Source organism: Thamnophis sirtalis, unplaced genomic scaffold, assembly GCF_051295495.1.
Source record: "Thamnophis sirtalis isolate CommonGarterSnake01/CBP01778 unplaced genomic scaffold, rThaSir2_p1.2 scaffold_9, whole genome shotgun sequence".
Classification (NCBI taxonomy): Eukaryota; Metazoa; Chordata; class Lepidosauria; order Squamata; family Natricidae; genus Thamnophis; species Thamnophis sirtalis.
In genome coordinates, this window is record NW_028261389.1 from 15,699,715 (window position 1) to 16,222,560 (window position 522,846).

The window sequence follows — 522,846 nt, forward strand, 5'->3', positions numbered from 1 at the left end:
GGTTAGACTAGAAGACCTCCAAGGTCCCTTACAACTCTGCTATTCTATTCTATTCTCCTTAGGGTTAGCCTAAGTGCTTATAACTTGGTTGTTTGCTTGCTTATGTTTACTTACCCGACTAGCTAACATAATCAGTACTAATCAGTAATTAAAAGTCTGCCAGCAACCAAACAAGCTCTCAGAGCATCAAGGACTCCACAAATTCCACAGACCCAAAGTAACTGGAATGGTAATTGCAACTGAAATGGTTTCGTGGTGTGCAAGTAAACTCGGTTTGAAACGGCCACTCGCAGAAGTCGTTATCTTCGCTTTTTCCTAAATCAAGTTATGGTAACTTCAAAGATTTAGTAAATGGGATGCACCAAACCTCACAGTACTGCCTGGCATGTCATTTATACTGCTTCCTGTTTAAAACAACAGGGAAGCGCCTCATCCAGGAGGGTTATAATTAAGGTGATATTTTCTTGGAAGCAAAAGGACAAACCTGAAAAAGGAGCAAGTCTGAAAAAGGTTGAATGAGGATAAAAACATGTAATTATGTTCATAACTTTACAAAGAAAAATTCAAGAGCAAAACCCAAGAAGAACTTTACAAAAACATTCCAAAAATATATTAAAAGCAATAAAGGAAGTATTCAAAGTATTATGTATTCAAAAGGATAATGTGTAAATAGTTAAAAGTATTAAATATTAAGGCAATATATATGGTTTAAAATAAACAAAATAAAGAACAAAAGTGTGTGGTGTCGGGGTTTGGGGGGGGGAATCTAAAGACAGTTTTCTGAAACAAAACATGGCACTGAAATTATAGCCCTCATCTTCAGTGACAAGCAACAGAGAGGACAAGCTCTTTAAGAATTAGCCATGGCCTTTAGAAAAATATATATTCCTATAATCAAAAACTTCAAGCCTATCTTATGATTGTAATTATGAGAAAAGCAAAAGAAAAATGCTGATATTCATAGAGTAATATAGACAACACAAGGAATCTTGTGTCAGTTGATCACAATAATAGTTTTCATTATTGATGGAGAAAGAGCCATCTGATAGTCAGGTGTTGGATTACAATTGCAATGTCTCTCATCAATGGCCATACTGAGCAATGCTGTTGGGAGTTTTAGATCTGCCTTATTTGGAAGATCACTATCTCCTCATCCCTCTTAAAGGCGTAGGCTCTGATCTTATTAAGGTTATTATTAAGGAATGCTAAGTATAATAAAGGCTATGGTGGTTCTTAACAACTTGCTGCGTCTTGGTGCATTTTGTTTCTCACAGCGTGCTTTAAGTAGAGATGGAGACAAACATCAAAATTGTTTGTTCCTTTCGGAATGGTCTCTAACAAGACATTTCAATATTTTATTTATTTTTTACACAGTTGACATCATCCTCATTACAATCCCAAAATCTTTCCCTTGGTCACAAAGCTGTTCAGTTAATAACCAGTAGAATTAGTCATTTTTCTTTATTACATCAGGGGTTCTTTTAAAAAAAAGATCCCGTTCAAGACCTTTCCACTGCTGAAGTTTTTTTTTTTTTTGTTAAGCAGTACAAATAGATTCATGTTGCTATATAACATTCAAAATGAAAATGAAGTAAACATGCATTTGGGGCTGAATGCTATTGCTCAAAGACCTCAAGTCATTAGTAAAAGCAGCAATAGTGTAGCAGCATAAGATCCAAGGTTTCCATCTTATTATCTAGAACATTCGTTGATAACCTGGCGTTGCCCAGGTATTTATTTATAGGGGGGAAATGTCTGGACCAAATGTAATTGCTAATGTTGGATTTTCCACCTTACCAAGGGACCCCGCTTGTGGAGTACTGTGAAGCCATTACCATGGCAACTCCACTGCGCTGTACAGTGGAATCCATTTTACAGTAGTACAATAGAAGCCATTTTAAGGCACAAAAGGCTGTATCTTAACAGAACACACACCCCAAGGGATGTTAGGGGTGTTTTATCCCCAAAGTATTTGTTTCCAGAAAGTAAGTCATATATGTATCAAGTTTGGTTGAAATTGTTTGAGGCATTCCAGAGTTATGCTGGAACACACACGCACACACACACACACACACACACACACACACACACACACACACACACACACATGTTTTTATAGATATAGATTTCAGATTCTTGAGAATGCTAGCTGCTTGGAACATCACCATGTTATAAGCCAATTCTGAACACATTTGTTATAGTGATTAAGGCAGACTTCCTAATCTGGGGGTCCTCCAGTTATGTGAACTTCAATTCCCAGTATTCGCTATGGTGCCTGGAAAGGCTGAGATAGCAATTGCTGCTTCAGGAATAAAACTTGTCACAACCATGGTTATATGTAGAATAAAACAGAAGCAGAAACAAGCATCCTTATTCTCAAAGCAGTATATGGAATGGCATAAAGAAGTTAAACTGTTTATGTATACTGGCAGAGCAGGTTCATGAAACAGCTGAATGCATTGATTTGCAATCAGGAATAATTATACCTGTGGAGCTGTAGTTGAAAATTCACAACTCTCTGCCAAATTTTGGAAATTGACACTACTTTAAGCTAAGGATTTCCTGCTGTTTTTAGCAGTTTTCCCCTCCATCATATTCCAGTAACAAACTCACTTTCATTGTAAATAAACAAAGAGCCAGACAATTGGCATAAGAATCCCACTCAAATACTTTTCATTTTGTAATATTTATTAATATTAAGAAATCATATCTTAATATTTAAGTAGAAAGAAACATATGGCTTCACAGGAGCCTTTCATCTTTATGACATCTGTTCAGTTGGTTCTACGGTCAATTTTTATTGTATGCAACTGAGAATAATACTTGTGAGATAATCAGCTTCTGTATATAAAGGTGATGAATAAATAAAATGTATCTTTTGTGACCTTGTTTGGATCATCATACTTTTTTATAATTGCCTTCTCATCTATGAAATGTTTTCTTATAATGCCAGTATCACCCATACTTTCCTGCCTGTTAAAATGTCATTTGATATAGTACATTTATTAACTCTTTAACAGAAACTACAAATTAAACTGAATAAAAAGGAAGGAAGGAAGGAAGGAAGGAAGGAAGGAAGGAAGGAAGGAAGGAAGGAAGGAAGGAAGGAAGGAAGGAAGGAGGATTAAAAAATCACTTCAATCTCTTATAAAACATTTATAATACCAAATTTAAATTTACCTCTTACACCAGTGATGGCAAACCTTTTTGGCACCGAGTGCCCAAACTGGACTGCATGTGCATGATTTTACATGTGCGTGTGCCGGGGCACCAGAAACCAGAAGACCAGCTGGCTGGTGTGCACATACCTGTTTTTTGGGCCTTTTTGGTCGTTATTTGGGAGGTTTTCAGGACATAGATTTGGCCATTTTTGTGCCGTTGCCAGCTGCTCTTCTTGTTTCCAGCACATCAGCTGGTGTTTGTGGCCCCCCAGAAAAGCCCGGAAAACGGCCTGCAAAACAGCCTGGAAAATGGGCCAGGAACTGACCTGCTTTTTGGCTGTTTTGGGGGCAGTTTTCAAGCCGTTTTCTGGTGCTCGAAGACCAGCTGACGTGCTGGAAACAAGAAGAGCAACTGGCAATGGTGTGCATCAGGAGTGGGTTCCTGCCAGTTCTAACCTCTTCTATAGAAGAGGTTCCACAAATCTAATGTGCCATTTAGAACCGGTTCCAGCTCCCTCCCCCTGCCTGTGTGCACATCATCAAGATGAAGAGCGAGAGGAGGAATTCTGGGAGTTGAAATCCACAAGTCTTAAAGCTGTTAAAAAAAACTTTTTTTTTCCCTAAAGGGTTAGGGTGCAAGGGTCTTGTAACTTGACAGCTTTAAGACTTGCCTGCTTCGAATGCCAGAGTTTCTGAGCCAACATTTTGGTTGCTAAGCAAGAGCGTTGTTAAGTGAGTTTCACCACATTTTACAAGTTGGCCATGCCCACCCAGTCACATGGCTGGCAAGCCACTCCCACCCAGTCACATGGCTGGCAAGCCACTCCCACAAAGCAGGCCACATCTACAGAAGAGGTTCTAAAATTTTTTGAAACCCACCACTGGTGTGCATGCACAGAAAGTGTTCTGCATGTCACTTCTGGCACACGTGCCATAGGTTTGCCATCAAGGTCTTACACCATTATAATATAACGTTCTTTTTTTTTCTATCGTCTGCAGCACTATTTTTTCTAATCAACTCGTATATCATAATTTCATTTTTTTTTTCTATTTCACTCCAAAATTGGAAAAGGGATTTCCAGTTGGCATTAAAATTAAACTTTTCTGTACCCGATTTAGCCATTTCAGGAAGCTCCGTCACCTTCACCATCCACTCTTCCATTGTGGGTAATATCAAATCTTCCCATCATTGTGCATATAAAAGTCTTGTTGCTTCCTGCTAAAATTTCAGTACATCCTACCTTCTTGCTTTTTACCATTATTACTTTAATTATAGATTTGCAGGAGGTTTCATGGATTGATTAAATCTTGTACATTTCTACGCCACTCAAAAGGAAGTGTCAACTGGTTCAGTGCTGCAACTCTCAGGAAAGTGTCAATCAAATTGCAATCTGTAAATTCAGTATCTAGAATATCTGGAAAATGTGGATGCCAATCTTTGCCCAGTTCTGTCTCACTGGATGATTTGGTAGCTTACCTCATCAAATTGCTTTAATGTTTCTCATTTCTTATAGGGAAGGATAAAAAAATATAAGTACATTTCAAAGGAAAATGATATTTTTGAAGGATTGTTGGCCGAGGATCTTTAAAATCATGGAATGTTTCCATGTTTTCTATTAAGAATGACACGATTTGACTTTATATAAATCTCCCTATTTTTTATTGACTGCAGTAAGACTTCCTTTCCCAAGGAAAAATTCTCTAATCCATGAAATATCCCTCCTTAGTAATTATTTCAACCAGAGGCCATATTCTGCCGGTTCTAATGAGGACCCAGATTGTTGGGGGCAATATGCTGACTCTCTGTAAACCGCTTAGAGAGGCCTGAAAGGCCTATGAAGCGGTATATAAGTCTACTGCTATTGCTATTGCTAATGGGTATGCCAAACCAGTAGTGGAAATTGCGGGTGGCCCCACGCACCCGGGCTCTACGGCATCCCATTAAGGCCATTTTTAAGGTAAAGTGCACGCATGGAAGGAGTGCATGCACGGACATGGTGCTTGCGAGTGGCGCACATGCTCAGGTAAATGAATAGCACCCCTGATTTCGACTTTTTTTTTTAAATTCTAACACTTGTTTTTAGTAAAACAAATGCTCTATGTGTGAGAGAGATGGGAGAATAGTGAGAGAAATGTGATCGTTTGATTACAAAATTATAAATACAAATGATTTTCTGTTGTTTACAAAGCAGCATTCCAGTCTTGTGTAGCTCACATCCTTTATGGGATTTTGGGATGATTCAAATTCATGTTGAATTTTTCAGGGAGCTGTATTGTCTTCTCAATTTTTCCATGGGTGGAAAAGTTTTCATTGCTCTGAATTACGTGCATAATACGTAATTCAGTGATCAATATTGTCTTGGGATTTTATCTAAAGCATCATAAATCTTGTTTATGTGGTGCATTCCAATAACTTCCTTTCTGAAGTTCCCATGAAATGCACTAATAATTTATTTAAAATATTGGCAAAAAACCTAAACTATAAAGCATATTCCCATGTCCTTTCTCTTATATATTCTGTATCTGCCAAGCCTTCCAGAAAGTATTATTGAGATTTTTGATAGCAGACATTCAAAGAAATTATAAAAGTGCAGGGCACAAAAATAATTTGTTAAATCCAGCAGTGAGATATTATTTCCTTACATCAATTTTAATTTATATGAAGGTGATTCTTTTCTAAACTTTCCAGATAATAAAAATATGGTCAATAAACATTTATAGTTTTTTATTTTCTTATTCCTGCAGTTAGAAATTGTCTTTGTCGATACTGAAAAAAATTCCATCCATAATTCACAAGAAAGAAAGAAAGAAAGAAAGAAAGAAAGAAGAAAGAAAGAAAAGAGAGAGAGAGAGAAAAAGAAAATTGTCATTACAATATTCATGAACTTGCATTCAGTATAAGGTAACTTTGAGAAAAAAGTAGATCTGTGTGCATTTGTATATCTATTTTTTACCTGTATTTATAGGCATATTTGTGCATTACACAACAATGTAGACATAACATGTGAGGTTATTCTACTATCTTGCAAGTCAACACGATTAAAGGTGGGACAAGGTGTGTGTTTGTGTGTGTGGGGGACATTGCCATTCCACCTATTTCTGCTGTGGTGATTTCTTAATTCACCTTTGGTCCAGTTTAGTTGCAACTCCTGTGACCTTTTTTTGACAGTGGAGACTACGGCACTGAGAAGGCCACATTGAGACTGATAGGAGGGGGGATTTTCGGTGGGGTTTTCAAGGCCGGATTCCCACCTCCTATTTCAGAGCTCTCTCTGATTAGTTCTATGGCCTCCACTGTTGAAATCTCAAGGGAGCTCCAGGACAATTTCATGCATAATACCCTGTTTCCCCGAAAATAAGACCTCCTCGGATAAGAAGCCCAATTGGGCATTTGAGCGCATGCATTAAAATAAGCCCTCCCCTAAAATATTTAACCGCATGCTCAGGTGGTCCCCGCCATTTCCTGGGGGGAAAGGGGGGAACATGCCCCCCATGCACCTGCCATCCAGGCGGAATGCTCTCACGGAAGCCGCTCCTACAAACCCTAGCTACAGCGCCCCTTCTTTTAATGGCACTCGCAAAAAGAGTGGCAGAGCCAGGGATGCTAGGACAAGAGTGTGCCAGAAACAGAACTTCTGGCCCTCTCTGGATCAGCTGATCCACGGGCCAAGGGACCTCCTGCACCTCAAAAATAAGACCTCCCTGAAAATAAGGCCAAGCGCTTATTTCAGGGGTCAAAAGAAAACAAATCCCTATCTTATTTTGGGGAAAACATGGTACCATCAGCGTGTGTTTGGTTAAGTGCAAGGGTCTCCAAACTTGGCAACTTCTAAGACCTCAGTTTCCAGAATTCCTCGGCCAACAAATGCTGGGGAATTTTGGGAGTTGAAGTCCACAAGTCTTAAAAAGTTTTCAAGTTTGGAAGCCCGATCTAGTAGTTAAGGCACCAGGCTAGAAACCAGGAGACTGTGAGTTCTAGTCCTTTCTTTAGGCATGAAAGCCAGCTGGGTGACTTTGGGCCGATCATTCTCTGTCAGCCCAATCTATTTCACAGGGTTATTGCTATAGAGAAAATAGGAGGAGGAAGTAGTTTTAGGTATGCTTGCCACAGTGGTGGGATTCAGCCAGTTCGCACCTATTCGGGAGAACCGGGTTGGTAACTTTCTAAGTAGTTTAGAGAACTGGTTGTTGGAAGAAATCTCCTTTCGTTTTTTCCCCACTTTACAGGGCTAATCCTGTAAGGAAGGCAGGAAGGAAATATTCTAGTGTTGTTTCTAGCCTAATCTTTATTGACCTGCTTACAGAAACTGCCTCTCCGGTTAACCTTTATTGCATTGTAACAGCTAAGGCGAAGCGCCCATCGACCTGAGTAACCTTGAGTTGGCCACGCCCACCCAGTCACATGACCACAGAGCCCCACCTACCCAGATGGTCATTAGGGCAAAGAACCGGTTGTTAAATTATTTGAATCCCACCACTGGCTTGCCATCTTGAATTATTTAAAAAATAACAAAGGTAGGATCCATCAATCAATCAATCATGGTCACCTACATGGACCATAGAAGGCTACCTTATACAGCAGACTATTTGTCCATCAAGTTGATCCTTTCCCCTGACTTTCTAGCCAATCGGTAGGTCTGAGAAAATGGAGTCATCTTCAGACTTCTCTCTGAAATTCCTATTTCTGTGTCACAGAATAAGTAACCATTATTTATTTATCATTTAATTTCATTTGAAATGTGAAGGCAGAGTACATTTTCCCATCTTATTTTTTCCCCACAATAATGCCGAGAGGTAGGTTATTATTATTATTTTTTGTGCCAGATTATTTCTATAGGCATGAATATTTCAAATGAAATAAATTTCACTCTGTATCAACAGATATGTGATGGCCTTATGCCATAATAAGCTGACACTCATAATTTGCATTGTGAAAACGATTTGAATAGTTTCACACTAACAGGTTTGGCAAATAGGAAATGGACTGCAATACTGGAATATTCCACTCACCCAGGATTCAGGAAGCACGGAATATTTTAATGGCATTATTATTCATTAACAGAAATGATTAAAATTTCTTTTACAAAAAAAAAATCCCCTTTCTGGCTTTAGTTGGAAAGTGTGTGTGTGTGTGTGTGTTTTTGTGTGTGTGTGTAAAATACATTAAAATGACAAAAGCCAAGTCAGTCAGTCAGTCAGTCAGTCAGTCAGTCAGTCAGTCAGTCAGTCAGTCCGTCAGTCTGTCTGTCTGTCTGTCTATCTATCTATCTATCTATCTATCTATCTATCTATCTATCTATCTATCTATCTATCTATCTATCTATCTACCTACCTACCTACCTACCTACCTACCTACCTACCTACCTTATCTAACCTACCTACCTCTATATGTATCTATGTATCTATGTATCTATGATATATCTATCTATCTTATCTATCTATCTATCTATCTATCTATCTATCTATCTATCTATCTATCTATCTATCTATCTATCATCTATCTATATCTATCATCTATCTATGTATTATCTATTATCTATCTATCTATCTATCTATCATCTATCTATCTATCATCTATCTATCTATCGTCTATCTATCTATCTATCTATCTATCTAAATCTATCATCTATCTATCATCTATCATCTATCTATCATCTATCTATCTATCATCTATCTATCTATCGTCTATCTATCTATCTATCTATCTATCTATCTATCTATCTATCTATCTAAATCTATCATCTATCTATCATCTATCATCTATCTATCATCTATCTATCTATCTATCTATCTATCTATCTATCTATCTATCTATCTATCTATCTATCTATCTATCATCTATCTACCTACCTACCTACCTACCTACCTACCTACCTACCTACCTACCTACCCACCTACCTATCACCGTGTAAGGAATTTTAACTTAAAAAAATATTTCTGGTGATTTTACCATCTCAAAACAGAACATGAGAATCAGGTTGGAAATTAATAAAGTTTTAATTCAGGAAGAAGTTTAGCTTGGCAGAAAGCCCTTTGGTATGAAATGCATTAGCAGCAACAGGTAATAAATATACTCACAAAAACAAGGGAGAGGGCAAAAACAAGGGATTATTTAATATTAAAAAGTAACTGTACATCTTGGATACCGGGAAACAAAAGAACTGCTCCCCACCCCCCCACCCTCCATGGCTATTCAAATTCACATCCATGTAGCGCTTGGCGTACTTGTAGAATCTTGCATACGTATATCTGTCTTTTTAAAAAAAAAGTTCAAAGGCACTTGGGCAGAATAACGTCTCTTCTCCATCCACAAGAAGCAACCTGGCAGGTGTTTTCTCTACAAGCAAAAACCAGATCAACCAACTGAAGAAAAAGATTCTACTGTGACAGCATGGATTTTTTTTCAGAGCTTTATAGAATTCTATATTCAAACCTCTTTCCCACCCGCCCGATTCCACAAAAGGTAGAAAAACCAGATGCAAGGGGGTTTCTCTCCCACCCCCCCATGAGACAAGGACACAGCAGCACATTTTAGGACAAAGGTAAAGGTTTTGTTTCAAATCTTTGCTGTAGAACCCAGGTTCTTAGGCGACAGTCTTGCATGGATTCTTACTTGGAAATTGGTCTTCGGTATTAAAAATTGACTTTTGGCGGGAGGAAAGTCTGGTGTGTTGTTAAGCAAAGAGAACTGTTTCCCGTCCTTTTGGAAATCCATCTGAGCTTCCAAAGCGCTTTCTTTGGCTGTGCCCTCAAGACACATGTAGCTTCTTTGAATTTCAGCCATCAGTTAGCAGAAGGAACATCTCCGCCATTAGTACCATCCCCGTTCTCACTGCTTCTGTGGCAAAGAATCTGGAGCCAGCCCCATTCCTCATGTTTCTCATTTATTCTGGCTGAGTCGTTTGAAGAGAACAAGTACAGAAATCCCATCCCTGGTCTTTTTTCCTTCCTTTTCCTTGCTCCATGACTAAATAATTTAAAAAGGAGCACTGTGACCCATCGGTTGTCTTAGTGGAAGCATTTCAGTCTCTTAAATAAGCTTCTTTAATTATAATTATTACATCGCCATCATCAACAACATCAACATCTTCCTCTATTTATTTATACAAATATATATAAAATAGATTTATATAGATTTATTATCATATAGATTTGTAGGTCTCGTGGGCCTTTCATTTACAGACATACTGGTCGACAATCTCTGTGCACTTTTTACACTTGACGTAACAGCACCAATGGAACTTGCAGTGGCAACGCTCAACTTGCACACTCTTGAACTGGTCATAGCCCCGGCCGCAACACATCAGCTCGCATCCATCCATGCCCTCCGAAGTCTTATTACACAACCGCCCTTTTGTGCCCAGGGAGCCAGTCGTCTCATTACGCAGGCAATAATCCGGACTGGAGTCAATGTAGACCAGGTCCTCAGGGGTGGGTGAATTGAAGCGGTTGTTCACTAGCTCCAGCTTGCCTTTGCGGCCGATTCTCATGGCGGCAGCGCTGTCGTATTTCTCCTTCAGAAACTCCCCCACTTTGCGGAAGTCGGCCAGCTGCAGCCAGCACGTCTTGAGGCTGCAGGACCCTGAGACTCCGTGACACTTGCAAGCCACATCAGCCAGCTTGTACACCGCCTGCGGAAGAGAAAACCCATTGGGTCAATGAAACACCTAAAAGCGGGACGACCTAACGACATAGTACACTTGCTGATCAAAGGTGGTGTCCAGCCAGTTCTGACAGGTTCTGGAGAACCAGTAGCAGAAACTTTGAATAGTTTGGAGAACCGACGCAGGCTGGCCCCGCCCACTGCCTCCCAGCCTCCCAGCTGATCTTCCTTTGTTGCCCTGAACAGGAGAAGGAGCTGAAAAACAGGTTAGGGGAGGGAATGAGAATTTTGCAGTATCCTTCCCCTGCCACACCCACAAAGCCACACCATGCCCACAAAGCCACGCCCACAGAACTGGTAGTAAAAATGTTTGAATCCCACCACTGTTACTGATGTGGAAGACACTTCCATTGTGCTGAGTGGGTGAGTGTAGAAAATACTGCAGGCTTTCCATAATATTTGTTTTATGATATTTAGAGCTCATCCTTTATTTTCCTCTAAACCACTAAAAGATGTATATGCAGCTTCTCCTGTCTAATTTATGCATTTCTCTACTTCATTTTTACAGGATCGTGTTTTTAACAGAGTACAGGATGGGATGTTCCCATTTTCTTCAATAAGTGTATGCTTACAGAGTTGTTTTTTTTAATGGCCATTGAAACCCACAGAGCAAGCCAAAGGCCAAATGTGTCTCTAAAGCTGCAAATTGCTTGCTTTGATATACAGGATGCTCTCTGGGTAGTTGTGCCGAGAGGGAGTACAGATATCCTTGATTTATGTCCGGTCGCTTAGCTACCAGTCAAAGTTACAATAGATCTACAGGAGGGAGGCTAATTACATGCAGGATTCAAAGGTCTGAAGATCAGGTGGAAACTTGCCCCCCCTTCCCCCGTGATTTGCAGTATCCTGTGGTCACGTGGCCATGTTTTATGATAGTTTTGCCCAAAACTGGCATTTATTTGCAGTTTTTGGCAAAACCACATCCATAGTGAACTTAATGACTATGGCAGCCACTTTACAACCACATCTGTTTAATGACTGCTGCAAAAGAAAGGTTGTAAATTAAGGTCAGTCACATAATAGTGACTTACCAAAGATGGCCAGACTTCATCATTATGGTCATAAGTCAAGGACCACCTATATCTGATCCAGGACTACCTTTTGATATGTGTTGCCAACTGAAGACTTGAATCTGCATTTTTCAATTCTCGTCTAAGTATTTCACAGTACGCTAAATCTCTACCCAACTTTTGTATTCTGGTAGATTTTTGTCTTGGAGATCAATTTTATCTCCATAAATCTCCCTGAGATACTCAGATCCTTTGATAATTATAGAAGATTTTGTATTTATTGAACAGTTCTTTATAAAGGTAAAGGTACCCCTTGCACATATGTGCTAGTCATTCCCAACACTAGGGGGCGGTGCTTATCTCCGTTTCAAAGCCGAAGAGCCACCGCTGTCCGAAGACGTCTCCGTGGTCATCTGGCCAGCATGACTAAATGCCAAAGGTGCACGAAACGCTGTTACCTTCCCACCAAAGGTGGTTCCTATTTTTCTACTTGCATTTTTACATGCTTTCGAACTGCTAGGTTGGCAGAAGCTGGGACAAGTAATGGGAGCTCACTCCATTATGCAGCACTAGGGATTTGAATCACCGAACTGCCGATCTTTCTGATTGACAAGCTCAGCATCTTAGCCACTGAGCCATCACATCCCTCAGTCCTTTAGTGCAAAACTCTAAATTGCCTTTCAGTACCTATGCTCCAGTGAAGAGAGTGCTAAGCACCAGTTTTTTGGGCTCAGAGTAATTTGGAGGCAATCAGTTCCAGGACAGAATTGTTCTAGAAACAGGAGAGATAGGGCTTCCGCTTCTCAAGAAAGGGGTCTCTTTTTGTCCTTAATTCAGTGTTTCTCTAGCAAGAAATGTCAGCTGCAGAGTTTTATGAGAGGAGTACTGAGATGACCTTGGAAAGGTTCACTGAGGCTATTAGCAAAATATGAGCTCAGCCCTGGAAAACAAGAAAGCATAACACTGCCCCTCCTTGACTCTCTCTGATATAAGGTAAAATGACCTCGGAAGACAGGAGAAGAGTCACAGGCAACTCTCCTGCAAAAGGTATGTCAGCCATAGAAAAAGGCAGTACAAGAACCATGTCAGAAGGGACCTCCTTAGTTTTCTGGAAAATAAAAGTAAGGGAGGGGAAAGGCTGAGCGCCAAAGAATTGAAGCCTTTGAATTGTGGTGCTGGAGAAGACTCCTGCAAGTCCCTTGGACTGCAAGGCCATCCAACCGGTCAGTCCTAAAGGAGATCAACGCTGACTGCTCTTTAGAATGCCAGATCCTGAAGATGAAACTCAAATACTTTGGCCACCTAATGAGAAGGAAGGACTTACTGGAGAAGAGCCTAATGCTGGGAAAGATTGATGGCAAAAGAAGGGGACGACAGAGAATGAGATGGATGGATGGAGTCACCGGAGCAGTAGGCGTGATCTTAAATGGACTCCAGAGGATGATAGAGGACAGTAAGGCCTGGAGGAACATTGTCCATGGGGTCGCGATGGGTCAGACACAACTTCGCAACTAACAACAACAAACTGTTACTTAACCTTAGAATAAAAGTCATGTCAGTACTCATGGTTTGGATTTCTTGTGTGGACTGCTTTAAAGGGATGAACCAGTGGTGGGCTGCTGTCGGTTAAGACTGGTTCAGGCGAACCGGTAGTTGCGACCTGTGGGTAGGCCTGCCCCAGTGCTGTGCTATTTAGCCCTGTTTTTGATGCCGTGCGCACACACACTCATGTGCGGATGGCGTGGGCATGCAACCAGCCAACCAACCGGTTGGGCTGACTGTTTCTTATGATATCTGTTCCTGATCTCAGAGGGTTGACAGTTTTTGAGACTCTTGATCAAGACCATGCAACCCAGTCACAAAGAATCCTTTTTATTGTTTTTACTATCTGTTTCTAGGTGCTCTGTCTTTAGGCCCAAACCTCACCACTGTCCAAACTGATCAGCCAACCGACATGAAACTCTGTGAGGAATTTCAACATTGTTTTTGTACTTCGGGTTCGCCCTTCCATGTGCATTTTTTAGGAAGTAGGCGGAATTCAGGCTGAGTCATCCTGCCTTCATATCAAGTCCCGAGTTTCAAATATACAATTGTAATCAACATTATTGTAGAGAAGGCAATTTGCATCTTGTTCGCCACCTGGTGGCCAATCAATTCCTTTTCCCATTATTACATTATAACAGGGCTGTCCAACCTTGGCAACTTTTAAGACTTGTGGACTTCAATTCCCAGAACTCCTCAGCCAGCATGTATTCCACACAGGAATTCTGGGAGTTGAAGTCCACAAGTCTTAAAGTTGCCACGGTTGAACACCCCTACTTTATTACCTAATAATACATTTTAAAAAATTAGAAAAAAATATTTCTAATAAAAGTTCTAATAAAATATTTCTAATAAAAGTGCATCTAAAAATGTTGTGTATCAATCAGATGAATACTTATTTGGAAATATAGGTATAGACATTCACAGGCATGGTCATCAAAGCTGAAGCTACCTATAGCTTATTAACAAATAATAGGTTTGTTGCTGTAGATTTTATTTATTTATTGCTGCGCATCATTTCAATGCTTGGGCATTCTAAAATGTATGGGATGGTTGTGACTTGCATGTATATATTGAAAGTTAACCTGATAATAAGCAATTCAACATCTACGGAAAAGCCTTGATGAACATTTTGTATGTAAATATGAATGCACAATAATTATACATCCTGTCTTGAAATGCCCTCTTCCTATGTTGTGCACGGCAAATTAAAAACTACCATATATACTCGAGTATAGGTCGACCCGAATATAAGCCGAGGCACCTAATTTTACCACAAAAAACTGGAAAAGTTATTGACTCGAGTATAAGCCTAGGGTGGGAAATGCAGCAGCTACCGGTAAATTTCAAAAATAAAAATAGATACCAATAATGTTTTTGAATATTTATTTCAAAGAAAAACAGTAAACTAGCTCTGTAAGTGGAAAAGAGGGTCAATAAAAACAATATGGTATCAACAATAACTTTAAAAGTACAAAAACCTTAGCTCATTCAGCAACCAAGCTAAAACACAAGAGTTAAAATCCTTCAAAACTCATACAAAGCGCTGTCTTCACTGCCATCAGCCTGTGTTAGGGCTCATAATATACATTCTACCAGTGTCCTGCCTGTGACCATTGAATATACAACCTGCCCTGTGTCCATTAATTACAGCCTGCCATTGCCCATTGAATAACATATACAGCCTGCCCTGTGCCCATTAAATATACAGCCTGCCCTGTGTCCATTAATTACAGCCTGCCATTGCCCGTATATTAAGACTGAAAATGTTTTGATAGTGACATCTTTACAGAGGATGTAATCATGCTCGAATTTTTTTAAGTTCTTTACATAGAAGATGTGGGGAATGCATAGATAAGTTGTCAGAGAGTGTGGCATCAAAATTCTATTGAAGCTAAGCAGAAATGAATCTGATTAATGTCCCAAAGGTGCTTTTTCAGGAGGCAACTGGACATTCTTGTTTTTTTCTTTTGAAGACGTTTTGCTTCTCATCCAAGAAGCTTCTTCAGCTCTGACAGGATAGTGGGGAAGAGCTGAAGAAGCTTCTTGGATGAGAAGCAAAACATCTTCAAAAGGAAAAAAAAAACAAGAAAGTCCAGTTGCCTCCTGAAAAAGCACCTTTGGGACAACCAGGACCTGGATGACTGAGAATCTCTACAGATCTGATTAATTTTCCGTGCACAAAATCCCCAGGGAATCTCACAAATGTATGAGAGACTCCTCAGGACTTCTTCTTAAGAGCCGAGGTGGCGCAGTGGTTAGAGTGCAGTACTGCAGGCCACTTCAGCTGACTGCTATCTGCAGTTTGGCGGTTCAAATCTCACGGGCTCAAGGTTGACTCAGCCTTCCATCCTTCCGAGGTGGGTGAAATGAGGACCCAGACTGTGGGGGTGATATGCTGACTCTGTAAACCGCTTAGAGAGGGCTGAAAGCCCTATGAAGCGGTATATAAGTCTATTGCTATTGCTAAGACCTGATTCCAAACTTCCAACAGCTGTTTCTCTCTTTTAGTCACATGACCACATGTTGTGTGCATGACAACCAGCTCACATTCAGAGCCATTTGCAGTGTCCTGCAGACAGGTGACCATGTCTTATGACATTTGTACTAAAAACCAAAAGCATTTACTTTTGGTTTCTGGCACACACACAAAAAAGACCCATAGTGAACAATGGATTCACTTAACGACTGCCACACTCACTTAATGACCACCACCGAAAGGTTGTAAAATCAGGTCGGTCGTGTGGGTGACCTGGTTTACAACTATTACAACTTAACACTGTAATGGGCGGTTCCACCACAAAATCGCGGAGGACAAAATCGCGCTCGACGAAAGCGCGCATTTGACGTCATCACAGCGATCGAAAAATGTAAAAATAAAGCTAAAACCTTACCCTAACCCCCCCAAACCTAACCCTAAACCTAACTCTAAACCTAACCCTTAACCTAACCATAAATCTAACCCTAAACCTAACCGTTAACGTAACGCTAAACCTAACGCTAACACTTAACCTAACGCTAAACCTAACGCTAACGCTCTAAACCTAACCCTAACCCTTAACCTAACCCTAACCCTAACCCTAAACCTAACCCTTACCTTTATGTGAATCGGCTTGCTTTAATTTTAATTTTATTTTAATTTTTAATTTTTTTCGTCGCGCTGTGATGACGTCACATGCGCGCTTTCGTCGAGCCCGATTTTGTCCTCCGCGATTTTGACGGGTCACGTAATGGGCAGGCTCTATTACAGTCCTAAGCCAAAAACTACACATGGGTACATTGTCCTAAGTATATCAGGAAAGGTAAGACTTATTATTTCATTACACTGATAATGTAGCAGACAAATGCCAAACAATATTCTGAAATATTATGAACAGGATTCATTCAAGAACCTTGTTCCCTCTTTCAAAATCCTCAATTGCTAGGAATCAGATTACTGATACAAAAAAAAAAGTCTTCTGACTTGGGGCTTTTCCAGATCCATATCAGCCAAAATTCTTCGCCAGCGGAAAAGTCCCAATTCACAAAACATGCCTATCACTCCCAGGTTTAATAGGTGTAGTTAAAAATCATACATTTTCAGCTGCAGTTTAACTCCTTAACAATGTCTTTCCAAGAAAAATTCACACAACAGTCCTCCTCTTCTTTCCTTAATCCAGATGCCTCTTTTTAGGTGTTTTAAGAGACTTATGAGAGGCTGATAATTATTAGGGATTGTTATTTTTACAAACTCTAAGCTGATGCATTTCCTACTTGGATTTATATATTGATTTTAATTCAGTGCTGTTTGCAGCCTTGGTCTTTTAACTTTGTTTGCTTTCAGACCTTTAAGCATGTACAATACATCATACCCTTGCCATTTTACAATCAGCAACTCTTGTACATACAACAATATTAGTATACAGCAGTGTTTCTCAAGTGTAATATGGTTCTTATTCTATTCCCCCCACCAAAAAATCCCTCTTTGCTATATAGATTAAAAGGATGGATATGATCCACCCATTACCGTATTTTTCAGGATATAAGATGCACCTGTTTCCCTCAAAAAAGAGGGCAAAAATCTGGGTGCGTCTTATACACTGAATACAGCATTTTTTGCCTCTGAAACTCCGCCCCTTTGCAAAAATGGCCATGCATAGCCTTTAGGAGGCTTTCAGAGTGCTCCTGGGGGTTGGGGAGGGCAAAAATAAACAAAAAAAAAAGATTTTATGCTCGTTTTTGCCCACCCCCACCCCCCAGGAGCACTCTGAAAGCCTCCTAAAGGCTATGCATGCCCTTTTGGGGGGGGGGTAGGTCTGCAGATTGCAAAAACGTTTTTCTTCAAAATCTTGGTGCGTCTTATACTCTGAAAAATACGGTAATTATTTTTCCCTGCTTTTCCTGTTAGGTCCAGCAAATTATTAATTCTTTGTTACACTGACATGAGCATGATACACAAAACTTTCAAGTAGGCAAAGCAAGTTTACTTATCTCAGCTACTGTGCTCTTGTGGTGTCCAAAGAACAAAAGAATAATTTAGCATCAAACTACAAGTAAGATTCATGGTGATTTACTCTAGCATCCATTGGATCTTCTGACAACTGAAGGTGAAAACTAAACTAGATTTATTTATTTTGATTTTGATTTATTAACCTGCCTTCATTATTATTTTTAAAAAAATAAATAACTCAAGGTGGTGAACATATATAAACGTCCTCCCTCCTCCTCGTATTTTCCCCACAATACCAACCCTGTAAGGCAGAGAGATGGGGACCGAGAGCCTCTTTATGACTTGTGGACTTCCACTCTGGCTAAGGGTGGCTGGCTCAGGAATTCTGGGAGTTGAAGTCCACAAGTCACAAAAGGGACATCCTTCCCCACCTCTTTTGTAAGGTGAGTTAAGCAGAGAGAACTTGACTGGCTCACAATCACCCAGCTACCTTTCATGCCTAAGGCAGAACTAAAATTCAGTCTCTGAGTTTCTAGCTTAGTACTTGAATCTCTAGACCAGGGGTGTCAAACTCAAGGCCCGGGGGGGGGGGGCAGATCTCCAGGCTGAGGTCCTGGAAACAGCAAAGGACCAGCCCGTGGTGTCTCTGACAGCGAAAACAGAGTTTGTTTCACTGGCAGGAAGCTGTTACAGCTGAAAACGGAGCTCGGAAGCCCATTTTTGTTGGCAGAGCGCTTGGTCCACCACAGCAGAGGTGAGTTGCTCCCGGTTCAGCCCAGTTCAGCTGAACTGGTAGTGGTGATTTGGCCTGGGTTGCAGAACTGGCAGCAACCCAGATTGTCCACGCTCCCAAACTGGTTCCCCGTCTCTTTTGCCATTGCCGGCATATTTCTGCGCATGCGCAGAACAAATTATAGTCAACTGCGTATGCACGAGCAACGCAAAGCACATGTGAAGCAAACCGGTACCAACCGGTACAGGAACCCACCCTTGCACCACAGGTGCCCGCAACATGAGTGACCCTGAGCTGGCCATGACCCCTAGCCACGCCCTCCTGTGGCCTAATACAAACCTGATGCGGCCCTCAATGAAATTGAGTTTGACATCCCTGCACTAGACTAAACAGTCTCTTAGTTCTTATGGTGGCATATCTTCCCCTAAAATGACTCTGTGTTGTATGAAGGAGAGCCAAGAGCATTATGTTAAGACTAAGGAGCATTGTAATGGGAAGAAGGAGTGACCTTGAGGAACAGAAGGAAGATCTACTATCAAGAAAATAGTCAGATAAAGGAAACCTAAGTCTGGGACCAAACTGTACCCTGAGGAAAGCCTCAAACAATACTCTCCTTAAGTTTCACGAAAATAAAGGGAGTAGGAAAGGCACTCCGAGTTGCAAGATCCTGTTACTCTAACTTTATAATAAAAGTGATATTAACCTGGATGACTTTGATTTTCTAGTCTGGTCTGCCTTGAAGGTTGATATGAATCCTACTCCTCTTCTAAGGTTGGAGAAAGAATAATCTGCTAGCAATTCAAAGAACTGCACACCAAATTTACTGTCAAGAAGCTATTTAAGTGACCAAGATCAACCTCTTGATGCGTGCAAGAATGTAAAATAAAGCATCTCTGATAGATGGCTGTCTAACCCTTACTCGAACATATATAGTGGGAACCCAACACCTCTCTGGGTAATTGGTTCTACACTTACAATTTCCTCTTCCTCTTCCGAAAATCTTGACACCCAATTGAAATCTGCCTTCCCGCTCAATCTTTTCTTTTCAAAGCTAAAGAAATCCAGTGCCTTCCATTTCTCTCCACTGAACTTTGTCTCTAGTTCTCCAATTGTCCTTACAGCTTTTTTTTCCTAAACGTCTTTCAATTTACCCGAATCATTTTTTAAGTGTCCAGTTTAAACACAAGATTCAAGGTGGGGACCAGACTATTGCAGACCAAAGTGGAACTAGTAACTTCCTATGATTTTTGAAATTATGGATGAATTGACACTGTTTAAAAACTGCATGTATTATTTTTTTTTGCAGCCTTAAGTGGTACAGGGAAGCATGTCAGAGGTGATATCCAGCCAGTTCTCTCCGGTTCGGGAGGCTCTGCCTACGTGCCCCGACATAATGCGCGAGCACTGCATATGCGCAGAAGACAGGCATGCGCAGACAAGGCGCATGCGAGCAAAGCAAGCACGAGCGTGCTCACATTTGCGAACCAGTAGGGAAGGTATGTGAATCCCACCTCTGGAGCATGTGCAACAGAGACGTGGTTTGCTATGGAAGCCTCTGGAATTTCGGCAGCATCTATCCTTCCAGAAACACCATGGTTATTTGCAAAAAAAATAAAGGGATTGCCCCACAATCTTAAATTCATTTCAGATCACAACCTGAATGCAATCAATATGGCTTACTTCAGAACAGTATGTTTACTAGATACTCAGCTCTATGTGTCTGACTTAAAAGAGATGTTCAGTGAATAAATAGCTAAATGGTTTCCTCCTCTATCATAGTTTCTTTCCAAAAAATGGGAGTAAAGATATTTGAGCTATAGATCAAGAGCCGAGGCGCCAGAGGCAGCTACGACATTTGCACTCAAAAAGCCAACCCTTTGTATCAAGTTGCAAGGTTCTGGCAAAGGGATTTGCTTATGTCAGCCCTTCTGTTCCTCCCCACCTCAAATTCCTTTTGGGTTCTTGTCTCGTAAGAGATGCAATCTCAAGCGAATTTGTAAAGAATTACTATACAGTTTATCAATCAAACTTCTCCTCTGCTTCAATGGGGTTTGAGTGACTGATGCTGGAGGCCTGTTATATGTTGTGTAGATAAATAATGCAGCATGTCTGCCAGGGCCTAAGAGTCCCTTGGAACAATAAGGCTCGGGCTAATGGGAAAGAAGGAAAAAAAACGGAAATCAAGAGGAGAAAGAGACAGAGGGAAGGAAAAGACAAGTGGAGATAACCGTCAAAGATAAACAAACAGGGCAATAAAGCTAGAAGTTGAATCTCTGAGTGCAGTGGAGCAGGGATGGGGTCAGGACGGTGTCTATAACTGAGACAACCCTTTCTCCAATCCCTGATGGATGACCTTCCTTGAAAGCAGAATGGGACAGTGTGTCTTGTATGTCCATCATCCCAGAAACTATTGTTTCTAGGAAGATCGTGTTGGGGATCAAAAATGCTGCTAAAGGGTTGAAGACGCTCCGTGTTAGTAAATCCTAGCCTAGCATTCTCAAATGAGATTTTTATTTATTTAAAGAATAGTGCTGGGAGGAACCTTGGAGGTCTTCTAGTCCAACCCTCTGCTCAAGCAGGAGACCCTATTCCATTTTAGACAGGTGGCTGTCTAGTCTCGTCTTAAAAACCTCCAGTGATGAAGCACCTACAACTTCTGAAGTCAAGCTTTTCCACTGGTCAATTGTTCTCACAGTTAGGAAGATTCTCCTTCATTCCAGGTTGCTTCTCTCCTTGATTACACTGCAGTGCAGTGCAGTGCAGTGCAATTCAATGCAATGCAATGCAATGCAATGCAATGCAATGCAATGCAATGCAATGCAATGCAATGCAATGCAATGCAATACAATACAATAGCAGAGTTGGAAGGGACCTTGGAGGTCTTCTAGTCCAACCCCCTGCCTAGGCAGGAAACCCTATACCATTTAATACAAATGGCTATCCAACATCTTCTTAAAGATTACCAGTGTTGGGGCATTCACAACTTCTGGAGGCAATTTCTGTTCCACTGATTAATTGTTCTCACTGTCAGGAAATTTCTCCTTAGTTCTAAGTTGCTTCTCTCCTTGATTAGTTTCCACCCGTTACTTCTTGTCCTACCCTCAGGTGCTTTGGAGAATAGTTTGACTCCCTCTTCTTTGTGGCAACCCCTGAGATATTGGAACCCTGCTATCGTGTCTCCCCTAGTCCTCCTTTTCATTAAACTAGACATACCCAGTTCCTGCAACTGTTCTTCATATGTTTTAGCCTCCAGTCCCCTAATCATCTTTGTTGCTCTTCTCTGCACTCTTTCCAGAGTCTCCGCATCTTTTCTACATCATGGCGACCAAAACTGGATGCAGTATTCCAAGTGTGGCCTTTCCAAGGCATTATAAACTGGTTTAGTTTCCATCCATTGTTTCTTGCCCTACCTTCTGGTGCTTTGGAAAATAAGTTGACTCCCTATTCGTTGTGGCAACCCCTCAAATATTGGAAAATTGCTATAATGTCGTCCCTAGTCCTTTTTTTCTCTAGACTAAGCCATACACAATTCCTGCAACTGTTCTTCATATGTTTTAGTCTCCAGGCCCTTAAAATTTAAATGCAGAACTTTCCCTCCATGGGCTGGGATGAGGGGAAGTGGAACAACATCTTTTTCTTTTCTCTCCTAAAATAACCAATGGAAAGATAACAATGGAACAAGCAATGCCATTCAGTGGCCCTACTGCAGGGGTGTCAAACTGGCAGCTTATGGGCCGGATGAGTCACGCACAGGCCACGCCCACCCCAGCTCCACAAATAGGGAAAACATTGTGAAATGTCATGTGACGACGACAGGACGCAGCGAGTTTGACACCTGTGCCCTACTGGATGTGCCAAAGCAGTGATGAGTTCCTACCAGTTCAGCCCGGTTCGGCCAAACTGATAGTGGTTTCGGTGGCCTGGGTCACTGGAACCGGCAGCGATCCAGGCCTGGCACGCCCCTGAAATGGTTCTCTAGGAGGCACCATAGGGACCACCATCTTGTTTTTCAGTTCTGCGCATGCACAGGATAACTTAAATTGTACTGCGCATGTGTGCACAGCGCACATTAAGTGCATGTGGCACACACACAAGCAAATTGGCAGTAGTGCCAGCCAGAACCCACCCCTGGGCCAATTCCAGTAAAATAGAATTCCAGGGAATTCCAGTAAAATACATCTAGGATCGCAGAGATGGGAAAGCTAATCTATAGAGAAATAGAAGAGAATTAAAGTTATCTTACCCTGCGCCCTGCCTCGTTGTTCTGTAGGTTCATGAGTATCCGGGCCTGCTCTTCCGATCCCTTGGCATAGTTCCTCTCCCTTTCTCTGGCATCCACAAACTCTTTGGCAAACCGGTAGCCATATTCCACATTGTCCCCACACCCACCCCAAAGCCAGTCCCGGGGCAGGTCCTTGGGTCGGGCTGTCCGGCTGCAACCACAAGTCGAGAGCTCTCCTTCGCGGCAGGCGCGGCTGATGGCGTTCACAACTCCTGCAGCGCTGACAGCGTAGGCGAAGGCAGTTTCTCGGCTACCTGAGGGGAAGCGAAGAGATCACCAAAGTCACAAGAGTTAACCGATAGGGACCCAGAGGTCCTTTTGGTCTCTACTGGAAACACAGCTTTGCCTAGTGTGGGTCCCTCCAGGACTATACTGGGAATTCCAAATTCAGAACAGTGCTGTACCAAATCCCACCTTCTGTTATAGCTCAAACGTATTTCATCTCCCCTCCCATAATTTCTTCAGTTTCTTCCAATACAGAAATATCCTTCAGTTCTCCTTGGTTTAGTGTTCCTGAATAAATATCAGCTAACAACAGACAGAGTGATAATCTCAAAAGAAAGGCACCATCTGTTACATCCACCGATCCTCGGTGTATTATCACGGCACCATTCCTCTCTCAAAAGATATTCATACACAGACTTTTGGGTATTGGGACTACCAAGGTGATAAATGAATTTGGATGACCTCTCCCTTGAATAAAACAAATTGCTGAATTGAGGTTCAATATTCTACATTCAATACACTTTAATCCATATATTCTAATAGACTAATGATAAAAATACTGTAGGCAACCATATAAGAGAAAAACATTTTTGTTAGTATTTAAAGAGATTAGAAAGAAGATACATGAGTGAGAAACAAGACTGATGATGGGCATATTTCAGCCAAAGCAGTACAATTGTTGCACACTAAGATAAAGGTAAAGGCTCCCCACACACATATGTGCTAGTTGTTCCTGACTCTAGGAGGCGATGCTCATCTCTGTTTCAAAGCCGAAGAGCCAGCGCTGTCCGAAGACGTCTCCATGGTCATAGGGCCGGCATGACTAAACGCCAAAGGCGCACAGAATGCTGTTACCTTCCTACCAAAGTTGTTCCCTGTTTTTCTACTTGCATTTTTACATGCTTTCAAACCGCTATGTTGGCAGAAGCTGGGATAAGTAACGGGAGCTCACTCCGTTGTGCGGGATTCAAACCGCCGAACTGCTGACCTTTCTGATCCACAAGCTCAGTGATCACTGTAGGAATAGGCCCAATACTATCTATGGAATTTCCTCCCAAACAGTAAGTATATAGAATTGCACTAATGAAAACAGTATGATATGGTAGTGAAAAGGTTGCACTTAATTGTGAAGCACTAGATAAAAAAACCTGGCTCAGCAGCAACATTCATAGATAATAATTGGCAAATTTGTCAGAAATGGTGTAGGGTCCTGCTTGGAGAGACGGGCAGACTAAATGACCTACAAGGTCCCTTCCAACTCTGTTAATCTGTTAAAATTATTCACAATTTAACCTGCCTTGCAGGAATGCTGAATGGATAAAAATATCTTTCTGATTCCTGTGTGTTTTGTGTGTGTGTGTGTGAGAGAGAGAGAGAGAGAGAAAAGAAGAAGAAGAAAAAGAAAAAAAAGAAGAAGATTAGATTAGATTAGATTAGATTTAATGAATTTATAGGACGCCCAATCCCGAAGGACTCCGGGTGGCTTACAACAAATACATTTAAAAGGTAAAAAGTTAAAAAACAAGGAAAGACAGATTAAAAAACCACATCATACACGCAGTCTAATCGGGGCTGGAGCTCAGTCATGAGGTCAACAGCCCGAGGCCTGTCGGAATAGCCAGGTTTTAATAGCCTTTCGGAAGGCCATGAGAGTGGGTAGGGTCCGGATCTCTGGGGGTAGTTCGTTCCATAGGGTCAGAGTGGCTACAGAGAAGGCCCTCCCCCGGGTAGTTGCCAGCCGACATTGTCTGGCTGACGGCACCCGGAGAAGGCCCACCCTGTGTGATCTTATCGATCATTGGGAGGTATGTGGCAGAAGATGGTCTCGCAGATATCCGGGTCCTAGGCCATGTAGGGCTTTAAAAGAAGAAGAGGAAGAGGAGGAGGAAGAAGAAGAAGAAGAAGAAGAAGAAGAAGAAGAAGAAGAAGAAGAAGAAGAGGAGGAGGAGGAGGAGGAGGAGGAGGAGGAGGAGGAGGAGGAGGAGGAGGAGGAGGAGGAGGAGGAAGAGGAAGAGGAAGAGGAAGAGGAAGAGGAAGAGGAAGAGGAAGAGGAAGAGGAGGAGGAGGAGGAGGAAGAGGAGGAGGAGGAGGAGAAGAAAAAGAAGGAGGAGGAGAAGGAGAACGTGTTATAATATTCCAACTCACATTTATATCTTGATGAGTGTGACTACAGAATTAATAACGATCTAGAATAATCTCCACTATTTAATGTTAATAGCTGAATAAATGTTGCTTTCCACTTTAAATTTTTTTTTCACGATTATAGAGTTGGTGTGTATAAATACAAGGGAAAATTAGAAATTAGAAGAGAAAGCAGGAGTCCTGTCCCATTAGAACATAGGTGCTTTCTTTCTAAATAGCTGTTGTTGGAAGTCAAAACTGAACCAGCTACAGACATGAAGCAGTTATCAATAGATTTCGGTGAGCCAAAATATTTCCAAGATGGCAAAGAGGTATGATAAACACACCCTCTCTAGCATCCAAGGAAGCTCTGACAGATTGTTCTCAGGAATAACAGTTCCTCCTGCCAATTTATTTTGCTTATAGAATGTTCGATATGGGAGGAGGATGTTAGAACAGGGACAGAATTTTAACTTTAACTTTGTTACATGATGCAGATGGAATAGGCAGGAACTGGAAACTGCCAGTAGCTATAGCAAGGGTCATGACCGATCCAAGGTTGGAAGCTCCGAGTGATGAATGATATATTTTTTTGTTTAAAATGGAAAAGATACCCTCAAGTTGTGTTTGACTCTTAGTGACTGCAGCAATTCTTGGCAGTATTACAGATACAGATATATCTAAGATATTTATTTTACTTCTGGTTCTGAGGTTCGACTCTGTAATTCCAGTCCAAGTGCTATATTATGGTAGACCAACTTAGTTTCTGAGATCACCCAAAGTTGACTAGCATTGTAATCTTCTGAATCCATACGCCCTGTTTCCCTGAAAATAAGACCTCCCCGGATAACAAGCCCAATTGGGCTTTGGAGCGCATGTGCTAAAATTAAGCCCTCCCCCCAAAATAAGCCCTCCCTGAAAACATTGCAACACAGCAGCAGCCATGAGGTGCCCACGCTCCCCCCTCCTGTACCTCAAAAATAATAAGACATCCCTGAAAATAAGGCCGAGCGCTTATTTCGGGAGTCAAAAGAAAATAAGACACTGTTTACGGGGAAACATGGGTAGAAGAAATATCTCAGTATCTGCCTACCCCTTGTAAATAATTTAGAGAGTTGCTCCAAATTGGTTTACATATCATTCTAATTTATTCAGCTTTGGTTTATTATCATGTGTAGATTTACTCAACCGTAGTTTACAATACAGCCAATTGTGCTTTATACAATAAACTGATTTGGCAAACTATTTTTGATATATGAATTCCAGTCACTGGGTTGATATAATTACATTAGGACGAGGTTGTTGACTGTGTGGACAAAATAACTGATGATTGTCTTTAACAAGTATAACAAATTGGCAACAATCTCAACTAAGTTCCAGATGCACTGCAAGAATGTGAACGGTGGTGCTGGAACTTCTATCAAATTCCACATTAGCGGTGCTAGTTAGGATAGCTAGAACTCAGAAAATCCATATACTGCCAACAAACGTAGCTAGGGTTCAGTGATTAAAGCAAGACTAAGAGAGTCCTAACCAGCCTCATGAAGGCACAAAGACAACTATACAATAGTAGAAAAAAAGCTCTACTTACTTGACGAATGGCCCGGATGACTGGGGAAAAAATTGGAAAGCCTTTTTTCATGGCCCTTCTGAATAATCTTACAAAGCTAGTCCTTTACACAGAATAAATATATATTATATTCAGTACTATTTCATTGATATATTTTATTATGTGCAATGTTTTCTCCTTTATATTTTATCCTCACTCACAGGAACTCTGAGAGGTTACCGTGTTTCCCCCCAAATAAGACAGGATCCAAAATAAGTGCTTGGCCATATTTTGGGGGAGGTCTTATTATTTTTGAGGTGCAGGAGGCGGCGAGCGTGGTCACCTCATGGCTGCTGCTGTATTGCAATATTTTGAGGGAGGGCTTATTTTTGGAGGAGGGCTTATTTTAGTGCATGCACTCAAAAGCCCAATTGGGCTTATTATCCGGGGAGGTCTTAAACAGAGAAACCTTGTTAAGTTTCAGGCTGGGTAACCAAATCTGTCTCTCTCTGTTAAACAACAGTGAAACATGGATGAAGGAGAAAATATCAATGCATTCAATTCCACTGTGGATCATCTCTTCATGGTTTCTGCCTCCAGCTTACAGAGATCAGTTTCTTAAATCAGATGCCTCACTTCAGTTTTCCTCATAATTTGTAACCTATCTGATCTCAGCATGCTCAGCCCTTATAAATCTTATCTATTCCCATCTTGCCCAGATCCACCACATTTCACTCCCAATAATTGCAATGAATAAGCATCTTACAAGAACTTTGAATCAGCACATACAGCTAACTCTAAATGGATCTCAGAATTTGTTCCTTTAATGCACGGGGAGGCCTCCACAATGATGTATTGAAATAGTCACAATTAGCCAAGATTTTTATTATGTACAGGTAGTCCTTGACGCACAACAGTTCTTTTAGTGATTGTTCAAAATTACAATGGCAGTGGAAAAAGTGACTTATGGCTGTTTTTCACACTTATGATCATTGCTGCATCCTCGTGGTAATGTGATCAAAATTTATGCAGCCGAGCATAACATAGATTGGAGTTTGCTCAGAAGCGGAAATACACCAATGAGAGGAAGAGTGGGAAACAGAAGGGAGATGGGAAGAGAGGGAGAGGAGAGGGTAAGGGGGGAAGATGAGGAGGATGAGGATAAGGAGGAGTGGAATGTAGAGAGAAAGATGGGAAGAGAGGGATAGGAGAGAGGATAAGGGGGGAAGATGAGGAGGATGAGGATAAGGAGGAGTGGAATGTAGAGAGAAGAGAAGAAGAAGGGAAGGGGAAGTAGAGTAGGAAAGGATGATGGAGGGGAGATAGGAAGTAGGAGAGAGGTAGAAGAAAGAGGTGTATGGAGAGCAGAAAAGCTAATAATGGGTTTTTATTTTTTGGGGCGTTGATGACAAAAGGAACTGATGTAATCATTATTTATTACTATATGATACTGGCTATGTATAGTATACATGTGATTGTATGTTATGAAAATGGAAATAAAGAATATGTTTTTTTTTTAAATTATGCAGCCGAGGTGGTGCAGTGGTTAGGGTGCAGTACTGTAGGCCACTTCAGCTGACTGTTATCTGCAGTTCAGCGGTTCTAATCTCACCGGCTCAAGGTTGACTCAGCCTTCCATCCTTCCGAGGTGGGTGAAATGAGGACCCAGACTGTGGGGGCAATATATTCTGACTCTGTAAACTGCTTAGAGAGGGCTGAAAGCCCTATGAAGTGGTATATAAGTCTAACTGCTATTGCTATTGCTAAAATTGGGACCGCTTGTCCACTGACATATTTATGATGGCTTCAGTGTCTCAGGGTCAGGTGATCACCTATTGTGACCTTTTGACAAACAAGGTCAATGGAGAAGCCAGATCCACTTAACAACTATGATACCCACTTAACTACCGTATAGTGATTCATTTAACAACTTTGGCAAAAAAGGTCGTAAAATGGAGCAAAATTCACTTAACAAATGTTTCACTTAGCAGCAGAAATGTTGGGCTCAATGTTGGTCGTAAGTCAAGGACTACCCGTACTCTAAACTTTCAGGGTACCTACTATAGCAGTGGTTCTCAACCTTCCCAATGCCGCGACCCTTTAATACAGTTCCTCTTGTTGTGGTGACCCCCAACCATAGAGGAGCGGTGTCTCGGTTCCTAAGACCATCAAAAATATGTGTTTTCCGATGGTCTTAGGGGACCCCTGTGAAAGGGGTCTCGACCCACAGGTTGAGAACTGCTGTACTATAGGATCCTATCTCTCACTTAACTAACTTATAGAACCGTAAGAAGACAGCCTCCCAAATTTTCCTCCAGAGAAGTCAAGATTTTCAAACCTATGGGAGGAATTGGCAATAAAGAGACTGGCAGCTTCTTGATTCTATTAGTCCCGTGATGGCGAACCTCTGGCACCCATGCCAGAGGTGGCATGCAACGCTCTCTCTGTGGGCATGTGAGCATCGCCCATTTCAGCTCCGCCATGCATGCATGTGCCCCTCCCGCTGGCCAGCTGGTCTTCGGATCTCTGCCACATGCGCGCAGGGCGTGTGCGCATGCATGGGGGCGGGGTCGTGAGGGGGGGCAGGGCGCATATGGGGGGACCACACACGCATTGCATTTTGGGGGTTTTATGCATGCACACGCATTCGTGCACATGCACCCATGCTTTGGGCACTCGGTCCAGAAAAGGTTAGCCATCACTGCATTAGTCCATCAGCTGCTCCCTTATATTCTCTCTCTCTTTTTTTTAATTTGATTTGACTTACAGGAATTCTGACTGGATTTGTTTTACAAAGGAAGGCATGAGCACTATTTAAAACAGCGTTGCATGCATCTGTCCAGCTATTGGCATCATTACACAATTCTGGTCAAACAAGAACAGCTAAAACACATAAAACTACCTGCTTCCATCTTGTGGTTTTATTGTGGCTGCTGTTGCGTCATCTAATTCCTCGCCGAGATGTCGAGTAAAAAAGAAATCTATTCCAAAGAACATTCAGAGGAACGAGTGATCCCTGAAACATCAGTTTGGAGATTCCGATCGAGCGATTGCTCCTGAAGTGACCATAACCCTCAAAATAGCTGACTCTGAGGAATCATCAACTAGGAAGGCGATGCACCATCCGTGTCCCAGATGGCCACTGCTAGGAGGAGAACACAGACAAAAGCAACCGGGCCAACAATTTGATGCAGCGAAGTTCTCCTAAGGAAGATTTATGTCCTTATAGCAATTAAGCAGGTAGAACAGCCAAATAGAGCAAGAGTGGGCAACCGGTCTAATTTCATCCTCAAACCAATTTCCAAAGCCCTCTGCAAACAATTAGTAGGGATCTCTGGCAAGAGCAATTTGTCTCTTCTGCAGCATCGTGCTGGGTGGGAAGGAAGTGAAAAAAGAACAATGGGGATGGGGTGGAAGGGGGGAACGGGTATGTCCAAAAGAGAAAAGCCGAGTTCACATATCACACCAGGGCAGGGATTGTTCCAACGTGGTTCATAAACCATAACAGCTGGGTTTACACAATGCTTTACACACACACACACACACAAAAGCGAACCAAGCCACAATAAAGCTAAGTGCGATGTGCATACGAGTTCAGAGAGAAAGAATGGCAGTGAGTGTAAAGAAGAAAGAGGGAAAACGGGGGGTCCCTGCCAACTTGGGGCTCTAAGAGCATGAAACTCCCAACTGATCTCCCCCAAAGAACTCGGCAGGAGGAAAGCTTGCAACCTTTACGGTAGAGAACATCCAACTGTGGGAAAGCTCTTGAAGAAAACTGTTAATGAGATCAACTATACCCAATTTTATGTAACACTTCTACAAGGGAAGCAATGGCTCAGTGGCTAAGACACTGAGCTTGTCGATTAGAAAGGTCAGCAGTTCAGCGGTTCAAATCCCTAGCGCCGTGTAACGGAGTGAGCGCCCGTTACTTGTCCCAGCTCCTGCCAACCTAGCAGTTCGAAAGCACATTAAAATGCAAGTAGAAAAATAGGGACCACCTTTGGTGGGAAGGTAACAGTGTTCCGTGTGCCTTTGGTGCTTAGTCATGCTGGCCACATGACCACGGAGACATCTTCGGACAGCGTTGGCTCCTCGGCTTTGAAATGGAGATGAGCACCGCCCCCTAGAGTCGGGAACGACTAGGACATATGTGCAAGGGGAACATTTACCTTTTAATGCTTCTAGAATAAATCTATAGTCCGTTACGAAACATGGAACATGGACAGGATTTGAAACAAGCTTCTTTTGACTTTATTTGCCTTCGCCCTCTGAATTAATCCTTGAGGACAAGCACTGATTTTTTTAAAAAATGGTGAAAATCATGGCTTTGACAATCCCCCCCCCCCCCCGTTAAAAACTCTGTCGAACCAACATCAGGCTGTAGCATCAGGGTCATTATGAAGTATTTGCACTATAAGGGACATATTTCGACCCTAAAGTACAATACAAAATTGTCTCATCAATCAACCATCAGAGAAAGAAGTAAATAAGGGAACAAAAACAGTCTTAGCATGGGATATGCATATACCACCAATAGTGACAAAAAGGGAGGGGTGGACCGCACATTTTAACAGAAAAGCAGTATACAAATAAAATGGTAAAGCCATGTTTTTCCCATTATTTGTAAATGTTCATTGAGAGAAAATATAATACTATTGCATAATAGCTGTCTCCTTCTAGTTAACCTCAAGTCTACATAGCTTTATGGACATTTCTGTTTAGTTTTACTAGAAATAATGTAGAAGAGTTTTGCCATTTTCTGGATTTTTTTGTTAACTTTCTGGTATATTCCACTCCAGTACATTCTGCTAACTTTGTTTGGGCTCAGAGACTAAGCAGGATGGCTTGAATGGTGGTGAATAAGCCAATTTTTTTTGAGGGGGAAGGAGATTTTGCTTTTAACAGTAATTGTCAATATATGCAATTTCTGGTTTTGATTTTCTACCTAAGATAGTAGAGACTTCAACCTATATCTGCCTGTTTTAGTTCAACCCGCTGCACACTACACACGTCAGCCTAATTTTTCATGGACTTCAGCCCAGGTTCTAAACCAGGATGCTCCAGAGTAGTCAATATTAATCTCCAATGGGGGTTATCCATTGTTGTTGCTGTAGAAAAACAAACTTAGTGCTATTAAAGCAGTATTAAATTACAAGGAAAGAAAGAAGGAAGGGAAAAAGGAGAAAGAAAAGAAAGAGACAGAGAGAAAAGAAAGAGAAAAGAAAAAAAGAAGAATGAAAGGAAGGAAGGAAGAAAAGAGAAGGAAGAAAGAAGAAAGGAAGAAAGGAAAAAAAGAAAAGAGAGAGAGGGAAAGGAAAGAAAAAGAGAAAAGAAAGAAAAAAGAAAAAAGAGAGAGACGGAGAGACATAGAGGAAGGAGAAAGAAGAGAAAGAAAAAAGACAGACAGAAAGAAAGAGACAGAGACATAGAGGAAGGAAGGAAAGAAAGAAGGAAGGAAGGAGAAAGAAAAGAAAGGGAGAAAAAAGAAAAAGAAAGAAAGACAGATGAAAGAAAGGAAGGAAGGAAGGAAGGAAGGAAGGAAGGAAGGAAGAAAGAAAGAAAGAAAAAGAAATTTGAAAGTTTGGGGGCCCCTACTAAACTGTGTGGTCCACAGAGTTCAGCCCTGCACCAAGAGCCATCTGATCCCTTCTTAGCAGCATGATGAGCAGGGAAAGAACAAAAAAAAAGGCATATGGTGGGCTCATCTTCTGGCTCTGGCTCCACCTGCTACTGGTGTTAACTCTGCCCAACATCACTCTACAGCCCCTAATAGACCCTAAGGAGATGCCGCATTTTTACCACTCCATCTTTTAGGTTGCACTTACTCAGGGCAATGGAATTTACTCCCAAATAAACACACATAACATTCACTTGTGAATGTTTTTATGGCAGGATAGGCCACGGAAAAGGGTCATTTTTCAGTGTTATCTACATTCTACACAGAGGTTTTTTTGTTTTTTTGTTTTTAAAGAAAATTAAAATTACCCCTCTGGGAAGGATGCATTTAATGTCCCTGGTTAAGTTCTAAATTTGCCTAATCCAATGCGAATCTCTCCGTGTTTACTTAAGTTTGCTTCTTCATAGCTATACTTTTAGCATTGTAACTTTATCCATTGTGCCACAGCTCTAATCATTTACAACTCACAATATAAACAACATTGCAATTGTCTGACGATACCCTGCCTACACCCACACACACACAAAGTCAAAGGGCAGGCTGGATACCCAAAGTTGTATTCCTCCTCCTTGGGACAATAATGCAAAAAATAGCAGATGTGAAAATACAGTATATCCATTTGCTGATCTCTTTGTTAAACTCCAACTCAGCTGCTTTGGGGAGTTACTTTTTTTCTGCCTAACGTTAGTGCCAGTCTGGATTGAGTAATGCCTTACAATTAATCAAACCGAAATACAATAGCCCTGAATAACGAAAGAGTGGATTTCTAAGGGAAATCCATTAACGGGGGCTTCTACTTTTTGAGAAGCTGGGGGGGGGGGGAGAGAGGGAGCTGCATTTTAACACCTTGCTTTTTATTATCCTTACACATCAAACCTCAGCCCGGATTTCTCCATTTCTGACCAGGAGAGAGTTGCATTTCAAAAGGACTGAGAACAATATAGCCAGCTCACACCTCAATTCAAATTCTGCAATGATCTGTCAATGAGTGCCTTTTGCCACTTAGCAGTTGGCACCCTGGGGAAGTCTCAAGGTGGTGGATAGGGGCTGGGCTTCCTGCTGCCTTTCCTGGAGGTGCACCAGCATGGAGAAAGCAAATAGCAAAGCGGTTATCAGGGCTCCCTCCCACCCCCACCTCCTTCCTGCCAAGGGCCGCAAGCCAGGATATCTTCCATTTGGGAAAGGGAAGAAGACAAGGCAGGTTAATCAGAGAAGGAGAATATGTGCAGCTCAGGGTTGAAAGGAGAAGTCCTTGGTGCTCTCTGAGCCTCTGGTTGTTCTCTTGCAGACGTTTCATCAACCCAAACCAGGTAACATCATCAGGACTGATGATGTTATCTAGTTCAGATAATGAATAGAATAGAATTAAATTGAATTGATTCTTTATTGGCCAAGTGGGATTGGACACACAAGGAATTTGTCTTTGGTGCATGTGCTTTCAGTGTATATAAAGAAAAATAAAATAGAATACATTCATCAAGAATCATAAGATACACCACATAGGTTACGAAGAAGCAATCAAATTATACTAGGAAACAAATAGCAGTTAGACTTATATACCGCTTCATAGGGCTTTCAGCCCTCTCTAAGCGGTTTACAGAGTCAGCATATTGCCCCCAACAACAATCCGGGTCCTCATTTTACCCACCTCGGAAGGATGGAAGGCTGAGTCAACCTTGAGCCGGTGGGATTAGAACCGCTGAACTGCAGATAACAGTCAGCTGAAGTGGCTGAATTTACATATACTGCAACATGGTTATAGTCATGTGGAGAGAGATAGGTACTAGGAAAGAGATAGGTACTAGGAAGGAAGAGAAGAATAATAGTAATTCAATCTTAGTAGATAATTTGAGTGTTGTGGGGTTTAGTTGTTTAGCAGAGTGATGGCATTTGGGGAAAAACTGTTCTTGTGTCTAGTTGTCTTGGTGTGCAGTGCCCTATAGCATCGTTTTGAGGGTAAAAGTTGAAACAATTTACGTCCAGGATGTGAGGGGTCTGTAGATATTTTCACAGCCCTCTTTTTGACTTGTGCACTATACAGGTCCTTGATGGAAGGCAGGTTAATTCAGGTAATGAAACATCTGCGGGGAAAACAATGAGGCTCAGAGAGCACCCAAGGCCCCTCAATCAGAAAGCTTTTTAAAAAGGTATTTTTCAACAAAGCAGGTTCTCAGGTGATATTGCGATTGGCTTTTTTGGCTAGATCAGTGTTTTTCAAACTTGGCTACTTGAAGATGTCTGGACTTTAACTCCCAGAATTCCCCAGCCAGCGAATGCTGGCTGGGGAATTCTGGGAGTTGAAATCCAGACGTCTTCAAGTTGCAAAGATTGAGAAACACTGGCTAGATTAACCATTCCAGCGGCAGAGAGGAAGAAAGTAGGGAGTTCAGAAAAAGCTAAGGGTTGCTAGTTTCATTCCTGGGCATTGTACTTTGTTACCCTTTTAAAAAAATCTTCTAGCTCCAATTTTGCCCAAGCAGGACTTCTCAGAGCTAAGCCTTTTTCCTTCTGATGCAAGGACAACGCCCAAGATGCTCAACAATGGCCGTGCTAGTTGGAAATCCTGGTAGTTGAGGTTTACTCATCTGAAGGGGGTTATAGATTGAGAGAAAGTGACTCAGCTACTCAGAATACACTACGATACCAACCTTTCTTTCATAGTCTGATGACTCCACCTGAGGCACACCAGAGACAATGCCAAGAATCAGGAGATTCCGCAGTGTCAGTTTTTGTTATGGAAAAAATGGAGTGAAACCTACATACCGTATGTAAGCTTAATGCTTTATCCCCACATGTGGCTTTCCCACAGCAACTTTTCCCCTTCTTTCAACCTCTTGCCCCCAGGTGTTTATCCTTAAGGCAGAATCACAGTATAAGAAAGAGAAGGAATTTCCGAAGCTGCCTTTCCAGGTGCTTTTTAAATTTAGGGTGAATTAAAACGAATTAGATAGAGCCTGATCCTACCGGTGAAAACAAAATTGAATACTGCGGCTGAGCTTTGGAATACTCAGAAGTGTGCACCTAAATTGAGTGCAAAGTGCGTTTTTGCTACACATCTAGAAATCTGATCAATCAGTATTATCGTCATCAGTATTTTCTCCAACGCATCTCATTTTAAAAGGCAGTAATAATTACTCAGTGATTAATGCTTTCTAAGAGCTCTTCAAGTTGGCAATATAGAGGTGACTGATAAGAACATTGCCCAGATTGGGAAGATTATAATCCTGGCAAGTGATTTAGATAGTATGCAAACAAATAAATGCACCCATGCTGATAAAGATAAAAAGATGCCCTCAAGTTGCCCCCAAGAGACAATCATGCATTTTTCTTAGGAATATGTATGTTATCATTACACGACCACTCTTACTACAGCTTTTCCTTCCATCCTTTTGACTTTTACAAGACTCTTGACAGAAAGCAAAAGTAGCTCTTCTAATCTACACAACTGAAAGAAGTGAAAAACCAAGTGTTTTAAGCCCTTTCAAACAAAATAGTTCCCTATTTAAAACAAAGAAACAAACAAAATCTTCATCGACTCATAGAGTTTATCATGCCGGCCGGCAAGAGATCAGCACACTTCCATTAATTCTTGCACCTAACAAAGTTGTTGACCAATCATTTCTTAATACTGCATCTTTTATACATATTTTACAGCAACACAGACCTGCTCGGGGTTGCAATTCCTCACATCTGGACAACATCAAGCCTGAGACTCTGATGAAACAACAGTTCAATTTGGCATTGCAGAATTTAATTAGGGATTAAATTAGGGATTTAACTGTCCCCACTAGTGCTCATTTTGAGGAGTCTAATGCATTCAAGCTCTGCATGAAAATGTAGCCTCTTACTCTTAGGCAGGTTTTCTGTCTCTACCCTATTTATTCTATCTCTATCTTGACAGCTGTTCTATTTTTACAGCAATGCCACCCAAATTGCTCTACTTTTCATCCCTGTCCTGGGTCTATTTCCCTGTTCCCTGCTCCAGAAACCACTTTCATTCCAACTGGTTTCACTCGACTTTTGAATCTCCATGCTCTTATGCAACATTCGTACTACTAACAATCCACTCCTCAGCTGTGTACAATTTATTTTTCTGAGAGTCTCTTCTCATCAGGGTTAAGTATCTACCACTTTCCATCTAGCTTTGCTGCTTCCCTCTTAAAACAGAGGTCTTCAAACTTGGCAACTTTAAGACTTGTGGACTTCAACTCCCAGAAGTCCACAAGTCCACAAGTCTTAAAATTGCCACGTTTGGGGACTTCTGCAAATACTTCCCAACCAGAATTTGTTCTGACCCTTTTTGTCCTTACAGTTTCCATCCTTCCGGCTTTGTTCTCTATGCCTTTAAGCCATCCCATCCCAGATGCCTTCAGGCAAACCATCCATGAACCTCTGATTGGCCACCAGTGTCCTTTGCCTTCTCACTTTCTCCTTCACTTACCAATGCTCATAACTCTGCCAAAAACAGATGTGTTGTCCACTGTGCTGCAGTTCCATCGCCTCTGCCTGAATTGGAATTGGCATTCTTTGATGGCGTTCTTAGCCCCCTCACCGATATACATCATGTGTTCCTGATATAGTTGGCACAACTTCCTCTGGCCTGGGGACAGCCCTGGTAGTTGGCTACACACTGGTTGGGCTCCAATGATGTACATCTCGGGTCTCTGGATTGGATTCATCGCTAATGACCTGAAATGAGGAGAACATTGTCAAGAAATACATCCTTCCATTCCCCACCATCCAGTCCAGTGGTGAAATTCATTTTTTTTACTGTCGGTTCTGTGGGTGTGGCTTGGTGAGCGTGGCAGGGGAAGGATACTGCAAAATTCCATTTCCATCCCAATCCAGGGAAAGGATAGTGCAAAATCTGTGACCCGTCAAAACCGCGTTCCACAAAAGCGCGGTCGACGAAATCGCGTATGTGACGTCATCACAACGTGACGAAAAAGATCGAAAAATTGAAATAAAAATTAAATTACAGCAAGCCGATTCACATAAAGGTAAGGGTTAGGTTAAGGGTTAGGGTTAGGGTTAGTTTAAGGGTTAGGGTTACGTTTAGAGCGTTAGCGTTACGTTTAGCGTTAGGTTAAGGGTTAGCGTTAGGTTTTTCGTCACGTTAAGGGTTAGGTTTAGGGTTAGGTTTAGGGTTAGGTTAAGGGTTAGGTTTAGGGTTAGGTTTAGGGTTAGGTTTGGGGGGGTTAGGGTAAGGTTTTCACTTTATTTTTACATTTTTCTATCTTTTTCGTCGCGTTGTGATGACGTCACATACGCGCTTTCGTCGACCGCGATTTTGTCGTCCGCGGTTTTGTGGTGGAACCGCAAAATCCCCATTCCCACCCAGACTCTGGGGCCAGCCAGAATTGGTATTTGCCAGTTCTCCGAACTACTCAAAATTTCCACTATCGGTTCTTCAGAACCTGTTGAATTTCATCCCTGATCCAGTCAGAGCTGAAGAAGCTTCTTGGATGAGAAGCGAAACGTCTTCAAAGAAAAACCAGTTGCCTCTTGGGGGGGAAAAAAAGCACCTTTGGGATTGTCAAGAAATGGCTTTTTTGGGGTGTTAAGGCTTTGTCTCTCAGCAGAACCAGTACATAAAAAGCCACAGACCTTTCCAAACACAAAGAGAATAGTTTGGAATGAGGAAGCTAAGGATTCTTTATTTAAGGACAACCACGTAAGCGTCCAACTGGTTCATGTTTATTGAATCCCACCAGCTTCACCCTGAGATGGATAATTAAATAGAGCTTTGTCCTGGAACTAAGGAGCTGAATTAACTATCAACCAAGGACCTTTCCCACAAGTTAAGGGTCCGGTCATACTCTTCAAGGAAAGCCTCTTTTAACTGTGAGCTTTGGGAAAACACTTTCCAGGTAGGATGGCTTTGGGGCAAGTGGTCCTGAAGATGACCTTCTTCCCAAGCTTCAGTCCAGCAGCCGTTGAATCTGCTCCAAAGCAAAGTTACCTGCAAACTCTTGCCTTGTACTGTATACTGGGGGCATGTAAGAGATTCCCTACCTCAATAGGAAGGGTTGAGGAAGTGATGGCAGGGGGCTCCAAGTGTGTGTGTGTGTGTGTGTGTGTGTGTGTGTGTGTGTGTGTGTGTAGGGGGTGTGGAGGGAGGAACAAGGTTTTGGGAGCGTCTCATTCTCCAGAGGGAAAGAAAGGCGCAATCAGTTATCTTATTTCATTTTATAAACGGCAGGGCTTCCAAAGGGCAAGGCACTGATTGGACCCTGTGAGAAGCTCAGATTTCTTTCAACCGAGGCGACTGAGAAAAGTTAAGAGAAAAAAGCACTTTTTAGAAGCACTTTTTAGAAAGCCGTTCAAAGGGACCCCCGCTTTCTCTCATTCTGCTCCCCACCCACCCAAGGATGTCGGCATCCCTTTACGGGCACTTGGGTCTTTTCTCCACCATCGCCTCCTCCTCCACCACCAAGAAAAAAGGAAGGAAGGGAGAGAAAAAAGAAAGAGAATGAGAGAGAGAAAAGGAAGGAAGGAAGGAAGGGAGAGAAAAAACAAAAAAAGGAAAGAAAGAAAAAGAAAGAGAGAGAGAGAAGAAAGAAACGAAAAAGAGGAAGGAAGAGAGAAAGAAAAAAGAAAAGAAAAAAGAAAGAGAAGAAAGAAAGGAAAAAGGAGGAAGGAAGAGAGAAAAAAGAGAGAAGAAAAAAGAAAAAAGAGAGAGAAAGGAAAAAGAAAGGAAGGAAAGAAAGAGAGAGAAGAAAGAAAGGAAAAAGAAGGAAGAGAGAAAAAAGAGAGAAAAAAGAAAAAAGAAAGAAAAAAGAGAGAGAAAGGAAAAAGAAAGGAAAGAAAGAGAGAGAGAGAAGAAAGGAAAAAAGAAAGGAGAGAGAGAGAAAGGAAAAAGAAGGAAGTAAAGAAAGAAAGAAAGAAAAAGAGAGAGAGAAGAAAGAAAGGAATAAGAAGGAAGGAAAGAAAGAGAGAAGAAAGGAAAAAGAAGGAAGGAAAGAAAGAGTAGAAAGAAAGGTAAAAGAAGGAAGGAAGGAAGGAAGGAAGGAAGGAAGGAAGGAAGGAAGGAAGGAAGGAAATCCGACCACACTCACCACCAAGAGCTGGCTTCGGCCAGGAGCTGCGTGTAGCCGCAGAGGAGAGCCAGGCGGAGGAGCAGTCGCGTCCCGGGCATGGTGCGCTTCCCGCGGCTCCCGCGCCTTTGCCCGGTTAGGCTGAAACTCAGCTGGGATCCCTGCAGGACAAGAAAGGCAGGAGGGAGGGTGAGCGTCAGCCGAAGAGGGGCAGGGGCGGCGGCGGCGGGGGTGGGGGGTAAGCTTGAGTCCGGCGAGGGGGAAGGATCTGACTGAGGACGCTGGTGGCGCGCCCCCCTCCTCCCTCGCCTTCCTCCGGCCAAGGACTCCCCCCCCCCCTCCCACTCCCCGCACCCGGCCCGCTCTCGTCTCCCCCACAGCCAAACCCCAACCAGGTTGGGCGGAAAATCCGTAGTTTTCCCGCCCGGAGAGGGAAGGAAGAGGCCAGTACCAGTGAGGGAAAAGTTGCGCTTTCCCCCTCACAGGACAGGTCAAGCCCTCAAAAGGAGCACATTGCACATGCTCAGAGGCCCTGGGTCCCCCTTGCCACCAAGGTTAGAGAAGAGGGAGAGTCAGGGGGGGGAGGGAGGGAGGGAGGGAGCGCCCCATCTTCTGGGTCCAGGAACTGGTGAGATCATTCATAAAGTATGACATGGCATAGATCAAAGGGGGCTGGCGGTGGGGGTAAGTGCTGACAAGGGAGAGATGGATCTGGTCTGAGTTAAAGCCAGCGAAACAAGAAAGGTAAAGGGAGGGGGGGGATTTCCAGTATGATCGATGCTCTGATGATTTTTTGGAAGCCGTTTTCAAGGTGCAGGACCCTCTTTCAGGCAAGGGGGACGCTAGGTTTTTTTGAGTTAACGCACCAACCATTAAAGCAACCATTAAAAAAAACAGCGGATACCACCCGTTTTCAGACTCTTGCTGGCACGCCAATGAACAAATTGTTATGACCAATAACATCCAAACGTGAAGAGACTGGAAATGTCTAGTATGCCAGACTTAAAAATAATAATAATAAGTGTAGCAAACTTCTAGCTTTCTCTTCTGCACTTCAGTCTGCATTTTCCTTCCCTGAAGCTCAAGACTCTTTTTTCCCCCTCCCATAATTATCCCCAAGAAGAAGGTCTAGGTCCTGTTTTTTCTGACACCCACACCAACTGTTGTGCAATCAGCACAGATCCTTCCAGAAATCAACAATTACTGGCTACTCCTTCCCGAAACTAGGGAGAAAAGCTCAGACAGATATACGGCCACCTGACAATTCAAAATTCTCTCTCTAGCTGGGCATTTCAATAATTGTTATGATTACAGTGCATATCTCTAACCAGAGCGGGGGAAAGAGCGAAATAAGCAAACATCCTGCTGGCACCTTTATTAGGCTCTGTGGATTAGCGTGCACTTGCATCAGAATCGAATGGATACCTGCGGCTAGTCCTGACTTTAAATCAAGTTCTATCAAAGTTGCCGGCTTGCGTGCACAAACAGTTGCTTGGCCTGGAAATACACAATATTGATCGTAAGGTTTCAGTCTAGAAACTGTTCCTCAGCCTTCCTCTGGAGATGCCAAATTATCATACTGCATATTGTGAGCAGTCAAATATTCTAAAGACCAGCATTTCCTTAGCCGGCTTGCATGCACAAACAGTTGCTTGGCCTGGAAATACACAATATTGATCGTAGGGTCTCAGTCTAGAAACTGTTCCTCAGCCTTCCTCTGGAGATGCCAAATTATCATACTGCATATTGTGAGCAGTCAAATATTCTAAAGACCAGCATTTCCTTAGATCAGCTCTGACCACAGAGGGGAGAGGAGGAAGAAGAGAGGGAGGGAGGGAGAAGGAAAACTATTCTTATTCCTTTCGTAGCTAATCATCAACTCCATCCCTAAAACACAAGAATGGGAAGCTGGAAGGAGATCAGCTTCCCACACCACGTTTCTGCAGTTTACTCACTCCCATTCATACTGCCAGGACTTCATTTGCATCCCGAGCCAGGAAGCTATGTTAATGCCAGGTCTCCCAATCCTAGACATGTGGATTCATAACACAGACTAGAGGCTATCTAATCTGAATAACCAGCGGTGTTTTGCCTTGTTCCACTACACACCGCCAGATCAGCCAGAAAGTAAGGGGAGGAATTCTCAATTCAAAGGCAAGATTTTTAGGAAAGTGTGAACCCTTGCCCCGTTTAAAAATTAACCAGGAAGTGGGAACAACGTGGCTTTCATGATTTATTTTTGTTTGGTTCCATACCAAAGAGCATCCCTTTGTCAAGAAGAATGCTGAAGAAATATTTGCTTATGAAGCGGTGTTAGCCTTTATTATCTGTGTTGGAGGATAACACTGTTTCATACTAAAAACAGATTACCTAGCCATGTTGGCAAAGGGTCAACTCTGAAAGTTTAGTAAATTGGGTCTTTTTGACTAGTGGAAGAGTTTAATGGCATCTGAAAAACAGATTTCTTGCAACTTCAGCTTAGATTTATGCTTTCATGGGCCCAAGTTCAGTTTGCCACTAATCAGGTTTATGCAATAAGTATGCAATTCTGGAAAATGCTAAAGCTTCCCTGTTGCTTTGCTGTGGCTGGATTTATATTCAGAATTATGGGTTATTGAATAAGCCTCAGTGTCCAGCTTTCCACAGAAGGCTAAACCATAAATGGTTATTTTACAAATCACAGTGATAGATTAGGCAACAAGAAAAGCCAATAATACATCACAACACCCCATTGTGATATTACCCAACCTCTGTCAAAAAACAGTATAAAAAAAGGGCAGAAAAACACTTTCCTATTAGCAATCAATACTTCTAATCTCTATCTTTTAGTCTAGCAAAAACCCCAGAAACTGCAGATTTAAGGTACTTCCTAATAAGGCTTTTATTAGCAATTGTCCAGCCTTTTCCATACCAGCTAGGAAAGGGGATAGGCTTGTTAGTTTCTGTTTGCAACCCTCATTTTTTTTCTACATTTTTTTTCTTTTGACGAAGAAGAAAAGAATGTCACCCTCACCTCACAATGGCTTTTGACTGGCTAGGAGCTAGCAATCTTCTGTGCTTGGAAGTGTCCCTAATCTACAGTAAGAGATGTAAAGTGCAAAAAAGTCAACATTTAATTTCTCTAATTTTGCTTAGACCCAGCAAACTTTTATAGGTCAAACTGTCAATAAGCATCTGTCTCTCAATAGCTCTCATTCTCATGTATTCCACATATTTTACTTAGGTGGTATTACAAGACTTCTGTGTAATTTTTATTCTCATTCATTTGCTGGATTTTTAGCCTGCTTTTATTTTTGGTGAATCAATCCTGTATATACTGGGCAAAAGACATTTATCCGACCTTTGGCTCTAGGTTTCTTCTAGGTTTCAAAGTGCAAATTCACACAGGTTTATATTTTGCTCATTTAGAGCAACTGCACCCACTGGAGATGGGTTTGTGCAACCACTTGTTGATTGGACTTTCATATCCCCCAAAACCTGACAACTACTTCACGTACTGTATTTGGCATGCAAATCATCAATCAAGAAATCCATGAAAGATGAATTTCTGGCACTCAAATCATGATCCCTGCTGATGCTGACATTTGGGTTCATATCCTGTTTTGATGGTAGGGACATGACACCTGCCACCCCCACTTCCCCTGCCCTGTCTCCATTGTATCCTCTCCACCACCCTGGGAAGTAGATTGGCTGAAGAAATAGGGGCTGTGTTTTTGCATAATATGCTAATCAAAAATAAACAAAACACGACTGAAAGCATAACGTAGCTGGTTTGATTTATGAACCACTGTTTAGCATGTTATGCAAGCATATACACAAACTGATTTCAAATCATCCATTGGGCTTCACGGTTGAATAAGGATTTGAACATGAATGCTCTCTGCCTGGCACATTAACCCATACACCACACTGGCTTTACAAAGATGAGGCATCTATTCTACATCTCTTATGCCTTCTTTCATACAACCACTTTTTTGGGGGGAAAGTCATCCTAAGTAAGAGTTTGGGAGGGTAAATAATGGAACTTTTGCATACTCTTTTAGCATCTTCTGCCAGAATCATCTTTAGAGCTATGGGGCTTGTAGAAACCACTGTCAGGGAAAGACCAGTAGGTCTTAACTCCAAATGCACTTATAATCAGCTGTTGTTAGTTGCAAAGTCATGTCCGACTCATCGTGATCCCATAGACAACATTCCTCCAGGCCTTCCTGTCCTCTACCATCCTCTGGAGTCCATTTAAGATCACACCTACTGCTTCGGTGACGCCATCCAGCCACCTCATTCTCTGTCGTCCGCTTCTTCTTTTGCCCTCAATCTTTCCCAGCATTAGGCTCTTCTCCAATGAGTCCTTCCTTCTCATTAGGTGGCCAAAGTATTTGAGTTTCATCTTCAGGATCTGGCCTACTAAAGAGCAGTCAGGGTTGATCTCCTTTGGGACTGACCGGTTTGATCGCCTTGCAGTCCAAGGGACTTGAAGGAGTAATCAGTAGTTAAAGTTAAGTTTATGGACTATTTAATCCAGGCCAAACTAATTTTAGCCTTTTGGGGAGGAAGGGTGTTGGGGAAAAAAAAGACAACCTTAACTCAAACTCAACCGAAATAAAGATTCCTAGCCATGGCATTGCCCATCAGGGGGTACCCTGAGACGCTTCTGTTCCACTTCCTGTTCCAGGTGGAGTTAGTGGTTATACTACTATAAATGCACAGCCTAGGCTCCAAGGAAGGCAGATCAAACAGAGAAACCCTTTGTCATGCAGAGCCTTCCTAGGAATGACCTGGTCTCTATGGCATGGGAATAAAAGCTCTCCCTATAACTCCTCCCCAAAATAAACCTTCTCTTCAAAAGGACTCCTTACAATACGCCTTCACACTCCCAATTCCGTCCCCCCACCCCAACCCCCACATATACACCCACCCCGACCCCTTAGGGCAGGAGGTCCATGGACGTAAAGTAGCAGTAGAGAAAAGCAACCAAGATGGAACAGATAGGACTGGCACCAGCAGAGCTGAGTTTAATGGCTTTCTGGGAGGGTTTGCTGGCTGGGAAAGAGGCAAACTTCAAAGGCTTCGCTAGTCCAAACAGCAGATCAAGTAAGCTTGGCTAGAGATTATTGCACACCACTTCCTAATGTCATCTCCACTCTATGTTGGGAGAAAAAATTTCCTTGCAGTTTGTAAAACAGCCTTTTCCCAACCACAAAAAAAGGGGGGGGCTCGCGACAATTTTCCCCTCACTTTTTCCCAGGCTACCATTCACCTTGCCGATTAAAACACAGAAACTGGGTTTCATGCCATTGGGAGAAATGTCCTTGCTAACTTCCTACAATGCTAAATAAAAAAATAACAAGTGGCATATCAGGATACCTGTTGTTGAGTTCTCAGCATTCTTAAAAACTGTAGCCAACAAGGAGAGAAAACTCTGTTTCCCCAATGCTACTGGGACATGTAGTTTAGCAACATCTGAAGTGCCACCAGTTGCCAATCCCTGCACTAAATCATGTCTTGCTTAAACGGCATTTAACAAACCATATCATAACTTAACATGGCATAGTAGTACAGCCACAGATACCCTACCTGCTTTGGACTGGGGTGAGAGTCAACTGGAAACTAGCATAATCCTCGGTTCAACATCGAAATCAATCTCTCTTACACACACACACACACACACACACACACACACACACACACACACACACACAGGCTGCCTGCCTAACCTTGTTTAAAACAGCAGGAGATCATATTCAGGAGTTGTTCGTGTCAAGCTTATCTTTTATCTGTAAGGCTCACCAACACTATGCCTTCTAGAAAAGTGGCAGCACCAACACCCATAATTCCCAAGAGAGGGTTGATGGGAAGGAATATAGACCTAGCCTTGAGGGATGGGAAAGGAATGGAACAAACCATTAAAGGGGAAGAGGTCTCAGAAAAGATTATCCCCCAGTTCTGAGAAAGAAAAAAGTGGGAGAAAAACACTCAAAATATCTCCTATTAATTTTGATTGGTATAAGATGTGGGTCAAATACTTTGGCCATCTAATGAGAAGGAAGGACTCACTGGAGAAGAGCCTAATGCTGGGAAAGATTGAGGGCAAAAGAAGAAGGGGACGACAGAGAATGAGATGGATGGATGGAGTCACCGAAGCAGTCGGCGTGAGCTTAAATGGACTCCAGAGGATGGTAGAGGACAGGAAGGCCTGGAGGAACGTTGTCCACGGGGTCGCGAAGGGTCGAACACAACCGCAACTAACAACGACACAACAACATTTCCTATCTGCCAACTGAAAGTGTCTCTAATGAGGGTTTCTAACAATACAATTGGAGCCATACAATTGGAGCATGTGCTATTGCATCAGGCTTAGTTCTTTGACCATTCCCTGCGCGAGTAGTTTTCTAAACTACGGAGAGGTAAGTATGGATATGCTGTCTATCCATGCATAAATTACCTTTTTGTATATATATTTCATAATTATGGTGCTGGAAAAGACTCCTGCGAGTCCCTTGGACTGCAAGACGATCAAACCGGTCAGTCCTAGAGGAGATCAACCTTGACTGCTCTTTAGAAGGCCAGATCCTGAAGATGAAACTCAAATACTTTGGCCACCTAATGAGAAGGAAGGACTCCCTGGAGAAGAGCCTCATGCTGGGAAAGATTGAGGGCAAAAGAAGAAGGGGACGACAGAAAATGAGATGGCTGGATGGAGTCACCGAAGCAGTTGGCGTGAGCTTAAATGGACTCCAGAGGATGGTAGAGGACAGGAAGGCCTGGAGGAGCGTTGTCCATGACTTCGCGACTAACAATAACAAATTAGATTTTTTTGGCGAGGAGAGAGAAAATCCGACAGGCTTTCAAGATTCTGATATCCCACTCTATAACATTTATGGAATCCTATTGTTCTATTTTTTTGAGCTGGTCTACCTCAAAAAACTGACACCAAATACATAAGTCAATGTGGACTAAACGTTTCTGCGTTCCTGCAGAATAGCAGCTTATGGTTGGACGGCCAGGAAGAATAGATCCAATTCCTGTTCCTCCTCTCCCTAAGTGCCCTCCCTGTTCCTCTGATACCAGACAGAGACCTGGAGACCACAGAAACATCTCCACTTAGGCCAGGATACCCATCTTCCTCAATTGGCCCTGTGTCTATTTCTTTTTTTCTTTTCTCAGCACCGGTTTTTTTCCAGTCGGACATTTTCCCAGACCAGCCCTCTGGCCAAGGATCTGTGGAAGGTGACCTGAGCTTTAGCCAACAGGTTCAAACCTGTTGCCTCCCCCTTTCGCCCCCATCCCAACTTTCCCCTTCAGTGATTCTTGGTCTGCAACCCGCATGTTTATGCTCAAGGTATGCAACCTTCCTAAACAGCAGCAGCAGCAGCGATCATCAATCACCCAGCTCAGCAGTTCAGGGGCCGCTGAAGCAATTCCTTTTTCCAATCCTCTGCTACAGTAAAGCTGTTGTTTGTTTGCACCCGGGCTTTGCTTGCCGGTTGTTGCCTCTGCGGGGCTGTACCTGCTGCTCCTGGTGGCCTGCTCCACCTGGCAAGCAGATGTGAAACTTTCCAGCCCCAGAATGAGTCTCAGGACAAAAAATGCCTTGTATGGCCCAGCTCCCCAAAGGAAGGCAAGACAGGCTACCCAGATCCAGCAGGATCCATACGTGAAATAAGAAAATAGGGTCATGTTATTCACATCTTCTATATACTGTGGCGCTTTCATGCTCTTCTCTCATTTGTTGGGGGGGGGGGGGTTGGAGGAGCAGGGAGGACAACGTGTGTGTGTGTGTGTGTGTAAAGGTTCCCCTTGCACATATGTGCTAGTCTTTCCTGACTCTAGGGGGCGGTGCTCATTTCCATTTCAAAGCCGAAGAGCCAGTGCTGTCCGAAGACGTCTCCGTGGTCATGTGGCCACCATGACTAAATGCCAAAAGCACACAGAACGCTGTTACCGTCACACCAAAGGTGGTTACTATTTTTCTACTTGCATTTTTATGTGTTTTCGAACTGCTAGGTTGGCAGAAGCTGGGACAAGTAACGGGAGTTCACTCCATTACGCAGCACTAGGGATTCGAACTGCTGAACTGATCTTCTGATCAACAAGCTCAGATATGTATGTGTGTGCGTGTGTGTGCGTGCGTGCGTATGTATGTATGTATGTATGTATCAGGGGTGGGTTCCTGCCAGTTCTAACCTCTTCTATAGAAGAGGTTCCACAAATCTAATGTGCCATTTAGAACCGGTTCCAGCTCCCTCCCCCCATCCGTCCACATGTCATCAAGATGAAGAGTGAGAGGAGGAATTCTGGGAGTTGAAGTCCACAAGTCTTAAAGCTGTCAAGTTTGAACACCCCTGGGTTTTTTTTTCTAAAGAGTTAGGGGTGCGAGGGTCTTGTAACTTGATAGCTTTAAGATGCTTCAAATGCCAGAGTTTCTGAGTCAACATTTTGGTTGCTAAGCAACCAAAGCGTTGTTAAGTGAGTTTCACAACATTTTACAAGTTGGCCATGCCCACCCTGTCACATGACTGCCAAGCCACTTTCACTCGGTCACATAGTTGGCAAGCCACTCCCACCCAGTCACATGGCTGACAAGCCACTCCCACAAAGCAGGCTATATATATATAGCAATTGGATTTTTTTACTTAAAAAAACAAGGGATGGGTAGAATGGAAAAATCTGTCTGCCTGTCACACAGCAAAGGAGGCTGTGCATTGACTGATGGTTTTTCCATGCTGAGCTTGCACAGAAGAGATGGTATAATGTCACTGAAAAAGACTGCAAGTCCTTCCAGGTAAAAGCATGCATATGCTTTTATCTGTTTATAGATGTAGCAGCTGAGATTGGCTGTTATATTCAAAGTCTTCAGTCGCTTAAGGGAAGCTGGGAGAGCCTTCCGCTCACAAGCCATTAAAGTTCATGGAACTGCTTAATACTAACTTGGCACACCAAACGCCAATTCACGAGTTGAAAGACAACTTCTCCAATTGGATGTCTTTCACACACTACAGTTCCCAGAATTCTCAACTGTGCTGAACCAAGACTTTGTTGGGCATGCTTTAAGGAAATGACTTTGGCCATGTTGAAGGCATTGGACTGAGGAAGACTGAACCTGGGGAAAATATGTATTTGCCTTATTTCTTAACTGCTCAAATCCTGGGACTTTGGGCAATGTACAACAGAGGACAAACCAACCAAAGACATAGAAATAGTAAATTAATAAATTAATGATATAAGAAGAATATTCAGGTAGAGAGGAGTCATGTTTATCTATCAGCTGAAATCAAAAGCTCATTGAAAGGTTACACAAAGTTTTCACAAACCTTCTTGAAGACAAGTAGAAAATATGCCTTCCAAGACTTTAGGGCAAGAGTCAGCAACCTTAAACACTTAAAGAGCCACAAAGGTCTTAACCGGAAGGCCTCCCCCCCATTCAATTCTGGTGCCAACTGGAAGCCCGGTTCCCCCACCATAGAGTCTTTTCCTAAGGTGATGTCCTTTTTCCTCTACCTGTCCTAACTGAAAGCCCTATCAATTGTGGAGCCGACCGACGACAGGGAGCGGCAGCAGAAGTATGAAAGAGCCACATGCGGCTCCAGAGCTGCAGGTTGCCCACTCTTGCTTTAGGGCAGGGGTGTCCAAACTTGGGAACTTTAAGACTTATGGACTTCAACTCCCAGAATTCCCCAGCCAGCATGCATTGGCTGGCTGGCTGGGGAATTCTGCGAGTTGAAGTCCACAGGTCTTAAAGTTCCCAAGTTTGGACACCCCTGCTTTCGACTAACACATTCCCACACACCACAATATGGGGGCACCCCAGAGAAGATCGGCCAGCTCATCCAAGTCCCAGAATCCTTGCAATGAGAAGGAACTCTTAGCAGGCCTCCTCAAAACAGCTAATCTGTATTAGTGAAGTTAATTAGTGAAGACCATGCCTGATACAAGACTCATCCTGATACAACATACATTCTGGTTTAAAGCCCACATTATTTTTATTCTTGACTATCTGCTTACCCCCCACCCCCCCCATCATCCACAGCCACCACTATTTTTCACCTCCTGCAGTCAAAGTAGATCCCGATCAGACCTGGAATATGCCACCAAGAAAGTTTCACATCCCATGCTATTTTCTTGCATGGATTGCGTGTGCAATGGAATTTCCCTGGAAGCTATTGTTTGAATTCTTGTTTTGGAATAGGACTTTCATTGCTACTTGTTTGTCTTCAAAGTCTCAATATTATCCCTCAAACTTCTACCAGACAAGACAGATTATATGGTAGTATCCCATTTTGACATCACTGAAGATTTTGGTGGTGATACCAATGACAACATAGAGATGAAGTGATTAAATGAATTGCACAATAGCTCGTCATCAGGGAGAATGTGTTGGTCATTTCTGCCTCCAGCAGAATGTTTTTAGACCCAAATGAGCTGTATTTGAATCCTGTTTTTTTAAAAACTTCAAGCATTACAGTAACCAAGCACACGACAATGGAATCTTTCACTCCATATTTTATCTTTTAGATAACATGGATTTAGCAGTTATTCCCATAAAAGAAATTCATGTAGATCAGGATTCAACTGTGTGGTCTTTGGTGTTCTCTGAGCTTCTTTTCTTGTCAATGTTTCATTATCCAACTAGGTAGCATAAACCCCACTTCCTTCTAGCCTTGATGATGTTATCTAGTTGGGTAATGAAACATCTGTAAGAATACAGCCAAGCCAGGGGTAGGTTGCTCCTGGTTCGGTCCGGTTCAGCTGAACTGGTAGTGGTGATTTGGTCTGGGTCGCAGAACCCGCAGCGAGTCAGGCCAGCCACGCCCCCAAACCAGTTCCAGGTCTCTTCTGCCGTTGCTGACATGTTTCTGGGCATGTGCAGAACAATTTTTAGTCAACTGTGCATTCGCAGGAACCCACCCCTGAACCAAGATCAGAAAGCACCAAGGACCCAACAGTAGATATTGGCAGGACTTTTCTGGAGCAAAGGTTTAATTTAGTATCTTCTTGATCCTTATTCTGTATCTCTTATTCTGCTTGTTAAGTTAGTGATTTTTTTAATAGATTTGAAACCTGAGATATTTTTGTTGGGCATGCTTTAAGGAAACTATAATAAGGGTAACACATATTTGGTTTTACATATCCTAACAGCAGCTAGGATTGTATATGCACAATGTTGGAAAAACTCAGAAACTCCTGCAGATGATATTATACTCAAAAAAAATTCTGGAATGTGCAGAGATGGATAGGTTAACCCTAAAAATTAAAGGAAAAGAAGATTCGGATTATTTTACAGCATGGGAATTATTCTACAATTGGTTAAATGACTGATATAGAAGAGTGGAATTAAATCAAATAGGGTCTACATGAGAAAGAAAAACAGATGAGTAAATATATTAGTGGTTGTATAATCGATACTATAATGGAAGATAGTATACATTGTAAAGATGATCGATATCGCATATTGGTATATACTGTATATATATGAATGTGTGTATATATGTATGTGTGTGTGTATGTATGTATGTATATACGTATGTATGTATGTATGTATGTATGTATGTATGTATGTATGTACATACTGTGTGTGTGTGTGTGTGTGTGTGTGTGTGTGTGTGTGTATGTTGTATTTGTGCTGATAAATAAATAAAGGGAGACTAGTATAGATCTATTTCAAGCTATTTAGCTCTCATCAGCTAGCCATACCCTTCCTGGGATTAGAACCTGTGCTGTAAAAAAAAAAATTTGGGTTTCTGTCTGGATGGTCTCTTATGATGAGCCGATGGACAGAGAATGGAGGCAGTGAACTTCCTCCCATATTTGGGCATACCAGGGGTTGTGACTTATATATATATATATATATATATATATATATATATATATATATATATATGTATGTATGTATGTATGTATGTATGTATGTATGTATGTATGTATGTATGTATGTATGTATATATATGTGTATATATACATACATACATATACACATACATATTATAAAACAATAAAAATATTTTTTAAAAGGATAGTAATTTTTCACATGCATTGCTCATATAAAAGATAATTCTGTCCTTTCTCTCAGGACACTTATTGTTGTTACTGCATTTTAATTGGCATAATTAGTATCTTGTTTTTTTAAAAATATCGTATCTGATTAAGATTTCAAACACATTCTAAAAAGCAGGATGGTCTCATACTCTTTACCTAGGGATAAAAAACTGAATCTGTGTTAGACTTTTCCTCCTTAAAACATGATGCTCCAGTTTTTCAACTATTAGCATGAATGGAAGATAGTAATGCAAACTTTACATACATGTGTGGATGAGTATTCTGTTTCCAATTAATTTCAAATCAAGTTTTTAAAATCATGACACAGTACAGAGAGTACTCTAATCAAGAGGAAGGAGGATGTAGAATAGTGTTTTATATGCTGGCTGGGGAATTCTGGGAGTTCCACGCACCTTCAGCTGCCAAGTCTGAAAACTGCTGGTGCAGGATATATAGCATTACTATATTTATGTATATGCAATTTATATAGGACAAACAGATATAATTAGGTCTCTGCCCTAAAGTTGCTTACAGAACTGAAGAAGCCTCTTGGATGAGAAGCAAAACATCTTCAAGGAAAAAAACAAAATGCTTTTTAAAAAAGCACCTTTGGGACAACCATGACCTGGATGACTGAGAATCTCCAAAGATAGTTTAAAGCACTCTTCCAATGTGACACCTTTTGTCATTGCAACATGAGATCTAGCTAGCTGAAGTGTAAGCAGAAATGCTTCAGGGAAGAGAGGGAAAAAACACAATAAAGAATGTTAATTAATAAATGCTCGCAAATGTTACTATAAACACTTCACTGTAATTGAGATGAAGCCAAATGGATTTTAGCAAGGATTCATAGATCATGAAAAACAACAACAGATTTGTGTTTTACTAACTGTAACTTCATGTTCAGTAAAACTAACTTATACTCCCACGATGTGCGTCCTGTGAGTATATCAACATTCAGCAGACATACATAAATTACATGCAGACGTATTTCTGAAAACTGATGTTTCAGTATAAAACCTTAATGTTTGGGCAATTAGTAGAATAAGCTGCTTAAATTAGTTTCTGCACTGATGAGCTCTATTTTCAAAATAGGACTCCAAGTGATGTATGGTTCCAGCTTTAATTCAACAAAGCCTTTTTTAAAAAAAAGAATGATGTATCACCTAAAATGATCCATTAAGCCTCCAACAGATTTCTTCAAATTATTTTATTTAACTCTCAAACCCGGAAAGAAAGAAAAAAAGGCGCAAAGATTTCAAGCTCGTCCCCAAATGTAGCATCCCTGCACCAGTCCTACATCTTTCCTGAATTATTATTTTTTTCCTTAGCATAATTGGAGAACTCCTCCATTATGGTCTGGAAGCTGTGGTTTACATTAATAACGTGGTATGGCCAAAACTATTTTTGGATCGCATGACGAAGTGGTTAAAACAAACCAAAAGTTAGCATTAACATATACTAGCTAGTATAAGCAGTGGAATTCAATCTCCCTATTTGGGTGTCCAGGATTAAAATCTTAAACACACAACAGCTTCTTTGAAAAAGCTTGATTGCACCTTCTCCTTTCCTTTCTACCTGCCAGTTGCATTTTCATAATAGTCTTTCCCAGTTATCTCCGGTCCTTGTTATTGCCTGGGATTCCCGTAAACCACAGCTGTTTTGCAACAGTTCATCGGATAAACAATTTCTGAGTTCACCCCTCAAGCCACAAACCATAGCTGATAGCCTACAATGGTTGTTTATTTATAACATACCAAGCCACAAATAAATCAGCCACATTATGGCTAAGGGCAATTGGCAAAACAGCCTCGGCGGTGTCACTTTTTCAGGCTTCCTGAAGCTATCAAAAATGTCACTGCTTTCATCTCAAGATTCCCAGCAGTTTTATACTAGACAGCGCAAATTCCAGAAAGCAGTATGAACCGCATTAAGATCCGTGTGGGTTAGATCAGTTTTAAAAAATACAAATTAAAACAGCAGAGAAAAAGGTGTGAGTGAATGAATTCGATAGAAAAGGGAAAATCCGAGAGAAGCAGCCAGTAGCGTCAGATGTCCTGGGGCTAGAGAAGATGAGCTGCAGAAAACAGCCATAAAAATACCTACCGCTTATATAAGGTCTTGCATACATGAGTGAACAATACTTTATAAACCATGAGCAAAGAATCCGTTAAAAAAAAGAAAGAAACATAAAAGTTAAAGGCAAGTTGTTTAAAGTGTCTCAAAGACCACCATGGGTGGTGGGAGAAAACTCTGGGATCAGTTATGTCATAGGACCTGAATACCCTCAGAAATAATACAAAAAGCTTTTCCTAACTTAGTGCCTTCCAGATGTATGGAAATTGCAATTCCCAGATTTCCCAGGCTACACTCACTGGAAACTTTGAGTGTTGTGATCTTAAACACATCTGGAAGGACACTGGATTGGAGATGGCTGGCCTCAGGACACGTAGGCAAAACTTCATGAAGCTGAAGGTTAGGTCAATTTCTCCTGAACTCCAATTACAATGAAAGTGATTTTCATCTCTCTAAATCATAAATTAAGGATTATAAAGCAATAATGACTGGATTGGGACAGGACGGTAAATCTACCACAAATATCACTTCCTGATATTCCTAACCACTGGGTTCACACATACTGTATTAATATAGAGCTATGTTTTATCTGTCTGAGTTGGAATTGGCTGCATTCATACAACAGGTTACACTATAATCCATGGCTATTAAACCACAATGGCTGGAGTCATACAATGGATGGATTGAGTTATAATCTAGTTTGATTCATCTTGGCTTAGTGTGTTGTTTGACTTTACACAACTGTAGCTTAGTCAACAAACCATAAATAAAAGCAAGCAGTTATGGCCTTAAGACAGGGCACCATAGTTAAACCATAACTTAGTGCTGGGTTCTAATGGCTTCTTTAACATTATTTGTTTAACAGAACATATTTGGCTAGGATTAACTATTACTCCAAGCCAGAAACCATAATTTATAAGTTGTAACAGATGGAAGTCTAAGAGCATACTACCTCAAAAAAACAGCCAAATCACAGAAACTTTGATCCAGGTTGTTGAGCCATAGAAATATTTGGCCTTGCATAAACACCAGCTATTTCACCGTGTCTGCCACATTCACTAAATAAAGGCTTACAGGCAATATGGCATTTTCTGGACACCTTCTTGGCATCCATCTGCTCAACTGTTCCCACACCTGAAGGCCAGAGAGTCAGGTTTTCCAATAAAAAGATTTTCATAAATGGGCAGAAGCCTTTTGAAGAGTTAGAGTTTTTGTGTTACTACTAAAAGCTGTGCAATATATCCCTATTATCAATACAGGCAGTCCTCGACTTACAAACGCAGTGGGGCTAAAAATTTCTGTCGCTGAGCAAGACATTGGTTAAGCGAATTTTGCTCTGTTTTACGATCTTTCCCACCATGGTTGTTCGGTGAATCACTGCCATTGTGAACTTAGTAACACAGCTGTTAAGGGAATCTGGCTTCTCCATTGACTTTGCTTGTCAGAAGGTCGCAAAAGAGGATCACATGATCCCTGAACACTGCAACCGTCATAAATATGAGTCAGTTGCCATGAGGATCATTCGAAACGATCGAACAGATTTGAATATTTTAAAGCAGGTAACAAACAAATCAATTAAAAGCAAACAATTATTTCTCTATTTCGGGTCTCCACATGAGCTCCTAGTTACTGGACTATTGACATCAGTGAACTAAAAAAACTTTCCTCTTGTATCTTCTACTGAGGTAAGTTGTAGCAAGAAGAAAGAGATATTCTACTGAAAATTTTGCTCCCCAGGCCTAGTTCTGTTATCAGACAGGGATGCTATCTTTGTTTATTCCCCACTGTTATTCATACCATCGTGAATAATGACGCATGTCCCCGAATAGAAAATTGCATTTCTGCTGAATCATTTAGAATTAACCTCAAAGATATATTTCAGTGTGATTTTTACCATTCTTGCCATCTTGAAGATCTCACTAGACAGCCTTCCCCAACCTGGCACCCTCTAGATGTATTGTATTACAATTACCATCAGTCACAGCCAACATGACGTAAAGGTAAAGGTTCCCCTCATACATATGTGCTAGTCATTCCCAATTCTAGGGGGCGGTGCTCATCTCCGTTTCAAAGCTGAAGAGCCAGCGCTGTCCGAAGACATCTCCGTGGTCATGTGGCCGGCATGACTAAAAGCCGAAGGCGCACGGAACGCTGTTACCTTCCCACCAAAGGTGGTTCCTACAGTATTTTTCTACTTGCATTTTTACATGCTTTCGAAATGCTAGGTTGGCAGAAGCTGGGACAAGTAACGGGAGCTCACTCTGTTACGTGCCACCAGGGATTCTAACTACCGACCTTTCAGATTGACATCTTAGCCACTAAGCCATTGTGTCCCTAATATGACATACATACATATACATACATGCATGGATGCACATATATAAGCAGTAGCTGCAAAAAACTCTGCTTGGTGAAATAGGAACAGTATGGAAAGCATCACTTATTATGTTAAGATGGCAAAAAATAAAACAGGTGCCATGAGTCTTGAATGCAGTTCACAGTATATAATAATTTTTAAAGAGCTGAGGTGGCGCAGTGGTTAAATGCAGCACTGCAGACTACTTCAGTTGACTGCAGTTCTGCAGTTCGGCTGTTCAAATCTCACCGGCTCAGGGTTGACTCAGCCTTCCATCCTTCCGAGGTGGGTAAAATGAGGACCCGGATTGTTGTTGGGGGCAATATGCTGACTCTGTAAACCGCTTAGAGAGGGCTGAAAGCCCTATGAAGCGGTATATAAGTCTAACTGCTATTGCTATTGCTATTAAAATATTAATTTTACTGAAAGAATGTTAGCCATTTTCTTATGTTCCTGGCATCCTTCTGTAATCCCTGAATGAGGTTTAAAGGGCAACCTGAACAATGTGTTAAAGAGGACTATAGACTAGACCAGTACCTTGAATGAGAAGTCATTAGAAGCAATGAATAAGAATAGCATGGCAACGAATATATTTTCAAAATGCCTAATCAGCAAGATCAAATGGTATAACTTAACTTTCTATTGTGTCATTTGACGCCCGAGATTGAATGGCCTCACAGTTTTTTCTCTGCATGTAGAAAAGATCAGTTCAGCATGAAAAGTGTACAATAGCTTTCTACAAGAGGGACTGTATTCTTTATGAAGAGTACATGGAAAGGCAAATTTCAAACAATACAAAAAATTCTTTAGTTACAGCATAATATACAGCCAACAAACAAAACAATTTTGCAATGTGAATAGATGATTATGTAAAGTGATCCTGAATCAAATGGTGGAAATAGATGGAAGGATGGATAGAGATAGCTAGCTAGCTAGATAGATAGCTAGGCAGTTCTCTGTTCTACCAGATCTATGCTGCATTATTCAATAATTTCCTTGATTTTCTTAAAAACTACTAAAATAATAAGTTGAAAATACAATTTGAACAATTCAAACAAGTTATGTATAAAAAAACAAATAATGAGTAAAAGAGATGGTGGGAAAAATATGGCATGCAACAGAATTATCCTGCTATTTCTATGAAAAAAGAACAGTACTTACATTTTTGTGCTTATTACTAGAACAAATACAATGTAGGCCATACAGAATCATGTTGCCTGATCTTTTAAGTCAGTAGTTCCCAAACTTGGCAACTTTAAGACTTGTGGACTTCAACTCCCAGAATTCTCCAGCCAGCAGAGTTCTACTGGCTGGAGAATTCTGGGAGTTAAAGTCCACAAGTCTTAAAGTTGCCAAGTTTGGGAACCACTGTTTTAAGTAATAAAGAGCTAGTTCAAAGGCTGAGGGTTGACAAATTTCATTAATATTAGAGTCTGATTCAGCCAGTAGAGGGCAACAAAGAGTTAAGAGTTTTCTCTATCTCTGTGCTGTCATCTCCTGGTTGATCAAATTCTTGCAACTTTATATGGATCATTTGAATTGGATTAGTCAGCATGGTTCAAGCACAACATAGAACAGGGGTATCAAAACACAAGGCCCGCAGGCCGCATGCGGGCCGTGATGTGGTTGGATCTGGCTTACGGGGCCATCCTGGAAAATGTAAGGGGCCAGCCTGTGTCGCTTTGGCCCAGTCTACCCAATGCAAAGAGGAAACAAGCCAGCAGATTGGGGAGTGGCGTCAAACTGGCCACGCCCACCCAGTCAGCCATGCCCAGTGTGTGGTGTCAAATTGGCCACACCCACCCTGTCGGTCATGAACACCCAGCTCCCCGAGGTCAACCACAGCCCTCAATGAAATTTGAGTTTGACACCCCTGAGACAGAAGCTAGAATGTGCAAAAGAAAAAACCTCTACTTTGCATATTTTCAACTTTATTTTTTCACCTCCCACATAATCATAAGGATTCCTGTCAAATTTAGTTTTTCTTTACACGAGAGAAGTGATTTGTCATTGCATTTGAATCAAGGATTTTAAATTAAAATAATCTCTGGTCAGTTTTGAAAGAAAATGTCAGGCCTGAGATGTTTTGCTGGTTTAGCCAACCAAATATTGCTTTAAACCACAATGGCTATTTTCACATGTTGGGGTCAAGGCATAATGGATTCTTTTGATTTCAACTGAGTGCAATAAGTGAATAAGGCCATTATGAATAGCTTAACGAACTAGGAGATGCTTCATGTGATGCTCAAGGCTACAAATTTAACAGAAAATCTCTTTCTAGTTGTGTTGGATAAAATGGGCTTGACTAAAATCATGATTTAGCACAGCAGTGACAAATTGGTTAGTTCAAACCAGGAAATAAATGCTTCTGCAAGTGAAGGGAAACAGGTAAGGGGGATGCTTAATTCAGAAGCCCAAGCAGTATCTTTCCCATAAACTGTGATTTAGTATGAGGCCTAAACAAAGCCAGATTGTGTTGCAACATTTACATCTGTCTATTCCATACTGCAGAACCCAGTCAAGGAAGCAAGAATCACGAATTTCAAGAAGGAGCGTTATTTTTTTTTTTTTTTTAAATGGCATTAAGGTAACCACTTCCAGCCCTCTGTTATTAATGGATTCATTAAGGTGGAATCTCTCTGTTTTGAGTCTCTTCTTCCTAGACCTTTTTTGCAGCTTGGATTGAATGATTGTTTATACAAAAAGCAACTAATGGAACTCCTCTCCCATTGTTGATTGTTTATATTAGGAGTTCATCCCATTTTTTTTCCTTTAGCTTTCTCACAATTCTTCTGTAGGCATTTGTTGAATGGGAAGATACCAGGATGCTTGGAAACAGATGTACCAGGAAAAAAGCAGACCCAGCTGTCCTGAGTTGGGCTTGGAAGGCTAGGAGAGTAGACCCTGGGCTGTAATAGTATGCAGATACAGTGGGTTGCTGCAGAACGATTTAAAGGAGTATTTCTCAACCTTGGCAGCTTTAAGATGTGTGGGCTTCAACTCCCAGAATTCCCTAACCAGCATACTGATGGGAAATTCTGGGAGTTGAAGCCCACGCATCTTAAAAGTTGCCAAGTTTTGAAAGGCACTGATTTAAGCCATATTGACAAAAGGCAAGGTTAATACAATTTTTTAAAATGAATAAATCAACTCCAGCTGGGAAAGAGTGACTACAACTGATTGATTTTCAATACAGGGTTAGCACTTCATCTTCAAGACAAAATGGGGGTATCCTATCCTTTCGCCTTATTGTATTTTTTCCTAGGTTGGGCCTTAGAGAGTAACTCTAGAGTACTATAGAGAGTAAGTAGATATAAAAATGGTATTTCCAAACAACCTATTCAAACGCCATTCCACTAATACCAATAGTTGATTTCTAACAGTAGATCTCAATGAAATATATATCTTGTTACCTCATCATGGCCACACAAATAGTATAATATATAGAGTATGAGTGGAAACACTGTTTAGTCCATTTGAATTACACGTAAAATAATCCATTCTCTCAAGTACCTAATAAATAAAGTTCAGCTCCCTTTGAAGATTAGTGTAGTTTGGATTGGGGTTAAAATGTAAATTATAAACTTTTTAAATAGCAACTTTATCTTTTGGAAAGTTTTCAAAGTAGTTAAACTGGAATGTGTGTGGTCATATTTGGGAGCTTGGCTCTTGAAAGGTGAAAACTGTGTATTTGTGATAAATGCAATTTGACATTTAAGATCTTCAGACTCCACAGGGCTGTTGATACCCCGATTTGTGTGCCATAAATATTATTATTAAATGAAGTCATGCTCTGAGAAGGGGGCCAAGGATAAAATGTTTGTATGCAAGACTCAATATTAAAAACAACTACAGCTCTCCTTTGGCTGGGGTTTGGGGAAAAAATCCCCCAATTTGCAAGATTTGAATATTCACATATTTTCATGTAACTTCAGTTGGGATGTGTCTAGTAAACCTCTGATCAGGGAAGGAGGAATCTTAAGAGTTGTGTTTATGCAGTGTGATACAATCCATTTATCGTGTCTACAACCATAGTGATTAATCCCACAACATTCAAAGGAGTGTGTGTGTGTGTGTGTGTGTGTGTGTGTGTGTGGTGGGTTCTGGATCCCGTTGCAACTGGTATGGTGTAACGGGGCTTGGCGTCCACCACATGAACGCATATACACGTGCTCAGCGCGCGCATTCATCCTTGCCTCCGCGACACTCCAGCTGCTTGACGAAGTGTTGCGCAGGCACTGTACGCTCTGTGCGTGTGCGCAGAAGTGCCGAAGAGCTCAAATACAGGTAAGGGCCCTCTGGAGCACCATATCGGAACAGTACCTGGTGCTCCCGGCAGGCACCAGTACGCCCATAACGGGGCATACGGCCTGCAACCCACCACTGATAGATATATACGTGTGTGTATGTGTGTGTGTGTTTCAGCATAACTCTGGAATGCCTCGGCTGTTGAAATGAAAAGGAATGAATTATATCTATAGTGTCAAACCACAGTACTTTTGACAGTGATAGTGTGCATTTTGGATTCAGAGGTGTGTGTGTGTGTGTGTGTGTGTGTGTGTGTGTGTGTTCCAGCATTACTTTGACTTGAAACTATAGACATAATTCATTCCTTTTCCTGTCTAATACAGGATTACCATAAATAAATACCCGGGGAAACACAGGGTTATCAGCTAATTTGGAATAAAGTTTTATCTTTATAAATTTTGTAATATTTTTATTTTAGGAGTGAAACTGCAGTTTTTCTTGCAAGAAACTGTCCGGTCAGTTTTTTGCAATCATGTTCAAAGGGAAGCCTCCAAAAAGACTACCGAAAGGCGATTTGGAGTTTACATACAGCCCTGGAGCTATGCTATTCGGTTTAAATGTTTTTGGCTTGTTTGATTCTGGCATAGTCAATATGGCTTGTTAGATGTTTATAACCCAACCGAAACCCAGAGCTAATATTAGAACAAAACTGGCCTTTGAAAAAAAAAATCTACAAGTACAGTATTTGTTGACTAGAAATATAATTAGGGCAAGATGCAGAAAAAAACTTAAATTATACTCCTCAACTGAAAACCATAAGTAACAGACAACGTTTCATAAACATGGTCCCATAGTGTTTTGTAGACTAATGTGCAAGTCACAGCAAAGAGGAAAAAAAAAAGTTATAAAATAATATAAACTGAACTCACGCATTATGGTAAGCCATGTTCTGACCATGGTTTGTTAAATAGCCCATCTTCCTAGGATCACACAATATACCCAGTCATAAACTATGATTCACAAACTGCAGAGGTTGATTTCATAGAACTTAATACTCCAAAATGAAGACAACAAACTGAAGAAGGATATAAGAAAAAATTACCTGGATTTTGGTAGCTAAGATCATCAGGGGAGAGAGCCACAAACTAACTCCTTTTAAGGGCCTGTGTGATCAGCTGTGCGGAGTGAAAACATCACCTCCTGAATTACTACTAATTGCAAGGGATACGTCTTAAGAGTTGTTGATTTCTTATTACGGGTTTTGGAGTTACTGCTTTCTGCTGAGTAAGCACAGGCTGACGCAGAGGCCAAAGGAATAAAAGGCAGCTAGTTTCCAAGGCACAAATTAACAAGAAGTTTGACGTAGAAATTCAAGCACAGCAAAACGAAAGTCAACATAGTGTACTTGACTGTTCTAAGAGGCTAAGGAAGGAACAAATAACAGATGTTTGATAGCACTGGTATCATACAGGAAGACGAATGAAACAGGATGCTTGCAGTACTTGTAGCATCTTCTTACCTGGGGGGAAAAAAATTAACATATTTGTAGGAACTGAAAATCTGCGGTGATCCTCAGAGAAAAAGAGGGTTGCAGCAGCAAGCAGCCATGCCTAAGATGCATTAAAAATTGATCAGATTAAAACAAAACAAATGCTACTGTGGGAACTGAGGGAGAAAGCTCATTATGAGGAAAATGAAACAAAGGAGCAAGCCTCATGAGCAACGCTTACATCCAAAAGTAAGAAACACAGAATATGTTTTGTACCTCACAAATTTAAAAGCAGTCGCCAGGAACCTTGAAAAACTGATAATCTATGAGTTTTCTGGGAAGGAAAAAGATACTGTTGAAGAGGAGAGGAGTTCTCTGAAGGTCACAAGGCAAGGGGGGGTGGGAAAAGGCATGGTAACTCACTATCAAAAGGACTCTAAAGAAAACTATACTGGTCCATCAGCTAGGAAGGGGATACATCAAGAAAGAACAATTTCCTACATCTATCAGTTATTCTGATGCTATGATGACGTTCGTCCATCGTGTTCAAAGAGGACCTTGACATCTAACAGGTTGTGGGCTGCCCACGATGTGCCCGCAGGTGGATGGTAAGGCCTATACGGGCACAAAATGTTCTGCCACATGTCGGGCAGACGTGGGTGGGTACCATTCTTGCAGCATTTGCGGCTCTGGCTTTGCGGAGTGCCCACTTCTCTTGTGCTATGCTTGTTCTTCTGTTCCCAGATGTCTGGCAGTTTTGGTCGATCATCGTTCGCCAGGTCGATCGAACTTGTGCCAGGGTTTGTCAATATCTAGGGACTTGAAGGAGGCTTTCAATGTGTCTATTCTAATGCTAATCAACTGGGGACAAATGAGACTGTCGTGACCATTTTTGTGCACTCTGTACGTTGAAAACCTAGAAAGGAACCTGAAAGCTCAGTTGGTGTTTTCAACTGTCTCTTGAGTTCATGGAAGAGAAGTGGAAAGATAAGGAATACTGCAGGTGAATGGCTGCCCGTATGGTGTCCATTATCTGAATGATAAACAGCTGGCAAAATGTGGGTTGCACTCCAAGATCTAACAAACAAATGTGTGACTTCATATTATTATGAAAAAGTAAGAAGTTGAGGGTAGATGCCTTATTTTCAGTGGTGGGCTACTGCTGGTTTAACAACCGGTTTGGTGAGTGCATGCTTTGCGCGCATGTGTGCTTTGCACAAAGCACAGGCACAGTGCTGAAAATGGAGAATTTAGAAGCTCAGCTGCTTACCTTCCAAGTCAACAACAGTAAGTAAAACCGCTGGGGGTGGGGGAAATCAGCTGTGCTGCACGATTGAGAAGAGCTAGAAAGCAAGAAATAAAGGACAGGATAGAGCAGGGATGGGTGGGCGGACCCAGCTGATCGTCGAAGCTACCAGTTCGCCTGAACTGGTCCGAACCGGTAGAATCCAACCCGTGCTTATTTTACTGCACCAAGGGAGTCAGAAGTCAATGCCTTTTTTTCCTTTCCCCCCTGCTTTCCCTCACTATCCACTTCCCCTTTTTCCTCCCCTACTTCCCCTAATATTTATTTTTGCATTCGCTTTGTATGTCATGTTATAAATTAATAAAAACTGTCAATACGGAAAAGAAATGTTTGACTGAAGGATGACAAACTTCATGAGGATAGGTTTTTAAATGGAATCTTGAGGAATTTGGAGTCAAAATGGTATAGACCTCAGTTAAAATGTATTACACTATAGTTAATGACCATGTGTTGTGTGATTTGACTGTAAAAAAAGACAAATGCAATTTTGGGTGGCATCAACAAAAATATTGTTTCCAGGTCCTAAGAAAAAATCGTTGCATTTTTTCCCCCTTTGGTTGTACTTGAGTACTATATCCAGTTTTGGCCACCACACTTAGAGGATTCAGAAAAACTGGAACTGGTTCAGAGAATGTCTGTAAAGACGATCAAGTGACTAGACAACAAGTTCTATTTAGACTTGAGAAGAGAAGGCTGAGATAGGGTATGACAGCACTCTTCAAGTGGCTGAAAATATGTCACATGGAACAAGGACGGGTCATGGAACATTGGATTTAACTAAAGGACAGATATTCTGACTAAACGTCAAACAAACAAACAAACAAACAAACAAAGAACAGCAATTTGATAGCAGGACCACATACTTACTGTGAAAACAGGTGCTCCTGTATAGAAGCCTTCACACAAATTTAGACCTTTAGGTGAAATTACTTTGCTTTTTCCAATGAACAAGGATCTGGAGTTGATAGTCCTTTCATGTCTATGATTTTGTGATGTGTGATTTGTGAAGCCGATCGATGATTGGTGAATACCAAGAAGGACATATGGATCTCTACAAAGATGTTTGATGTCCAAGATCTCAAAGAGCAAGCTGTAACACAGTGGTACCTATTAAAGTCTATCAAAAATCCTATCAGAACTAAAGAGATGGGGGCACTTGCAAAGGTCATGCTGAGCAAGGCGGTCAAAATGAACATCTCCTTGATAAATTAGCCTCTTAATGTATATTTCGATTCCCCCATCTGTCTTAATGACTTTCTGGAAGCTCAGGAAAATTGTAAACAGCTGCTATTTGGATAAAGCAAAATTCTGTTGCAGAGAATTTTTCCTTATTCTTATCAAACATATGCCAAGTAGAAGACAAAAATATATTAATTCATGTACTAGAACTTGACTTCTAAGTCATAAATACATGTCTTATCTTATTTGTGTATTGTTAATTAACAGCAATCTTTATGGATGCTAAATTTTAATTAAAAAGGGGGCAAATAGGGATGATTTCAAAGTACTTTTTCTACAAGCCTGCTTTCTGATAAAAATATCCCCAACCCCAAAGAGATTTTGAACACAAAAAGACTCAAACAGCAAAAAGTGGGTAGGTGAATTCATACATTATGCTAGTTCCTGGCTTGAGTAAACATGCTTTATTCAGGAACCATGATTTGTGAAATCTACAATCAACATCATTAAGACAAAAATAGGTTTATACATCACACATGCACACATTTTGTTCAAAACTCTCACTTTTTTTTTTAATGCAGCAAGTTTTCATTGAAAAAAATAAATACTGATAGGAAAAAAATACACTAACCCACAAAGAACATGCAATTATCGGTCTGTTGGTCAAGAAGTTTGTGCTTGGTGTCCTTGTCTTCTTAAAAAACAAAATTCCTTTACTTGGAGCCAATGTTGCTGACTTGAGGAAGTGAAATTCATTGGGCTCATCTAACATGCTAAATAATAAACCAGATTTCGCAAACCAGAATGCCTGCGTTTTTTTAAAAAATGCACACAAAACTTAAAACCAAATAAGCCACATTATGGTATGCATGTTGTATAAAACAGCCATTTACACAGCGGTCAATTTTTATAAACAGTTCCTTCGTATTACAAAAAATTAATGTCTACAACTTATGGATCGGCCCTAGTCACAGGAAATGTGCTAAAATCCTGTCCTCTGGTTTCATAAAATGCTGTTAAGTAGCTTGCCAAGGGCTTACATTTGCACCAAGTAATCACTTGGTCTCTTGGTCACAGTCTCTTGAAAGACCTTGCTCAAATTAGCTTTCACTGAGTTAAGGATTCTGGGCATCAGTGAAGGAAATATCCTTACAATATAAGTACTCTTCATGGTGGAAAGATATTAAGAGAGCATTTTAAAAAAGGCTATTTTAAGACACTATAAAGAATCTTAATATCAGTCCAATTACTCTCAGCAAGGAAGCTTCAGTTGGACATGAAAAAAAAGTTTTTTAAGAGTATGGCAGGAAATGCATGCAGATCATTTATAAGGAAGCAACATTTTTGGTTGGCCCTTGTTCAGCCTCACTTTATTTAATTTCCTTGATCGTTTGCCAGTTATGAGTAATGTTAATGCAATGTCAATCCTAGTGCAAAGATAGCCCGTTGCTACCTTTTTTGTACTACACTATAGTTGCAAGCAAATGGATCAGATCCCTCTAAAGCATTTATTTTAAACCCTCGTTCTGTAAATCATCTTGTCTACCCTCCTAAATATGGATAGCGCTGCTTTAAATCCAAGAGTTAAAATCGCAGCCCAACAGTGTGTTAGTGTTTAAATCAGTTTAATCCTGCTGATTTGATATCAATACCACTAACATAAAGGTTCCCCTCACACATAGGTGCTAGTTGTTCCCGACTCTAGGGGGCAGTGCTCATCTCTGTTTCAAAGCCAAAGAGCCAGCGCTATCCGAAGACATCTCCACGGTCATGTGGCCGGCATGACTACCGCTGAAGGCGCATGGAACGCTGTTACCTTTCCACCAAAGGTAGTTCCTATTTTTCTACTTGCATTTTTACAGGCTTCCGAACTGCTAGGTTGGCAGAAGCTGGGACAAATAACAGGAGCTCACTCCATTACGTAGCGCTAGGGATTCGAACCACCGAACTGCCGACCTTTCTGATCGACAAGCTCAGCATCTCAGACATTGAGCCACCGTTTCCCCCACCAACAGACAATTGGCATAATTTAGAAAGATTCCTTTTCTAAAAAAAAAAAAAGTGTACTCGTTTAACCCTAATGAGACTCACTGTGATTAGCTATGATGCTGGTCCAATTCTTCTGGCTACATATTTAAGAATAGGAAAAGGAAGAAGGTAGGACAGAGGGAGATCCAACCTGGAAATAAGGAGGAATTTCCTGACAATGAGATTATGACTGATCAATGGAAAAGCTTGCCTTACGCAGTTCTGGGTGCACCATCGCTAGACATTATCAAGAAAATATTTAACAGCCATTTCTCCAAATTCTTATAAGGACTCCTGTCTTGTGCAAGGTATTGGATTAGGTAGAACGCCTCAAAGGTCCCTTCCAGCCTTATTTACAAACAGAGAGATTTGCTAAAATGAAAATACTAGAGAGGATTGCTTAATAAACTTAAGAGTTAAATCATTCAGAGAAGTTGAATATTGAATTCCTTCCCAAGAAAGAAATGAGAAATATTCACTGAAAGCAATTGTGCAATTTTTGTGTGTGGATTTCATCTATTTTCTGAGGCCTTGTTCAAAGACCAAACTTCACTAATCAATTATCAATTTTCACAGGGCTTTTTCATTCATTAGCTAATATTTAAAACAACTCATTAAGTGTGATTCCCAAAAAAACTTTATGATTTATTCAGACTGCTTGTTATATTGAAGGCATAACAAACCACAGTTTACAAGATATAATGGTTGAATACACAAAAGCCACACGTCAAGCCCAAAGAAAGAACAGTTTGGCTTAACACAATATGTGATTTCAGCTTGTAAAACATAATCACGGCCTACATTACAGTCCAATTCTCGACAAACTGGGAGAATTGGGGAGAATTTTTCTCATGTTTCTTATGATGCAGAAACAAAAATTGGTCTGTACATACAGATTATGTTCACACAAATGCTTAGCCATATCATTGAAAAATACAGCACATGCATTTGTACATGTTTTTGTAAATCATAGTGTCAGTGGTAGTGTAGAAATTAAATAACTACACACATATATATCCAGATGTGTGTGTATGTGTGTACATGTATGTATATATGCATGTATGCCCGCCTGCCTGCCTGCGCACGCACGCACACACACACACACACACACACACACACACACACACAGAGGAAGAGAGAGAGGGAGAGAGGGGCAGGCAGGCAGGCAGGCAGACAGGAAGGAAGGAAGGAAGGAAGGAAGGAAGGAAGGAAGGAAGGAAGGAAGGAAGGAAGGAAGGAAGGAAGGAAGAGCATGTCTGTGTATGTAGATATTGCTACTATGAGATTCAAGGATTAAGCAAATGCATTGTTTTTCCCTTTTATTATATAGTTATAAGTCTTGATACATATTATTTCTGTGTAATATATAATATAAAATTAATAAAAATTAATATATTTCTTTAAAAGATTAAGGTGTTGAAAATGGAGAAATGTAAATGAATATTAATTATGATTTAGGATGTCAATATTTCAACCATAAATTATTTAGCTTCTTATACAAAATTAAGCATAACTTTAGAGAAAGGAGAAAACCCACTTCAGCTTATATTATGTGATAATAGTTTCAATTTTAAGCTAGTTATTTAGTATTAAAATATCTACATTATACTATAATTTATACACCTACAGCCACACAAAGCAAAAGTGTTCAAGTTCAAATATCAGAAAATTTTAAAAGGAAATAGTCGGTATATGCATTATTTTAGACAAGTCGCCAGGTAAAGAAATCATAAGTTCTAGTGTGCAGTTGTGTTGAAACAAATCAACTAATAAAACTCTTCAAAAGTACTAGGACTTCTGAGTTGTCCTTCGTGTCTGGATTCATGCACCATTTGACTGAACCATAATGTGAATTGTTTTGGTTTAAGCCTGTTGCATGAACAACAGCATGATATGGAATCATTGCTTCCATATCATGAGATATTAAGTGAGCTAGCCCATAGAATTGCCAAGAGTCAGACACAACTGAATGGATATCATCATCATCATCATCATCATCATCACTTACAGGTTAGTGCTTATTCAGTAAACTATGGTTTAGGAAAAGAATTGTGGTAAAAGAAACACAACTTCATAGCTTAATGATGTTTCTCTCCACATACTCCATAGCTGCAAAACATAATGGCATTGCAGCCTATATGTGTCTGGCTTACTTGAGGTTATAAAGTTGTGTGATTTTAGATGGTATTATTTGGGTTGTGTAATGTCAGACAATGACATTTAATAAAGAATGGGAAACGTGATGTGAACAGTTTGTGGATCAGAACAAGGATATTTTGGAGATGGAAGTAGCAAGTTGTCTGGTTAAACAGGTTTCGGTTTTCCTTTGAAAACATTTCCCTTGAGAAAATGAAAAGATATATTTTGCTATAGCGACAGCACTTAAGATGTATATGGTGCTCTACAGCAGTGATCTCCAACCTTGGCCACTTTAAGACTTGTGGACTTCAACTCCCAGAGTTCCTCAGCCAGCAAAGCTGGCTGAGGAACTCTGGGAGTTGAAGTCCACAAGTCTTAAAGTGGCCAAGGTTGGTGACCACTGCTCTGAGTCTACAGGACTTTACAGCACTCTCTGAGCGGGTTGCAATATCAACATATTGCCCCCAGCAATTTGCGTTCTCATTTTACCGACCTCGGAAGGATGGAAGGCTGAGTTAACTTTGAGCCTGTCAGGATCTAATTGCAGACTATGAGCAAATACTGCATTCTAACCACTGCGCCACCAGGGTTATCGCTTCCCAATTCATTTCCCAATACTTTATCAGAGAGTAGCGGGAGAAAACCATTCCTGTCTCAACCCCCACCCCCGTTTTCTTGAAATGATAGAGAACAGCTAGCATTATTAACATTTTGTTTTCAGTATCACCTAATGGAGGTATATATCTGAAACTACTTTATCAACAGAGCTTTGTCCAACTTCATCTCTCAAGGGAAAGGAGTGTAACATGAAAAGTGAAGGGCAGACAAATTTTCATGCATAGGGTGTAGAACAATAACAGCTTCATTCACCATCATACCTCAAAATGGATTTGACAATTAACTTTAATTTGGCCCACTCATCTGCTGCTAAGCCTTCTCGGGCTGACTAAAAGTATATAGGACCGTGATGGCAAACTTATGCCACGCGTGCCCGAAGTGGTACGCAGAGCCATGTCGCCTGGCATGTGTTGGCGTCGCCTGTCCTTCTCCCAGATTTCTGGTGTGTATGTGCACACGACAATCAGCTGGCCTTTGTGTATGCGGCAGTGCCAGAAATCAGGAGAGCTGGTCTTCCATTTTCTGGTGTGAGCATGCATGCTGGCCAGCTGATTGGCACATGCACATGTGCAGCAGTAACCAGGAGACTTTCTGCTCTGAGCACATGTCAAAAAGCGGATGTTCATTTCCTGGTGCGCGCCTGCTCTCTGGGCAGTTCCTCTTCCTGGTCATGGCCCAGATGAGCGTGCATGATGCGAAGTGTGCGCATCAGAGGTGGGTTGTTCCCAGTTCGGCCCGGATTCTCTACATGCACAGAAGCATCACGCGCAAAAGCAAACTGGTAGTAGAAAAAATTGGAAACCCACCACTGGTGCGCAGGCACTAAAAGTGTTCCCTTTTTGCACTTGGTGCCACACGTTCATGCGCATGCTCTCTTTTCGGCACTCAGTGCCGAAAAGGTTCGCCATCACTGGTATAGGGGTTTGGTTCTAGAATGATATTTCTCAACTTTGGCATCTTTAAGATATTTGGACTTCGTCTCCCAGAATTCCCCAGCAACACTATACTAAGAGTGCAGAAAATCAATAATCAGGACAGTCCCTGGAAATGTGTTGGACTCCATCTCCCCCTGTGGCCAATTGGTGCAGAGACTGGCTGAACACAGACATGTCCCAAAACCAATTCATTTTCAAAAACAACCTTGCACCCAACAAGTTGCATTTGCTTGCATTGGCCCTGCTTTCTGCATTTTATTCCTAATCATTTGGAATAAATTCCTAATTTATTCACTAAAGCCTCCATTTTCGGGAAACCCCACATTTTTGGTTTATTTCATGGCCCTGGCTGTTTCTCTTCGGCTGTGCTTTTGCAAAGTTTTGTCTGGTCGGCGGTTCGAATCCCTAGTAAAGGTCTTCTGGGTAAGCAGGGGGTTGGACTACATGACCTCCAAGGTCCCTTCCATCTGCTACTGTTACCTTTTGACTCTTGTTTTTTCAAACTTGGCAACTTTTTGTGGACTTCACCTCCCACCAATCCCCTGGGAAGTGGGTGTCCACAAACTTCAAAGTTGCCAGGTCTGTTGGTTTATCCTCCCGTGACACATGCCTTCCCCCTCAAATGCAACCGTCCAACGTCAATTTAAATTAATCAAGGCAGAGCCATCCTTCCCGCACCATCGATGGCCGACAGTCTTTTTTTTTTTAGCCCGACTAAAAATAATGTCTCTCTACCAGGCAAATCCACTGAGGATTCTTGAGGGGGGGGAGGAAGGGAAGCAATGGGGGGGGTTCCAGTTCCCCCTCCTTCCCGGGGTGCTTTTGGCACCGTCCTTCCTTGAAATATCCCCCTAGCAACGCCGATGCTTCTCGTCCTAACGTGACACGTCACAGCGCGTTGGTGGGGGGCAGTTAAAACACGTCTCCAGATCGGGCGGGATAACCCTCTGGCCAACCGCGGAGACGGGGGGTGGTGGGGGGAGACGACACTCTATAGCCTTCCTGCCATGCGTCCCGCACAGGAATCCGTCCCCTCGAGGCTTTGCGCGGGCGTCGCAAGGGTTAAGCCGAAAGGGAGGGGAAGGGGGAGGAGGGAAAGCGAAGGGGCTGCTGTTGTCAAGGCGACGGCTCGGAGTGTTCCGGATCGTACCATTGCGCAGGCGGCGCGGGGGGTGGGTGGCGCAGACCAACCAGGCCCAGCCCAGCCTCCTCCTCCTTCTCCTCCTCCTCCTTTCCCCCTCCGGCTCGAACGCGGCGCCGGGGCCCGGCAGGCAGCGAGCGAGTCGGAACCTGCCGACCGGAGGAAGAGGGCGAGAGGCGGGTCCCGTGAACGGCGGCAGCAGCAGCGGCGGCGGCGGCAAGAGTCGCAACTCGGCGGCGGGCCGCCCCGGCTGGGAGACAAAGGAGGGGAAAGGCGGCAGGCAGCCGAGTTCCGAGGACGGAGCCGCCCGCGGGGCTGAGCACGATGCGGCGCGGGGCCGCCCGAGGCCGGGATCGAGGCGGCTGCGCGGCCTGCCTGGCGTGGCGCGGCTAAAGGAGGCGGCGGCGGCGAGGGCGGCGCGGCCGAGGCCCGACGGACTTCCCTTCGGCCAAGCCCGCCCTGGCGGCGGCGGCGGCGATGTGAAGGCCGGGCCCGGGCGAGCGCGCCGAGGCTGGGCGGAGCGGCGCAAGGACGCCGGGCCCGAGGCGCCGCGCGGCGGAGGCGATCCGGGCCCGGGCGATGGAGACGCACGTCTCGTGTCTGTTCCCGGAGCTGCTGGCCATGATCTTCGGCTACCTGGAGGTGCGCGACAAGGGCCGGGTGGCGCAGGTGTGCGCGGCCTGGCGGGACGCCGCCTACCACCGCTCGGTCTGGCGGGGCGTGGAGGCCAAGCTGCACCTGCGCCGCGCCAACCCGTCCCTTTTCCCCAGCCTGGCGGCGCGGGGCATCCGGCGGGTGCAAATCCTGTCGCTGCGGCGCAGCCTGAGCTACGTGATCCAGGGCATGGCGGAGATCGAGAGCCTCAACCTGAGCGGCTGCTACAATCTCACCGACAACGGGCTGGGCCACGCCTTCGTGGCCGAGATCGGCTCCCTGCGCGCCCTCAACCTCAGCCTCTGCAAGCAGATCACCGACAGCAGCTTGGGCCGCATCGCCCAGTACCTCAAGGGCCTGGAGGTGCTGGAGCTGGGCGGCTGCAGCAACATCACCAACACGGGCCTCTTGCTCATCGCCTGGGGCCTCCAACGCCTCAAGAGCCTCAACCTGCGATCCTGTCGCCACCTGTCCGATGTGGGCATCGGGCACTTGGCCGGCATGACCCGGAGCGCGGCTGAGGGCTGCCTGGGGCTGGAACAGCTGACGCTGCAGGACTGCCAGAAGCTCAGCGACCTCTCCCTCAAGCATCTGGCCCGGGGTCTCACTCGCCTGCGCCAGCTCAACCTCAGCTTCTGCGGGGGGATCTCGGATGCCGGGCTGCTGCACCTGTCACACATGAGCAGCTTGCGCACGTTGAACCTACGCTCCTGTGACAACATTAGCGACACCGGTATCATGCACCTGGCCATGGGCAGCTTGCGCCTTTCGGGCTTGGACGTCTCCTTCTGTGACAAAGTCGGAGACCAAAGCTTGGCCTACATTGCACAGGGCCTGGACGGCTTGCGCTCTCTCTCCCTTTGCTCTTGCCACATCAGCGACGAGGGCATCAACCGCATGGTGCGCCAGATGCATGGACTGCGCACCCTCAACATTGGCCAGTGCGTCCGCATCACTGACAAAGGCCTGGAGCTTATCGCCGAGCACCTTAGTCAGCTCACCGGCATTGACCTTTATGGCTGCACCCGCATCACTAAAAGAGGCCTGGAGCGCATCACTCAGTTGCCCTGCCTCAAGGTGCTCAATCTGGGACTCTGGCAAATGACTGAGAGTGAAAAAGTAAGGTGAGAGGAGGGGACACCCGGAAAGCCCCATCCCACCGGAAGGATTCACCAACTGACTACTGCAGTAGAGAAAAGTGGAGGGGGAGGGAGGCGGTAGTCCTCCAAAGGGGTTTGGGGAAGGAAGAGAAAGCATCTTCCATCCTTCTGAGGTCGGTAAACTGAGGAGCCAGATTGTTGGGGGTAATATGCTGACTCTGTAACCCGCTTAGAGGGGGCTGGAAAGCACTGTGAAGTGGTATATAAGTCTAAGTGCTATTGCTATCTTGGCTATTTGCCTGCCTCTGGTGCCCGCACAATGGAGGTGAGAGAAAGGGGGACCATACAGGTAGTTCTCAAGTTAGGACCATAATGGAGCCTGCCCATTGTAATCGTAACTCCATGATGGGTTATAAAGTGAATCCCCTGATTTGACAGCGGTTTTTTTGCAGCAGCGGTCATGCAAATCTGTTGTCATTAAGCAAGTCAGCGGTCCTCCGTGGGTTCAGTTTTTCCGAAAACTGGAAGCAAATGTTGGTTTTCAGCAAAACTCTTAAAAGGCTCATGTGAACTGTGGCCCCTTGCCAATCCGCCATAAATGCGGCCGGTTGCTGAGCTGGGTACCATCACATGATTCAGGGTACCATCACATGCCCACGGGGGGTGGGGGGTGGCAGCAGCCAGAATTTCGAACGTGGGTCTTAAGTATACCCCAGCTAGTCCATTGGAACTTCGAACAGTCTCTAAGCAACTGGTCATAAGTTGAGGACTACCTGTATTTCTTTTCCTAATTCCTTCCTCTGCATTAGAGGGAGACAACTGCACTCTACAGCAGCCTTCCGTGTGGGTGGATACAGTATCGTGTTTTTTTTTTAATTGGAAATGCAGCTTCTCAATCATTTATGCACTGGGGATGGACGCAGCCCCCTTTACCCCAATCTGATTCCACTTACTTCTGCACTAGGGATAAAAGAAATCCTACCCTGTTCCCTTTCTAATTTCATGAGAACCTGCTCCTTTATTGGGCAAATAGTCTCGTCTTTTACTAGTCCCTTTCACTCATGCTTGTCCATCAACCCCCTCATCGTGCTTTTTGTAGCCTGTCGCCCTTTTCTTAATAACGTAGGCAACTTATAGATATCCAATTGACTTGGGCATTGCCTTATACCAACTCAAGCCATTGGCCTTTTCTAGCTCAACTGACCGGCGGAACATTTCCTGTCTGAGAAAGACAAGTCTTTCCTGGCCCTTTCGTTCTACCTCTCCTAAAGCCTAGAACCCTTCCCCCTCCCTTTTCTGCTCCCCCCCCAGTTTGAGATTAGAAACATTAAGCCTTTTACTGAGAAGAGGGGCTTTTTTAAAAAAAATGCCATTAGTTGGAGTGTCAACGAGAGCATGTGTTTCATTTTGCTCATTGTTGCTTAGAGGGCCACCACATTTTCCTCCGAAACTCATTTTATGCTGTATCCAACCCACCTCATCACCATCTTTTCCTTTGCTGCTGGAACCATTACAAAGTTGAATCATCTTTTTATTTTTATTTTTTTTTTGTTTCTGTGGCTTCCCCTCCTACTTATTTCATCTTTTGGGGAAACAGATCTTTTTTTAAAAAAAAATCAGCCAGAGTTTCATTTTTGGGGGGGGAGTATTAGAGGCAGAGTGATGGAATTAATCATCACCAGAAATGCAACGAAATGCCTTCAACAACCCTGCAGCCCTCCCTCCCTTTATACATTAGCTGTTTTTATTTGTTCTCTTATCCTCTTCATCCGTGGAATAAGTTTGAAAGACAGCTGAAGTGGCTACCCTTGTGAATTTTAACTCAAGTATACTATGGCTATATAAACATTTGGCTACCTCGGGTTTGGGTTGTTGTTTTTTTCTCCTTCCCTCAACCTTGGAATGTTTATGAGAAAGTTGAAACTGAAATATGTTGTGCCTAGACTGGTAAGATTTCCCCTGGGGTTTATGATTTAGAGGTGGGGGGGGAGAGGAAGAGGAGAAGGAAAAGTGACTAGGAAATTTTGCCCCCTGTCTGTCACCTATAAACGTGATGCCTCTTCCTTTTTGACTAAAGTTTCGGAAACCCACCAGTGCTTTTGTGTTCTCACTCTTATAGCACAAAGACATGGAAACACGGGGATGTCCAAAATTAGTGATTGGGCAACGATGAAAGAAATGTGAAAGTAGGAACTCTTGTTTCTTTAAATATATGCAAACTCATGCCTTCCCTTCTCAAATTACTTAGATCAAAGTAGGTAACTTCCAATAAGGAAGTGCCCAAAGAGGAGCAAGCAGAACAGACTGACTTGCAGTTGCCACAGGAATGGGGGGGAAAAAGTCAACTTCAAGTCAATTTCTATTCTGCCTTTAAAATAAAAGCCACTTCTTGATGCTTGTCTTTAAAGGAGGATCAAGACAACTTTGAAGAAAGCAAAATTGATGGGGGGAGGAAGGGCCAGTGTAGATTCTTCCAGTTCTCCACAGTTCTAGGAAATGTGAAATTTGGATAAGCCCAGAAACTACAGCACCCACCCCCATCATGGAATAAATGTACTGTTTATGAATTTGTATAAAATTAAAGATCCTCTTAAAACATTTTATATTCTTACAGTAAAAGGCTAAACTGATATTTATATAATAAAAAAGGAAATATGAAGTATGTTTTTTAAAAAAAATAATGTTGCATGTGTGTCTTTGTCCTTTAAAAGGTAGGAATCTCCAAAGTTGTGAGGAGAGTTGTGGTCCCCTCCTTTTGTGGTTAATGAGCAATTTGGTCCGGGTGAATCAAAGCCACTGGAACGCTTTTGTCCTTTGAGCATAAAAGGTTAAGTAACTCCCAAATTAGAAGTTTTCTGTTCAGCAAATGGTTGTTTGAAAAGATCTTTAGAACTTCTAGATTATGCTACCTGTACATAAGTGTTTGTACCTGCGCCTGCCGACTTGATATGGGCAAATGCCTCCTAGCATAACAATGAAACACACTGTCTCAGTGACTTACGTTTTTCCTTTTGGTTTGTTACACAAGAAGTTGAGTGACTTTGGAGAAAGGGGGGGTGGAATTTGGAATATTTGTAATCCAGGCTTTCAAATAAAAATAAATGCCAAATCTGGATGTTAAAATAGCCTAAATTAGATAGGGAAGGTCCCTTGGTGCTCCTCTCTAACTTTTCCTCTTGATAGCAATCTTTTTTTTTTCTAAACTTCTCCACCGAAGGTTTTTAAAACAACTGGGAGGAAGGTTAAGTAGTATTTCTAGAATATAATACAAAATACTAACACCCCCCCCCCAAATGCAGTGTTTTTCTCTCCCCTTTATTAATAAACTAGGGATAGCGGTTAGAGGGGGGGGTAGAGAATTTGAAATGGTGGAAAGAGGCAAATCCATTGTTCAGTAAAGTTTAAAAAAAAGGAGCTGTCCTTGCTTGCTTGCTTGTTCAGTCATGCAGACTGAATCGTGCTGTGCGAGGGTCCCTATGGAAGAGAGGAGGGGTGGCTATTTTCCTTTTTTTAAAAAAAACATTCCTCTCCAGGCCTGGCTGTCTTTAAGCTGCTTTTCCTCTGGGGGAGGGGGAGGGGGGGAGGGCCTGGAGTTCCTGTACATTTGCATTTCAAGGACTGTCTCAGCCTCGGTCTGTGATGCATTGAAGTAGCTCTTCACTCATCCATGTCACTCCGGGTAAGTCCCTGTCACAGGTGTGTGTTTGGGGAAACCAATGGTGCTTCAACATAAACCCTCAGTGGCAGTGTCCCCCCCTTAATACCTGGACTTCCAGTGTTTCAATACCGGAGAAAAGAAGACAACCATTTTTTTCATCTTTAAAAGAAGACAAAGGAGAGGAGACATTTGCGCAGGAATTATGTCCTTGCCTTAAAGCGAAAGTGAGAACTGCAGCAGTCTTTTTCCAATGTTCTCCAATCTAGTATCTTCCCAAATGCAGAAGTGGTGCTTCAACTTAAAAAAAAAAAAAAGATGTCAGGGTGGTGATGGTGGATAGGAATTATGGGAGTTGAAGTCCCAACATAAGAGGGTGCCAGGTTGAGGGAAGGCTGGCCTAGACTGCTGCTTTTATTTAAAACCTTCCATGCTTTCTGTGGGGAGCTGGTCACAAAAGCTGCATTGTTCTCATTGGCAAAAGGCAGCACAATTGGATCTAATTGAGCCTGACACTACATCCATCTTCTTTTACTTGGAGGGAAGTGCGAGGGCTGCTTCTATCCCACCCCCTTGGCCTCTGGGTGGGAGTTTTTAAATTTATAATACATCTGTGGCTGAAGAAAATATGAAGCTTATTAAAATAAGAAGGCTTGACCTTAGCCACAGTCTGTCAATGGTAGACAATGCAGGACTGAGTGTTGTTTTTTTTAAAACAAGAGAAACAGTTCAGGCTTTTGTATGAAGTATGTTTAGCTTGGCAGATTGGTTATATTTTAAAATAAATTGTACTGAATCTTAAAAAGTGATTTGGACTCGGCAAGCTAGGAAGTTGTGGGAAGTTAATTATACATACAGCACTTTTCATGAAACGGTTCCATTCCCCATTCATTCTGTGAAACGGTCACTGTTGGCAACAGCAATTCTAACTTGAACAATGTTTTTTACACCACCACCCCCAGCAAAATTTTGTAATTTCAAATGTTGCACTTTTGGAGATAATGTGGTTGCTTAGTTATTTTGTGGCTCAGTGTGTCATGTGTACCAGCTATCAAAAACTATCATTATGAATTAGGACCTGCAAACTCAAGTCAACTGTGGCTTGGATTTACTTATCAGATCAAAGTTAAATTAACCAGTTTATTAATCACATTTATAGACTGCTGCAGTCCCAAACTACTCTTCACAGTTCATCAAGATAAAAATGCAACACCAAGCATCCACAATATGATTAAAATACATACATCTTACATACATACATACATACATACATACATACATACATACATACATACATACATACATACAACAAATCATGGCTTGCTTAGACACTGAGATTGTCAATCAGAAAGGTGAGAAGTTTGGCGGTTTGAATCCCCAGTGCCGCTTAATGGAGTGAGCTCCTGTTACTTGTCCCACCTTCTGACAACCTAGCAGTTCGAAAGCACGTAAAAATGCAAGTAGAAAAATTGGAACCACCTTTGGTAGGAAAGTAACAGCGCTCCGTGCGCCTTTGGCGTTTAGTCATGCCGGCCACGGAGACGTCTTCGGACAGCATTGGCTCTTCTGCTTTGAAATGGAGATGAGCCCAGTCCCCTAGAGTCAGGAATGACTAGCGTTCCTATGTGCGGGGGAAACTTTACCTTATAACAAAATTAATCTATAAACTCAACCAAGATGGTATTGTCCAAATGCCCTCCCAAAGCGGGGGTTCTACAAAGACCACCTAGAACAGGGGTCCCCAGTCCATGGACCGGCCCCACTCTGTGGCATGCCCGAAACTAGCCTCGCAAACAAGGGAAGCCCCCTCCATGGGTTGCAGGCAGCATGAGAAACCACGTCCCTTCTTCTGGACAGAGAGCTCTGACGTTGCTCCTGGAGCCTGTTGGAGCCACTCTCCCAGCTTAAGAGTCACAGCTTCAAATGTTCCAACACCCCTAGGAGCATTTGGCTTTTACTTTCCACATCTTCTCTATCAGATGAACTGGTCTTTCCCCAGTTTCTCACACAATCCTGATTGCTGTCTTCTGCTCCTTGGCCCCTAGAACAGAGGTCTCCAACCTTGGCCACTTTATGACTTGTGGACTTCAACTCCCAGAATTCCTCAGACAGTCCACAAGTCATAAAGTGGCCAAGGTTGGAGACCCCCTGCACTAGAACGATGTCTGGATGATTGGCCAATAGTTGCCTCTCCATCTGGATCAGGAAGTCCCACAGGGTCTTAGCTCTGTTGTCCTCCACAATTTTCTGTGGAATCTCCCAATCTGGACTTGGGAGGCTCTAGCTCAGATAATCTGCAGATGTTTCTGTACGCAATGCAAGCTACTAGGTTGTGCCATTCAGTGCATGCTGTTCCTTTCTGCATCTTACACCCTGCCACAAGCTTATGCATTGTTCTTTTATTGACATATTCTGTGCAAAAACAAAATGCCCACACAGACATTTAAAAAAAGAAATGCTGCAATATGGGGCTGAAAAATGGGAGAACAGGCAAGGTTGCTGCATAGAATCTCAATTTACTTGGGATTGAAATATCCCCTTGAAAATGCAAGATATAATAATGAAATAAACGAAGAAGTAGCTGTGGATCTGACAGTACCAGAAAGAGTGCAGAGAAGAGCAACAAGAGATTAGGGGACTGGAGGCTAAAACATATGAAGAACAGTTGCAGGAACTGGGTATGTCTAGTTTAATGAAAAGAAGGACTAGGGGAGACATGATAGCAGTGTTCCAATATCTCAGGGGCTGCCACAAAGAAGGAGTCAAACTATTCTCTAAGGCATCTGAGGATAGAACAAGAAGCAATGGGTAGAAATTACCGTAATCAAGAAGAGAAGCAACTTAGAACTGAGGAGGAATTTCCTGACAGTTAGAACAATGAATCAGTGGAACAGCTTGCCTCCAGAAGTTGTGAAAGCCCCAACACTGGAAGTCTTTAAGAAGATGTTGGATAGCCATTTGTCTGAAACGGTATAGGGTTTCCTGCATAGGCAGGGGGTTGGATTAGAAGACCTCCAAGGTCCCTTCCAACTCTGCTATTGTATGGTATTGTATAGTACCAGAATCGGGTGGGTTTCTATCGGTTCAGACTGGTTCAGCCAAACCACTAATGGTTTGCTAGCCTAGGTCACTGGAACCAGCAACGACCCATGCCCCCGAACCGGTTCCCCAGTCAGGGCCGTCAGTACCACCATATTGTTTTTCAGTTTTAATTGCACTGTGCATGTGCGCGCACGAGCAAATCGGCAGAAATGCCAGCCGGAACCCACCCTTGACCAGAATGTGTGATATTACTGAATCTGGTAAGAGGCCATGTGGTGTAGCTACTAAGTTGAGAAATCCTCAGTTGAAATCTTTAGATAGCCAGTGGTACTTTCTCAGCTGCAATAAGTTAATCAACCTGGTCTGAAAACACACTGAAATTAGGAGGCCTATTGGTTATGCAAGGGTTTACCAACATTGGAAACTTAAAGAAACATAGACTTCAACTCCTAGAACTCCTCAGCCAGCATGCTGGCTGGGGAATTCTGGGAGTTGAAGTCCATGTGTCTTAAAGTAGCTGAGGCTGTGAAACCCTGAGTTAATGGAGATTCTCAGTCATCCAGGTCATGGTTGTCCCAAAGGTACTTTTTCAAAAGGCAACTGGACTTTCTTTGTTTTTCCTTGAAGATGTTTCGCTTCTCATCCAAGAAGCTTCTTCAGTTCTAACTGAATGATGGAGCAGGGAAGGATTTATATTCCTTGCAGTCATCTGATTTGCACACATTTGCAACCCGAGGGCACAGATAAACCTCTATGTGGCCTCAACTACTCCCCCCCCCAAAAGTGCTAACAACCAGATGACTGCAAGGAATATAAATTCTTCCTTTCTCCACCGTTCAGTCAGAACTGAAGAAACCTCTCCGATGAGAAGCAAAACGTCTTCAAGGAAAACCAAGGGAACTCCAGTTGCCTTCTGAAAAAGCACCTTTGAGAAACCCTGGATTATATAAATGTTGCGTGCCTGTCATTTTACACAGCCTAACCCTAACATGCAGTTACACCCAGGGGTGGCTTCAAAAGTTTTAGCAAGGGGTTCTCTGCCCAGTTGCTGGGTGGGCGTGGCCTTGGTGAATGTGGCCTAGTCAGCATCCTGCACCACGGGGGGGGGAGGGGGGCGTTTTTGCCTTCCCTGGGCTCCGGAGGCTTTCCTCGAGCTTTCGCTTTGGAGGCTAGAAGCAAGCCCGTTTCCGGCCTTCCCCAACGTCCAGTAGGCCCGTTTTTTGCCCTCCCTGAGCCTCTGCACGCACCTTGCACTTATCTGCATCCAAAACGGGCCGCGTGGTGACTCCTGGGAGGGGCGGGATGGGCAGGGCCAGCCAGTAGGAGGATTTGGAGGTTCTCCAAACTGCACAATCTTAGCTAGAGGTTCTCCCGAACCCCTGCACACCCCCAGCAGCCCACCCCTGCTTACACCTCAGAACCAGACCGGCACTGAGGAGTTAATGCGGCATGGATCTGCCTCTACTTGAAGGCCGTTGGGAGAGGAAGCATACAAAGAATCGAAAATAGAAACTTCTGCACCTCAGTGCTAGCATTACAAAGGAGTGCGTTCTGCGCGAGCTGCTGGGCCGGAGCAGAGGGGCGGTCTAGTTCCAGCAAAGTGAAATCTTTGTTTCTTCCCCCTCCCTCCGTGAAGCCCACTTCTATAGGCAGCTGCTCTTTCATGCCGCTGTCTGCGAAGAAAAGATAATCAATAAACTCCACTGGAAGAGCTGATGCTAGATTTGAAGACCCCTAAGGATGTCTTCCAGGCAGTCTGCCAAGCCTGCTGGCAGGATTGCATAATACTTTTTTTTTCTCCTGCAGTATCCAGTCAGAGTCTTTCTGTCAAAAACCTCTTGCCTTAAAGCTGCATGGAGAATCGGAGAGAAGGGGGTCAGGAAGGGAAGGGCGAGAACAGAGGGCAGAAGTGGAGTCCAGCTTTCCTGGCACGGAAGTTAAGACTTCTGTGCTATTTCTCTTTGCAAAGCAGCTAATGAATTTCCTCCCCCATTCCTCTTTCTCCTCCTCCTCCTCTTCCCCCCTTCCCCTCCTCCTCTTCCTCCAGTCTAATTGTTGAAAACAGACTCTAATGCAAAGCGAGCTAAAATTAGCATTAAGCTTTCACACAAATTTAGAGCAAATTCTGTCTTTTCCTCCCCCACCCCCAGCCAGAGAAGAGTAAGAATTGGGAAGCATGGTTGCCTTAAAATCAGCATTTATCAATATGAATCTCTAACGTTGGTGGCTGGACTGAAAGGACCGGCTGGCTCTAGCTCAGCGGGAAAACACGTGCCTCACATACAAAAGCTTTGAGGTTCAGCGCCTGGTCAGAAAAACAAAACAAAAGGATTCCTGGCTAAAACCCTAAAGTGCTATTTACGGAGTGGAGACAATATTGATCTAGAGGAATATTAGTCTGACTTGGTAGAAAGCCTGGTTTCCTAAAAGAGATTCATCAGAGGTGCATTGTTATCATTTTCCAACACAAGCATTGAAGGCATTTTCAAGATCTTACTCCTGACCTCTGTCTTAAAAGCAGAATAAACCTCATTGGGGACGTAGGCGACATATCATACCTTTGAGGATTCTGGAAATTAGTCTAATTAAAGATGCCCCTAACTCTAGTTTCCATTTTTCTAAGCTAAATATTTCAACATGCAGATAGTCCTCGACTTACGATCATATCTGAGCCCAAAATTTCTGTTGCTGTTGTGGGTCCGCGGCTGCCTGCGGAGCTGGCAGTAGAGTCGGACAGTGAGGAGGTTGGGGAGGAACATGGGCCAGTCCTGGAGTCCAGGGAAGGCTCGGACGACGGTTTCGCGTCAGAGGCAGAGAGGGGACCAAGGCCATCTGGGAGTTATGTGCTGCCTCTGGAGCCTCTGGAGTCTTACATCAGCGAGGCAGAGGAACAGGGGGAGCCTGTTCCCACTATGTGCATGTGCGGAGCTGCCAGAAGGCAAGAACAGTTAAGAAAAAAGGGACGACTCGGGAATAAGGCTTGGAGATGATTGACCCCTCCCATAAGACATAAAAGAGGAGCAAGCAGACGTGAGTCTTTGCAGGAAGCAACTTTGTTCGTTCTGGTCAGTTTAAACTCTGAAGCTCCATTTGACTCTCTGTTCCGTTCGGCCTTGCAACACTAATTGGCAATTAGATCTCTGGCAGTGTTTCAAGGGAGATAAAGGTGGTTGCTTATCAGCTTTACCCTGAAAGACTGTGGCAAACCTCTGCTGGACTCTTAACAGACTGGTGGTGAATCATTACGGGCTGTGAATGAACATAATTCACAGCCATTTAAATAAAAAAAGGGGTTTTTGGGACTAAGCATGTGATTTTTACTGTCTCGGGAAGCCTAGGTCAGAACAGTTGCTGAGTGAGATAGTAAAATGAGTTTTGACCCATTTTACAACCTTTCTTGCAGCAGATGTTAAATGAATCACTTCAGTTGTTCAGTTAGTCACATGCTTGCTTAAGTGAATCTGGCTTCCCCATTGATTTTGTTGTCCAAAAGTCACAAAAGTTAATTTGGGGCGCCCTAACTGTCATAAATACGAGGCAGATATCAAGTGTCCAAATTTTTTATCACGTGACCGTGTGGGGATACTGCAATGGTCGTAAGTGTGAAATATGGTCAAAGTCACTTTTTTCAGTGTCATTGTAACTAAATGAATGGTTGTAAGTCGAGAACTACCGATAATCGCGAGCCTTGAGTTAATCTACCACACAGTGGTGCCATTGGGCCGATTTCAATCAAGTCCCTCCCAGAATACTAAAAATACGATCCCAGACTCAGTAATTGGCCCTAAATCCTCTTTAAACATTTACAGGAGCCACCATCATTCTAAGAGGTGATATTTTGCTAACCAAATAACAGGCCCTCATTTTTCAATTAATATTTCAGATCTCATTCTCTGGGTGGCCACCGGCCAGGAAAACAAGACATACAGGTAATGCTCAGTTGGGACCAGAAATTTCCATCATTATGAAAGGCGATTGATGGTTAAGTAAGTCACGTCTAATTTCACAGCTTTTCTGCCTTGGTTATTAACCGAATCACTGCAGTTATTAAGTAAATCATGCAATCGTTAAGTGAATCTGGCTTCCCGTATAGAGTTTGATTGTTGGAAGCTTTCCGGGAAGGTCACAAATGCTGATCACATGACCCTGGCACAGTGGTGGGATTCCAAATCTTTTCCTACTGGTTCTATGAGAACACGCTGTGCATGCGCACACACATTTTGCATGCACAGCACTCAAAGACCGTCCTCGGTGTCAGCGCTGGTGAGCTGAGCTGTTTTTTTAGCTCAGCTGAGGCGCAGCAATCCACACTGCCTTGTGAATCAGCTGAGCCTAAAAAACAAGGGAATATAGGGCATGGAACGATGGGGACAGGAGGGAAGGCCAGCCAGAGGTGGTATTTGCCGGTTCTCCAAACTACTCAAAATTTCCGCTACTGGTATACCAGAACCGGTCCAAACGGGCTGAGTACCTCTGCCCGCAACACCACAAATTGTCGTAAATACATGCCGGTTGCCATGCAACCAGATTTGATCATGTGGCTGTGGGTTCCACCACAAAACCGTGTTCGACTAAAGCGCGCTCGACGAAACCGCGTAGCTGACGTCATCACAGCGCGACGAAAAAAGCACGCTGTGAACGCTAAAGCTAAAAATAACCCCTAAACCTAAACCTAACCCCCCTAAACCTAATCCTAAACCTAACCCTAAACCTAACCCTAAACCTAACCCTTAACCTAACGCTAAACCTAACCCTAACCCTAACCCTTAACCTAACCTAACCCTAACCCTAAACCTAACCCTTACCTTAACTTGAATCGGCTTGCTTTCAAAGCGCTATTTAAAGCGTCCTTTTTTCTCCGCAGTCGCTGTTGTCGCCCTGCTGATGATGTCAGCGACACGGTTTAATCGGGCGCGCTTTAGTGGAGTGCGGTTTTGTCGTGCCACGGTGGCTGTGGGGATGTTATGGCAGTCGTAAATGAGAAAACCAGTCATGAGTCACTAAACAAATGGTTTGTAAGTTGAGGACTACCTGTATTGTCATCATCCAAGGATTATAATTCCAAATATGAAAAGAACAAAAACGGGGGCAATATACAAGAAAATATAAAGGCGCCTCTGTTGAAGAGAAAAACGGGCCTGGAAAGATACAGATCCTAAAACAACTCTAGAGTGTTCCTAGCAGTTAAAAGGAAGGCCGGACATGGGGGCAGGATAACAACAGAAGGCAGAGACCACAAAGGATAGCAGGTGGCCCTCATGAGTAATGGATACTGACAGGAAGGATGCAGCTGAGAAATGGGCTGTGTGATTTATGGCTATAGTCCCTGAGCCACTCATTCAAAAGCTGGAGCCTAATTGTGGTGGGGCTGTTATAATTGCACATGCGCACCGAGTATCAGCTGGCCTCCCATGATAAATGGAAAGAAAGTATTTCCAGGCCCGGCAATCCAGACTCGGGGAATGACATCTCTTCATTCTCTATTATTTCTACAATTAGCTGTACAAGAGGCCAGCCGGTCAGCAAGGCAGATGGGCACCTCCGTCCCCATCATCCTGCTCTGGCAGAAATGCAGAAACATCCCACTTTTTGACCTAAAAGAGGCTTGACCTTTTGACTAACTGAGCATTTCCACAGGGACCAAAGATTCTAGAACAATGGTTCTGGGGCGGGGGTGGGGGGGGAAAGAGCTGGAAAGAATATTGGTATAAAAACCAAGGGTTTTGCTACACATTAAATACTAATACTTGCAATTAACACTATTAGCTAGCGTTGATTTACTTTATTTGTAAAGCTGAGTTGATTTACTTTATTTGTGGGGTTAACGCTATTAGCTAGTGTTGATTTACTTTATTTGTAAAGCTGAGTTGGTTTATTTTATTTGTGGGGTTGACCATGCCAGTCATTTTGGTAATTAAACCTGCTCATGACTTCCTTCGGAGGAGGAAAAATGCTGGAAATCATTTATGTAGGACTGTAGAAAGCAAAAGCATTCTAGATAAAACACCCAGTAAACTTGTCACCCTGGAGTTATTATCATTGAAGGATGGCTGTAAAGTACTCGTCTCCCCTCCATCTTCTAAAATGAACTTAAAGCTTTATAGAGTACTTTCCAAGGTGTCCTTTTCTCTAGTTGCAGGTAAGCAATTCCAGAATCCGTCCAGGAAGTGACACACAACTTTTACCACTACATACAGCTTTAGTAAGACCATACTTGGAATACTGCATTCACTTTTGGATCACCGCTATATTAAAAAAAAATATATCGAGACTCCAGAAACAGTACAGAAAAGGTCAACAAAGATTATTAGAGAGTTAGAGGCAAAAATATATGATGAATGGTTGCAAGTATTGGGTATGTTTAATCTAACAAAGGACTGAGGTGAAACAACAGCAGGCTTCCAATATTTGAGGGGCTAGCACAAAAAGAGGGATCAATCTATTCTCCAAAGCACCTGAGGGCAAGACAAAAAGGAATAGATAGAAAGTTAATCAAAGAGAGATCCAACCTAGAAATAAGGAGAAATGTCCTGGCTGACAGTGAGAACAATTAATCAGTGGAACAGGTTGCCTTCAAAAGTTGTGAATGCTTCGACACTGGGAGATTTTACGAAGAGATTAGAGAGCCGCTTGCCTGATATGGTATGGTCTCCTGCTCTTGCTTGAACCAAAGGACCTCCAAGGTCCCTTCCAACTTTGCTAGTATATCCCAGCACATGATGATTCCAAGTAGCCATGTGCCTTGTCTCCATTGTCCCCTTCTCCTAAGACAGAGTCACAGGTTCCCAACAAGCAGAGGCCTCCTCATGGCGCCCCCTTGTCTCTACTAACATTGATGGGTAGCAGGGTTGTTGCTAGGATCGGTCCCAAAGAATATGATATAAAAAATATGTATGGAGCATACAATTAAAAAATTAATTGAAATGCTCCTATCACCCACCAGCCAACCTTGCCTCTTCTATAATAGTCTGCAGGGGTTCCTTATTTAACAACTGTTGTTCAGCTGTGACCATGACCACTGTAACAACATTGCCAAAAAGGCATTAAGAGTTGTTAACCTAATTTTGCAAAGCTTCTTCTCTGATAACATTGTACTGCTAACCAGGACATACAAAACCTTTGCCAGACCAATTCTCGAATACAGCTCATCTGCCTGGAATCCACACTGTATATTGGACATTAATACAATTGAGCAGATCCAGAAGTATTTCACGAGAAGAGTACTCCACTCCTCTGCTTGCAATAGAATCTCTTATGCCACCAGGCTTGAAATTTTGGGCTTGGACAACCTGGAGCTACGCCGCCTACGGTCTGACCTAAGCGTTAGTACACAAAATTATCTGCTACAATGTCCTACCTGTCAATAACTACTTCAGCTTCAACTTCAATAATACTCCGGAAAACAATAGATACAAACTCAAGGTAAACCGCTCCAAACTTGATTGCAGAAAATACAACTTCAGCAACAAAGTGGTCAACACCTGGAATGCTCTTCTAGACTCCATTGTTACATCTTCTAACCCCCACAGCTTCAACCTTAAATTGTCTACCGTGGACCTCACTCGATTCCTAAGAGGTCTGTAAAGGGGGCGTGCATAAGCGCACTAGTGTGCCTTCCATCCCTGTCCTACTGTCCCCATTTATTTGTACTCATTTCCTTTCTTCATGCCCATGTTTTAGACTTAGAACTCTTATCTTGTACATGTTTGACAAACTAAATAAAATAAAAATAAATAAAATGATGAGAAAGTAACTTTATTTCCAACCCTAAATGGAACAACCCTAAATGAACAATAACAATGGAGGGAAGGATTGGTCCATCATGCATGAATGTAAAAGAAATGTTAAAAAATAATTTCTAATTTTTTAAATGGTGCTTATTAATTTAATTCAAAGAGGAAGTTCAGGGTATTTCTGTGGAATTAGGTATCACAACTCCCATTAGCCAACCATTTCATTTCCAGAGATTTGAAATGTTGAAACTTATCCTAAGCCTTGTTTTGACTGCTTAGGCTGTCCCCAGAAAACTAAATGAAATATATTTCGGGAATTGATTTATGCACAATCTCTTCTGTATCTACAATGACCTGATTCTTAGACTGTAGCATATAAGTTAAACATAATTACTGGTTTACAAAAAATATCTTACAATGGTATATTGTAATCAAATACAAAAAATTATCTGTTACCAACATATTATTGTAAAATATCATAAAATCTATACCAAAGAGAACATATTGATTCATTATTTCACTTATTGATAATATTGCTTTCAACACAACAGATAAGAAAAACCAGTTCTTTGTCACACACACACCCAATGCCTAGTGCAATATAATTCCTTATAGGCATAATATTTTGGTATGTAATCCAGCGACACAAAAGCATCTTTAACATTTAGGGATTTTCCCATGAATCCAGTTATGTACATTAAAACACTACGGGAGGAAAGCATCAAAAATTCACATGGTCACAAGTACCATGTGGCTCAGTTAGCGCTATAATTTTTTTTGCATCTTTAAAAGAAATGTCCATATTCTTTACATCCATTCTATGGGGAGTCTGATACATTCTAAATATTTTTTTTTTGATGAATCAACTTTAATCCCAAGACTGTTGACACCATTTTAACGTTTTTAAAGTTATGCAGTCTTTCATAGAGCATTATCAGAGGTAAAATTCAAGAGCTTTTATTTCTATTGTGTAGGACAGTGTTTTTCAATATTAATAAATTTTAAGATATACAGACTTCAACTCCCAAAATTCCCCAGGCAGCATGTCCACATATCTTAAAGTTGCCAAGGTTGAAAAACACTGGTGTTTTGTCTAACATTTGTCTATCTCTACTTCAGAATATATTTGAAGAACAAGAAAAAAGATATCTTTCTCTGCCTGCTATATCTCCTTCTATTTGTATACCCCGACTAGTTGTATGACTTAGCAGCCACCATGCCATCAATATTTCAAATTATTTCTTTAGCAAAGCTATTCTTTTCAAGTGTTACACAGTATAAACGTCACAGATCCAAATATCTGTCCTACTAGTACTTACACTGTTTCAGCAGCCTGCTTCTAAATTGCTTGCACTATCATAAGTTCCATTTTGTGCCACAAGTTTACACTTCTAGAACTGTCTTCCAGAATCTCCTGCTCGAACAGAGGGTTGGACTAGAAAACCTCCAAGGTCCCTTTCCAACTCTGTTAATTCTCCTAAACCCTGTGTGGCAGTGCCAAGCCTTTCAAATGGGTTCAGATAAGCCCCCAAGCACATTGTTAACACAAACAAATTTCATATAGGGGTAACAGTACCAAAGCTAACTGCTCACACTCACTAATGTGGACTCACGGAGTTAAAGTATCAGAGTTCCCTCAGCTTATTTCTTTTTAAAATTTTATTTAGTTTTGTCAAACATGTAAAAGATAACAGGCATAAGTATAAACATAAATATGAACACATTAAATGGGTACGAATAAATGGAGACAGTAAGACAGGGATGGTAGGCATGCTGGTGCACTTATGCACACCCCCACTGACCTCTTAGCAATGGGGGGAGGTCAACAAGACAGCTTAAGGTTAAAGTTTTGGGGATTTGAGGATGTAACAACAGAATCAGTAGTGCATTCCAGGCGTTGACCCCTCTGTTGCTAAAGTTGTATTTTCTGCAATCGAGTTTGGAGCGGTTCACCTTGAGTTTGTATCTATTGTTTTTTGGAGTATTATTGTGGTTGAAGCTGAAGTAGTCATTGACAGGTAGGACGTTGTAGCAGATAATTTTGTGTACTACGCAGCCTAGTTCCAGGTTGTCTAAGCCCAACATCTCAAGCCTGGTGGCATAAGGTTTTCTATTGTGAGCAAAGGAGTGGGAGGACTCTTCTCCTGAAATGAACTTGATTTATTTCCTCACACACACACTGATGCTAAAGTTGAGAAATCTTAATTACTAAATTGTAGTCTAGGAAACCCCCGTTTGGAGAAGACCGAATACAGACTGTGCCTTGTGCCCTGGGACAATTACCTCTAGGGTCGCCCCCTTGGTCGTGTCCCCCATCCCCGCCAAGGCAAAAGCAGCACATGGAACATCTTCGTCTCTTGCCCAGGAGGAGCCACGGTATTCCAAGACGCATCCCCGCACTGAGCAACCCCCCCTGGCGGCTACAGTCATTGTCGAATGAAACACTATGATTGAGATTGAGCGGCGGGAGGGAGGGAGGAGGAGAGGGTTGGACTAGAAGACCTCCAGGGTCCCTTCCGACTCTTGTTATTCTGCATTCTGACACATTTAAAGAGAAGCGCGGGGCGCGGGAGGCTTCGCGGCGGTCATTCTGCCGCAGGGAGCCCCACCGCTTTTCCTCCCCCGCTCACAGGCGAGAGAAGCCTCCGCGCAGCCCAGCAGGCAGATTTGGGGGGGGGGGGGGGGCTCGTCGTTTGCTTGTCCGAGTCTCCTGATTGGAAGCGAAAAGCGAGCGGAGGAAGCGGAGGAGGAGCCTCGAGGCAGCCTATCGCGCGCTTTCTGGTCTGCAGAGGTCGGGCTTGGACGGCAGGGGGCAGCATTGCCTTCCAGTTTGAGGGGAGGAGCTGCGTACCATGTGGGCTGGGGGTTTACACAAGGGACCCTTCAATTCGGATTCTCTTCCCCAGAAGCGCTGTAGTAGAGCGCGCGGGCGCTCGTTTCCCCCCTGCGGTTACACGTGTTTCGGGTGGCTGGAAATAAGGAAGTCCAGACGACTTTATCGCTCAGGGAACCCATCCAGACGTCCAAGAAATAGAATAGAATTCTTTATTGGACAAGTGTGATTGGACACACAAGGAATTTGTCTTTGGTGCAGATTCTCTCAATGTACATAAGGAGAAAAAATACATTCGTCAAGAATGATAAGGTACCCCACTTAATGATAGTCATAGGGTACAAATAAGCAATCAGGAAACAATCAATCAATTCCTGCTTCTTGGTGATTTATATCCTACCAGGGTAGGATAGTTCCCACATGTGTTTATTTTAAAAAAGAAACTAAGCAAAAAAAGACAATTCTGGTTTGCAAAGCAAATAAGCCACCTTCACATTTCAGGTGATTCAGATGGTAAATCAGTAAATCAGCATCAAGTGTGTGGAAGGCAGCTTTCTCCAGGCTGGGACTTCTAGATATAACAGAGTTGAAAGGAGCCTTAGAGGTCTTCTAGTCCAACCTCCTGCTCAGGCAGGAAATTCTATACTATTTGAGGCAAATTATTGTTCAATCTCTTCTTTAAAACTTCCGGTGTTGGAGCATTCACAACTTCTAGAGACAAATCATTCCACTGATTAATTGTTCTAACTGCCATGAAATTTCTCCTTAGGTCTAGGTTGCTTCTCTCCTTGATTAGTTTCCACCCATAGCTTCTTGTTCTACCCTCAGGTGCTTTGGAGAATAGTTTGACTCCCTCTTCTTTGTGGCAAGCCCTGAGATATTGGAAGACTGCTATCATGTCTCCCCTAGTTTTTTTTTTTTCATTAAACTCGACATAACCAGTTCCTGCAACCGTTCTTCATATGTTTTAGCCTCCAGTCCCCTAATCATCTTCGTTGCTCTTCTCTGCACTCTTTCTAGAGTCTCCATATCTTTTTTATGTTGTGGCAACAAGTAATATGAATGCAGTATTCCAAGGCGTGATAAAGTGGTATTAACACTTCACGTGATCTTCATTCTTTCTCTCTGTTTACGCAGCCTAGAACTGTGTTGGCTTTTTTGGCAGCTACTGCACACTGCTGGCTCATATTGAAAGGATTGTTCACTAGGACTCCAATATCCCTACTACTATTGAGCCAGGTACCACCTATAGTATACCTGTGCATTTGACTTTTCTTGCCTAAATGGAGAACCTTGCTTTTTGAATTTCACCATTGAATTTCACATGTCTGAGTTCAACTCTTAAGATGTAACAATTTACAGAGCTGACTGATTTGCTACCACTGGCACAGACAGCCTGAACTTCTATATGGTCTCCATTGTAAACCACAGGGATGTGAAAATGATGGTGTGTCAAGAGGCCATCAAGCAAAGGATGCAATTTACCACTACAGCTATAGGCAGTCCTCCACATATAACCAGTTGCTTACTGACTGATCAAAGGTAAGGCAGACCTTCCTGGGGATACTTACAATCTATATTTGAAGTTGGGATGGTCAGGACCTCCCCTGAAGTCATGTGACTGTATTTCACAACAGTTTTGCCCAAAGCCAGCATTTTAATTCCAGTTTCCAGCAACACCAGCCCACAGTAAACATGGTTGTTGTAAAATCAGGTCAGTAATATGGGTGACCCAATCTATGATCATTAATTATCACAAGTTATGACAATGAGGAAGCAGGAGTCATTATGGTCATAACAGGAGGACTACCTATATGCAAGCTTTCAGTTTTTGCATTATACTCATATGTTACCATTTGCTTTCTTTTCTTCCTTGCAGAGCCAGGGAGATTCATACAGTATGCTAAGCCATGGTTTGCTGAATAAGGTACAGCTGATTGCATTTGCACAACATGCTCAGTTATCAATCACTTCTTTGCAGATCACAGTGGTTGATTTCATATCCTTGTTTTAAGTGTGCTTATTTTAATAAACCACCATAACTGGAATCATACAATACGCTAAATTCAGAAATCAGTTTGCAAACCAAAATCAACTCAGTATTGCATTAAGCCCGTGATGGCGAACCTATGTCACCCAGCACGCACGGCCTTGCCTGTTTGTGTTCTGGGTTTCTGGCGTGCATGCGTGTACGATGATCAGCTGTCCTTTGCGTACACAGCAGTGGCGAAAACTGGTGAGCACCTGGGCGCCAGTCAGCTGATTGTCGGGCGTGCCAGAAAGTTCAGCTTTTCTGGAACACGATCCCTTCGCGCACGTGTCCGTGCCGAACACCGGTCTTCGCATGCATACCAGACAGCTGTTCATCGGGCGCGCATGTGGACTAGAACCCAGAAGTTTGGTTTTTCTAGAGCGCAGCCCCGATGAGAGCGCACATGACGTTTTCGTGTGACCTTTTTGGCACTCAGTGCCGAAAAGGTTTGCCATTACTGTATTAAGCCATTCTTGGCTGACCGCCTGACACAGTAACTGTGATAACAACTACAGCAAAAAACTGCAAAAATATGTACTAAGGCCTACGTGTATATGAATTCTTTTTTCCAGCATTAAAAAAAAAGGACTGGTTTTTCACTTGCAATATTTTTTCAACAAATCTTTACTTTCAAGAACATATGCAAGCAATAATGTAGAATTGATGGTGACTTGCTTTTCAAATTTCACCCCCCTCCCCACATGATGAGTCATGTTATCTACAGAACTAGAGCGATCATACAGTTGTAGATGCTGGATTGAAGCCAATTTGCTGGAATCAGAAAATAAATTACATAACATAAATCTAGGCTGTTGAGTCCATCTACAGAGGAGGGAAAGAAAGGAGCAATTTACAAGGTCAAGATACACAAAAGTTGGAATGACTACTGTTGTGAAACCCTCCCCTCTCCAAGTCCCCAAGATGCTGAAAAAGCCAGACAATGTTTGATTTTAAAGCTGTGCCAGCTGGATGGAGGCCATGAGTACAGAGAGGAGGACATGTCCTTTTGCAATATGTCTGGTAACCCTAGGCTGGGAAGAGTGGAGTAGAGAAAGATATATATATATATATATATATATATATATATATATATATATATATATATATATATATATGCCTCAAATGATAGCCAAATTTAACAGACTGGGTTTTTTTGGGAGGGAGGGCATGATATTTCTGAAAAGTCAGAAAGGTAGGTACTAAAAAATCTGGGGATTCCTCTACTAAGAAGTGAGTTTACATATTGTAATATTGACCAGGAGCATAGCTTGCCCTTGGGGAGAAAAGCTATGGCAAATGTAGACAGCATACTAAAAAGCAGAGATCTCACCCTGCCAACAAAAGTGTGTCTAGTCAAGGCTATGGTTTTCCCAGTTGCAATGTATGGCTCTGAAAGTTGGACCATAAGAAAGGCTGAGCACCAAAGAATTGAGGCCTTTGAACTCTGGTGCTGGAGAAGACTCCTGCGAGTCCCTTGGACCGCAAGGCAATCAAACCAGTCCTAGAGATCAACCCTGACTGCTCTTTAGAAGGCCACATCCTGAAGATGAAACTCAAATACTTTGGCCAAGGAAGGACTAATTGGAGAAGAACCTAATGCTGGGAAAGATTGAGGGCAAAAGAAGAAAAGGATGGCAGAGAATGAGATGGCTGGATGGAGTCACTGACGCAGTCGGCATGAGCTTAAATGGACTCCAGAGGATGGTAGAGGACAGGAAGGCCTGGAGGAACGTTGTCCATGGGGTTGCGATGGGTCAGACACGACTTCACATCTAACAACAATATTGAAACTTCAAATATGGCATTAAGCCAAAATCATATCAAACATCTTATTTTCAGTTCTAATTTTAAGTCTTTAGAAGCAATTGAGAGGATAAAATAAAACAGAACAGAACAGAATTCTATATTGGCCAAATTTAATTGGAAACACAAGGAATTTGACTCTGGTGCATAAGCTCTTAGTGTACCTACAAGCAACAAATGATAAATCATGATCATAATCATAAATCATAAAATACAACACTTAGTGATAGTCATAGGATACTAAATAAGCAATCAAAATAAATAATACTAGGATACTAAATAAAACAATATAAGTCATAAGGAAGTGAACATACTAAAGCAGTGTTTTTTTTAATCTTGGCAACTTTGAAATGTGTGGACTTCAATTCACAGAATTCCCCAACCAGCCCTATAATGAAATATGGGATTTATTTATACAAAGTACAGTAGATTAAAAAAAACATAGTAGTTATATAAGCATATCACAAATGAATATATCTTGTTTGCATTAGATAACTATATATAGAATTGTAACTGTTTTCAAGTAGTTCTTGACTTATGACCATTCATTTAGTGACTTTTCAAAGTGACAACAGTGTTGAAAAAAGTGACTTATGACCTACTTGCACTTAGACACAAATACCACTTCACAATGCTTTACAACCCTCTCTAAGCTGTTTCCCAGCATATTGCCTTCCAACAATCTGGGTCCTCATTTTACTGACCTTGGAAGGATGCCAAGGCTTGAGCTCGTGAGAATTGAATTGCTAAACTACTGGAAGTCCAGATATCAGCAGAATGAGCCTGCAATACTCCATTCTAACTACTGCACCACCACAGCTTGTAATTCTCTTTTGTTCTTGCTATTCTTAATAATATAGTCAAGATCTGGCTGCATTACAGCCTTCTGTTAATTGATTTGATTATGTGCCATCAGGTTGGTGCTGACTTCTAATGGTCACATAAATCGGGGGTCCGCAAACTCTTCAGCTTTTCAACTCCTTCACGAAATGTTAGATTCTTCATCGACGTTCAAACACGATATGAAAATAACTTAATAAATATTACTCCAGTACTACAAATAATAATAACAAAAAGCAAAGGTAGTACTAATAATGGGATGTGGTGGCTCAGTGGCTAAGACGCTGAGCTTGTCGATCAGAAAGGTCGGCGGTTTGAATTTCTAGCGCTGCGGAGTGAGCTCCCGTTTCTTTTCTCAGGTTCTGCCAACCTAGCAGTTCGAAAGCACGTCAAAAATGCAAGAAGAAAAACAGGGATCACCTTTGGTGGGAAGTTAATAAGGTTCTGTTCGCCTTCAGTGTTTAGTCATGCCAGCCACATGACCACGGAGATGTCTTAGGACACTGCTGGCTCTTCGGCTTTGAAAAGGAGATGAGCACCGCCCCCTAGAGTCGGGAACGACTAGCACATATGTGCGAGGGGAACCTATACCAGTATTAATAGTAATAGGTGTACAATCCCAAAGCAATTAGAGCATCACTTGGACACCTCGGCACTGACAAAGTCACCATGAGTAAATTGCAAAAGGCAGCCTTACTCGGAACAATTTACCTCCTGCGATGATTCCTTTAACACCATGTGACAATACCTTTAACACCCTCAAGCATCAACATCTGCCTATCCCTGGTTCTTGACAATGACAAATCCAATGCGAACGCCTGGTTGACTCTGACGAAACCTAACAACCTCTTGGACAGTCCCGTTATCCCTTAGGGTTTGATACCAATCCCTTTGGAAACACCTGACAGTTTTTCTCCATAAGCAGACCATTTATACCTCCAGATTTATAAATAGGATTAAAAGAATTTGTTCCAATAAAATTCAGAGTACTTTGAGATTGAATTCCTTCACTTCTAGGCTGCATAAACAGAGGGATAGAATCAAGCTCACGTGAAGTGTTAATACCACTTTATAATGCCCTGGTAAGGCCACACTTGGAATACTGCATTCAGTTTTGGTCGCCACGATGTAGAAAAGATATTGAGACTCTAGAAAGAGTGCAGAGAGGATTAGGAGACTGGAGGCTAAAACATATGAAGAACGGTTGCAGGAACTGGGTATGTCTAGTTTAATGAAAAGAAGGACTAGGGGAGACATGTTAGCAGTCTTCCAATATCTCAGGGGCTGCCACAAAGAAGAGGGAGTCAAACTACTCTCCAAAGCACCTGAGGGTAGAACAAGAAGCAATGGGTGGAAACTAATCAAGGAAAGAAGCAACTTAGAACTAAGGAGGAATTTCCTGTCAGTTAGAACAATTAATCAGTGGAACAGCTTGCCTCCAGAAAGTGTGAATGCCCCAACACTGGAAGTCTTTAAGAAGATGTTGGATAGCCATTTGTCTGAAATGGTATAGAGTTTCCTGCCTAGGCATGGGGTTGGACTAGAAGACCTCCAAGATCCCTTCCAACTCTGCTATTGTATTGTATTATATTACTTATGAGAGCCTCTCCATTTATTCTAAACAGCTTCTGCCTCCCTTAACCATAAAGAACATCTGTTTTCATATTGACTGATAAATATATTCAACAGCCTTGAGATGGCTATTACCTCACACTGCGGCACACTGTACTAAGCCAAATGTGGTCAGTTTTAGGTTTGCTACACTGAGTGAACCCCATCATTATCACCTGTAAATACAGTTAATGTCAGCGTGTTATGATTTCCTCTAAAAAATGATGTTAAGCATATACAGACTTAATGCGCTATATCATGTAAGGAGGCGCGTGCATGCGCAGTGGGGCTGAGCTGGGCGACGGCACGAGTTCCTGCAGAGAGGGCTCCACATGCCACCTGTGGCACGCGTGCCATAGGTTCGCCATCACGGAAATAGATTGTTCTTGATGTTCTCCGGCTTCTTCCCCTGATTGGCTTGAGGTAGAATAAAACAGCCTTTAGCAATTCAATATTGACTTTCTCTTTTCTTGATAGGTTTTTAAGACGTGATAGCAGAATGATAGGAAGATCCATGGCTGTGGGGCGTGCTTATGATCACCGTGGAAGTTTCCAGCAGTGCCTGTAACAGAATCCAAATCACCTTCACAACCCCCAAGATTGCATGTTATCCTTCCATATTGTCTGTAAACCACACCTGCAAGAGATTAAGGGCTGAAGAGGGGGTGGGTGGGTGGGGAGAACCCTGGCTCTTTCAGCCTCAGCCTCTGCCAGAAGTCATTATAATCAGGGACAAAGGCATTGCAAATTGCTTTTCCCAAAAACAAGAATGTAGATTCTCCGGCATTCAGACAGAATACTTTTTATTTCATGCAATGAATGAAAATAGCATTATCCGTACTATCAGTCTGTCTGATAAGTTTTTAAAAAATCTTTAAAAAAAAATAAAATAAAACCTTCTTTTGGGATTTCAAGCATTACATCTATTTCAGACCAGCTAGTTTTCTTGATACTACAAAGCCTTGTATGCCCCATTCATGTTTAATATGCTCAGTAAAACCCAAATTTTTTTTGGACTGATATGAATAACATGCCCACATGCAGCACAACATCTGGCAGATTAATCTTTTGTTCCTATTAAATATAAAATATGTTCACATGTTATTTTTAAAGCAACACTGTGGTTTCTCAACAACACTTCACTACTGGAGCTCGCTGAACTGTGGAAGTTTTCGTGGTAGTAGCTGAACTTTAAGTCTAATTTAGTTTCTTCCATTCACAAACCTAGCATAGAACTATAGCTCGAAAGACTCCGAATGAAAGGAAATCTCCAGGGAGTTCCTGAGTTGTTCTGAATGTCTACAGCTGTTTAGAATATCTGGCAAAAATATGTATTTCCTAGTCCTCATTCACCAGCAACACACAGCATATAGCTTACGAAAAGAGCCACTTAGATGCAACTATGGAACTGTTGCAATGGATGGATAGAATCACAGCAAAACAAATTACCCCATAATATAAAGTTACTTTGGGTTGGAAGGGCCCATAAATGTCTCCTAGTCCAGTGATGGCTAATCTTTTTGTCGCTGTGTGCTGAAAGTGCGTGCGCATGCACCCATAGTGCAGTGCACGTGCCCCCACATGTCCCTCGCCCCCACACATGTGCGTGCGATCCCCCTTTGCTCCCCTGCCCCATGCATGCATGTGCAAACCCCGTGCATGCAATCCTCCACATTCCCCCTGCGCATGCACACATAACCCCCTTGAATGCGCCCTGTCCCCTGTGCATGCACGGCAGACACTCGAAAACCAGCTGGCCGATGGGAGGCGCACGTGCATGTGCGGTGGAGCTAAGCTGGGGCGACGGCTCAAGTCCCCGCAGAGAGGGCTCTGCGTGCCACCTGCAGCACTCGTGCCATAGGTTCCCCATCATGGTTCTAGTCCAAACTGCTGCTCAGGAAGGAGCAGTGGTGGGTTCCTATCGGTTCGGACCAGTTTGGCTGAACCAGTCGTGGTTTGGCGGTCTGGGTCACTGGAACTGGCAGCAACCCAGGCCTGCCACGCCCTTGAACTGGTCCTCCTGGTGATCTTGTTTTTTGCTTCTGCACTTGCGCAGAGCAATTTTTATTGCACTGCCCCTGTGCGCAAAGTGCATGTGCGTGTGGTGTGGCCACGAGCGAACCGGCAGTAGTGACTGCCAGTACCCATCCCTGGGCAGGAGGCTATATACCACTCCAGACAAATAGCTGTCCAGTCTCTTCTTTAAAACCTCCAGTGATAAAGCACCCACAACTTCTGGAGGCAAGCCGTTCCACTGATTAATTGTTCTCATTGTCAGGAAATTTGTTCTTAGTTCTAGGTTGGATCTCACCTTCATAAATTTCCATCCGTTGCTTCTTGTTCTGCCCTCAGGTGCTTTGTAGAATAGGTTGACCCCCATCTTCCCTGTGACAGCCCCTATTAGAAGACTTCTATTTAGGAAGAGGGGTAGAGAGGGTGGGAGAGAGGATGGGAGGGAGGGTGAGAAGGAAGGGAGGGAGTGGATTGGGAGAGAGGAGTGGTAGAGGGGGAGGGGAAGTAGGATAGAGGGGAATGACGGAGGGAAGATAGTAAGTTGGAGGGGGGCGGAAGAAAGAGGTGTATGGAGAGCGGAAGAGGTATATTGGGTTTCTATTTGAGTTTGAGTTTTATTTTATTTATATTTCTGGGGGTATTGCTGACAAGAGGAACTGCTGTGATTATTGTTTAATGTTGTATGGCCCTGGTTATGCACAGTATATATGTGACTGTATGAAAATGAAAAATGGAAAATAAAAACATTTTAACAATATTAGAAGACTTCCATTTGAAGACTTCTATCATGTCACCCCTGGCCTTTCTCTTTCTTAGACTAGACATATCCAGAAAGAAGAAAACTACACTCCCACTAACAATAACAGGGAAAGCCTGTATACAGAGAGCAAATCCCACTCCCTTTAGCACTGAAGATGTTACTTGGTTGGGTAATGAAACGTCTGCAAGAAACAACCAAGCTCAGAGACCACCAAGGATTCCATAGAGGCAAGTAACAAATAGGACTCTTACTGTAGTCGTCCCCAACTTGTCATTCTCAGATGCATTGGCTGGCCATCCTCCAGAGGATTATGTTGACTGGGAAGTATGGAAGCTGCATTCTCGACTAATCTGTGAATGCTAAGTTGGGAAAAACTATTAGCAAAAACTAACTTAAAATGTATATTTGGATCCCATGCAAAGTGTGATAATAATTATATTTAAAAAGCCACACAGTGCAAAGAAATTCCTCTAAGTATGATTTTTGCAGCACGCTCTACGCTCTTGAGAAGCTTCTGAATCAGTGCTGGTATTCAGCAGGTTCTGTCCAGTTCTGGAGAACCGGTAATGGAGATGTTGAGTAGTTCAAAAAACCGATAAATACCACCTCTGACTGGCCCCGCCCCATCTATTCTCTGCCCCACCCCCCGAGTCCCAGCTGATTGGAAGGAAATTGGGATTTTACAGTATCCTTTCCCTGGAGAGGGGAGGGAATGTAGATTTTACAGTACCCTTCCCCCGCCATGCCCATCAAGGCACGCCCACCAACCCATGCCACACCCACCAAACCAAGATAACTTAAGAAAGAGCATTGGGTGTTTTCAGTGAAAATCTGGAGATTCTATGGATGGTTTAAACTAAGTTTTCTCTCCATGATTTGGGTAAATGCTCAAACTGCCAGCAAAGTATACATGCTATTTAGAGCTTTGGTGGCGGAGCGGTTATAATGAAGTACTGCAGGACTAACTCACTGCTCACTCCAGGAGTTCAATTCTGACTGGCTCAAGGTTGATTTCAGCCTTCCGAGGTCAGTAAAATGAGGACCCAGATTGTTGGGGGCAATGTGCTGACTCAGTAAACTGTTCAGAGAGGGCTGTAAAGCACTATGAAGCGGTGTATAAGTCTAAGTGCTATTTGAAATATATTATCTTTTAGGATTGTAAAAGAGAATTCAGAACGTGATGACTTCAGTTGAATGACTTAATTAATTAATGTACTAGAAATTGCCAGCTATTCCTTGAAGCTTAACAACCCTTCCAAAGAGCATCTATGTGTTAATATTTGTGCAACTAATCGTACGTGCAACCACTCATCTACAGTGCCAAAGATTAAAACAAGTAGATGAATTTGTGTACCTCGGTTGAATTTTGACTAAATATGGGAGACTGTGTGGTGGTTGTTTTTGAAAGGAAAATGGAAGGAACAATTGTAAATTAAGCATCAATGCGGGGGAAAAACCCCAGAGCAAATAAATGAATGTGTCTTCCTTGGTAGAATGTTTACTTAAAATGGCAAAATAGATGGAGACATTTTAAGATATATAAACACCCGTTAAAAAGGTAATGGGTAGTAGCACTGTATGTGGTCTGTTGTGAGAAATTAGTTTGTGGAAAGAAACAAAACCAGCTGTGTATAAGAGTTTCTGCCTACGTAGTTTTATGAAGTGAGATCTGGACATGTCAAGTAAGTAAACCTAAAAGTAAGTTGAATTCAGCAGGAGGGGGGGGTCTTAAGAAGCATCTGGCGCTAAAAAAGAAGATAAAAGGTCAAGAATTAATGGATGCTTAATGAATGTGGACCGCATATAAAAGTGTCTGGTACAGTTCATGAATGATGGAAACAAGGATGACTTGCAACACAGCAGCGTGAGAGATGCACAGATACAGTATATGCCAAAATCAAGGCTGCTGATGCTAATCTAACCCTTTCTCGCAGCTGAGATGCGTTTCTGTGGCTAAGCCCATTATAATGGCTGCACTCAAATCCTGTTTTGTAGGGAAAGAATCCCAGCTGGAAATATCAGGGAACACCACAATGTGAAAGTCTGTGGGTGTCTTTTGCCAGTCTCACAAAAGCCTCTAATCAAGTGGAAAATTTGCTGGAGACCAGAAGTTTGGGGCTGCAATTATTTTAAGGGATTAGTTGGAGAGAATTGGAGGCGCTTAGCATTTATCCCCTAATTTTCTGTCTCTCTTTATGCTTTGTTCGGTGCCGCTTTGGATAGATTCAGCAAGAACCTTCCACAGCTGCAGCTGGAGAATCAAGTGTCCTAGTAATTATTTCACTTCTCTTTCACAGAAGAACAGAAATCATAAACTCCGGTTTGAATAGGACGCTAGCTGAAAAGACAGCTGCCAGATTTGTAAGCGATCTGTTCCTTCGCCTTGGCCAGCATCCTGGGATATCAACATTTCACAGGTAAAAACTGTTTTGGGCAAGGAGAACAAAAGTAATCAGGTACAGAAAAAGGGTTCGGGAACTTCTCTGGTTCAAGGCTGAGATTGCAAGTGAGACAAACAACGTTAATCAAATTGATATTAAGTTCACCGCCTTTTCAAACCCCGATGTCGCTTTCTCAGCCGGTTACCCTTGTACTGGTCTGTCTAATGATGTAATAACGGCTCTTTGTAATCTGAATAGGAACAATTACATGAGCAAGTACTCCTTAACTTACACACATAATTGAGCCTGGCAATTATAGTCACAAGTTGTGAGGCCTTTAAAGTAGGTCACCGTGTGACTGAATCGGCTTTTATGACCTTGTTTGCAACAGTTGTTAAGCCAATGCTGTGGACATTAAATGAATCCATTGTTTACTATAGACCAGAGGTGTCAAACTTGCGACATGTTGTCATTATGCAACTTTCCCCCCATTATGCAACTTTTTCAGCCTACGGCCCGCGAGTTTGACACTCCTGCTATAGACCTTTTTTTGGTCAGAAACCAAAAATAAATGCTGGTTTCAGAGGTGGTATTCAGATGGTTGGGATCAGTTTGCCCGAAACGGTAGTGGAAATCGCAGGTGGGCCCACCCACCTGCCCCGGCTCTGTGCCGTTCCTATATAGGCACATTTTCAAGCCAAAGCGCATTGGCAGAGGCATTTGCGAACCAGTAGGAAAAGTAAATGGATACCACCCCTGGCTGGTTTTGTCCATAAATCACAGTCATGTGATCATGCAATTCTGAAAGCAATTGTAAATGCAGGCTGGTTGCCAAGCGCTCAACAGGCAGTCGCGTTATCAGGAGGTGGGGCATCAGAATTTTGAAACTGGTTCATAAATCACTTTTGGGAGCCTATTGTAACTTTAACCAGTCACAAGTCAAGATCTATTTGTACACTGATGTAAAGGTTATATGGATAAAAATACATACTGACATATTTTGGGATAAAGTCATTTGGGCGTTAAGCGATATTATGCAATAATATACAGAAAAGGATCAATAGGTAGTGGGAAATCTAAATTAACTGAGTTTGTGACAACAATATCCATATATCTTTCCTGCCCTTGCAAGCCATCCTTGCTTCCCCTATGTTGACAAACTAAACCACACATTATTTATTCTTTAAAATTCCTGGATCATCAATTCTATCCAACCACTATCTGCTCAGTAATTTCCTTCCTCTTAAGCCATTCATTCTTTTTTCATGTTAGTCATTCATTCTCTCTTTATTACCAAGCCACTTCAAAATACTACTTTCCGTACTAGTCACTCGTTTTTGTAACGAATCCATGCTCGTGCATCACCCATTCATTCTTGATCCTATGTCTTGTTTTAAGTAAGCTGTTCTTACCATGTCCCATTTACTCTGATGTTCCTGCTGACATACTGAACTTCTGCCTAATGAAGTGAGAGAAACACCCTCTTGTTACACAGCCAATTTTGAGAATCATGAATTATTCACTACATATTTCATATGCCTTAAAATTTCTCCATTTCCTTCTTTCATTAAACTTTTTATCAAGCTATACAAAATCATCTGCATGTTCTAGTTTTTTTACATTTATGAATAATTGTCATTAACACCATTTTGCTGTCAAACACAACAACCATGATTTTCAATACATTCTTTTCCAATATTAAAGATAAAGGTAACGGTTCCCCTCGCACATATTTGCTAGCTGTTCCCGACTCTAGAGGGCGGTGCTTATCTCTGTTTCAAAGCCAAAGAGCCAGCGCTGTCCGAAGACGTCTCTGTGGTCATGTGGCTGGCATGACTAAGCGCCAAAGGCACATGGAACACTGTTACCTTCCCACCAAAGGTGGTCCCTATTTTTCTACTTGCATTTTAATGTGCTTTTGAACTGCTAGGTTGGCAGGAGCTGGGACAAGTAACGGGAGCTCACTCCGCTATGTGGCACTAGGGATTCGAACTGCCAATCTGCCGACCTTTCTGATCGCCAAGCTCAGCGTCTTAGCCACTGAGCCACCACATCTCTTTTCCGATATTACTCCTTGTTAAATTCTACAGTCTATTTGTTGCAAATCACTAAGATTCTCAACTAATAGCATAGCATCATCTGCATTGAAAAGTAATATTACCTTCCTTACATATCCCTCCACAAACATATTAATAAACCAAGGGGACCTCATAAATTCTTGCTCAACGTTGAATTGTTAGCTAAGGATGCCAATTATTCTCAGCCATGCTTCACTACCTTTATGTATCATTCTTATCTCATTCAAAAAACAAGCTTCAACCCAACAGTCACAGAAAAATTGCACAATGCCAACTACTCACTTTATCATATGGTTTTTTTTTAATATCAACAAACATGCCTTAAGTTCTCCTCTTTATCTTTATAAATTTGTCATTAGCCTGCTGATCTGGTAAGCACGTCCACCACCCAATGCTTCCTAAATCTTACTTACTTGTAATCTTTTACCTGCATTCAATCAGACTTTTATCTAATCAATAAATTGTAATTTTTGCATTCAGTGTTGTAAACTACTCCTTTGTATAAAGCAGGGGTTCCCAAACTTGGCTCCAGAGCTGGCTGGAGAATTCTGGGAGTTGAAGTCCACAAGTCTTAAAGTTGCCAAGTTTGGGAACCACTGGTATAAAGGAACAATGACAACACTGTTTCAATTATTATAGGGATCAATCCTCACACACAAATTGAACATGAGCCCTCCATAAACAATCTATCCATTCTACATGCAGTTCTACATTTTTGCAACATTTTCCCAGCATGGATGAGATCTTTTTTTTTTTCTTGAGTCCTATTTAGAGCATTCATTTCAATCCTGTTCTTCAACCTATTAAAATGATTAAAAAACAAATGTCTTAAATACACTTTCTAGCATTTTGGTCACTTCAGTTTTGTCCTAAATTTTCATCACTTTCACTTTTAATTCCATTCACTCTGCTGCAAGTTGTTTTTTCCCCCCATGTGTAAAACACTTCGATTTCCATCAAAAGCTCTGTGTAGTTTCTCTAACTTTTTTCAGCGTAAGTATTCCTTGCTTTCTAACTGCAGTTGTAGCAATTATCTTTTTACACTAGACAATTATACCATGTTTCTTGACTTCTTTTTTTCCCTTCAACCTTATATGCATTTTTCCATTTATTTTTTTAATAATAGATGGAAACGTTATGGCTACGTTATGGCTTTAGTTTATACTCCTGTCAAATGCAGCACTTCTTGCTCTCATTCGTCAATTTTGGTACATTTGAGCTACTATGTTCAAATGGCAAAAAAAAATAATCCCAATTTTACCTCCAAAATGCTTACATTATTGACTACAAGCTAGAATCTTGTAGTGAATGTGGAAAAATTCCTTTTTGGGGGGGAGGGGGGGGTTAAAATTTTATTTTTCCATTTTCACAACATATAATCACATGTATACTATTACATAACCAACATCGTTTTGCATTATTAAGTGTTTACATCAATTCATCTTACCATCCCAAAACACAATTGTTTAGCTCTTCTGCTCTCCATACACCATATCTATCCTTATCCATCACTTTCTTCTCCCTCTCTCTCCTCCCATTCCCTACCTCCTTTCTTCTCTCTGTCATCCTTCCCTACTCTACTTTCCCTTCCTCTCTCCTTCTCCTCTCCCCCCTCTCCACTCCTCATTTCTCTCCTCCTCTTGCCCTCTCTCCTATCCCGTTCTCCTTCCCCTGCCTCCCTTCTTTTCTTCCGACTCTTATCATTTACTTGGTCTATTTCAGCTTCTGAGCAAGCTCCGTTTTATGTTGATGGTATTTATAGTTCCTTTTCAATATACATATTTCATTTTAACATCCTTTCTTGGGGGAAAAAAGAAGAAAGAAGTATACATATATAGTCATTGTACTATATATGTTGGAAAATATATAGTACAATGACTATATATGTATACAGTGGAAAATGTCCTTGAAGGACACAGGAAATTAACACAGAAATTAACAAGCCAGATAAATGAGGCTTGAACCCAGTCCAATAAATGGTTCATGGAAACATCTCTAAAAACTTCCCACTCCTCCAAATTCTCATTTAGATAAACTAGGGAAGAAGAGAAGCACATTCAAATCGATAAGATTCTGTCACTATTGCTGTTCTATTAAAAATAGCCTTAGGTCTACACAGTGTCTGTTTCTTAGTCCAAGCTATCTAATATGGCTGACAGTTCTCTAATTTAGAGATGATTTTGAAAGTCAAGATTTTTTCACGGCCCCTTCCTAACTGTACAGGCTTTGGGCATTTTACACTAATCAGCTGGCTGAAATCCTGTAGTTCTGCAGATGAAAATCATTTCAGCATATTTGATCCCTCTGTTTAAAGAACTTCTCTCCAATCTAATATGGGTCAAGACCACTGGCATTACAGCTCTCCAAATTCCTCAGCTGCTGCCCAGGAATTCTGGAAGTTTGTTTGTTTGTTTTTTAAATTTCTAGACTGCCCATCTTGAAAAAAAAAGTCTCCAGGTGGCATCACAAGATTAAAAAGGAAGAAAACTATTATAGAAGAAAAGAATAGAGGAGCAAGTAATTGTAGGATACCATCGAGGGTGGATTTCAAAAATTGCAGCAGCAGGTTCACTACCCAGTTGCTGGGGGGCATGGCCACGGTGGGCGTGGCCTAGTCGGCCTCCTGCACCACTGGGGTGGGGTTTTACCCTCCTGGAGGCTTGAGGAAAGCCTCCAAAAACTGCTTCCCCTGGGCTCCAGAGGCCGGAAACAGGCCCATTTCCAGACTTCCGGAACCTCCGGTAGGCCCATTCCCCGCCCCCAAGCCTCCGTGTGGGCCCAACACTTACCTGATGATGAACGGGCCGCATGGAGACTCCTAGGACAAGCAGTGTGGGAGGGGCATGGCCAGCCAGGGGTGGCATTTGGGGGTTCACGAAACTTGGCAGAATCCTAGGTAGAGGATCACCCGAACCCATGCGAACTCCCAGCAGCCCACCCCTGGATTCCATCCCATATCACTCCCAACTTAAAATGATGCAAGAAACCCTCTAACCCAATGGTAGTCAACCTGGTCCCTACCGCCCACTAGTGGGCGTTCCAGCTTTCATGGTGGACGGTAGGGGTTTGCTGTAACTCTGCGTTATACATTTTATAAAGTAAAGTTACTTCCCTACTTTATAAATCACCATTACTGTGGAACCGGTGGGCGGTTAGAAAATTTTACTACTAACAAAGATACAAAAGTGGGCGGTAGGTATAAAAAGGTTGACTACCCCTGCTCTAACCCAACTGAGAAAGAGCTAAGTTTTTAGACAAAGGCAAGTAGGGTGAAAAGCATTTGAATTTCTGGAGGAATGCTCCTTTCAGAGACAGGTCTTGCAAGTTGTAGCTCAACACCATCTTGAATCACCCTCTCCCCCTAGTTAAGGAAAACTATAGGTATGATATAAGTCCCATGATGATGTAAGTCCCTCGATGTACAACTGTTCATTTAGTGACCGTTCAAAGTTGCATCATCACTGAAAAAAGTCACTTAGTACTGTTTTTCAAACTTATGACCATTGCAGCATCCCCAGGGTAACATGATCAAAATTCAGACTCTTGGCAACTGACTCATATTTATGACAGTTGTAGTGTCCTGGGGGTCATGTGATCACCTTTTGCGGCCTTCTGACAAAGCAAAGTGGACGGGGAAATCAGATTCATTTAACAACTGTGTTACTAACTTAACAATTGCAGCGATTCGCTGAACAACGGTGGCAAAAAAAAAGTTGTAAAATGGGGCGAAACTCAACAAACACAACAGAAATATTCAGCTCAATTGTGGTCATAAGTTGAGGACTACCTTGTTTGTTTGTTTGTTTGTTTGTTTATTGGATTTATATGCCACCCTTCTCCCAAAGGACTCAAGGCGGCGTACAACATTAAAAAAAACACACATTACAAAAGTTAAAAAGGAGATTAGATAGAGTATCCAAAAACAAACCCAATTAATATTAACAATAACATTTTAAACATTTTTTACCTGTACTTTATTTATCTCAGGGTAAGATTACAGCTGTTGTACTCATTGTATCAGGTTGGATTTTGTACATATATGCAGGGATGGGGGGGGGGATTCAGCTGGTTCAGGTGAACAGGTAGTTCTGGCGAGCATTTGGCCCCATCTGCTCCTGCGCTTTCTTGTCCTATATCTCCCTGTTTTTAGTTTAGTTTAGTTTATTTGTCTTGTATGCCGCCCACTCCCGAAGGACTCCGGGCGGCTCATAATAAACAAGGGAAGAGGGATAAATAGACAAAACAACACTTTAAAATACGCAACATTCACAGTTTCCGTGGGGCTGGATATTTCACAAGCCCCCCGGCCTGCTGGAGCAGCCAGGACTTGGTGGCTTTGCGGAAGGCCGGGAGGGTAGTAAGGGTCCGGATCTCCATGGGGAGGTCATTCCAGAGGGCTGGAGCTGCAACAGAGAAGGCTCTCCCCTGGGGAGTCGCCAGCCGACATTGGCTGGCAGATGGAATCCGGAGGAGACCTAACCTGTGTGATCTAATCGGCCTATGGGAGGTAATCCCCAAATAATACATGAAAAAATCAGAGAGTTTTTTAGCTCAGCTGATTCGTGTGGCCCAGCGGATTGCCACACGTCAGCAGTTTTACTCACGGGCGCTGACATAGAAGGTAAATTTTGAAGCTTAGAAAGCTTGTTGTTTGAATGCAAAGCACAAGCGCACGAGCAAAGCATGCAGTTCCCGAACCGATTGTTCAACCAGTTGCATCCCACCACTGCATGTATATATATGCTTAACCTTTGCCTATAATCATGGCAAGACAGGATATAAACGTTTTAGATAAACAGGCCCAGAAGTTGTAATGTAGGTAATATGCAACCTCGCTCAGGTCTCGAGATCCCCGAGGCAGCATTCCTGCGCCTTGAAGAAACACAAGAAGCTGAAGAACATGTTAAAAAATACCGGTAACATACATTTCTTTTCCCCTGGAAATCCAAAGTCTTCATCAACAAGCACAGAATTTTTAACCCTCACTAAAGGATTTCTGGCATGCTGCATATTTTCTCTCTGATTTTTTCATGTATTATTTGGGGCTTACATGTCATACGACAACTTTGCCACAAAATGTACGCCTGCCTCTTCAAAACCTCACTGAGATTTTTCTCTGGATTTTCAGGTTTCAGCAGATCTTACTCAATCTCATCTCTAAAGACTTTTCTGATTTTCAACATCCTCAGGCAGAACTACAACATGAAAAGGACGGAGGATTTAATGTAGGGCCCAAGTGACACAAACCTTTTGATTTATCAGCAAGGATCACTAGAACTATTGCCAAAAATGATTTTCCACCTGTAATCAGAGCTGTTGCAGTGGTGGGAAAAAACAGCAATCCACGTCAGCAAAAAATCTTAATGCAAATATCAATATGCTCGTATTAATTAATCACTCTATTACTAATACAGAAATAAGTTAAAATAATGCAAGCTACCCTATTTCCCTGAGAATAAGACCTCCCTGGATAATAAGCCCAATCGGGTTTTTGAGCGCATGTGCTAAAATAAGCCTTTCCCTAAAATATTTAAATGCAGGCGCAGCTGATCTTCCTGGGGGGAAAAGGGGAAACATGCGCCACATACCCCACAAGTACCTGCCATCCATGTGGAATGGCCTTGTGGAGGCCGTTCCTGCAAACCCTAGCCACCACGCCCCTTCTCTTAGTGGTGCCCGCTAAAAGAGTGGCAGGCCCAGCGACGCTAGGGCTGGCAAGAATGTGCCAGAAACAGAGACAGAACATCTGGCCCTCTATGGATCAGCTGATCCGCTGGCAGCGGGCTGAGGTTAAGGGGCCTCCTGCACCTCAAAAATAATAAGACCTCCCCCAAAATAAGGCAAAGCGCTTATTCCGGGAGTCAAAAGAAATAAGACGCTGTCTTATTTTCGGGGACACACAGTACCCAATTCATTGTTATTTGTTACATTATTATTTGTCCCATGGCCTTGCGTGGGTTGTGTGCATAATAGATTTATGCCTTTCTGAGAACCGAGTACAAAATGTTCCCAAATCCCTATTAACAGCAAAAACACATACAGTTTTTGGCTTTAGAAGAAGGGAGAAAGCTTCATTATCCTTACTTTTTCTTGTCCTGACTGTGTGCTAGTTTTTATAACCTGTGGCCATAACAGACATTCCTGAGGGAAGCACCATAATAGCACAGAGAGGGGAAGAATCCAAGTACTAGAGTACTAGATCCATCTGTGGGAAAACGCACAGCCCTCAGGTGCTGCTCCTTGAGGCACATAACCTAGGCTTGTATTCAAAGTACCCCTCCCAAAATATGGGAGCTGCAGATAGGACAACATGCTGCTCTCTATGTTAGCATGGGGTGTTAAGCTACACGCCTCTTTCAAGCTCTGAGACACTTTAAACAAAGGGCTCCTATGCTGACCAAATATTGCACAAAAGGTTTATATCAAGGGTGTCAAACTCAAGGCCTGTGGGTCGGATGCAGCTCACAGGTGCTTAGATCTGGCCCGCAGGGACACCTGGAAACAGTGAAGGACCAGCCCGTGGTGCCTCTGCCAGCAAAAACGGGCTCCCAAGCTATATATTTGGAAAAACCATTAAGCATTCAAAAATATATATTTCTTATGGATCTAATCTAACATTTAGGTTTTTTAAAAGGTTGGGTTTTGGTTTGTTCTAGTTAATTTTTTTTCCTGTGCAAACCACACCATTAATACAACTTGAGTAAACTTTGTGTGCCATTTACTTGATTAGGTAATTGATTCCATAGATCCAATCAGATTTTCATTACAGATATTTTGTATTGCAAACATATTTTCTCAGTCAGCTTCAATCAACATCACATTTATTTCACACGGAAGCAAGCATTACGGAGGATACAAAACTGGGACTGGCAGGGAGCTGATGCTAGCTAACATCAAGACTTAAATATTTTCTCAATTTAATATGTTTATAGCTGATGCTACTTCGTTGGCCATTGGAGGAGAGGTGTGTATGCACCATTGTAGATAATTATAGTTATGCATAATTTAAGTTTTCCAAAGGACACTGACTCTTTTACACTTAAAGAAATGCTCGGTAAAACCCTAATTTTGAACGCTTTGCACAGCCTTACAATTTAGCATATTATGATATTCAACCACTCATGCTAAGTAAACCATGTCTTAATAAGATCTAAGGATCAAGTGATTGTTAAATCATCAAACGGCTTGTGATTAACTGCAATTTTACATCTAAGTTGATAGGCCCGTATTGCCACAATTTGAGTTGTCTTGTCTATATCCATAACTTCATTGGATTTTAATTCATGTGAAATATCAATGGGCATGAAATCTGAATTACCAGGGGTGAAATGCTACCAGTTCAACCGAACCTGTAGCAAAGATGCCAGCTGTTCGCCCAAACTGTTAGTAAAAAAATGCTGCTGGTTGGGGCGAACCGTTTTTTCCAGCAATCAGTTGTGCCACACATTTTATATTAGCTAGAAAGCAGGATTTCCTGCTTTCTAGCTAATCTAAATCGCGTGGCACAGTGGATTCTTCCCCACTCGCTTACCTTGCTGTTCACTTACTCGCTTGCCAGATGCACTCTGCCCACCCGGATGTCACCCGGGCCTTCTCAGTAGTAGCCCCGACCCTTTGGAACGAACTCCCCGTGGAGATTCGTACCCTCACCACCGTCCAGGCCTTCCGCACAGCCCTCAAGAACTGGCTAGCCCGTCAGGCCTGGGGACAAGGATAGTTGCCCCTCCCGAATGATGAATGCATGTTGCTTATTACTTTTATTATATGTGTCTATGTCACTGTTTGTACTTCCCCTCCCTGATTTTATGTGAGCCGCCCTGAGTCCCCTCAGGGAAAAGGGCGGCCTACAAATGTTAATAAAATCAAAAATCAAATCAAATGTCATTTTGATGGTGTGCGCACACATGGAAGATCCTTCGACACGTTCATATTGCTACCGAACCGATAGCAAAGGTAGGTGGATTTCACCCCTGCTTATTACCGATATGTTCTTAGGATGTTTGAAGTTAATAGATGCTATGTTTAACTGAACACTTTTCATATTGTTGGGAGGAAAATCCTTTTCTTTTTTACCTATTAGAACAAGTTTGCCATTGCTAATATTGGGTTTCAGACAGAGGCCAAGTGAGATTCAACAAATCCAGGCCCAGGAGTTTATTTCTGCAGATAAGCAGGGCTGCAGGGAGAAAACCTATGTCAACATGAGTCCTATGGAAAATATTGCTGTTGTAACTAGAAGAGAGGCTGGAGATGTTTGTGTATTCAGCCACTGTATATATGAAGATATTTTAGAAGCCTCTATACTTAGCCATTGTGGTTTTAGATCTTTTTCCAGGCCAGGGATAATTGTGTAAGCATGTAGTCAACTCAGGCCAATATGGTCTTTTAAACTGTGCCATCCCTGCCAATTTTATGTTGTTGAGGGTGATGATTTTATCTCTGATAAATGTGCACACTGAAACCAAATTGCTAAAAAAATGAAAACCAATAAGAAAACGTAACCAGGTTCACCATGGTCATCTGTTGTTTTTTGATACCAAGCTTTCTTTAAGCGATTAAAGGTCTCAAGTCAAGATTTTGCGTGTGCGCCAAGGTAAACTTGGGAGGGGGGGGGGCACAGGAAGTGATGACGTAGGTGACTTAACTAGGGCCTCTGCTTCCTTTCTGAGTCAGACCTGAATCAGTGCCACAGTGCGAGGACGCTAGGAAGTGGTCTTTCTTTACTATAAGAGAAATAGGGATATTTGGCCATTTGTGGTCATCAGAGCTAGAGTCAGTTTTCATAGCTGGGAAGGGTAGAGAGCACTGATCATTAATAAAGCCAAATTCCTGGAGCGATAATTATATTTCCCTTGCAAATTTTTTCCTGATCCTGCATTGTGGAGAGAATTATACTTCACTTACTTTTCAGAACGTGGGTATTTGCTATGGTTTAGCAACAAATCAAGGCAGTATCCATTTATGTTGCCTGGAACCATCAATACCTTAGAGCAGTGTTTCTCAACCTTGGAAACTTGAAGATGTCCGGACTTCAACTCCCAGAAAACCCCAGCCAGCATTTGCTGGCTGGGGAATTCTGGGAGTTGAAGTCCAGACATCTTCAAGTTGCTAAGGTTGAGAAACACTGCCTTAGAGATCTGTTATCAAATTGTCATCTACGTGCATAATGAAGTATTGGGGGATGTTTTAACATGAAAAATCCAAATTCTGGATTTTTGGCTCCATTCTGGAGTTGGGATCATTTTGAGATATCAGTTCTATGAAAAATTACTTGAACTGGGATCTCAATTATGGCTACAGCTGGTACTATGTTTCCAATTTGTTGGAGAGTGGGATTAAGACAATTTTCTACCAGAAAAAAATGATAAAAATAAGATTAAAATTATCACTATAACTTCAGATATCTGAGATGTTTAATAACCTCTACTGGAATGTATGTTGTAAAACTTTCTAGAAATCCCTAGGCAAAATGCCATTACATCAAACGGTGTGCAGGCTATATGATATGACTGTTGTACATAACATAGAAATCTATATAATTTCATTTTTCAATCGTCCACAAGAACATTACAAAACTAGTGATATGACTTCATTGGAATTTGAAGGTTAACCAAAACTGGCAAGGGTAGTTCAGAAACGCTTATGAATTATTTTTATCACTATGGCAGAAATGTAATCGTGCAAAATTTCATTTCAGAGCCACAATAGTAAGGTTTCTTTGCCTGCCTGTGTAGGCAAAGTTCTTCTTTTCTAAGATATAATCTGCTGTGGCTAGCAAATTCTAACCTGCTGTGTTTTGTATCCTCCTGAATATCCTTCTGGAATACGCAAAGTACATTTCTTTATTATTCGTTAATAAAGAACTTCATTAATTATGAATTCGTTTTTCCAAGTCTTTCCAGAGCGTTGATAAGAAAGAAATTGGTCTGTGACCTATATCAATTACATCATGTGTTCTGACTGCCAAACGGAAACTTAAGAATATTAAAAACCAAAACATAAATATACCTTGATCTCTTGCTAGTACATACCATGTTAAAATCTGCAATCAACCAAGGTCAAATTGATCTCATAGCACAGAATACACTTTTATTCATGGCTTCTTTTCTATGGCATCAGCTGTGTTGTAACGCAAGGCAATGTAAAAAAAAAAAAAATCCTACCCCTGAACAATCCTCTTGTTAAAGGCTTTAAAATGCATTTAGAGCTATAACTCATCTTGAAATCTAGCAAGGTCGCAAAACACTCTTGGAATTTTTATTGCACAGGTTTCTGTTTTATTTACTGTTTGAAAGAGAAGGGTTTTCCAACAAGCAAAAGACGATAGTACAAAAGGAGGCTAAATCAGAAAAATATGAGGGAGAGGAATAAAACTCACCGCATCCAAGCCAGTTCCTACAACCTTGCGTGGACAATCCTTTCAAATGTCTTAGAGAGACTTAGCAACTTTATTCACCCTAACGTAGCTACAGAAATATGATGACTCAAGCAGAAGACATCTAGAATTTGGGCAGAGGGGAAGAAAGAACATTGAATATTGAAAGAACATTGAAAGAACATTTATTCACCCTAACGTAGCTACAGAAATATGATGACTCAAGCAGAAGACATCTTGAATTTGGGCAGAGGGGAAGAAAGAACATTGAATAAAGTTCAATCCCAACTATGATTCTCAACCCTGACAATTAGCTGCACCAGTGATGGGTTCCTACCGGTTCAAACTGGTTCGGCTGAACCAGTAGTGGTTTGGCGGCCTGGTACACTGGAACCGGCAGTGACCCAAGCCTGCCACACCTCCAAACCGGTTCTCCGAGTGGCGCCATAGGCACTGCCATATTGTTTTTCACTTCAGAACAATTTTTATTGCACTGTGCATGCATGCGCACAGTGCGCCCATGAGCGAAACAGCAGTAGGGCCTGCTGGAAACCACCCCTGAGCTGCACTCATGGGCATACACAGCAGTGAGATTCTGCTGGTTTAACAACCAGTTCAGTGATTGCGTGTTTTACGCGTGCGTGCGCAGTTTTTACAAAATTTACCTTCCACATTACTTCTGGGGAATAACACAGCTGAGGCGCAACAATCTGCTCTGCCGCGCGAATCAGCTGACAGCTTACTTATAAGTAAGTAAAGCACAGGGGTAGGTGGGTGGGCCCAATGGATCATCGGAACTACCGGTTCACCTGAACCAACTGAATCCCACTCCTGGCCATACACGTATAGACATCCCCATGAGGAATGAAGGCACCTTTTAGTAACCTACGAATCGCAGAAAAAATATATTTTGTTTAAAAAAGAAGAAGAAGATAAATATTTGTGCTAGCTGAAGAAGTAAAGGCAAGTATGGTTTGTGTAGAGACTTGTTTCTGATACCCTGTCAAGTTCATTGGTGAATAACTCATTGGTTGTAACTACACGTTTTAAAATACCACATGATAAAATTACTCCAACGATGGCTGAGCAAATCCCACCAATTACAAGACATTGTTAGCAAGCAACCCAGCTAAAGTGCATCACAAGCACAGGAAACTGAGGTCTACCACAAACAGGGGATCCTCGGCTTCTTCATTCCTGTTCTTTGCAAACGAGATGTTTCTGTCTTTTGGCCTCAGGAGGAGCATAGGCTATCGTAAGTCTTTCCCATCCTTTGAGTATTTAACTCGATCATAGCTATGGACCCTGCCGCCCAGCCTACAGATTGCAACAACTGAGAGCCACACATAAGAATAGCAGGTTGGCTTTACCTTCCTTTGAGGAAGGTGGTGTTCTTCCGCTGTGCTATGAGAGTGTAGGACCGTGATGGCGAACCTATGGCCACAAGTAGCATGTGGAGCCATATCAGTGGACACACGAGCTCAGCTGATTTTCAGGCCTTCTGGGCCCACCAGAAGTTGGGAAACAGGCTGTTTTCAGCCTCCAGGGGGGGTGGAGAAAGCTGTTTTTGCCCACCCCAGGCTCCTACAAAGGCTCTGGAGATTGGGAAGAGAGAAAAGCAGGCCTTCCAATCCAACCGGAAGTTGGCAAACAGGCCATTTCCAACCTCCAGAAGGCCTCCGGTGGGGTGGGAGATTGTTTTTGCCCTCCGCAAGCTCCTAGAAAGGGTCTGGAGCCTGGGGAGGGCGAAAAACGGGTCCACCGTTTAATCGTGTGCCAAAAGCGGGGGTAGCGCAGAGAGGTTGCTTGCACATGGAATTATGGGTATGGGCAGGCACGCACGTGCATCACCCCCCATGCTCCCTCCGCTTTTGGTACACAATGGTAAAAATGTTAGCCGTCACTAGTGTAGGAGATGACCAGCCAAAGCCCAAAATTTGTCATCAGTCATGAGTCCCTTCGCGCCCATAAGAAATCTAAGTCCAGCCCACCCTGAATTCCATTGATACTTATCTCCTACCAATCAGCTTGGACTGTTAGTAGCTCAGATTTTTATAGATTCTTCCAATAAATATATTGGAATAAATATATAAATGTAAACATATGAAGAGCGGTTGCTGGAACTGGATCCGTCTAGTTTAATGAAAAGAAGGTCTAGGGGAGATATGATAGCAGTGTTCCAATATCCCAGGGGCTGCCCCAAAGAAGAGGGAGTCAAGCTATTCCACAAAGCACCTGAGGACAGAACAAGAAGCAACGGGTGGAAACTCATCAAGGAGAGAAGGAACTTAGAACTAAGGAGAAATTTCCTGACAGTTAGAACAATTAATCAGTGGAACAACTTGCCTCCAGAAGTTGTGAATGCCCCAACACTGGAAGGCTTTAAGAAGATGTTGGATAACTATTTGTCTGAAGTGGTATAGGGTTTCCTGCCTAAGCAGGGTGTTGGACTAGAAGACCTCCAAGGTCCCTCCCAACTCTGTTATTCTATTCTGTTCTAAATCCTTACACCCATTTGAATTGCCTGGATCTTCTCATTTCCCTGGTGCTTGACAGCCAAGGCATTTAAGTGTACTAGCTATGTCATCACTTTCTGGTTCATATTTCTCAGCCTGACCTGGGGAGAAAAGTCAGAGTAGCTAGTTAGACTGCTACCTTACCACGGATGGCACCCTGCTTTGCACATCTGGCTTGCAGCAAAGTGGAAGGTAAATTTTAGTGGCATGCCTGCAAACCTCCCCATTGTTGCCTCCCATCCCATCTGCCAAACAACCCATTCAGTTCACAATTCATGAGGCTAAGTGGAAGAATGATGGCTCGTACATGGTGTACTGGGAATAATTTGCAGGCAAATACATTGCAGTGTGGCAAAACAAGCTAATATTTTCCATATGTGTTGGGAGATAAAGCCTAATACAGCTGAATGACAGCAGATTGTGGAGGCAAGTGATGCAAGATCTGCTTTGCCAGATGAGATTACAGTTCTGCCTGTGACTGGAAGCGAAGTCTAAAAGGAATTGTTATTCCATGTGGATTTTCCCCGGGAACTAACGTTCCTAGCTACACAGCTTTTGTGGGTAATAGAACCCAGGCTAATTCATCCTTTATGAACCTGTCTTCATGAAAATAAGAATATATAAAAGAACATAGAAAATTGGACATGTGGAAATGATAGAGTTCCCTTCTTGCTTGCAAATCTCATAAAAAGTCATAATTGGCAGAAAGGCCCTACTCTTGCATTGTTCCTAGGCTACACAATGCATTATGTTGAAGTAGCGTTTGGTCCTTATTTCCTTGGCATTTGGAAAAAAATCTGAAACGGCTCTTCTGATTCACCAAGCTTTCTATTAGTTCAAACGTTTTGCTTTTTAATTTATTGATGGCCACTTTGAATGCTCAACTGAGGAGAAAGATGGGATAAAAATGAATAAATGTCAGTGCAATGCATTGCATCTTGAAGCATTAAGGACCAGGCTCTAATTATTATAATTTAGATCAGGGGTGACAAACAGGGGCCAGATCCTGCCCATGGGGTGCATCTGGCCCATGGGGCTGCCTTGGAAACAGCGAAGGAAAGGCCCATGGTGCCTCTGCCAATGAAAATGGCCTCCCGAGCTCCGTTTTCACTGGCAGAGGGTTGCAGAAGGCTGTCGCAGCCGAAAACAGAGCTCAGGAGCCCATTTTCGCTGGCAGAGCTCTCGGGCCACCACATGTGCCCCCAACATGAGTAATGTTGAGCTAGTCATGCCCATCCTAGCCCCCCCCCCCGAAGTCAAAAACAACCCAGATGTAGCCCTCAATGAAATTAAGTTTGACACCCCTGATTCAGATGCATCATGCAGAGATCCAGTTTCCTTGGGAAATCCATAGTTGTTGGAAGAAGAGAACAGCCAGCCACAAGGTGGATAGACTCAATGAGACTCCAAAGCACCTGGGGACTAGACAAAAAGTAACGGAAGGAAACTAAGGGAAGATCCAATCTATAACTAAGGAGGATTTTCCTGATAGTTAGAACAATTATAGAATGACTTGTCTCCAGATGTTGTGCGGGCTCCAACACTGGACGTTTTTAAGAAGAGATGGGATAACCATTTTTCTGGAAAGGTACAGGGCCTCTGATGGCGAACCTATGGCAAGTGTGCCACAGTTGGCATGCGGAGCCATATATGCTGAGTCAACACTGATTTGATGGCACTTAATCAAATCAATCACCTGAAACCTGAAATACAAGCACACAAAGATGCCAATGTGTCTGGGGAACTCAAACAAGGTCACAAGGGAATAGCTTTCCTCTCTACCGATGCTCAGCAGCTGATACTCAAGGTGTACGGCCTATGGAGTATGGCGTATGGAGAAGACAGTGGACAGTGAGAAACAGATAATAGACAATGAGAAACACTAGCAGTCACCGAGAGCCATGCTTTCTTCCATCCTGCCCGTGCTGCTATTGCAATAAGGTAAAGGTAAAGGTTCTCCTTGCATATATGTGCTAGTTGTTCCCAACTCTAGGGGGCGGTGCTCATCTCCGTTTCAGAGCCAAAGAGCCAGTGCTGTCTGAAGACACCTCCATGGTCATGTGGCCGGCATGACTAAACGCCGAAGGCACACGGAACACTGTTACCTTCCCACCAAAGATGCTTCCTATTTTTCTACTTGCAGTTTTACGTCCTTTCGAACTGCTAGGTTGGCAGAAGCTGAGACAAGTAACAGGAGCTCACTTCGTTATGCGCCACAAGGGATTCAAACTGCCAACCTTTCTGATCAACAAGCTCACTGTCTTAGCCACTGAGCCACCACATCCCTGTATTGCTATTGCAATACAGAACTATATAATCAATCTACCTTCAGAAAAGAGAAACAGATTCTGCTGTTCTGTTCTGCTTGTACAACTTTGAAAGGCAAGAGGAATTTATATTTATTTATTTGAAAATAATTTATCGTGCTGTTCAACTCCAGATGACGTTGGACGGCAAACATGAATAAAAAGCCAAGGATGAAAGAGTTGCTCAGATAAAACACAGTGGTTAGCCTGGAGGGAACATCTGGCAGCTAACCAGTTCATCCTTGACATAGATGTCCATCCCTAACCACAGTGACACAGCATCTTGTGTCACTTCTTGAAGGAGAGACGGGTGGGGCTCATTCGAATCTCTGGGGAGATGCTCTTCAAAAGGGCAAGCACTGCAAGGGAGAAGGTTATATTCCTGAGATCCTATTAGATAACATTAATCAATGAATGGGACCTGGAGTATGCGCCCTCCCTTTAGTTCCGATAGGGCAGGGGTGTCACACTCAAGGCCTGCAGGCCGGATGTGGCCAGAAGGGTGCTTAAATCTGGCTTAGATCCAGCAAAAATGGGGCTCAGAAGGGCCATACGCAGGCCTGATGGACTGTTTTCAGCTGCAACGTCCTCCTGCAGCCTTCTGCCAATGAAAAAGGATCTCGGGAGGGCTGCATGTGGGATGTAGGAGGGCATCGCGGCCGAAAACGGAGTCTCTATGAGTGATGTTGAGCTGGCCACGCCCATCCTGGCCACTCCCCCTGCCCTGCCCCCCCAAGGTCAACACAACCCTGATGCGGCCCTCAATGAAATCGAGTTTGACACCCCTGCGATAGGGCAAAGAAAGACAATCTTGAGATGGACAGTATCACAACTAGCTTAGCCATAAATATCATTGACGGGTTTTACTGATGGTAGCCAACAGCCGGAGCTGGGACTTCTCTGTTGCAGCAACTGCTCTGGGGAACAAGATGCCTTCAGAGATGCCCTCAACTTTACTAGCCTTCTGTAAAACTTTAAAAGATGTTGCTGCTCCCCAAAGTTGACAAGATTTGCTGCCGGGTTTTTATTAACATTTTCTCCATTTTAATGGTACGTTTTCTTTGCAACCTCAGCCATTTTGTGCTTTGGACTGTTGATTTTTTGGTATGAAATCTCGTTTATGTCCAGAGTCAGTGCCATATAATAGGTGGCTGTATAAAATAAACAAACAAACAAGCATTCTATTTCATTCTGTTATGATCAATCTCACATTTAACTTACAACTAAGTTGCAAGTTATGCCACACTTTTTCATAACGGAGGGAGGAACTTATTAATCTATCATCTGTGTCCTCAGTTTACAACAGTTCATTTAGTGTCCGTTCAAAGTTACAATGACATTGCAAACTGTGACTTATGACTGTTTTTCACAGTTACAACCTTTGCAGCATCCCCATGAACACGTGATCAAAATTCAGATGTTTGGCAACTGGTTCATACTTATAACCGTTGCTGTGGGTCACGTGATCCCCTTTTGCAACCTTCTGACAAACAAGTCAATGGGGAAGCCAGATCCACTTAACAACCAGGTTATTAACTTATCAGCTACAGGGATTCACTTAACAACCGTGGCAAGAAAGATTGTAAAATGGGGCAAAACTCACTTAACAAATGCTTCACTTAATAACAGAAATATTGGGCTCAATTGCGGTCATAAGTCGAAGAAGTTTTAAACCAGAAGGACTCTAATAGCCTCTTTTCAGACTAACAAATGTTATTAAACCAGAGGTGGTATTCAGCAGGTTCTGAACAGTTCTGGAGAACCGGTAGCGGAAATTTTGAGTAGTTCGGAAAACAGGTAAACACCACCTCTGACTTGCCCCGCCCCCATCTATTCTCTGCCTCCGAGTCCCAGCTGATCAGGAGGAAATGGGGATTTTGCAGAAACCTTCCCCTGGAGTGGGGTGGGAATGGAGATTTTACAGTCTCCTTCCCCTGTCGCGCCCACCAAGCCACGCCACGCCACGCCCACAGAATCGGTAGTAAACATTTTTGAATCCAACTACTGTATTAAATGTTATTAAACAAATGTTATTAAATGTTATTAAATGTTGTTAAGCACACAAATGTTATTACAGTTTTATGAATTATAGCTCTTTCATCAAATATGTGGAGAGATTCAACTGACAGAGCATTTGAAGAAATATCCGATTAAGAAGTATCAGAGTTTTGTAAGCTCTCAGGATACTCAATTACAGATCCCCAGGTAGCTGTTTTGCAACAATGAAGTTAAAACAGAGCGAGAGACTTAAACATACATCAAAGGTCTTAACAAACAAAATGAAGGGGTTTTTTTTGGAAAAGGAAATCTCTTTTCTTTTCTTTTTTCTTTTTGCATTTTTATTCTTTCTCTTTGTCTGAGTTTAATTCGTATTTCCTTTTACTACTTCTGTATTTAAAATATTTAATAATAAATTAAAAAAATAAATGAGGTGGAAAGCCCATTTTTGTTACATGCACTTTTGTTTTAATAGCAAAATAAAACAAAACAGCAAATTAAAAATTCCTGGTAATTCTATGGACACACCCATGTTTTGTTTGCGATAAAATTGAAAGTTTGCCCTACGTCAACCTTGTAATCTAGCCTATAGTTCACGATTTACTGGTGAACTTCCCACCCAGATAGCAGCTTCATTTTACCTTGCTTCATTTTACAAAATTACTCAAAATTAGCCGACAACAATTTTTATCCATGGCATATTCTGTTTATTTTCCAAATATGAATAATAAAAAGAAAATAAGTTCAAACTTTGTATGTTTGAAATCAATAACAGTAAATATTGGGTGTGTGTACTACTAGAGAATATAAAAATGGCATTAGGCTAACTAGATAAGGTAAAGGTTGCTCTTGCACACATGTGCTACTCGTTCCCGACTCTAGGGGGCAGTGCTCATCTCCGTTTCAAAGCTGAAGAGTCTGAAGACGTCTCCGTGGTCATGTGGCCGGCATGACTAAACACCAAAGGTGCATGAAATGCTGTTACCTTCCCTCCAAAGGTGGTCCCTATTTTTCTACTTGCATTTTTACATGCTTTCGAACTGCTAGGTTGGCAGAAGCCGGGACAAGTAACGGGAGCTCACTCCGTTACACGGCACTAGGGATTATAACTGCCGACCTCTCTGATCGACAAGCTCAGCATCTTAGCCACTGAGCCACCGCAACTAACTAGATACAAGAATATTAAATAAAATAAAAGTAAGTTTGTGACACTTAGGAGGGCCCTTAAAATCTAGCGGTCAGTAGAAAAATCTGTTACTTCTGGTTATAACCTGATTTTCATTTTAGAAACTATGACAGAATTATATTTGAATATTCTTTGGAATAAAAGATTTGGTTCTTTTGTATTAGGATTTCTTCACTTTTCTGGTGGGATACCATATTTTGTTCAATGTTTTATGATTTGCAGCTGCAAAAGAAATATTGATTATTTTCCTATCATCATCTTCTAATTGGGACAGCCGCTAGGCAACGTACAAATATTATTATTTCTGTGACAATATACATTCAGGACTCAGAGATTCCCCCTTAAAGGCAAACCTACTGATTTAAATTTGACATTTTAGAAGGGCAGTTCTCTTAGTAGCAGAGATTGAAAAGAAAAGCGGATCTGTTCGCCAATTCTGCAAGCTTGATAATACTGCAGTATATTTAGCTCTGCGTGTAGCCATGCCAGAATACAACAAATGGCAATGCAGCCAGCCTAATTCAATTGGCTAATCATCTGGTTTTAGATGCTGATGAAATTACAACATTGTTTTTAACTGCCTCCTCCTTTTGATTGTGTTTTAAAATGTCAATTCATCATTTTACTTCGCACTGTAGTTTCTAACGTGCCATAAATTGTTCAGCACACAGACCATTGGAAGGATGAGATGGGATGCTGTAAAACAGGGCTGACAAAATCAATTTCATTGAGGGCCACATCAGGGTTGTATTTGACCTCAGGGGAGGGCAACGGGGGGCATGGCCAGTTTGACATCACTCGTGTGTGGTGGCCCAAGCACTCTGCCAGTGAAAACAGGCTCCTGAACTCCATTTTTGGCTGGAACGGCCTCCCTTAAACCTCTGCCAGTGAAAACAGAGCTTGTGAGGGCTGTGTCTGCCTCCCCCTGAGCTCCATTTCTGGCTGAGACAGCCTCCTGAGACCCTCTGCCAGCGAAAACGGAGCTCAGGAGGGCTGCATGTGGCCCTCCTGAGCTCCATTTTCGGCTGGGACAGCCTCCTGTGACCCTCTGCCAGCAAAAACGGAGCTCAGGAGGGTCACATGTGGCCCAATCCTTTGCTTTTCCAGAGCGCCCCTGCAGGCCAGATCTAAACACTCTATGGTCCGGATTCAGCCCATGAGCCTTGAGTTTGATACCCCTGCTGTAAAGGAAGATTCTTCAACTATTTTTCATGCACTTTTCTGATATTTTAAGAGCCGAGGTGGCGCAGTGGTTAGGGTGCAGTACTGCAGGCCACTTCAGCTGACTGTTATCTGCAGTTCAGCGGTTCTAATCTCACCGGCTCAAGGTTGACTCAGCCTTCCATCCTTCCGAGGTGGGTGAAATGAGGACCCAGACTGTGGGGGTGATATGTTGACTCTGTAAACCGCTTAGAGAGGGCTGAAAGCCCTATGAAGCGGTATATAAGTCTAACTGCTATTGCTATATGCTGGGCACCTCATCCAAAAGGAATAAAGAACAAAGAAGCTAGTGGATCTCATATAAAAACTCTGTAGAATTCTACAGATTTCAATAAAAACACTAACTATTAGCAGTTTTATTTTTAATTCCGGATTAAGGTATCCAGGGGTAACAACCATGTAATTATTAGCCTTGCTATTCCATGGAGATTGCTCTGGTTCTTCTGGTTGTCTAGATTAATTTAGCACTTCTTTTAATAGCCTCTTTGCTTCAAACATTTTGGAAAAGCCCTCCCAGTTATAAACTGATTCAAAGCACCCTTTTTTTCATGGAGCTTACTTTCAGATAGTGGGTTTGCAATTTTAAGCCATGTTCTGGCTGCAGAAGAACAATCAGGCTAAGGCCAGTCTATTGATGTGTCAGTTTAACACGAGCACAAAATACAGGCCAGCCTTCCCCCACCAGTTGCCTAGACCTCAGCAAGAGTTAACAGATTAACAGAGTTGGAAGGGACCATGTAGGTCATCTAGTCCAACCCCCCCCCCCGCTCAAGCAGGAGACCCTACCCCATTTCTGACAATGGAAGTCCAGTCTCTTCTTGAAAGCTTCCAGTGATGAAGCTCCCACAAATTCCGAAGGCAAAAACTGTTCCATTGGTTGATCGTTCTCACTGTCAGAAAATTTCTCCTTATTTCTAAGTTGAATCTCTCCTTGATCAGTTTCCATCCATTATTCCTTGTCTGAGTTCTAGGACACTCCAATCATCATAAATAGATACCAAATGTCAAGCATCAAAATTTTCATTCCATGACTGCATGTGTACCAGTGGTGGGTTTCAAAAATTGTTCGAACCTACTCTGTGGGTGTGGCCTCCTTTGTGGGAGTGGCTTGCCACCCATGTGACCGGATATGAAGATGCCGACGACACTAGACCGAACCACCTTAAATTACCTCACACACAGCACTGGCATGCATAAGAATATGATGTAAACTTGTTTTTTAAAAGGCATCTTTGGTTTGCGTTAAAACAACTTCAACACACGCAATGTTCTGATTGCACCACAAACGCAGTAGTCATCCTTACCTTTCACAGAGGCACTGAGTTTTATAAATATGAGCATGATAGTCAGTGGTGGGTTTCAAAATTTTTTGGAACCTCTTCTGTAGGTGTGGCCTGCTTTCCGGGTCCACTGGTGGAACCTCTTCTAACCGGTTCGGTAGAGTTGACGAACCGGTTCTACCGAATAGGTGCGAACTGGTAGGAACCCACCTCTGATGTGTACCCTGTGACATTCACAAGTGTGAGCACAGGTCACTTTTTTCAACACTGCCTAAACTTCAAACAGCCATTGAATGAATGGCAGCAAGCTAAGGCTTTTGGCTTGATCCAGAAAGATTTATCCTGCTCTTAATTTGGAATTGCCAGAATGTCTTCAAAGGGATTTCTTTTTAATTTAATTTTCTTTATAAAATTAGAAAATATTCACCTTCAGAAATATAGCATACACAGAAGTATTTTTCGGAATCAAACATTGCTTTCATTGCATTGAATTGACAGCATACACCACAATGTCACAAAATAGAATCATGGAACATGACAGTTATCAAACAAATTAGCCCATGTGGCAAACCACAGCATTAACCATGCCACTGATGTCCCAAAAGTGCTTTTTTTCAAGAGGCAACTGGACTTTCTGGTTTTTCTTTGAAGACGTTTCGTTTCTCATCCAAGAAGCTTCTTCAACTCTGACTGGATGGTAGGGAATGGAAGGGTTTATACTCCTTACAGACAGATTGAGAATCTCCACAGCCAGGAAGCTGACGGATATTTTAGGGCGCAGCAGATTAAACGCAGATATTTTCCTAGATGGCACTGTAAAAGTTTATCCGTGAAACTCCAAAGCTACCATTGCCAAACAGAAAGAGAATACCAAGTTATAAACTAATAGGCATAAAATTTAGCAGTTGCAAATCTAGTCCAAGGCTGTACATCACGAAAAGAAGATATTATTCCCATTGTGGAATCATTAGCCTTGGATCGCAAGTTGCTGTAGACTTCATATGGTATGTGGGAGGATTCCAGTTCCCACTGTGATAAATTTATTCAGCAGGAGGTAGCAAATTGAAGGCAGAAAACAGTCCAGTTTTTCTTTAAAGGAAAATCAAACTCAACAAACAGTGGGAGAACTGGCATCTCAAAGCCCACAACGGAACCAAAACCTAAGATCTCCTAGAGAAAAGTTTGTAGCAACAGCCAAACACGGTCAACCTAAAACAGACCAGAGAATGCTGCAACAGCAGCCAGAACCACAACTCAAACCTCACAATGTGTCAACCAAGGGATGCATAAAACTGCCTGGAGAGTTTAAATTTAGATAGGTAAACATGCAAGTTGGAGGAATTGGCACTTATTCAAGTTTACTCAGGTAAGCTGTTAAGCAGAAACAATTAGGCTATTTACAGGAAAAACACATTCAGTCTCCCACCCCAGGGTTCAAATGGAAAGAACATTAAGATCAAGGCTCTAACTTTCAGAGAAAGTGCACACACACACAAATGTGGTTGCGACAACTGTTGATTCTAGGTTTCCCCATCTATAGCACGTAGCATCCAAAACCTGGGCACAGGACATCTTAATGTCAACTCATACCGCTTTTTTTAAATTAAAAATTATTTCTATTCAATTCCAACTTTTCATCTACAAATGCCACTCAGTCTGATTAACAACAATGCAAAAGATGATACAAAATTATACAGAAGATATAAAAAAACCCCAATTTGATCCAATCTTTGGAAGCCACTGATTTATTTCACTAACTACAGCAGTGATGGCTAACTGTTTTGTCGTTGCGTGCTGAATGCAATGTGCGTGTGAACCCCTCTGCACGCCTCACCACCCTGCACATGCACATGTGACCCCCTGCAGTACCTCTGCTCCACTCTCTGCAGCCTCCTAGGAGCAAAAATGGGCCACAGGGGGTGTACTGTCCCCTGTGCATGTGCGTGCAGCCTCCACACATGCATGTCTCCTGCATGCACCCTGCCCCCCTCCCGTGCATATGTGGCAGAGACCGAAAAATCAGCTGGCCGAGGCGTGCACACATGCACGGTAGAGCTGAGCTGGGGGGACAGCACAAGTGCCCGCAGAGAGGGTTCTGCGCACCACAGGTTCACCATCACAGAACTACAGAAATATCTCGGTATTCATCATTAATTGGTTCCTGGAAGCGCGATCAGTACTAAAAATAATGAGTATTTTTTTTCCATAAGGAATAATGTAGTGAGTTACAAGTCAGCCAACAATGACAAGTTCTAGTTTGTACATCGAGTACTGAACAAACAATGAATACTGGGATTTTTTTTTAAAAAAAAAATTGTGTCAAAAGGTGTTGAGTACCAAATTTGATGAGTTTCAAAGCACCACTGTAGATGTTTAGGACAGCTGTTGGAGAATGAGATCGACACAGCTGGAATTGGTGCAGTTTTGTGTTCAATAAATAGCCGCTCAGTGAAGCAAAATATCACATCCTTACTTACGGCCGTCATGATTGTCCACTTAGAAAATTCCTTGAAACTGCAATTTGAATGGAATTCTCAATGTAAGGATGGAACTATCCATGAACATTAGTAAATCAGGACCTGACCTCAGAATCTTTTTACGTGGTTGTGGGAAATGTGCAATAGACCTTCCATTTAAATAATGCCCTGCAAGGTAGCATGCTAGCGAGGCACATGCTAAATGTGAAACAGAACTGTGTGCTGCAGAAAAATGTCCCTGGGGAAAGGACTTGATTTGGCCTAATGCAGTGTTTCTCAACCTTGGCAACTTGAAGATGTCCGGACTTCAACTCCCAGAATTCCCCAGCCAGCAAATGCTGGCTGGGGAATTCTGGGAATTGAAGTCCGGACATCTTCAAGTTGCCAAGGTTGAGAAACACTGGCCTAATGGGAAGTGAATAGTATTTGCATGTTGCATATTTAAAGGACAGAATATGCAAAGAATATATTTTTAAAAATGAGAACTAGAAGCTTTTCACAAAACCTCCACAACTGTGTACTCTGCAGTTAAGAGTTAATCTAAAAATAAAATATATGAATTGAGCAAGTATAAAACAGCCAAAGGAATGTGCTATATAGTATTACATGAACTAGATGAACTGGAAGGTACCCCTTTCTAAGAGAAGGGGGATCACTTTTTGGCCCCCTTGGGCACCGAAACATGAGATACGAAGCCTAGAAAGGCAGGAAATCTAGGTCTGGAATGAAGCCAGTCTGCCTGTCCAATTTTGCCTCCTCTTCTGAATTGGCACTTGGATCTCTTCAGATTTTTTTCCCCTTCACTTTTGCTATAGAAGTAATGAAAACCTGCTTTCATTAATAATTGGCACATTTATTGTTCCATGTTGTTTCATGTGTGAAATATGGATTGGCTGCATTGATTCTATGGGTACCAAAAGCTTAAATGTTTGCACGCACAGCTTTGCTTCTCATCTTTACTTCCATAAGCACCTCTGTAAAATCTCAGTTTGAGTGACTCATATCAACTGATAGATATATCAGTTTTCCCCATTGGATACATCCAGGGGTGGGCTGCTACGGGTTCACCCAGGTAGAACCCGTAGCTAATGTTATGGCCGGTTTGGAGAACCTCCAAATCCTACTCCTGGCTGGCCGCGCCCACCATTCCCACCCCGCCCCAGCCCTCCCACCCCGCCCCTCCAAGAAGCCTATTTTGGATGCAAGGTAAGTGCAGAGCCCAGGCAAAGGCTCGGGGAGGGGGGAAAATGGGCCTTCCATTTCTGGCCTCCAGAGGGCCTGGGGGAAACAGTTTTTGCCCTCCCAGAGGCTCAATGAAAGCCTCCGGAGCCCGGGGAAGGTGACAATGAACCCCCCTTCACCTTGGTGCAGGAGGCCGACTAGCCCATGCCCACTCAGCAACCGAGCAGAGAACCTGTTGCTGAAATTTTTGAAGCCCACCCCTGGGTGTCCATGTGGCTGGGTTAGGTAAGAATTCTCTACCTAACCGACCAGAAGAGTACCCACATACTAGAGTTACTAAGCAGATATTGCATATAGAGAGGCTATGAGTAAAATGGACAGACCAAAAATTAGTTATGGAATCTGGATAAGAATATTTATGGTTTATATGATATTCATAAGGGAGATGGCAACTTGACACCAAGTGAACTTGACCGGGTTCATGTTGAAGTTTGAGGTGGTCTCTGAAAATTATAACAGAATAGCTTTCTTCAAGTGCCTTCATTATCAGTGCTAGAAGAACGTGATACATTATCAGTGGTAGTGCAGTGGTTGGAATGCCATATTGAAGGCTAATTCTGCTGACTGCCAGCAGTTGGATTCTCACTGGCTCAAGGTTGACTCAGCCTTCCATCCTACCCAGGTTGGTAAAATGAGGACCCAGATTGTTGGGGGCAATATGCTGTCTCTGTAAACCGCTTAGAGACAGCTGTAAAGCACTATGAAGCGGTATATAAGTCTAAGTGCTATTGCTATATTAGGAAGACCAAACCATCCAAAACATTTTCCTCCCTCCATCTGCATCCCTCTGAAACTTAGTAACCGGAGTAAATTTCTAAAATGGGTCAAAATATATCATTTTGGAGCAACAGGGTTCTAGGTTACTCAAGAATTCTATCCTTTCCATGGATCACCTGCTGTTACATTTGTTCTCTTCTGCTATCCATGATGATGTTGAGGAAAGTAGTTGCTTAGATATAGGACTAGTCAGAGTTCCCCCTGTGCTCACATAACGCCTGATTATGATTATCTGTGGGGTTTTTTTACCCTTTAGCTCTGCTACTTCACAAAGAACCAATGGCTAGATCAAGCCTTTGTATCCAAAGCAAAAATGGAAACAAACACCAGTTTATTTCCAACACTCTGATTTAACACAGTTATCTGGTTGAATATGATCAAAATATTTTCCCTCAGTGATGGCACTAAACCAGGGGTGTCGTGTCAAACTCGATTTCATCGAGGGCCACATCAGGGTTCTGTTTGACCACAGGGAGCCGGGGGGTGGGTATGGCCAGCTTGCCATCACTTGCGTTGTGGGTCCCTGTGGTGGCCTGAACACTCTGCCAGTGAAAACAGAGCACCATTTTTGCTGGCAGAGGGTTGCAGTAGGTCATCACACCTGAAAATGGAGCCCAGAAGGGCCGTGTGTGGCTTTCCCAAGCTCCATTTTTGCTGTCAGAGGGACTGCGGGCTGATCCTTCGCGGTTTCCAGGACAGCTCTGCAGACCGAATATAAGCACCTCACGGGAGAGATGTGGGATGTGGGATAAATATTTATCTAATACTAGCTGATAACCTGGCATTTTCTGGGTTTATAGAGCCAAGGTGGCGCAGTGGTTAAAAGCAGCACTGCAGGCTACTGCTAGATCAGCAGGTCAGCGGTTCAAATCTCACCGGCTCAGGGTTGACTCAGCCTTCCATCCTTCCGAGGTGGGTAAAATGAGGACCCAGATTGTTGGGGGCAATATGCTGACTCTCTGTAAACCGCTTAGAGAGGCCTGAAAGGCCTATGAAGCGGTATATAAGTCTACTGCTATAGGGGGGAAATTTATAGGGGGAAAATGTCCAGACAAAACATAATTTCTAATGTTGGATTTCCCCCCTTATCAGAGGGAGCCCCCTTGTGGAGTACTGTGAAGCCATTACCATGGCAACTTCACTGTGCTGTACAGTAGAAGCCATTTTACGGCAGTACAATAGAAGCCATTTAAAGGCACAACGGGCTGCATCTTAACAGAACACAAACCCCGAGGGGTGTTAGGGATGTCTTGCCCCTACAGTATTTTTCTCCAGAGAGTAAATCATCTGTGTAACAAGTTTGGTTAAAATTGCTCAAGACATTCCAGAGTTATGCTGGAACATACACACACACACACAGCCATTTATATATATATATAGACTAGTTTATTTAATTCTTTGAATAGAATAGAAGTCATCTAACTTCCTTTTCTGCCTGATTTTTCAAGACGTACAGCCAGGTACAGTATTTAATCAATAACATCTTCGCAATGGAAACTGGGACATACTAAAGTTCTTCAATTTCTCCAGAACCGGGACAATGGGAGAAATTCACTATCACATTTTTATTTTAGAAGTTCTTTGGAATATCATAGAACAAATGTATATAAAAAGGATAGGATAACAACTTACACTTTATTCCATAACAAATGTCAAGTCATTTTAGGTCAGTTTTGGCAAGTGAAGATATATATTATCATTGGTGGAAAAAAATATTTTGAAGTATTGAGGTTTTTCTACAGCACGTAAGTTAAAGCTAATGGAGGAAAATCAAGGCAATGTTAGCCAAAGACGGGGCAAGTCTACACCATCTGTGTGTCCAGCCGATGTATCTGTTGAAATGTTTGGCTTGTCCAATATAGAAAAGGAAACTATATGACCTCACCAAACACCAAACACATCCTCAGCAAACCAGAAATTATAGCTGTTATGTATATAGTGCTCAGAGATAAAAATCATTGTGCAAGTATATAATTGGTTTGTCAAAACTTAAGGTGTGGGTAAGAATGCCCACGTTACTAAAGGTGAGCTTGTTTTTTATACTTTATATGATCACTCTTAGACTGAGTCAGTCATCCATATCTCTCTCCCCCCCTCTCTCTGTAGAGTGTATTTTTATGGAAACGTTTTAACAAGGTAAACTAAAACAAATCAAAATAGAACAAAGAAGAAATGAAAAAAGCAAAAAGTGCAAAAAGTATATAAAAATTAACAATATATAAAGAAACATATAAAGAAGTGGCTTTTGAACTTCTCCACAGCAGTTATCCAAAGTTTCATCGTGACTTCTTTTTTCTATAACCTATCCTAACTAACAAAACCAAAAATCACAAGTTCATATATTTTTTTCTTTTTGACATAAAATGTCCACAAAGGTTTTCCAGTGACTGATAAACATAGGTATTACCTTTTCTCTAATTCAGTGGTTCCCAAACTTGGCAACTTTAAGACTTGTGGACTTCAACTCCCAGAATTCTCCAGCCAGCAGAGCCAAGTTTGGGAACCACTGCTCTAATTGAACAAATCAATTTAGCCATTTCAGCAGGCTCTGCCACCTTCACAACTATCGCAAAGGTGCTTTTCAAAAGGCAACTGGACTTTCTTGGTATTTTTTCCCCTTGAAAATGTTTCACTTCTAATCCAAGAAGCTTCTTCAGTTCAGCTTCTTGAATGAGAAGCAAAATGCTTTTAAGGGGGGGGGGGGGAACCAAGGAGGTCCAATTGTCTTTTGAAAACCACCTTTGGGAGAACTGTGACCTGGATGACTGAGAATCTCCATAGACATCTTCGCAAGTAATTCTTTTATTGTACGTTATTGTTACTGCTGCATTGCTGCAGTGGCTGCTTTCATACACCACCTAGAGCAGTAGCCCCCAATCCTTTGGGTACCAAGGACCACATCCATGGAGAGAAGTGATGGGCTTCAGCCAGTTCGGGCAAACTGATTGTTAAATTGCTGGCTGGCCCTGCCCCTTCTTGAACCGCCCCTTCCAGGAGTCCCTGCATGCCCCGTTTTGGGTCCCAGGTAAGTGCAGGGAGACCTACTAGGCCCAAAACAGGGCTTGGGAGTGGCGCGCTCCGTTTTTGCTCCCAGGGGAGTGCTGGAGGCTGAGTGCTGCCTGTCACACCCATGGCCACACCCACTATGGCCACACCCACCCATCCGGTCATTAGGGCAGAGAACCGGTTGTTAAATTTGAATCCCACCAGAGCCGAGGTGGTGCAGTGGTTAAATGCAGCACTGCAGGCTACTTCAGCTGACTGCAGTTCTGCAGTTCAGCTGTTCAAATCTCACCGGCTCAGGGTTGACTCAGCCTTCCATCCTTCCGAGGTGGGTAAAATGAGGACCCGGATTGTTGTTGGGGGCAATATGCTGACTCTGTAAAATGCTTAGAGAGGGCTGAAAGCCCTATCAAGCGGTATGTAAGTCTAACTGCTATTGCTATTGGTGGAGAGATGCTTTTCCATGGTCCGGAGGGGGCGTGGCTTTGCATGCTGCCTGCATCCCATGGATGAGGTCTTGCTTGTTTACACGGCCTGGTTTCTGGCATGCTGCAACCCGGTGCCAGTCCATGGGCCAGGGGTTGGGGACCTCTGACCTAGAGTGACCTTGCTCAAAATATTCCTACAGAGAAGAGAATTTCTGGTTTTTCACTGACTCTCCAATACATTAATATACAGAGTTTGGGGAGTGGGGGTGTCACTCAGAGAGTGTCAGTAATACAGTATCACTAAATGAAGTTTCCTTCAAGTGATCTCTCTTCTTCTTTGATCCAATCATCCCAGGTTTTCACCCAAGAAGTCATATTCTGGGTTTCAATCTATTGCTCGCTATGTTTTGCTTTTTATCCCACGCCTCTTTCGAACTTTCTAAGCAGGGGTGAAATCCAGCAGATTCTGACAGGTTCTGGAGAACCACTAGAGGAAATTTTGAGTAGTTTGGAGAACCAGCAAATGCCACCTCTGGCTGGACTGAGTGGGGTGGGAATGGAGATTTTGCAGTATCCTTCCCCTGCCACGCCCACAAAGCCATGCCCACAAAGCCACACCCACAGAACTGATAGTAAAAAAATTGAATTTCACCACTGTTTCTAAGCATCTGTTGTTGTTGTTGTTGTTAGTTGCAAAGTCGTGTCTGACCAGTGGTGGGATTCAAATAATTTAACAACCGGTTCTCTGCCTTAATGATTTCTTCCAACAACCAGTTCACCAAACTGCTCTGAAAGTTAACAACCGGTTCTCCCAAAGTAGTGCGAACTGGCTGAATCCAGCCACTGTGTCTGACCCATCGTGACCCCATGGATCCTCCAGGCCTTCCTGTCCTCTACCATCCTCTGGAGTCCAGTCTAAGTTTCTACTAGCCTTATTTAACTCAAGAGCCATTGAACATCCTCTCATACCCAGACGCTCGAATGAGCGATAGAGTGGTGGCTTTAAAAGCTGCAGGCAAACCCAGAATGGAAACAAAGACTTCTATAAATCAGACTAAATAATCCTGCAGCTCTGTACACACACACACACACACACACACACACACACACACACACACACACACACACACACGGTTCTCTCCAAAGACTTAAACTGTTCCACTTCAAATTGCAGGTCTCGGCTGATATAACAAAATGCCCCTCCATATAAAACATTCCTTCATAAAGAAAACAAGGGATCAAGACAACCGTAAACCTTCGTTTTACATTCTGAATTTTTCTGTGCAGGCAGTGTTTTCTGTATACTGTAGAGAAGATTCCCAGACTGACATATTATAGCCCAAAGACAGTTTTACTGCTCCGAAAAAGTATGTCTAAGTCATTATAATACCAGTAAGAGGCCATATGCAGCTTCAAAGACCACAGCAATCTAAACTACCCTAATTCAATAACTTAATCTGAAACGAGAAGTAAATTCCACTTCAGTGCAAGGGGGAAGTTGGTTGTGCACACCACGAATGCCATCTGTTGTGACACTATCACAAGCAGCATCAATCATACTGTTTACAACTGGGTCAACAAAGCTGAGAAGGCAAATACAGCTGCTTGTTGCATATATACGAGAAGAAGTACTATCTATATAAAGTACAGATAAGGGGGAAGAGCAGAAGTTGTACTTAAGTCTAGTAGCCAAAAGCCTGTCATAATGTGTATACACACTGCTGTACAAGCAGGGCAATAATATGGCATATATCAAGCCCAGCTCAGCTGTATATTTAAAAGCCACCCCAATTCATTTAACCAAATATGGTTGGGTTGAATGGGGCCTATTTTATCTTTGACCAGCACTGCTACAACACAGAGATAATTTTGACTTTCTCAGCACAATAGCCATTAGCAATGGATACCCTCCAGAAGTTACAGCTCACATAATTGCTGTCTTTGTTGTATGGAAATTATAGAAATGGAAAGACCATTCTTTGGAAAGCCTCTGGAAGTAGATGGTTTTTTAAAAGTGGGATATAAAGTTGACAAATATATATATAAATATATGCATATGTACCTGCAAGATTTATACATACAAGATGCATACATGGCAAATCTAGAAGCCTACTAAAAAGCAGAGACCTCACCCTGCCAACAAAAGTGTTTATAGCCAAGGCTATGGTTTTCCCAGTTGCAATGTATGGCTGTGAAAGTTGGACCATAAGAAAGGCTGAGCGCCAAAGAATTGAGGCCTTTGAACTAGGGTGCTGGAGAAGACTCCTGAGAGTCCCTTGGACTGCAAGGTGATCAAACCGGTTAGTCCTAGAGGAGATCAACCCTGACTGCTCTTTAGAAGGCCAGATCCTGAAGATGAAACTCAAATACTTCGCCCACCTAATGAGAAGGAAGGACTCACTGGAGAAGAGCCTAATGCTGGGAACTATAAAGGTAAAAGAAGAAGGGGACAACAGAGAATGAGGTAGCTGGAGGGAGTCACTGAAGCAGTAGGCGTGAGCTTAAATGGACTCCAGAGGATGGTAGAGGATAGGAAGGCCTGGAGGAACGTTGTCCATGCAGTCGTGATAGGTCAGACACAACTTTGCAACTAACAACAACAACATACATACAATCCATAGCTGGATTTTTAATCATACATTTTTATAGCAGCTACAAGAGATAAGTTAGGACAGTAGCATTGGGCGCTTGACCTATTGACTTTCTTCAACTCAACTCCTTATCAAAGACAATCAGATCTGAATTGTCATATGCCATCATACTTTAGGGCACTTAACTCTATTTCCCCAATACCATTTCATTGCTTATACACACACTAATACTAGCATATAAAGAAAGGTTATTGACCTCTAGAATGGATACTTATTAAGAAAATAGAAAGGAAAACAGTCAACTATTTGCAATTACAAAATTGCAATTACAAAAATTTAGAATCTAAGTAGTCCCAAACCAGGCCACAGAATTCTATATTTTTGTCTTGCTGGCTAGGGAATTATATGACTGAGGTCCAAGCAGCATCAGATCTGGCTTGATTTATGCCATCTGAATAGTATTTAGATATCTCCCCATGCTTGTAGGCTGGGTGTTACCTGCTCCTGAACTGAGTAACAGGTAAGATCCCTCCCTCCCATTGTTTTTGCACAGGGCTCTTTCAGTAATTAAATTAACCTGAGGTCTCTACCCTGCTAACCTTGTTCTCACTGTAAAAGGAGAAAGGACTAGTCCCTAAGGACCTAATAAATTGCTTTGCTTCAATCCAGGATTGGCTCCTTCTAGGCTAGCATCCTTCTGTTGCCAAAGGCCAAATGGGGTGCCTAGAAACCCACAAACATTGTACGCACCTCTGTGATTCTACCGGAAGCCTGAAATGGGAGAAATAGCTCTAGAAGCTGAACAACAATCTCCTTTGCTCTACCTTGATGTCATGATCAGAGCCACAAGCATCCTTGCAGCGTTGTTCCAAAAACAGCTGCACTGTATCAAAGGTTACGTCACTGCTTTTATTCATCTGTCAAGACATCATCCTGTTGGAAATTCTGGACGTCACCCAAAATGGGATGAGAAGGACCACCCAAAATGAAAAGAGGCCAAGCAGAGCAAAGTGTCCTTTAGGAGTCTCAATGCTGGAGACCACTTCCATCACCCAGACAAGAAGGGAAGCAGACAGGAGTTCAGCCCAGCCGTCTTACCAGCTGTCTCAAGGCTCCTCATTTTAACATTAGCACATGATACTGGTTGTCAATCCCTAATGCGCATCGAAATGTGAAACAGAGGAATCGGATTTCAATCAGGAAACCAAACAAGGACCTAAAGTTTATTATAATCCTGCACCTAAGGACAAAGCTCTCAGTCTCTCCTCTATATTCAAAATATTGTCCCATTTCTACCTGTTGGGTGAACTAATTATAATTACTTTAATTCTTTAAAATAAAAAAGGCTGCAGATTCTTCGTACCTTGGGGCTGGGTGAATGACAGCAAATGATGTTTGCTAACTCTGCTTCTGTTTCAGACAAATCCTGCACCTGCTCTCCACTGGATTACCTGTCAGGATCCCTTTCAAGCACAAAACTGGAAGAACTCAAGGCGGATAGATTACAATGGCTTCAGGTGGGTGCTGAGGCTGTTTTTTCCAAGGTCCTCCACTGAATGTAAGAAGTTCACTTCCCGGATCCCGTGAAATCCATTTGGTTTGCCTCCCACATCCTGGAAAAGCCTCGGCAGTTCAAATCCTTAGTATAGGTCTCCTGCGTGAGCAGGGGGTAGGACTAGATGACCTTCAAGGTCCCTTCCAATTCTGTTACTGTTTAAAAAAAAAGCCCTACTTGTCTGGTCCCTTTCTCTGCCCCGAACTCACTGGCCCAGCCCCCTCCCAGTGACTCCAGCGGGCGCTCAAACAAAGGTGCAGAGATTTAGCCTCGCTGGCGAAAGTGAGAACAGCAGCAGGATTTTTTTGCAAACACACCGAAGTTTTCCGCTTCAGGAGCAAGTTCCCTCCATCCCCCCCATGCAACAGTTCCTTTGGGGAACCCAATGGTGCTTTTATTTCAAGAGGCAACTGGTTTTTCTTTGAAGAGGTTTCACTTCTCATTGCAGAAGCTTCTTCAGCTTCTGAAGAAAGGTCCAGTTGCCTCTTGGAAAAAAACAAAAAAAAGCACCTTTGGAATAAGCACGACCTGGATGACTGAGAATCTCCACAGACCATTCCTTACGGGAATTTACTCCCCCCCCCCAGCCCCGTAACGGAAAGACGCTCCCACTCCGCGCACCTTCCAGAGAATCCCAACTCGCGCGTTCCTACAGAGAGATGCGCCCCGAAGAAAGCAAGATCCAGAGCTCGATCCGGAATAAACCCCGGCCCGGAGAACCTCTTCCCTCACGCCTGCCCTGCCTGCTTTGCAGCGCCCGGGAGGACGCCGACACGTGTTGCATTCCCGGGAAGAGTGTAACGTGTGAACGCGGGCACGGGGGTGGAAACAGCTTCATCTCGGCTAAATTTGGTTCCAGAAACCGCCGCAGACACCCCGCGAAGAGCCCGTCCGTGAGAGTCCGGCACCCGCTTGGAGCCGCCTTGCTCGGAAAGGACGCCCTTACCTGCATCTGGCGACGCCCAGCCGGCGAGGCGATGCGCGGCTGCCCGCTTCGGCCGCCTCTCTCGAATTAGTCCCGGCGGCGCAGCAGGTGAGTCGTTGGCTGGGCGGGCGAGGAGGAGGAGGAGGAGGGCGCCCGGCCAGGCGAGGCAAGGTCAAGGCGGGAGGCCGCGGAGCCGGGCCGCCTCTGTCTGAGCTGTCCTCCGCCCGATCCCCTCGCTTCGGCCGCCGGATTAGCTTCTCCCGGGGCTGCCCGTGAAGGGATTCCCGGCTCGACCCGCGCAGCTCAGACGTCCCGCTGAAGTTTTCGTCCGCTGCTGCAGCCGCGACGGAGCGCGCGGAGTTGTGGCAGGCAGGCGTGGCGATGCCGGGGGCTCCGAAAGAGGCTCTGGCCCGCCTCCCCTCACGCCCCGCGCCCGCCTCTCCTCCCTTCCCACAGGCTTCCCCCAACACCACCACCACACGCCCGCCCCGCAGCCTCGCCAGCGATGGGCACCGCCCGGGCAGTCCTTCCCCCCACCTACCCTCCCTCCCTCAGGCACCTTCGCCCTCCCTCAGGCACCTTCGCCCTCCCTCTGCCCTGCCCGATCCTGAGGTCCTCCCAGCGCAACCTGAAATCGCTCTTCCTCCCCCCCGCCCCGCTACCCCGCTTGTGCCGGTTCTTCTCGAACAGGGGTCTCCAACTTGGGCAACTTTAAGCTCGGAGGACTTCAACTCCCAGAATTCCCCAGCCAGCTGGCTGGGGAATTCTGGAAGTTGAAGTCCTCCAATGCTTAAAGTTGCCCAAGTTGGAGACCACTGCTCCAGAATGCGGCCGCAGCTGTCCGGGAACCAAACTGCGACCCCCTCCGCTCCCCTTCTCCCCACTCATTCGCCTCTTGCAACGGCCCCGTTTCTTCCCAAGCCTTGGAGCGTTTGTTGCCTCAGGCCTGAGGGGAGCTTTGGTGGCTGGGGAATTCTGGGAGTTGAAGTCCTCCAGGACTTAAAATTGGCCAAGTTTGAGACCCCTGCTCCAGAATGCGGCCGCAGCTGTCTCGTGGGAGGGGGCAAACTGCGACCCCTTCCCTCGCCTCCCCCTCACTCATTCGCCTCTTGCAACGGGGCCTTTTCTTCCCAACCCTCGGAGCTTTTGTTGCCTGCTGTCCTCAGGCCTGAGGAGAGGGGGGTGGGTGCAGCCGGTACATTGTTCCAGGGGCCCATGGAGTTTAAACGGCGCCCATTAAAGGGGAATCTTTAAAAAAATATATGTACAAAACCAAATTTTTAAAAAAGAAAAACAATATTGGATATAGATGATAGATAGATAGATAGATAGATAGATAGATAGATAGATAGATAGATAGATAGATAGATAGATAGATAGATAGATAGATAGATAGATAGATAGATAGATAGATAGATAGATAGATAGATAGATAGAGATATGATATAGATGGATGGATGGATTGGTGGATGGATGGATGGATAAATGGATAGATAAATAGATATAGATAGATAGATAGATATAGATTAGATATAGATAGATAGATATAGATAGATGATAGATATAGATAAATGATAGATAGATAGATAGATGATAGATAGATAGATAGATAGATAGATAGATAGATAGATATGGATGGATGGATGGATGGATGGATATAGATAGATATAGATTAGATATAGATTAGATATAGATATAGATAAATAGATAGATAGATATAGATAGATATAGATAGATGATAGATAGATAGATAGATAGATAGATAGATAGATAGATAGATAGATAGATAGAGATAGATAGATAGATAGATAGATAGATAGATAGATAGATAGATAGATAGATAGATAGATATTTCATACCTGGGGTGTCCCCTCTCCATGTTTTGCCCCTGATACCCCCTGGCTCTCTACTCCGCTCTTTCTGAGAGCACAAGGTGGCAGAGAGACATTTTTTTGCAATCACACCTTAATGATGAGAGCTGCAGAAATTGCAGCTTAAAAAAATAGTTGTTGTTTTTCTTCTCCTTCTCCCTCCCTCCCCAACCCTCTCCTTCTTCTTCCTCCTCCTCCTCTTCTCCTTTTCCTTCCTCCTCCCCATCCCTCTCCCTTCTTCCTCTTCCTCCTCTTCTCATCCTCCCTGCTCCTCTTCTCCCTCTCCCCTCCTTTCTTCTCCTCCTTCTCCTCCTTCTCCTCTCCCTTCTTCCTCCTCCTCTTCTTCTTATCTCCTCCTCCTTTCTTCTCCTCCTCCACCCTGCTCCTCTTCTCCCTCTCCCCTCCTTTCTTCTTCTCCTTCTCCCTTCTTCTCCTCCTCCTTCCCCCATCCCTCTCCCTTCTTCCTCTTTCCTCTTCTTCTCTCCTCCTTTCTTTTTCTCCTCCTTTTCTTCTCCTCCCTGCTCATCTTCTCTCCCTCCCCTCCTTTCTTCTTCTCCTCCCATCCCTCTCCTTTCTCCTCCTCTTCCTCTTCCTCTTCCCCTTCTTCCTCTTCTCTTTATTCCTCTTCTTCTTCCTTTTTCTCTTTCTTTTCCAGTGGAGAAGATAACTTGCTTAAATGTTGGTTGGTTACAATGATTTTTATTAGGAATAGAGAGCACGTAGTGATGTCCTCTCAGCAGCCATTCTCCTGCCAGCAACAATAGAAATAATGATTTATAAAATAGTAAATAAAGAATTTATTTGGAAATTAGAATGATACTGCTACTGCTTGCAGTTAGAACCAAATGTAACTCCCAGGCTCCAGCTGCCCTAAACAACGAACTCGAGACTATCCTGGCAATCTTAGGCAATGTTCAATCTTGGAGATATCCTAAATAAGCATCTCTAACTTTAACTGGAGTCACTTTTTCATGGGCATATTAGCATGCTGGATAATACTGAGTGTTTAAACCTGTTCTGATTTCACTTGTCAATCTTTAAGGAACTCTTTTGGTCCAGAATCCATTACTGTTGTCAAAGAAGCCTATAAATTATAAGCAGAGAACATCTTCTTACCACATGTTTGTGTTTCCAGCGGTGGGATTCAAAAATTTTTACTACCTGGGCTGTGGTGGGCTTGGGGGGCATGGCAGGGGAAGGATACTGCAAAATCTCCATTCCCTCCCAATCAGCTGGGACTCAGGAGGCAGAGAATAGATGGGGGTGAGGCCAGTCAGAGGTGGTATTTACCAGTTGTCTGAACTACTCAAAATTTCCACTACTGGTTCTCCAGAACTGGTCAGAACCTGCTGAACACCTCTGTGTGTTTCACACCTTATGTTCCTGCAACAACTTTGGTAGCACTATGTCACTTTACGTCCAGGTACTTGGCCTCAGCTTGGTAACATATGACAGTATTCTGTTTACTTGTTGCAAAAGAAAGCATTATTGATTTTGCAGGATGCTGGTCGTTTCCAAGCAGCTGGCTAGGAAGGGAAAGTCTACATTGCTTCCAGCAATCTGCTCAGGACAGTATGGAGGGATGTATGTGTGAAAGAGAGCTGGGGAGAATAACGTGGTTTGTTATTTTGAAACATATTTAAATGTATATAGCAAAAATTACCTTGAATGGAATGGAAGTACATTCTACACCATGACAGCATACTATCCGCTCTTACTTTTACAATATAGAATTGATATACTGTGTTAGTAACTACTTGCACATAGCAACTTACAACATCAGCCTTTCCTTTTTTTTTCCAGGTGAACTTTGTACAGTGAATGTGTTTACTTTTTGTCATTTACTTTGTGATTCTATAAGCAACAACAGAAGATGTACGATTGCATCTCATCCTCATACTGATAAACAAGTTGTCCTTCAATAAATTTATTTTTATATCCTTAATTCTTCTGTGATGACACATATATTTTGTAATTAAAGTTGTTGTTATCATCTGAGAAAATAATAGGCAAATGATGTGGCGCTTGGAATTTTTAAAAAAAAGCATAGTCATAAATTGTATTGTATTGTATTTGGTTTATTTGTATGCCGCCCTTCTCCAGGAGGGACTCAGGGTGGCGAACAACTCAGGGGGGAAAGGGAACATAAACAACAGTACACATAATTAAAATACACGAAAATCACACAGCCATACCAGTCGAGAGGGGAGGGGAACTCATCAACCCCAGGCCTGCCGGCACAGCCAGGTTTTGACGGCTTTCCGGAAGGCCTGGAGAGAGGTGAGGGTCCGGATCTCCGCGGGGAGTTCATTCCAAAGGGCCGGAGCTGCTACAGAGAAGGCCCTCCCCCGGGTAGTAGCCAGATGGCATTGGCTGGTGGACGGAACCCGGAGGAGGCCGACCCTGTGAGATCTGACGGGTCTTTGGGAGGTAATTGGCAGCAGGCAGTCTCTCATAAATAATTTTCTCCACAATTATTTCTAAATTTAATCTCTCCCTCCCTCCCTCCCTCTCTCTTTCTCTCTCTCTCCCTCCCTCTCTCTTTCTCTCTCTCTCTCCCTCCCTCCCTCTCCCTCTTCTCCCCCCTCCCTCCCTCTTTCTCTCTCACATTTTTAAGAACCAGGAACTTCTGTGAATTCTGGAGTACAGAAATAATGCAAGGTGAGTAAAATAGGTCTTACAGGGGACCAGTAATTTTAGAGTTTTTCCTACTTTGGGGAAGAGAGCTTTTTGTTTTTATCCTATAGCTGTATGTTTCCTAATTCAAAGAGATGAAAAACTGAAAAGACAGTGGGGGATGGATGTGATCCTGGACCATCGATTTGCCACACCTGCAACAGGAGAAGAGCAGGCCATCAGTTGAAAACCACTGGTGGGTTGGATCTTGTGGCAGGGATGCTGGGAGTTCTAGCACACAGGAAAAAGCCACTTCAGTGTCTAATTCATGTTAACTTATACAGCATCCGTCTGTAATGCATTGTATGTGCCAACAATCTGGATATGTCTGCCTTCAGATTTCTGTCCTTATTCAATTTGTGCAAGCTAGAAACAGACACTCTGACTTCAAGCCAATCCATTCTAGCATGGAAAGTATGCTAAGTAATCTCAGATTCCTGAGACTAAGAGATTTTGCTAACTGTTACTGGCAAATTTTTATGCCATTGCTATTAATACTATTAACTCTGCCAATTTTAAACAACCGGACTTCTAATTAGAGATAGGTTTAACTAGTTTTTAAAGATAAAATTGGTTAGCAAGCCCTATCAATCAAACAAATTTTTGGTTCTAATTATGTTGAAAGGGGAAACATTATATTTGCTTGTGGACCTTGATATTTGTATACACATTACCATTGTGTACTGATTAGAGTTATATTCCACCAATATTTTTCACAACTGAAGATTATACATCATGTTCCCATCTCCTATTTACCTGCAACCTGCAACCTTGTAAGGCGTGTTGGGTTGAGAGAGAAGAACTATCTCCAATGGTCGAATAGAATTCAATATATCTTGATTTCAGCTCCAGAACCTGAAACACTACAGGATCGCCTACTGGCTGATATTTAAAATCCTTGAGGCACCTGAGGATATCACGTAGTATACTGGATAGGGAACATTTGATTTGATTATATTTATATGCCGCCCTTTTCCTCCGAAGGGGACTCAGGGCGGCTCACAATTCAAATCAGGGAAGGGGGGTACAGACAGAAAATAAAAGACGAAACATAACAATACATAATTTAAAAACACACAACAGTCATACCATTCGAGACGGGGGCAACAGCTCTTTAGCCCCAGGCCTGTCGGAACAGCCAGGTTTTAAGGGCTTTGCGGAAGGCCTGGAGGGTGGTGAGGGTTCGAATCCCCACGGGGAGCTCGTTCCAGAGGGTCGGAGCCACCACAGAGAAGGCTCTCCTCCGGGTAGTCGCCAGTCGGCACTGGCCAGCGGATGGAATTCGGAGGAGGCCTAATCTGTGGGATCTAATCGGTCTAGTGGAGGTGATTGGCAGCAGGCGGTCTCTCAAGTACCCAGGTCCAATACCATGAAGGGCTTTATAAGTGATGACTAGCGCCTTGAAGCGTATCCGGAGACCAATAGGCAGCCAGTGCAGCTCGCGGAGGATAGGTGTTACGTGGGTGAACCGAGGTGCACCCACGATCGCTCGCGCGGCTGCATTCTGGACAAGCTGAAGTCTCCGAATGCTCTTCAAGGGCTGCCCCATGTAGAGCACAAAAGGGACAAGCTGCTAAAACCTGTGGTTGCAAATAAATTAATCTCAATCTCTCTCTCTCTCTCTCTCCCTCCCCCCCTCCCTCCCTCCCTCCCCCCCACTCTCTTTTCTTAGTTCTAGGTTGCTTCTCCCCAGGGAAACTAATCAAGGAGAGAAGCAACCTAGAACTAAGGAGATATTTCCTGACAATTAACAGTGGAACAACTTGCCTCCAGAAGTTGTGAATGCTCCAACACTGGAAGTTTTTAAGAAGAGATTGGACAACCATTTGTCTGAAATGGTATAGGGTTTCCTACCTAAAAGGGGGTTGGACTAGAAGAACTCTAAGGCCCCTTCCAAATCTGTTATATCTAGAACAGAGATGGGTTGCTCCCGGTTTCGCCCGGATCGGGCAAACCGGTAGTAGTGGCAGCAAGAGGCTCCGCCCACCTGCCCAGACGCTTCTGCACATGCGCAGAAGCGTTGCGCGTGTGCGCGAGCCAGTAGTAAAAAAAATGGAAACCCACCATTGAATTAGAAGTCCCAGCCTGGAGAAAGCTGCCTCCCACACAGCTGATGCTGATTTACTGAAAGCCACCATCACCTGAAATGTGATGATGGCAGGGGGTTGGACTAGAAGACCTCCAAGGTCCTTTCCAACTCTGTTATTCTATTCTATTCTATTCGAAGTGGATTATCAGAATAAAAATAATGGCAACTTTTGTCCAACTTTTTAGAGCTACGTTGCTCTTCGCTTCTTGCCCTCTTCAGCTGGACTTCTTTTTCATACAGTGAAGGAAAGAAATGGGTTTACCTGACAGGGAAAACCAGTATTTTACTTCACCACGCTTGAGCAAGAAAGAAGGAACCATTGTCTTCAGAACTTTATAACAGCAACAACAACGCAACAGCTTTCAAGCAAATACCAGCTAATTAAAGGGAAACTGTTGCCTCAGCTTTGCCCTGGCTGGAGCAAATGCTTGGTGCCAGGATTTCTCACCCCAAGGTAAATGTGTTTATGAGATGGGATGTTTGGCCTCCCTGCATGTCTGCAAAAACTTTAACACTTCAGCTCCCAGATATCTAGGGGAACCAGAATATTATCATTCCTTGGTATGTGCAGCTTGGCTACCCATAGCTAAAGACGCATAAGGATGAGGCCTCTGTGTTTAGGAGGCTTCAAGCAAAAGCCTCTTGCACAGCTCAAACCACCCCATCCTGCTGGAATTCTTCTAGACAGGTAGTCCAATTGTGTGGGTAATTTAAGACTTAAATATTTACTATCTGATTGTCTTAGGGCAATTACAGGTTACTTCACTGAGTAGCGGAAGAGCAAACAGAATAATGTGCATCTGTTTCTTTCGTAGACTATTTTGATGAGACGTGAAGAGCTCAGAGTCTCTTACTCAGTTTCAAAATTGTGCTCTCTTATTCTATAGCACATCTGCGCTTTCTCCGTTGCCCATATAATATTAGACACATGTGGTTATTACTAAGGCTTCCAGCATTGCTCCAAAAGGAAATTTACTCCAGTATTTTTCTCCTGTCCAAGCAATTACTCTAGAAACCCACTTTTTTGTGTGAGATTCTACTCGTACACCATCTAGAGTTCCTTTGTGAGGGAGATTAGAAGTTTCTAAATTAGATGAAAGATAGATAGATGATAGATTTATAGATAGATGATAGATAGATGATAGATAGATGATAGGTAGATGATAGATAGATAGATTTATAGATAGATGTTAGATAGATTTATAGATAGATGATAGATAGATAAATAGATAGATAGATAGATTTATAGATAGATGATAGATAGATAGATAGATAGATAGATAGATAGATAGATAGGTAGGTAGGTAGGTAGGTAGGTAGGTAGGTAGGTAGGTAGGTAGGCAGGCAGGCAGGCAGGCAGGCAGGCAGGCAGGCAGGCAGGCAGGCAGGCAGGCAGGCAGGCAGGCAGGCAGGCAGGCAGGCAGGCAGGCAGGCAGGCCACATGGAATAACAGAATTGGAAGGGACGTTGGAGGTCTTTGAGTCCAACCTCCTGCTTAGGCAGGAATCCCTATACCATTTCAGATAAATGGTTGTCCAATCTCTTCTTAAAAACTTCCAGTGTTGGAGCATTTACAACTTCTGGAACAAGTTGTTCCACACTGATTGATTGTTCTATATGTCAGGAAATTTCTTCTTAGTTCTAGGTTGTTTTTTTCCTTGCTTAGTTTTCCTGGAGAGAAGCAACCTAGAACTAAGAAAGAAAGTGTGTGTGTGTGTGTGTGTGTGTGTGTGTGTGTGTGTGTGTGTGTGAGAGAGAGAGAGAGAGAGAGAGAGAGAGAGAGAGAGAGAGAGAGAGAGAGAGAGAGAGAGAGAGAGAGAGAGAGAGAGAGAGAGAGAGAGAGAGAGAGAGAATGATTTGTAACCACAGATTTTACCAGCTTGTCCTTTTTGTTCCCTATCCTGTATGAGACACTGCTGGGATGCCCAGAAAGCCAGATTGAGCACCGTACAGGTGAAGGATAGGGATGGAAGTATGTGAGAGAGAAGCAGAGGTAGGTTCTCCAATGAACTTTAGAAGCTTCTTCCTAAAACTGCAGAAAGCTCAAAATACACTTTGTGCTTCCTTCAACAACAGAATCATTCTTTAAGCCTGCGTTGCAAGTAAAGGAATCTAGGTGTACTTCAGTCAGGAATCAAATAGATTAAAGAGAATGGAATGTAGTACGCTGAGCATCTATAAATATTTTCACAGAAAGAAGAGTGAGAACAATAGTTGGATGCATGTGCCAAAAAGAAGTCAAGAAGCATTGTGTGCGGATGTAAATAGGGAAGGTATGTAAAAGTTAAACATTAAGTAGAATGCTTTAACCATGAGAGCTGTGCCTCAAGGTAGTCTGGGAAATTTCCAAGCAAAAAGTAAAAGCTGATACAGGAAAAAAAATTATAATAAGTGTAATAGGTGACCAGAGTCAGTACTGTATTTGGGTTATAATCCAGGATTATTCCATTAAGACAGGACTCAAAATTTTTGCGCGCGCGCAAAATGCCCTCTCTCAGCGAACTAGTAGTAAACCCATTAGGAACCCACCACTGAGTATGTTGGATTCCTCTCTGTTTTCTAGCAACTTAAGAGTTATGTCTCTACCATGATTGAACCTTGCAGTCTAGAAATCTATCAGCTCAAAATCAGGTATGTCAGGTATGCATTGTGCTCTCTGTCCTGAGATGGTCTCAATTACCATATTGCAACAACTTGAGAGTTCTAGAGTTGGAAAGAGCCTTGTAGGGCATTGGAGTCTTTCCCTACCGTTCGTTGCAGGAATACAAAGCATTCATGACAGATGGCTATCTGGATTCATCCATTGATATGGAGTCCACCCCTTGTCTAGGTAATTGCCTCTATTGTTATATCCAGTATTTCTTTAAAAAAAATGAATTCTATTTCTTTTGAGTCATTTATATTAAGACAGATATATATAAAGCTGATAAAGGAGGAGAACCTTGTGGCTTAGTGGTTAACACAACTGCTTAATATGTAATACAGCACAGGTTCAAATCCCAGTAAGGGTATGGCTAGGTGATGAGAGCTAAATAGCTTGAAATAGATCTATACTAGTCTCCCTTTATTTATTTATCAGCTCAAATACAACACACACACACACACACACACACACACACACACATTGCTTTTCAAACTGGGCTTCCAGTTATGACCAAATATTTTAAAAATGACAAAAAGATCTATGCAGAAATCTGAATCCACAGCAGTATAAAAACTTGGGAAGAATAACTTTTAAAAAGTTACACATAAAAGCTTCTGTAGGAAGTTAGCACCTACCCCTCTCCTAGGAAAATGAGATATTCTACATAACAAAGATCTACCTCCTTCAGGCAGAGCCATAGTAGGAATTGCCCATCTCACCACAGGGCACCTGGGAAGATTACATCATCCAGAAAGTCTCAACCAAGCCTGGGACTCAGGACAAGCTACAGAGTTGCCCCTGCATGGCCCCATGGGAGTCTGACAACCAATCAGAATACAAGCTCAAATTTAAAAGCCCAGAGAGGGTATAAAACTCAGGGACTCTCAGTATTTCTGGCCTTTTTCTTCAAGATCTTCAAGGCATGTGATCGCCTCCACACACACACACACGCCCCACCCCAGGACCTCAAACCATGTGGTCCTGTCTACCATTAAAACCATCTTTCCAAGCAGCCACCATGTTTCCAGTGTCTTTCTCCCCACTTGGAACTGAACCCAGAAGGACATTTCTTCTAACACTTCAAAGCAGGATGCTCCTCAAAGTGATAAAATCTTATAGCCATCTTATACTAAAAAATGAAAACCCAAAAGGCTTTAGAGAAAGGAAGGGCCTTTGCCGGAAACCTAAAGGATCATAAAATAGGTGTGAAATATCTACTTTGAGGAAGAAGAATTCCACAGCTAGGGGAGTGGGGGGGCAGCCCTTTACAAGGACTGTCCTCAAGTGGGCACATACCACATCTTTGTGGAGAAGGGTCTTTGAGAAGGCCCTCTAAAGTCCACCGGTAGCTCAGATAGGCAGAGAGATTGCTTCAAGTACCATGGAAAGTATTTAAACATACATTTTACTCTGTGCCATCCTCCTCATTCTTGTTTTTTTTTTTCAAAAGGCAATAGCAGGCTGGGAAAAAGATAAGGAATCACTTAATTTTTTTTCCTCCAAAACTGGAAGACTTCCAACAGGATAGAAACTGGGGAACAGAGGAAGCCCTTACATTCTCTATCAGGAAGACAAACAAAAAAGAAGGACCTTTTTTTAAAATCACTTCCCTGTTGTTGATTTTATCCTCTTTTCCTTTTTTAATTTTTTTTTCTTTTTAAAGAAATCCTTCAGCAATTAGCATCCCCCTCTTATCTGGCCTTGCAAACAGCCTGTTTTCAACTCTTTCTGTGTGGGAATCAGCACCCCCCTCTCCAGATCTCTACTCTGGTAAAAGCCTGTGTGACCTGGGAATGATTGGCAGACCCCCAAAAGGGTAATTCTGAGTGACACCTCCTAACCCGAATGCTTTTAAAGTGCCAAAGTGGTTTGTCTACCGGTGTGATAAAACCGATGGGCTCTTTTTTTTTTTTTTTTTTTTTGGAATCAGGACCCAACATGCCTCTCCTGTCTACAATTTTTTTCCACGCTGACCTGCGGAGTCATGGAAAAAGATGTTCCGGTTTAGCCAAGTTTAATAGTTTGGCATGATGTGGCTCGTGGGAATTTCCAGAGCACCGACACGGTAGAAAAGTTTCTCATCTGCTCTCAGTTAAAAAACATTTCTTAGATTATACTGGATCACGAAAGGCAAACCGTCTGGTCCGATTTCTGGGAAACACCAATGATGAGACACTCATGTTTCCTGGGAGAGCAACATTCCTTTTTAATCAATAACAAAGCCCAACACACTTCCTGATGACTATAAATGGAATAAACTGGCCTTCTACAACATCTTGCCCCCCAGGCCTTTGTAACGGCAGCTCCCATCCCTCTCAGACAACAGAGGTAGGGCCTGAAATTCTAAAGTAGAGTCACACATATTGTCAGGCCTGGAAGCCATCTTTTGCATTGGGCCTTTAGGCTTGGCACATTTATTGCTGTGGTAACTGGGATGGGGGGATTGTATGGAGCTGGGGAGACATATAGTCAGAATCACATTCCTTTCTCAGAGAGTCAAGGACATCTTGCCCTAGAGTAGCGTGACTGGAAAGCATCTCCAGTTGGGATGGTGCTTGATTGGACCAGGGGTGGGTTTCAACCAGTTCGCGGCGGTCCCTGCGAACCGGTTGGTCGGCGAACCTGGAAGTAAGTAACTTCCGGGAACGGCAAAGGGCCCAGCCGCCCGCCCACGCTCCTTACCTGGTTTTGACGAGTTCTGCGCTTCCACGCATGCGCAGGACGCATACAGCGCCTGCGCGATCCTCCAGGAGCAGCTGGAGCATCGCACAGACGCTAGTACGCATCCGTGCGCGAGGACGCCGCCGGCCCCATTCCAACCGAACCGGTTGGAACGGGGCGAGAAACCCACCCCTGGATTCAACCATGTGATGGATGTGTGGGTGCTGGGCAGGGACATGGACTTTCACTTGGGTGGGGAAAACCTGGAAACTCTCAGATTCAGGTTTTCCCAATTGTGCCAATATGACATCTCTAATAAAATGGAACTTTGAGAAAACTCAGGCCCCAGAGTCTTCTTTCGTTCAGGGCGTTACTTGGAATCCTGACACATATATTGGTGGGAACCAGATCATTTCAACAGGAAATAGCAAAGATTGATTGGCACTTTCGGCATTCAGATCTATCATTGAACTGCAGCTTCTTCTCAGTTGGGCAACTTTTTACTTCCCTTTCTTGACTTGTAAGTTCTCGGTACAAACTTCATCTTTACAATGTGCATTTGGAAAACTAGCCGGAGATTTACCCGTGCCCATATGTACTAAATTATACTCTAAAATGCAATAGCTACATGGCGCATTCTGAGAGTGGAAGTCTACACAACTTAAAGTTGCCAAGGTTGAGAAAGCAACCTTGAAAAAGGTTGCTTTAATGTAATTGGCTCTTTCCATTTTCCAATGGAAATGTTATCATTTCTCCAATTGCATCTTATTCCTCTATATCCGAAACATGTGCCTTTCTTTCATTGGGGAAAAATCCAGGCCTCCACTCAACAGAACCAACAAAACCATCCAGGCTGGCTACATCAGAGCTTGTTTAAGTTCTGGAATGAAGCATTTTGGAGTAAACAAATACATTGCTGATCTCTAAAAAAAGACTTTGCCTTAAAGATAATGTACGATTACTTAAAGCAGTGTTTCTCAACCTTGGCAACTTGAAGATGTCTGGACTTCAACGCCCAGAATTCCCCAGCCAGCGAATGCAGTTGTTTTTGCAGTCATTTCATTACCAAACTAGTAATGTCATCTCAGTTAGGTAACATCATCAACAACAATCACTTCGTTCAGTGGTGGGATTCAAAAAATATTACTACTGGTTCTGGGCATGGCTTGGTGGGCGTGGCAGGGGAAGGATACTGTAAAATCCCCATTCCCACCCCATTCCAGGGGGAGGTTACTGCAAAATCAGCATTCCCACCCCACCCCACTAACCTGCTTTCCAGCTCCATTCTCCTGTGCATGGCAACAAAAGAAGACCTAGCCGATCAGCTGGGACTTGGGAGGCAGAGAATAGATGAGGGTGGGGCCATCCAGAGGTGGTATTTTCCATTTCTCCGAACTACTCAAAATTTCCGCTACCGGTTCGTCAGAACCAGTCAGAACCGGCTGAATATTAACTCTGACTTCATTATTAAAATTGTCTTGGGCCATTTAGATACACCAACTCAACACCCATTCAAATATTCTAAAATGTGGGACTCAACATGCTTCTTTCATTAGTAGAAATAGTCCTTGGCTTGTATTAGACATGTTAAGTAGGGTGAGTGTTAAGACCTGAGTCAGGCTTGACTGTGATTGTTAAGTGAATCACTGCAACGAAGTGAATCACATGGTGGTTAAATGAATCTGGCTTCCCTTATTAACTTTGCTGGTCAGAAGCTGGCGGGGAAGATTGCAACTGGCGATCACAACATCCCAGGCGCTACAACCATCATGAATATATGAGGGTTGCCAAGCACCTGAATTTGATTCCATGAATATAGGGATGCTGCAACAGGCACAAAGGTGAGGTCATAAGTCACTTTTCCAATGCTATTATAACTATGAAATGGTCACTTGACTTACAAACATTTGTAAGTTTGATGTTTGTTTGACTTACCAACATTTTAACTTAACAAACATTTTGTTTGTAAGTCAGGTTTGTAAGTTTGTTCGACTTATAAAAATATTTGACTTACAAACATTTGTAAGACCATTGTAAAATCAAAATGGTCCCTTGATAAGTGATTAATTCCTACTAGTGTTTCCTTCATCCTGGCAATGAACAATATTGCTGTTGTTATCCTTAAGTACAAGTTTACCTTTTCCTGATGTTTTCCAGATTTCTCGGTTCACACATCTGGAGGGCACCAGGTTGGAGAAGGCTCTCAGCACTCTTGCAGGACTTTCGACATCGAGTTGATGTAGACTATTCTGAAATCTCAGTTTAAAGTGGTTGCATGTGAGTACAAAGGGCGTTATAAATATTATTTTACATTAAATTATTATGTACTTTACTACAACCAGCCAAACGTGTAATTACCTAGTTCAGATTAAAAAGTTGTCCAGTTGAGAATGATTGGCTGTATGACAACTGGAGTCTTATTTTTCTCAAAAATAATACAAAAAAAAACCCCTTTTAAGTATAGATAAGAAGCTAAACTTGGCATCAAAAGGCAGCTGTTGCTGTATTGTGGAAGTATCTGCCCACTTCCTCTTGATAAAATGCTGGTTTATTGAGGGGTTATGATCAGAACCACATCAAACAGTCTTTGGTCTATTTTTTCTCCCAATCCCAACATTTTCTTCGATGCTTGCCATCTCACAACAAATCTAAATCTTTCATGTGTGTTACTTGAGAAGCTGGATTCACGCATTGTGGTAAGCCATCATGGGGTTTTTCTGGTTTGGGCTGAGTGTGTTGTATGAATTCAGCCATTGTGGTTAATGGTGGGGATGGCTAGTTTGAGATTTGCAGGGATGCGTGTTCACCAAACCTCTTCTTTTTTATACCTGAGGGCAGGTGAAATCAACTTACCTTTGCTACCGGTTTGCAAATGTGAGCACACGCATGCGCAGGATTTACCATGCATGCACAGAGCATAAAAAACCAGGATGTGATGACATCCGGGCGGGTGGGTGGAGCCTCCCGCCGCTACTGGTTCAGCCGAACCAGATAGAACTGGCTGAATTGCACCTCTGCCTGAGGATTTTCCTTCAACGTCACTTGTTGAAAATAAATGATAGAATTCCACAGCATTCTGACGTGATGTGAATAAGACAAAAGCGAGCAGTCCATTTATTGTCATTTAAAGCAGTAAAGAAATCTCCCCAAACATCCCAATGTAAAATAGAAGCAAACCCGACTAATCCTGACCTTGACAACATACACACTTGCATACCAGGACTATAAAAATCTGGATGATCACTAGATGGTGAAAAATGGAGTGTCCTTATCCATTCAGTACCACCTCATGGTTGTCTGAATTTTGCAGCCTAGATGCTGTATCAGAGGTGGGTTGCTAATTTTTTTACTACCGATTCGGGCGCGTTCCCCTGCGACGTTTCTGCGCATGTGCAGAAGCGTCTGGCCGGAGCCTCCCGCCACCGCTACTACCGGTTTGGCCGATCCGGGCTGAACTGGCAGCAACCCACCTTTATGTTGTATGCTTTCGACTTATTTTACATCCAACCTTTTTTTTAGAAGCTGAAGGAACAGTACACAATACTCCCTCCTCCACTCTGTCACAATCACCACAACAAAAGAAGGTGGAGCGGAGAGTTTAATGGTGTGTGAGAATGACCTTGGGAGAAAGGGGGAATAGCAACAGCCGGAGAATGGTCAGATAAGATGTAGCTTAGCCCCTGGAAGGAATGTGGGCATCGCAAACATCTCAGAAGAAACCTTCCCTAGTTTCTTGAGTTGTAAAGATGACGGGGAAGGGAGGTACTTTCAGACTTGCAAAGCTATGTTAATGTAACTTAACAATAAAGTAGAATTAGTTTATCTAGGCATGCTTCCAAACTGGATTACTTTCAAAAGGAGAGAGGGGGGGGAGGGAGAATGTGAGTAACTGGCTCAAAGTACTCAATGAACTTCCATGGCAGGCCTAACCACTGTACCATATTGGCTCTGAAACATGTATATCTTAAATGCACACACCAGCATCCAAAATATCAGGCATCTCTGATCTGCAACTTAATTTGCAGCTTTTTCCAGGCAAACCTGCTCTAGTGCCATGTGCAAATCTATAGCTACTTACTGGGAAATACAAAACACACTATGTCCTGTGTGTGTTGTATGTAATATATGTAGGTACTCATTTGTATCTAAGTGTTTACAGGACTATTTCATGGACTTAATGAATTATCTGTCCAATAAAGTTTGTGCGGTTATGAGTGTGTTAAACTATAAGATGCCACAAGATGATTGAATTGAATTGAATTTATTGCATTTATATGCTGCCCTTTTCCCCGAAGGGGACTCAGGGCGGCTCACAATCCAAGTCAGGGAAGGGGGTACAGATAAGGGATAAAAAAGACAAACAGAACAATACACAATTTAAAAGCACACAACAACCATACCATTCGAGGGAGGGGGGGATTCTGGGTCCTGTTCTCAAAAAAGATACTCGGGTTTTGTCAAAGGATTATGTGTCTATGGAGATTCTCAGTCATCCAGGGGTTAAACTTTCGGTGTGTTATTGACTGGGTCAACTGACTCCATTTTAGTATTTTCATAACACACAATCCTTTGTCCCAATGGGGCTTTTTTTCAAGAGGCAACTGGACTTTTTTTGCTTTCTGGTTTTTGTTTGAAGATGTTTCGCTTCTCATCCAAGAAGCTTCTTCAACCCCCCAGAAAGTCCATTTGCCTCTTGAAAAAAAGCACCATTGGGACAAAGGATTGTGCGTTATGAAAATACTAAAATGGAGTCAGTTGACCCAGTCAATAACACACCGAAAATCAGGTTTAACCCAAAACAGATGCTGTAAAGCCCAAGTCAAGCTAACCACATGCAGTCAAATCTATTATGGGAATACCATAACATCCAACCTCCATCCTACTTCAGGTTGTATACAAGATCGGCAGAAAGAATTGCTACGAAAGGCAACCTGATCCTTCCATTTTGAGATCTGGGAGCCACAAAGCATCCCTGATGTGTGTGGAAGATACCCTTCGTAATTCAGGAGTTACCGAGTCCTTATTCAAAGTGCACTTCAAAGCAAAGCCAGATATATTCGTTCATAATATTTACCTTCTCTCATTTCCCCTGGGAGATAAATTGATGTTTACATCCTCTCCCCAGGTGTATATGCTGTAGTTCAACTGCATCACACAACCACACCCAAGGAGTACGCAATCCACTCTGCTTGGTGGGGGCTGTCTGAAGTCCCAAATTAGGAGCCTTTTAGAATTGGAGAACCGATGGGAAGAAAAAACACGATCGTCTACTGAAGCAGGGTCTCTTCGCCTGACCATTCTGCTTTACAGAATACTATGATTATAGGGCAGTGTTGGCGAATCTTTTCAGCAACAAGTGCCAAAATGGGAGCATGTGTGTATTGGAAACAAGAAGAGCAGCCACCCGGCGCACATGTGCGTGCCAGGAAGATAATCTTCTGGTTTCCGGCACACACATGCGCACCAGCCATCTGGTGTTTCTGGTGTCTGGCATGCATGTGAATGTAAAGACCAGCTGGCCGGAGCACATGCACGCCCTGGAAACCAGAAGAGCAGCCACCCGGTGTGCATGCGCATGCCGGAAACATAATCTTCCGGTTTCTGGCATCCTCATGTGCACCGGCCACATGGTCTTCCAGTTTCAGATGCACATGTCCATGCAAAGACCAGCTGTCCAGAGCGCAGGCACGCACTGGAAACAGGAAGAGCAGCCACCTGGTCCACATATGCATACTGGGAAGATGATCTTCCAGTTTCCAGTGGGCGCATGTGCACCGGCCTCCTGATCTCCTGGTTCTAGCATCCATGTGCATGTGAAGACCATCAGGCTGGTGCAGGTGCACATGCCGGAAACCGGAAGATCATGTTCTGGCACACACATGTGTACTGGGCAGCTGTTCTTCCAGTTTCCGGCACTCCTGCGCATGTGAAAACCAGCTGGCCAGTGCGCTGGAACCTGGAAGAGCAATGGATGACGGCTCACGTACCCGAGACATGGCTGTGCGTGCCACTTCCGGCACACGTGCCATATGTTCGCCAGCATGGTTACAGGGAATGGCCTTTTGGTGAGGTCTTTTCCCCATCGATCCCAAACCTATACGAGGCAGCATTGCCAAGAATGCAAAGCTTTTGTAGAATCCATAGATCTCCCTAGGGCCGGGGTTTCTATTTTCTTTGGGTTTAATCTTCATTGTGCAATTTGCAAAGACAGAGAGAGGCCGTATCATTCATCCAAATCGCACTTGGGGAATGTTGCAAATATTTAGAGAACGAATGTTTGAGTAAAACGGAACTTTGTTCATTTAACTAGACAATTAGCATGATGCTAAGCAGGGAACAGACACACACACATACACACACACGGTTTTCTGGAAGCAGTTTCTTATAAGACAGCAGAAGCTTTTAGCCATAAAGAAAGAATGTTGAAATGTTCTTCAATCTTGCTTAACTTGTTAGATGTGTGTTTGTATGATACATCGTATATTTGTCTTCTTTTAGCTCAGTATTCAACCTCAAAAGCTTTCTTGAGACAAATTTAGGTTGAACTAAAGTGGTTTATCACAATCATTCAGTGAGCATCAGGATTGAACACACTTCATAGTTGGGTCTAACAGCCAGACTGGTGTAGTGATTAGAACAGCCTTTCCTGAAATATGTGCTTCCTCGATGTCTGCATTTCATCTTTCAGAATTCTCCAGCCAAGATAGCCATTGCTAAGAATCTTAAAAACTAACATCCAAATGTCTGAATCCTGGGCTAGAGCACTGAATTAGGACCGTGAAGTTCCTGGCGACCAAACTTTTGGGTAATCTTATCTTTTTCAGCATGACTAACTTGATTTTAAATGCTACCTCAAATTACATCTGAGTCCACTATACAAATGCCAGTAAGATCTGCTTGTGACCACGTGGCTTTTCCTCTTGTAATTTAGCCTTTGGGGAAAATATTATGAACTGCGGTGGCGCAGTGGTTAGAGTGCGGTATTGCAGGCTACTTCTGCTGATTGCCAGCTGCCTGCAATTTGGCAGAGCGAAACTCCCCAGGCTCAAGGCTGACTCAGCCTTCCATCCTTCCGAGGTGGGTAAAATGAGGGTTGTTGGGGGCAATAGGCTGACTTTGTAAACCGCTTAGAGAGGGCTGTAAAAGCAGTGTGAAGCGGTATATAAGTCTAAGTGTTATTGCTAGTATTGGATCGTCTCCGATATTAATTCATCTATTGTCATTTTTCTAGCTGAGGATTAACCCAACTCTCATAGGAACAGGTTTCTGTTCTGAAAACTCCTTTGTCTTCAGATAGGTTCAAAAGTGTTAAGACCTTGTTATGGTATAAAGTCCCAAAGTACCTACAGGCTTGCTTTGGTGAGTTACTACATGTTTTAGTTCAGTGCTGGCACACCTTTTCAGCACCGGGAAGATGATCTTCCAGTTTCTGGCACACATGTACGTGTGAAGACCAGCTGGCTAGTGTGCATGCGCCTGCTGGAAACTGGAGGATCATCTTCCTAGCGTGCACATGCGCACCGGGTGGATGCTCTTCCAGTTTTGGTGCTCCTGCGTGCGTGAAGACCAGCTGGCTGACACACTGGAACGTTGAAGAGCAACGGGCGATGGCTTGTGTGCCCAGAGTGATGGCTCTGCATGGCACTTCCAGTACACATGCCATAGGTTTACCATCACAGTACTCAAGGGTGGGTTCCTGCCAGTTCTAGCCTCTTCTATAGAAGAGGTTCCACAAATCTACAGTGCCATTTAGAACCGGTTCCAGCTGCCTCCCCCTGCCCGTCCGCACATCATCAAGATGAAGAGCGAGAAGAGGAATTCTGGGAGTTGAAGTCCACAAGTTTTAAAACTGTCAAGTTTGAACAGTGTGTGTGTGTGTGTGTGTTTCTAAAGGATTAGGGGCGCAAGGGTCTTGTAACTTGACAGCTTTAAGACTTGCGTGCTTCAAATGCCAGAGTTTCTGAGCCAACATTTTAGTTGCTAGGCAAGAGCGTTGTTAAGTGAGTTTCACCACATTTTACAAGTTGGCCATGCCCACTCAGTCACATGACTGCCAAGCCACTCCCACCCAGTCACATGGCTGGCAAGCCACTCCCACAAAGCAGGCCGCACCTATAGAAGAGGTTCTAAAAATTTTTTGAAACCCACCACTGGTATAACTACACTAAACTTTTAAAACTGTTTTCCCCTGAATTTCCGTAAACTGCATTCTTCAATAGATATACTTAATGAGAAACATGTAGTGATTTAAACATTTTACATCCTGAAATTGGCCCAACCTTTTAAATTGGTCTTCCCTGCTTGGTGATCATAACTAATGGTTGTTGACAGTAACTGTATTAGGTGAACCCTCTTTAAGGCCTTGTGAGCTAAATACAAGGGGTATTGCGTGGGTATTAACAAAATATCTCAGTGGCTGAAAGTATGTGTCAGTGTATACAGTATAAGTTGTGGTTCCTATGCAAGGCTTGGTAAAGACGGATGAGCAATCAGGATGTACTAAGTGACCAGGGCCTTTGTGAATTTGGTGGTTAGATGAACACAGTGTCTTGTGGCACCTTAAAGTCTGATTTCGTATTGCATAAACGGTGAACTTTGGTTCAGAAAAACACAGAAGATCATGAATGGGTTAACCTTCAAGGCATCATAAGGCAGGGTTGTTTTTTTTTGCTGTTGTTCCAGTAGACCAATGCAGGTGTCCTTTGAACCAGAGGTGGTATACCGGTACCGGGAGAACTAATAGCAGCGATGGCAGCAGGCTCCGCCCACCCACCCAGACATCATCACAGATGCTCTGCGCGTGCGCAGAAGCGCCGCGTGTGAGCGCTCCCCGTTTCGAACCGGTAGGGAAGATAAGAGAAAACCATTACTGCTTTGAACCCTGCACATGAAAGAAGACAAGAGAACAAAGCATCCGTTTTCAGCTTCTGAATTCTGAATTTAATTCGTTTTTTGGTGATGATCTTTCAACTCTTAGGTGGCTTGAGTCAAGCATAAATAAGCGATTGCCTGTATCTTAATATTCCACTACAATCTATAACCCTAGCGATGCTCTGTTAAAAGGTATATCACAGTGATGGTTAACCTTTTTGGTGACGAGTGTCCAAAGCGCACACCCCAAACCCCAAAATGCAATGTGAGCGCCCACCCTGCCCATGCACCCCCCTCGCCCAGTTTTGGCTTCCAGGTTGGTGCAGGAAGCTTTCCAGGCCCAAAACGGGAGGGACATGCATGCATACGAACCCCCCAAATGCAATGCAAATGCCCCCTATGCATGCATCCCCCACATGCGCCCTGCCCCTTGCGCATGTGTGATAGAGACCCAAAGACCAGCTCGCTGACGGGAGGCATACCCGCATGTGCAGTGGAGCTGGGCTGGGGTGACGGCTGGGGTGCCCGCAGAGAGGGCTCTACATGCCCCATGTGGCATGCGTGCCATAGATTCGCCATCACGCCATCAGACTGAAAACTAAAAGTATGGATAGAAAAACATGTTTAACAGCGGAACAAGATGCTGAAAAAATTGCTATGCAAGGTATATTTTTTCCAAGTCTAGGGTGAAATATATGTAACTAGTAATTCAAGTATTCGTGCCATTTTGAGCAGGGGAGCGTCATTGGAAAAATGCAAGATAGAAGATAGAATTCTTTATTGGCCAAATGTGATTGGACACACAAGGAATTTGTCTTTGGTGCATGTGCTCTCAGTGTACATTAAAAGCCAAGATACATTCGCCAAGAATCAAAAGGTACAATGATAGTCATAGGATACAAATAAGGAATCAGGAAACAATCAATATCAATATAAATCGTAAGGATACAAGCAACAAAGTTACAGTCCTGCAGTCATAAGTGGGAGGAGATGGGTGATAGGAACGATGAGAAGACCAATAGTAATAGTAATGCAGCCTTAGTGAATAGTTTGACAGTGGTGAGGGAAATATACATATTGTATGCAGAGTATCCAACTACAACTTCTAGAACTTAAAAAGAATTGACATAATGGAGTTGTTATTGAGTTCCACTAAAGGCTCACTGCCATGGAGAAAACCAGTCCAGTTACATCAAAGCTCCAGCTCAACAGAAGGAGCTAAATACCGTCATCTGAGGCCTTATGACAGACACTAAAACAAGAGTATCTGGTTTCTGTTTGTTTAGTTGAGGGGGGGCGGTATGTGTGGACCCACAAATAGTTTTGAAATCTTTGTTTTAGGTTTTTATCAGCTTTTTAACCAACATTATATGGCTGGAGGGTGCCCATCCTCGGTCCTTACTTTTATTGCTATCATTAAGGCAGAGATGCTGGGAGGTCTTGTAAAGTTAAACAGTACATAGAAGAGATCTGGGCTCTTCTTCCTCTGATTCATATCCTCTTCCTTTCTGTTTTATTCCTTTGGTTCAATACTCAGAAATTGTTGGCAATAAACCACTTTTCAAATTGACCTTTGACATCCCTCCTCCCTGAGCTTGAGAGCCTTCTGGTCAGATTAGGTCTGTGCTCCCATGTGTCCATATGCTTATGAAGGGTTCCCAACACTCTTCTAGATCAGAGGTCTTCAAATTTGGCAACTTTTAAGACTTGTGGACTTCAACTTCCAGAATTCCCCAGCCAGCTATGCTGGGAATATGCTGGGAGTTGAAATCCACAAATGTTAAAGTTGCCAAGTTTGAAGACCTCTGTTCTAGATGATCATTGTTCTCTCTTGCACCCCCCCCTCTTTCAGCAACTTCCTCTGCCTATTCCAGTCCGGAGCATCCTAGAACAGCAACTTGGATGGTAAAAGAGATCCCCACATCAAAAGGACAGAGTTAAAGAATGCCGGCTGTGAGTTATGAGAGACGAAGCTCAACCCTCTGGCAGATTCTCACTTGTAAAATCTATTAAGTCAAGATTTAAATCCCATAGGCCAGCATGGTAAGCAGCTATTCACTTAACATCTAGCTAGGTTAACACCAAGAGTGCCTGGAGAGAGGGATGGTGCAAGGCAGGGGTCTCCAGCCTTGGCAACTTTAAGACTTGTAGATGTCAACTCCCAGAATTCCTCAGCCAGCAAAGCTTAGTGAGTTGTATTGTGTTGGGGGGGAGGGTGCACGAAGGGAGGCTCAGCCAATCTCATTGTACACATGTTGTTGTACTCTGACAATAAAGGTTTGAATTGAATTGCAGCCTTTTCGGATGCTTACTGACAACGGTAAGTAACAAGAAACTTGACTACAAAGGCCCTTGGTCTTATCCAATGAAATATTGTAAAGGTCTATTGTGCCGTTGCACAGTACAGTATTAATAATGAATGATTACTTCCAGTCATAGACAGGAGGCTTCCCAGACAATTGGTCCACTTTTGGATGTAGTGATCCAGTGGCACAGACTTCGTAGTCGCAAGGCTGAAACTGGAACCAGCGTGCAAGGCAAATAAACCAAAATAGAGAATGGAGGAGAAGATATCAAAGCAAATGCATGTTGCCTAGTTCTCTCTCTATGAAAAAAAAAGAACCCAGTATATTTTGAATATTGAGAAATAACTGGCATTCTGCAAGCAGAGATTTATTTCTGGCCGCCAATACAAATTCTTCCACCCTATCAATCCGAGGATAGTTAAAAGCTGGGAAGGATGAAATCCCCCCTCCCAAAGATTTATCTAAGATGTGCTTAGATATCACTCTTATAGTAAGGCGAACTGTTCTTCATGTAAGGACAGCTGTGATGGATGATGAAAAGGAAGAAGTGGGTGAGCAGTCCCAGCTGTGTCCAGGAGAGAGTAAATCCACAGAAATCATTTATTTCTGCATGCCTCAACTTAAGGCCCTCCAGGGGTGTTGGACTTCAAATGCCAGAATTCTCAATTGCACAGCCAAATACCACGCTGATTGTGGAATTATAGGAGCGGAGGTCTAACACATCTGGAGGCCATCAAGTTTGGGGAAAGCTATTTTATCCATTGAAAAGATATATACTGTATGGCATACCCTTTAGTCATGCAGCACATCAGCCTATTCTTGTAATGACCTCTTAATTATTTCAAGAGTAGCCTTTCTGTGAGATGCCGTAGCATTTTACATAGCCTGATATATTTATTCATGGTATAGGAGCAAATAATTTGATAAGCAGGTGTTTGAAGTGGTCTGTATCAGCGTTGGGATTCACTTACCTTCCCTACCATTTCACAAATGTGAGTGCGCACGAGCCGCGTCTGAGCATGCGTGCTTGCGCATTACGTTGGGGTGGGTGGGCGGAGCCTCCTGCAGCCACTGCTACTGGTTCGGCCAAACCGGAGAGAACCGACTGAATAGCACCTCTGGTCTGTATTTTTTTTTTGCAAACAAAGTAATTTTAAAATGTGTGGACTTCAACTCTCAGAATTCACCAGCCAGCTTGAGAGGTGAAGACCACACATCTTAAAAGTGCCAAGTTTGAAAAACACTGGCCTACACAACTCATGGTTTTGCTTCTCTTGAGTAATTTAGTAAAGCATGACATATGTCTATGAATTGAATCCACGGTATTACATAGACACTTTTTAAGAGTTAAATAAATCTTCCAGCATTTAGAGTTTGAATCTACTGAAAAATGCACTTATTGTATCCTACAGACATAGCGTGGCACGACAAAACCGCGAAGCCCTTATCCACGGAGACATAAGCGCGTCGCTAAAGCCGCGCCGTCATCATCGCGCGTCATCACCACCGCGACAACAGCGTGGCAACAGAAGGGCGCTTTAAAACGGCGCCGCGGCAGAAAGCCGATTTCCATTAAGGTGTTAGGATTAGGTTTAGGGGTTTGTTTTAGGGTTAGGTTTAGGGTTAGGTTTAGGTTTAGGGTTAGGTTTAGGGTACTGAGTGCTTGGGAATGCGCGGATTTGCCCTCCGCGATTATGTCATCGCGGTAGGGTCGCGTTTTTCCTTAGCGCTTAGAACGGCGCGAATCAGTCTTCGCGCTTATGTCTCCGCGGATAAGGGCTTTGCGGATTTGTGGTGGAACCCAGACCTAGTGGTTTCTAAGAAACCTATTAGTAATGTATAATATAGATGGGCAAATAAATTAATAGCTGCATAGAGACATAAAGGTTACAAGAACTTTCTGACTTTGCAAAAATAATTATTCAGAATAAGCAAAAACGTAGGTGTTAAAACTTATAGACGTAAGGAGGGAAGGAAAGGTGAACCCTTGGAAGAAGAAAACCTTCAGTCTAGAGTTATCTCAGCTTGAGTTAGAAATATGGTGTGGTTGCAGACTTATGCATCACACACACAGGTAGTCCTTGACTTCACAATCGTTTGTGAAGTGACTATTTGAAGTTGCAACATCACTGGAAAAAAAAATGGATGTAAGCTGTTCCAAGAAAAACTGCCTTTTGCAATTGACTGATGATTATTTTGTCAATTATTATTTATTATTATGGTTGGTTGCACAGTCGGTGAGATGTTTAGACTAGATTTTGCACTTTCATCTACCTATTGAGTCATTCATTATTAATCAAATTTGTAAAGCAGCCTATCTCACAAAAAATGACTCTTGCGCAACAATAAAACCACACATCATTATTATTATACAATTGTATCACAGCGGCAGGGGTGGGTTTCAACCGGTTCGCGGCGGTCCCTGCGATCCAGTTGGTCGCCGAACCCGGAAGTAAGTAACTTCCGGGAACGGCGAAGGCCCCCCCGCGCCTGCGCGCGCCCGCGCCTTACCCGGTTTTGATGAATTCTGCGCTTCCACGCATGCGCAGGACGCATACAGCGCCTGCGCGATCCTCCAGGAGCAGCTGGAGCATCGCACAGACGCTAGTACGCATGCGTGCACCGCGCATGTGCACGCGCGTGCCACACGCGTGCGCGAGGACGCCGCCGCCCTCGTTCCAACCGAACCGGTTGGAACGGGGTGAGAAACCCACCCCTGCACAGCGGCCAGTTGTTTCGCCGGATTTGGCATTGGTTACTAGTTGGGCCCCACCCAGTGGCCTTGGACGTCATAATGTATTTTCGTAATATGCGTGCAGATCCAAGCAGTGCGGCTTTTTGCATTTGACTGATGGTGATTTTGTCAATTTTTAACTGTTTTAAAAGTAATTCCAGTGCTTTTGGAATAGCACCCAGTGTGCCGATTACCACTGGAATTACCACTGCTGTTTTGTGCCATCATCATCATCATCATCATCATCATCATCATCATCATCATTATTGATATCTTATGATTATATATGAGCCGAGAGTGCAGCACTGCAGGCTACTTCAGCTGACTGCTAGCTTCAGTTCGGCAGTTCAAATCTCACCAGCTCAAGGTTGACTCATCCTTCCAAGGTGGGTAAAATGAGGACCCAGATTGTTGGGGGCAAGAGGCTGACTCTGTAAACCGCTTAGAGGGGGCTGTAAAAGCACTATTAAGCGGTATATAAGTCTAAGTGCTATTACTATGTTACTATGTTGTTTGCATATACACAGCTTATGCACCGGAAACAAATTCCTTGTGTGTCTAATCATACTTGGCCAATAAAGAATATTCTATATTCTATATATAAAAAATCAGTAATACCATATAAGAATCAGTATTGAAAAATAAATGTTATTAAAAATAAAATATTCAAACCCCAGGCAAAGATGAAATGAGAACATCCACCTCAACAATGGAATTATCCAGATAGATTGCTAGTTTCCTGGAAACCCCAAGCTGGTGACATAACCAGGTTTCAAGGAACTTCTGGATCATCAAAAGGCATGCCAGTAATCTAATTTTTGGGAGGAAGAATGTTCCATAATGCAAGGCACCATACGTAGTAGAGAAGACCCATGAGAGGGGACCTCCTAGCTGATACCTTCTCTACAGAGGTGGGTTGCTAATTTTTTACTACCGGTTTGGGCGCGCTCCTGTGCTCGCTTGTGTACATGTGTGACGCTTCTGCGCATGGTCGGCAGAGCCTCCCAACGACGCTACTACCAGTTCAGCTCATACCGGGCAGCAACCCACCTCAGCTTCTTTATCAGGTTAAATATAGCAGGCTGATATAGCGGATGCATTCTTTCTTTTCCCTTTTTTTCAACATGGTCTTCTGATTGTTGCTTCAGACTTCATTTCTTTCTATGGATGAATCTTGATCGCTGGAAAACAAAGCCATTGAAGGCTACAAATCTCCCAAAACATATTTGCCACCTATGTGAGTGACCATAGCTTATGAACTAAGTATTCCATGGAGTACCGAAAAATGTCCTGTGTTTCATTCATTGTTTATTTAAGGCAAATCCTAGAATGATCTATTTAGATTGGTGGAAATTGTATTTCCAATAAAATTGGAGAGCAACAGTTTTGAGTAGCTGTGTAGGAGAGAGGGATAGCAAGGCCATTGCCATGATGATAAAACCAAGAGTTAAATGCTGCAATAGTAGTACATCATTGTTTTCATGGAAGTGATTCACTGACAAATTCAGAAAATGCATTCGATACCATAATTAAATTTTACTTTAGTGACAGGAACAAACTTTTTTTTGAAACCCGTTTCTTTTTTCTTTTCCTTTTTCCCGTGTTTTATTTATATTATTTTCCATTTCCACCGAACAATGTATCAGGGTTTTAAACAATCAAAATCCACGTATTTGTTATAATATTCATCACAATACTATTAATAATGTAACTACAGTTATAATAGTATATGATACCTTCATCATCAAATTCCCTCCACATTATCCTTCCCTCTTTTTTATATCTCCTCTTTTCTAAGTTCTATTTCTATTATCTAACCATTCGTAAAATTCATCCCACGTTAAGAAATACTCTTTCTTCTTTATCTTTAACACTAAGTGTTAGTCTATCCATTTCTGTACAGTCTAATATTTTCTTAATGACATTGCCATCTGACGGTATTTCATTATTTTTCCACTATTGTACAAATACAATCCTAGCTGCAGTTAATATACAATATTTTTTGGAGTATACCACACACCTTTTTCTCTCAAAAACCAGGGTGAAAATCTGGGTGCCTTTTATACACAATACAGCATTTTTGGCCTCCCCAAATCCTGCCCCCTTTGCAAAAATGGCCATGCATAGCCTTTAGGAGGTTTCCAGAGTGCTCCTGGGGGCTGGGGAGGGTAGAAATGAGTGAAAAACGGGCTGTTTTTTGCTTGTTTTTGGCCCCCCAGCCCCAGAAGCACTCTATAAGCCTCCTAAAGGCTATGCATGCCCTTTTTTTGACAAAAAATGGGCCCATTTGCAGAGTGCAAAAAACGTTTAAAAAAAAATTGCCTCTTCGAAATCTTGGTGCGTCTTATACCTTGAAAAATACAGGTATGTACTACCAGATGCATAGTCTTTTTATCACATCATAACCCGTTTCTTTACTGCACCTTCCACCTTCTTCCTACCAATCTGGTCCCACTTCCCATCTAATGGGGCCAGAGGTTGATTGCCAGCTCTGCCAGCCTCATCTAACATTGTAGCTTCCTTGTAAATCCTTATCTCACTCAAACCTATATACAAAGCCAAACCCCACCCCAAACAAAAAAGCGCATTCTCTTTCATGGCATGGCTTGAATCAGATGGAGAGTTAGCTTTGGGATTAAATGCAGTATTGTGCTTTTAGCTGCATTTGTGTCAGATCTTGTTATTTCGTACTTATCTGAAAGTCTTTCAAAGCAAACAGAAACAAAGCACGTTGTTTATACTTTCTGGCATTAAGTGGGAAACCATCCATCTCCAAGAGACATGCAAACAGAGCTCTCTCTCTCTCTCCATTTTGTTTTTTTTTAAAGGCTTATTTTGTGTCTCCATTGACAGGCCGCTCTTAGCCTCCATCCCATCTTTTCAACTCTTGTAGTGAATTATGGTTTGCTGCACCGGGGATAGAAGCTGTTCTGTGGAAGTTGGCTTGAAGGGTCTGTTTTAAAGTAGGCTCTTCAACGCATGGACAAGTCATTCAAGACCTCACAGGATAGGAATAGCAATAGCAGTTAGACATATACCGCTTCATAGGGCTTTCAGCCCTCTCTAAGCAGTTTACAGAGTCAGCATATTGCCCCCACAGTCTGGGTCCTCATTTCACCCACCTCGGAAGGATGGAAGGCTGAGTCAACCCTGAGCCGGTGAGATTTGAACAGCCGAACTGCAGAACTGCAGTCAGCTGAAGTAGCCTGCAGTGCTGCATTTAACCACTGCGCCACCTCGGCTCTTATGAAGCATAAAAACCCATGTTTGGATCGGATGAAGACTCCAATGAAGGTTTCATACACTCAATTACTTGACACTTCTTCTGTGTCTAGATCAAACTTTAAACTCTCAGAATAAAGCCACCTTCTTGGCTTTGCCCTTGGGCCAAACTTAAGTCATTATCGGTACATGTTTCTGGTAGTAGCCAACATGCCAGCAGATTGTCTGGGTTCTGTGTCTCTCCATATTCAGCAGGTAGCAGGTTGTTATCCAATAAGAATCTCCACTGGAGTGTTCTTCATTTAGGCACTCCAACTCTCAACCTATTCAGGGCAGTGGTGGGATTCCAAATCTTTCCCTACTGGATCTATGACGGAGCACTTTGCGCAGGCGCACACCTAATGCACACTTTGCGTGCAGGTGCAGCACTCAAAGATTGCCCTCGGTGTCAGTGTTGATCTTGACATTGTTTTTACTAACTTTCGCTATTCTGCAGAGGAACATACAACAATACCTGGCATTTGAGAACCATTTCTCAGTTATTCATCACCCAACGTGACCTCACCTTGTTAGTTGATCATCTAGACTGCACAAGGAGCTTGTTTTGAAAGGTAGAAGTAGCAAAGTCAAGAAATAAGATGGTTTTCTGGATGGGTAACTTTCTCCAACTTGGTGGCTGTTGGATAGCAATAGCAATAGCAGTTGACTTATATACCACTTCATAGGGCTTTCAGCCCTCGCTAAGCGGTTTACAGAGTCAGCATATCACCCCCAGTCTGGGTCCTCATTTCACCCACCTCAGAAGGATGGAAGGCTGAGTCAACCTTGAGCCGGTGAGATTAGAACCGCTGAGCTGCAGATAACAGTCAGCTGAAGTGGCCTGCAGTACTGCACCCTAACCACTGTGCCACCTTGGCTCAATATATGGGACTGCAAGTGTCAGCATGCCTAAACCCACACTGGAAAATCCTCACACTTGGAAATCCTCACACTTGGAGCCTTAGATTGCAGAAGACTGACAGATGACCTTTGATTTATGAATGCTTTCACATATGGAATGGTCATTTGATGCTGTTCGTTTTAAATTATTTTAGGCGTCAAATTTATATTAGCTGTCCATCTTACAAAAGTTGATTCCAGGGAGTGTACAATAAAAAACAATTAAAAACAAAACTCTATAACTAAACCATGGGAGAGTGATTTCAAGATCTTACTGAAATACAATATAGCCTTTTCACAGGAGCCCCGTGCTTCATCATCTAAGCTTGAGAAAACCAGGTTTGAAAGGATTTCTGGAAAATCAGAAGGCTTGGCTATCAGTCTCACTGGGGGAATGATATTCCATGGCAGAGGCTCACTTCCTGGGTCTCGTCTATTATTTATGGTTTTTCTTCCTGGATACATGAATTTCTTTAGTGTGCTGTGGTCCTCCTCAGATGAACTTTAAAGCTCCCTGATTCCACCCCTTAGTATCAGGTTTCTCAGGATTATGTAAAAGTTGTTTTGACTCCTGTTTGATGGTTCAGTTCTGGCTCAAGTAGACTCCGTTGCTTATTCTGGACTAGGACAAGTTAGACTAGTGAGTTGACCTAAGCTTTCCTTTCATATCATTGCCTATGTAGCCTTGCACTGTCGTTTTCCATGTTGCTCTAGTTGTTCTGAGCTCGGCTTCCTTAAAAAGCATGAAGCAGAGTCTTGGTCCCTGCAAAACCTTTCTTATTTATTTATTTTATGACTGTGAATTCCTTTCATTCGGTTAGCAAGGCTTGGCAAACAGTCTTTCAGAGGAACATTTATCAACACGAACCTTATCTCACTTGGAGAGCTGCCAGAGAATTAGTTTCCAAATGCAGGGCAAGGCAACACTTGGCACAGAGTTTCTTATAGTCACAAACAGAACTTTCCACTCTTGAAACAACCAAAGGAATGAATTGTTTCCTGTAAAAGCCCACTCCCCATTCTCTCCTCTTTTGTTTCCTATGGGAGAGGTCAATCACCTCCCAAGTGTGGCTTTACTCCCAAGTCGATCCTGCTTTCTTAGTTGTTCTTATCTTCTGGCAGCTCTGCGCATGCACACACACTGGAAACAGGCTCCAGCTGTTCCTCTGCTTCATTGCTGTCTCCAATACAGAACCCTTGTCTGAGCTTTCCTCAGCCCCCAGGACTGGCTCATGTTCTTCCCCAACCTCCTCACTGTCTGACTCTGCTGCCAGCTCTGCTGGCTGCCAGTGGGTCACAACACTAGTTGTGTTGTGTGGCTTTCTTCCAAAGGCAGCAAAGTTAGGGCTGCTAACTTTGATTATATAAAAAAGAAGCTAGATTCAGCCTTCAAAACAAAAGCACTGTGTCATCCCTCATTTCTTTAGACTAGGATAAGGTCCCTTACTCAGAGAGAAAAGAGGTTGTATATAATATTGGAGTGTGGGTTGTCTAGCTTATATGAGTCAGGAAATCTTGTCCCTCGGGGCTCAAGGCCCTTCTTCTCTACCATGAAGTCCTTAAAAGGAGTATGACAGAAATCTCCCAATCCTAGCCATCAAATCTTGATAATAGGACGGAACTGAAAATTAGGTTGGGTTTTGTTTTTTTGCCTTTTTGAAGGCTAAAACGATGCTAACATGCAAAATAACCACAGCATTCCTGCTCCTCCCACATAGCAGAACTGTGCATTAAAATAATGAATAAAAGAGTGCAAAATGGAGCAATGGAGTACATTGCATGGCATTTCCCATTAAGTCAGGGAGCCTTCCATTAAGGAGCTCCTATTAAACTAAAAGAACTTTATTTTCCAGTAAATGTGTTTGGAATCAGACGTCCTGTCAAGTTGTCGGGGCAAAAAGTGGAATTTGACTTGGGTAACAACTCTTTTAATGGTCACAGCTTCTTCCACTTGTAGGCCTCTTTCTCAAACTTCATCCCTTCCCAAGTTTCAAGACCCACGAGAGAGAGAAGACAGCTGTTCCTTCTGGGCTGCTGCCCACCGGCAATTTAGAAACACATTTGTTAAAAGCATCCATTTTCTTTCCCCAAAACTTGGAGAGCCACTGCATTCATCTCAGCTGGATACCCAGAAAGAATAACACAGGGGTTGTCCTGCCTTGGGTGTTATGTTTCTCAGACTCAATTGAGCACTCCTTAGGTGATCCCTAGGCCACTGTGTAATTAGTTTGTCTTGATTATCTTGACAGTTACAGTAAGGCAAATAAAGCCAAAGCCAAAATACACCATGGAACAGTAATAAATTGTATCAGCAGGCAAAGAATATTCCTGATTTTTCAGAATGGCAGGAGTTCAAGACCACTTAAGAGTGATGGGTGACCATGGCAGCAGCAACACAATCAGAGCCACACTTGATCAATTCCATCTCCAGTTGGGGTCAAAAACATTGGCAACTTTTAAGACTTGTGGACTTCAAACTCTCAGAATTCTGAGAGTTTGAAGTCCACAAGTCTTAAAAGTTGCCAAGGTTGGAGACTCCTGCACCAAAGAACACCGGTTCCCACATTCTTGCTGTAAAATAACTCTGTGTATTTCAGTAAACTGACTTTAAAAATGGCCCAGATTTTTTGTCATTTAAGGAGATATAATCCTAAAGTGGGAAAAAGCAGTGCAAGCTGGTTGTATATGAAAAAAATGGATCCCACCCCCCTTTTTTTCCTTTTGTGGTGGATTTCAGTTACTTTCCCATTTCTTGTACAGGTTAAGAGAGGGGTAACTGGCAAGATACTTCTAGTGCTGGAATCTTTCCAAGTTGCTTTGAAGGTGAGGGAGTAATGAATAGCAAAGGGCTTCTAGAGTACTTCATTCTGGCATAGGAAGGTCTCCTTACTTAGCCCCTGTGGCCATTTTACCCCAATCTGGCCACAGCTATCCACGCTTTTAAATTCCTGGAAAACGGTGTTAAGTGTGCCAGAAACAATTAAGTTTAAGTGTAGTTTTGCCACACAAGTTTCTCAATCCATACAATCAGCATGTAGCATGTTCCTCTCCTCTCTGCCCTAATGTCACCCCCCCCCCCAAATACATCTCTAATTAGAGGTCCAAATTAGAATTGAGTCAGAACTCTAAGCCAAATTAGAATATTTTCCATCTGTAACAGACCTCAATTCTAAGTAGTGGGTGCCAAGCATTATACATTTTATATACCTTGGGCCTTTCAAACTGTTGAGCTGAAATGTATTCTTGAGCTACCTGGGGACAATCATTATGAGAACTTGGCAGGAAAAAAAATGCCAGGCTGTGTTTGTGCCATAGTTTGGTGTGGATAGCAAAATTAAACAGATTGACAATGTTGTGGGTCATATAGTCCAACCCCCCACCCAAGCAGGAGACCCCACGCCATTTCTGACAAATTGGCAGTCCAGTCTCTTTTTGAATGTCTCCAGTGATGAAGCCCCCACAACCTCTGAAGGCAAGCTGTTCCATTGGCTGATTATTCTCAGGTTCAGAAAATTTGTCCTTATTTCTAAGTTGATTCTCTCCTTGATCAGTTTCCATCCATTGTTCCTTGTGTGGCCTTCAGGTGCCTTGGAAAATAGCTTGACCCCTTCCTCTCTGTGGCAGCCCCTCAAATATTGGAACACTACTATCATGTCGCCTCTGGTCCTTCTTTATAGCAATAGCAGTAGACTTATATACCGCTTCATAGGCCTTTCAGGCCTCTCTAAGCGGTTTACAGAGAGTCAGCATATTGCCCCCAACAATCTGGGTCCTCATTTTACCCACCTCGGAAGGATGGAAGGCTGAGTCAACCCTGAGCCGGTGAGATTTGAACCGCTGACCTGCTGATCTAGCAGTAGCCTGCAGTGCTGCATTTAACCACTGCGCCACCTTGGCTCTTACTAGACTGGCCATGACCAGTTCCTGTAACAGTTCTTCACATGTTTTAGTCTCCAGTCCCTTAATCAACCTGGTTCCTCTTCTCTCTGAACTTTAGTTTCTAGAGTCTGAACATGTCTCTTGAAACCATGGCAATATCATTAGACTAACAAAGCTAATTTTGTTCTAGTACACAAAGTGAGGAGGCAATTGTCACTGTCAGTTTATGAGAGTGACATTGTCATTAACAATGGGGAAAATGCCACAATCTTAGGCCCCATGGATTTTCTCTGGCCAGAGTTGTGTAGAAAAAAAAAATGACTTTCTTTCGGGCAAGTGTCACAAAGTAAACAGATCTGTGACTGTTCACCAGAAGTGGAGAGGTGTCAGCAGCCATTGCTTTGTGTGGTGAAGAAAATGGACTGTGAGAACCAGAAGCATAGGGGACCATGTGTTGTAAAAACTATATTCATAGAGATGAGCACATCCTTTGTTGTGCTAAAAAGGCAAGCCAATTCCATCCAGATTTTTTTAAAAATAAGGATCAATGTGTCATCTATGGTTAAGCACTGGTATAATCAACATGCCTTAAGTACCAAAATGGAGGAATTCTGGTCCCCAACTCTTTCCCAAGGTGGTTCCCACCAGATCTACCCATCCTCTGTCTAATAACCACATCTGAGCTATTGTAAGAAGAAGCGTGACATCAGAAGGCTTATCACTTTGAACACTTCACATCTTGGAACAGCAGACTTTAAAATTTACTATACAAAGGTATTTTTATATATATATATAAAAGGACATAACATCTAATTTTTAAACAAGTTTATAATCTCCTCATGAACTTTGTTAATAAAAAAAGAAACAACTGAACAAAAATGTTTATATTATCAAGGCAAAGTTGAATATATAACACAATTTCTTTGCAATTCATTATCTTGTCAGTAACATGACTCCATCAATTAAACACATATTATGTTGAAGGCAGCATATGCAACTTGTATTACAGACATCTATTATCTCCCACTGCTAGTCCTTCCAAAAGGAACTCAAGGTATGTCAGACTATATATGCAAAAGTTGTCTCCTCCTCAATTATTAAAGTGCAACACATCACTTTCCAAGTAGACAAAAAAATAATAATATCCCATGTTTACTGTGCCCACCTGCAGTATATAAACACGGGGAAGCCATCCCACTAGTTTTCACCCCAATGACAGCCTATTATGCTGTCTTCGTGATAATTTGATAAAACAGAACTTAGTGTTCTAAGTTCATCATGAACTAAGTCTGATGAAATTAACCAACTATTTTGGCCTGGATGAATTAACAGCATGCATTTCTGGTTATAGGAGCATCTCATTCACTTGAACCAATGTGATCATATCCTTAAAATGATATGTAAGCTATCAGTAACGTGGCTGCTAATACAGGTAAGTCAAAGCTTATGAGCTGTTTGTATTTAAGGAGATGCCCACGACAAATTCCAGTTTATTTGCTGAATGCCTGAAAGATGCATTACTTCATCCTAAGCCAAAAACAGATGGGAAAAAAAGTAAAGGCAATTATGAATTAAACTTGGCTCAAATCTTTTAAGATGCAGCATTAATAAGGATGTCCCAAGGGTGAAATTACAAACCATCTGCAATAAATTCAGCATTCTTATTCTGGCAGGAACACTTGATAGTAAATCAGATACATCTCTGCTGAAATGCTGGTTATTTCAAATGGAAAAAGGTGATAAGGTATTCTCCAAACCAACCAGGTTTAAACATTTGAAAGTACATTCGTGTTTTTGTAAGATATGATTAGCAGCAATAATAAATCTAATTATGCTATGCATATTTATGTTAGCCAAACCCTGGAGCAGTAGTAGAAATCTTCTACCACAATGACAAGCCCTTTAAGATTATACTGTCAAAGAAACAATGGAACTCCTGGCAGAGGCATTGGAAATAGAACTTATGTCTAAAAACACAAAGTATGAATGCCAGCTTCCATACATCCCTCCAATTTAAATTTGCACAACTAAAAAAAAAACCTAGGAAACTTGAAAACAACAACTGCAGGACTAATTTATTTTTCTCATGTAAAGGGACTCCATATATATTACCATAGTGATATAGTGAGGAAATCAAGGGTTAATGATGTTCCTATGAAGGCCACACTGGTCTGGTCTTCTTCAAGTCTGACAAAGGCAACTAAAAGGTAACTAAATCATCGCTTTCCTTAGACCAGAGTTTCCCAATCTTGCCAATTTTAAGGACTTTCCAGAATTCCCCAACCAGCTGTCCTAAAAAGGAACAAGATTGGGAACTGCCTAAGGTAACTGTAAAAGGAGGAGTTCACAACTTTGCTTAGTCATATTTGAATTCCTTTGGACAATACATTTAGTGTTTATATTTTTAAAGTACAACTTTTCAATTTCTACTCTACCTTTTTAAATTTTATTTTAAAATCAGACAATAGACACACGGTCAGTAACTGCCCCACCAGCCAGAGGATCACACAGACAGTAAAATTGACAAGCAGAGAACAAAACAGAAAAAATATTTTTTTTAAAAAAAAAACCCAAAAAACACCAACCCTGAAAGATTTAAGAATACCAATGATGATAGGGTTACAGCACTCACCACACGCACTGGGGGGAAAAAAAATCAGTATTCTTATGTTTACGCTTTTGACACGAAAAAGTTCGGAAATGCTTTTTATTCTTCTCGTTTAAAAAAAATGTCGACAAAACAGCCATTTTGTTCAGAAGGTAACAGCTTCCTTTATAAATGGAAAAAAAGTAAAAAATGTCTATTACAAAAACAGCACCGGTTGCACTGATAAAGACTGAGTGTTTGGCAAGAGAAGAGTTTGTCTTGGTAACTTTGGCAGCCCCCAACCAGCCACGACCCAATTTCTCTGCTCGGTCACCTTTCTCCAGAGGAGAATGATATGCAGCAATCTGCTTTCCCTTCTTTTGCTGAAGTTAGTGCCTCTCGGATTCCAACAACTGCGACAAACTGTATTCTATTTCCATTGGATAAGGTCACTCCAGGATTCTATGCTATGGCAATCTACTCATTTGAGATTAGAAGTTTATTTTATGTTCAGATACAGAAATTTTCCTGACAGATTAGAATTGATAGATAAAACAGATGTATAATACTACTGATGAAGGTGGATGTGTATATATTTCTATCTTTAACCCACTCCCTCCACATTAAAAAAAATGGTATCTCTTTTGCTGTACTCTTTGTTTCTTTAGCTATTGCAAGTCTTTGGGAGTTCCCAGATAGTCCTTGGCATTCCTACATAAAAACAAGGGCCAAAAATAGTTGTCGTAACAAATCATGAAAAAAGAAAGGTGTTTTACATTGACATGCCTGTTTTTTTTATAACTGCATAATTCTGAAGCTGAAGTTCTCTTTTCCTCTTTAAAAATGTTTGAAACCTGGTTTTGATGAAATTAGAGTGAAAACCTGGATCACTAAACAATCCAACGAGGCTGGCACAAGAAAGTACCTTAATCTTTCAAGAAGCTCTTATTATGTTCAAATTCTCTCTGTGTAGCATCTTTGGAGATCATGGAACATATTTCATCAACAGAAAATCAGCTTTTCAGAGCTTAAAAGAAAAGGAAAACAATTCTCAAAACAGACATGCCTGGTTACCCAATAAAATCTATATTCACATTGCTAATCTAAACAAAAATTCATGTAAAACTGAAGCAAGTAGCAAGGCACATAAAAAAAGAATGCTTTTGAGGAAAAACTTTTCTGGGTATATTTTCTGGATGCAAAAAGTTTGGTCTGACTTGTAGCAGACCATAAAGATATCAAAACTGAGAAAAGCTGCGACTGTTCCATGAAATATCAGATTACCAGACATGGGTCTGAGCATTTCATTTTGTCTTCCAATGCAGCCAATGTTGTGTAAATCTACAAGAGTGTTAACCATCTTCTACTTTATGGTCAAAAGGAAATAAGAATGCTCTTCCAGAATTACTTGTAACTTTACAATCTCTAGAACAGAGGTTGTATTCTGCCGTTTTGGGCGAACACCGCGGTAGTGGTGGTGGCGGGAGGCTCCTCTCACCCGCCCAGATGTCATCAGGGATGCTCTGCGCATGCGCAGCGGTGCTGTGCGCTCCCGGTTCCGAACCGGTAGCAAAGATAGCATTTCATGCCTGCTCCAGAGAGGTCGGCATTGGAATGTCCAGAATTCCCAGATGACATGACCAACTGGAATAAAGAATTCATGGCTAACACCTTGTGTTTAAGACCTACAGTTCCTCCAGATGTGAGGACAGGTCCTCTTTCCAAATGGCATCAAGATTACCTGCAATATTTTACTGCTGTTAGATCGTTGTTGGCAGATAACAACTTGTGTGTGCATTTTTCTCTCTCCCAAGTTTTTATTGAAGGCTTAGATCCATTCTTAAAATGTAAGAGGATCCACTGTAGAGGGAAAAGATTTTACACAAGAAGGAAAAGAAGAGCAATATGGGAGCTCCAGTCCACATCTGTGGTAAGAATGACAAGGGTTCCACAGCTGCAATACTAATAAGAGTAATTTAACAAATTTCTCCCCCCCTTCCCCAGAATGTGGTGAATGGAATGCAAACAATAGCACCTATCACTGTTTCTTTGCAGTGGGACCTTTAAGAAATTCTCAGAATATTATATATATATATATATATATATATATATATATATATATATATATATATATATATATATATATATATATATATATATATATATATATATATATATATATATATATATATATATATATATATATATATATATATATATATATATATATATATATATATATATATATATATATATATATATATATATATATATATATATATATATATATATATTGTAACAGATCCTGTTTTGCCTTAGTGTAGCCACATGTAGGGGAATAGTTAAATGCTGAAGAAGCATTAACATAAACAGGGCAATAAGCACATGAGAATGTAGGAACAACCACAAACTATCTTCTCCATTTTTCAGAAAAAATTCCCCCTTCAAACAAAACAAAACAAAAAGCTATCAAGGAGAATCTCAGCTAAGTTTACAAGCAGAAGTCATTTCAACCAGAGATAAGGAAATTCCAGAGCTTTTCCTACAGAGGATGGATTATTTTACAGCAGGGAACAAGGGCAGTTGAAGACCCAACCATATAACTCCATAGGATAAGCACTGGTGGCAAATGTTAGGCCTGAAGGCTGAGATGGTTTTATAGGCAGCATTAAATTCCTACAGGGAGTAATTAGGGATGAAGGAGGAAAACCTGAAAGGAAGCTTTCAAAGCAGCAGGTCCTACCAAAATATGCCTTTCAAGCAATAGGGCCAAAGATGTGGCTTTGATATGACACATGGGTGAATAGTATGTGTAGTTGCTGTCTATATGCCTTCCGGTGAAAGCAATTGCCAACTTAAGATCACTCAGGTCTCTTCTCTTTTATGTCAAAAAGCATTAACTAGAGGCTCTAGTTGCCTTAAAGCTATCATTACAGATCTCTAAAACCATGGAGGTGCTAACTAAGAGCATTAGGAACCTTTCATTAGGAAACCCATAGGAAGAAAGACTGTTTATAATTCAAAACCAAGCTTATTTATGCCCCAATCCGTTTTCGGAAGCATCTACAAGACAACATGAACCTGAATTTGCCCAACTGCATTCTTTCAAAATTGATTGTGTGACCTGGCTTTCCAGATCTGAACATAGGCATGTCCTGGGTAGAGATGAGGCAGTGGGGGGAAAAGGGGACCTTAGGGATGAAGAATGAAATATATAACATCCAGAAAGAAAGAAAGACATCTTTAAGAGTAAGACTCTATCTCACTACAATATATCTATATTGTAGATATTGCATTCTTTGTCAAAGAAGGAACATATTTATGCTCTAAAGCAAGGGTGTCAAACTCATGGCCTGCGGGCTGGATGCGTCACATGCTGGCCCCGCCTGGTTTAACGAAGGGGGACGGCCCAAGTTTGACACCCCTGCTCTAAAGGTTCCTCATGACCCCGAAGCTTGAAATAAGGAAATTACTTTAACGAAGGTAGGAATATAGCAAAACCAAAGTTTGTTCCAGTGAATATTTTCAAGAATAAATTATGCATAGAACTAGTAGCGCCCTTAGTCAAAATGTGCTTTCATTATTAATATAATTCAAATGAATATTCAGATTCCTAATTAGGCTGTGAATTGCAATATGTTAACCTAAGACCACATAGAGAAGCTATTCTGTTCTCTCAATCACTGATGGAGGCTCTGGAACATGTGGATATGACGCAACTCCCCAAGAACCTAGAAAACAGATAAAATGAGAGAAGTGGGGGAAAAGGGGCACAGTTCAATCAAAAATGCAACAATAGTGTTATAGTAAAGTTGACTAAAATACCAAGAAAACGAGCTGAGAAACCAGCCACCAGGTTTCGTAGCTCATTGGGTAAACAAAAGTGAGGCTCACAATAAGCAGAACAATAAGGAAAACACGGGAACGTATCCCATAACAGAATGCATCACGAAGAATGGGGGATACTTCCCACCTCTCCATTAGGATCAATCCTCTTGTAGAGACATAAGCAGCAAACCTAGCTAAACGGATGTTGGCCAATTGTAAGACACTATTAGAGGACATCGAATTCCCCACAGGCCAAAGATTTTCATTACTTGGAAAGTAAAACAAAAGGCGAGTGCCTCGTCACACTTTCTAGTCTTGGCAATTTTCAGAGTGGACACAACCCAGAGCCAACGGGAAAGTAACTGTGCGGCAGATATTCCGATGGAGAAAGGCAGTAAGAAGATGAATGCAGGCATTATCGACTGGAGGAATTACCAGTTTGTGTTCATTTGTTTATAAAAAGGTGCACCAAGAGTGTTTCCTCCCCCTCCCCTTTTCGTATGCTTTATTATTCTCATGACTCCTTGTGAACTGGGAGGGCCTGACCCCATGGCAGGCTGCTGTGGAGAAGCAGCACTGGCTTCAGTCAGGATGATTCCTCAAGTGCATTGACAACTTGCTCCAGGATGTCTGGGCAGTGATCGGCTATCTGCTGGAGAATGGCATTCGCAAACTCTTGTAGCTCTGCGCTGTCCTTCTCGGCCTTTTCCAGCTCGTTGTGAAGCTGCAAGGAAAGAAAAGAAAAAGAAAACTTTCAGTCCCTGCTGCCGGCTTCATTAAACGGCCAAATCAAGATTCAATTTTCTCTCTAAGAGTTGTTTAAAAAAAAGGCCTTTGCCATGTTATTTGCAGGCAATCGTATAATCTGAATATACTGTATTTTTCGGATTATAAGATGCACCTTTTTCCCTCAAAAAAAGAGGGTGAAAATCTGGGTTTGTCTTATACATTGAATATTGCATTTTTGCCTCCCAAAGCCCTGCCCCTTAACAAAAATGGCCATGCAGAGCCTGTAGAAGGCTTTCAGAGAGCTCTGGGGAGGGCAGAAATGAGTGAAAAATAGGCTGCTTTTTGCTCAATTTTGCCCCCCAGCCCCTAGGAGTACTCTATAAGTCTCCTTAATGCTATGCATGCAATTTTTTTGACAAAAAACAGACCATTTTTTTTCTCATTTTTGGGGGCCCCCACCCCCCAGAAACATTCTGCAAGCCCCCTAGAGGCTATTCATGCTTTTTTGTGGGGAAAATGGGCCCGTTTTTGCGAAAAACAGGTCATTTTGGGGAAGTTTGCAGAGTGCAAAAACCTTTTTTTAAATTTGCCTCTTCAAAACCTTAGTATGTCTTATACTCCAGTGCGTCTTATACTCCGAAAAATACGGTATACTGCAGTGCCTTGATCCATTAGATACAGGTAGTTTTCAATTCGCTACAGTTCGCCTAGTTCAACGTTGCAACGGCATTTTAAAAAAGTGACTTATGACTGTTTTTCATACTTACGACCGAAGCAGCATTACCATCATCATGTGATCAAAATTCAGACACTTGCCAACTGACATATATTTATGATGGTTGCAGTGTCCTGGGGTCATGTGTTCACTCTTGTGACCTTCTGACAAGCAAAGTCAATGGGGAAGCCTGATTCACTTAACAACCATATTACTAACTTAGTAACTGCCATGATAACAACTGTGGCAAGAAAGGTCGTAAAATGTACTTAAAACAGTGTTAATAAATATGAACCAAATATAATTCTAAATGTATAATCTTATTATGGCATTCATAAATATTTTGTAGTGATACTATATTGAAAAACTGGCACAGTTAAAGTAAAGCCAAGCTACATGGAGGTACCACAGTATTTTATGAAAGGCACCTATGATTTTGACCAATTTTAAGTTATGGCTGATGAAAATATGGCATCGCCAGTGAAGACTCTCAGTGAATCTGGAGTACTAGGAACTGGCAGAAAAAGCTGGTTATTTAGACACTTTTTAGTTTGGATTCAAATCTAGATTTAGCACAAAAATAGACTTGGTCACTGAATTTTTGCAGCAAAATTAGATATAACTGATATTCCAGAATGGCTTTTAATGTAACAATTTATCACATTCACAGGACTACCAGTCTCTAATGGACTCTAATGGCAAATTATAAATATATAACATTAATAAAAGGACAAAACTTGTGTGTGTGTGTGTGTGTGTGTGTGTGTGTGTGTGTGGTTCCGTCTGTGTGTGTGTATTTACTTAACCCTTTGGGACCTGTCTTGGAGATCCTGTAAAATTCTATGTCATCTTCCATATTATTTAATATCTGTATGAAGCCATCAGGAAGGACTGTTTACAGGTTTGGATTTTGGAGTCAATTGTTACTGGAAGCTCTAGGTTGACTTCTAAAGTCTTTGGCTGTCTCCAGATGGTAAAGGTAAGGTATTAGAGAATGAAATTGAACTTGTCCTATCCCAAGACTAAGCTTGCTAAATCCAGCACTGAATACTGAGCAGTCATATAAGTGGACATGCTTTTAATCAACTTAAAACCCACTGATATTGACTATTTCTTGCTAATCTACATGGGAATAATTTACCCTGAATAGAAAAGATACAAAATTATAATGGACTTTTAAGAACTATGAAAATTGCTAAAAACCTAGTTCATGGAAGACAACCAGTACAGGGAAAAAATAATAATACAAGCGAACGATGGGCTATCCAAATGATGTCAACTGGAGATATTTGGCTTCTGGGAACATGGTCTGAATTTTCTGGGTGGACTGCTGGCACAAGATGGGTTGCATGTCACAGGAACTGGTAAAAACGCTTTTGTGCAAACTTGATTTTGGCCAAGTTTGATTAAGAAGGCTTTGGACTCTTGCAGACACAGAGCCCTGACATATAGATTTCAGATAAATATGGACACATTGAGAAAGAAAGAGAGGTATTGTTTTAATGAGGCCTATTAATGAAAACGTTGTCCATGGGGTCACAATGGATCAGACACAACTTTGCGACTAACAACAACAATTAATGAAAAAAAAAATAGAACCCTGGCTTATTACATTCACAGCCTTCACTGTTGATACTTTAATGTTCAACATAAGAAAGTAAACAAAATGGAACTGATCTGCTGATATAGAAAGCAAATATGATTTAAAAGGTGTGACAGAGTACTGATTTGGAATAATAGATTCCTATGTCTTTATCTGTTACACATTTGTATAGGGATTATAATATGATTATCTATATGCTTAAATGTTCTGCTTTATGTTACTGGCTAACAGATGTTTTGATTTATTCAAGTAACTGAAGAATACAGTTATCTCGACGCCAGGAAGAAGTATTATTTCATGAATTCTGAGGTAGTAGCAGCTGACATTACTTGAGAAAGGGTGGGTTTTAATAAGGAACCAACTATGGATATACATTGGGGAATAAACCTTTCTGGCTACAAAATGCTTTATTTGTAAGAAAAGTGAAAATAGACATGTATCTGAAATTTACTCTATGTAAGAGATCGTGTTTCAAGTTCTGTGTTCTTCAGATACTCTTTTTTTTCTAATATTATACATCTGTATGTTCTTATTATTTATACTGTCAGGATTTGGACATAGCATTGTGGATTTTTTTAGGCGGGTGGGGGGGGTGAGTTAAAAGAATTAAAATAGAATACCAGAGAAATTTACATTTGTAGCAAAAGACTACTGATGTATTCTTTGTCAAAAGTTGGGAAAAAAGAATATTTTTCCAGGTAAATATATTTTAGATTTTTTTCCCCTGATGAACAGGGTAAACTTTTGCCCTTTTCTTTCCATTTTTATTATTGTTATGATTATTATTTTTAAAATTATATACTAATACTAATATCTGGGTTTTTTCTATTAGTTTGGGAGTAATAGCTACAAAGCATAAAAACCTCCTTACACTAAAGTATACAAAAGGAATTCTGATAAGGTGATGTTTATGCTGACTAACTGATCATAGCAACTCCTGTAAATATCAGATTGACAAATTTAACTGGGGGGGGGGACGGGACGGACTAAGTCAAGAATGATACAGAAGCTCAAGTTTGAGGCTCAAGATGGTGGAAGATTTGTTTCACAAAGAAAAGGATTTAAATTCAGTTACTAAAAAGAGTCATGCTAAAGCACGAAGAGAAAGATATTTGAGATACAAACAGTTAATAATAGAAAATCCAGCAGCATTAGGTATATAATATGGTAAAAGAAAGATTCAATATAATTACGTGCTTGGAAGTCACAAAAGTTTTTTCTAAACTTTTATTAAAAAAAGTTTTTTTTATATAAACTGGTTATATATGTATACTCAAATATGCATGATAGAGAAACAAGCAGTTCTTTAGTTTAATGTATCGGTTAAAGCGCTGGACTAGAAAATGGAAGACAGTCACAGAAAGAGAGTTGGGTGACTTTGGGCTATTCCTTCTCTTTCAGTCTAACTCATCCCAGAGGATTGTTGTCCTGGGGAAAATAGGACTACTACAAAGCCTCTGATAGGACTTGATATCTTGCATGCATTTATGTATTTATTAGATTTCTATTCCACCTTTATTTTGTACAGGACTATATAATGTTTTCTTGAGCTGTACAAATAAAGGTTGGATAGAAATCAAATGAATAGATAAATGCATGTAAGAATACCCTGAAAAGATACCAAGTCCTATCAGAAGCTTTGTTGCAATAAGTAAAAGAAACAAGAAAATGGGGTGAAATAGACTTTCCACATCATTAGTTATCTAGCAGTTATAAGGAGAATGAAGAAATATAACTGAAACATAAAGCTTGTATCAGCACAATAAATGTGCACATGTATTTTTAGGATCCATATCCATTCTTCAAGACCCAAACAAGTGGTTTACTCTTGCAAAATTGTTTTAGCCATACAATATTTTTTCAACGAAAGACTCCAGATTTAATACTTATCTGTCAACCTCTTGATATATATTGTGTTTTATTCTGTTTTGAGTTCATGACATTTTGCTGAAGTTTCACTTAGATATTTTTATAAAAAAAACAAAAACCCTTGAAAGCAAAGCTTTTCATATGCAGAATAAGAAAAACATTATCTAGAATAAAAATAGGAATAATGATTTGTTGTAATTTTCAGTCTGACTTACAAGGATATTTCAGATTTATAAAGAGAATATTTTTTTTTTTGCTGAAATACAGCAGTAGCATATTTCTAGATCACCTACAAATCCCTTTTATATAGATCCAATACAAACACACTGAAGATTCTATTCCAGGTTAATTCAAGGGCAGATTTGCTCATTTATACTTTCAGCACCAGAAATGTTTGGAACCCATTTTATAAAAGGGTATACTTTAGCCTTGTTTGGATATAATGATTAATAGCTCAGTAATATACGAACAAGTCTCAGGCTTTTAAGCTATCTTACTCTCCATAAACTGGGGTGAATAGTAATTAGGGCGGGCCTGGGAAAAATTTAATTGGGTCTTTGGGCATGTCTAGGGCAATGTGACATAGATCAGCTAGGAAGTTGTGTAGTAAAGTAATTTTACACTCAGGATAAAATGTCCTCACAACATTTTTCTTTTTAATAGATATTATTTTATTTATTCTAATATGGGTTAAGCTGACCGTACTGAATTGGGGGGGATTTTCTATCCATTCTGCTGAAAGAAACATGGAATTCTATCCTTGAATCCTGCACTGACAATATATTTCTGAATTCATATTATTTAAGAATAGCAGATGGCTGTGAAAGTTTGACCATAAGAAAGGCTGAGCGCCAAAGAATTGAGGCCTTTGAACTCTGGTGCTGGAGAAGACTCCTGTGAGTCCCTTGGACTGGAAGGCGATCAAACCAGTCAGTCCTAGAGGAGATCAACCCTGACTGCTCTTTAGAAGGCCAGATCCTGAAGATGAAACTCAAATAGTTTGGCCATCTAATGAGAAGGAAGGACTCACTGGAGAAGAGCCTCATGTTGGGAAACACTGAGGGCAAAAGAAGAAAGGGACGACAGAGAATGAGATGGCTGGATGGAGGTACTGAAGCAGTCGGCGTAAGCTTAAATTGATTCCAGAGGATGGTAGAGGACGGAAGGCCTGGAAGAACGTTGTCCTTGGGGTTGCGATGGGTTGGACACAACTTCACAACTAACAACAACAACAAGAATAGCAGTAACTACATCTTGAAGTACCCTTATTACTCTAAAAAACTGCACACACTTTCATTTAGAAAATAAAACAAATTCAGGCATAACCAAGGAACTGACATAACCTACTTAAACCCAGTTTAAGCATCCCAATGAAAACATCAAATTCTGACCTGCTCCAGAGTCATCTTCTGCAGCTCCTTCTCCCAAGCTGCACGATTCTCATCCAGGTGGTACGATGTGGGAGGAATGAGTCCTCGGAGAATCAGAGGGTCCCGGTCATGGCATAGGGCTGTCAAATGTCCAATATATAACTTCAACTTGCTACGATTCTGATCAAGGTCTAAAAGAGGCTGAATTACCTAAAAGTACAGAAAACAATTCAATCATATCCTGAAACAGAAACAAAGGGGATATTTAATGAAACTTAATGCAAGAAACTGGAGGAAAGCTGAGAGAAACCACTAACTACTGGGTAAGGGAAAGGGTATGTATGGATCCAGTCTCAGAAGACTTGCAGTCAATTTTTTTTAAACTAAAAAATACTTTTAGGAAATTAACATTTCATACAACCACACCACCCTCTCCCCAAAACTACTATACCTTAGAATACCACTTTCAAATGTTTTGAAAGATGCAAGGAGCCACATTTCTTTTTGATCATTACCAATGAAACATTAGGTAAAGGAAAAGGTTCCCCTTGCACATATGTGCTAGTCATTCCCGATTCTAGGGGGTGGTGCATCTCCGTTGCAAAGCCGAAGAGCCAGCGCTGTCCGAAGACGTCTCTGTGGTCATTTGGCTGGCATGACTAAACGTCGAAGGTACACGGAACGCTGTTACCTTCCCACCAAAGATGATCCCTATTTTTCTACTTGCACTGTTACATGCTTTTGAACTGATAGGTTGGCAGAAGCTGGGACAAGTAATGGGAGCTCCCTCTGTTACGCGGCGCTTGGGATTCAAACCGCTGAACTGTCGACCTTTCTGATTGACAAGCCCAGCGTCTTAGCCACTGAGCCATTGCGTCCCTACTTAGAATACCACTTAGAATATCTGCATTTGAAAGATGCAGGGAGCCACATTTCTTTTTGAACATTACCAATGAAACATTAGGCAGTATGAAATGAAATTGCTGACAAATGATCTACAGAATTTCAGCAAAGATGACCAATGGCAAACCTCTGGCTACATCAACGTTGACTGCGAGTAGAACTATGGCTGCACCTGCTGCTTGTCAGCAGGCATAAGGTATCTTTCCAACCATACCCTTTAACCCTAATAATGAATGTGGAAGTGTGATAATCTCTCAGTCAACAGAAACAGGTGCTGGTATTACTTTCAACAGTGTCGATGAATACACAATTGTTCTGGCTCCTTTGCTATGTTTCCAACACTCGGTGAATGGATTAATGGGCGTGCAATAGGAGGAGCTGAAAGCTTTAGATTAGTGGTGTCAAAATCCTTTCCCTGGTAGAACCCTGTTTATAGTACAACATTGGGATTAACATCTTAGCGCTGTATTAAAGAGGCAGCATGGAATAACGCCACAAGGAGCCTAGGTGGAGAATATCAACCGTCTATGGTTACAGAAGAAAAATTAAAACACGAGGGAGCGTTTGAACAGGTCTTCACGGATTAAAACCAGGAAAACAAATACGTTTTTAGTGAGATGATTGACATGCATCTCCCTCCCATGGATTACGTTCTTATTGAGAGCTAAAATATATCAAAAGCACACACTGCGTGCCTGAAAGGGGAACTTTTTGTCTAAGTACTTTCTGCATCTTTCACTTTTGCCTTTGCAGATGGAGAGGAGACTATATTAATAATTGAAAGGAGTTATTTTCCTTATTGCTATCGTCATCTTTATCGCTTGTGGGAAGCCTCCTAAATTGATGAGTATAGTTTACTTTGGAAATGTGCTGAGCCTGCTGCTTTGGAGCCTAGCAGAGCTCTCTGAAGAGTTTGCTTATTTCCCTTGGGACTCATTTGCCTCACCAGTAAGTATGTCTTATCTCTCGACTTCTCCCACATCTAATTTGAGCTGGCCACTTAGCAAGAGCTGCACCACATCCCACAGTGGCAGAGCTTATCTTGAGAGGATACAAAAGCACCTGCCAAATAGACAGGGCTGATGGACCGGGTCACAGGTCCTTGCACCACCTACATGCCTTCTATGCCACCCATCAATGAGGGGGTCCTTCCCAAGAGGCAGGAATATTTTTTCACAGGCTTCCTTACCTTAAAAAAAAAGTGATTCTGCCCTAGCAACATCTCTTCATTTGTCTGTTTTTAAATATTTTTGAACATAGCTTGCCGCTGAATTTCCTAAACTGGCTTCAAAGTAAATTGTAGAAACTGACGATCACGAGATATTATTTAATTAAACGTTTTAAATCTCAATGCTGACAAGAATTTCAACTGTGCTAAGTATTGAAGTTTAATTAACTCCAATAATGTATCTTACAGGATTGTTCTTAGCATAGGTCTCCGATGGTAGCAGGCAGTGGTAGGATTCATTTTTTTTTTACTACTGATTCTGTGGGCGTGGTGTGGCTTGGTGGGCATGGCAAGGGAAGGATACTATAAAATCTCCATTCCCACCCCACTCCAGCGGAAGATTACTGCAAAATCCCATTCCCTCCTGATCAGATGGGACTCAGGAGGCAGAGAATAGATTTGGAGGGGGGGGGGGACAGTCAGAGGTGGTATTTACCAGTTCTCCGAACTATTCAAAATTTCTGCTACCGGTTCTCCAGAATTGGTCAGAACCTGATGAATATGACCTCTGGTTGAAGGATATGTTTCTTTTTTTTATTGTGCTTGCCCTAGTTCTTCCCACAAAGTTCTCAGTGTATGATGTGATGTGTTTTGTTCATTGGCTGGTTTGTCTTACAGCCTGATGTTGATGAAGGCTCAGAGAAAGTAACTAGCCTAAAGTCACCGAGTTGGCTTCCACGTCTAAAGGAAGACTAGAATCTGAGGCCCACATTTCTAATTAGATTCAGGCCCTTGGTACAAGTTTTATATCCCATGATTTTGATAGGCATGCCAAGTTCATAAATCTCTAGAAGCCAACCATCCCAAATAGTAAAATCACCACTAAGGTGACAATTTTGTTTGATTTTCTCATCAACTCGAATTACCAAGGTAAAAATTTATCCTTATGGAACATCTTTCATAAATTATCATTCCCAATGGTAACCTTCTCATAACCAGCTGCTACATCCTACTACGAGGATTTTTCCACTAGTACTTTCCCTTGCCATCCATACCTAATTCTTCTCCTACCTGCCTGCTTTTCTCTGCCACCCAAGTGTTAATTCTTTGACTCTCTGCTCCTCTCCCCTTACTGGCAGCATGAAATGCTGTTTTTATGCGCTAGTTTTTCCTTTTCGTAAAATGTGTGTGAAACTGGCAGTACACTAATACTTATAGGCCATAAGTAGAAAAAAAGGAACAAGAAACAGTGATAATGTGATTTTATACTGTTTGTAAGAAGCCATAAGACCTAGATATCAGCTCTTCTAAGATACAACAGGTAAGGAGTTAAAAAAATTTTCCTAAAAGAAAAATGTTTTATCAACCCTATATAATAAATCCTAGAGTAAATATAGATACCAAAAAGCAACATACAGTATACTACTGTTAAATCCTGATGAATTTAAGCAGTTAAGAAGCAAGAGAACTGATTTCTCTTAAAGTTATTAGTATTCTTTTGAACCAGACATTTCAAGACTCGGGCAAAAGAATGAGAAGATAACAGATGTGGTTTTTGTATAGAAGCAGAAAATATTTTTATGGTAATTTCATTAGTTCTCGGTATTTAGATTTAAACTACAGTCATGTGAAAAATAAAGTACATCCTCTTTGAGTTCTAAAGTTTTACATATCTGGACATAGTAAAAATCATCTGGTCCTTAGCAATTCTTAAAAATAGTTAAATGCAACCTCAGATAAATTAGACCACATGACATATTACACCATGTCATCATCTGTTTTACAAAAAAAAAAATCTCTGCAACATAATAATATAAATAATAATAACCAACAGCACATTGAGAAGTAGAAGAACCCTTCCCCCAGTGTACATTATCAATACTGACTTGCAATGGCAATTGGGACCTGAATTCCCATCACTAACCACCAATGTGATCGTAAAACTTGACTGCATTGTTTAGTGACAGTAATCCTTGCAGTCTCAGGTGCCGTCATTAGCCAAACCCCACAGTCATTATGTGAGGCAACTTCCTGCCAACTTCTCACAACCAAAATCAATGGGGAAGCTGGCAGAAAGTTGCAAGTCTCAGCCAGGCAGGCAGGCAGGTGGTTGCTGAGGGAGAAAGGGAGTACACGGGGGAAGCTCAGGGACGGGATGCAAGGGGATATGTGAGAGCTCTGACACAGGTTGGGGAGGGTGCACAGGTTGGGGTATGAGGAAGGTGTAGGGGATGGCCAAGGGCCACGATTGTGACCATGTGACTGTGGAGGTGCTGGGATGGCTGGAATGCCGAGGACTGTTCATCACCATGATTCAGTCAGCACCATTATAACTTTGCTGAATGAATGGTCATAGGATAATAAAAAAAGAGGGATAGTAGGAAAACTTATTAATACTTGCTGAAAGTGTTCAAACAGTCATAAGCAGGCTTTGCCCATTGGATACAGTTGGGCTTTTTTGAACATATGAAAAATGTGAAATGGTGAAAAAGTGTGGTCAGGTCCCAAATATCAAACAAGAAGGCAAATGGATGTGGTTGATACTTGTCTCTATTTTATCCCTCAGGATGCTCTTTATTTTTTTTTTCTTTTCCCAGGCAGATGAGAACATGCCCAAGCAAAGCAGTGAAACTATTCACTGTTTCTATTTAAAAAGAAAGTTGTAGGAACTGTCAGAGGCGTTCTCGTTAGTAAAGACGAGACTACACACAGCATGCTAGCGTCCCATGTACTGATTTAAAATAAACGTATGTCAAAAACATACATATTAAAATCAAATCAGGTGGGGAGATTTCGACATATCCATTGCTTTTTCCCGAAAATAAAACCGGGTCTTATTTTCTTTTCTTATTTCAGGTTTGAAAATAAGCACTCGGGGAGTTATTTTTGGGGAGGTCTTTTTTTTTTTGAGGTGGAGGCGGGGAGCACGGTCACCTCATGGCTGCTGGGCCCCTTAACCGCGGTTCCACCACAAATCCGCGAAGCCCTTATCCGCGGAGACATAAGCGCGAAGACTAATTCGCGCCGTTCTAAGCACTAAGGAAAAACGCGACCCTACCGCGATGACATAATCGCGCATTCCCAAGCACTCAGTACCCTAAACCTAACCCTAACCCTAAACTTAACGCTAAACCTAACCCTAAACCTAACCCCTAAACCTAATCATATCCCTTACCTTAATTGAAGTCGGCTTTCTGCTGCGGCGCCGTTTTAAAGCGCCCTTCTGTTTCCGCGCTGTTGTTGTGGCGGCGATGATGCACGGTGATGACGTCGCGGCTTTAGCGCCGCAATTTTATCACCGCAATTTTGACGAGCGCGGTTTTGTCGTGCCACGCTTAACTGCGGCCCACGGATCAGCTGATCTAATGAGGACCAGCCATTCCGTCTCTCTGGGTGCTATAGATGTTTCCAGCTCACTCTTGCTAGCCCCAGCCCTGCCCACTGCGCCAGGCAACCTTGCAGCCGAGGGCCCCTCTGTTCCGCAGCTCACCTTGTGGCTATGGAGCAAGCGGCGACCAAGGTTTGCGCTCCGCCACACCTGGAGCTCAGGTGTTGCTCAGGCTGCTGCTACGGTTGAGGCAGAAAGCCAAGCGGCCTGTCCGAATCGGCTACATACCTCGGCTATGGGGTTATTAAAGTGCTGCCAGGAAAAAAGCCTGGTTAAGAATAACTAGGGACAGGTCTTCTCAGCGGCAGTACGAACAATGGGCAATTCTTTCTTTACTAAGGTGCAGACTTCATTCCGACTGGCTAATTTTAAGAGAAATCTATTTTTATGATCAAGCATTCAGTATTTAATTTTATCACTATCTCTACAATGCCTCTATGATTGTGCTTTGGTTCTGTTATCCTTTTTACTATTATTTACTGTTTTATTTGACAATATTAACATACATATTATTATTTTTTTTGCACTGTAAATCAGGGGCATCAAACTAAGGCCCTCGGACTGGATCTGGCCTGCTGGGTGCTTAGATCTGGCCTACAGCGCTGCCCAGAAAACAGGGAAGGACTGGCCCGCGGTGCCTCTGCCAGGGAAAACAGAGCTCGGGAGCCCGTTTCCCTGGCAGAGCGCTTGGGCTACCACAAGCACCCCCAACATGAGTGATGTCAAGCTGGCCACATCAACCCCACCCCCAAGGTCAAACACAACCCTGATGTGGCCCTCAATGAAATCGAGTTTGACACCTCTGCTGTAAATGATCATGGGGCAAGCAAACCAAGAAAGCCTTTGTGTAGAGTTGCTGATCCATCCATCCATCCATAGCAGTTAGACTTAGACTTATATATACCGCTTCATAGGGCTTTCAGCCCTCTCTAAGCGGTTTACAGAGTCAGCATATTGCCCTCAACAACAATCCGGGTTCTCATTTTACCCACCACGGAAGGATGGAAGGCTGAGTCAACCCTGAGCCGGTGAGATTTGAACAGCCGAACTGCAGAACTGCAGTCAGCTGAAGTAGCCTGCAGTGCTGCATTTAACCACTGCGCCACCTCGGCTCTCTTCCATCCATCCATCCATCCATCTATCCATCTTTCTTTCTTGTTCATCTTGCTTTCATATTCTTACATCCAACTGTCTTCCCACTTGTATTCAAATATTATTATTTCAACCGTATCATTTAATCCATAGCACAGAGCTTAATAAGTCTTAAAATCATAAAATGTCTCACTGTTTTCTCTATGGTAATACTGTAATATTACAAAGTAAATGGAGAAATACGACTATGAATATACTTACTGTACATGAACTTTCCCCAACAAAATGAGCTCTCAAAATGTTGAGTTTGATTTTTAATACAATACAGAAAAATGACTATATTCCTTCAGCTGCACTTTTCTCATTATTCATGAAACCCTGCCTACACACTCACTTTTTACCATAAAAATGTATCTGAACTAATTAACTTACCTCATCTCTTCCTGTTCATTAGCATTCTTCAGCAATATAGTTCATTTATTATTACATTATTACCATTTAAACATACATATAGAGAAATGACAAAAAAGCAACTTCAAACACTATGAAATCACAAAGAAGCTTGAATTAAACAATTTTCTGCATGAAGGGGATTACTTATTTAATTCTCAGATTGTCTTACTAAAATGTAACCTCATGTGTCTGGATTAGGATAACAATACATAGATTTAGTAAATCAAAATGTGTACACAGAATATAGTGCATTATTATTCATCTACCAATCTAATTTTATTATAATGAACCTTTTACATAATTTTACATACAGCAATGTCAACAGCATGGTTCATTTTGCTCATGAATTATAAGATAAACAGTGGAAATAAAATATTTTTTATTTATGTGTAATTTAAGAATAAAACATGGAACACAAAACTTTGTCAGAAACGTTTTCTAAACATAAATATTGGAAACCGTGTTCAAATTGTGTGGTTAAATTATAATGGAAACACTTGTTCCTTCATGAATCATGCTATTGCTTTGCTGCAAATCCAATCACATGCTTTGGGAGAGTATTCTCACAAAACAATTCAACGCTAACATAAATTACAAAACAATAAAGCTACAACAAAAAGTAGGAATAACTTTTACATGCAAAGACCACATTTAAAAGGGAAAGGAAAGACACTTAAATCACATAATCACACAGAAGCAAGATGCAAGAGTGATCATTGGATATTTTTCTACTGGTAAATAAAGCCAATTCTCACCGTTCTGAACAAAATGGCTGAACTAAGAGCATCTGATTGGCTATGCCCAAATACCCTCCTCCTCATCCTATTGGTTGAGAGAAGACAAGGGGGGGAAAGCACCAGAGAAGCATGGGAATGAAATAAAGATCTGGTTAGTATTTAAATCATTCAAAGGAATAATGTAATAGGAAAGGGAGCACTATTTTAGCATACTTTTCTATTCTACTGTTATGAATGTATGTTTGGATAATTATTCATGGTAATCTAAATATCATTATAGCATATTTTATGAACTAGAATGGCTAAAACCTCATTAATCTCCCCAGGCCATTGAGAACTATAGTGGAAAAATCCCTGAGTTCTTAGTTTTCTTTGAGCCAGTATTAATATTTTCAGTAAGCTGGCCATCTTATATTACTGCTAATGTTTTTCCAGTTAGAAAGTTCTCTTGCATTAGCTATTGTGTTTGCTAAGCCATTTGATATCATCCAAATCATGTTTTAGTTTAGTCAGCAACATAGAAAGCTAGCCCATGCATCAGAAATTATAAATTAATTTCTTTTACTAAACTTGTAAGGTAGGAGTCTATGATCATTTAGTGTAAAACTGAGATTTTGCCATGGGGAAGACAGCCAATCTCTCCCTTAGAATAAGCAATAAATCACAGATCTTATTTGAGCATATATATATTTCCAAAGGAAGTGGCAGTTTCAAATAGTCCTCACATATAATTATAAGATTTGATGAAGTGTCTAGAAAATTCAGATCTACTTTATCTACAGTTACTTTTATCAGATCATTAGTTTACTTTCTTTGAATGTGGTAGCATTTTGTTATACTGTCTCTAATACTACATTCTGATTACCTCAATGACCTAGTACAATTTTATATTTTCTTTTATTTGAAGTAGACGCCGATTAATTTAGCTATTTATTTAGTCATACAATTGGTCAGATAAACTCTACTATTGTAAGAACAATCAGTCCACTAATACAGTTCCAAGAAGAGTTCTGAAACAGTGAAATCTAATATTTGTTTAGTGAGAATTCCAATTTATAAAGGAAAAGGAAAATCATTATATAACTGCAACAAACAGTTTCTTTGATTCTATTTCAGAAGAACTGAACCTGGTCTTAGATACAATTTAACAATGGGATATTTCAGTAGTAACAGATTAGTAAAAAAGAAAAGGAACAACTATAATCTTACCTGGTCTGGGGAGGGCTTATGATTAGTTTGATTGAAATGAGATGATTTCAGATTATCATCTTCATAATTATCGGCCATCAGTTTCATGCGATTCTGAGTCTACAAAACAGATAAAAGGAAATTTCAATTTCATAAAACATTTACACTTTTTAATCTATAATATATATTCATTACATTAACAAGTTCATTACATTAGTGTCATCTAAAGAATGATTTGATGCAATCTAGTTAAAGTTCAGTTTTTTATTTGAATATACTGTAATAGACAGAATCTTGTCAGATTAAACTTATACTGGCCTCACATAATGGCTCTATCCTAGGAGATTCTAGATCAGGAGTGTTAAACTTGCAGCACGCGGGGTGGATGCGTCACGTGCTGGCCACGCCCATGCCCGGTTTAGCAAAGGGGAAAAAAGTCGCAATACATCACGTGACGTGGCAGTGATGATACGGGTTTGACACTCCTGTTCTAGAGAATGGCTATCCTGAATCTCTTCCTGTTCCCACAATCCAGCTCAGCACTTTGCTGCTTCTTGTCTCACCTCACTCCTTGGAATCTGCTCCCTCCTACCCAGAAATCTGCTGTAGTCTATTAGAGTAAGTTTAATAACTCAGGAATAGAACTTTCCTATGGCATACACCACTTTATCCTGAGTAGTAGTATAGTCTATATACCTCCTATTTGTTGGGATGCTGACAGTAGAATGTTGGCTTTCTAGGTAGTCTATAAATCAATCAGCAATCCTACTTTGCACAGAAGGAACATGCTTTTGGCAAAACTGCAGTTGTGGCAATTGGCTAATGGACCAGACTGTGTAAAAAAAATTAATGGATATACATTTCATATCAGGATTCAAAACAAGTATTTCAGCTCCCAGGGTATCAATTATTTCAGAATTCAAAATAGCTATTTTGGAACAAAGGAACTTTACCAGCAAAATCAAATAAGAATGCTGAAGAAACACCCATATATAACAAATGGTTCCAGGCCATCTCAACAAATACATTTTTAAAAACACATTACAATGGTTAATTAATAGGGTATTTATATCCTGCTTTGCAGAATCACTTTGAGAATCACTTTATTTTCCCTTCTATTCTCCTGCTTCACACCAATTTAAATCTCATATCGATTCAGCTGCTTCATGTATCTGGTGAAGTGAGCTGTAGATCTCGAAAGTTTGTTTCTTTAATGCAATTTGTTTCTCTTCAGCAAATTGTTGAGAAAGGAATAAAATGAAGAAGGATAATACATGTGCTGATTTAGAGATAATAGACTTGAACAGAATGTTCCGGGCAAATATGAGGTTGAAGATTAGTTGGTGAATCCTGGTAAAATGAATATATATATTGGTACAGATAGTCCTTGACATAAGATCACAATTGAGCCTAAGGTTTCTGTTGTTAATTGATACATTTATTTAGGAAGTTTTGTCCCATTTTATGACTTTTCTTGCCACGGTTGTTAAGTGAATCTGGCTTCCCAATTGACTTTGCTTGTCCGAGGGTCACAAAGACATCGACCCCAAGACAAGGCAACTGGCAGTTGTGAAGTATCTGAATTTTGATCATGTGACCATGGGGCTGCTGCAATGGCCATGTGTGAAAAACAATCATAAGTCACTTATTCCAGTGCCATTAAAACTTTGAACAGCCACTAAATGAACTGTGGTAAGTTGAGGACTGCCTTTAGTTAAGCATGCATGAGAATAAATGGAAACCTTAGCCGACAGTTGTAAATTGAACAGTGAGTAAGGCAACAATGTGTAGTGCTCCTTAGGAATTTGATGTATTTAAAGATTAATGTAGCCTTTAACTCTTCTATCCTGGAAGAACATTTCAAATATTTTTCAGGTTTCAGAGGATCTTTACAGAAAAGTGGTATCTATAGCTAGCATTCCACAGTGAGCAAAGTTCAAAAAGAATGTTTATTATTCTTTTTATCATTATCTCTTGCAGAACCCTCAGCGACCTCTCCTGGAACTCAAGACTTCTACAGAAGCTCAGTTGAGAAAGGCTAGATTAATACATATTAACCTTTTCTTGATGACACAAGTGTGTAGATTGGGGATTTGAAAGTGTGTGTATTTTTGTATGCAGACATCATTTTGTCATCTTGAGTAATCAAGTGATTTACAGAGAATGCAAATAAGGAATATGGCTCTAAACATGTCAGAGAACAATGGAGTTGTACTCAAAGAGGAAAATTAAGTGGATGATTGACAGTGATGGTATTCAGCCGGTTCGCACTGGTTTGGGTGAACTGGTAGTGTCGACCTGCCAGTGGGCCGCCAACCTACCCCGGTGCTATGCCGTCCTATTCAGCCACATTTTCTAAGTTGTGTGCATGCGTGCAAGTCATGTGCACGAGCAAAGCACATGCGCATGCTGCATGCATGCACGGAAGGCACGAACAAAGCGTGTGCATGCACGCTCACAGTTTTGGTGCACGGCGAACCAGTGGTAAAATTATGTGAAACCCATTATCTGATTATTGCAAATTAAACATAAATACTGAAAAATTAGAGGCAGTAGATGTAGGTATATTCCGGCACAAAACTGAGGGGAAGATAGTTTTCATATAATGACAAATAACTATTGCAAAATTAAGAAACGGATAGTTTTTCATAAAATGGTACTTCCTTGCTAGATTGTGAACGACGTTCATTACTATTTAGGGTAAGTAGATTTTGACATATTGACAAAAGAGTCTTGCAAATGAAATCAGTATTAGATTAAATTATCAATGTAATATAAGATCCAAATATATCTTCTTGAAGTTCTGAAATCTAAACTATTTTCTGCTAACAAAGCACTGAAGGCAATTTGTTACAATAGCTTCTTAAGGATAACATTTTAAAAATAGTGCCTGAATATTTGACGGGTTTATTTCATAGATAAATATTGTTGTTATTAAAATAAATATGAATTCTTATCTACAGCAGATGATTTTATTGTCTGTATCTGGCAATCATCAAGTTTGGGTAAGCCCATGGGGAGGGCACTATCTGGATGACGACAATCCAAAACGTGAAAGTAGAGGATAATTTAGGTATAATTTAAGAAATAACAGCTGCAATTATGGACTGACTAAATTGTTCAAAAAGTGAAGATAGCAACTGACTGAAATTTCAGTCAGAGAAACATTGTAGTTAACACACCATAATTGGCCCATTCTAATTTTCCAGTCTTGCCTGGAAAGGACAGTGTAAGGAAAGAACGATGTTTTTTCAAGGACATGTACATTTGCAACGTATAGTCTAGCTACAAAATATGTTATATTGCTTTATAGACAGGTATCTTCACAGAAAAAAAAACCCTCCAGGATTTTTAAACGTAACTTTTACAAATGAATAACTTCTACCAATATTCATAAAAAAGAACTGATTATTTTCTGACAGAGAATCAGAGTGGAGAGATGGAGCCAATTTTCATTCATTTAACTTTTAAGGGTGTTATATTTAATTGAAATATTACTGTGAGGCTTTACATGAGATATTTCAGAGAACATTATCTTGACTTTATAGTTGGAAAAAATGATATGTACTCATAAAATACAATATATCATAAGCACACCCCATTACTAAGGAAAGCAAAAAATAATAATATGGGAAATCACTTTATAGAACTTTATTCTCATAAACTTTATTTGGTTATCCTGTTTTGTCTTATCTTATTTCACTCTATGGAACTATTCCTATTTATTTTGATCCAGTTACCAGCAGCAGTTAACAATCTTGTACTACTATTTCTTGGTTGGGCATCTGTCTGATTACTAAATTTTGTGGGAAAGAAATGAGGGACACTAAATGCCCACATTATGCTCTTTCCAGAGAGGAAAACACAAATTACTCTCACATATGTGCATTGCATATGTGAACATAAAAATTAAAACAGATGGCAGATAATATTTTGGCCATGTCATGCGGAGGAATTCACTGGAAAAAGCAATTCTACTTGGAAGAATTAGCGGTAAAAGAAAACCAGGCCACCAAGGAAGACAGTGGCTGGACACCATCAAAGCTGACACCAGCCGAAGCATAGAACAACTCAAAGAACTAGTATAAGATCAGAAGACGTGGAGACACCTGACCCATAGAATCGCCAAGAGTTGGAAAAAACTGAAAGGATAACATCATCATTATCATTAAAGGTGAAGGTTCCTCTGCACATGTGTGCTAGGTGTTTCTGGCTCTAGGGGGCAGGGCTCATCTCTGTTTCTAAGCCGAAGAGCCAGTGCTGTCCAAAGACGTCTCTGTGGTCACGTGACTGGCATGATTAACACTGAAGGCGCACGGATCGCTGTTACCTTTTCACCAAAGTGGTCCCTATTTTTCTACTTGCACTTTTCGTGTGCTTTCGAACTGCTAGGTTGGCAGAAGCTGGAACAAGTAACGGGAGCTCATTCCGTTACGCGGTGCCAGGGATTTGAACCGCTGAACTGCCGACCTTCTGATCAACAAGCTCAGTGTCTTAGCCACTAAGCCACCCTGTCACTTTCATTATCATTAATGACATATAAATCATAAAGTCAGACCGTTGAACAACTTTCAGATGTGTGGACTTCACCTCTCAGAATTCTCAGCAATAGTCATATTGAGTAAATGTGGACTGTCCACCCTATCAAGATCACCTTCTAATTTTCTCTAATTGGTTGAATGATCTTGCAGTATGACTCATGGTTCGAGTGGGCCGATTAGGAGATGCATGCTTAAAACATCAACCTCTTAAGCTCAGAGGAAGAACAAATACCTGTTCGAGTCCTCAGAATGCTATTAATATAACAGAGTTTAGGGAGGAGAAAAAGGAATCAGATAATTAGAGTGGTTCTCTAGTACATTTTACAAATTTATTAGAATCTATTAATTTTGTTACAAATGTGAATATAATAGTTGCTGCTATTGCCTTATCATCACACTTCATCATAATAAATGTTTTTGTTTCTCAGACAAAACGTGGATGAGTATCATATATAAATATAAGTGAATAAAGTTAAAATATTAAGGATGGATTAGCAACGCAAGAATCTAAAGCCCTTTCACAAAATAACTTTTTATAAAGCCAGAATGACAGTTCTCTGAATGGAAAATCTATTGGTTTTCTGTTCCCCCTCTCGGTCTCTAGCCCATCTGCTCCCTTTCCTTTCCAGAAAAACAAAAGAAGTAGAGGTTTGACAGCATGAAAATGCGGTAGGAGGCTGAGAAAACAGTTTTACATTTATGCAGCTCTGAGGGTTTGCCGTTTTCTTAAACTTTTCTCCACTTATGTATCTGTACCCTTCACATTTCATATATAATGTTAATGTGTTATCCAGCCTAGGTTATGGAAATAACTACAACTGGAAAGCTAAAATAAATGCAAAGTAATCATGAATTGATGGCAATCGGTTTTCATTGAAAGATAACGTCTCCCAGTTTAACTCTGACTCCTGGTGATTTTATGAATGCAGCCAAGTAGCTTTCTTCACAACAGAAAGAAATTGGTTTGTCACCGACTTCTCCTTTATAATCCTGTAGGTTATTGATGGACCCCTTGCCAGTACTAACGAGAATCAACCCTATTATAAGAGGCAATTAACACAATCTGTGACTCTTGTATTTTAATGTACTGGGAAATGAAACTATTATTCTTATTTTTTAAAATATTTTTAACTTAGCCAATTATTGGAATCCACTGATTTATATAGTGACTTAAAATTCTAGAACCAGTAAAAAATAACAAAGCAGAAAAAAAGTACACATTAAGATATAGTAGAAAATGAAAATAGAAAGTAAAAATCCCTATTTAGATTAATATGGGCACTTAGGTATAAATTAACCATACAAATAATTTGGAGTGGAGGAATATTTTTGCTTGATACTTAAATTGCTTGGCAATTTAGGTCTAAGTAAGTAATAAAGCCTTTCTGTCATAGCTAAATTCTTCCCTTTTGAAAATAAGTATTTTCCTTTATTAAATTGTGAAGGATTGTGAAAGCAACCTATAATCTGATATTAGCCACACACAAGTTCATTACATTTAATTCTTGATCAGTGTGTTATTTTTTATGCCTCTGATGTATTTTCTGGTAGTGCAGGTAGCAATAGCAATTACTTATATACTGCTTATATACTGCCCCCAACAATCTGTATCCTCATTTTATCGACCTCAGAAAGATGGAAGGCAGAGTCAACCTTGAGACAGTGAGGATTGAACCCCTAGCAGTTGGCAAGGTTAGCCTGCAATCCTGTATTCTAACCACTGCACCACCACAGCTCCTACCGTCAATACCATCAATAAAGCCACCCAAAAGCCTATAGTGAAGTCTCACTAAAAGAGCCAAGTTGAATTTCCATTTTCCCACAGTGTAAAGAAGCAAAGCTGAAGAAAACTCGGTGCTGAAGGATGAAATGCAGGGATGTTTTGTAAAGGCCTTCTGGACATAATTCAGTGACATTAGACTGATAGTGCAAGTTGCCACTTCACAGCTGGATGGGCTCATAGAGGCTAGTTGGAAACGTCTCCATTTGAAGGCAGCAGTTAAAATGAGATTTTTCTTGGGAATTGTTTTTGTCTGATTAAGGAACAATGCAGAGCTAATTAGAGTGGCATTTAGTAAAAGGAGTAAGATAAAATTAGGAATTTAAAAATAATTGCTTTAAGTGAAATATATTTAATCTTGAACAATCTTTACTATTTTACAACTTTGCATAAATACACGAGGCATAGTGTTACTAGAGAAGAGTAATTTGATCTTAAAATGTAACCTATGTAATGTTGAAATACAGCATTTACATTATGTACGCATGTGTGTGCACGTATAATTTATATATTGTATATATTTATATAAAATATACAATATAATGTACAAATATATAATTATATCTAAATGATAAAGTGTTGCTTCCAAATTAACAGTGCCAAAACAGGCCTATGTTGACTAATAATTTGTTTCCTCTCTCAAGAATTAAGAAAAAAAACCCTGGATAAATGAATGTTTCTTGGTTTCTGATAAGGAAGACTAATGGAAATTAAGAAGCAGCTTTTAATGCTTTGGCACAGCAATGAACTTTTTTCACGATTCATCTTTGTTGAGTGGTTTTCTTTCTTTCCCTGTTTTCTGGAACATTTAGATTTGTTACTGTGATGCCAAAAATTAGACATTGTACACTGACAAAATAAGCTGTGAGAAACTATTTTACAAATATAGCTACAGAAGGAGGTCAAATGGCATTAATATAAATTGGTTTAATCTTTTGCAAAAAAATATGATGATGTAACAGAATGAGAAGCAGTTCTATCAAATCTAAAAATTTGTCAAGACTCTTCTAAACTAATATGATAATTATTTTATTGAAAATAACAGCTTGTGATATACCGGTAACACAATTTTTTTTTTGATTTTCCTGTTCATATAAAGATCTGGAATATAAAGCAGACTACCAGCAGATTATCTTTGAACAGAATATTTGCTGTTTATTTGCATATTTTAACAATTTGTAATCACTCTAATTTACTGGGTGTCATTTAAGAACCAGTTTCAATTAAATTAAACTAAAGATTAAATATTAACATAGAAGTGGAGTTGTTTCTGCCTATACTTGTTTAAAATGTTCAAATATTTAGTGTTCAAGTAAATTGCCCAAGTAGAAGAAAAAAATTATTTTAGGACAAAGATTTGATAGAAGGCAAGTTAAAAGCTGCATCTAGGGCTATAGAATCTAAGAAGCCTAAAGAAAACTAGCTGAAATTAAGATTTCAGGGATGAGGAATGGTTAGCACACCTTTGGTTCATGAATGTGGCAGATGGGGAAGATGATGTACTTGGTCTAATTTAAAAAGTATTAACTATATGAAAGAAAAGTTGTTTTCTAATTTCAATGGAAATCTGGTTGTTGAATAATGCAAAATGAATATTTTTTAAAAAACCTTCTAGTTTCTTGACTTTTATAAGGCAGTGTTGCCAACCTTGGCTATTTCCAGATGTATGAACTTCCACTCCCAGAATTCCGCAGCTAGCATGACCATTGAAAAGAATTCCGAGATGGCCAAGGTTAGGAAACACATCTGTAGAGCAATGCTGTATTTAACATACATAGCCATATCATAGTCCAGTGTTTTTCAACCACTGTGCCGCGGCACACTAGTGTGCCGTGACATAGTGTAAGGTGTGCCGTGGGAAAAACACTTTATATATAGTCAATATAGGCACAGAGTTAAATTTTTTTAACATTTTCTAATGGTGGTGTGCCTCGTGATTTTTTTCATGAAAAAAGTGTGCCTTTGCACAAAAAAGGTTGAAAAACACTGTCATAGTCAAATACATTAAAGGAGGAGAAAATAATAGGTATTGATTTGATATGGTTGGTAAGTAATTTGATGATCAACAATTGATTACTGAGAGACAATTCTTTGTCTGTAGAATGAACATAGAATGTTTTAATGGGCACGTGACGTTTTAATAGGAATATGAGTATGAGGGCAGATTACCCTTTGCGGAAGTGTCTCAAATAAATGGTGCATATTCCATCTTCTTGTAAGAACCCAGCATTATGCAAACATCATTATCCAATCAGACAGAACTTCCTCTATTGCATCACCATGGGAAAATATTTTCACTGTGCCTTTTAGACTAAGCTTTATCGCCCACAAAGATTCCGAAGAAAAACATATGGTTTGTTTCACAGTATGATGATGAATACAGTAGGTGAACCCTATCCTCTCTCACTTACAGTCTGTCAATCAAAGAGTAGCTATGTACCTTCTTATGCAGCAGTTTTCTTCTCCATGATAGCCTTCCATGACCTACTTTGGTTGTGGGTTTTCTCCTTCCTGAGGAAAAGAGGAAATGCCTCTTTCTTTTACTTTGAAGTCTGTCCTTGTGTTAGAACAGAGGTGTCAAACTTAATTTCATTAAGGGCTACATCAGGCTTGTGTTTGACCTTGGGGGGCCAGGGTGGGCATGGCCAGGGTGGGCGTGGCTAGCTCGACATCACTCGTGTCGGAGGCATCTGTGGTGGCCAAACACTTTGCCATAGAAAACATGCTCCTGAACTTTGTTTTCGGCTGTAATGGCCTACGGCAACCCTCTGCCATTCGGCTGCGTACAGCCCTCCTGAGCTCTGTTTTCGCGGTAGAGGCACCATGATCTGGTCCTTTACTGTGTCCAGGGTGGCCCTGCGGGCCAGATCTAAGCACCTTGCAGGCCAGATAATGTCCAAAGGGAAGATGAAATGATGGTGAATACACTTATCTTTCTCTTGCTCTTCTCACCTGCTGGAAGAGACATGGGGATAGGCAAACATCCAAGAGGAACAGATGAGGCATGGGAGCTGGCATAAAGAACCCTACTAGAATATCGGTCTTACTCATTAGACGATAGTGATGACCAACTGGCCAAACAAAATGGTGGGAAGTCAGCTACAGTACTCAGTTGAATAAGACTCTGCAAGTTTCAAAAATGGGTTCAAAGATTGCACATATCCTATAGGTACAGGATTCTACCATCCCCGCCCCAAATTTAGAGCAAGCCTTATATTTCAATTGTATAATAGAATTCTATCAGTCAATACTGCCTTTTAATTATAACATTATGAAGACCAGCATTCCAATTTTGCACACTTGAAACTGCAACTTATATCTATTAGCATTTTCTATCTGAAACTTCAAAACCAGACTAGCTCCTGTAATGACAGTCCAGGAGGCAGCACTTGACAAGTGAGAATCGCGGAGAGAAAAGGACTTTATCATAAAAACGCAGTGAAGCAGGCTGAGAGAATTTCAATTGTGTTACATTATCACTCCTTTCACACCCAGTAGCAGGGTGCCTGATTCTTAACCAAAGATGTGTAAGTGAATTATTCAGGATCATATGCACTTAGATTTATTCAGCTGCTGAATGTCAACACATTGTCTTAAAAGAAAAATGCATGCACAGCAGAGACCCAAAAACCAGCTGGCCGTCCAATGGTAGGTGCACGCACATACATGATGTAACTGGGCTGGGGCAACGGCTCGCGTGCCTGCAGAAAGGAGTCTGCGTGTCATAGGTTCACTATCACGGCTCTATACTATTCTGGACAAACTGCTGTCCAAGATCTTCCATTCCTCCAGTATGGAGCACCCACACCTTCTGAAGGCAAGCCTTTCCACTAGTTTACTATTTTCACTGTAAGGAAATGTCTCCTTAGTTCCAGGTTGCTTCTCTTCTTGATTAGTTTCCACCCATTGCTTCTTATCCTGCCTTTAGGTGCCTTGGAGAATAGGTTGACCCCCCCTCTTCCCTGTGGCAGTCCCTTAGATATTGGAACACTGCTGCTATCATGTCACCCCTAGTCCTTCTTTTCATTAAACTAGGTATACCCAATTCCTGGTATCCATTCTTTATATGTTTTAGCCTTTAATCCCATAATCATCTGTGTTGCTGTTCTGATGTGTGTGTGTGTGTGTGTGTATGTGTGTGTGTGTGTGTGTGTGAGAGAGAGAGAGAGAGAGAGAGAGAGAGAGGGAGGGAGGGAGGGAGGGAGGGAGGGAGGGAGGGAGAGAGAGAGAGAGAGAGAGAGAGAGAGAGAGAGAGAGAGAGAGAGAGAGAGAGAGAGAGAGAGAGAGAGAGAGATTGATTACATATCAGTGATACATAGACAGAAAAGACTATCCATTCCTCACTACCCTCCCACCCCAACTCCAGGAACTATTTTTTCCGAGAGGGGAAAAAGTCCTTTCCCAATACTTCGAAATTCCTGGATTCTAAAGTGATGGGGACTGTTCAGTGTCAGCTTAACACAGTCTGTCTGCAAGAGCCCAGAAACAGCTATGCATGCACACATGAATGTCCCTTTGTCTGCACCTTGTAAACACTGCTGATAGCAACATTATTTAAGGAAAGAATTCTACTTGGCCTTGCTATTGTGTCTTTCAGAAAAATAATAAAATTTGGCTAAATTATAAAACTAGCACTTTCCTTAAGCCTGCTGATTAATATTGCCAAGAGCCTTCATTGTATCTGATGCAGAAGTTCAATGTGGCTAGTTTTCCAGTAGACAAAGGAGATGGCTATGGAAATAAGAGGTATGGGTGTAGCTTATGAACAATATTAGATGTGGATTTCTTCTTGGTGAATAAGCACTGCTCATTCATCATTGCTCTCCTTCTTTAGAATCAAGAATTCAAGGCTGACTTTGATTTTATTCACCTCTTCAGTAACTCAGGAAATCAGGGCAGTCCTTAGCCACCTTCTGAATGAACAGCTAGATCCTATGCTTCCTCGAACACAATTTTAGTACCTAAAAATACCTAGGTATTTTAAAAATGTTGCTAATTATTTGTAGTTTAATTAACAACAATGAAACGATGAAGCAATGAAATGCCTCTCAAATCGGCCAAAAACTGGTAAGAAAGCCATTTGATGGCTTTATTTGATGGCATTTTGCCCAGACATATCAACTTGTCACAAGTTACCGTATTTTTCAGAGTATAAGACGTGCCATTTTCCCTCAGAAAAGAGGCTGAAAATCTGGGTGCGTCATACACTGAATACAGCATTTTTGGCCTCCCGAAACTCTGCTCAATTTTGCCCCCCCCAAGCCCCCAGGAGTACTCTATAAGCCTCCTAAAGGCTATGCATGCAATTTTTTGCTCATTTTTGGAGGACCCCACACCCCAGGAGCACTCTGCAAGCCTATTCATGCCTTTTTTTTTCCAAAAAAAAAAAAAAGGGCCCATTTTTGCGAAAAATGTGCCGTTTTTGGGAGATTTGGAGAGTGCAAAAACTTTTTTTTAAATTTGCCTCTTCAAAACCTTGGTGCATCTTATACTCCGAAAAATATGATATGTAAAGGGGCAAAACAAAACAGAAAACCCACCCTGTCTTGCCTGTTAATTATGCATAATAAAGTAATTACTTTGTGATCCTGCTGTCCTAATGATAGTAACTTTCAACAATACATAAAATATATTGTTGCAAAAATCAACTGGCAAAAGTTAGATTTTAGATTTTTAATTTGGGGGGGGATTACATTCCCCTTTGTGACGTTTAGAAGTGCAAATTTAGAAGAATCACTTCCTAAGCCCATGAGGGTGCACCTATAGCACGGGTGCCAGAGGTGGCAGGCAGCATCCTTTCTGTGGGCACGCAAGCCATCGCCCCAGTTCAGCTCTGCTGTGCATGCATGCGTGCCTCCCGCTGGCCAGCTGGCCTTTGGGTCTCTGCTGACCATGCCCGGGAGGACCACATGTGGGGAGGAGGAACGTGTGCATGTGTGGGGGCCGCACGTGGGAGGGTACAACTACGCCCAGGGGTGCAGCACATGCAGGGGTGTGTGTGGGTATGTAGGGGGGACATGCAGTGGATTACACACGGGGGGGCATGCATCGGGGGCATGCTTTGCATTTTGGGGGTTTGGGCACATACATGCGCATCTGTGCACGCTTTGGGCACTCGTCTGGAAAAAGTTAGCCATCACTGTCCTAAGCCATTCTGAAGATGCCCAACTTCATCAAGCACCAATTTGTTATTTATTGTTACATATCTGCATGTCAAAATATATGGATGGGGCAAGAATTGTTTGGAAGAAGTGAAAGTTACTTTTTCTTTGTCACTCCCCTCACTCATCCTTTTCCTGAAACTACTCAGGAGGAAATCTATCTATCTATCTATCTATCTATCTATCTATCTATCTATCTATCTATCTATCTATCTATCTATCTATCATCTATCATCTATCTATCTATCTATCTATCTATCTATCTATCTATCTATCTATCTATCTATCTATCTATCTATCTATCTATCTATCATCTATCTCCTCTTGCCAATTTTATTTGTTTATCCTGCATTTGCTCTGACCCACAGAAATGACTGCTGCAGAGGCCAAATTAACTTCATTTTGCACAATCCCAGCTGGTATCAGTTTCTGTGTAACGTTCTGCTATAACAGTATCCTGGACTGGACTATTATATAAATTGACAGCAAACTACTACTCACTCCCCCCCTCCAAAAAAAGAAGATTGTGGAAACATGTGTGTGTGTGTGTGTGTGCGCGCACACACACAGACACACACATACATATATACATATATACTATATATATATAGTCTACAGGAATGGAGAGGGAGAAAAAACTCCCCCAAAGAGAAATTTGACCCTTTTTTCATTTACGTGTTCCCTCTCTCGTCAAAGATGATGGCATTACTGTAGGTCAGGAAGTTCAGTTGAAGAAATATCAGAAATCATAGACAGAAGCAGAAAAGTAAGAGGAGAGGAGGTAATAGAAAAAAAGCTGCAAACTTTAGTTTGATTTATCGACAACTGGAGGTTTTGAGGGAGAACCAGGAAAGCCAAAAGTTTATAAAATCCCAGTGGTATCATAATAGGCAGAGGATCTAATATAGGAAGGAGAAATCAGGTTTTAAAGAGGAAACAAATGTATCAGAATTTTGCAGCAGTTTAAACATCTGGAAAGAATGAGAAAGAAGAGATAATCAAGAAGAAGTTGATCTGAATCCAGTTTTTCCAAGTCAGATTCTTCTAAATCTGGTGTAAGGCTGAAACCTAAGCAGACAGTTTTTGAGATACAGAAACAAACAACATAAAACAGAACATCTTCAGTTTTAACTAATACATATTTGTATAGTCTTGGGAAATGAAGAATTATTAACCTCAGAATTTATTTGGCAGAAGTTAAGCATCCTGGTTTTCAGAATTAAAGATGAGGGAGATTTAGTGTAAGACTTGGACATACTGATAAGAGAATATCAATCTGAGAAATTACTAAAGTGTATTAAATGTTGTTAAAAAACAGTCTTGTTTAGCATCATGCTACAAAAACAAACTGTATATTTTGTTTTAGACAAAACAATTTTTTAAAACATATATCTTTAAAAGTTGTAACAGGTAACACAGCATGACCCTCATGAAAGAATATGAAAAATAACTTCTCTGAAATCATCAGCTGAGTTTTGAGTAGAGGACAGTAGAATTTATAACGTGTCCAGAACAAGAATTCTTGATATTGGCTGTAATGCTGAATTGTAAGGATCAAACAAATAGAATACAATCTAAAATCAAAAGAAACCAATGTTAAGAGAGGTTACATCAGTGTTTCTCAACCTTGGCGACTTTAAGTCCTGTGGACTTCAACTCCCAGCTGGCTGGGGGATTCTGGGAGTTGAAGTCCACAGGACTTAAAGTCGCCAAGGTTGAGAAACACTGGGTTACACTGTAAAAGAATTGCTTTATGGCAACCTTCATGCCACTAGATTGGGAATGGAATTTAAATCCAATTCTTCTGGAAGGCACTTAATTGAGAAAAAGTATATTGTGACTTTAAATTTCCAGGTTACAACAGCATCCCGAAATGATATATCAAGTTCTCACAACTTCTACATACTGGATATACAGGTTGCATCACCTAGTTTGGTTAAAGAAACATAAGCTAGAAAATAACCAAGTCAGAGAACACCAAGGATCTCTCATTTCAACCTTGAGCTAAACATATTCTCCCTTATTTGTATCAACTTTACAACTACAAGTAGCTTTCAACTTAACAACAATTCATTTTATGATGGTTTGAAGTTACAACAGCCTCAGAAAAAGCGACTTATGACCCAAAGATTCAGAGTTACAACCACTGCACCACACCTGCCGTCATATGATCGTGATTTGGGTGTTGGCACCTGGCTTCCATTTGCGCTGCTTGCAGTGTCCTGCAGCCATTATGGTGAATCTTCTCAGTGAGCTTCCAACAAGCAAAGTCAATTGGGTGAGCCAGATTTACATTAACGACCATGTGATTTGCTTAATGACCATGGTGACAATAATTGTAAAACTGGGTCTGGTCATGTGAGGACTCGCTTTAACAGCGTGTTGCTTAGCACTGAAATTCTGGTTCCTATTGTGGTTGTTGAGGACTGCATGAATTAGGTATGAAAGTATTAAAAGAAAAATAGTGACACTAACTATTAAAAATGGAGATCATGAAATACCATAAAACAAATCAGGCTTTTGGAGCAGATTAAATAAGCCTATGTGAAATATATTCATATTGTGCAGATGCAGTTCTCCTGATCAGAAACATTTCTTTCTTACATTAAAATTCAATTTGTTAGACTACAAACTGAGTTAACTGCAATTCTGCTTCCAGAGCAGAGTTTTATTTGCCTGAATGCTCATGCTGTTAAATTTCCTCCTTTGGCAGATCAAACATGTCTTCTTCTATATGTTACCAAATGGAAACCTTTTATTTGAGATGCATTACTATTGTAATGGCTTGTAAAATATATCCACTGATTTAAAGCAGATATGTATAGTCACACCAGGAACGGTGCTCTCAAAAAACAGATGTGGCCGGAATAATTATTTATTTAGCATGCTTATATATCACTTTATGAATCTAAATGATCTATGGTGATTTTCAAAACAATAACAAAAAATCCCAATTAAAATCAAAGAAGAAAAACCCAATAAAATATAAATTAAAAAACCAAATCAACAGGGAAGTAAGCATCACAAACATCAGCGATGCTGACTGTTCTAATTTCCAAAGTCATTGTGAAACAGTTTTGTCTTGAAGGTCTTATGAAATGGGCCAGAGTTAGACATCAAAGGAAAATTGACAAATGTTTTGGAAAAAAGCCAGACTTTGGATCTCCTCCACCCATCTTACGTACTATATTTTCCCAAAAGTAACACAGGGTCAGAGCAACTTTTGCATCTTGTTTGGAAACCAAGGACCCAGAGTATGGAGGAAGAATGGAGAGGCCAATCAAGCACAGTAATCTCACAGTCATTGAACCAGTTTTTGGTGCTTTTGGCAAAAGTTGCTCTCATCAGAAAAGAGGACATTGGACCAAGGAGCAACAGGACTTTGGACCACTGTGCTTCATTAAGACCAGGATCAACGCAGCCGTCTACCAGGAGATTTTGGAGCACTTCATGTTTCCTTCCGCAGACGAGCTTTATGGGGATGCTGACTTCATTTTCCAGCTGCCCACACTGCCAAAAGCACCAAAACCTGGTTCAATGACCATGGAATTACTGTGCTTGATTGGCCAGCAAACTCGTCTGACCTGAACCCCATAGAGAATCTATGGGACATTGCCAAGAGAAAGATGAGAGACATGAGATCGAACAATACAGAAGAGCTGAAGGCCACTATTGAAGCATCCTGGTCTTCCATAACACCTCAGCAGTGCCACAGGCTGTTAGCTTCCATGCCACACCGCATTGAGGCAGTAATTGCTGCAAAAGGGGCCCAAGCCAAGTACTGCTTATACTTTTCAGAGGTCCGATATTGTTCTATGTACAATCCTTGTTTTCTTGATTACATGTAATATTCTATTTTTCTGAGATGGTGGATTTGGGGTTTTCATGAGCTGTACGCCATAAGCATCACAATTATGACAAATCACGGCTTGAACTAGCTTGCTTTGCATTTAATGAGTCTATCTCATATATTCGTTTCACCTTTTAAGTTGCGTTACTGAAATAAACGAACTTTTGCACGATATTCTAATTTTTCGAGTTTCACCTGTAAATTATCTTCTTGTGAACCAAACTTTACTGATTATGTAAGTCAAAAATAGAAAATATTAGCTTCCCTTTCAGTCTTGAGGCTATTCATACGTAACATTTACCTTAAGCATCTGGTGTTCCCCCTTATCTCTTCTTTGCTGAACTTCGGACATTCTTAGACATGCAGTAAAATAGTAAATTACTTTCTGACAAGTGCTTCTACTACTCAGTGATTAAAAAGGTCACAGCCTATAATATTACATCTCATGTTATTATTATGGTGAGGATGGCTAAGTTAAACTACAACTGTAATTACTTACAGTTATTACTGAATCTCCCCATTTGAGTTAATCAAGGGTATTAATTATGCTTTGTTGGCTAACTCTCAGGGTTAGCAAAGTATTGATTTTCTTCTTGGGTCTTCTTCTCCCACTGGGTAAGATACACACTGTCCTTATCTTCTTTGATGCCAAGAACTCTTTGACAGCCTTGAAGTTAGTGATTCTTAAGCAGCCGAAACTGCTGAAATGCAATGTAGTTTGACAGCCATTATGATCTCCTCTATTTTTCTGATTCCAAGAACAACTGTCTTCTTAGTCTAGTTCATCCTCCTTTTTCCAGCATGAAGAACCAGTTCATTCACACAGTGTCCGCATCACCATTTCCTTTCCAATGGCCACAATTCTTACCCCAGTTCCATTACCTCCAAAAGAACCACATGTATTGTGCATCAGCTATGTAATTCCATTCTGCCCCACTTTTTAGGGTCCTGCTGGGACTGCTGCATCTCTGTAACAACTACGGTACTTATTCATGAAGTTGTTCTGAATTGAAATGTTCCTGTGAATTTAATCCAATTCCAGTGGTATGTTCCATTATCACTTTCAAAAGCATTTTCTATGCAGTTGTCACTCTTACTTGGCACAATATTTCCATTACCTGATCATATTAAGAGAAATTAAGTTTTATCCATAAGTTGTGGTTCTTTCATTCCTGATCAAAACCTGTGTCTTTGAACTTGACCGTGAATCAAATTACTGCTCTACCGTGTTTCCCCGAATATACGACAGGGTCTTATTTTCTTTTTACTTACAAAATATGGCCTTGGGCTTATTATAGGGGAGGGCTTATTGTTTTGGGGTTGCCGGGCGGCTGCTCCCTTGTGAACTGGCTCCTGAACTGTCTTACAGAGAGTTCTAGCAGCCAGCTCACAACCACAGAGCACACTCCTAGAGCGGCCGCTGCTGGAAGACTCGGCAGCTGAGTTTTGAACCGGAGAAGGTGTTATGCTCGAAGCGCGGCAACTGCTGCAGGGAGAGCTGGGCCCGGACATGTTGAGGCTAGGAGGCATGCCTGCTGGGGGCAGAACAGATGCTCACGCAACCCCCTCCTCCAGCTGGGCAGAGCTCCATGCACTGACCTAGGGGGTATCCCTAATGTGCCAAGCCGCGGGAGCTGGGGAACGGGCAGAGCGCCACATGGCTTGGCACCTTAGGGATACCCCCTATGTCAGTGAATGGTGCTCTGCCCGGCTGGAGAGGGGGTTTGCGGCTGCTTGTGAGGGTGGTCACCTCATGGCAGCTTCGCCCTGAGGCTATGCCCGGCTCTTCGGGAGCCAGTTCACAAGGGAGCAGCTGCCTGGCAATTCCCCACTCCGGCCAGGCAGAATGCCACTCCCCAACCTAGCGGTATCCCGAAGGCGACAAGCAATGTGAGCGCCTTTCTCCCCCCCGGTTCCTGCGGGTTGGTGCCTTCAGGATACCGCTATGTCGGTGAGCGGTGCTCTGCCTGGCCGTTAGGGGGGGTGTCCAGGGGGTATATTTTTGGAGGTGGGCTTATATTTTTGCCCATGTGAAAAATGTGGCAAGGCTTTAGTTTCAGGACAGGTCGTATTTTCAGGGAAACACGGTATTTCTTCCTAGACTTTCTTACTGCTGTAAGAGCTCTCTGAATGTCAATAAAACGTTGAAGGTGGAAACCACAGCTTTTTTCCTAAAGATTTATTTTTAATCCATGTATTTTCTGTACTAATTTTATAAGTCTGCCCAACTCAAACAAGGTGACTCAGGGGGTGGGGGAGCATACAAAACTTTTGAAACCTAATCTATTGAAGGTATCACAGGAAAATCAATTTGCACCGGCTTCTCTCATTATTAACCTGCAGAACCGCAGATTATACTTTTGAGCCAAGGTGGCGCAGTGGTTAAATGCAGCACTGCAGGCTACTGCTAGATCAGCAGGTCAGCGGTTCAAATCTCACCGGCTCAGGGTTGACTCAGCCTTCCATCCTTCCGAGGTGGGTAAAATGAGGACCCAGATTGTTGGGGGCAATATGCTGACTCTCTGTAAACCGCTTAGAGAGGCCTGAAAGGCCTATGAAGCGGTATATAAGTCTACTGCTATTGCTATTGCTTTACATTGCCATAGGGCGTAACAGAAATATATTGTGACACATGTTTGATAGGTAGGGCTCAGTTATGACTATATTATCTTATCCTCATCAAAGCATCTGGGCTTCCTTAAATCGCATTATATTCCTGAAGCAATCCTATTTATTCTTCGAACCTATAAGGAAATTGTTTCCCAATCTATATTCTATCATGAACCAGCTAAGAAGATAAGCCACCTAAGGTTTGGGAAAGGTTTGTAGTAGTTACTGTGAGATGACAATTATATTTCCTCTTTAGGAGATAATGCATGAAAAATGGCAAAAGTTCATCTGCAAAGAGCACCTAGAGGGGTTCTAAAATTAATTAAAAACAACAAAGGGAAAACAATGTCTTCAAAAAAACCAAGAGTATCAAATATCTTATAACTACAACATAAGAACAAGCTTAGGAAAACTACAAATCTTAAAAGAAAAAAAGGGACGTTGGATCTAAACATAGTCAATTAGGCCCCCAATGGTTCTTTCTGCCAAGTATATTTCACAACGAGTGGACACTTACTGAAACGGCCCTTCCACAATTAGCCATATCTGTATAACAACCCACAAGCAAGGACCACACAGGAAAATCAGTGTGGTTGTTGGGTAACACAAAAAGCAGAAAAGATAAACACTTCTCCTTATTAAGAATGTTAATCCATCAACCATGTATTACTTTCTTTCCATAAAAATACTAATAAGAATCTGTTCATTTTTCCAAGGTAGCTACCACAAACATACTAGAGCTCAGGGGCATAAGCCATATAAAACAGAGCAAAAGGAAAAAAAGAAAGCAGGTGAACAATCTTTGGTCCTCACTCCAGTAGCAGGAAAGCCTTCTGAGTAAATTCTCTGACAAGCATAGTGGAGACGGAAAAAAGAACGCCTCGTTCTTTGGTGTAATGCAGTGGTGGGATTCAATTTTTTTTTACTACCGGTTCTGTGAACGTGGCTTGGTGAGAGTGGCATGGCTTGATGGGCGTGGCAGAAGGATACTATAAAATCTCTATTCCCTCCCCACTCCAGGGAAAGAATACTGTAAAATCTCCATTCCTTCCCCACTCCAGGGGAAGGATGCGGCAAAATCCCCATATCCTCCCAATCAGCTGGGACTTGGGAGGCAGAGAATAGATGGGGCGGGGCCAGTCAGAGGTGGTATTTACCGGTTCTCTGAACTACTCACAATTTCCGTCACTGGTTCTCCAGAATACCTACTGAATACCACCTCTAGTGTAGCGGTGTTTCCGTTTTCTGAGAAATTTGAAAAGCATAAGTCATCTAGAGCAATGTCTCTCAACGTTGGGCATTTTAAGATGTGTGGACTTCAGCTCCCAGATTTCCAGCTCCCACCTTAAAATGTCTAAGGTTGATATTCTGCTCTAGAAGAAAGAGGTGCTGGAGGAAGCAGGAATCAAGAGCATTTGCTCCTGATAAGCTAAAAGCCTCAGAGCACTGCAAAAGTACCTGTTGTTTCAGCTGCTGAACCAAGCGGTCTTTTTCACGTTTTAATCCAGCGACTTCCTCTTGAGTTTTTTTCTTAGAAGACGAAAGCTCCAGGAGAGCAATGTTGGCATCTTTTTCACTAATGGCAGCTAGAAGGGCTTCTTGTCTGGAAAAAGAAAGAAAGAAAAGAACCGATTAACTTCGCTCACCCTGCTCCAAATAGGCAAATGTATCTTGTGCCCTGTTCATAATTTAATGCCAATTCCTGTTTTGTGCTCCCTTTAAAATATCAAGCTGCATCTAGTTAAAGCTATGGTCATTTTAAGACTCTTAAAGTGGAGATATGTTGAGGGAACAATAAGCCCCACTGGCTTAGCATTCACTGGAGTTTATAGCAGAAGTATTTGCTAAATAAATCTATCGGGATATTTCATGATAGCAATGAGATTCTCTTAGAGAACTGACAGCCCCTTTAAATATGACTATATCCTGGATATCTCCTTTATGCAAGAAAGTTGTATGTACACATGCATACATCGACAGCTTCCTAAAACAAGCTATATCCAGTTAAACTAAGAGCAGGTTACATATACTTGTTTACTTTATCGTTTAAAAAAGTGTTCAGTTCATTTTTCAACTTAAAACTCCCTGTATTTTTAAAAAATGCAATATAAGCTGTTAGCATAGGGAGATCATGCCTGAATATTTCCAGAAGCACTGCGGAAGTCCCTCCTAGTCAACAAAACTATTTAAGAATCACGTCCACATTTCTGGAAAAACTATCTGGACACTGATGAAGTCTGAACTCCCTGTAGAGTCTCTGAGGGAGTCCCCTCAAATGTATAACCAATACTACAAAGACATCTCAGATATGACTTTATAGACTGGTCTCTTACTTAAAGATACATCAAGGGTCAAGACCATGTGTTGGTTACATTTCTATTATTCCCACAGTGCAATGACGTGAAAAAAATTCAATGGCCTGAGGTCAGAAAAGTCCACTCATAAAATGATTTATGGCCCAGCAGCTCCATTCCTCAGGTCCATGGATTTTATTACAAAATAAACCTCAGAACAAGATACGATTTCCTGTCTGAGTGAACAGCTTTTACATTAGGACACCTGGACAGCCTTGCGATTATTTAAGAGAAATAATAGGTCTGAACCACACTGGTGCAACTTGTTGCTGGTGTTCGCATCCTAGAGCTGCTAACTTTTAAAATACTCTATATAACCATCAAGTAGACTGGCAAACATTTAATATTAAATTAAGAATACTTGTATGTTGAATCTATCATCAAAGCAGTACAGAAAATTTGTGACACAAAACATTTGTACTTTGGCTGCTAGTAACTTGACTTTTTAAAACTGTTTTAAAAATGTTAAATCAATACAAGAGAATATTCTTACTCTTAAGATAAGCTCTTGATTGCTGTGCAGAACAAAACATGTATTTTCATAAGGACATACTTCACTATTCTCACCTAAAGGATATACGGTAAATAGTCACTCCAGCCCTGTCTCTCTCTGTGAGTGCATGGTTATGCATGCGTGCACACATGCTCATGTGTGTATGCAATAAAGAGGACTACATTTATGTGCAATATGTAAGTAAATGTGATAATTTATTAGAAAGGGTTAGAGATTTTCATTTCTCCCTCTCTCTCTCTCTCTCTATATATATATATATATATGTATGTATGTATGTATGTATGTATGTATATATGTGTGTGTGTGCGCGTACGTGCGTGCGTGTTTGTGTGTGTGATTCCTATAAGCTAAATATAAGTTAAAAGCATTTAAATGGTTTGTTATAAAGTTGTAAAGATCTCAGTTAAAGGTAAAGGTTCCCCTTGCACGTATATGCTATTCATTCCTGACTCTAGAGGGCGGTGCTCATCTCCGTTTCAAAGCTGAAGAGCCAGTGCAAAGACATTTCCGTGGCTGGTATGACTAAACGTTGAAGGCGCACGGACCACTGTTACCTTCCCACCAAAGGTGGTTCCTATTTTTCTATTTGCATTTTTAACATGCTTTTGAACTGCTAGGTTGGCAGAAGCTGGGACAAGTTAATGGGAGCTTACGCGGCGCTAGGAATTCGAACCACCGAACTGCCGATCTTTCTGATCGACAAGCTCAGCGTTTTACCCACTAAGCCACCACATCCCTTTTCTCAGATCAGTTAGGATCTCAAGATCTCAGTTAAGATGTGGTAAATTGTTGTAAGTACTGATCAAAATGGGATAATTTAGAAAGTAGAAAATACTAATACAAATACTACACCCCCAAAACCTTCTTTGCAGCTCAAATGCTATTTACAGGGTTCTTGTAGCTAGGACTGATGCCTTCCTAGACCGAAAATGAAACTCATCATTATGGACTAGGGTAATTTAAATGCATCAATGTGTTTAAAACGTAATATTTATTTCAGCCTTCCATTAGTTTGAGTTGTGCTCATTTACTAAAATCCTAAAACAAAAAAAATGTTTCCAGGATTAGGGTATACAGTATTTATAATTTCTTTGTGAAATTAGCATTAAAGATTGAATAAATTTTCTCAATCTACCAAAAAGAAACAACATACAGCACAAGAACACATTAAGTTTGTTGTAGCATGACAGCCAAACTTTATTACAAGGACTCTAAGGATTCAACCTTAATACATTTCATGTGGTGCCAGTGTTTCTTAGAAAGATAATTGCTTTTTCATCTGATTGCAGAAGTATTCTCAAAAGACCAACAGAAATTTTTCTCTTTCCTGCAAGTTCACAGGAGAATGAGGCATGCTTTAACAGAGATCATGCTGATTTTTTCCCCCTGGAGACAGGTTAAGAGGTTAACTGAAAAACAGAGTAACATATTCAAGAATTAAATTCTGGGGGTCAATAAAGATTAAGAGTCTATAAACACCATGACAAGAAAGATTTTTTTTTTAAAGACAAAGAGAGAAAGTTTTAATCACTGAATTTTCCAAAAACGATTTCAAGAAATAGAACTAAAATAAAATCAGACTGAGAAGTTTTAATTACAAGTGCCATATTCCCTGTCAACCTGTGTGTGTGAGAGAGGAATGAGCTAGTATTTACACAACCAGTAAGCTCAAGAGGGATTATTCCTGGTGTTTTGGTGGCTCGTTGCACTCCTTTTGCATATTGGGATTGTTTTAGATGTCACGACTAACAGTTTCTTCCAATAATTGTGGAGAACAAATGGATGGTAAATGCTGGAACCCACAGGTCACCTGAGCAAACAAGTTGTTGCCACAATAAAGATTAACGACAGCTGTTGTGTACATAACCTCAGTTACATTTTTATCTTGGGGAATCCAGAAGGTACTTATGGAAATAAATTTGGTTCAACTGAGAGGGGCAGCTACTTGGTGGAGGGTAGGCTGCCTCATATCACAGACATCTGAAGTGGTGTAGGGTTTCCTGCTTAAGCAGGGGGTTGGACTAGAAGACCTCCAAGGTCCCTTCCAACTCTGTTATTCTATTCTATTCTACTACAGAGGCAGTCTGAGGTTACTCTGTGATCGTTCTAGTTCTTCTCCCAGTGTCGATAGGCAACCGCTGAGAGACACTCTTTTTTTTGTCTCAAAGTCTGATTGTATAAAAGTACATCACCTTCAGTTACTATTCATAAGGGATCCCCCTAAAGAGCTGTAAAATCTGCCTTCAGCCAGCTGCTGTAATTGCTGTCTGTCAAAACAGAACCTGTTTTCTTACTAAACATTTCAAAGCATTGATTAGTTTGAAGGTGGGCGGGTGATGGGAAGGGTGAATGGGGGACAGAGGAAGACTGATGGCTTATGGACATTCAACTTTTATTTAGTTAAAGTACCCCAGAGAGATCCTAACACTACATTAGAGAGAGAAAAAATCTTGCCTGTTCTGGCAGAACAGGAAAGCAACAGGAAGAAATTGTTACAAATAATGTCTGGGTTCCTGACATGGGAAGCATAAAGAAGTTCACACATGAGCAAACAACACACCAAACAGAATCACTGATGTTGCTGCTCACAAAATATGTAACTGTCAAAATGAAGAAATCCCTTTCAGCACACAGCTAGGTTTTCCCCCCATTAACTTTTCTGCAACAGTAAAATATTGTTGAGGTTCAGTGCCTTAATAATTTCATTCCATACTAGGGACCCCCAAAGCAGCACCCTAAAGTAGACTGGTTGTAGTCACTATTTATAAAAAGCATGAGGATCAATAGTTTAATGGATAAAATGAAGGACCTTTAATATCTGAGTACATAAGATGTCACTGAAAGTAAAAAATGGTTTAAAAAAGAACAGGGAGAAAGTTGATGTCATGATCAAAAGTACAGTCTAGAGATAATGGCAATTACATGTTTATTATCTGTTAGTAGAATGCAACTATTATCCTTCACTTCAATCAGGCTTTGTCATATTCAGGTATAAACTGCATTAAACACAAACTGTTATATTCATATAAGACTCTTCTTCCTTTTTTTAAAAGAATACCTTATTTTAATTGGACCGGAATTTGGAAAGATATACATGAAATAAACAGGAATGAGTAACTGTTAGCCATAATGTAGCCTTCAATTCATCAGTGACTTAGCAATAGCAATAGCAATTAGACTTATATACCGCTTCATAGGGCTTTCAGCCCTCTCTAAGCGGTTTACAGAGTCAGCATATTGCCCCCAACAACAATCTGGGTCCTCATTTTACCCACCTCGGAAGGATGGAAGGCTGAGTCAACCCTGAGCCGGTGAGATTTGAACAGCCGAACTGCAGAACTTCAGTAGCCTGCAGTGCTGCATTTAACCACTGGGCTAGGTTTTCAATACCTATTTTATGAACGCAAGCATCACTTTGTACCTATGCATCTCTAATAAGTAACAAGTTCTTAAATCCATTCTCAAATTGTGGGCAACATGAAGTGCTGTGTTGGATTGCAATAAGACAAAGGTAGAAGTTTACAAAGAAGAAAATACTTGTTAGCCCTGAAAATCTAGACCTCTCTATAGGATATTTACATTACAAAGACACTATGAAGGGACCCTCTACTCTTCTTCCACCATTACAAGCCCGCCTTAACATATGTTGGAAACTGTTGTTTTGCTTTTGAACTATAAAATATCTGAAAGGCATATATAAAGCAGTTAAGTCCAAATATGGCCCATGCAAGATCAACTCTAATTTGTTTTGGAGATAAAAGTTCATTCAAACAAAATGAGCAAAGGTGCTGTTAATTTTGTCTGAAAACACCCGTGGAAGTTAAACCAGTCATTCTATCTTAGCCCCCAGCACTAACTGTACAGTGTAGCTATAAGGTGTTGTGGCTATTTACTTTAAAAATAGCTTACACATCAAAGCTTTTCTGGTAATTGGGAGTTAGACATACAAATACTCCATACTTTTAACTCCCAATTACAGGAAAAAAAAGTTTATTCCTTCCTTCCTTATGTTATACCCAAGAAAATTAGAGGTTTTTTTAAAAGCTTCATGCTATGGAAGGAAATGGGGGCATGAGGTCATAGCAAGAGATATACCTCCCATGTCCTCATGTCCCTCTATAGCAATGAATCTCTTAAAATTTCTCTGTAAGCAGGGAGTTTTTAAAACAAATTCTGAGTGCTGCATGACGGGAAATGACAATGGAAAAGCAAGAAATCTTTAACTATAATTCCCATTCTAAAATGTATTGGAATGTTTAATTTCTTTACATAATGAATGCTTCACTTTAATTAGTATTCCTCAGGTTTCTATTTCTCAGGTAATGCTCTTGATTTATCTTACAATAAAAAAGTTGGTAGACTTTAGGAGAAACCCTACCATACCACCTCTTACAATACTAGACAACACAGTATCAATAGTAGAGACCTTCAAATTTCTAGGTTCTATCATATCTCAAGGCCTAAACTGAACACCTAACATCAAAAACATCATCAAAAAAGCACAACAAAGAATGTTCCTTCTGCGCCAACTCAGGAAGCTCCAACTGCCCAAGGAGCTGCTGATTCAGTTCTACAGAGGAATTATTAAGTCTTCACCTCTATAATTGTCTGGTTTGGTTCTGCAACCCAACAAGGCAGACACAGACTTCAGAGGATAATTAGAACTGCAGAAAAAACAATTACTACCAACCTGCCTTCCATTGAGGACCTGTGTACTGCACGAGTCAAAAAGAGAGCCGTGAAAATATTTACAGACCCCTCACATCCTGGACATAAATTGTTTCAATTGCTACCTTCAAAACGATTCTATACAGCACTGCACATCAAGACAACTAGACACAAGGGCAGTTTTCCCCCCGAACACCATCACTCTGCTAAGCAAATAATTCTATCACCACTGTCAAACCATTCACTAAGGCTGCATTACTATTACTATTGGTCTTCTCATCATTTCTATCACCCATGGCTCCCTCAGGTAAGGGATTTTCCCCCTTACCTGAGGGAGCCATTACCATAGCAACTCCACTGTGCTGTACAGGAGAAGCCATTTGAAGGCACAACAGGCTGTATCTTAACAGAACACACACACCGAGGAGTGTTAGGGGTGTCTCCCCCCACAAGTATTTATTTCCAGAGAGTAAGTTATCTGTGTACCAAGTTTGGTTGAGATTGCTCAAGGCGTTCCAGAGTTATGCTGGAACATAGCAATAGCAATAGCAGTTAGACTTATATACCGCTTCATAGGGCTTTCAGCCCTCTCTAAGCGGTTTACAGAGTCAGCATATCGCCCCCAACAACAATCCGGGTCCTCATTTTACCCACCTCGGAAGGATGGAAGGCTGAGTCAACCCTGAGCCGGTGAGATTTGAACAGCCGAACTGCAGAACTGCAGTCAGCTGAAGTAGCCTGCAGTGCTGCATTTAACCACTGTGCCACCTCGGCTCTGTTGAACACACACATGAACACACACAAACATTTTTTTATATATATAGATATTCCAGCAGGAAACTAACAAAATAGAACTGATGGCTTTTTGTTAAACAGTCAGAAAAACTTTGCAGAGTGTATCTTCTCCAATTCTTTCCAGTCCCTTAAAAAAAAGTTCTCCTTTAGGTCACCTGAACAAGGAGGGCTTAGAATGAATGAGTTGTTTAGTTCAAACTTAAAAAGGCACTGAGAAAAGTGACCTACGACTGTTTTTCACACAGCTGTTGCAGCATCCTCATGGTCATGTGATCAAAATTCAAATGCTTGGTAACTGACTCATATTTATGACAGATGCAGAGTCGTGGGGTCACCTTTTAGGACGTTCGGACAAGAAAGTCAATGGGAAAGCCAGATTCACTTAACAAGCGTGTTACTAACTTAACAACTGTAGTGAATCACTTAACAATGGTGGCAAGAAAGGTCATAAAATGGGGCAAAATTCAATTAACAACTGTCTTGCTTAGGAACAGAAATTTTGGGCTCAATTGGTCATAAATTGAGGAAACTGTGTACCACTAGTTTCTCTTATGACAGTATTCTCTTTCCCACAATTTCACAGACTAGATATAGCTCGTCACTTAAGTGTTCACAATGATCAAATATGATTCCAACTTTCAAACTCTTAATCTCTGAAGATGTTTACTGAATGTTAGAAATATCAATAGGATAATAGCGCCCCAATGTAAGCTTTAAATAAGATTTTATCCACATTTTCCCACCTGACAAGTATGATTAATAGGAACCTTAAAAGGTATTTTAAAAACAGCAGGTATGATTTCCAGATTGTATACTTATCAGATCAAGACTGTCTGGTAAATTCTATCTCTAACTTTAATAGGTCACTCCTTATAAATGAAGGAAGTTGAGAACCATTTTATGGGCTACCAATAAATATTTCTCTCATCAAGTGACTGACCTTGTCTTGGCTTGGAAGCTATACAGGTTGGGCCTCTTGAATAAGACCCCTCCAGGGATTTTGGGGGTTATAGGCTAGGTTGGGAAGTAAGAAAAACAACAACTCCCCAATAAGCCCCCCCCCAAGACAATTACTAACCACTTTTGTATAGTTATAAAATTAAACGGACATATCCATAAAGTCAAGTTGTACTTGAAGGAGACATTTTATGGGGAGTCTAGAACTCAAATTTCTGCATTATTTTTTTTTAAAAGCTACTATAAATGAATAGGAATCATATTTAAAGTGCTCATCTGGATTAATTTGCTAAAAAAAATAACTAGAAGCCAAAAAAAACCAAAAACCCTGGTCGTATTTTTTTTTCCATTTGTGTAAAAGAGAGCAAGGGGAAAAATGGACTTCAACATCATTATATTTGTTTGAGGTTATTAACCCCCCCCCAATTTAGAGTTCTGAATTATGTGTAGATTTGTTAATGACAATGATGAAGCAGAGTTTTGAATGAAACAGCCAGCAATATTCTGAGCCGTTGCCCAACTGTTTCTCCCATAGAGATGCACTGTGATATTTTTTTTTCTCATTTTTTTTTCTCATAGCTCCTGATTTGATCCAACCTATTTTTGAACTCTACATTGCTTTTGCTGGCTTATCCTTGCAGACCACATTTAGTTCTAGTATGCTTTCAGAGAGTGATCTTGCTATTGGACTCCCTTTGCATACTGTAAATTCTTGCCAAGGTTTCATTGGGTTGGAACAAATAGGAGGACTGCTAGATTACAAACACAATACATCTGAATTTTGCAGCTATGTCATCACATTTAAAATATTGCAATTGCTGGCAAACATTGAAGAGCTATGAATTGTGAATGGCTGACCGTGGCTGCAGGAAAAACCTCAATTCTTCAAAAGAGGTGGAAAATATAATGCCATTACTTATTCTGAAATTCTGCAGAGTAATGATTGCTTTTTGTTAGAGCTTAAGAAATCAGGTTCGTATCACCATCATCCCATAGAGCAGATGATTTTGTTTTAATGAAAGATGAATGCGTCTCTATTCTTTTTTTCTGTGTTTTCCATGCTTCCCATTTATTCTATAATTTCACTGGGTTAAACCTGGAAAATGGAAGACAATTGTTTCACTTTTTGACAATTTCTTTCTATCTTTGCAACTCTATTCAATATTACAACATTAAGAGCAGTTTGTGGTAAGCATTCAAATATTGCTAGAAAAAGATGAAGCATATCTCACTTTGCAAGTGATACTCTGCTCTCTGTCCTTACTATTCAACTAAACCAGAGGTGGTTTCAATTTATTTTACTACGGTACGCTTGTGCACACATGTGCAGAAGCATCTGGGCGGAGCTTCCCGTGCCCGATGTGGGGCCAACCGGCAGAAACCCTTTCTTTACTAAACCCTGAACTAAACCCTTTCTTTACTACCTAACATCAGCCTCTCTTATTTGTTGCATTTGGTTACATGAAAAATCAAATTAACAATTTTTACATCTTCTGATGTCTAAAATAAATGAGCCAGAAACTCAAAACTCAAGTGTACAGTGTACCAAGTGAAACCAAAGTTTTATTTAGAAACATTGTAGTAAACCCGTGATCACGTGCCCATGATTTATGATGGGGTTTTTCATCACTTTCCAGTAGAAAATGGCAAAACCCATCCATTGGATATGCTGAATATGCTTAATAACTGTGTTATTAATGTTATTTATGACCATTGTAAATGATTTTCAAATTGAGTCAGTCACATGATGCCTTGACTTATGATCACAATAATTTATGACCAAAATATTGGGCTCCATTATGGTTAAGTCGATCCATCATCTATGTATCTATCTAAGTATCCATCCATCTTCTATCCTACCTACCTACCTGCAATTTCAGTTGTATGAAAATCAATGGGAAAGAGAGCTTGGAGCTCAAAATCCAATTTGTAACGCTGTAGCTGAGATTCTTGGAGAGAGAGATGCTTATGGGCTCTGTTGTCTTCTTCCATTCTCCCTTTCACTATTTCTGTTGTTATGATGTTCTCAAAAGATTAGTAATTGTGGTATGTTATCAGTGCACATTAGGGCATCAGAAATTTGTTTTTTTTAAAATCTGAGATGGAATATCAGATACACATAATCAGGGAGGCACATTTGAATGAAGTCCTTACACCTGGAAATATGCTGTATCATTTCAGTTAATATAGCAATACTTTCATTTCCTATTGCCTCTTCTACATTAGTGAAAAAAAATCATTGTTGGCAAACAGAACTGACTCAGGAGAGAGAAGCTATAGATTTTTCTAAAAGTAAAATGCAGAATAAATTCAAGGGGAAATGGAAAACACAGGCACCATTACACCCTCCTCTTAATATACGGAAGGGATTCAATTTTGAGGTACATGAAACAAAACAGAAAAACCCTCGGTGACGAGAAATGAGAGAACAATTTATTAGGCCAAAATAGTAAATCATGAGGGTGTGGCAAAAAAAGAAAAAGAAAAAGAGGAAGGACCATATTTTAAATCACAAGGAAAAATTAGTTCAGTGAATATTATCTGATTTGTACTTTCCGAATCAATACAAACCCTGAGCTGCCCCTTTTCATCTCAGGCTTCACACCCAGTTTTGGGTAATAAATCAGACACTTAATTCAGGTCTCAGCTGGGCTTGGCAGAAGACTCCCAGACACAACTCAGCTAGATTAGCATCTTTACTGCAGACAAGAATGAAGCCTCGAGATGAACAAATGATCCCTGTTGCAGTGCAAAAAAAGAGTCAGAAATCTATGCTTCAGAGCACAGGTTAAGCTCTGGGCTGCTTCCTCCTGTGTGTCCAGCTGAGAACAGGCAAGAAAGAAAAGCATACCGGTTCTCAGAACTTTTATTAGCTTAACTGTAAATCAATTCAACAAGGTAGCATAAACAGAGATAACACCTACACTGGAGGTTGTAAATCTGGCAAGAGTATGTTTGCAGCAGAGTGAAGCTTTGCCTGCGTCCTGCAGCAGAGAGAGGGGCTATCTGAAGAGAGATGGCCAGGGATGTTGGTCATAAATTCCAAAGGCGGGTCTGGCGGAGCTCAAATAATCCACGTTCGGAGTCAAAAAACAGTGATCACCCCCCTAGATAGGGGGACACCAGGAGCTAGAAACTCAGAAACAATGGAAAGCAGGTCAGAAAGGGAGTCTGACTTGGACATGTCAAGTGCTTCCTTTCTCTTTCAGGTTGTGGGTAGCTGGAGAACATCACGCCATTTCTTGCACTTCCATTTATTTAATTTAAAAAAAAATATCAGACAACGCACTTCCTCATATTATGACTTCCTTTTTTCAGGCTTCTTTCCCTCTATTTCCTGATTAAGGAGAGCAGGAAAGGGGAAGGTTGGTTTCTTGTCTCTCTGCCAGAAATTCACAGAATTCTCTCTCACATCTTCAAGGGGAACAGATCCTCTCCCATTTGTGCAATGTGCCCCCTTCATCTCTCCTCAAACAATGCCCTCCTTCATTTAGGACCGCTAGCAGGTGCAGAAGCTGACAGGGTAGCTAGCCAGCTAGCTTAGGCATCAAAGACTCCTTCCAATATTCAAGCACCAAACGTTCTTACACAGCTATGCACAAAGGACAAAAACAAAATTGCAGGACCAGGAGGAACTGATAGGAAACTGGATGTGTTTTTAGTGTGTCTGGCAGCTGAATGTGAAAGACCACAGCACTGATCCTTACTATTACACTGAATGGTCCAATAAACAGGGCATCCAGCTTTCGGGATGTGGAAGGAATCTTTCTGGAAGAAAATTGCTGCTGCTTGTTAGAGTCACCACTCAACTGTTGTCCTGGGAGAGACTCATGACTTGGCTTTCTGGGGAGTAGAGGGCGTGGTGCTTGGGAGATTCCTGCTCTTTTTGCCATCTACTGTGAGCTGTTGACTGTTTCTAGGTCTTCAGCCTGCTCTGATTTCACTATTAGCATCCTGGACCTCCTCAATCAGTGGTTGGTACCATGGGCTCCCAGTTGACTTCCAACTCCCTGATTCTTTTCTGTCAACATCTTTGACTTCCACTGACAACTGTGCAGCATCTCAGGATAGGCTGCTCAGGTACCACTCTAACCCTCATCAACTCTGTCAGCAAGTTCCATTGTTTTCTATGACCCACTGCTCTCCTGTCCATCAGTTTTGTCATGCTCCATTGTTCTTCTGGTTGTCATTATTTCCTGTTCTTTTCCACTGTTCATTTTGCGGCAATGACCCACATTGGTTCAATGTAGCAGAGCCCTTTTTTAAAGGGCCAACTTGTTTCATCCTACAGGCAAGTCTGCAAATTTTCTCCATCATGTCTCTCTATCTTCAATACAACTTTGTTGAATTGGTCAACTGAATTCCTTTTTATTTGAGCTCGAATTCTCAGTTAACAGCTGCAATTTAACAGTATGTTGCTACACTGAGTTATTTATTTTTGTAATTAATTACATAATTTATATCTATTTAATAACTGATAATCAATTACATCATTTTAATAAGTTACTAGAGCAACAAAGCTACCACATTTTAAAATGCATTTAAACGTAATTTAGGGCCTACTCACAATAAAAGTAAAGAAGTGGTCAGAATTTCAACAAGTTTTGAAGCCAGACTGAAATGTACAGACAGTTATAGAATCCACAAGCAGGTACTATAAGTGAAATCTAAAGTTTATTAGGTAGAAACTTGGCCAGCCTGAAATGGTTAATTATACTAGCAACTCTGAGCAAGCTTTCCTCTCATGCATACTTGTAAAGAAAAAAAGGAGGGAAAAAAGAGAAAGAAAAGCAATTTCTGGACAGATAATTACTTGGCAGTATTCAACCTATAATCAAGTTTAAAAACAGCACACTCTGGTTTCCTTGAAATATGTCACGGGAAGCAAAATATGGAGGGACTCTGAAAGCTTGGCAATAAATTTTGAAATAAACTTCTGGAGTGCTGACAAATTCTTTTAATTAAGAGTCATCTGTTTTCCTTAATTCTTCTTCTAGATATGTCATTTTCCTCTCCCCCCCACCCTCAAGCCAGTATACAGGCATGCTGTGTGCCTACCTTGCACTGAAAATAATAGGAAAATATGTATTGGTGAATGTCCATCTTCCGTTTAAAAATTAACCCAAAGCTGAAAGTTGTTTTCTTCAGATGACAACTATATGCTCCCATTTATGAACTCACAATTTGTGAATCCCTACTTGCCACTTGATCTGCATGCCCTATCCAATAAAATATGACATCTTTAAAAGCCATGAATAAAATTACAGTGGTTCCTCAGCACTCATCATCACCATATTTTTTGGAGTATAAGATGCACCAAGATTTTGAAGAGGCAAATTTTTTAAAATTTTTTTGCACTTTGCAGACCTCCCAAAAAGGGGGTGTTTTTCACGAAAACGGGCCTGTTTTTTTGTCAAAAAAGAAAAGAAAAAAGGCATGCGTAGCCTTTAGGAGCCTTGAAGAGTGCTCCTGGGGGCTGGGGGCAAAAGTCAGTCTGTTTTTCGCTCATTTTTGCCCTCCCCAGCCCCCAGGAGCATTCTATAAGTCTCCTAAAGGCTATGCATAGCCATTTTGGTGAAGGGGGCGGGGTTTCAGGAGGCAAAAAATGCTGTATTCAGTGTATAAGACGCACCCAGATTTTCAGCCTCTTTTTTGAGGGAAAAAGGTGCATCATACTCTGAAAAATACGGTAATTGGTTCTGGGACATACGATGACAAAAAACAATGAGTACCAAACAAATGTTTCCCATAAAGAATAATGTAATGAATCACAAGGCAACTAACCTTTTAGTTTTATGAGTACCAAACAAACGATGAATATCAGGACAAAATTTGTGTCGAGTATCAAATTTGATGAGTTTCAAAGCAGTTGAGTACCATGGTACCACTGTAGTTTTATGCCAGCAACAAGGCAAGGATACTACTCCACAATGAAAGCAATACTAACAACTAGTAAATGAAAGTAAGCACAGATTTTCACATATTATATAACTGTGAATATAATGCTAACATTTGCAGTAAAAAAAGGCAAAGCAGATTTTTTAAATTCTGTGATGAGCAAATGGATATGGGAAAATGAACCTAGATGTTTGGAAGCCCTGGAACGGTATAAGCTTTAGGTCACAGCTATAAGAAATGAAAATACAAACTTAGACAATCCTGGTGCATAATACACCAGATTTAACTGTGGCTGAAAAGAAGAAAGTGTGGATAATTGGTGTGGCATCACCATGGAATAGTAGAAATGAAGACAAAGAAATGGAGAAGATCACAAAGTATCAAGGCCTGAAAACTGAAATTGAAAGATTATGGCATAAATTGGCTGTGGTGGTTATTGACACATTGGGTGCCATACTAAAAAGCCTTGGCTAGCACTTTGAAAATCTGCACATCGACAACATTTTCATCTGTCAATTACAAAATGCCACAATGCTTGAATCTACTATGCCGATACATTACGACCTCCTAGGTTCTTGGGAAAAACTCCATGTAAATGAAAGCCAACTAAAGAACTGGCAAGCTGTGATTTCATGTTGTATATGTGTTACATAACAGCCACCACCACCATCGCCCAAGGCTGAAAAACCACTGTACTATACGGTTCATATTCAGCTCAGCCATATGGAGAAATAATGTGAAAGAGTCATGATGGGCAGTATGGGAAAAGAAAAGAAAAGCAAAAAGTAACTTCAGATTCAAATTTATTCAGATATTAAATTCCTTAAAAGGTCTTTGCCCACCCACCATTTCTCAGTCCCAACATGAGACTTCAGATTTTTATAAAGAAAAATGCCATTTTCTATAACCATTGTGGCCTCCCTTTGAACCAAAATATACACATATGTGTCTATGTATAGAGTTCCTCTTAAAATACCAGGCTTTGAAGCTATACAGATCTATACAACAGGAAACACGCAATGTGATTTTCAGTGAAGCAAATACACTAGCAATGCTAAACGCAATGTTTTTTTCCTCTCACACATCACATAGGATGTGCTTAATTAATATTAAACTTTCTGCATCTGTCTTTTATAAACAGTTGCACAAACTGAAATCACTTCTGCTGTTTTCCTCTACTTGTTTAGACTGTCTGGTATTAACTCCAGCCGATGGATGCCTGCATTGTATGCAGCAGAGTAAAAATATTATTTTACATACTGTATATAAATACATTGCCTCAAGTATCTGTAAGTTAAATTACTGATAAGCATCTAGGAAAGGATACTTATTATTTCATTAATAAGATTCAATTAAAGAAAATAATAAGGTTTGCCCGTTGTCTATGTTGTTCCATCCAGCAGGGGAGCAGATGTTTTCTTCATTGTCACCCCATCAGCATTTTTGTCAGCTGTCAATGATGAGACAAAAGACCAAGCCATCCACTAATTCCTGGCTATTTTGTCTTTCCAAGCAACACTTATGGAACAGATGGACACTCTTTAATCCTCTAAAACAGGGGTGTTCCACCATGGCGACTTGAAGACTTGAGGACTTCAACTCCCAGAATTCACCAGTCCACAAGTCTTAAAGTTGTCAAGGTGGGATAACCCTGCTCTATATTCAACTGTTTAGTTCAGAAGAGAAAATGATGAATCACAGCATTTCTATAACCACCTTGCAGAAGGAAGGCACACAAACATATCAAGATTGCTTTCTTTTAGAACAAGAACACAACAAAAACAAATAGACTCCAATTGGGCTATTTTGGGTCACCCATTACAGTACTGTTTTAGTTATGTGCCACCTATCAGAAGCTTTGCTCTAGGTTAAAATAGCAATGTAAATTCCAAGACAGTTAGCCCCCAAATGTTTGTTGGAAAAGCCAAAACTTTATAACTTTCTGAAAGATAGCATTGATCTTGGGAGAGAGAGAGTTTTTTCCAAAAGGCCAGGGCAGCTACTCGGAAGTTTTGTTTCTGAGTCCCCACCTCTTTTATCTTTTAAGAGAGGATGGATTGAAAATAATGTAAATGTTAAATACAGAAAAGGGCTGAAAGTATTGCATACTAGAGCCATGATGGCCCAGATCATTTCCCCCTTCTAATACAGACTCTCATTTAGGAAGAGCATAATCATTGCTGGCTAAGACTGGGGAGACCAAAATGCAAGTTCATCCTCAGTGATTGATACTCACATATTGATTCTGGGTGAACCTACTTTTTTAGCGAAACCTACTCACAGGGTTTTTCTTTGGTAGGGAGTTCTATTTATGTTCCACAAGGAAAGGAAAATGTCTGTCTGTCTGTCTGTCTGTCTGTCTGTCTGGTCTGTCTGTCTATCTATCTATCTATCTATCTATCTATCTGCCTGCTATGCAATAAAGCATGGCTGTCCATAACAAACAACAAAACCCCTCCCCAAACGAACATTGCTACAAAAAATAATAATCCCAAACATACATTACAGAAGTGGAGAAGACTAAATGGGAGTTAGGAAAATGTGAAATTCAAGGAGCAAATTAAGCAAAAAGGGAAATTAAGAACAGGCAGTGGCTTCTTGCCAAGAAGCAAGTAACCACATTAGAGGTGTTTGTTTTTTTCAAAAGTGATACTGTTACTAACAGAGTCATCACCCTGCCTCCTGCTTGCCAATTCCACCCAGTTGTAACCATGGACTGTAATCAGATTCCTTGAACTGTCTTAGTGTTTTTCTTTTCTCTGATAGAATTGCTCTAACTTTTTTATCCAATTTCTGATATCCAAAGCCGAGAGCTTCGCTTACACTTACATTTATACACACACAAATACCCAGAAAGAGAGAGGCAGAAAAGGAAAGTATTCCTAATCTAGTATGCTTGTTCTAAATTTCCTTTGCCAATTTTTCCTCTGGTGCATATATGAAATCTGTCTGTGTATGTATTCTCAGCAGAAATAAAACAAAGATTATGATAGAAACTGATAGTTTAAATAATCCACTTAAGAAGTCTAAGCATATTTTCTGTAGGGACCAAGACCAATTAGATGAAAATACTTGATACTCATTATAGTTCAATTACTTTTCATATCTTGATAGTTCATAGTTCGATACTTATCATATTTCAAGACCTAAAATGGACACTTAACATCAAAAACATCATCAAAAAAGCACAACAAAGAATGTACTTTCTGCGCCAACTCAGGAAGCTCAAACTGCCCAAGGAGCTGCTGATTCAGTTCTACAGAGGAATTATTGAGTCTGTCATCTGCACCTCTATAATTGTCTGGTTTGGTTCAGCAACCCAATAAGACAGACACAGACTTCAGAGGATAATTAGAACTGCAGGAAAAACAATTACTACCAACCTGCCTTCCATTGAGGACCTGTATACTGCACAAGTCAAAAAGAGGGCTGTGAAAATATCTACAGACCCCTCACATCCTGGACATAAATTGTTTCAACTTCTACCCTCAAAATGACGCTATAGAGCACTGCATACCAGAACAATTAGACACAAGGAATTTTTTCCCCCGAAGGCCATCACTCTGCTAAACAAATAATTGCCTCAACACTGTCAAACTATTCACTAAGTCTGCATTACTATTACTATTAGTCTTTTCATTGTTCCTATCACCCATCTCCTTCCACTTATGACTGTAACTTTGTTGCTTGTATCCTTCCTATTTATACAGTTTCCTAGTATAACTATCATTAAGGGTTGTAACTTATGATTTATGATGAATGTATCTTTTCTTTTATGTACAATGAGAGCATATGCATCAAAGACAAATTCCTTGTGTGTCCAATTTCACTTGGCCAATAAAGAATTCTATTCTATTCTATTTCAAGTGTCCATAGATGACGTATCTGTAAACCTAAAAAGTACATGTTGCCAATAAAAATAGAGATGATAAAATCATACCAAACACTTATAAGCAATCAGCCAATTCTACAGTTATTCTGCAGATCATTATCTATTTCCACATTCCTGTCACTTAAAATACTAGAATACCACCCTGGTTTTATACCTCTCTTTAAAACAGAGGGCTATAATTTTAAGACTGGCTAAAATAAAAGCTCAACATCAAAGGAAACCAAGAGCTTACATGCCATGATGAATCACTCCACCCTAAAACATTTTGTTTTCTTGGACAGTAGGAAATTTTTATTTTCAATCCCCAGCAGCATAATAGACCCAGAACTAGGAAGTCAATTCTGTTCCGAAGACATTCATTCTAAAGGGGGCGATAGCTGAATTGATTACTGTAAATGGATTAGGGACCTACATTTGGTGAGCCCAGGGAGACATGCCTTCTCTGCCAAGGGACCTACTCCCAAGATTAGATTAGCTCCATGCCTTTTGATATTTGGAAGTCCCTCAAGATCTGGTTATGTTATCAGGCCTGAGGCTCCTGGGAACCAAAGACATGCTTTGATGGCTCCATTGTTGGGTTGGCCATTCTTCTCTTATTTGCTGGGTTTGATGTAATATTTATTTTTCCATGTGGGTTTCTGTATTTTTATATTTGTGGCTTTATTGATTATTATACACCACCTAGAGTCGCTCTTAATAATTTTTAATAAATAAACAAATAATGTTCTTATATCTTTTAAGAACACTGTTGATGAATCTGCAACATATAATTCCAGATTTAACAGAATAATGTTCTGTATGCATACAGCATTGTGATGAATCACTTCCTGTACAGTTTTTAAATCTTGAAACTTTTTTGCTTGGATACGCATTAGAAAATAAACAGGCTGAGTTTAAATTTTCCCATACCTTTCTTTAAATTGACCATTCCCGCAGAATAGGAAGCATATTCCTATAGCATGGCGCATACATGTATGGTCATGGTCATATTTGTGTAAAAAAAGAAGAAGAAGGAAACAGTTTTGATGCATAGGAACATAGACAGGACTGGACAAATAACAACCTTCCAAACAGATGCCAATTGATTCAGAACTGGAAAAAAAGAGATCCAGTAACACTCTTCTGCCAGTTTTTGTCTTATCTTTGATTAAAATGTTTTGACATATTTTAAGTTTAATAGTTTTTAAAGTATAGGCTAGGGTCACATCTCATTTCTGAACATATTGTATTGGAATTTATGGGATTTTTTTTCAAAATACAATTATTTTCTCTGAGCGGTGAGGAATCAGTATCATGGTGGTGATGGTAATAGTGCCCAAAAGCAGGTTATTTTTTAAAAATTGATTCTGTGAATCTCTTCTTTAAGTGGCCTTCATGTTTCAGGTATACATTTTTAGAATAACAATATGCAGCCAACTTCCATTAAGCAAGCTACAAGTATTCTGGTGGGATTAACAGACACTGTGACTGTTCTCTCAAGGAAGAACAAATTATCAGCCAAGAATGATTTTCAAAATATGCTGACTTATGATAAATCTAAGTTTTTTTTTACACAAATGATGTATTACGGGTACTTTACACACTCCATGTTGCAAAGGAATGGTAAACTACAGTGGTCAACATTATCATACAGTGAAATATCTAAGCCATATAGAGAGAGCTACTCGATTAACCATATATGGAGATTCGGGGCTCTTTGTAAATCAGCATTGCTGATTTAAATACAGCTACAGGATTTTATTATACTTTTAGTTTGGCAATGAGCCATTTACTCTGCCTTGCAGGTGTTGAATATTGCTTGACTGCAGTTCTGATTAAGCCCAATGTTCTTGAAGCTGTACAGTTCATTGACAACTTGTCTACAGAAAATACAGAATGAGCTGCATTGGCGACATTACCGTTTTTTTGCCCGTTTGTTTCATGCCTCATTTGACACGAAGGCTATGAAATTATACCCCAAACCAGCTCTACATTTTCAAAGCCAAGACCTCCAAATTAGCACATTTTGTGTGCAGTTTGTGAAGATGCCAGTGGTTAAACTATTCTCTTTCCGCAGCCTCTAATTCTAACTCAGTCCTTTAGACCACCTCTTTGAAGACAAGGGAAACAGATGGCGATGAGTACATCGAACACATATTCACTTCAAAAATTTTATTTAGGCACATAAACGTATAGAACGGAAAGCACAAATATTCTCAGCCAAGATCTTCAATCTTGAACGAAAGCATGAGCGAATGATTTTTTTTTTGCCTGCAAAATTTCTATGACATTTCCTAAATAAGATTATTATTTTCAGAATTAAGGCAAAGTATTCAAGATTCTTTAAAATTGTATCAAGATAAAACTATCTTGCAGCTTTTCCAGAGATCATTTTTTTAATTGAAAGTAAGCTGACATGAAAGGTTTCATAAGTATTTCACATTTCTTTCATTATAAATATATGACACATGTATTTTGCTGGTTAAGCCAGCAGATATCAGCATGCATCTGATCACAAAAGTGATTGCATGCAGAGGAAAATTTAAAAATTTGTTCTAAACAACAATAAAATTTGATTAGCACCTATTCTCACCATTTTGTCTTTTCTCTGGTCAAAGAAGTCAATTTAGACTTCTCTGTTTTTCTTATTCAGTTTGTCAATTTTCCTGTGAAAATTAAATAGTTTTTATATGTCTAATTCAGAGGATTTTAAAGAGTTACATGCAATTAAGCCCATTAACTGATGGACAAAGATTTGGAAAAAAATATAATGGAACTTCTTTGTTTTTGTATATGAGCCCCAGAGCTCACTGTAACAGCATTGCCCAAAAGGCATTAAGAGTTGTTAACCTAATTTTGTGAAGCTTCTTCTCCGGTAACATTGTACTGCTAACTAGGGCATACAAAACCTTTGCCAGACCAATTCTTGAATACAGCTCATCCGCCTGGAATTCACACTGTATATTGGACATTAATAAAATTGAGCAGGTCCAGAGGTATTTCATGAGAGGAGTACTCCACTCCTCTGCTCACAATAGAATTCCTTATGCCACCAGACTTGAAATTTTGGCCTTGGACAAACCTGGAACTATGCCGCCTGCAGTCGGACTTAAGCTTAGTACACAAAATTGTCTGCTACAACATCCTACCTGTGAACGACTACTTCAGCTTCAATCACAATAATACACAGGCAAACAATCAATACAAACTCAAGGTAAACCGCTGCAACTCAACTGCAGAAAATATGACTTCAGCAACAGAGTGGTCAACACCTGGAATGCTCTATCTGACTCCATTGTTACATCCTCAAATCCCCACAGCTTCAACCTCAAATTGTCTACCGTGGACCTCACCCTGTTCTTAAGAGGTCCTTAAAGGGGGCATATGCACCATTGTGCCTACTGTCCCTATCTTACTGTCTTCACTTATCTGCATCTTCTTCCTTTGTTCATGTTTATGTTCATACTTATACCTGTTACCTTGTACATGTTTGATAAACAAAATAAAATAAATAGTAACCAGATATATTGAATGTGGAAAGATAGAAAGACTCAGCAATTCTCACAATGGGGGAAAGTTCGGTGAAGACTAGAACTTGCTGAGAAGGCTGAATTGGGTTCTTTGATTAGAGGAAAGACAGGATCTATGTTTATTTGACGACTGAAAACCTCCTGTGAACTATTTGTGTAAAACAGGAAAAAAAATATAGCATTGATGAATATCTTACAGTCTATTATAGTATATATTATAGTAAAACCAGAGTTTTGTTGTAATCACACAGTGAGAGTTAAATTTATAACTACTTATAACTTCTGAAAATAAGTTTGGATGGTACTTTGTCTTTTTTATTCTTTCTTTTCTATTTTTCTTTTAATTGCATTTGTAGCTTTCTCTTTTATTTTTGTTTTTAATTACTTTGTAATAATATTGATTAGTTTTTATCTTTCTCTTAAAATTTATCAATATCTATTATTTATTCCTAACATGCAATGGAGTATGCTGCCCATTAAGCAGTGCCGGGCGTCCACCACATGAATGCGTGCAGCACACACGCATATGCGTACTTACCGCCCGCAACGCTCCAGCTGCTCAGCGGAGTGTCGTGCAGGCACCGTACGTTCTGTCCGCGTAAGCCTCAAATAGCTCAAATACAGGTAAGAAGCGCGGGCGGGACCTCTGGAACACTGTACGGGAACAGTACCGGTCATAACCCACCACTGCCATGAAGTTAGTTGCCCCCCCGCCCTGTATCCTACCCCAGTCCTAGTGATTGTGCGTGGCATACACAGTCATAAATAAATATATTCAAATGTATTAGTTTTAACTTTTTAAAAATCATCCGTTATGACTTCTGTGGAGTCCTATTAAAGAGGCTTAATCTTCCTCTGTTTTACAAAATCTGTATCAACTACAGTACCATATTTTTAAAGAATCCAAGGAAAAATAGATATCAATTAGAAGACTTAATTTTTCTAGACTTAATATATGATTCAAAACAGATTGCAAGCTAATTTTGATATGGCATATGGTGTGGTTTTTCTTGAAAATTTGCTCATTTAAAAAAAACAACACAAAACAAGCTATGTATATGTATAAAACAAACTTAGAGATTTCTCTCTTTCCAGTTTCAAGTAGACTATATCTCCGGGATAGAATTGGCAACTACTAAAAGCTAGTATTTATTGTAAGTCTATATTAAATCAATAATGACAAGCCTTAACACAGGAGATTAATTTTATTTGGAAATTCTGGGTCTATACTTAATGAAATATGTAGCACACTAACAATTTATATATGCTAGTAAGTGCTATGAACATTTATGAGAAAAGGAATGACACCCTCAGGAACAGGTAGTTTTTCTTTAATAAAAAGGAAACGTATGGCTCTGGTATAATTACACAAAGCCTATGGAAGTCCATAGGGATGCGGTGGCTCAGTGGCTAAGACACTGAGTTTCTCAATCAGAAAGGTCGGCAGTTCGATGGTTCAAATCCCTAGCGCCGCATAACAGAGTGAGCTCCCGTTACTTGTACCAGCTTCCACCAACCTAGCAGTTCGAAAGCATGTAAAAATGCAAGTGGAAAAAAAGGAACCATCTTTGGTGGGAAGATAACAGCGTTCCGTGTCCCTTCGGCGTTTAGTCATGCCAGCCACATGACCACAGATGAAGACGTCTTTGGACAGCGCTGGTTCTTCGGCTTTGAAATGGAGATGAGCACCGTTCCATAGAGTTGGGAACGACTAGCACATATGTGCGAGGGGAACATTTACCTTTACCTATGGAAGTCCTAAAGTATTATGACCATTTTAGTTGTGAGTGAAGACATCTGAACGTGGAATATATGGAACTGCTGTGGTGTCCTTATATAAATGTGCACGAGTTTGATGTGGGCTTAAATTTACATGCTTATGTTGTACTTCCTCAAAAAAATGCAGCCAAAAGTCCAAGGTAATTTGCAATTTTTCCTTTTGATTAAATTGGACCACAAGTAAACATGAGAACATTTGCAAAAAGGTAAGGAAGCATGCAGTAAAGTACAGCTAGCCTATCTTTTAGCTGCTGCATATTGTACAAAATCTCTTTTGAAAGGCCTCTGAAGGAAACTGTCAGCAATTGAAGAAATGTGATGTAAGGAAAGCTTCATAGTAATCATCCAGTTGTTGCACAGAGGAAAACAAAACAGGGAAAAGACTAGCCCTTTGCTATAAGTGATTTTCAAAAGCATGTAATGTAATACAGAGTCATTTTTATAATACTGATTTTGTTCATGCACTGTAATAGCCAGAGGAAGGCTTGGCATTTGGTAGTGTAGGAAGTTAGCACCCACCCATCTCCTAGAAAAATGAAATATTTTAGGAAATATTAAAAAGGCAGAATATTATATTTCCCTGGATGAGAAAAGGATAAACATGTTTTTAATAACTAAGCGGCTTCTTGCAGCTCCCTGCCCCCGCCCCCAGCTCCAGGGTGATAGGGTTAAGACATGACCCTCAGGGCATGATAGGATTAGCCCTCTACTCATCTCACCACATGGCACCCGAGAAGATTACATCACCCAGCAACGCTCAACCAAGCCTGGGAGATAGACAGCTTAAAAAGTTAGCTAAGGCCCCCACTCCCTGGGAGTCTGACCACCAATCAGAATACATTTCTTACAAAGGAACAGGAAGCTCCAAGGCGGGGCCCAAAAGAGGGTATAAAATTCAGGCTCTCTCAGCATCTCTTTCCTTTTTTTCCTTCAAGATCTTCAAGGCATGTGATCGCCCTTTTTCCCCCAGGACTTCAAACCATGTGGTCCTGTCCACCATTAAAAACCATCTTTCCAAGCAACTTCCATGAATCCAGTGTCATTTTCTCCACTTGGAACTGAACCCAGATGGACATTTCTTCCAACAGTAGCTTCTCTCAAGGATACCTGAAGGCCTGTGCATAAATTTTCAGACTTCATAAAAGAAACAAAAATAATACTGCATTTAGATCTCTTTTGTGAAAGTGTCTATAAAAAACAACAACATCTGGAATAAGTAACATAATCTTCTGCATTTGCAGCGTTTTATGATAAGATTCTGTAAAAGAGTTGGAAACAATTCTGGCAATTTTTATGTATGTATTTACAACATCTGCATCTCACTTCTTTTAAAAAATCTTGAAGTAGCTTAAGATGCCAGAAACAATCAAAGGTTCTCAAGTAAAAGAAAAACAAAAATTGAAAGCTGTATTGGAAGCACTATTAGAAGAACATATTGTGAATGACCTAAAAATGCATGTTTGTGTAATATTTATGAAAATAAATTGGTTTCTACTGAGATCAAAGGCAGAGGTTCATTAATAGGGGATTGGCAGCACATATCCATTGATATTTCAAATTAAAATCATAAATCATGAGTTATGCTGTGCTGTATGCCCACTCTGCTACTTCACCTGAAATTTAATTTCACAACATATAGACTGATTTAAATAGTTTCAATTGGGAAAATGTGACCATCCTAGACCAAGTGGAGTTCAAAAATGCTAGGGAATTTCTAGAAGCCTGGCACTCTGACAAATCAAACATCAAGAGAGACACATGGACATTAACAACATCTATAAGATAAAGGTTCTCCTCGCACAGATGTGCTAGTCTTTCCAACTCTAGGGGGCGGTGCTTATCTCCATTTCAAAGCCAAAGAGCCAGCGCTGCCTGAAGACATCTCCGTGGTCATGTGGCTGGCATGACTAAACGCTGAAGGCACATGGAACGCTGTTACCTTCCCATCAAAGGTGGTCCCTATTTTTCCACTTCCATTTTTACATGCTTTCGAACTGCTAGGTTGGCAGAAGCTGGGACAAGTAACAGGAGCTCACTCGGTTACTCAGTGCTAGGGATTCGAACTGCCAACCTTTCTGATCGACAAGCTTAGCGTCTTAGCCACTGAGCCACTGCAACGTAACAACATCTATAGACTATGCAAAAGACACTATCATCCAGCCACCCCCAAAAGGAACAGAAAGACCGAAGCACCTTGCCACCAGCAATCAGCAACCCAGATCAGCATAGATATCCAAGGTTGACATTAGACTAGCAATCAAGTAAACAATACTTCAATCAAAAAACTGCCAAAGAAGCAAACAGCCCAATAAAAAAAGTCTCTAAGATCACTCCCACTAACACTGACAGGCAAGGCACTATAATATAAACTGACAGCAAACTGCACTCCTTAGTAACACTAATGATATTACCTACTTTGGGTAATATACAAGAAAACAAGCAAGCTCAGGGGGCACCAAGGATCCCTCATTTCAACCTTGAATTACAAATGTCCTCCTTTATTAGTATCACCTGAAATGGGCAGCAATATTGTCTTTAGGCTCCAGAAACTGGAATATTATTGCTTCCCAATGTAGGAATGCAGTTTGGTGGTTTATGTGGCTACAACCACAAACGCTATTCCCTCCTGCAATCAGGCACAGCTCCCAGGCTTGCTGTTCCAAACACACATAAAAAACTCCGCAGAATTCCATGTTTTGGATGATAGATACAACAAACCACAGCACAACCGGTTGTAGTTCATTAGCTACACTGAAATGCTGGAGCAGCTAGTAAGCCAGATTACAGCAACCAGCAGTGGCAAACTTTGATCCTGGCACTTAAAAGTTCACACACAACCTGAATGGAAAGCTGGCCTACAGTGGAATGTTCTTCTGATCTACGGTCTTTGGATCAGACAGAAGAAATTAATCCACATTCTATGGAACGTTACTGAAGAGTTCAAACGCCAAATGCCTTGGCTCTGAACATGCGTCATTTGCGTTTTATACTTTTTTTGCTAGCATTAGCCAGACAGTTTCTTTAAATGAACCATTTTTTACTTATTTAGGAAGTGCATAACTCAAATTTTCATTATAATAATTTCAAAGCTGGAGTAGAAATAAATTAAAACAATGAAAGCATATGATGGTTAAACATTATGCAAGAAAGCAAGAACAGTAATTCATCCATAGCTGTTACTGTCATGCCAACAAACATTCAAAATCTAGGCCAAAAAAATAAATCTTCAGTTGATACTAAAAACTGAGAAGTCTAACTCAATATTGAGAGACACTTTACTGTGTTACTGAAAATGAAGTGTTGTCAAAGGGGTTTCGCCATGTTATTGTCAGGGCACTCACACCCCTTACCAATTTACAGTATATAAATAGTAGTGTAAGTTTGATTCACTGTCACTCTATCCAGTGATAGAGTGACCTATGTAGGTTACTATCAAATTTTTCTTGGACAATTTTGATTCCCTTCTAAACCTAGCATCAAAATAATTAACCCTTCAGAAAGTTGTATCCTGTAAAATAATAATATTCATTTATTATTGCTTCATCTGCCTTTTGCTCAGGGTCTGTTCCTTTTTCTAATGATCTAATAACCTCAGTAAAATATTAATTAAAAGATATCTGCTTTGCCTCTTAGAAAATATGGCTCCATCTGAGAAACTTCTTGTGATAGCTGAACTCTTGTTCAGGTCTCCTTCAGCTAGAAAGTAGGTGAAGGGAATGGAAAAAAAATAGCACAACATTAATTTGCTCAGGAGGACCAAATTCTAAGTTTACATGTTTGAGCAGGAGCTACAAAATTGTGTGATCCCTCCTCCAATGCTTCAAGTTTTACTGAGGTTATTCCAAGTAATATAATATACTCAAAGTATACTCCAAGTAATATAATTAACACTTGGATGCATAAAAAGTAGGATTAGGCAACAATTAAATTTCTCTTTTTCAGTACTCCTTCAACCCTCTCCTTGCCACCTATGAAGCGGAGTAAGAATTTCACATTATGATCAAGCTGCTAGAGAAGACATATTTAGAAACAAACAAAAATATCTAGCAGACATACAGGGCTGCATAGCAATTTGAATTCAAAGGGAAGGCAGTTGTGGGAGGCCAGGAGAAGACGCAGCTGCTTTCAAATGACCCTGAGAAGGGCTATGGGGTACACCCATAGATGCTCTGAATCACAGTTTTACAGTTTTCAAATCTGGTCCTTGGCACTATCTTATTATTCAGTTAGTTGATGCCATTTATTAGTTTCTGTCTTCCAGACAAGTAACACCTATGCAAAACTCTTTTTTCTTACAAAAATTAAACAAAGAATAAAGCTTCTGCTCATCCAGAATGTATCTCCGAGCCTTCCAGCAACAGCACCATATGTAGCATTCCAAAAGGACATGAGATTTTTTTTCTTCCCCCCAACAACATTTCTATAGGCATTTTATAATCTAATAATACGAGAGGAAAAATGACTCCAAAGTTGTGTATAGCTGACTGGAATTCAGACATCTGTTCTGATTAAAGAGCTTCCTGAGTGGGGGTCCTCCATCCCACTATAAATATTTAGCTTTTAACTCAATTAAAACAATATAAGACAGGTTTTATTCTCCACAACCTGCAACTGGAATTGATGTACTAGATTTTTCTGGGGTTGCCTTAGAATGAGAACCAAATTTTTACCGCACCATCTTACTGTTCATAACACCCCCTCTGTAAACAAACTCAGGAAGAGTGGCAGTGGTATGAAGAGTTGACTCTCAAGACGGGATGGAAACAAGAGTACAGTAGTAGCAAAATCTTAAGAAATGAACAACAGAAAGAATCTCCTTTTTCAACATCATTAACATCTTGAGCAATTGTTGACTGGAACAAGCCCCTTAAAATCACCACCTGGTCCTATTTTCAGCAGTTGGTCTTCCTTCCAAAACTGTCATGGCTCATTTAGATAGCATAGCACATTTTTTTCCCTAAAGGATTATTCTCAGGGATGTTGGAATTCAAAACATAATGAGATACACTCATGTTAAAAAAATACCCCTATAACATAACCACTAGTCACGTTTTTCAGAAATTGTTTTTTTCTGTTTTTTCGACCACATGGAACAAACAGCGTATTAAAAGAGGAGTATAAAGTACGTGGAATATTAAAATAAATTGCTCTAATCTCAGATGCTGAGAAAATTATGAACAATTTGAACTGGCAATTTCTCTTCAAAGCATTGGAAAATATGGACTTTAATGAGAATTTTATTCAAGGAATCAACTAGTGTATATATCAAATGGGGTTTAATGGTGATTTGACTAAACCCTGTTTTATCCAGAGGGGGACAAGACAAGGTTGTCTTCTGTCCCCTTTTTTGTTTATTTTGGTTCTTGAAATTTTGAATAGATATTAGACAAGATGAGAAGATAGTGGATCTAAAAATTAAAAATTAGGCTTTGAAATTCAGAGTCTTTGTTGATGATTTAGAGTTGATTTTACAAGACCCTCTGAAAGAGATCAAGCCTATGATAAAAAAAATTGAAAGATTTTGTGCACTAACAAGTTTTAAGATTAATAAATGAAAAGCAAAGATGTTGGTAAAAATGACTACACAAGATCAAGACAATCTGATGAAAACAAAAAAAATGGTTTTAAAGTAAAAAAAGTTAAATATTTGGGTGTTATTTGACTAATTTGAATTGTACAGTGTTTCAAAATAACTAAGTCAAGGTATAGTATGAAGTTAAAAAAGATACATTGAGATGGGGGAAATGCAATTGTTACTGAGATTTTTAAAGAAATCCCATTCATATCCCATTCTATCTTCTCCCCATATTTAATATCTATGTAAAACTAATGGAGTTTGACTTAAGGTTTTGAATGGGTGTTATCAGTATCCTGACTGCCTTAAGATTGATTCATCCTTCCATCCTTCCGAGATTGTAAAATGTGGACCCAGACTGTTAGAAGCAATATGCTGATATTGTAAATCACTCAAGAGTGCTGTAAAGCATTTTAGAGCGATATACAAGTCTCCGTCCTACTGTTCCTTACCATCTAATTCCAAGGATGTAAACAGCATTCTTGACTAATGCATTCAGTTTAAAAATAGTCTGTATGAAAGTGAATATGCAAAAATTAAATCCAGACAAGAGAGATGCCATTGGTAAATAGGAATCTGGACAATGATTTTTGTACAAGCTAGAGATTAAGACTATTAGAAGTAAAAGGAAAGAATATAAAGTTGGTTTATTTGGTTAAAGTTAAAACAAGATATCTTACTTCTGGAAAACCTTAATGGACCTTCTGCTGACCCAAGAATTAAAAAGATGTTTTATGGATTTGCTTATAAATGACAGTTGGGATATGGGATGAAGAAATAAATCTTTGTAAACTGAGAGGCAGTAAAGAGTTGTTAAATTTGTTTATGAAAGTTGGAAGTCACTTCTTTAGACATTCATTTTCTCTTGCATTGTATTTCTACTTTTCCTTTTCCTTTTTATTCTTTTCATTCTTTTTTCAATTACTATATTTTTCTCCTAAAAATAGTATGTATACACATCCACCCCAATAACCTATTGTAGTTTCAAATTTCAGATAAGGACTAATTCAAAAAACACTATCTATGTATAAGAATGCATGTGGTACAGGGATGAAAAATATATATTTCTATTAGGATATCCTCTATTTTTATACATAACTCCACTTATAAAAAGGTCATTACAATTGAAGACAACAGCTATTTAAGTAATTTTTTAAAATGAATAACGTGAACAGGAGTTAACCAATGATCCTTAAAGGAGATATCAGAATGAAATATTAAGAGAAACAAAGACATACTTCATCTCTAGCACCTCCTCCAAATGCTTCCTCCGTTCAGCCCGCAAGTTGGTTAAATGGGTTTCCTTCTCAGCCAGAGACTGCTGAGTAGAGGACAGCTTTGCTTTCATAGATTCCAGTTCTTGTTTTACTTTCTCCATAGCCATCATCAACTCTTCTACCTAAGGAATTTAAGAATGATAAAGAGGAAGAAGAGAGAAAGTATGTGATTATGAAACAATATTTGCCATTCACCAGAGTTATAGCGTGATGGAACAAAAATATTGCAAATGGTCAACTTATCCCTGTTGAAATAACACAGTTAGCTTAAAATAACATATATTGATACTATTATAAATTACAGGCAGCACTTCTTTATTACACATATGTCTATTCACTATTGGGTTTTAATTTATAATCACTGATAATAAATCTTTTATGCCCTATCTTCATTAAAATGTAGAGAAAAGTTACATTACAATTTTTTAATTACAAAGCCACTGTTCCTAATTTCAGCATTTCAACAAAACTGTACTAACACATTCTCAAATACATTAAAATAATTCTCTTATGCACATTCAGAATATTTGAATAGATCTTTCTCACTCAGAGCAAAGATTTAGTTAATATGAAGTGAAGGTTGTTCTGTAACTAATTGAAAAGTTTTGTGTTTATGGTGGAACTCTATTCCATTTTGCTTATCTCCATGGTTTGATTAAAGGCAGTGGACATCTTATTGATCTATTAGCTCTTGAACCATCTTGCACTTCGCTGGACCATCAAGAAAGAATATCTGATAAAGTTCAAAATAAATTGCAAGGAAGAGTAGATTGCTAAAGGAGAAAGATACCAGCACATGTTAGTCTAAAGAAATCAGAAACAGGACAAGAAGACAACCCCTTCCTTATTTAACTAAACCTAAAACCAATAAAAGAAAGGTAGTTATGGAAGAAGTTTTACTCAGAGGCAAATTTATTTATCAAGCCTCTTCCTAGAGCCTGGATGATTTCAATAGGATAGAACCAGAGATACCCCTGAATTCTTCCTCGTTAATATCACATTGCAGACAGCAACGTGACACAACAGTTCTGGTGAAATACCATCTCCTATTGCAGGGTTGTCAAACTCGATTTCATTGAGGGCCACATCAGGGTTATATCTGACCTCGGGGGACCAGGGTGGGCATGGCCAGCTCAACACTTGTGTTGGGGGCGCCTGCAAGCAAAAATAGGCTCCTGGGCTCAGTTTTCAGTTGTGACGGCTTCCTCCAATCTCTGCCAGCAAAAATGGAGCTCAGGAGTGCTGCCCACAGCCGCCGCGAACTCCATTTTTGGCTGCGACAAGCTCCTGCAACCCTCTGCCAGTGAAAATGGAGCTGAGAAAGGCACTGCAGGCTGATCCTTTGCTGTTTCCAGGGCGGCCCCACAGGGCATATCTAAGCAACCTGTGGGCAAGATATGCCCCCAGGCCTTGAGTTTGACACCCCTGTCCTATTGGGAAAGACAAAGATGGAATGAAATGAGAACCATTATTGCAGCACACTCAAGCAACGGCTCTCAAGCTGTCTTGTTTGTCTATGCCCTCACTTTCCTGGAAAATGAATAAAAGGAGGATCATTCATGAAAAACCTCACAAGTGGGTAGAAAAGGCAAGTTAAATTGGATCTGCAAGCCAGAAATTTATAATTGAATTGCCAAATTATATTGCTAGGTGTAACAATATCATGTCATTGGTGGAATACATGCTAATAATTTATTTATTTATTTATTTATTTACTTACTTACTTACTTATTTATTTATTCAATGTTAAAAAGATTTGTATGGCACCCATTTTAAAACACAACTATGGGTGTCTTACAATACCAGTAAAACACTCAAACTATAGAACATATAACTGTAACATGGTTGACTTAAATCCTGCCTCCTCTGGGCTTCCTGTAGTCCTCCAAATGTGCCCTAGATGGATTTCTTTTTTAAATAGATTTGAGGGGCAGTAACAGGGAAAGGGAAAGAAAATATGAGTACCAAGTATATTCAATACAACTCCCTCCCAAAATACAGCAATAGACTTACATACCTATTCATAATCTAAGAGGCTTATAGTGCCAGCATATTGCCCCCAACAATCTGGGTCCTTGTTTTACCCAACTTGGAAGGATGAAAGACTAAGTTAACCTTGAGCCGTTCAGAATGGAACTATAATTATAACCATAATAGAAGTGAAAATAAAATTTATCCAAGTCAGATCTCTCTTCTTTAAAATGATTGGTGAAAATATTTTCCCATAAAATTGCTAACAGTTCTATGAGTGACTAAGATTTGCAAACCTCAGAGCCCAATGCTAAGTATTTGTTTTCTCTTCTGGCCATCTCTCAAACTTTAACATATCCCGGTAGTAGACAAACCTCAGTTTCAGATTATGGCAATTATTCAACAATAAGAAGCAGAGCATGCTGAAATATTATCTCTTGGACGATAAAGCATTTGTTAACAGCAGAAGTAGAAGATGTTTATACATTGGTTTAAAAAGGAAAACCACATATATTGAGTATTCAACAAACCCTGCAAAATACATTAATCTATAGGACATCAAGTTACCAACACTTCATGGAAGCAATATAGAAATGAGATACTTTTAGCATAACTGACAAAAAACTCCCAAACGCTCTCTTCCATATGCTTAATATTATGTAACATCTAATGCAATTCCTTCGGAGTAATAAGTGTATCTGGATATATTCAAAAATCCAGTCTTCTGGATTTAAGATTCAAGTGTTGAAACTCTTTTTAATAAAAATGGACCACTAAAGACACAGAAATTGAGAATATTCTGAAATACCGTATTATAAAATTGTATTCCTTTGGATCCACATAAAATATACTGCTACACGTTTACGTTGTAATATCAGTTATGTGTTTTAAGGTCAATCATTACCTGCTTCCAGTAGAAGTCATATGGACAGAACTAACGATGCAAATCCACAAATATCCAACAATTTTTTTAGATAGACAAAGACTCTTATGGGGAAAAAATGCTAAATGTACAAATATCTGGAAAAGTTGAAAAAAGCTTTTTATTTTGAAAATATTTTTGAGAGTGGAAGATGATGCTCTTTTTCAATGTATGTTTCATTGTTTGGAAACAGATTGTTTGACTTGGCTACTGAAACTAATCTTTGGGGCCTACAGACTCAATGTGATATTTATTGCAACCTCAACCAGATACATTTCCTAACTTCTTAAGAGTTTTATTTAAGAAGAGACATGCTATAATGGGCTTGGGAGACAGGAAGAAGAGCCGCAGCCAAGTCTGACAAGACATAGCTCAGCTTGCAGAAGGAATGGTGGTGAAGAAAGCATCTCAGAAGGGACCTTCCCTAGTTCTCTGGAAAGGAAAGACAGGCGATGGGGAAAAAAGAGCTTTCCAAGATTATATTAATGTAATCTTACAATAAATGTAGTATTAGTAGTACTCGTGATTTTGGTTTCTTTTCTGAACTACCTCAAAGAGCTCAACAAGAGAGAATTTTATTCTCCGTGTGCAGAATTTTCAATGCAAGGGTGGGTTTGAAAAATTATAGTAATCGGTTCTCTGCCTAGTTTTTGGGTGGGCATAGCCGTGGGGAATGTGGCTTACTCAGCCTCCTATACCACCGGGGGTGGGCATTTTCACCCTTCCCAGGCTCCGGAGGCTTTCCTTGAGCCTCTGGGAGGGCAAAAATGTTCTTCCCTTGGCTCCGGAGGCCCTCTGGAGACTTGAACGGGGTTGTGTGGAGACTCCTGGGAGGGGCAGGACGGGGCTAGAGAGTCCTTCCAACTACCGGTTTGACAAACCAGATGCAAAATTAGTATCTGGTTCACCTGAACCAGTCCAAACCGGCTGAATCTCATCCCTGACTCAATGTGATTGTTCAAATAGCATAATATGGTGGCAAAGCTATAGCATGAATCAGGGGGAAAAAATACCCTAAAATATTTCCATCACAGAAAAAAACAACCAAAAACCATTCTTCAAATCTATCTACCTTTCCAGACCTGAAGAGAAGAAATAGAAGTTGCAGCTTGTTAAGCAATGGAAAAAAGAAGGGATTAAAAAAACTGAAAAAGACAATAAACTGGCACTAAATACTACTACAACCAATAAGAAGGTTTCTATCTCTCCCTGCATGCGGGCCTCTACTTAAATAAAACTGTCTGTTTAACTGAAGCAGCTGCTTGATTTAACTTGTAGCACTGAAACATTTACTTAAATAAAAGTAATTCCTCTATGAAAGTCAGAAACTTGAAATGAAGGTGACAGCTGGATTTATGGGTTTGTTGGTAAGCCGAAAGGCTATTGTACAGCTTTAAAAGGTTTTCTATTCTTAATTTGCACTAATCCTTATAAAATTTGATTTAGAGATCTAAATCAATTTAATATCAGTAAAAAACCAACAGCCTTAAAGCCCAAAAACACCCCCCAGAAACAGCAGAACACATCTCAAAAACTAATTCCAATCTCACTGTCTGTCTAATTTGTTGGAACATATCTCAAAAAAATATATATGAAGAATGCTCTAGACGTCTCTGTTCACTTCCTGTTCTTTACTGCCTTCTCCTCCAGAGAATTCACCCATGTCTGAGCCAGTAGACTCCCCTTTTGCATCAGATGATTAATTTACATATCAATGATAATTTGATAACACCATTTGAATTTACTCAGTGCTATAGTACACGGTGGACAGAGGAAACATATGTAATAGATTAACCTATGGGAGCACTTTGGTTAGATAAACTTTGGGACAGAGTTGTATCAGAAGATAATTAAAAAAATATATCTATGAACAAAATTTAAATAGAACTGTGATGAAAGGTCAACACTGATTTAAACACTGAAGAATGAAATAGTGAATATAGGTTTGAAGGCAATTTTTTAAACAGCTAATTTTACATTGTGACTTATTCAAAGTAAAGTTGTTAGAAGAATCTTTAATATAAAAACTAGACTTTTGATGCAAAACTCATGAAAAATGTTGCAGTTGTTTTAAGTTATTCCTGATCTGTTGTCAACCATATCAATTTGAATGTGCTGTCAAGAGCTTTTTTAAAGAAGCATAGCATGGAGAAGAGAAAACTGAAGAGTTATAAATTTGTTAAAGTCTTTTGTGGACAAGATCTCCATTTTTCCAGAAAAGCAAAGAAGATGAGCTCTCACGTCTTATGGCTATATTTATAGAAAAAGAGTCCTAAATGCACATCAACATTCTTCCATTGAATCAACCTGCCTTCCATTGAGGACCTGTATACTGCACAAGTCAAAAAGAGGGCTGTGAAAATATCTACGGAGCCCTCACATCCTGGACATAAATTGTTCCAACTTCTACCCTCAAAACGATGCTATAGGGCACCGCACACAAGAACAACTAGACACAAGGACAGTTTTCCTCCGAAGGCCATCACTGAACTTAACAACTAATTCCCACAACACTGTCAAAAAGTTCACTAAGACTGTACTACTGTTATTCTTCTCATCCTTCTTAGTACCTATCTCTTCCCACTTATGACTATAACCATGTTGCTTGCATCTTTATAATTTATATTGTTTTATTTGTTTTTTAGTATGATTTGATTGCTTATTAGTAACCTATGACTATCCTTAAGTGTTGTACCATATGATTCTTGATGAATTATTTTATTTTATTTTTCTTTATGTACACGGAGGGCATCTGCACCAGAGACAAATTCCAATCACACTTGGCCAATAAAGAATTCTATTCTATTCAGAAATATTATTTCGTGTCTCTTTTCTAATCCTCTATAGCAAAAATTCTCATGTTTTAAAAAAAGAAGAAAACAACAAATAAGGTACTGATAACGTTTAAAGAAAATGTTTTTCAGGGGCTTCTGGAAGAGGTATGGCAAACTAAAGATGGCTCCATGAAAGCAGGGCCAATGACTGCAGTAGAGACCAAGGAACCAGTGAGAAGATCAGGTCCTTGGGACCTCTCTAGATAAGATGATGATGGGAAATCACTCACATGTGCTCTGGACAACTGAGGACTTTGTGGGACAAAGATTTCTGTAGGGTTGAGCATCAAGAAAGGGTGGGATTAGTTTTAGAAGGACACTAACTTCACAAACTTCACTTTCTAATCATTTATGGAAATTGCTCATTATTTCTAAGCTATTAGAGGCCTTCAGAATGACTTGTTTACACACACTATTGTAAGTAGGAATAGATGACCTTGGTAGGAAAAAACCTAACTGCATTTGTATGTGTTGTATACATACACTGATATATGTGTCAGTACACACATAAAAACACACAGACCTGACTATATCTCTAAGAACATTGGGATAAAAGCACCAATGCATGCCTATTTCATGTTGCACATTCAATCCAAATGCCCATAGTATTGTTCTGAAATGTCTGTATGGGCTGGGGACTGGAAATACTGTTTTGCAGAGGATTCATTCCTTCTTGAAAAACATCTTTTCGGGGAAGGAAAGGTCACATCAACTCCTTATTTCAGGGTATTCATTCTCTTCTACCTTATTTAACAACTACGTGAAATTACTGGAAGAAATCATCTGTCGCTTTGGCTTCATTAACATTAGTATGCTTCAGGAGCATCAATATGCCAATGATTCCTAACTTTATACCATGTCTCCAGGCCAAAGAGGCAATGAGCAGGAAGTCCAGACCAGTACTTGGAAACTGGCGAAATAAAACGGCTTTCATTAGTACAGAAATTCTCTAATTCCATGGAACTTCAATCGCTTGTTCTTCATGGGGTTGAACTTCCCCAGAAAGAGCCAGTGGGTGATCAGGGGTACTTCTTGGACCTATGACTCCTGCTGGAGCAGCAGGTGAATGTCATAGCAAGCAAAACCTTCAGCAACACAAAGAGATACCACATGGGCGCTACTTTCAAAGATGACCTGAAAACTGCAGCTGGCCCAAAACACAGCTGCTAGCAAGGAAAGTTGCTGACCTCATCCTCTTTGGATTACAGTTTCATTTCGGGGGTGGGGGGTCAAGACTAAAGCAAAAAACCTCATTTCTTCTTTGAATACAATATTCTATTTATATGTGGAAAAATGCCCTTTGTGAGATTTATTTTGATAGCTGATAGCTACAGTTTTTGAAAAAAAGTATATTCAAACAACGTATTTATGAAGGGGATCTGACCTCATAACCATTCTTAAGATCTACTACAAGTGAAACTCAAAAAATTAGAATGTTGTGCAAAAGTTCATTTATTTCAGTAACACAATTTAAAAGGTGAAACTAATATATGAGATAGACTCATTACATGCAAAGCAAGATAGTTCAAGCTGTGATTTGTCATAATTGTGATGATTATGGCTTACAGCTCATGAAAACCCCAAATCCACCATCTCAAAAAATTAGAATATTACATTCAATCAAGAAAACAAAGATTGTACATAGAACAATATCGGAGTTCTGAAAAGTATAAGCATGCATATGTTACTCAGTACTTGGTTTGGGCCCCTTTTGTAGCAATTACTGCCTCAATGTGGTGTGGCATGGAAGCTATCAGCGTGTGGCACTGCTTAGGTGTTATGGAAAACCAGGATGCTTCAATAGCGCCCTTCAGCTCTTCTGCATTGTTCGGTTTCATGTCTCTCATCTTTCTCTTGGCAATGCCCCATAGATTCTCTATGGGGTTCAGGTCAGGCGAGTTTGCTGGCACAGTAATCCCACGGTCATTGAACCACGTTTTGGTCCTTTTGTCAGTGTGGGCAGGTGCCAAGTCCTGCTGGAAAATGAAGTCAGCATCCCCATAAAGCTTGTCTGTGGAAGAAAGCATGAAGTGCTCCAAAATCTCCTGGTAGACGGCTGTGTTGACCCTAGACTTAATGAAGCACAGTGGACCAACACCAGCAGATGACATGGCTCCCCATATCAACACAGACTGTGGAAACTTCACACTGGACTTGAAGCATCTTGCAGTGTGTGCCTCTCCATTCTTCCGCCATACTCTGAGTCCTTGGTTTCCAAATGAGATGCAAAAGTTGCTCTCATCAGAAAAGGGGACTTTGGACCACTGAGCAACAGACCAGGTCTGTTTTTCCTTTAGCCCAGATAAGATGCTTCTGACGTTGTTTGTTGTTCAGGAGCGGCTTGACAAGAGGAATACGACATTTGAAGCCCATGTCCAGGATCTGTCTGTGTGTGGTGGCTCTTGATGCACTGATTCCAGCCTCAGTCCACTCCTTGCGGAGTGGCTCCTAGCTCCTCCTCAGGCCATTCAAAAGTGTCCCCAACACTTTTGAATGGCCTTTTCCTGACAATCCTCTCCAGGCTGCAGTCGTCCCTGCTGCTTGTGCACCTTTTTCTTCCACACTTCCCCCTTCCACATAACTTTCTATTAATGTGCTTTAATACAGCACTTTGGGAACATCCAACTTCTTTTGCAATTACCTTTTGAGGCTTTCCCTCCTTAGGGAGGGTGTCAATAATGGTTTTCTGCACAACTGTCAGGTCAGCAGTCTTTCCCATGATTGTGATTCCTACTGAACCAGACTGAGAGACCATTTAAAGGCTCAGGAACCCTTTGCAGGTGTTATGGCTTAATTAGCTGATTAGAGTGGGACACTTTGAGCCTAGAATATTGCACCTTTTCACAATATTCTAATTTTCTGAGATTGTGGATTTGGGGTTTTCATGAGTTGTAAGCCATAATCATCACAATTATGACAAATCACGGCTTGAACTATCTTGCTTTGCATGTAATGAGTCTATCTCATATATTAGTTTCACTTTTTAAGTTGCATTACTGAAATAAATTAACTTTTGCACAATATTCTAATTTTTGGAGTTCCACCTGTATGTTCTTGGGTATACTGTGGTTTCAGCCTTTACTGCAGCAAAGAGAAAAGGTTCGGACTTTAACTTTTTGAAACAATTGTCTGACCCTCTGCATCTTCCTTCCTTCCTCCCCCTCCCCCTGCTTCATTTGTCATGCTAGCTGTACCTGTCATATTTTTCACTTTATTTATTGGGTTCCTTCTCTCTACCATACAGTCTTAAACATTATTTATGTGGTTTAGTTCAGGAGTAGCCAATCTGGAAGCTTTTAAACATTTTGGACAATAACATCCCTAAACAAAGACCATGCTGTTAGCCATCTATAAAAGTCGCAGTCTAACAGTGCTCAAGAAGAACCTATTAACACATTCTTATAACAACGTTGATTGTGTCTGCTTCTTGTGTAGTGAAATGTGATAGCATTACTGAGAAGGCTTATTTTCAGGCCTAAGATTTATATATGGGGAAAAAAATGTAATTATACGTCACATTATTTAATATATTTCCTTTACTTGTGTTATCCATGTTAACCTGAAATATCAATACCATTTGACCATAAGCATGCAAACCTGTTTTTCAGCTTGTGTCCTGGCTGATTCTTCTTGAGCTAATACCATTTCCCGTTCTGCAGTTATTTGTACACTCTCTCTCAGTGCTTCTTCTAGCTCCTCAATTCGATCATCCTTCTTATGCAAACTATCCTGGAAAATGACAGGACACCAGATGAAGTAGCTTCTAGAGCAAATAGGCCAAGTGCTAGGTCACCCACGAGGGAATTTTCAGCAATGGAATTCCCCAAAGTTATGTTTTCATACAGAAGAAAATCACAGATGTAAAGTGAAGGAAGAGCTGGAGTAAATCCGTAGCCAAGACACAAGTTAGCAAACTGAGATGAGCAATAGCAGTGCAATTAGTGTTAAGACAGCTAGAGACTGGTGGGTAGTTTTTTGTGCAAAAGCACATCTTCACATGCAATTCAGGTTAGTAGGCAGAAGATGTAGATATACAGCAAGCATTACCCTTTTTTCACAGATACCCTCAACCTGACAGTTCAAAAGTAAGAAACCAGAAGAAGCATGAGATGTTGTAAATGACTTAAGAAAAACTGTCTTAAAAACACTCCCCAATATTGAGATCTCTCAAACCCCTTTCCTATAAAGATAATTGATCCACTTGAAAAAATCAGGTGAAAAACTGAAGACAAAGGAATAAAATAAGTTGAACAGTTGAAAAATCCTGTACTATATGACAAGGAACATAATCTTCTCACAATAAAATATGTGTTTACAGATAAAAATGTTACATTAAATATTCATTTAATGCCTGAAAATATAACCAACTAGAGATGATTAATCAAATCTGAAAAATTGAAATGCGTTATAGCAAATGTTGGATCATTTTCTGTTTCTGAACCTGTAAACAAGAAACAGTTGCCTTTCTTAGCTGTTATACCTTCTTTATGCTGATGTAAATGATTGTAATAAAGATTTGATTGATTTGCTGTTACGATAAAATGATCATCTACCAAGTGCTTTGGATTCTGCCAATTATATGGCAAGATAATTTCCTAACTGTAGAATCTTACACAGCATTGTAATTACCACAATCATATCAGGGTCTGCTAGGCTTTTCTGAATGAAAGATACCTACAATATGTCCATAAGAGTGATATTGTTAGTTGTGTGAAATATACATATTCAAAACACAATATTAAGATAGGAAAGATAGGAAGGAAAACACTGCATGGAAAAGAGTGGAGCATAAAGCCTTGATTTTAATTAAAAGGAAATGGAAAATGATGGGATGTCAAATCTGAATTCATTTTGCAAACTAAATCCTGGTATCAGTTTTTAAATTCTTTTAACAGCAAATAATAAAAATGCTATTACTTTTGAGAAACTAGCTGGCAAAAAATAGACATATTAACACAAAATTAAATATATAAAAAAATTCCAAAACATTAGAAGAAATGCATTCCTATATATAATTATTTGGTTCTTTTTTAAAATGGGAAACTAGGAGAAAAGTAGAATACAGTGAAAAAGTGAAACCGAAGTAGAAAGATTTGTTCATTTCCTAGTTACTACTAATAGATGTGTATTAGGAAAGACAAGAGCAGAATGCAACATGGATCTAATGGATAAAAAGTGTTGGTATCAGAATATTCTATCAACAAAGATGATCAATTGAATGACCTTCATGGAGCAACTTGTATGGCATCAAGAATACTAGTTCTTTTATGCCTTCTGCAGCTTTGTTGACTACATTCTTATAACGCTGCTAAAAGCCTTAGAATTATACTCAGTCAGTCTGTAAAAAGACAGTCCTAGAAAATTATAGTATGCTGTTTGTTCTGACTACATAGACAGGAAAAATACTCATTAAGTTGTCTACCTGATATCAGAATCACATTCAGTGCTTTTAGTTGTTATCTTCAATTCTGCAAAGAATTGTTTGTCCCAGTACAATACATCTGAATAATTATGTAGAAACAAGAGGAATAAAAAGAACAGAGCTACTGTATGTAACAGATTTCCATGTACTCTGCATTGATGATAAGGAGCAATTATTTTTGTAAATAAAATTAATCCGGTTAATTCCCACTTTCAAAAATGTGAAATATATAGAACATTGACAATTTTGTCTCACATAAAATTGGTGGGCCTTAATATTATAATATAATCTGATGAAAATTTAATTTGATGTTTAAATAAATTCTGTATATTACACATTCAGAAATATACACACAAAAACACCTACACTGCTATTCAAAAATTAATGAAAGTGACAACTGTTGCTTTCACAAAACAACTAGCTACCAATAAACCATCACTTAAGAATCAGTCATATGTCTAGGTTATACATTAATCCTTTAAATTAGGTTTCTAGCGAAAGGTTTAGATTTTTTGCCTAAAATCTTACTGAATTTGGTGTGAGCCAGTCAGAAGTAAGCCTAGATATAGGACAACCAATTTTGAGCTAGTCTAAACTATTATTGTTAGAGTAGCAATTAGATCTACATTTTTGCCATGGAACTGTTAGATACACACTTAGATTTCATAGGAACACAACATCTATTATACATAAACTCATCTTTGTATATGCTTACCACAATATAGCACCTGTAAATATTCTGTGATGAATGGGAGGAAATATACACTGAATAAGTGTAAAATGAAGGAGTGTCAGGATGCTTAGAAAGATACTTCTGTACGTCTGATAATATTTACTGAAGTTTTTGTATCTCTCAATATCTCAGCAGGCAATTTCTATTGTTTTGCCAGATTTTTAATTTTTTTCTCCATTTCCAAACTTAGAAGGACTCTAATATTAGCTGAGTTAAAAAAAGACTTCATTGTGCCAAGAAGATTTATGCTTTTCTTTTGATCAGAAGCAGTAGCTTTAGATTTAATATTTTAGTGTTACTACTATTTCTACTTCTATTTTAGACTCACAGTTTTACTTAAATTAATTTTTGTCACAACATTTTACTCTTTTACCAAAGAAGTCGCCTGAAATGCTTTGCATTTTTAACTCTTTTGTTCTATGCTGTTTATTGGCTGAACTAAAAACTGACTACTGTACAGTATAATCTGTATGTGTGTGTGTGTATGTGTGTGTGTGTGTGAGAGAGAGGCAGAGACAGAGTGACAAACAGAGAGACAGATTGAGATTCAAATGCTAAAGCCAAATGATTTATTATTTTCAGAAGCTTAGAATATTATGAGAGCAAAGTTATGTCTTTAAGTATAAAACAATCCTTCATTCAGAGTAAGTTTTAAAGCAAAGCAAAGCAAAGCAGTTTAATTCAGATGATCATGCATTACATATATATGATATGATGTTACCTGTAACTGCTGGGAACTGTCATTAAGATTGTCTTCCCGCCTCCTTGCTTCTTCCAACATTTGGGCACTCTTTTTCTTCTCCACCTGTTCTTTATGCTTTAAATTTGCTACCTTCTTATTCTGATCTTTAATTTGCCTATAAACAGGAAATCAAATAGTCAAACACTTGTGCAACCCACATACATTGAAAATAGCAAGTACTGTAAGAGAATTTTCACACTCAATACAGATAAGTTAAATACCCGATTTTCCAGTTTTAGAAATAACTTAGGTAACAGTTTCTTCTGCAATCTCATTTCTAGAAGTAACTAAGTGTAATAATTTCTACGACTCTGTTTGATTATAAACCACGTATGTGGGAACTGTCCTATAACTGAGAACCATTTGATTTTTTCAAATTCCCATTTGAACGTACAAATTCTGTTCCCTGAAATCCAAACTTTGCAATTGTTTGCAATTCTATGAAGGGTGGAAATTCATATTTTATAGATTTTGACCAAACAGCAACCGTCCAGATTGCAATTCCAATGAACGCAAACAGATTACTCCTGCATGCACACAGAACACATTATACAATTAATTCCTATTCAAGATTCCAAGCCAGAAATTATGTTTAACATGCAAAAAGGCTATAATTTCCCTCATTATGATAAACACTGAGAATTACTACAAAACTACATTAATAGTTTACTTGAAAACCACTGGTGATTTAATAAAAAGAAAATCCTACTTAGTTATCAATTTTTTTGAAGAAAAAAAAAGGAGTCCATGGTTCATTTGTACAGAACCTCTAAAATATACTTCAAAACTGATGCTAATTAGGAAAGCTATTCATTGAAGAAAGCTGTATCTTAGCAACACTCCAAGCAAGGTAAAATTGTGTAGAAAAATTGGTTACTTATTAATATTATGGTTCTTTTGAGTAGCCACTTATAAGTTCCCACAAATGGACTCTCTAGCTGTGCAGATCTCCATTTGGAACATTCCTAAGCTTAGGAATTTTGATGAGTCTTCCACATGCTTTAGGCACACTTTTCAGAAATCTTCCTAGCTGCCATCAAACTCTTTCACCAGTTGATTCTCATGAATGGTTAAATAGTGAACTGTCTAGGACTGTGATGGCAAACATATAGCACACGTGCCACAGATGGAATGCGGAGCCATTTGTCAGCGACGCATTGCTGTCAGCTCCAGAGTGCATGTGCACGCTGTCCAGCCAACTTCGGCCTTCTTTTGATGCTGTTTTTTGCCCTGCGGAGGCTTCCTTGAGGCCTCTGGAGGGCGAAAAACTGGCCCTTACGGGCAAACCGGAAATTCAGGAACAGATATGCGGTTTGCTCATAGGGCCGTTTTTTGCCCTCCGGAGCCTTCAGAAGGCTTCCCTGAAGGCTCCAGAGGGCAAAAAATGGCCCTATGGCCAAACTGGAAGTCACCTCTGGTTTCGTTGTAGGGCCGTTTTTCATTTTCTGGAGGGGAGGGGGCTTCCTGGGGGGAAGTGGGGGGGGCTGTTTTCGCCCTCCCCAGGCTCCTAGAAAGCCTCTGGAGCCTGGGGAGGGCAAAAAAAAGTGCCAAAAGTGGGGGCACTGGTCGCATGTGCATGCGCGGGATGCGCGCTTGGCATTATGGGTGTGGCAAGCCTATGCACGACCCCCCTGCGCTCCCCCCGCTTTTGGCATGGGAGCCAAAAAAAGGTTAGCCATCACTGGTCTAGGAGATGGGTGAGGGACCACAAAGTATGAGAAGAAAAGATCCTTCTCCCAAATGCCACATCTCTCTGGACATCCATAGTGCTTGGATATTGTGACCAAGTACATGCTTAACAATTTTGGCAAAGATTGTACTGAAGGAAATCCAGAGGGTTGTCACTGCTGTGTCTAAACATCTCTCTTAATGTGAGTTGGACACTGCTAATTTTCTAGATCACAGCAAATCCTTAGGGTGGTTACAACTCTTTTAAGAACTGCTACAATGATAACTCTTGTCCCCAAAACAGGAACTGATCTCTCCCACAACTGGTAGTTATTCAGCAAAAGGCCACTGCTCTAAAGGCATCAAGAGAGTGCAAATATTGCTCCAAGCTATAGGATGTGTGTCTGTATGTGGGTGGAATGTCCTGGCTCAGATGAAAGAGAGACAGTCTGTGGTAGAAATGAGATCTCAGGAGGCAAAATTAGCTTGCCTTCATGCATGACATAGACTGTACATTGAATAATATGCTAGCTCAACTGGCCACCAAAATTAAAAAGGCAGTTTTCCAAGACAGCAAATGCTTGTGACCTAGTCTGAGGGACATTCTTTAAATGAGGGTTAGGCAATGCCATCAAGCTTTCTCCATCTGGTTCAGCACCTGAACTGGAATTAGTCTCCACTACCAGAACTTTCTGTCCAGGAATCTGATCTACACTGCTATGGTAGTGTGGTAGCTATTCACCACTTTGATGAGTTAAATATGAGAACGTAGAGAGGCACTGAAGCACTCACTTGTAAAAGAGGAGAACTTATAAATAAGGCAGCCTATGATGCCTGGATGTGCTGGCCTCACAAGCAGCTCTTATCTGGGCTACAGTCATATTAAATTTTTTATAAGGTTTATCTTTATCTGATAATATCTGAAAAATATGGCTTGAAGCTTAACACCTCAAAAACCAAGATCATGGTCGTCAGCAAACAACCCATTAATTTATCACTGATAAATTCGGAAGGAATATCACTAGAAAAAGTTGAAAGGACCATGTACCTCAGTTTTAATTTACATGAAAGCTGAGACATGATCAGTGAAGTAAAGACAAGGATAGAGAAAGCTCGAATAGCATTCTTCAAAATGAAAAAGGTCTTCTGCAGTCACGGCATAAGCCTAAGACTGAAAATCAGGCTTGTCAGATGTTACATCTTTTCTATCCTGCTCTACGGAGTGGAGAGTTGGTCTCTGACAAAAAATCACTGGAAGAAACTAGAAGCATTTGAAATGTGGATTTACAGACGGCTGTTACGTATAAGATGGGCTGACAAAATCACAAATGAGGTGATAAGCCACCTGGGAAAGCAAAGGGAAATCATCAAAGCCATTAAAAAGCAAACATTAGAGTATTTTGGATAGGTGATGCGACAAGCAGAAAAATACGGCATCCTTCACTTAATCCTCCAGGGAAAGATTGAAAGGCAAATGAGGTCCAGGCAGAAGAAGAACCTCATGGCTTCAAAACCTTAAGGGCTTGGTTTAGACAAAACTCAGCAGCACTTTTTCATGTGGCTGTTGATAAAAATAGGATTGCCAACATGATTGCCAACGTCCAATGATGGATATGGAAGAAGAAGAAGGAAGAGGAGGAGGAGGAGGAAGAAGAAGAGGAGGAGGAGGAGATGCTTTATCTTTAAGCTGTGAATTCAGTCCAAGTTTTATTCAAACAAAAACAACCTTACTTAGACGGCAGCATCTAAAGGAGCAAGTAAGGGAGAGAACCAGAAACAATCCAGTCAAGTTTCAGAAAGGTTCTACAAACAGATTGGACAGTCAGAGACCTTAATGGGCCAGAAACTTCTCTAGACTGCTTCTGAAATACCAGGAGACTTTACACTCTTCTGAGTATAATCCTGATCGTGGTAAATCCTAACAATTCCCGTTAGTTCCCACCATTTCTTGGTATGGCCAAACATTCTTATTATGCCTGTCTGTTTATGCTCTATTTTCAGATGCAATGTTCTCAAGAATTGGGTGGAGGAAGCTCATGGTCTGGAAGGGCCCAGAGCAGGAGTGCTACAGCTGGTTGCTGGCTTAGCATTCCTAATGGGGCTGGCAGCACAAAAGTGATTACTGAAATGTGTTCTTCCTGAACACTGTCCACATTTAAAGACCACACTTCGACACTGGATAGCTTTGCAGCCAAATCAGGTTTAACAGGCATGGGAAATCTTGCAACCGGATAAAGTTTGGTGAACATCAACTGAGGAACGGTGGCAAATTACAGCTTTTACTTTAAAATTTTCTGCTCGAGAACAGTTCACTATTGGAAACAATGTGTATTCTTTTCAGGCTTATACCATTTTGCCTTGAACTGTTTGCTGGCCTGTAGCGCATTTAGAAAGTATTCAGACGCTCTTCACTTTTGTCTATTTTGTTATGATTCTACAGTTGTTGAAATTCAATTCCCCCCCTCCCCATTAATCTACATTCAGTACTCCATAATGACGAAGTGAAAACAGAATTTTAAAAATGCAGACTCACTAAGGAAATAGGGTGACTTTTATGTTCTCAAGAGGAAAATCAATTATCTTATAGTGGGGACACCAGGCTCACAAGGAGGAACTGAGAAGCTGCTAAGTTGTCTGCTCCCAGATAACTGTTCTTAGGTGGAAAGTCTAATTAATCTGGCTTGCTTAGTGAACATCTGGCAGTGCAGGTGGCATTATATATAGTATGTTAATCTCCAAAGAATAGGCATTTTTTTAAAAAAATATTTTTTAAAATCTTTCCTACCAGGAGGACAGAAATCACCTCAGAATACCGGCCCTTGCACGAGGTGGTGCCTCAAGAATTTTGAAGGGTCCTCACTGTGCATAATAAATAGGTGAAATGAAAAAGAAAACTCTTTCCATGAAGTTAATACGGAAATGGATTAAAAAAGTCCCCTCAATAAAAGAAAATAATTTGGAGATCCAAGCATGGTGCTACTGTTGAACAAGAACGAGAGTAATTGGAGACATACTAGTAACACGAGCAGTGCATATGTTGCAGTGCATATATATTTCTTCTCCCCGGCCCCTCTTCCTCCCTTTTTTCCTGAAAACCCACTTGTGTTACACTAAATCTCTGATGAAAAACTAAATGATTCTGCAGAATCTAATTACATTGAATTCTAGTAGTATTCAATTATAGGATGACTGCTAAGGTCAACAGTTGTTATGTAAGGCATTTTATTTTTAAAGTGAATACTTGTGTTGATTTACTAACAACTCAGATGCTTTACATTCTTTTAAAAAAATATGGCCATCACTTCAGAGGGCTTTAAGTTGAACTATGGAAGCTTTGCATCCCTTCACAATAGAAAAAGGAGAGCTTAAATATTGATCAAAGACAAGGTTTTTTTAAAAAAAAAATCTATGCACTTGGGAGGTAGAACTTCTAATGACCTGTCAGGAAACAGCAATTTATTTTCTGTGTTGTGTATCCCTTACAGAACAATAGGTTAAAAGGGGAAAGAGAAATGAATAGAAGTTCTTCACGAACAAAGCTCCTATACCACAAATTACAGAACCCTTTAATCTTCACAATCCATTAGCAGCTGCACTAAAAGGAGAGCGAGAGAGACAGGGAAAGAGAAAGAAAAAAACCCTCTAATCCTAGACAGGGAAATAACTTAAATCTAAACATGTATTTGCGGAATCAAGTGCCAACGTTGTATTGTACTCTTTTGTGTTCTTACAGCAAAGGAAAAATAAATATTAAACCTGGACCCCAAATATATGATTCTCGGATTTCAGATGAGGATTTACATGATTGAAAGATCCTTTTGGGCACACCCAAACAAGAAGTTAGAGAAGTTACCTTCTTGTACTTTGTTTCAATTGAGGTTATAGGATTCTCAATTGAGGAAAACCTGATCAACCTTGAAAAGAGCAAATAAAATTAATCATAATAGGTCTCCATTAGTCCCTACTGCCATCTGCACAACCTTAATGGAGAAGATACTATACAGTGTGGTAGAGGTGCATCAGTCTGTTTTTTGCAGATCCAATGAAGGCATGGATAAAGGACCTCTTTTGTTCATCTACAGCAAGGATCAGCAACCCGCGGCTCTGGAGCTGCATGTGGCTCTTTCATCTCTCTGCTGCGGCTGTCAGTGGGGCTTTCGGTTAGGACAGGTAGAGGGAAAAGGATGCCACACTAGGAGACTCTATGGTGGGGGAAACCGACTTCTGATCAGCAGAGGAAAAAGGACACCATGCTTAGGAGACTAAGATGGGGGAACCAGACTTGCGGTTGCCTCCCGAATTGAATGGGGGGCTTCCGGTTAGGACCTTTATGGCTCTTTGAAGTTGCTGACCCCTAATCTACAGCTATAGCACAGGATATTGTATGTCCAGAAGAAAAGCCCAGATCATTGATTGAATCAATTTGCTGCAAGAATTCCCCCACTTGTGGTCTTATCCTTTGCCAGGACTTTGAAAATGTCACCAACAGATAAGGAGGAATTCCTTAAGCACATTCTAAAGTCCAGATTGATCAAGTACTTACTTGGATCATTTTAATTAGTGTGTTCCCTTGCAGAGGTTCTGAACAGCTGACATTCCAAACCTGGTCCTTCCAAGACAATGGATTTATAGATAGCTCCCCCCCTTTTATATTATTTACACAGCCGAACAGAATAACATAAGTAACTTCTATCCGTGGCACGACAAAACCGCGCTCGACTAAAGCGCGCCAGATTAAACCGCGTCGCTGACGTCATCAACAGGGCGACAACAGCGTGCGCAGAGAAAGAAGGGCGCTTTAAATAGTTAAGGTAAGGGTTAGGTTTAGGGTTAGGTTTAGGGTTAGGATTAGGTTTAGGGTGAGATTAAGGGTTAGGGTTAGGATTAGGTTTAGGGGGGTTAGGTTTAGGTTTAGGGGCTAATTTTAGGTTTAGTGTTTACAGTGTGCTTCTGTCTCCGCGCTGTTGTCGCCCTGTGATGACGTCAGCTACGCGGTTTCGTCGAGCACGCTTTAGTCGAATGCGGTTTTGTGGTGGAACCACTTCTATCATGCTGTATTTGCGGGGCTGGGACAGGTTCATGGGTGTTCTTGATTGGGCAACATCAGATGGGTCACTTAATTTCCCCAAGGTAATAAGTGTGATGTAGTTTAAAGGCAAACCATCTCAGCTAGCTCAGTAAGAGTGACTATGTGAAGCAGGATGCACAGTATCCTGACTGTACCCCTACAATGTCTCAATCACACAAATGCAGCAGCAAATGGAGCAACAAGTAATTAAAATTTGCGGACTATCAGAAGGATCTTCTGGTCAGGAAGATGGAACTCTTACAGATCAGGACACAACTACTTTCTGCTCTTTTAAGAGTGAAAGACAACGAAATCCAGCTGTATTAAATAAACATAACATGAAAAAAAAAGTAAGCACTTAAAAAAATACTTCAGAATGACATGAAAAATGCATTATAAAATAACCATTAGCAGTAATGCCTTTATAATAAGGTCTTCCTAACCTGGATTGAAAGCCAAGAAGATGGTAGATCACAGTAATTTTTAGACAATCCGCAAGACCACCAAGGAAAGCAAAAAAAGCAATTTAAAAGAAAGATCAATGTGGAAATGATTCGCTTTTCGGCAGTACAATCAAACATATGGTTATGGAATTCCTGGTTGTTTTCTGACCAGACGAATAAATGAACAGGGTGAAGACAAGAGTTCTCACTCTGTGGATAATAAGATTGCTACTTTATTTATGCCAATGGTCCTTAAGATCTTTCATCAATTAAGACTACTTATTCATGGAACATTTTTATATGAAGAGAAGCAATGGGGAGGGGCCCTTTGAAAATTCTATCTTAAGTATACAGGTTTGTGTCTATCTGATTATGTGTGTGTGTGTCTTTGTGTGTGTGCATGCACATGTACATACTATAGTTATATCATGAAACTCCTACTATGGAGAAGTTTTCTGAATGCCCCTTACATGGCAAAGGATATGAAAACCAGAATAGTAGTCTGTAATATAACAACATTTAGGAATTGCTGTTTTAAGATAAGTGAGGCTTTAAAAGCCGTTGGCCAAATAATGACTATTCAGCTATGTACATTATTAGACATTTGGATATTCTTTGATTAGATATTGTTTTGACCTTTCTTGCTTTGGCAGATGACCCAGAGAAGATTACGGTCTTGCCTGCATCCTATCTGTTCTCTTGACAATTAACCGAAGAGGTTTCTTGACATATAAGATATGGAAGGCTCTTCTCTTTGCAAGTATGCCATCTATGGAAGGAAACTAGAAGCGTCATGTCATATTTAGATCACATATTTTATCAGCGCTGAAACTCTAAAGTGGCCAGAGAATCAATTTATCCCCATGATTTTATCTCAATATCTTAATCATATGCTAGTAAGAAATTTAAAAAAAAAATTAAAATCAGGAAACTAAAATATTTCAGCAGTTGATTGAAAAATTTACTTATTTTTACAATCTTCATAGCCTCTTGCTACTCATTTCAGTAAGGTAACTGTTGGGGATTTCCTCTCTTTTCATTGTTTATTATTTTATTCCCTTGGTCCCATCAGCTCAAATATCTGTGGCTGGTTGCAGGAGGGAACCAAGAACTAAAAGCAAAAAAGAGGAAAGTAGGAAATACATCTTCTGGAGAAATGTGTCATGTTTCTTATGGAAGGTACAGCATTGTGATTATTTCATATCTCACTATGCAACCGTAGCACAAATTTCTAGAGATTTAGCTAGGAAATCTGAACCTAATAGGGGAAAGATGGACAGACATATCAGGAAACATGTGAAGATTTTCAAGAGGCTTGATTGATTGATTGATTGATTGATTGACTGAATGATTGATTAGGTGCCGTCAAGTCAGCATCAACTCTTAATGGCCACACAGATACATTTTCTCTGAGATGATTAGTCTCCAGCTTCACCTTCTAGGTATCTAAGCGATCCATTCATTGCTGCTGAACTTGATTACAAAAATGGAAGGAAAAAGATGATGATGATCAGTAGGAAGGTAGGTTGACCTATTTGCATTGTTACTAATTATCCTCTTTTCTTTCCTTCTGCTCTTCCCAGCACTGTGGACCTTTCAAGGTAGCTGGACATGTTCAAAATATGATAGGCTAAGCATGATAATTTGTCTTGATTGATTTATAGTGTAATTTATTAATATTTCCTACTATTCAATGTATTTTCAGGAACACCCAAATTCACAAAAGACATATACAGTATATATCCAATTTTAAGAAGCCCCGACTTTCTATCCTTTCATTCTGCATGTAGAACTGTCAAATATAAAGATCACATTATTACAAAAGTAAAATGATATAAATCTTCCAGCACCATAATTCTCAAAGTGGCTGCAAAGAGAGTACTCGTATAGTAAAAGTATGAAAGAGCTAAATGCTCTAAATTGGAGAATGAGCACCTGAAATATATGTTTGTGAGGAATGGGGGTTTACTGAGATGACTACAAATCTTGGATGAAAGATAACCAATCAATGTCTTCAGATAGTGTTTAGCTCTGTAACTTTATAAAGTGTCATTTATGCACAAAGCAGGAAAGCAAAATTCAACAGCAGAATTTCTATCAAGGAAGGAGAAGGACACTGTACTAGCAATCACAGAAAAACGATTAACAATCTGAGAGATGAACATATAGATAGTTCCAAGGAACAAGAAATAAAAACAAGGCACCAGATTTTAAAGGGGGAAGTATCAAGGGAGGAAGGTTAGATAGAAAAGTGAGGAAGATATGAACATCATCTCCTGAATTGTTTTTAACAGGAATGCATCGTAGTGAAGGAACCCATTTACCCCTTCTGATTTTTGCCCCCTCTCTAAATGGTTCTAGAAGGAACAAGTTCTTTCCTTCTTCATTTTGTTTCATTAACCTAAACACATTTTCCTAAAGCGCCATGAAACACTGTTCTCTTTAAGACACACACACCGAAGTCATAAAGGGGACTTCTCACAGAAGCAAGAGATGTTGGCATATCTTTGTTCTTGGAGAGTACATCTTGGGTTTTTGGGGGAAAAGAACAGAGAAGCCTTAAGCTCAGTAAAAAGAAGATGGCAAGGAACATTAGGAGAAGCTGGAACTTTATAAGACTGACAGAAAGAAAAGAAGAGGCAACTATGAGCAGCTTTTTTTTTTCTTTTAAGAAAAAAAGAAAAGCAGCCCATTATGGAGTAAAGCAAAAATAGAAAAACAAAGCCTGGGAAAGTTTTGAGAGAGAGAGAGCCACAGACTAGACAACTAGCATGTAAGGGATGTCTCAGCCTCCAGAAAGGGACATGGGACTAGTTTCAGAAGGGAGACTCCCTATTTTTCTGGAGAAAAAAAGGAAGGGAGAAATTACTTTCAGTCTTGCAAGATGCAGCCTAAAAATAGAGCTAGTGTTTCCTGGTTGTGCTTTTCTGTCTGGACTACCTTGCAAGGGGTAATAAGCAGATTAGCATGTAATCTGTTGGGAGGAGATGCAGGGGGAAAAGATGGGGAGAATGACTGATAGGAGCCCACCAACATCTAAAGCAGGCCTACACAACAAGCAGCACCATCAAGAAGCCCGTAAAGCTGGCCAGCATTTTTAAAAGGTCCATTCAGTTTCCATCAAAAGACATGCGGCTGAGTAGCTCTAAGCCTCACTGCCAACAACTCCTCCAGCACTGCCATCACTTTGCTACCTGCCAAACAGTCCATCGGTTTTCCAGGTATTCCTTGCTTGGTGGCCTGCAAAGATTTTTAATTTATCAATGAGTCTCCTTCTCCTCTACTAATTGCACAGGTTTGATCTACAGAGGCAACCACTGCTTTTGCGGAGAATATGTAGCTGCTTACTTCATATATACCTGTGTTTTCATATTTAAAGTTCAGAATGGGAACAAAATATACCTCAAGTAATTGTGAATAAGTGAATAAGATTTTTAAAAAAGCCAGATGATAAGCAAGAATTAAATAGGCACAGGAGTAGGTGTTGTGACCCACCAGCAGAGCTGGCAGCAGATTCGGACAGTGAGGAGGTTGGGGAGGAAGATGGGCCAGTCCTGGAGTCTGGGGAAGGCTCAGATGAGGGCTCTGTGTTGGAGGCAGAGAGGGGGCCAGAGTCGTATGCCAGTTATCAGCTGCCTTCAGAGTCAGACATCAGTGAGGCAGATGAATAGCTGGAGTCTGTTCCCAGTGTGCACATGTGCAGAGTTGCCAGACGAAGGGAACATCTAAAAGAACAGGGGTCGACTTGGGAGTAAGGACTTGGGAGTAAGGTGGATGATGAATGGCCCCTCCCAGGGGAAATAAAAGAGGAGCGAAGGGGGAGTGGAGTTTGCAGGAGACAATCAGTGCGCTTAATTGGTTCGTGCCAAGTTTTGCAGATATCGGCCTGTCATCTCTCCAAGCCAGATAAGGTCTGTGACTGTAAATCCTCTCTCAAAAGACTTTGCTGGATGTGAATGAGGAGAATTCACAGTAACTTAATAAAATGTTTTTTTTTGTTGGGACAAGGAGTTTGCTTCATTCTCTTGGGAAGCCTAGGTCAGAACAATAGGACAGATAAAAAGCCTTCGTTTTTGTTAAGATCAAAGCAATAAAGACATCCCTGCAAGAGTGAAACAGAATTCTGCTCAACTTCCTGCTTGTGTCCCTGTATCAAAAAAAAAATGAACCTATGACAATATCTACTTTGTAATATGGTTAACATATTAAAATCCATCTCCCATTTCTTTTCAGCTATCCCCAAGACTAAAATTTAAATGTTACAAAGCTACCATGCTTTGGACAAATATTAATGTGGCACTATTAAGATGAAAACTTGGCAAGTCGAACAGGAGTGCTCTTTCTCAGCTTTTGCCACAAGTCCTTGTCATTTTCTTATGTTGCTGTTCTTTTTTTCCCCCCCATTGCATTTATAAGACCTGGTATCTAATGCCAATAAAAACAATGTTTGCTCCTTTAAAAGTCACAAAACTATAACTAGCCTGTTGTATGTGTGCCAGGAAGAAGTCCCAAATGGGTTTTTAGAGAAGATTGGGTTGGGTGGATTTTATTTCCAGAAACCAGGAAACTCAAATCTTAAAAATAAATTTCATATACAGATAACTATACAGGAAAGAAAAAGGAAGTAGAATTGAATATGGTCAGATATGGATAGGATACAATTTTGCACCTAATCCTTAAAGAGGATTGTAATAAAATTCAAAGGTACAAACATCTAGAAGCATTTCCACTTCTGTCATTCTTAAAATTTCGTATGTGAAGGAAGTCACTGAACTATATTAATATTACAGCACTGGAAAACAAAAAGATTGTAAAACTATCTATAATTCTGCATGATGGGACATGTAAAATGAGATCCTGATTTACAAGGTTTAAAATCTAAACTTCTGGATATAACACTCTTAATTTTGTCTGTTTACCAAAGTAAATTGAATGACTGTTTACTCTTACTTTTTTTTCTTACACTGAGGTTTTTCCTTGGACAGTTATTTTAAGAATGTGGTTACTTTAAAAATATTATAAATATTTCATTTATTTATTAAGATTTATATAGTAGCAAAGCTATGAAAGCTAATTCTGATTTTAGAAATCCAAGAATGAAACACACTTGGAACACGAAATAATAATGGTTTTAATAAAGTGCTACCGAAGGCAAAGTATAATTGTAATCAATTGTTTAAGATTAAAGATAAAATTAAAAGTATTAGTAAGAAGCATCAAGCAGTACGAGAAGTAGAATGCAGTTCTTTCCAATGAGAATCTACTTCTTTCAATACCAGGAAAAATAGTATATTTAATAGAAAAAAGAAATCTCCCATGTCCCAATACTTTGGCACTCAATTATCCTATTTATAAATAGAGAATCATCTATAGAACCATTTAGCAAGACATACGTTGTAAATCAAGGATTATCTGCATAGTAAATAAATGTATGAATATCAGACCATTTCTGATTCCATGATTCATTTTTTTTCACAGTAGTATCACAGGAAGGCAAAAAGGCTTTTTATTCTAAATGAAATTTACTTTAAAAAGTTATTTATTTTATCTTTGCAAAATAATTACATATAAATAATCAGCGGAACTCTTCCTTCCAGAGATAAGACTATCATGTTTTTTTTTAAATGCAGAACCTTTACAATATGCACTACATACCAAACAATTCCCTAGGAACTATATTTCAGTGGAAACCTCTGGCACATGCCTTTAAACAAATATATGTTCAGTATTGTTCACATTTAGCTAGTGAAATGTGATTAGGTCTCTTTCCTGCTAGCTTCTTATCCAGTCAGAAATTAGGAAAATTAAGGTGCTGTTTTGTTTGGATTAAAAAAAATTCTCCTTTGCTGCTTTTTACTTTAAAGTATTTTAGATCTGACTTAAAAGAAATCTACATAGCAGAAGACTGGGATTTGCCAGCCTTATTTTACCATAATCTTCCATATGGCATTAATAAAGCTACATGCTAAATGTTTGGAAGTTCTATGGCACACACAGGCTCTTGAAATTACCACAACAGTATTTTTAAATTTTCTCCCACTACATGTGAGGAAAACAGGGAGTTTTACTGTTAGTTTTGCTTCCCAACTTTATCCTCTCCCATATATGAGTAAGTGGAGTTAATACCAAGCGGGAGGCTGATCGATAGCTCAACACAGGCTTTTATTGTAAGCCTGCTTATACAAATATTTTTACAATTTTAATAATACGCTTTCAATCATTCTTGAAACCTGCAAAGAGGAAACATGTGAGTGGCATCATATTCAGTAGTCTCTATTCTTGAGGGTCATTTTGCAAACATCCATCATTACCCACACGTGCTTTCCAACTGATTGAGTAGTTATGATTAACTGCATAAAAGCATTTCTCTTCTTGTATCCACATGCTTTTTCTAAGATGGAGACTCAGAAAATATTTATTAAACTGTGGTATTACACTTATAGAGCTATTAACCAACATTCCTTTCAGATAGAAGATCACACCAAATATTTGAGCAAATAAAAATCACAACTCTTTTTTAACATAAACCAAATAATTTTTTCAAAGACCTGATACCACAATCCATAGCAAACTATAAGCCTCGGGGATGAGGGTGGGTTTGTTACAATGTTTGCAGCATGACAGCTGTTGAAATGAGGAATGAAATTGTACAAGTTACAGAACCAAAAGCTAATAATAAACAATTGATAATAAGCAATCCAACTGAATAATAAAGCTGCAATGACTGGCAAATGGTTTTGTTATTGGCCTCTCTTCTCCATGATCAGAAAGGAAGAAAAATAAATATGAGTGAGATAAAAACTATGTCAGCGAGATGATGAGGGAAGAAGCTAATCCTTAATGTATTATCTTGTTCCACCCTCTCCTCCTCAACACAGTAATAGGTACACTGCCAATACACGAATAAAGCACATTTTTTCTTTGTTATGCAGAAAATAATCAGTTTAAGATTTTTTTAAAAAGAAAAAAGAGCTGCAGTGCTTCATCACAAATTTCAGACATGCCGGTCTAATAAAATCTTTAAATGAACATACTGACCTTGAAGTGAGGCTGAAGCAAGCAGCAAGTCCAGGGTAGGGAATGAGAAAGAGAAAGTCAGAGAAAGATTTAATGAGATACACACTCCAAACTTGACACATCAAGAAGAGTGACGGAAAAGCAGCATAGCATCAGAAAGCAGAGCCAGAAAGCAAGGTAAGACATTTTCAGTCAAATCTCAATATTTCAGAAAGTTTCTCAATTAACGAAAGAGCTTTCTAGTTAGATTGCATATTTTCATACATAACATGTGATTCAAGAGTCACCTTCAGCGAGATGGGCAGCGTATAATTTAATAAAAAAAAAATTACCTAGGACAATTAATCAGTGGAACAACTTGCCTCCAGAAGTTTTAAATGCTCCAACCCTGGAAGTTTTTAAGGACAGATTAGATAACTATTTGTCTGAAGTGGTGTAGGGTTTCCTGTCTAAGCAGGGGGTTGGACTAGAAGACCTCCAAGGTCTCTTCCAACTCGGTTATTCTATTCTATTCTAAATAAATAAAAACTATTTCAGGGCTCACCATCCAATAGTAACACTGAAAGAATTCTCAGTAGTACACTGTGTGGATCAGTGAAAAGTTAAGATTTTACTGTTGAGGAAATGTTCTTATCTTAGACATCTTAGTGGGAAAGTTAAAATCCTGACAATACCAAGTTTCTTTTGGCTGCTCCTCAGTCAAGTCTAGTATTTATTTGAAAAGATTATCTCAAAGAGGAAGCCAAATTTAATAAGAGGACAGAGATTAGGTGAAACTGAGCTTTCGTATGTTGCTCATGAAGCTTCAGGGGAACCTAGAATATTTAATGAGTAACAATCTTAAGTAATATATGAATATTAGACTTCAGAAGAAATACTGTATTTCATGTTATTCTCAAGTTTTTCTTCTTCAAGCATCTAGCAATTCGGGATTCTTTATAGTGTCCAGATGATATACCTCTTCCAAGCTTGAAAAATATGTAACTTGTATCCAGTTTTTTATTACTGTATATAATAATAATGAAAGGTAGAAGCTATTAAATTTATCTTTACACAAAGCTAAATTAAAACTGTAAATTAGGATATTTTATCATTTCAACTAAACAATTCAAAATGCACATATCTTAGTTCATTTATTTTCAAAACGGTAATTTTGAATGTTTGTTTTGCTCATTTGGTATTAATCCATGGATTTAAGAATAAAGCACAACCTCCTGAAAACATGAAAAAAGCAATGATTGATTGCTTTTAATTTGTTCAATGGATTCTGCTAAGGCACCACAAAGGTTATTTTGAATAAATTATATACTCTTTTTCATTTCTTTTGGGTGAACTATCACAGTTGTGTACAATGATATGCTTCGTATTTTTTTGTGGATTTAGAGAAGCTGTATATTAGTATCACTTTAATTCTAGTAGAACAGAAAAATACCATGTTATTCCAGCTTTGACTCAAGTTGACCTGCATGGGTCAAGTTTCTTTTACTTAAACCTTGTCAACTGAAGATTATTACTGGACTGACAATCTTTTGGCCTCTATGCTGGGAAAGCTGCTCTCGTATCACCAATTCTTCCCTGAAGTATTGTTGTAATCAGCATGGGAAATCAGTTTAGTTGGGATACTTAGGTTTTAATCTTTTTTCACCCGATCTAAGCAAGAAGAATTTAAAAACAGAGATATCAGTCAATGTTTCCTTTTTATGTATCACTTACTTGCTTATAATAAAAGAGCTCATAATATAAATGTATGTATCTACTTTCTAAGTCCATTCCTTTAAAACTGTGAAAAGTCAAATTTATTCTTTGCCAAGAAATGGCATTAGGTTAAATTACATAGCAAAACAGCTGACAATCTATTTGATAAATCATTCGCCCCTGATGACAAAAAGGCTGCAACAACCAGGAATTTTATGTTTGTAGTTTCAACATTAAATGTGGACTTTATATTTTTACAATCTAATATATGCTATAATAGTGTGTGTGCATATATATTCCAAAGTACTGCATCATAAGCGGTATGTATTATGTATAACTCTGAAATTTTCATATTGTACAAGGGGGTTCTCAGATTCTGTGTTATCACAACCCCTGAAATGACAAATGAATTTATGAGCTAGACAACAAATGTATCACTTTGATAATGACCTGCCCCCCCACCCCCAGGTCAAACACAACCCTGATTTGGCCCTCAATGAAATTGAGTTTGACACCCCTGATTTAATGGAAAGCTTGCTAACTTTTTCGTATTTCCTGAAAACTATGTTTCATTTTCAAGACATCCATTTTTCATTTTCGGTGCCTTATTTATTTTTATCTTTATTTGTTTTTTATAGTAAGAAAGCCCTCCCTTGATTCAAACAAATAGGATACTGCAAATGTTCTATGCTTCACTATGCTCTTACAATAGTTTCCTCAATTGTACTTATTTATACATGGATTGAAAATTAATGGGAAAACGCTATTAGGAATTTTATTCACAGCAATACTATAAATTTATAGCAATATTACAAATGAATAAGGGGTAAGATTTAAAAATATAAATCACTCTGAAGACCTTGTAATTTTATGCCATTAGAGTATAATAAAAATTGTACTGTTAAGATGCAATAAATATAAACAAAATAATTACCCTAGAGACCCAAGAAAAACTGTAGTCGATGAGTACACCTCACAGAAAAGAAACAATTAGTCTTGAACAAAATTCTGTATCCTACAAACTTCCATACAACCCTTCCTTACATACAGGCTGTCATGCAGGGGCAGACACTGGTAGGAAGATAGACTGCATGACATATGCTTATTGGGAAAAGGCATTGCCAAAGGAACCATACAATAAATCAACCTGAGAGCCAGAGAAAGAGAGCAAGAAAAATGCAACATAAATATCAATGAAAAATGATTATGGAAAAGCAAGTTGAGAGCAAGGAGGTTTTATTTATTTATTTTTGTTTCATTAGGCAAAAATACTACAAAAGAAATAATAATAAATTAATGTTTTTAAAGTTGACTGTAACAGATATATCAGAGATAATCGCATTGATTTTCTATTATTTATGGGAAACAGCTATGGGAAAATTCTTTTTCCCCTCCCTTGCAAAGTGCCTTCCAAGATAACAGGTGAAGAAAAGCCCCTGCATCTTAAAACTATCTGACTCTAAGCAGGATAAGTACCATCCAAAGACCAAGCTGAGCTGATAATCCAATCCTGAGAATTTGCTGTGCTCAGTTATTAGTATGCTCTTAATAAAATGCTTACTTTGCACTTCCCTACCAAACTCAACGTGAGAATTGTAAATGCTAAATGTACAGCTTTTCCCTATAATATACTCGCCTTCTGTTGCCTAGGGCTAGGGTAACATTTAGATTTCTGGATCAATCTGTTGTCATATTGAAATATTATATCAAACTAGCCGATAACCCGGTGTTGCCCAGGTATTTATTTATAGGGGGAAAGTGTCCGGACCAAATGTAATTTCTAATATTGGATTTTCCCCCTTACCAGAGGGAGCCCCCTTGTGGAATACTGTGAAGCCGTTACCAGGGCAACTTCACTGCGCTGTAGAGTAGAAGCCATTTTAAGGCAGTACAGTAGAAGCCATTTTAAGGTACAAAAGGCTGTATCTTTACAGAACACACACCCAGAGGGGTTCTAGGGGTGTCTGACCCCTACAGTATTTGTTTCCAGAGAGTAAGTCATCTGTGTACCAAGTTTTATATATATATATGAGAAAGATAAGATGGAAGAATAATACAGAAGATAAGAAATAGCAATTTTATGAAGCTATTTCATTTCAAGGATTAAGTGGAAATTTCCTTAAGACATGACTTTGATCCACAAAATTTTACTGGCTTGTGGTCAGTATTTATAGGATTTATATCCTGTTTTTGTGCACATATGGTTCCCGAAGGTATCAATAATTAAAATATAAAACAATCAATTAAATTCCTATAAAAGTGATTAAATCGTTACTAAACTGGCTCAAACATGAAAGTTTTGGTTAAAGAGGGAGGTCGTAGAGGGCTGGAGATTGAAGGCAGCTCTCTGTACATTTTACAGTTTGGACACAGTAGGAAAAGGCTCTTTCCCCATGTACCTGGCAAACAAAGTATTTAAAACACTTCTGCCGCTAACCGTAATGTCCCGAACGATTCATATGGAGGTAGATGGTTTCTTAGATAGTAGTCAAGTTGTAAAACCAACCAAATCTTAAACTGTGCCCACAAGTAAAATATATCACCAAATCCATATTACTGTATTTTTCGGAGTATAAGCCGCACTGGAGTATAAGCCACACCAAGGTTTTGAAGAGGCAAATTAAAAAAAAAGTAGGTAGATAGAGCGAGAGAGAAATACACTAGGTAGGTAGGGAGAGAAAGTAGTTAGCTAGGAAGATAAAGGGATGGAGAGAGAGAGACAGAGAGAACTAGAGAGATAGAGAGAGAGAAATACAGTAGGTTTTCCCGGGCCCCCAGGAACTCTCTGAAAGCCTCCATAAGGGTATACACAGCCATTTTGATGAAGTGGGCGGGGCTTTGGGAGGAAAAAAATGCTGTATTCGATGTATAAGACGCACCAGATTTCCAGCCTCTTTTTTGAGGAAAAAAGGGGCGTCTTATACCCTGAAAAATACGGTAAGTAAATTAAGGAAGTCTCTAGTAAAAAAAAAAAAAGTATGCAGTTTATTTCAACCCAAAATTTCAATTTATCTTTCAGAATAGTCAAAAAATGGCAGACTTCTCAACTATTAAGAAAACATTGTTTTAAGTGTGTACCCGCCCGTAGCGTTTTAAAAAAAGCTCAATAAATCTGAACCATTCCTTCCCGACTCTTTTAACACCCTTCTCACCTTTCCAGTTCAGCTATCTTCTTATCTTTATCGTTCTTCTCATTTTCCATCTCTTTTAGGATTTCCAGCAGGCGATCAACTTCAGCTTGAGCCTTGGTAGACTCTTCTCGATACTGAGCCACCTCTTTTTCGAACTGCTGAAATCTATCATTCATCTCTGGATTGGCCCTGGCCTCAATGGTTGCTTCATAAGCCTTTTGAGAAAAAAATGTTCTAAGAGTTATTTCGCGCATCCATGCTATAAAATATTCTATTCTGAAAGAAAAAGAATAATGTTAAGGCGAGCCATTGCATACAAAATGGAGCCCAGTTCTTCTTACAGTACGAAGATACATTAATTCTTGAACAATGAAAACTGTACTCCTATCTCATATATTATTCACATAAAATGAGATCTTTATTATAGTTGTAAGGTAAAGGTTCCCCTCACACATATGTGCTAGTTGTTCCCGAATCTAGGGGGCGGTGCTCATCTCCGTTTCAAAGCCAAAGACCCATCGCTGGATGAAGAAGTCTCTGTGGTCATGTGGCCGGCATGACTAAATGCCGAAGGCGCACGCAACGCTGCTACCTTCCCACCAAAGGTGGTCCCTATTTTTCTACTTGCATTTTTACATGCTTTCGAACTGCTAGGTTGGTAGAAGCTGGGACAAGTACCCTGTTTCCCCGAAAACAAGATCTCCGCGGATAATAAGCCCAATTGGACTTTTGAGCGCATGCGCTAAAATACACTCCCCGAAAATATTGCAACACATCAGCAACCATGAGATGACCACGCTCGCTGCCTCGTGCACAAAAATAATAAGACCTCCCCCAAAATAAGGCCAAGTGCTTATTTTGAGGGTCAAAAGAAAATAAGACCCTGTTTTATTTTTGGAGAAACAGGGTAACGGGAGCTCACGTGGTGCTGGGGATTCGAACCGCTGACCTTTCTGATTGACAAGCTCAGAGTCTTAGCCTCTGAGCCACAAGTATTCTTTAGATTTGTTAATGTATGAGTGTCCAATACGAGCCATATTTTTATATTGAATATTTTTACCTATCCTAGAAGCAACAGAATAAGTATTTTTAAAAATAATAATAATTACTATAAATTATACTACAATATTTTAAAATTTTCTATGGGAGCGTCTTTTACATTTTTAGTTTTTTCCAGCTGCTGCCAGTTTTTGCTTTTGTTTGATTATCTTAAGAGACTCAGATTTTAGTCTAGACAACTTCACCCTAATACTTTATGGGAATCCCAATAAACTCTACATGGCCACGTGACAACTACAACTAATGGATGAAACACATCTGACCACAAACATTCTCCAAGAGGTTACTGTCTTTAAGATTGACTTAAAATTTTACTGGCTGGCTAGAGTCAAAAATACTATTGACAGTTAGTTAGTTAGTTAGTATAAGACAGGTGTCCATCTCCCCTTCCAGCTAAGATACATTTTTTGGCTAATTTCTGGTTATGGAAGTCTGTGGTTGTGGACAGAATTGGACTATTTCCCTTCTTTTTTAAAATACAGTGATTTCCCAAACCCCCAAAAAAAGGCCACTATTCCAGATTGGAAGTGTTTCCATAAAAATTTTCAGTAGCTTCCTCTAGTTCATAATATGAGTTTTCTTAAGTCTCTGATTTGCAGACTTTCAATTATCAACACCTCTTTCAACACTCATTCAACATATAGGTATGTTCATCTGATTTATTTCTACTTTATTAGTACTTAGTTGATAACTTTTTGAATTCTTATGTGTGCTACAAAGCAGCAGGTTATCTGATTTTGAATATCATATGAAAATGGGCATGAACTTCTTTCCCAACAGAAGTGTGGTAATAATTTTACAGCTTATTCTGCATAACAATGAACTCAATGATACAATGAAATAAGGTTGAAGTCATCATTACAATTTCATTTATGACGAGACATGTCATTTATGACGAGACATGTATAACCACTGAGCCAAGGTGGCGCAGTGGTTAAATGCAGCACTGCAGGCTACTGCTAGATCAGCAGGTCAGCGGTTCAAATCTCACCGGCTCAGGGTTGACTCAGCCTTCCATCCTTCCGAGGTGGGTAAAATGAGGACCCAGATTGTTGGGGGCAATATGCTGACTCTCTGTAAACCGCTTAGAGAGGCCTGAAAGGCCTATGAAGCGGTATATAAGTCTACTGCTATATTTATTATTTATATAATATTTACCTTTTTCAGCTGAGATTCAAATTTCAGGCATTCTTCTTTCTTTTGCTCCAAAGCAATGTCTAATGTTTTCAGTCTAGAGTCTTTTTTCAAGCCTGCTGATGCCAATGAAGAGGCGTGTTCCTTCAAATCCAGGAGTGTAGTCTACAAGACAATAAATGTGTCAACAGATATTGCTCTCATTCTCAAATATTGTGTTCTTTCATAGGCTTGAATACCATACTGCAATAATGGATTATTCAATTCAATTCAACTCTACATTCCATTCCATATATACTGTACTATTTTTAGAGTCAAAATTGAAGTGTTTTTAGTTACAAGACAGTTACTAATGTTTAAAACTTATTTAACGGCCATATGATTTAAAAATAGCTATCATACTATTTTCAGTGTGATAACTATCATCATATTTTAACGACTCCATAATTCCTTGCGGGGTGGAGTCTGAACAACTGAATGGAGCTAGCACAGTGTTTACTGGCTGGATGACCTTCCTGTTGCCAATGAGGAGTTTTGTTCAGCAGATATATTCTCACTGTGCCCGGAGAGAGAAATATCTACCTCTACCTAGGATTGAACTCACAGCCTCCTGATTATGAGGCAAGAGCTCCACCTCTAGGCCACCGCACCACTTCTTTTTCAGTGTGATAGCTATCTATTTGTTTAAATAAGCGATAGGAGTTTGGGAGGAACTTTCATGACTAATAAACATATTAAATGCATTGAAGTTTTAATATGCTGAAATCCAAAAAATAGTTTGAGAAATTGTTCCTTTTTACAACATAAAGGTTTGTTTCATCTAGTAGAATGTATAAAGGTGTATAAAATGGGAAACATAATTAGTTTTGATTTTAGAACAATAAACCTTCTCCCAAAACATTCTAAACGGATTATTTTCCAGTGAAATATATATAGAAGCAATTCAACCATTTCAACAGAATAAAAAAAATATGTTTCATGTATTCTGGCTATAGAAAACCACGGATTTTGGAATAAGTCTTTCCTTTCCTAATTTTTCACCCAAGGTTCACAAACATCAGTGTCTGTCATCCATTCTGCAGAAAAAAATTAACCAAGTAATAACTTTATTTTAAAAATCCCAATAAGAACCAACTGCAAGCAGTAGCTCTTTCAGTCTCACAAGTTAAAGCCCAGCAAAAAACAATTGGTCTGCTGGTCTTGGCACATTTGTGTTCTCCTTTGGGTTTCTGTGGGCTGCTGCATTCTTTCATGCATATCATTAATGTTAAATAAGGAAAAGACAAAACAAACCAATGCCTCAAGCTTTTACATCCATTTATTTCCATCAATTTACAACTCATTAGCAAGTTAAACTATACTAACTTAAGTATTGTAATAATAGTGGTCCTTGCATTTACAACTTGCAACTCAGGAGCTTTTGTAATAACTCAGTTGTGGAGCCCTGATTGTCTCTAACAATAGTGCAAAATACACAATGGCCCTTCAGGCTTAAGGCATAGACTTAAGCAACTGTTGTTCTGTTATAGCTTGTGGATGTTCGCAGCTACCACATAAGCTTAGATGGATTTTCTTTTTAAAAAAGAAAGATCACAAGGCATAGACAACACATACTGAAAGTGATCTCACAATGAAACACTGAAAATACCATCTGAAATCTTGGTCCAAGAACCGAAGAAAACAGCATGATTTGTTTGGAACTCAAAGCAACTTTTAGAACATGCACGTTTCACTCTGTGCGTGTAACAACTGGTCTGAGTGTTTTGCCAGCAAAAACGGGCTCCTGAACTCCGTTTTCGGCTGCAATGGCCTCCTGCAACCCTCTGCCACTGAAAACGGAGCTCAGGAGCCTATTCCAATCCCATTTTAATGTTGCAATTCCAAAATGTATATATGCATCTTTAATATTAACCTCCTTTTCTGTAAGATCTGCTTGCAAGATGCTGACTTTCTCTTTAAGGTCTTTTATATCCTTTTTATGGCTGTCAATCTCCTCTTGTTTTTCTCGCTCATCTCTGTCACGCTGTTCCTTGAGTCGCTCAATAGTACGCTCCTGGCAAAAACAGAATATTATTGCATAGAAACGTAATCTTTTGAATGTACATAAACATGGTTGATTTCAGAGTTCCTGCCTCACTCAGAATACAAGCTTTGCTAAATTCAATTTACTGGATTTTAAAGGATATAGAGAAATTTGATTTTAAATAAATGCTTGTAATCATTTTATTTTGAAAACATTAAATGGTCAACATTCGAAATAAATGAATTTATTAAATAAACTTCCAAGGATTTTTATTTCCAGAAACTAAGAATTGAGACAGCACTCGTTGTTTCTGAAAAAGGCATTACTAACATTAACAAAAATGACAAAGAATGCAACATAATGCTACAAATTGCTAAGAAAGAGGCTTCACAATGGAGGCATCAGGCTTTGCTATATATGAGAACCATTAAAACAAGCAATTGCAGAAAGATAACAGTTCTAGTTTTCTTAAAAAACATTGAAAAACATCACTGACTACTTTGAAACAGCCTTTTACAAATTTATAAATTCACTTTAGAGTGAATTTATAAGTGTAGCCACACTAATTACCTGCAATTCTTTCCGCAAGGTAAAGGGAAAGCAAAAGAAGTTAGCATTCAATTTGTGGTATAGGTGGCTGAGTCCTAATATAAAATACTTACCATTTCTCTACAGAAAAATCTATATACTACAAAAACTTTCATGTCTCTGCTTGGGCAAAATCAGGGTAAAACCTTTTGAACCAAGACACCTCAAATGGGCTAATTTAGAGAATGTGTCCAATATCTGGGACCCATGACTCCAGTAGAATTGAAATTTGGCAAATGTTATAAAACATTTATGTCATAAAATGATCATAAGTAATTTTCAACAAAATATCATAAACATTTTCTGTGGTCAAGACGGGCAACTTGCAAAGCACGTACATATCTGAATGTCTCCTTGAATTTTTAAGAACTTTTCTAGTGAATGCAATACATTAGAAACTGCCATGGTTTATGATATTGAAGAATCTGGCAAGGAAACGTTTCTAAACAATGACCCAACAGGTCACTGATTGTTTATGCAAGGGTCTCCAAATTTGGCAACTTTAAGACTTGTGGACTTCCACTCCCAGAATCCTTCAGCCAGCCATGCTGCCTGGGGAATTCTGGAAATTGGAAGTTCACAAGTCTTAAAGTTGCCAAGTTTGGAGACTCCTGGTCTAGTGAGAACCTAAAATTGTTATGCAAGATTATTTTCATTATTTAATGTTAAAGTCATCAAAATCCTATGGACACCAAGATTCCATTTGAATAAACAACCTTGACAATGTCATTATTTCAATTCATTTTTTCCCCTTCGACTTGGAGGAAGGAAGGGGTCTGTTTGTTTCATAAATTCTCCCCTTTTCCTTTATTTTTTATCATTACCAGGATTAATAACTTTGTATTATATTGTTAATGCCATGGTATGCGCTTATATTTTTCTTCATTTCAACCAATAAAATAAATGAAAGAGGACACAAGAGAATTACTTCTCAAACAAATGTCTACAGGGATAAAGGCAACATCTTTAAATAATGTTATCTCCTTTCCTTCAGACTTACCTTTTCTGCAAGTGCTTCCTCTAGTGTAGTCAAGGCTGTATCAGTGTTGGTGGTATCAGCTTGCAGGGATTTTACTCTTTCTTTCAAACTGCTCATTTGTTTCTCTTTGTCTCTTAGTTGCTCCTGAAGATTCTCAATCTTAAAGGGAAGGACAGGGAACATAAAACTCAGGGGCCACAGTTAGGGATCAGAGTTCTCAGTATCCTAATCCTAATTGCTATTCTCTACTAGAGAGTAGCAGAGAAAGATCTCATAGCCACTACTCTCTTTGGCCATTATTTTTATTGTGGTCCTGCGATTCAGCCACAATGTTTGACCTGCAAAAATCCAGACTACCACTAGATACAGAAAGTTCTCCTTGTTGATAACAGTCATTCAGATTTTTTAAGTCCAGACGTTATGCTTCTATTGTGCAGAATCTAGAGACGGGGCAACAAGGAGGAACACGGGAAGACCTCCGATGCTCTAAGGCTTCTTCTGCCTTTATGTAACTGAACCCAACCCTTTGGCCTCAAGTTCAATTCTGTCTCCAAAAACATGATGCACTTAGGATCCATGCGTGTCTGAATAAGAAAGCACTTTCTTATCATTGCACACCAGAACAAATAGGGCAGTTCCCCCCCCCCATGCCATCACTCTGCTAAACAACTAATTTCCACAACACTGTCAAACTATTTAGTAAGGCTGTATTACTATTATTCTTCTCATCTTTCCTATTACATATCTCCTTTTCTACTTATGACTATAACTTTGTTGCTTGTATCTTTAAGATTTATATTGTTTTATTTAGTTTCCTAGTATGATTTATGTTGATTGCTTATTTAATATCCTATGACTATCACTGTGTTGTATCTTATGATTTATGAGGAATGCATTTTTATGATGACTATGATCATGATTTATCACTTATAGTTTTTATGTACACTGAGGGCTCATGCACCGAAGACAAATTCCTTGTGTGTCCAATCACACTTGGCCAATAAAGAATTCAATTCAATTCTATCCCATCCCTATCCCTACCCCTATCCCACTTAACTCTGAATAGAGAAACTAATGGTATCAGAAGTATGGCTTTCAGGAAAGGGTTAGGGTTAGGATTTAGAGGATTTCCTTTCCATTAAAGTTTATGATGTATTTGTCAAGAATTTAAAGTGTTCCAAGGTATTTTGCTGAAGTGACCAACTACTATCTCCCTGGAAGCTACAATATTTTATTAGCCAACTGAACGAACAGTTAATTCAACTGTAGTTAATGTTAAGTCTTACAAACTCATTTTCAGTTCAGTAGCTAAACAAGCAGAAGACGAGGGCATGTATCTTTAATCAGTTGGTGGGCTATAATAGAAACATAGTAATAAAAGTAAGTATGAAGGGTCTTCACAGGGATATAGAGAAAGTCTGATCTTAGGATCTGTACCAGCAAGTAAGCGGGAATCTCTACGCTTTTAACACATGTTCCCAAACTGACTTTAATTGAAACATCAATTCTATTTTCCAAGTCAATGATTTATTACAAAGTTCAGAAATCTGTAATACAAATCCACACGGGAAATTCTTCAGAGAATGGCATTTATCATAATTGCATGTGAGAAATGTCTAATCAGCTATTACTGTCCTATTTAATTTTTTGTGGATAGAAAATTTAAAAAACACAGGAAAAAGTTGTACATACTGATGGAGAGCTGATGGTTGGGCTGTAGGACCTCAGAAAAGATTACACAAGAGATCAGAGAAAAAAATTATCCTTCTGTCTGGAAAAAAACTACTGGATGTGTGTGTGTGTGTGCGCACGCCTTAATTTTAAAAATAAATAGAAGTATGATGTACAATTCAAACCAATAAAATAACAAACTAAAAATGCCATTCAATACAGCCATAAAAATACAACCTCTTTCTAATAGAAATACCTATTTAAATCAGTTTAAAATGTAAAACTGTCTCAGCTATCTAAAAGTAATGGAGACCATATGCATATTTCATCAATCCATTGTGTCCTCTGTCTCTCTCTTACACACCCTGGGAAGAAGATTAAAGAGGACCTATTAAAATTAGAGTAAAGCTCGTAACATAGGCATACAAGCTCTGTAGGACATTTTAGCCTATAAATCTATTTTATTTCTTGTACAAGCTATCACACTGCTTGTTTTCTCTCAATTAATATTAGCAAGTAGTTCATATAAATAGCAGTCGGGAAGTCTTTCACAGACTTCACTGAAACAGTCTTAACACATTTTTAAGAATGTCAATAATGATTTGGTTCTGTAATGCTTATATATATTAAAATATAGTAGAATGCAAATATAATAACATGAAATAACAGTAAGCAAAAAAAAAAGCTTTCTCCATGTTTTATATAATTCCTAGCACTCTTACAAAGAAAATCCTGCCCACTTAAACTAATTACTGAATATAATTGATAGGCCCTTTAAGATCAACAAAGAGACACTGATATTGATATTCAAATAATGTTTTAATTTAATGAGAATTAGTTAAGTAAAAATGACTAAAGCTTCTTTTTCATTCTACTGCAAGGAAGAGTTACAATACTCAAGAGGTAATCTTAAAACATCTTGTAGCTAAGACCTTGTAAGTCTTGATGAAACCATTTTTCCCAGACTTCTCCTGGTTAACTCTAACCATTTATTTGAGGAGACTGGAATAAGAGAAGTGCTACAGAAAGAGAACTGCTCAAAATATCTAGGATCCCTTTATTTATTTGTTCAATTTATATTCCACTTTTTGCTCAATTAAGTATTTGAAGCATAGGTTTCTCCTGATGCTTGAACTATAATTTCATGATTCCTTGCTACTTTAGTCTGTATTATTGAAGAAGGAGGGGTTGTACCCAAATAATCTGGAAGGAAACAGGCTGATTATTATGCAATATAGTTTGAGCAATTCGTTTGTTTGATTAGGTTTTTCCCCCCAAACTAACTGTAACCAGACAACACACTGTTTATATAGACATTGAAACTGTTGCTTTTCTATATGTAGCAAAAATAAAAAGGTATTACACAATATAGTATCATTAGTTCATAAATGTCTAACAAAAATTGTAGTTAACTTGTACTTAATTCATGCTTCCATAAGTATTAACTTAGGGCTTTATGTGGTAAGCATCCATAGATTTTTTTAAAAAAATAAAAGCCCCTGTGCTTTGGCCCTATCAAACTATAGTACTTATGCAGCAAGAAAAAATAACAAAATTATCCTGAGATAATCATTTAGTAGGAACTTGATCAAAGAACAAAACAGCTCATAGAATGTTTTCACTGATACTCTCAATTGTGTTGTGAAACAAGTGAGCAGGGAGACACATTTGTTAAAAGTTTCTGCAAATAGAAAATATTCACTCCAGATAAGTATGAAATTACTGCTTCTACAACTAAAGAAATAGAATAGAATAGAATAGAATAGAATTCATTATTGGCCAAGTGTGATTGGACGCACAAGGAATTTGCCTTTGCTCTCAGTGTACATAAGGAGAATAAAATTCATTCATCAAGAATAAAAAAATACAACACTTAGTGATAGTCAACGTTACTAATAAGCTATTATTAGTATAAGTATTGAAAACTAGAACAGTTCTAGACTATTATTTGAAAAACCTACGTGTGATTTGCATAATCTGCATGAAATATCATATGTTTATGCTGATTGCATAATCATTTTAGCAAGTGATGCAGAATCTGTCACTCCATTAATGAGTGTTACAGTGAATACAGTTGAGGCTAATCAGATGGATATCTTATCCATATATTGATTACAATTCATGTACTGCTTAATTTAGCATAGGAATCATTGTTAATTATCATGGTTTTATAAATATGTTCATTGGTATAAATATGTTCATTGTTACTAGAATCAAAGAAGACTCAGTCAAGAGCTTCAGAAAACAACTTTACAGCTGAGGCTAGTGTTACATTCTGGTGAAAATAAAAAAGAGTTCAGTTTTTAAAACAATGTTGGGTAAGCCTACCTTTTTTTGAAGAATGTTAACCTTGCGTTCTTTCACATCAAGCATATCCTTGAGATCATGAATCTCTCCAGCTTGAGTTCCCTTCTCCTCAGCCATCTCTTGAATTTGCTTAGTCTTTTTGTTCAACATTGCCTCCTTCTCTTCCAGGCGCAACCGAAGTGCATCTACCTGAATTCAGTCACATGGGGGGAAAAACCCAGTTTCTTCTCATTAAAATGCTTTTAAGCAAGTAAACACTGCTAACAAATAATTGAACTATCCATGTGTACTGTATTTATCTTCTCTTCCTCTCTAAGAATTAGTAAACCGAGAGGGCAGATCTCTCCCTGTTGGACCTGGGGGTTCTCTGTTGCTGTTCCCCACTATAGGGAGAAAGACCTATTTCCATGATGGCGAACTTATGCTGAACTCTGAAGTGACACACAGAGTCATGTCACCTGGCATGCACGTCGCCCATTCCTCATCTAGATTTCTGATGCACAGGCAACGATCAGCTGGTCTTTGTGTGTGCAGTAGTGCCGGAACCAGAAGAACTGGTCTTCCATTTTCCGGCATGAGCATGCGTGCTGGCCAGATGATCGGGGCGTGCGCAGCAGTAACCGGAAGACTTGCTGGCATGCGCGTGATGGAAACTGGAAGTTCATTTTCTGGTGTGCACATACCCCCTGGGCAGCTCCTCTTCCTTGTCGCGGCCCAGACGAGCGCGCATGAAGTGCTCTTTTTTTGGCACTCGGTGCCGCACGCATGTGCTCCCTTTTTGGCACTTGGTGCCGAAATGGTTTGCCATCACTGACCTATTTATTCAGTCTGACCCAGCTTAGAGTAGTTCCTATAGCTATGGTATGTGATTCTGCTGAAGCCACAATTTAAAATGGGGCTGCCCTTGAAGAGCATCCGGAGACTTCAGCTAGTCCAGAATGCGGCCACGCGAGTGATCGTGGGCGCACCACGGTTCGCCCACATAACACCGATCCTCCGTGAGCTGCACTGGCTACCTGTCGATCTCCGGGTGCACTTCAAGGTCCTACTCACCACCTATAAAGCGCTCCATGGTAGTGGATCTGGCTATTTGAGAGACCGCCTTCTGCCAATTACCTCCCTGCGTCCCATCAGATCGCATAGAGTTGGCCTCCTCCGTATTCCATCCGCCAGTCAGTGCCGACTGGCGACTACCCGGAGGAGAGCCTTCTCTGTTGCGGCTCCGACACTATGGAACAATCTCCCCGTGGAGATTCGTACCCTCACCACCGTCCAGGCCTTCTGCACAGCCCTCAAGAACTGGCTAGCCCGTCAGGTCTGGGGCTAAGCCTATTTTCGCCCCTCCCGAATGTTGAGTGAATGTTGAGTTTTATTGTTTAATTTATTTTTGTTCACATTTCTTTTTGCACTGTCCTACACTCCCTTTCCTTTGTGATTGTAAGCCGCCCTGAGTCCCCTCAGGGAAAAGGGCGGCCTATAAATGTTCAATAAATGAAATGTTCAATAAATGAAAAAATAAAATGAGCAAGCAATGTTGGCCTTGAATTGGAGACCCACAGAGTCTCTGATTTTCAGATATACCATGGGGAATGAAAGAGCCATCCATAGAACTGCTGGAGAAAGAGAAGCAACTCCAACTAAGCACAGATAAAGGTCTGTATTAAGGACCAACCTGTGGCAATTTGGGAGGAGGGGAAGGCCTACTTATTTCTTATTGTGTCCGCAGACTGCCACCCAGTGATCATATTTTGGCTGACCAGGTTGCTGCTGGATGCAATTCAAGGTATTGGTTGTCATCTTTTAAGCCCTACATGGCATGGGGCCAGGTTATTTGCTGTAATGGTATCCACATACTCCTGGTCCCCTCAGTGAGGTATTGACCCCTGATAGATCCTAGGAAGCAGTTCCTGGAAAAGTCTTCCCCCAGAAACCCGGACAATCCCAGTGTTACTGGGCTTTCATAAGATCATAAAGGTATCCCAGGTATTGGCCAGGGTGCTAATTTGAATACATCAGTGAGGATGTGTAGCATAGGTAATTTGTTTCTTTAATGAGAGGCCTTGGACCTGGATTTCTTTCTTTTTTTTTTACTTTTGATGTTTTAAACTGGATAGAAAGGCAGCTCTAGAAATTTGATTAACAAATAATACATGATGAAGAATTGGTGTTAGAAACTGATTTAGGGATGGAGGTGGTTAAAAAAATAGGAACTTGAGAAAGGAATGACCAAATTCTATTTTTTAAGTTCGTAAGAACAGGGAAAAGTCTCCTATTATACTAGAAATTGGAATAAACCGTATCTTTGAATGTTCTTCTTATCCTGTATGGTACAGTAGTGAATTTTGACTATCAAACTGATGTTCTCTACTATCACTGCAGTTCAGATTCCTTGACAATATAGCTAAATTATTATTTTCTACGGTTTCTTGTGTGTATATCAGGCAAACAGGGATTTATTAGACAGCTGTAATCAAATATACAGGTAAGTTCAAATGGCTGCTAAACAGGAAGTAATTAACTAAGGAATACTTCTCTAATTACCGGTATACAATGAACACATGTGCATATATAAAATTCAAATTCAAAATCACAGTGAGTATCCTAAATATTTTATTTAAATATCAAATTACTTTATATGTGCAGAAAAGACAAAACTGGGATGTTAGTAAATATCTTCACATGAGAAAATGATACGTTTCTTGGGCACTGAATTCATGTTTCTACACTGAATTGGTAAGGGGTAGGCCAAATAACTGGCATTTTTTTAAAAATCCCAAAACAAACAGAAAGTATTTTAAGAAAACTATTTGGCACAATATTCTTGTAAGCCAAAGGAATCACATGCACAGTAATAAAATTAAATATAGATGAAGCATTTTATTCCAAAATAAATGTTGGTTTATATTTTGCTTTATTTAAAAAAAAATATTCTAAGTTCCTTGGCCTATTCATAAAGCCTCTTTCTCGAATTCAAACTTGCTACAATATCCTCTCTACCTATTTGCCTTTCGGAATAAACAAGCTCAAGATATTTTGTATTTCAGACCACTGTTACAAAAGTCACTGCCAACTTTAGGCAACTTAAAACAAAACAGACGTACCACATAAAAACATACCACATTTATAAAAAATTATAAATCCAATGGTATCCGTGGTAATCCATATCACTGATTCATAAATTACCCCAAAGAAATTCATTATATGCAGAAACCATATTGAATTTCTTGGCCACTGGCAAATGAGAAACATACTGGCAGCTGTTATTAATTCATGTTCTCTCTGAAGATACATATTTATGTACTAAATAACAGAAGCCCATATTGCTTTAAAGGCCAAAAAAGTATATATTTTTTGGACCACAAAATAATTTGTAATAAAGATTTAAGAAATGTCATCTCCATTCCTGTACCATTACAGACCATTTTTTTATTATGATGCTTCACAGAAGCTCTCTCCATTTAACTTTCACCATACAATTTCCTGTACAGTTTTTGTTTTCTCTTTCAGACTCTTTGTAGAAATATTCAGTAAGAGATTATACAAAGATTGCCTTGGCCCTCCTCAAACTGCTAAATGGCTAGGTTTTTAATTAGGTAACTGCAAATTGTTAGGCTAAACATTTAAAGGACACTGTAAATTTTGTAAATCAAATTAATGTTAGGAGAAAAAGCATTTTTAATAATAATATAAATTAATGGGTAAAAATATCCTGAAATTTAAAATTTTGTCAATTTAGGATGTTTCAACTTTCAGAACCAAAGCAGTGAATTATTTAACTGCTAAGAAAGAATTCAACTTACAGCTATGAAAATGATCATTTCGTATTTTGCAAACTGTTTCCCAATTAGGTATTTGCCATCTATGTAATCTTATTCTGATGATTCTAACAGAAGACAAATTTTAATAACTAATATACTGGCGCCCTCTTATGGCTAATATATATAACTTTAGTTAGCCATAAGGAAGCAATTACACACACACACACATAGACAGACAAAAATATACATACACAGTTATTTAATGTTTATATTGAACATTTCCCATTTAAAAATGTAATGGAAGTTTTACCAACACCTATACGTATTATTTTCAGTACACATGGTCTGCTGGAACGTATTTTTAATCTATGGCAAACAAATACATTCCAAAGCAACATTTTAGCCAATGGCAATACCACTGTTAGAGTAAAAGCCACAAGAATGCTTGATTTCCCCCCTTATATTTAATATATTGATATATTTAAAACATAGAACCAAATAACCAATTCCCTGTCATTCATTTTTCAATGTCAAGTTTAAAGGACTTTTGTAAATAAACTTCTCTCTTTTAAAGACCGGAATCCTAATCACTGAAATTGATAACTTACTCATACCAGTAGTCCTCAACTTATGACTATTTATATAATGATGATCCAGAATTACAATGACCTCAGAAAGGGTGTTTTATAGCCTATAAAGTACTCCTGGTCATTGCAAAATGTTTCCCCCACACAACTCAAGGTCATATGATTAGGATCCAGGTGCTTGGCAACTTGTTAGCCCTTGCTGAATGGTGGAGAATCAATATTGAGGGATGAGAAAGAGCTTCTAGAGTTTGTCACCCGCTACAAGTGATCATGTGACTAATGTTTTCTGCCACCTTCCCTAGAATGTCAGTGCGAAAGCTGCCAGATAAGGTTGCAAGCTGCTGTCTCCTGCCTAGAGGACTCCCTCTCATCTTTGGGGTTGGCTGAAAGAGCTGCTTTCCAAGGAGAGCTTAAGTCCTTGGAGGGCATTGAAATGGTGTGTGTGTGTGTGTGTGTGTGTGTGTGTGTTCCTGCACCCCACTGAAGGAATTTGCTTCCATGCATGGAAGGGAGCTGAACTCCTTCGATGGAGTCCAGAAATGGGGTCCGAAATCCTTCAGCTTTGTTCTTGAATCCCAATGAAGGAGTTCCTTACCAGGCACAGAGGGAAGCTGAGTTCCTTCAGCGTGCAGCTCTTTCAGTCAACCTCTAGAGCCGTGATGGTGAACCTATGGCACATGTGCCAGAGGTGGCACGCAGAGCCTTCTCTGCTGGAACGCGCGCTGTCACCCCAGGCCAGATTTCCGTAGTGTTTCTTTTGTGAGCTTCTGTTTCCCTGCAAATGATGAAACAGAAGCTCACACAAGAAAAAGATCTCACCTCTTGCTGCGCTGGCGGTGTTGGGATGCCCCGCCTCCCACCAGCCAGCTGGTCTTCGGGTCTCTGCTGTGCATTTGTGCATGTCCTGTGCATGCACACATGTGTTGCGCATGTCCACACATGCAAGCATTTGCATGCGCGAACCTTTCAGTGTGGGCATGCACACGCGCAGTTTGGGCACTCAGTGTCTAAAAGGTTCACCATCACTGCTCTAGACAAAAGAGTTAGATGAAATCCAAGCAGAGTCAGCATGGTAAGGGAGACTCTGGGAGATTCGGCACAAGAGTGTCTCTTTGCTCGTGGGTTGAAAATCCTGCTTGGATTTTGGCAGGGAGAATTTTCATCTCCTGAGCTGAACCTTACAGGATCTCCTGTATCCCCGAGGAACCCCATGGTTCTTATTCCAGCTGCTTAACAATCCGTACAATTGCTTAGCAACCACAACCAAGAGTGCCAGGATTGTGGTTGCTGAGCGAAGCAGTTAATGTGTCAACTCGCTTAACTTCTACTTCACTCAATGATCCACATTCTGGTCCCAACTGTGACCATTAATCAAGCACTTCCTGCATTTGTAAATAAAAGATAAAGCAGCATACAGCCAAGACTTTAAAATGTTGCACAGAACTGGAAAAGCAATAGCGAAAAATGTTCAGCACTGTATTTGTATTGGTTCTGACATATTTAATTACAAGACTGACAGCAAGTTGCAAATTAAAATGATCTCTTTTCCAATGTGAAAGCATTGCATATTTCTTTCAGTGTCAATTCTAAATGTCTTATATGAGCATTTAAATTAAACAGCATTTGTCTTCTACTACGACCTGAAATGAGGATTTGGAACACAATAACACAATCTGATTGAGAGGAAGCTAACTAATGATGCTTAATTAAAGAACACAAAATAGAGGTAGGAATGGAGAGCCAGTTTTAACTCTGGATGAAAATAAACTATTTCTTCTCACTGGGACCGAAATGATCACATCAGGAAAGGTAAGCTTATGGATGTTAACAAATGATAGATTGTCCTCATTTAATATCAATAATTGAGACTGGAATTTCCATTTAATAAAAACTAAGATAATTATCAATATTCAGGGATCACAGAGATCTAGAGTTTGTCACCAGCTGCAAGTGATAAACAATGGGAGATAACTATTATCTTCATACTATGTTTATAGATTAACTAGTGGGCACTGCTGAATAGACCATATTCTCTGTTTTCTCAATTCTTTCTTATGATTTAAAGAGATATTCAAGTTTGGAACTAGGAAATCACAGATTTTCCTTAAAACTTTAGAAGAACTGAAGGGGAAAAAACAGAAGGAATGCACATTCCACAGCCCAACCCAATAATTCCATCATCGTGAAGAACTCCCCAGTATTAGGGATATGTTTGTTACCTCTGTTTGCAGGATGGCAGCTCTCTGTTCCTTTGCTGTGAGGGATTCCTTGAGTACATCAATATGTTGCTTACTATCAGAAAACTGGTTTGTGAGGGTTTCCAATTTTGTCTGTAAAGCCAGCAACTCTGTATCTTTCCGGGATAGTTCCTGCTTCACTTGACCAATCTATAGGAAGAACCAAGTATGAGAATGTGTGTTATCAAATGGCAAGAATGCATTCAAAAGCATTATGGAAATTGCTTCATTCCAGTTTAGCACCACATTTCCAGCAATTTCAAAGGTACGGCATCAAGCCAGCTCAAGGAATCTGAATAAAGGAATAATAAACCTAAAAAAAGCATGCTTTTGTGTATGCTTAAAGAGTTTTTGAGGAAAAGAGACTAAAGCATTCTTAAAAGAAAACTCCTCGATAGGAAGATCATAAGACTATAAAGTTGCAGTAAACAGCTTCTCTTATAACCACTAGCTTCACAATTGTGAAAAGCCAAAATTGAAAAAGGCCCAAATACCAAGGAAATTAGTTGTAGCATAAGGTTTTTTTCTTTAAGCATTCAAAAGTGAACAGCAGGAAAAGAAATCCTGGTTTTTAGTGAGCGGAAATTGTTCAGATGAAAACTATCACTAGAAGGTATTACATGTCTGCATTATTATTACCCTGTTTCCCTGAAAATAAACCTCCCCGGATAATAAACCCAATCGGGCTTTTGAGCACATGCGCTAAAATAATCCCTCCTCGAAAATATTGCAACACAGCAGGTGACCACGCTCATCGCCTCCTGCACCTCAAAAATAAGACTTCCCTGAAAATAAGGCCAAATGCTTATTTCGGCAGTCAAAAGAAAATAAGACCCTGTCTTATTTTCGGGGAAACATGGTACTTCACATCTTTTTTCACTTTAGTTTTATACTCTTCCTCAGACCTCAAGAGATGCAAGATAAAATATAAATGTAAACCAGAGCAACATACACGGGCAAACACAGTTTCAGTTCATTTTCAAGGTTATTTTCAAGGCTTAGAGATAATAAGCTACTAGTTGAAGCGTAGCTAAAACCTTATAATATGCTGGCCATCTTTCAAAACCTTATGTGAAAATGACCGTTGTCTTACCTGAACGGTCCTTCTATGGGTGCTGCGAAGGGAATCCAATCATGGGTTAACTTAGCCTTCTAGCCTTGAGACTGAGTATGCAAATATCAAAGTTACGCCTCCTCTGACTGGACTTCCGTTTCCTCCCCAGTTCTTTTTACGAAGTCCACCGAAGGAGCATTATGTCAATCCTCAAACAAGCCGCAAGTCATCCGGCACTACAGAGTCAAGTCCAGTCAGTAGTCACAATCAAACGGAGCCCTGACCAGCCGAAGCTGCGGGCGGGTTTGGATTCCCTTCGCAGCACCCATAGAAGGACCGTTCAGGTAAGACAACGGTCATTCTCCTGTGTGCTGCTCCGGGAATCCAATCATGGGATATATCAAAGCAATGAACTCCCAGGGCGGGAGCTAGGCTGGTCAGGCTCCTCCGCAGACGGAAGGACCCTTTGCAACACTCTCCGCCCAAAGGACGCCTCGGCCGAGGCGAAGACATCAATCTTGTAGTGGCGAATAAAAGGCGAGGGGGATGCCCAAGTGGCCGCCCTGCAAATCTCTTCCACAGACGCTTGCGTCGCCCAGGCCGCTGTGGTGGCCGCACTCCTGGTGGAATGAGGAGTGATTCGCCTTGGAACCGGTCTGGAGTGGGTGTCATACGCCAACGCAATGCAAGCTTTCAACCATCGGCCGATGGTGTGGGAGGACACCTTCTGTCCCATTGAAGATGGCTGGAAGGAGACGAACAGGGCCTCCGATCTCCGGAACGACGCCGTGCGCTTCACATAGCGACGAAGAGCCCTGCGAACATCCAGATGGTGCCACTGACGTTCCCGCGGATGAGACGGGTGAGGACAAAAGTCCGGCAGGACAAGTTCTTGAGTTCTGTGAAACAACGAGTTTATCTTTGGAAGAAAGGTCGGATCCAAACGAAGCACTACCTTGTTCGGGTGGAAGATGCAAAGATCCGCCCGAACCGAAAGGGCTGCTAGCTCCGACACCCTCCTGGCCGATGTTATGGCCACCAGGAAAACCGTCTTGAGTGTCAGCAAGCGGAGGCTGATGGAATGTAGAGGCTCAAAGGGGGCAGCTGAGAACCAAGGTCAAATCCCACGTGGGATAACGATGTACCGTCGGCGGTCGTAAGTTGGAAGCACCCTTAAGGAAGGTTCGAACTCGCGAGTGCTGGGATAAGGAGCGGCCTTGGCCACCCCCGACCACCGTCGACAAGGCTGTGACCTGACGGCGAAGCGTGTTTGGTGCCAACCCCTTGTTGAGGCCGGACTGTAAGAAATCCAGAACCTGGGGCACCGAGGCCTTGATGGGATCGACCCCGGTGCGTCGGCACCAGCGGCAGAAGGCCTGCCAGGTAGCCTCGTAAATACGGGTAGTCGACGGGCGACGGGCCGCTTGAATTGTAGAAATGACTTCGTCTGAATAGTGGAGGGCCGCTAGCATCTCCCGCTCACGTGCCACACGGCTAACTGCAACAGCTGAGGGCCCGGGTGCTGGAGAGCCCCTTGGTGGAGCTGAATCTTGTCGTCCGGGATCCTCCAAGGACGCGAAACGGACAGATGGACGAGGTCTGCGTACCAGGGACGTCTGGGCCACATTGGAGCGACCAGTAGCACTTCCGCCTGTTCTGTCAAGATCTTCTGAATGACCGACGGAAGGATCGGGAGAGGAGGAAAGGCATAGAGAAGGCCGGCCGGCCAACGGCTGCGTAGAGCGTCTACTCCCTCCGCCCCCGGAGCCTGGTATCGGGAGTAAAACCGGGGAAGTTGTGCGTTGTGCGGGTGAGCGAAGAGATCCACCTCGGGCAGGCCGAAGCGGCGAGAGAGCTCCTGGAAGAGAATGGGGTGGAGCTGCCACTCCCCCTGATCCACAGTCGCTCTGCTCAGCCAGTCCGCCTGAGTGTTGGCTTCGCCCGAGATGTGCTCCGCCCGAATCGATGAGAGTCTGGGCTCCGCCCAATGGAACAACCTTTCCGCTTCCAGCATCAGAGCTCTGGACTGCGTTCCCCCTTGGCGGTTGATGTGAGCCTTGGAGGCCACATTGTCGGTCAAGATTAACACATGGCGATGAGATACAATGTCCCGAAACTCCAGGAGAGCCAGACGGATGGCCCGCAACTCCAGCCAGTTTATGCTGTTCGCCAGCTCTTGATCCGACCATCGACCTTGGGCCACCTTGTCCAGGGCATGGGCCCCCCATCCGAATAAGCTGGCGTCCGTTGTAACTTGAACGCGGTCCGGCTCCTTGAATGGACATCCCCTGAGGAGCCTGGACGACATCCACCAATGCAGGGACCGCCTGGCCTTGCCCGGGAGCTGCACCTTGATGTGGGAATGACTGGTATGCGCTCTTTGGAAGGGCAGCAGGAACCACTGGAGAGGACGCGCATGGAACCTGGCCCAGGGCACCACGCTGATGCAGGAGATCATCTTCCCTAGCAGTTTGGAAAGCGACAGCAGCGGTACTCGCCGATGGGATAGCGCATGATGCGCCAGGTGGTATATGCTCTGCCTCCTTTCCGGGGACAGGAAAACCTCGCACGACATCGAGTTGATCGTGGTTCCCAGATGAAGGAGGGACGTGGTTGGGCGCAGGTGGCTCTTGGGCAGGTTGAGGACAAAGCCATGGTCCCGCAATGCGTCCATCGTGACCTGTAGGTCTCGGAGGGCCTGATCTCGAGAGGACGACAGCACCAACACGTCGTCCAAATAACAATTGATGCGTATTGGAATTGAACGAAGGGAGGCTGCCAATACTGCCAGAAGTTTGGTGAACGTGCGCGGGGCCGAGGAGAGGCCGAATGGCAAGGCCCGGTATTGATAATGACGGCCGTTGAAGTGAAACCGCAGGAACTTCCGATGTGCCGGATGAATGGGCACATGGAGGTACGCTTCTTTGATGTCTATGGAAGTCATCATGTCGCCTTGGCGGATGGAAGCCAATATGCTCTTTAGAGAGTGCATTTTGAATTTTTGGTATTTGATATACTGATTGAGCTGTTTCAAATCTAGGATTGCCCTCCATCCCCCGGAGTTCTTTGGTACTAGGAACAAGATGGAATAAAACCCTAGGCCTCCCTGCCCTTTGGGAACTTGCTCTATGGCCCTGATGGTGAGAAGATGAGAAATCTCGGTGTCCATAAGGCGCCGCTTTGACGGGCACCTGGGCACAGGGCACCTGATGAACCTTCTCGGGGGGATGGATAGAAATTCTAGCGTGAGACCCAAACTCACTACTTGAAGGGCCCAGGCGTCTGACGTGAGCTCCGCCCACCGGTGGGCGAAGGCCAAGAGACGTCCTCCTATGGGCCCTACCTCCTGCGAGTCAGCGGTATCTGCGAAAGGATCGGTTGCCCGCTCCTCGGAATGACCGTCTACTCTGCGCCTGACTCTGCTGGCGCCCCCTGTCTCTGGCCCCGGCTCGGTCCTGGCCACGGTCCTGTGCCTGGGAGAACCCCCTGGTATAGTTGGGGACATAGGGGGCAGAGGAAAACCCCGAGTCCCCAGACCGAAAGGGCTGCCGTCTACCATAAGGCTGTGGCCTTCTGGCCACACGGGCACTTGTGGAGGGAAGCACCCTACGTCTGTCCCGAGTCTCAATGAGAATTGGATCCAGCACTGAACCAAACAAGGCCCCGCCCTTAAAGGGCGTGGATGCTAGACGCCACTTGGATTTGATATCAGCTTGCCAGTGGCGGAGCCAGAGCAAACGGCGAGAAGCCACATTGGAAGCCACGGCTCGGGATGCAAACTTTGCCGCGCTAAGGGTGGCATCAGCAGAAAACTCTAGGGCCGCTATCAGTTTGGTGACATCCTGATGGAGGCGCAGTTCCTCCGGGTCCAGCCTTTCCTGTAGCTGTCTCAGCCAAACTAAAGAAGTCCTATTAAAGAAGGAAGCTGCAGTGGCTGAACGCAAGGCCCACGCTGCTGCCTGATGAGTCTTGCGAAGGACCGATTCGGCCTTGCGGTCCTCGGCCTTCAATCCTTCCGAAATTTCAGAAGGAATTAACGCCGGTGAAGCAAGAGCAGCTATGGGAGCATCCACTGTGGGAAACTGCAGGAGGGCCTCCAACTCTGGGGAAGATGTGAAAAGCTTCCTATCACCAGACCCAGGGGGCTTAACCGCGGTCGGCTCATCCCACTGCTTTTGGATCAAATCAAGAAAAAGCTTGGGAGATGGAATAAAATCCTGCAGAGCCACCTGCTCAGCAAAGAGCCGCTCGGTGGCATCCAGGCCCACAGCAGCACTTTCTGCAGAAATTGCCTCCCCCATGTGGGTGGTAGTCTTGGCCTTATATAGCAGGGACTTGAAAAGAGTGTGCCTGAAAAGCCCAGGGGGCGGAGGCTGGTCCACAGGAAGGCCCTCGTCACCAGAGAGTTCCCTATCCTGGATTTCACCTTCCTCCACTAAGGGAGATTGTGCGCTAAACACAGAGTGTAAAGGGGAAGGAGGATCAGTTTGCAGAATGGAAGAATCCCCTTGTACTGCTTGGGGAGCCAGGCCTGAGTAGGCCAGAGTAGGCCTGGAGACCTGGGATCTACGTGCTAATTCCGCATCCACCCCTCTGGAAATAGCCTCTGAGATCATGCTGTAGAATTCAGCAGAAAGGCCCAAATCCTGGCCCTCCAGAGGCCTGAGGCCTGCAGCTGTGGGGGTGAACGTGGCAGAGGGCCCAGCGCGTGGAGGTGAACGAAGAGAAGCCCCACTAGCCTCTGAAATAATTGGGGGAGAACGAGGCCCGAAAGCCCCTACCTCAGGAGTAGGGCCCTGGGGAAGCTGAATATCAGGAGACCAACCCTGCTCGACAACCCTCACCGGAGACACAGGCTGCTGAACCAGAACCGGAGGGGAAGAAATGGGAGCCCCAGATGCCTTGGGGGGAACTTTGGCCTTGTCCTTGCGCTTGTGCGACTTATCCCGAACAGTAGATGAGGCTCGAGGCCTACTAGTAGAGGCCCTGGTCGCGGCCCTGCTGGGCCCAGGGCTGGCCCCTCCCTCGCCAGGGGAGCGGGGCTCAGAAACTGGCCGGACAGTACCTTGCAATTGATCAGCCATGATATGAATTTGAAAGAGCTCAATCAGCGAAACAAAGGAATGCAATTGAAAGCACTCGCCAAGAACGCCACGTGGAAGCAGAGACCAAGAGAAGCGACCTCCTCCCTGAGTCAGCAAACTCGAGTGAGGGAAAAGGGAGGGGCGGAAGCAGTGCGCAAACTCAAGCGCGCGAGCAAAATCTGCCTTCTCATCCCAGGCGTTAGAACGCATGCGTGAAAAGCGCTTCCAAATAAGGTCACCGGCATCAAAGGCGCGAAATTCAAAGGAACCGCAGGGGAAATTCCCAAACAGCCGATCCATGTAATCCTCCGGCAGCCGCTCCAGCGAGGGCACAAAGGAGGGAGGCGGGAGGGGGGGAGACCCGCTCCGACAAGCCAAAGCCTCGGATCTGACCGCGCTCGCGGGCGGGTGCTATCCGGCATGGATGGCAGCGCTGGGAGACTCAGCTTCCTTGCGCGCTGATGATAAGGGAGGGCAGGCGGAGAACGCCCCACTCCAGCTGTAGCGATCCGATATCCCTTTAAGGGAAATAGCGAGGGAGGAATCGGCTGGCAGCACTCTGCCGCTTTACCTCCAATCCAGCAAGAAATCCACAGAAAACCAAGTAATTTCATCCTTAACCTTGAAATATTAGCAATTAATTAAGAGAGCGATGAAAATAAGTCTCGTAGGCTTGACTGAGTAATAAGAACTGGGGAGGAAACGGAAGTCCAGTCAGAGGAGGCGTAACTTTGATATTTGCATACTCAGTCTCAAGGCTAGAAGGCTAAGTTAACCCATGATTGGATTCCCGGAGCAGCACACAGGAGAATGGCAAAATCTTGCTAGATTTCATACAAGAACATTAAAATCTCATGAAATTTCATGCAGTAAAATGGAGCAACAAAGTCAACATCTGATGATGATTAACAATCTCAATTCATTCCATCATTTTGGGTAAAATCTTTTGAGGGCAAAATATGCTTTCATATCTGTGGGTATCATATTGCTGACCCCAGCCCATGGAAGGAATTTAAATAATATACAGTAAGTTTTTTTATCCTTTATTATGCTTCCAGCTCTTTAAAAACATATTTAGTTCTACAGTAATAGTAACATCAAGATGGCAAAAAGAGTATTTCTTCTTCCTTTGTTATAAATACTATCTATACCTGACCTTAAAGACAGGTGTAACTTCATTTTTGCCTTAAGACCTAACTTTTTAAGATAAAAAACACAATAGTTTCCCATTTCCTACACAACATGACAACTAGATAAAATGTATAGGAAGATACAAAGTTCAGAAACTTTCAAAATCAAAAAATCAAACTTCTCAAACACACAAATGTTGGTGTAGCGGTGAAGGTGCTGGCCCAGAAACCAGAAGACTGTGAGTTCCAGACCTGCCTGAGGCATGAAAATCAGCTGGGTGACTTTGGGCTAGTTGCTCTCTATTAGTCCAACACACCACAAAGCTGTTTTTTGTGGAAAATAGGAAGAGGAAGGAGTATTACCATATTTTTCGCAGTATAAGACGCAGCTTTCCCCACTCCAAAAAGAGGGTGAAAATCTGGGCGCGTCTTATACACTGAATACAGCATTTTTGGCCTCCCGAAACCCCGCCCCCTTCACCAAAATGGCTGTGCAGAGGGTTTGGGAGGCCTGCAAAGTGCTCCTTAGGGCTAAGGAGGGCAAAACGAGCACCCCCCCCCAAAACAGGCCATTTTTTGCTTGTTTTTGTCCCCCCATCCCCAGGAGCACTTTGCAGGCCTCCCAAACCCTATGCATGCCCTATTTTTCACAAAAAATGAGGCATGCAGAGGATTTGGGAGGCCTGCAGAGTGCAAAAACTTCTTTTTTAATTAGCCTCTTCAAAATCGAGGTGCGTCTTATATTCCGGTGCATTTTATAGTCTGAAAAATATGGTAAGTATGCTTGCTGCATTGAGGTACTTATAAAATAATAAAGATGGGATTTAAAACAAAAAAGAAAACTCTACAAAACTTTTTTCCACCTGTAAAGGAGTCCAGAATGGATTCAAGACCACAGATTAACTCATACATTTTCAAATGGTAAAATCCCTCTTTTAGATATATATCGGAGAATTGCATTTTACTAGAATTAGAAATTGAATTTGCTGCATACAATAAATCATAGAAACTATGTAAGACATCAAATGTGCCCATGCATGATATGTAAAAAGCATCATTCCAGGAAGTTCAAGCAACACAAGGTTCATATTTGTGCCCCTAACAGCGCATTAAAACTATGCAACCTTATTAAAACAAGATTACCTCTGCTAGCTCAAATTAGAACACGCAGGCTCTACTATTCGTTTCGAAAGCTTCATACATGCATCTCAAAGATACAAATCATGCTGTGACAATTTCCTTTCATAGTCTGTCTAAGCGCTAAGATTACAATGCATGCAACTGGAGTGATCTTTTAAGCTGAGCAACTAATATTGGGTGTTCAAAGGAGTAGATTATACATTGTAATATATCAACCAGGTGTGAATGAGGACAGATGCAGAACTGTTAGTTTTCTTGCTCTTTAGCATTGCAGAGGGTAAAGGAAGGAAAGGAAGCCACCCCAGAAAGCTAAGCAGAGCGGTGCCGTATAAAGGAACTTCAGTCTTACGGCAGAGACCTCTGTCTGGAAATCGGCCACTTTTTTTTTCAGTTCCTCCCCTTGAACCTCTTTGGTATTTAGCTCTTCCTTCAGTTGCTCTACCTGCCACGACATTGTTAATTCTTTTACATTTAGAGCAAAATATTTTCCTCTTAACCTGCTGCTACTTGAACGCAAAGCGTAGTAAACATATAAAACAGCTAGCAGACCCACCATGATTAAACACCAGTTTCTCAGAATAACTACTTTCCCCTAAACTCATATTGCAACAACTGTCGTACTTCACACATTTTTAGATGACGTCATGTAAAACATGCCTATCAATCCTTGGTATTCTGGTGATCTGGTAATTTTTATCACCCTTTATCTCCTCTTTATAGACTACTGAGATGCGTATTATTACATGATGCTGCTGTTGAAAACTAACTGGAAACTGCAGTTGATCCAAAATAAGGAAACAAGATTGCTAAAGTGCTTTTCCATTTATATTACACTGTATTTGCTGCATTTGTACCCAGTCCATTTCTAGATTTAATGCAGAATCACCCATTAGAATGCTTTTGGGAAGACCTATTTTTTTTGGTGCTTTCATTAAGCGATGTGAGACAGATACCTTCCAGGGAGCACGTGATGGCACTTCAGCTCTAGAATTACTAAATTGTGCCCCTCCCGGGAGTCTTAGATAGATCTTTTTGGCATCAAGTAACCATATTATTCACCCATGTCTTGTAAACAATAATCTTGTAAAAAAAAACTTTTTGGATTTGCTAGTTGGCTTCCTTTCATTATTTTCAGCTCAGTTTAATATTTTAATCAGAACCATATCAATTGATTGGAAGCTACATAAATAAGACAAGCAAATCTATGCTATGCATTTTGATCTGATTACTCTAATGCCCAAAGGTAATTAGCATATAAGCAACTATAACGCAGACCCCAATTTCATCATTTTTCAAAGAAAACTCAGTGTGTTTCCTCCTTTTTCTCTGACATTAAGCAGACTTTAAAAACATTTATATTGATCAGCTTGGGTAATGCATGGCCACTTGTAACCTTTTGAGATCTTTTACTCTTATGTGTCTTAAATTTCAAAGTCATCATTTTCTCCAAGACACTTTGTTATATCATGGACAGTTGTTTACTTTCATTTATGCAAATGTCCCTTGAGTATTTTACCAGAGCATGAACAATACACAGTTTTATTTAATTGTGTTGACGCAATTCAATTTTCCTAAATTGGTTTCTACATCTTAAATCAAATTTGGTTCACCAATCTAAAATTACAGTTACATAGATTTACAGCTTTGCTTAAGTATTTTCACTTAATTTGAAAGAACTCTAGTAGAGAAGATAGATCACCAATCCTTTATAATATTCTGTGATTTAATGAATGACTTTGTTTTTTTTGGAAATTGTAAGCTATTTTTTAACATAGACGGTTTAGTTATTACCTTGTTTTTCATAAATTTGGAATGGCTACGATACACCTCCATTTGTTTAATTTCTTCTTCACGTTCCTCTGTGCTGAGGGCACCATTTGATTTCAACATTTGGATTTCTTCTTCTAAATCTCGGAGTCCACGTTCCATAGAAGAAATTTTAGAATCCTTCAAATACATGGAACAATGGTTTAGTTTCCTCAAAAAATGCCAATATTTTGCTAACAACATTTGAGTTAAGGGACTATGTCTGAGAAACCTCTCCCTATAGTATTATTGTGCTATACATAATTTTTAACTGCAGCATGTAACAAATAAGCACCTACAGTTTAACCCAAAGGTGTTTTTTCAAAAGGCAACTGGACTTTTTGGTTTTTTGAAGATGTTTTGATTCTCATCCATGAAGCTTCTTCAGTTCTGACTGAATGGTGGCGAATGGAAGGATTCAGAACTGAAGAAGCTTCTTGGATGAGAAGCAAAACATCTTCAAGGGAAAAACAAGAAAGTTCAATTTCCTTTTGAAAAAAAATACCTTTGGGACAACCTTGACCTGGATGACTGAAAATCTCCACAGACATCTACAATTTAAAAAGAAAACAGATATACAGTAATGGAAAGTGGCATTTTGAACCCAGAAATAACACAGGGAATACACTGAGAACTTGGAGGCAAATAAGAAAAAATCCTTCAACAGAAAAACATTTACATCTCAGCAACACGGTCAGAAGTATTTATCTGTACATTCAATGAAAATAGCTATGCTGACATACAAGACCTTTCAAAAGGAATGGAACATCATCTAGAAAAAAATGTACTATTTCTTAATTTTTTTCTGTAATATTTTTCTTCCGTTTCAAATATAACAATTATTTCCTTGTTATTGAAACTATTTTATATTAAAGTTCTTCCTATGAAATGAACAATTATCTAGAATATATAACAAAATAGGAATACATTAAAAGAATTAATGATGCCAAGTATGACAATAGGTAAAATAGACCTATATCATTTCACATACATTATATAAACCAGATATAAATAGTTCTGCACATTTATACAATACTCTTAAAATTCTCCTGACAATAGCAGAGGTGCTAAAAAGGAATCAGTGCATTGTACAACATGTCAAAATGAAAATTCAAAAAATAAAGAGAGAAAAACGATTCCATTTGTTAGAAAAATGGTTTCTTTTACCTTCATTTCTATAACAGTCTGTAAAGCTTTAGTTTTGGCAGAATCAGGAGCATTTTCAAAACGACGGTGCATCTCCTGTTTTAAGAAGAAGAAATATTAAGTAGGTACCTAAACACAACAGCATCAAACATCTGGGATTCACAGAAAAAGTATTATAGGTAAACAATTCCACTTTTTTTCCTGGTACAGCTACAGTTATTATTATTTTTTAAACAAACAAGAAACAGCTACAGTGAACTTCCATGCCAATAATTTTCCGCAAAAAAAGCATACTCAAAAAGTAATAGCCAAAGGAACTTTAAAATTTTTAAATACCTATTAGCAATGATCTTATCAAACTTTCGTCTTCCAGAAGGACAAAATACTTGGGGAAAAACAGGATTAATAAATAAGAGCAACAATCTGCTATGTATTCAACAAGCTGATAAAGCATCTGTGCCAGCAATACTCCTACATTCCCAGAGTAGCAACCACCTAGTTACTGATGACGACAGCTCTTTCCACAGTGATAACAAGGAACTGTTCATCAAAACAATTCAAGTGCAGCTGACGTAAGTGCTCTGTAGTTAAAGGTAAAGGTTCCCCTTGCACATAGGTGCTAGTCGTTCCCGACTCTAGGGGGCGGCGCTCATTTGTTTCAAAGTCAAAGAGCCAGCACTGTCCAAAGATGTCTCTGTGGTCATGTGGCCGATATGACTAAACGCTGAAGGTGCACAGAACGCTGTTACCTTCCCTCCTCATATTTTTCTACTTGCATTTTTACATGCTTTCGAACTGCTTGGTTGGCAGAAGCTGGGACAAGTAACGGGAGCTCACTCCATTACACGGCTCTAGGGATTTGAACCGCCAAACTGCTGAATTTTCTGATTGACAAGCTCAGCGTCTTAGCCACCACATCCCTGCTCTGTAGTTAAGAAGGAGCAAAATGAAAATGCCTGGACTAAAACATTAGAAACGGTTTTGCACTAGACCACAATTATTCTTGGATTAGAATAATGACAAACAAATCATGCACTCTTTTTCTTCCCATTTTTATAGTAATTTTCATAATGAAACATCCAGAAATATTAAATCATATTAAATATTAGCATAAGGTATTAAATATATGTGTAGTGTAAGCATTAAGACTAAAGGGAAAAAAACTAGAGAAGAGTAAAAAGTGCAAGGGGGAGAAAAGAAAAAGAAAAGATCTAATAAAAGACAGAAAAGAAATATATAAAGAAGTGGCCTCCAAAATTAATTACAAGTAGAAACAACTTTAATGACACTTCACCACCTCTAAGGTTACAAACATTTATCTCATCATCTCTTACCTCTGAACAAATCCATAAAACATTATCTTTCAATCCTGGTGTTAGTTGAAAATCTATTCAGGAGCCAGGAGTAACATGTCTTATTTTATTCTTGATCAAATAAACCAACTTTATATTCCTTCATTGTACTTTTGGACTCTTTAGTTCATTTAAATATTGTTGTACACTTTCATTTCTTCTTTGTCCTATCACAAATAATTCTTCAAAGCTTTAAGAAGCCTATTAGAGCCGAGGTGGCACAGTGGTTTTAGGGTGCAGTACTGCAGGCCACTTCAGCTGACTGTTATCTGCAGTTCAGCGGTTCAAATCTCACCGGCTCAAGGTTGACTCAGCCTTCCATCCTTCCGAGGTGGGTGAAATGAGGACCCAGACTGTGGGGGCAATATGCTGACTCTGTAAACCGCTTAGAGAGGGCTGAAAGCCCTATGAAGCGGTATATAAGTCTAACTGCTATTGCTATTGCTATTTTGTAATTTTCAGTAGAAAATTATTCAAGTCACTTTTCTGGTTTGTAATGTACCTTTTCTAAAACATTCTCTTAGACTGTAAGTTGCAAATCCACTTTCAATATCATCTCTATTTTGTCAGATATGTTTTTTCTACATCTAACATTTCTTCAATAACATATTTTGGATACAGTCTGTTCAGAGAAGCAGACCCCACTACTGACATTGTTGATATTGAGTTATTTTCTGATTCCATTCTTCAAAAGTCTCCTTCAATATTTTTATTGTTAGACTGTTCAGTACCCTCTTACATACCTGTATACCTCCCATAGAGCTGTCAGATTTCCTTACATAATTTGACTTTAATTTGCTGTAAATATGATTTTAATCTACAAAAGAAATTTGGAAAGCAAGTTTTATCTATAAGAAAGCCTCTGAGCGTTATATGATGTCTGATTTTGTTTATATGAATATGTTCTGTCCAAAATAACTCAGCTGTTTTGCCTTAAATTTATAAATTTAATCATAAAGTTATATGAAAATCAATGAAGAATATAATGCTTACTCCACTTGAAACATGATGCAAAACAACAAATGGTTTCAAACATCCTTTATAGTAAAGTAATTGTTTCTATGGAAACTATAGAACTGTCATTCTTTATTGTTGCCCAGATTTCTGGTTTTCTAAATAGAACTAGACAATCATTTACAGCTTCCCAGTAAAATCAAATAAAAGAATAATGTACAGATTGTGGTGATTCAGGTAGGTTCTATTTATAAACACACAGAATAGATTTGCTGTTATATAAGGATAGGATAAATTCCTGATTGCTCCCAGTATTTTTCTTGCTCAAAAATGAACTCCTAAAGAACAAAAAAGTAAAGTTCATAAATATGTTGCTTATTTTGTTTTTAGACATGTTCTTAACTCATACCCTCTCCATGTCTGAATCCAGGTGGAAACATAAATGGATATTCACAACCCAAAATTTCAAATTTCAGCTTCCAATTTTTTTTTGATGCTTTTGATATTATTCCCAGATACATCCACAACTTCCTACACACAAAATTTATCAAATGATATGTGCGGTCAGAATAAATTATGAATAAGAAACCAATTTGCACTCAAGTAAGTTTAGATTCCAGACTAAGATGTGTGTTGCTTTAAACTGGTTAAAAACATCTGCAAGTGCTTGCTCCTATCAAAAGATAAAAGAAGAAGAACTGGGCAAGATTAGATGGATTATGTGAATAACTCACTTCTCTGAGCAAGCTGCTCTCCTTTTCCTTTTGCTCTAGTAAGGTTTCCAGGTGATGAACGTGCATTTCGGCCTCTGCCAACCTTCGTGTGCGTTCATGATCTTCCTCGGTGGCTTTTGCAGACAATCCCTTGCTCTGCAGCATTTCCAGTAACTTTTTAATGGACTCATCACGAGCATTTAAGGTCTGTTTCTGAGTCTCGATGCGCAACTCCATTTCTTCCAGGGTTTTGCGCAGCAAGAAGAGTTCCTTGGCTTGACGCTCATGCTCGGTGTGAAGTCGTTGGAAGTTTTCTTCTGTTAGTTCTGTCAGAAACGGTTCACTGGATCTACTGCAGGTGTCTTGCTGGAAAAGTTGGTTCAGGTCCCTCTGGATCCTCAGCTCGTCCTGAAGAGCTTGAATCGTCATCTGCATATGCTGAGAAATAAGCATCCGAATCAGTGATCACTTCAGTAAGAAGAAATACAATACAGATTTATGACAGAGAATATAAATATACAATGTTGTTTCCCAAAATATTTTAGACATCCCTTTCTTTAAAACAGATGGCCCATGGAGTTGGGATCCCCTGCCATAGAGTTGTATTTGCAGAAAAGCTGTATAGGTGGTGCACCTGCTTCTGAAAGTATCATATATATCTTGTATGAATGCAAACAATATTCTGGGGACATGGATATTTACTTGGAATTCTGTTTAAAAATTAAGAAATATTGATTGGGATAATCAGGATAAAGAGTCATACCTCTTATAGGGAGTGAATTTGCATATTACTAGAAAGGCTGCAATTTTCATATCAAAGGCCATTATGAAGAAAATAGCTTACCTACCCTGTTTCCCTAAAAATAAGACCGCCCCAGATAGGAAGCCCAATCGGGCTTTTGAGCGCATGTGCTAAAATAAGCCCTCTCCTAAAATATTTAAATACATGCGCAGCCTGCCCCCACCATTTCCTGGGGGAGAAGGGGGGAACATGCCCCAAGCGCCCCACATACACCTGCCATCCTCGTGGAATGGCCTCAAGGGGGCCACTCCTGCAAATCCTAGCTACCACGCCCCTTCTCTTAGTGGCGGCTGCAAAAAAGCAGCAGGCACAGTGATCTTAGGGCTGGCAAGAATGTACCAGAAACACAGACAGAACTTCTAGCCCTCTCTGGACCAGGTGATCAATGGGCCATGGGCCAAGGTTAAGAGGCCTCCTGAACATCAAAAATAATAAGACCTTCCTGAAAATAAAGCTAAGTGCTTGTTTTTTTTGGGGGGGGGGAGTTCGGGGAAACATGGTAAAACAAATTGAGCATGAATATGTTTTACTGTGTTTTGTGAATTCTTTGGAGAGCTTTTTGATATGGTCAGGTGTTTACTCAATAAAAAATATTGTATATTGTGTTCAATATAGAACAATTGACTAGAATATCTAAAAAAGGACAGATGTCTAATAAGGCTATGATACTATAGACTTTTACATTAAAAAGTTGATTTTAAAAGTACTCTATTGCTAAATAATCTCAAAGGCAGTAGAGTAAAAAAAAGATTAAAAATGTTTACAGATAAGTAGCTTGTCAGTAGAACATTTCTCAGCTCGATTAGGTCAAGCAAAGAACATTTTGTTCATGTCTACATGAATAGAAAATAGTCAAAATAAACCCAAGGAACAGAAGTATGCCACATAGGAAAGAACAGAAACACCTTGGTATCAACATATTTTATTAGATTCCTAGAACAGAAAAATCTTTTTTTTTTTTTTTTTTGGTTTATGAAAGCAAATAGGAAAAGATATTCTAATGCTATCAAAAAATAAAAATACAATTTCACGTGCTGGAACTAACTGTTTGAATAGCTATGTTAGCAAGACCAGATATAATTTCTTCCAATGAAACCTACCATAAAACACACAATGACTTGATAAAACAGGAAATATTATTTTTTACTGATACTGACATTTGAGTCTTGTCTTTCTAATGAATAGCATCTTAGAAGTTTAAAATAAAAAATAATAGATTCAACGTGTGATAAAAAATAATTACAAAGTGTAATAAAATGGTAATAGCATTAACTGCTTAGTCTACAAAATTACTGAACAAAACAAACCAACTTTAGCAGGTGACAGCCTACCAGAAACAGGAATTTATAATATAGTACCATCCATAGACGAGTCGTACATGGTTTATGGACAATTAATGTGGTGAATGAAACAATTCTATCTCTTGTTTTTTAAAAACAAGTGTAAATCTGGTGACTTCTCCATTAGCTTCACTATCAAACACCTTTTATTTCAAAGACAGCTATAGCAATAAATATGCAATCACATATGCCAATATAGTGTATCAAGACTCATGAAACAGACTAAAGGCACGGCAAGAACTGCTTATTAGAAATGTACAATGACTAACATACTTACAAATTGCTGGAAGAATAAAAAGTCATCTCAAAAAAGGACAGACGTTGAGGAAACTTGACAGAATTTGAAATATTTATAAAAAAAATCAAGCTCACTTGTCAGGGTGTATATATAAATTGATTGAACTACAAAACAGATGGGATAAATTAAAACTGTATGATAAAGTGGATGCAAATCTTCAAAAGAAATACAACTAGTCTTTGACTTATGACTGTTCACTCAGCGACCGTTTGAAATTATGAGGGAGCTGAACAAAGAGGTTTAGGAGGGGCCTGTTGAAAATTACAGCCGCTGCAGGACCGCTCCAGTCATAGGAATAAAATTTACGCACTTGGCAATCCACCCACTTTATGACCGACTGAAGGGATGCTACAGTGCACCTGTGTATCTTTCCCCCATTCTAGCCTGCTGGGTTCTTCCAGGTTTGGGGCCTGCATCTCATCACGCTGGTTCCCCCATCCTCCTTCTCCTCGTGTCTTGGGGATGTACCTTTTCTGTAGATCTCCTTCAGAAAGCAGCTGAAAGCAGCCTTCTGACAACAAGGCTGTGTCACCATCTCAGACTTGAGCACCATTTTGGGACTGGCTGCAATGAATTGCGGCTGTTCCAACATGCTGCCCACTTCTGGGATGACGTCATACAGCTGCCATCATGCATAGGGAAGAGGCTGAGGGGTGAAATAGCTGGCTCTCCTTTCTGAACGTGATCTACGGATAAGTAGAATTCCAGAAAAAAATATAAATGGATATCAGCAGAATTTATTAAAACATATTCTGATGGCAGCAAGAACAAATTTGGCACAACACTGGAAAAAAGAAACTTTGCTGATGATGTCAAATTGGAGGACCAAAATTGGGGAACATGCAGCAATGGTTTCATTGACGATGTATATCCGTAACAGAAGTTTAGCCAGCAAAAAAAATTCCCCACTATATTATATCAGCAGAGAAAATTTAGACATTTGGAATATTAATTCAAATATATGTAGCAATAATCTTTAATGTTTAACATAAATGTTTAATCCTTAACATCTCTCTCTCTCTCTCTCTCTCTCCCTCCCTCTCTGTTATTTCTCTAGAGAAATAAACAAAAAGAAGGGAAATGTGCTACTGGAAAGCTTCCGTATGTTTTTATTTATGTATTATTAATACTTATAATTTATACTTGTTATTCAACTTCTTCTATCTAATGTGAGATTTTTTTCCTTTGAATTTCCTTATTGTAGTAGTAATAATAATGCTAATCTTAATAATATCATTTTGAAAAACAAATGGTTCTCTCTCTTACTTTTCTTCAACTAGACCTACACCTCAATTGGGAGACAGAGACACTGAAATGTATGTAAGTACAGAAAGTATTTGTACGATATCATTTACTTTACTCAAAATTCCCTGAAATCTGCCCGCATGATCCTTAAATTTGCATACTTTAAGATTTCTATGCAGGAGGTTCCCCCTACTTTGAAGCAAACCAAACTTTTTTTTAAAGTGTTCTTTGGTGAAGTGACTTGTGCAAATGTATCGGGGATTTGCATTTTTTCATATTAACATATTTCTTTCCATGCAATGATTCATTATAGCTACTAAAGTAGTTCAGCGTGATTAAAAAAATAGCTTTTTGTATTGTTGAATGACTAAAATACTTTCCTCCTCAGCTGATTCTCTAAAATTCTTTGCTCTCTAAGCATGACTTTAAAAGCAAAGCTCTGCTGGCTCCATCTATCTTTAACCGCATTCAAGCTTTCCAACACACTCAGATTCATATCCAATATTGATCAAGACTGGAGACAGAGATATTTGGTAGGTGGGCGGGTATAAATACTCTCTTAACTTGGGATTTTCATCTAACTGCAATGAAATAAAACATGTGCACGAATGTACTCACAACTTGCTCTGTGGTTTTATACAAACATATGTTTCCAAAGGAAAGAAATCTCTGTGTTCTCCCCTATCTGCTCCAGAAAGTATGAGCTACAACAAGACAGAAACGGACCACAATGCAACAACAGTCAAAGAAAGCCGAAATAATCTCTTGAAGGGATTGATCTCAATGCAGACACACGCAGAAAAATTTCTCTGTTCCCAATATCACATTACTTTCCAAAAGTCATAAATCTCAGCAAGGGTTTTAGATCCTTGTTTATTTCTAATTTAGATTTCTATGGACACCCAAGTCAACAGTGACCCTGGGCAACACAAATTAAAAATAAAACCATAGTTGACAGGACCAACAAAAGAAACAAAAGACATATCAAGAAAAATAGACACACACACACACACCACTTCAGTCTAAATGGGCACTTACTCCAACCTCTTTTGGGGCTCAGAGAAAAACCTGGCCTTCAAGACCCATTCGAAGGATGACAGGATCAGGGCTGTTTGAAATGCCAGCAGAATGCTGTCGCAGAGGGCAGAGACCACAACACAGGAGGTTGACTTCCTATGTCCCAAGAGAAAGCACTATCAAGCCAGGAAAGGATGCAACCGATGCACTAGATCAGGGGTGTCAAACTCAATTTCATTAAGGGCCGCATCAGGGTTGTGTTTGACCTCAGCGGGGTGGGGGGGCATGGCCCTCTGCCAGCGAAAATGGCGCTCAGGGAAGCTGTGCGTGGCCCCTTAGGACCCTGATTTTGGCCGGCATGGCTTCCTGCAACCCTCTGCCAGCGAAAACCAAGCCCCTGAGCTCTGTTTTCACTGGCAGAGGACTGCAGGAGGTTGTCCTGGCCAAAAACAGGGCTGGGAAGGCTGTCTGTGGTCCTCCCGAGCTCCATTTCCACTGGCAGAGGCACTGCGGGCCTGTTCTTCATTTTTTTCAGGGGGCCCCCACAAGCCAGATCTAAACACCTTGAGTTTGACACCCCTGTACTACATGAATCTGGGCAAAGATCTTCCTCACCACACCTGCAACTTGCTCTTTGAGGATCTGTGTGTCTGAAAACAACCCCCCCCCCCAAATACACATCCAGTTTTGTCTCGGAAACTGCAACTTTGGAACCAAAGATGGAAAGCAAAGTTATGTGAACCCACAGACATCCTGTCTTTTGCATTGGGCCTTCAGGCCTGCCACATTTAATGCTGTGGGAAAATGGGAGGGAGGATTATCTGGAGTATATAATAACATTCCTTTCTCAGATAGCCAAGGACATCTTGCCCTGCACCTGGAGTGACTGCGAGGCATCTCCAGTTGGGACGGTGCCTGATTGGATCACATGATGGACATCTGGGTGCTGGGCAGGGACTTGGACTTTCATTTGGGCGGGGAAAATCTGGAAGCTTTCAGATTCAGGTTTTACCAGGTGTGCCAATATGACATCTCTAATAAAATGGAACTTTTAAGGAACTTCAAGCCTCGGAGTCTTCTTTTATTGGGGGTGCTACTTGGACCCTGACACATGCAGTCTCATGAAATCCCTGGTTTAAGTCTTGATTTAGGGTTTATTTTATTTGAGAAGCATAACACTTATTTGCCTTTGGCATCTCCTTAACACTAAGCTCTAGTTACAGTTTTATAACCCTGTTTTCTGTTTAGCTCCTCGGCTCTTTTGCAATGTGACCAGCTCTCTATTCTGCAGTATTTGCTCCCCTGTTAAAGGCTATGGCCTATTGTTCTATTGGGTTTGGTTTATGTCTTATTTTTTTCGTTGTTCCTTCTGGGCTATTTTTATTTAAAGACTAATTAAATAGTTCTAATGTTTTCCTTTACCCCTTATAAAAGACAGACTACAAACCTGACATTTAAGATACACATTCAATGATCACATATTCCTGCAGGGAAGACTCACATCCTGAGTGTATATCCTGGTGGTGGTTGGAGGTCAACTATGACAAATTATTCCTTTTCATTTCAATCCCGCCTTCAGTTGTCATGTAATGTTGGCTTTTAGTTCTACAGGGATTTTTTCAAATATGCATAGTAGGATATATTCCATCTAGCCAAATGTAATTTTTATAATTTGTTCAATGTTTAAACTTCTTTATTAATATTTGACTAATTTGCAGTGAAGAATATGTGAGCCTATTTGCAGAATATATATTTCATTGTTTCCACTTTGATGGTAAAACTTTCCAGATTCTTTTTTTTTCCGGGGCTGAGGGTAAAGTTCTGTTAATCAGAATCACTTTTATGCTTTGTGTTTAATAATAAGAAATAACTAACCCTGATCATGAACATTGTTACAACATGATCATACATAACAAAAGGGCTGCAGCTCCAATATACCCTTATTAGTATATGTTTTATGGACATCTACTGTTGGGAGGACGTTGGGGGAATGGACTCTGTGTTGCAAATTATTTATATCCTGCCTGTTATTTTTATAAATAACTCAAGACGGAGGACATACATAATAGACCTTCCTGCTACTATTTCCCCCCCTGTGAAGTAAGTTGGGCTGAGAGAGAATAGCTGGTCCAAAATGACCCAATCAGCTTTCATACATCAGGCAGAGTTAGAACTCAGTCTTCCTGGTTTCCATCTTTATGTCTAAATACTAGATTGATCTATCTGTCTATTCGTCTGTCAGTTTTTTAATGCTGCGAGCAGGGGTGGTATTCACTTACTTTCCCTAGCGGTTCGCAAATGTGAGCACGCCCGTCGACACATGCGCACAGCTGTCTGCACATGCACTTTGCTCGCGCACATGACTTGCACGCATGCACACGACTTGAAAACATGCCTAAACAGGACAGCTCAGAGCCTGGGTGGGTGGGCAGGCCCATCCATGATTTCAATTACAGGTTTGGGTGAACCGGTCCAAACTGGCTGAATACCACCTCTGGCTGTGAGCCACCCATAATTAATTGGGCCTGCATCTTCTAAATCAGATAAAATCAATAAATACTCCTTTGTTCACTTCTCCTGTTCTGACCTCACATCCCAACATACAATGTCAGTTTATCTTTTGTCTGCACCCATAACAAGGGAACATAACTACGACGCTACATAGAGCATAAGAACTTGGCACACCTTTTCATATGTTGCTAAGCAACCTAGTTTTAATAAAGTGGCCTATATTATTTGTAGTTGTGCATGTGTCTTTTGGAGGTATATCAACATACAGCAAGCAAAGGCAGCATTTCCACTCATTTCCTGCAGTGAAGATTTCCAGCGAAGGTCATAACTAATGATCTCAAAGAAAAACTGTTTAAATTAATTCTTACTATGTTTGGAAAACTGGTATGTGGCTGATCTGGCAAAAGGACTGCAGGAGCTTACCCATTCTCTGTCCATCAGAACATAATTTTTAAAGACTCGATTCTTCTTCTCCACTAGCAGGTTGCTTTCTGGATTGGATTATTCTGGGCTTCCTAAAGCAAGGTAGAGCTCTGCTATGATGAACAGTCCTATTAATATTATTATGATTTTCACGATGCATGTTTATATGGTGTTTCATTTACTTGTGATCACCAATCTAGATAATGTGTTTTGACATAAAAAGTGATCATCCACAGATTGGCTGTATGACTGGCAAGGGTTTACCAAAAGTGGCTTATTCAATTATCCATTGAGATAATTAATCCCTAAGCTACATTTTTGGATCCACTACTTGCCTAAGAGAAGGATGTACTGTATCGCTGTTTATTTTACAGGCAGTTTCTACTTGCATTTTCCATTCCCTTTTTAAGACATGTTTGAGAAAATAATTTCTTGGATGATAGCCAATCTAGTATTCAAGTTTATAAACCCCTGCTTGAACCCCACTCTCTTCTATTTTTGATTGTTGCTCATTCAAGAATGCTCTTGAATATGACATTTGCAAATCAAGATAACTATGAAGTTTGGGCAGACTTTATTCATGATCAACATATTTTTTATCAGCCAAATTGAAACAGGGAACCTGAGAACTTAGTTTAGTTTACTTTATTGTCTTTGCACATGGTACAATGAAATTAAAATGCTTTCTTCAGTGTACATTATGACTATAAAAATAAATACCTATAAATCCTTTATTTTCTATATAAATGAAATTGGAAACCTGATATTGCACTATACCATAGAATTCAATATGGTTACTGCCCTGGGATAGAAGCTGCTTTTCAGCCTATTTGTCCTTGTTTTTATTATCCTGTAGCGTCTGCCAGATGGTAATAGTAAAAAAAAAGTGCCCAGGATGAGATGTCTAGTCTATTTTGAAGGGTTGACAAGCACTACTGATCATATGAAAGTTTTGAAAAGTAGCATGGAAATGCAACACGTGCTCCATAGCTACCAGAAAAGCCTGACATAAGTGTACTCAAAAGTATTGTATGTATAACAGATGATATGGTTTATTTTTAAAAAAAAAATCTGGCCAAGTCGGGCTTCCAGTGAGTGCCTGGAAACAAAGGAGATGACATCTTTGCTATCAGAAGATACAGTCTTTCATAAGAACACACAGTCAGCCAAACTCACTTTCTAATCACATTCAGAAATGTTCAATTTAACCACTTTTATTAGAGACCTTCAAAACGATAAGCTTCATGTGACATCTGGTGAGTTTTACCTTCTTTGGATGTAAACAATTTTAAACAGAAACTTAAGAATTTAAAATAATATACCTTAGCAGAAAAGAAGGTTTTGATTTAAGTAAGTTTAAAATGGATTGGGTGTCCAGAGACATTTGGAATATTGGTTATTTTTGCTGTAAGATTTGAAAAACAAGTATAATTAAATAATATACTCACAGGAAATGACTGGAATGAAACTGAACCTATATTAGGGATGGAGACTAGATAAATGTTGCAAATAGACACTAGAGGGAACTAAAGGACTAGGCAGAAAAGAGTTAACAAGGCTAAGATGACTATAACTTTTTCTTCTCTTATTTTTTTTTAAACATTGCCTCCTATATTAATAACTAATATCTCAGTAACAATAATTTCAGTGGATAAACTTTTAAAAGATGATGAGAAAAACTTTACAAAACTTTCATCTGACATAAATATTATAGAAAATCAAGAAAAGGATGTGGACATGGAGCAGCTGTGGCAAGAAAACCCAGTATGATCTTTTTTTATGGAATTTGAAAAACAGATTGGTAAAAGATTTGAAGACTCCCTTTAAATGCCAAAGATTGATAAAAGATCAAATCCTGCAATACCATAGGAATGATTTAAAGTTCAAGACTGAGCAAAACAAAAATAAAGAATATAGAGTTGGACTATTTGATCAGGGTTAAACTATTTGTTTGAGATTTCTGGTAACTCCTAACAGATTTTTTTTTGCTGAATTAGGATGGAAAATATATGATTTCTAGGCTGCTAAAACTTAGGCTATGGACAGAAGTGTTTTTGTATTTGTAATTTTAAAATAAAATGAAAAGTTAGCATATTGGCTCATGTTCCGTGTAATGAAAGTTGGAAGCCACCTTTTTATTACAGTCTGTTTTTTTCTACAATCTTCTGGAGTCTCTTTTCTTCTAGTTTACTTCGTGTTAGTTTTTGCTATGTTTATTAGAAACTGCACTAAAATTATGAACCAAAGATCTACTCAAGCTGTAGAAGATTCTGAAGATGTGGCTTGTATAGGTGGATCAAAATGTGTTTATCTCCACATTCTGCACATGACAAATAATCAAGGAAAGGAGAGGCATGTTTTGATATATTCTACCTGGGGTTTTGTTGTATTATGGACTCAGGAGAGGAAAAGGTCAGCTTGCAAACCAAATAACAGCTGGCTCATAAATAAAACTGGCCAGAGATCATGTGCGTTTATAGTCTAAATCATCTGGAGTGCACCATTTTTTTCTTAGTTTTATTCCAAAGCAAATATGTTGGGACTAAATTTAGAATTGTTAAGTAAATTTGGAAAAACTAAAGTTGGCAAAAAAAAAAAAGCGAATTACAATGAAACAACATTTTAGTGTACAAACGAGGAAGTTACATTTGTAATTTATAAATGATTGTTAAATATGACATGGGTCAGTGTGATGGCCTAACTTACTGGCATTAATTTATGTCATTTGCATCACTACATAATCATGCAAGTTATGTAAATCACTGCAATAATATAGTGTATTGCATGGAACGTTGGGTAAAGCAAGGTCCACTAAATAAAAGCTTCATTATGGTCAGGTAACTAGTATTTTTTTTTTCAGTAGAGCTGTGCCATATATAATTCTACCACTTGGATACTTAGAAAAAGAGTTTCATTAGGTAAACGATAGGTATAAATGATATTATGCAAAACAGTACAGCAATACTGTAATTATACTACACAAGTATGTAGAACTCTTGCATTGGAAATAGGGTTCTCATTCTTAAAAAACTGATAACTCCAATACGAAAACAGTGTTTAATACTACAGTACAGATAGTCCTCAACTTATAACAGTTCATTCAGTGACCTTTCAAAGTTACAACAGCACTGATAAATGGGACTTACGACTGTTTTTCAAACTTATGACCATTGCAGAAACCCTATGGTCACATGATCAACATTCAGATGCTTGGCAATTGTTTCATATTTATGACCCTTGCAGTGTCCCAGGGTCATGTGATCACCTTTTGTGACCTTCTGACAAGCAAAGTCAACGGGGAAGCCAGATTCACTAAATAACCATGCTATTAATTTCACAACTGCAGTGATTCACTTAACAGTGACATGAAAGCTTGTAAAATAAGTCAAAATTCACTTAACTGTCTCACTTAGCAACAGAAATTTTAGGCATTTTAGGCTCTTTAGGCAAGAGAAATTGTGGTCATAAGTCAAGGACTACTTATGCTTGTTTTCTGAACATTTGTATAAGAAGCTGAAGCTGAAACTGAAGCTGATTTGATAATTTTCTTTTCCTTTCTTGTAAGGCAGGGGTGTCAAACTCAATTTCATTGAGGGATGCATCAGGGTTGTGTTTAACCTTGGGTGTGTGTGTGTGACTCTGGTGGGCGTGGTCAACTCAACATCACTCGAATGAGCAAACCAGCAGTAGTGTCTGCCGGAACCTACCCCTGATGTGGGGTTATTTCTTTAAAGTAAATTTCATCATTCATGTCTTCAGTATAAAGGGAAAAAATCACTAGATGCAAGTGATATGTAGAGGGTGTAAAACAATTCAATTAGACATGAACTGGCAAATTAGGACACCAAGCTTTCAGATGTCATTATATATCTCACCATGCTTTTAAATAACACCCTTCCTTTTTGGCCATTGTTCCACAAGCCTATCATTATAGTGGTAATTATAGTGGGATTTAAATGAACAATTTGAAAGGGTGTGCAGAATTATATAGAAAAGCCACTGTATCCTCTTCTGTTGAATATTATCTGGCTGACCAAAAAGCCATAGCTTTTCATGCCTTTTTTTACAGTAAAAAAGAAGTATTTCATTCTTTTAGATAAGAGAATCATTCACTCATTGTTTATAAATTGTCAGAATTAAAAGGCTCCTGACAGTTTATACCATAAAAGTGTAATAAAAATGTAACAACCAATTGCTTTCATTCCATATACAAATAGCTTACCTTAATACAATAAGCATAGTTGTGACATTTATTCCCCCAATTCCTTCTGGAACAGCTCTATTTTAAATAATTTCCTGAAGTGAGCAATGAGGACTCTAGCCTAATCTCCAGATTAAGACTATCCCATAATAAGGGGTTGGAGCCAAAAAACTGCTTGAAAGTCTTGCCTTTCTTCATTTTAACTTTCTTTAGAGGCCAATAAGGAAAACTTTCCACTGTTAATAAAAATTCTAAAAGCAATAAACAAACTCTTAAAAACCTCTCCATGTTAAACTCAGCATCCTGTTGCTCTTTTTTCTCAATCGTAAAAAAACTCTCAGAAATGGTCCATTACAAGAACCCTTTGAACACAGGTGGGCTTCAAAAATTTTAGCAAGGGGTTCTCTGCCCGGTTGGTAGGTGGGTGTGGCCATGGTAGGCGTGGCCTAGTCGGCTTTCTGCACCATGGTAGGGGGCCTTTTTGCCCTCCCTAGGCTCCGGAGGCTTTCCTCGAGCCTCCAGGAGGGCGAAAACAGCCTCCCCAGGCTCTAGAGGCCCTCTGGAGGTCAGAAACGGGCCTATTTCCGGCCTTCCCAAACTTCCGGTAGGCTCCTTTTCCCGTGGCACGACAAAACCGCGCTCATCAAAATAGCGGTGATAAAATCGCGGCGCTAAAGTTGCGATGTCATCACCGCGCGTCATCACCGCCGTGACAACAGCGCGGCAACAGAAGAGTGCTTTAAAACGGCGCCGCGGCAGAAAGCCGATTTCAATTAAGGTAAGGGTTAGGATTAGGTTTAGGGGTTTGTTTTAGGGTTAGCGTTAGGTTTAGCGTTAGGTTTAGTGTTAGGGTTAGGGTACTGAGTGCTTGGGAATGCGCGGATTTGCCCTCCGCGATTATGTCATCGCGGTAGGGTCACGTTTTTCCTTAGCGCTTCGAACAGTGCGAATTAGTCTTCACGCTTATGTCTCCGCGGATAAGGGCTTCGTGGATTTGTGATGGAACCTCCTTTCCCCCCTTTCCCGAGCCTCCTCGTGCGCCCTACACTTACCTGCATCCAAAACAGGCCGCATGGGGACTCCTGGGGGGGGGGGGGCAGGGCCAGCCAGTAGTAGGATTTGGGGGTTCTCCGTACTGCACAGAATCTTAGGTAGAGGTTCTCCCGAACCCCTACGAACCCCCTGCAGCCCACCCCTGCCTTTAAAATTTGTCACAGAAGTTTCAGTTCAAATATCAGGAGGCTAATAGGGCTTTACACGAAGAAGCAAGGTGTTCTTGTTCCCCTCTCAATCTCACTAGGTGGTTTAAAATCCTCATCATGTACATTTTTTATATTGTAAACACAAATAAGCATGACCTAATATACAGTCCCTGAGTTCTGACCATAATGGAGCCTGTCCATCATAGCCATAATTTGCAGAATCGTAATGAACGTTGGTATTGTGACCATTTTTTTGGAAGTCACTAAGAAAATTACCATAGTCATTAAGTGAAACCATGGTTGTTAAGGAAATGTCATGGTTATTAAAGCGAACCAACGGCTGTCTATGGGGAACATCAGAACTTCAAATCTGGTCACTAAGCCATCCGCAACTACAGCTTCTTCAGTGCCATTTTAAGTTTGAATGGCCACTGAAGAAGTGGTTATTAAAGGAGGACCACCTCCATTGGTTTTTGCCACTTCTGCAGTTTCCTATCTAATTTGTAGTGTATTCTATCACTGCTGAACTATGAAAATTTATTCTATGATTCTATCTACGTGTAGCTTTGGAGCAAAAAAGGCCACCAAATTTAAAAAGCTTTTTAAAATACCAAGACCAAGTGTCAATTGTTAGTTTTCAAATTAGGTTCCGTTGATTAATTGTGCTTTGAAATTAATAATTACTTAATATTATGAATTATAGTATTTCTGTATTATGCAACCTGAAGAAATCAGAGAATATATTTATAGTACAGGTAGCCCCTTGACTTACAACCATTCATTTAGTGACCAAAGTACAATGGCACTGAAAAAAGTGATTTATGGCCATTTTTAATACTTACAACCATTTGCAAGATACTCATGGTCACGTGATCATAATTCGAATGCTTGGCAACTGGTTCATATTTATGATGGTTGCAGTGTCCTGGGGTCATGTGATTGTCTTTTGCGACCTTCTGACAAACTCGCATCACAACTGTGTTACTAACTTAACAACTGTAGGGATTCACTTGACTGTGGCAAGAAAGGTCATAAAATGGGGCAAAACTCACTTAACATCTGTCTTGGCTAGCAACAGAAAATTTTGGGCTGAATAGCTGTATTAGTGCTGCTGCACTGTCCCTAGTGCCACGTAATGGAGGAAGCTCCCATTATCTGTCCCAGCTTCTGCCAACCTAGCAATTTGAAAGCATGTAAAAATGCAAGTAGAAAAATAGGAGCCACCTTTGGTGGGAAGGTAACAGTGTTCCGTGCACCTTTGGCATTCAGTCATGCCGGCCACATGACCACGGAGACATCTTTGGACAGCGCTGGCTCTTTGGCTTTGAAACGGAAATGAGGACTGCCTCCTAGAGTTGGGAACGACTAGCACGCCTATGCGAGGGGAACCTTTACCTTTACCTGTATTTGGGCTTTGAAAATGGGGAAAGAAGTTGCCCCCAAGTTAAATATAGAAAAAGCTAAGACAGAATCTTTCTGTCTTTTTAAAACCAGTTAGATTGGTTAAGATTATTCTATTCATTGTGGAATTTCACAGGAATGAATTATTCAAAACCTACCTACTATCAGGACTGCATTTTCCCACTCTCCCACACACCCTTTTTTCCTGCTTAAGTCCTTAGTTTACTAACCTGATTTTCTTCCTGAACCACCCGGTACTGTTCTTTCCAAATCGTGATTTTGGAGGCTTCATCTTTCCTTAGGGCCCTCTCTTTTTTCAGCTCAGGACTCCAGAATGTCTTGATGCTGTTCATGGAGGAGCTAAGTTTGCTTTCTTTCACTTCAACATCCTTCCGCAATATATCATTTTCCCGGAGCACTTCCTTTAGCTGTGTCTGCAGGTCCATTATTGTGTTGTCCCTAGCTTGGCGTAGTGAATGAGGCACTGTAGAAGCCATGCTCACAGGAGGAAGATGATGTTCTCCAAATGCAATAGTATCGCTGGCAACTCCACTACTGGCAATGTTGGGGCTGCTGCCCATTGCAGTCATCCTAACGCCGTAAGGCAAGCGACCCCCAGATCGGCCAAGGGTCATGGTGCTTTTAGGTGTATCTGCGCCCACATTTTCATGTTCACTTAGGTACATGGGGCCTGACGTGGCATAGGCAGCATTTAAGGACTGGATATTTTCCATCGAAAGTGTCTTGCCACTTCCACCTCCAGCACTACCTCCAGAGCTGCCCCCTGTGCTGTTGGTTCGACGATGCCCCAATCGTGGTGAACGTGGCAGCCTTGGTGAACGCCCAGGGCTCTGGCTACTTGGCTCAATTTTCCCAACTGACCGAGCACTTCCATACATGATTGAATTTCTGATGGAATTTGATTATGACTTGAGATTCTCTGAAATGTTCTTCCTATGTTTCTGTTTAAGGCCGGTTACTTTTATATTAGGTCCAAGCATTCGTTCCTGAAATCATAGTTTTTTGATGTCAATCATCTGAAACAGAAACACAAATATAAATATCTCATTTCACACAATCTATTCCATTGCTTATTGTTCAATATGCTTTAACTTTCCTTATATTAGCAAGAGTTCAAATACATGGTGCACTATGTAAATTTAATATTTTTAAATTATTTTGAATCTTCTTCAGGTGTTATTTGTAAAATCTGTTATATTATGCTCGCAAGCATATCTATTTTTCTTTTCGTCTTTACTCCTGTGTACTGTAACATTTATTAATTAGCTCCTTATGCGCACATATATAAAAATAAATTAGTCTGGATATGAAGACCATGATAAATAAAGGCAGCAACATAAATGCAATTATTGTGCCTTTAAAAATGGTAGTACAAAGATTTGCACTTTTTTTTAAGCATCAGTCATCAGATTTTAATGCTGAAATTTAGAATTTTGTTATTAAATTGAAGTAAAAAAATCAATCGGAGAGACTGCTAGAAATATTTCAGATGCCATAGCGTAAAGCAGAAGTGACATATGGCAGTAATGTTTTATAAGACAATAAATATTCTTTTTATAGGATCCTTTTATAGGATCAAAACATTTAACGGATTAAAAGCATCATCTAAACCACAACTACTGAATGGTTAACAGCACTTATGATGTACATCACCCAGAGTCACTGGTTGAGAGGGGTGGCTACAGAAATCAAATAAATAAATAATAATAATGAAATCATTAAGGACAAAAAGCAATGGCCTTAGTTCAACAAAAAGCTACCAATCAACTAACTGTTTCAGATTATTCAATATATATAAAAATGTAAAAGTGAAATTGTAGAAAGTGTAGAATTTCTAATTGGTGAGAAGTTAAAGAAAGAATGTAGAATGGAATTCAGATGGAAGCAGATCTTGAAAGCTGTCAGAAGGGAAAGAACTGAGGTGCAGAACATTTTGATTCAAACTGCTTTGAATAGCTCTATTTGAATCAAAATGTTTGCATATCCCTGAGGGACATTTGGAGTACAAGAGAATGTGGAAAGGAAAAATAATGGCACTGGTTACAATAACAACTTGGTAAATTGACTTTGGCACGCAAAATATAGAAATATGTTATACCAAACTTGAAAGTAACACTTAGCCTTAACACTGCCCTCTCCAGTTACCAAATTCTGAAAAGCACTCTCTGTTGCTTCTATGGGTTTGCAGAAAATTAGCATAAGGACAATAATTTCTATGTGCTGGTCTGCTTCATATAGATGATCAAGGTGTAATAATATCAGTCAATGTCTCAATCTATAGTAGGAATAAAAATCAGAGGATTCCTCAATCGTGTAGAACAGAGCAGATTCTATACATGATTATGCAAGTGTAAATGTTACCCTCTCAACTTAATATATAATTTCATAATTTCTTCATACAGTAGCCCAAATTAAAAACAAATCTGAATCTAAGCTGGCAGAGTAAGACAGAATATCAGTAATATAATATCTAAGACTATTAGGATTACTCAGAATTATTAAAAGGTCTCATTCTGAGGTTATAAGGAGGATTGTTCTCGTTATTCAAATAGTCCGTGTGTCCTCCTTCTCAATTTCAGATAGATCCCTATTTCTTTCTGCTTTGGATAAGCTGCACTGCATCACCTCTCTAAATGGGGATACATGCTTGAAGTCAGTGCTGGAAAACAGACCCTGACTTTAATTCTCGGGAGCTGGGATTTGTTTGCTTTCAGGATCTGCACAAAAGTACTTAATTATACAGTTTGTCAAGGCACATTCAAATTAGAGTTGTCACGGAGGCATTTTTGTTTCTCACTCACTAGTTAAAAAAATAGAATTGCTGTGGGTGGAGAAGCCAAGACTGCTTGGTGTAATAAGATGAGCTAAAAGCTCATCCATGCAAAGCAAGAGCCAGATAAAAACACAAGTGAGGAGAGCAGGAAAGAGACACAAACTATGTGCAAATAGTCCATGGAAAAACAGACACAGTATAGGTAACACAGATTATGCTAAGTCTTATTACAGAACTATTTAGCATGAGGCAATTCAATGCCATTTATTCTGACTTGAAGCAACAACATAGGCAAGTATGCACTCATCACTGAACAGATACTAAAGATTATGACCGACAAATGAAAACAGCAATTCTATAATGCTCATTTTATTTGCCCTTTATTTTTATTAATGGTATTTTGGAACTGATTTTTGTTAAGAAAGTGGGGCTGAAATATCCATTAAAACAGCAAAAAAACCTGTAATATTTTTATCAGAGTTTTCATAATTATATCATGTCTTATAGATACAAGTTAGGCAAAATAGTGAAAAAGTATAAACCGGCTTTATACCTTCTCTGATACATATTCAGGTTCTGATCAACACCTTGTGAAACCATTTCCATTAAACTACTGATAAACAATAATTGTATGTACAATGTATAGAAATAGAAATCCATAAGGCAAGAAATTTTAAAAAAAATTCTTAGGTCAAGTTTCAGAAATGACCAGAAGTAAAATCTTGAATAAAATCTTGACATTGGTTGCCAAGTGAACTAATTATTTTTGTTCATCTAGCTCACGGGTGTCAAACTCGGGGTGTCACATGAGGTTCATGTTTTTCCAATTCGCGGAGCTGGGGTGGACATGGTCTGCGTGTGACACATCCAGTCCACGGGCTGCTGCCAGTTTGACAGCCCTGATCTAGCTTATGAAGTGGCACCAGAATTACACTTCGTTAAATTGGCCCCTCATTTCTATATTGACGTCTCCAGTTTCTGTATGGATTTCTCAAGATCACTTGCTCTACAACTGATTAAAAGAAGTTGCTCATAATGTTACACAAACACACCAGTTGCTACTATATTAAAAAAGCATGAACATATTCCTCTGAATCTCCCTTTGAAAGAAAACCAAGTTGTTATCAGAAGCTGATTTTTAAAAAGAACCATTATGAATACAGAATATTCAACTGGTATAAAATTTTGATTATGCAGGAAAAGATATACTTCTGACAGAGCCACTGATACTATCAGTAATGTGGTATAATGAGAACCAAAACCCATCCACATTCCATTAAGTAATTTCAGATAGACTTTTACCACAAGCAATGAAAAGGCAGCTATCTTCTTTCCCACACTTACAGATAGTACTTGGGTTATGACCATAACTGAGTCAATTTCCATTGCTGAGACATAGAGTTTTGCCCCATTTTACAACTTTCTTGATGCAGTTGTTAAATGAATCTGACTTCACGATTAGTTTTGCTTGTCAGGAGATCACAAAAGGAGATCACATGACCCCAGGACACTGCAACCGTCATAAATATGAACCAGTTGCCAAGCATCTGAATTTTGATCATGGAGATGCTGCAACGGTCATGTGTGAAAAATGGTCATAAGTCACTTTTTTCAGTGCCATTGTAACTTTGAACAGTCATTAAACGAATAGCTGCAAATATTAAATCTGTATTAAATCTGAACTCAGAATCCCCAAGTTAAAGCCCCCGATTGTCCATGAAAATCAATGAATTATTTAGGGAAAAAGGTGGTTTCCACTTTAGCATATTTCAAAACACACCCATGCAAACACTACAAACAAAATATGACAGAACTATCCATCATAGTAAATTACTGAATATTCGCTTTCTGATGCTTAACAGAATTCTAAATGGGCTCAACTTTATTTAATCCTATTATTTCTGCTATATAGACTCAAGAACTTGGTTAAAATTTCAAGCTTTTTTTATTTTAAAGTACTGTACCATTCTTTCACATTTTCTTTATACTTACAAAAACATAACTTTTAAGGTACTTCTGAAAAACACCCTGGTCTGTAGTACAGAACATGTTTTCATTTTATAATTAAAGAAGTGGTTAAAATAACATATTGGCTGTACAAAGTTTCCTTCAATTAAGCATTTAAAGGCCAAGTCTACAAAATAACAGAAGCATCACGGATACTAGACCAGACCAAGCCTCAAAAACATATTTTAAATGGATGTTAATAGGGAGTAGAGACTCATTCTCCCACACTGGCAGAACGTAAATTGGAATGGAAAATGCGGCTTATTGTCAAATATTTTCCTAATCAGCAAGGAGTAGACCAGATTAAAAATGGATAACTCCCCAAAAAGGATGATCTAAATTTGCAAAGTGGAAGCCCTGAAGGGAGACGAGGAAGCTTTCAGTCACAGGACTCGACTTTAACAGAGAACTTTGCTGCTTGAAATAAAAAGAGATAAAAAGGATGAGTCTTCTGAGATTATTGGAACATGTATCATATGTTGTTCTCCTTCTTCATGCCCCAACTGGATCAGATGCAAGGAAACATTTAAATGGCAGTTGTTTGCTATCCTTGGAGCACTAGACAATAATGGCATTCTGAACAGAACTACAATTCCTCATGAACAGGACAAAGAGCAGAAAGCTGCTGATTTCATATTATACGCAATAGCATTTATTGTTTCTTGTGTAGCTAAAGTGCATTGGGTTTCATAAAGTGCAGTGAGTCATTTAATAGAAAGCAGCTACCTATTGTTCTAAGCAGTGGCTTAAACAGGGTATATCACATATTAAAGTGTGCTGCCAGAATAGGAACAAAAAGGTATTAAATTCAGGGTGGCCTCCTTCCTATTCTATTTTCTCTCTGGCCTGAAATATAACAAATGACATCTAAATCAATGTTAAATGTAGCAAACCACTCCTACTGTTTTTCTAGAAGGTAAGTAAAAATAGACATCTTCTTTTTATGAGGACTTACTCCATTTAGTCATGCTTTTTTTTAAATAAGAAAACTGCTCTGCTTTACGGCTAACCAAAAGTAGCAAAATCTTATCTGAACAGAGACAAAGGTCTACAATATGTAAGTTATTACAAGTCAAATATGTGAAACTACAGACATCTATGAAGCGCTTCTAACACCTCTTTTGGATTAAACAAATCAAAACATTCAAATTCATTATTCTGAATTATTTAATTCAAAGTTTGATTGTTGTGTAATTTTGAAAAGTGATTTCAAATGAGTTTTAAAATGATGTCTACATATGTCAAAGTTAATATTACATTATGCAATAGGAGATTATATATATAGTGACAAACTAACTAAATAAATGAATATATAAGAGTAATTCTCCACAGATAACTACTGTATCTATAAGGGTGCTATTTAAATTGACAAAGGCATCAAGGCATACTTTTTAATAGGATTTTTAAAAGTAGGAAAGGACAAGAGTTGTCAGGCTCCCCCACCAAGTAACCCAATCTCTTTTAGTACCCTTAATCTGTACTTTTTTATTTAAAAAACCCATCACTTTAATATCTTATCTACTATTTCAAAGTGCCTGTTAGTGGAGGCTAGAATAAGCCAAGTAAGTGAGAATGAATCTATAATCCAATCAAACAGCTTAACCCTGTTCTAGGATCTCTGTAAAGGTCCAAAATGATCCAATGTGGCTCAAGGGATGCACAACTTGTTACATCCATCCATCCATCCATCCAACAAGAGCATGGGATCCCTTTTGAGAGATCACAGTGGGCAACATTAAAGTCCAAAGAGAAGAAACCCCGAAGGGCTGGCTTGACATTGATAAGATGTGTCAAGATTCTTCCCCCCCCTCCCCTCAAGGCTCTGTGTCAATCATGACCAGGATGGGATAAATTATGAGCTGGGGTTGTGACAGCTTAGCCCTAAGAATTACTAAGTTATTATATTTTTTTAAAAAAAGGTGGGACCCGTAATCCCTGCCTTCATAGTCCCTTGTACTCGTATCCATTTCGTGTATTCATAATCATGTCTATACTCATATCTGTTATCTAATTCATGCTTGATGAGATAGATAGATAGATAGATAGATAGATAGATAGATATTTTTTAAAAAAAGGCTTATAACAGGACCGGCGGTGGGGGGGGGGGGTCGGCCAAAAGCTCTTTCCCGGGTGGGCTCGGCCACTCAATTCCAAGGCAGGGAGCCAGGATGAAGAGCCTCCTTCTCCCGATCGAGGGACCCTGGATGCCCAGGCACGCCTTGAGGGGGGCCACCTTCCTCTTCCGTAGGGCAGCGGACGGCCCTGCGCCGGGGGGGAGGGAGGCCGGGCAGGAGCCTCGCGACCAAGGCGGGCAGGCCCTTCCCCACCCCATCCTTCCCTTCCCCCTCAGGATCCCTGGCCCCACAGCCAGTTCGGTCCCGCTCGCCCGGTTAAGACCCAGGCCGGGATTCCCGGCTGCTCCCCAACGGCCGCCCGATACCTGTCACAGCCGTTCAGCCGGCGTCCCGGAGCAAGCCCGCCTTCCTGGCCCCGCTGCACCCTTGGCCGCTCGGGCAGCGCCTCTTCTCACTACCACCTCCCGCCCGCGCCTCCAGCCGAGGCGCAAGAAGGCGAATCAGGCAGGCTCCGCCCACTCCCCCCCTCCACCTCCGTCGTCGTCGCCAGCCCCGCCCGCTGGCGTGTGACGCCCCGGCGAGGCTCTCCCCCCGCCTTTTCCGAAGGAGGGAGGGGAGAAGCGGAAATCAATTGGCCGGTGGATCAATTGGCGGCACGCGCAGCCCACGCCCTGCTCTCCCTCCCCCTCCCTTTCCCGAATGTCGACTCACCTCGGCCCCTCCGCTCGCCGTAGTGCTTCACGCCCCACCCACCCGAGCCTGCCAATCACGAGAGGCGCGTGGCGATCCTTCTTCCACCCCCCACTCCCCCTTCTCCCTCCCACCTTTAGATCATTGCTGCCGAAACATTGTCCCGCCTCCTCCGAGAAGCCCTGGGCGGCACCTAGACACGTCCCGGATGCCACCCTTTCCCTTTGCTCGTCCTTCATGCTCCTCCTCCTCCCCCTCCCCACCGAGCGTGAGAGGCGGTCTGGCGCAAGCGCAGTGGGCCCGAGCGGGAAGTTCGTCTGCTCTTCTATTTTAGGGTTGAGTCCGAGGCGCCTCTGGCTGGCTTCGGGCTCGATTTGTCTTTTGTCCGGAGAGGGTGGTGCCTTTGACAGCCGCCTTGTACGGAGGGCAAAAAAAAGGGGGGGCTCAACGATCGTCCCGCTCTTTCAGAGCTGCCTGGCGACACCATTCCAAATTTTCAGTCCCTTTTTTGCGTTCAAGAGATTCTACTTTCACGTAAGTTGATAAAAGGTCTTATTCCGTACTCTCGGCTACATGGCAAACAGGCTGATCCTAGTAATACAGGAGGACATTTGTGGCTCGAGGTTGAAATGAAGGGTCCTTGGTGCTCTACGGTTGCAGGAACTGGGTATGTCTAGTTTAATGAAATGAAGGACTAGAGGAGACATGATAGCAGCCTTCCAATATGCTCTTGTTTTCTGGCAGACGTTTAGAATAACAGAGTTGGAAGGGACCTTGGAGGTCTTCTAGTCTAACCCCCTGCTTAGGCAGGAAACCGTACATCACTTCAGACAAATGGCTATCCAACATCTTCTTAAAGACTTGCAGTGCTGGGGCATTCACAACTTCTGGAGGCAAGTTGTTCCACTGATTAATTGTTCTAACTGTCAGGAAATTTGGCTTGGTTCTAGGTTGCTTCTGTTTGATTTTATTTTATTATATTTATATGCCGCCCTTTTCCCCCGAAGGGGACTCAGGGCGGCTCACAATTCAAATCAGGGAAGGGGGGTACAGACAGAAAATAAAAGACAAAACATAACAATACATAATTTAAAAAACACACAACAGTCATACCATTCGAGACGGGGGCAACAGCTCTTTAGCCCCAGGCCTGTCGGAACAGCCAGGTTTTAAGGGCTTTGTGGAAGGCCTGGAGGGTGGTGAGGGTTCGAATCTCCACGGGGAGTTCGTTCCAGAGGGTCGGAGCAGCCACAGAGAAGGCTCTCCTCCGGGTAGTCGCCAGTCGGCACTGGCCGGCGGATGAAATTCGGAGGAGGCCTAATCTGTGGGATCTAATCGGTCTAGTGGAGGTGATTGGCAGCAGGCGGTCTCTCAAGTACCCAGGTCCAATACCATGAAGGTATTCTTGATTAGTTTCCACCAGGGGTGAAATTCAGCAGGTTCAGAAATTTTGAGTAACCCAGAGAACCGGCAAATACCACCACTGGCTGGCCCCAGAGTGGGGTGGGAATGGAGATTTTGCAGTATCCGTCTCCTGCCATGCCCATCAAGCCACACCCATAGAAAAAAGTAAAAAAAAAAAAAAGAATTTCACCACTGGTTTCCACCCATTGCTGCTTGTTCTACCCTCAGGTGCTTTGGAGAATACTTTGACTCCCTCTTCTTTGTGGCAGCCCCTGAGATATTGGAATACTGCTATCCTGTCTCCCCTAGTCCTTCTTTTCATTAAACTAGACATACCCAGTTCCTGCAACCGTTCTTCCTATGTTTTAGCCTCCAGGCCCCTAATCATCCATTCTCTGCACTCTTTCTAGAGTCTCCACATCTTTTTTTACATCGTGGCGACCAAAACTGAATGCAGGATTCCAAGTGTGGCCTTACCAAGGCATTATAAAGTGGTATTAACACTTCACATGATCTTGATTCTCTTCCTCTGTTTATGCAGCCTAGAACTGTGTTGGCTTTTTTGGCAGCTGCTGCACACTGCTAGCTCATATTTAAATGGTTGCCCACTAGGACTCCAAGATCCCTTTCACAGTTACTACTATTGAGTTTCATTATCATCACTAGGTAACATCAGTGCTACAAAGAATGTAATATAAACCAAGAGCCAAGGTCCCTCCTTACTGGTACTGATGATGTTACCTAGTTTGGGTAATGAAACGTCTGCAAGAAAATAAGGAAGCTCTGAGAGCACCAAGGGCTGATCATAAACTGCTAATCAGGATCAGATCTGGCTAGAGTTGGGAGATCTAGATCTAGAGATGGTTAGAATGGGAGACGACTAGGAAATCCCCCCCGAGGGGGGGGGAGTGAGAGGGATTATCATGGATTGGAAAGTCCAAAATAATTATGGAAAAAGACGACTTACAGGTAGTCCTCGATTTACGATCACAATTGAACCCAGAATTTCTGTGGTTAAGTGATACATTTGTTTTGAGTGAGTTTTGCCTCATTTTACAATCCTCCTTGCCACAGTTGTTAAGCAAATCACTGCAAGTTAGCAACCCATTTGTTTTAGCGAATCTAGCTTCCCCCATTGACTTTGCTGGTCAGAAGTTTGCAAAAGGGGATCAGATGACCTTGGGATTCGGCAACCGTCGTAAGTATGAACCAGTTGTCAAGCATCTGAATTTTGATCACATGATCATGGGGATGCTACAAAATTGTAACTGTTAAAAACGGTCCTGAGATACTTTTTTTCAGTGTCGTCCTCACTTTGAATGGTCACTAAATGAACTGTTTTAACGTAGTTAAAAGTATTTTAACTGAACTGCACCTGTGTATGGTTTGCCAATTGCACAGTGGCAGATAGAACAGCACTCCAGAGGGTCGATGTCATTGCCCAGAGGATCATGGGTTGTCCTCTTCCCTCTTTGGAAGAGCTTTATAGCTCCTGCTGCCTTAAGAAAGTTCAAAACATTCTTAAAGATCCATCTCATCCTGGGCACCCTTTTTTTGAACTATTACCATCTGGCAGACGGTACAGGATAATAAAAACAAGGACAAATAGGCTGAAAAACAGCTTATATCCCATGGCAGTAACTATTGAATTCTATGTTATAGTGCAATATCAGGTTTTCAATTTCAATTATATAGAATGTAAAGGATGTATGTTTGTGTTTTTATTTTTATAATGTACACTGAAGATGGCATTTAATTTCATTGTACGATGTGCAATGACAATAAACTAAACTTAACTAAACTATCTTAAGTCAAGGACTACCTGTACTAACTGCTTCTATAATGCCAGCAAGAAAACTGTATTATGTCCTTCATCCATCTCAATGTGAAGGAAACCACTTTTGCTTTTTTTAAAACAATCATTATCCCTGCTTCCTTTCCAAGCGTTTACCTTAAATTAATGCTTTTTAGCTGTTCTTGGTATGATAACACTTTTTTTTAATACAGCTTCATAAACAAATGAAAATATTTATAGAATCTGTGGGGCTGCTAAGAACTCACACCGATTTGATGGCAATCAGTTTTATGCAAAAGCAGCTTGAATTGACACTGTATTATAAACATTAATCATTCCCAGCTGGAAGGCCAGACATCTTGCTGAAGAGGAAGAGTGGAACATGTAGTCCAAATGTGAGCAAGATGCACCAAGGTGGAAACATCATGCTGAGCAAAGTAATAGCATTGGAACTTAACTACTCAAGTCCTTGAGTAGCAATGTTATGAAAGCAGATTAATCTTCAATTCGGTTAGAATCATTTGCATCTTTGGACAAGGCTATTATGGAGAAACAAATTTAAGCATGTTTTGGGAACACTTGTTTTTCTGAGTTCCAATGAAAACCTTGGATGAAGTTCATAATTATTATAAAGGATAATCAACCATATCTTTTTTTAAAATCAAAGGCATACCTGTAAAATATATTCAATTCTGATGCATTAAAAAAAAGCCTCTGGGATGGGAAAATTGTTCCTCTTGGTGCACCTTGATATGAGTTGGCTGCATTTCCTTTCCTTTCCTTTATCTCATGCCTTTCATTGACTTACTGTATAAGATATAGATATAGTTAGATAACTGGATAGATACCTTGTATAGATATAGAGATGTAGATGTGTATGTATGTATGTATGTGTTCTGACCTAGGCTTCCCCAAAAAGCACAAAGCAGATTCCTGGTCCTGACAAAACCCCTTTTATTAAACGAATGTGAATTCCTCTCATTCACATTCAGCAAGGGCCTGGCAAACAGTCTTTCAAAGGTGAATTTATGACCACAGGCCTTATCTAGCTTGGAAAGCTGCCATGTAAATATTTTCCAAACACAGTGCTGTGCAAGGAAAGATTTGGCACAGAGTCTCTGAGATTCACGGACAGATCTTCACACTCCTCACTCGTGAAACGAACTAACGAACAAATTGTTTCCTGCAAAAGCCCACTCCCCTTTCGCTCCTTTTTTATTTCCTATGGGAGGAGCCATTCACCGTCCACCTGTGGCTTTAATCCCAAATCGACCCTGATTTCTTAGCTGTTCTTTTCTTCTGGCAGCTCTGCCCACGCTCACACTGGGAACAGGCTTCAGCTGTTCCTCTGCCTCACTGCCGCCTAGCTCCGAAGGCAGCTGAGAACTGCTAGGCGGCCGTCGCCCCATCTCTGCCTCCAATGCAGAGCCCTCATCAGAGCCTTCCCCAGACTCCAGGACTGGCCCATGTTCCTCCCTGATCTCCTCTCTGTCCAACTCTGCTGCTAGCTCCATTGGCGGACCACAACACTATGTATGTATGTATGTATGTATGTATGTATGTATGTATGTATGTATCAGGGGTGGGTTTCTCGCCCTGTTCCAACCGGTTCGGTTGGAACGGGGCTGGTGGCGTCCTCGTGCACGCACGCAGTGCACGCATGCGTACTAGCGTCTGTGCGATGCTCCAGCTGCTCCTGGAGGATCGCGCAGGCGCTGTATGCATCCCGCGCATGTGTGGAAGCGCAGAACTCGTCAAAACCGGGTAAGGAGTGCGGGCAGGCGGGCCCTTCGCCGTTCCCGGAAGTTACTTACTTCCGGGTTCGCCGACCAACCGGTTCGCGGGGACCGCCGCGAACCGGTTGAAACCCACCCCTGGTATGTATATATGTATGATAAATGTATGTATATAGAACAAAAATGGTGTTTTCATGCATTTGAGAGTAAGCAACTTAATGCCTTTCAAAGCTTTTGAACTTCCGACAGGCTGTGCCTATCAGGATTTATGGCAGATGTAGTGCAAATACTCAGTAATACCAGATTGTTATACTTAGGCGGTCTTTCTGTCAGCATTTGTGCAGGCTAATTCTGTTCAGATTTAGGTTGAAATAGACAAAGTCTGCTTCTTTCTGAAAAAAGTGTTGCTTTGGTTTGATGGAAATTGTTGCATGTATATTTGCATCAATTTTATAATCAGAAAAACACCCTGCCTTTCATCTCAGTCATTAGGATAATCAAGGAGTCATAGTACCATAGTACAAGAGAAAAGCTATTCTTGGTTTCAGGTGCATCTTATTCTCTGACTGAAATAAAATGCTCTCTTTCATTAGGAATTTCTCATTTATTAGGAAAAGTCAAGTTCTGGAAAAAGAACAAAATTTGCACGGAGCTTCTGTGTGGATATCCTGCTCTGCTAATTCTGAGGAGATATCTTCACATTAATTCTTTGCAATATTTGGGATTACTTTTTGTTCAAATGTATTAATGGAACTTACTTCTCCTATCGGTATTTTGATTTATTGGTATGATTTACCACTTGTTTGTATCTTACGATTCATGATTGTATCTTATGATTTATGGTTGAGGAGAGCCGAGGTGGCGCAGTGGTTAAATGCAGCACTGCAGGCTACTTCAGCTGACTGCAGTTCTACAGTTCAGCTGTTCAAATCTCACCGACTCAAGGTTGACTCAGCCTTCCATCCTTCCGAGGTGGGTAAAATGAGGACCCGGATTGTTAGGGGGCAATATGCTGACTCTGTAAACCGCTTAGAGAGGGCTGAAAGCCCTATGAAGCGGTATATAAGTCTAACTGCTATTGCTATTGTTGTTTGTATGTACACTGAGAGCTTATGAACTGGAGACAAATTCCTTGTGTGTCCAATCACACTTGGCCAATAAAGAATATTCTAATTCTAATATATTTTTTGAAGGGATGTCCAGGGTAGAAATGGCAAGAGATGGAAATGGCAACACCAGTGACACACCCAATACATGGTTTGGACAGGTCAGTATATCATTGTTTTTAGTTAGTTAATTGGTTGGATGGTTAGTTTGCTGCCCATTTCACTGCAGCTATCTTAAGATTCTCAGGGATGAAACATTGCGCAACATTTATTAGGGATAAGAATATGGTTTCTACATCATCATAACAAATCTGTAGGAAACGTACTTAGAGGTTTTAAAGGGAACAGGCCTGGATGAAAATCAGGTTGACGCTAATCAATCTTTCTGAAATAACCCCAATGTATTTTGTATCCTAGCTCAGATGGCTCAGTGGCTAAGATGCCGTACTTGTCGATCAGAAAGGTCGGCAGTTCAGTGGTTCAAATCCCTGGCGCCTCGTAACGGAGTGAGCTCCCGTTACTTGTCCCAGCTTCTGCCAACCTAGCAGTTCGAAAGCATGTAAAAATGCAAGTAGAAAAATAGGAACCACCTTTGGTGGGAAGGTAACAGCATTCTGTGCTCCTTCAGCATTCAGTTATACCGGCCACATGACCACGGAGACATCTTCGGACAGCCCTGGCTCTTCAGTTTTGAAATGGAGATGAGCACCACCCTCTAGAGTTGGGAACGACTAGCACATATGTGCGAGGGGAACCTTTACCTTACCTTATTTTGTATCCTATGCAGAAAACGTGAAGCTCTGGTATTATTGAGATTATTTTACAAAGAAGACTTTGTACAATTTTGAAGTGCTCTTTAGGTCTCTTTTTGGGGGGATTAATTCATAAGTTGCTTCTTGGTGAGGAATACTAGGCAATATGCCGATATAATTATCTCTTCAATTTGCATTAAGATAGTGAGACTTCAGGAGTTAACTTTTAAAATGTTACTTTTATCATTTTATAATTTATGACAGCATGATAACAGTACAGTTTATTCTCTCATTTTGAAAAAGACTTAAGTGTGAGCAAATTAAATCTTGAAATGGAAACAACCAGAAGAGGCAAGAAGGCAGAAAGGTGGCTAAATCTGTTGGTTTTTGTGTTTGTGAAGTGCCAGTACACAGCAGATGAATACCAGGCTGTTCAGGCGGCTCTGCGGCAGAGGCTGGGCCCAGAATACATCAGTAGCCGACAAGCTGGAGGAGGACAGAAGGTACAAATTAGAGATTAGAGCTTTACTTTACTTTATACTGAAAAGCATCCTTTTAACCCCAGAGTTGTGAACCTGACAGGCTTGGAGTAGCCTGTTAAGATGCGTTAACACTTTAAAAAAACAAAAACATGTACTATATAGCTGTCAACAGCTAGTATCACCAAACCAGATTGTTGAAATTCAGTACTAACCTTCAGGTTGTCAAATTAAAATCGCTGACCAGAGATTTCAAGAGAAAAATAAACATAATCCTAGGCAAAATGGCTCTAAAAACGCCAGGTTTTTATTGCAATATTATATGTTGTGTGTACAGGGAGTCCTTGACTTATGGCCAACTTACAATTGAGCCCAAAATTCATGTTGCTAAGGGAGAAATTCGTTAAGTGAGTTTTGCCCCGTTTTACTATTTTTCTTCCCACATTTGTTAAGTGAATCATTGTGGTTGTTAAATGAGTGACACGGTTGTTAAGTGGCTCTGGTTTCCCCATGGACTTTGCTTGCCAGAAGGTTGCAAAAGGGGGTCATTGCAACCGTCATAAATATGAGTCAATTGTCAAGCATCCGAATATCAATCGTGTGACCTTCGGGATGCTGCGTGTGAAAAATGGTCATGAGTCACTTTTTCCAGTGCCGTTGTAACTTTGAACGGTCACTAAGTGAACTGTTGTAAGTCCAGGACTGCCTGTTTTGCCCAATTAGCTTTACAAGGGATCTCTCGTTCTGTGGCACTGAATCTTCCGACAGCTTTTCACACATTTAAAGGCGTATGACGCATGTAATGCTCAATCCCACCCTTGCTGCCTACATATCCCATCCCACACTGTGGCCTAGATTTTGAGATATTACCAGCTTTCTCCTCCTGAAATAGAGTCCATCTGATCACTTTAATATTTATGGATAGCTCTTATGTAGAGAGCTATTTACGTGAAAACAATGTCTCCAAGTTGGTAAACATAAAAAAGTAAATCCGGTTAAAACGTATTATGTTACCTGCTTCTTTATGTTTTTTGCTGTGCTATGTCATAATATAGTTAGAATATAGTAATATAGTTAGAAACTATGTATATTACCTAACTCTAGATCCATCTTGAATCTTGAATCTCTATTTATAAAAATGTGTGTGTGTGTTTGTGTATGTTCCAGAATAACTGGAACACCTCAAGCAATCTCAACCAAACTTGGTACACAGATGACTTACTCTCTAGAGACATAATATAGTTAGAAAATAGTAATATAGTAATAAACTGTGTATATTACATAACTATAGATCCTTCTTGAATCTTGAATCCATATATATAAAAATGGATGTGTGTGTGTGTGTGTGTGTGTTCCAGAATAACTGGAGCACCTCAGGCAATCTCAACCAAACTTGGTACACAGATGACTTACTCTCTAGAGACAAATACTGTGGGGGGTAAGACACCTGTAACGCCCCTCGTGTGTGTGTGTTCTGTTAAGATACAGCCTGTTGTGCCTTAAAATGGCTTCTATTGTACTGCCGTAAAATGGTTTCTACTGTACAGCACAGTGGAGTTGCCACAGTAACGGCTTCACATACTCCACAAGGGAGTTTCCTCTCGTAAGGAGGAAAATCCAACATTAGAAATTATAATTGGATCCAGACATTTTTCCCCCTATAAATACCCAGGCAACGCCATGTTATGTATTATTATGAGATAAAAATTGATATTTGATAGGCTACAGCAAAACGTATTTCCTTTCTTTTTGCTCTCAGGTTTGCTACATAGAGGGGCACAGGGTCATCAGCCTGGCCAATGAAATGTTTGGATATAATGGCTGGGCTCATTCTGTCACTCAGCAGAACGTTGGTGAGTCCAATAAGAACTTGTTTTGGTTGAAAATGTGGGAAAAATATTCCCACCGTAAAGGCAATGCTAATAAAATGTAAAAGAAAAAGCTGGGGAATTTACAGTACTGCTCTGTTCATGGAAGCTTTTTTGAACTGGTAATAAGATTTCACGTAAAGAAAATTAGGAAGCAGGTTTTTTTTTTCATTTTCCGTGTGTTCCTGATAACAATCCATTGTAGAAGAGCATGAGAAATATTATGACGAATTATAGAATTGCCTCTCTTCCTTAGGCAACTTGAGACCTTGAAGTACGAGGGTGGCCAAGAATTTTTGGAGTTAGTTTACATATAAAATAGGAATAGCACTTAGACTTATATACCGCTTTACAGTGCTTTACAGCCCTCTCTAAGCGGTTTACAGAGTCAACCTATTGCCCCCAACAATCTGGGACCTCATTTTACCCACCTTGGAAGGATGGAAGGCTGAGTCAACCTTAAATACCTTAAATAAAACCTTAATTAAAACCTCAAATAAAATTGATGCCTATTCATCGTTTTAGATTGTATTTCCCAGCCAGAAAGCAGATTTGCTTATCTCTGTTGTAGTTCTCTTACCTCTTAAGTGAAATCACCACAATAGCCTGTTATTCTACTAGTTACAGTTTTTAATGTGTCTTTTGCTAGTCCTCTCAAGCACCCATATTTATTTATTATTTGTTTTTCTAATTTGATAGATGTTTAAAATTGTTCCCTGCGTGGCCAGATCCAGTTTGTACAATATTCTCAAATCTTGAATTCTGTTTGTCAGGCCTGCAGCCATCTTTTCTTTCAGATCTTTGGTCTGCCACACTTTCTATTATTCTGCTATGCGTTTTCTATTGTGGGAAAATGGGAGGGTTAGGATTGCAGGAGTGAGATGTCTTGTAGCCATAACAAAATTCTTTCTTGAAAGCCAAGGTCATCCTTTGTCTTTGCACCTCTGCACCTGACCGGAATTGGATGGGTGGAACTGCCAGCATGGCAGTCAGTGGGAGACTGGACATGGGATGGACTTGGAGGTGTGGGGGCAAGATCTTGAACTTTCAACTAGGTGGGGAAAAACATGAAGCTTTCAGATTCGGGTTTTCCCAGATGTGCCAAAATGGCTCTGTTAATAAATTGGAACTTTGAGCAATACGTTGCCTTGGACTCTGATTGAATTTTGGATGCTATTCGGAACCCTGACACTGTTGCATTTTTGTTATCGGTGGTCACTGCCTCCTGGGTTATCAGTCCTGTGATTGTTTCTCTCCACCTCCTGCCTCTGCCACCTGCAATACTTTACACTTTTTGAAATTGGTAGCTTGTAAGTAAAGAACTATCGTGTTTCCCCCAAAATAAGGCCTGGACTTATTTTCTTTTGGGCCCCAAAATATGCACTAGGGTTTATTTTCAGGGAAACAAGATTTTTAGGGTGATCGGCCTGGCTGGGTGCCCCGCCCTCTGGCGCTCACACAAGAGCCAGCAAGCACATGGGGGACTTATGGCATCCAGCAGCAGCTTTAGTCCAAAATGACGTGACGATTGCGACCAAGATGAGGATATTTAATGCTTCCATCCACACAATCTTACTGTACGGCTCGGAATCGTGGACTTTACTTAAAAGTGACCTGAACCTATTAGAACGATTCCAGCTAAGATGCTTGTGCAACATTCTGCACATAACTCTACGGGACCGATGGAAAAACGAAACGGTATTGCAACTGTGTAAAAACCAAACTACAATCGAACTTTACCTAAGAAGACAACGACTTAGATGGTTTGGACACGTTTGCCGTATGGACAATAGCCGATTACCTTACTGATCGATTAACTCGCTGCGACCGGATGGGTGGAAAATCGCACGAAATGCCCCAAAGAAAACGTGGATATCCCAAGTGGCTCACGATCTTCAACCACTCCATTTCTCGATAACCGATGCCCAACAAGCCGCCCTAAATCGGAATCAATGGCGTGTTGTAATCCGTGACGTCCTGCCCCTGGCCTTCACAATGCAATGTTCACTGCCTTATGGACGTTGACATTTACGAAGATTAAGTCCAAGTCCAAGTTTAGTCCGCTGGTCCCTTAGTTGGCGCACTCGGGAGCTGCACAGAGCGGAAGGCACAGCAGAAGGCGGGCGATGCCGGCACGCCACACAGGCTGCCGGCAACCCAAGAGACATGAAACAAGCCATGAAACCTGCCACTCAGCCCCACCACCGCTCGGCTTTCCCACGGCCTGTGCATCCAGATCGCCTGCCTGTCCCTCACGCCTCTGCCTCTGTTTTAACAACACAAAACAGGGTGCATTCATCATTCTACCTGAATGTATCCTTTTACTTTTTGCTGTAGTAGTTTATTAGGAAAGGTCAAGCACTGATATATGATACAGTTCCAAGCAAAGCTTCTTTGGTACTTCTGATTAACACAGAACAATATTTATAGAGGGTTTGTTTCCCCCAAATATGGCATCTTATATTCAATACGTGCTAACCATAAATTGCTGTTTATTTTAACAATGAAAATTATCAGGCACCGTTGAATTTAATTTTTCGTTAAGTGTGTTTTCTTGCTTCCTTTTTATATAATTTATACTGTGTTTGGCCTTAGTTTTCTTTTCAAAAATAAAGGCTACCACAGGTCCTTTAAAAAAAACAACAACTCTCACGAAGTTTTATATATTTCTGTTACTGCTTCTTGCCTTAGTCATTAGTGTGACTTTTTTCTTCCTCCTTTTGTAGATTTTGTTGATCTAAATAATGGCAAATTCTATGTGGGTGTTTGTGCCTTTGTGAAAGTTCAGCTTAAGGTAAGCATGCATATGTGGGTGGGTATTCTAATGTGGTGGGGTTTTTAGGAAGAGACAGTTAAATCAGAGGTCCCCAACCCTGGGCTGTGGCCTACTACCATGGCCTGTTTGGAAATGGGCCATACAAGCAGCGGGCGAGCATATGTGCGCAGCTCCACTTGCACCAGCGGCAGGTGCTCATGTTTGGATGTGCAGCTCAGTTTGTGCATTTGCGCCTGCCACTCACACAAATGGAGCTGTGCATGAGAGTGCACGCGCCTGCCATTTGCATGGAAACAACCCTTCTCCCCTGCTGGACCGCCAAACCGGAAAGATTGGGAACCGCTGAGTAAAATTATACCCAAATGTGCACAATAAGAACTCTTGAAGGTACTATTTATAGTCAGGTGGAGAGATTCTATTGTTATATAAAACTGTTACTATTGTCAATTCTGTTACTGGTTGAAAGGGATTATTTAATGCTGAAGAAGCTATTCCACTTATATTTTCTCCTTTGTTACAGGCCAAAAATACACTTTCTTTGAAGAATTAAAATACCGTATTTTTTGCAGTATAAGATGCTCCAAAGTATAAGACCCATCTAGCTTTTGGGGAGGAAAACAAGAAAAAAACAATCTGCCTCTCCCAGCAATTTGCCTCCTTGCAGCAAACAGCAAACAGTCCGTTTCAGTTTCAGCACAGCCTGATTAGCACAAGCAGCTGATTGTCAGTTGGATCGGCCTCCCGACGTTTCAGGCTGCAGGGATTGCCATAGCCTATTGCCACTGCACACCCCATTTTCAGCCTCCACATCCCATTTTCAGCATCTGCACACCTCGTTTTTGGCTTCCGCGCACTCCATTTTCCACCCGTTCTGGGCAGCAGGGATTGGAATGGGCAGAAAATGGGGGGGGGGGGGTGCGGAGGCCAAAAATGGGATGCGGAGGCCGAAAATGAGGCGTGCGGAGGCAGCAATAGGCAATGGCAATCCATGCAACCTGAAACAGTTGATGGTTGGGAGGCTGATCCAACCGACAATCAGCTGCTTGTGCTAATCAGACTGCTGAAGCAAACTGAAACAGGCTGTTTGCTGTTTGCTGCAAGGAGGCAAATTTCTGGGAAGCATAGGCCAAAGGATGGGCGGGTATATAAGATGCAGCCAAATTTTCACCCTCTTTTAGGGGGGGGGGAGTGCGTCTTATACTCCGAAAAATATGGTAGGTTGAAGTGTGTGATACTGCAGATGAAGTATCCAAATCCTTGTAGATTCCAGAAAAAATGAATGCACCTCCGTCATCTTTTCATTTTTTCCCCTTCAAATATTAAGAAAGGAATTGTGAAAATAATTATAGTAAGGGGGGATATAAATCTACTCATGTTGCAGGATGGGGCTTACCATGAAGATGTTGGCTACGGAGTAAGTGAAGGCTTGAAATCTAAGGCCTTGTCCCTTGAAAAAGCAAGGAAAGAGGCTGTCACAGATGGATTGAAGAGGGCACTAAAGTAAGAGTAACCAACGTATGCAATATTTTATTGTTGTTGTGAAATAGAGAATTATGTTTTAAGAAGCAGCCGTCTGTCTCTTCAGGTGCTTTGGTAATGCTCTTGGGAACTGTATTTTGGATAAGGACTACTTGCGCTCGGTGAATAAGCTCCCCCGGCAGGTATGTTGTGGGGGAGGAGGGGCAGGGGGGAGGAGAGCAGGTTTCAAAGAAAGTAGAAATGCCAAATTCTGGAGTGATCACGAATTGTAACAATTAATAGTAACTTGCATCATTTATAATCACCAGATTTCACCATTTGGCTTTTTTCTCTTAGAAATGTTCTCTCTTTTGTTCATTATTATTACTCAGAACTAAGCCAAAAGTATTATGTCATCATTCTAGCATTATAAAACAACTTTTTTTTTTTTTGGCGTTATTTGGAATAAGATTCTGTAACCTGCACAAAAACACACGTACCTTCGTATAATTTTTATGCGGACCTTAAGAGTATATTGTTTTCTACCTTAGGACCCTTTGGATAAACTATCTTGAACCTTGCAATTCATTTATTAATTTACCTAATAGTAAGGTTAATGGAACTTATGTTTATTTTTGCATAATCATTTTTAAGATGACACCATAAGCTTCTAAAGATCCCTCTTTTAATATCTCTCGGCATTGCCATAAGATTAACCATGGTTTGTTCACTTTTTAAAACCTATAATTGGATAACTAGCCTAGTCTCAAATGTTCCCCTTTTAGGGAATGCTGTTGGCTGACAGCTACAAATGGCCCTCGATACAGTGGATTATCTGGATCCTCTTCAATCTGGGTTCGAACCAGAAAACAGCACTAAAACGGCACTGGCTGCACTAGTCAGTGACCTTTGGAGGGCTCAGAATGAAAATGGTGCAACCCGTCTGGCCTTCCTTGCCCTCAGTGGCTTTTGATGCCTTCAGTCGTGGTATCTTGGCTTGGCTTGGAGAGCTGGAAGTGGGAGGAGGCACTGTGTTATGATGGTTCTCCTCCTTCCTCTGTGGCTGGTTCCAGTTGGTGTTGGCATAAGGCAGGAATCCCTAGGGCCACATAACGGAGTGAGCTCCCGTTACTTGTCCCAGCTTCTGCCAACCTAGCAGTTCGAAAGCATGTAAAAATGCAAGTAGAAAAACAGGGACCATCTTTGGTGGGAAGATAACAGCGTTCCGTGCGCCTTTGGCATTTAGTCATGCCGGCCACATGACCACAGAGACGTCCTTGGACAGCGATGGCTCTTCGGCTTTGAAGCAGAGATGAGCAATGCCCCCTAGAGTCGGGAATGACTAGCATATATGTGTGAGGGGAACCTTTACCTTTATCTTCCTAACTTTCCATAAAGCACTGAAGGCCTATCTTTCCATCCAAGCTCTGGGATTAAAACAGACGACTGCACGTTGGAAGCTTGACTTGACCCCAGGTTTTTACACACACACTTGGTTTTAATAGTTTAATGTCAAGTGCAGGAAATCGGGAGTCAATGCAGTTCAAATGATAGCATGCTAATGCCCTCAACAAGAGGTCAAAGCAAACCGGCGGTAGAGAAGAATCAACAGAATTCAAGGTGGGCTGGATTTAGATCTCATGTGGGCACAAAGGGACTCTAAACTGATGGTGCGCTTGACCCCCCCCCCTCGGGCACAGCATGATCATCTACGTTTAATACGGTTTTTAATTTTTGATTGTGAACTGCCCAAAGTTTGCTATAAGATGGGTGTCTATATAAATCTTTCAAATAAATAAATTGCCTTAAAATCAAAAAAAGCCAAAGGTAATCTGCAGGGTACACGGCCCTAAGAATAATTGTAATTTGCTTTAAACATATAAATAACCCACATTAGCTCAGATTACAGCATTGGCTAAAAGTATGGTGTGAAGGTGCAAATTCTGCATAAAACATCCCTTGTTTCCTTGGGTAGCTTTACCTCTGGACTAGGATGGGGGTAGGGGGTATTTCCTGGGCAGCTTCCCCCTGATAAATTCTGTGAAATGCTTCTACTATTTTGTTAATTTCTCTATCTCAGGGGTCCCCAAACTTGGCAATTTTTAAGGTTTGTGGACTTCAACTCCCAGAATTCTCCAGCCAGCTCCGCTAAATATTGGGAAAGTTGCCAAGTTTGAAGACCTCTGCTCTACTTGAATGGCTTTTTGTTTTATCCTTTTGCTAGATGCCTCCAGATTTAGATTTGGGCAAAGTGAAAAGACAGGACTTTGATCCTACTATTGAGAAGGCAAGATATAACAGCTGCTTGCAAAAAGGAAGTGAAGACCAGAAGCTCTTTTCCTTGTCAACCCCAAGCAAATCTCGCAAATCGACTACTCCCTTGAATGCGATTGAACAAAACCAAAATAGGTTAGCAGCTTCATTAGATGTTTTTCCCCGGGCAGGCTCACATTTTGAAATGTTAAACTTTTCATAATGACGTTTAGAAAGTTGCTGTCAAAAGTATTCTGAATTTTAATTCAGCAAGAAATTCCTGAGTGTGGTCAGATATTCTACTTTTGTTCTGGCAGGAGGGAAAGAAAAAGTAATGCAGGATTGCTTTTGTGAATTCTTATTACTGTAACGCGCTCTACATGGGGCTGCCCTTGAAGAGTGTTCGAAGACTTCAGTTAGTCCAGAACGCAGCCGCTCGAGCGATTATGGGTGCACCCAGGTACACCCACGTCACACCTATCCTCCGTGAGCTACACTGGCTACCCATTAGTCTCCGAATCCGCTTCAAGGTGCTGGTCGCTACCTATAAAGCCCTACATGGCATCGGACCTGGGTACCTGAGAGACCGCCTCCTGCCGATTACCTCCCATAGGCTGATTAGATCTCACAGGTTAGGTCTCCTCCGGATTCCATCTGCCAGCCAATGTCGGCTGGCGACTCCCCGGGGGAGAGCCTTCTCTGTTGCAGCTCCAGCCCTCTGGAATGACCTCCCCATGGAGATCCGGACCCTTACTACCCTCCCGGCCTTCCGCAAAGCCACCAAGTCCTGGCTGCTCCAGCAGGCCGGGGGGCTTGTGAAATATCCAGCCCCACGGAAACTGTGAATGTTGCATATTTTAAAGTGTTGTTTTTGTCTATTTATCCCCCTTCCCTTGTTTATTGTGAACCGCCCGGAGTCCTTCGGGAGTGGGCGGCATACAAGACAAATAAACTAAACTAAACTAAACTAAACTAATTCTGTCAGGAAAAAAAGAGAGTCTAAATGTTTCCTATTTCCTAAGTGGGTATAGCATTGACAAAGTACATATCCAAGTGGGCACATACTGTATTTTTTGGAGTATAAGACACACTTTTTACTCCCAAAAAAGAGAGTGAAAATCTGGTTCTGTCTTTTACGCTGAAAACAGCATTTATGCCCTACCGAAACTTCTCCCCCTTTGCAAAAATGCCCATGCCGAGGGTTTGGGAGGCTTGCAAAGTGTTCCTGATGACTGGGGAGGGCAAAAATGAGCAAAAAAAGGGCCATTTTTGCTTGTTTTTGCCCCCCCCCCCCAGCCCCCAGGAGCACTTTGCAAGCCTCCCAAAGCTCTGCATACCCCCTTTTTTCCCCTTCAAAAAACGGCCAGTTTTTGCGAAAAACGAGCCGTTTTTTTGCTCGTCTTTTTGCCCCCCAACTCCCAGGAGCACTTTGCAAGCCTCCCAAAGCTCTGCATGCCCTTTTTTTTTTTTTTGCAAAAAACGAGGCGTGCAGACGGTTGGGGAGGCCTGCAGAGTGCAAACACTTTTTTAAAAAAAATTACCTCTTCAAAATCATGGTGCATTTTATACTCTGGTGCGTCTTATAGTCCGAAAAATACGATACATCCTATGGCAGCTTTTTCCAGTCTGATGCCCTCTGGTTGTACTAACATTCTGCTTTCAGAATTTGTTATCCAGCATTAATTCCTCTTTCATGCGTTTATACTGGTAGTCCTGGATCTTCAGTAAGTTATTAAGTATGTTATCAAGGTTGTGTCACTGTGCCAAGTAAGACCCCCAACGAAAGAAGGCTTGAGTTCCTCTAAGTTCCATTTTATTAGAGATGTCATAGTGGCACATCTGGGAAAACTCAAATCTGAAAGTTTCCAGGTTGACCCCACCCAAGTGAAAGTCCAAGTCCCTGCCCCACCACCCACATGTCTGTCACATGGCCCAATCAGGCACCGTCCCAACTGGAGATGCCTCGCAGTCACGCCACTCCAGGTGCTTGGCAAGATGTCCTTGACGCTCTGAGAAAGAATATACATCTCCCATACGCCATATAATCCCCCCTCCCATTTTCCTACTGCATGGAAGGCCTGAAGGCCCAAATGTAAAAGATTTCTTCCAGGCCTGACAGATTGACTAAGCCTTCCATCCTTCCAAGGTCGGTAAAAGATTGCTGGGGGCAATAGGCTGACCCTGTAAAACCGCTTAGAGAGGACTGTTAAGCATAAGTCTAACTGCTGTTGCTATTATTAGAAGAAAAGTATCATGGAATTGAAATTTAATATGCCATAAACATGCCTTGCCATCCAGCATGAGGAAATGTTATTAATGAACTAGAGCAGGGGTATCAAAGTCAAGGCCCGGAGGCCGGATCCGGCCCGTGGGTGCTTAGATCTGGCCAGTGAGGCCAGATCTAAGGAAGCAGCAAAGGACCGGCCCGCGGTATCTGTGCCAGCAAAAACGGAGCCCAGGAGGGCTGCGGGCTTCAGGACGCCATCGCAGCCAAAAACAGAGCTCAGGAGCCTGTTTTTGCTGGTAGAGCACTTGGGCCGCCACAGGTACCCCCAACACGAATGACGTCGAGCTGGCCATACCCTCCCAGCCCCCCCTGTCAAACACATCGCTGTTGCGTCCTCCAATGAAATCGAGTTTGACACCCCTGAACTAGAGGGATAATCCCCCTTGGTTTATACTCTGTTATCACAGGATCTCATTGCCCTTGGATTACGACGCAACTCACCTTCGGAAGATACGGCAGAAGCAGCTTCAAGAGAAGTTCAGACAGGAGATGCAGGAGAAACAGCAGATCCAGTCAGATGTTTCAGCTTGCAGGGCTAAAGATCAAGGTAAAGAGGGTTGCAGGAACTGCGTATGGCTAGTCTAGAAAAAAAAAAGGACTAAGGGGTGACATGATCGCAGGATTCCAGTATTTGAGGGGCTGCCACAAAGAAGAGGGGGAGGGGAATCAACCTATTCTCCAAAGCACTTGAAGGCAGGATGATTAAAAAAATGGATGAAAGCAATCTGGATTTAAGGAAATCTTAGCTGTAAGAACAATTAACCGGTGGAACAGCTTGCCTTCAGAAATTGTGGGTGCTCCATCACTGGAGGCTTCTAAGAAGAGACTTGCACACCCACTTGTCTGGAATGGTATAAGGTCTCCTGCTTGAACAGGGGGTTGGATTAGAAGACCTCTAAATTCCCTTCCACCTCTATTCCAGATAGAGGAGAATATTAGTAGCATTATTAATTCCTTCCATGTTAATTGTGCCTTCGTCAGAAGGAGAAAATGACCTGCCAAACAAAGGTTATTTTATACAAAAATGCATGAGCTGTTAACATCAGCCACGTTTAACTTAAAAAGAAAACCATAGAGGAAAATAGAGGCAGGGGAATAAATAATCTGGAATAGTTTTAGGGATGCAGAGGATCAGAGTGTTTAAACAGGAGTTGGTCAAGTAATTATAGGGGGCAATTCTAATTGACAAAAATTTAAACAGTCGAGGCGTAAGTAGATTTTGTGAAGCAATTTTGATGTAGTTTTGCAAGAAAATACAATGATGTGGAGCTCAGAGGACTGAGAAAGGCTTGGACCCAAAGAATGGGAGAGTGGCAATGACCTCTGTTGCCCCTGAAACTTTCCCAAGTGCTGTTGGGTCACATTTGACACCTTTTCCAATAAGTGTTTGAATGAAACTGTTCAAGGAGATGGGGGGGGGGAATCAACAAAATACAATGACTATCCCAAAGGATTCCAAAGGATTTTAGATTTCACTTGAAAAAAAATTATTTAAGTATAAATACAGCCCAGTTCGTTTGATGGGAGGGGAAGAGGAGATGAGGGCGGTGAAAGGCTCTTCCTTGTAACTCAAGAGAATTATAAGGAGTTGCAGTTACAACAGAAACATTAAGAAGCTTTCCCCCCCACCCTGAAAAAAAATCATTCAATCAGCTGGAAGGGATCTTGGAGGCCTTCTAGTCCAACCCCCTGCTCAAACAGGAGACCCTATACCAGGGCTGACAAACTTGATTTCATTGAGGGCCGCATCAGGGATGTGTTTGACCTTGGGGGGAGGGGGCTGGGATGGGTGTGGCCAGCTTGACATCACTTGTGTTGCGGTGCCTATGGCAGCCCGCTCTGCCAGCAAAAACAGGCTCCCGAGCTTCGTATTTGGCTGCAACATTTTCCTGCAACTCTCTGCCAGCAAAAATGGAGCTCTGTTTTCGCTGACAGAGGCACTGCAGGCTGGTCCTTCGCTGTCTCCAGAATGACTCTGCGGGCCACATCTAAGCACCCCGCGGGTCGGATCCGGGCCCCGGCCCTTGATTTCGACACCCCTGCCCTATACCATTTCAGACAGGTGCCTGTACAGTCTTTTCTTTAAAACTCCAGTACCCACAACGTCTGTAGGCAAACTGTTCCACTGGTTCATTGTTCTCATTGTTAGGAAGGTTCTCCTGAACTCCAGGTTGCTTCTCTCCTTGATTAGTTTCCATCCATTGTTTCTTGTCTTGCCTTTTAATTAAATTAAAATTAAAAATTGCAAAAAAACAATAGCCAAATGTCCAGGGAGGACTGACCCTGCCCCATAGTTCTTCAGTGCCAGAAGAAAAAAGGAAGCTGGGAAGGGAAAGGGAGAGAATACAATCTCCTTTCCCAATCTGTTCTCTCCTGGGAAGAAAGAGACCAGTAGGAAGTTGATCTGCAGCAACTTGGAGTTGCACCGTTGAGCTACCACCGATCCTCCTTTGATGACACAAGGAAAAGACTCTGATATGCCATTCGTCCATCACCAATTTAGTTTTACCCATCTTGATCCTGTCTCCCTGCCTCAAATTAGAAAGGCGGGTAACAGTTTCACTTTTTCGGCAATTCTGCTCTTTGCATACAGAGGCGTCCAATCTCCCTGCCTTGGAATGCAACTCTTCTGTACCCCCGGAATCTGTTGTGGATGAATTCCTTGCAGGTGAGCGTAAAATTGCTTTAAGTTGATTAGCTCATGGTTTTTTCATGGTATTTACAGTACCAATTATTACGGTACAATCGTGTGGGTTTCTACCGGTTCGGCCGAACCGCTAATAGCTTGGCGACCTGGGTCGCTGGAAGCGGCAGTGACCCAGGCCTGCCACGCCCTTGAACCAGTTCTCCTGGTGGTGCCATAGATGCCGCCATCTTGTTTTTTGCTTCTGCAATTTTAGTTGTATTGTGCATGTGTGTGTGCAGTGCGCAGGGGCATGTGGCGTACTCCTGAGCAAACCGGCAGTAGTTTCTGCCGGAATCCACCCCTGGGTACAATGTACATCCTCTTTTTCTCATGCGAGTCCTCCCCAACACCCTTGGTTTGATGCTGAATGCAGACTTTGGGAAGGACTGTAATGAAAAGAAGAAACAGCCAGGGGGGCATATATAGTGAAAAGTTACTGGGAGCCAAAGTGTTACCCATCTATTCACCCACATTCTGTGATGACCCGGGGCAAGCCACGGAAGCAACACAGCCAGAGAACAGTTCTAACTCTCCTTTATTGCTCCGACTTTCCCCCAAACATCCTGTCATGCCCCTATCAAGAGTCGGACTCTGAGATGGAAGATGAACAGCTGTCAGAGAGTGGGAGAGTGGCTCCATTGGCTGTGGAGGAAACTGGGGAAGGGCAAAGTCAGGTTGGGCAGAGCTGGGGACGGAGAAGAGAGCAACGTGGGTTGTGTGGCTTACGAGGGAAGAAAGGCCCCCGATTCCCTTCACAAGGCACACCTGGGGATGGAGTTTAAAGGAAAGGCAAATGGGAGGGGCTGCTGCTGTCGGGAACAAACACTGACTTCATTTGGTGTTAAATGCTTATCTGAGTTCCTGGCATCCTCCCAATTGGTTTGATTTGCTGTGCTACTTATTTATTTATTTATTTGTCTTGTATGCTGCCCACTCCCGAAGGACTCCGGGCGGCTCACAATATACAAGAAGAGGGGGATAAATAGACAAAACAACACTTTAAAAATATGCAACATTCACATTTTCCGTGGGGCTGGATATTTCACAAGCCCCCCAGCCTGCTGGAGCAGCCAGGACTTGGTGGCTTTGCGGAAGGCCGGGAGGGTAGTAAGGGTCCGGATCTCCACGGGGAGATCATTCCAGAGGGCTGGAGCTGCAACAGAGAAGGCTCTCCCCTGGGAAGTCGCCAGCCGACATTGGCTGGCAGATGGAATCCGGAGGAGACCTAACCTGTGAGATCTAATCGGTCTATAGGAGGTAATCGGCAGGAGGCGGTCTCTCAGGTACCCAGGTCCGATGCCATGTAGGGCTTTATAGGTAATGACCAGCACCTTGAAGCGGGTCCGGAGACTAATGGGTAGCCAGTGCAGCTCGCGGAGGATAGGTGTGACGTGGGTGTACCTGGGTGCACCCACAATCGCTTGCGCGGCTGCGTTCTGGACTAACTGAAGTCTTCGAACACTCTTCAAGGGCAGCCCCACTTCACTTCTGGAACTCCTTATCTTGCTTGCCCTGCCATATTAATTACTTTATCTTGCCTTGTTGGATTTATAATTGGTTTTCTGTGTACAAGGTTTGGACTGGAGCATTTTCAGCCAAAGGCTGTTACAGGTTTGTGGAAGAGTTTTTCTCCAGGCCGGAGAGTTGGCAGGGACGTTGGGGTCACAGTTGTTGTTAATAAAGGGACACATACAGGTTTTCTGGCTGTGTTGCCTTTGTGCCACTCCCTGGGTCATCATATGTCCCCATGTTTACTGCAAGTCCTGGAGCAAAGCTCTCTCACACACCTCCAACAGCCTCTGGCTGCGAGTTGTCCAGTAAGCAAAGTTAGCAAGGCAGCAACCAAGGCAAGAAGTCCATTGAGGCAGGCAAATCGGACAAGGCACACAAGACAAAGCACAGCAAAATCCAGATGTCGGCAACTGCATGCGAGGCTCCATGGATTCAACGCTTGTTCCCGACAAACACCCCTCCCAACGGCGTCTCCTTAAATCTCAGTCCCAAGGTAAGCCTTGTGAAGAGGGGTAGGGCGCTCTCCTCCCGAGTCATCGGGTTGGTCTGCGTTGCTCCTTCCTCCCCTCCACAGCTCCATGCTTGGGGATCGGAAGGGGGCGGTCCTTGCTCGGCACCGGAGCTCTGTCGTTCCCCTGCTCCACTGCCTGCCGTCTCTTCCCCCTTCTCTCGGTCATCCTGTGCTCATTCTTCCTCGCTGGCAATCCTTCCCAAGCCTGAGAGACCCAGAGCTGCCTCATCCTCCTCCGGTCGTTTCTCCGGAGCCAACGAGGTCGTGCCCTCTTCTTTCATCAGCCCCAGCTCTAGCTCGTCCTCCTCTGTGGACTCAGGCTCCGATGGGGCCATGACACATTCCCTTTTTCTAGAAAAACTCAGATTTAAGCATTCTCATATCTGAGCTGGACCCTGAATATTGCGGCTTCCATTACAATCTAGAGCCATTGGGAATCAGACGCATAACTGAACAATCAATAGTTGAAGTTTTAGTTTTAATTTCTGACTGATTACAGATGATCCAGAACTGTGGGACTTTCCTTTGGAAGCAACTGATCACAATACAGCAGCAGTGCCAGCCCAATGCTTACGTTCACCTCTTGGACAGCATTGCATGATGACTCGCAGCCGAACCCCACAAAGAATAAATAATCAGCAATCAAATATAAAACCTTCATCTTGGCATCTGTCCTCCAGTCCCAAATCTTACTTAGCAGGTAAACTGTAAAAGAGATAGGAAAACGAGTAACTTTGTCTACATTAACTAGGCTATATGACAAAAGCATGTAGTAGTGGGGAACAAATAACATTGTCTCCTCCGTGAAAAGCAGCTAAAATGCAGCTTCTGGGCCACGAGGAATGTTGTATATGAAATAGGATAGCTTAGCACATGAAACTGGACGGGAATGTAAACCGTGTCCAAATCCTGCAGAGCGCAGAGAAAAAAAATCCTCATATTTCCCAGGGATTCCAGCCTATGCATTATAGGGAAGTCATTAAAACTCTAAAGTAAAATTGCTGAAAATGCAGTGGTAAAAAATGAAACAGGACACATTTTATTGTAGACTAACTGATAACCTGGCATTGCCTGGGTATTTATTTATGGGGGGGAAATGTCCGGACCAAACGTAATTTCTAATGTTGTATTTTTCCCCTTACCACAGGGAGCCCCCTTGTGGAGTACTGTGAAGCCATTACTATGGCAACTCCACTGTGCTGTACAGTAGAAGCCGTTTTAAGGCACAACAGGCTGTATCTTAACAGAACACACCCTGAGGGGTGTTAGGGGTGTCTTACCCCCACAGTATTTCTTTCCAGAGAGTAAGTCATCTGTGTACCAAGTTTGGTTGAAATGGCTCAAGGCATTCCAGAGTTATGCTGGAACACACACACACACACACAGACACACACACACACACAGAGCCATTGATGATAGATAGATAGATAGATAGATAGATAGATAGATAGATAGATAGATAGATAGATAGACAGACAGACAGACAGACAGACAGACAGACATAGAAAAACTAGGTGAAACTAGGCAAAAAGCATATATATTTTTAAAGGAAATCCTTTTCTGAATGACTATTTTCTATTTCAGCTGAACAGAGTCCCTACCGAAAAGGTCAAGGCATGAAAAAGAGAAGACTGGAACCTGCATAGAAAACACTTCAGACTTCAGCACGAGGGTTTTAATTCAGAATACATTTTAGTCCAATAAAGTTGCAGACCAAAGTATATTTTCTAGATTTTATTACAGGGAAAAAACGCATTGCTTTGCAGTATTTAACTAAGGGCTTAAAATGCCACTTCAACTCTAGTGAAAAGAATTAAATATTACAAGTCCTAATATTTCACTTTATATGTAATTTTATTGTAAAACTTTAAAAGGTACTTTCTTACCTTTCTTCATTCCGAGTAGAAGAGAGCAATTTTAGTAATAATATATTCAAAATATAAATGTCTCACTTGTCTTACAATGTCTTATAATGTCTTATAAATGTCTTATAATGGTCTCACCTGGATATGAATTTGATGATCAGGGAAAAACCTATTTTAATTTAAATTATAATAGTCCTTTCTTTTGATGAACAAAACCAACAAAACTAAGGTTTCCACCTACTCAAAGAGGCACAACCTGAAAATGTTTGGAAAGTTTATTGTTAGAAGTATAGAAAAGCATGACTTTTTAAGTGTGGGTGGGTGGGGTGAGGGAGGGGGGCGGAAGGGAAATATGTCAGTCTTGGACTTTTTATGGTGTCTATTTTATTGGTCCACTAACAAAGTCTGAGAAAACAAAAATCCATCCTTAGAACAGTATAATTCATTTTGCAATCTATAATTTAATGCAGCATCTCATGTAATATATATTACTAACTAGCTGATAACCCGGCATTGCCCGGGTATTTATTTATAGGGGGAAATGTCTGGACCAAATGTAATTTCTAATGTTGGATTTTCCTCCTTACCAGAGGGAGCCCACTTGTGGAGTACTGTGAAGCTGTTACAATGCCAACTCCACTGCACTGTACAGAAGCCATTTTACGGCAGTACAGTAGGAGTCATTTTAAGGCACAACAGGCTATATCTTAACAGAATATCCCCCCCCCCGGGTTTTAGGAGTGTCTTACCTTGACAGGATTTTTTTCCAGAGAGTGAGTCATCTGTGTACCAAATTTGGTTGAAATTGCTCAAGGCGTTCCAGAGTTATGCTGGAACACACACACACACACACACACACACACACACATACAGCCATTTTTATATATATAGCTGGTGAGCGATCTACTTTGTTAAATTGAGCAACTTTTCTCCAAATAATTATTGCAATATAACGTGAAAATAGGGTCAGTATACCTTTTGTTTCTGTTGCAAAAGGGAGGGTATTTAAAGCAGTTTTTTCTGTGAGACCAATAGCATCAGTCCCCAGTACAGATCATCTATCTGTAGACTGTAGTTCCGTTTGACCAATAGCTAAGATAACATCGGAAAAGGTCCCATTCCTATATGTCACAAATGTCATTGACTTAGGAAGACCCTACATGTAAGATGTTATGTAATGTATGTATATAATTGATATAACTTTCCTTGATCATTCTTTTCTAATAAACTTCCTTAATTTTCAAAATTGGCCCACTATATTCTGATCTGCAGATTAAACCAAAATTATTTCAACTCTCAATAATGCTAAACATTGTATATAATGAAGCTTCAGGACACACTTAAATATTTAATGAAATGTTTCAATAAAGAGACATTGGCATTTTCTTCCTATTAGTATTGACACATAGGCATTTGTTTATATCCAAGTATTTTATTCTTTGGTAGTTATTGTGCATATATGTTACCTAGGCACAAGTAGGTTTTAATCTAGATGTTTTAAAAATGCAATTTTTTTTGTTCATGATCAGGAGTGCAGAACAATCTTAATATTTCCCAGGTGGATAACATCAGTGGGCATTGGAGGTGAGCTGGAGATATTCTGGGTTTTCTTGAAAGCTTAAGATTCATGTAAATATCCAAATGGACACATGAAATTTTCCACTAGATCCTTGGCAAGTAATAGCCAGACATCTTATGATTGCTACGGTATATTCTGGCTTCCTACCTACCGTATATAAATCTATTTTATGATATACAACTTAAAATAGAAGAGATAAAGCGAAATACTCCGTAGCTGATTTTTAAAAGCTAAACAACATTGGACCTGCTCAATATTTGATTGTCTGGAAATGAAGGAGCTGTAGACTAAACTGGAAGTTGTTATTTTTTAAATGTAGTGTTGCCAAGAAAACTACATAGGTATATCTATGAAACCCTGAGACGTTAGAAAGGGAAAAGCGTGCTATATTTTACAAGGATGGGAGTTGCTAAACTTTAAGTCAAGCAATACACTCCATATTCCAAGACTCAACTTTACAAAGAACATTTTTGGCAAAAGAAACAACTTCCAGTCTTGAAGCAGGGTAGCACAACAAATATGATTGATGTCCAGTAGCTCCTACTGGGAAAAAAAATGGTTACATTGATTTCATTCTTTAAAAGCAATTGGAAGTGACAGGCCATTTGTATAACTGCCTCGTTTCCTTCATCTCCTCGCTGCCAAGACTACTACGGAAATGTTTACTTGGCTAAAAGAAATCTTTAGGAATTCTTCCAATTTGACTACTGCAAGATCTGCAGTAACTATTCCATACAGTAATCATAAAAGTATCAGATCAAAGTTGGAGATCGAGTACACTTTTATACTAGAACTAAGAGGTAGCCCAGGCCAGTCTTCCATTCCTGTAATAACAAAGGATTTTAGCTATAGATCTGCAGTACTTAAAACAGCATGACTAACACTAAGCTCCTGTAAGATCTTATTCAGTTCTAATCAATTCAAGCACAAAGCTCTGTGTTCTTACTTCCTTTGTCCTTTCCTATATTGCAAAGTTCTACATAAATTTCCCATATAGCAGCAGACTTATGAAATAAGAGATCCCACAAACTTTTCCCCCCAGAGGTATAGCAGCTTCTGTTCTGCTAATATCTAAGACTCTAGTTTATTAGAGTGCAAACTAGTTCATGTAAACCATAAAAATATAAAAAACCCTATCCTGTTAAATTCCAAATGTGCTCACAGGTCAAAGATACAGGGCAAATAAAGCCTTTCAATAACTGAATGAATATTCCAATTTTAAGGCCTGCTCTTCTCTAATAATTGTCTAGTATCAACAGGGTTTTTATACCTCAATGTGAGGTTATGTCTTATAATCCGAGACACTGTTTCAAGGGAGGCTTTACAAGTATTTCCATAAGATAGGCTTTAAAAAAGGAAGATTCTTATTTAGTATAAAAACAAAAGCAGGGATGGACAGTTCTTGGAGAACCATGAACTTCACTTGGAGGGAATGAGAATTTCAAGGGAGATGCAAACATGGGTGAGACAACATGGGGAAGAATTATTTTTGTTTTTAACTAGTATGTCTCTGCCGGGTATTACACTTCAAAATTAAAAACTTCGGAAGGAGGAGCCAACGTCGCAATGATACGGACATGGATGGATGGTCCAATCGGACCTAAACTGTCCCGTAGAGACAGTGAACAGGAAGAATACATCTTGCTGATCCCAGGGACACCACCCTGATTGATCCAAGAGAAGTTCTTCAAGCCGGCAACAAAAAGTCCAGCCCCAGGCTGATGAAATTGGGACGGCTCCAGAACGGAAGCGAAGTGGAAAGAGAAAGTGTGTCCATCTGGTGAGGAAACTTTACTGTTTTGGAAAAGACTGCCCAATTTTTTAAAAAAAAAGTTAAATCTGAAAGCAGAAGAAAACAAGTGGCAAATTTAACCTATACTGGATTGCTTTGGATAGTGTGTTTCATTTTTTTTGTAATTCTACTTCGTGGATTGAAGTGCTCGCAACTTCTTTTTTTCTTTTTAAAGAGAATGGATCAGTTTTTCTTCTATTTTTTATTTTTATTTTTTAATCTATGGACTGAAGTCTTCTTCTTTATTTCAACAAGGATTTTTATTTCTTGCTATTAATTCCATTTAAGAACTCTGTTTCTTTTAAGTTTGAAATAACATTAGAGAGTGGGAAGCAATACTGCCACTTGGAGGCTGGAGACTTGAGTTTTTGAAACAATGCACTTTCCCTTTTCCTTTTGATCTGACTTTGTATCTCAAGGCTCTGCAATTTGTTTATAGAAAGTAATAAGAAGCAAGGGCACGAATTGTTTATACAGGTGCACTTTGAGAGTTTTACTGGCAGTGGGAGAGAAAAAGAAATAGAATCTTCTTTTTTGAAGATCATAAATGAATTTGCATTTAAGCTAATTTAATATAAGAAGCCTTGAAAGCCAGAGTGGCAGTATCTCTACCAGCTTGCCAAAATGGCACAATATTCAGAAGAAACATTAACTTTGCAAAACATACTGGCCGGAATTCAAAATTTATTAGAAATAACATAGAGAACGAGAAGAAGATGGAAAAATTAAGAGTTTATAACAGCAAAGGGTCAGAGTCCCAAAAATTGAAGGGGAAAATGATTACAAAGACAACTGATTACTTTACCAGTGGAGTGAACGTGGTTGAAAGTGGGAAAAGGGGAGTATGGAAAAGGGAATTAGATCAACAGGAACTCTACCCCAGATTTCAAGGCATGGAAGAAGAAAAAAGAGGAAAAAAACGGTGGATTTAGGGAGAGAAAACTTCTCAGAAGCATGATTGACAACCAAAGATAAACTGATTAAAATAGCAGATGGAGGGCATCGAGATTACTTAAGTGATGCTACAAGCAGCAAGGTGCAGAGAGAAGTCCACAAAAACTTTATTAAGGAAATAAATAGAAGATTAATTCCACAAATGACAAAAGAAATAAGATTGCATTATTACTGGAAGGATACAGGCTGATATATGAAAGTTGATAATAAAAAATAGTTAATTTTAGTAATTAGTGATTAGTAATTTAGTAATCTCTAGAGTGCTATGTTAAATAAATAATTGATAAGGATAATAAGGTACATACACGTGTTGGTTTGATGAGAGGAAATTTTATATAATTAGTGAATGAATTTCTGTTAATAACTATAACAATAACAATGAAATGACAAGGGATATAGTGAACAATATATATATGTACTGGTTTAATAAAAGGAATTGGGATATAAATTGTAAACAGCGATTTGGAAAGGAGGATTAGAAACCTTGTTATCAAACATAATTAATTTTTACTTGGAACATGCTATAAAGGGGTAATGTTATTGGATGATTAGAAATAACTAATGAAATGTCATTATGTGGTTGTGTTTTCAATTTTGGATTATTTTATGCAAAAGGATGTTAAAACAATTATAGTCAAATGAGAACTGTGGGATGTTGATGGTAAGATATATAAAGATTTTTGATTTAAAATATCTAATGTAATATGAAATATAATTAATGACTGTGGAAGAGATGCATGAAAGTTATTTGTAACCAATCGACACACTTCTACAATATGATTAGTGATTAGTAATTTAGTAATCTTTAGAGTGATATGCTAAATAAATAATTGATGATAACAAGGTAAACACATATGTTGGTTTAAAGAGAGGAAACCAGATATAATTAGCGGATGAATTTCTATTACTAAATAACAACTATAAAAATAACAATAAAATGACAAGGGATATAGTTAATATATATATGTACTGGCTCAATAAAAGGAATTGGGCTACAAATAGTAAACAGGGACTTGGAAAAGAGGATTAGAAATTTTGCTATCAATCATAATTAATTCTTACTTAGAAAATGTTATAAAGGTGTAATGTTATTGGATGATATTAGAAACATTTAATGAAATGTCATTATGTGGTTGTGTTTTCAATTTTGGATTATTTTATGCAAAAGGACGTTAAAACAATTATAGTCAAATGAGAATTGTGGGATGTTGATAGTAAGATATATAAAGATTTTTGATTTAAAATATACAATGTGATATGAACTATAAGTAATGACTGTGGAAGAGATGCACAAAAGTTATTTGTAACCAATCAACACACTTCTATAATATGTAACAGAAGATGATTTTTGTGTTGTGTTTGTCTGTTTAACCAAAAATATTTTTTTTTAAAAAAATTAAAAACTTCAATCTTTGAAACCATTTCCTTCCAGATTGGACAGTGAGGTTGTTAGGGAGGAACATGGGCCAGTCCTGGAGTCTGGGAAAGGCTCTGTCGGAGGCACTTATCAGCTGCCTTCAGAGTCAGACATCAGTGAGGCAGACGAACAGCTGGGGCCTGTTCCCAGAATGTGCATGCACAGAATTGCCAGACAAAGGGAACAGCTAAAGAACGGTTCGATTTGGGAGAAAGGCCACATGTGGACGATAGAGCCCCTCCCAGAGGAAATAAAAGAGGAGGGAAAGGGGAGTGGAGTTTGCAGGAGACAATTAGTTGGCTTAATTGGTTCATGACTCTTTTGAGACTCCTTGCCAAGTTTTGCAGCTCTCCAAGCCAGATAAGGTCTGTGACTTTAAATCCTCCCTTGAAAGACTTCGCTGAATGTGAATGAGTAGAATTCACAGCAAATTAATAAAAGGGGTCTTTGTTGGGACCAGGAGTCTAAGTCTTTCAAGTAATAGTATATCCATTGGTTGGAGACACGGCTCTTCTCTGAGCTCAAATAACTACTTCGTAGCATTCTTCATCTTGGCCGTACCCAGATGGGTTTCCGGCCAGATTGCAGCCCTGGCTTCAGAATGGATGAACCATCTGTCCTGTAAGTGTGTCTGACAGCAGCAGGGGCTCACTTGACAGTTCAGCTTCAGGGCACTGAGAGAAGCAAATGCCAACTGAAAATGAAATACTACAGCTCAACAAAAGCAGGTTTGGTTTATTTGAATGATTTCATTAAATATCTACAAAGAAGGTAACAAACTGCAGCACAAAGCGCAATTGTACATGAAGCGCAATGCCTGGATTTAGTGCAAAACATACCATTAACTACGGCCAGGGAAGCCCAAGGTTTGAATTCCTTTTATTTTATTTTTACAGTGTACATTGTTAAATAATGTAAAGAAAACATCTGTAATTCAGAAACAGATCTTGTGGAAAAAAAGGTACTCAAAAGTGTAATATTAACACAAAATAATTTAACAGTTCAGTAGCACTAGTTAATTCTTCTAGACCTCAGTTATTTAATCCACAGGAGGGAAATCAATGGTAAATAAAACCAGTATTTGAATAACTAAGTGAAAACCCAACCTCAAACATATTAAACCAAAATACCATCCTCGTGCAACACTCAGCTGACCATTCTAACCATGAAGTGGCACCTTTCATCACTGATTCTTTCTACTTTCTGCATATTAATTCATTTCTTGTTTTGAAGAATGGGCCACAAACTCAGAAAGTAAAAGCTTCTCCATTAACAGTAGGAAGCCACAGCTTTCCCCCATATTCCGTTACAATGGGGGACTTTGAAGTTGGAAAAGGGGTTGGAGCCCAGCTACCTTATGGACTTCCCGTCTTTTGCTTTCCAGCCACCATGCCGAGGCCTCCCTTCCTGACAAAAGCCACTCTTAAAAACTTCAACTTGAGACAAAGGGATGGAAAGACAAACCTGTGCATATGTTTGAGGGTAGCGTGAACAAGTACAGAAATAACAAATTCCCTGCTAACCTTAAAGGAACTTTTTTTGGGGGGGGGGAGACATTTTTTTTTTTTACTTAGTATACAAACTTTTTAGACCAGCAGTAAAGCTACTCCCAAATACAAAATAGAAGTACTCTGACCCTTCACAGCCTGCTGCAGCAATAGAGAGTAATACTAGTTGGTTGCAATATGTCGTTTGAATCGAGAACTTGTATGTCGCGTTAGAAACCGAGTCTGAGTGGAAAGTAGGCGATGCAGTGCACCTACTCGAAGGCAACACAGTTACAGTCTTGGTACCAAGTTTTAAGTCCTTTAGACGTTTTTTAACAAAAACAAAGTTATTTTTTGATTCTGAGTGTTTCAAGTGTATCTGTCCTTGGCAATGAAACCCGCAACATGGAATATCTGTTTCTGCCCTTCCTAGGTAGAATGAAAGAGCAACCCCAGGAGACGTTCGCGCTCCCCAGGGTCCTAAACTCCCGTTTCTGAACACATGTTGACCCTCCTAAAACCCTTTTTTAGCTTTCAGCCAGCCTGCCCCTAGGAGCCGTCCTTTCAGACAAGCCTTTCTCCTTCCCTCCCTCCTCTCTCTCTCTCTCTCTCTCTCTGTTCACATTCAGCCCAGTTTTACTCTGGTTACACAACATGTCATCATTTCTGTACCCTCCACCAATATCCATTGCTGGTTTTCCCCACCTCCTCTCTGTAGTTTACCTTTTCGACGTAGAGCTGCAGTAGCTCCCCCTCCAACACCTACTCTAGACACTGTTACAGTATAAGCATCCAATGTTTTAGGCCTTTGGTATTTCAGTGGCTATGTCCAAAATAACCTCCCTCTCGCCTTTCCCTTGGTCTGTCTAAAGTCTGCCGGGCAGGTGATGCTAACTGCAGGAGCAATAAAAAGTCCAAGGCACTAAAATATCCAGCAAGCATACTGGGAGAACAGACAAGTATTCAAGTACATTAATTTATACAATTATACATTCACATTTATCTAATACAATGAAAATAAAAAGGAAAAAAGTTAAAGTGTCTCCAATAAGTATCAGGATATAGCTAGCTTTTTTCCCATTTTTTCTTTTTTGACTGTTTAACCCCCTATACTCCACTCGTTTGTTTTTTTTAAACTACTGTTGTCCAACAACATTTATATATCACAGTGTTTCCACATCAAAACTGATGGTAAGTACATGTCCGCAGGGAACTTTTAATTATTTGTTTTTCTTCTAAACATTTTAAATTGCTCTAATGCTGCTGCCAAAGCTCTTAATATCTTTTCCTGAAAGCAGGAAAGACTTATCTCAAAGCATGGGCTATTCTGTATGTCCATCTGTGTGCGCACTTGTTCCGGAACTGTGATGTCATGTTCTGAAGGAAAGGATAAGATGATGTAAAAATAGACCGCTTTCCATTTGGGCTCAAGTTCTTCAGAACAAGGCAAATGGCATACGAAGATTCATGCGAAGGCTAACAACTTTCTTTCCCAACCCATAGGATCCAGCCTCTTAAGTCGTGTGGATTTTACAGTCAGAGGCTGCTGGCTTGCATGGTGATTTCCATCTCTATACATTCTGCCACATACAAGAATTAGAGGAAGTATGTGCCGTCTTAAGAGGATCCTGATCACGTTCTCCCCATCTTCCGAAAGGGGGGCTTTACTTACTGAGTGCAGACAGCAATGGTTAGAAGGGGAGGGGGGGCATCCATCCCTTTTGGGCACAAAGAGCCTAGCAGTTAATTCAGGCCCCGACTCCTGCCCAAAGGTCTACCCAGCAACATGGCTGGGAATCGCTAAGTGGTCCGCAGATTGGAGCCAGGGGGGTTGCTGATAGATTTCTGTAAGTTGCTGATGTTGAAGTTTTGTAAGGAGGCAGTTCCTACAGGCTGGAACTGGTTTAAAGGCTGCTGTGCTGGACCACCCGTCCCGCTCCAGGGGGGTACAAAGGGCACTGCTGGATAACCAAACGGCTGAGGGGGACACATGGCCTTGGTGAAGTGACCTAGGGAGGTAGCTGATGCTGCAGAGATAGGGGTAGCACCAAGAGAGGATGTCATCGAGATGCAGAGTTGGCTTGGTGCGGAGAACTTCCTTGCCATTCCTGGACCCTAAAACAAACAAAAACAATGGAACTCAATCCAAAATCAACCTACCTGAGAATTGCTAAACAAATTTCTTTCATCAACTCTATCCATGCGTGAACCCGAAAAGTAACTATGGTACTTAGAGTGCTGATTAAATGTTTGTGAGCCCTTTTGAATTTTCATTTGAATTGAAATGTGATCTGCTTATTCATACAAGTCCTAAAATTACATAAAAAGAATCGCATTACACAGTCAAAAACATATTTGTTCATTGATTTGTTGGGGAAAATGATTCAAAGCTATGAAACTTTGCTTTTAGTAACTGGTGTGCCCTCCTTAGTCAGTAATAACTGCAACAAAACAATTTCTGCTAACAGTTGATCAGTCCTGCACATCAACTGGAGGAAATTTACCCTGTTCCTCTTTTACAGAACAGTTTCAACTAAGGGATGTTGGTGGCCTTCATTGCAGGAACTGCATGCTTCAGGTCTTCCCGCAAAGTTTCTATAGGATCAAGTTAGGACTTTTGACTTGGCCATTTCAAAACCATAATTTTATTCTACTTGAACCATTCTTTGGTGTTACAACTTGTGTGGTTTGGCTCACTGTCTTGCTGCGTGACTCACTTTCATTTGAGTTTCATTTCATAGCTAGATACCCTGACATTTTCCTGTACCATTTGCCAGTAGAATTTCGAATTCACGCTTCTCTCAAGCCGTTCTGGTCCAGAAGCAACAAAGCGGACTCAAACCTCAATCCTGTCACTCGCGTGTTTCACAGATGGGATAATGTTCTTATGCTGGAATGCAGTGTTTGCCTTTCGCCAAACTTAACACTTTTCATTCAAGCCAAGTTACATTATGGTCTCATCTGTTCATGGAACATTTGTTCCAATAGCCTTCTGGCTTATTCTCATCGTCTTTCACAAAATGTAGACTGGCAGCAGAGTTCTTTTGAGAGTGTAGTGGCTTTTTCTTTGCACTCCTGCCATGCTCACCTCTACATCCTTCTATGCTGAAGATCAGACTTGTAATTCTGTTCTTTAAATAAAGGAAGCCTTCCCATGTTCACACCTAATTATCATCCCATGGATTGAAACATCCGACTCTTAATTTCTCCTTCAAATGAACTGATAATCCTAGAGGTTCATGTATTTTTGCTTCACACAAATATGTAGTTTTGGATCATTTTGCTTAATAAATAACCAAACTAATACAATGTTTTTCGCTCAGTTGTTTAATTAGGTTCTTATTATCTAGCTTTAGGAATTGAGTGGAGATGAGATCACGTTTTAGGCCATATCTATGCAGAAATATTGAATGTTCAAAGGGGTTCACAAACTTTAAAGCACCATTGCAGTATTAATTCTTCTTCTTCATCCTCCTCCTCCTCCTCCTAGCCATTGTCTTTCCACTGCAGGATGAAGGCCACTTCCTCATGTTCCCAACCAAGATGGTCCTGAGGTTTCCTTTGCCAGTTGCGCTGCAATACTTGCTGATGTCATCGATCCGTCTTGTTTTAGGTCTCTTTCGTGGGCGCTTTTGTGAGGTCCATTCTATGAATGCCTTGGTCCACCTGCCATCAGTTCTTCTTGCTATGCGACCAAAATTCTCATTGGGGAAGATGGGTGGCTGTTTAAATTTGATTAATTAATTGGAATCAATCAATCAATCAAATTTAAATAGCCACCCATCTTCCCCAATGAGAATTGTGGATGGCACATAATAAAAAAAAAGCAACAGCCAATATAAAACTGATAGAAATCTAAAAAGTGAGAGTTATAAATAGAATAAAAACTAAACTACTCAACTTGCCTCGTAATTGCCATGTCCTTTGCCTCCTTTCTTGCCAGACAGATTCATAGCGTCACGAGCCCAGTTGTCCACTAGTTTGTGCAGATCATCAGTGAAGGTTCCTTTCCGACTAGAGGCAGGGGGCTGAGACTGGGGTGCCTGGCTGTTTACTGTACCTCCAACAGTGTTTACACTGCTGGTCCCTAGGAAAAGGAAAGCAGCTATCATTTGAATACGATTGAAACAGAATTCCCTGGAGGCCATCAAGAGTTACAATGCAAAATAAGAGCAAGAATTTAAAAAGCCATGCATATGAGGTCTACTTGGACATAATGAAAAGGAAGGATTTTAGAGCTCAGCTAGCAGTTTTTCTGCTATTAAGTTAATTATGTAATTGTATGTTATTTTTCAGATCAGTGGGTGGTCTGCAAAGTTGCTGTTTTCCACAGACAAGTGGATTAACATTGGGCATTAATAACCAGGCTGTCGGGAAGTTTCCTCCCAATTGTTTACAAGCACCTATTATGCTCATTTGAGCCATTTGCCAACTCTACCCACTCAATCCAATACCAAGAAATTATATATTCATTGGGATAGCCACTCTGTTTTGCAGATGGACAATCTGAAACCTCAAGGACACATTACTGGAAAGAAACACTTGCGTTACTGGCAGCAATCATGAAACAAAATTGTACTAAGAGCCCACTGACTTCACATCCCAAAACCAAAAATGACATATAGCAAACAATCTCCTTTGCTTCAAACTGAGAGGGTGGCTTCCAGAGGAGCCCGTTTATTTAGTTCCAAAGGTTTCACACCATGGGAGGGAATAGCAATAGCAATAGCAGTAGACTTATATACCGCTTCATAGGCCTTTCAGGCCTCTCTAAGCGGTTTACAGAGAGTCAGCATATTGCCCCCAACAATCTGGGTCTCAATACATCTAAAAAGAGAGGCACAAGGAGCTACTTGATTAAAAAAATATGGCACTTGCTAGAATCAGATCAGAAGAATAAAGAAAAGTCCAATATGTCCAGGGGTGTATGCCAAAGGATTTCCAGTGGCAAATTTGCTGAAACAATGTAGAAAAGTATTATTGCTTCTAATAGTTGAATAGCAAAAACCTCAACACAAGTCTTGAGAACTTCAATGTGCGATGGAAAAAAAAAATCACCCATAACCAAAACAGAAATGTTCGTCAATTTATAAAACAGAATCTGAACCCAAGAAGGTAACTTCAGTGTGGAAATATTTGCTGTTTAAGAAATCTAAGTTTTATTTTAAAATTCAGGAAGGCATAAAGAATTAGAGCAGCACTTTGGATCTGAGAGCAAAGAGATGCTTTGGAGCTTGCAGGGGCATACATGTTACACTTGTGTGCAGCCACATGCATCTTCAGTGGGAGGCAAGACTGACAAGTGACAAAAGAGGCAATCTGTGTGAAGCTGAAACTTTGCAACGTTCCACACTTGTACCCAATGTTGGGGTTAGAAGCACAAAAAGGCCAGGTTTGCACTGTGACCTTACTGTGTGTGTGTGTGTGTGTGTGTGTGTGTGTGCGTGTGTGTCATAATGAATGGCATGGATTACATATGCCTGCAATTCCATATCCAAACATCTTTCCCTGGGATTGCTCTATGTTCTATGGGCAGGGCCCCATGTGCTCCTAAGCACTTTTTTTGCCTTCAGATCCAAACAGCTGCACAATCTTTGTATCTGTGGCACTGTATTATTATGGCAACTGGATCCTGTTGCTTAGAAACTAATAGCTAAAGGTTACAGACGGTAATAATTGGATTCTGGATCCCTAGACCTGATAAAAATGCAAGTAGAGAAATAAAAGTCCTTATTTGTGGTAACAGTGAGGCAAGGTGTTACTGTGCTGTGAAATACTGTATAAGCAAGCAAGGTGACTAACTTAAGATGACCTAGGATGTAACGGTCTCCCCCAAACTGAACAGACAGAAGGGGGAAAACATGCAAACAAGGAAATGGAAAAAAAGGAATCCTTTGCCCAGGTGAGAGAAATGAATGTAGTATTGAATCACTTACTGTGTAACATGCAAAGGAACAATATTTGATACAATAAAAGACATAGGCTGTAACATATGCACAAATCTAATTGATAAAACAGCCAGACACACACGCACCAGCACAGATAACACACAAGAGTGAAGAAAAGAAAACCACCTTCACATCATGCCTAAAAGCATTGTCATCAGTTTCATGCAGGGACTAGAAGAGATTCTTCAGCCCCTTCCTGATGGCCATAAAAGATACATTGCTAGGTAAAGTGCCTACAAGACATTGGGATAAGTTGATGGTGTGAATTCTCAGGTGTGACTAATTTTTCTCTTTCACTGGCTGTTCATCATGCACCCAACTGCCTCAGAAACGATCTAAGATAATTAAATAAGAAGGATTTATACTTTTATCAAAAATGACCTCAATTGTTAAAAGTAACCAATTTTTTAATCTGTTAAACCAGCCATCAAGAAGAGTCTGACAAAAATGTGGATCAGTGTCAATTAAAAAACAAAAAACACCTCCCCTCAATCTTGCTCAGTCACAGCAAATATTACAGAATTTTATTTTGGCTCTTATCTTTAAAGAACAAATGGAGCTCTTTCCCTCCATCGCTGCATTCAATCTCTCTCTCTCTCTCTCTCTCTTAATCCTGCCAAAGTGCTTCCCTCCATCTGCAGGAAGTCCTCCAATTATGACAATTGGGAACAGAATTTCTGTTGCTAAACAAGGTGGTTGCTAAGTGAGTCTTGCCCAATTCTGCAACCTTTTTTTTGGCATGTTTATTAAAGGAATCTTTGCAGTTGTTAAATGGATCAGGCGGTCATTAAGAGAATCTGGTTTCCTTCATTGACTTTGCGGCCTGAAGCTGGCTGGGAAGGTCACAGATGGTGATCACATGAACCCGGGACTCTGCAACCATCGTAAATATATGCCAATTGCTAAGCACCCAAATTTTGACCATGTGACCTTTGGATGCTGTAATGATGGTAAGAGCAAGGACCGATTCTAAGTTACTTTTTCAGTGTCATTATACCTCTTAATGGTTGCTAAATAGAATATAGAATAACAGAGTTGAAAGGGACCTTGGAGGTCTTCTAATCCAACCCCCTGCTTGGCAGGGAACCCTACACAACTTCAAACAAATGTTATCCAATCTCTTCTTAAATGCTTCCAGTGTTGGAGCATTCAGAACTTCTGGAGGCAAGTTGTTCCACTGATTAAGTGTTCTGTCAGGAAATTTCTCCTTAGTTTTAAATTGCTTCTCTCCTTGATTAGTTTCTACCCATTGCTTCTTGTTCTACCCTCAGGTGCTTTGGAGGATAGTTTGACTCCCTCTTTTTTGTGGCAGCCCCTGAGATATTGGAACACTGCTATCATATCTCCCCTAGTCCGTCTTTTCATTAAATTAGACATACCCAGTTCCTGCAACCGTTCTTTATATGTTTTAGCCTCCAGTCCCCTCATCATCTTTGTTGCTCTTTCTAGAGTCTTCACATCTTTTCTACATCGTGGTGACCAAAACTGAGCGCAGTATTCCAAGTGTGGACTTGGAACACTTGGAATACTTCATGTGATCTTGATTCTATCCCTCTGTTTATGCAGCCTAGAACTGTGTTGGCTTTTTTGGCAGCTGCTGCACACTGCTGGCTCATATTTAAATAGTTGCCCACTAAATGAATGGTTATAAGTCGAGAAATACTTGTACCTTTATTAATGATACCTTTTCTTATGCTGTAGAGCAAGGGTGTCAAACTGGATTACTTCAAGGGCTGAATCAACATTGTAGTTCTCCTCCACAGGCTGGCTGGGAGAGGGCGGGGGAGAGAGATGGGAGGGATGCCTCCTGCAGCAAGTGAAGCCTGCTGGCCAAAATAGGATGCACGGGGGGGACGCAAGCCCCCCCCCCGCCCCAGTGCCCCATTCTCAGCCTGGATGCAGCACTTTACTGGCCAAAACGGGGCATGCCCCATTTTGGCTGCCAGAGGCACCGCGGGCCAGTCCTTTGCTATTTCTAGGTCAACCCTGCAGGCCAGATTTAATCACCCCACAGGCTGGATCTGGCCCACAGGCCTTGAGTTTGACACCCCTACTGTAGGGTCACTCTGAGGTCATTTGTTTGCTTGCTAGTGGTCCTTTAAGATATGGTTAGCATACTGGTCATATACAGCTGAATCAGTGCTTGCAGAAACCCCATTTGGACATAATTATTAGAACCAAATTGCTTTCAAAAAGGGAATGTGCCTTCTAGTATATGAAAATTACTAGAACCAATACATGCTAGAGCCTCATGATTAATCTCCAAGAAGTACACCATTAAGTGATGATCAAAGTTATCCTTTGTGGTAGTAACAGGGTGTCTAGATCTACTTCTGCAGTAATGCAGAAATACATGTTATTAAAAGGAACAAAGGTATATAAAGAACAGATGCTGTGCTTAAGTCAGATTCAGGGAGGTTAAACTGTATGGCCTTGAACAAAACAACATAGTTTAGCAATCAGAATTTAGAGGTAACCAAAAATGAAATAATTACTACAGAGCTGGTTGCAAGGGCAGACTTTTTTCACCATCTTCCCTAAAGCACAAAGAGAAAGCAATTGGTTAAAGAGAAACAGTGAGAAACAGAGTATTAGCAAATAGCATAAAGCACCCGGTGATAAAGTAGGAAAACACAACAGGTTATCATCCCTTGATGACACTGCTTTTAATTCCTCAGTGGCCTTAACAGCATGACGACTTTCAAGTAGGGAAACAGCTACAATAGACCAATTTAAGTACATACTTGTTTAGAATTTCTCAGGTACATTATGGCAGCAAAGTTTTTCTAAATATAATATAGGGTAATTAGTTTTTTTTGATAATCTGAACTGAATTCAATATTGTAACCTTTCCTCTTATTTTTAATTGACTTCAAAAAGAGTAACAACAAATAAACCCACCAGGGGTTTATTTGCTGTTTTTATTGTAACTGATACAGTGATTGGCTGATTTATATTCGTGTGAAAGCCTCCTTGAGTCGCCATGGGAATTTTCTAAAATAAAATTAAATAAATTTAGTTCTCAAAACAATTTCATTTTTCCTAGAAGGCCAGTGCCATCCAAAGTAAGAAGGAACCTGTTGAACCTTTTCTACTTTTATGTCAAGTGTACAAAGACGTGTTATTTGCAACAGAGGTGATCAGCCTCATATTCGCTAGTAAGGACCTTTTCCCCTATACAATCTATTGACAAAAAAGACAGGCCTCGGGAAAACAGAAAACCTGTTAAAAATTGAATAAAGCCAAGCCATGCTTCCACAAGCATTGCCAAGATTTAGGGGACAGCAAAAATCAAGTGATGCCAAATTGAAGGCATTATACGTTTCCATTATTTTTAGGCTCCCCAAACCTTTCCCCCCACATGGCTCATAGTTCACATAATATTTTATGTAACAAAAAACTCCTGACAAAAATCCCATAGAGCAATTATACATGTGAATTAGCCACATTCTTGCTATTAATTATCCTCAAAATAACTACTGTTTGCTGAAATTTTCATTTTACTGCAATTTAGTATTGTTTAATAACTTTTTTCCCAAGTCTTGGCTAAATCACCATTTAATAGTTCATGTCCGGGCTCAGAAACTAAGGCATATAAAATTCAGTTACTGATCGAGGAAACTTTTCAATTCCAAGGAAGAAGTATTTTTGCCCCAATTGCGTGCATGAACATCTGTCCACACATAATTCACATGATGAGAAGATAGGATCGTAATACCTGTAAATTAAACTACCCATATCTTTATGCAGCTCGTAGATCAGCTCTAGACTTCCTAGATTTTTATAAATCATTGTAGTGAAAGATCAGGTGTTTTCCCTAGTTTCTAACTGAACTGTGAGTAGTTGGCTACATAATGTTCAGAGGAAATTATCTCCTTGATCTGAAGCACATCAATGGAAAAACCTTTGTACCACTTCTCCTGGGGCAGATATATCCCCCTAATCTTGCTGAACTGCTATTGTGTTCAGTCAGTGCTACACTCATACCTGTGCCTGCTTGTTTACCTGAGTTGACAAAAATAAGCTCAGACAGATGAACAACAATCTGTTAACTTCAGAGTTGTGTGAATTAGGTTCTCATGTCCAGCACAGCTGTCATGTACTCTAGGAAAGGGGTAAGCACCTCTTTGTCTGGCATATCTTGCCCCTGGCCATTATTTCTCTATACACTACAGAGAAGTTTAAAGGTCTTGGCAAGGAATCCTAAGATTGTCTCCTTATAACCTGAAGGATCATATGAAACCACTACTACCACCAGAACCTTTTAGCTGAGCAGCAGGGTAACAATTTCAGAACACTGTTTTCTGCAAGCTACACTTCTCAGCCAAGCCCTAAGGTCAGAGAGATACAAGAAGGCAGATGTAAATGGACAGCATGTGATAACAGATCCAAGTAGCCAAAAACAAAAAGACGAGGAAGGAGTAAAGGTGTTACACACAAAGAGCCAAGCAGGGCGTACTCAGAAATCGGGTCCTCCTGCCACCAGGCTTGAATGTCACCCGCTCAGATGCACAGTTAAACTTCACACAGCCTGTGATAAAACAAAAAAAACAGAAAAAAGGGGCGAAGAACAAGGACAGGAGATAGAACACAACTACAAGATGTTAGAGAACTCTAGGCTGGACTGGTGAAATGCATTAGCAAGACACAAGAGAAAGAACCTCCACCAATTGAGAGCTTTTACACAAGACACAAGAAACCAGGACCTTCCTCCCCACCCACCTCCCCAACCCCAGATAATCATGTCTCCAATATCATGTTGTTTCTGATACCAGAACACAGCTATTTTAATCCAACTGCATGCATTTAATCCAACTGCACGCCACAAGTAATATATATTATAGCAACGGCACATTAAGACATAATATTGTGCAATTTGAAAGATAGGCAAGGTTTAAATCAGTATGCTCCAATGACTTGCTTTCTATGGTTTGGAAGGAGCCCTGACTATTATATTGTACCATTTCATTCTTCCTTATTTCATCCTTATTTCACATGCCTGATCTGTTTATACAATGAAACTGTACATTTATTTATAAGGGGGGAATCAATGATCAGAGTTCATTGTACAAACCTTCCAGAAAGCTTATATTTCAAACAAGTACAGTGGGACGGACAAGTCAATCTAACTTATTTTGGCTAAACCTTCCTTTCAGCACCGGCCTTAAGTTTTACTCCTCCACCCTCACCCAATCGAAGAAGGTCAATCATCTCTCCTAAATTTTATTTGTCAGGGTTTGCCAGGCTCTAGAAATATTGTCATCCTCTGATGCAGGCAGATAAGCCCCGCTGAAACTCCGTATTACGGATACTCATCTACAATGTTTACCTTGGCCTGGCCCAGAAAGGCTTGGAGCAGAAATGGCCCCATCGCTAGTAAAAGCCGAATAGAGATTTTCACTAGAAGGAGATGGCTTCAGTGGCTGTAACAGATGGTTCTGTCCTGTTTCAGGGACGCTACAAGGAGGGTGCAGGGTCTGCTGCTGGGGTAGAACTGAAGGGGCACTCTGAGCAGACAGGTTTCCTGTGCAGGGACAGAGGAGAGCAGAAGTTAAGGCATTGGTGACATAGTGAAGCCTTTGCTTGCCAATCCTACTACGTCATATTAAAATTCAGTCATGAACTCTAATGACAGACAGGTGTTTGCATTAGCTATCAATTAAGGCTGAAACTACGAGTAAATTTTGTTGAGAAACCGTCACTCTCTATTTAGAAGGCTATGGTTGACAATGAGCATTCAAGTGTCCACATATGATTAGTCAATACTGGTTAAGGCATCAGGCTAGAAATAAGGAGACCGCCGTGAATTCTAGTCCCGCTTTAGGCACAAAGGCAGCTAGGTGACCTTGGACCACTCAATTTCTCTCAGGGTAAAAAAAAAATCTTGCTAAGAAAACTGCAGGGACCTTTCCGTGCAGCCTTTGAGAATCAGACAGTTAAATGAATTTTTTTTTAAAGGTTAACAAAGCACCAGTTGTTCTCTTCACATGACAGGACTCATTTTTATTACATAGATGAGTTGTGAATCTTTAGCGCGTAGACCTAGAAAGTGAGATTGAAGGACCTACAGATAGTCCTCAATTTATCACTGGTTGCTTAACAACTGTTTTGAGGTTACGATGGACTTGAAAAAAGCTACTCACAGCTTGTCCTTGAAACTATTACTGCTGCAGCATTCTGTGGTTACATTTGGAGCATTTGGCAACTGGCTCACATTTACGATTGATTGCAGCATCCATTTGTCATATGATAGTAAATTAGGGTAGGGCTGGCAAAATTGCCTATTGTATAAGTTAGGTTTATTATCACATGATTTGCTTAACAACTATGTGATTCGCTTAATGACCACAGTTGATTTAACCACCATAGTAAAAACAGCCGTAAAATTGAATCCAGTGACACGGTCCCCACAGACACCGCAGAAATAAATAGAGGAGGACTTAGGCACAGTTGAGCTACTTCAGCAAAGCCTTCTGGACTGCCAAGACGTTTAAATTAAGGAAGTGAGTTACTTGAAGTACGATAAAATAAGCGGCCAATTGTAAGAAAATAACTGCCCCTCTGTGAGGGAGATGGGTGATAAATAAGTTTGTGTGTGCGCATGCGCACACTCATGCGTCCGTAAAGTGGTTTGGCTGAAACAAAATTGAAACTGTGGCAAATTAAATGGACATAAAACCAGGCCACCAATACAAAAATGAAAACTCCTTTGACTCAGTGCCGAATCAACTGCACCAAATAAGACAACTTTTCCCACATTTTTACAAAGCTTACCCAAAATTTGTGGACTCTTGTTACCCTGGGAACTGCTGCGACTGGATCGGCTGCTTTTTCCTTTAGTAGGTCTTCTTCTCCTGCCCGAGAGAGGAGCAGCAGGAGGGATGATGACTGCTGGAGGCACTTTGCCCAATTTTGTGTAAAGGAGTTCAATCTCCAGCTTTTGACGACTCTGAAGTTCTTGGATCTCTTTAAGGTGCCTGAAAAATGAAAAGATGGCATACTGATATATTTGTGAGTCCTTTACATAATATTACCTAAGCCAATGTTTTTGTACTGCTGTATTACCTGTTAAGTAATATAGGGAACTGCTCCTACAGTGCATATGGCCTTCTGGAAGGGCATTACAATCTGGATTGGCTTCAGCCCTGAGAGAGGCACTCTTATGCTGGAGGTGGTTGATGAAATAAGATGATTTTGACCCAGCCCATGCCCTTGGTCTTAGTTTTTTATATAATTCTTAATTTAGTTTTAAGTTAGTTAGTTTATATCCCTGGATTTTTAGAAATTCATGCTGTTAATGTTTTAGTCCATCCTTTCCTCTTGGATCACCATGTACAGATGTGGGACCCCTGTCACCCGAATTAGTAATCATATGGTCCTTTCATCACACTCAGGGGATGCCAGATGGGGAGAAACATAAAATCTCTGCTGCTGTAATTTCCCCCCTATGTTTGTGTGTATGTGTGTGTTTGTGTGTGTGTGTGTGTTTGTGTGTGTGTGTTTGGGGTATTATGTTACCCCTGGTATGCCCCAATTATGGGAGGAAGCTAACTGCTTCCATTCTCTGTCCATCGGCTTGTCACAAGAGACCATCACGACAGAAACCCAATATTTTTACTGTTGCCTTTGTTACATTTGTGTTGTATTTGTGCTGATAAATAAATAAAGGGAGACTAGTATAGATGTATTTCAAGCTATTTAGCTCTCATCAGCTAGCCCAGTAAGGGTATACATATATATATGTGTGAGTGTGTATATATATACACACACACATATATATGTCTGTGTGTGTGTGTGTGTGTGTGTGTGTGTATATATATATGTATGTATGTATGTATGTATGTGTATGTGTATGTATATGTATATGTGTGTGTATATATATATATATATATATATATATATATATATATATATATATATATGTGTGTGTGTGTGTGTGTGTGTGTGTGTGTGTGTATGTGTGTGTGTGTATTATATATATATATAATGGCTCTGTGTGTATTTGTGTGTGTGCTCTAGCATAACTTTGGAATGCCTCCAGCAATTTCAACCAAACTTGGTACACAGATGACTTACTCTCTGGAAACAAATACTGTGGGGGTAAGACACCCCTAAAACCCTCGGGGTGTGTGTTCTGTTAAGATACAGCCTGTTGTGTCTTAAAACGGCTTCTACTGTACAGTGCAGTGGAGCTGCCATGGTAACAGCTTCACAATACTCCACAAAGGGGCTCCCTCTGGTAAGGGGGAAAATCCAACATTAGAAATTACGTTTGGTCCAGACATTTCCCCCCTATAAATAAATACCCAGGGTTATCAACTAGTAAAATATTATATATATTTTACTATCTTTAATTTGAATTTTAACTCTTTAGCTTCTTGTTCTCGTTCAAGAACTGAGTGCTGCTGTGTGGCAGGGTGTGTTCCCATCATGGACTCCAGCTCCTGCTGACCTAGCAGTTCGAAAGTGTGTAATTGCAAGTGGATAGGTACCACTTCAGTGGGCACAATAATAGGGAATTGAAAGGAGCCCCCAACTGGGCATCCCCCAGTGATGTCTCCGGATAATCCTTTCAACCCAGAAGCGTCTGAGGTACTTCTGACACAAATGCAAGTGTGTGCTGCTTATTTTGGTTTGAAGTTTCGTTAACTGCTTTAAGTGCTTGTCTTGGGCCAAAAGCTTAGAGATAATTCAAACAAAAAATAAATACATTTCATCTGGAAAGTCTTAGCTATAAGCCAGGTTCTTACCCCCCTTAACTATTTAAAAAAAATATTTATATAATAAAATTAAAGAGGTTAAAAGATGTTGCAAAGTCAAAGAATCAGACTATTGCATCATTTTGATTCGCAGAAATTATTGTCAGCCCAGCAAAAATATCTTGGATAGCTAATGAGCATCCCAGAGATTAGCTTGCCTTCTGGTTAATGGTTTGCAATTGCCAAGGTAATCGTGGAATTTTTACAATTAGGCAAGTGTCCCACGATAGCCATTTTGTGAGTGCGTCCATCACAAACACTCAAAATTCCAAATATGCTCAGCCCTAAAAGTTATTTACTTTTGCATTGGATAAAGAAAACTGATTCAGAGATGAAGCACTTTTCCTCACTGGTTGCCATTAATTCCCCCTGAAAACTTACTTTTCCCGTAGTCGACGCAGCTCACACTTCAAATCTTCATCTTCTATGTCTGACTCATTATCGCTGCTCAGGTAGGAAGAGTTGAATGAGTTGCTGAGACTCTGGACTGGAAGATTGACTTTTGAGGCAGGAGGGGGGATTGAATCAGGACTCCCTGAACCATCATCTAACTCTTTAGCTGCACCGCTCAGGAAAGCAGCTTCCAATTCAGAGGATGGCCCATTCAGATGCAGAGATGGCCTTCTCTCTGCAAATTCCGATTTAGGGGTTGTAAGTGGAGAAGAAACTTGCACAGAGTCCATGGACAAAGGGACCACTTCAGGAACATCTCTCTCCATGCAGGTTACCTCATCTTGAGTTCTAGACACAGAAAAGCGGCCAACTTGGTCCGTCGTTGTTGTCACCTGGAAACGTCCAACCTTGGTTGGCTGCAAATGGACAGTGGGAGAGAGTGCACCATCCACTGCATCCACTGAAGTGACGGGGATATTATCTGCTGTCCCACTGTAGGCGTGCTTCACGAGAGTACTTTCTGGACTGCTGCTAGACAAAGATGAGGATTCTGAGGTTGTTGTATCAAAGTGCTTGGGTTTACTTTCGCTGTCTTTCTGGTCATCCACAGCCACTGACACCTAATTGTAACAGAGATATTATTAATTCAGTTTAGTTGTAGAAATATATAAAGTGTATAGTGTTTTAGGTCCCTGCACTGAAACAATGACCATATACACTTTTATGTTGTGAAAGAAATATGGAGAGGGAGAGAAATGAAGCAGAATTTGCTTGTGTCCATTGTAGAAACAAGGGGAATGAATAAAGAGCCTAGGAAATGTGCCAAAAGCTTAATGGAAAAAGCCATGACAATTTTAAATATAGTTTTCTATTTAGCATACTTAGTTAAAAAGTCAATCATTACACTGGACTATTCATTGATAAAATGATCACTCTTCAGTACTAGTCACAAAATAAAAAAATGAATACCTGATCACAGCTGTGGCATTGGGCTAGTTTTCCTATTTTAAGTGTTGCAGTAATGTTTAGCACGACACTATTATGGAACTATGAATCTTAGCCAATTTTAAGAGACAATGGAGGATCACAATTCCCCACTACCAGCTTGTACAATTGTGGTGTTCATGTTCTATCTAGTCCCTCCATAACAGAAACAGAAATAATTATTTCACCTCAGTGTTCTCCTTTGGAAATCTTACTTTTGGCTTTTCCTCTTTAAAAATGAATGTTTACATTATTTTAAAGACTTTCCCTCTTTTCTGGAAACAGAATGTCTGGTTGAAGAATTGTATGCTCATGTAGTAAACCACTATTCTGAGGAATATTTATGGCCAATTGCTAGCAATTAACAATCACAGAAACCTTCATAGGGAAATAACATAAAGAGAAAATCCAGGTCGGTTGCAATTGGGAAACCCTTCACGCAAGGTAATTTATCAGGGGAATGTGCCTCTAGTGTTTGGTATTGGTGTTGCATTCTGCTTCCCTGTTCTCTAGCTCACTGCCCAACCAATGGACCCTCAGAGACTCAGGCTTCTGACTGTTGCTACAGAATGCCAGGTCAGTTTGTAATAAAGCCTCCCTCACCCATGATATTAATTAGTCAACTAACGGATCCCATAGGTTTTAGAGGGCTGTTTGGATCATTGCTGAAGGCATAGTGCATGTTCCGAACCAAAGCCTTAGTTGCAGCCGAGACTTTCAATCGGATTGTGTCTATGTGGTTCTTTCCTCTTGTCATAAGTTTCTACTTTTTGCTGTTGTTTTAATGCATTCTTAATGGCTCATTCATGAGATGGGAAGCCATATAAATTGGTCAAGGATCGCAAACACATTCAACACAACAGAAACTAATTTAGGAATACCTTTGGACTAAAACTAATCCTATTCTGATCCCACTACTGCTGGATTGTCTTGTTTACACAATATGTTAACCTACCCTTTACCTATTTATTGTACCAGGTAAACACAATCATTATAAAGTTTGAAAATGCTCAAAGGGAAGGAGCTTGCAAGATCAAATATTGTGTGGGTATTGGTTTCTTAGTAGGCTTAATATCTTATGAAATGGCTTGTCTAACACTCAATTAAATAACTAGAAATTAGTTGAGCAGCAATTTTGGAAATTGCTATCTACCTAAGGCAAACCAGCAGAAAACTTGGGGAAAAAGAGGCTCTGAGATAGAAGCAGCAGTTCCGGAAGAGAAAAGGCTGAAATTATGGCCAGAAGCAATATGACTTGAGGATAGCTAATTCCCCACCAACATTAAGTACAGTAGTCCTAATGGGACCCCGAGAGAAGAAACCTTGGCATAATAGACATGAAACAGAAAATGAAATCTATAACTTACATGAGTGTTCTTGGGAGGAAGAAAACTATTTTGCTCCAATTATTATGCAACTCTACCTTTAATTTGGGGGTGGGGGGTAGTGTAAGACCAAGATAGTGAACAAGAACTATAATAACTTGGTGTTGTGGGAAAAATGTAGTGGGAAATTCCAAGAAGAGCATTCTGCCTGACAGTTTATTGAGTACAATTGAGGTCATTTCCACACAATTATATATGTCTTTCTTTTATTCACATAAGCAACAAAATAATTGAACAAGCGGGCATCAATGTTTGTTTCAGTATCTCAGCAAATGTAAATCAGAACACACACACCCCAATAAAGTTACAATGTTTGAACCTTTTCAACTTATCTGTAATTAAACCATCTTTGCCCTTCACAGTAAACATCCAAATTTAAAAAATCTTCTGTTTTTGAGGGAGGCAGAAAACCTTGGGTTTTTAAAGGTTTAGAATGGGATGAACAAGAGCCAAGGTGGCGCAGTGGTTAAATGCAGCACTGCAGGCTACTGCTAGATCAGCAGGTCAGCGGTTCAAATCTCACCGGCTCAGGGTTGACTCAGCCTTCCATCCTTCCGAGGTGGGTAAAATGAGGACCCAGATTGTTGGGGGCAATATGCTGACTCTCTGTAAACCGCTTAGAGAGGCCTGAAAGGCCTATGAAGTGGTATATAAGTCTACTGCTATTGCTATTGCTATTGCTAACTTTTCCCCTTTTCTGGCTTCGTTGCTAATTATGACCTTCTTGACAGTGGTGATGGGCTCTAATAGCACCCATTTATCTATTATAAACCCATCTGTAAAAAAAGGAGTAATCGATACTCCATGCTAATACCTGAAAACGACCCATCTTAAGAACTGCAACTTCCGAGGTGCTACTGCTCTCTGCATCCTGAGAACCTGAAAGACCAAATGGAAATAGAACATGAGACACAGGTCTCTAACCCTTAACACAGGTGGATAAATTCTTTGAGGGGAAAAATCCATTGAAAATATTTAGTTATATCAAATTAAGTCAGTCAATGATGACATTATTGAACTTGATAGGCCAAGATTCAGACTCCATACAGGAGTTTGTTACGTTCCTTTGTTCCATTATGAAATCTAACCAGCTTTTATTTGTGGACATCTTTTAATACTGCATGAACCTCAAAAATGTACAACTGGATGATGATGAACGAATTGAGGGAGGTCACACTTGTTCTGCCTGGACAAGCCAGAGAAGGAGTCCAGTTCTGTATTTGCAAACAATGGTGTCCGTGGGTGGATCCAAAGAGGCAAAGCTGGCAGAGGTGACATCCTTTTGTACATATGTGCACCAATGTTGCTCTTAGATGCCTTTCCTTCTTTGCCACTTGCCTGTCAGCAACACTGGCCACCACCCCTCCCACATCACCTCATCTAGCCTCTCTTTCTCTGAAAGTTGTTTGCTGCCTTTATACTCCTTCCCATTGGCTCTGCTCTGCTCACCCCAGCCAAAGGAGGGATATGCAGGGTAGTTGAGAGTGGAGTCACTTGAGACTGCCCAGAATTTCCCAGACATCAGGCACAAGTGTGAGAGAATTTGGGTCTCTTCTGCTAGGACTTCTCTTTACCTAACCTATTAGCCAGGAGCCATCCCCAGATATGGAGACCTAATGATATATTGGACTTTTTCCTTTCTGATGTCACTTTTCTCTCTTCTTAAGTCCATGTTATCCCAAACTGCTGGTCTGGAGAGCGGATGCCAGTTTCTCATCCCTGCCATGGGTCAGCTGAAAGGCTCTAGGGATGCCTGTGGCAGGTTCCAAAATACTTACTACGCTTTCTATCCAAACCTGGAGACATAGTGGGCATGGAATTGCCTTGTGCCTTGTACTTTTTGGCTCCCATTGCAAGTTAGGTGCTAGACCTGGCTGTCACAGGCTGACCTGGTGTTGGAAAGCTTGCCTATATGGGAGTGGCTACTACCTATCCTACTGGCTAAATTAACTCAAGGGAGCTGCTGGGTACAGATAAGCACCAAACACTATCTCCATAAAGAGGAAGAGGAGGGAACCTATCCAGACTACTTCAGAATCCGAGAACCCGTTTTAGCATATTGTGGAATTATTAGCACAGATAATTCTTTGGATTAAATTCCAAAAACTTATTTTGAAGCACGTGGAATATGTAAGCAGCATTTAAGAGTCATTTACTAAAACAGCCAGAATTGTTTTCAAGATTCTGTATTTTTTATCAGCTACTACATTTATGATCCCATGACCTTCAAAACATTTTTTCAGAACGGAGTCCAAAGCATCTACAAACACACAATCAAAGCAAAGAAGAAAAGCCTGCTAACTACAAAATCACATTAAATTGAAAAATAATGCACCAATGTAGCCATTTTAGCTACATATATATGCAACTTTTTTCTATCTACATTACTCAAGCATTACTCAATTTAGCTAGGTAAATTTTTGTGATGTGAACAAATTCTAAAAGAAAATATTTTTGAAATTATAATCCTGTTACAAAGACTTCAAACCCTATTGCAAAACAATTCTAAATAAAACATTCAGTTTTAGCAATGGCAGAAGCATGCTTTCTACTTTCCAGAAATTGTTATAACCAGAGACTCTTACCAGAATCTGTGGGTTGCTCTGAGGCGGATACCATTCCAGTCACTGCTGAAGTTGCCACAGGTGGCACAGACTATAAAAACACAGCAAATAATAATAATAATAGTTTGTTCTTTTTATCCTTTTTCAGGTTGGGACAATCATCAATATGTCATCATTCAAATGTCCCATCATTTTTATTAAGATGCAGATACAAAAGCAAAGTACTTATGAATATTTGCTGTAGCAGATTGACACTACTAGGAAATAGTTCAGCTAATTTCAACACTGAATTTTCCAGAATGTTGGTGCTACTGTAAAAAATGATTCACATCCCTGATATTTGTCAAAGGGAAAGAACTCTGAGCAGATGCTGGACTGCATCATTTCAGACTACAGTTATGACATGAGACAGTTAAGATGATGCCTGAGGGCACCTCTCTTGATATTGACTAGGCTCCATGTACATTTGACTTTGATTTTCAAAATTAGAGATGCATAACAACCCTGGAAAGTCTACAGGGCTGCAAATGGTAAGCAAGAGTTCATATGTGGCCCCTGGGCAATTCTAGGATATGAGATAAGCAAAACACAGCCAGCAAATCTGCTTAGCATTCTTAAATTTTCTGGACAATTGGCCATCAGGTCACAAGCATGTGAATATGTTCAAGTTATTTTCGGTCAAAACCTACACATGCAGTTGTTGTAACCATCTCTGGACTCAGAGTTCTTCTCAGCTGGGCATCCAGATCTTCCAGAGGTTGTTGGGACTAGAAGAAGGAAAAAAACAATTAAACTTTGCTCCTTAAAGCTTCCCAATATGCATAACTTCTCTAGAATGCAACAAACTTCTGAACAGTCATATCTTTATATCCACAAAATTATAGCTTTATGTTGAAACAAATTCAAAGGCATTTGGCATATAAAAATGGGCATGTATGAAGTCTCTAATTTTATATTAATTCATTGCTTATGAGCATCATTTTGTCCATAGCAACCTTACTTGAAAAATCTGGAAGTATATTGCAACATTAAAACAGAATATAGGTATATACTAAGAAGTCTATGAGCTACTCTTAGGACTGTTAAGATACAAACCCCATGGATCTTCTTTTTTTCTGAGCTGATATAAATATACCTACCCACTCCTTTGTGTTTTTCATATTGCCATTTAGAAATTTTTCAACAAACTATATTTTTGCATAATAAATGTGGCCTAAATACAAATTATCTCTGAGAAATGCACAAGTAAAATTACAATCACATCTACTTGATCCATGCTTATTACATTAAGTAGTTAATGTAAATTGGTAATCCATGTGTACATATCAACTCTTGCTCTATATAGCACAATAATCTGAAAAGGGAATGGAGCACCAATGCCATCTATTTCCTTCACACACTGGAAAACACTTTCATGATTTAGTTGATTCTTGGGGCTCAATCCTTCAAAGGCCTATTAAGAAAGAAATTAAGCCGAGAGGAGGAGCCAACGTCACGATGATACGGACGTGCAGTCTCGATGCTCTGAGACCGCTGCCGATACTTTTGCATAAACGGTCCCGTAAAGACGGGGAACAGGAAGAATATGTCTTGCTGATGTCAGGGACACTGCAAAGTCCCTGATTGATCCAAGAGAAGATCTTCAAGCCAGCGACAAAAAGTCTAGCCCCAGGCTGATGAAGTTGGGACGGCTCCAGAATGGAAGGAAAGTGGAAAGAGAAAGTGTGTCCATCTGGTGAGGAAACTTTACTGTTTTGGAAAGACTCCCCCCAAATTTTTTTTAAAAAGTTTAATTAAATCCGAAATCTGAAGAAAATAAGTGGCGAAATTAACCTATATTGGATTGCTTTGGATAATGTGTTTCTTTTTCTTTGTAATTTTACTTTGTGGATTACTTAGAACATGTTATAAAGGTGTAATTTTATTGGATGATATTTGAAATAATTAATGAAATGTCATTATGTGGTTGTGTTTTCAATTTTGGATTATTTTATGCAAAATGATGTTAAAACAATTATAATCAAATGAGAATTGTGGGATGTTGATAGTAAGATATATAAAGATTTTTGATTTAGTGATTTCAACTGGCAAGCTGATTTTATTATTCAAAGAGAGACGGTTCGCACTAAAATCTAAGCTAATTGAAACCAAAGAACAGAAGAATCTAGTGGCGAATTGGTTTTTTTTTTAATGGATTTATGGCCGGTGGTTACCCTATTTCTTAAATGTTTTAAAGATCTACTTTTTTCTCTGACTCTCTTTAAGTGGGCTGTAAATTAACTTACTATAAATTGGCTTTTTACGATCTGACACTTTTATTGCTTGGCTGTGTTGGTCTAAGATCAGATAAGATCGCACAGCTCCCAGCGTGTTTTTACTTGCAAATATTTTAGACTGCGTCACAACATGGTGTCGATATATACTCCGAAAAGTTCGTTTCAAATGTTCTTCTCTGCATTTCAAAAGTTGTTTGACTCATATGAAAGATTTGAAAAAAAATTGGACCATTTGATATTAAAATATGAAGAAAAAAGTGAGAACGTTGAATGTTTGAATGTTCCTGAAATACAAATGAAGAATGTGAGAAATGAAGCCTCTCAACTTGCTGACATGCAGGGCGTCTGGGTTATTTCGGAGGGAGAAAGAGATGCAGCCATACAGAAGATTTATTTTAAAAGACAGAGCGCAGGAGGAATGAGAAGCATTAAAGAATCTACACTTTATGAAACATCATTTGCAGAATTTTTAATTCCACCCTTGAGAATCAAAAACAAATTGAAAAGTTTAAGAAGCCTGGGACAATGTTATTATTTCATCAGAGGCATCCTGAGTAAAAAGGTGCGAAGATATCCCTGTTTGGACTTGCTTATAAAAACATTTGGTAAATCTGTTCTACGAATGGCAATAGGATTGAGAAGATTTTATTATTGGAGAGACATAGGCTGATAGATGGAAGAATACAATTTGAAATTAGCTAAATCTAATTACTCTTATTTGTAATAGATATAGCTGAATAATAATTGATATGGATAGTAATGTATATAATGTGGAGTTGATATGATAAATAATGGATATGAGAAGGGAAGGTTGGAAATATTTTTGGATCATATACAAAGGTTATTAATTACAATAATTGTTACTATTAAAAAAATAAAATAAAATATATACAGTTAAATGTTAACTAATATGGGGAAAATGTTACGATATACGATATAATTACATAAAGAAGGGAGAATGATAATAAACTACATTGCATGGAAGATGGAATTTTTGGTATTAAATATTATGTTCAGCTAAAACAGGATATGAGGATTTGATGTTAACAGAGGATTTTACAAACAAGTAAATGAGATGTCAGCATGTGGTTATGGACTAAACCTTTGGCATAGTTAAGGATGAAGGATGTTTAAATAACTGTAGTCAACTAAAAGTGGAGGTATAATGATGTCAATATGGTAAACATATGAGTTAAGATATTTGAATTAATGTGAATTATGATATGAATTAATTATAATATGAATTAATGGAAGAGATGCACCAAAACATGTTGTAACCAGCTGATATACTTTTTTTAATATATATATATACCTGTGTTACCTCTTTTTTTTTTTTTTTTTGGTTTTTCTTTTGTTTTTTGTTTTGTTCTTTTTGTCTTTTTTGTTTTTTTTTCTTTTTCTTCGATTTTTTCTTTCCCCACTGGTGTGGGCATGTATTGTTTAAGAAATAAAAATTATTATTATCATTATCTTTTTAAAAAAAAAATAATAATTATAGTCAAATGAAAATGGATATATGATGATGGTGACATGTATGAATATTTGAGTTAAAATGCTTGAGTTAACATGAACTATGTTTCTTGACTGTGGAAGAGATGCGCAAGAGTCTATTTGTAACCAACGGATACACTTTCTATAGCATGTAAAGAAGGATGTTGTATTTGTTTTAAATTAAAAATTAAAAAACTTTAATTAAAAAAAAGATTTTTGATTTAAAATATATAATGTGATATGAACTATAAGTAATGACTGTGGAAGAGATGCATGAAAGTTATTTGCAACCAATCGACACACTTCTACAATATGTAATGAAAGATGATTTTGTGTGTGTTGTGTTTGTCTGTTTAACCAAAAATAAAAAATTCTTTTCAAAAAAAGAAAGAAAGAAGCTAAGCCTAATTATTCAGAGCCCTATCCTCAATGTGCACAGAGAGGATTTCAAAATCCAGTAGCATTTACTACTACGTAGAATGCTGCCTGTTTAACAAAGTAATACTTTTAATAAGTTATTTTTTATTATACTTCCAAGATCAAGTTTACATATAGATTTCCAGCATATCCAACTATATTTTTTATAATCCTTCTAGGACTGTGTTATGAAGGAATAGTATTGAAAATATTTTTAAAAAACCAGACACTAGGTAAATACACTATATAAAATATAACCTAAACTGTATAATTCAGAGTTTAACAGTTTATTTATTTGAATAGTTCCAAGCAGGACTATAGAAATAACAATTCCCAGAAAGCCAGCATAGATTTAAGATTTGGTATAACCATTACCTATATTTGGTTTAGCAAGAACCAATTGATGCGTTAAAATTAACTTAACAAATATTGCACTTTTCAATCACAACACTGGCAGTGTTTCCAACTCAAGAGGCTACATGCCCAATTTTTTTAAAAGTATCTTGCAATATAAATGTAATCATATATTGCATTATTTTTTATATTTCTCTCTCTCTCTCTCTCTCTCTTTGTGTGTGTGTGTGTGTGTGTGTGTGTGTATGAGAGAGAGAGAGAGAGAGAGATCTTGATCCTGCCTTTCTTCTAAAAGCTTGAAGCCACTTCCATAGGGATTGTCCTTATTTCTGTCAGTGCAGCAGCAACCACATGAGGTAGGTTGCCCCGAGAGAGTAGCTGATCCAAAGAGACTCAGTTGGTCAATATTGCTGAGTGTGAATTTTAACCCTATCTACTTCTTGCTCAATATCTTAATGACGCTAACTCTAATGATATATCCACATAGTCCTCTCCAGCAGCATTAGTTAATGTAGATACGGTATCTAACAATGGTTTTCAACAGATGGACGTGCATGTTCAACCTTGATTGGGCTTCCAAACCTAAGTTGGCTTAGGGCTGTTTAGTAACTTGGAAGGGAGACAAGAACTGTAGACTATGCATGAAAGTAAAAAAGAATAACGAAGCAATGAGAAACCATTCTGCATCCCATCAGGATAACTGTGTGGACTCATCTATGATCCCTCCAATTCCTATAATTAAGACCCACAGAACTCAAAAGGCTCATACCATTATGCACTGATCAGCAGGCTTTGAAGATAATGCTTCCTATAAAAAAACATTGCATATAAGTGCCCCAAAGATTTCTAGCTGACTATTTATCAAAAACAGGCACACTGTATTTTTATCTCAATTCCTTGAAGTGGTGGTCCCCATTACCAACCGAATTTGAAGCACCAGGACTTTATTCACGGGATGTACCTTTTTTTTAAAGGGGGAAAAATACATCTCACAAACTCATTAGGCGTCAAACATCAGAACACATTTAAAAGGAACTATGTACTGATATCAAGGAAGCTTGATATCTTTAAACCAGATAACAGAAAAGTTCAGCAGCTATTTTGTATTGGAAGGGAGAGGGACTGGAAATAAAAATACCTCTAAATAAGAAGTCTGTCTATTATTAAGTGAGATTATGCAAGAAAAGGTTGCCCAGTTAATAAAAGAAGGTGTAGGAAGAACTATCATGCAATAGAGTTTAATTGAAGCATGCTCATTGAAAGAAAAACCAGGGGAAGCAGATAGCCGTAGAGCACCTGAGTTAGTGTAGGTCCCGGAAAGGGTGGCAGCTGCTCACTGGGTGGAGCACCAGTTGGAAGTTCAGAACCTACTGGTAGTGCCTATGGATAGACATGAAATTTAAGTTTAGTGACAGAAGCAAAAAATTAAACTTCACATGGAACCAAAGTATGTCGTTCTAGAGCAGGGATGTCAAACTCAATTTCATTGAGGTCTGCATCAGGGTTGTGTTTGATCTATCGGGGGGGGGGTGATGGGTGTGCCTAGGGTGGGCATGGCCAGCTCGACATCATTTGTGTCTGAGGCTCCTGTGGTGGCCTGAGCGTTCTGCCAATAAAAATGGGCTCCCAAGTTCCATTTATGTCTGCAATGGCCTGCTACAACTCTCAGCCAGTGAAAACAGAGCCTGGGAGGGCCCCTCTGTTTTCCCTGGCAGAGGGTTGCAGGCGAGTGTCGCAGCCAAAAACGGAGGTCAGGAGCCTATTTTCCCTGGCAGAGGCACCGCAAGCTGGTCCTTCACTGTTTCCAGGCCCCTGGAAACTGGCCCTTCATTGGACCCTGTGGGCCAGATCTAAGCACCCCACAGGCTGGATTCGGCCCCTGGGTCTTGAGTTTGACACCCCTGTTCTAGAGCCTTCAATAGTTAAAAGAACATCATTAACTTCGGTTATGATTAATTGCTGAAATTCTTTATATCAATCAGTAACACACCAAAAGCAAAACTTCAACAAAGAATGTAACCATTTTCAGACCCCAAGCTTTGGTCATAATAAGTGGAATATGGGGGGAAGATGATAATCTGAAACCTATTGGGCAGAATATATTTCATGAAAAAATAGTTTAGTTCCGTCCAAATATCAGTTATTGGCAGTTCTCTTTTAAAAAAAAGTCAATATTTTTTTGGTCTAAAACTGAGCAGTTTGTATCACTTTAAAGGTATTTATTTTGCTTGGAACTTTTTATCCCATTGTGTTAAAAAATAAGAAAACCATATTCATTTGTAGTTCTCTCAAGCTCATCAATGAAAGGCAAAAATCTCATTATAGACCTTGGGTAAACTTTTAACTCAAGCTAATTTGGACAAATTTTCAACGTGACAAAATGAACTCCAAACCAAATTGGTTAATGCACACCACTAGTCTTTTAATAGGAAGCACTGAGGGAGTAGTTATTGTTTTAAACCCCATCTGTATCTTAAGGGGGGGTTTGAATATGTATTGTTTACATAGACATACTTTCTTTGGTTAAGTAGTTGTCATATTCTTAACTCAAAAACAAATATATTTAAAGCAAGATTAGCTAGAGTTAGGTTACAGTTGAAGGTTACAGTTATTTGAACTGCTCATGAGATTGGCCTAGCTACCATGCAAATGAAGGAAAAGGTTAACGAATATGCTGAAGGAAACCATAAAATTGGTTGTTCTATTAAAAGATACTGGAGCATGCAAGTTCAAGAGGGGAAAAGTTATGTTACCAACATTGGTTAAAACAACATATCAGCCTAGCAACAAAGTTCTGGATAATTCCATTATACGTAACAGCAGTGAATCTAAAGAATGGAATGCAGAGTTTTGAACATCTCCCTCTCCACTCCTCCATCAAAAATAGGTAGCTGTGTAAAATTTAGTTTGGAATGATATCTCATTATACCTCTTTTTTAAAAAGAAAAAAACATTAGAAGTTGTTGCAATATAGCTCTACATATGATAGTTTGGGGAAATTTTTAACTCTACATAAGAAAACACAAAGGTTATCATGTAAGTAACTTTGTAAAAAAAGAATGAGTTAATTTGATCTTCATTCATTTTCTTCCAGAAAACTTTAAAAAATAAACTCAGTCTCCATCTAAGTTTTTTCAAACTCCTATAACCTGTTTATTTTCCTTGTGTTCAACAGCATCAATGTTCTCTTTAATTTGGCAAAGAAATGTGGTTCATAATCTCTGCCACTTAATATTAAATGAACTCAGCTGTGACTGAAGATCTTAAAATGGTGATCTGGGGATTCACACGTATGGGGTATATTCCTATACAAACCAATATTCTGAAACATACTCTGTGTCAGGCCTGCAGCCATCTTTTCTTTTGGATCTTTGGCCTGCTATGCATTTTCTATTGTGTGAAAATGGGAGAGGGGATTGTAAGGAGTTACATACTATGTAGCCATAACAAAATTCTTTCTAGAAAGCCAAGGTCATCCTTTGTCTCTGCACCTGACCGGAATTGGATGGGTGGAACTGCCAGCATGGCAATGGGAGATTGGGCCATGTGATGGACTTGGGGGTGTGGGGGCAAGATCTTGAACTTTCAACTAGGTGGGGAAGCTTTCAAAATCAGGTTTTCTCAGATGTGCCAACATGGCTCTCTTAATAAATTGGAACTTTGGGCAATACTTTGCCTTGGACTCTGATTTACTTTTTGGGTGCTATTTGGAACGCTGACACTCTGGCTGAGTTTGTATTGGCAAAAAACTACCCTTCAAAGATAAACTGTGATGAAATGATTCGTGATGAATGTATCTTTTCTTTTATGTACACTGAGAGCATATGCACCAAAGACAAATTCCTGGTGTGTCCAATCACACTTGGCCAATAAAGAATTCTAACTATCTATCAAATGTTGTCCAGATTCCCAGGAGGAAGGAAGTACATTAGTTTGGCAAGATTTCTATCTATAGGTGCAAAGCAACAAAGAAAATTGCTCAGAAGAATCTTAACATGTTTTCCTTGGTTACTGAAGCCTGACATCGACTCCTCCATCCTGTTGCATTCAATTTCCTGGTACTCAGTTCCAGGTCATTATAAATAAATGTGCCATTAATAATCACATTTAGCAGGGAAACAGTCACATGAATGTAGTACATATGAACACTTGAAAGAATTATAGCTTATAGTACAGAGACCGGATTGGTTAGCAGTGGCTGTTCTGGCAGTCTGGCATCATTAAGAGAGAACCCTGTAGGTCATATAGCAAGAACCTCAACTGACCCCCGACTTACAACTTCCTTCCAGTTATCCATTGACTTTGCTTATCAGAAGCCAAGGAAAATCACAAATTATGATCACATGACAGTGGGACACTGCAACTGCCCTAAATATGAGAGCTAGTCATAACTACCACTTGTTCAGCACCATCATAACTTCAGAAAGTCACTGAGCATGGGAGCTGTTAAGCAAGAACCATTTGCAATGAGCAGCTGTTATTTTGGGTTATATCTGTGCATCACGCACATACATTTTATTTATTTTTATCCCACCTTTATTATTTTCATAAATAACTCAAGGTGGTGAACATACTTAATACACCTTTCACCTCCTATTTTCCCCACAATAACAACCCTGGTGAAGCGAGTTGTGCTGAGAGAGAGTGATTGGTCCAAAGTCACCCAGCTGGCTTTCATGTCTAAAACAGGATTAAAACTCACAGTTTCCTGGTTTCTTGCCTGCTGCCTTAACCACTAGATTGGATTAGCTGAGGAGGCAGATATATAACTTTACAAAGTACACAGCTATGATAATATTTAGTCACCATAGCCATATGCCTCCATAAATTTATCAGGTTTAAAGCCATCCAAGTTGGTAGGTATCACAGTATTTTGTGGTAATTTATATAATTTAATGATGTGTTATATTGTGAAATACCTTTTCTCCAATCAAATTCCCTACCATTTCATTTAATTAAGACAAAATTTTATTATGATAAGCAGGTAAAAAATTTTTCTATCCCCCACCTTTCACTTCACTCATAACTTTTTGTGTCTATTTTGCTTTGCTTTTCTAAGCAGAAATACTAATGTAAATACTAATATTTATAATATTTAGCAAAGAGCTAGAACGGATGAACTAACGCTAAGAAACTTATAAAGGTTGAACAAGGAAAATATCGATAAATATTTAGCAGGCTTTTCATTTGACGCGATTTAAAATGCTTTGATCAAAATACTGGATTCCTTACCGAGGTCCGGTTAAGAGGTGGTTTTGAAGGAGGCGTCCCTGGTTTAGTCGTTGCTGTTGCGGGGCAGCACGTCACTGAGACGGAACTAATTGGGGTGCCAGCTTGTCCTGGAGTGGTAACTGGTGTCATGACAGGAAGACCTGTTGGACCAAGCACCAAACTTGCTGGTGGTATACTGGTACTTGCAGTGGATGGCACAGGCTTTGTGGGTGCACCAGTAGTACTTGGTAAGCCAGGAATGGCTGTGCCCTCCATTGTTAAAGATGTTTCCAGGGACACAGAGGGGTGAGCTGTTCCAATTCCACCATGTTCACTGAAGAGGGATCGCAGCTTTTCTTCCAGGGTTTTTATGTCATCAATGCCAGGTGCTTTGGGCTGGGTGTCAATATCCCCTTCTAGACAATGAGTATGAGGTTGATTGGGTAATGGCGCTGGCTGAGGCTGACTGTGTATCAAAGTCTGCTGGACAACAGGTATATTAGCTACTGGCTGTGCCAGTGGTACGGCACCAGGCAAAGGGCCCTGGGGTAACACTGGGGCAGAGACTGCACCCAATGGTGTTGCAAAACTAGATGAGGTAACTATAGGTGGGACGGGTAATGGCTGTACCACAGATTGCTGGGAGCTGCTGCTAGACATGCCCGAGTCTCCTGTAGAGAGTATTGGTACAGAAACATGCACAGGTATTTCACCTGTATGGCACAACTGTGGATTTTCTGATGCCTGTTCACTTTCTGATCTTGGTTGCAGCACACTAACCACTACCACATTTGCTAGGCTGGGAACAGAAGTGCTGGTGTTCAAGTGAGAAGTCTGTGAAACAACGCTCTGGGCCATAGATACAGGAACTGTTTGAGATGTTGTTGAAACAGCACTGCCAACTGGCTGGGATGGCACCAATGGCGCCATAACGCCCGATACTGTAACACTAGGCCCTGTTGTTGCAGCTTGTGGCAACGTCAGGGAAGCAGGCGTGCTAATACTAGTAACAATTTCTCCAGTAGCAGAAGCTGCCTGGACTACAGATGTGGATGGAAATGAAGGTGCACTGACACTCAAAGCTACTCCACTAATTAACTGTGATCCAGGCAACACTGGTGGTGGAGAGCTTGGGACTGACAATTCTTCACTTGTTGGAAGCCCTGTTTCTGTGGACTGAGTTGACGATAAAGAAATACTAGTGGAGGGAGGAAGTGACGCAGAGGAAGCAGGTACAGTTGTAGATGGCAGCCCATTGGCCCCTGAAGCTACAATAGGAAAAGGAGGCACAGCTTGGTTAAATATTGGGGGAGCTGTGCTAGGTCCTTCAGTGTGCTGCATATGCTTGAGTTCTGAGAAAGCTTGCTGCAGACTGATTGATGATGCAGAATGCGAGAGATTCATCCCAGGACCATGAGATGTGGAAGCAACTGAAAGAAAAAGACACAGTCAACTTATTCAGGAAAACTTACCGAAGGGCACTAAATGTAATGCTAAATGCTGGTTAACGTAATTTGCACTTCTATAGGTAGTCCTTTTTTAACAACGGTATTTGGAACCAGAATTTGTGTTACTAAGCAATGAGATCATAAAGCACAATGGGTGATTCTGCTTCTTAGTGACAGCAGACCTGCAGTCCCATTGCCATTGTTCAGTGAATCACAGCGGATCATTAAGTGAGGTCTTGAGAGGACCACAACTTCCAACTTTCAGCTGGTTTCTCCATTGGCTCTGCTTGTGAGAGAAGCTGGCAGGGAAGGTCAAAAATTATGATCATGAAACACAGGCACTGCAATGGTTGAAAATCCAGGTCGGTTGCCCACCCTGGACCATGGTATCCTTCTGCGGCGGTTGCGGGAGATGGGAGTGGGAGGCACCATTCTTCAGTGGTTCTCCTCCTACCTCTCGGACAGGTTGCAGTCGGTGTTGGTCGGAGGGCAGAGATCGACTCCTAGGCCCCTCAATTACGGGGTGTCGCAGGGTTCGGTCCTGTCTCCCCTCCTATTTAACATCTACATGAAGCCGCTGGGTGAGATCATATGTCGGCACGGGATTAAATACCACCAATACGCGGACGATACACAGTTGTATCTGTCCGCCCCGTGCCAACTCAGTGAAGCGGTTGAAGTGATGTGCCAGTGCCTGGAGGCTGTCAGGGTCTGGATGGGAACGAACAAGCTTGCATTCAATCCCGACAAGACTGAATGGCTATTGATGCTCTCTCCCAAAGATTGGCTACTTACTCCATCTCTCAGTCTGGGGGGTGAAATTATATGCCCCTCAGAAAGGGTTCGCAATTTGGGAGTCCTCCTGGACCCGCAGCTGACTTTAGAACACCATTTATCGGCTGTGACCAGGGGGGCCTTTGCCCAGGTTCGCCTGGTGCACCAATTGCGACCCTACCTGGACCGGGAGGCCCTTCGAATAGTCACTCATGCCCTCGTGACCTCAAGACTGGACTACTGTAACACGCTCTACATGGGGCTGCCCTTGAAGAGTTTTCGGAGACTTCAGCTTGTCCAGAATGCAGCCGCGCGAGCGATTGTGGGTACACCTAGGTACACCCATGTTACACCTATCCTCCGTGAGCTGCACTGGCTGCCCATTGGTCTCCGGACACGCTTCAAAGTGCTAGTCGTTACTTTTAAAGCCCTACATGGTATCGGACCTGGGTACTTGAGAGACCACCTCCTGCCAATTACCTCCCAAAGACCTATTAGATCCCACAGACTAGGCCTCTTCCGAATTCCATCTGCTGGCCAGTGTCGACTGGCAACTCCCCGGGGGAGGGCCTTCTCTGTGGCTGCTCTGGCCCTCTGGAATGATCTCCCCGTTGAGATCCGGACCCTTACCACCCTTCCGGCTTTCCGCAAAGCAACTAAGACCTGGCTATTCCAGCAGGCCTGGGGCTGTTGAATTTTTCAACCCCATCCACGGTTACGACCGTTGCTGTATTTTTAAATTGTTTGTCTTTTTATTTTTATTTTGTACCCCCTTCCCCTTCTGATTGTTAGCCGCCCTGAGTCTCTTGGGAATAGGGCGGCATACAAACTGAATAAATCTAAATCTAAACCCTCCAGAGCAGGGAGGGTCAAACTTGCAGTCCGTATGTGTCACATGCTGGCCACGCCCACGGTTGGTTTAGTGAATGGGAAAAAGTCGTGATACGTCATGTGATGCCGTGAGTTTGACACTCCTGCCCCAGAGTATGATCACATAACCATAGGAGTGCCGCTACAGATGGAACTTCAAAGACCACTCATAAATTCAAAAGGTCGCTGAACAAGTGGTCATTAACCAAGGACCACCTGTACCATCTTCCTAACAAACGAGTACAATAGCTTACGATAAATTAATCCAATTCTAAAATTAATACAGAGTGTGTGTGTGTGTGTGTGTGTGTGTGTGTGTGTGTAGACACAGAAAGCAAACATAGCCTAAAACAGGAATATGTGACACCAATAAACCACTGAATACTATTACCAGTTGGCCCATGTTTTTAAAACTTTGAAAACAGCTGAAAACTCATGACAGTTAATATTTTAGATCTTTCCTATAATCACATTCTGATTGTATTTAATCTTAAAATGTCCTGTGATATCATGAACAGATAAACACAATTGTTCGGGTTAGCTTTAGACAAGAAAGATTAAAAGCCCAATATAGATAAAAATGGCACGTCACATGTCAATAGTCATTCAAAGAGAATCTTTGAAGATTCTCTCAAACTCTAGCTATGTATATCTGTGAAAGGTGGATGTTTAGATCAGGGTAATTTACACCATTTTTGATTAAAATAAGTCCAATTAAACCAAGCCTATACTGGAAAGCAATACAAACAAACATTTTGTGGAAGAATGCTATTTAACTTACTTGAATCAAAAAGCTCATATTCTGATGGAATGGAAGTGAAAAATTTCTGTTCTCGCAATCTACTTTCTGGTACAGGACTGACAATAAATCTTCTTCCAGCAGAGTGGACTACCTGAGTAAGCGAATTAGGAGGTACACCTAAAATAACAAGAAATAAATAAATTGGTTATAGCTGTGCAATTACATGCAATCCAATTTCTAATTCAATGCAATACATGTAGTCCTCATATACGATGACAAATTGGACTAGGATTGTCACAGCTAAGTGATGCAGTCATAAAACGTGAATCTTGTGATTGCACCACTAAGAGATGACAATCTTGGCAGTCCTAATCATCACTGTAACCCAGTGACACGTGGGTTATTAAACAGGGGGTGTTTGATGCTATTGGGGAGTATCATGGGGTGGGGGGTGGGGTTGAGGCAGTCCATGCATGAGCTAGGGAGCCAAGGGAAACAGGTTGTGGTGCCACAGGAGCACAGGGAGACCATAAGAGCTTACCGGAGTGACATTCCCTGCCAGCTTCCCATTGGTTTTGACTGTGGGAAGCTGGCAGGGAAGATAACAAATTATGATCATGTGCTGGAACAGCTGGAGCTTTGAGGACTGGTTGCAAGTACCACTCATTGCAACCTCAAACAGTTTCTGAATGAGCAGGTAGTAAGCAAGGACTAACCGTAATGAAATAGGTGATTGAAACTTTGCAGTATTTGAGATAAAAATCACCAATGCCAAATCATAGTAGAATTTAATGGTACTTACCTATTTTTTGTGGCATGGAAGAAACAGGATCTGATTGCTTGAAGTCTCCATCCAATTTCTGTAACCAAGGAAAATCTCAGAATTATAGTCATAACAATTAATTAGTTAAGCTAAAATGTGTGTTTGTGTATCTATGTATATATTTGATTTCTATCTCATCTTTCTCTGTTTGACTCAAGAAGGTGTACTTAATGTTCCTACATCCAATTTTCCCTAAAACAACAGCCTGGGAAGTGGGTTGGGCTGAAAGAAAGTGACTGGCCCAAAGGCAGCTGACCTTCATGCCTAAGGAAGAACTATAACTTACAGTCTAACAAATTATCCACTACACTAATCTGACTCTCCATATTCCAACTACCCTGTTTTCCCCAAAATAAGACCTTCACGGATAATAAGCCCAATCAGGCTTTTGAGCCAAAATAAGCCCTCCCCCGAAAATAAGCCCTCTCTGAAAATATTGTAACACAGCAGCAGCCATGAGGTGACCATGCTCATCGCCTCCGGCACCTCAAAAATAATAAGACCTCCCTGAAAAGAAGGCCAAGTGCTTATTTCGGGGGTCAAAAGAAAATGTTTTATTTTTGGGGAAACGTGGTGCTTATAATATATGTCACCCCAGAAAAGAAACTTTGCTCACTGAAATATGCATATGTTCAATTGTAAATATTTTAATTAATTTATCTGATATTTTAGTAACTTGCTTTTAAGTATTGTTAAATCTGCAAAAACTGTATCTTTAGATTTATTTATTAAATCTATATATCACCATTCTGGACAGCTCTAGTGCAGGTGAAAATTACTGATTTAAACAAATACTAAAAATTATCTAATAATTGAAAGTTTGATGTAACAAAAACATTTTTCAAATGTTTCAATTTTCAAAGCAACTTTAGTTTCCTCACTGGCCTTCTCCCTAGGCACTTAATTTGCTTTTTTGGTTTGCAACATGGACAGTAAATAAAAGAAAATGGCCATTCAGTTAGTTGGAACAATAAAAAATGAGTTGGAGCGAGGGACATTCTATTATCTTTTACTAAAAGACTTCCATCACATTTCTTTTTTCCCTTAATTGCTTACAGATGGGTACTTTAAAACACATTATTTAACCTTAAGATGGACTAAATTTGTAGTTCTTCCTTCCTCATAATTTCCTCTTTCTGTGTTATGGCTTCTTAAGTCAATGTTTTTCACCCTTCAGAAATTTAAAATGTAGCTGGAAATTCTGAGAGTTGAAGTCTACACACTTCTAAACTAGAGGCTACTTGCCACTGGACATGCCCACATTTCTGCCTGTGGAAACTAAGCAAAGGACAATACTGCTGGGAGGGAAGACAGAGACTCACAATTATTGATATGATGGTTCAATTTCAGATTATAAATATCTTTTGTCACAATTGCTTAGAAAAAATGAAAAGAATAGGAGAAACAATTTAAGATAAATGCTAGTACATCAAAATCAACCCATACCTGGTTTTGAATGCCATCCATACTTTGATCGCCTTCTGCCTCCATACTAGGATCTTCATTGAGCATTTCATCTGCCTTTTCTATAATATCTCGAACCTGCTCAACAAATGAATCTCTCTCTATTGCCAATATGAATTCATTTTGCACCTGCATATAAAATTGGAATTGCAGTAATTACAGAATTGCTACAGGATGATCCTCTGGAACAAATTGAAAACCTGTAAAAGATGCACTGCACAGCATTCTAGGAAACACACTTTCTTCATCTATCTTCTAGCCAAAAAAATGGCAAGTGATTTTCAACTGTACAATTTACTAGTTGAATTGAGTATTAACAGAACTATAATTCTGGACAGTAAACATCCAGACAACTACTATCTTGATTTGGCAACAGTTTTCTGTATCACTTTGCTACTCATTTCTGATCACGTGGACTTTTGCAGCTCAGTGGCAGCCTTATAGCCAGATATGTCTATATTTGGCATAGAGCTCTTCAACTGTCACTTTTCATTGCTCACTATAAATCACTATTTTAATTTCTTCTCCTTTAAGGATTAACAAGTTTAAAAAGAAAAGAAAAGCAATACAAACATATTAAACATTTATTATAAATGTTGCTATATCTTTTTGCAAACACACACTAGTAATGATGGGAAAAACCTTGTCACTAAGCATAAAGCTACCCAGTAACCATCTGATTTAAGTATTTTAAAGAGTAGTTGTTAAAGCAGCTGTTTGCCAAATAAATGATAGTTTAGGGGGGGAAAGGCAATAATCCCTGCATCCAAATTTTGATTTAACCATTTTCATACAAAAAAGCTGACTGTTCAACAGAAGGTAGAAACTGCAGTAGCATCGGTAGTACAGATTTTAGGGAGACAGAAATCTGATAGGGTAGATTACCAAAACTAATGCTGCTAACAGTGAACTCATATCAGCTGTTTTACCATTATAGAAGCGATTTCCTCTGGATTGTCACCATCCAAGTCAAATTTGAAAGTAACCATTTTTCTGTTGTGTGTTTCTAGCTGACATTCCACAACCCGATCACCTTTATTTGAAACCTGGAAAAACAGAATGGCTTTCAAAATGCAAACTGAATACAGAAGATCAGCTACAGACATCCTGAGCTCAGTTATCTAGTGCAGTATTTATTAACCAGTGGTGTGTGGTAGTTATCTAGATGGGACACAATTCCTCTTTCTAGCTCAGAAAGTAACATGCAGGAGAGAAGCAGAGCCATCAGTCTAAAGTGCGCTGAGAAAAAGAAAATGAACAGTCTAACAAAACAAGAAGCCTACAGGAAATTTAGGCTTTAAGGGTTAAGACAAAGTAGCATTTTATTCACAGATTCATTGGGCAACAATTAATGGAAAATCTACCCACACAGTAACAAATAATTAGCTTTCACTATTTTACAATGACAGCAGTAACATCAACAGCACTACTGCAATTGTATATATTTGTAAATCTTACAATGTCATAAAATATATTAATAGGATATCTTTGAATCACACGCTCCCCTACCCTTTTGGAAAAAGTGGACTCTTCATTACTATCTTGGTGAGAACCAGTTTCTTTGGCAGAGTAATCCCAAACTACTTAGTGCTATATTTCAATCAATAAAATATGCATTACTCAAACAGGTAACTCACATTAAGAATTCTCAGTTTGGGACGTGTAGATTTCTCATGTCGAGAACGGCTGCGTACTGATTTACGATAATGTCGCTTTGTAGTCCTCCCCTCATGTCTACCACTAGATGCTGAAACACTTTCATTGCAATCACTTAAGCCTGAGGCAACATCTGAATGAGCACTAAAGAAAAAAAGATTAATGTTAGCAATATTTTCCATTTCACACATAAAACTGCTTTCACATTCTTATTTTCTTTTCTCTTTTTAGGTAGGTATGGGGGTGGTGGGGTGTTCTTTTTCTTTATTCAAGTATATTGAGTATTTAATCATTTTTTCCCCAAAATAATGTTGTTTGAACAATAGCAATATATAGTTTACATATAATAAACTATAAATTAATATTTAATGCTTTCCAAAAAAAGGCAAAAGATTTATATGATCTGAAGAGAAACCAGAGTATTAATGCTTTCCAAGAATTGTTATTTTTAACATTTTAAAAGACATTTATAACTTTTTAAAAGATTTTAGTTCTAACAGGCCATGTCATTCTTGTTAAAGCAAGTGATCAAACAATGGAAAAATTATATTGTCATACATATAATTATTTATATTTGGGAGGGGAGAAGATTTTTGTGTTTCATACTGAATAAAATACAAAAAGTTCTGAATATTTAACCAAAAGGAATAATGGGAACTGTAAATTAGTCTCCCCCCCCCTCTTTTTATTCTGAGTGGGTTCAAAATTTAGCCATTTGTTGGACTGACTGTCATCAATAACCCAATCAAAAGAAATCTGGCAGAGATCATAAATACTGTTATTTATCTATTAATGAATAAATCTTACATATGTGACTCTATGTTATTGTTATTCTTTAAAACTCCCACATCAAAACAAGGAAAGCAATATTTTAAATTGTTTTTGCAATCTATAATTACAATAGTCCAGCAAAGAACATCATATAGTATAATTTACTATATAGTACAACAATGGATCCTAAGAGCAGCAAAAATCCTTCTCTAGGTGTTAAGCTTTGGTGCTGGCACCTTAAAGCACAAGTGAAGGTGTTTGGCTACTTGCCGATATTGCTCAACAAAGCAAAAAGCAACAGTAAACAAAAAGCAACATACTCATTTGCATTTAGCATAATCTCCCAACAACAGTCTACTAAAGCTAAGTAACAAAGGATCTAGATCCAATGTGGGTGGGTCACTGGGACCAGAGGTTTAGCCTTTTGAACTTTCAGACTCATGCTGGAGCCCATCCTCAGGGAACATCTCTCTTACCGGAATGTGTGAGAGTGAAGATCTGAGGATGAGCTCTAGCACAAGCCTGAAAGCTCGGAAGGCTAAACTTCTGGTCCCAGTGACCGACCCAGATCGGAACTTCCCAAATTATTCTGTGACACGTATATTTGTCTTCATCAATAAAGAAACTATTTTGCGAAACTTAGAATTTGTAATCCCAACATTATTATTAGCAGTGTTTCTCCTGAGCCTAAACATGTGATTTTTACATTTTCTCCAACCACCTTTCCTCCTTGCTCCATCAGTCCTAGCCAAGAGCATTAGGGACAGAACCAATACCTGCAATGTCAACTTGGAAGCATATTTAAAAGTGGGGGGGGGAACAAACCCTCGAGCTAATCGTGACTCAAAAATTAACAAACCAATGAGGACACTTAGAACAGACTGGAACAGCCTAATTTTGTTTTTTGCTCAGAACAAAATCAGAACGTTTTGTTCCAGGACTAGGATGAAAACTCAGGAGGTGGGAGTTTTGTTTAAAGAGCGGAATAGCATGCACCAAAATGAATATATCTACAACAGACCAATAAATTATAAATACTATGCAGTCTTCTAATGTACGATATCATCTACTTTAAGATTCATCTTCTTCAAAAGTAGCAGGAAAATTATTATTAGGTGATTATGCTGAATATATTGGGTTCTTGCATGCTCTAAATATTTCAGAAAATGTATCCCAATTTGAAAAACACAGTTTTAGCTTACATACAAAATTAACTAAAAACATTCTCAAATCTTGGGAATAAGAAAATCAGATTCTTTGCTATCACAGCTGTTTTTCCAAAGCAGTAGCTTACTATTTACCTGTCTATTGAAGAAACGAAAGGAGTTGATTGTGACGGTTGCTGCTGTATGGAAGGCTGAGGCTCTGGAGGTGCAATCTGTGTGATTCCGGGAGTTGTACCCTGCAATGAGAAAAATGAACATTCAAGTAACTTCTTAAACTTTTCTTTTAATCTGACATCGTAGTCCAACCATCTATGCAACTAGAAGCTTTGAAAAGCACTCTCTCTACATCTTTTAAAGCATCTACCGAATTCAAACTGTTAACTTTCAGAGCGTTTCTCGTGCAAATTCAAGAAGTCAACTATGAGATTAATGTGACATCAAAGCTTGCCATGCAACCAGAAATCTTACTTAGCAGAATGTGCAACAGAAAAGCCAATGAAGAATGCAGGGGGAATTCAAATCTCTTCCATTAATAACAGAGCTGCAGAGAAGAGTTCTGAGGAAAGTTGTTTTTTTTCCAGGTGCTACTGAGAATCTGTATCTTATTTAAAGGGCATTACTAGCCAGGAGAGAAGTACTAGTAAGTAATTTGCATCTGGGAGGCCCACTCACTTCCCAACAGCACAGCCAGGGGCAACAAGGTTTCCACATTGGCATCACATTCTGTTGTAAGAGAAATTCATTTGAAAGTTAACATACAATATTAGCTGGAATCGGAAAACGAGACCGGCTGTATAACTGGTGCTTTGAAATTCAGTTTCTAAAGCACATTCCCAACAACATGCAGTTCATCCATTTACCTCTAATGCTGTCTGCTGGGTGGAAGCAGACTGGGGCACTTGAACCTGTCCTCCTAGACTGCCCAAAGAAACTAAAACACTCTGTTCCATGTAAGGCTGCCCTACCGCAGCAAGATAGCTTGGCTGAGCCAATGCTTCTGTGGGTAAAGGAGGGGACAATACTGCAGAAGGAAGGCAAGCAGAAGCCACAGAAGAGGAAGCAATATTTGAGTCTCCAATATACTGTGCTGGTAGCCGAGGTGGGAAGCCCTGTGACAAATGAGGAAGCCATGTTAGCTTATTTTAGTGTGACTGGTATGAAACAGTATGAAATAGACAAGAAAGGAGAAATTGCAAGCCAGGTTGTTAAAAGTGTGTTTTTTGCCCAACCACCATTTTAGACTTAATTTATTTCAGAAGCTCCAGAGCATATTGCCTTAGGATCATTTTTACCTTCCAAGCCACCATGCAGCCTATATCTCTGTAGCAAGCAACTACTCCTCTTTGAAAGAAGAGCTTCAGCTACACACTCTTAAATTTCAAGATGAACTATGCTACTCATGGTAAAGTTTTTTTTGAAAAAAACACCCTCTACATTTCATCATTCCCACTCCCGTTTTTTTTTTTAAATTCTAGAGGTGTGTTTGGCAAAATATAAAGCAAACAATATTTTCATAATCTACAATTAGAGAGAATATGCTGAGCATATGCTCACAATGTAAAAAGCAACAGAGAACATTACAGAACAAAAAACCCAACCAAACAAAAGTATATTGTTTGTACTCCCATTAGAGCATAGCTTCTAAGTCAAAAGGTGAAAACTGAATAGCCAAAATTTCAATAATCATCATCATCTTAGTAATTTGTCACTTTCTTCAAGCAATTCTAAGGAAGCATCTGAATTATTACACATCCCCTTATATTTAAGAATGAGATAAGACACGGAATTTAAATAGTAATTTTAACTTTTTTTTAGACATTAGTAGCCTTTGCACTATTAATTAATAAATGCTAATTTTTAAAATAAAAGCATTACTGCTTTTTTTTTTAAAAAAAGGTCCAGTTTTTAGACACAGATTTAGCTTTATATCAGAAGATTCCCATGTATTCCCATGTATGATAAACTATATTTTCCTATTTATTGTTCTTCCATGTAAAGCAGAGCTCCTGCACGCAAGATTTTTCATGGAAATTAAAACATTGGGGAACTGATGAAATTACAGAGGGGGACTTTTGCTTGATTCCCAAAATACCTGGTACAGAGCATCTGTAGCTGGAAGTGGAACTTCAGCAGTTTGTCCCAGAGTAGAAGGCAATCCTATGGACTGAACACCTGGCTGAAGAAGCTGTGGGAGCACCTGGCTGGACAGCTGAGCCCCAGGCTGCAAGAGGGTTGGAAGCTGGCTAGGGACAACTGTTGAGCCCACAGGAAGGGCAGTTGCTGCAGCAGATGTAGCCAGAGTAAGCAGTGGCTGGTTAATGCCAGCTGCCATAGAAATGGATAGAGATGGGAAGCATGGCTGAGCCACAGACACATGAGGTGCTGGCATGGGCATCTGAGAGGCCGAGAACTGTGGAAGAAGTGGTGGTTGTATGGGCTGTCCCACTGGGAGGAAATGAGACATGACTGGGGCAGCTGAAGACTGAGCAAGGGAAGGTGCTCCCATAGGTAACTGTGATTCACCCTGGATGATCGGCACTGTTTGGGAAACAGGAAGCTGGGGAGGTAAAGAAAAATAGAGATAGGGTTTTAAGAAGCAGGGTTGCAGGAAGCATGTTCTTACTGCATTAGTCCAAGAAAGAAAAAAATGTTACATTTTACTTAGTAAAAGAGCATAAAAATATATTTGGTAAAACTAGCAGGAAAGTTTCTTAGCCAAGAGTAAAGGAGAAAGGCATATAGGAAAGAGCATTTTTAAGGAATGTTCAGTATGAGATTATTGGGCTATTGGTTCCAATATACACTTGAAATTATACATACCAAAGGCACTCTACATTTTTTTCAAAAACCAGCCAGTTACATAATTTTAGATCATGTCCAAACTCATGCAGACAAGTCTTTCCCTTTCATAAATCAATGTTCCTTTCAATTTCATAATCAACTATTATATTTTTCCACGCAACACATATCCTGTTATCTATAGTCCGTTTTTTAAAAATCCACATAAAAGTAAAAATCTAAACTTTAGACAGCCTAGAGGGTGGTTTAGAAATACCAAGCTGTACTATACCTGCGTCCCAGCAGGTACCTGAGGCATAGGCATTACTTGTGCTTGTTGTGTTACTGGCTGTAGTGGAGCAGCTCCAGTGGAAGCTGGTGGCTGTGGAACTTGGTATTGCCCAGTCTGCTGAGAGGTGGTTGGCTGTTGGGTAGTCTGAAATGAAGACATGAAATAAAATCAGAGAATGAATTCACAAATATTTCATTTTAAAAAAAATACTCAGTTTGGAATAGATGTGCCTTCAGTAAGCATGGATTCTATGAAGAGGAATCATACTGACACTAAAATAAAATGAGCAGTTGTAGTTTTCAAATACTCTTGGGCTACAACCATAATCAGCCCAAGCCCTCAACATTGGGGATATTTGGAATTGGAAATCAACTTTTATAGGCAACAGTATTCTAAAATACAGTGTATAGGTTGGACAGCTATACAATTTGTTTCATTAACCAATAAATTTTGTTTGGACACTTACATTCATAGCCAAATAGAAATGGAGGAAAAAGTCCTCCTTTCTCCTTTTTTCAATTTAAGAGCTGGTTTAGCCAAATTAGCCAGCTTTTGATTCAGCTGAAATCAATTATTGTTCTAAACACTTGTCCAGTATTCAGTTGTTTTTGCTTGCTAGTTCTTGCATCAAAACTATCAATGTATGATGCAATGAGGGGTTTTATCTGCAGAACCTGGTGCTAATTAGGACTGAAAATGCTGAGAAAGCATGACGGCTCCAACTCTCCATGTTGGCTTCTATGCCAAAGTAAAATGAAAAGACTAAAGCAAGAGTGGAGTTAAATGGAAAATATTTCTGTCTCAATAGCAGGAAAATGTGCAAAACCCAGAATATCTGGTTGTTACATCAGACCAATTGCTAAATTCATGGTATTTCCGGAAGTATATCATTTTTTTTAATCTAGAGCATTAATCCAGAGGAAAAACACTGAAAATGCTATGAAAATACTTTGAGGGATATCACTGAATCTACAAAATGATACAGCTAACTATCATTCATCATTACCAATTGATTTTGCTGCAAAAGTTGTGATGATGCGCTCACTGATGATTCATTTGAGGATGGCTGCCCTTGCATCTGCATAGAAGGGAAAGAGAATAAGAATCAGACTATTGATCAATTTCAGTATTGGGAACATTGAAACAATAATGACCTAAAGTAATAATTGCCCTGAAATGGAAAAGCATTTTATTTTAATCAACTAGGACTGTGTGATAATCCCAATTATCTAAAAAGGACTTCATAGTGCACCTATCTGCAACACTTTAAAGCAGTTGCATTTTTCCAGTAATCAAACTCAGTTACTAGTATTATAAGAATGAAATATGTGTTTGGGAGTGTGTGTGGGGGGGAGGGGGGTTAATTAAAACCAACCCAAAAGACCCTGTGCTACAAATAGGTACACACACTCAATTTCTACAGGAAAAATGATACTGATCTCTTTTTTAAAAGTTTAATTTTCCTACAGTTTTTCAAAGGTTTATATCTATCACTCAAGAAGACAAAATGTTGAACTGTAGTTAGGTGAAATAATGGTATTTTCTAGCCAAATCTAAGCAAATCCAAGAACCTTGTTAGAAATTTCTCAGAGATACTGTAAGAATCAGCTGTTTTTTCAGAAAAAGCACCCGAAGCCAAGGGTTAGTAATTTCAAATTTTGAATGAGTAAGCAAGCAAAATCAAAACAACACAGTTATGAATGGATGTAAAACTGGAATGGCAATGACCACCTTTTGCAATCATTCCCATATAATGAAATGTGTATTATGTATTGGACTGTATCTCAATATATAATGAAAAACAAATGTTTTCAAAGAAGAAAAAAATAATTTAGGTTTTAATACAAGGGTGGGCAAGAGAGAAAAGGGTTGGAGATCTACACAAAAAAAGTGGGTATTTTTTTAGCTAAGCTGAAAATATAAGAATATACGGTAAGAATTTTTATTAAACAAGCATACAGTGTTCAAAACTTCACGTTAAGGGGGAAATATGAAACACAGTTCTGGGGCCATCCTGAGGGGAAGAAATACTATTGTCTTGAAATGGCTTGCAATATACACCCTGATAATTATGTAACCATCTTGAAATGTTCAGAGTACAATTTGCTTAACTGTTTATATTTTCATTTCATTTTCCAAGATTCTTAGAAACCTCCCCCTCCCCCCAAAAAAATCACAGATCTTATTAGAATCACAAGAAATAGCAATAAGTTATCAATCAATAGTACAAAGTGTTTAGATAGGGACAGATAATGTTTTGGGGCCAAAGGATCTGCTTTAATGTGCAACTTGAATATACAAATATATTACACGCATTTATATTGGATGTAACCACATAGCAGTTTGTAAGATAGTGTTCAATTGGAACAGTATTTCTCAACCTTGGCAATTTCAAGATATGTGGATTGAACTCCCATCCTGGCTGGGGAACTCTGGGACTTGGCAGTCGACAGATGTTCAAGTTGCCAAGGTTGAGAAATACTGCATTAGAGATTCCACCTTACATAGAAAAGCATGAGAAGGCTTGAGGTGAAGCTGCCTCTTGGTTCTACTTAGGGCAGTGGTTCCCAAACTTGGCAACTTTAAGACTTGTGGACTTCAACTCCCAGAATTCTCCAGCCAGCAGCTGGCTGGAGAATTCTGGGAGTTGAAGTCCACAAGTCTTAAAGTTGCCAAGTTTGGGAACTACTGACTTAGGGCATGTTGCAACAATGTAGAAAAATTGGTACTATTCTTGCCATGAGCAGATAGATAACGTTGCACAGATGTGACCAATCCTGGTCATGCAGTCTCCATGTTCTCTATCTTATTAAAAAGTGTTAGCTGAAAATCACGATTGGTCAAAGGTACAATAGAAGCAGAGCTGAATGCCTGGCAACTGCCATAGCATATGCAAAATTTCTGCTTGGAATGCGGCGAATTAAATGGTAAAGAATAAGCTTTAGGAAATAAAGCAGAACAAATAATTGCATTTGTGTGAAAATAAGAGAAATAGGAAGGATATAATAGATTAAAAAGGAAGTAGTCTTGATACTGTATGTGGAACTGCTGAATGCATGCGGAAACATTTATGGAGATTCTAGGTTATCTAGGTCACGGTTGTTTCAATGGACCCTTTTCAAGGAAAAACAAAGGAAGTCCAGTTGCCTTTTGAAAAAGCACTTTTGGGGCATGCAGGAAACGGAAAGTGTGAGTTTAAATATGTATGAAAGGGCTGAAATGTATATCAAATGCATGAATTGGTATCATCTAAGCTGTACATGGAATCATATACAGGTGATAACTGCATGTTACGAATGTGAAAGATGGTAATGGAGGAATGAGGGATAGCTATAGAAAAATAGTGTAATATTCTGAATTAATTCAGTGCATTAAAAAATCCTGTTGGGTGCAATGAAGGGATAGATGGGAAGAAAAATATAGAAAAAGTGTCTGGGCTATTTGAAAAACTGAAGATATTGCACTGCTTAAAAAAAGAATTGTTTCAAATACGTGGTTAAGCATATCTACTCGTGCATGCATATATGGAAAAAGAATGAATCAACAAACGTGACTCTTTTGATATTTATAATGAAGGATGAGAATTAGTGAAGGATGGAAGGAAATTAAATATTCTGAATGTAGGGCAGATTTATTTATTTATTTTTGCTGAGATCAAGACTGGATTAGGGAAAATAAACATTTTAAAAAGTTTGTGTTAGGGGCAAATATCTGTAGCTTGGATGTAGGATATACCAAAAATGGAATTGAAATATAACACAATTTCCCAATAGAATGGATAGCAAGCGGATGTAAGGCAGCAGCCCCCAACCTTTTGGGCACCAGGGACCAGTTTCGTAAGTGAGGGTTTTCCGCGGACCAGAGAGGGGTGGAAATTATTATCTATGTTTATAATTTTGTTTTATGTATAGTTTTTCAAACAGCTGAAGATTGTTTAATTCACACACTTTAATGCGATATAGTTCCTTTATATGTGTTTTGATGTCTCATTGTCACAGTTTGACCATATTGATCAGCAACTAATTTAGTTTAATCATGGAGAAAGAGGAGCAGACTCCCATGTGTCAGTACTATTACACCTTATGCGTATCTTCAATGGGTGCCAATTATGAATTAGGGTGTAAAATTTCCTAAAATGTTTAAGATGGGGGAGGAAGGCAGAATCTTGGAAAATGGAAAACTGGGAGACAAAATTACTTTCTTGTTGAAGTGGAGAATTTTATATTTGAATATATGTACATAATATATCGCTCAGCATCTAAAATTGCATTAATTTGCATGCATGAAGAGCCGAGGTGGAGCAATGGTTAAATGCAGCACTGCAGGCTACTTCAGCTAACTGCAGTTCTGCAGTTCGACTGTTCAAATCTCACTGGCTCAGGGTTGACTCAGCCTTCCATCCTTCCGAGGTGGGTAAAATGAGGACCCGGATTGTTGTTGGGGGCAATATGCTGACTCTGTAAACCGCTTAGAGAGGGCTGAAAGCCCTATGAAGCAGTATATAAGTCTAACTGCTATTGCTATTGCATGATACATCTATGAAAATGTCATATGTGCAAAGTAATGCAATTTTAGATGCTGAGCGATACATTATGTAATCCAACTCATATTTATTTACAGGTCAGACATATTGTTTATAGGTAGTCCTTTACTTACGACCGATCGCTTAAAGACTGTTCAAATTATGATGGACCCCGCCCCCCAAAGCTACTTACAACCTGTTTTTGAAGTTATGATGCAAGAAACCCCCTCCAAATAATCATGTGGTTGCATTTTTGGCACTTGGCAACTGACTCCCATTTAGGGGCATCGGCAGCATTCTGCAGTCACATAACTGTGACCTGTACTTTTGCCAGTGTCCCATTTTTATTTGGGGATTCTGACAAGAAACATCCATTGGAGAAAATTGATTTGCCTAATGACTATAGTATTTGCTTAACGACTACCACAAAAAATGTGGTCCAGTCACATGATGCTGTGACAATGTACAACCATAATTCCAGAGTCAATTATGCCTGTAAGTTAAGGACTACACGTAGTGAGCCTAGTCCTAGGTAAGCCGGTATAAGATTGCAACCTCAAAACATAAAATCAGTAAGTACAATTCTCTCTATAAAACAAACTTTGTTATGTTTCATAGGACTTACTCCTAATTAATTTTATAGTGGTTTGTTGACTTGAATTATATATAGTTAAATGTTAAGGATTCACAGCACATTTATTTTACAAAGTTCAAAATATCTGGATGTTCTGCATAAGCACAACATACATGTGAGCCGTCATTTCTGTTGATTTTACACTAAGCAATCATAGTATACAATCTGAATAAGGAAATACTGGATTAATTTTTTTAAATAAAAATGAACAAGAATATTCGAGTGCTTCTAAGAGCTCTCAGAACATCCAAACTTCCCAGATTTTTCATTTTCAGATGGTGAAAAGAAGCTGTAAATTTCACTTACCTGAGCTTCCAAACTCAGCTTCAGATAAGTAAAAAGACTTTTAATGCAATGAAGTAATAACACATAGCCTATTACACAGCCCTACAATCAAGATTTGCTTACAATCAATACACCCTACACATAATAGTCCCACTGAGGATGTTCCTAAAAAGATAGGACTAGAATCGTTTCAGCAGGCAACACATTCCTGGAGAAACAATTTGTCCTTCGGTACCAGAGTATCTTGGGAAGGGAGAAAGGAATCTTATACTATAGTGCCAAGGTAACACTAAAAACCCAAGAATATTTGGAAGCATTTGTACTGGTAACCTGAGAATAGAATGCAGATGATCTTGAAACCAACGCAGAGTGTGCCGGTTCAGATGAAGTTCCCTGTGGAAAGTGGATGAAGATCTGTGAATCAGGCAATATCTTCTGAGCCATTTGGGAAGCAGAAAAAGATAAATCTGTGGCATATGATACAGATGTCCCAGTCGGAGGGGGCGACAGAAAATCACCAGTATCAGAAGAAGTTAACTGTGATGAGTCACTGGAATACCCTTGGCTACCATCCAGCCAGCTCTGGAGAACAGAACTGCCTCTACTCATCATGAACTCAGAACTCATATAATTACTCTGTTCCTCTTTTACAGGCTGAAGACGAACAGGCTGTAAAGTTCTTTGAGTAGACTCCTCCTGGTTAAAATCTGTGTGACGATTTCTATAAACACACTGAGATAAGGTTGTACTTTCTCCTGCAGTTACACTGGGAGTTTGAACATGGAACTCAAACACGCTTGTTTGACCATCCCCACTGTGAGAGAGTACAGCAGGTGCAGAATGTGGAACAAAGACTGGATGAAAATTCATCTGCATGGCGTCTGCGCTCAATGGGGTTGATATGCCGGATGCTGGCAATAATGGATTCATTCCAGAATCCAATCTCAAATTTTGAATTTGTCTTGCCAAAAATGTCTGACCTGTCTGATATTCGAAAGCAGAATTCTGAAGAGGGCCACCTTGTGCAATTCTCGGTTCAGGAGTTTGCAGCAAATTTGGCTCAGTTCCTTGAGCATTATAGGATAGTGTCTCATAGTGTTCAGGTAATTGAGATTGGTAGTGCATGCCCATTAAATATAATGCTTCTTGGGTCAACATGTTTGTAGCATCTTCCGAAGTTGCTTGTCCAGGTCTGTAATCATTCAAGGTTTGAGTCGAGTTCAACACAGTGTTAGCCTGAATGTGTTCTCTTGTGGAGTTATGAGCAGTTGTGCTCATTGTTGCTGTCTCTGGTGTCCAAACTGTTGGACTACCACCAGGGAGAAGTAGATTTTGAGTGGTCTTGAACAAGGGCTGGAAATGGCAAGTTTGGGCTTCAAGGACAGAAGTACTTTTACGCCGTTGAGAAATGGACACCCCCGAAGGACAGGTGGGTGGTGGTGAGAAAGAGCCTGGCAGTTCATGAATGGTAGAAAAAAATACTTGGGAATCTAGGAATGCTGGGGTTCCCCCATACCGATGCATCACGGACTGAGGCTGTATTGACATGAACAAGACAAGTAGTTCAGACATTACAGAAATATATCACCATTTAAGCTCAATAAATGGCTCTCTTTAGTAACCTTATAGAATGGCTACACTTAGGTCATATTTAACACACAAAATGTTTTGAGTGTTATACAAATCCATTAAATACATCCATGGCAGAGACTGTTGTCTATAGGAATATTTGCTTTTGTTAGAAGCCGTTTTTCCAATCATCTTTTTATTAAGATAAATACATTTTGTTAGATTTGCTTCAAAACCATCATTTCTCCATACATATATCTATATTTTGCAATACAGTACACCTCCTGAGAAATAGTTGTCTAAATAGGAAGAGACTCTGCTTTTAAACAGCAACAAGTCTAGAGATTATTCATTGTTTTCACACCTCCAAAATCTAGTTATAACAAAGGGATTACATTTGTCAAGTGTTGCACTTTATTATGCTAGAATGGGTATGTTATCTCTTATAAAATTCTCTGTTAAACACATTCCAATATGATTAAAATGCTTGGTTTTTCTTTTTTATACTAATAGGATCAATTGAGACCATGTTATCAAAATTCAAACTGTTTTGGAAAAGCAGCAGCAAATTCTCCTATGACATAGAAAAAAATGTGGAGTGACAATTAGTCTTAGTCTTTGGGAATGGAGGAAAATGTTTTCTTGTACTGTAGGAAAGTGATTCTAATTTCCTCTCCTTATCTAAAAAAAATAATTTTAATCCCTTCTGTATGTTGCCAAGAAAATATATCCAGCTAGTAGCAAGACATTGAACTTGTATCCCAAGAGTTTTACTTTTACCTCCAGTTGCCACCCAGAGATTAAACAAGAAATCCATTATTGTTCTTAACTAAAATTAAAAACACTCAGTGCGTAATATACTGGGAGTAACCCTAGGGCCCAATATGACACAAAGGAATGGGGCTTAAGGAATAGGAAGCGTCTAACCTTCTTGAAGTCCATAAATGTGTGTCTTGAGGGTAATTTTCTTTAGCTCCCATGATAGTAGAGCAAGCAGTTGCTTGCTGAATAGATGAAGCTTAAAAATTGTTTCTGCCTTGTTCACACTGCCTACATGAAGCTCTGCTTCTTTACTGTGTCTAGCCAAATACATACATGATTTTGCCTTCTTCATAAATGACTTGAAGTTAGGCGTGAGCAGTGAAACTTTCAAGTTGACAGATGAAAGCACTAAAGATGTGATCTTGTCTAGTAACAAAACATCTGCAAATAACCAAGCTCAGACAGCACCCAAGACTCAACAGTTACAGGTGAATGTTATTCAGGCAATTAAAGCAAATGGTCCCGAAAGTTATCCACGCAGTAAGTAAATTATTATAGCAAATATATTTCAGTGCAAGTAAGTTTAAAATGAAGTATTATTTGATTTAAAAAATGATCATGCATCAGAGGATTAATAATATGGTAGTTTGTTACAGGTCCTATTTGTTATAGATCTGCTAAAGAGGTAATGTTCATTATCTTCCATTTCCTTTGCAAATTTTGATTATTTTAATTGCTCCCCCAATTGATTTAATAAAAAAAAAATCCAAGTTATCTTGCTTGAAACTGAAAAAAAGAAACTTTGATTTTAGGTTTTGATGATTAGAATGATTTTGCAATTAAAGAATTGGCTTGAAATGTGAAATATGAAGCAAAAGGTTGATGCTGTATTATGATTGGAATGTACTGTATCAAAGAAAGTTAGAAGTTATTTTTCTCTCTCTTTCATTCTACTGTCTTTTCTTATTTTTCTAATATTTGTTTCTTCTATATTTTTGTCTCATAATGAAATTTAATAAAAATGTATTTTTAAAAAATCCATCTTAGGAAAAGGAATATACACACAACAGTACACATGTATACACCACCAGACAAACCTATGTAACAGTTATGTCTGCCGGACCCTGTGAATTAATTTTGTAATCTTGTTGAAATATATGTATTTGTATTTCTATTGACATTTTCTTTTGTTTGCAAATTTCTGAAGGTTTTTTTTTTTTGCTGTTTTACTGTTATTGTTAATCACCCAAAATCATTTATTTGAGATGGGCAGCCATGTACTGCAAATTATTGATTGAACAATAAATAAATGCCACTTTCAGGATTACTAACATATAACAGATAGAAACACCCAATCAACTGAGGCAAATTCTGAGAAAATGTTAAGTTATACTATCCTAGGCTAGCAATTAAATAGAAGCTGCTAGGAAATCCAGGACTGCAGGGATGTTTGTTTTTTTTTTAAAAAGGAATGATAAACCATTTCATATTATGCCAAGAAATGTTGGCCATGTGGTTGCCAGAAAGCCTGGCACAGAGTTAGGCTATACAAAGTCACCACAATTACAGAATTAGCACATCCTGAAAAGTGTGCATTAGGTGACTCAATTTTTTCACTCCTCCGTATGTCCATGAATCACCACAAAAGTGTCCAATTATTGATTTTGCAACTACAAATAATTATTTAACAAATAAGCAAAGTTGCAATTATGGAATCCACAAATAATGAGAATCAACTGTAGTATTTACCTGAGAAAACCTTCATATGTTTTTGAAATAATACCATAATTTTCAGATTCCTCCTATAAATTATGTGATACGTTTAAGCGTTTTCCCAAAGCTTTGATCAAATTAATTTCTAACTTCAGGAAGGAGAGGAATTAGCTTTCCTATAGCACAGAGTAACCATGGTGCCTTTTTCGTCCTAATCCAATACTAGAAGCCAGGATGTATTTAGTGGTAACTTATCTTAATGTGTCAGGAGTGTGACATACAGGGCTGACAAAGAGGGAAGGCAGGCTGGAGCGCCGTTGGTTGCGTGGAGAGGTGATATGCATGGGCAGGACACTCTCCAGGGCTTTGGAAAGCTTTTCACCAAAAGTTTCCTGCGGGGTAGTCCGAAGATAGGAAGAAGACAGAGGTGCAGACAATGCTAATGGCAGGGTGGAAGGAGAACTGGGAGGGATTGGGGAAGAAAGGAAGGGGGAAAGAGTGGAAGCACAAACTGACATGCTACAGCCATGTTGAGGCTAAAAAAAACACAAAGAAATGAGCATAAATGACATGACTAATGAGCTGAAACTCAGGAAGATAATCATAGCAGAAGACTGATTATAACAGACAGGGTTACCAAGAAACTTGACAGACATCACACACAAAATTAATATGTGCACCTTAGAGGCCTTCAGGTTTTCCTCTATTAAATTCCACCAAAACTAAATCTACAACAATATAGTTAGCAAACAGTGGTGTAGAAAAGAGGCATCTGCTCCAAGTTCAGGTCTCCATTAGGATGTTGTGTTTAAGGGATCCATTAGAGGTTTACTCTATTTAGGCATAGAAAACAAGCTCTTAATGAAGAAGACCTCTTTCTTCCAAATGTTAACAATTAAATATTAATATAACTGTCTCTAGTTGGTTTCTCCCCCCCCCCCTTTCTTCACTTCAGTTTATTTTTTTTGAACTGGAATGGCCTCCTAAATAATGCCTTGCCAGGATCTCTCTACAATTTTATTCAGCTAAGAATTTTATGACACAAAATAATGATTCACATTATAATCAGCACATGTTCAGACTTTAAGATTAAAAACAAATTTGACAACTGAACAATATGGTAGAAGAGTTCATTAGAAAATAAAGATACTATAATCTGCTTACATTCCCAAGGTAGATGATAATTTACTTATTTTGTCAATTGAACCAACTTAAGATTTTTAAAAAAGTTATGTAGTAGCTCTTCCAGAAGCCAGTATTTTTTCTTCTCACCAGTTTTTTAGGTTTTTTAATTATTATCTTCCCAAGTCATTTTTTCACTGAGATTCCCTCAAAATTGTAACTTCCAAAAGAGACGGAATTCCTTTTTTCTCTCTCTTGGAAATCTATTTCTCATTTGAAAATGGCCTTTTCAGAAGAACTATTAACATACCCTTAGTATTATTTATGATTACTGAACCTTGAAGCAAGACATGTGAAGACTGTTTAATGGGTTATTGTTTAAACAATATTTTTGGAATGGAGTCAGAGGAACTAAAATTATGTATACAAAACTTAAAGCTAAAATGTTGCATTTGGATTAAAAGGGCACAAAGCAGTGGTGGGTTTCAAAAATTTTTGGAACATCTTCTGTAGGTGTGGCCTGCTTTCCGGGTCCACTGGTGGAACCTCTTCTAACCGGTTCAGTAGATTTGACGAACCGGTTCTACCAAACTGGTGCGAACTGGTAGGAACCCACCTCTGGCACAAAGCTTCACAAGTGCATTTGAAATGTATGGCAATGTTTCTCTTCTAGAAAAGGATTACTTTCCCTAGCTACCTGCATCAATATGATATAAATAAATGTATGATTATCCAAATGTTGCAATCTTTGGCTATGGGTCAAATTCTACAACCAGTTATAATTTTTGCCAGTACAGATCCCACAAGTAGCTTTTTTTCGTTTAAAAAAAGTATAATGAATAGAATAGGAGGTGAGATCGTCTAGAAATCCCCCAATGTCAGCTCTGAAAGCCCAGCAGAGAAAGATACAAATTATAGGGTAACACAAATGAACACATGAAGTGGGAAAGGTAACTGTGCCCATAAGCAAGTAAAAGGGAGCTATAAATAAATGGAGACATAAGGGTCACTTAAAACTGAAGTGGTTACATGCAGCATTCTATAATGGTTAATTCTTCTTACCTTGTTTAGCTGCAATTGAAAACTTACAACACATTTACATAACACGTGTTTTATAAATGTCATCATTTATTCAGAAACTCCATCCCATGATTTTTATTCCACCCACAATTCAACAATGCTTGAACCTAAGTACAGTTTCAAATACCTCTGTGTGTGCATTTATTGCCAGTAAGCAAATGTTTCACATTCAGTTCACTATGCTTACTTTCAGAACATTCCTATTTCAAAGCAATCTTAGGGTAAGCAACAGGCTTGCGCACACAGTTTCCTATATTACTTATGATTAACTTCAGACTGAAAACCTGAGGTCTAAGCCCACCCAGGAAAATTGAACAAGATTCTAGGGTTCTTGCCATTCTGCTTAATGTTGTGCTTACCACTGTAGAGGTCTGGTATCCTCCAGGCTGTTGTGACTGTGGCTGGCCAACAGGAACTGAATATCCTGAGGCTGGAAGTGTTGGAAGAGACTGTTCTTGCTGGGAAGTGAAGGAAGTCGTCTGCTGGCTACTCAAACATGATTCACTAAAGAGAGATGAACCCTGGCCACTATCAACTGTGCCATCAGCTGTAAAACACAATATAAATATGATTTTTAAATACCAGGTTCATAACTTCATGGTAAGTTCAAGCCTTGTAAGTGCAAAGAACATTCTCATTCATTCATTTATTCTCTCCCTTTCTCTCTCCCCCCCTCTTTCCCCATTTAACATGTTGAAAGTGATGTGCTGAAGGAAGATAGTGCATAGAAACGGAATTTGGATTCTCAGGCTGGATGTTGACATTGAAATGTTGACACTATTAAGTCTTATGTAATTATCACATTTTAAATAAATTACTATAATTAAAATTACAAATATCATCCATAGTTTTAGTACATGAAATTATCAGATACCTTAGATGAAAGGCATCTAAGGCAATAAAACTAATCAGGAAAATTTGTTCTTATACATTATTTTAATATTTTGGATTTCTCTATCTACTTTTCAATATACAAAAAATGGAGGAAAAATGTTAATATCCCCAAATTTTTCAACATCAATTCTAAAGAGATATTCTTTTTATTATTATTACTATAGTTTATCACACAATCAGCCAGATATTTACATGGTATCTGGCATTTTTGTCTACCTAGCGAGTCCTTCCCAAGGACCTGGGTGGGATAGGCAGATGTTATTCTTTGATGGCATTAAAGGTAGCATTGCAGGATGCAAACTATTACTACTATGGTTATGATCATTTCCTTCAAATCATCCCGAATAAAAATAATAGCATAAGATTTCTGCCAGTGGGCGTTTGAATTTTTTAAAAAACTTTTGTTGCAATTCAAAAACAAACTGAGTAATAGCAAGGAGATAAGCAATAATTCTCCAATAGTGATTCAACACTCTTCTTCAACCCCAGGGGACTATTTTTTAATTATAGTCTTTAGGCAAGTTTACTAGGAAATATTTTTACATTTTATTCCAATCAAATTAGAGAGCAAACCCAGACACCATGGCTTTTGTATCCCAGGGACTTTACCTTAAAGAAGTCTGTTAAACTTCGTGTCTTCCCCACCCTGTCAGGGCCAGTATGTTAGTGGAACTCAACATACATGTGTCTGTTTCTGTGAACTGGTTATATGCCTTCATTTTCTTTTGTATTGGCCTATTTCAAATTTTGTGCTTCTAGTGATCCTTTTTATCTTGTTTTTTCTTTCTTCTTCTTTTGGTAAACTGGTTGTTAGTCACACAGAGTTATATAGTTATGATAATAGACAGAATCTCTCACATAACAGTTACCTGGGCAGTACTAACAATTTTGCTTATGGTATAAAAGTCTACCTTAAGATCAGAAGTTGTATTGGGCTGTTTAGAGGTGAGCTTCATGGACTTGTGAGATAATTGTAATTGGGAGGAAAATAACTGAGATATTAATGTGTACTTTCCTCTTTTGATCTTCTTCTTGCTTATATAATTCTAGTGATTTCTGCTATTCCCTACAGCTTTTGTGTATTGTTGAAGGATGCCAAATAAGCCAAAAAAGAAATAATAAATTTTGTGTTTTTGACATAATTATAAAAGAATATACCGCTTTGGCTTGCAAACCATCTTAAGAGAAGAGGAAGGAATTAATTTTTCCTATATGTATTCATTCCCCAGCTGAATTATTAATTTTTGCCAGTCCAAAGATCTTTTAATGCTAATACATTCTTGAGGAAGTAAACAGAGATGAAATTAAATTAACTATGAAACTGATAGAAGGAAATGCAAGAGTCTAGTTATTAATAGCAAAGACATGACTGTGGAATAGATCACAAATTGCTAATACGCTAGATTCAAGTTAAATTTTAGTAGCAGAAGAAAGCCAACCAGTTTCCACAATATGGATTTGTCTTATATTGTACTAATTTCCCATTTATATTTGCTCTGTCAAAGAAATACAAGTATTTCTGATTTACAACAGTTCGTTTAGTGACCGTTTGAAGTTACAACAGCACTGAAAAAAGTGAACAATGGCCATTTTTCATACATATGACAATTGCAGCATCCTCATGGTCATGTGATCATAATTCAAAAGCTTGGCAACTGGCATGTATTTTTGATGGTTGCAATGTCCTGAAATCAAGTGAAGGTGACCTTTTGTGACCTTCTGATAAGCAAGTCAATGGGAAAGCCAGATGCACTTAACAACTGTGTTACTAACTTAACAACTGTAAAATGGGGCAAAATTCACTTAACAACTGTCTCACTCAGCAACAGAAATTTTAGGGCGAATTGTAGCCATAAATTGAGGATTACATGTAAATAACTTCCAGACAGTAGTACATTAGGTTGGTTCTCTGGATATATGGATCAAAGAAGCTGCCTATTTCTTGAAGTGAGGTTAGAAAGTAATTTTGGAGAGATGAGGAGAGGCAAACAGAGTCAGTCTAGAGATTAATCCTTAACCTGGACTCAAATGAAGCTCCATCTTGGGAGATTTTTTAGGATGGCAGTGGTGGTCACAAATGCTTTAGAATAGAATAGAGAATAACAGAGTTGGAAGGGACCATGGAGTCTTCTAGTCTAACTCCCTGCTTAGACAGGAAACCATACACCACTTCAAACAAATAGTTATCCAATATCTTCTTTAAAACTTCCAGTGTTGGGGCATTCACAACTTCTTGAGGCAAGCTGTTCCACTGATTAATTGTTCTAACTGTCAGGAAATTTCTCCTCAATTCTAAGTTGCTTCTCCCCTTGATTAGTTTCCACCCATTGCTTCTTGTTCTAGCCTCAGGTGCTTTGGGGAATAGTTTGACTCCCTCTTCTTTGTGGCAACTCCTGAGATATTGGAAGACTGCTATCATGTCTCCCTTAGTCCTTCTTTTCATTAAACTAGACATACCCAGTTCCTACAACCGTTCTTCATATGTTTTAGCCTCCAGTCCCCTAATCATCTTTGTTGCTCTTCTCTGCACTTTTTCTAGAGTTTCCACATCTTTTTTACATCGTGGCGACCAAAACTGAATGCAGTATTCCAAGTGTGGCCTTATCAAGGCATTATAAAGCGGTATTAACACTCCAAGGGAATCTTGATTCTATCCCTCTGTTTATGCAGCCTAGAACTGTGTTGGCTTTTTTGGCAGCTGCTGCTCATTGCTGGCTCATATTTAAATGGTTGTCCACTAGGACTCCAAGATCCCTTTCACAGTTACTACTGTTGAGCAAGGTACCACCTATACTGTACCTGGGCATTTCATTTTTCTTGCCTAAATGTAGAACCTTATTCTTTTCACCACTGAATTTCATTTTATTAGATAGTGCCCAATATTCAAGTTTGTTAAGAACCGAGAACGGTGAGTCTGGGGCTGCTGCTGAGGCTTGCCTTGGCCCAGGTCGCTTCGCGCGCTCTCAGTTCAAAAAAGAAAAAAGCTTCTTTGCGCTCTTCCCAGCGCTCCATGCTCTCCGTGGCTCGAATCCAGCTGCCAAAGCCGTTTCCAGTAGATTGGTGTGATGGTGGGGCCTCTGAGCTGGGAATCCCTAGCCTCTAGCCTCCTGATCGCATAAAAACCCCCAGGGATCAGCGCCACGTGCTTGGCAAAGCCGGAAATGACTGCCGCAACCTCAGAGCTCCCGCCGATCCCAAGGATACAAAGTAACACTTCCTGGTGGTTAGAAAGGAAAACCACGTAGAGCTACTTACAGCCTAAAGCAGAGAGCTAGCTACGGTGACTGCAGAGTTAAAAACATGACTCGTTCTTTAACCGGACTGAGATGAAGTGGAGAAGGAAGGGTGGAGCACAGAGGCGTGTCTTCAGCTTCATCCCAGTCTCGTGGCCAAATGGGTGTGTCAATACCATCCACTGGAGCCTCCTGTCCCTCTCTCCAGAAAGTAATTTAGTAGCTTCATCTTATGAAGAATAGGACAGTGCTGAAGAGGGAATTTATGACCAGTCTTTGAAGTTCCTGCACTCACATAAACAAAATTGAGGCACTTGGCAACCAGTTTGCACTTACAGCCAATTGTAGCATCTGTGGTCATGTTATCGCCATTTGTGACTTCTCTGCTGCCTTCCCAGCAGGGAAGATCACAAGTTGCCTGGGTAAGTCTCCTCCCAGCCTTTCTTTTCTCACTCCCAAGGTACCTAGACTACTTGATAATGTAGGTAGTAGAGTGACTGTTTTCCCCAAGGGGGAGGGGAAAGTGTCTTTTGAACCTTTTGTGGTTTTTTTTAAAGTTCTCTTCTAAATAGAAGAAATTTGATCCTGCCCGGTCTGATGACATCACCACAATTTATGCAAATACTGGAGATTAATAATAATGTTAATGATAGTAAGAAGGTAGTGAGATGGAGAAAAAGAGTGGCTTCTCCACTGTGATTAGATGACAATGGCAACAATTGATTCTGACAATTTATGGTTCTCTCTGCTAGATATGAAATCAAGCAATGGTGATTTGGCTTCTGTTGCAACCATTTTGTCCCTGCAGGAATCAGTGTCTATTTCTGAACATAATAGCAAAGCAGAAACTGCATCCATAGTTACAAAGATTGACCATTAATCTCTAATGACAACTTAGCCTCCGCTATCCACAAGTGGGGGAAAAATGGAAGTTAGGCGACACATACAGAAAGTACTTACATAATACAGAAATACTGGGTTGCTGGAACTGAACCTGTTGGTGCTGATCTGCCTCAGGCTCCTCAGGTTCTACTTGGGTAGAAACAGAAGTTGAAGTGGTGGGAACGGCAGTGACACTAGTAGTAGGCACAGCCTGTTTTGTTCCTTGTTGGGCAGCCCCTAAGTGTGTTTTCTGTTCTGTCTGCTGCTTCTGATTGACTTCTTCTTGCTTTCTTTTCTCCTGTTCTTCCCTTACCAACTGACGCTGCTCTCTCTTTCGCTTAATCAAAGATACCCTATCCTTTATAGCTTTAGCCATTGTTTTGTGATCTCCTTCACAGACATATCCAGATTCAACCTGAAAGAAAAACAGTTCTTACTATTAAACGATGGTGAATGACAATAAATACATTTATTTATCACATCTATAGAGCCACCCATCTCACATGAAAGTGACTCTGGGCAGCATATAGCAATAAATTAAAATGCATAAAAACATTCACAATGAAAAAATAATAATTATAAAAAGGCACAAAACAGAAATGCATGGTATTAACTTCACCAAGACAGCCATTTTTAGAATGACACAACATAAATGAAATGATCAACTTGTCAGTTTTAAATTAACTATTACAAGAACATTAGGAGAAAATATTTGGTTTAAAAATTATTCCATCACAGTATTCTCCCAAAATATTATGAGATCTTATCAAGGAAACAAGCCACTATAGCAACTATAATAGTATAGCCACTATTGTTCAGCCTCTTAGGACAGCTGACCCACAGCTACCTGGAAGGAAAATCTAGATGCAGTGTCCTCTGTTTTATTAACAGATAACCTACACTGAAGTCATAAGGTGAACTCAAACCAGGATGTTTTTAAGACTTGAAATGTTTTGATTTTATTTTAACTAAATGTTGGTGTTGGTGTATATTCAATCAGTTATTATTTCAAGTACTGATTTCTATTCGTAATTTTGAAATGGAAGTCCCAAATATTATTTTTTCAAAAGGCAATTCATCCAAGAAACTTGTTCAGTTCTAACTGACTGGTGGGGTATGGAAAGATTTATATTCTTTGTAGACATCCACTTATTAGATTTCTGAGTGTCAATTGTTACAATTGTTATCTCTGAGTCAGTTAGTTACAAATGAAGAAGCTTCTTGGATGAAAAGGAGAAACATTTTCAAAGAAAAAACCAAAACAGTCCAGTTGTTTTTTGGAAAAAAAATATCTTTTGAGACAACCATGACCTAGATGATTAAGAATCTCCAAAGAATTGAAATGAAAGGTTTATTATGTTGTTTATATTTATATTTCTGTTGTTTAATACTTCCTCCTCTGTAAATCATTTTGAGAGAGATTTGCTTTGTAAATTTTCTAAAAATGTCAAATATTTTATGTAAATAAACTTTAGAAATTACATCTCGAAACATCTGTCTCAGATTGATGGTAGAAAAGTTTACTAATTAATCTTATCAACTGGGAAAAAAATAAAAATATTTTGTTTAAAGTTCTGCTGGAAAATGACAAGCAACATTCTAAACTGCATTTTTTAAAAAGCAAGTATTCAAGTGATTTGATTGCTTTTAACTAAGTAAGGTATCATAATATTATACCTGAATACATGTCAACAATATCTGAAGCATTAAACTGGGCAATGTACAAAATGGAGAAAATCACTTTTAAGAAATGTGGTTGTTCTTGGCTAATGTAAATAGTATTTACCTCAAACTTTTGCCAGATTGTATTGTTATTTGCTTATTTAAAATATTCTTGTATTAAATGGAGAGACTTCGGGTTTAGTTAAGAATTTTGTACATAATTCACTCATGAATTACAGCTTTCTGTATCACTTCATTTTCAAGTATTGAGTTTTGTACAGTTATCAAAATAACAAATGGACCAAACTGTATCCAAAACTCAAAAATCTACATTTAGAGACAGATACCTAATCCCTTTATTGCTCACCATTTCTTGTGCTACATCCTCAGGAACATCTCTTTCCAAGTCAAAAGAAAATTCTATTGCTTCATTATCCTTGTATTTTCCTTTTAGCTTTTTAATATCTTCAATTCGTAACCAGAGCTTAATAGCAATTTTCTCTCCATCATCTTCTTCTGCTAATTCTACACGCACACCAGTTTCTTCCTGGAAGAATGCATGATTCAAAAGGTCCTTGATAGCATATCTGATAATTATAAAAAGAAGAGATCAAGTTATAATTTAGGGCATCCATGAGTGAGATGGAGATTTAGGGATACAAAAGCAGTGCAACTAAATACAAAAGATTATTCAAACTTTACCATTTGAACCAAACATATTTTCCTCCCAAATAAAACCTTAATTCTTATGCAAAGATAAATTGCATTCATGCCACTTTGTTCTCCAAAAAAAGAAAGCACTTATTTTTTAAAGATCTGAAGAAAACATCATTACGATGCAATACTATGATACAATGGATGAGGCAACAAATGTTTACTTAATTATTAAAGGAAATACTGTCAATACATTTGAATGCTTCACCCATTCTTTAAACAGAAGAGGACAAATTGGAAATTTATGCCTTCTCTACAAAAAAAGTAATTAGTGCAATTTGAAAAAAAGACTATGGGTGTAATTTGACCTTCACTGAAAGAAATGTTAATGTGTGCTTGCAAAACCAGCGCCACATTCATTGATTACACACTAAAGAAACAGTCAATAAACTAGGACCTGTGGACAAATACAACCTCCTGCTGGTTTTTACAGCCCATGAGCTAAGAAAGAACAGGTAAGCAGATGGAGATTGTCAGGCCAGAGTTTTAGTTGGGTTCCCAGGGCAAGGGACAGGGCTGAATACCAGGTCATACTGGGTGGGCACCTCTCAGAAGATTCCTTGCTTGCAGCCTGGCACCATTCTAATGACAGCTGCACTAAGCCTGCAGTCACAGAGAGGTGGGATTTTGGCCTTTACTGAAAGAATTTGCCAACATTTGTAGAGTACTGAGGCATTACAGATTATCGGAAAGTTTTTCATCAAAACTATCAACACAGCCCATTTCTACTGCTCAATCCAAATAGTAGAAGAACATTTACCTTTCATCTTTATTTTGACGAATGCATCCCTCAATTATTTCCTTCACTTCAGGAATAGCTACTTTATCAAAGCTGGCTGGCTTGACTCCCTGAAACAAAGAAATAAGACCATACAAGGAAAGTCATTATTATATATTAGTTATATTTATCTATCTTATCTATCTTATCTATCTTATCTATCTTATCTATCTTATCTATCTTATCTATCTTATCTATCTTATCTATCTTGTCTATCTTGTCTGTCTGTCTGTCCGTCCGTCCATCCATCCATCTATCTTTTACCTATCACCTCTATCACTTTATCCCCCCCTCTCTCCACTCTCTCTCTACCCTCTCTCTCCGCCCGCTCTCTCTTGGCAGACATCTGGATCATTAAAGCAACCATGTCACCTTCTAGGATCATGAGGCTGTCACCTACAGCTACACACTATCACCTCTATTACCTCTACTCTCTCTCTACCCTCACTCTCTACCCTCTCTCTCTCACTCTATCCTCTCCTCCCCCTCTCTCATGGCAGACATCTGGATCATTAAAGCAACCATGTCACCTTCTAGGATCATGAGGCTGTCACCTACAGCTACATACTATCACCTCTATCTATCACCTCCACTTTCTCTCTACCCTCTCTCTCTCACTCTACCCCCCCTCTCTCTACCCCCTCTCTCTCTACCCTCTCCCCCCCTCTCATGGCAGACATCTGGATCATTAAAGCAACCATGTCACCTTCTAGGATCAAGAGGCTGTCACCTACAGCTACACACTCCTGAATATGGAAGTAGTTTCTTTAGTGAAATGCAGACTAGTAACACGTTACATTCCCAAATGTTCCAAAAATCATTTCAAAATGAATCCAAAGCATTAGTTTCATTAAAGAGAAAAGGCCATTGGCATTATTATCTTGTGACCATATATTTTATTCATTACAAAACATGGACACTAACTTACCTCCAAATCAAAACTAAATACAATAAAGATACTAAATTATATGACATTGAAACAGAACCACACAAATTGGATAAAATTATTCAAAGCTCAGATAGAAAGATGATAGGGAGAATATATAAAATCCTCCTGAAGTATAAAATGGAAGAGGAAATTGTGAAAGAACAAATGATAAAATGGGTGCAGAACTTTGGCTATAATATTGAATTAGACAAATGGGAAAAATTTTGGGGAACAAACTTAAAAATGACACTATCAGTTGCATACAAGGAAAACCAGTACAAAATGTTTTACAGATGGCACCTGGCACCAACAAGGTTAGCTAAAATCTTAACAAATACCTCCCCAAAATGTTGGAAATGCGAATCAATACAGGGAACATATTACCATTTATGGTGGACCTGTGAGGCGGCTAAAATTTTTTGGAAAAGGATCAAAAATTAGCTGGAGGCAATAACAGGGGTTAAAATACAATGGAAACCTGAATTTTTTTTAATAAGGAATAATGTCTGCGAAATACAAAAAAGAAATCCAGTATTTAATACTACATATAATTACAGCAGCGAGGATTGCCTTTGCCCAGAAATGGAAAAACAAATTAATTCCAAGTGAAGATGAAATAATAAGAAAGGTTATGGATTGTGCTGAAATGGACAAACTAACTAAAGAAATCCAGGGAAAAGAAGAATCAGAATTCTACCAGATATGGGATAAATGGTATAGGTGGATGGGGGGGAAAAAAACAAGAATCAATGAAGGAATATAACAAAAGTCAAAAAATAATAGTTATGAGTAAAATAAGAGGGTTAAGAATGGTGAAATCCAAATGCAATACAATAGAAGGGAAAATAATATAAGGTATCGATTGATAGTTGCTATTAGAAAGAATAGGAAGCTCCTGTTCATATTGTACTGTGTAAATGTGGTGTACGTCTAAATTTTGTATGTGTGTATTTTACATGTTTGTTAATAAAAAATTTTTTAAAAATAACATGGACACCAATAACACATTTCTTTAATTAAATGTGCAAATGTAATTAAAATTAAAGCTGTTCCCCAATTAAAATTTAGTAAATGAGTTTCGATTCATTGAATCTACATGCTATATTATTAAAATAATACTATCATTTCTCCATTCTTCCAAAAGGTGCCCCTACACACATAACATGTGCCATCACACAAGAACCATTCTTTCATCCTGTCAGTGAATGGAGAATTTCTTTTTTAACATGGTTTTTATTTATCTACATTTTCCATATTTAATCATCTATTAAAAAGTTTCTAACCGGTGAAAAAAACAGACCCAATTGAAAGATGTAGCCCAACTATAATATTCAAAACCATGTATCATGTTTTCCCGAAAATAAGACAGGGTCTTATTTTCTTTTGACCCCCAAAATAAGCACTTGGCCTTATTTTGGGGGAGGTTTAATTATTATTTTGGGGGAGGCAGTGAGCATGATCACCTCATGGCTGCTGCTGTGTTGCAATATTTTTGGGGAGGTCTTATTTTTGGGGAAACAGGGTACATATATAGAATAAGAAAATATTATATCCACAACTCAAAGATTCCCTAGCAACAGAAAATAATATTTTGAACTGAGTCTTTCAAGTTTAAAAAATGATTAGTTTATAAACAAGGTTGCACAACAAAGTTCATATATTTTTCTGAAAATTATCTAAGCTACTATTGTTCAAGAATAACTTGTATTACAAAAGTATATATAATCTAATACCAGATGAAGTAAAAACCACTAGACACCCAAGTATTGTGCTTACTGGAAACATAAATAATGAAGTTAAGTTTTACATATTTTGAATACGCCATGCAAAGAGTCACTGGAGAAGATTTCCTTGTTTGGAAAAATTGAGGGCAATCAAACACAAGAGAAAGCAAGATGGCTAAGTACAATTACTAATGGCATAAGCATGAGCTTAGTTTACTAGAACTCAAGAAGCCATTATTGATAGACAGTCCTGGTGAAATCATTGTGTCATGAAGGTCAGAGCCAACTGAATTGTAAACAACAAATTACCATCTAATCTTCATTCAACCATCTTCCCCATAGTCCTCCAAACTACTCATTTTATTCAAATGAGTACTAACCTCCGAGTCTTATTAGATATCTTTGTGAATTTCAGTTAACTCATATTCCACCAATTCCTTCACTTATTTATCTAGATTCAGTTGATATAAATCAATGATTTGTTTACATTGTTAGTAAAATTCAAGGATTAACATATAGATGTAGGCTGAAATAGGTGAGATAAACATACCACTCTTTCAAATAGGCAATACAGAAATACACCAGTCTACCTTTTCAGGTTTAACATAATAAGGAAATATGTAGTATTTCATGAAAACATGTGTGAAAGTGTGTAGGCATGCACTGAGGCACTATAAATAATCTCCACACACACACTTTACAGATCCACATATAAGAACCCCAATTTTTTAAAAAAATCTCCTACAGTCAGCATTCTTGGAACAAGACAAAGGAACTCCAATACAAACGGTTTTTAATATCTATGTCTGTCTGTCTATATTTAGATATAGATATGAAATTACAAATCTAAGAAATATATTTTTATATGACAACACTTTATCTCACAAGATAATCTCCCAGACTGAACATCTACTGCATTTGTTCAGTTCTTGCACACATGTCAGCTGACAGTTTGGGTGTTCATTAAATTGTTTAGAAAATCATAATGATCAGTTTGGGTGTTCATTAAATTGTTTAGAAAATCATAATGATCAAAGTATTTCTCTCTTGGATAAGTCTTAACTTCCCCATTGGATGTGTTGAAGACCGGTGGATGTATTTCTCTGCACTACATCCAAATCTTTTTTCATAACTTTATAGTATGCTGACAGATAAATTGTTTTATCTGCAATCAAAATCCATACCTGCATCACATGATATATGAGGAGTTGTCCTAGAACCCATAGAATCTACACAAATTGCAATTTAACTTTATTCCTAGGTTAACAACCTTCAGTGTAGAAGAACCAATATTCTGAACAATCCAATTAGATCAAACAGCCAGAAAAATACAGATAGATTCAAGTAGTTGTATTTTCTTGTAGCTTTGAACATTAAAGGCCTTCTATTACACTCTGACCTAAATGTAACATACCAAATTAACCAGATCTTCATAAAGCATAAGTTTTAACATCTTTATGAAATCAATCTGCCTACATAAGAACATTCCTATCCACATAGAAACACTAAATCTTTATATTAAGCATTGTCATTGTTAAGTATAGATATAATCTTATAATTGTTCAAGTATAGCCTGATTTAAATACATATCTATGTGATTGAAATTCTTACCTCTGTAACACAGTCCTTATGGGAGCAACAGAAACAGTGTGAATTTATGATGAGAAACACTGGACAAAAATCTCGCTTTGAAAAATCCATCAGGAAATAATACTATTATACAAAATTTGCAAAAGAAAAACCTGTTCTAATCAGAAAAGACTCTTAAATGTTATGCTTAACGCACAGCAGAAGGAAAGCACACTTTGAGCTTTAAAGGAAACATATCCTCTTCATTTACAACTTTACTTTCCCTCATCCTGTGCAGTCTGAAGAAGTCAGAGCTCTGTTGAGAACACTGCTTTCACAGCCTAGGACCCTCCAGAGAGAACACACCAGCAATGTCATGCAATATGTAAATCTGTTTACAGCTCCTCCCATTTGCTTTCCTGTAACTTCTTACGAAGTGGTAAGAAATTTGAACCACTGCTGTTCAATATACTGTAACATCATGCAGAAAGATAAAGAAAACAGAAGAGAAAATGAAATATTTTTATTTCTTGAAAAATTACTTATCAGTTGTTTTGTAAACTTAGTAACAACAAGGGGGGGGGGGAAAACCCAGGTCACAGAATTCCTTTCCTATTCAGTTCCCATTGCAATCTTCGCAGGATTTTACAATACATTTTATTCCGTCCTAGAACAGAATAGAAATTAATAATTATATCAAATTATTGTTATGGTTACTGTTGTATTTGTCACTATTATTGTCACATTAGTTAACTTTCAGAGAATATAACTGAAATTGCCCTAGTAGTCTTACATTTGACAGAGTAGTTATATCTAACAGCACTTTGAACTCAATCATTTTGGGCAAAGAACTCCACATTGGTCTGCCACCAGCCTACTCTGAGTAAAGTTCGGATGAAGAGAGCCACAGAAAAAGCAACAGAGTTTGTTCTGATCAGGGAGTGAGGTGGGGTGGGGGTTCTGGCTGCTGCTACTGCCAGTTCGCTCAGGGACACGCTTGATGCGTGCTACGTGTGCAGAGTACTAAAAAAAATGAGAAAACCAGTTCGGGGGCATAGCAGGCCAAGTTGCTACCTACTCGGTCAAACCAGAAGGTACAGAAAATGTGTTGCTGCTGCTTTTCCATAATGTAAAGCTTTTATTTAGACTAATTGTATTACATTTTGTGATGACTTCCGTAGTTTACTAGACTGCTACCACTTAATGTTATTACTGAATGATTAATTTGTAATGTTAGAATCCTTCATCTATTATTTTTTAAGACATCTTGTTCAAAGAATCTGAGATGCAGAATGTATTAAAGAACTGTATGCTACAACATTACATATACTATTACATATACACCAGATGCAGTTCACCAATGGTATAATATACAACTGTCTGTATAAAATGTATATGGAGTGTCCCTTCGTGTGTAAAATATCAGGAAAGTTATACAGGTAGTCCTTGACTTACAACCACAATTGAGCCCAAAATGTATGTTATTGAGACATTTGTTAAGTGAGTTTTGCTCCATTTTAGGATTTTTCTAGCCACAATTATTAAACTAATCACTGTAATTTGTAAAGTTAGTAACACAGTTGTTAAATGAATCTGGCTTCCCCATTGACTTTGCCTGTCAGAAGGTTGCAAATGTTCACAGTACTCAGGACATCGCAACCATCTCATAAATATGAACCAGTTGCCAAGCATTCACATTTTGATCACATGACCACAGGGATGCTGTAAAATGTGTCACAAAGATGGTCATAAGTCACTTTTTTCTGTATCATCGTAACTTTGAATGGTAAAGGAACTGTTGTAAATTGAGGACTACCTGTAACAGTTGAGATAGTGCTCAGGATTTCGTCAAAACAAGAGACTTAAATACAGAGTCTGAAATGAATTTTATTGAGAATTACTTTAATCTTCTTTTAGACTTCATCATTAATTATATTGGCCTATGAATTCCTGAGTCAAGCTGCACAAACAAAATGCTTTTACAAGTCTACATTACTATTTTGCTAGGCTATTTTGATGCCAGTTTGAACTAGATGCAGGCTGTTATAAAGCATTAAAGGAATTTTAAAAAGAACCCATGATCCCAATGGAAAACAAAGTTGACCTTGCTTCCCTCCAAGCCCAGGGCAATAACATGCAAGGCAGTTCATTTGCTCAATGCTCCTTGTGAAACACAAACTCCTATTATTAGCAACGAAGTCTGGGAGGCTTGCATATTTAATTTCTTCCTTTTGGGTCTATAGTATGCCCTAATAAATACAGCCTTTAAATGCATTGTTTTTTAAAAATAAAAACATAGCCTGCTACTGCTCTTGTTCTGTTTATTTAATATTAACATACTCTAATTGCAAAGTTAACTTACAGAAGGTAAAGGTACTTTCTTTAATTAGCTATATTAGGTTCAAAAACCACATTATGATATATTTTTGCTGAATCTAATTATTCCAGAAAATGATATTTTTAAGAAGGCAGTTCATGACATATATTCCCTTCATTTTCACTCATAGTTACTGGCATTAATGTGAGCAAATGTTCATCGCACTAACCAAAATCACATTAGAAAAAATTAATAAGATGTTTAAGTATATTCTGTATGTCTGTTTTTTTAAAAAAAATGGCTCCGCGTGCCACCGGTTCGCCATCAGGGGCATATACAATGCAATTTTTTTTTCATTTACTTGTCCTCATTTAACTTGGAGCCAAGTTAGAACAAGTGTTGAAAGTGTGATTGCAGTTAACTGATCTTTAAAAGGATGACATATCTAACTAGAATTGCAGAAAATGGCAATAAAGTTGCTGCATGCTTTAATAAAATCACTTTTGAGCAGAGAACTGCAAGTAATGCTAATAGCATCTTCCTGAGTAAATGTAAGTCTGATATTATATTGGATGGATGTGTATGTTTGTGGAGAGGGAGGACAGAGGAAGAGATATTAAATCTGATTCTAATTTGATTTTTTGCAGTTTCTGAGGGCACGTGAAGCATTGCCCTGTCAGCTCCAGTGCGCATGTGTGCGCTGGCCAGCTGATTTTTGGCCTTCATTTTCAGCCGTTTTTCTCCCTCTGGAGGCTTCGGGGAAGCCTCCTGAGTGAAAAAAACGGCTCAACGGGCAATCCAGAAGTCAGTTCCTAAACTTCTGGTTTGCATGTTGGGCCATTTTTCACCTTTCCCAGACTCCTAGAAAGCCTCTGGAGCCTGAGAAAGATGAAAAATGGACCTACCGGGCCTACCGGAAGTCAGAAAACAGGCCGTTTCTGACTTCTGGAGGGCCTCAGGGAGGTGGGGGAGGCAGTTTTCACCCACCCCAGGCTCCAAGAAAGTCATGCGTGCATGTGCGGGGCAGCGGAAGGGTGGTGGTCACATGCACATGCGCAGGGGGCACAGTGCGGGGGGAGATTAAATTATGGAGGTGGCACCCAAGGCGAAAAAGGTTTGCTATCACTGGTATATTCATTCTATATAAGTTCAGTAGGAGAAAAAACTAGAAACAGATGACTTTAAGCATTACTGTATTTTTTTTCCACCAACTGTTCAACTAGGCTTTGGGATTTGAGTTTTCTGGTTGTCCTTTAAAAAGTGATTGAGGTGATGCCCTGTTGAAAAATAGGACATATTATAAGTAAAGCCACTAAACATGCATAAATCTAGATCAATATTTTTCAAGCTTGACAAATTTAAGATAGAGAGCCGAGGTGGTGCAGTGGTTAGAGTGCAGTACTGCAGGCCACTTCAGCTGACTGTTAGCTGCAGTTCAGCGGTTCAAATCTCACCGGCTCAGGGTTGACTCAGCCTTCCATCCTTCCGAGGTGGGTAAAATGAGGACCCAGACTGTGGGGGCGATATGCTGACTCTGTAAACCGCTTAGAGAGGGCTGAAAGCCTTATGAAGCGGTATATAAGTCTACTAAATTTAAGATGTGTGGACTTCAACTCCCAGAATTCCCTAGCCAGGTTGCCAAGTTTGAAAATCACTGGTTTCAAAAACACTGGTCCAGATTGTTTTAGTTCATGAGTAAGAATAAACTAGCCTAAAAAGATTAAAATCAAGCTGGATTTAATAAATCCAAATATTAAATGTTCAAATACTTCATTTGCAATTAATCAATTTGGTCTTTTCTATAAATCTAGATCTAAAAATATATAATAATTTAGATACATATCAATTATATAAACAATCTATAAACATTAATTCTGTGTTTTCACACTAAGTCACAAAAGCTATATATATTTATAAGAAACATGTAAGACAAATATATGAATTCTTGGTTATATATGTTTAAATTTTATTTATACATATAAAAGCTGTATTTATCCATAAAATACAATAATGTATTGAGAACTGATATCACTAATTTTTTTTAGCCTATATTAAATTCAATTGCATCAATTTGACATGGAAAATGCTGCCAAACAGTCTCCATCTAATACTTTTAATTGCTCCAGGTGTTTTCCTCCCAATTCTTCTTGAGATGTTTTAGCATTTAGGTCCATTGCTATAGAGAAGAAACTACAACCCTAACCTTATTCTCTTATAAATTCAGCAACATGGTCTAGATCAGGGCTGTCAAAATCACAGCACAAATGTGTCATGTGCTGGCCATGCCAACGCCTGGTTTAGCAAAGGGGAAAAGTTGTGGTACATCACGTGACAATGCCGTGAAGACGCAGGTTTGACACCCCTGCTCTAGATAATAAGGGTGAAATGTTATTTAACTTCCAAGATTTATTTAAGTTTACATGTTCTAGAAAAGATTTATTTCTATTTGTGCTATTTGTTTGTCCATAAAATTAATATTTCTATACTAGATGGACATTCTAACAATTGTCTCAATGCTGAAGTTTCCACTTATCTATGGCCTTGATTTGGTACATGTTCCCAAGTTACTCTATTATAGGTGCAAACAGCAGTCCCATCTTATCTGGATGCTGTTTCAGTCATATATATAAAGCTGAATTTTATTGTAAAGATGTTTTCAAGTTGAGCTGAACTCCTAACTATATAAATATAATCATTGTGCTTCACATATAACAATTGAAGGGCATTTACAGACAAGTGACAAATAAAAACTTGGAAAGAAGAAAATCCATAGGACAAAACAAAACAAAACCTACCAATCCCATCAATTGGTTCTATATTATGGATTACAGGGTAGAAAATAAACCCAAGAGACTCAAGGACAGAATGTCCTTAACAAACTGTAACAGTATGTCTTCATTGTGGTTAAATACTTAAGTGTACCTCCAGGAAATTAATAACAAACTCAGATCTGACACACATTTGTATGGAAATACAGGAGACTAACATACCTGAGTTCTTCGCCTCAGGTGTTCGGCATAGTTATAGAATGGTTTGGAATTTCATTATTTATTGTTTTCACAAACAATTGTTCTATGATCTTTAACTATTTCGGGATTTCACATTTTTGCAGTCTTTGTTAATAGAAGTCAAATTACAGAACTTTGAAAGCATATTAAAATGATTAAAATTAGCCATATGAACCAATATCAATTTTTAATTCTTAGAATATTTAGTTATACAAATTTTAAAAATTTAACTTTATAGCTCTGGGCCATGTTTAGTTATTTTCTGAGTTCAAACTTCCCCCTATCAGCTGAAGCTGGTATGAAATAATGTTTCCAATCCAAAAACAAATTTTATTTGAGTGAAATGATGAGCTTTACAAACTATAAGAGTTCTTCCCTTATTTTACAATACGATATCTTATCTGTATCCAATAAGAATTAAGGTTGTCCAAAGCAACATTTTTAGATATATACAGATAAAAAGGAAGACAGAAGGAATACCTATCAAGTTTGTAGGTATCACAAAGCTGAAGGGGAATGAATTATACATTAGAATAGCAACTCAAACTCTAAATATGAACAATGGACCCCATTCAATAAAATGTTATTGGAATAAATGAAATGCAGGGTGCTGCACTTAGGTAGGAAAAAATGGATACATTGATCCAAACAAAACAGTTATCTGGATCAGAAGAAGTACTCCTGAAAATGATCTGGATATTTTGATAAACATTACTTTATATTACGTTAAGCATATTTAGCAATGTGAGGCAGCTGCCAAAAGAGCTAACAAAATCTTAGGCTGCATCAACAGAGGTTCAAGATAGAAATCAGGAGAAGCGACAGTTCTGTTCTATGTGTACAGACAGATTGCATCTAGAATATTATTTCCAGTTCCAAGATATAAGGATGCTAGGAAACTAGAAAAAATACAGAGAAGAATTAAAAATATGTTGAGAACCTTTGAGGCTAAATCCTATGAAGAATGGTATTTAATCTAAAGAATTTAAATTTTAAAAGATTAAAAAACTGAATATATTTAATCTAAAGAAGAGAAGGCTAAGGAGATATAGTAACAGTGTCCAGATTCAGCTTTCATGCCTAAGTGAAGGCTAGAACTCAACAGTCTCCTGATTTCTAGGCCAGCATCTTAGTTAGCCATTATACCAAACTGGCTCTCATAGCTCTCCATAGCTCCCAAGGGCACAGAGCAAGAACCAATGGAGGTAAACTTTATAGAGAAAGATTCAAGCTCAAAATAAGGAGATTTTTGACAGTGGGAACTTTTAAGCAGTGGAATAGCTTGCCTCCTCTTCCTATGGGGGTTCCATAATTGGAGGCTTTCAAGCAAAATTCGGACACCCATTTGTCTGAGACCGTGTGAAGATTCTTCCCTGGAGAAAAGAATGAATAAGATCTCTAAGATCTTTGAAAAAATTGATACAGCTCAAAATATTTCTTTTTCTTGCGTTAATCAGAATACTTCATAAAAGAGCAAATGAACTCAAAACATCTGCAACTATTATTAAATTTTATTGTTCTAATAAAAATATTATTGCAATGGATATTTTTATTACTGTCTTATGGCCAAGAGAAGAACAACTATGTTTTAGTCTATTTTAAAATTCACCAACAAGGGAAAATAAGACAGGAAAAAGGGATTTTATGTTGAAAAGAAGGGATAATAGTATAATAGCCATATGGAGTTAAAGATGGGAAAATGCAGAATGATATGCTTGTATAGAAGTACAGAGAGCAAGCTACTTAAGAGAGTGGTAAAAAAAAATAGAGATGAAATAATGATAAAACTGAATGATATGAAATCTGGAGTTAGGACTAATCAAATGATGATAAAGCAATTTAATAAATCACAACAGAAAAAGGGACAAGAGACATTCTTAAAACTATTATATATGTTATATGTATGATGGATCAGATACAGTTGTTTAAATATAAATATAATTTATAAATTAGGCAGATTAGTAATCACCTTAGATGTTTGTTGATTTGAGAATGCCCTTTGAAATAGTTCTGTTTTCAACAGTTCCTGAAGCTTATGAGAAGTGAATCTGATTTCCATATGGAAACCATTCTATACAGCCCTCGTGTTGCTACAGAAAAGCAGTACTTTCTAGCTTTGGGTCCTCAGCCCAACCCACCTCCAAAGCATTAACTATAAATAAATGTGATCTACAAGATCTGGTGGAGCAACTAGCTCTGCAAATACGCTAAGCCACAATGATAAATCCCAGCACCTTAAAATGTACCTAGAAACACAGCAACTACGGCAGGATTCAGAAAAATCAGTATTCTGGACTCCCATTGCTGTAAAGTATAGTGACTGCTACATTCTGAACAGATGCACTTTCCAAGTAATCTTTACAAGCAGCTCAAATGAATAGAGTAGAGTAGAGTAGAGTAGAGTAGAGTAGAGTAGAGTAGAATAGAGTAGAGTAGAGTTCTTTATTTGCCAAATGTGATTGGACACACAAGGAATTTGTCTTTGGTGCAAAGAACTAAAGAACGCTATAATAGTCCAACCAGGTGAAAATCAGTTACTATAACCAGGTTCTCCTGCATCAAGTAAGGTCATAATTGGTGCAGCAGCGGAAACTCAGCAAAGCCCTTCCTGTCATCAACTCCACCTGCTTCTAGCAGGAACTATGAGTCCAGGAAGACTCTCAAATCACAAACCTGTTCCTTCATGGGTAATGTCTGCCCGCCCAGAGATCACACTAACATCTATAGAAATCCCAATGTAATAATAAGAACAATACTGCCTTACATGGGTTCACCTTAGTCTGTTCTCTCTCATCCAGACCTTCATAGCTTGCAGGTATAGGGACAGAATGTCAATAGCATCTCCCTTGCAGCCTGGGGTAGTGATATGAAATTCAATGCTATAAGCGTATTGATATCACATCTCAAAACATCAGATGATCATCCCTTTTAACACCCAGCTTCATACACATATTAAAGACCAAGGGAGAGAGGACCAAACCTTGTGGCATCCCACATATCAGAGGCCATCAAGCCAATCATCTCTTCATCCTGACTGAAACTCCTTATTTAGGAAAAAGCAGACCCCCTTCAAAAGCATCTCTAATCCCTTGTGCCAGGCCCTGATTAAAAAGGGTCCAAGTTATCTGTACCATCTAGAGCACGGGTGTCAAACTCACTGTGTCACGTTGCTGTCACGTGACGTATTGCAACGTTCCCCCCCTTCGCGGAGCTGGGGTGGGCATGGCCTGCACATGACACATCTGGCCTGCGAGCCGCCGGTTTGACACCCCTGATCCAGAGTGCTTCAAAGTTGGTCCATTAGCCCATCTCAGCAATCTTCCTTAAAAAGGGAAGGCTGGAGACTGGATATTGAATATGCAGAGTTTTATAGTGATTACTTAAAAAGATTTGCTGGCAATTTCTGTATACTTCAGAAAGCCAGAATGATAACAGGCAGAGGAAAAAATTGTTTAAAAGTATTATGCAAACATACATAAATTTTAAAAAAAAAGCCCTCAAAGAGACCTTGATTACTTATGAACAGAAGAGCTTTGCCCCTGCCTTCTTCTGGCATTCTGACTTCCCAGTCTTGGCATTCTTAGGCCATCAATTCCCTACTGAAGTACTAACCAGGGCTGCTTTGCTGAACTTCCCAGCTCAATCTAAGTTAGCTAGACACTGCCACCTGCTGAGGCAGAAGAGATATACCCCTTTATAAAAGCATCCATCTGAAGAAGCAAGTAAATTTAAACATAACTTTGCACATATTGCGTCTATCAAATTCTAATCAATTTATTTTTCTTCTCCTTGAAGATGTATGCTATACTTTTCAACCTAAAAAAGTTATTCCTCACATTTAAAATTAGGAAATACTTTCAGAAAAAGCATGGTAACTGATTACAGGCATCACAGGGAGCAATAAATGCATAATTTACCACAACTCTCTTTGCACTAACCGTATTATTAAATTGCATCCAAAATAGATACTGCAGCACACTTACCTGCAGTAAAAACTGAATGTATAGAGAAAAAGCCAGAGGATTGCATAACACAGAGAAACACAATAAACTGCAATTTTGTATCATTAATATTTTTGTGATAGTTGCAGTTCTATTACAGTGTCCTATTGATACACATTTCACAGAAAACCGTAGCCTAAAGACAAAGCACATGCATTGTGTACCAGAGACCTAAGATTTACTCCCAGCATTTTTTGCTAAAACTAGAAAAAGCCTAAACCTACCTAAAGCCCTGAGACTCTTCTGCCAGATAGCTGGGTAGACCTGCTATATAGACCTGATTGTGGTCCTTGGCTTCAAGCATAGCATATCCAATGAGTCTATCCATTTTAGTTTTACCAGGCCTGTCTTTTCTTACATGCCCCCCTCCCATCTCTGTATCATCTCTGGCATGAGGGATACTGAAAGGAAGCCGCAAGCAATATTGGCTGGTGTGTTAGAACCCATGCCATGCAAAGAAGGGGAAAGAGAGTCAAGACTTTCCAGATTTTGTTTCAGCCAAAATCCAGAACCGAAATGTTTCAACTTTTAGATCTGTCAAAGCACAGTCCAACTTGAATATTTTGGCAGATCTTCTAAGACACGTTTCAAGTTTGAAGTAATGCACATTTTGTGTGTACCCCTACACAGATCTATTTAAATACTTCTAATTTGGAAATTCTAGTAGTGAAACGTATATGCAATATTAGCAGATTCCTTATTTTGCATTAGGCACTTTAACAGATCCAAATTTTAAAAACTTCAAAAGAGGCTGGCTGGAAGCACTAAGTTTTACTGGCCATTCTAAATTCAAGTAAGCTTGGAGTCGGACAGATCTTCCGGGGGGTGAGGGGCAGGAACTGAAATATTTGTCTTCAAGGACCCTGAAAACAACATTCCCTCCATGAAAGCAGCTGAAGAAAACCTCAATGTGGTCCTGAAGAGATCAAAGTGCAGAGCCATGAAGTATTTTAAAGATGACAACCACCATTTTCAATGGCAGGTAGAAGAAAATAGGCAACCAATGCCAACTCTCAGGATAGAGGTTATTATATGGGAGGGATCTGATTCACCCATAGCTCTCTAAATTGCTACATTCAGGACCAGCTGTCACTTCCAAGTAGCAGAACAGTTCCAAATTCAAGAACAGCCCATCTGCAGCATATTGCACTAGCCAAAGTGTGTGTGTGGGGGGGTGTAACCAAAGCAAGCCCCCCTCAAATACACGTGGAAACTTTTCTTTTGTTCCAGCTTAGACTCTTGAAAGTTATCTATCCACTCTCATAGAAGATTACGGTTCTTGCTTATCTGTGACAGGTGATGTACTTATTGTTAGAGAAATATATACAAAACTTACACTGGTCACTCGACGGTAGATCTGTGCAGCATTTTGACATTCAGAATAAGGGTATTCAGATGTAGCCATCTCAAGCATACACATCCCAAAAGCATATACATCAACGGACTCATCGTATTTCTCCTCATACATCTCGGGTGCCATGAACTCTGGGGTACCTTAAATTAAAAGAACGATTCAGACTCTAAATGTCTCAAAGCGAGCAGAGGCTGCTGCCGTTACTCACCGCAGAAGGGAGCACGGGGAGACCTGTGAGAAAAGAAGAAGTGGAGGCAAAAAGAAAAGGGAGGATACCCTCAGTCATTCTTTTTCGTCAATGAATCCCATAGGTCTTCCATTGCAAGGTCTTTGCAAGAAGTGAAGAATAGTAAATATTTATTTTACCATTTATATCAACATTGCAATTCAAATTGAATTAGGAATAAAATAAGGAGGTTTTAGTAGAAATTAATAAACTTGATTGTTGAATCCTAGATTGAAAATAAATGGAGAAAAATAAAAGTAAGAGACTAGTTAGGCTGAAAACCAAATATGTGTTAGCCACACTTACCTTCCCTCCCACTGAGAAAGGAGGGGCAATGTTTGTTTCATCATACCTGCCTGCTCTCTGCTGTAAGGAATTAATACTGATTAGCGTCCACAGCTAGTCTCTGACCTGTAATGCTCCATTTATTTATTTTTTAATAGTGACACTTTTAAACAAAGCCTTGCAATGAAAAACCTGTCTACGAGTAAAGCCTTCTTAAAAATGGATTTTTAAAATTTTCTGCAAAGGCCACTCACCAGAGCCCTTTTCACATACTTACCATTTCACCTGCAGTACATTTAATAGGCCTACTACAGATACAGGAAATAGTGAGGGAAATCCTATAGGCAAAAATACTCAGAAATATAAAGAGATTGAGTTATAGACACAGAGTGTGTGATTAACATCTTGAATTAAAAAAAAAACAATTTGCAGCAGATGCTTTATCTCTGAGGTATGAAATGAATGCAGTTTCTCATATGGTAGTAAACTATACTACATAATCAGAGATATTTAAAGCCAGAAATATTTACAATAAGAAAAGTATTATTTCCTGCAGGCAAACCAGGCTTTATGCAAATTTACAGACAACCTTTTAAGTCCCTATCCACCCTCCCATGGTTCAATTAGTATCTAAGTCTTAATTGAAAGTCAACATACTAAAACAACTGTTAACAAAAACTAAGAATATGGTAATTTTCCAATTGAAAGTTGAACACAACACATGGAAAAGGCAACGTTGTGTTCAGGAAACTGGTCATTTCCACATTTTTTTTTCCATTAATATTTAATGTTTTAGACTGGCTGGAAAGCAGGAAATGTTTCATTGTGACAAGGACAAGATATCTGCAGATAGAAACTGTACCCTTAAAATCAGTTTTAAGGGATCTAAAACAAGAACTGCATTCTTAAAAACACACAAGTGCAGACTAAAAAGGACAATCTTCTCCCTTGTTAGCCTGCTTTCTTCACACAGAAAATAGCAGAACAGAGCCGTTAAAACCATTTCTATGGCAATAAAATATCTGGCAAATCCAAAGTAAATGCAAAACCCAGAAACTGAAGGTTAGATGGTAAGATTGCTTTTTTTAAGGATGTTTTGTATCACCATTTTGTGTTTCCCATTGTTTCCCATTTGCAACAGATATTTAACTAGAGTGCATATATTATGGTTTTAGCAAGAGTGTTCTGCTAATTGTAACAATCTATGGTATCAGCACTCTTCCAGCAATATACCCAAATACCAAAGATGTGTAATGTACAAGATCTATTATATCAAAGACTTTACGGCTGACATATGGAAAAAGCTCAGAAGCAAGCTTATTTTATTTTATTAGAGTTTCAAATGAGATCTTCTAAAATAGAACTGGAACTTACCTATTACACTTTTGGCAAAAGAAGCTCGTTTTAAAGTTGCCAAGCCCAGATCTCCTATCTTGACTGATCCTGTGGGGCCAGTGATAAAGATGTTGTCACACTTCAAATCGCGATGGATTATGGGAGGAGTGCGTGTATGCAAGAATTGTAAACCTTTGAGTATCTGCCGGCACCAGCTTCGTAACACTTTGATTTTCATCACTTTAAATCTTTTCAAATATCTAGGAGAGAACAACCCAAATAAAAGTAAGCTTCATCTTGAAAGTCATATTTACACAGTAACATTATAAATATTTAACAAATAGGATATTAAAAAACAGCCTCTCGTGGTCAATGAATTGACCATTAGGGGACACTGGCCAAAGATGAGATGTACTCATACTTTTTTTTTAAAGATCAAAGGAACTGGGCTTAGAAAGATTACCTCTCCCCCATTGGACCTTTGAGAGAAAATATTTTAAATTACTATATACTATTTGAGCCATTATATATAAATAAAACTATTTGTTTTTTAAAAAATAAAGTCATTACAGTTTTTCAATCATAGAGTATGCCATCATATAACACAGCATCTCATTTAAATATGTTTTTTTTTCACTTTTAGCAATTAAATTTGGAACAAAAATAATACTTATAGTTATCATATTGTCTTTGCACACTCTATTTATAAGAAATCAATAGAGATGCTGGCTTAGTTGGAGGCGGGGGGAAATACAACAAAGTCAACTCATCAGTTCTAGCAGGGTAACTGTGGGGCACAAGCTTTTACAAAACCGGAACTGGCAATTGTTTTGAAGAGCCAAGTATGGAAGCAAAATTGCCAACATTTTAATATAACTTTTTATGTTGGATCTTGCAGAATGTAAGATTTTCTGAATTATATATCAGTGGAGGAAAAATCTAAGGGATTCAATTTAATAATGCTACCGAGAACAACTAGGAATAATAGGAAAGTATAGAAGGAATAAAAGCAGCACTATTATATATGTCAGTTACTGATTACCCAATCAGGGAGAAGATGAAATTGTCCAAAATCAAACTCCTGATCTTTCAGAGGCTTGATAATAATTTTTTAAAAAGCCCACTGGAATCTGGGGAAGGTTTATTCTGCCAAGCATGAGCCTTTCAGCAAATTCTTGACTTGTCTTGCTGACAGTGTTTTCTTTGATGATGTTACCTAGTTTGGGTAATGAAACGACTGGAAGAAAACAAGGAAGCTCAGAGAGCACCAAGGACCCCTCATTTCAACCCTAAGCCACAAGCATTTTATTTTAGTGCTTTCTTTCAAAGATGAAGAATAATATCATAAGATCAGCAATCCTTGAGTTGATGTTACTCAATAAGTAGTATTATTATAACTGTATGTAATACTATAACGGTGCTACAAAAATCCCAATGAACTCTAGGTGACAGAAACAACCCCCCCCCTTTTAAAATTTAGAGGTCATCCAGAATTTTCCAGGACAGATACACTAGCTCCACAACAAGGAATTGGAAGTAGCAGGAGAAACAGGGGAAAGTAACCACACAATGATAGATTTCCTCTCACAATAAGCCAAAGATTAGTGAATAATGGTAAAGAGAACAAAGAGAGTTTCCTCAAACATGTTCAGAATAAAAGAAAAAAAAGGATCAGTAGCTGCTCAGTAAAAGCAGCAAAGGATAACCATTATTTAATTCCTGATTCAGCTCTATATTCACCAAAAGGAAGATACACACACACACACACACACACACACACACACACACACACACACTCCTGAAAGGTCAGAAATGAGATTGAAAACCAAAAGAAACATGGTCAAGGAATTCTGAATGAGCTTAAGATAGCAGAACTAAATAAATTACACAGGAAGATGTAGGTTCTGTGTGCTATTCAAGGTCTGGTTAACACTTATAAAGCTCTTCATTGCAAAGGGCCTGGCTAACTGAATAACTATACCAATTATTTCTTCTTCTCTGGTGGAGTTGCACCCTGGTTCCTGTCAATTAAACAAGACCCAGAAAATGTGCTCCTGTCCTCTTGAATGATATAACTACAAAGATTCATAGAACTCACATCCTAATGATATTCAGAAAATCATTTAAAATGTGGTTTTCTCACAGGCCTTGAAATAAGATTCCTATCCTTTTGTTGTTGTTGTTGTTAGTGTGTCGCCTGTTGAATGGTTGTAAATTTATTCTGTATTAGTTGCTTTTCTTTTTTAATTGTAAACCACTTAAGAGTCATTAAGGAACCTGTTAGCCTTAAACTTAAAATAATTGCATATATACTTACATATATACATAAAAAAATCAAACAAAACTGCATTTGTTAAACATTCAGGAATCTCCAATGGGTAGTAGATGGTGAAAACATTGAGTACATGAAGGTTTTTAAATAGTTAGTTGTGATCTTCCAAGACACAGAGTCACAAAATACACATAATGATTTTCTGGTCTTGTAGGTTCAAAGAAGCACTTCAGCCATTTTAAAGAGCATTTTTCCTCCACACTAAAAGCAGTAAAAGTATCTGTGGCTTTAAAAACAATTATAAAGCCCCACATGGCATGGGGCCAGGCTCTTTGCAGGATCACCAGTCCCCACTGTATCTGCCCAACTCATCAGGTCTAGCAGAAAGGGTGTGCTCTATGTCCCATCACCCCAAAAAGTAATCATGTTGGTCCCTGCAGTCAAGCCTATTCCTTGGCTTTGTCAGGCATAAAAAAAAACCATTCCTCCAGAGATCCTGATGACCCCATCCTTGTTAGACTTTCACAAGGTTCTGAAGATCTGGCTGTTCCCTGGGTATTTATTAAGGTGAGATATAGTTATTCATACTCAAATAAAGCAAACTAGGAATTATATTCAGTGTACGTACTCATGATTTCTTAACTGTTTCTATGATGAAAAATTAAAATAAAACCAGTTTTGCTTTGAAAAGTAATATAATTTCTAAAGTATGCTCCTTTTATAATTTTTCAGGCATGTTGCAACTTGCTTATTTTGCCTTTTAATTAAAATAATCTACCTAAAATTAAAAAAGGGAGGGGAACGATAGAAAGCCAGGCAGGTAGCATTAAAAGAACCTGTAGATTCACCACATTGTCCATCCCTGAGCCATCCTTAAACATAGATGGTAATTACTAGCTAAGAATATTTTCTAATGTATTCGATTGAAATACCAGCTATACCCCTTCTAAAACTTTTAACATTTAAGAGCTTCATAGAAGATACTACAGTAAGAATGACTGCTCTATACTGTACACTGATTTCCTGGAGGAAGAATATAAATATAACATTTAAAAAAAACCATTAAGACTACTCTTAACTTGAATATTCAGAGTGTTCTCAGTACTCTTAGAAATTCTCATGAATTCTTTTCCAATATTTAGCAGAGATGTAACCAATCCTAGTCTAAATGTGGGCCCTATCTGTGAACCTCAAAGAATGTAAATATCAAAATTAAGAGGTAAAATGAATGATGCACGATTTAGCATGATTTTCAATGTTCAACACTTAACTCCCTTGTACCTCCCCCAAAGTAGCCAAAACATTCAGCCCTGCCCATCACGTAATATCACGTATCATATGACCTTCTTACAGTCCTTCAACCATTTTTTTAAAAAAAGTACTGTCTTCAGGCACATATATTCTTGAATTATTTGTATTCGGAGCCCCAAAGTAGGCATACACCTCAAAAATGTGTCTCCAATTAAGAAATTCTAGTTTCAAATAGTTAAACGGAACTATTAGAATTTTCTGATTATAAGCATATTTTAACATTATATGCTATTAAAATACTATGAATATTTGCCAATGCTTTACTGACCACTAGAGGACTCACTTGCTACTCATTTGCCTGGAATTCCGGGCATTTGCTATGGACATAATGTGGTTTGCCAAATAAAATTCTAAAAAACTCTTTAACATTTCCCGCTTACAAAACAGCAATAGTCCCAGAATGTTCATAATTTTGAAGCCAAACTGGAACATAAACAGTGGAGAAAAATACTCCATGTCATGTTTAGGGAGGTTTGTGACTAAAATGGAAATTACTATGCTTTCTTTTTCTTTTTGATAATTCAGGTTGTGCTCCACTAGCTTATACTTACGTTTTCAATGTGCCAGATGTCATAAGTTCTGTAACCAGAACAATACATTTCTTTCCCTTGACTGTAGATTCCCAGGAATCATAGAATCTAACAATATTAGGATGCTGAAGCCCTTTCAGCATTTCAGCTTCCTCCTTAAACCGTTGTCTTTCTGATTTGGACAGCTTCCGATCCTAAAAGAGAAAATCAACAAAAATGTATTATAGACAGCTACAAATGAATATTAAAGAAATAGCTGGCCTCAAATATTTAAGGATCAAGATTACATGTTACAAGACATGAAAAGCTATTTTAACTAACAGTCTCTCAATTCTTTGTGTAAACTATTGATTACCTTCATCTGCAATTTCCTGCACAAACTGCCAACAGCAGTTGGTTTGGTTATTTCAAAAATTATGTAAGAGGAAGAATACATGATAAAATAGTATGAAATGAATAAATGTTGAAACGTTTATTTCTATTGCTCCTAAAAAGCAAAGTGCTTAGACATTCTTTTTATATAGAACTTAAAAAAATTCTCTCTTAAAAAAAAACTGGTAATTTTTTCTAATTTTATTACAACCTCTTATCAGACAATCCAAAGTACACAATTTAGTGCTCATGAATAAAAAAAAGGATTCATTTTAAATAAAGATATGAAGAATCTCTAAATACCATTCTGTATTCTTATATTAAGTAATGCCCTAATTCTCAATTATAAGCAGTATTTGTCCCTTTAAGACATAATTAAAAATAAGCTAATAATTGTAACTATGGAAAAACACTGAAAATAGTACAGAAAACAGTACAGAGGCACCTCCAGGCAAACAGGGCAGTATATAAGTTAAATAAATAAATTTCATAAGACAAATACTAGATCCCCATGTGCCTATAACCTAAGGATATAGTAATTGAAATGTCTTTTTAAAAAAGATCTATGAACTTAAGAATACGATCCTATTGTTGTGTTCTAATAATAAATCCCTTTAATTTCACTAAGGTTTATTCTCAAATAAGATTGTACAGGTTAATTGAAATGTGCAAAAACAAAGTTAGTTGAAAATATTAAGTTAATAATTAAGATGGTAACTTATTTTACTGATTAGGTCAGCCACTGGATAATATACACTACAGTATATGCACATAGGGTACTAACTTGGAAGAGGTGAGTTTGAGAATAACGGAAAAGAAAATCTCATTTTATGCATTATGATTTTTCTACTGGAAATTATTACAGTATATAGCAGACATAAACATGCAACTTCTTAGTATGCAAACAGATGCATTTTTCCTACTTCAAAGTAGCTTCTCTGTAAAAAAAAATAATATGGGAAACAGTCCTACAATCTGTACAAAAATGACATAGTGGAAACACAATACCTATATCATCAGTACATGAGAATGAAGTTAAAGTAGATGGTAAACCTTTCAAAATTTGAGCAATCAACTATTTAAATATTACTTCTAAGATCAATTACTCAGTTCAGCTTTCTTTTGCTTGTCTGGTATATGTAAATCATGAATAAGAAAGTGTTGGCCCTGACTCTTCCACTTCCTGAGAAAAAGGAAGGACTCATATGCAAATATATGTGTTTCTAAAAGATCTTGATGTTTCTAGGCAGAATTTTAGAATATCAAAAATGCACTTCATTACAATTTGAGCTTAGTATGATATCTATAAACCATGACTTGTAAAGCATAGTGGATGGATTTGTTCAACATAAAAACTTGAAAAGAAGCAGACCATATTATGGCTCAAAGTGTATGAAGCAAGCCACAAAAAGTGATCTGTGCATTTATAAATGGAATTTATGCTTTCCTCTTAAATACTATTATAGAAAACTGGATCTGGATTCTGTTGTTTCATAAAATTAATCTTAATATTTATTAGGGTATCTGCCGCTGCATAGCTGTCCAATTTGTAATGGCGTGTAAACTGAGATGGAGAGGCCCAGGTGGCGTCCTGACAGACCTCTTCTATTGAAAAGCCTGCGCAGCCCGTGCCCTGACATGGCCGGACTCCTGATGGAGTGAGCAGTAATATGTCTTGGGGTTGGGAAGGACTGCAGTTCATAGGCTTTCACTATGCAGGCCCTGATCCAATGATCCAGGGAAGACGGTATTGCCTTGCTGCCCATCGTTGTCGGCTGGAAAGATACGAACAAAGCCTTTGTGCGACGAAGCGAAGAAGTCCTTCTGATATAGATGCGAGTGGTGCAAGGTTCTGCCCTTAGATACAGGGAGGGTAATATCTTGTGTTTATTTCTAGATTTTACAAGGAGGGGATCTAAAGGGTCCCCGAATAGGCGATCCCTTGAGAAGGGGGAGGAAGCCAGCCTCCTTTTATGTCTGGCGTCCTCTTGCCATTGTCTGAGCCAGAGGAGGCGTCTAGTCACCACCGAAGAGGCAATGGATTTAGAAGCAAACTGTGCAGCGTTCAGAGATGCATCTGCGGAAAACTCTATTGCTGCCTTCAATTTATTAATGTCCTGGTGGGATCTAGTGTCCCCTGTGGGGATTCTGCCCTGCAATTGCTTCAACCAGAGCAAAGAAGCTCTGTTGAAGAAGGATGATGCTGTGGCTACTCTTACCGCCCATGGAGCGGTCTGTTGGCTTTTGACCAAGGTCTCCTCAGACCTCTTGTCCTCCAGGCGGAGGCCCTACTCTGGAGAGCCAGTGACAACAGAGGAATCAGGCAGAGGTGTGACAGGAGGGTCAATAAATGGGACCACTAGGGCCTTGGCTAACTTGGGGCCAATGTTATAAAGGTGTTTGTCCTAACTATTTGGAGAGGGACCCGACCAGGGAGAGGCCCACTGCCTCTGTACCACATCTAGAAATAATTTGGGAGAGAGAATCACCTCCTTTTCTACTGCTGGTTCTGAAAACAGGGGGGGACGCCCGGACCCTGAGGGGGCCACCAGCCTTGACTGGGCAGTTTCTAGGTTGGCAACCTTTCTGACCTTGAAGAAACCTGAATAAGGAGGGTCAGAAGAGGCCTACGAAAGCTGGTTGGTCTGGAGTTAGCCCTTCATCCTCAGACAGATCTGAGTCCCTATGAGCCTCTTCCTCCCCCGAGAAGGAAGCCTGACTGGGAGATACGGAGGGCAGGTGATCCAGGTGGGAGAGAAACCACTGGAATCCCCTGGAGTCCTGATGAGCCTGGGACCTAAACCTGTTAGATAACTGAGATGACCTGGGCTGTAGGCCTGCCTCATTCCCCTGCTTGATGGCTTCCGAGATTATGGCTGCCATACTGGGCAGAGGTCCAGTGTCTGGGCTGCTGAGGGTAGAGGCTTGTTGCCAACAGGGCGAGACTGACCTCTGGAATGGGGCTGTTATGCCCAAATCCATGCCCTCTACTAGGTGGACTGCCAAAGCAATCTCCAACTTCCTCAGGTTGGGACAAAGAAAGATCCTCCTCACTATCAGGTGATAACTCTGCTCGCTGAGGGCTGTCGATAGCAAAGAGTCGCTCCTCAAATGGATGGGGGCTGACTTGTTCCCTGGATCATTGATCAGATATCCTTCTGGCCGCCTCCATCTGGGCTTTTGCAAATTCCCAGTCTAAGGCCATCTGGCCCCTGCTTTCTGCCCATTCTATGGTCTTAAGGGGCCTTTCTAGAATGTCCCTTAGAGCTTGACTGAGGGACTGGGCGTTTCTTTGTAGGCCTCGATCCTGAGGTCCCTGTGGTATGCCCTGAACGAGGGGGGTCAAGGGTCTTCTGCCACAGAGGCTGAGCTCCCCAAACTTGCATCAGCCATTTCAATGTGCTGCGTGGCAAATTTCCTAGAGGCCCGGAGGACAGCAGGGAAATCTGGCCTGAAAAAGTAGTGGCAGGGTCCATGTGGGGAGAACGCTCACCGGCACTATGAAAAGGCACCAGTTTTGTGGTGATCCAAAATGGCTGCTGGAATTTTCACACCCTTTCAAAATGGCGCCAGTCACTGTTGGAGGATTCAAAATGGTGTCTATCACTGATGGAGGCCTGGGGTGGGGCCACGGAGTGAAAACTCATGAACAATGCCCCAGTGCCTTGATGGGACCGCTGCTCAACGTTGCCTATGGTTCTGGGGTCAGCGTTCTAAAGCGATGCTCATGGGTGCTGCTCTGAGTCAGCCATAGGCCAAGCTGCTGTTCTGCAGCCCTCAGAGAACTGGGGCTGATGCCCTTGTTGCTGGATCAGGGCTGCTACTAACCTGACTAAAAAGAAAGGCAAGCCAAGTTGCTGAAGATATAAAAACAGCTTTTTTCTATGAATTGGAAGTGGGGAGAAAATAACACATCGAGTCCTGAGTCTAAAAGCTGGGAGGAGCTACCAGAAGAGGCATGACTTTAAAGATTGCAGACTCAGTCCAATTGGCTAACAGATGGAATTAACCTATTCCTGGATGCCATCTTCACCACCTATGGAGAATGACTGGTCCAAAGACACCCAGCTGGCTTTCATGCCTAAGGTGGGACTAGAACTCAAAGCCTCCTGGTTTCCACCACAGTGCCTTATCTACTATAAAATACTTCCATGTTGAAGATGAAAGAAACATGTATTATATTTTCAAAGATAAAGAATAAGGGATTTTGGCTTTCCAGCTTGGAAATGCCAACATAAAACAAGGACACTCACACAGTTTTGTTCTACAAATTTAGAAAAACCGAGTTACGTTATCGGTTAAACTAGAACATGCAAAACCTTTCAGGAATTTATTTGTTTAGATTTCACCAGAGTTTAAATTAGCTATAAAAACATTCTAAAAAGAACACATGTTCTACCCTTGTCTCAATTCCTTATTAGAAAGACACACATGATGGAAAAATTAACAATACTCCACTCCAGCTTATTCAGTTATGCTTTTAAAAACATTCCATGATTTAGAGATATGGAAACAGGACAACTACCTTTCATTGGATCTTTCATATCTGCTATTAGCTAGGAAGAACCCAACTAATTCTATATCTATTAACGCTATAACTTTCATCAATACTTTTTGAACATAATTAAAAAGTGTAATTGAAAGAGAGGGAAAACATAAAGCAATTGTATTGGAAATATACAGTATATCCACTGTAGAAGTGAAATATAATTTTCCTAATATATTTCTTCCTTGAAAAATGAAGTAGGCCTAGCATAACTCCCTTATATATATACTGCCAACCCCAAAACATCTGTAATTACTAATATATTTTCTGCCATTGCATATGCCCTATGAAACACCATCCCCTTGGCATTTAGGTTGCCCCCGCTCCTGCTGACTTTTTGAAGGAGTTCTGGTTCTGCCAACAGGTATGCAGGATCAAGGAATGCAGTGCAAGCTAATCTATATTGAATGCTATTGGTAAATGCAATTGGCTGTTAATGTTATGAATTTCTTTCTTTGATCCCTGTAACAAGTTATGGGGCAGGCTGGTTTGAGAACTGGTTACTAATCCAAGATCACTTGTGAGTATTTGTGGTTATGAGCAGCCTTGAACCTGAGGCCTCCTAATCCTAATTCACTACATCACTTTGGCTATTGGTAAGGTAAAGATGATTTAAATATACTAAAGAGCAAGATACTAAATCTACAGATGTTATTCAATATGACTTATAATACTGACTAAAAAGCATCTGTCATTATTCTGCATTAAGGCACACATTGTTCTTGGCTTTGTACCATCTTATTTTCAAGAGACTGAATGAGAACTCTTTGGAGGCTATTTTTCCACTATTCTTCAGGTTGTTATGGTCTAAAAGTCTCATATAATTTAGTTATTGTAACTTATTGCCTTCCTATTTTAGGAAAACATACGCCACTCTATATAAAGAGAGCCAGTTTGGTCTAGTGATTAAGAAATCAGGCTAGAAACCATAAAACCACGTTTTGACTTAGCCATGAAAGTCAACTAAGGGACTTTGGGCCAGTCGCTTTCTCTCAAGCTAATCTACCTCACAGGGTTGTTGCTGTGGGGAAAAGAGGAGGGAGATATGTTGGATATGCTCGCCACCTTGAGTTATTTGTAAAATAATAAAGGCAGGATACAAATAAATAAAATAAACTTTGTATTCAACTTTATAATGAAGTTATGTTAACACCAACAAATTTGTCTTAATTAAAGTGAAGCCCTGAACATTTTTTGGTACTGGAATGAATGAGCCACATAGGGAAACTTTTATCAAATTTGAAGATGGCAGCTTAAATGAACATGGGTCATTATAACTTAGGCCCAATATATTGGAAGATATTTGTTGCAGAGACCCATGTAAACCGAAATTTGGGGAGTTGCCTGGCATATAAGACGAAGCAAACACTGGTTTTTCCAAAAGTGTATAGAATCTGTTAAGTTTATTCTGCTCCAACCATTGAGAACTTGGGACAAGTTTCAAAACAGATTTGGAGCCTAATTAGTTTAAGCTAAATTCAAAGCAACATTCAAAATAAAATGTCTACCGAAGTAGGTAAAGTGTTCTAGAAGCAGCAGTTTAAGCAATTTGTTCTTATTCTCTCAACAGCAATCTAGATAAACTTCAACTCACAGCTGTGAGTGTCAGCTTCTACTTGAGTAGCCTCTGGTTCACTTCCTTCCTTCCAAAGTAAGCCCTTCTAGTTACTCTGCCTGGGAAATGAGTTGAATTAAAGTCAGGAATCATAGAGAGATGGGGAATGAGCTTTTTCATTATCTAGTAAAGTAAGTTCAGCAGGTAGCTTGTCTCTTGGTTTCTCATTGTTGTCCTTTGTCATTTCCCATCACATTCCACCTATTTCTCCAATCCCCACTCTTGCTTTCTTATTAGAATAACCCTTAAGCTTAGGGAGCACTGAATCTAAAAATTCATTCACTACTGATGTGGATTACTGAGGAGGGTGAGATTTTTCTTTAAACATAACCTTTCTTTGTTTTGTCTCTTACATTGCAAATAACCATATTCCAGCAGCCATGAAAACCTTTAGAGCCAAGATTGTAAGCTATCTGGAATAGGATATAGCACACACTTTTGCCATAATCGTGACATAACTCACTAAGATAATTCAGTCCTTTTTTAAAAGACTGTTTTTACATATCTCCGTGTGTTTCCAATCATGTGTTAAGACTGAAGTCTGGGCTAATTTCTCTGGAGACTGGTATGTACTTATATTAACTGAAATTCTGAATTAATGATACTGGTGATACGCTGGCCTCTGATTTTGCAGCACAACATCATCTTCATGTAGAAGAAAAGGATCCTGGCTGATCTAGATACTTTTTTTCCAGTTCAACATTTTATCTTTGTTGGCCCAGAAAGGACCCAGAAAGTTTGGATGGAAGAGCTAATACTCTAAAAAAAAGAAATAAAATTAATCTTTTTTTAAAATAGGCTAAAAATAACCAAATAAATTTTTAACACAGACCAATGCAAAGTTCTTTACATATGAAAGAGTAAACAAACACACAGGTATAGAATGTGGATACTTGATTTGACTGTTATACTTCTGTTTGAATAGATTCTAAGCTAAACAGAATAAAGTGTATGATATAGATACACTTACATTAGGGTGAACCAACAGGAGTATAATTTCCAAAACACAAGAAATAACATTCTATTATATTCTGTATTGGCTAGACTCCACTTTAAGTATCATATACAATCTTTTGGGCAATATATTTTTTAAGAACTGCAGAGAAATATGAAGAAACACAAACAGCAGACAATGAGGTTATTATTAATAATTATAATTAATAATAATATAGTTAATAAGAATCCAAATCTTCTGAAGAGGTACTGAAGGCAAATATATTGCAGCATTGTTAAAGTATTTGAAGTAATGTCACAAAGAATGAAGCCAAAGTATATTCTTTGACATTTTAAAGGCAGAACAAAATATAATGGCTTTAAGTTACAACTTACAAGAAGGCAGATACTGACTGAAAGTTAGCATAAAACTTGTAATTTCAAAATATTTCTGGAGATCCTAGGAATAAACACTTCGTCATATTAACGTAGTTTGCATGACATCCTAAGAAAATATACTTCAATAATTAATACGTTTACGTACACTAATTCCCCTAACAAGGAGGCACAGCTAATAAATACATTCTAAATTTTTTTGTGTTGTCATCCAAATCAAGGGTTCTGGCTCTTTCCTGGACTAAATCATTATATGAAGTCACATTTTTTGGCTCCTTCCCTTGTATGTATTGAGGGGAGTAAGCCACCATTTCTGATTCAAAGATCATTAATTAAACCCCAAATGTATCTATACATACCTTGCTAGGCACTTCCTGTCACTGGAGACAATAACAGAAATAATCAGAACAGCATTAGCATTCTTTTCCTTTGTGTCTAAGTCATGTTTTGGTTTGGGATGTTGTTCCAATTGGCCTGTTTGTTTTGCTATCCTGAAATAAATATTAGTATGCGTTCAAAACAACAACAGCTACTACTACTATTACAGCCACATAAGTTCCCATTCTGTGGGCACTTTTTACATCCACTGATATTTAAACTATATTTTTCTTCTCCCAGGAAATGAGTTCAAATTTGTAAAACATCAGCTGCCCTTCCAGATAGTTCTGCATGATTCATCAAAAGACAAATATATTCTTGGAAGTTTAATTATACAACTATATTCCTTTAAGATTAAGACTAAATACTGGTAGGGAGGGATTTATTATTTTATAATTCTAATATCAAGAAACAAATGCCTTTAAAAAAAAGTAATTTGCGAAAAACAAAATAGTTACCGTATTTTTCAATCTATAAGACGCACTCCCCCCCACAAAAAAGTGGGTGGAAATGTCTGTGCATCTTATAGTGTGAATGTTGCTGAAGCCTCACCCACCCGCCAGACCCCACCCTTTGTCCTCTGCCTCCCAGCAATTTGCCTCCTTGCAGCAAACCACAAACCACAAAGGCTGATTTAGCATGAGCAGCTGACTGGCGGTTGGATCGGCCTTCCAGAATACCACTGATCATCTGTTCCAGGTTGTGGGGATCATCGCCACATATCGCTGCCTCCACATGCCCCATTTTCGGCCTCCACCCATCCTCTTTTTGGGCCATTCCAGGCGGAGGCTGAAAATGGAGAGTGCAGAGACTGAAAATGGGGCATGTGGAGGCCAAAAATGGAGTGCGTGGCGATAGCGATCCCTGCAGCCTGCAACAGCTAATTGGCACTATTTTGATCAAAAATATGATATATTAATCTCTATAATTTCTGATATGATAAATTTCTTAATTTTCTCCAAAAAATAAAAGGCAGGTCAGCTACTTTTGGAATGTAGTATGCTTTTAGACTTAAATAAATAAAAATATTTATTTATTTAGAAAATACTTATGACCACCCAATTTACTCATGGTAATTCCAAGTGGTTTATAGAAATAAATGATGTTTGTCCATCGTGTTTGAAAAGGACCGTGACATCTAACAGGTTGTAGGCTATCCACGATGTATCTGCAGGTGGTTGTAAGGCCTTTATAGGCATGAAATGTTCTGGCACATGTTGGGTAGACATGTGTGGGCACCATTGTTGCAGCATTTGCAACTCTGGCTTTGTGGAGTGCTCACTTCTCTTATGCTATGGTTGTTATAGAAAAGTAAATAAAAATAATTCTAGAAATAAAACTCTAAATATCAAACTCAATAAACCCTCATCTCCCTAGTGACCACAATAAAAAAAAATCAAATAAGTAACTTGATTGGCTTCATATTATCCTGGGATTCCTAGGCCTGCTGGTAAAACCATGTTTTCATAGTCTTTCAAAAGAGTATCAGGATGAGACCTAATCTTATCACTGATGTTCCACTGGAAGTATGGCCTCACTCAGAAGACCATTCTTCTTAGTCCCACTAAATGGACCTCCTTAAGAGACACATAACACATAACACACTCTGCTTCCCCACTCAGGATTGGGTAGACTAGGAAAATATGGCCTTTCAAATAACCGGGTCCCATGCATACCTTAAGCAACTTAAACTCCATACAAGATATTGGTATCTGCTTACCATTTTAAACATTTACAGCATGTAGGTGCATTTTCAATAATAATATGCAAACAGATTTGTAACCTGGTACATTTCATGGTAACCTTCCACCCAGTGGTGGGTTTCAATTTATTTTATTACTGGTTTGTTCATGCATGCATGCACAACGCTTTTGCGCATGCGCAGAAGCATACAGGCAGGTGGGCAGATCTTCCCGCCACCACCACTACCGGTTCACCCAATCTGGAGACATCCACCTCTGCTTCCACCCCTTACACTGTGAGTCACATATCACAAATGAATAATTATCAAATCCATTACCTGATGCTTGCCTTTTCTTAACCATAAATTCTGTCACCAAGATTAAGAGAGGAAAAGAGTTCTGAATACCACTTACTGTAGGATCCAACTGTTCCAGAGAAATCTACTGATACTCTAATTTGATACTACTGATATTCTACTATACTATCACATGATCAAAACTTGTCTGCTTAGCAGCTAGTATGGGTTTATGAGAGTTGCAATGTCCTGGAGTCATGTAATCACATTTTGTGACTTTCTGACAAGCAAAGTCAATGGGAAAGCCAGATTCACTTAACAATGGTGTTACTAATTTAACAACTGCAGTGATTACCTAACAACTGTGGCAAGAATGGTAATAATGGGGCAAAATTCACTTGCTTAGCAACAGAAATTCTGGGCCCCATTGTGGCCGTACATCAAGGACTACCCGTATTTCTCCATGCTAATTATGAAATTAATTATGCTTTTGAAGGTAGAGTCACATAACACTGACACAGTTGGAAGCTCTTCAGGTGCCTTCAAACAAACTGATACTCTAGATATGATGGACTACCATTTTCAACATGTCCAGCCAGCATAAGTTTGATATACAGACTATGTAAAATGAGTGTGTCCACCAGGAAGTCTGCTCTATGTAGTTTTTGCAAGACATTTTGCAATAGTACCGGTACATATTTTGCAAAACATTCTTTGCATATTCCAACTTTGTTTCAAAAATTTGCAACACTTCCTTAAATTCTTTTTCTAGGATGACATCCACAGAGCAGATTATTCTCAATGAAAAGAAACATGTTACCCTAGTACAGGGTAAGCGGATGGAAGTTTGAAACTTAGTGATAGATTTTCGGACAAATTGCAATAGATCATCCAAGGTTTCCAATTCCCAGTTCTTTAACAGCAGCTCCCATAGACAAGCATTCATGCAAATTAGCATTCTACTAAACACTCCAACTCAAGATTCATAACTTGTAAAGTTGGCATTAATGGATTAATAATAATACATTCCAATATGATCTGATATCTAATCCTACATTTGATTAGACATTATTTTGTGCTTAGACTAAATTTATGAATACAGTATTACAGACTGCCTATCTCTTATCATAATAATTTCATTTCTTCCTTAACGCAAAAATAGTACCAAAAGTAGCATCAATATTTGTTGCTTATAAATGTCTATATATCACATTTTCATCATGTCACGTTATATATAAACACATATAGAAAATAGATTCACATTTAATAATTTTGCCTGTTTAGTAACCATTATATGAACTCTGGAGAGATTCCAATCTATGAAAGCAATATTTTTAGTGATCTACAAATGCTCATCCACTATTTAAAAAGTAATTATATCCTTTTCTACATCCTAAACCACTGAACCGTATCTCTATCTTAGGGATTAATAATGGTTCAGTATATAATTGAAAAATGTGTAATTGTATTTTACTACACTTATTAAACACAAAGCAAAACAAAAAATTGTAAGGCACAATTTTAACTCTCCCCCGATTACAAAATAGATAGCACACTAGTTGTTTTAAGGGTATGTTTCATTTTCTTCTTAATCATTTCAGTTCTCAATAGCAAAAATCCTGTTTTACTGCATACCTGAATTGCTTTTAAGAACTGTGTAATAAGATTTATGACCATGCTAGTTCTCCCATTAAAGGCTGTTTCAGTAGAGTTGCCTGGCACTTAAGTTTTTATGGTACTTTTAATTTCACATCATGTTCACCAGTGCATGTAACAAAGCAAATTAAAATAGCCAGCAACATTTTCTAGACTTTTTCTTTAAGTGTATGTGACTGAAACAGGAGTGGAAGTTAGCAAATGTGTTCCTTATCTCAGGAAAAAGTTACTTATTTCCATAGCAGAGGATATGTTCAATGATTAAAATGAGCCTTTATTCTTACTGAAATTTCTCAATAACTTGAAATGATTAGTGCAGGAACTCACTGCCCTCCTGTGAATGCAAACTGTGCCTACCGGAACAATTCATCCATATTCCAGATGTTAAGGAAATGCTTATGGTCAATCAGTGGTAAACTAAATATGGTCAAATAGATTATAATATTTCACATCTCTTGGTAAAGAATAAAGGTACTGAAGAGAGATTCTAAGAGACAAATCTTCAAGTTTAAACCATGCTGCAAGTGCTTACTTTTTAAAAGTTGTTCTAGCCACTATAAAATTCCAATTCCAATTAAAAAGAGAACAATTTTCTTTCATCCATGATTAAAAATACTTTTATAGCTATGTTTACTCCAGAAGATTGAAGAAATATTTCTAGATAGAGGTCTAACCTGCGAGCTACATAACAGAATCCCATGTTCTTGATAAAAGTGAAGGGGGAGTGGAGGAGAGGAATTATGTTATTCTTCGTGATGATTTTTCCAAGGAAAAAAATTATGTCATTCTAGCATTGAGGCTCTTTTTTTAAAAATGCCAGTAAAAGGCAACTACATGGAAACAGTTGGGACTAGCAGATGACTCTAATTTGTATGCAAGTTGCCAACTACTGCCCTTGAGAAATGAAACTGCCAATCCTTACAATCAAATACTTTTTAAAATCCTCACAGCCATTTGTTTCTAAATCGCAGCAACTTAGTTTCCATATAACTAGGCTGAACTAATATGACTAACTCTATTTAGAATGACAAAATATTCTAAAAATTCAGAATGCTAACTGAAACACAGATTGCTAGCACAATTCAAATAGAAAAAAATAGACAAAATGATGAAACCAAACAGTCCACAAAACACAATCCTTTGGAATGAAACAAAACATAAAATTTTTCAAATCTTACATCATAAGTAACTATGGGAATCCTCTTGCTCCCACAATTTTAGCTTCAGGCTACAAAACTGGGTGGAGAAATGCCTAATATGATCTACCACTCTCAGAAAATAAAAATTAATAAATAAATCATAGGAACTCTATGCAGATAGGTCAGAAGCAACAGAAACACATTCCGTGCGACACAAATAATAATAAACAAAATGACAGACAAACATCCATTACTCTGGTTATTCAGACTCTATTTTGAATTGTCAAAAATTTGATTATTGAAGACTTCTCAAATAATATTATGGAGTAATCTACAATTCTCATGAATAAATTTTACAAATCCTGGGACCTGTGCCCAAGTTTGTAACTATGCAAATACAGTCCTTTGATTCTAAACTATTTTGCAATTCTCTCACAAATACAACTTTTAAATGTATGTTTTGTATGAGTAGTTCCACAGTTGCCTAGACAGCACTTAATCTATCACTTATTTACTAGGCAGTCAGAAAGAAAGGATAGCACTGCTAAGGAATTCTGGAATATTCCCTAGTGGATTCGAAGTGCTTTTCCTTTCCCTTCACTGCAATAATACATAATTTATAAATTGGTCCATAACCTTTTTTTTTAACAAGATGCTTGATTATGAAGAGTCTAAATGAAGCAGGAACTACTGAAAATGGTCTAATATCAACCTTATTTAAAATAAGTAATTTTAACAGACAATATATCATTTAAAATTTGAAAATAAGCAAATTACCATACATACAATTCAGAATATAATATATTCAAGTATGCTATCTATTTAATGAAAAACATTTTGACAGTATTGAACTAGTATTTAATTTATGCTCAGAAGTTAAGTGAAGATAAAACTGACCTGACAGAATCATAGAATCCAGTTCATTATCCATATCTTTGTCTACTTTATGTCAATAAAATATTTCTTCTCTTCCACTAGTCTAATGTATCTATAGAATCTCAGACAGCAACATTTTTTTCTGAGTAAAAATAATTGGTTAAATTATTAGACCCTATTCTTTGAAGCAGTACTCCCAGAAGCTCAGTGCAGTAATTTTGCTGAGGTTTCAGTAGATTGTATCACTTGCTTCTAATATGACTCAGAATTGTCAATGATAAGAAAGCTGATAGCCAGATTTCTATTTGATATTGTTGAATCAATTTTAGTTGCTGATCCTTAAAAAACATGGACAACTATTTGGCTCTTTGCATCTAACAGCATGTCCTCCTCATCTTTACTAGCAAGTGTTATAAAGTCAGGGAATACAGGAGACATATTAAAACCCATCCAAAGGTAGAAGTCCCCTCAGCCTGAAGAAAACTACTAAATCTTATTGTGGCTCATAATGCTTCACTGTAGTGCATTACACGTTCAGTTCAAGAACAATATGAATCCTTCAGATGAAGTTTTCATAGCACAGAAAAGCACGTATGAATATCCCATTTTGAATCATTAAAGCTGCTGATTCTTTCTTCAGGTCAACTAGTTGCTTCAGAAGCTGCTGCCTTTTTCTCCAAATAGATGTCCAAGGACAACTATTTTACTGGGCTCACAAACACATATGCACACATACATGCAGCAGGGAGAGAGAGAGGCGGGGGTAGATAGCTAGATAGACAGACAGATGGACAGAGACCCAAACCCAGATATACTGTAGATAGAAGACAATATATATAGTCTTACGATGGTCACATATTTATGTCTATGTTAAGATATCTTTTTATACTTTCCAATACAACTGAAATAAATTATATAATAGGGCCTGTGACTTTACATTAGCACAAAAGTTGTTTTAAGAACAAAACTATATATTATCAATTCAAATAAATACAATAAATAAATAAATATTCATTGAAGCAGATATGCTGGGTAGGAAGAAACAGGCAAAAGGTGGCATTTAAAAATTGGGCTGGATTTGGCAAGGTCTGAAGAGAAAAAAATCCCTGTGCTTCCCCGTGGGAAAAGGCAGCTGGATAACAGCATGGAATGTTGCCAAATATTGTGTTCTATTCTATAACCCACTCAAGTCATTCAAAGCAAAGCAGGTCTTAATTCTTGAAAAGAATTCCAGAAGCCGTGCTTTGCATCCTTAGCTTACTTTATTAAAGCTTTTAAAGCTTACATGCTTTGGACCTGCTGTTTTCTTCCCTTAGACATCCTTCTATTCCTCGACACCTCACTGAAGGTACATCGACAAAGGTACCTTCTGAAAAGGTCTCTTTCAGAATTTCCCCAAATTGTTTCTCATTCATTATGAAGAAAGAAGTATTTTTATTTAGATACTCAGTGGGGAAAAAAATCTTGTTTAAACTGGAAGGATAACTTTTAGTGCTAAAAGGCTATGTTGTTTTTATCATAAAATTTGTTGTTGTATGAAACATAAGATACTGACTTATGTTGTTTTACTGTTTGAACTGGATACAAATGTATGGTTATTTCATATTTTGAAAAATAAATGGTAAGTACAGAAATTATTTCTAATGGCTTTGTGAAGCTTGAAGAGAAGGCTGTAGGTCGGGTATCTCTTAAAATATTATCATTTAAAATTTCCCTACATAACTGATTTTTTTTAGGAAAGTATGAACACTTTTCAAATTTTATATTTTCACATTTTCACAGGATGACAGATTACTTATGTCTTATTTTGATTTGTATACTAGCAAATTGGAGAAATTTTTCAAACGCTGGATATTTCTGTATTTTCATTCAGGGATTTTATCGCATATAAACCAAATATATTTATTTGGAGAAGCATATGCACACATACCAATATTTTATAAAGACTGTGAATTCAAATTGACAACAAAGCTTCACTTTGTTTGGCTTCCACCCTTACATCAAAATACTTACTCCACCAGTTTTATGAGGTATGTTCAATTGCTTATCTAAAATTAAGAAATGTTTAAGCTTTGAAAGACAACATCTACTTTATAGCCTCATGGAATAAACAAACATGCCTATATAGAAGCCACCTATTATGCAATGCAGCTATTACACTGTCTATGACAACCTGTTAAAATTTTGTGAACCTAAGAAAATGAAGACTTCATTCATTATTTTATGTACTTATGGTCAAATGCTCACAAAGACAACATTACAAAAAACTGCCAAGCATGTCTAATTTGGTTACAACCATAAGCCTGAATTTGTAAACTGTTGTAAAAGAATATAGACCTGACCTTGGGAGTGAGGAAAGAATAACGAATCCACTCATGAAAGACTTTAAAAAATGAGTACAGTACTCTATTCTGAGAAAGAAGCATGAGAAAACACTCAAATAACCTCACCTTCATTTTGCTCAGTTTGAGATGGAACAAACAGAAACAATGTTCTATTATTCTATTCTACAATACTAGAAAGCATTTCTAGAATATCTTCGCTCGCCTACCGCTAAGGGCTACAGCCATTCTGGTTTATCAGACATAAACATTCCACTGAACATAGCTTGATCATTCCCCATACCTGACTCCAACTACTTGTCAAAGTTGTATGGCCATCTTCAGATTCCCCCTTGCATGGGAGCTAAACAGGAGTCACAGCATGCCTTATCTACACTATTCTGGCCCTCAATTTCTAGAATATGCTTTTCCTGGCAGTTAACTGCCATAAAACATCTTTGTTTGGCTTTGATTGATGGACTGTAGGTCAAGACTCTGGCCTGCATATATGCTTTGTTCTATTCGATTTCTGCTGTTTTCATTTTCCAACCTCATTCTACACCACCCAGATTCTCAAGATCAGTATGATAAACAATTGATGTAAATAAATAAAGACACTGCTTCTGGCTTGTTAGTTAAATGATACCATTTGTCTCTTATTTTTCTATTTTTAACATCCCAAAATAATAAACATCAAAACATTTTGCTTACCATTTAGAATTAACACACGAGGGGAAAAAGCCAGAGATCCTGATATGAACATAATCATTAAAACAAGAAGTGGAAGCTCCCTTATTTGCCTATAGCCATCCCCACTGGTAAAAGATATAGTCAAGAGTGATCAATTAAAGTGCACCTGTTTAATTCTGTTTTGCTTTTCATTTCTGACCCATAAAATTACCAAGAATCCCTATTTAATATCAAAAACATTTTAATGGCTAACTCTGGCTCTACTCCTCTAAACTCCCGTCCCCAATCATCTCTTTAAAAAGAACAATTTCCCAATAGCCCTCTTATTTTTCAAATCATTTCTTCCTTCCTTCTACTGCTGCTCCAAAAGTACATACATTTCATACAGACAACAAACACCTGGTTGCATTTCCTTTTATCTGCTTCCTCTTGAATTTCCAAAAATTCTAGTAATAACTATATTTAGGGGGAAATTTTTTTGCATGATCCTTCATAATATTGAAAACATGTAGTGAGCTTATTAAAGCAGACACTTAAGAATGAACTATTACTACTTCAGGGAGGTAAGTGAAACAGATCGGCTGCAAGAGAAATTCTCTGGATTTTCCAAGAAACCAATATACTATTGTAGTTTGGCTTAAATTATTTTACTATTGCATGCTCTGAATCCAATACTTTTATTACTTCTTTGACTCTATGTAATCCTAAAATAACAATTATTGCACAGAGAGAGAACATAGAATGTCAGTTTGTTCATAATGCTGTTCCTTTTTCATGACCTATGATGGTGAGATATTAGAAAGGGCAACAGTCCAGTTGAAACCAATAAGATCCTTAGCCATACTAACTTGCCAGAAGCTGGCTTTTGATTCCAATTAATCAAAGCTCTAGCCTGAACACAACGTTTGAATTAACATCTAGGAATCATAAAAGAGGACTTGACTAGAGAAAAAGGTCAAATGGTCTTAAATTGGAATATAGGACTAATTGTACTCTATCTAGTAATTTTGCTGCCAATTTTGCAATTAAAAATGTATTAGTAATTAAAATGAAGTCTTCCCTGTATCCAATGGAATTTTATAATTGCTGCAACATTCTTCTTACAACCAAGGAAGTATGGTTAATTTAGGCTGACTTCTTAATGTAGACTTAGAAGACAACTCCTAAATATCTGAAACATTTAGTTTGTTCTATGCACTGGTTACATTTATATATCTACGAATCTTACCATTTTAAAAGAAATAATAATAATAATTATTATTATTATTATTATTATTATTATTGGGAGTTGGTAATTAATAACAAGCTTTTCTTTCTTGCAGAATTTGGGCTAGGGCCTTCAGAACTCTCCTGAGCACAGCCTAATGGATTTAATAGCAGCAAAAGCACAAAGCAGTGCAGGTACTTGTCTGTCAGTTTCAAGCCTCTAAATCTCAATCTAGTACTCATTTAATTGGAGAATTTAAAGATAATTTTAAAAAGAACTAGATCAATTGGGTCATCATTTCATAGATTTTTTTTTACATAAAAATAGAGAAACAGAATGACCACTGGCAGCCAAAAAGCAAAGGGAGCAACTTCTGATCTCCTTGTGTTTTTCCCCACTGAATTTCTTTGTCGGAAGCTGGCAAAGAACATTGGATTCCTTCCTTCCTCCCTCCCTCCCTCCCTTCCATTTTTTCAACAGACTATTTTCAGGGAGAATATCAGGAATTGCTTTGAACTCCCAAAGCAATTGGATGTCATTCATTGAAATGGCCAAGGGAAGAAAAGTCAAAGCCATGAAAGACAAAAAAAATTTCAGAAAGTAACTGAACACAGAATTTCAGACAATTTATAGAAAAGACAAGGAAAAGTGCTATAGTCAGTTTCTAAAAGCACTGAAGATTAAAACAAATAGGGAATAAAAAGGAAAGTCCTCCAAAAGTTGTTGAAACTCAGAAGGAAGTCCAACTTTAGATTGTCTTTCATTAGATTTGAATTCTAAGGAAAACTAGTGAACAGACAGCAAATGATTAAAAAAAAGATCAAAGATAGAAGAAATATCCCAAAATTCTATATGGTAAAGATCTTAGTATTCAATATACTTTACAAGATGTCACCTTTTACAAGAACCTCAGATACTATAGAATTACATTAGATGAGCATTCCGGTTATTACCAAGTTGGAACTCAATAATTTCTGCTTGAGCAGGGGATTGGACTAGAAGACCCCCAAGGTCCCTTCCAACTCTGTTATTCTGTTAACAATTTACGGAATAAGTACGATATATGGCAAACAACAGAAGCTGTAAAGGTTCGAGCCAAACTAACCCAGCACATGTGGTGAATACAGTGGAAGAGATGAATTTATATACCAATATCAAAGAACGGAGACTTGCATAGAATATGCAAACTATTGGACAATATCCTTGATTTCACATCCTAGCAAAATAATGCTTAGGATAATCCAGATTAGAGTCCTACATGGAAATCGAGATGCCAGATGTTCAAGATGGTTTTAGAAACTGCCGAGAAAAAACATTATTGCTGATTCACGCTGCATAATTGAGAAAGCCAGGGACTATCAAATCACTGATTATATAGAAAGATCTTCAATTGTGCGAACCATGTCAAGATGTCTAATGTTTTGAGGAAAACGAAACCCTAGATAATTTCATTGTCCTCATATGAAATCTACATATAGAACAGGAAACTATAGTCTTGACATGGCAAAAATGACTAGCAAATCAATAAAACAGTATAGTTTTTCTTTAATTATTCAAATTATATGCTGAGGGAGCATATATTGAGGGAGACTGAATGGTTTTACAACTAAAGAAAGAAACATAACAAACTATACTGTACTAATGATACTACTCTCATGGCTAAAATTGCAAATTGCCTATTAACTATAGCAATAAAAATCAAAGAAAAAAATGAAACTAATATTAAACATAAAAAAACAAATTAATAACAATAACCACAGCAAACACTTAGAATTGACAGTAAGGATATTGAAATGGCTTCTGCTTTTTAGGATCAAATTTTAACAATAAATGAGCCAGTAGTAAAAAAAATACACTGACTAGTAACTTGGTAGGATTAATAGTGAAGTCTTGGAAAATGTATTAGTAAGACAGAAATGAAGCCTTGGAAAAGACATTCAGAATCTATGATATATCTATGTATACAAAGATCAGATCCTTGCATGTTTTCCTTGTGATATTCTATGGAGCAAATTGAATTTGGAAGAAGCAGGAAACTACTGATTCCTTACAATTTTAACATTGGGGAAGACTCATGGAAATACTATGAATAACCAACAAAACAAATGGATCATAGAATAAATCCAGAATTCAGTTTAGAGAAACATCATTTAAACACAGATGCATCCTGCAAGACTTTCAGTGCATCTCTGAGAAAAACACAGTCAACCTCCGTTGGATTGAAAAGGAGATGAAAGCAGAACAGAACAGAATAACACAGTTGGAAGGGACTTTGGGAGATCTTTCAGTTTAACCCCTGCTCAAGCCGAAGACACCTATATCGTTCTAGAATGGCTATCCAATTTCTTCTTTAAAACCTCCAGTAATGGCACACCCAAACTTCTGAAAGCAATCCATTCCACTGATAAATTTTTCTCACTGTCAAGACATTTCTTCTTGGTTCTAAGTTGCATCTCTCTTTGGTAAGTTTCCATCTGTTACTTCTTGTCTTGCTTTGGAGAATAAGTTGATCCCCTCTTCTTTGTGGCAGCACCTCAAATATTGGAAAACTATTATCATGTTACCCTGAGAGGACAGGTTATTGTGGAGAAGGTCCATATGGTCGATAAGATTTAATGCTGATTTGATGGCACATAATCATATAAGATGCTTATGTTTCTATTAAGTGAACATGAGTATTTATTTGTACAAATACAGAAAAAAGTTCATTTCTAATGCAAGCATTCACAATACATCTAATTTGCCCAATGCACAACTGCTGTTTCAATTATGAAACAGACTGCTTTCTAGCATTTTAAAATGTTTTGAATGTGGACTTGAGTAAACTTGAGTTCAGTGACAAACCATTTCTTAAATTAGAAGTTTCATACAATATTTGAAATGAGATGCTTTGCAAACTTTGTGTGGATAACTTTTTGAAAGCAAACATTGTGCACATCTAGTTATTTGCTATATAATAGAGAATCACAACTTTGCTTAAAATTCTCCAACTCCTTTTTGAAATCTTTAACATAGCCAATACTGGATGATGACTTGTTTTTCAAGAAATATTCTTACTCAGTGTCTTTCACAGGTATTATAAGCAGTCAAAACAAAGGCATTAAGAAATTAATTTGATGACCAGAAGTTTTAAATAAACTGCATTTGTACTATAAATACTATTAAAAGAAAATATAATTACTATAATAACTACTTTTCCTCACTTACTGAGGCAAAAAAATAGTTACAAATTATTTATCTTGGTGATTAAAATCATTATTTAAAATCTTGCATGATACTTGTAAGTATGATAATTGAGTGTCAAGCCAAATTTTGTTTACTCAACAAAGACACATTAAAGTAAATTCAGGCTTGTAATTAACTACTCTCCCTGTCAATAGTGACAAGTTAAGACTTCCATCCACCAGGTGTAATTTCTTCTCAAATGCAAAGTGTTCAGTCAAATCCAATACTAAACTATAGTTACAGTACAATATTTTTTTCTAGAGTCCACCAAAATTTGTGGTCTCTCAACTTTCCTTCTCCTTCAGTACAATCTCCAAATTACAAAGTTTTCCTTTTAATTAATCATAATTTGTCAATTAAGAAATTAAGCTATAGTTAGTGGGAAAACTGCATTTTTAGCTTGTTTTTACTAAACAAATTAAGTTTAAACTGCTGTTTATTTAAGTACAAGCAACAAAGCAAGCTAAGGTTGAAGCAGAAGCCATGATTCCATATCCATCTTCACAGACACATCAGGGAGGATAGTATGGAATCTATGGCATTTAGGCTCCCAAGACAAGTTTAATGGTGTGGTTATAAATTTCCCCTGTTCCCTGAATAGATGATCAAGAAACAGAAAGAGGAAGGATAAGCATCCTGCCCTAGTCTTTAAAATTCAGATGGCATAGTGTGCAAAGCTATTATAATTTCCATCAAAGGGTTGAAACAAGAAAGTCTTATTCCATTATATTAAGGGCAGAGGGATGATCCCTCAACAAAAGATAGGCAAATATTTGTCTATCTTTTGGAAGCAAAACATGGAAAAGAAATGCAGCAAAATGGAAGAAAGGATTGAAAGATACCAATGAAACATGACATGAAAAAGGAACATAGATCTGTCAGAAAAAAATGGGCAAGAAAGGGAAGATATAACCACTCCTGGTATTTTATTTCTAAATGTAAAAGAAACTAATTAGAGAATCAGTAAGAAGAATGCTTATACAGATTTAAAATACTCTGCTGAGGCATTTTTCCATATTAAAATGTGACATATTTTCCTCAAATCAGTATTTTTCATGCAGGAAAAGTTTATATAGCACTTCCATATACATACAGCATTAGGCTCAATAATAGAGTACAGAAAATCTGACTTAGTTATCTGCTTTTAACAAATACTTCAGCAAACTACTTTACCATTACTTTTTAACATTTTATATTGTATTATTTTATACTACTCTTCCTTCAGCAGGGCTGCACATTACTTTATAAGAAAACATAAATATGAAACATAAACTGTGTATAGCTTTATAAGCTATTTCAACAAACTAAACTGGACCCAGCAGTAAGCTAATGCTTTCGGGACTCATATGGTCCCATTTAGCTGTTAATTATCAAATGCACCATGCAAATCAATCAAGATTTTTAGATTTTTAATGGAAATCCTCAATTCTGACAGGCAGATTAAAATTTCTACTTCTTATAAAAATACTGGATTATCTTAAAAAGTAGTAGTTAATTCCCTCATACATGTGCTTTTATATATTAAAAAAACAATTTTCTACTCTACCTAAAAATTATTCAATAAAAATAAAGAGCGGACTTCACTGCTTTTGGCTGTAGCCATTGTTTTATTTACATGAAAAAGAATCAACTGTATACTTCATTTTCTTCTGTCTTCGGGAATAAATTTACCATTAAAGGCACCGCTCAATATTATATATAGGTAGTCCTTCAGGTTCAAAGAAGACAATTTTGTTGTGCAATTCACCTGTGGACATTGAGGTGGCTCTGCAGTCCCAGTCTGGAAGCGCAGAGTGTAGTTCAATGGGGACACTGGATTGTTGTGATAATTACAGATGTTATTCTGTGATGCCACTCACGTTTTCTATAAGTTTTTCGTGATGCCTGTCTTCAAAGCCAATGGAGGCTTCATAGCAGAGGGCTTGGCAGTCAGTTTCTAGTTCCTTTTGCTGGATGTCATTGGGGTGAAGGGTTACTTTCACATAGTCTTTGTAGCGCTTGCATGGACAACCTCAAGATCTCTCCTCAATCTCCAGTACATCACAGAGCAACTGGCAAGGCATATGGTGGTTATCCATTCTGATGATCTGTCCCACCCTGACAATCAGAGACTCAGTGCTGATGGAATTCACACAATCCAGGAGCTCCATCTTGAAGACATGGTCTTGCCAATGAATGGAGAAGAGAGAACTCATGTGAAATTTCTCCAATTGTTTGATGCATGTACAGAGTCCAGGAGTCATAGGCAGAGCTGCACCGTCACTTATACAGTGGGAGGGGCAGCGTATAGATTTGGCAAATAAATCCACATAGGAGAGAAGAGATAATACAGCTCTGTAGATTTTCAGTTTTGTGGAAATACAGATATTATGCTGATTGAACACTCTAGGATGCAACCGCCCTCAATCCTGGTTGGCCTTGCTGATCCTGAAGTTACTTTATCTGAAGATCCATCACTTAAGATGATGCTTCCAAAGTATTTGTCATCTAGATGTCATCAACAGTGGGGGTTTTGTTTTATATGGTTGATACATGGCATGGGCAGGTAAAGTACTTCAGTCTTGTTCAAGTTGATAGTCAGGCCAAAGATTACAGCAGCATCTGACAATTTATTCAGCATCAACTATAGAACACTGTCTTTGTGCACCAGGAACACACAGTCATGAGCAAACAGGGTTTCTTGAATGACTATATGGAGACATGTCCCTGCATTCAAGCAGAGATTAGCAATAGCAATAGCAGTTAGACTTATATACCGCTTCATAGGGCTTTCAGCCCTCTCTAAGCGGTTTACAGAGTCAGCATATTGCCCCCAACAACAATCCGGGTCCTCATTTTACCCACCTCAGAAGAATGGAAGGCTGAGTCAACCCTGAGTCGGTGAGATTTGAACAGCCGAACTGCAGAACTGCAGTGCTGCATTTAACCACTGCGCCACCTCGGCTCTGTCTAGAAAGCCATCTAATCAGTACATGATGTACACTCTTTTCTTCAGATTCTAGACAACATGTGACAACATGTAAGCAGGTAACAGATTGAATAGAACTGATGCTAGGACACAACCGTGCTTACCGCCCAATAGAAATGGCAAATGAAGTTGATGTAAAGGACTGGTCCTGTCATTCTGTTGTGGAATAGCTGAATCAATTTCATATATTTCCTCAGGCATCCATAATATCTCAGGGTGGTTCAGAGAGTTTCCCTGTTTACAGCGTCAAATGCCTTTGTTAGGACAATGAAGATTTGAGGTTTGTTCTGCCCAATGCACTTGTGTCATGGTAAGTCTCACAATATTACTGAATAATTAAATGCCCCTTAAGATTTTACAAATTTAACATAGTATATAATAAACAAGATACATTATTGCACTTAAATGTTTTGGTCTCTCAGCTAATCAATTTCCAATAGTGAAATAGGACTTTCTGTTCATCTTCTATCTGCAGCAGTCCCCATGTAAAATCCTGACATGCAATACAGACATCCAGAGAAGAGTTTGAGGATATATTCAGAAACTGTATGCATGGCTGTGTGGCATACCTGTCCTCACTTTCATCAGGAGAAACTGCCTTCTCTAACAAAAGTATGGCATTAGATTTAACCTATAGTTCCAAGTTTTTATAAGCAACTTCTATTTCGCATTATCTTTAAAAATCAGTGCTACACAATATTCTTAAAGACCATTTCAGTTTTTAAGCAGCACGACCTATAACTGTATTCCAAAAGATAAGTTATAGCCAGATAAGAAAAATTGGTTGAGACAAAGACATTGAGATTATTCAAATATTAATACTCTAGATGTGAAAGATTCCCTTCATATTTCAATAGATTTACATATTTAAAATAAAGCAATTTGTCAGATGAAAATAATCCTAAATCTTTCAGAAGCACATGTGTTCTTCCTCCTGGTATCCTCAGCTGTGATGCAAAGGGACTCTTACCTGTTTCCTGCACAACTCAGCTACAAAGAAAACCAAGAATGCCCACAAGCAAATGATGGGATATAGTGTTTACTGGCTGACTTGCACCAAGCATGATTCCTTACCCTACAAGCAGCAATTCTGTATGATTTTAGTGAAACAGGACTGCAAAGAGAAAAGTACTCAAGAGGGAAGGGAGGGGGCAGGAGTTATGGTAGTATTTATTTATTCAAATTTGTTATAGCCCATTTCAAATGGATTCTGGTTGATGTGTAAAGCATTTCTCTTTTTGCTTTATGAGGCAGGAATTATTCACTATTTCACCAAATGCAGAGGATATTGTAGGTGAATTGAGAAAAATAGAGAAAAAGGGGAACAGACTAGGTTAACAAGCCACTAATAAAAAGTGAAGATCAGATTGGAATGGGTTTATTGCTACTCAGACCTGCCCCACAGAACTGCATTTCTCCTACTGCATCTGGCATCCTATCTTGCATACCACATAATCCCCAAAAAGCTGATACAATCTTCTCAATTTTTGATGATGCAACAGGACAACATGCTGCCAAACTGCTAAATTTCAAGAGGGTCTCAGGATTCCACCAGTTGTACATATAAAATTAAAACATTTTAGACCATTCTACAAAATGTATCTTGAAGCCTATTTTTTAAAAATATATTATTTTAAAATAATTTCCAAATAATTTAAACCTTCAAATAAGAGTCTTCTCTCTTCTTCTACAGCTTTCAGAAGAAGGTTTACTTTTAAATGAAAAGGATATTGTACTTGTAAAATTGAAGGTTTATCCTTTGATATTCTCATTATGAAGTACTTTATGAAAAAAAAAAGTTAGTTCTATTATTCCAACCTAAGATTTGCTGAATGTTATAGTAAGAGGCAAATGTAGGACTACAAGTAGAGCAAATGTACTGGTATTTGAAAATAGAAAATTGTAGTGTCTGTACAAAACAAATTTCAGTTTTCTTTTTACTTTCATTCATAGGTATGACAGCAATTCTAATAGTGCATAGCAAATAATTAATATTGCTAAATAAAATGAAAATTCAAACAAAATCTCAAATCATAGGACATAAGACATATTTTTCAACCAATGTAAGTTGTTTGATAATAAATTAATCTACCTTGAAATAAAATTTCATTTAAAATCTAAACTTTTTACATCATGATCAAGCTCTTCAGACAAACTAGATCCAACAGTAGTTTCACCAACTTATTAAAAGCAAGTATATCAAGGCATAGATTCTAGGACTGAGTGCATATCTAACTGCTACAATCGTTTATGTTCCCCAAACCTAATTACTCAGTGTTCAACTGTCATTAAGTGATACAGGTAGTCCTCTACTTACAACCACAACTGAACCCAAAAATCCAGTTAAGTGAGACATTTGTTAAGCGAGTTTTGCCCCATTTTATTTTTCTTGCTACAGTTACATGAATCACTGCAGTTGATAAGTTAGCAACACAATTGTTAAGTTTTCTCCACTGAACTTGCTTATGGGAAAGTTGCAAAAGATCACATGACCTTGGGACACAACATAAGTATGAACCAGTTGCTAAGCATCTGAATTTTGATCACGTGATCATGGGGCTGCTACAAAGGCCATTAGTGTGAAAACTGGTCATAAGTCACTTTTTTCAGTGCTGTTGTAACTTTGAACGGTTACTAAATAAAGTGTTGTAAGTCGAGGACTACTTGTATTCCATAGAAATTACCAATTTGCGCACTTGATTTCTGCTTCAAAGGACATCTTCCTTTAAAAATGTAGAAAGTTAGAAAAAGAACACATCCTCAAGCCATCATCCACTGTACTGCTAACCATAGAGCAAGTAAGCACTTATAAAATAGATGGCCTATTTGTTAACTAATTTATTTAGGTGTTGATAATTTATCTGAACTCTTAAATATTTACTTACACGTAAATCACTTAGAAATCAATCCAAATACCAGATAGAGTTGTGGAAAGAGAAATATAAGAAACCTGTGAATAGCCATTCTAATGTCTATATTTGGATCAGATGGATAATCTGTTAGCTATCCTCACCATCCATTAGTCTCTCCACTTCTCCCCTCCCCCTACCACATTTGTTCTACTCTGCCTGTTTCAAATTCTGACCCTGAAACCATTTATCCAACCTGAGAATTCTATATCCAATCGATGATTAACAAGATGCTTTCTAAAAAGCCATATGTGAATATAACTTTTGTAAGACTGCTTATACAAAAATGTGTAGCATATACTTCATTAGCAATTAAATGAGCGAATACAGAAAATATTGCACCTTGAATCTTGATATAGATTCACTATGACTTTCCCTAATTTCATAAAGCTATTATTGAATCAAGTATCTCAATTCCATCACAGTAATTAATTTTGGTTTAAAAATAAAGTACCATGTGCGTAGCCTGCAATTTTGCAACCAATTGTAGTTGTACAGGCAATTAATTCATTTATTGGATTTATATGGCTGCCCATCTTTCAAAAAGACTCTGGGCAGCATACAACAATTAAGTAAAAATATATGGAAGCAATCATTATTAAATATACAAACCAATCATTAAAAATAAAAAGGCACAGGAGAGAGTGGATACTAACTACAATGTTGGAGCCATCTTAGAATTTTACCGGTACCCAGGGGACCCTCCAGCCTAATAACATAGCCAGGTCTTGAGGGACTTCTGAAACATTAGCAGGGATAGAGCAAACCTCATTTGTGTGGGGGGTGGGGGGTGGGGAGGGAATGTTCCATAAGATGGGCACCACAACAGAGAAGACTTGCTTCCTGTGACCTGCCAAGAATTGGATGGGCAGATATTATAATCAGGGAAGGCAGCCCCTCAAATAACCCAGTCCCATATCATGAACGGACTATAAAAGTTGCCAATTTTTCCACATTTTAACTGAAGATCCTGCTAATTGTAGGGTTTTCCAGTTCCAGAAAAAGTTGTAGTTTCCTGAAAAATTAGTTTTTATTAATGTGATATTCTATTGGCACACATCCACCCAATAGAGAAATTTAAGCAAAAGTGAGGTGACTCCACCCACTCTCAGCAAAGGGCGGAGCACTTGGTGTTATTACTGGAAGAACAATAACTGCATCAAATACCTTAATTCTTTTTAATCCCTTATTTTAAATGGGAATAGTTTTGAAACAAAATCAAAGCTCAAAAATCATATTCCACTCCTGAGTGAAATATTTCTGTGCAGTCTTAATATATATGATAGGAAGAATTCAATTAGGTTCTCTGAACTGCCAACTTTCCATCAGCAGAAAAAAGAGAAGATGGTTTTTCAGCAATTCTATTTCCTTCCTAAAGACCTTCAAACCTGCTCCACGTGGTCACTTAATATGAGGCAAAAGGGGGAGAGGTGCAGAACAGCAGAGAGAGAAAAAGGGAACTGCTAAAAATCTACTCCTTTTCTTTGACAGGGTGGTTTCCTCAGCCAAAAGAAATTAACTGAATTCCAACTTAAGAGTTTCGAATTAATGGTTACTAAATCATTTACCACATACATAAAAATAGGCTGTATAAAAGTTTGGAAAAGTATTGTCTTCCACATATGGCTTATAGGAATACTACCCTTGCCTTAGGCCTATCAACTCAGCATCAAAAAACCCCACTAATGCCGGCTCTAGTACCTGCAACTCACACCAAGCAACCTCCACTGTGGTCTCAGTGTCTAGTCCCTTGTAGACAGTCTTGAAGGAGCCTCGGCCAATCTCAATGTCAAACTTCAAAAAACGACCATCTGGGGAAACAGCCACAGCTTTGGTCTCCAGCTCTTCGATATCTTCTTGCTGCTTAGTTCGCTCTTCCTGCAGATCCCGGGCCGAGGCAGCAACGCTTCCTGCCGTACTGGTAGGGGGCAGCTGAGCGGCTTCTATCCCTTCCTCCTTGGCTAATAAGGGGACAACCTCCTTCACGACCAAGAGCTCTGGACCAGACGGCACTTCTGCGGCCGGAGGCAGAGGCGCGGGCGGCTGTAGTAGCAACGCAGGGGCCTGGCTGGAGGTGACAGAAGCGCCGGCCGCCTGGATGACAGACTCGGGAGGAGAGCCCAACACGGGTGGGATGCTTCCTCGAGCAGCAGCGGCGGCGGCAGCCGGGGGAGGCGCCGCTGGCTGCAGCCGCGGAAGGTCCAGAGCGGTGGCATTCGAATCGCAAATGACGCTCCGGCGAAAAAAGCGGTGTTCCGTGGCCGCCGCACCGCGGCTGTCCTTGTCCATGGTATGCCGGCGTCGCCGGTACTCCTCGCTACGGCAATTGGCCCCTTCCGAGCCTTCGGCGTCTCCCGGGGAGGACGACGTCCCCGCAGCGGCCACCCCGAGCTTCTCGCCAACGGAGCTGTCCGAACTCGAGCCGTTCTTGGGCGGGGGAGGCGGCGGGGCGAGGAAACGAGGAGAAGCCGCCGCCGCTGTCGCCGCACCCGCACCGCTCTCCGGAGCGCCCGCTGACATGATGTCGAAGGGGAGGCGCAGCAGTTGCCGCCGCCGCTGCAGCAGCTGACGCGAGGGCAGTCAAGGCGAGGCGGCGAGCGCGCCCAAGAGCTGCTCGGAAGGCGGCAGAAGCGGCAGCGGTCCTTGGTGGTGGTGGTGGTGCTGCTGCAAAGGCGGCTCCCGGAATCTCCGGGCGGCGTGGAGCAAAGAAGGCGACGAGGCGACTGGTGGAGCGGGCTGGGCCGGCGGAGGCGGGGTGGCTCCCCAGTCAGTGTCCGCATCCATCCTGCTGCAGCGGGGAGCCGAACAGCAGGGCCGACATGGAGCAGCAGCGGAGGCGGGGTGGGGGAGTCAGAGGAAGAAAGAGGCCGGGAAGGAGCCTTCGGCAGGCCCCGGACCAGCGGGGTGGGGTGCGCGGTAAGGGCAGGCCCGTGGCTGTCGCGGCCGCGCGCGTTCCGTCTCACCCAAGCTCCTTGCCCTCCTCCGTTGAAGTCCGGCTCAGCCGCTCGCTTAGGCTCCTCCCCGGCCCGTCCTCGCCGCCGAGACCTCTTTCCCTTCTTCCGTTCGTTCCCTCACGCGATGCCGGGACTACCGCCGCCGCCCCTCCTTTGGGGCTTCGTTCTCAGCCCGAAGAGGAGGAGGAGGAGAAGGCCACCCTCCGCCTGGCCTGAGGGAGTGGGAGGAAAGGCGGAGAAATCACCCAGAAGGGGCGCCGCGCCTGCTTGCCTACCGCCGGGGCTTCTTCTTCACGCCCGTCCTTCCCTCCCACTCGTGAGGAGAGTGGGGGATGGGGCTCTCGCTGCCACCTCTCCCGACTGAGTGGGGGAGAGAGAGAAACTGGCCGCGCTAAATGGCGACCGCCCCCGAAAGACGCGCGCACAGCGACACTCTTCTTCCCTCTCGCTCTCGCTCTCTCCCTGTCCGCCAGCGAGCGAGAGACAGACTGCGAGGCCACGCCCCCCTTTTTCCGTCCGCACTCCACCACGCCTGCGTCAACGCTGCTCCTCCTTCGGGGGTCTGCCTGGGAGATGTAGTCCTCGCCTGTCTCTGACGCCTCGAGCCACGGCGCGGCTTTACACGTTCCCATGATGCCTGAGGAAGAAGCAGAAGAAGGCGGCGAAGGCTAACCGTGCAAGTGGGAAAGTGGTACTTACGGGTTGTTTCCACCACCCCCATCCACCCCTCTCCACTTCTCCCTGCGTCGCACTGCATGCAATGAAAGTGCGACGCCAGTAGAGGACTACTGACGGCTTCGGGAATCATGATCAATGGGGTTACTGCTCAAAAAATTCAAAGAGTTTCCCATCATGCTTAGCTTCACTCTTTCTTTTTTTAATTAGAATGCAAACGTTTAAAAATGGCAAATAATGTATTTTCATGTATATGTTCTGCAAGAAACGGTGGATTGGTTTGAAAATTTTGATTTTTGCAATTTACGTTGAAATCACACAATTTTCAGAACAGTCACAGACCAGCATTACAAATAAAAGCATTAAAAATAAAAAACCAACAAAATATATTACGATTAAAGATAACTAGAGTATCTGTTGGCAGTTCGTCTGCCTAATTTTGCGTTCAGTATAACAAAAGTAGTAAAACATTGTAGTAAAACTACTTTGTAATTTGTGTTGATTTTAAAACCACTAGTAAAGTCTCAACCATGCTTGTATAATTTTGAATTCTGAATATAAATTTAGGTGCCATTTCAGTGTGCATGGACTGTTTTGTTGCATATTAGTACTAACACAGGATTTTACTTTAGAGAATAAAAGAAACCTATTTTAAAGTTAATGGCGTTTAATAACCCTCCTGGGAACAATTTAGTAAACTTGAGGTGGAATCTGTTAAAGCAAGCCAAGGTCAAATTAGATTACTTAATCTTCTTCACGTGTTAAATTGTGAATTAGCAGTATTTGTTTCCTTTGATGGGAAATCTTCAGGAAAGAACAGCAAGAATCTCTTACTGGAATAAATACTCTATTCCAACATTGTAGGAGCAGAGCTTAGTCTATAGTAGTCCAAAATCAGAACTAACCTAATAGCAGCTTATGCCTCTTAATCAAATTTGTTATTTTAGAAAAGATGCTACCAAATCCTTCCTATTCCCACAACATATTTGAGTCAAAGGGATTAGTACATTGCAGGATGCCCAATAACAACTTGGGCTACTAGGGATAGCCTCCCCCCCAAAAAAAATCCCTTAGTCTGACCATTTTTACTAACAAGTCTTGAAGGAAACATAAACCAAGACAACCTACTTCATTTTGTGAGGGGAAAAAAACTGGAAAAAGGGAATTGACAAATGTAAGCCTGTCTAAAACATAACTAAACATTGATAACATAACATGTTTCCCAATAGAGTGACTGGCTACACTAACCAAGTTTGGCCTGCTGCTGTCTGTATCACTGTAGAAAGGGACTATGATTTAATGAAATCTTGCCAGTTCTATGCTGAGATTTGGTGAGTGGGTTAGGGTAAGGGTTAGAATCAGTCTTATATAGTCCTTGACTTATACTTCTTCAGATGTTGGTGATCCTATTTTTATCAACAGCTGCAAAAAAAAAAAGTGCTGCTGAGTTTTATCCCAACCAGTCCCCTAGATGTTGAAGCCATGATGTTCTTCTTCTGCCTGGACTTCATTTGCCTTCAATCTTTCCTTGGAGGATTTATGTTAAAGGATTCCGTATTTTTCCAAGTGTCACATCACATGTCCAAAATATTCTAACTTTTGCTTTTTTATGTTTTTTATTATTTCCCTTGGCTTTCCCAGGTGGCTTATCACCTCCACATTTCTGATTTTCTCAACCCAACTTATATGTAACAGCTTATATGTAACAGCCTTGACTTATAACCATTCATTTAGTGACCATCCAAAATTACAAGGGCACTGAAAAAAGTGATTTATAATCATTTTCACACCTATTGTAGGATCCCCATGGCCATATGATCAAAATCCAGATGTTTGGCAACTGGCATGTATTTATGACAGTTGCATTGTCTTGGGATCATATAATCACCATTTGTAGTCTTCTCAGCCAGCTTCCAATAAGCAAAGTCAATGCGGGAAGCCAGATTCACTTAATGACCAAATGGTTCATTTAATTGTCTTGCCCAAAATTTCCACAAAATGAAAATTTTGGGCTGAATTGTGGTTGTAAGTCAAGGACTACCAGTGGTAGGATTCAATTTTTTTTACTACCGGTTCTCTGGGCGTGGCTTTGTGGGCGTGGCAGGGGAAGGATACTGCAAAATCCCCATTCCCTCTTCACTTCTGGAGGAAGGATATTGCAAAATCCCCATTCTCTCCCCACTCCTGGGGAAGGATACTGCAAAATCTCCATTCCCACCCCACTCCAAGGGAAGGATACTGCAAAATCCCCATTCCCTCTTCACTTCTGGAGGAAGGATATTGCAAAATCCCCATTCTCTCCCCACTCCTGGGGAAGGATACTACAAAATCTCCATTCCCACCCCACTCCAAGGGAAGGATACTGCAAAATCTCCATTCCCACCCCACTCCAAGGGAAGGATACTGCAAAATCCCCATTCCCTCTTCACTTCTGGAGGAAGGATACTGCAAAATCCCCATTCCCTCTTCACTTCTGGAGGAAGGTACTGCAAAATCCCCATTCTCTCCCCACTCCTGAGGAAGGATACTGCAAAATCCCCAATCCCTCCCCACTCTCAGAATCTGTCAGAACTGGCTGAATACCACCTCTGAGGACTATTATAGAAAAACTGTTTTGCTGAATTCCTAATTACAAAGTATCAATAGTTCACCCCTTGTCTGTTTTGTATTTTTTTTTTAACCTAATAGCATTTTTTTTCAATGTAACTTTTCCATGGAATTTACATGGAAAGGCAATATTTGGCTTTGAAACTTGAATTTTTATTCCTCGGTGGAAATGTTATAGAATAATTACATCGACATTTTTATTAATTTGCTCATTTACTGTAATGAATGTAGGGTATCATAGATCTGAATTAGTTATTTTATGATTTTTATCAGAATTTAAGGCTCTGGAATGGCTCACTCAGCCCATATTTTATAATTAAATATTTTCTTGCTTGATGAAGTTACAAAGATCTGTAGTAATCCAGCCTGCCTTTTTTTTCCAGACAAGATCCAAAATCTCACCTCACCATTTATATAGTGTTGCCTGATCCTCTTTAGACTTGTGGATGAGCAAGAAATCAGGAAGCGGGGGCTATGCGTGATGCATGATTTTGCATTCTGATTGACATAAAACAACATCAGGTCAAGCACTGTGCATGGTGTCATGTCCCACTATGTGCAGAAATATTTGTTTTGGACCTTTTGTTGTTGAACATAGACCTAAAGAGCTTGGTGGAACAGATAGAAAATAGGATTAAAATGAGTCAGGAATCATATTTACTAATGACCATTGTTTATATCCATGTTTACATTTATATCTGCTGTGTTGTACATGTTTGACGAATGTTGTCATATAACTCCTTGTGTAGGTGTGGCGGTCACCCATGGCCCAGTGCATAACAGGGCATGCGTAGCCACACTGAACCACACAGGAAAAAACAAACTCCATAACATCCTGATAGTTCATAACATAACATCCTGATAGTTCACTCTAGATGTGCCTTACCCAACGACGCCCAGGATTTGACCATATATAGACAACATCCCTGAGCAGTAGATTAGCAATTGTAGTTTGACAGGCTGTCTTAAATCACATGCTGATTGCTCCTCCTGCCTTTGTCCTATCTCAATAAAAGGGGCTACCAGACCCCATTCTGGGTCGCCTCATCCCGAGAAAGCTCGTGTCCGTGTCTTTTCTCAACATTGGCCTCATGAGCGAACCACGGGTACTTCACACGAACTAATCAATATAAAAACAAATACAAATGACAAAAGTGAGAAGGTGTCAGGCACAAGCAACCAGGTCCACACCTGTAGAGTTCAAAGTAGCCACTTTATTGTGTTCTGTCTATAATACAGGAATATCCCCAGATTGCTTGCCTTCTCTTGGAAACAAACATGTACGGTCCCATGGAATTTAGGAGGGGGAGGTGGCCCTAAGTCTCTTGCCGCTATGCAAAAACTCAAGGCTAATTCCCTGCTTGATCCCTCCTCCTCACCTGGCTGGCAGCTTCCCAACAAGTGGGACAGCAAACATCTTAAAGAACACTGGGCTGGAATAATAAGCAGAAACCAGCAATATTAAAGTCAACAAGGAGAAATACAAAATTCTTCATTTGGTGGGACAAATAAAAGTGACGAATAAGGGGAGAACATATAAGGCAGTATCACACACAAAAAGAACCTGCTGAGCATGAGTCAACAGCGTGCAGAAAGCTCAAAGACAAATGCAGTCCTAATCTGCATTAACAGATATATAGTATCAAGATCAAGATTCATCGTGGATCTATTTTGAATTGGTCAGACTTTATCTAAAATACTTAACAGTTCTGAACATTGTATTTTGCAACTGTAAAAAACAATACAACTGTTAATTAACAACATTAATAAACTGGAACAAGTTCAGGATTATAAACTGGCAGAGAATGTAGAAGGAACTTATGAAAAGTGTTTCAATACCTTGGGTGTCTAGTCTGAAAAAGAAATAATTGTGGGTGAATCATTTGAATTATGTTAGAATATCTGATGGATTGTCACGTAGAGATCAGAAGAATTGTTCCACAGAAAACAATGAGTTTAAATTACAATCCGGTACATTTTGACTGAGCATCAGAAAAGCCATTTTATACTTACAATCTGTTCAATAATTGAACAGACAACCACAGGAAAGATGGAGTTTCTTTTGCTAGAGATACTTAAGTAGAGGTGATATGACCATCTGCTGTAGTTGAGGCTGCTGTAGTAGCAGATTTCTGGAGGGGGCAGGGGATTCAACTACATGATCTCCAAAGTCCCTTCCAATCAAACATACTTCAATCACCAGAAATTTACTTCCTACTGAAACTGATTTATAAGGAGTTTGGACATGCTAGTTTTGAGCTAAATTCAAATCTGCCACTATTTGAAAATCCAAAAGAGATCAGTTCAGTTTCTACTTGCTTATTCACTTCCCAGCCATGTAGGAATTATTTTCATGTTGTTTTCAGAGGGAATAATGACTTGCACAAGCAAGCATGGGTCTTGAAAGCATGCATGCTGATCCTGTGCATGTGTACTCTGAATATAAGTAAGCTTAGGAGTGTTTGTTACAACATGCATTGGCAGGATGTGTTGTTTTCCATTCCAAGGAATTTTTCAATAAATGTGATCCATGTAGACATGTAGAAAAGAAACATGCCTTTGCATTTCCTTCTCACTGCAGTCCCTGTTTGGGGATAAACTAATTTGGACACGCTTTATCAGTCCTAAATCTAGATTAATCTAGATTACTCAATTAGCTTTATCAGTTAAATCTAGATTTGTAATACTGGCCAGATCTAAGAATAAACGCTTAAATACTTGGCATATTTACAGGAGAACTGAGATAAATATTATAGTAGTAACTGCAGATTTTCTCAGGATTCATTAAGACTGGAAGCTACTAATAAAAACAACAATATGAGTAAATTACAAACATATAATGTCATGGCTTCCTAGAAAGTTGTAAAAACTTGGCTTATCCAGAGGGCTTTTGAGTCCACAGCTCTCAATGCTGAACGCTGTTCTACTCTCTGGTTATATTGCTTTATATTTTTATTACATTATTATACTATTAATCTTATACTTTATTACATAAACTGTAAACCAGCTTCCATTTGGACTTAAGCAGTGTATAAATACTCACCATCTGAGTCTTGTAGTAAATGAGTTTAGCTAATGGCATTTGTAAGGGGTTAACTAGGAAGTACTGTTAGGATTCAACTAGAAATGGGAACATGACTTTAAGACAGAGTGAGTTTGTTAGGCCAAAGCAGAAAAGTTATTAAACATGAAGTGACTTGTTATACATTTGATACATACCCACATTCATTTTGCAGTTTTGACTAATGCTTTATTGAAGCATCATTGATTTGATTTTTTTCCAATAAAAGTGAATCAGTCTGCATTGTACATATATATTTGCTGTTAGTTGTCCAACCCATTGTGACCCCATGGACAACGTTCCTCCAGGCTCTCCTGTGCTCTACCATCCCCTGGAGTCCATTTAACCTCATGCCTACTGCTTCGGTGATTCCATCCAGCCACTTCATTCTCTCTCGTCCCCTTCTTCTTTTGCCCTCCATTAGAAGAGCATTAGGCTCTTCTCCAGTGAGTCCTTCCTTCTCATTAGGTGGCCAAACTATTTAAGTTTCATCTTCAGGATCTGGTCTTCTAAAGAGCAGTCAGGGTTGATCTCTAGGACTGACTGGTTTGATCACCTTGCAGTCCAAGGGACTTGCAGGAGTCTTCTCCAGCACCATAGTTCAAAGGCCTCAATTCTTTGGCCCTCAGCCTTTCTTATGGTCCAACTTTCACAGCCGTACATTGCAACTGGTATTATATCATATATATTAGTTTATTAATTATGCTATTTTTGGGGGGAAACCCTTGAGTATAGGTAGCCCTCGAGATACAACTGTAATGGACCTGCCCATTATGGTCACATGTCACAATAACCATTCAGCAAAACAGCCTTGTTTAATAATCACACCCTTTGTTCTCCCTAATGCAGCTGGTAAATGAACCTGAGGATAGTTTAATGGAGCATAGGATGCATCAAGTGGGAAACCTACATAGGCCCAGAGTCCAGTGTCCCAGGCTTCCCAAGGCTACCCCATCCCCTGAGGCACCCTGTGCTGCTTCTCACTCCTTGGGGTGGGGTGGGGTGGGGATCCCTGCAGTCCTTCCCATCTAGTAAACAAGGAGAGATCCCATGGAAGAACATGCAGCATTTAGCCTGCTCCAAGGCCCAACAACACCCAACTTCTCTTTCTGTTTTTTTGCAGCTTCTGAAAGAGATATCTGGCCCACACTATAGGATCAGATTCTGGGGAATTCTGGGAATTGAAGTCCACTCATCTTAAAGTTGCCAGGTTTGAGAAACACTATTCTACATGACTAGCAAAAATGAATATCACAAAAATCCAATAAAGCCACACACAATTGCCCACCCACAAAATAAAAACCTAGTCAAAACAGCTGCTGAATACATGCTGAACCCTAACCGTTAAGACTCAAAATGCTGCCTAAATAAAATTGTTTTGATCACCTTGAGGAAGGCTGACAGTCATGGGGCAGGTGTTCCCATGTCTAGCAGGATTAAGGGCTTACCTTATTTTAAAGTAACATGCAACACTTACCTAGGATAACCAATCTGTAAATTAGGAATATTCATAGAATTTGGTTAAAAATGGCATTATGATAATGGAATTAAAGCTCTACCCAGGGCTGAGTTTTTTGACAACACCATGCTGAAACTCCTGGTGTAAATCTTATTATATAATTATATTAACATGGCAAAGAGAAATTTACTATAAGCCTCCCTCATTTCCTTTCCAAACATGGCAGCTAATAATTGCAACTTGGATTCGGTACAACCTCCTCATGCCCATTCATGTCTGTGGCATATCTGTCTGCAGAGAGAAAATTCTTAAGGAATGATGGGTGTATGCTTTTAGATTGTCATCTGGCTTCAGGTGCTTGAGTAGGATGATTGGTATTTTCCTGGATCCCTTTCCCTTCCCCTCCACCCTTTCCAACTCCACACCAGCAATAGGATCAAGGATCTTTATCAATAGACCCAGGTTATGCAATGCTATTCATTCAGTCTAGCTGTGTTTAACTGACACACGGCTTCGCAAAGCAGGCAACCACACGTTATAGAACAAACACAGCCCATCTGAGTAGTTTGCAGTCCCATGTCTGAAGCAAATAATAGGAAACTGGGTTAGTTGAATAAACCATGATGGACCTCTAGGACATAGATATGCATGACACCTGAATGCATCCTTTGTTTGTTTGTACTGCTGTCGTTGATCCATTCCACGTTTTCAGCAGCAGTTTCTTACAAGCCAAATTATGCTGCTCTGATGACAGTTGAGTGATTTATTATTAATGCAGTTCACTCATCCTTTCTTAAGTCAATTGCTATTATAATTGCGTCAAATTTCCATTCCTTTCCACAGCACGGCTTTGATTTTCAACAACCATTCCTATATCCTTTATCAGCACCTTTTTTCTTCTAAACTCAGCAGTGAGAATGTGCGGTGAGGTGCGTGCCTCTGCTTTGAGTAGCTGTGAGCAAGAGGGCATCTTGCTGTAGCTGAAGTGATATTTTGCACTCCCGCAAGATAAACTGCATCTGCCAAAATTCCCCACTGCTATATAATTTATGAAAAGATTCAGAAGTCTGCCTTCATCTGGCCAGTCGAGTTTTTTTTTCTGTGCTTCTAGAATTTGAAATCTGCTCCAATCTCACCTTATCACTTGAGCAAATGCTGGTTCTCATCATTCTGACTTTGAATAATCTGGGAATTGCCCAGAATTTGATATGAGGGGAGTCTATATGCATGTTTTAAATAATCATTTGGATACTGGGATAATTCAGTGTTAAGATTTGTTCCGACAAATATTCTCTGTTTGGCTTTGTATTATCACATTAAATCATGGCATTATACAGGCCATCATTGGCCTCTTTTAAGCGGTATACCAGAGGTGTCAAACTTGTGGTCCACAGACCAGATGCATCACGTGCTGGCCACGCCCATCTCCTTTTTAGGGAAGAGCAAAAAGTCGTGATACGTTACATGATGACGTGATAACGCGAGTTTGACATTCCTGCAGTATACTAAACCAAATGCAAGCAAGCTATTTTGAACAGTGTGAATCCAGTGTGAATATTCTATGTAGATCACAAAGATTCATAATATATACATTTGCAGTAAGAATGATGTATATATTCAGTGTTCTTGGACATAAGAAGATCTACAACAAGAATCTGCAATGCATTTCCTTTATCCCAGATAGAGTATACAGGAAACAGTCTAAGACTTAAAACTTTACTGGAGATGGCAAAAACTGTGCAAGTATTTTACATAATTAATATACTGTTTAGGACTTTTATCGGTGATTCTGTAAGTACATTTATGTAAGGAAAAGGGAATTAGCAACTGACAGAAACATCATGATAATCCATATTGGAAAGGTGCAGAATTTCCTTTTTGCCCAACGAAAATCAGAATCAATCTTATCAAATAAGTCCCCTGTGAAACCAGTATAAATGAATTAAGCATTCCTGCTGCAACAGCTATGAAGTGAAATACTTAACATCCTTAGGGTGATACTCCTATGAGTTCTGATTTAAACTTAAGCTTCACAGGTTATAATATTAACGACATTGGAGGAAATATGGACCATGTGAAACTATATCGCTTGGTGTAGGATTGGGCAAACATTTTGGAGCCAAATGCCATTTTATTTGGGTCAAATGCCCCATGTATATACCCATGCATGAACATGCACCAAATTATGGCCTGTAAATCTCTGTGAATAGGGAGGCATCCTAGCTTTTACTGCCATTGATGCTATCAAGCGATCTACTGTACTGGAATAGTGATGTGTTCCTGACTGGCAAAACATAGCCTATCACAGAAATTAGATGAATAATTTGAACAGAGAAGTGAGACAAAAGTCTATTTTAAAAAAAAAGATTTCAAGGGAACAGCAGCATCTTGAGAAATAAAATGGAACCAAACAGTGCAAGTGTCCAATAAGATGATAATTGCATTTGTTATGTATTTATTCTTTACATATTATTGTTCTTTATACTTTGTAAAGCTCATGCAATATTTCTTAGCAGAAGAATGGCTATTATTATTAATAGCAAGCCATACTGTGCTATTGTTGGCAATTATATCAGTGGATATCCAAAAGATGACCAGCTGGGTCTTCTACAGAGATTGGATTAGGAAGAAATGAATTAGCTGGACTGCTGAAATCCAAAACAGAATTAAACAGATCATTGAGCCCATTTTTTGCAAACTTACATTCATGACATAAGCTCAGATATGCTCAGAAACCCCTAAATTGTGCCTGGAATTATTCCAAGTAAGGACTGTGTGACTCTAGAAACAGATTAAAGAAACAAGTCCATGAAATAAATCTTCTGAAAGTTGTTTTTGACCTACAACATCTAGCATTTATTCTAGGTTAATCCAACATCAAGAAGATTCTACTTCTGTACCTTATTTTAATTTCATATCATGAATTACAATTATTGCAATATATTTTTGTTTCCCATTGAAAACAAACCAGCTGTTTCTGAAAGATAAGCTTGTGGAAAGAGCCGAAGATATCTTTGCACATCAAAGTATTCCTTAGCAGGTTTTTTACTCAATTTCAAATAAAACACTTCATGTAAACATTAATTTCCTGGACTTATTAAAAAAAATAAGATGCATATAAAGACACCCATATTACATCTCTCATATTTTATGATAACATTTATAATACAGATGTCTTTAAAACCCGTTACTGCACTATTACTATTTGATAGATAGATGACTTCACGAAGATGCAGTTACTGCAGGGAAATTATTGTTTGGTGTTAAGAAAGCATATCTCAAATAGCTATAAGATACCTTCAGGGTCAGTAGTAATATAACTTCTAACACCATTTGAAAAATTTCTAGTGGGAAAACATTTTATAAGCTTCCTGTAAACTTATAAGCTTATTGATCAGAAAGGTCAGCAGTTTGGTGGTTCAAATCCCTAGCGCCGCGTAACGGAGTGAGCTCCTGTTACTTGTCCCAGCTTCTGCCAACCCAGCAGTTCGAAAACAAGTAAAAATGCAAGTAGAAAAATAGGAACCATCTTTGGTGGGAAGATAACAAAGTTCCGTGCGCCTTCAGCATTTAGTCATGCCAGCCACATGGCCATGGAGACATCTTCGGACAGCAATGGCTCTTCGGCTTTGAAACAGAAATGAGCACGGCCTCATAGAGTCAGGAACGACTAGCACATACGTGCGAGGGGAACCTTTACCTTTTAAAACTTATAAAAAGCTTCCATTTGCTTGGCCATTAGGGGAAAAGAATGCTGGAAGAGATGGGCCTTCGATCTGATCTAGCAAAACATTGATATTCTGACCCTATGGTAGACCTTCTCAAGGAAAGAAAATTTTGCAATGTCAAATTTGCCTTTACAGTATTTTCCCTCCTTTTCTTTTACAGGCAAAGAATCCCATTCAAATTGGCGACAAATCTTGTCGTAGATCTTCTTCTTATGTCCAAGAACACTGAATGCAGACGTTTTTGCAATATTCACTCATAAATGCTGATTTTCCCATTGTGAAGGAACCTTTGACCAATGTGAGAAAAGGATCACTTGCGGGGATTTGGTACTTGTGCAATCTGATGCACTTCTACTATTGAAAACCAGAACATCTTCCCTGAACCCATGTTACCCAGATTTATTCAGTATCCGCTCGGCAGTTGCCCTTGTCAAGCAACAGTATTGAGATTGCTCATTAAAGGGCTTGACAGTAATTTACAATGGGGTTTAAAAAAATCATGTCGCTTGTGATAAAACTGTTTCTTGCCTGCAAGGCTAACATTATGCCAAATATAGGACACTGTATATGTATCATGCATATACATATGAATATAGTTGTACATAGACATGCACTAATATTGTCTGTCTATAGAGGTGGACTGCTGGGGGTTTGCAGGGGTTCGGGATAACCTCTAGCTAGGTTTTTGTGCAGTTTGGAAGAACCCTCAAATCCCACTCCTGGCTGGCCCTTCCCATCCCGTCCCTCCCCTCCCAGGAGTCCCTATGCAGAGCATTTTGGATGCAGGTACGTGTTTTTCAGAGTATAAGACCCACCAAGATTTTGAAGAGGCAATTTTAAAAAAAGTTTTTGCACTTCGCGAAAACGGGCCCTTATTTTTTAAAGAGCATGAATAGCTTTTAGGAGGCTTGTAGAGTGCTCCTGGGGAGTGCCCCGCAAAATGAGCAAAAAACGGCCCATTTTTTGCAAAAATGGGCCCATTTTTTGTCAAAAAATGGGCATGAATAGCCTTTAGGCGGCTTATAGAGTGCTCCTGGGACCGGGGGGGGGGGCAAAATTGAGCAAAAAACAACCCGTTTTTCACTCATTTCTGCCTTCCCCAGCCCCCAGGAGCACTCTATAAGCTTTCCAAAGTTCTGCACAGCCATTTTGGTGAAGGGGGAGGCAAAAAATGCTGTATTCATTATATAAGACACACTCAGATTGTCAGCCTCTTTTTTGAGTGAAAAGTGTGCGTCTTATACTCCTAAAAATATGGTAAGTGCAGGTCACATGCGGAAACTTGGGGAGAGTGAAAAACAGGCCTACCGGAAGTTTGGGAAGGCCGAAAATGGGCCCATTTCTGGCCTCCAGAGGGCCTCTGCAGCCTGGGGAGGCCATTTTCGCCTTCCCGGAGGCTCGAGGAAAGCCTCTGGAGTTCGGGGAAGGCAAAAACGCTGCCCCCACACTGTAGTGCAGGAGGCCGACTAGGCCACGGCCATCCAGCAAACGGGGAGAGAACCTCTTGCTAAAATTTTTGAAGTCCAACCCTGTCTGTCTGGTACCTTACCACTGCACAAACATGAAATCTGTCTCCTAATTGTTTCACCTATAGACCCATGGAGCTCTCCAACAGTCTACCATCAAGATCGTAACTGTGCACAGACCTGCTACTCTAAATAAGGCATCTTCAAATACTTTTTTTTAAAATTCCCAGAAAATTATTCCAATGGGGGAAAAAAATCTTTAATGAATTGCAGTTTTGACTTTGGTAGTAGAAAACTATTCTCCTTTCTCACTTTGATCCTTTTTCAACAGACGTTTTGCTGCGGGATAATCTGGAAAAAGATTTTTGTCGTTAATATATTATCGCTTTTTATCTCCCTTCTCATCCCTGAAGCTATTCTCATCTGTTTTTTATAGTAACATGCGTGAGAGCGATTTGGGCTGCCTGAATTGTATAGTTAGAAGAGTGAGAGGCTGTGAAAACTGTTAGCTCATGGAAAATTAAGAGAAATAAGTGCAAAGTTAGGCAATAGGGAAAAAGCATTCTATTAATTTTAGTTAGTTTTCTTTCTCCTTTTTGCAACCATCTTAATACAGCTCTTCTGATTTTGAACAAAGCGTGAAGTATACTTTGATGCACAGGTTTTGGAAATAATGTCCTTTAATATTATATTTATTAATATATTCAATTATACAACAATTTGTTCACAACAGCAGTGATTCACTTAATAAACATGACAAGAAAAGTCATAGAATGGGGCAAAACTCACTTAATAAATTTCTCACTTTGAAACATAAATTTTGGGCTCTAAAACAATAACAATTAGTTCTACTTTCAGGTGTGCAATTCTCACACCTCTATGTTGGGATGATGAAATTTCTAGTTCGTTATATATGGTAGATCTTGAACTTAAGAACGCTGAATTAATAGAATTTATCTTCAATTATCATGTGGATTGCTACTCCAGCTTTGGTAAACAGTCTATTTTTTTGAGAGCATCTAACTTATTAAGTATGGACATGGTGGCTCAGTGGCTAAGACACTGAGCTTGTCGATCAGAAAGGTCGGCAGTTTTGTGATTCAAATCCCTATCGCCGCGTAATGGAGGGAACCATTACTTGTCCCAGCTTCTGCCAACCTAGCAGGTCAAAAGCATGTAAAACTGCAAGTAGAAAAAATAGGAACCACTTTTGGTGAGAAGGTAACAGCGTTCCGTGCGCCTTCGACATTTAGTTATGCTGGCCACATGACCATGGGGACGTCTTCGGACAGCGCTGGCTTTGAAACGGAGATGAAAGTGAAGCTTCTTATGAACACAATGCACTTCATTTCTCTGTAAGGGAACATCTCTCCAATTGGCTGTTTTCTCCACCAGTCACTTATTTGGTTTTCATGGCCTTTTCATTATTTTTTTCTCTCCAAATTCACAGAAAGGGATGAAATCTGGAAAAAAAAATTAAGCCAACTTCATATCCGAGGTGGCGCAGTGGTTAGGGTGCAGTACTGCAGGCCACTTCAGCTGACTGTTATCTGCAGTTCAGCGGTTCTAATCTCACCGGCTCAAGGTTGACTCAGCCTTCCATCCTTCCGAGGTGGGTGAAATGAGGACCCAGACTGTGGGGGCGATATGCTGACTCTGTAAACCGCTTAGAGAGGGCTGAAAGCCCTATGAAGTGGTATATAAGTCTAACTGCTATTGCTATTGCTATATCCAAATGAGAAATGCAGAGAGAATAACCAGTTTAAGATCACACTGAAGAAAAGACTTTGCTTATATTTATTATCTCTCTTACGAATATTGCTTTCTCTCCTTACTAAATTTATTTTGGCTCAAAAGGTGTGCATCCAAATCAACTTATTCCACCGAATCTTACTGTTTTCCATATTTTTAACTTTCATTATGCCTTACATGACCTCTTTCTTCAATATCAAGGGTTTGGGTCATTTGTAATTCTCTTAAAATCTCACTTCTTTATTCTGTTGCCTTATTCCAAGTTCATTTCAGTTCATAATGATTGCTTTTCTCTGCTTTGACAAAAATATATCTTCCTTTTCACTTGAATGAATAGAGGCATGGAGTAATAGTATCCAGACTTGAGCAAGCTTTGAGACTGTTTATCTGCCATTGTTGGGAGTGAGATTTGCTCAGAAAGGCGTGGTGACACAGAGAGAGCGAAGAAGTCACACTGAAAAAGTGTTTTAGACTAGGTGGGAAATTACCTTATAACTGCTAATCAATCAGCAGGGATTACAGGGGAGAGAAAAAAGGTATGCTGGTTTGACCTAAGTCCATCCCCCCCCCCTTCCCTCCAGATATGCAATCTCTTGTATTCACAATCAGGGTAGCAATTAAAAACTTTAGCTAAATGGAGCATTCATATACTAGCCTGCACTATACACGCTGAATACCAATAAATGAGGTCATGGGAAAACTACTCATCTAGGGCTGGGCTAGATAATTGTCGTTCCTTTTTTGGAGAGCTTAATGTGACTGATTATATAGTTTATGTGTGTAGAAAAATATAGTCAGTTTGAAATGGTCACAGACTCACAGTCCTCGGTAAGATTTCTGACCCTTCCAGGCGAGAAAGATATTTATACTGATCATTTGACTCAAGGGCAGAGAAGAGCAGCAAAGATGATTAGGGGACTGGAGGCTAAAACATATGAAGAATGGTTGCAGGAACTGGGTATGTCTAGTTTAATGAAAAGAAGGACTAGGGAAGACATCAGGGGTGGGTTTCAACCGGTTCGCGGCGGTCCCTGCGAACCGGTTGGTCGGCGAACCCGGAAGTAAGTAACTTCCGGGAACGGCGAAGGGCGCACCCGCCCGCCCGCGCTCCTTACCCGGTTTTGACGAGTTCTGCGCTTCCACCCATGCACAGGACGCATACAGCACCTCCGCGATCCTCCAGGAGCAGCTGGAGCATCACACAGACGCTAGTACGCATGCGTGCGCTGCGTGCGTGCACGAGGATGCCACCGGCCCCGTTCCAACCGAACTGGTTGGAATGGGGCAAGAAACCCACCCCTGGGAGACATGATAGCAGTGTTCCAATATCTCAGGGGCTGCCACAAAGAAGAGGGAGTTAAGCTATTCTCCAAAGCATCTGAGGGTAGAACAAGAAGCAATGGGTGGAAACTAATCAAGGAGAGAAGTAACTTAGAACTAAGGAGAAATTTCCTGAGAGTTAGAATAATTAATTAGCAATAGCAATAGCAATAGCAGTAGACTTATATACCGCTTCATAGGCCTTTCAGGCCTCTCTAAGCGGTTTACAGAGAGTCAGCATATTGCCCCCAACAATCTGGGTCCTCATTTTACCCACCTTGGAAGGATGGAAGGCTGAGTCAACCCTGAGCCGGTGAGATTTGAACCGCTGACCTGCTGATCTAGCAGTAGCCTGCAGTGCTGCATTTAACCACTGCGCCACCTTGGCTCTTAATTAGTGGAACAACTTGCCTCCAGAAATTCTGAATGCTCCAACACTGGAAGTTTTTAAGAAGATGTTGGATAACCATTTGTCTGAAATGATATAGGGTTTCCTGACTAGGCAGGGGGTTGGACTAGAAGACCTCCAAGGTCCCTTCCAACTCTGTTATTCTATTCTATTCTAAGGGCCAGTTGGTCAGATATGCCACAAGTCATGTTTTCCATGCTCCTTTTCATACCATAAATGAATATATGAAATATCCCTTTCCATGTAAAAAAAAAGAGAGGTCACAGATCTTAACTTACCCCGACTATGGTCTCTTTAAACTACGGCTAGTAAGTGCAAGCTAGATTTATAGCCTGGAAGCAAACAACCCCAGCTCTTTAAGTTTAGTCAACATTGAAATGAAGTCGATTATTTTCTTTTCCTGTTTTGGGTGTGAAATAGGACAAGCTGAAATATACAAACCAAGGTCATTCGTCTAGTAGGAAAACATCAGAGCCACTACAGACTGAGCAAATAAAGAGCTGGCTCAAGTTCAATATTTAAGGGAGCAGATTCTAGGAATAAAATGGATGAACCATTATAACATACAAAGAAGGGTTACAGGAATCGGACATGTCTGGTCTAATGAAAAGAAGGACTAGGGGTGATATGATAGAAGTGTTCCAATATCTAAGGGGCTGCCACAAAGAACAAGGGGTCAAGCTCTTTTCCAAAACACCAAAACACAAGAAAAGAAACAATGGTTGAAAACTAACAAAAGGGAGAAGCAACCTAAAAATGAGGAGAAATTTCCTAACTGTGACAGCAATCAACCAATGAAAAGAATTGAATAGAATTGAACATAATTTAATTGAAGTGAATAGAATTGAATAGAATAGAATTTTTTATTGGCCAAGTGTGATTGGATACACAAGGAATTTCTCTTTGGTGCATATCCTCTCAGTGTAAATAAAAAGACAAGATACATTTGTCAAGAATCATAAGGTACAACGCTTAATGATAATCATAGGGTACAAATAAGAATCAGCAAACAATATCAGTATAAATCGTAAGAATACAAGCAACAAAGTTACAGTCCTGCTGTAGGAGATGGGTGATAGGAAGGATGAGAAGACTAATAGTAATAGTACTACACTACACGGCAACTACACGGAGGAGAGCCTTTTCAGTAGTAGCTCCGACCCTTTGGAACGATCTCCCCGTGGAGATTCGTACCCTCACCACCGTCCAGGCCTTCCGCACAGCCCTCAAGACCTGGCTATCCCGTCAGGCCTGGGGATAAAGATCGTAATCCGTCCCCACCCGAATGATGAATGTTGTGTACTATTTTTACTATGTATTGCTTTATGTCTTACTGTCTTGTACTCCCCTCCCTATATATTGTAAGCCGCCCTGAGTCCCCTCAGGGAAAAGGGCGGCCTATAAATAATAAAACCATAAAACCATAATGCAGCCTTAGTGAATGGTTTGACAGTGGTGAGGGGATTATTTGTTTAGCAGAGTGATGGCATTGGGAGGGGACTGTTCTTGTGTCTAGTTGTCTTGGTATGCAGTGCTCTATAGCATTGTTTTGAGGGTAGGAGTTGAAACAATTTAGTTGAATCAACCAATGGATTAGCTAACCTTCAGAAGTTGCGGGTGTTCCATCATTGGAGACTTTCAAAAAGAGACTGGGCAACCATTTGTCTGAAATGGTACAGGGTCTCCTGCTTGAGTAGGAGGTTGGAAAAGAAAACTTCCAAAGTCCCTCCCAACTTTATTATTCTACATTCTATGTAAGTTTTCTTTGGTGATGCAAATAAACATCTCCGGTAATTGATTGGATATTGAGTCCAATGATTTGGGTCCTACTTAGGGATCTAAGAATCATGGAGGTATTGATTTAATGTAAGCTGTTTCAAATGGATTAATCTTTTGTAAAATTGATGGCGCCAAATTCAATAAGTTTAAAACTTGTATTTGGTGAATCTATTTGGTATTGCATCAAGAATTCCAATTAAAGTTAGCATGAGAATATTTTTTTCCCCTTTCATTTCCAACCTGAATTTTTCAATTACATAAGTTTTGTGGTTTTGGTGATAATGAAGATGATGTCACAAATAAATAATAAGAAGAAAAGCAACAAACTCTTTCTTGATCCCATTTTATTGAATGTATTGGAATGTTCCAAAGTTACAGTGCTTCCTCTAATGAGGACAGCACTATTAGAAACAATCCCTAATAATTTAATTTAATTATTTAATTAAATTATTTAATTAAATTCAGGAAACTTCTGGGCAGCTTACAAAATCAATAAAATGAAACAGCTTCAACTAAAAGAACAAACAATTATATGTGTGTGTGTGTGTGTGTGTGTGTGTTTTATTTGTGCTGATAAATAAATAAAGGGAGACTAGTATAGATCTATTTCAAGCTATTTAGCTCTCATCAGCTAGCCATACCCTTACTGGGATTCAAACCTGTGCTGTATTGCATCTTAGGCAATTAAGCCACAGGTCTCCTCCTTATCAGCTCAAGCTGATTATATATATACAGGTTATCAACCAATAAATCCAACCACATTAACCCCAAGCCTGAGACTCAGTAAAAAAAAAAGGACAATCAAATTTTATAAATTTGGCATCCATTCTTTTAGGTAAAATTAAATGAATGTTACTAGACTCAAGAGTAGAAAAAAAACATTTATTTACTTATATAAAATATAAAATATATTGGCCACCCATCCTACCTCAGGGTAACTCTGGGCAATATTTCTTTTCTGAATGTCTTCAGCAGAAACTCCCTGAAACTAATTGGTACCCACTATAATACTTAGAATAGAATTTTCCTTTTGAGAAAACCGTGTCCTGGAATATCAAATAGTGATGTTCAAAAGCAAAGAAGGCCTGCTATCTTAATCTTTCCTTTTCAGTGTCCCAATTCCATATTTAGAAAGAGTATATTGAACTAGCTATATGTTACACCAGCTATTTTATTTATTTTACACATTTCTATCTCATCACAACTGAAAAGACTCTCAATGGCTTACCTAACTATATAGGTAGTCCTCAACTTACAACCATATTTTAGTGACTCTTTGAAGTTACAGTGACACTGAAAAAAGTGACATGACCATTTTTCACACTTGTGACCATTGCAGCATCCCTATGGTCACATGATCAAAATTCAGACTCTGACAACTGGCTCATATTTATGATGGTTGCAGTGTCCCGGAGTCATCTTTTATGACCTTCTGTCAAGGAAAATCAACGAGGGAGCCAGATTCACTTAATAACCGTGTTACTATCTTAACAACTGCAGTGTTCACTTAACAACTGTGGAAAGAAAGGTCATAAAATGCTCTTCCATCCTCCGGAGTCCATTTAAGCTCATGCCTACTGCTTCAATGACGCCATCCAGCCACCTCATTCTCTGTCGTCCCCTTCTTCTTGTGCCCTCAATCGTTCCCAGCATTAGGCTCGTCTCCAGGGAGTCCTTCCTTCTCATTAGGTGACCAAAGTATTTGAGTTTCATCTTCAGGATCTGGCCTTCTAAAGAGCACTCAGGGTTGATCTCCTCTAGGACTGACCGGTTTCATCGTCTTGCAGTCCAAGGGACTCGCAGGAGTCTTCTCCAGCACCCTAGTTCAAAGGCCTCAATTCTTTGGTGCTCAGCCTTTCTTATGGTCCAACTTTCACAGCTGTACATTGCAACTGGGAAAACCATAGGCTTGACTATACACACTATTGTCGGTTCTCTCCTATCTGGACTCTGATAGCCTTCAGAGAAAGGATGGATGTCAGTGGCTTGTGTTTGTGACCTTGGGTATTGTCAGCCCCACTAGAGAGACAGGACATTAACTCCTCAGGAAATTAACTCCTCAGGAAGGCTATTTTTATTGAGATTAGCTATAATAATGTAACCTTGCAGGTCTGATTGTGCTGTACTCCTCCTTCTCCTCCCGAAGTAATTTAGGGAGGCATCTGTCTGAGTCTCTTCCACCTATTATTTTGTTCTGACCTTCAGCCCTTTCTACTCCTAGGTAATGGAGCATTCATATCTCTTTCACAGTAATGTTCCTTACTCTCTAGACCACTTCCCCTCAGTCTCCCCTGAGACTGTTAGCCTCAGTCCTTCCTCCCTCCACTCTGGAAAACATACAAACTTGTTTATACTGAGATGTCCAAGCCTCATGTTTTGGTGGCCGTTCATGTGAAGGAGGTTTCCTTGGGCATTGCAGATGAAACTGGCATACAAACAAGACATCCAGTATCTATTGCATTCTCCCATCTTTGGTTAACCTTTCCCCTTGAATCAAGCGTCCCAAACATGTTTCCCTGTGTGTCTAGAGTCCAGAATAGCCTTCATTTCAGTGGCAGGGTTGATTTTTTTTTACTACCGGTTCTGTGGGCGTGGTTTTATGGGCATGGCTTTGTAGGCGTGGCAGGGGAAGGATACTGCAAAATCCCCATTCCCTCCTCACCCCACTAACCTGTTTTCCAGCTCCTGTTCAGGGCAACAAAAGAAGATCAGCCGGGAGGCTGGGAGGCAGCAAGGGCAGGGCCAGCCTGTTTGCCGGTTCTCTGAACTACTCAAAATTTCCGCTACCGGCTCTCCAGAACTTGTCAGAACTGGCTGAATACCATCTCTGCTTCATTTGATACTCTTCCTCCTCATCCACCATGACAGGTAGAGGTAGATCTGTTTTAGCCTATCCGTTGCAAAAGAGGCACCTCACATAAGCAACAATGAATGGGAGATTCTTCTGGGTATTGGTTTAGATTCAAATGCTTAGATCAACCGAACACCCATATTGTTCCAATTATAATAATTCTTCAGGTATCGACACACAGACAGACAGTGAATCATCGTAAGTATTTCTTCTTCAGGAAAAACAAATTCCTTTAATCTTTCTTCATAAGATTTGATCTCCAAACTCTTCACCATCTTTTCTTCACATTCCAGTTTGCTGATACCCTTCTTAATCGCAATAGCAATAGCAGTTAGACTTATATACCGCTTCATAGGCTTTCAGCCCTCTCTCTTTCAGCCCTCTCTTTCAGCATATTGCCCCCAACAACAATCCGGGTCCTCATTTCACCCACCTCGGAAGGATGGAAGGCTGAGTCAACCCTGAGCCGGTGAGATTTGAACAGCCGAACTGCAGAACTGTAGTCAGCTGAAGTAGCCTGCAGTGCTGCATTTAACCACTGCGCCACCTCGGCTTAAATCACAGTGTTTCATCATGAACCTAGTGAATTTAACTATGGAAGAACAGATTGTTATGGTTGCCATTTTTGTGACCTGGATAGTTCATTTATCATCATCTAGAACTGAAGGAGACTTTTAGCTGATGCCGTACCCAGCTGAATCTATGTTTGGCTTGTGCTCCACCTCATTTTCACATGCCAATGCAGAAGTCATCAGTTCTGTATTTGAACAGCTAATTTTTCCTACCTACAGGAAGACTTTTTTTTTTAAATCCCAGGAGTCATTTTGTGGAAATGAACTGAAGCTAGCAATATAGAAGCTGCTCTTAAATATTTTTGCCTAAGAAGAAGCACAAAGGCAGAAAAGTGAATAATTCTCATCCTGTGGGAGGTTTCCTCTCTCTCAAATGTTAAAAATATTTTCAAGCCTTCTCTTTGTATTATATATTACTAAAAACTGATTCAACATATGTTTATAAATAAATTAAGTAAAATCCCGAGTAGCCACACTTAAATAAATGGATATTTATTTATTTATTCTATTTGTACACCATCCCAGTTTTGAGACTTAACGCAGCGCACAATAAAATAGCACAGAACAAAAGCAGGAATTTAAATCAAGAAAAAAATATTTTCCATATTATAAAATACGTATAATATATTACAATATGCATATTGCCACAATACTATAGTACTGTCTTACGTCTACAGATATTTACCCATGTAGTATGACTGTATTACTATTATCTTTCTCATCTTTTCTACTACCTTTTCCTATTGGTATCTTATGATTATATTACTTTGTTTATATGTACACTGAGAGCTTATGCAACAGAGATAAATTCCTTATGTGTCCAATCATATTGACTAATAAAGTATTCTATCCTATCCCTATCCCTATCCCTATCCCTATCCCTATCCCTATCCCTATCCCTATCCCTATCCCTATCCCTATCCCGACTCTCCTCTCCACTCCACTCTGATGACTTGCAATCAATCAGTTAGCGCAGTGCTAAATTGAGATGAGGATTTATCTACATTTATCCATAATTTGGTGGATATTCTTCATCCTAAATTAATAATCTTAACTTCTACACATACCATGAATTAAGCTATATGTCACTGATCAGAGACTATAGGTTGTGGATATGCTGAGTAAAAGTCATATAATTACTTCCTTCTCCAACTCCTTCTCTCCCCAATCAGTTAAAAATCATTTTGCAGCAAACTGTATTTTAAAAATACTCCATATATAAGTGAATTGTCCAATAGTCTATTTATTGTAGCTGGGACTGGTGGCAGGGGTTAGGATTTTTTTAAAAAAAGTTTATTTATATGCCGCCCTTTTCCCTGGGGGGACTCAGGGCGGCTTACAACTTAAAAAAAAAGGGGGGGGGAGACAAACTTTTAACATATAAGACAAATACATAATTAAAACGCAACATTCATACTATTCGGGCGGGTTGTAATCTTAACCCCAGGCCTGACGGGATAGCCAGGTTCTGAGGGCTGTGTGGAAGGTCTGGAGGGTGGTGAGGGTACGAATTTCCACGGGGAGATCGTGGTGGATCAGGATTAGGCTTGTGGTGTGGGAGATTGTCAACTTTGCAAGTTCTGCATAGCCAAAAGACATTTCCTTTTAAATATCTTTGAAATGCACCACACTTTGAAAGTATCTCCTAAATTCCCCCCTTTTTTAAAACCATGCAAAAATTTTTTAATTCAAATGGTTATAATAGAATTTGTCATGTAAACTTTTATTGGATCAGAAAAGCAAACATCTTCAGGTCTTTTTTTTTTTACAAGTTACAACAAAAAAACAATGTGGAAAGAACAGATAATTATGCTGACAAAAGTCTTCCCATGCCCCCACCCTGCCCCACATCTGAACATGATGAAATAAATCAAGCTTTATGTTGTACTTAAAGTGGGAGAGAGATCATGACTAGCATTATCTCATTTACCATTCACAATGTTACCCACAGTAACTGTTGGACTGACTCATACCCATCTGGCATGGTAGGGTTTAATTTGCAAATTCCTAAGCTTAAAGGTGAATTAGCTCCCTGGAATGCATTCAGGAGACATAACAACTGCAATAAATTGCAATTTACCTTTGATCACACAGTTTGTTCTTTCCACTTCTTTTCCTCAGCATGTCTAAAAATGATCCCCCAGATTAAAAGCTATTGTTCTGTTAGGTAACTACACTTGAAATCTGCTAGGTGACGTGAAGTGAAACTCCTGCACTTGAGATAAGAAGAGATAAAACGAAGACTTTTGTTCTGGGTACTGGAACTGCAATGGCCGGGACTCTTTTGGGAGTTAGGGCAAAATGAGGCTGATCCAAAATATAATTTTAACTTGTATAGATGCTTTCATTTGAGGCAGTAAAACAAATACCTTACAATGCAATTGTAAGGGCCACACACACAGGTGGCTCTTTTCAGAGAGGTAGAGGCTTTCCCATGGCTTGTCTGGGTGGAAGTGGGGCTGGAAAGGCAAGCTCGCTCCCGCGCCCATCCGCCCGCTCACTTGCTACGCTACCCCGCCCATGTGAGCGGCAGCGGATGGGTGGGGGAGCGAATGAGTGGCTCACTCGCTCCCCCGCCCATCCGCTCGCTCACTCACTACGCTACCCCGCCCATGCGAGCGGCAGCTGATGGGCAGGGGAGCGAGCGATTGAAGAAGGCGCCAAAATTAAAAAGCAGGATCTTTTGAGAACGGCCCGGGACGCGGGAAAAATTATGAAAAAGCGTGCCTATCCTGCCAAATGCGGGACGTCTGGTCACCTTAGGCATAGAGCTGTGGCCTCCTCTATGCTTCCGACGCAAAGCACTCGTTGGAGCCTTCCCCAGACTCCAGGACTGGCCCATGTTCCTCCCCAACCTCCTCACTGTCTGAATCTGCTGCTATCTCAGCTGGTGGGCCACAACAAATTGCAAGAATTATTCAGAGCAGATTTCCAACACATTTCTGCTCTTTGCTTTTGACATCAATAGACAAAACACAATGGAGGAAATCAAACTATGAAATAGAATGCACTGAAAAGAAAATATATTCTTTTAAATGAACATTCTCCCCCTGCGCTTCCCCCCTGGAAAGGTAATAGTAGTAATCTATTCATATTAACAATGGACATTAGTCACTTAATCTTCCATAGATTCAATATTTTAATTTTATTAATTAAAAATATAATTCTTAAATATACTGTAAATCAAACTAAGAACCAATGCAATTCAAGTCATATATCTAATGCAATTTAACTCAAAATATATTTAGATACAGAGCTATATTTCTTAGGGGTGTCTGTAATAAAGCTTCCTCCAGGCATATTATCGTATTCCAGATGTTGTGTCCGTAGTGTCCAGCATCCTTTCCCATTGGCCAATTCTCCAGCTGGGATGGAGAATTGACATTTTGCACCATCTGGAGAGCCTGACTTATTCAATCTTGTGCAGGTCCTTTTGCCCCTTATGAATATAGTCAGTGACACCCATATCAATCACTAATGTCACAACGATACTTCTGCAGTGATATAACCATGCAGAGGTCGCAGTGACATATTTGTGCCAAAGTTAGTTGCTGCTTTGGCACAATGATGTTACATACATGTCATCATCTGCTGACACTGAAACCATCTCGCTCAGTCTCATTTATCAGTTAACTTTTCAGCCTTTTTAACCTAGATTCCCTGAAGCTAGTGAAAAATGAATCCTGGTCTTTTTCCATTTCAACCAAGCGCTGTACCAATGAGTTATAATAGTTTGAGGTAATAGAATAATGTTCGCTTGAGCGCTGTTGCCATATTTAATTCTGATATTAATAAAGAGAACAAAGGATATAAGACACTCCCGGTACTAATGCAGCCAGGAAATGGAGAGAGAACCCTATGAAACAATTTCCTATGAAAAATGCTATCAAATGCTTTCTTTTCTAGAGTAAGGGTTGCATTTCCTCAGTTCTCTCATCTGTCATAAGGCAACATGCTTCTGGGTTCAGTTCCAAGTGGGGAAAAAGACACTGGATTCATTGAAGTTGCTTGGAAAGAAGGTTTATTGATAATGGACAGGACCACATGGCTTCAGGTCCTGTGGGGAAAAGGCACATGGGTGAGAGAGAGAGAGAGATTTATACTCTCTCCTGGGCCCCATCTTAGAGCTTCCTGTTCCTGTGTAAGAAACGTATTCTGATTGGTGGTCAGACTCCCAGGGGGCAGGAGTCTTAGTTAAGTTTGTCAGCCGTCTCCTAGACTTGGTTGAGCCTTGCTGGGTAATGTAATATTCCCAGGTGTCACGAGGTGAGATGGGTATAGGGCTAATCCTCTCATGTCCTGAGGGCCATGTGTTTTGTGTTGCAGATGAGCTGGCTCAGGCCTTAATGGTCCATTAACAAAGGTGGGGGGGGTGAGTTTCTGCCTCCCTTTTAGGGGAAATATTCTGCCCTTTTTAATATTTCCTAAAACACTTCATTTTCCTAGGAGAGGGGTGGGTGCTAACTTCCGAAAGAAGGTTAATCAGGGTCTGAATGAAATTTTCTTTCCCAGGTACTTTCTCTAGCACTGGCATCATGTTCTGGTTCCACTTTGCAGTGGTAGGCAGAAGGGCAAGGGGAGATCTCTAGATTGTTTGCTGACGCAGCTCAATCTCAAGCTTCTTGGATCTCAGTTTATATTTACCATTTGCAACATTAGTAGTAAAGCCTTGGCAAGGTGCCCTTGGTGTCATATTCAGCCTCTTGCAACTCTGGGTAATGCTGAATTTTATCCCAATGCCCTTAGATTTTCTAGGATTTGAAGCATTTCTTTCTTTCTTTCTTTCTTTCTTTCTTTCTTTCTTTCTTTCTTTCTTTCTTTCTTTCTTTCTTTCTTTCTTTCTTTTTTACAAACACCAAGGCAAATGAGAAGAAAGAAAACCAACAAACACCTGGCAGCCTGATCAGGTCAAGTTAACTAATTTTGATACAGCAACTCTGACCCTCAGCAGCTCTGCTTTTCAGAGGCTCTTTTGACCTTGGTTTAATACTTAGTTCAGCAACTGATGAAACAATGAAGCAATGCTTGTTTAATTCAGACAAGCAAACAGAGTTGTGGAGAAGCTGGACGGATGAGGTTGTCATATGAATGGACATTATTATTTCCAGTAGTGGGATTCAAATAATTTAACAACCAGCTCTCTGCCCTAATGACCAGCTGAGTAAGCAGGGCTCGGTGGTCATGTGACTGTGTGGGCATGGCCAACTCAACGTCACTAAGGTCGATGGGCGCTTCGCCTTAGCTATTACAATGTAATAAGGTTTAACCGGAGAGGCAGTTTCTGTAAGGAGGGCAATGAAGATTAGGCTAGAAACAACACCAGGATGTCTCCTTCCTGCCTTCCTTACAGGATTAGCCCTGTAAAGTGGGAAGAAACAAAAGGAGATTCCTTCCAACAACTGGTTCTCCAAACTGCTTAGAAAGTTAACAACTGGTTCTCCTGAAAAGGTGCAAACTGGTTGCATCCCACCACTGATTATTTCCCTTGAATAGTGATTGAGCATAGTGTGAGTCCTCATATTGCTGATGAGACAGATCTGTGGGTAATATGCATATTGTGTAGTGGGATGCTGTCAGTGACGTGCAGTCAGGGGAGGCACAGCCTCACCACTGTCAATCATGAAAAGGAAAAAAAATGTAAAGGGGAAAAGGCGAGTGCTGAGGTTAGGCTAGCTAACTGCTGCCACATTGTGAATGACTACCTGTTTAAAAAAGCCTCTAAAAAAGCCCCCTCTACTATGATGCAAGATAACTGCATGCCTCATCTAGTCTGACTTTTTAGGCGCTTGAGCAGAGTTAAGCGAGGGTTAAAAGCCTAAAAAATCCCAAGGTAGTTGAGGCACGCAGTTCTCCTGCCTCGTAATAGAGGACATATTTTTTAGAGGCTTCAATTCCGTCATTCTGTTTAAAGCTGCAGCGTCGCGCTCACTCTTCCTCTTCTCTTTCTCCATTTCTGATGCCCCTCACCCCCACCCCACGCTCCCTCTTTTCCTTCAAATTTCCATTTTTTCTTTTTTCTTTAATAAATGCAATGCTCAGGCATTCTCTCCTCTCCTGCGACACCTCACTGAATAAAGCACTTTCTTTCGCCCACCTGAGCTCACGGCAGCCCGCCTGAGCTCTGCCGCTAGCACAGGCGGGCGAAAGAAAGTGCTTTAGTCAGTGGGGTGTTGGGGGAGAGGACTGCCTCACCAGCCATAAACCTCACCGCACATCCCTGGCTGCAGTAGGAAAGAACAGACCAGCATAGATACAACAGCATTTATTGACTCAAACTGGAACTGAGGAACTGTGGGCAAATACCTGTAATTTATACTCTGGGCCTTAAACAATCACAATATTTGAAAAAGCCTGCCCAAATATGAATGTTCTAGGTTTCCTTCCAAAACAGTTGGAGTTAGGGTCATCTAAAGGTTAGTTTCACTTTAGCAGGGCTTAACACAACTTATATATTCAATACATAACAATGAAGATGGTTAAATAGTTTTTGTGTTCCCCAAATTCCCATCAAAGCAGTTCTAGCCCCCCATCTTTTATATTAAAGATAAGAAATAAGGGCATTTGAACTCAACAGCAGCATTTGAGCATTTCAACTCAACAACAGCAACAAGCACAAAAACTTCCATCAGCTGACAAAACCCTAATTTAAAACAATCTTGTGATGTTTGGAAGACATGCACTTAAGCAATCATCTCCTCTGACTGAACAGATCTAGAAAGGAATGCTGTTTGGCTGATTATCAAGGAATGACTTAAACTAAACAGTTAACTTTTACTACTTATGCCCGTATGAGATGGATTTCTACCACATGAGATGGACTTTGTACATCTCTCACCCCAACCCAGGCTTAAAAAAAAATACTTGCAGTGTTTCTCAACCTTAGCAACTTTAAGGTGTGTGGACTTCAACTCCCAGATTTCCTCACCCAGTATGATGGGCTGGGGGATTCTGGGAATTGAAGTCCACACATCTTAAACTTGCCAAGATTGACAAACACTGATGCTTTAAAGAATTTCAAAGTTTATGGAGGCCATTCTGTTTCCTATATTTTGTTTTGGCTTGTTGTCGTAATAAGCTAGACTTCTTTAATCTGTTTGCTTCAAAGTTCCAGAATAGCCCAGGCAGAACTGGCTAGAAAATCTGGGATTTGAAATTCAGTACATCTGGGGAACATCTGATTTGGGAAAAGTATCAGCACTCTAGCAGGGCAAGGGGTTTATGTTGTACAAGAAGAAAACTAGTACCTACCATATTTTATGAACTATTGTTGTCATTTCTGGTTCCTCCTTGTTGGCTTATGGAGGGAATTAAAACTCAAAAGGGGGGAGGGAATTAAAACTCAAAAGAACGGCAGAGTGTCAGTAGTGAGGAAAGAATTAAGTCGTTTACTCTAAGAAACAGTTTAGTCTGACCTGAACAGATCTTTTAAAGTCCTGGTTCATTATACAGCTCATCTGATGTTTGGACAGCTGCTGCTAGTTCAGGTCTTCTGACTTAATCTAAGTGGTAGCGGAGTTTTTGAGAGCTGTTAATCATTAATAGTTAATAGCTTTTCATAGTTGCCTGACATCATTATTGCAAAATCTCTTTAGCACAGCCTCCTGCCAGCAGTCACATATTTCTTAAGCATCTGGACTGGCTGGTTCCAACAGACTTCTTGGCCACCTTATGTTTCCTCACTACTTTCAATTTTATAGCTTAAAAAAAAAGAGGCTTCCTCCAACTGATACTCCGTAGATGGAAATAATGGAAATTGTATTTCTGACATAGCTAGATGGCATCCGGGTGGCAAAGTCTTATCTTCAAAAATTAAACGATTACAAATTGTAGTGTTGCTATTTCACTATTCCATTTTTTCCCATCAAAGTTCATGTTGAGCTTCTTTTAACTTCCTTATCCAGGACCTCCAGTAGCAAACCACTAGCTGTGACCTCTAATGCCTTCCAAGAATAGCATCTAAAACAGGGGTCTCCAACCTTGGCAACTTTAAGACTTGTGGACTTCAACTCCCAGAATTCCTCAGCTGGCTGAAGAATTCTGGGAGTTGAAGTCCACAAGTCTTAAAGTTGCCAAGGTTGGAGACCCCTGATATAAAATGTGTGTGGTGCTTCATGGAATTCATCATAGTTTACCATACATAGTCACTCAAATCCCAGTATGCTATCCAGGACAGTGTGCACATTTTTAAATTGGTCCATAGATTTAACAAAACATCGGAGAGGATCGGAGGGAGGGTGAGATGGAAGGGAGGGAGTGTATTGGGAGAGAGGAGTGATAGAGGGGGAGGGGAAGTAGGGTAGAGGGGAATGTTGGAGGGGAGAAAGGAAAATTGGAGGGGGGTGAAAGAAAGGGTGTATGGAGGGTTGAAGTGGTATATTGGGTTTGTATTTTGGGGAGTATTGTTGACAAGAATGGCTGTGTTTATTGTTCAATGTTATATGGCCCCGGTTATGCACAGTATATATGTGACTGTATGAAATGAAAATGAAAGTAAAACATATTTACAAGAAGCAAAAAAAAAAAAAAGATTTAACAAAGCGTCATCCAAATGCCTCTTTGAAGCAAAGCACCACTCTCTTTCAAATTCTGGATCAAAATGGTTTGTCAAAGGGCCTCTTGAATTGTATGTGCTCAGTGCACCTTTCCCACTGGATCAAAAAGCCCAGCCAGATCTGGTTGACTTGCTTCAACACTTCAAAATGAAGGTATCAAAGCACCTTGATATTCTTGATAGTCTGAACTGCCTTGAATCCAATTACTGCAACTATCCAGATCAAAGTGAATGCTTTGAGGCAGGGCTGAGCCATTCCTGAAGGGCCTACTTTCTACATTTTGCAGGTAGAAGTTGAAGATCAAGAGAGAACGCCTTACCTAACATGTTCCAAAAAAATCAAGGCATTGTGGAATCCTTGATACTCTGTGAATGTGCTTGTTTGCAAGGAAACAACAAGCTCAAAGAGCACCGAGGACTCCACAATTCAACCCTGAGCTACAAATAGACTTTTCTATTAGAATCCATATGTTGTTAAGCTTTGAACTGGGAATGTGTGCATCTTGCTGAAGCTACAGCAGATTAGTTTGTTCAGTGTCTGTATGGAAGACATTCATAGTTGTGTGTGTGTGTATCTGGTTTTAAAATAAGCAAAAGCAAAACACAAAAACACACTAGAAAATAATATACTTAAAAATATGCTTAAAAATGCAACAGAAAATGGAAAAAATAAGATACACCATGTTGTTAAAAGTTTCAGTTCTATCTATAATTATCTAATACAAATGTGGATGCATATGTATATTTCTAATATTTATGAGTATCATTTTTTTAAAAAAAATCCTGTATTCCTCATATTTATCCATGCAAATTCCATGTCTATAGACAATCCCCTGATAAATAACAAATATAATTAGGTCTTCAATCCATTGAGTAAATGGGGCCATACATTTATCTTTCCAATGTTGCAATATTAGTCTTTTAGTTATAATAATGACACAGAATCCATTTACTCCATCTAATCGTCAAATTCCATGAACTAGTTATAATTCAAGGGAATATTATTACATTTATATAATCCACTACTTTCTCCCAAACTTTGATAAATATAGGACAGGGGTGTCAAACTTGCATCGTCACGGCATCATCACTTGCTGTATCATGACTTTTTCCCCTTTTCCTGAACCAGATGTGAGCGTGGCCAGTGCGTGATGTATCCGGGCCACAGGCCGCGAGTTTGACACCCCTGGTATAAAAAGGTAAACGTTCCCCCGCACATGCATGCTAGTCATTTATGGCTCTAGGGGCAGTGCTCATCTCCATTTCTAAGCTGAAGCGGGAGAGCTGTCCGAAGACGTCTCCGTAGTCATGTTGCGGCATGACTAAATGCCGAAGGCACACAGACCACTGTTACCTTCCCATCAAAGTGGTCTCTATTTTTTACGTGCTTTCAAACTGCTAGGTTGGCAGAAGCTGGGGCAAGTAACGGGAGCTCACTCCATTACGTGGTGCTAGGGATTTGAACCGCTGAACTGCCAACCTTCTGATTGTCAAGCTTAGCATCTTAGCTACTGAGCCACCACATCCCTCCTGGTATAGCACATTGTAAAAACATGTTTAAGCATTGTTCTTATAACAATTCCAACAAAGTGCTATCCTAGATTATTTTTTTCTTTACTGGATATTTTTCTGGTGTCTGGATAGAAAACTATCTAGAAATCTCATGTATAGAGCCCCTCTACAAGGGGGATGTATGATTAAGAAATTTTCTCAAGGTCTTAATGACTCAAAATAAGATCAGTTTAAAGCAACAATAGAATACCTTAAAATGCAGTACAAGCCGAATCACAAAAGTACATCCTTTCAATTTTGTTAACACCAAATGTAGCCTAGACATCATTTGCAAATCTTACCAGAGATTGTGACAAAACGAACATGGAAACAATCACGAAAACCATAAACTCTATTCAGAAAGTTTTCAAATAATATCACAGCCATCATTCTGTAACCAACCAACCAGCCTGTTTATGTCAAAAATATTTCAAAACTCTAGTATTTTATAAAACTTGCAAAATCTTGGCAACGTTGGGCAGAATTTTCCTCAAAGCTAATTTCACAATTCCTAATAATTATTGAAAAATTGGCCTGTTCATTTTTCGTTTGGAGATAGAATGGTGAAGAGCTTAAAATGACGTCCTGAGAGAAGAATGTTGGCTTAACATGTTGCTGGCATAATAAATTAACCCTTTTCTATATGCCATTTTTCTATGTTAAATCTTCCCAAGGCAACTATAAAGCATACATCGAGAAAGACAGAGTGTGCAAACAATGTCTATCTTTGCCCTTTTGTGTCTAACAGTACCCACAAAAGTAACTGAAGCTTAGCCCACTTTACTAACATTAATGCTCCATATTTCTGCTCCAAATTATTTATTTTGGTTGGCTCTTTCGGTTCTTTTAAAGGCAAACTTTGGTCCCAGGGCTACATGTAAACCAAGAAACCTAGATATGAACCCCACAGCCCAGTGGTGGAATTCAAATTTTTTTACTACTGATTCTGTGGGCATGGCTTGGTGGATGTGGCATGGCTTGGTCGTGTAGCTTAGTGGGCGTGGCAGGGGAAGGATACTGTAAAATCTTCATTTCCTCCCGATCAGCTGGGATCGGGAGGCAGAGAATAGATGGGGACAGGGCCAGTGAAAGGTGGTATGTACCGGTACTCTGAACTACTCAAAATTTCCACTACCAGTTCTCCAGAACTGGTCAGAACCTGCTGAATACCACCTCTGCCACAGCCCCATTAAGCCTAACTCCCAAATTGGAAAACAAACTATTAAATATCCAAGGAATATTCATATTAATGGTTTTTTTTAACTTGTAGTGAATTTAATCAAATTCAATTCTCCTCTTAGCCCTGCCTATTTATGTATCCTGGCTCCATCCATTTCTTAGCCAATCCCAGCTGGCCTTGAAAAAGCTGAATGAGAACCACCATGTATTGCTAGAATTAGATAATTAAAAAAATTAATCACCATCGTCATCAACCTAGAAGGAGGCAACATGATTTTCAAGAAAACTACATTAACATGTCTAAGTATACATCGGGATGCAGGCTTGACTTAAGGAAATCTTTGCATTAAAAAAAAAAGAATCACTAATTTATTTTAGTGCAGCCCCAGAATGCCATTCAAATGGGTTTTCATCAAAAGGCTAACTGTTGTGGCATGGCAACTACTAGCATCAGGAATTGTTAGAGTTTGAGTGAGCTTATCAAGTTAATATAGAATGCCATTCAAGGAAACGAAGATGGCCACAACTGTGTAAGTAGACAAAGCTCTCCTAGAGCCTTTGATATGGACTCCGAAGAGTGGTTTTTATGTGGCCTTTCCATTCCCCCTAATATTTCTGTGGCTTATGGCAATTAGAATTATAATAAGTCTTGTTGGGTGATTTGGAGGTGGGCAACTCTTATCTTTCCTCAACCTCTTTCAGAAAGGAAGTAGAGTCTTATTTTCTATCTGATTTGGTTCTGCAACCCAACAAGACAGACATAGACTTCAACAGATAATTAGAACTGCAGAAAAAGCAATTGCTATCAACCTGTCTTCCATTGAGGATGTGTATGCTGTACGAGTCAAAAAGAGGGCTGTGAAAATATCTACAGATCCCTCACATCCTGGACATAAATTGTTTCAACTTCTACCCTCAAAAAGACGCTGTAAGGCTCTGACACCAGAACAACTAGAAACAAGGACAGTTTTTTCCTGAATGCCATCACTCTGCTTAATAACTAATCCCCACAACACTATCAAATTATTTACTAAGACTGTATTACTATTCTTCTTCTCATCCTTCCTCTTTCCACTTATGGCTATAACCATGTTGCTTGTATCTTTACAATTTATATTGTTTTATTTGTTTCCTAGTATGATTTGATTGCTTATTAGTAACCTATGACTATCACTAAGTGTTATATCTTATGATTCTTGATGAATGTATTCTATTTTATTTTTCTTTATGTACACTGAGAGCATATGCACCAAAGACAAATTCCTTGTGTGTCCAATCACATTTGGCCAATAAAGAATTCTATTCTATTCTATTCTATTCTATTCTATTCTATTCTATTCTATTCTATTCTATTCTATTCTATTCTATTCTATTCATTCCATTGAGAATTGTTTTCTTTAAGTAGCAAGTTTGTTCTGAAGTAAAGGAATACTTACAACTCTGTGAGAATCAATGGTGTGATAGCAAAGAGATGATTTTTGTTGTTTTTCCCATCTTTATTTATTGCAATCTTGAATTGCATGTGTCTGGGCTATTTCTCAATTGCTTCTTCTCTTTAGGGATCATTTCCAAAGTAATCTATTTTCATTCTTCCTTGGCTTGGTTAATTTCTTCTTTTGTAATGATATCACTACCACCCCAGTTTTAACTATAGCGACCTTTATTTTGTTCCTTCTCATGTGGTCTTAATTAAGAATGTCATATGGTATCACCCTTTAAAAAGAATTCCAGATTTTTACTGGTGCACTACTGGTATTTTTTTTAAATTACAAAAAGAAAAAATTGACCATGGAGAGGGCAGGGACCAATAAGAACAGGGGAGGGAGCTTCCCTACCATACTGAAGAAGAGCCAATTGAGGGGGAGGATTGGCATCCATCAAAAGCTTGTGCAACCCCATTTTAAACAAAACAGAACACAGCAGGGATTATAGTTGTATATGTCCTGCAGTTTAGCTTTGCATCGTTATTATTCTGCCTGGACATGTTTACTTGTTTTTAAAAGAAATCTTTTGTGGTTGACACACAAAAAAGGACCCCAGAGAGCGCTTTTCAAATGGAAATGCCATGATCTGGACCATTGTATTCTGCCTGCAAATCATGCGTTAATCCTAATAGACAGGGTACATATCTAAAATAAGCCTCTGTCAGAAATGCTCTTGACATTTATTGGTATATCTCAAAGCGAAGAAGCTGCTGTGGGATATATCCTAACACGCAGACTTATAGTTCTCATCTGGGCTTATCTTGCCTGCTACTCCACTCATGTGGCCTTTTTGCTATCGCAATGGCCTTTTGCAGGGGACTCAGGATGGGCTATTTTGAGGATTAAGGTAGTGGAAAGTTCCATCTTCTCTACTGTCATCCAATGACGTGTTAAGTTTATTTGAAATTAATTCTTGCCCTTCCCAGCTTATAATTCTCCAGGTACTGCTGGATAACTATCCCCAGAATCTTTTACTTTTGCTATGCTAGCTGGAATTGATGAAGCTGTAGCTGAGCAGTATCTGGAGATCTACCTGGAACCTGGTGGGTTGCCATAGAACTGAGAAATAAGTAATGGGCTTAAAATCTTGCAGGTTTGTCAGCAGTAAAGCAATGGGGCGATAGGGTTTTGGTTGGACAGGACTGTAACTGGAAGTAGTAAAAAAAAAAAAAACCCAAACAAACGACCCTCATATCTCAACCCCACATTACATTACATCCAGAAAATCAAAACTTACAAATAGAAAATGAAATTATTATCTCATTCAATGTCCGAACACTGTTTGCATCCATAGATGGAGAACTAGCGAAATAATATGTGGCAGCAGCAGTACCACAACCAGTGGTGGGTTCTGGCTGGTACGCCCCGGTACGGGCATACCAGTGGCAGCTGGGAGCAGCGGCCACCGTACCAGAACTGTGCTTTAGAGGGCCCACCCACCCGTCAGCGTTCTTTACCTGTATTTAAGCTAATTGGGCCATTTGCGCACGCGAGTGCAGAATACGGCACCTGCGTGACCTCCGATGAGCAGCTGGAGCGTCGCAGGGCGGTGGGTGCACATGCATGCGCAGTGTTCATGCTCGAGGTGGATGCCTGGCCCCATCATAGCATACCGGTTGTGACGGGATCCGGAACCCACCACTGACCATAACGTATACTCAACCTAATCAAATGCACTAAAGATAGAAGTACCAGAATCATGGACCTCATCAACTCTGCCTCACCACCTATATTCAGTTTGATGGACACATATACCAATTAACTAGAGGAATGTCCATGGGATCATGACTCTCAAGTAGAGATGGTGATACAGTGTTTAGAAGCCATAGCACTTCTTCTTTTTTTTAAAAAAATAATTTTTATTAAACAGTTTTTTCCTATTTTTTTACACAATTATCATCTTTGTAACATTCCCACATCGGTATACCTCCATTATACCATTTTTATCTACACAAGTATACTCATCTACTAATATGTTAATGTATCTACAATCCATTTTATATCCATACATATGTACATATTTCTTCTATATGTATTACTCTGCCAATGTGCTAATTTTGACACAATCCATCTTATATCTATATATGGATACATATATTCCTCTTATACATATTTTTCTGTTAGTGTACTATTTTATATTCAATATCTTACACACACACACATAGAAGACATAGCATTTCTAAGTCTATGGAGATTCTCAGTCATTCAGGTCATTGGTGTCCCAGAGGTGCTTTTTCAAAAGGCGACTGGACTTTCTTCGTTTTGCCTTGAAGACGTTTTTCCTCTCAGAACTGAAGAAGCTTCTTGGATGAGAAGCGAAACCAAGGTGGCGCAGTGGTTAAATGCAGCACTGCAGGCTACTGCTAGATCAGCAGGTCAGCGGTTCAAATCTCACCGGCTCAGGGTTGACTCAGCCTTCCATCCTTCCGAGGTGGGTAAAATGAGGACCCAGATTGTTGGGGGCAATATGCTGACTCTCTGTAAACCGCTTAGAGAGGCCTGAAAGGCCTATGAAGCGGTATATAAGTCTACTGCTATTGCTATTGCTATTGCTCTTCAAGCAAAACAAAGAAAGTCCAGTTCCCTTTTGGAAAAAGCATCTTTGGGATAGGGCCCTCCTATGCGTGCAACCCAAAGTTTGGATTTGATATGTAGATGATGCTTACATAAATAAAAAAAGGAACAAATAGAGAAGGCAGATGAAACTATCAACATCATCTTCAAAAGAATAAAATTCACATGGGAAGAAGGAGAAAATAACAACATGCTATGCTTCCTGGATATTCTCAACCGCAGAGGAAACAACAAGAAGTTATAAACACAAGACTATGGAAAAACAGCCCATACTAAACAAGTGGTCCATTACCAAAGTAACAACCCAATTTCCCACAAGAGGAGCTGCATAAGAACATTATTCAGATGAGTACAAATCCATTGCAGCAACCCAGAACACACTGCACCATTCCCCCCCCCCATTTTTTTTTGCTTCCTGACAATATTCTAACCAATCTGAATGTAGTTTGGTGCTCTCTAGTTGCCAAGAAAATCCCCAACAACATCCTTGAATGTTTTCCAGATGATTTTCTCTAGCCCCACTAACAGATCTTCAAACAGCTTGTCATTGATGATGTATCTGATCTGCGGACATGACTTCCTTAACCTTGGCATCAGTAATTCCTGGAAAAACCTGTCTTAAATAACAAAAATCTTCACTTTATTTGCTCATCACTTCCACAAAATCTTTCATCAGTCAGAGTTTAATGTGGATGACTCTGTTGGGTCAACAAGTGATCCATGTGCCACATTTTTTCTGCCTTGGACACAAATTCTTTCGAAGTAGCCATTCCCTTTTAATATAATGCAACTCTTAGACTATACAATAAGAGATTTCGAAGACACCTTGGAGGTCTTCTAGTCCAACCCCCTGCTTAGGCAGGAAACACTATACCATTTCAGAAAATAGTTACCTAATCTCTTCTTAAAATTTCCAGTGTTGGAGCATTCACAACTTCTTGAGGCAAGTTCTTTCACTGATTAATTGTTCTAACTGTCAGGAAATTTCTCCTTAGTTCTAAGTTGCTTCTCTCCCTGATTAGTTTCCACCCATTGCTTCTTGTTCTACCCTCAGGTGCTTTGGAGAATAGTTTGACTCCCTCTTCTTTATGGCAGCCCCTGAGATATTGGAACACTGCTATCATGTTTCCCCTAGTCCTTCTTTTCATCAAACTAGTCATACACAATTTCAGCAACCATTCTTTATCTGTTTTAGCCTCTAGTCCCCTAATCATCTTTGTTGCTCTTCTCTGCACTCTTTCTAGAGTCTCAACATCTTTCTTACATCGTGGCGACCAAAACTGAATGCAGTATTCCAAGTGTAGTCTTACCAAGGCATTATATTGGTAAGTGGTATTAACACTTCACGTGATCTTGATTCTATCCCTCTGTTTATGCAGCCACTCTCTTCCATGGCTGTCCCATTTGCATATGAAACAACAGTGCATGGTATATCCAAACTGCATTCCAAGCAGCAGAGCCATTACTTTTAGCTCTCCACAGATATTCCTGTGGTACTTGGTAAATTGGATGTAGTTCAACAACCGTTCCATGTTTTTGTATGTTTCTTTCATGAGTGAAGCAAAGCCAACAGGTACTGAAAGGTGTACATTGTGTAGAAACAGAAATTTTCTATAATATGGTATGTAGATTAAATTACAAATTATTTTCATGATTAGAGCCAAAAATCTATATGATACACCCAAAACCGTTCCGGAAGCAAAATCTTTGTTGTCCAGTGGCATCAGAAAAAGGAAACATCTATATGGCATTTTCTAACAAAGTGGATACACACCAATGGTGGGTTTCAATTTTTTTTAGAACCTCTTATGTAGGTGTGGCCTGCTTTGTGGGAGTGGCTTGCTGGCCATGTGACCAGGTGGGAGTGGTTTGCCTATCACACACAGACGCTATTTTGGCACGCCATAAGGAAAAGGTTCACCATCACTGGTCTAGGAAATTATTTCTGTGCACAACAGGACCAAAATATCTTTCCCATTGTGAGTGGAATTGTAAACTGAAAGAAATCATTCATAACTTTCATGTACGGCGTGTTTTCAAGAACCTCCCGATGTCCTTCCTTTTTCATTTCAGATTGGGATGTTCAGGTGATTCTTGTTTACTGGTGCATCGCACTGCAGGATTAATTTCTTTCTGCTCATCCCCAGCATTACCTGCCTAGCAACATCTCTGCCCGGTGGCAGAACAACTCCCAGCGCTGCAAAAATGATCCAAAACAGACCATCTCCCAGAAGGCTAATTATAAGAAACACTGTATGTTTTTGATAATGGCTTCTGGTCCTCAGAAAGTGACATTTTGGTTTGGGATATCAAACATATGCGCAGTAGTGCATTTCCCCCTCAAATATGCTGAACTGTAAGCCCAAGGGTGGTAGAAGATGAGAGCAAACCATCTTTGGGAGTTGATTTGGTATTGAGTATGGTGTACTAAATACATAAAATGCAAATAAATTGTGGTTGAATTGCTTCCTTGGAGAAAAGAGACATGCATTCCTCGCAGAAGCTTCCAGGGTCCTTTCAAAAATTGCTCATCAATTTTAATTTTTAGCATGATTCTTTGAAATACAAATGTGGTGATCATAGTTATACCTAAAATTTAAAATTTACCTTTTGTTTTGGTCATACTTTGTGCCTCCAAATCAGGGATGGTATTGACTTACCTTCCCTACCAGTTCGAAAATTTGAGCACATGCACCACCTCCATGCATGCGCACAACCTTCCACGCATGTGATTTTAGTGAAAAAGGGGCCTAAATGGGATGCCGTATATCTGGGGTGAGTGGGCGGGGCCACCCGCGATTTCCACTACCGGTTTGGGAGAACCAGTCTGAATTAGTAGAATACCACCTCTACTCCAAATATGCTATGTATTCCTGAGATGAATGTTTTGTTTCAAAATTTAAACTTGTTATCTAATATATTGAGAACAGAGCAATAGGAAATTTTTAGAACTTCAGGTTAGGGAATTCCTATTTTTTTTACTCTCTCCCTCTCTTTTCTCTCTCTTTGAATCTCTTTGAGCCAAACCACATTTACTCTGATTGTTTGCTTTTAACAGCACAATAGTAGCAGCAACAGCCCTTACTTATGTATTGCTTCACAAGCGCTTTATAGCTCTCTTTAAGTAGTTTACAGTGTCAGCTTAATGCCCCCAACAATCTGGGTCCTCATTTTACTGACCTCTGGAGGATGGAAGGCTGATTCAACCTTGAGCCGGTCAGGATCGAATTCCTGGCAGTGGGAATGTAGAGTTAGCCTGCAATACTACATTCTAGCCACTGCGCCACCAAAGTTTTGAAGTTAACAGCCAGAAATGGTTAACTAAAATTATTATCTAAATTATTGTTTTCTTTTTTTTCTTCTGGTTAGCTAGTCCAAAATTTTGGATAGAACTAAAAAAATAAAGTTTTTTAGAAAAGAAAAACCAGAATATTAGAAAATAAATATTAATGAGCATATAAAGGACATTAAAAATAAACGTGCTTCACTTTCTACTTATTTTTATTGCCCGTTGAACAAAATAAATGCTTATATCTGGGAATAAGCAGTAGATCCTTCTGAATGTCTCAGTACACAAATGAAACACTGTCTGGATCCATGTTCAAGAAATATACTACAAGAGAATTTTGTTGGTAATTAAAGGCAAGTAATTATTGATAGTAATTAAATTAAAATTTTAATTAAAAGACTTGACTTTCTTTGTCATTTCTATTATACTTTGAACAATAATCCCTTTTCAAACATAAATTTTATATAAAAATATGACATATTAGAAGAATGAACTGTGGGGTGAAAATCCACGGAGCTCATGAATAAAGTGGTCTTTCTAAAACAGCTTTAAAGGTAAAGGTAAAGGTGCCCTGCACTTATCTGCATCCAAAACTGGCCGCGTGGGAACTCCTGGGAGCGGAGGAATGGGCAGGGCCAGCCAGGAGTGGGATTTTGGGTTCTCTGAACTGCAGAGAATCTTACTAAAGGTTCTCCCGAACCTCTCCGAATCCCCAGCAGCCCACCCCGGGTTGTGTAAAGGTGTGTGTCCCATGTTGCGTCATTTCCCCCCCCCCCAGTCCTGAAACAGCACCAAACTGAATGCATGCATACATACATACGGAAGAATTAACCAGTGTAACAACTTGTCTTCAGAAGTTGTGGGTACTCCATCACTGGTGGACTTTTTTTTGAAAAAAGATATTGGACAGCCATTTCTCTGAAATGGAATAGGGTCTCTTGCTTGAGCAGGGGGTTGGACTAGAAGACCTCCAAGTTCCTTTCCAGGTCTGTTATTCCGTTATTATTTTGTTAAAAAATATCCAAATGTGGTTTCCAGGTGGAAACAAAGTTTTTTTTTAATCAAGTGAATCTGTTTCACCCTCTCAACCAATTCCGTTATTCTGTCTGTTTCAGCCCACCTGCTTCAGACAAGCAATTTTGGAATCCCAATCTTTATAACTTTACAAAGGGTTGCAATTGGGCCTATTGTTGCCACTTCCCATTCGTCAACCTGATCCTCAGCATAATATGTAAGGTAGCTAACTTGAAAAGAATGTTCTGATTTTTTTTTTAAACAAGAAAGAACAACAGCAAAAAAATTCTTCTGGCTCCAATCAGATATTATTAAGTCAGCCTAGCCCCACTGTTGTAACGACATTATTCATGCATTATTCTTCTCTTATTGGCTGCTCCGTGCCTTTGATTTCAGTTGTTTTCTAAAGCGCTGTTTGCCTCCAAAGCAAATAGAATTCTTGACCTGGAATTCAGGAAACTCCTTCGTTTACAGCACACCACTTCTTGTTTTAAATTGTCCTCAGATCACCCGTTCAATTGACATTGGCTTCATTATTTAGCCATTATGCCTATGATTAACTAGACAGGCATTTTATGTATTTATCAGACAGGGAGAGAAACGTTGACCCTAATAATGGAGAATAAGGATTGTTGGGATAAAAGTAGGGGTGAAATGCTCTGAGGTTTGCTGCTAGTTCGCTTTGCACACCAAATGTGTGCTTTGCGTGCAGCAGACGTGGGTTCCTACTGGTTTAGCCAATTTCGGTAGGTAGCAATTCAGCTGGCCACACCCCCGAATCAGTTCTATTGGCGCCGTCATAGGCACCGCCATCTTGTTTACCTACAGCGCATGCGTGCATTGGGTGTATCAAGCACACATCCGATGCACGTCCCTGAGCAAACCGGCAGTAGAAGAAGCCGGAACCCACCCCTGGCGCGCAGGCGTATCACAGGTGTACTGCAGGCGCTACTGTGCACCCCTGAAAAAGGAGGTTTAAGAAGCCTTTTCTGAGTCTGCAAAGGTAAGTAGAACAAGTGGGGGACAGGTGTGCTGCGCAATTTAGATTCAGGATTTCAGGATTTCCTACTTTCTAGCAAATATAAATCACACAGCACAGCTGATTGTCACACAGCTGATCGTCGGAACTACTGATTCACTCGAACCGGTAGTATTTTTTAAACTACCAGTTCAGGGGAACCGGTAGCATTTTTTTACTACCGATTCAGGTGAACCGCTCCGAACTGGTAGCACTTCACCCCTGGATGAAAGTGGTTTCAGTGAAGTCGTTCTTAAAGCATCCACATATGTTACAGATGATGATAACAGATTCTTCTTACTTATATCCTTCTTATAAATTTTAGACTTACAGAGAAATGCTGAATATTTCTTTCTTTTTATTTTACCTGGGGCTTCAACTGCAGAAGAAGGGAAGAATAATATAGTGTCATTTTGAGAAAGGGCAAAGTTTATCTGCAAAACTGGGATGTAATCCAGCAGAAGATAAGCAATTTTCAGGCCTACTTATTTAAAACTTTCTCATATTAAAGGGTTGCTCAGACATAGTGGCTATCTTGCCTAAAGATATATGTCTCCCAGCCTTCATTGAGATTGAACATTTGGGAAAAAGATGGATTTCATCTGGCTCAATGGAAGTAGATTTGTGGGCAGAAGCAACCTAGTAATGTTCTCCAAATGGTTTAGACTTCAGGTACTATTGAAGGGCCAGATCAGGGGTGAAATGCTACCAAGTTTGGACCGGTTCACTCGAACCAGTAGTAAAAAATGCTACCAGTTAAGGTGAACCCGTATTTCCGATGATCAGGTGCGTGATGTGCGATTTACATTAGCTAAACAGCAGGATTACCTGTTTTCTAGCTAATATAAATTGCGTGGCACAGCGGATTCCACACACACACACTGGCTGTTCATTTACCTTTGCAGGCGCACTTGGTAGCAGGCTCCACCCACCCACCTGGATGTCATCACGTCCATTTTTGACGCTCTGCGCACACACGCTCACATTTGTGATCCAGTAGCAAAGGTAAGTAGATTTCACGCTGGGCCAGATTAATGGATGGGAGGTGAACTTGGGGTTTATTAGGAATTTGTATTATGATTTTATTTCTGTAAGCTGCCCAAAGTCACTCTGAATGAGTGGGGGTGGCCCTATACATTTTCTTAGTAAAATAAATACATAAATAAAACTCAATGGCTTGAGCCTCAGACAATTAAGGTGTGTAAAATATGTTTACAACTGTTAGCAGTTAGGTTGCTAATTTTGCTCTGCTGCTTTTCAACTTAGAAATATTTAGGTTGTCAGTTGTAGTCCTAGTTTTATCTTAGTTTAGCCTTCTTGCACTCTTTTTGTTATCTCAGTTTATAAGTTTACTATTCTATTGCTACTGTGTGTTATATGTTATGACTTGTGGTTGCAGCAATAAACTTACTACTAACTTCAGTTCCTATGTTGCAGTCAATATATGTTTATTGTTAATGTTCATTTTATTCTATTTTTAAAAATTTCAAGAAATATGCATTTTTATCAGGTTGAATGCTACATGCTAATTTATAGCGGTTTTCTTTTATCTCCTTGTAAGTGAAATGCCTTTCCCAATAAAATTTACTATAACTTACAGCAGTGGTGGGATTCAACTTTTTTTACTATCGGTTCTGTGGGTGTGGCTTGGTGGGTGTGGCATGGCTTGGTGGGTATGCCTTAGTGGGCGTGGCTGGGGAAGGATACTGTAAAATCTCTATTTCCATCCCACTCCAGGGGAAGTTTACTGCAAAATCCCCATTTCCTCCTGATCAGCTGGGAGTTGGGAGGCAGAGAATAGATGGGGGCGGGGCCAGTCAGAGGTGGTATTTACTGATTCTCCGAACTACTCAAAATTTCCGCTACCGGTTCTCCAGAATTTGTCAGAACCTGCTGAAGACCACCTCTGACTTACAGTAATTAATAATGTATATGAATAATCAGTGAGAGCAGAGATGTTTTTGGACATACACCCAAAACGTAACCTAGCCACCATCTTTTTTCCAGGAAACATAGTGAAGACAAATCATTACATGTGCGAATCCAACTATTCATTGCAACCCTGGGTATATTTTCCCAGAAATTCATCTCACTGAGATTTCTTTCATAGGACAAATGCTTACATTTCCAGTCTTACATAAATATATAGCATGCACAACATTTTATGTTGTAGTAGGTCATGCAACTACAGTCTAGGAACTGTAGTCTAGCAACTATAACCATCTTTAAGATATTCTTTTCCTACTCATTTTATTTTGGTGTTTAATTTTTACTGGCTGTTCTTTAATAGTATTTTCCCCCAAAACACTGTTGGTTACAGCGAACCATGCAATAGACACTGTTTAGCTTAGAGCTTTGAGCTTGCCAGATTGAAGGCCATGGAAAAGATGTTTCTGATGGCAAGCTAGAACATGAAATGTGTCATTTCAGTCTTCCACATGGAGGCACAGCCCAAAGAGAAGATAAGCACCTCCCTCCTTCTCTCTCTCCCTCCCTCCGCCCCTCTCTTTCTCTGTCTCTCCTCTTGCCACTTAAGTCTTTTCTTTCAATTCACAGAACACAAATCTGCAGACTTTTTTACAGCATTCTCATGAAGTTGGGAGGGGAAAAAAAATTGCCATATCAAGGAACCTTGGAGTTTTTCAGAGCTTAGCTGCAGGATAAAATTTAAAAGACAATTCTTGGCAAAAATAAAAAGGGAGAGGTGCACCTTTTGAATTATCTCGTGCAGTTGAGAAAGCTATGTAGACCCTCCGTGAGAAGAGAAAGAGGACAGATCCATAGTCTGCTTGATGAGACCAAAGTTTCTTGATATACAATATAGTGTTTCTCATATTGTCCCTTTTTAATTTTTTAATTTTTTTAAATATATATTTATATCATTTTTGCAACACTTCTACCTCTTTTAAATATACATTATGTTTCTTTTATCTATATCTATATCTATATCTATATCTATATCTATATCTATATCTATATCTATATCTATATCTATATCTATATCTATATCTATATCTATATCTATATCTATATCTATATCTATATCTATATCTATCTATCTATCTATCTATCTATCTATCTATCTATCTATCTATCTATCTATCTATCTATCTATCTATCTATCTCTATATATGTGGTATTTGTGCTGATAAATAAATAAAGGGAGACTAGTATAGATCTATTTCAAGCTATTTAGCTCTCATCAGCTAGCCATACCCTTCCTGGGATTCGAATCTGGGCTATATTACATCTTAGGCAGACGTCTTAGTCATTAAGCCACAGGCTCTCCTCCTTATCAGCTGAAGCCAGGGAAGAAGGTATATATTTAGTGTCACAACCCCTGGTATGCCCCAATTATGGGAGGAAGCTAATTGCTTCCAATATATATATATATATATATATATATATATATATATATATATATATATATATATATATATATATATATATATATATATATATATATATATATATATATATATATATATATATATATATATATATGTTATATTTATGCTGATAAATAAATAAAGGGAGACTAGTATAGATCTATTTCAAGCTATTTAGCTCTCATCAGCTAGCCATACCCTTACTGGGATTTGAACCTGGGCTATATTGCACACTAGGCATACTAGGCAAAGATCTTAGCCATTAGGCCACAGGCTCTTATCCGTTTATCAGCGAAGCCAGGGTGAAAGGTATCTATTAGATTTTTTACAACCCCTGGTAAGCCCCAATTATGGGAGGAAGGTCACACTTCCACTAAAAAATCTAATATATACATACATACATACATACATACATACATACATACATATCTTTTATCTCTATTGATTACATACAATACATCTTATGTATACATTTAATTCGTTTATATTTTTTATTTCGTACTATTTTTATATACAATCTATCTCATATTTCCCCCCCCCTCTTGTTAATTCTGCGCTTTTGTATTTATTTTCTGGTCTCATGCTCTTGTTTCCTCCCTTTATTGCTTTCCTATTTTTTCCCCTATTTCCTCTAGCCGTTTGTACCCTAAGTTCCATACTAAATAATACTCGGATTACTCTTTGTCTTTTAGTTCTTTTGTGAGTCTGTCCATTTTGGCACATTCCAGTAGTTTTTTTTTAAATCACCATAATGTCCCTTTCTGGATGGTGTGTCAAATAACGGGTGAAGACAAGTGATAAATCAGTTTAATAATTACCGTATTTTTCAGAGTATAAGGTTTTGAAGAGGCAATTTTTTTAAAAAAAGTATGTAGGTAGGGAGAGGGAGAGTAGTTAGGTAGATAGGTAAGTGTTCTGACCCCCCCTCGTCCTACACCAAAGCACGCTGAGACAAAGATACTGCAAGGATTTATTAACACACAGACAGGACCTGGGCAGCAATCTAGCACAGACAAGACGTAGGCAGCAATCCAGCACAGACTAACTTTGGCAGCAATCCAGCCTGCCAAGCTAGCCACGAGAGTTCTCCAACTTTAGTGAATACGTTGACTCCCGCAAAGGGCGTGTGCACAATCATTCCTTTTATAGTCTTGAGAGGAGCCTAATTACCACCAGCTGAGTGCAATTATCTCCTGTAACTGCGTAACTGCTCCTTACACCTATTAGCTCTTCGTTGCCGGGCATCCAGGAACAACTCCCTTGGCTCCTCCCCACTGCTCCAATGCATGATGTCGGGATCACACTCCTTTGTCTCATCCCCACTGGTCCAAGGCTCAGGCGCCTCCTGGTGGCCAACCCTGCGCCCTGCTCAGAGTCGGCACCCTGTCCAGGGTCCTTCACATCCTCCAGAGCCAACTCATAGGGCCCCTCGCTGTCGGAGTCTGGTGGCAGCTCCAACGGCTCCTGCTAGGCCACAACAGGTAGGTAGGTATATAAATATAGATAGATAGATAGATAGATAGATAGATAGATAGATAGATAGATAGATAGATAGATATAGATATAGATATAGATATAGATATAGATATAGATATAGATATAGATATAGATAGATAGAAAGATAGATAGATAGAGAGATAGAGATAGAGATAGAGATAGAGATAGAGATAGAGATAGAGATAGAGATAGAGATAGAGAGAGAGAGAGAGAGAGAGAGAGAGAGAGAGAGAGAGAGAGAAATACAGTAGGTAGGCAGAGAGAAAGAGTAGGTAAGTGCATAGGTAGATAGAGGGGGGAGAGTGTAATGCAGTAGATAGGTAGGGAGAGAGAGAGAAGGTAGGCAGGTAGATGTTTCCAGGTGTATTTATCCATGTACTGGAGAAGGAAATCGCTGACAATCTGCAGCACCTAAGACTTTGTTTCTACTGGCACAGCATTTGATCACTCTAATTCTCATCAATCAGTTAAAGAGCTTTCTAAAAGGGGAAAAAAGTTTTTGCACTCTGCAAACCTCCCGAAAACGGACCTATTTTTTTTAAAGGCATGAATAGCCTTAGGGGGGATTGCAGAGTGCTCCTGGAGGGGGGGGGGCAAAAAAGAGCAAAAACCAGCCCATTTTTCGTGAAAACTGGAACGTTTTTTATTTTAAAAAATTGCATGCATAACCTTATGGAGGCTTATAGAGTGCTGCTGGGGGCTGGGGGTGGTGGCAAAAAAGGCCCATTTTTGCTCATTTCTGCCCTCCCCAGCCCCCAAGAGCTCTCTGAAAGCCTCCATAAGAGTATGCACAGCCATTTTGGTGAAGGGGGTGGGGCTTCAGGAGGCAAAAAATTCTGTATTTGGTGTATGAAACACCCAGATTTTCAGCCTCTTTTTTGAGGGAAACAGGTGCGTCTTATACTCTGAAAAATATGGTATTTAATTATTTACATAGGCATCTAGTGCCCAGACTTTACTTTGAAAGCTTATGGCAGGTAATATTGTCTTCCCCCCCCCCCAAAAAAAATATTTCTATAATAACCCTGTGAAGGTGGATTAGGAAAAAAATGTCCCCCGATTAACTTTGTATTTGAACAGAAATTTGATCTTGGATGTTCATGGTCAAGGTCCAATTATTATGTACGGATAGTCTTTGACTTACAACAGTTCATTTAATGACCATTTGAAGTTACAACAGCACTAAAGAAAGTGACCTATGACCATTTTCATATAACCGTTGTTTCTCATGAGTCTCTATGATTATGTTTACAAATATATAGAATACAGTTTCGGTCAGTTTCTCGCCACCCCGTGCCTACATCTTATTTTGCAACACCCTTGCTCCTCCTATCTTCTCAACCTCCCTTCTCTACCTTCTTCTTTCCTCCTTTCTTCTTCCCCTCTCTTCCCCCCTTCCTCCTTCCTTCTCCTCTTACCCTTTCTCGCCTGGACTACTGTAACACTCTCTACATGAGGCCACCCTTGAAGCACACCTGGAAGCTTCAACTGGTCCAGAATGCGGCTGCGCGGGTTATCATGGGGGTACCTAGGTGCTCCCATGTTGTGCCCCTTTTAGGCGGCCTGCACTGGTTGCCGGTTGTCTTCCGGGTGCGATTCAAGGTACTAATTATGACCTTTAAAGCGCTCCATGGCTTAGGCCCAGGATACCTGCGAGACCACCTACTGCCACCTGTAGCCTCCCACCGTCCAGTGCGATCCCACAGAGTTGGCCTCCTCAGGGTGCTGTCAGCCAGACAGTGTCGGCTAGCGACCCCCGGGGGAGAGCCTTCTCTGTGGGAGCGCCTTCCCTCTGGAATGAGCTGCCCCCGGAGTTTCGTATAATCCCCGACCTCCAGTCCTTCCGACGCGCCCTAAAAAGTTGGCTTTTCCAGCAAGCCAGCCTGGCCTGAACAAAACAAAATAAATTATTGATCACTGTTAATTTTAATCGAATTTTTAAAATGTTGTTAATCTTGATTGGGTTTGTTTTTGGGATACTCTTATCTAATTTTTTTAAACTTTTGTAATATGTGGTTTTTTTTTAATGTTGTATGCCACCCTGAGTCCTTTGGAAGAAGGGCGGCATATAAATCCAACAAACAAACAAACAAACAAACAAACAAACAAACAAACAAACCCTCTCTCTTACTACTCTTAATTCCCCTCCCTTACTTCCTCTGCTTTACCCTTTCTTCCTTTCCCTCCTCAGACTGACTCATATTTATAATGTCAGTGTCCTGGGGTCATGTGATCACTTTTTGCAAACCTCTGATAAGCAAAGTCAATGGGGAAGAAGCCAGATTCACTTAATACCTGGATTATTAATTTCACAACTACAATGATTCACTTCACCACTGTGTCAAGAAAAGTCATAAAATGGGATAAAACTCACTGAACATACAGTATGTCTCAGCAACAGAAATTTTGGGGCTCAATTGTGGTGGTAGCTCGAGAATTACCTGGGCTACACTGTCTTTGGAAACTACCCAGGGGAGTATTCTTATAAGAGCCAAGGTGGCGCAGTGGTTAAATGCAGCACTGCAGGCTACTGCTAGATCAGCAGGTCAGCGGTTCAAATCTCACCGGCTCAGGGTTGACTCAGCCTTCCATCCTTCCGAGGTGGGTAAAATGAGGACCCAGATTGTTGGGGGCAATATGCTGACTCTCTGTAAACCGCTTAGAGAGGTCTGAAAGGCCTATGAAGCGGTATATAAGTCTACTGCTATATATTGCTATCTACATTTGTAGGAAGTTAAAACCCAACCCTCTCCTAGAAAAATGAAATATCCTGGGAAATATTGAAAAGGCAGACTATTATATTTCCCTGGATCAGAAATGAAGAAACACGTTTTTAGCTGGGAAACAGGGGACTCTTAATAGCCCTCACCTTTGTCACTGGGCCATTAAAATGCCTGAGCCAGTCTATTCTACATAACAAATATATCTCCCTTCACCTCCAGGGTGATGGGATTAATGATAGTATTAGCCCTTTCCCCATCTCACCACAGGGCACCCGGGAAGAAGCAATGCTCAAC

The 522,846-nt window shown here is 40.1% G+C and overlaps 5 protein-coding genes across 31 annotated transcripts; 2 read left to right on the forward strand and 3 right to left on the reverse strand.

The window, feature by feature from the left end:
• Positions 1-9,423: 9,423 nt before the first annotated feature.
• Positions 9,424-137,839, reverse strand: WNT5B (Wnt family member 5B). Its single transcript, XM_087722905.1, has 5 exons — positions 137,414-137,839; positions 39,451-39,590; positions 36,834-37,081; positions 22,782-23,074; positions 9,424-10,792 (listed from the first exon to the last, which is right to left on the reverse strand). The coding sequence occupies exons 1-5, from the start codon at positions 137,417-137,419 to the stop codon at positions 10,334-10,336; spliced, it is 1,146 nt and encodes a 381-aa protein (XP_087579031.1). The 5' UTR covers positions 137,420-137,839; the 3' UTR covers positions 9,424-10,333.
• FBXL14 (F-box and leucine rich repeat protein 14) lies at positions 71,066-75,329 on the forward strand. 3 transcript variants are annotated; one of them, XM_087722904.1, is made up of 2 exons: positions 71,066-72,755; positions 74,980-75,329. In XM_087722904.1, the coding sequence occupies exons 1-2, from the start codon at positions 71,557-71,559 to the stop codon at positions 74,987-74,989; spliced, it is 1,209 nt and encodes a 402-aa protein (XP_087579030.1). In that variant the 5' UTR covers positions 71,066-71,556; the 3' UTR covers positions 74,990-75,329. The 3 variants fall into 3 exon arrangements, with proteins under 3 accessions (XP_087579030.1, XP_013929654.1, XP_087579029.1); XM_087722903.1 differs by having other exon boundaries at positions 71,067-72,750; XM_014074179.2 differs by lacking the exon at positions 74,980-75,329 and having other exon boundaries at positions 71,066-72,759.
• A 39,043-nt stretch (positions 137,840-176,882) lies between the features above and the next one.
• LOC106550126 (ELKS/Rab6-interacting/CAST family member 1) lies at positions 176,883-327,229 on the reverse strand. Of its 11 annotated transcripts, none has more exons than XM_014067925.2 (20): positions 327,124-327,229; positions 320,113-320,919; positions 305,464-305,880; positions 302,445-302,519; positions 301,263-301,418; positions 299,830-299,913; positions 291,046-291,213; positions 284,503-284,670; positions 280,525-280,662; positions 278,826-278,966; positions 276,938-277,078; positions 274,742-274,935; positions 269,916-269,927; positions 255,678-255,813; positions 252,399-252,530; positions 243,036-243,196; positions 213,315-213,459; positions 192,936-193,034; positions 184,007-184,195; positions 176,883-178,423 (listed from the first exon to the last, which is right to left on the reverse strand). In XM_014067925.2, exons 2-20 carry the CDS (start codon positions 320,779-320,781, stop codon positions 178,286-178,288), a joined length of 3,363 nt encoding a protein of 1,120 aa, XP_013923400.2. In that variant the 5' UTR covers positions 320,782-320,919; positions 327,124-327,229; the 3' UTR covers positions 176,883-178,285. The 11 variants fall into 11 exon arrangements, with proteins under 11 accessions (XP_013923400.2, XP_013923399.2, XP_013923404.2 ...); XM_014067924.2 differs by having other exon boundaries at positions 299,821-299,913; XM_014067931.2 differs by lacking the exon at positions 176,883-178,423 and adding an exon at positions 191,745-191,811 and having other exon boundaries at positions 184,060-184,195; positions 299,821-299,913; positions 327,124-327,228.
• Positions 327,230-327,858: 629 nt separating this feature from the next.
• On the forward strand, positions 327,859-350,782 carry LOC148044049 (DNA repair protein RAD52 homolog). The gene is made up of 11 exons (XM_087722536.1): positions 327,859-327,982; positions 333,577-333,650; positions 334,643-334,744; positions 336,480-336,573; positions 339,315-339,382; positions 340,746-340,864; positions 340,950-341,025; positions 343,047-343,231; positions 345,770-345,909; positions 347,956-348,030; positions 350,571-350,782. Exons 2-11 carry the CDS (start codon positions 333,579-333,581, stop codon positions 350,780-350,782), a joined length of 1,143 nt encoding a protein of 380 aa, XP_087578662.1. The 5' UTR covers positions 327,859-327,982; positions 333,577-333,578.
• A 7,611-nt stretch (positions 350,783-358,393) lies between these two features.
• On the reverse strand, positions 358,394-473,066 carry LOC148044050 (serine/threonine-protein kinase WNK1-like). 15 transcript variants are annotated; one of them, XM_087722912.1, is made up of 32 exons: positions 471,352-473,066; positions 442,463-442,635; positions 438,368-438,588; positions 436,465-436,622; positions 421,564-421,652; positions 420,457-420,676; positions 418,506-418,842; positions 413,778-413,965; positions 411,498-411,752; positions 407,503-408,708; positions 402,738-402,809; positions 401,732-401,875; positions 400,754-401,218; positions 399,522-399,770; positions 398,797-398,897; positions 396,706-396,868; positions 395,998-396,114; positions 395,051-395,197; positions 393,584-393,641; positions 392,821-392,958; positions 388,969-390,377; positions 385,033-385,116; positions 379,888-379,965; positions 379,220-379,289; positions 377,449-377,513; positions 374,254-374,885; positions 371,888-372,090; positions 370,443-370,637; positions 369,573-369,644; positions 367,609-367,650; positions 363,071-363,252; positions 358,394-361,280 (listed from the first exon to the last, which is right to left on the reverse strand). In XM_087722912.1, exons 1-32 carry the CDS (start codon positions 472,168-472,170, stop codon positions 360,966-360,968), a joined length of 8,667 nt encoding a protein of 2,888 aa, XP_087579038.1. In that variant the 5' UTR covers positions 472,171-473,066; the 3' UTR covers positions 358,394-360,965. The 15 variants fall into 15 exon arrangements, 11 of the variants coding, with proteins under 11 accessions (XP_087579038.1, XP_087579037.1, XP_087579040.1 ...); XM_087722911.1 differs by having other exon boundaries at positions 369,552-369,644; XR_015697688.1 differs by lacking the exon at positions 358,394-361,280 and adding an exon at positions 365,240-365,448 and having other exon boundaries at positions 363,116-363,252.
• Positions 473,067-522,846: the final 49,780 nt, after the last annotated feature.

Bases quoted from the DNA above. Each gene is read 5' to 3' on its own strand.
- LOC148044050 (XM_087722911.1), bottom strand. From the start codon at position 472,170: ATGTCAGCGGGCGCTCCGGAGAGCGGTGCGGGTGCGGCGACAGCGGCG. The intron at 421,653-436,464 runs GTAAGTTTTGTA...TCTTTGTTTCAG, and splicing joins TCTACCGTCGAGTGACCAGT to GGAGTCAAGCCAGCCAGCTT. The intron at 372,091-374,253 runs GTAAGTTTTCAG...TTCATTTTTCAG, and splicing joins CTGCGTCGACTACGGGAAAA to GCACCTTAAAGAGATCCAAG.
- WNT5B (XM_087722905.1), bottom strand. The intron at 37,082-39,450 runs GTGAGTGTGGTC...TCCTCATTTCAG, and splicing joins GCCGAAGCCAGCTCTTGGTG to GTCATTAGCGATGAATCCAA. The intron at 10,793-22,781 runs GTAAGATAACTT...TCTCTTCCGCAG, and splicing joins ACAACGAGGCAGGGCGCAGG to GCGGTGTACAAGCTGGCTGA.
- FBXL14 (XM_087722903.1), top strand. From the start codon at position 71,557: ATGGAGACGCACGTCTCGTGTCTGTTCCCGGAGCTGCTGGCCATGATC. The intron at 72,751-74,979 runs GTAAGGTGAGAG...CAAATTACTTAG, and splicing joins AAATGACTGAGAGTGAAAAA to ATCAAAGTAGGTAACTTCCA.
- LOC148044049 (XM_087722536.1), top strand. From the start codon at position 333,579: ATGTCCAGGGTAGAAATGGCAAGAGATGGAAATGGCAACACCAGTGAC. The intron at 340,865-340,949 runs GTAAGAGTAACC...CTGTCTCTTCAG, and splicing joins GGATTGAAGAGGGCACTAAA to GTGCTTTGGTAATGCTCTTG. The intron at 345,910-347,955 runs GTAAAGAGGGTT...CTTTGCATACAG, and splicing joins TTGCAGGGCTAAAGATCAAG to AGGCGTCCAATCTCCCTGCC.
- LOC106550126 (XM_014067924.2), bottom strand. From the start codon at position 320,781: ATGTATGGAAGTGCTCGGTCAGTTGGGAAAATTGAGCCAAGTAGCCAG. The intron at 213,460-243,035 runs GTATGTCTTTGT...TTCTTTTTCCAG, and splicing joins GAGGAGGTGCTAGAGATGAA to ACAAGAAGCCCTTCTAGCTG. The intron at 178,424-184,006 runs GTCAGAATTTGA...CTTTCCTTGCAG, and splicing joins AGAAGATGACTCTGGAGCAG to CTTCACAACGAGCTGGAAAA.